Genomic DNA, 576716 nt, shown 5'->3' with positions numbered 1-576716 from the left:
AACCTTACACAAGCTCAGCACTGAGGGGGATAGCACGTTATCCTGAGGCCAAACTAGGCTCTGTGAATGAACCCCTCCACCCCGACCTCCTGTCCTTGCTCTGGCCATTGGGAATAGGATCCCTAAGAATTTGCTGGTAGATAAGCTAAGCAAATAATGACTGTTGAAAACCTCTCCTGACTTCTGTAAGCTCCTCTCCTCCTCCTCCCCTCCTCTCCTCCTCCTTCTTCTTCTTCTTCTTCTTCTTCTTCTTCTTCTTCTTCTTCTTCTTCTTCCTCTTTATTAGAGAGAGAGTGTGTAAACAGGGGGCAGGACAGAGAGAGAAGAGAGAACCTCAAGCAGGCTCCATGTCTAGCACAGAGCCTGACTCAGGACTCGACCTTATGAACCCTGAGATCATGACCTGAGCCAACAAGAGTCAGACACTTAACTGTCTGAGCCACCCAGGCACCCTGGAATGAAGGTTCTTTTATTTAGCAAAGCACCTTCACGTGTTTTTACGAGACACCAGGGTCAGTTCAGGAATCTGACTTGAGTGGAGGTAGATAGCTGAATACCTCTGTGTTAGAAAGTAATAAGGAATTTCACAGTTCCTGCTGGGAGTTCCAAGAGAAAGGTCAAAGAGGAAGGGAAATCATGTGATTTCCTCATAGTAAGCACTAAGGATAGAAGGCACTGAGAATTGTTTCAATGTGTGGTGCATATGTTGGTCTTCTTCTGAGCTATGGAGTGTTTCCCATCTGTTACCCCCTAGGCCTTCAGTCAAACCTGCTGTACACAACAACCAGAGTTAGTGGTGACTTTGGGTCCTGCATCGGTTTGGTGGGACTACACATGAGGGTAACAAAGATAAGATGGGCAGAGAAGTCCCCGGAGCAGAGTGTGACCTTGAGTTGGGACTGAACCAGGCCATAGGGGCAAAGTTACCTCTCAGGAACAGAACTGAGACCATAAAAATAAGAAACCAGGAGTGTGGGAAGGGGGTGGAGGGGCACACACTTTGATGGGTCTCCCTCTGTGAGGGTGGTCTGGACCCTGGTACTGTCTGCCTTTCCTAACTACAAAGAACTCAGGAGCCTCCTTGTTAGTACTCTGATCCCATCCCTGGCCTTGGCTGCTTAGTCAGGCTGGGAACTTCTGATCCAGGCCAACAAGTGGCCTGGAGTTACAGTCTTATGGTCTTGAAATGGGAGAATGCTTGAGGTCAGGCTGTCTTCCATGACTGCGGCTGGAAAAAGTAAAGCTCACAGGATCTGTCAGCAGCCATGCTGCCTGTCTTGTGGGAAAAGCCACTGCAAAGAGAAGGAAGGAAGCTGGCTGCCAGAGAGAGGGAAAAGATGGTGATAGAGTCCTGATGACTTTGGGGCCTCAGACTCCCAGTTGCATCATTGCCTAAATAAAAATCCTTTTCCCTAAGTTTAGTCTCTGCCACTTGCATCCAGAAATGCCCCCTGGGCACCAAGCACCACTTCCTACCCCCTGCTTCCTCAGGTGTGCCCCTCCCTCTGGAAGTGAGAAGCTTAGATGAGGACAGAGGAAAATGTCCATCCCAGGATCAGAGCTCCTCAGCCCCTTTCTATTTTCACTACATTTCCCACTCCCCAAGTCATGTTTGTTTACCTGTTTACTTTTATCACCCCTTTCCTCTAGGAAGATGTGAAGTTCCATGCTGAGTTGTTTAACATGGTATCCCCAGTGCCTGGAACATAGTAGGTGCTCATGAGTCATTGAACAAAGAAATCTGGGCTTAAAATCAGGCCACCATAGACCTCCTACCAGGTCACAATTGCAGCAGAGCTTGGTGCTAGACACTGAGTCCCGGATGTTTGAAATTTGTGTGTCCAAGTTATCTGCCCATCAGGTGCACAAGTATGCTGGAGGCAAGGCTGGGCACACAATTGGTGCTTCATAAACCACAGATAAAGAGCCAGCAGCCGAGCATGACAAAGGGCTGCGGGGAGGAGAAGTTCAATGCAGATTACAAAGGTTTCATCAGGAGCAGGGAATTGAAAGGCAGCTGTAATTAGAAAGCGTAGGCATTCAAAACTGCCTGGAGGTCAGAAGGGCTGGACTGGCAGGCTGGGAGCCTGGGCAGGAAATGGACACGGAGGCACCGCAGTTCTGGACTGACATAATTGGACAGAGACCAGCAGCCAGTTGCCATGGTAGCAGCCAATCCACGGAGCGCTTCCGTGGCAAGGAGTCAAGGTTTCTAAAGAAGGGGCTGAAAAAGCTGCCTTTGTTCCCACTCTGAGCTACTTGCTGTCAGATCCCTGTGGGGGTGATGTGGCATGAGGCCAGAGCCAACAACTGCTGGCCATGGTGGCCGGGAGGGGGCCACGTGAGGACTAACGGGGCTGGCTGGAGTTGGGGACACAAAATGTGTCACTCCATGTTGCTGATTTTGCCTCCCGATGCAGAGCGGTGGCCAATGGCTTGGGTTTCAGAGTCTGAGAGTGCAGTGTGCAGATGGCGGCTTGGCCTCTCGGCCACTGTGTGACTCCAGGACAGATCAGGCCTCAGTTTCCTTGCATGTAAAGAGGGACTATAATGCCTTTCTTTCAGGGTGGATGTAAGGATTGAGAGGTGAGGCACGCCCCATACTCACTCAGAGAGTGGTAAATAATATTGTCATTATTTTGACGAATGTTACAAACTGCTTCACAGCAGCTTGCTCAAAGGGCTGTTAGCGTCTGGGGATTAAAAAGCCAGTTTGCCTTCTTCAGGGGGACCGAAAAGACAGCCAACAGAGACTCGAAAACTCCAGGAGATGACCGTTCAGACTAACAAAGTTGTATTTAAAAAGAAAACATACTTGAGACTGTTTTGAGGGTTATGTGCCATCAGAGAATCCTTCTCCTTTGTTCTTCTGGCCAATTTGTGGGCCTGGACAGGATACAGAGATGAGGCCTTCCTTCCACAGCGGGAGAGAGAAAACAGAGGAGAGGACTGTGAAGGGAGAGCTTCCTCTGATGTTCCCATGAGGTAGGGCTGGAGGGGCCAAGGAGAGTGCTTTGCTTAGACCAGGTCAGGACAGAGGCAGACAGAGCAAGGGCACAACTCTGGACTGAGCCCCCCTTTTCCTCGCCCTCACGGAAGTGCTGGGAGATGCACACATCCCTGTTGGACCTGGTGCAGTCCTCTGTTGCTATGGCAACTCAGTGGGCTCTCTGGTGGGTGGAAGAAGGGCCGCGCTGCATGGAAATCAGCAGTGGAGGCAGCAACCCTGCCCTTTGGCTGTGCCAATCAAGGCACTTGTGAGTGGTGGGGAGACATTCCCTCTCCCGTCTCAGGAGGCCATGGGAGGCCCTGGGACTTCGGGACCTCACTCCTGGCTCCAACCTACACCTGTCTCACTGTGAGGCTCCAGGCTCCAGTATGGAGAGATAGCTCCCACGGGACCCTCCTTTGGCGTGTGTCTTCCAATTACACATTCCTCTGGAGATTTCCTCTTCGTTTTCTTTGTAAATGTAGTCGTTTGTTCAACCATTAGATACCGTGTGGTTACTGTGCACCCCACGGGGTGCAGGGCAGTGAACAAGACAACGTGCCTGCCTCCGTGGAGCCCCCTGTTTTGTGGGGAGCAGACAGTAAACACATCCACAAGAAGAGACCTGGAAGGTGATACACAGGGTGGTTTGAGCCAGAGAAATTGGAGGGGTGGGCTGATTAGAGTGGGTGGTCAGGGGAGGCCTCTCTGCCCTGCAGTTGGCAAGCTGAGCGGGACCCACCGCGGCAGCTGTGGCCGTGAGGTGTGCTCCAGGAAGGAGATGGTGCAAAGGCCCAGAGCGGGTGGCATGGTGGTTAGAGGAGGAGAAGGGGGGTGAGTTGTAAGGGCCCCAGAAGACGGAGCTGGAGAAACAGTAGGAGGGGATTGGCCAGAGTCTTGGATTTCACTCTGAAGGCCACAGGAAGCACTGATGGGTTTTAATCAGGACAGGGAAATGGTCTGGTTTATGTTTTCGAATGCCTCTGCTAGCCTGGCGGACGATGGACTGCCGCAGCGGTGGGAGTGGGGGTGGGGGAGCCTATGGTGTCCTGGCTCAGAGTACTGGGGCTGTAGAATCTACATGTAACCCCAGCCGGGTTTGGTGGGAGCCTAAGGGTGGGGGTAAGGGAAGAGTGAACTCAAGGGTGACTCCCAGATGTCTGCCTTGAACCCCTGGGTGGAGGAGGGATGATGGCAGAGAGTGAAGGGGAGGGACTGCATTGAATCTCGGTTCTGTGGCCTGGATACAGCACACTTAAGTTGCCCAAGACCTCTTTTCATGCTGGCCATGAACCTCCAAGAACTCATGCATTGCATAAGCAACAGTTGTAAGGAGTAAAGCTGAAAGGGAGCTTTTCTACAACCCACTAATGGAGAAGAAAACACTTCTTTTCAAAACCTGCTGCTGGTAAAAATAAAATCTAAAAAAAAAAAAAAAAAAAAAAAAGCAGAGGGGGGTGGCTCCTGGCTGGCTCAGTGGGTAGAGTGTGCAACTTTTGATCTCAGGGTTATAAGTTTGAGCCCCACGTTGGCTGTAGAGATTACTTAAAAATAAAATATTAAAAAGAAAAAACAACCACACAACACCTGCTGGATGTCATAGTTTGGTGGTAGAACTCACTTAGGCCAGTAACTGCTCTTTCGAGAGGGAAACACCTTGATGGGTCATTTCCCAGTGTGAGAGGTGATAGCCTCAGGGATATGATATGAGCTAATGTACCAGATGCTGTGCTGAGGGCTTTAAATACATTCTAATATAGCTTCTGTTACATAATAAGCAACTGGAGCTGAGAGAGGCTATGTAACTTATCGAAGGTCACACAGGAAGCAAGTAGCAGAGTTACTGTTAACCATGCTGTAAAATTTCCATGCCAGGTAAGAATAAAGCACTAGGAATTGAGCAGCTATTCCTTGGCCAATGAAATTTAAAAGATGGCAGAGGGCCCTTGTGAGAGAGGAGATAACCTGGCAAGTTGTAGGGGCCCGAGAAGTTCAGCCAGTGGCTCCTCCCCAAGGTACAGTGGTCAAAGAGTTTTCCAGAAGAACGATGCCTGGTATTTGTTGTAATGTGTTTCCTGTTCAATATTGTGCTGTGACCCCTCTCCTTTACCAGCAAACCTTAGTGAAATTGTTGGTGTTGGGATGATAAAGAAGCAAGAGTTGCAATAATGAGCATGGGGGGAGAGGCAAGAATAGAGAAGCCCCTAGTGGATTCAAGAACAGGACAGGGACAGAAAGTGACCAGGACTTGGTCACAGAAAGTGGCTTGGAATCTTCAGAAATCCTGGAAAGGGAGCTGCCTTCCCATATGCTGTGAAAGAAGCCAGTTGATGTGGATATTGAAAAATTAGTAACAACCTAAATGCTCATCAGAGGGAAGATCCTTACATCAACTATGATACATTCATACAATAGAATCGTAATGTGGTGGTTACAAAGGACAAAGTACCCACTCCATACTCTGAAGTGGAAATAGGGCCAAGACAAAATGTTAAATGAGAAAAGCAACTTGTATGGTGTAAAGACTATGATTCCCACGTAGGAAAACACACCAAAACAATCTTCCCCACAGAGCAAAAGTCTTAAAACACCCAAGCTACGGTAGACCCTTCTGTGTAGACAGTGAACATGTGTTTGGGGAGTCAAAGGGGCTGGCTTTTTTACTTCAACTGAATTCTTCAAACGTTTTTTTCCACAGAAATATATTTGTGCATTTCCTATGTAATTAAAAATTATTTAAAAGCTCTAAAAAATAAGCCAGTGTCCCTGAGTGATGTGCAGAGGAGGGCTGGTTCTGATTGTCTGACCCCAAGTACTGCCCTGCTGGTCCTGCACAGCAACTGCCTTTCTCTAGATGATGAGCTCCAGGGTCAGTGAATATGAGTAAATATGGGCCCAAGTCCCCAGCCCCAAGTCAGACAGTTTTGTTTTAGTGGGAACAAAATCCCTCAGGCCCAAGAAGAATCCCAAGGACACAGCCCAGTCACTGTTCATGACAGTCACATGTAATGAAACTGGGTCTCAGGATAAATGGTTGAGTGAAAAAGCAAGGTAGGGGGAAAAAAGCAAGGCAAAGGACACTGGGAATATAATTCCACTATTTGAATGAAAATAAAAACTGTGAATATGCAGGCTAATGTATGCATGGACTATTATGCTTCTGAAGAGGGCTTCTGAAGAGGGCAACAGGGCAGCTGAAAGACAGGGATGAGAAGGAGGCTTTATTACAGGCATGTTTGTACCTTTGGAATTTTGAAATATTATGTATTGCCTAATTTATAGTAAGTGCTTTTTTTCTGAAAGTCTGTATCTTTTGACCCCCTTCACCCATTTTGCCCAGCTTCCCACCTCCCACCTCTAGCAACCATCATTCTGTTTTGTCTATGAACTTACTGTTTTGTTTTGTCTAGATTCCATACATAAGTAAGAGCATATGGTATTTGTCTTTCTTTGACTAGCTTATTTCCCTTAGCCTAATGCCCTCAAGCTCCATCCATGCTGTTGCAAATGGCAAGATCTCATTCTTTCTTATGGCTGAATACTATTCCATTGTGTGTACATATACAAACACATACGCACCCATTCTCTTTCTCTATCCATTCATCCATCCATAGATATAGGTTATTTCCATGTCTTGGCTATTGCAAATAATACTACAATGAAGAGGAGTCAGTGTTTTCATTTTCTTTTGATAAATACCCAGAACTGGAATCGCTGGATCATATAGTGGTTATTTTTCATTTTTTTTGAGGAACTCCCATACTGTTTTCTGTAGTGGCTGCACCAATTTTCATGTCTACCAACAGTGCCAAAGGTTCACTTTTTCTCACCTCCTTGCCAACACACTTTCTTTTTCTCATCTTTTTGATAGTAGCCATTCTGACAGGTGTGAGGTGATATCCCATTGTGGTTTTGATTTGTATTTCCCTGCTGATGAGTGATGTTGAGCACCTCTCTTCATGGACCTGTTGGCCATCTGCATGTATTGTTTGGAAAATGTCTCTTCAGATCCTATGCCCATGTCTTAATTCAACTGCTTTTTTGCAGCCCTCTTGACTTAGGACCTAGGGGCCAGCCAGTGCTAGGAAAATACTGACACACAGGCTACTGTGTTAGGTATTGACTCCGTTTCTCCTAATGCACCTCAGAATGCCCATTCAGTGATCCAGAAATCATCTTGATGCTGTGATAGAGCACCTCTGCAGATATATGCCCTTTCCTTTCCTTTCAGGGCTTTTAAGAGAATAAGACGCTAATTTGTTTTTATTTTACACTGTAGTTGGTTCATACCACAGAATTGACGTTTCCAAAACATAGCTGAGAAAGCATCCTGTTTTTGCTTGCCCAGGAGACATATTATATACCCAGCTGCTCCAGTTCCTTTGTGGAATGAGTCAGGACCTAAATAAATATACTTTGCTGTGTATCCTAGGGAGCCTATAGTACTTTTTTTTTTTTTTTTGCCTATAGTACTTTCGTGTCCCAGTTTAAATATCGTAAACCACCCTCCTTTTTGAGAGTGCATGCACACACTGCAACACATGCACACACATGCTTTGTCCTAATTAAATGGTCTTTCCATGAGGAACTAAGGACAGCGGGAAGCTGCTGGAGGGTTTTAGACAGAGGCATGACCGGATCTGCATTATTCAAAGATGGCTTCCTGCAGTGTGGGAAGTTGAAGGGAACATGATGAGGCCAGAGCCCAAGAGGGGAGAAGAGGTGGGGAGGGAGGCTGCCACAGTAGTCCAGGCTACAAGTGATGAGGTGGTGGGGTGGGCTTGGGGAGACGAGAAAAGCACTGTATAATTTGTAAAGTGGCTTACGTGGGGGACCCACTGTGACCACCCTACGTCAGCCCTTTGGGGCCTGAGGAGAGGGGTGCCGGGGTGGCTAAGTCAGTGAAGCGTCTGACTTTGGCTCAAGTCATGATCTCAAGGTCCATGAGTTTGAGCCCCTCCTGGGGCTTCTGTGCTGACAGTACTGAGCCTGCTTGGCATTCTCTCTATGCCTCGCTCTCTGCCCCTCCCCTACTCGTGCATGCACGCATGCGCACTCTCTCTCTCAAAATAAATAAGTAAACTTAAAAAAAAGAAAAGAAATAGCTGAGGAGAGAGGAGGAGGGGTCATGCTCAGGTTGTTACCTCTCCTGTAAGTCTCAGGAAGTGAGAAGGAAACTTGAGCCCCCGGGGGCCCTGAGCTGCTCAGGGATACAGACCTCTAAAGTGTCACTGACAACAGGGCTGGTGGAAAAGATATGTAGGGGAGGGCAGAGCGAGGCAGAATTTCAGACAGAGAGGCAGGACCATCTTCTTTTTCTCATGTTTATTTCAACTCAACCCAGCTCTTTTCCTCAGAGGTCTCTGGTATTCAGCCCATGGCAAGCTCTGGTAGAGCTGCCGAGTCACAGACGGTGACACCACGGTCCTGTAAGAGGGAGGAGGCCTGGCTTCTGGTTCTTGCCTTCATTAGTAACCTTCTGTTGTCAGCCTCGGGTTTATCAGTTAACTTCGTTGGACCTCAGTTTTTGCATCTGTAAAATAGGATTATCTTCCTTCTGGTGGAATTGAATATGAGCCAAACAAATTAAATGCTGTTCGTCTTGTAACCCAGAAAGCAACAGTCTCATAAAGTGGTGGTTTTTCAGGCTGTGCTCCTGGTGCCACTGTGAATGAGGAGGGGGAGGTTGGGACTCTAGACATCCAACTTTCCTGTTCAATGAGGACTGCTCTCCTCTTCAAACTATTGGAATTTGAGTAAGATTTCATTTGAACAAAGGGTTCTGCTGCTAAAACAGTTTAAAAACCACTATGACACAGCATTCCTCCCTAAGCAAATCAGATGTCTGACCTTAACCCAGGGATGGCAAATAAATCACCCACCACATCTGAAGCCTGTGCCTGCAGCAGACATCAGTAATCAATCACAGGTCCTTTCCTGCTGCCCCTTAATGAAGCCTCAGAATTACTTGCCACACAGTACTTCTAGCTGCCAGTTCCATAGTGAACATGTGAGATGAAACTCATTTTCAGGGCGCCTGGGTGGCTCAGTCAGTTTCACGTCTGACTCTTGGTTTCCGCTCAGGTCACGATCTCAACAGTTATTCGAGCCCAGCATCGGACTCTGTGCTAGCATTGTGGAGCCTGCTTGGGCTTTTCTGTCTCCTTCTCTCTCTACCCCTCCCCTGCTTGCTCTCTATCTCTCTCTCAAAATAAATAAATAAACTGAAGAGAAAAAAAGAAAGAAAGAAACCCATTTTCCACCCTTAACTTTTCATTGTAGGTTGACCCTGAGCATTCAGTTGAGTTGAAGACAACAACTGCTCTAAACTTGATTTGGATAAAAAAGTTTGAAAGCAAGGTTGAAGTGTTTGCTTTTGTGTCAGTCCCTTTGGGCTGCTGTAGCAAGCTATACTAGGTGGCTTAAGTAACAGATATTTATTCCTCAGGGTTCTGGAAGTTGCAAGTCCAAGATCAAGGTGCAGGCATGGTAGGGTTCCGGTGAGAGCCCTCTTCCTGGTTTATAGATGACACCTTCTTGCTGTATCCTCACCAGGAAGAGAGAGAGAGAGATCGTCTCTCTCTTGTGACTCTTTTTGTAAGGGCACTAACCCTATCAGGAGGGCTCCACTTTCATGACCTGATTTCTTCTCAAAGACCCCACTTCCAGGACCACTGGGGAGTAGAGCTTCGACATATGAATTCTGGGGAGACCCAACCATTCAATCCATAGCAGCTTTCAGAGATTTGTTTCACCATCACATATTTAAGAAAATGTTACTTTTAAAATGTTATTTATTTTTGAGAGACAGAACAGGAGTGGGGGAGGGGCAGAGAGAGAGGGAGACACCGAATCTGAAACAGGCTCCAGGCTCTGAGCTGTCAGCACAGAGCCCCACGCGGGGCTCGAACCCACGAACTGTGGGATCATGACCTGAGCTGAAGTTGGACGTTTAACCAACTGAGCTCCCCCCTCCCCAGCCCCACAGATGTTATTTTAAAAAGAAAAATTGTTTATTTATTTATTTTGGAAGAGAGAGAGAGAGGGAATGCACACATGAACACGTGCCTGCAAGCAGGGGAGGGGCAGAGAGAGAGAGGGAGAGAGAGAATCCCAACGTGAAGAGCCCTACTCTGGACTAGGTCCCATGAACCATGAAATCATGACAGGAGGTGAAATCAAGAGTCAGACACAACCGACTGAGCCACCCAGGCGCCTCAAGAAAATAAGATGTTACTTTTGATCATTTACAGACAATCCTTTATCCTAGTGTGTCCCACCCTCCTCTCGTTTTCCTGTGCTTATCATACTCATCCTTTAAATCCTAATTCAGATGCCTCCTAGTTACCTTCTCCATGAAGACGAATTTTCTTCTCTGAAATTTCCCAGTGTTCTACTCGCTTTGCTCATGGCATTTAATGCCCTGTAGTGTTGGGTTGTGTTTTCTTTGTTTTTGTTGTTGTTGTTGTCGTTGTTGTAAATGTCTTGTGTTTCCATTTAGACAGTGAGCTCCCTTGAAATCATGATTGCCATCTCAATAGATATTTGTATTGTTTCGGGATAGCCCAGTAGTTAGTATTTGCCAAGAGAGTGAATCAACATAAGGAAATCTGAGTACTAGCCCAAAAGGCTATTTCATTTTGTTAAAACTACCAGTTGAAGCACACTTTAGGTTCTATTAGGTTCTATTAGGAATTGAAAGCATTTGCTAAAATGTACGTTCTAGGAAGACAGGTGACCTTTGGTTTGTTCATGTTTCATTCATGTCTAGAACAACGTCTGGCATACAGTAGGCCCTCAATTTATTTTCGTTGAATGAATAAAAGCATGAACAAATTAGGGTTTGAGAAAATACAGTAGCCTGACAGTGACTTCTCATGTGTTTATCTCACAGGAGGTAAGGCATTAACTGATTGACAAGGTCTAGCCAGTTTGGAAACCAGCTGGACAAATGCCTGGTTATTTCTACGGAAACTTGCACATTTCACATACTTTTCCAAACAGGTAAGTATTGACAAGAGAGTGTTACGTAATTGAGATGTGACCTTCACCTCCAACTGGGAACTTATTTATTCTTGCCTTGTGGAAATCTGGGTAGATATAGTCCTTTAAAGGATGAAAATACTCTGCATATTTTAAATTTTATAGTTGTTATCAAAATAGCTCCTGAAAATTCTGTGATTTTTCCTGTGTTTGGCAAATGTAGATTTCTGTCTTCCAGGGCCATTCTGCCAAGAGAACTGCTATCAAATTTTCAATTTCTCTTTGCTTTGAGAAATTTTTTGATAATTTTCTTTACTTTGATAGTTTGCTTTATACTGCTGATTGTGCAAGAACTTGTTGATGGAGAAATCCACATTTGGAGTGATATGGTGTCACTCCCAATCTCCAGGCAAAATATTGACATCAGAAAGGTGGCTTTTTATTTATTATTATTTTTTTAATGTTTATTTTATTTTTGAGGGAGGGAATGTGCACACATGGGGAAGGGAGGGGGGCGGACAGAGGATCCAAAGCAGGCTCCTTGCTGATAGCAGACAGGCTGATGAGGGCCTCAAATTCATAAACCATGAGATCTTGACCTGGGCCGAAGTTACATGCCTAACTGACTGAGCCATGCAGGTGCCCCAGAAAGGTAGCTTTTTAAATCCTGATCTTTGTAATCCACTGTTTGGCACGGAGTAGGTGCTTGGCTAAACATTGAATCTGTGCATTTAGTCCTTCAAAAAATATTTATCCAATGCCTGCCCTCCACTTGAGGTTACCAAAATTAATTCAGGTTTTAAGAACATTACTAGTGTTGTCTTTCAGAGTCAATTTGTCTAATTAACATGGGCATGCTATTATTTTCTTGACTGGCCTAGGACTGCCAAAGGGTTCAATTAAAGCAGTAAAACTGAAAGAACTTGATCTTCCTTTAACATTTTTTATCATCTACAGGGGCTCAGTTCTATATTAAAAAGGCTTGGGTAGAGATTTTATTGGGCCCTTTGCCTACTCTAACTAGTATATAACCATTAACTGGTTAATCCAAATAGGCCCTCAGGGAGGCCTGGCAGAGCCATTATCTTTATATTACTGAAAGCCAGGTGGCTTGTTCAAGGCTGCTGCGCAAGGTCAGAGCTTGTGGCAGAGTAGAGTCCAACCCTTCTTTGTCAGGATTGGTCACTTGCTTCCTCCTCAGGCATTTGCACGTCTGTCTTTATTTTTCCCATGAAAGAGGAGCTCCATTGTGCCACCTTTTAGCCTTGCCCACTGGTGACCTCATTCCACTATCCTCTCTTTTGGTGAAAAGTCTGGCCCCTGGAAGTGAGACTTGGATGGCCTTCTATTTCAGAAATCACCCTTAATTGCTCTGCAGGCCTTAGTAACTAAAGCTTTGGCGTCAAGCAACTTGAGTTCAAATCTTGGTTTCATTGCTTAGTAACCCTGTGACTTCAGGCAAGTCACTTAATATTTCTGAAACCTCAGTTTCCTCCTCTAGAAGTTGGGGCCGTTGATGATAGTACTAACCCATGGCATTGTTGCAAAATTAAATGGCATGGCATAATGTCTGTAAGGGCTTAGCACCCCTGCCTGGCACGTAAGAAATGCTTCATGTATAACAGCTATCAATTTACGAGGCAGCCATCACAAACTGCCTCTGGGCAGAAAAGTTAGAGACTTCTAAACTCATCACATCTTGTCTTTTCATCTAAACCCTTCTGAAAAATCAATAGCCAGAATAGAAACTAGCCTCTCCAAGTGAGATGGAGCAGATCTAACCTGTATATACATCTGTGTTGGCTAGAACTTGGGGGAATAATACATGTAATGAAAAAGAAATATGTCCTTGCACTGCTTACTTACCTGGATGCAGCGAACTGAAAACAGATACACTTTGGAGAGGTGCATTTATTACCTTTGGGAGGCTGAGCTGAAGTGCAACCAAGCAACCAGGATTTTGACATTTATCTGTTTTCCCGATGCTTTATGGACTCTGTATAAAACCAGTCTAATGACCTTCCTACCAAGGCTGAACAATTTGCTGATGGAGCTGTAGGTTTCTGTGGGCCTTTTGTGTGTGTGTGGCTTTAATTTCATTTCTGGAATAAAGGAAGTGCAAAGACATTAACTCTGGATCCATCAAAGAAAGAACTCTGTAATTGCATTTTGGCAGCAAATGTGCTTGAGCTATGTGCACTTTGAAAGCCAGCGATGATTAATCCTGCATATTTAGCTGAGTCCAAGAGCAGACACACTGTAATGATAACTGCATCAACCAAGAGAATGTTGTTCGATCATTACAGACTTGGGTCTGCCGTGATGTACGTGAGTAGCTGCATCAACCTGATCTCAGCCAAGAAATCTAGATCTGCGTGTCCACCCTGATAGCCTCTAGCCACATGTGGCTATTGAGCGCTTGAAATATGGCTGGCCCGAGTTGAGATGTGCTGTAAATGTAAAACACACGCTGGAGTTCAAAGATTGAGTATGTGAAAGAGAATGTAAAATATTTATATATTGCATATGTTAAAGTAATCATATTTTGGATATGTTGCGTTAAATAAAATACATTAAAATCAATCTCATCTGTTTCTTTGTATTTGTGTAATGCATCTGCTAGAAAATGTCAAATGATGTATGCGGCTCACATTTGTGTGTGGTGTTATATTTCTGTTGGACAGTCCTGCTCTGTAGTCAGAGACTAACAGGTGAGGCAGACACCTCTTGGGTTTGCTCCCAGGCTCCCAGTGATTCCTCTTTTTCAGGCAGCTGCCTTCGTCTGCATCTCAGGGTTGAGTGGTCTCTTTGTTGCCGTCATGCTGGTTTTTTTGACCTGAGGATGTACACCTGACCCAAGTCTGTCACTCAGACTGCTTCCCTGGGAAGCTGGACTGGGAACTGGTGGTTGGAGGCGTGGCAGGTAACGTGGGTGGCCATGGTTTTCTGCTCCATGGGTCAGAAAAGTACATGGAGTTGATCTGCAAAGAGAAAAACAAGAATAAAGCACCTGTGTAGGTTTACAAAGCGATAAAATAGGGGGAGTCCTGCTTGTGTCTGAGACTTTGGTTGCAACATATATATTTGACCCAGCTGGGTTCTCATCCTTGGGTCCAGTGAGCTATCCTGGATCCTTATCATAAAGGCCAACTTTTTCACTCCATCTGCTTCAAATCGGTCTCTGAGTACCAAAAGAGACTGAATAATTTGTATGTTAAGTCTACTTTTCTCTATCACCTCAGGTCCAGCCTGAAATAGATTTTCTCTGAAGTTCATGTAGCTTAAGCTCCAGAGCCACTCACTTTGCTTGCAAAGTTCCCTTCCAAAGCCCCATTTCATATTTGTACTTTAATGTTCTTTTCCTTAAAGAGGGTCTCCCAAGCTGTGTAAGTTTCAGGCAGTGCAAAATGTGGATTTACTCTCTGTATGGAATACCCTATGTATTCCTCTCTCTGCTTGCAAATGCAAACCTTTGGTGATTTCAGGAAGACTATTCCCTCATCATAACAAACTCACCTATCTTAGAGCCTTGGACAGGCCTCCCTTTGGCTGCAGTGTCCTTCTCCAGACCTTTGCATAGTTGCATAGTTGGCCCCTTCTTATGGATCAGGTCCTACCTTCATTATCACCTCCTCCAAGAGCCTTTCCCTGTGTACCCCCCAGAAGGGGCTCTGTGTCTCTATCACTGCAACATCTTTTATTTTCATGACAATTCCTTATGTATTCATGTATTTGCTTATTGTTCATTTCATTATTTATCAAATACTTATAAAGCGCTTCTTGTCTGCTGAGCATGATTCTAAGAACTTTCCAAATGACCGAATAAATAAAGTTCCCAACTCTCTATTACAGTCTGTGACGTATTTTTCAATTCCTAATTCCCTCTTACGAGGAAGGAAGACTGGAACTCATCAACAAATATGTATTTAACTTATGCCTTTGCTCCAGGCACTAGGCTAAGTGCTCAACAAACATCTTATTTGAATCCTCACAGTAAGCATATAATTAGTATATTCACTTGGGATTGCATTTGGCTGCATGTAACAGAATCCTGACAACAGTGGGTTAACACAGTAAAGGTTTATTTTTCTCATGAAACAGGGGGATGGGGGATGTGGTCTAGGAGTTGTATAGCCTCTCCCTGAAGTCATCAAAGACCTGACTTCTTTTGCTCTCTTGTTCTGTCATTCTTAGTGGGTGGCTTTTACAGTTGCAAAAATGGCTACTGACCCTTTAAGTGTCATGGTCTTGCTTTAGGCGGGAACAGGGGGAAGAGTTAAGGGCAAAGAATATATGAAAGTTGAACACATCCTTTCTGATCAGGAATACCATGGACATTGCTGCCTTGCATAAAATTAAAGACCTATTGGTAAAGAGAGAGGGAAGAATAGATATTGTGTAAGGAGTTAGCTCTGTTGGCTATGACCACGTTCCATTGTTATATCCAGGGCCCTCAAGAATGACAAAGTCTGCAAGTACTTCAGGAATTCCTTGTTTTCAGGGCAGCTGGAAACACTGAAAGCTCTGAAGGTTGTGTAGGATTTGGGTGATTGGATGAGAGAAAAGGATTTTATTTCACAGATGGAGGAATCACAACTATAAGTGGTGAAGGGTTTTGACAAGGGGAAAAAAAGATACAAAACTGGAATTTAAACCAGAACTGTCTGATTCCAAAGACCATGTTCTTAAAGATTGAGCTTTGTGGGTCTTAAAGATAGTTAAATGATGATTTTCTGGGATTGAAGGACCCATATTTTCATGATAAATTTTCGCAGTAATAACATCTACCGTTGATTGAGCACTTACTGTGTGATTTTCTTTATTTGCATTATCTCATTTTGAAAATGGCTTTATGTGTTTTGTAAAATTATTTCCTGATCATTGTAAAAAAATTTTTTAAATCCCCCAAACAAGCAAACCAAGCAGTATGGAAAAAAAAAAAAAAAAACAAAAAAAAACCCAAAAAACTAAGAAAAAAACCCTCCAGAAATCCCACCCCAAGAGAAAAACAGGGTTAACATTTTGGTGAACATCTTTTCAGACATCCCTCTTTGCAGATTAACGTATTAGATGTGTGTTTAAATATACAAGTGGGGGCATGCCATATGTTTCCTGTGGATGTATATTGTCCAGTTAATCATTCCAATAACCCCATGGGGTAGGCATCATTAACTCCATTTTATAGGCTTAGAATGGTTAGGTGACATGCCTAGGACACCAAGTTGGCCAGTGGTCAAAAGAGGCTAGTTTCGATTTTACCCGAAATGATCACCCCAATTCCCTGGTAGAATTAAAGTTGGACAATGCGAAGGTCTCTTTCTCTGGAGAATTAAAAAAAAAAAAATACACACCCACACACACACATATAAATAAAAGATGGTTCTACTATCAAGGCAGCTTGGTTATAGGAAAACAGGGCTAGCTCTGTGGACTCAGCAGCTCTAGAGAATACACCCGTTCTGAATAAAATAAGGCATTTCAGTGTGGCAAGGCTTCTGAGACATTGTTAATCTGAACTCTGTGTAAAGCATTGCTGCATCGATGTCACCCAGGGCAATACCACCTGGCCTGGTCACATGACTGAGTCTTCCAGAACTGACAGTGTTTACATCATTACAAGTGATCTTCATTCTGATGCATTGCAAATGACTTTTTATACCACACTTCCACCCCCAGCTTTGCTGATGCTTTGCTCTGTGGTTGTATTTGCCAGATGTTGTGGACCAAGCTGAATCATCTTTGGAGCTGTAGGATTTTGAGTAAACGAATGAAATAGGGGTCTCTACTCTCTTACTGGTGAATAGCGTGTTAACTGCCCAGGGGCCCAATGAAGTCTTTAAAAAGTGCTTTGCCATTGATAGGGCACCGATTAAGTAAATTATGGGACATCCCTATGTTGAAAAACCGTGTGCTGATAAAATGAGGTGGATCAGGAAAGAATGCCAAGGCGTATTATTTGGTAAGAAAGAAAAAAAGCAAGGTACAGAACATAATGTAGAGCATTTTTTAGTAAATTTAGAAGAATGTATATACACATAGATAGAGGGTCCTTCTGGAAGGACCCATAAAAAACTCTTAATAAATAATAGCTGTTACCATTCGAAAGGGTGGGAACAGATGTTCTCACTTGTAACTTTATAGTTTTTAATCATTAAAGTCTCAAATTTTATGTATGACTACTAGTCCAGTGTTACAATTATTACCAGCAGAAGTGATCTAGGCAGTAAAAACATGGGTCACTAAATGTTTTCTTCTCTGTACTTCCCATGCCTGAACAACGTTAAAACTTATTTTTAAAAAGATGCCTTTGGAGAGATGTCCTTCCTCCTTAAAAGAACGAGGGGTCCTCTCAGACTTTTGGTGGTGGGAAAATTCATGAAATAGCCCTATGTGTATGGGGAACATGATCTGAACAAGAGTGTAAGTGAATCTGGAGGCTTCCAGAGGACAGATTTATTTTTGCTTTTTCCATTATTGTAATAAATCAAGCAGGACTGCCAAACAGTGCCAATTAAGTTCAATTGGTGGTGGCCACCTGGTGTGGGGTTGAGAGGGGCCTCGGAGGCCATTTCCGGGCTTAGCTCAGAGGCCGTTTCCGAGCCATGGCTGCCCCGGTGTGAGGGTGGGGAGTCTGGAGAACAAGCTTCCCGTGGGTGGGTATCACCAAGGGACAGGTGCTCCCCAAGTTAGTTCCAGCCTCCCTGCAACCCCCAGCATGCCAGCACAAGACAACGTGCTACCCACAGTGTTCCAGCATCCCAGAGGGGGAAACAGGTTTAATGGAGACATGAAACACGAAACCTGATGGTGCATGAAATTAGCAACGAACAGTGGGAAACATAAGCCGCAGCTCTATTTGTTCTGGAACAGAGGGACAATCACCGTCATTTCATCAGAATAGAAGATAAAACCGGAGGAAAGACGGAGTACCAACTCATCAGAAGCACCACCACCACCTCCTTTCAGATGGTGGCTCTGCCCCGCTTCATCCTCAGTGAGCTTCTGCGGCTAAGGAGCGAGAGAGAACTAGAGCGCTGTGTGGGCTGAGACCGACGGCAGTTTCAGCTGTAGGGTCTTGAGGTCTTTGCGAAGCACCAGGGTAGCCCCCTCTGAAGAGGTAGGTGACGTCTGAACTGATTACCAAGTAATACAGAGGCGCCAGTCATAGGCACATCCACAAGCAGCTGCTTCTAGTCGGGCCTGAGTGTCTGGGAGCCCCGTGGCAAGTTTCAGGCACTTACAGGTCAAACCTATCACCTCAGGTGTGGCCTGTCTGCCAAGGTTTTTTTTTGTTTTTTTTTTTTTTTATGTTTTATTTATTTTTGAGAGAGACAGAGTACGAGCAGGGGAGGGGCAGAGGGAGAGGGAGACACAGAATCCGAGGCAGGCTCCAGGCTCTGAGCTGTCAGCATAGAGCCCGACGCGGGGCTCAAACCTACAGACCATGAGATCATGACCTGAGCCGAAGTCGGAGGCTCCACCCACTCAGCCACCCAGGCTCCCCCTGTATGCCAAGGTTTAAGCAACGAGGAGCAAAGAGGCCTTTTCCTGAAAGGGGCTTTTTGGACATCCCTGCAGTTTGCTTTCCATGTGTCTGTGGAGTATCTGGCTGTCAGGTCCACGAAGGTGCTTCCCGGGCCGAGTGGGTGTGGGCCACCAGAATTGACCAACTGGACTTGGTGCTTAAAATTCCAGCTTTGAAAGGTCTGCTCATTCTGTTTCTCCCCGAGCTGCAATTGAACGGAGCGTTAGAGACTTTCTCCAAGGCAAGGTCTGTTCACTTCCACAGCCACCTTTGGGATTTGGCCAAGTCAGTGTGATTTAGTATTTAAACTCTTTACAGTTTGTTTTTGTTGTTCAGTAAGGCTCCAAGGTATGGAGAAATTTCTCTTCTTTCAAAACTAGCAGATAAAGGACTGACCAAACAGGATCCGTTTGGTTTTCTAGTTGATGCCAACCCCTCCCTTCCTCAAAATGCTAAAAACAGTCTTCCAACTACGTCTGCTTTAGATAAATCCTGATCTGTCCCTTGTCCCTTAGAATTGGGTGAGGCTGGGATCTCCAGGGAGAGCAAAACAACAGAGTGGGAGCAGGTGGGCGGGGCAAAGGCTAGAAATCTGCTTCAGGACACAACTTCCCTCATTCTTGTAATTAACAAATACAGTATATTTACGTTGGGACTACCACAAACAAAGATGCGGTCCTTGGGGCACCTGGGTAACTCAGTCGGTTAAGCGTCCGACTTCGGCTCAGGTCATGATCTCGTGGTTCCTGAGTTCGAGCCTCGAGTTGGGCTCTGTGCTGACAGCTCAGAGCCTGGAGCCTGCTTCAGATTCTGTGTCTCCCTCTCTCTCTGCCCCTCCCCCACTCATTCTCATTTTCTCTCTCTCTCAAAAATAAATAAGCATTAAAAAAAAAAAGAAAAGGAATTTAAAAGTGATATTAGTGATCCATACATTCCACCTTTATCACTGGATTCTTTGCAGCACCCACCAGTCATGTTCTTTACCAGATTGCAGTTTTCTTAATTTCTTTCTTTATTTTATTTTATTTTATTTTTTTTTAATTTTTTTTTCAACATTTTTTATTTATTTTTGGGACAGAGAGAGACAGAGCATGAACAGGGGAGGGGCAGAGAGAGAGGGAGACACAGAATCGGAAACAGGCTCCAGGCTCCGAGCCATCAGCCCAGAGCCTGACGCGGGGCTCGAACTCACGGACCGCGAGATCGTGACCTGGCTGAAGTCGGACGCTTAACCGACTGCGCCACCCAGGCGCCCCTATTTCTTTATTTTATTTAATGGTGGTTCAAACAGCATAGACTGACAGGATTAAGGCCTCCACAAATCAAGTTATATTTGGCTTTAAAGAAACAAGAGTATAAGGAAATAAACATTTTAATCATCCTGAAAAGATAGCTCACAGGACTAGTCTTGCAAAGAAGTATATGATTTTATGCAAAAGACAATGCTCTTTTTTAAAAAAAGTGAGTAATTTGAGGCACGTGGGCAGTTCACTCGATTGAGCATCTGACTTCGGCTCAGGTGGCTGAGCCTCCGACTTGGGTTCACGTCATGATCTCATGGTTCATGGGTTCGAGTCCCACATCACGCTCTGTGCTGACAGCTCAGAGCCTGGAGCCTGCTTTGGATTCTGTGTCTCCCTCTCTCTTTGCCCCCTTCCCTGCTCACACTCTGTCTCTGTCTCTCTCTCTCAAAAATAATAAGCATCAAAAAAAAAAGTATGTAATTCACACAAGAACTTGTGCACAAATGTTCACAGTGACATTATCCGTAAAAGCCAAAATGTGGAAATGACCAACATGTCCATCAACTGGTGAACGGATAAACAAAGTGTGGTATATCCATACCATGGATTATTAAAAAATACAAAGAATGAAGTCTGGATACACGTGCAGTAATACAGATGAACTTTGAAAACATTCGGCTAAGGGAAAGAAGCCAACACAAAAGGTCATACATTGTATGATTCTATTTCTATGAAATGACTGAATGAGGCAAATACATAGAGGCAGAAAGTTGATTAGTGGTTGCCAGGGGCTGGCAGGAGGAGCAGTTGGGAGGAAATGGGGAATGAGTGCTAATGGATGCAGGGTATCTTTTTGTTCTAAGATTGATTGTGGCACAGTGCAAATATACAGAAAACCACTGAATTGTACATTTTATTTTATTTTTTTTTTTAAATTTAAAAGCCCAACGTGGGGCTTGAACTCGCGACCTTGAGATTAAAAGTCCTGTGTTCAACCAACTGAGCCAGTCAGCCACCCCTGAATTGTACGTTTTATTTTATTTTATTTTTAATATTTATTTTGGGGGGAGGAGAGCACAAGTGGGGGAGGGGCAGAGAGAGATGGGGAGAGAGGATCCCAAGCAGGCCCTTCACTGACAAGCTGACAACAGTGAGCCCAATGTGGGGCTCGAACTCACAAACTGGGAGATCATGACCTGAGCTGAAGTTGGACACTCAACCAACTGAGCCACCCAGGTGCCCCTGAATTGTACATTTTAAATGGATGAATTGTATGTTAGTAAAGCTGAAATTATATGTTAGTAAAGCTGCTATATTTTTTAAAAAGGAGTATATATTTAAGATTTTGAAAAATTAAGCCATTTCAGGACAGTTAGGTCAGCTTGCTGGCTGCAGTTTGAAGAATTCTGTTTGCTTAGATACCTAATTTGTATGTAAGCATTTTCTGAATTGAGTTTTCTAAAAAGCAGGACTCACAATATACATATGAACAGATGAATGAAAAAGGAATCAGGGTTCCAGAAATAAGCACATGTATGTAAGGAGATTCTGTATATGATGGACACTTTTTAAATGCTTATTCAACAAATGGTATGAGATCTAGCTAACCTTAAAAAAAAATGGATTCCTACTGTATTCCTTACCCCAAAATAAACTGAACTTGATCAAATATGTCTATGTAAGAAAGAAAAGTACTAGGAGAAAATACAGGTGAGTGTTTTCATGATTTTGGGGGTGAAGGAGGAGTTTCCTAAATTAAAGCCAGAAGTCATTAAAAAAAAAAAAAAAAGGAGACACAGATTTGATTACATTTTTTGAAAGTACAAAAAACTTCAGCACAGCAAAAATTCTTCCTCTCCCCTCTTCCCTATTTACCCACTCTACCCAAATTTGATGAATTCTTCAGAATGAAGCTAAAATTGCCTTCCCGTGTGGCATGTTTCCCGACCACTCCTGCACCTATGACTGCGCCTTCCTTTCCTGAAGTTCTCTTGAATTTGGTCAAAAACACACGGATGGAAAGAGGAGGTGGGTGGATTTGCATCCTACCTACAACTCCAGACAAACCGCAATGACCCCTCAGAGCCCTGTGTTAAGAATTCTTACCTGCACTTGACCTCAGTGGGAGCATTGTGGGCAATTGTGGCTCTCTGTCGTGCACACAGGAAAGGTGACATGAGTCACATGCATCTCCCCTGCCTTTGGGGATCCCAGTATAAGCACCCAAAGCCTGGGCACCACTTCTTACACTTCTTGTTCTTCTTACTGATATGTGTTTGTGTTGTTACTACTGTTACTGATTTTCTGTCCCCTCAGAGTCTTCCATGGAGTTATGCACAAGGGTACCCAATAAGTGATATAATAATAATGCAAAAAACCCTATTCAAAGGATATGATAACATTCTGAAACTCATGCTTTCCAGGAGCATAATGGTTCCCAGGAACAGAAAGTATCCCAGGGCGCCTGTGTGGCTCAGTCGTTAAGCATCTGACTTTAGCTCAGGTCATGATCTCACAGTTTGTGAGTCCAAGTCCCACATTGGGTGAGCTCCAGGCCCGCTTTGGGTGAGCCCTGCTTCTCTCTCTCTCTCTCTCTCTCTCTCTCTCTCTCTGCCCCTCCTGGGGATTCTCTCTCTGCCCCTCACTCACTCATGCCCTCTCTCTGAAAGAAAGAAAGAAAGAAAGAAAGAAAGAAAGAAAGAAAGAAACAAAGAAAAAAAGAATCCCAAACCTGACCTCTCGTTTCTGGTGTGGGGCAAGGAGGGTGGCAGGGAGTGGATGCAATAGAAATAAGCCCCTCTTTACTTTTCTTATTTAAACAAAACCTATTTACCTCCAAGCTATGCTCACTGTACGTGGGCTTTATATGTGGGCAGAAAATGGAGGAATTTTTTTAAGCAGAGAAAGCTGCCCATGGAGTAAGAATTAAATATGTGCTCACTGAATGAGTGATTGCATGAATAAAATAAGAGAACTGGAAACACCTCTACTGTGACAAGATGCTTCATGGAGCTCAAGCATCACAGGAGCCTGGCGAGAAGCTAGTAAACATGTCTTTGTATTAAGACAAGCTCCGGGTCAATGCAGGGGCAGAGACTCAACTGGGCAATCCTCCCACAGCCAGACGACGCTGTCTCCCTGCCCCCTCAATTCTGCTGGCTGATGGAAACTCTTTCTGACTCTTTCATGCACCCTGTGCCCCATTGCAGCCGTCATGAGCCCAGGCTTGCCACTGTTTTCGTAGCCATCCTGATCTCATCTCGGCACACAAGGAGTTATCCACAGAAAGCTGAGGCCAGGAAAACTCCCTGGGTCTCTGTGGCTGGAAAATCTGTGTCACCAGAGGTATCACTAGAGAATTCATCCCTTCCGCTCCCTGGATTTTGAAGATTCAGGGAACACATGCAAAGCCTCGTGATAGTTCCTGGTATTTGCAATTTACAAAGTACTTTTACGTACATTGTCCCATTTAGTTGGTCTTCAGAAGGTAAAAGACTAGACCACACCTGTTTGCTTGAAATCAGGCTGCCTCAGATCAATTGTTGCCAAAGATTGCATGAAAGGTCTTTTTTTTTTTTTTTTTTCCCTGCTGGCAACAGGCATTTCTCTCCCCTCCCCAAGAAGGAAGTCTAATATCCAGATGGGAGGAAAGCTCATCTTTAGGCCACCAGGTTGGGCAGGAAGGGCTACGCCCCAGGCAGTGATGTCTGTTTTGGAAGGGAGATGGAGTGACATTTTTAGGCTGCAAGTCTCTTCTCGGGTAGCTGGGGACAGATCTATTTTTGGATACGTTCTGTGCCACCCACGAAACACTCGAAAGGTAACCAAGAACCTGGTGGGTTTCTTGTGGGGAAAGGCGTGAAGGGCGGGGAGCTTCAGCGTGTTGTGAGTCATGAAGTTTGACTTCGTCATCAATCAGATGCAGCAAGAGCACGATGCCCCCCTCCCCCTTCTCCTGAGTCACAGTTTGGTTGCATGACGACAGCACATTGGGGATGGCACAAATCCTCAAATCACAAAAGATTGGGCCACAAGCTCTCAGAGTACAGGAGGCGAGGGTGATGTGTGTTAACCCAAGGTGGTAGATTGTATGGTTCGAGGATGGAAGGAAGCTTATGTTAAGGATCAGCTCTGCCACTTCCTGGCTGTGTGATCACAGGCATGTGACTTAACCTCTCTGAGCTCAGCTTCCACATCTGTAAAATGAAGGATCAAATCAAATGATTTCAAAAGCCCTTTCCCCTCTCATCTTCTATGGTACATACATAGGCAAGATAACTACCTCCAGCAACTTGTTCCCTCCTCAAGAGAATAGAGATAAAATAGGCTCCAACTCATGTTTGTTTGTTTTTTTTTAATGAAACACAGAAAATGTAAATTGTTTGGCACAGTCTCCAGCATAAAGTACGTGTTCAGTGTGTATGAGTTATTAAAGTAGTGTTCTTGGGGGCAGTGACATTAGAGGTAACCTTTTTAGGGCAGTGAACAATAAAAAAGTGTGTCTTTAAATTTTTATGGTAAGAAACATCAATGGCAATTTAGGCCGATATTCTGGATGACCTGTAGACTAGTATATTGGCCATGTTTGCTTAGAGTGACGCTGGCTCAACCGGTAAAGGAACGACAAGGCAAGAGGATGTTTGGTGTTTCAAGAACGAAAAACACAACTTCCATTCAGACGCCAAGTTGGTGGACAATTGTACTATTTGAAATTGAAATTGGTGGTTTTGTGACCTGTCTGGTCACAATCAGCTCTGGAAAGTCTGAGTTCCAGGGGGCCGTCCCACCTTGCACTATTACTCTCCCATGGTACAGCTGACTCTAGGGGAGGAATCTGGCATAGAGCAAAGGCTCTATCTCCGGGCTTTGTTACTGAAGATGTCGTGAATGAAGGAGAGCCCCACACAGGCATAATGTTAGAGGAGTTCCTGAATCATTTGGCCAGGATTTCAACACTGCTTTAAAACTAAGGTATGATTTCCTGGTCCTCATGCAATCTTATTTAGAACAAGAGAGTCTCCCTTGTTCTTTGCCCGAGGCCTGCTCTAAGTCACCCAGACAGAGTTCCCTGAAGACCCGTGGCAACCAGTATGCATGCCCACAAGCTGTGGCTGAGCTTAAGCCAACATCGGCTTCTTGCAGTGGGGGTCCCTGTGGGTAGCTTGTCTTTGGTGTCATAATTAGCACAAGCTGTTTCTCCCTTGACATACCACGGGCAGTGCAGATCTCCTAGCTTCAGTATTTCCCTTGTGTAATTCTGTTTCTTATGATACTCCCTAAACACAGTGAGAAAACTACCCACTTGGGAAATGTGAGAAACCCTTTTCTTACCTTAGGAATCAGCCTGAGGGTTGGAGAATTAAGGGGTTTCCCTAGTCACCTTGTTCTTGTGTTCAAGGCACTTAGTTCAAGCATTTGGTTGGTACATTGTGTCCAAAAATGAGAATCACACACTTGGTTTCCCTGTGGACACTTCACTGTTCTTCATTCCTCATTTCTTGGCCACCCACAACACCCCTAAATGTATGGTGAGCCACTTGTCAGGGGTGGGATCACTTAAAGATTTTATGGGAATGCATAAAATGTATATTGCCCAAATGCAGGGTGGGGGGTGTTGTTTGCATAGACTATAGTGGCCTGGCTACATCTGGAGTGGGTCAGTGCACAATTTACACAATCAGATGTGGCAGTCAATACATTCCCCAAAACTTAAAGCATGTGCGTATTCTGTTTAGGACAGAGGGGTCAGCTCAGCATCTTTATAACTAAATGTTAGTGAGGGCTCTTGGAACGAATTTCTTTCTTGGTCTTGGTATCTCGTTTTATTTTGCTCAGGTTCCTTCTCTATCAGATGTATAACCAATCAGGTCTCCGCTTATTGGGTGCCAAATTTATGGTGAGCTTGTAACATGTATAACTTCATTTTTGTGTTAAACTCATTCCTGATGTTATTTCAATCCTACAAGGGCCTATTATATGTCAGGCTCTGTTCCTATGGAGATAACAGTGAACAAGAAGGCAAGGTCTATTTCATGTTGCTATTCTTGTTTTGCTTTTTCTTTCTTATCTACTTCTAATATACGATTTTTTTTACTTGTATTGCAATCACTTAAATCTTTTTTGGATCAAGACAGTGTATAAAATAAGTAAACACTATAAACATATGTGTACCTAACACTAAAGCACTAAACTATATGAAGCAAAACTGACATCAGTGAAAGGAGAAATAGACAATTCTACAATAGTTGGGAGACTTCAACAATCCACTTTCAATAATGGCTAGAACAACTAGGCAGAAGATCAACAAGGAAACAGAAGACTTGAACTTCACCATAAGCCAACTAGGCCTAATAGACACACCTATAGACACATCTACCCAACAATAGCAGAGTAGATATTCTTTTCACATGAACATGGACCATTCTCCAGGACAGACCAAGGGCTAGGGCATACCACAAACCTCAATGAACTGAAAAGGATTGAAATAATACAAAGTATGTTCTCCAATCACAATGGAATGAAGTTAGCAATCAATGACAAAAACAAATGCGGGGAATGCACAGATAAGTCAAAATTAGACCACATACTAAGTAACCAGTGGGTCTAAGAAATCACAAGTGAAATTAGAAAATACTTGGAAATGAGGGGCACCTGGGGGGCTCAGTCAGTTAAGTGTCCAACTCTTGGTTTTGGCTCAGGTCATGATCTCATGGTTTGTGAGTTCGAGCCCCGCATCAGGCTCTGTACTGACAGTGCAGAGCCTGCTTGAGATTCTCTCTCTCCTTTTTTCTCTGCCTCTTCCATGCTCTCTTTCTCTCTCTCTCTCAAAATAAATAAATAAACTTTAAAAAATTTAGAAAATACATGGAAATGAATAAAAGTAAAGACATAACATGCCAAATCTTATGATATGTTAAATAACCACCCTTAGCATTTCTTAATTTCATTTTGGAGAATAAATGAGAAACCACAGTATTCTTTTTATAGTTTCAGGTCTTAGGCAGAAAGCCACAACAATTGCCCATATTGGTGCTCAATTAATATTTGTTGAATGAATAAATAAATCAATTGCATTCCAGGGGCAAGAAGATAAGCTAAGGAATCAGAAATCTCATGGTGGATCCCTAACTGACCTACATTTTTCCTCTGGCTTATTTTTTTGCAGAAGCCATTTATATTTTAAGAGCTTTTATAAATTCCCATCCTCTTCTCTCTCCTTTGCCTCTCCATTAGGCCTTCTGCCTTACTCTGTGGTTTAAATTTCCCACTCCAGCTCTTAGTGGATAAACTTTTTTTGTCCTGCTAGGAAGCTAGGGTTTGGCAGACTACTGCCTGGGGGCCAAATCCAGCCTACTACCTGTTTTTGTATGATCTGAGAGTTAAAAATAATTTTTTACATTTTTTACATAGTTGAAAAAAATCAAAAGAAGCATAATATTTCATGACACGTGAAAATAAGAAATTCAAATTTCAGTGTCCATAAATAAAATGTTATTAGAACACAGCCATGCCAGTTTGCTTGGTGTTGTCTAGGGCTGTGTTCACAACACAGTGGCAAAGTAGAATAGTTATGACAGGAAGCTTGTGGCTCACAAAGCCCCAAATATTTACAGTACTCTGTATCTCTTTACATAAAAGTTTGCTGACCCCTCTTCTAAGTTTTTGTACAAGCATACTCATGACCTGGTGTGCCTTTCCCCCCATCATGGGAAAGCCTTTTCCTCATTCAAAACCCTCTCTCTTCCATCCTTACCGGATTATCACAACTGATCCCATAATTCTTTTTACCATCTTTAGTTAATATAGCCCAAGACAGCTGTAATTAACTTGCAAATGTTAGATTTTAAAAACAGGTCTTGAATATGTGTTTACCGTCTTCTCTATTTCATTGTGAAGACTCCAAGGATGAGGCTGGTCCCTCTATGTCTTATATTCTCCTCTACATATGGAGAAGTGTTCAAGTTTTGTTATCGGACAGATCTAAGTTTGCATTGTGGTTCCACCATTGCTAGCTGAGCAAGTGATGTACGTCTCCTGAATCTCTCTACCTGCATTGGGCTGTTATGAGGATTAAGGAGATGATGTAGGGAAGGGCCCAAGACCCAGGAGGTGCTCCACAAACAATGGTAATTATCAGTAGATAATGTCTTTATTTATAATATGAAGGTACTACCTTTGTCTTTAATGAAACTCAGTAATGTAATGAGAATTGAAAGAAGTAGTAAGTAAGTGGAAATGGAAATGCATGGTTCGGTTGGAGCCCTGTAAAGATTAGCTGGAGACATTCAAGGCCTGAAATGAGATATTAGACCAAGGAGGCTTTGTTTAAAATTTAACAAACCCTTCTTGGTTACTTACTGAGCTCAGTACTGCCTAGGACAGGCCTCAGGTGGATGTGAGAGACAGAAGACCACATCTATTCTGGAAGAGATTCTTATCTCAATTGGGGAGCGGGAGGGAAACAGACGCTTTTACTCGTCCATAATATTTCTCTTCTCTCAGGATGGATGACTCAGAGTCAGCAATTCACATAAAAAGTATTGCACATGGAAAGTATTACTGCTCTTCTGTGGGGAAATAAGTCTCTAAGTGCAGCAATCTGAAATTAATAACTTTCTCTGTGGAAACTCTCTTTGACAACATCTCGAGATGAAGCCAAAGAGTGCAATTTTTATAGCCTTGGATTATCTTCTCTGTCTGCTTGGCTTGCAGCACGCATGGATCTGTGAGTCAGAAACTCAGAGTTTTCCCCTTCACTGTACAGTTTGCTTGCCAACTGGAGACCTTATACGGTGGTGACTCAGTTTCTCAATTTCCCAATTTACCCCTCCATTGAATCAACACAAATCATCTCCGTTTACTTCTCAAAAGCTCTTGGGGGAACTCGGAGGCAAAAAAAAAGACCAAGTCTTTACTGTTAACACAAAACACTTCGGTTCAGGATATCAGAAAAGGAGTCGGAAAGGGAGATTGGAGGCTGCAGATGAACTTTTTTTTCTTTCAAAAGAAAATATTCCAGTGAGAAAGCCCAGTATTTATATTATGTTCATATGCAGGGAGTGTACAGCTATTGAGGGAGAAAGTAATTTAGGAAAGAGGTAGACTGGAAGGGTAGCAACATCTTTTTCCACAAACGTCACAGCGCTGTACACCTGCGTAAAGATGGCAGCTGTTGCTCCAAACGCCATATGCGGCAGCACAGACATCTTTTTTATTCCCTCTTACACGTACATTGAGATAATCTGGGCAAAGAAATCTGGATTTCTACTTTCTCTTGGTGAGATTTCAATTCATTTGAAATTAGACATTTTTTTCCTTATATAAGACCACAAGATAGGGCATTATGTGTGGAATGATTGATGGTACCTTATTACATTTAAAGGTTGTTTTTCTGGATTAAAAACAAGGGACAGAATAAGAAGCGTGCCACTTTGAGACTCTCAGATTGGCAGGTTGCTGGATTTGTTTGCTCCCCCCAGGGTGTAAATATGTGAGCCTAACACTTGGGTATTGGGACAGATGTGTAGGAGTTTGGAAACTGGTAGAGAACTCAAAGTGAGGAAGATAAAAATCTAGAATTTTTATTGATTACAATCGGCTTGTATATGCAGAACCCTCAGGGTACGTTCAAATGCAGCTCTGGTTAAAAATATGTAGTTAATGGGGCGCCTGGGTGGCTCAGTCGGTTAAGCGTCTGACTTCGGCTCAGGTCACGATCTCGCGGTCAGTGAGTTCGAGCCCCGCGTCGGGCTCTGGGCTGATGGCTCAGAGCCTGGAGCCTGCTTCCGATTCTGTGTCTCCCTCTCTCTCTGCCCCTCCCCCGTTCATGCTCTGTCTCTCTCTGTCTCAAAAATAAATAAACGTTAAAAAAAATTAAAAAAAATATGTAGTTAACTAAACTTGAAAATCAGAAGCTAAAACAATGATCATCTTAATGCCAACCCTAGACTACTGACTTGGGAAGGCAATCAAGAAGAAATGGGAATTGCAACAAGCTTCAAAGATGCGGTTTTTTCTGTGTTGGACTCATGGGTAGAAGCAATTCCAGATGGCTGGGTGTGACAGAAACAGCAGACCTCAAATGCCTGGTATATAGCTATACTGTGGTAGGTGCTATAGGAGATAGAAAAATATTTAAAAGATACATACTTTCATCTTCACAGAGTTTATAATTTAGTTGCATGATAATGGTTAAGAACGCTGGTTTTACATTCCGGCTTTACCTCTCACTGGCTCTGTGTTCTTGGTTAAGATTTTTAAGCTCTTCAAGCATAATTTCCTCACCTGGAAAACACTGATAATTGTATCTCCTATATGGCAGTTCTGCCTGCTTCCTTTCAGTTCTTCCACTAGGCAAGCTCTCGTTCCCCTCACTGCCTTTGCAAATATACCTGTTACCTGGAAAGCTCTCTGCATGGCTGAATCTTTAGAGTTTGGCCATTCGTGTCACCTCCTCAGAGCGCTCTGGTTCAGAAAAATAGCAGGTCTATGTCCACAGATGAGGCTGTCAAAATACTAAAGGACTGAATAAAAATGAGTATGCTATTATTATCATCTACCCTAACTAGGCTTTGTTTGAAATCTAAAGCGTTCTGGAGGATGTTGGGTCAGAAAACTTTTCTGTAACGGGCTAGATGGCACGTAATTTAGGGTTTGGAAGGCACTCAACAAATGGGAGTGGCTGTGTTCCAATAAAACTTAACTGATGGACAATGAAATTTGAATTTCTTATACTTTCTACCGACACTGGACCGGATTTGGCCTCTGCCCCGCGGTTGACAGACCCCTGATCTACGAAAATGGCAGACAAGAAGGGAGTTGGAAAAGAACGGAGATTGCACAGCAGGCATCAGGGATCAGACCGCTGCTGTGCCAGACTCTCAACCTCCTTGAGCGCCAATGACTTCTTAAACGGGGCTGTGGCCCCCATGTCGGGGTGTGAGATGAGGGTTAGATGAGAACACACAGGCGAATCTCAAAGCTCACACGAGGTGCTCCTCGGTGAATAATTCCTTTTCAGCGGCTACGCCTCGGACGCTTCAGCCCCCCGGGCGCGGGAGGAGGGGCGGCCCCCACCCCGAGCGGCTGCTCGGCGGGACCAAGGCGGCGGCGCGGGGCGAGGCCGGGCCGGGCAGAGCGGCGCGGCGCGAGTCGGGGGCGGGGCGGCGGCGCCGCCGCGTCGTCGTCGTCCCCGCCTCCTCCCCAGGGGCCGCGTCGGAGCCTCCGCGACGGCGCTCACAACCCGAGGAGAGCGGCTTGCCTGGAAGCGGCGGCGGCCATCGAGACCCACCCGAGGCGCGACCCTCTCGGCCTCCACGCTCCCAGGCCGCTGTGCCCGCGTCCCTTGAGCTCGCTTGCTCACCTTTCTTCTCTGCGGCCAGCTGCGCCATGGCGTTGGCGTTGGCGGCGCTGGCGGCGGTGGAGCCGGCCTGCGGCAGCCGGTACCAGCAGGTGAGCGGCGCCGAATCCCTCCCCGGACCCCGGACCCAGGGCCCTGCCCGCCGGCCGCTTCAGGCCTCTCCGGCCCAGCCTGTGGCCGACGCGACGCCGCGGCTTGACAGGCCGCGCCGGGCCTGGGCGGGCCGGGCGCGCCCTGGGCTCGGATTCGAGGCTCTGGCCCATCCCTGGGCGACCTGGGGCGGCACTCGGGCTGTGGAAAACCTCTGCCCCGCAGCGTTTTCCGCAGTTCCCGCAGCGGGCGGGTCCCCGAGGACCCCGAGGGTCGGAGCCCGAGACCCTCGGGAGGCATCGGCCCGGGGGCAGTCAGTGTTCCTTTTTCCACCTTTGGTTTGATGTCATTGGAAAGAAAAGAAAAGGAAAAAAAAAAAAAAAAAAAACACGCCTGAGATGGAAAAGGAAACTAGGTGGAGAGAAAAGATTAAAATCGCTGCTACTGCGGCCGATAGCTCCCCGCAGCGAGATGCGATTGCTCAGGGTTTCAGAGCCTAGTCTGTTTGTGGAAACCCATCCTCCTCGTCTCTGTTTTCAGACAAAAGTCAAAAATGAGACGAGAGGCAAGTCCACAGTTTGCAGTAGATTTGGAAAAAGGCGATGTTTTTTTTAGCTGGGGCCAGCCCCAAAATGTCGAGCTTCGTTGAATGCTGCAGGGCGTGTGCCTGGGTGTGTGTTTTAAAAGCTTGGAAATGACGTTTAAAGAGATTTAATAGCATGGCTGGGGAGGAAATGTATAGGGGATGATTGGAGTATTATCTGGGTCATAATTTATAAATTGAGGCCCTGGGGAAAAGAGCTGCTTGTTTTACTCGCCTGTGTATGTAGCTGGGTTCCCCTCGGAAATTCACAGTCTGCAGGGTTTTTAGTGGTATTTAACCTAATACTTCGTATTTGTGGAAATTAAGCCGGGTAGTAACTGGTGTTGATTGGAACCTCAGATAACTGCTTGCATCTTGTCCTTTCAGATGTTTTTGGTATAATTTGCATACAGATGTCAGTCGTGCTTTTATGAAATTAAATGTCCTATCATTGATGATCTACAGTTTTGTATTTTAGAAATAAGGAGAACCGGTATGATTAAAACATCTAGATTAACCCAATGCGGCCAGTTACCAGTTTGTTTTGCTGTCATCAGCCCTGTGTTGTAATTTCCTCCCTCCTCCAGCCGGACTCCTGAAATGACTGGTTAAGAATTTAGCTTCTTGGTTTCATAAACACGCCCAAACTGGCAGTGCAGTCTAGTCCTTCCATCTCTCACTGTCTGGGGTCTGGTACATGCTTTTTTGTATGACCTTGGGCATGGCTCTGGGTTCCTCCCTGTTTAATCAAATACAAGTGACAGTTGTCACTTAACTGTCACCACAGTGTTCAAAAAGCTCATGTACCCCACAGTGTGTTCTAATTCTTTTCATCCTGCCTTGGGTAAGGCAAACAAGCAAAAAGCTGTGGCTTTTCTTTGTACTGCCATCTTCTTGAGCCATTAGGTAATGCTGACATATTGCTGGAATACAAAAATTTTGCTGCTGGAGTATTAAAACTATGTATATATTTCTTGGTGTAGTACTTAATAGCTTTAAATAGGCAGAATTGAAGTATGCCAGGGACAGGCTGTCCTTATTTTATTTTTTAAAAATCATTATTTTGGAGAAATAACTTCCAAAAACAGCATGGACAAAGAAATAATCTTCTTAGAAAAATTGCAAAATACGAAAGTCAACCTCGTCTAAAAAACCCCACAATGAAACCTATACCCCATGGGTAACCAGAGTTAGTATTTTGATGTGTATCTTTGTGGACTTATAGGTATGTAAATATACACAAATATAAATCAGTATACATTTGTACAGATATGGAAAGCTAATATTGATTGAGCATTTACTTTGTGGCAATCACAGGACTAAGTGCTTTACATCCATTATTTCACTAATCCTCATAAAACCCCCATGAGGCAGTGTTTGGTATGATTGTATAGATGACAAAGTCAAGACTCCAAGAGGCTACTTAACTTGCTCAAGGTCACGGCTTCTAAGTAGTGATTACAAGGATAAATACACACTCACCTGCTTAAAACACAGGCTCACGTTCCAAATATAGGCATGTGCATTAGCAGATATATATGTGCCTATGTATTTTCTCATGTACCCATATGTGTATATATAGAGGTACATCTTTGCACACATGTACTGTTCTATGGGCCCCTGATTATACTTACACACATTTTGTGCATAGGTGCACATGTGTATGTTTACATACCGACTGTGCCCCTGTGTATCTTGTTCTGAGACACAAGTGCATTCACAGAGTTGCATATATGTGTCTATGTTCGAATTTATGTACAGAGGCACACAATACAGGTAATATAAGGTGGGTTAGTATTTTAATGCCTGCAAAGCATGTAATTATGGCTGTGCTATAGTTCAAGTCAGTTGCCTGTTGGTCACTAAGTATGTTCATAATTTTTTTCATTCACTGAAGTTTCTTTTATATACATCATCTGTTTTCCTTAGTATAAATTTTATTTGTGTTTTAATTTTTTCCTTAGTATAAGTTTTTAGAGGTGGAAATACTTCGTCAGAGAATACACATATTTAAAAGGCTTTTGCATTATAGAATGTTGGTGAATTGTCCAGGCAACTTGATAGGAGCATGATACTCTGGTTGTCACAAAAGGCCATTCTGACTTCTGCTTGATCTGGTTAATCAAATTGAGCTGGTCCTCTAGTAAAGTAAATGCAGTGGAAGACTGTAAAATTCATTACTAAATACAAACACAGTTTTGCCTTTATGGTCTTTTTATCAGTAGGACACCATGTGCATAACTTGAACTTAGCATCATGATGCACAGAAAGTCTGAGCTCATAGTTTCCCTGTGACTTTTTTTTTTTTTTTTTCCCTTTTTGCATTTTGGAACAGATTGTATATCCAAACATTCAGAAGCACTGTTTCAGAGGGTCTAGGTAAGCCTGAGAAACTTGTTATGTATTGCTCTCTGCAGACTTTTATTCCTGTTCATCCATTCTAAGACCTCTTGGCCTCACTAGAATGGATCTTTGCCTGTATCATGAATTTTGCCAGATACTTTCCTAAATGTTTTGAGATCTTTGAATTTGAATCTAATCTCAGGGTGCAACAATGACACTGCCATATAGGCCTAAAAATAGACTGTGGAATGTTTAGCTTTCGACTTCACTCGTTGCCTGCTGCAGAAGTTGACCGCTTATAAGCATCACTAATAAGTTTGTATCGTCTGATGACACTGTAGAGCAGCTTTGGGAATGATACCTTTTTGGATAAATTCTTTCAGGATTGCGGAGGAAGGTTTTGAAAGATCACGGAAAGAATTTCATCTCTTCCAAGCCAAACCATATTTATGCTAACGTGTTAGATGAAGTCACGATCCTGGAGGAAGGGTGAAAAGTGCCCCTGTGGTTTTATTTTTTTATTTTCAGAAGTCACAATTATATCTTGGAATGCCTCTTAGGATGTTATGTCCAGATTTTAAGGTTATTTTGCTGTCTTGGTGGCCTATATGGCCAATGATCAAAGAAAACTTTTCCAAAACTTTTGAGAAGATGGGTAGAGTTGTTTCCATAGTACCTACACCATTTTACATTCCCACCAGCAGTGTGTGAGAGTTCCAATTATTTTTTGGGGCGGTGTGGCAGTGTTCCAATTTTTAACATCTTCCCCAATACTTGTTATTTTATTTTTTTGATAAAGCTATCTTAATGGGCATGAAGTTTTATTTTTTGATTTACATTTCCCTAATGATTAGTGATATTGAGGATTTTGTGCTTATTGGCCATTTGTATGCCTTTGGAGAAATGTATATTCCATTTTTGAATTGGGTTGTTTGCTTTTTGTTGAGTTGTAGTAGAGTCATTTCTTAATAATATTTACATTTTCAACTTTTTACCATGAAAATTCCAAACATACTAAAATATGGTGTAATAAATCTGTTGTACTCATCACTCAGCTTCAGCATTGATCAGCAAATGGGTAATATTGTTTCATTTATACTCCCCACCATTATTTTGAAGCAAATCCTAGAATGGATGTCATTACATCCATAAATTTTTTTTTGTAACTCTAAAAGATGTAAGCAGATAGTATCCCATGAGAAATATATCATGAGGGCACTTTTGCAATTTATTATGAATATGGAAACAGGATTTGTGAGTGTCAGGAGCTGTAGATTACAACTATGATTGGTATTTGACTCCCTCTTGGTAAGCAGTGAGTGTTTTTTGTGTAGCAGCGATGATTCTTGCTGATCCCTTGTTATTTTCTTGTCTGGTCCTACTGGTGACCACTTCTTAGGGGAGATTTAACCAAGGCAGGTTTAACCAGATTTAACCAGATTTAAACAAGGCAGAACTCCCTGGTTTGGGTAGGGACTAAGGCCCAATTGAGGAAATCCTGGCATCATCTCAACTGATGCCACCGGCTGGTTTGCCTGAACATAACTTCACATTACTTTATGCTAGACACCCATGTATCATGTTACCTGACATAACATTGTATTATGAAATAAATCCTATGAGAGTGACTTTGTATTCTTACTAATTAAAAAAAAAAAAAAAGAAAAGAAGGCCTGAAGAGGTTCAGGTGCCATCTTCTGATTTATTTGTTCTTAGGGCTTTAAAATAATTGCTTTGGTTTCTTAATAATTTATTCTTACATTGTCTTTGAACAAGTACAACTGTTTAGTGGAATCATATACTTGTAGTAGTCGATGGTGCCTGTTTAGATAAAGCAGCTTCTAACACTTTAATTAGAGATTGATGTTGATAACCAGCCTGATGATCTTATCTTTATTCTCAGATCATTTTTGCCACTATAGGCAATTGCTAAATATCACGTATTAAATTTGTTGAGCTTTACATACTCCAGTTGCTACTGTTTCTAGTAGCTATCTAGATAGAAATGCAGTTATGGGTTGTTGCCTTCACCAAGTATAGTAATAAAGTGAGTGTTATTAGACATCATGTAGCACATCCTGCTGTAAAAATTAGGATGACTCATTTTTTTCTTTTGAATAACACAATTTATATTAAAAGTTATAAGTACTGGGTCTAAATACTGATCAATTTCAGAATGTTTCAGGTGAAATATTTTCTTACTGATTAAAGCAATTTCTTTCACGTGTGTGAATATATATATACATATATATACATATACATATATATATGTATGTATTGTGTGTGTGTGGATGTATTTTTTTATCCCCCTTAGCAATGTTGACAGTTTTTCTTTTAAATTCATATATTATAGTAATATCAGTTACTAGTTAATGAGCTGCTTGAATAGGATTTGGAGGTTTTTCTGGAAATTGGATGGTTTATGAACAGAAATATAAGAGCTTAGGGAATGGCTTCTGTTTAATAACACTTTGATTTTATTTATTATTCCGTGCTTAAGTGTGTCATTTAAAATTAAACATTTGTTAGGGTGTCTGGGTGGCTCAGTCAGTTAAGTGTCTGACTTCAGCTCAGGTCATGATCTCATGGCTGATGATCTCAAGCCCCGCATCGGATTCTGTGCTAACAGGTCAGAGCCTGGAGCCTGCTTCAGATTCTGTGTCTCCCTGTCTCTCTGCCCCTCCCCTGCTCATGCTGTCTCTTTCTCTCAAAAATAAGCATTAAAGAAGAAAAAAAATTAAACATTTGTTGTTATACAATGGTACACAGATACTCTTCGTATACTAGAGCCAGACAGAACACTTGTAAAGGAAAGCTTGATTTCCCGGTGTAACTGCCCCTCAAGTTTGTGTGCATTCTTCAGGCTTTACAAATTTTTTCCCCAGGCCTGGGTGGCTCGGTTGGTTAAGCGTCCAACTTTAGCTTAGGTCGAGATCTTACAGTTTGTGGGTTTGAGCCCTGCATTGGGCTCTGCACAAACAGCTCAGAGCCTGGAGCCTGCTTGGGATTGTGTCTCCCTCTCTCTCCCTGTCCCTCTCGTGCTTGTGTGTGCTCTCTCTCTCAAAAGTAAATAAATATTAAAAAAAATGTCCCTTTTCCTTTTTTTTTTTTTTAAAGTAGGCTCCATGCCCAACGTGGGGCTTGAACTCACGACGCTGAGATGAAGACCTGAGCTGAGATCAAGAGTCAGACACTTAACTGACTGAACCACCCAGATGCCCCTTCCCTTTACTTTTTAAAATAAGTCTTTAAAACATTTTTTTAAAATAAACTTTAATTTTTGAAACATTTTTAGATTTTTCAAAAACATTGAGAAGATAACAGTTTTCATGTACCCCAGAACCAGTTTTCCCTATTAACATCATTTATTAGCATAGTATGTTTATGACATTAACGAGCCAATACGGAAACATTATTATTAATTAAAATCCATTCTTTATTCAGATTTTCATTTTTTAATCTTTTTATGTTCCACAGTACCATACAGGTTACCACTTTACATTTGGTTGTCATGTTACCTAAGGATCCTCTTGGTTGTGATGGTTTCTCAAATTTGCCTTGTTTTTGATGACCTTGACAGTTTTGAGGAGTTTGAATCAGGTGTTTGTAGACTGTCCCTCAAATTATTTTTTTTTTTTTCAGTTTTATTGATAAATAATTGACATACATCACTGTATAAGATTAAGGTGTACAGGGGCGCCTGGGTGGCGCAGTCGGTTAAGCGTCCGACTTCAGCCAGGTCACGATCTCGCGGTCCGTGAGTTCGAGCCCCGCGTCAGGCTCTGGGCTGATGGCTCGGAGCCTGGAGCCTGTTTCCGATTCTGTGTCTCCCTCTCTCTCTGCCCCTCCCCCGTTCATGCTCTGTCTCTCTCTGTCCCAAAAATAAATAAAAAATGTTGAAAAAAAAAAAAAAGATTAAGGTGTACAGCACGGTGGTTTTATTTACATATATTTTGAAGCAGTTACAATAGGTTTACCTAACGTCCATCTGCTTATGTAGTCAATTGCATTTGTCTAAATCTTTTTTCATGATTAAATTGGGGTTGTGGGTTTTGGTGAGGAAGACCACAGATGTAAAGTGCCATTTCCATCATATCATATCAAGAATGCATACAACCAACATAACATTGTTGACGTTGACCTTGATCACCTGGCTCACGTGGTGTTTGTGAGATTTCTCTACTGTAAAATTACTCCCCCACTCCCTGCCTTTCATGCTGTGCTCTTTGTAAGGAAGTCGCAGTCTATGGACCATATGCACTTAAGGATTGAAGAGTTATGCTCCACCTTGTGGAGGGCAGAGTATTTGCATAAATTATTCAGAATTTTTCTGCGTGCAACATTTATCTCTTTGTATTTATTTATTCATTGATATCAGTGTGGACTCGGTTATTTTATTCTTTGAGTTATAATCCAGTACTATTTTATGCCTCAGATTGTTGCACTTTTGGCCATTGGAACTCTTTCAGTTGGCACTTGTGTCCCTCTGACCTGGCTCCATCTTTTGGTTTTTTTAAGCACTTCCTTGCATTTGGCACCAGGATCATCATGTGTATTTCCTGTGCCACCCTAGAATCAGCCATTTCTCCAGGGAGCCCTGGCTCCTTTAATTGGAGAATGGTGTTAGAAACCAAGATCTGTGCTCATTGCTACTGGGCCCTTTCGGTTGACAGAGGAGAGAAATATATGTGTGTATACCTATCTGTATGCATTTCTATATGTAATCACCTGTATCTATGTTAAGCTAACCAAGTCTAACCCATTACTATGTGGATCACTCTAGCCTCCTGCCCTGGCCCCTCTGTAAATTCCCATTCAGTAGTGAGAAGCCTTGCTCCCACTACCCGCCATCCATTTACTTAATTCTTTAATTCTAACATACGTGTGGAGTGGTGTCACAAATGTTAACCTATTCCTCTGTGGGAAAGTTTTCTCAACTAGAGGACAGGGCATATGTACAGTTTCTTTGCTTTTAGGTTTGCAGACTACTCATTTCCAAAGTTGCTTAGGTCATACCTTTCCCCTCATCTTTAGTGGGGTTGTTTCATACATTTATAATAGATTGTTAAGAAAAATGATAAGTGATTTCTTTTTTCCCCAAATTTTTGTTAATAATCATGTGCTTTTTATATTAAATTTTTTATACGTTTTGTTTTTGTTTTTTATTTTTTGTAATGTTTACCCATTTTTTTTTGAGAGAGAGAGAGACAGAGCACAGGCAGGGGAGGGGCAGAGAAAGAGGGAGACACAGAATCCAAAGCAGGCTCCAGGCTCTGAGCTGTCAGCACAGAGCACAACACGGGGCTTGAACTCATGAAGCATGAGATCGTGACCTAGGCCAGAGTTGGCCACTTAACAGACTGAGCCACCCAGGCACCCCAGTTTTATTTGTTTTTTTAAAGGTTTTATTTTTAAGGACTCTCTCCACCAGTGTGGAGCTCGAACTCATAAGCCCGAGATCAAGAGTCACATGCTCCACCGATTGAGCCAGGTGGTGCCCCAGTCATGTTTTGCTTGTAAAAAAATTGCTTTACAAACTAATTTGGAAATAGTTTCAACTTACAAGTTGCAAAAATAGTATAAAATAAAGACGTATATTTATTACTCACATTCATCTTAAGCATTAAGGTCTGATTAACAATGCATACAGTGCTGTAAAAACTGAAAGCACTGTAGGTAAAACCCAAGTCCCTTTAACCTCTACGGTCTTTTTTCTATAGAATTCTCTGCTTATTTTGCTTTTTTCTTTGTTACTAAATTGTTCTTAATTTATTTTGTCCTTGTTAAATTTAGATGAAATTTTGTGAACTAGGGAATCGGGAATACAGTGTTAGTATTTTGAAGCTTTCATTTTAGGAGCTTTATGTTGTAGCATCCAAACTCTTCACATACCTCTGCGTTAATAAGCAGGTTTGTTGTTGTTGTTTTTCAGTAATCTTTATATCCAACATGGGGCTTGAACTCATGATCCCGAAGTCAAGAGCTCTACCAACTCAGCCAGCCAGGCACTCCAATAAGCAGTTTTTGAAGCTGGTCATGTAGACTTTATATCTGGAGGGTTCACTTTGGGCACTAAGTAGAGACTGGGTTAGGAGAACATAAAAGAACTTTATTAAAACATCTAATCAGTAATACTCCAGCTTCTATCATGAAGTAAGAGGTTGTGTGACTGTGGGTGAGGATTTTAACCTCTTATTCTAGCCTTATTTTGTGTTGTGTAAATTGAAGTAGTTGGACTATTATTATCACTTTGATTCCTTCCAGCTTTATAATTGATTGCTTTTGCATGTAGGAGCTGGTGGCTTTGATCCAAAGAGACAGCATTCTATTGATGATTTAGCAAACGTCTTTTGTAATAATTATTAAAATTTTTTTAATGTTTATTTATTTATTTTTGAGAGAGAGAGGGGGATGGAGGATCTGAAGCAGGCTCTGCACTGAGAGCAGAGAGCCCAATGTGGGGTTCGAACCCACGAAACGTGAGATCACGAACTGAGCCAAAGTTGGACGCATAACCGACCACGCCACCCAGGCGCCTCATGAATAATTATTTTTAAAAGTGATGTCAATAAATATAGATGGTGAGTTTATGCTAAAAGATAAAAGAAATTATACATTGTTTAAAAATATAGAAAATGTTATCTTAATAGTATATTTTAAAAACAGATGGGTCATTGAGTATAGAATACCATTTTGTAATTTTACAGTACTAGTCAAAGCATTCTGTTTGTAAATCTTTCCCTTCTGGTCAGCTTCAAATATTGTATGTCCCAGAAAATAATTAATAATGCTTTTAGAAATCATAACTAAAATTTTTTCAAATAAACTTTGGTTTTTAGAGCAATTTTAAGTTCACAGTAAAATCATCACTTGCTGTCACACAATTTTACTTCTTTGTGATAGAAGCTGGACTATTACTGATTAGATGGTTTTATTTTAAAGCTTTTATTTTATTTATTAAAACAATTTTTTAATGTTTATTTTTGAGAGAGAGAGAGAGAGAGAGGGAGGGAGAGAGAGAGAGAGAGAAGCGCAGAGAGAGAGGGAGACACAGAACCTGAAGCATACTCCAGGCTCTGGATTGTCAGCACAGAGCCCGCCATGGTGCCTGAACCCATCAATGGCAAGATCATGACCTGAGCCAAAGTCGGATGCTTAACTGACTGAGCCCCTCAGGGGCCCCTAAAGATTTTATTTTTAAGTAATCTCTGTACCTGATGTGGGACATGACCTCATAACCCTGAGATCACAGGTCATGTGCTCCACCAACTAAGCCAGCCAGGCACCCCTGATGAGATGTTTTAATAAAGTCTTTGTAAAAGTGAGAAGCTACTAATTTTAAAAGTTCTAGAGCTTTTTTTTTTTTTAAAGAAGTTGGCTCTTTGAGTTATAGTATTCTTTTTTTTTTTAACTTATTTTAATATTTATTTATTTTTGAGAAAGATAGAGTGCACAAGGAGGGGAGGGCAAGAGAGAGGGAGACACGGAATCTGAAACAGGCTCCAGCTCTGAGCTGTCAGCCAAGAGTCCAACGCAGAGCTCGAACTCACAAACTGTGAGATCATGACCTGAGCTGAAGTCAGACACTTAACCGTCTGAGCCACCCAGGTGCCCCGAGTTATAGTACTCTTATTCACTGCTTTTAGTAGTAGCATTTTCAGAAATTTTGAAATTGTCATGTTACTCTTGAAATAGGATAAGAAGAATGATTTGAGGGTAATCTGTAGCCTTGAGGATCTTACACGTGATTGATGGTTGATACTAGGTTGTTTTCAGCAGTTTTGTCCTTCTGTGACTGAATTGTCACAGATGGAGTATTTTAAGGTGTGGTTAAAATCAGTTCTACTCAGTCATGTATGTAGCAGCATTAATTGTCTTAAGCGTGTTGGCCGAGTTTTATTTCAGGTGGCTGAGTTAAGTGAGGTGATCACAGTTACTTGATATTGTGAGTTTCACAGCCATCTTGCCACCTTTCAGCTGTGACCAAAATGATCAGCTGAGTAGAAGGGGAGAAAGTTATGGGAGGTGTGAAAGGTAATCATTGGCTTATTATGTTAGCATCTACTATTATTTGGAAGGTTAAAATATCTTCATGTGTCAGGTTTAATGTAATCCAAATGCCATTTTAAGTTTGACTTCACATTTCAGTGAAAATATTTAAAGTAAGAATCTGTAATTGTGTTGAAAAGGATCTCAACAATTACCAGGCCATACCTTCTAATCCTGATTTTGTATTTCTCTTACCAGATTACTTTAATTATTATTTAATTGTCCCTGGTTAATGCTGTAGTTACTTTGAGAAATGAACTTTTTTTCCCTTTAAAAAAATGTACACTGGGTTTCAGATACTATAGTGATATTAGAAAAGGTTATTTAATGATGAAGAAAAATTCCACCATGCAGTGAATGAAAAGCTTATTCGATTATTTATATTCACCCAATGGCTAGAAGGATATTTGAAAGATGGGATTATTGTGGTTTTTATTTTCAGTTTCTATATTTTTGCCTATTGAGTGACTAAAGAGAACGTATTATGGTATTGGTGTAATACTAATTACTTTAATTCAGAGAATGAGATAGCAGATGAAAGACATCATTTTAAGGTGGAAGAGTAGTACCTAGTACCTGGTTCTAGGTAGGAAGTTTCTGAGAAGGTGAAACTTGAGCCTGGCCTTGAAGGATGAGTAAGATGTAGATGGGGGAGACAAGTATTTGGGGGAAGGATGGAGTCTCATGACTTGTTTCCCATGGGGAACATGTTTCAGGTCTAGAGTGCATCACCCTCTGGTCTGGAGGCCTCCTCTTACCTAGCCCCCAGCTTAGTTTAGGTAGTCTGTCCAAAAGGGGGTTTGAGTACTCCCCCCAATAGGTTAGTTTCTCCTGAGCACAGTGAGAATCCCCTTTTGTGACACATTTTGTAATCATGTTTTATGTTTTAAACTTTTTTTTTTGTTTGTTTTCATATCAAAGTTATATATAGGTGTATAGGTTAGAGTAAAATAGATCTCATGTGCTTATTACTAAAAACAGTAGTCTCCTGTTTAGTTGCCTATGTCTTAACTCTTCTAACTGTTTCTTTTGCTGTTTTGCTATTATCCTTGTAGCTACATAACATTTTATAGTGTGCTACTTCTTGATTTTTCAGTTTTCAGTGTTTAAAAAAAATTTGACTTAACTGCTATGGGAGGTAAGGATTTATCTCTATTTTACCACCCTCCCACAGCTGCATGTACTCCTGCTTCCTTTCTTCTCACTTTTCTGATATAGTTGTGTCCATTATGTGGTTAGATCAATATTCAGCATTTACAGTAATTGAAAAAAATAAACACTGTTCAGGGCTGAAATATGTACTGTACTGTGGTTACTTGTCCTTGCCTGAATAGTACTTTATTTTCCCTGAAGTTAGTAATTATTTTGGGAGTGGGGGGATGGGTGAAATTGGTGATGGGGATTAAGGAGCATACTTGCTGGGATGAACACCCCAGGTCATGCATGGAAGTGCCGAATCACTACATTGTACCCCTGAAACTAATATAACACTGTATGTTAACTATACTAGAATTGAAATAAATTTTATAAAGTAATTACTTTTTTGTTTGCTCAATTTCTATGTACATATCAGAAATTGCTAATAGCACTAATTAATCCTCAGACTTTGACCTAATATTCTCCATAGGTTTTTTGTTTGTTTGTTTTTCTTTTTCTTTTTTGATATGTTCAAACATATCAGATATTTTATTGCTGTTGTTGAGGGTGGGGAGGTATCTTTTCTGGCCATTTGACCCATTCTGGAAGGTTGCTCCCAAGGTCCGCCGTTTCCTTGTTATCCTGGGGGTTTCCTTTCCCAGACTTTTTGATTGAAGCCCCTTTCCTTGATTCACTTCTTTCTTTCTCTCCATTTATTGCCTTATTTTCCTAGAACACAGCCTACAGTGTCTTTCTGAGGAAGAATGCATGGGAAGTTAACACCCCCTTCCTTTTTTTTTTTTTTTTTTTTTTTTTTTTTTTTTTTGACACTTTGCACATCCAAGGCTGTTTTATGTTGTTGTCACACTTAGACTTCTGGTCCAGAAACGTTTTCCTTTAGAATTTTGAAGGCATTTACTCTAGTGCCTTGTAAGTTCTGTTGCTGTTAGGAAGCCTGAAGCCACTTTTGATGTCTGATTCTTCAGATGTTGCCTACTTTCTCCAGCTCTCTGTCTCTTTCACCCTGGAAGCTTTTAAGAGCTTCTTTTTGTCCCCACTGCTCTTAAATTTCACTGTGTTGTACCTTGAGATCTACTTTTGTCCACTGTACCAGGCATTCAGAAGGCCCTTTTGGTCTGGAAGCTCATGTTTATCAGTTCTGGTAAATTTAAACAAGTTTTTTAGATTCTAACTCATTGCAGTATTTTTAATATCTGTTTTTTAAAATGATGTTTATTTATTTTGAGGGAGAAAGAGAGTCCCAAGTAGGCTCTGCACTGTCGGTGCAGAGCCTAATGCAAGGCCCAAACTTAGAAAGAACCGTGAGATCGTGACCTGAGCCGAGATCAAGAGTCAGACGCTCAACTGACTGAGCCACCCAGACACCTCAAAAAGCTCAGGATGTTTGATGGAGCTTCTTGTTGAATCTGACTAGACTGTTTCTTTGAGTGGACGTCTTTAGGTCTCTTCTTCTGGGCTGCTTAGTTTCCCCCAGAGAATAGGCCTGACTGCTAGTAAAAAGGGAACTGAGGGGCACCTGGGTGGCTCAGTTGGTTAAGCTTCAGTCTTCAGCTCAGGTCATGATCACACGGTTCGCGTTGGGCTCTGTGCTGACAGCTCAGAGCCTGGAGCCTGCTTTGGATTCTGTGTCTCCCTCTCTCTCTGCCCCTCCCCTGCTCATCTCTCTCTCTCTCTCTCTCTCTCTCTCTCTCTCTCAAAAATAAATAAACATTAAAAAAAAAAAAAAGAAGGGAGCTAAGTGGGGAGAAAGCTCGGAGATCTCAACACTTGGTACATAAATCTCTCAATCACTCTTTTCTGATATGCTACCCTTTCTCCCAAACTGTGTGTCTCCAGCCCAAAACTCTGTGCTTTTACACTGGTCAGAAAAAAAAAAATCTCTAGTCTTCTAGTGGGGATCCTGGAACTGGATTCTGGGCTGAGTCTGTCACCTTTCTTTCTGCTTTTAAATCTCATTTTCATTCCTACTTCTACCAGTAACTGCTGCCACCAGTTCTTGAGCCTTTTGAGGATATAGTGCAAGACATGTCGCTCTTCTGCTTTCTGGTTTAGGATTCACTCCTCTTGGGTCCTCTGTGGTAGTTGTCACCTTTCCTCTTGCTTCTGGCTTTTGGGATTTTATTGCTGCTTCCTCTCCTGGTACTTGTCTCTATATATTTTTTTGACTTAAAATTAACAAAACTTTACTGACATTACATTAACATTTACATTTACTAAAGGATTATTTATGGAGTAAATGTGTGTGTTTAATCATTAAGTAGAATATTAAAATTGCAGTTACTTCTTTTGATGGTCTTTTCTTTGATGAACTGCATACTTAGGTTAAAAACAGCAGTCACATTCGCTGTTGTGTCCTTTACCCCACACCAATCATGGCCAGACTTGTTAACACATTGAGTGGTGTTACATTATTCTAGTAGTTAAAACACTTGCATGATGGAACTTTCTGGGATTATGAGGTGGAGGGAAAGATAGGAGATGCTTAATGCATCTATCTTGGCTCTCATTGTTCTTGGAGGAAAAGGGGACCTCATGACCAAGCCTAAGTTTAGGCAGACTCTGTTGAACACCTTTTGCCATCCCTAACCTGTGCCCTAGCATGCTCTAGTCTAGGCATAATAATAATAATAATAATAATAATATAGTAAAAAGCAAGCATAACTTTGGAACTCAGCCTGAGAGAGCTCTCGTTGCTCCTGGGGCCAGCAGGGCCAAGCAGGCTGTAGTCAGAGCTAGTGCCTGAGTTCTAGGCATGTCTGTCACTTTTAGTGTGTGGACATTTGACTTTACTGTCTTCTTAATGTAGAATATTCCATTTCTTGCTATGCCAGTTGTTTTCAGAAGAAAAAAACAGTCTAGGAATTAGTGTGATTAAAACACTAATTTTCTTTCACTTGTACCACAAACATTTATTGAATACCTGTTTGTACCTAGTACAGTATGCTAAGTGTTATAGGTGGAATACTAAATGTTACACATTTCTTATTTCTCAGGAGTTGAAGGTCGAAGATGCCAGTTTCTCCTTTGTGTTTCTTGCACTTTTGTTCCTATTTCTTTTTAAAATTGGTAATTATAGAATCACAATTTTCTTTTAATTTTTATTATGAAACACGGTACATACAAAAGGAATACATGTAACGCATAAGGTTATAAAGCCTGCAAATAAATCAAATACCTGTGAGTTGGCAGTCCTTTTTGGAAGTTTTTTTTGTGTGTGTGTCATACCTCCTTGCTTTTAGACTAGCCAGTAAGAGAGAATAACTTTTGTCTTTGTTGCTTTAGAAAGCCTGGTTTCTCATCAGTTTTCTCCGTGTTTTATGTGCTCCTGGTGCTAAGTAGTGATAGGGATGCTATCTGCTGCTGGTTACTCACGGACCTGTCATCACTGTCCCTTCCACAGTTCAGCACTCATCTGCATGTGGCTCCATGCCTCATCTGTACATTTATTTGGTGATTGTAAAGTAATGTGAATATTTTAGGTACATGTGAACTGGTCGGTTAAGAGGGCATTAAGATAAGCTGCCATTTCTTTAGGTAGATTTATGTTAAAACTACACCTCCATCCTGCTTTAGGTAACATGTGCTGATAAGGTACTTGTGATGTGCCACTCAGTGTTAAATGCTATGGTGAATATAGAGATAGACCATGCAGAGGTCCCCGTCTGTGTCATGGATACTTTGCTAGTCTCCTTTTCTCCCCTTCCTGAATTGTTACTGAAATATAATTTACATGCAGAAAAATGCACAGATCATAAATGCACAGCTTAGTGAATTTTCAGAAGTTGAACGTGCACTTTTAACTAGTACCCAGATCAAGAAATGACATTATCAGCACTCGAAAAGCCCCCTTCACGTACCTTTCCAGTTACCTTCTCTGCATTGACTGGCGTGTTAGATTTGCTTGGTTTTGATCTTTATTTAATATAATCATACAGTTAATGCTATTGTTTCTGGCTTCCTTTGCTCAACATTATTTTTGGGAGATTCACCCATGCATTGTATGTTGTCATAGTTTATTCACATGGCTGTGTAGTATTCCACTGTATGGAGATCCCACAATTTAGTTATCTATTCTGCTATTGATGGACATTTAATTTAGATAGTTAAATTAAAACAACAATAATGTTGTTTTAAACGTCCTGGTATGTCTTTTGGTGAACATATGTGTTTCTGTTAGATATATAACTAGAGTGGAATTGCTGGGTTGTAGAGTATATACAGATTCATCTTTATTTTAAAAAAAAAAATTTTTTTTTTTAACGTTTATTTATTTTTGAGACAGAGAGAGACAGAGCATGAACGGGGGAGGGGCAGAGAGAGAGGGAGACACAGAATCGGAAGCAGGCTCCAGGCTCTGAGCCATCAGCCCAGAGCCCGACGCGGGGCTCCAACTCACGGACCGTGAGATCGTGACCCGAGCCGAAGTCGGACACTTAACCGACTGAGCCACCCAGGCGCCCCAATATACAGATTCATCTTTAATAGGTAATTGCCTTGGTCATGGGTGACTTCAGCTCACGTCATGATCTCACGGTTTATGGGTTCTAGCCCCGCGTCGGGCTGTGTGCTGACAGCTCAGAGCCTGGAGCCTCCTTTGGATTCTGTGTCTCCCTCTCTCTCTGCCCCTCCCCCACTCGCACGCGCTCTTTCTCTCTCTCAAAAAATGAATAAACATTAAAAAAAAAATAAGATAATTGCTGAACAGTTTCCTAAAGTGGTTGTACAGATTTACAGTCCCAATTTGAGAGTTTGGTTGTCATATGTCCTCATCAGCATTTGGTGTTTTCTGCTTTTGTATTTTAACTATCATCTATGGTTTTAATTTGCATTTCTGTATGACTAATACAGTGGAGCACTTCTTAATAAGTTTAGTGGCCATTTGGATAACTTCTTTTGGAACTGTCTCTTCAAGTTTTTAAACCATGTTTCAGTTGGGTGATTTCCTTTTTGTTTGTTTTTCCTTTTTCTTGTTTTTTAGAAACTCTGTATGTATGCTGGTTGAGTCTTTTGTCTGAAAAATACATCTTCTGCCACTCTGGGTTGTCTTCATTTTCTTAATCGGGTCTTTTGAATGAATAAAAGTTAATATGAGAAGCAAATGTGGGTGAACTTCTTTATGTCTTTGGACACAAAAAAGCTAACGGTAAAGGAAGAAATTGGTAGTCTGCTTTTGAAGAATAGCAGTAGGATCGATGTGTACCACTTCTATAGGAAATTGCTGATAAAAATATGCCATCCCCTGTGATGCCCCAAACACTAAGGTAACCATCGGTTAGAGAATATTGACATACACACAAAAAGGTAGAGCCCAGAAGAAACCAGTTGCTAGACCTAAAAAACTACTTCCTTTGGTATTTTATTTTAATATAATGGTATATAGGAATAGTGCTTCTGTCGGTAGATTTAATGAAAAAGTTTTTTCATCCTTGCTGACAGATCTTGGTCTTCATAGTTATACATAAAGCATCCTTAAACACATCTCATCAAATTAACTTTTTAACCTCCAAAGTTATTATTACAACTTAAACTAATAGTCTTCCTAGTAAATGGAAAAAATGGAAATGTTCTTTCAGGAACATTAAGGGGATAATAATCAAAAATTGATGTGATCTTGGCATGTATTAGTGCTTGATAAAATTTTATTGAGTGAGATATTTAAATTTATGATTCTCCATGAGGAGAAGGTTGTTGTGGGCTATGGCAGAAGAAAAGGTAATAGAACAGAAAGCTTGAATCACAATATATTTACATTTGATTATACTCTAGGTTTTATGTCTACATTAATAGTGTTTGCATTTTATTTTTTATTTTTTTTAAATTTATTTATTTAAGTAATGTCTACACCCAAAATGGGGCTTGAACTCACGGTCCTGAGCCCAGGAGCCTCATGCTCTTGCTGACCGAGATGGTCAGGTGCCGTAATAGTGTTTACAGTTTAAGTACTCCTGTGTGGTTGAGCTGTTTTACAGAAAGTTATACAAATCAAACTAATTAAATATATTGTTAGATTTCGTGAGTTTGAGCCCCCTCTTGGGCTCTGCACTGACAACACGGAGCCTGCTTGGGAGTCTCTGTCTCTCTCTGCCCCTCCTGTGCTCGTGATCCATCTCTCTCTCTGAAAAATAAGTAAACATTTTTTTAAAAAAAGCATACTTGAATAGATGTCAGTTGTATTCCATGTTCTGTTGGGACAACTTTTTTTTTTAAGGCATTGCTTAATGTACAATTTTAAGTGGTGAATAATTAGGAGTTCATTTTTGCTTCCATGTTGGTATTTTAGAGCTGTAACATATCTTAAATACAACATACGGGTTTAAAAATAAAAGCATGAGCAGTATTCACCACTTTTGCATTGAAATTATGGACTAGATTTGATATAAATTATTTAAAAGTGAGTCTGGTCTAGCTACTATTTTTACGTTGATTATTCTGTAAACAAAAGATGAATGGTTTCTATCATCCTGTCAAAAGCAAGGGGACTAAGCCAAGTGCTTACTGTCCATTTCAACTTATCTTTGCCAGGAATTTTAATTACTTTTCCAAGTAGGCCCTAGAGCTCTGAAACCTGAGTTTTCTAAGGAAGTAAGAAATGGAGAAGAGGTAGGACTCAGGATGTTATGGAGGACACATTGTTAGTAAATAGTTTCGTTGCTACTTCTTAAAAGAGGCACAGAGACCTATTTGAAAATGTTGCATGGTTGTCCCTCCTTGTTTCCCCAGTCTTTATAAAATCATGAAGCATGGGGAGGGTGGGGCGTATCATTAACTTGGAAGGCTCTTGGCTACAGATTTTGTTGAAGTTAAGTGCTAGAAAACACCAGGCACCATTTACTTGATGCTGTCTTGGTGTTGCTATCAGTGGTGGAAATACTTGAGCATAAGACATTGGATCCCAGAGGTTGGCAGGTTGATCATAATTTTCTTGTCCCACCCAAAAATCTCACAGTGCTACTATCATAGCCATAGTTGGCTAATTTAGTATCTCTGTGGATGAGGAGTGATTTCTTTTTTTTAAGTTTATTATTATTATAATTATTATTATTATTATTATTTTTTTTTTTTAAGAAAGAGAGAGGGAGGGAGGGAGAGAGCTTGAGCAGGGGAGGGGCAGAGGGAGAGGGAGAGAGAGAATCCTAAGCAGGCTCTGTGCTGTCAGCATAGAGCCGAAAGTGGGGCAGAACTCAGTTCAAGAACCATGAGTCAGACACTTAACCAGCTGAGCCCCCCAGATGTCCTGAAGAGTGATTTCTCCTAGCACCTTGGCTTCTTAGGAAGGTTGAAGTTGGAGGTGAGTGGCTACTATCTTGCCTTCCTCTTATCTCTCTGGATGGTATTCCTTGTTACTTGCATATCAGGTGAAGAAAGAAGAAAGCACAAGTTGTTATATTATAGTTCATAATATTTGCTCTCATTTCTAAGGACTAGCATAAATACAGAAAGTATTTTCTCTCCTTCCAATCCAAATTTTATTCATCAGTTGTATTTATATATGTAATAGTGATCATCACAGAAATCTTTACTTTTTTAATGTTTATTTATTTTTAAATTTTCTAAATGTTTTTATTATTTTTGAGAGAGAGAGAGAGAGAGAGAGACAGAATCTGAAGCAGGCTCCAGGCTCTGAGCTATCAGCACAGAGCCCAATGTGAGACTCGAATTCATGAACCATGAGATCTGGACTTGAGCTGAAGCCAGATGCTTAATGACTGAGCCACCCATGCGCCCTATTTATTTATTTTTGAGAGACAGAGAGAGAGAGAGAGAGAGAGAGAGAGAGAGAGAGAGATCATGAACGGGGAAGGAGTAAAGAGAGAGGGGAGAAAGAATCTCAGCAGTCTCCACACTGTCAGCACAGAGCCTGATGTGGGGCTTGAACTCATGAACCGTGAGATTGTGACCTGAGCTGAAACCAAAATTTGTATGCTTAAATGACTGAGCCACCCAGGCATCTCCATCACAAAAATCTTTAAGTGAAAAGCTTTATGAACTGATGGCCTTTCTAAGGGGATTTACTGTGGTATTAGTTTTCTTTTCCTCTGTTATTGCATTGACTTTTTAAGGCATTATTCTGATTACTCTTCTTTTGCTTTGCTGAATTTTGACTTTTAATTATGTTTTTATTATGGTATTAAGAGGATTTGCATTTATTTTTTCCTTCTGACATGAGACATACTATTGGGGATAATCTAATTCTGGTGGTTTATTTTTAAAATTATCTTTGGGGAAACTTTTGAAGTAGAAAAAAATAAATTAATGCTATCCGTTCTCAGCTCTTAAAATAGGTTGTTAGCCAAACTGTTTTGGTTTTTTTTTTTTTTTTTAAATCTACACAATTTTATTTATTTATTTTTCAATATATGAAATTTATTGTCAAATTGGTTTCCATACAACACCCAGTGCTTTGGGTTTTTTTAAAGATTTTATTTTTAAGTGATCTCTACACGCAATGTAGGGCTTGAACTCATGACCCCGAGGTCAAGAATTGCGTCCTCTACTGACTGAGCCAGCCAGGCGCCCCAAACCTATGTGATTTCTTGATCCTAATATTTTTCTTATCAGGAGGGGAGAACATTAAGATTTTTTTTTTTTTTTTACTGCAATTAGCTTGTAATTTACTGTGTTACTTTTCTTTATTTTTGTCTGTTCGCAAGTACATGTTCCATGTTAAGATCTGAGGATACTGATGGGATCAGGACCATTCTCTCCCATTTATGAGCATAGACATTGATTTAGTAAGAGAATGATGATTTGGAGCAGTTAATTTTCAGCCCCCCCCCCCCATGAAAATGCTTTAATTGTGGTGTCTGTACAGCATATGAGATCACAGCAGGAAAAAGAGCAAGAGACATGGCTACACACAGAGACGTAGCTATCAGAGAACTGGTTATGAGTGAATACAGAGTTCACACAGCGTCCATGTTTTATTGGGTATCAGCTCTAGGCCACCTCTTCCTCTGCCTCCTCTTCAAACTCACCTTCCTCCTTGACTGTGGTGTCCTGGTACTCAGACACCAGGTCACTCATGGTGCTCTCTGCTTGGTAAAGTCCATCTCATCCAAACCTTTACCTGTTTACCAGTGCGGGAAGGGCTTATGCCAGAACAAGGCTGTGAACTGCTCTGAGGTACATGTGAACAGCTCCTCAATGGACGTGCTATTGCTGATGAAGGTGGCAGACATTTTTAGCCCCCCCCCCAGGGTGGGGTGGCACAGCTGATTTTATATTATTGGAGATCCCACTCCACAAAGTAGTTGTTGTTCTTGTTTTGGGCGTTAAGTGTATGTTCGTCCACCTTCCTTTATGGACATGTGGCCCTTCAACACTAGGGTTACAGTCAGGTAGTGGCTGTGGAGGAGGTCCCAGGTGGTCATCATGTTCTTGGCATTGAACGGCTGCCGAGTGAGGTCTGGCACCATCAGGGCCCAGTACCGTGGCTGCCTTGGCTGGTCAGTGAGGCAAAGTCCCACTGCACTGAAGAAGTACAGGTGGGGGAGGGGCACCATGTTGACAGCCAGTGTGTGGAGTCAGCACTGAGTTGGCCAGGAAAGTGCAGGCAGGTGGTGACCCCCCCCACCCATGGTGGTTGACACCAGGTGGTTGAGGTCCCTGTAGGTGGGTGTGGTCAGTTTTAGGGTTCTGAAGCAGATGTCACAGAAGCAGAAGCAAGGCCTTGTTATCGGTGCGGTAAGTTTCATCTGTGTTTTCTACCAGCCGGGTGGACCCAGAGGGTGGCATTGTAGGGTTCTGCCATCTGTCCAACACCTTGACTGAGGGCACCACGCTGAATGTGTTCGTGATCCTTTCGGGACACTCCTCCCGTATCTTGCTGATGAGGAGGGTACCCATCCCAGACCCGGTTCCCCCCTCCCCCACCCAGGGAGTGGGTCAGCTGGAAGCACTGCAGGCAATCACAGCTCTCAGCTCCTTCCTCACAACATCCAGCACCCAGTCAGCCAGCTCTGCACAGTGCATGTAGGGCCCTGGACCCAGTTGTTCCCAGCACCACTCTGACCTAAGATGGAGTTATCTGGCCTGAAGATTTGCCGGGAGGGCCTGGAGCACACGCAGTCCGTGGTACCGGGCTCCCAGGTCAGTGAGCATGGTGCGGGGCACGTACTTGCCACCTGTGGCCTCTTTGTAATACATGTAAATTTGCTCCAGCTGCAGGTCGAGGTGGCTGTGGTAAGTGCCGGTAAGGTCCGTGCCAGGCTCGTTGCTGATCACCTTACAGAACTTGGTGCAGATGTGGTTGCTGCCCTGGCCTGTCTGCAAAGTGCAAGATCTCCCTCTTGGCGGGAGTGTTGGTGGCAGTGTGGGCAGAAGGACCGGCGCAAGAGCAGACCAGTGGGTGTGCAGAGTGCTCTTCAGTTTTGTTTCATTTTTTTAAAGAGTTTTTTTTTTTTTTAATGTTTATTTATTTTTGAGAGAGCACAAGCAGATGAGGTGCAGAGAGAGAGAGGAGGACATAGAATCCAAAGCCGGCTCTGTGCTGACAACAGAGAACCCCATGTGGGGATCCAACTCACAAACTGTGAGATCACAACTGAAGCCAAAGTCGTATGCCCAACCGACTGAGCCACCCAGGTGCCCCTTCAGTTTTGTTTTAAACAAAATTTACATTACATTAAGTTTGCCTTTTCAAAATTAGAGAATACTTTATTTTGAGATGTAATTCACATACCACAAAATTCACCTTTTTAAAGTATACAGTTCATGGATGTTGACTATATTCACAAGGTTTGAAACCATTATCACTATCTAACTGCAGAACATTTTTATCACCCAAAAAGAAACCTGGCAGTTTCCGTTAGCAGTCAGTTACTCCCCCTTCTTCCCTTCCCTAGCCCCTGGCAACTACTAATCTTTGTCTCTCTTGGATTTGCTGTTTCTGGACACTTTATATAAAGGGAATCATAAAATATGTGGTCTTTTGTGAGTGGTTTCTTTCACTTAGCATACTGTTTTCAAGATTCCTCAGCATTCTGGCGTGTATCAATGATGAAATTATGAAGTGGGATTTGTGAGCAAACGGCTAAGAAAGAATTCTTGAGACCTTTCTCTTTTTTTGGTGCAAAAAGGTGATTTTATTATAGGGGGACAAGACCTGGGGGCAGAAAGAGCTGCCCTGGAATTGTGAGGAGTGAGTGATTATATATATTTTTAAGTTTGTGGAGGAAGATGGGTAGAGATAAAGTAGGTTTCTAAGGAATTTTGGAAGCAGGACTTTTAAGAACTTGAGGGGCTAGCTGCTGTTAAGATAAAATTACTTTTAGGGGCGTCTGGGTGGCTCAGTCGGTAAGCGTCTGACTTCAGCTCAGGTCACGATCTCGCGGTCCGTGAGTTCGAGTCCCGCATCGGGCTCTGGGCTGATGGCTCAGAGCCTGGAGCCTGCTTCCGATTCTATTCTGTGTCTCCCTCTCTCTCTGCCCCTCCCCCGTTCATGCTCTGTCTCTCTCTGTCTCAAAAATAAAAATAAACATTAAAAAAAAATAAAAAAGATAAAATTACTTTTAGTTTTTAATAAAAAACATTAAGGCACTAAGGGAGCCATGAGTTCCTTGAGGAAGGTCACGCTCTGCATGTTTTAGGTGTCTGTCACTGGGCTGCAGGCTGTAAGGAGATTTAATTTAAGCTACATCCCTCTTGCTTTTGTTTTCCTCATCATCAGTACTTTTTTGGAAGGGGGATATACCCTATTTTGTTTATCCGTTCATCAGTTGATGAGCATTTTGGCTATTGTAAGTAATCCTGCCATGAATATTCATGTACAAGTTTTTCTGTGAAACTGTGCTCTTGGTTCTCTTGGGCATATACTTAGGAGTGGAATTGCTGGATCTTTTTATAACTCTGTTTAACTTTTTTTGGAGGAACTGCCAAACTTTTCCACAGTTGCACCGTTTTACAGTCCTATTGGCAGTGTATGAGGGTTCCAATTTCTCTACGTACTCAACAACACTTGTTACCTTCCTTTTTTATTTTTTTATGGCCATACTAGTGGGTTAGAAGTAGTATCTCTTGGTATGATTTTGCATTTCTGTGATGACTAATGATGTTCAGCATCTTGTGTACACTGCTCATTTGTGTATCTTATTTGGAGAAATGTGTATTACAAGTCTTTGCCTGGGGCGCCTGGGTGGCTCAGTTCGTTAAGTGTCCTATTCATCTCAGGTCATGATCTCATGGTTCAGGAGTTCAAGTCCTGCGTTGGCCTTTGCACTAGTGGTACAGAGCCTGCTTGGGATTCCCTCTGTCTCTGTCTCTGTCTCTCTCTGTCTCTCTCCTCTCCCCCCCCCCCGCCCCTCCCTCACTCGCATGCACTTTCTCTCTCTCTCAAAATCAATAAATAAACTTAAAAATAAATTTTAAAGTCTTTGCCTATTTGTTTATTATTTTAAAGTAATCTCTACACCCAACATGAGACTCAAATTCATGACCCCAAGATCAAGAGTTGCATGTTCTACCAAGTGAGCCACCCAGGTGCCTCTGTGCTAGTTTTTAAATTGGATTTTTTTATTGGCAGGTTTCTCCTTATCAGAAGTATTTACCTTATTTTAAATATCATCCCCTAATTACTAGCAATATAATAGAGAATTGTTCTTGAATATAAAGAGTTTGTTGATGTTAGAACAATAAAGTTTATAGTCAGTATACAATTAAAAATCTAAGACTGTGTACAATAGAAAATTCCTAGTCCTCACAAACTTTGGCTATTTATTTTTTTTTAAGTTTATTTATTTTTGAGACAGAGAAAGAGAGAAAGAATGAGAGAAAGAACCAATAGGGGAGGGGCAGAAAGAGTGGGGGACAGAGCCTCTGAAGCTGGCTCTGTGCTGACAGCAGACAGCCCAACACAGGGCCTGAACCCACGGACCTCGAGATCATGACCTGAGCTGAAGTTGGGCACTCAACCGACTGAGGAACCCAGGCACCCCACAAACTTTGGCTATTTCTGAATAACAGAGTAAAATGCATACTCAGTTGTTTACCTAAAGAAATGTGCTTATTTATTTTCTGTTAATTATACTGTCTCATCTGGTAGGATTTAGAGTATGCAGAAGTAGTGGGCTGGTAATGAGAGGTTTAAAAATTGCATTATAAGGTAAAAAGATTTAGGATTTAACTCTAAAATTAGAAATAGTAAGTAACATTTAAAGCTAGAGTTTAGGCATTGATCCAGGGTTTTCTGAGACTTACTGTTAATAACTAAAAAAGGATTTAAAACATAAAGGAATTTTCTTGCTGTTTAAATAGGACCCAACCAAGAAAAAAAAAATGAGTGGTGCGAATACTTGTAACATTATGGGTTTCTTGGCTAGTTCAGCATTATTTTCCACATGCTTGTTGTATTTGTGTGAATTATGAGGTATATTTTGGTACATTCTGTCATGTATAAGGCTTTTTGGGTCTTTTGTAGGGTTTTTTGTTCTTCCATCCATAGTAAATAGAAACCAAGAATGACTTTTTAAAAAAGTTTTTTTTTTTAATGTTTATTTTTGAGAGAGAGAGAGACAGAGCATGAATGGGAAATGGGCAGAGAGAGAGGGAGATACAGAATTCAAAGCAGGCACCAGGCTCTGAGCTGTCAGCACAAAGCCCGATGTGGGTCCTGAACTCACAAGCGTGAGATCATGACTTGATCTGAAGTTGGATACTTAACCAACTGACCCACCAAGGCACCCCCCCGAAGAATGATGTTTAAGTGCCTTTAGGTACTGCCATCCAGTGCATTTGTGAATGTTGCCCCTTACTTAGGCCTAATCATAGCTCTGACTCTGCTGTTGCTTAAAAACAGCTCATTTCAGGTTGCTTGGGTGGCTCAGTCAGTTAAGCATCAGACTCTTGATTTCAGCTCAGGTCATGATCTCACTGTTCGTGAGATCAAGCCCCGTCTTGGGCTCCACTGCTTTGGATTCTCTCTCGCTCTCTCTCTCTCTCTCTCTCTCTCTCTGTCTCTCCCCGCCCCCCCCCCCCCCCACAATAAATAAATAACCCCAGCTCATTTTTCAGTGGAAGACCATCTTTAGAACGACTCAGGGGAGAGGAGTGATGAGGCCTTTTTGCTGGGGTGTGAACTCATAAGAATTTAAACCTGCAGGGTGTAAGTGTCTTTAAACTATCTTCTTTTCCCTACTCACTAGGAATATAAATTCCACTTCCAGGAAGTCTACCTGTCTTTTAGGCCCCATAGGTCCCTATTATCTAACTCCCATGATACCCTGGACTTCACTGCAACACTCACTTCACTGGAGTCCCTTTTATGCTGGGTTTCCTCACTAGAATGTGAGCTCGAGGAGGTCCTCATTGCATCTGCCTTGTTTCCCACTATATTCCTCATGTCTGGCACACAGTGGAACTCATCAAGTGAATAAATGAGTGCCTCGATCTGTGAACTGTTGGAACAACTTTACCCATTAAAATAAGAGAGGGGCACCTTAGTGGCTCAGTTGGTTAAGCGTCCGACTTCAACTCAGGTCATGATCTCACAGCTCATGAGTTCCAGCTGCGTGTCCAGCTGTGCTAACAGCTTGGCGCCTGGAGCCTCTTTTCAGATTCTGTGTCTCCTCCTCTGTCTGTCCCTTCCCTGCTTGCACTCTGTCTCTCTCTCTCTCAAAAATAAATAAACATTGGAACGCCTGGGTGGCTCAGTTGGTTGAGCATCCGAGTTTGGCTCAGGTCATGATCTCACAGTTTGTGGGTTTGAGCCCCACATAGGGCTCTGTGCTGACAGCTCGGAGCGTGGAGCCTGCTTCAGATTCTGTGTCTGCCTGTCTCTCTGCCCCTTCCCCACTCGTGTGTGCTCTCTGTCTCTCTCTCTCAAAAGTAAAAATAAACATTAAAAAAAAATTTTTTTTAAACATTAATAAAAAAACTTGTTAAATTCAAGTTTGCTTCTCTTAGAACTACAGCTGTGTATGATTTCTGTATGGGAGAGTCCTTAAACTGTTGTTTAGGTAAAATACCATGTATTTCTTTCTCATAGCAACAGTATAGATAGGACACAGTGGAATGTAGTAAGGAGTCATCACAGCCTTTATGTTAGATGTGCTGTATTTCACTGGCTGAATCTGGAGGACAGAACATTATTAGCATCTATTTGTAGGTACATATTAAAAAAATAGAAAGTGATCAAGGCCAAGAGGTACCACAGCAAATTGTGATATGCAAAGTGGGAACGTAGAAGAGTTTTAGGGTTCTTTTAGGGACCCATGACAGAGTCTGCTTGGAGTATGCAGTGGAACATGGGTGATAAGGAAAGTGGGAGCCAGGGCACAGTGGAGGGGATGGGGGGCGGTGGAAAGAGAAAGGCCACCCGGATTTTCAGATGATTGGATTATTCCTCTCTCAGGGCTGGAGACCTGGGTGGTTTTAGGTAGTTTTGTACTAAACTCAGTACTTTATATGGCATGCATAGGTAATTGTATAATTCTATTTGGAAAAAAAAAATGCCATTTAAATCTTATTTAGAGATAAGTGAAATTGATCAGAATTGTCAAGAAAAGAATCAGTCCCAACAGGTATTTATTATCTGTCATAGACACACAATCAGAGGATCCCCCTACCCACCACACGGAATAGCATAGTAGGGAGAGAGCCAAAGGTGCCACTGCATCCCAGCCCCTCCGCCTTGTTAGCGAGTGCCCGATTTGTTTGCTGGCAGAGCCACATTAATGGCCATAGATATCCCCCAAAGTGTAAAAACATATATACTTAGGGATTCTGTTGTTTACCAAGTTATTCTTCACACAGATGGTGGTCACTAAATACTTCTTGCAGGTGGTTACCTCTCTTTTTTTCCACCCGGTATTATTTTATTTTAAACACATTTCTTGATGGAGCCTAAACTTAAGACCAGCACATAGAAAATAAGCCAGTGTTGGGAAGCCTAAACAGTGAGGTCCTGGGTTCATCCCAGAGTGTGGAGCCTCCATAGTCATAGTGGGTGTTTTTTGTCATTTTTGTTTTTGGTTGGAAATAGTATTAGTACATGATTCTAAAGTGATGAATTTTTTTAATTAAAAATATTTTCTAATGTTTGAGAGAGAGAGAGAGAGAGAGAGAGAGACAACCCTAATGGAGGAGGGGCAGAGAGAGACCGAAGAGACACAGAATCTGAGGCAGGTTCCAGGCTCTGAGCTGTCAGCACAGAGCCCATCGCGGGGCTCAAACTCATGGACCGTGAGATCATGACCTGAGTTGAAGTTGGATGCCCAACCAACTGAGCCACCCAGGAGCCCCTAAAGTGGTGAATTTTAATGGAGCAAAAAACTTTACTTGGAAATGTTTGTTTTTTTATCCTCACCAAAGAGAAAATGGGGGTTTCTGAGACCATTGGAATTTCTTTGCTCTGTTATCTCTTCCCCTGGTGTGGGATGATCAAATTCCACATTTCCAGGTTGCTAGGAGACAGGCAGCCTATCTTGCAGATATTGGCACATAAGATCTCTTTATTCTTTGGACTTCTGTATTTCTCAGAATTGTCATGCTTCTTTTCTAAACCCTAAATTATGCAGAGACAACATGATTATATGACCCAGCTCAGGAAATATAAAACGGGTCAAAAATACCAAGCTAAGTTTAAATAAAGAACATTACTGGCTGCAGTATATTAAGGCATCATTCTTGCAAAGTCCATATTTGCCTCTCTTTGCTGCTGACTCTTTTGTGGCATTTTCAGGGCACAAAAGTGGTTACGCAGGAGTAGGCTGAGAATACCCTATCTAGAGATTCATATAATGTTAAAAGTATTGCAGGTGGGGGCACCTGTGTGGCTTAGTGGGTTGAGCCTCTGACTTCGGCTCAGATCATGATCTTGCAGTTCATGAGTTTGAGCCCCGTGTCGGGCTCGCTGCTGTCAGCGTGGAGCCTGGTTTGGATCTTCTGTCCCCTCTCCCTCTGCCCTTTCCCCACTTGTGTGCATGATTTCTCTCTCTCTCTCTCTCAAAAACATAAATCATTAAAAAAAAAAGTATTGCAAGTGAACCATGGCCCCAGGAACTCAATTTATGTGTTCTTAAAAAATAGTGTCTCAGGAGGGTGGGTGATGGGTATTGAGGAGGGCACCTTTTGGGATGAGCACTGGGTGTTGTATGGAAACCAATTTGACAATAAATTTCATATATTGGAAAAAAAATAAAATAGATTGTGAAAGATAAAAAAAAATAGTGTCTCAGTGTCATTTTTTTTTCCTTTTCTTTTTTTTTTTTAAATTTGTTTGTGAGATAGAGAGCTTGAGCAGGGGAGGAGCAGAAGGAGAGGGAGAGAGAATTCCAGGGGTGCCTGGGTGGCTCAGACTGACTTTGGCTCAGGTCATGTTCTCAAGATCAATGGGTTCCAGTCCCACATCAGGCTCTGCACTGACATCATGGAGCCTGCTTCAGATTCTCTCTCTCTCTCTCTCTCTCTCTCTCTCTCTCTCCTCTCTCTCTCTGCTCCTTCCCTGGTCTCTCTCTCTCAAGTAAATAAATAAGCTTAACAAAAAAGTGAGAGAGAGAGGGAGAGAGAGAGAATCCCAAGCAGGCTCTGTGCTGTCACCAGGGAGCCTGATGCAGGACTGCATTCCACAAACCTTGAGATCATGATCTGAGCTGAAATTAAGAGTCAGACAGTTAACTGCCTGAGCCACCCAGGTGCTCCCAGGAACTCTATTTAAATAATTTACTGATGGGGGGTGGGGAGGTCCTAGGATCATGTGGCTTATAGCTATAGCTATTTATATTTATATTTATATATAATAAATATATAATAAATATATAGCTATATTTATATTTATATATAAATAGCTATAGCTATTTTGCCCTATATGCTTTCCTTAAAAGGAAAACTCATCTTACATTATCATACAGTTTTTTGGGGAGGGCCTTAAGTTTAACGTTAGAATACTAGGGTTCAAAAAAATGTGCCCAGATGGTAGATGTTGATAATTTGGCACGAGAATTCTTCTGAAATTGAATACATTGCAGTATGTTTAAAAAAGTTTTTATTTATTCATTTTGAGAGAGACAGAGCAAGTGGGGAGGGACAGAGAGAGAGAGAGAGCGAGAATCCCAAGCAGGCTCCTCACTGTCAGCTTGGAGCCTGATGTGGGGCTCGACCCCATGAAACTCAAGACTGTGACCTGAGTTGAAACAAACAGTTGGACGCTTAACCAGCTGAGCCACCCAGGCACTCCTGAATACATTGCAGTATTAATCAGAAGTTTTTTGTTGGCTTCTGATTTTGAACGGCATAGGGGTTGGAGACTGAGATGGTTAGTTAAAATTTAAGAAATTCGGGAGCTCTCCTTCATGTTACCACCAGTCAGGCTCTCTGTTTTCCTGTCTGAATTCAACGTAGAGTTTTTTGTAGCAGTTGGTTTAGAAGGGTGTGTGTTTTGCGAGTGGCTCAGTTGGTTCCCTGTATCATGATGGCCCACAGCAGGACCCAGACCCCTGAGTCAGTTACATCGATAAATATGGTTATTACTTTACAGATGGACTCCCATTCTCAGCCAGTTCATCTTTTTTAAATGAGCTGTATTTTATTGTCACACTATAAGAATTAAATCTAACGTCTTTGTTCTATGAAGATGAGTTTGAGTAGATTGTCCAGACTGGCAATGACAGGAAGACACCCTTTTCATTGTGAGTTATTTGGAGTAACTGGGGCTGTAGATTTGACCGAGAAAGTCTCTGAGATAGGGAAAAGGGAGATTTACTGACAGAGGTTATTTGTAGAATTATGTAGAATTTAATGTTTTCGTAAATGTCTTAATTATTTAAGATTTAATTTCTATGTGCAGACTGAATATAATGGTAAACCTTGGTTTGGTATGATTTAGCTTTGTTTCAACAGATGATTATTGGATTGTTTTTCTAACTTAAAAAATTACACGAGTGGTAAATGTTCATTACCAAAAATTCAGTATACATATAAACAAGAAAAAGGAAAAATTCCCTTATGATTGTATCAGCTAGAGATAAACATTGTAAACTGTAGATGTCTGTCATTCTAACTTTCTTGTCTTCACTTAACTGTCTTTCAAAAGCAAATTATGTTTTGCCTGCTATTTGGTAAATTTTGCTATTTTTCATGTACGGCATAAATACCCATTCAAGCCATCACATTTTATTTTTATGGGTGCTTAGTAATCCTTTGTGAGATGACCTATAATTTATTTAAAAGTCCCCCATGATTGGAATTTAGGTTGTTTCTATGTTTTGCCGCAGTAACATTAATATCTACCCTTTGCCCCTTTATTTCCTTAGGATAAATTCCTGAGAGTAGAGTACTTTGTTTCTTGCTTTAAAAAATATATATATATTTTTAATTTTTTTCAGTGAGAGAGCAAGAAAGAGCACGAGTGGGGAAGGGGCAGAGAGAGAGAGGGAGACAAAGAATCCAAAGCAGGCTCCAGGCTCTGAGCTGACAACACAGAGCTTGATGCGCGGCTCGAACTCACAAGCCGTGAGTGAGATCATGACCTGAACTGAAGTCGGAGGCTCAACTGACTGAGCCACCCAGGCTCCTGAGAGTAGAGTACTTTGTAAAGGATTTGTCCGTTTTAAGATTTTTGAAACACATTGCCAAATAGGTTTCCAGAAAGGCCATTCCAGTTTTCAGTTTCTTCTCTAATTGGCTTTATACTTGGATTAAAATGTGCAATTTTTATTTAGTTGCAGAATGAGGAAGAGCCTGGAGAGCCAGAACAGGCTGTAGGTGACGCTCCTCCACCTTACAGCAGCATCTCTGCAGAGAGTGCAGGTAGGTAACCCGCAAGGTGACTCTTGAACTCATGAAATGCACTTAGCCAGAGACTTGTCCAGTGTGTGTTTGTCTTTGCCTTTGCTTCAGCTTTCCTTAAGAAGTCTTTGACGTTGTTTGTAGTTTGTAGCCGGAAGTGGAAAAAACTCATGTTACTTTTCTGAAAAACACTTAAAACTCCATCTCAGTGTGTCTTTTTTATGGAACTCCATTTCATTCCAATAGGCCCTTCGTAAAAAGGAAGTAGAAATTCACGAACTAGGTGATCACCTGATTTTTTGTTCTTTTTGTAGTTTCCTCATTAATTGTTTTGCTCTTTGTGATTTTAGTGCCTGCGACCTGGAACATAGTACATTTGATTGATTTGTGCTAGTGAATTCTTAATTTAAAAAAAAAAACAAAACCAAAACTAAAAGTCTCTCAGTTCTTTCATAATATTCCTCATAGTTCAAGCCCTCCTTGAATAATCTTTTGTCTTCACATTTTACGCCGGATTATCTATTTAATTTTCACATATATACATAGAAGGGATGGGGAAAAAGAAAGAAAATCTCAACAGTTGAGGACTTTTGGTAGTTTAAAGCTTCCTGATAAGCAGTTCTGCTTTAATTGCTGAAAATGGACCAGTTTTGATGGAACCTCTTCATTTTCTCTAAAAGAGAAATGTGGCATGAAATCGTGCATGGTGCCACCATTGAACCCATCCTACTGCCAGGGTAGATAGGCAAATTGAAGACAGCATTTATCCCAAAGAGCCTCATAATCCTTTTCAATACAGTATTTGGGCAGCTATTGTCAGTTGATGAGGGCTTACTTTGGTTGGTAGTCTCTGGGGCCCTGAGGCTGCTGTTTAATTAAGAAGAACATGGGTCAGAAAGTTTTTTCCCTCTACTCTGGCTTCAAATTTTGAACTCTGTATCCTTGTATTAAAATTCTTTTATTTATAAGCATCTAAAACTAAGAATGCTAACTTCAGGTTTTTGAGGAATTGCAGGGTGTCTCCTTGAATCAAATTAAGATGAAAACACCAAGACTTGGGAAAGAATTGCAAAGCCATGCCGTATTTACTCATTTCTACCCAGACTATAAGTACTAGTTATCCTTTAAATACATCCACTGAAAATTTAACTCATTAATAAGAAATTTGGTTCCTGTTTTTTTAATGATAAAAGTCTTTTATATTTAGCTACCCAGAATTATTAAGAGGTAATTTTTTCCCTGAATATCTGAGTTTGTACTTTCCGTAATTGTAAAAAGTTAGAACCATTTTTGAGACAAATCTTTTTCAAACACTTCCCTCCCTTATTCACTTATATCTCATATTCTTTGTTTACATTTTTTCTTATGATTTAGGGATTGCAACCAGAAACATTATCTGGAAGATATTCTGTTCTATACTATAGTGATGCCTTTGTTCATTGACATTTGTAGAACTTTGATTCAAGAATCAGATTCTCCCTTAGCTGTCAGATGGTATTTCCCATAGCTGTCCTTACAGAAGTCCCTTTAATCTTTCTCTTTTGTTGTTGTTAATCTTGCTGTGGGCCTCAACGGCAAAAAACAAAGCTTCTTGAGATTGGGTATAAAGTAGAGGTAAACTACTTCTAGAATAGAGCCTGAAGAATACTCTTATGAATAAAGTCTTTGGATTTTATAGCATTTCGTCTAACTACACAGAAGCCTTTAAAACAAACAAACAAATAAAATACATAAATAATACATAAAAATAAAATAAAATAAACAACCAAACTTTTAACTTCCTGAGTCTCTACTGAGCTCTTTGAGTTTCAGATGAGTGAAGTTTCAGGGAAATCTTTTTTAGGGATCATAAGTTACTCAAGAACATTAATTTTTTGTGTATGAACTGGGGTTTTCCATTTTGACTTTTTTTTTAAAAAGGAAACCTCTAAAATGGTTTAAATGGCCTTTTCCCCCTTTGTTGTTAAATTAACATTGCTAATTTTTTTTTTAGATAAATGCTATGTGTACCTGTTACTCCATTTATGAGGAAAGTGATGAGAAACAAAATGACACATGCATGTTGGTAGGGAAAAAAAAGAGCACAAGTCATTATTTCGCACACTCTACCTATTTTAATTTGTGATATATAAATTGAACAGTCTAACAAATATTGGTTGTTGTTGTTCTGAATATATTAAATAAACTTGAAAGATTGTCACTAAACTTTTCTTGGTAACTTAAAATGATGTGAGTATGTATATTGATGGATCCCATTACAAAATATTTTGAAATAGGGAAATAAACATGTTGTTAATTTTCTTCAACTTAAGGTGGTAGGTATCAGTTTTATTCATGTATTCAGAATTACTATGGCAGTAGGCTAATTTAAATTGTACATTTCTGTTTGTAATAACTTAGTTTGACTTGATGAGAAATAAAAAGAAATTTAATAGAAGATTATGTAGTGTTTTATAATGTATGTATCACATTAATTATATATGTATATATTACATTAATGTATATATTATAATGTATGTGTGTGCATGTATCTTAAATAGCAATTTTGACATGGAAAAAAACAAGTTCTTTAAATTGGGTTAGGTGGCAGCTTTAGTTTCAATAACACATTTTCCTATATTTTCTTCTAAAAGCTTTAATATTTTATTTTCATATGTAGATTTATATTCCATCTGATATTGTTTTTTTCTGTATAGTGTAAGATAGTGGTCAAGATGAATTTGTTTTTCTGTATGGATCGGCAGTTGGTACAGCACCATTTATTAAAAAGACCATTCTTTCTTCCCTGCCCTACAGTGTCACCTTTGTTGTAAATCAGATGACCATATATGTGTGGATCTCTTTCTGGACTCAGTATTCTAATGTTTATTTATTTTTGAGAGAGAGCGACATAGAGTGAGCAGGGGAGGGGCAGAGAGAGGGAGATACAGAATCCGAAGTGGGCTCCAGGTTCCAAGCTGTCAGCATGGAGCCCGACACAGAGCTTGAACCCATGCATGAACCGTGAGATCGTGACCTGAACCAAAGTTGAATGCTTAACCAACTGAGCCACCCAGGCACCCCTGGACTCATTTTTTTGTTCTTTGGTCTGTTTACTTATCCTTATGCCCATCCCCTACTATTTTAATTGTAGAGCTTTATAATCTTGGTATCTGGTAATGTAGGTCCTTCACACTTAACTGCTCTTCAAGATTGCTTTGGTTTTTCTTGGCCTTTTGCATATATATACATTTTACAATTAAATAGGCTTGTCAGTTTCCATAAACTGTAACAAAAGAAAACAGTAATTCTGCTAGAATTCTAGTTAGAATTGCACTGAATCTGGGATCAGTTTGAAGAGCATTAACATCTTCATAATACTGCTTCCAGTCTGTAAACATGATATATCTCTCCATGTAATTAAGATCTTATTTAATTTCTCTCAGTAGTATTTTGTAGATTTCAACATTGAGTACTTATATGTTTATTACTAGATTTACTTCTCACGTTGTTGTAAAAAATGGTCCATATATAATTTTACTTTCTGTTTGTTGCTGGTATATGGAAATACAATTGATGATTTATATCCATCCAGAGACTTTGCTAAATTCATATATTAATTCTAATAGGCTGTCTGTAGATACTCTTGAATTTTCTGGGTCTATAATCATGTCATCCATGATTAGGGACAGTTATTTCTTCTCTTCTAATACTTCTGTCTTGTATTTCCTTTTCTTGCCATATTATATGAACTAGTAGGATCTTTAAGGTAATGTTTGATAGGAAGTAGTGACAGTAGGCATTTTTGTCTAATTCTAATCTTAGGGGAGAAAGCTTTTAAAAATTTGCAATTAATTATGATATTGACTCTAGGTATTTTGTAGAGACTTATGATCAAATTAAGGAAGTTTTATTCCTAATTTGGTAAGTGTTTTTATTATCAGTAGGTGTTGAATTGTGTAAAACGCTTTTTGTGTCCATGTGAATACAATAGAATTTTTCTTTTTTCTGTTAACGAGGTGAATTGTATTGATTGATGATTTCAGTAATATATTACAGTAAAATTGGAAGTTAATTACAATTAACCAGAAGAAATAGAAGAGAGAAAAATGTTAATCTTGATGAACTATAGGACTTTTTTCAAAATGTTTGTTTTTTTAAAAAAAATGGTGTAGAAATTTAATAGATTTTTAAATACATCTTTTCTAATAAATATTGAGTTCCTTATCATAGAAGTTAATGAGAATGAAGATACATTAAAAAGAGGAAATGAAAGATTTAATTCAGATAAATGATGGCTCTGTAACTGAATTAGTTACCTCAGTTCAGTTACCTGTAACTGAATTAGTTACCTGAACTGATTAGGCACATCATAGAAAACAGTACCTGGTAAAACTAATGGGTAAGAATCAAAGTGCCAGAATAAACTCGTGAGAAATGAATTTTAACTTTTTTATTAAGTTGGTTTTCCTCTTTATAATTGGGAGGAAACTATGGTATAGCTTACAGACACACAGGTGATGTATTTTTGGCTTAAATGTTGTCTTTATGCTACTGTTAGTAATACTGAGTGCCTTTGGTGAACATATCAAGTGACAGTTGAAAAAAGTGTTCCAAGGCATTTGGGAGGGAAGGCAAAGTGATTTCAATGAATCTGCTTAAATAATTAAAAGGTAGATGAATTTAAAAATCATTCTCAATCTCTTATATTCTTATATGAACAGTTTGGTTCAATTATTCTGTATGTACCCTTAGAAGTATGGCTGGTTTTTGTTTTCCAGAGTTAGTAGAAATCATCTTTTTCCTGCGTTTAGCTAATGGTCAGTTAATTATGACTTCCTTTTTATTCTGCAGCATATTTTGACTACAAAGATGAGTCTGGATTTCCAAAGCCTCCGTCTTACAATGTGGCAACAACACTGCCCAGTTATGATGAAGCTGAGAGAACAAAGGCTGAGGCTACTATCCCCTTGGTTCCTGGAAGAGTAAGTCCAAATTACCATGTTACTTGCTGGCTGCTTTATGGGAATTAGGTTCTCTTCATTACCCACTTTTGATTTATTGCTTATGATTGTACTAATTCATAAACGTACAGTTAATTTTTTATTGTTTAAATTTTAGTTAACATACAGTGCAGTGTTGGTTTCACGAGTACAAGTCATTGATTCATCACTAACATACAACACCCTGTGCTCATCGCAGCAAGTGCCGTCCTTAGTACCCATCACCTGTCTAGCCCATCTCCCACCCACCTCCCTCCGTCAACCCATAGTTTGGTCTCTATCATTAAGAGTCTCTTGTAGTTTGTTTCCCTCTTTTTTCCCCCTTCCATGTGTTCATCTCTTTCGTTTCTTAGCTTCCACATATGAGTGAAATCATAAGGTATTTGTCTTTCTCTCATTGACTTATTTTGCTTAGCATAATGCATTCTAGCTCCATCTGTGTCACTGCAAATGGCAAGGTTTCATTCTTTTTGATGGCTGAGTAATATTCCATTGTGTGTATATGTGTGTATACACACACATGCACACATACCACATCTTTAGCCATTCATCAGTCAGTGGACATTTGGGGTCTGTCCATAGGTTGGCTATTGTTGATAATGCTGCTATAAACATTGGGGTGCATGTGCTCCTTTGAATTTGTATTTTTGTATCCTTTGGGTAAATACGTAGGAGTGCAGTTGCTGGATCATAGGGTAGTTCTATTTTTAGTTTCTTGAGAAAGTACAGCTATTTTTTTAAAAAACAAGTACATTTTCTTTTGGGATAACAAACTCTTACCTCTTCCTGAAAATGATGTGGTAAAAGTTACAAATCAGCAAAAAAAAAATCACTAGTCAGGCCAGTTTAAATTTTCCCTGTATCTCTCCTTCCACCACCATTTTCTCAACTTTCCTGCCCTAACTGAAACGTCTTAGAGCAGGGGCTGATTTAGGAAATATACTGACTTTGCCTTGATCTGCACATTTCATATTTTGGCGTTAGGTAGATAGGGAGATTTATGGAGAGAGTAAGTTCATCCTTATAGAATTAAACTTATGAAACTTATAACAGGGCCCCAGCAATTGTCTAGATGAACCTCATGTCACCAGCAGTCCAGACCACTCCTGTGTCTGTGAGGACATAGTGAATTCGGATCCTGTAGGTTGGGTGTGATGAAAGCCAGTGGGAGATTTTAAGGCACTCTTTGTTCTTGATGTCAGATCTGCAAGTGACTAGATGTGATTTCATAAATACTCATCCAGGTTAAAGCTGATGCAGGTAGGGCCTTGGGCCAGTATTGGGAAAATGTAGAGTAGGGGCAGTCAGGGTTCCAGACTCATCCCGAGAGGAAACTAGGTGAACAATAAGAACAAAAACAGAGGTTTAGCCGGGACAGTGCAATGGCATAGGCCCCAGAAGTTCAGGCCTTAGGGTAGAGGACTGTTGACAGACCATACCTACTATGAGGAGTCCGGCTTCTAAAACCACTACTTGATAGAAATAATAGTTCATAAGCCTAGACTAGGCTGATGCCATATGGTAGTGTGTGCTCAGTTCTTGTAGTTTCCAGGGAGAAACTACCAACCTTCAAGGAGTTTATCTAAGGACAAAACAGTCTTCATGTAATACTGGAAGCCAACGACATGCTTGGTATGTACTCAGTTTCTAGTATATTGTTTCCAGTTCTCACAACAACCTTGCAAGATAGAGATTATATTATCCCCATTTTACAGAATTGAGCCCAGAGAAATTAAGTAATTTGCGCAGTCATAATAGCTAATAAGTAGCACAGGTGAGAGTCACACCCAGGTATTCTAGACTCTAAAGTCTTATGTGTATTCTGTAGTTCCCTTAGATTATATGGTAACTGTCCCATGGAAATAGACCAGGAGATTAGTTCTGATTAATAACAGAACTCCTTAGAATACTTTTATTTGACAAGGATACATATTTAGGAACCTGTTAAACGTTATTTAGCAAACATGCATAGACCACTTTTTTTTCTTTTTTTTTTTTTTTTTTTTTTACAATGTGCTATGTATTTTGTAATGGATAGGTAGAAAGTTTTGAATAAGGCAGTACTCCTGCTATACAAGAACTTAAAGACAGCTGGGGAAAAGGCCCCCAAATACCAATATCTAAGCAGCACAGGTGCCGTGAGCATTAAGAACTGTGACTTTTTACTATGTGATTGTGGGGGAAATGGGATTTGAAGTGGATCCTGAGTTTTGATGGATAAGAACATTCCAAAAGGAAAAGTCCAGAAAGCAGACATGAATTTAGCCGGTGTGGGAAAGGGTCTATGAATGTAGTAATTGATTTTGCTTGAGCAAAGAGTTTGTGACCAGACTATAGGCTGTAGAATGTTTTGAATGCTAGGGTGAGGCATGTAGGCTTATGTGTGGGTCACACAGAATCTTTGTGAAAGTTTTTGAGCAGGGATATGATAAGACAAGTATGTGTTTTAGAAACATTAACCCAGCAGCAATTTGTAGGAGGAATGATAGTATAGATACCAAGGACAGGAAGAACAGTTAGAAGGCACCTACAAGGAGCACCTGGGGTGGCTCAATTGGCTAAGCATCAAACTCTTGATTTAGGCTCAGGTCATGTTCTCACAACGAGTTCGAGCCCTGAGTCAGGCTCTGCGCGTACAGTGCAGATTCTCTTTCCCTCTCCATCTGCCCCTCTGCGGCTTGTGCATGTGCTCTGTCTCAAAAGTAAATAAATAAATTTTTTTTTTTTTTAAAAGAAGGCACCTGCAGTATTACTAGAAATTACTTCCCTGTCTTTCTGTAGTATATCTTTGAGTATTTATGCAAAAACAAAACAAAACAAAACAACCCAATTAGTTTCTAATTAGGCAAGGCCTTATTTTTCCTAATATGAAGTCAGAAACTGGGTACTTAGTATTAAAAAAAAAACAAAACAAACACATTCTTGTAAAAATTTCTTCCTTCCTTCCTTCCTTCCTCTTTTGAGAGAGAGAGAGGGTGCAAGTGAGCGAGAGGCAGAGAGAGAGAAGCAGGGTTTACTTGAAGCAAGGCTTGAGCTCACCTAAAGCAGGGCTCACGCTCACCTGATGCAGAACTCGAACTCACAAACCGCAAGATCATGACCTGAGCCAAAGTCAGATGCTTAATCGGCTGAGCCACGCAGGTGCCCCTCCTTTTTTTTTTTTTTTTAACAGTTCATTTATTTTGAGAGAGAAAGCACTAGTGGGAGAGGGGCAGAGAGAGAGGGAGAGGGAGAATTCCAAGCATGTTCCAGTGCTGTCAGCACAGAGCCTGATTCAGGGCTCAAACCCATGAACTGTGAGATCATGACCTGAGCCAAAGTTAGACACTTAACCAACTGAGCATCCAGGTGCCCCTCTTGTAAAAATTTCTAACAGGAGACGAAGTGTGTTAAGTTTGAAATGGAAGCTGCCCCTTACATTTCCGTTTCTCCAGTACACCCTCCCCAGGTGAACCCTAGCTTGTTATGGATTTCCCAGCCTCCTTTCTGTCTGTGTAGGGTGAGTTTGGATTGTCCCTAAGGGTTTTTTTTTCCCTTTTTTTCCTTTTGTGCATTTGAGGAACCTTCATTGGACTGTGTACAAATCTGGCTTTTACTTTTAAGTGTATATTCATATGTGTTTCAGTATTTCAACACATAACATACATCAGTTAAAAAGGTGGGCCACATGGTTAATGGTGGTCAGGGTCCTGTTCCTCCTAGACTTGGAGTAATATGTTTTCAAGTTAGGATGGAAAGGATCCTCTCCGCCAATAAGCTTGGAAGTAAGGTTGTTTCAGACCTTTATGCTAAAGTGAACAAAATGGTTGTAAAGTTGAGCATTGGGCAGCCCCACAGCCTCTTCATGTGTGATCTTGCTATTCTTTTTCTCCCATGTCTTATAAAAATTTGAACTTCTTAATAAGGTCCTGGATTACTAATATCTGGGCCCTCAGCAGGCCCTGGGTTACTGATTCTAGAATGTAAGGCAAATTTAAGCCAAATATGTATTTTTCCTTTAGATATATTTGAGTGAATACTTCTCTTTGAACTTTATAATTTTTGAAGTGTATTCTTAAAGAACTTGGGTTATAAAATGAACAGTTCATTTAGAAAACTATAGAGATAGAAGAAAGATTTGCCTGTTCTCTAATTGTATCTTTTATTAAAAGACAAAATGAAATTTTTAACACATACTGAACCTTAATGCTCATTATTTTGAATTGAGCCAAAGCGGTAAATTTTCTCCTTGGTACTCACTTTTATTCCTTTCCTTATTTTTCTTGATGCCTTTCATTTGCCTACAAATAATTCATCTTGATTTTACCTTTCTCTTTTCATTTAGGATGAAGACTTTGTGGGTCGGGATGACTTTGATGATGCTGACCAGCTGAGGATAGGAAATGATGGGATTTTCATGTTAACTTTTTTCAGTAAGTAAATACACATAGTAGGACCACCTCTCACCAACCAGAGTGCTTTGAAGTATGGCCGTATCTGACTGAATTAAAGTGACTAGTTGAACTAATATTTTAATACATTGTATGCATTTGATGCCTCTTATTGAGATGTTCAGGAACTTAGTATACATTTTTCTTAATATTCCTTCTGTTTGTCTTCTCTTATATCTATAGAAAATATAACTGAAGTAGTTATGGGGATGCTGTATTTTTACATGAGCTAATAAGTAAGCCTCATATTTTAGGTCTGCAAGGATCCTTGGCATTGCTCCTACTCAGACCTGACCTGTAGAGTAGGAATTGAAGACCTTAGTCTGATTGATTTTGCCTTTTTTTTTTTTTTTTTTTTTGCAAGCTTCTATTTTCTGACAGATCAAAGTCAGCCGAATTTTTTTTCCCCTCCTTGATGTTATTTTGCATTTATCTGTTCCTGAGTGTCACTTAGAAGTGAGCAACCATTTTTTTAATTTGCGGTATTAAAAAGATTAGATATAAAGGAAAGGCAGTGCTTTTAGAGGCGATGCTATGTAGCTGTCAAGATTCATAGAAGTAGGACGATGAATAACTTGAATCAGATTATTTTATTTACTGAAGTGTAACACATAAAAGGGCACAAGTCATAAGTATACAGTTTGGTGAATGTTAAGGCATTTTTGAAAGTGAATAGCAATAGATATGTTTTCTTGTTTGCTTTTGGGAGGAAGACAGAATGGATGTAGGAGGTAAGGGAAGTGTTATGGTGGATGGGCTGGGCTTTTATCCTTGGAAAAACCATTTAAGCAAAAGCAAGTGTAGAAGGCACTCTTACCATAATAACAGGACATGTTTGACATGTTTTGTTTTTTTTCTTCTCTGCCTTTACAGTGGCATTCCTCTTTAACTGGATTGGATTTTTCCTGTCTTTTTGTCTGACCACCTCAGCTGCAGGAAGGTATGGGGCCATTTCAGGATTTGGTCTCTCTCTAATTAAGTGGATCCTGATTGTCAGGGTAAGTTGTATACCAGAAAAGATAGACCTTTTGAGAAACAAGAAGTGGAATAAGTTTGAATATTTGACTTTTTTTTTTCATGTGTTGTTGCTTAGCATTATCTCTACATTTAAAACGATTTTAGGTTTGTCTTTATTCTGGCTTCATGAAGTTGAACCTAAATCATTTGCAGTTGGTTCATGCATGCAAGTCTTATACTTAAATCTAGTGAATATTGGTGGCCCCAAGGTATCTATCTTACAGGTTGTTCACAAGTTGCTTTCTCTGCTTTTAATGTTTATAATAGGATAATATGTGTGTTTGTTCTGAAATTAGTTGTTTTTATGACAAAAAGAAAGATAACACTTCTTTGGTGTCTCATTAAAAATAGGCATTCCTCTCACCCTCTCACTAATTCTGCTAAAGTTTTAGTTTATCTTTCTTCTTCCCTCTTTCTTTCACTTTGTTTCTCCCCCCTTCTTCCCTCTCTTCAGAGCTCTCTTCCTCCCCTCCAGGGTTGTTTATCAGTAGCATCAGTGGTTATACCAAAATGTCTGGGAGCTGAAACTGTTTAACAAGTGCTACTCCATTAGGGGACTTTATCTCTACAGTATATTAGAGAGAAATCATCAGTGATCTGGGAGTTATCAGGTAGTCACAATTGTTGAAGTAATTTATACTTAAAAAAAAATCTAGTCTCTTAAAGTATACTGCGATTTCATATAAGTTTATTGCTTTTATAGATAAAATCAATGTATCCATCATAAATTGGCATTATAAACTAATTAATGGGTGTTGACTGACAGCTGGAGTTTTTCAAATTTATTTATTTTAACCAGTTAACATTTTTAGGATTGCAAGTTCCTTTGAGAGTCTGGTAAAAGTTAAGGACTTTTCCCCCAGATGGCTAATATATATTCATCTGAGACAAGCCTTCAGGTTAAGAGCCTGAGTCCTAAAGGGGTTTCTCGTTCCTTCTGTCTTAAATTGTTATTCTATTAGGAAATAAAATGCTATATTTTAACACTGAGACTGTGTTAAATTCTTGGACACTGAAGCCCCCAGTAGAAAACAGAGATAAAATTAGTTACCAATCTTTTTTTTAACTAAAATTTTCAGAGCTGACTAAATTTTAAAACTGAATTGAGTGAATCAACTTGTATCAGGATGGCCTGGTCTGTAACAGAAAACGGGTTCAACATGGCTTAGAAAACCGTGGAGCACATTTATTTCCCATGAAAACAAGCCCTGACGTGGAGGATAGTTAAATCAGGGTGTCATTGACATCATTAGGGACAGTTGCCACTTCTGCTCAGCATGTTAGTACAGCTGCTCCTCCCTCAGGGTGAAAACGGCCATAGCAGTTTCAAGGCATCACAGCAGAAGCACAGCAGTGCTCAGCAGAAGAAAGACAACTGTTTCTTCTCTTGCTTTTCTCTCCACATGCAAGAAGACCTTAGCAGCCCTCAATTCCCTTTGGCCAGAATGTGCCATTATTTGGCAAAGGAGTCGAATTATTGTGTTGTACATGATAAAGCTTGCAAAGTGAAGGCATACCTGGAAGAATAGGAACAAAATAATTGGTTCTGTCACTGGGTAAGCAAAGTCAAAGGGTCATCAAAACGTATTTCTAGAAGGATGAATATTACATGGGCAAAAAAAAAAAAAAAAAAAACCTTTTAAAAAATAAACAGACTTGAGCACTGCAAAACAAGGAGTCTATAAGACAAAATCGTATCTCAAGATTGCCTTTCCATGAAAGGAAACGTGTCTGCATATGTCATAACCATTTCAGGTCAGTAATACATAAAATATTTTCATTTAAAAATTTGCAGGAGCTAAATGATAGCATTAGTATGCAAAAGTCTTGTGTTTTGTGTGCCCTTAAGTTGAAACGTGAAATTGTATTTGCTAAGCTGCTATAAAATTGTTTGCTTTATTTTTCAGTTTTCCACCTATTTCCCTGGATATTTTGATGGTCAGTACTGGCTCTGGTGGGTGTTCCTGGTTTTAGGTAAGTGCTTTTAACGTAGACAAAGGAGAGAAAAGATATTTTTAATTTTAGAAGTAAAATTGCTTTTAGTAAACCCTTATCTTGCTTATGATACAGTAATATATTACCAATAGTAAGTATAATTTGTAAAACATTTCTTAAAGGCTAGGTTGTTGTCACCATTAGAGTAACAAGCAGGTTAATAAAAGGTCTCTCAGTGGTAGGTTTTTCCTAACCCATTCGTATATACTTCTCAGGTTTCCCATGTGACCAGTGGGGCATGCTAATAGGACTTACTTTATAGTTTGCGAGTATTTTTCCCCTTGAGAGTATACATGACAAAAGGGTTCACAAACTTAACCCCAAATTATTTATAGGTATATTTTAACAAATTGAACTAACTACTCAGGCATGTATGTGGCCAATCTTCAGTCAGATCTGTCAGCAAGAAACAAAATGTATAGTCTTACTAGACATAACTTCTGGAAGAATCATTATTGGGTTTCTAGAACTCTTTAGTTCAGTACTGGTGAGAATAAGAATGATTTTGCAATTAAAAGAATATAATATGCTAGGCATTTCAGGTTGTTCATCTTAAGATTATCTTTTTTTACTCTGTATTTAAAAATTTTTTCTTCTAAGACATTTTAAAGCAAAGAAATGAACAGTGGGGTGAATAGTTTTGGCTGCTTCTTTCTTCGTGAAGAAAATATTTATGATACAATAACTGACCACCATCACTGTTGTCATTTCTCTAGAACCATAGCAGGATCATCCCGTTCAAGATAGTATAATTGCCTCGCCCACTTCTATGATACCGCTTTCTCCTGTCTCCTGTTTTGGGCCGCCTTGTTACCTTCTTAATCAAGATCCTTGGTGGCAACGCTACTAATGGGTCTAGTTAGCACAGTGTAGCACCCATGCCCAACAGGTGCTTAATATATTCAGGACCTACCTGCTTTGCCCAAGGTGATAGACCATGCATTGGTGAACCTAAATTTTACTTAGAAAATACAAATCTTATATCACACCATCCCCCACTTCCCCAGTAGCATCATCTATTCTACTAATAGTCTTTGGAATTCTAAGGAAAGATAAATCATAACCCCCCCCCCCCCTTAATCTTAAGGCACTTAATAATAAAAATGACCCATAGAAGAGTTACTTTGGAGGAATAGTTTCTTGGCTTGCTTATTCTTGAAAATGTATCTTTACGAAAAAGGGTGACTTTCCTTTATCCCCCAAGCCTAAATTCAGACAAGTCCTGAATGGACCAAAGGAGAGGCATTAAATATGTATTTTTAGGTTGATTGTTGATAACATAGATAATTTATAGAAACTTAATGAACTGATTTCCTTCCTTTATTAAAGTTTCTTGGGAGAAGAATTTACCATACTTGTAATTAGTCATTCTGTTTATCTTACTGCTTACTAGTAAGCGAAAAAACAGTGACACTTAGGATATAACTTGTGCATTTGGATCCAATGTTTAGATCATTTTGGGAATTTCTCTTGCAGAGAGAACCAATTCTTGGGTGTTTTGTTATTTTGTTTGTTGTTTTGCTAGGAACAAGTCTACACAGAGCTCTCAAGCTGGCACTCAATGAGCTACATCTAGCCTGTAGTTATAATTTGTTCTACAGTTATTTTCAGAGGTTTTTTTTAAAAATTAGTTGCCGTCACTTACAAATCAGGAGTTTCCATATAAAGCGTCTCAATTTTTTTACTTTTCTTAAAAATTGGAATATCTAGCAAAACAGGCCTATATTTCCACCTGGCCCCCACCCTTTGACTGGAGCTGAGTTGTAGGCATCCACTCCATATTAACCACTCATTTCACCAGGATTCCACAACCCAGCACGTGATGGGGTAACCCCTGCTCTCTAGTCACTTACTACTTTTGCTGCCAAACAGAATGGGAATGAGGAGTGCTTGCTGAATGGGTACAGATTTTTTAGGGGTCATAAAAATGTTCTCAAGTTAAGATAATAGTTTTGGTTGTACAGCTTTATATTTCTACTAAAATTAAATAAAGCCAGTGAATGGTATACATTAAATGAGTGAAGCTTATGGTATGTGAATTATATCACCATAAAGGTGTTTTTAAAATGTCTCTTGGGGCGCCTGGGTGGCGCAGTCGGTTAAGCGTCCGACTTCAGCCAGGTCACGATCTCGCGGTCTGTGAGTTCGAGCCCCGCGTCAGGCTCTGGGCTGATGGCTCGGAGCCTGGAGCCTGTTTCTGATTCTGTGTCTCCCTCTCTCTCTGCCCCTCCCCCGTTCATGCTCTGTCTCTCTCTGTCCCAAAAATAAAAAAATAAAAAACGTTGAAAAAAAAAAAAAATTTAAAAAAATAAAATGTCTCTTAAGACTCAGGGAAGAGCTCTGAAGGAGGAAGGTCAGAAGAGAGTGAGCTGTCATTAGAGGGGGCATACCCCCTTCCCGGGGGGAGGAGGGGGTTGGTTGTTACAAGAGGTGAAAACTGAATGTAAATAGCTTTCGGTGTAGACTTAGAAAATCAGCCTCACTCCTTCAGTGCCTGGGAAATAAAGGGCAGAGTGAACCCTACTTGTATATATATTTTTAAGAATAGAGAAATTAAATTTAGAGTTGAGAATGTAAGAATTGCTGTAAAAACAAAAACAAAACGAAACAAAATATAAAAAGAATTGCTGTAATAGGTTAAGGGGATCCTGACACCTAGTGGACAGCATATGTACAGTTGACAGAAAAAAAAAAAAAACCTTGACAAGAGGGATGGGGTTTTTTTTGTTTTTTTTTTGTTTTTTTTTTTTGAGAAAAATATTTTATAACCTGTCTTTTTTGGGGGGCTTAATTATTGAAATACTGTTTTGGAACCCAGAAGGTAAGTTTTCATAATGCCTTTCAGTGAGGTTATCAAATAATAGAGGTTTAGCTCTATCTTATTTTTTATTTCCCTTTTAGACCAATTAGATTCTGAATGTGCAAAAAGACTTTCATTTGGGCTCTCAAGATTATGTCTTCTCAATGAGAAATGGAAAATTTTGTATGGAAATCCTTTGGAAATTGCTCATGTTTTGATAACTTATAGCAGAAAAATGATGAAATAGTGCTATCAATAGGGATATTTCTGTGGGGAGGGTGTACTTAATACAGAAATTATAAATTCATTCTTGATTTTTCTTTTTTAAATCAGGTTTTCTCCTGTTTCTCAGAGGATTTATCAATTATGCAAAAGTTCGGAAGATGCCAGAAACGTTCTCAAATCTCCCTAGGACCAGAGTTCTCTTTATTTATTAAAGGTATTACACAAAACGTTATTCTAGTCCCGGTATAATCATGTGATACATTGCCAGTTTTTCTCCACGATCAGAGTAGAGTATGCCCCCTGTAGTTGGAAATATAGAGAAGGTAAGGAAGCCATAGTCCTTGCCTTTTTGGCAGTTTTTAGTTTAGTTAAGGCGTGTTTTCATTAAAAGCTATTGAAATGGGCAAGTTGGAAAAACTACCATAGGAGAAAACATTATCTCATGTTCTGACAGTATAGAAGAGGCAGGGGTCTTCATAGTCTTTGGGAAGCTAGGATATTTGGCTGTAACTATGGGGTCCAGGATCTTTGAATCCTGAATCCTGAAGCCACTGCTTATTGTACCAGCTCCAGAGGATAGCATTGAAAAGGAGCCTTTTAGGCCTAATCACTTGGCTGTAATTACATAGGTCCCCCAATCCCCAGAGCTCCTATGGGAAGAAACCATTGTCTGCATGAGGAACTCCTTTTGCCTAGGCTACTTACAAGCCCACTAAGGCTTCCATCTCTTAAAATTAGTCAGGAGACTTTCCTGGTGCCCTTCTTCACGTTCACACCCTGACATTACCACTCTGGTGGTAAGGAGGGTCAAACCCAAGGAAAGGAAGGGGAACGGACCTTTACCTCTGCCTAGAAGAGGAGGACTAAGCCCTGCTAAGGCTCCTCTTTGATTCCTATGTGGTTTTCTCCAGAGCTTAGCTCCATCTTCCATCTTTAGCTGCAAAAAGGAAGAGCTTTGGAATCTTGGGAAAGAGTATACCAGAGAGAGTCCTCTCTGGTAACAAGATCTGATAGGACTTCTTGGACTTCACTTTGTTCCTTTAAGTTTGGGATGGGTGGGTTGTGGAGAGGAATCTCAAACCACCCTAGGGGCTAGGTTAGTTGAAGATCAGACAAGGCTTTGGGGCTTTTTTTGTGTGTTTTTTGTTTTTAAAGATTTTATTTTAAAGTAATCTCTACACCCAACATGGGGCTTGAACTCACAACCCTGAAATCAAGAGTCACATGCTCTTCCGACGGGGCTAGCCAGGCACCCCCTGAAGATCAGACAAGGCTTTGTTTTAAAGGGTGTACCAGTTGACATCCATCTTAAGTGATACGCAGAAATTGGATAGGGTGGGGTAGATTTCAGAATCACCTAAAGCAGAGTGAAGAGTGTAACAGAGGCAAGGAAGTATGAAGCTTGCTCAAGGGACAGCAGTTTGATTATAGCATAAAGGAGTGTTGAAGGTCAAGGCTGGCAAAGCCAGCTTGAGACAATGGTTTCAAATATCTTGAGCACTAAGCCCATTTGCAGTGGAACAGTAGAATGCATAGAGCAGCCCTTAAAGTCCAGGGACATGTTGGTTCAATGCAAGCTAACCCTTTGTGAACATTAATTTGTTCTCTATTTGCTGTGGGTAGTCATAGTTAACAAAAGTAATCAGATGCTAAGAGTGGAGTTCTCTGTGTTGAAGATTCATGATAGTATCAGGATGTGTGCGTCTAGAAAAGAAACTACCCACCATAATTAATTTGCCAGGTGATGTGAGACAGCGTTAAAACTTTTTTTTTTTTTTTAATGGTTATTTATTTTTGACAGAGACAGAATGCGAGTGGGTTAGGGGCAGAGAGAGAGGGAGACACAGAAGCAGAAGCAGGCTCCAGGCTCTGAGCTGTCAGCACAGAGCCTGACGTGGGGCTCGAACTCACGAGCTGTGAGATCATGACCTGAGCCGAAGTCAGACGCTCAACTGACTGAGCCACCCAGGCGCCCCAGCATTAAAACTTTTTAAGCAACAGGGATGCCTGGCTGACTCAGTCAGGAGAGCATGCCCCTCCTGATCTTGGGGTCGTGATTTTGAGCCCTGTGTTGGGTGTAGAGATTACTTCAAAACAAAATCTTCTAAAAAATAGGTAAAAGTTTTTAAGAAACAGAATAATATGAGAATTTCTTGAATATGACAAATTGCATTAAGCATTTCATATGTATAATTAAATGTATTTATGTAAATAACAGAAAGTTACAGTGATAGATGAGGTCAGATACCTGCATGGTAGAGTATATTCCTAAGGCATTTCTTACAAAAGTTAAAGCATGCAAAGAACTTAGGCTTGTATTGGTTAAAGTAAATTTCTTCAAGGCAGTTTGTACTTTGATTTGAAAGAAAACTTTGTTCCTTAAGAGTGCCACATGTGCTGGATTTTTTTTCTTTTTTTTTTTTTAAAGAAATAAAACATTTGAAGTAGGTTTTATTGCGTGTTTAAATTTTTTTTTTTTAACGTTTATTTATTTTTGAGACAGAGAGAGACAGAGCATGAATGGGGGAGGGGCAGAGAGAGAGGGAGACACAGAATCGGAAACAGGCTCCAGGCTCTGAGCCATCAGCCCAGAGCCTGACGCGGGGCTTGAACTTCACGGACTGCGAGATCGTGACCTGAGCCGAAGTTGGACGCTTAACCAACTGAGCCACCCAGGCGCCCCATTTATTGCGTGTTTAAAAGTATGTGGCATATCCTGAATTTGAATTAGGTTACAAAGTCTGGACTCAGATGGACGTTGACACTGCTGGCCTAATGCCCTAATGTGTTTTTGTGTCTAGGACATCCTAACTTTAAGAGACTTATCAGATGTTCTGTGTAGTTTTATGAAGTTACTATTGTCCTCTTTTTTCTTTCCTATCCATATCCATATCCATATCCATATCCATATCCATATCCATATCCATATCCATATCCATATAATTGGTAACTATTTCTAAGCCTCACATTTAATTCTTACCTGCCAAAGATTCAAAAGTTAATTCTTTTGGGTTGCCATGGTTCTCCTTACAAAGGGTGCCCAAATCACCCATAGATTTCCCCTAATCCATTGATGCCCATATATCCTGAGGGGACAGACTTCTTTCTCTCTCTCTGTCTCTCTCTGTCTCTCTGTCTCTCTCTTCCCCTTTTAATTCTTTTAAAGTGATCTCTGTTTCCAGTGTGGGGTTCAGATTTACAACCCTGAAGTCAAGAGTTGCATGTTCTACTGACTGAGCCAGACAGGTGCCCCCTTATTTCTCTTTTTTAAGAAATAATAGATTCTATAGGTCTAGGCAAATGGTAGCTTTGAATTTCTGAATGGACCAAGATCACACTTCTATTCTCTTCATTCTTCAGTTAGAAGGAAATTTCAATGTTTATTAGGGGATTGCACACCTTCCTCATCTTGCTTCTAACACATAACCAGTAACAGCCAGGTTCGGAAGAAAGCCTGAACTTCTCAGTTTTCCTGTATTGTTAGAGACTGTATTGAGTGGCTTTTGTTCATAGAAATTGGTATTGTTTTGTTTGGATTTTTAAAACTGTCTGAAATGTTTTATAGGAGTATTCTAAATGTAAAGCAAAGTATGGGATTATGATTTGCAGTAGGCAGTCCTTAGTACTAATGCTGATGGAATTGTGAAGGGACATTCTAGGCCCCTGCGATTCTCTGTATTTTGGGGTCAGAAGCCTTATTGTGCTTTAGGAGTTGTCAGAAACTTAGAGCATCTCCTGGTGAAGGGCATCTTAAGTTTCTTTTCTTTTCTATCTGACTTTGCTAGTCTAGTTGATTTGAAATCATTTCTGACATGCCCAGAGGATTCAGAGCTCTAAATTAGGGGTTTGGAGGCTTAGAGCCGCATTTAGAATTCTAATGACTTCCTTACTAATTGTCAGTATCCCCAGAGTGAATCTGAAAAGCCATAATATCCCATGGGACTGAATTTCCTTTGTCCATTGACAGGGATAAGAACTGTTCATCTAGATCCAAATGTAGAATGTTTCTCTAGTTGAGAGGAAATTTAATTTAGTTTGAAATTGTGCTAGCAAACTATCATGGAAGATGTGAAGATTTTATTTTCTTTCACTGAGACTTCTTAACTTTCTTTGATATATATGTCACTAGTTAAAAGCTAGCTGTAGGCTTACTTTTTGCCAGAAAGACACAGGTAGGTACTTTTTAAAATAGCTTTGCCGTAACAGAAAAATAACTTAATTCCCATGCTGTACTAAGGTATGCCATTTTCTGGAAAAGGGTACAAGAATAGTGACTTTTCTGTTCAGGTGACCCAAAATACAGGACACACAAACAAACAAACCTTGAAATGACCCCAGAAGGCCTCTTTCTAATCAGCCAAAGTAGATGTTACAAAAGCCGAACAGTGAGGCTCATGTACTGCTATCATAGGGGCAGCTCTCAGGTTCCCTTTTGGAGCTCATTTAAGCTTAAAAAGGAAATCTGGTCTCCTGCCCCACAGCAAGAAAAGCCAGAAGGAACTGCTAAATGTAGGCCCGGTGGCCTCAAGAAGTGAGTGACTGTGAGGAAGCAGAAAAACAGAACGTTCCTTCTGTATTGTTTCCAAAGAAACAGATACCTTTCAGAAACCTCTTTATCTGAAATGGTCAAAAATGTTGTGTTCATACTTTTTCTTATTTACCATTTTACTGGAAAATAAATTTTTATGGAGTACCACTTCCTCTGATGCTGCCAAGGAACTGAGGGTTTAGCTGCAGTAGTTGGAATGTGGTAGCACAGTGAACTGGTATCAGACGCTGCTCCAGAAGCACTTGTGCCTGTGAAGCCCAAAAGATTTTAAGTTGTTATTTTAACCACATATAAAATAGGAGGGAGGGGCACCTGGGTGGCTCCGTCGGTGAAACATCCGACTTCGGCTCAGGTCATGATCTCACGGTCTGTGAGTTCGAGCCCAGCGTCGGGCTCTGTGCTGTCAGTTCAGAGCCTGGAGCCTGTTTCGGATTCTGTGTCTCCGTCTCTCTCTGAGCCTCCTCCCGTTCATACTCTGTCTCTCTCTGTCAAAAAATGAATAAACGTTAAAAAAAAATTAAAATAGGAGGGAAAAGTTTGTAAGCCCTGGCATTAATGAGATAGGACGCTTTACAATTAGATGATTCCTGTGACCTGTACCTATTAGTTACCAGATATGTAAAATCGTTAAAAAAAAATTAAAATAGGAGGGAAAAGTTTGTAAGCCCTGGCATTAATGAGATAGGACGCTTTACAATTAGATGATTCCTGTGACCTGTACCTATTAGTTACCAGATATGTAAAATTTCCCCCCATATGATGCTATTTTTCCTTTTCTATGATGTTTCCCTTTCTATAAACTTCCCCCTCCTCCTTAATACTTCTCTTAATTTATTAAAGGAAGTTCACCCCAAGTTAAAGTTAAATTTGTTGGACTATGTTGTCAAGTAGCAAGACAGAGAGAGAGACAGTGTGTAAGCAGGGGAGGGCCAGAGAGACAGGGACACACAGAATCCGAAGCAGGCTCCCGGCTCTGAGCTGTCGGCACAGAGCCCAATGCGGGGCCTGAATCCATGAACCGTGAGATCATGACCTGAGCCGAAGTTACACACTTAACCGACTGAGCCACCCAGGCACCCCAGTGGTATTTTTGCTAAAAAAAGTTCATATAACATTCAAGAAGAAATGGTGGTTTTCCTCTTGAGATTAAATGATCTGTAGGCTGATGGTTCCTTTTGTTTCTGAAGTGATCCGATCTACAGTTTAGTAATGATGTCCAGAGTCCCTAACAGCCTTCTTTCCTCCAGTTGTGTTCCACCATTGTTTTTGTGACATCTTGTGAGTCAAGTCTGTCTGGACAGGCCTCCAGGTTTAAGAGAGCAGTAATAATTTTCATTTGGAGCCTGTATAGTAATTGAGATCACCCACTGTTAACCTATCTAGACTCCTTTAGTGGAATTTTATTGTTTGTTGGGTGGTTCTGACTTTGAGGGATCTAATCAACCTCTGTGGAAGCAGCATGATCTAAGGCAAGTGGTCAGATCGTTACCTGGACTATATCATATGTTCTTGCAAATTCTAGTGTTTTAATGAATAAGAACTCTTACATCATTTTTCATCTGTTAATGGAAAGTAATAAAGCTGAAGTTACTTAAAATTGTAGTAAGTCTAGCCTCATTGCAAAAACCTCCACTTGACATAGGCCTGCTGATACACTTTTTGCTTCTGCTTGGTTTTTAGAGTTCCTTATGTTCTCATGTCTTTGTCACTGTACATTCTGAGGTCTCTCAATCTAAAGAAAAGTTGTTCTTGTGTCACTATTACTGGTTTACTTGAATACCAACTGAATTTGGAATTTGGAAAAATATGAACAGTTTAAAAAACCATATATTGATTTCCTCTGTTGTAGCTTCTCTGCATTTTGTCAGCCTTTTAAAGATTTATGCAGTAGTCTAATCAGAAAAGATAGAAAAGAAAGGGCTAGTTCTAGCTTTTACAGTAACCTGGACAGGTAGAAAAGTAAGCTAAGGGTCTCCATATGAGCCCATCCAACTCTCCCTTGGTGCATGATACCACACAGTTGTTTCTCAAATATTTATGAAGTAGTGTGTGTGTCTTCAGTGTTGTTGTGTGGTTTTTTTTGCATTAACGTAGGGAGTCACTTGTACGTTTTCCTGTTAATTCCATGAAAACCAAAAACAAAAATTATTAAAACTGCATTTAAAATACAGAATATATGGGGCACGTGGGTGGCTCAGTCAGTTAAACACCTGACTCTTGATTTCGGCTCAGGTCAAGAGCCCTGAGTCAGGCTCTGTGTTAACAGCCCAGAGCCTACTTGGGATTCTCTCTCTCCCTCCCTCTCTGTCCTTCCCCTCATGCTCTCCCTCTTGTTCTCTCTCTCAAAATAAATAAATAAACTTAAAAATAATATGCAGTATATGGGCATTGTTTTGAGAGTGTTTATTTCAGTCATGTATACTCCTTTTTAAAAATCAGTTTTTTGGGGTCCCTGGGTGGTTCTGTCCATTAAGTGCCTGACTTCATTCAGCTCAGGTCATGATCTTGTGTTCATGAGTTCGAGCCCGTGTCGGGCTCTGTGCTGACAGCTCAGAGCCTGGAGCCTGCTTCAGATTCTGTGTCTCCCTCTCTCTTTGCCCCTCCCCGGCTCACGCTATGTCTCTCTCTCTCTCTCTCTCTCTCAAAAATAAATAAACATTTAAAAAAAATTAGTTTCTTTATCAAATTTTTTCAGAAATATATGCCCCACAATACATTGACTTTTTTGTCTGATTGATTGAAAGAAGTATCTGTGATACCTGTGAGTTTACAGTTATTCTTTAACTTTGCAGTGCTCTAAGTACAGCATGACATCATTGGCGTCCTTTGTGGAAATCTTCCTTGTGTGAGATCTGGCAGAATTGGCAGGGTAAACAGGAGCTTCAGGTGTATTAGGAAAATTACCTGTGCACTTGGATTCTACCGTCTCTTAGTCCCCAAGTTTCAGTCATTGCTGTGGAGGTTAAGTGCAGGATGAAGGAAGTGTTACTTGCGTTTTGTTATGTTGTTAGGACGTTTGGAGAGACAGATCGATCCCTGGCTTCGTGGGCTTTAGAGAAAGCATTCAAGTTCTTCCTAGTTCTAGAGTCCTTGGTAACTTTAAGAACTGAAATGTTAATGTTTATTGAATAGTATGATGTCAGTGTAGAGTAATCTTAAAGCTATGTTAAAATCTACTTGTGTCTGCAAACATCCTGCCTTCTTTTGTGACTACATCCTTCTCTTGGCCAAAATAACAAGCTAACTAGAGTTTCAATATTCAATATCCTTCTCTGGCAGATGTTTTCTGGCAAAGGCCTTCCTGCGTTTATGAATTCTCTCTCAAGAAGCAAGAGAACACCTGCAGGAAGTGAATCAAGATGCAGAACACAGAGGAATAATCACCTGCTTTAAAAAAATAAAGTACTGTTGAAAAAGATCATTTCTCTTTATTTGTTCCTAGGTGTAAAATTTTAATAGTTAATGCAAAATTCCATAAACTTTGAATCATTAGTGGTTAATGTTTGAAAAAGCTCTCGCAATCAAGTATGTGATGTATTAATAATGCCTTATCTATTGTTTGTAGTTATTTTAAATAGCATGAGCCTTGTCCCTGTAGTCAGTAGGGGGCAATCTTGCTTTATTCATCCTCCATCTCAAAATGAACTTGGAATTAAGTATTTTAGTGTAAGATATGTATAATGCTGGCCATTTTAAAAGGGATTTTCTCAAAAGTTCAGATTTTTGTTATGACTGCATTTCTACGCATAATCCATACTTGCTGTTAAAATTAATCTAGAAATTTATTCAGTTGTACTGTGAACACCTGGAAGCAAAATCATAGTGCAAAATGCATTTAAGGTGTCGTCAGGATTAAGTTAAGTTCTTAATTGATGAATAATAAGCATTAATTTTTTATAGTCTGTATTCTAAATTTTGCAGTACCTTATTGTTCTGTGTTATGTACCTAAGAAATTGTAAAGGTGTTGTCACTATAAAATAAAAAGGACAAGGACAATTGCAGCTTAATTACTAAAATACAGTTGATACTTTATTATTAAGAGTCCTACTCACTCTTTCTTTCTTTCTTTCTTTCTTTCTTTCTTTCTTTCTTTCTTTCTTTCTTTCTTTCTTTCTTTCTTTCTTTCTTTCTTTCTTTCTTTCCTTGTCTCCTGATGATTAGGCCAAGGGCTGGAGTAGGGAGGGTATTAGATACTAAGGAGCAAAGAAAGAATTAGTTTGGAACTTTTGAGATGATCCCTAACATACTGTAGTACTACTTGCTTTTATAATGTGTTAGCAGAAACCGATGAGTTATAAATGTAGAATGATGTGCTTTCTGCCAAGTGGTAATTCACCTTGGTTTGCTATGTTAAAACTGTAAATACAACAGAACATTAATAAACGTCTCTTGTGTAGCAACTTCTGCTGTAGATTAGTGTTTAATTTCTTGGTTTGCATTTGTTCATTGCCAAGGCAATTTTTTTCTAATCTTTATTCATACAGAGTCATGCAGAATCATTCATTAAATTAAAAAAAAAATTGGTTTGGAGCCAATTTTTTTCTTTTTCTTTTTTTTTCAGCACAAAAAGTTCCCTTCTGTTATTCTCAGTACATTCCTAAAGATGTATGTGAAAATTGGTTCTGCAAAAGATAATGGACTAAATACAGAGGAGTTGTAGAGATCTTAAATCACTCCAGAACTCCCAATTATGCTTCATTTTTTAGACCTAATCCTAGATAGTTTATTTCCAATATTTTCTGCATGTTTCTTGCCTTTGCTCTTTTTCTCATTTGAGCACTATCCACTAGTTTAAGCCCTATGAGAACCCGGCTGAGGCGAAAGACTCCTCATTCCTCCGTTTCTATTCTTGTCCCAGTTGTGTTAAATTTAAAGTCCCGTGGTTCTTACAATGTCAGCCATTTGATGTGTCCCCCCCCTTCTTCCACTTACTAAATAAAATATAAAGAACAAATGCAGCATGCAGCAAGATGGTCATGTAACTCACAGATCACCAGCGTGTATGGCAGCTGCAAATGTTCTTTTATCTCCTGCATGCAAATATCTGGGATCAGCCTCAGAAGTCTGTTTAGGGGTGTCAATATGTAATGCATAGAAGTGTAGGTTGTTTGAGAGCTAAATAGGAGAATTGAGGGCCTCCTGGATGGACATTTCAATGATCATTCCATCTTGTTTGTTATTTATAATAGTTATATATTCTTGTTCAAAAGTTATATTTTGCAGTAGATAAGCAGGGGGTTTTAATGAAAGTCTCTTTGAACCTCTTTGAAGATTTTTACATTTTGAATTAGATTATGCCAACAGTATAATTTGGAAAATTTTATAGCCTATATCGTGTTCTAAGTTTAAGAATGAATATATCTCCAACAATCATAATAAATCGGGATGCATGCAAGAGAGAACTATTGAAATTATCTTACAGGACAAAATAGAAGGTCTCTAAACCACATAAACTGGAACATTATAAACTCGCTTTGTGTTTAATCTTTAGGTCCTTGTGCCTTATTTGGTTTTGTATATTCAAAGGACTAAAACATTTGGAATTTCTATTTCTACATATTTGGTGGTCTTTAAGACTTTGTCACATGTAAATCTATAGTTTGACATGCTTTCAAAGTACTTAGAAGGATGATTTCTCCTTTTTCTTTTAAATGTTCTAAATATTAAGGTCTTTTCAGACGTGTCAAGTTGGTACCATTTGATACCTAGAGTCCTTAACTATTAGGATGGAAATATTTATACTGTCCTATTTTCGTTTTTCTCTCTCATTCTTTTCTGTCTCCCTTCGGTAGTTTCATTATTAAGAATAACCCTTTCATATGAACTATTTGAAAGGGGATACTGAGGAACCATTTATTTGGCTAAGGTGATGGAATAAACTGCCCTTGATCCTGAACTAAGGGACAACTAGGGCTTACCTATGACCACAGAGGTCCCTCATGCCTCTTACTTCTGTTCATTTGGAATTATACAAACTATGTTTAAAGGATTCTGTGTAGCAGTTTCTTTTTTTCAGAAAATTAGATTGCTTTGTGTGGGAATAAAAAGTTATTAAAATCTTGTTAAAAAATTATGAGTGAATATCTTTACTATCGGGGTCAATTTTGTTTACAGTTTTAAAGAAAACAAGATTTTTAAGGAAGTAAATGATAATACTTAAAATTTTTTGTTTGTTCATTTTCTTGTTAAGTATGACTTGGGCTCTGGCCCACCACGAGTCATTCGTGGTACATAGGAAACTTCTTTTGACCTTCACTATATTCTCCTACTAGAATATACTTTACTTAGCCATAAATTGTTTATATTTAAAGGAAGAAATAACTACTGAAAGGGAATTTCAGGGCCAGGAGAAGTGAAAATTCAGTTTAAGTGGTTGCTGAGGTGGCAAGATTCTGAGGTCAGAATCAACAGAAATGTACCCCACAAATGGAGTGTTCTTTAGTTTTGAATCCAACCCTACCACCTCTTCTCTGTGTCCGACCTTGAAGGTTAATGTGGTAGATACTGGAAAAGCACTTGGCCCTGATTCCATTATATCCCAATAATCAAATTTTAACTTCCGACATGCCAAGGCTGGACGTAGAGATGTACGTTCTTGTAAAATGTGCGGGAATATCTTATGAACAGGAAGCTGTGGCCCCTGTGCCCTACCTGAATCTGGTTCTTGGTGAAATCTCAGTGATGGATACAGGTAAGTTGTAAGATGCAGTTTAATAATTTTCAGAATCTGCTATTGTTTTCAGCTATTTAGATTTTCACATTTTTAGGCTTTGATTTAAGAAATGATGAGAGGTGTAACAAAATGCAGATAAGCTCCTATGGATGGTTGGTGCATTCTTAAAATTGTGTTTTGCATATTTTTAATGCCTAAATACTACTTGTAGTCTATAAGGTACATGAGGCGAATTGAGCGAGAGTGTTTGTTAAACCAATATTGAAGTACTCTTGCTTTTGCGTATAGCTGTATACCTTTGTATATGTGTATGGTTGTAGTCATTTAGAGTGCCCACAAAGAGAGAAGAAGTGTTCTTTGAGAGATAGCCTCTTAGTAATCATGGTTTTCTGTAGGCTTTGCTACTAAAGTGGAGAATATCTCAAAGAAATACACCAGGAATTCCTGGAGGGCAAAACAGGTTTAGGTTGAGAGTAAAAGGTTTTCAGGAAGAAAAGAGTTAGAGAAACTGATTTTGTATCATCTCTAATCTAAAAAGAGGCTATTTTATAACTCAGTTCATTGTATCACCTACAGCTTGATGGCCTTATAGAAAGACCTGTTCTTATGGGAAATCTGTGAATGGAGATTTGATCTCCTGAGGACAGTGTCCCTGTCTCTAAATTCAAAGTAATCCAACTAATGCATGGCATTTTGATCCTTCCAGTCCTCCTGTTATTTTTAGAATTTGAAACTTGTAGGATATGTCACTCAAGTTTTGGTTTAAACCCTGTTTTTACTTAAAAGTCTTTCGTCACCAAAAAGCATTGTTTTCTGATGGTGAGAGTTTTAACTCTTAAGTTCAATTGGTGAATTACTAAGATGTAAACTGAAAGGCAAATCTCTTAAACCTGAATATAGAATATATGAAATGTATGAAATATATGCCAGTTTCATCCAAGTCAGAAACTGAGATGCATTTGTGTGAAACAGACCTCTCCCAATCCTGCTTTGTATGTTGTTCTTCCTGTTCTAAAAGTGATTAGTTTTTACCATTTATATGGGAAATGAAATGTTTTACAAACTTCCCCATCCATGTGTGATTGCAGGTTTATAGACACCAAAGTGGTGTCCTTTAAGTCTTACAAAGATAAATGCTGAGGCTCTGAGGAGACAGTAGTCCTTGTTCATTAGTTGTCTGGGAGTTTCAAGAGTGGTAGAGAAAGCCTGGGAAACAAGAAAATGGGTCAGAAACCTAAGACAAATCTCAAATAGAAAAGGTGATTTCTTGACACAAAGCATTATCAGCTAAACTACAACTAAGCACGGGCTGCCCTCTGACTATGAAACAGCCTGATTCTTCTCTGAAATTCATCCAGAGCTGCAGTGATTTTCCACCTTGCAGAGTTAGGGTTTGCATTCATGTCCCCTACTGAGAGCTGCTTCCCCCATTTAAGCCACTTACTTCCTGAGCCAAGTAGAGGATTGAAGCAACCTATTATCATAACTTGGCTAGAGTTACACTTGATGAAACCTCCTTCTTTTCTTTTGCACAACAGTTAGAAATGCCTTAAATGTCCCCTTATGTGAGGTTTTAGAAAGAATTTTGCCATCTGCTTACTGATTTCACATCTTTATTTTGATGGGACATTTCACAGGCTGTATTTGGCAGTCACTGAGTTCAGATGTCATTCTGGTTATTTGGGCATGTTCGTTTCTTCTCTGATGATCAACTTGAGCGATTTTTACATTGATGATTTCTTTCCAGTTGATATTTTAATTGGAATTTCAGATTATTAGTAAGTGAGCCACTTGATTTCTTGGATCAGTATTTTTACCAACCCTTTTATTACGAGCATCATTTGGTAGCATGTAGTTTTTAAAAAAGTGGATATTGGTGGCCGAAAGAAGCAAAATTAGCAGTCCATGTTTTTCTAGGTTTGACTCAGTGACTCTCAAACCCTGGATCTGTGTACATATCATGTATATGAGAAAAACCTTTTTTGGGGTTGTTCTGTATGTTTTCCCTGAGGCTGTATGTGTGAAATGGGGTTTAATCTGTAGGTAGGTCTCCCACCCATTTTTGGCACAAGCCCATCTGTGATTTGGCAGTTTCCTAGATTTGGTATTGAAACAAAACTTTGTTTCTCTAACATCGATCTTGTAGAATTGTAAATAGTCAGACTTGGTTCCTGCAGCAAGCAGTACCATAGAGCTTCCAAATAAGGATCATGGTGGGTAAGTACTCATCTTGAGCCTTCACTTTCCATAGAAGGTTGAATAGAAGAAATTTGTAGAGCTGTGTACCTACCTACACTTAAAAGTAAGAGTTAATTTTTCATTAGAATATTTTCAGGGCATTGTTTGCTGGGTAAGATCAGAATTAGTTTGTCTTCAAAATAGGTCTGTAGGTCTTCTCAAAGCTCATGGCTACAGTACTTTCCTCTGTTTTATGGCAGGACTGTGGGAAGGAGTATGTTTGCAGAACAACTGGGAAAGCCATAGAGAAATTAATTGCTAGAATTAATTTGGCTAAGAATGATTGTGGACTCTTCCTCGGATGTCCTTAAAATAAAGTAGATTGTTGTCTGTTTGAAATGGTTTAAGGGTAAAGGAAAAGGAATGGATTAGCGGGCCCCTTAAAATCCCCAAGAGCTCTAGAGGTTTGTATGTGGCCTATGTCAGTGACAGATGGAGTAGTAAGTTGGACAGATGTCACATCTGCTGTTCTCAAGGCCATGCTTATTTTTAATGTGGTGACCTTATGGGAGCATTGTCCTAGATAGTCTGCAAGAGGGAGAAGAGTGTGTCTAAACTTCTGGTAAACCTAACTTGGGAGGCATATTACCTGCTACTACATAGGTTTTAGGATCAAATAAGTTACACTTTGCTCAGAATTCCAAAATGAGAAAACAAAAAGCAACCTCAAGTTTCTGAAGCCATTTTTCAAACCTCTGTATATTCTGAGGGAATTTTGTTTAGGTGGTATTAGTAAATGTTACCTTTACGAATCCTTCCCCTAAGGGACTATGGCAAGAAGAAAGAAAGCAGATTAGGTGGGTAAGGAGGGCCCTAGAGGAAATGAAGTCTGACTTGTTAAGAAAGGACTGATAGAAGAGGGTAGCAAATCGGTTCCTTTTGTTCTTTGCTCCTGCTTTAATCCTTTAGACTCACAGGATAAAATTGCCAGCTAATTGCTAGGAGCCTCCTATAAAAGAGGATTGGCCTAAATTGAAGAATAAACTTAGAGAGTGACTAAGGATTTTTTTTTTAATTCCTCCTTTATTCGGGTCACTTTTCTTTACATATGATTATGTCTCCAAGAAGTGGTTGGATACCCTCTTGAGAGGTTTTCTTTTCAAAAAAGAAAGAAAAAAGTCCCTGAAATTCCATAGACTCTCTTCCCCCTCACTGTAGCCTTTTTGTAAGAGTATGATGAACTGAATTCACTAGACAATAGTTTAAATTAAAAAAAAAAAAAAAAAGACAACTGTGTTGCATAGCGGCATTTTTATACAAGTAACTGATTGGTAGAAGTATATTGACCATTTTTAAGTGCAATCTGATCTTTCAGCAGGAGATATAATTGAAGTGTCAGAGAATTTAATCTGCGTACAGACACTGAGGACAAATGATTGTGTTTTTATCTTGGTGCCAGTCTCCAATCATTTCCTCATTGGGTACTTATTTTCAAATAATACCTGATCCATCCAAAAACAGTATGCTAAAAATTGTCATTAAAACATATCAAGTTTTAATAGCAAGCCATGGATACTTTTACTGCCCTTGATTTATTGCCAGGTGTATTTTCTTAGAAGGAAAGGTAAATAAATGTGTTCTGCAGAAAATACGTAGTGTAAGTCAGTCCCAGTAGCGGTTAGGCTATTATTTTTTAACTAGATGGTGAAGCATTTACACACTTAGTTTATTAGTGACCTTCCCATAAAATTTTTAGGAACACAGGGCCAAGCAGAGGTCATAAGTTTATCCAAGCTGGCCTTGTGGAGCACTGCTTTGGGTGACATCACACAGCTGAAGAGAAGCCAAGACACCTGCCCCACATCTTCACATTCCAAATGGCCTTGGCTGTACCTCCATCTACAGGGCTTTATTCCCTTCAGAAAGACTTATGGGTGAAGTTTAGATGATCACCTGTGTCCAAACTGATAAAACTACTTTGGAAAACAAAGTTCTACTTTTATGTATTATAAATCCTTGTGCCTTGGCTTTTTAGTTTTAAATCACTTAACTGAGATATGACTGACATACAAAAAGCTATATATATTTTTTTTTTTAAATTTTTTTTAACGTTTATTTATTTTTGAGACAGAGAGAGACAGAGCATGAACGGGGGAGGGTCACAGAGAGAGGGAGACACAGAATCTGAAACAGGCTCCAGGCTCTGAGCTGTCAGCACAGAGCCCGACGCGGGGCTTGAACTCACTGACCGCGAGATCATGACCTGAGCCGAAGTCGGACGCTTAACCGACCGAGCCACCCAGGCACCCCAAAAAGCTATATATATTTATTTAATGTAGACAACGTGAGTTTGGAGATAAGTCAATCTATGCCATAAACATCCAACACCTTCAAAAGTTTCTTTTTGCTTTCTTTATCACCATCTATGTTCTTTCTTTTTTTATTTTTTGGTGATTACAAAAAAGATCTCCCTTTTAAAAAAAATTTTTTTTTAAGTTTACTTATTTATTTTGAGAGAGAGCACGAGTTGGGGAGGAAGAGAGAATCCCAAGCAGGCTCCGCACTGCCAGCACAGAGCCTGATGTGGGGCTCAAACCCACGAAGCCACAAGATCATGACGTGGGCCAAACCCAAGCATCAGACTCAACTGACTGAGTTACCCAGGCACCTCAAGATCTGCCTTCTTAGCAAAATTTTAAATGCACAATACAGGGCTGTTAACTCTGGGCACTACGCTATATAGTAGATGGCTAGGACTTAGTCATCTTGCATAGCTGAAGTGCTCTGACTTCTTGGATACAGATGTTTTAGGCCTTTATTTGATAAATATTTACGAGCTGATTATGATGTGTATGACCTTGCACTGGCTATAGCACATGCAAGCTTTGTAGAAGAGAGCCCCTGGTTGCAAGGAGGTTCTGGCCAACGGTGAGGGCTGGGCAGGACACAAGACAGTGGCTCCTGTCCAGGAATCTTAATAACACCATAATTTTCTCTGCCTTACTTGCATAGCAGTGGGAGAATCTGTTTATACATTACCTGCCTCAAATTTCGTTTTCACCAGAAGGGCACTAAAGATCTTCATAAAACCAAATACCCTTCAAGGAAAGAGAGATTATTGCCACCTGGGGAAGCCACAGCTGCCCAAAGAGCCAACAAGGTTGGAGGAGGGTGCATCTCAGGGTGCTGTGAGTCTGGGACCTGGAAAACCAGCTGCAAAGGGAGGTGCAGGCCTGAGTGCACTGAGCTGGGACTTAAGCCCTCACTCCCCATTTCCTAGCTGTGCAACCTAGGTCATTCGCTTGCCTTAGCCAAGCTTTGTTTTCCTAACCTGTGTTCTGGAATATTTTCTCACAGGCCTGTTTTTAGTTCTAAATAGGATAATGTAGGTAAAGTGCCCAGCACATAGAAGATAGCTCTTTGCAGCTCTTCAGCCAGCTACAGCACTGGGTCCAAGGACGGAACGTTAAAAACCCAAACCTATAATTCAAACCAAGGGCATTCATTTCCTTCTCAGGACCACGTGGCTTCCATAAGTTCTGCCTTTCCTCATTCTTTCTTTCCTAAAGGCTGTCATTAGCCCATCCCTGATAAATCAGACCACTCTTTTCCTCCTAAATTCCTGCTGCCCAAATGAGACTATGACTTACCCTTGCTTTTCTGGTAATACCATCTTGTGTTTATGGAGGACCTTATATTTGTGTACATGTTCATTTGATCCTCACAGATTACCATAAAAGGGATTATTGAGCGTTCTTTACCACCAAGCAACAAAAACCTCCCTCCTCCTGGCAAATAATCTTTCAACACTCAGTCACATCAAAACACTCTATAAATCCAATAAACTCTGATTCTCATTTCCTTTCCTGAGTTCTACAGGCTGAGATTCTGGCCTCCTTTTTTCTTTGGCCATTTGTAGTTCAAGATTTCCCATACACTATCTTTGTGTAGATTTCGGTCTTCAAAGCGTCCTTTGAACCTCTTATCCTCCTTGTTTCTTTCTGCACTTGCCTTAAATTCTTTGCTACTTTCCCCACTCTTCACATATCTTCTTTGCCTGCTTCCCTGCACCTCCCCCAACAAGCTTTCCAGTACTTCTTAGATGACTACTTCTCTTGGCCTTTTCCGGTTCTAAATTCCTACACATCTCTTTTGTATGACCATAGATAGGGCCATTTTCTCCATAGCCACCTTTCCCCTCCTTTTCTCTGCATCTTGCCTCGGCCACGTCAGCCTTGTTACTCCCTGCCTTCCTGACCATCGCACTGCTCCACCCAACAAGAAAGTCATATGCTTTGTTTTCCTTCCTGAGCCCCCCTCCCAGGGTGGTTGCTTCTGGCCTGTGTGTGTGTGTGCCTCCCTCACTCCGCCCTGTAAACCCAGGCCTGCCCACGTACAACCTGTCTGTCTTCTCCTTTTATTTGGGATCTGGGGAGCTTCTCACAGATATGGCCCTGGTCACAGGATCCATGTGCTCACCTCTCCATGTCCCTTCTGTGTGAGTTTGGTTTGTCTTTAGGTAGAAGACATCGAGGTGTCCTCTGCACCATGTTCTTCCTTGCTTTACAGGAACAGAAGTGACTTCCACGGGAATGTGTGGTGAGCTCGAGGTCCCTATGGAAAGCACCTGACAGTTGGCTAGCCCCAATCTGCAGAATCCTGTTGATGTTTCTGAACTACCTTCCAGGAAACGCTGGGATCCTGCAAGCTTCTAATTGGGATTTTATCTTCTAAAAATATCTTTAATCCTTAAGAAATAGAATAAAATGCCTTTATTCAAATGTGTATTCAACCGGTGTAGATACCTGTGCTCTTATTTACAGTCTTAAGTGGAGGGAGAATTAAAATTGAACATATAAATGAGTTGAATAAAAGCACTATTTTATCTGCTTCATAGTTGGGGTATCAATAAGATTTTGTTTATGAAAGATTCTCCAGCTGAAAGAAAAGGCTGGAAAACCACTGTCCTACATGAACACCCCAACTCCTCTCTCACTTGGCCTGAAACTGTTGGGCCATCATACAGTTGTTGTTTTTTTTTTTTTTTTCTCTCTTGATCTTACAGGGGTCTCCAAAAATACCCTGATTTGGGGGCACCTGGGCCGCTCAGTCAGTTAAGTGTTCGACTCTTGATCTTGGCTCAGGTCATGATCTCACGGTTCATGAGATTGAGCCCTTCTTCAGGCTCTGCGCTGACGGTGTGAGCTTGGTTGAAATTCTGTCTCTGCCCCTGCCCTGTTCGCGTATACTTGCGCTCTTTCTCTCTCTCAAAATAGACTTTAAAAAAAAAGTTTTGCAAAAATTAGCCAACAAGTCTAAAATTCACCTCTACTCCTCTACCCCCCCCCCCCCGCCAAATTAACTGTTTGTTCTTTTTCAGCCTGGTTTTTGTAAGTTTATCACTTTAACATAGTGTAGTCCTAGCCTAGTACAGTCTACTGAGATGAGGTCGCTTATTATGCCATTCTGTGTATGTCAAGCATTAAAATTTTTTAGTCTTTTTGCTGTCCTGGAGATTCTCTTGCCTTTTCCTACTTTTCAGCAAGTTCTAATGAATCCTAAATGATAGTGTTTTATCGTGTGTGTGTTTTTTAAGTCTATTTATTTTGAGAGAGAGAGCTCACATGTGTATATGAGCAGGGGAGGGGCAGAAAGAGAGGGAGAGAGAGAATCCCAAGCAGGCTCCACTCTGTTAGTGCAGAGACTGACCTGGGGCTTGATCCCATGAACCATGAGATCATAACCTGAGATAAAATCAAGAGTCGATGTTCAACTGACTGAGCCAGCCAGGTGCCCCAATGATAGTGGTTTTTAAGCCAACCTCTAATTCTTTCTACTATTTCATTGATAAGGACAATAACTAGGCTTTTGCAGCAACTATAGTAAAGGCTTCCTATATGCTTTTTGTCTTTCATTGACAGGGTGTCTAAAAGAGATCAAGTTCTCCATACATCTGAAATTCACTTCCAATTCTTTGTCTCTAGGGATTAAACTTACAGTAAATATGTACATTATTGTGCTGCAGATGCCTATCACAGACAGTAACGGGTACCATGTATTGACCATTTACCATGTGTCAAATATGCTGCTTCATTCTTTATGCATATTACCTCATTTAATTGCCTTTGAGGTAGATAGTACTATTATCCTTATTTTATACTTTATTTATTTTTTAGTGTTTATTTATTTTTGAGAGGAAGAGAGCATGAGAGGGAGGGTCACAGAGAGAGGGAGACACAGAATTCGAAGCAGGCTCCAGGCTGCTGTCAGCACAGAGCCCGACACAGGGCTCGAACCCATGTACTGTGAGATCATGACCTGAGCCGAAGTTGGACAGTTAACCGACTAAGCCACCCAGGTGTCCCCTTATTTTATACTTTAAAAAAGGGAGGCTCAGAGAGGTTAGCTGACTTGCACCTTAGGGCTCTTAAGTGGGAAGCCCAAGACTAATTTGGTTTATGCTGTCGGAGCACAGCTGTCATGCTGTCGGAGCATGAACTCCATATGGTGATATGATACCTGCCCCTCCTATGAGTGCATCTGCTTCTATCCCCTCTTTTTATCCTCCTTCTTGATCCACTCTTTAACACTATTCCTTTCTCTTCCCCCAGAGCTCCTAGCCTGCCAACTTGGCTTCATTGGAGGTGGCAGTGGGGGGCTTCTGGCCTGGAGACATGGAACATCTACTCTTCCACACCTGCCTGAGATGTCCTCTGGTCTTTGAATGTTGACCTCAGACTCCCCAGCTTGGACCGGAGAGTTATTTATTCTCCTTCTAAGCCAATGAGGCAGGCCTGGATGATGATATGAATCTTTCTAGCCATGGCTCAAATGAAATGATTTTTCAGGCTCTTAGAGCTAGAGAGATAGGACAAGATCCAGGGGTCTTCATTCTCTCCAACTAAGCAAATTACCTCTTGAGACAATATTTTGATACTAATTTCCTATTAACAGTTTACTTTTATTCAGCACTTTAGTGCCCAAATGCTGTTATAGTGCTTTTCATGCATTATATCTCTTTTTTCATGTTTATTTATTTTTGAGGGGGGTGGTGGGCAGAGAGAGAGGGAGACACAGAATCTAAGCAGGCTCCAGTCTTTGAGTTGTCATCACGGAGCCCGACGCAAGACTTGAACTCACAGACCGGGGAATTATGACCTGAGCTGAAGTTGGATGCTCAACCGACTGAGCCACCCAGGCACCCCTATATCTTTTTTTTTTTTTAATGTTTATTTATTTGGAGAGAGAGTGAGTGTGCAAGCAGGAGAGGGAGGGAGGGGCAGAGAGAAAGAGGGGGACAGAGGATCCGAAGCAGGCTCTGCACTGTCAGTGTAGAGCCTGATGCAAGGCTCCAACCTATGAACCATAAGATCATGATCTGAGCTGAAGTCGGACCCTTAACTGACTGAGCCACCCAGGCACCCTGCATTATATCTTTTTAATACTATAAAAATTCAACAAAAATATCCCCATTTTATTATCCTCATTTTGCACTGAGGGAGCTGGCTCAGGGAGCCAGTAACTTGCGTAATATCACACAGCAGATAGAACAAGACACTCTTGACCACTAACTGATACTTCTTCCCCCTTCTCCCTTTTTTCTCACCAAAGGTAATCCATGTTCATTATGGAACTATGTCAATGCTGATTTTTAAAAATCTTCCTTCTGTCAATAAGGCTAAATCTGGAGTACTTTAACCTCTTAAAATGGCACTGATTCTCATGTGTACATCTGTGAACCTTCATGGGAAGAGTATTTTTCCCATGAATTTTTTAAATGAAGTTAAAAAAATTGAACTTTATTCTTTTTTAGACTCGATATTTAGGTTAAGATCCACTGCAAATGTGAAGGGAAACAACCTTGATCGTTGGCTATCCTCTAATAGAGCTTTATGGTAAATACTTTGTCCAGTGCCTCTCAAAATTATAACATGCATGTGAATTCCTAGGAATCTTGTTAAAATGTAGATTCTGTTTTCAGAAGTCTAGTCTGGGGCTCAAGATTCTGCATTTGTAACCAGCTTCCAGGTGATGCTCAAACTGCTGGGCCAGGAGAACCAAACTTTGAGAAGCAGGAGCAGTGTTCTAATCTTACTTAATTTTCAAGAAAGAAATTCAAATTCAACTATTACTTTCCAAACTGTTTGCTAAATAACCCAAGCCTCAAATGATTGTTAGAAACAACCCCTGTCCTCAGGGTCCATAGCATTCTGATTTTCATGGAATTTTTTGGGCTTGACCTTGACTCCCTTTTTGGTTTATATTAGTGCATGCAGGTAAACTCTCCAGTTTCCACATCATTGCTTTGTAAGCTGAGTCATTCCTCTCTCACGAGTAGGATGTTATTTGGGTCATGGCTTGAACCAGCCCATGTGTCCTGCTTGAAGGTTCTGCAGTAAATTTTCTAAGAAAAAATGTTGTCAATATCACTTTTTTGAGACGTCTCTGTGAGTTGGGGCAGGGGGCAGGGAGAAAGATTTGGAAGCTCAGGATTGAAGATCAATGTGGTCTTGCCTGTGTGCCATTATTTGATAAAGTGTAGCAAAAGTCTGCCTCTTTCCTACCCCCCATTCTGCCTGCTCTGAGCCTTGGCCATGTGCAGAATGGACTCTGGATGGCAGTTGTGGATGCTCAGCACAAAAGGTTTCTTGTTTGCTAAAGGGTCTATCAGTGTTTAAATAGAACAGGCGGAAGCACAGGCACACCGTATCAGCAGCTTATCGGGGCCCATGGCTTTCCATGTACATTTGCTAGTCACTTGAGTTTACCCAGCTCCATCAGCACTGAGTTAAAAATTGCAAGGCCAGGCTGTACAACAAGGGGAACAAGAATAGGTCAGTGACTGAATACAGGGGTTTGTATGGGTCCTTGGACCTTACCTGCATTCTGCCCATGGAGAGAATGAAGCGTGGTGGTCTGTGTATTAAGAGGCATCAGAGGGTCACCTGGGTGGGTCAGTCGGTTAAGCATCCAACTCTTGATCTCGACTCAGGTCATGATCTCATGGTTCGTGGATTCAAACCCTGCATTGGGTTCTGCACTGCCAGTGTGGAGCCTGCTTGGGATTCTCTCTTCCCACCCCACTGTCGAAAAAAAAAAAAAAAAAAAGTGGCACCACAGGGAACCGAAGTTCGCTTTAGAGAACTGGGAGGACTCCAGAAGCTAGGATGACTCCAGTCCTCCCTGGGGCAGAAGTAGTGGAGATACATCTTGTGACCCTGGCTCTCCATTTTAGCTTCCCAGGTTTGTAGTCAGCCGAGGGAGTGGTTATAGAAGGTGTCCACTATGAATACCTACAATTGTATGTACTTTTGGCATTTGCAAGCGTGCATGCACATTTATCCGGGAGTGGATCCATGACCCAAAGGGCCAAATGTTCCTGTACTAGTTGGGCTGCTTTTTCTTGGAAGGCAATCTTCAGGAGAGAGATATGGGCAGCCTGCTTTACAAACGAGTCCTTTCCATTTATAATCATTCCTCCCAGGAACTTGTTCCATGCCAAGTGCTTTGCAAGCTGCTTTATAAGTATTACCTCATTTAATTCTCAGAACAATCTCCTGAAATAAGAATTGTTATTTTTATTTTACAGATGAAGAAACTGAGGCTTAAAGGGTTGTGATGTGTCCAAGGTCACAGAGCTAACTTAAAGATATAGCTACCATCTGAACCTGGGCTTCCCAGTTCCAGAGCTCTTAGCACTGTGGACAGCTATCTCTAGTGTTTTAATACACATGTCTGAGCTTCACACATTCATTGGTTAACTCTAACTGGCAAGAATCATCCCAAACTTCAGCCATCTTCACGCTGTTTGCATGCTTCATGTATTTTGTCCTATTTATATATCATCTATATTGTTAAATTACTATTTAATTAAACATTAAATGTTATTAAATTTATCATCACTTAGCCTCATCCTGAACAATATCCACAAAACAACCATCCATTGTGCCAACCTCATTTTTCTTTGAGTTCACACTAAAATAAGTACATAACCATTACAATGAAAGATTTTATGTCCCACCTTGCATTATCTACGGCACCGTGAGTGTTTTGGTACTGTATGTTGAACAACCCCTTTAAGATGTAAAGGTGCATGTCTCTATGCCATAGAATTGTGGGCAAACTAAAATCACTCCTACAACCCCACCCCAGGCAGCCTTCCCATCCAGGCCCCGGCCCCCCTCATGGGGAGTGGTGCAGGGAACCTCAGGAGGGGGCTGGGCAACCCCAGGGAAGGCACTCTTCTGGTGGAGACCACACTCTGTCTTTCAGGGCTCTAATGAGACAGCAACAGGGCCAAGAAAAAGACTACTACTTAGCTAGCCTTGAGGGGGCTGAAGGATTCCAGGGACTGGGGCAAGAATCTGGACCCCATCACTGTGTGCTCCTGCTGAAGGGATGTGCAGGGATACTGGGGGTTATGGAAGACACGGCCTTGCCATGAGCAGAGTTTGGGTGGTAAAGGGTTCCAGTCGAGGATGAAAGAGGCCTCTAACTAAACTCCAGTTGTTCCTATTTCCAGCCTAACCCAATGTTCCTTCCTAAATTCTACTGCCTCTGGGGCATAAATTAAAGAGAGATTTGGAGTCTTATTGTCTGAAATTGTATGCATTTGACCTACATTGCTGTGTCTTTAATACAAGCAGCTAAAGAATAATTCCTAACTTCCTGACTTCACTGTTTATACTCAAAATGGGCTAAGATCCTAAGTAACCTAGCACCCACACTTTTTTTGCCCCAATAAAGTTGCACTTTATGTGCTAAACTTCCCAGTCTTGGACTTTTAGCAATTTTGTAATTTGGCAATCTCTCTAACCATCAAGCAAGACAAAGGATGGCAGCCTACTCATGCTTTGAGGGGGAAGGATTCCGGGAGTCTGCTCTCTTTCACTGGCCTGGAGACATCAGTGGGAAAGGACCAGCTGGTCCACAGATCTCTGTGACTAGACCCACCTGTAGCAGTAAAGTGACACTGGTCTACCCCACAGCTGATCTGCTATCTTGATCATTCCAGACACAGTGATTGCCTGCCTGGGCTGATTCCAGCTGTTAATATTTCAGTACCAATATGTGGGGAAAAGACATCTGCAAGCAAGAAAGAAAAGTCTGCTCTTGGATTGGGCTGGGCATTTAGCACTGTGACTGTCCTCATCCTTGTGGTTCAGCAGTAGCTGACCCTGGACACTTCTGTGCGAGCTGCAGTAATTCTGGTCCCCCAAACAAAATTCCAGCTCCCTGGGGGTGCAATAGTCATCCTTTACTGTCTGCCCCCCAAAATGGCAGGGCCTGACCAAGAACTCCCAGGTAGAGTACTTTTAAAAATGTCCCTCGCCAGCTTTCAACTTCATATTCCATTTTCCACCCCCACCCCTCTTCCCACCAGGAGCTTGTGGCTTGAGTTTACAGCAACACCAGGCACAAATGGAATGCTGCCAGTCGCAGGAGATTCCAAGGGAGATAAAAAGCACATCTTTGACCACTTCTTTACCAAACAGACCCGAGATGTGTAATTAAAGGCCCCGGGACTCTGCTGGAAATAGGTTTAAACTTGAGGTAATCCCTTCTGGCACTTCCTCTTCCTAATAACCATCAACAAAAATCAAACAAATCCACCTGGCTCCAGCCAGTAAGCCTGTAAACCAGCAAAGGTCACTGGAGGAGCGATAAGAGAAAAAAGCGTCCACAAACAGCGTTACTGGAAACACATGTCGGGACGTGTTAGAAAGTGACTCCTGCCAGGACCATCCTGGCCCCGAGACGAGCCTGCTCTGCTGTCGAGAAACACATTCCGCCCCCGAAAAGGAGAGCTGGTGGCACGCACACGCGCACGTCCACCCTCGTGCACGCCCACCCCCACGCGCGCACGCACGCACGCCCACCCCACGTGCACGCCCGCCCACACGCGCGCACGCACGCACACACCCCCCGCGCACACACCCACACATCCCCCATGCACGCATGCACGCACGCAAGCGTGGGGAAAGACAGCGGGGGAAGCCTAGTAGTGCCGCCTGCCTTCATTTCTACTAAGATGTGTGACTCAGCCAGAGAGAGACGAGAGAGGAGGCCGTTCTTAACGTTTACTTTCCTCCTCTTTCCAAATGTAATGCATGGCCGTTATTGAGGATACTGTTGATAAGAAAAACCGAGAACAAGGTACTGTATTTCCCCCCTAATTCCACCACACAGGGATTGCCCCTGCGAACATCTTGGTGCATCTTCTCCCAGTCTGTTTTTGGTGCATGCATGTGTATGTGGGTGTCAGATATAGAAACACATATGCATGGGAAAGGATTTTTTTTAAACTTTCAAACCGCATTCCACGGTGCAAACTATTTTTAGCCTGGTTTTTGTTTCAGTCTATCTTGAGCATCTTTTTCATCGTCTCGTGTTACATCATTTTAAGTGGCTGAATCGTATTCCATCACCTGACAGCACCACACGTTAATCATCTCCTATTATTCGATGTTTGGGCTGTGTCCCAGTTCCTGTAGCTCCCCTCCCCTCATAAAGCTGTGTTGTGGAAGCATCCTGACTGTTGGTTCTGGGGTTGAAAGGGCGGGTGTGTCCGCTAGCTTGAGCGTAACTAGGTGAGCTCAGCAGCACCTACCTCCGCTTTGGGGTAGGGGGTTTGGGGGGAGGTGGAGAGGGCAAGGCCTGGTAGCATCCTTGTCAGCATGATTTTATATGAATTTGTCACAACAGGAAGTAGGACGAAGGGGCTTGCCTTGAGTATCTTGGGGTAGTGTGCAGTTTCAGATTGTGCTATTTTGAATATCTTGAGTGAGTGTAAATACGGAACCTTCAATCAAAAACTTGAGTACGCGTTCTAAGAAGTTGGAGTACAGCTTGAAAAACACCCCAGGATGGGATTCCAGTTTTGTGCTTTTCAAAAAATTTTCAGCCTTCGAATTCTGCCTGTGATGCTAGTCATTTTGTTCCGACTGACCAACATGAAAAAAAGGCTTTGGAAGGCATAATGTACTTGGCAGTATGTGCATGTTGTAGGATCTAAAAACTGTGTCAATGAATAGCACACAGTGAAGAAAACTGTGGAGTCATTACAGTCACGTTGAAGCCTGGAAATCATGCATTTTCAGTGCCATCTTTGGGAAAGAGGGAGGAAAACGTGGCACTGAGCAGCCTGCCCATATTGAAAAAAAATTCCAGCCCACGGAGACACAGCCATTGGGGTGGATATTTCCTTGGGAGCAGCTGCTTTTGCTATGGCTCCATTTGGCCCACCCACCTACCAGGGACACTTAGGGAAACCCATGTCCTTGGGACCTGAATACCAAGAAAGTGACCCAACTTTGTGTCACACTCTTGTCTTTCCAGAGCCCAGAGGACTCGCTGAGGGAGCAGGCTTGACCCAGGAGGTAGTCTTAGAAGCACTGTTATGCGCACAAAGCTTTATCCTGATTTGGGGAGCCGCCTAGTGCTATCGTCCCCTTGCTCAGGTCTAAGGGCTGGACTGTAAGTAGTGGATCCCTTCTGCCTGGTGAGTCCCCATCACCTGAGAGGAAAATTGGTTGGCTAGAAGCCAGGGGCTGGGGTAAATAGCGACTGGCCTTGATAAGGTACCCACCTGCCTAAGGATAGAGCAGCTAGGCAGGCCACGAGCTGGAGGTGGCCTTCGGTTAGAGCAGGTTCCAGCGAGCCCTAGCGTCTGTGTGCATGGCTCTGTCAGGGGTAATAGTACCCCCTCCCACAGCTGGGCAGAATTTGGAGGGAACCCAGTCCACCGGGAGGGATTCCACAATGATTGGGGTACAGGGAGGAAAGGGTAGGTCTGTGCAGGTAAGGTGGCGATTGGGGTGATTCCCTCTGCATACCTAGTCACTCTCTTTCCCGTCTGCTTTTGGTATCGCCCACACCCTCTGTGTGCTGGGCAGCACGATAGGTGTTTAGTGTATAAAAACAAGATGTTGAGCTTCAGGAGCCTGTAGTCACTAAACTGCAGAGGTAGAGAACCGTCTTTAAATTTTTTTTTTAAATGTTTGTTTATTTTTGAGAGAGAGAGCACAAGCGGGGGAGGGACAGAGAGAGAGGGAGACAGAGGATCTGGAGAGGGCTTTTTGCTGACAGCAGAGAGCCCATTGTGGGGCTTGAAGTCACAAACCGTGAGTTCATGACCCGAGCTGGTCGGACGCTTAACTGACTGAGTGACCCAGGTACCCCTATAGAGAACCCTCTTAAAATATGTTATCACAGTGCAGTGTGAATACAGTAGCAGGAGGAACCTCATGCAAAACATAGTGTTGGTGCAGGTGCCATACTGTGTAATATGTTATTTCTTCTACTTATGATTCTTAGTGTTGCCTTCACAAATGGATTGTAAGTGCTTTTAGGCTAGAGACCAGGTTTCTTCCTGTGACCCTTGCGTGAGCCTCACTCAGTTCAGAGTTCATGGTTAAGTAGTGGTCAGTGCCTTTAAATTGATCAACCAGCCTTGAACCCTGTGACAAGAATGGGGGTGGGGCTGAGAGGTTTGGATATTATAGCCCCACCCTCTTTTGGGGGGAGGAGGCAGAAAAGCTTGGGGCTGGGGGAGAGAGTTGTTAACTCAGGCTCTGATTTCTGAAATGCCTGTTAAGGGGCGCTTGGGTGGCTCAGTCAGTTAAATGTCTGATTTTGGCTCAAGTCATGATCTCACGGTCTGTGGGTTCGAGCCCCGTATTGGGCTCTGTGCTGACAGCTCAGAGCCTGGAGCCTGCTTTGGATTCTGTGTCTCCCTCTCTCTATGCCCTCCCTGCTCATGCTCTGTCTGTTTCTCTCTCTCTGAAAAATAAATAAACATTAAAAAAAAAATAAAAAAATAAAATGCCGGTTTAAAATGAATTGCACATCAGCTGAGTGGCTTTGAGCAAGTTACTTAATCTCTGTGAGGTTGTTTCCCCTCCCTGTAAGAGTTGATGATGATGCTGACCTCGCAGTATCTGGGGAGCTGCTTTAGAATCCTGCCTGCCCTTCTCAGGACTCCAGCTTTTCTGATTCCCTTTGTCTTCTTTCATCAGGCACAGCTCTTTCTAGAACCAGTCTTCTCCATCTGTTCTGAACTGGACTCTGTGGAGGTCCAGAAAGGCATTAGTCTTTCAGGTTCACTTTTTTTTTTTATTTTTTTTTATTTTTTTAACGTTTATTCATTTTTGAGAGACAGAGACAGCGTGTGAGTGGGTGAGGGGCAGAGAGAGAGGGAGACACAGGCTCTGAACTGTCAGCACAGACAGAACCTGATGCGGGGCTCGAACTCACAAATTGTGAGATCATAACCTGAGCCGAAGTTGGATGCTTAACCGACTGAGCCACCCAGGTGCCCCCTTCAGGTTCACTTTTAAGGAAAAAAGGAGGAGTTTTTAAAAAGTGCTTTGGTCTCCTACAGGCTTTTTGAAAGACTTAGTGTATAACTAAGAATAAAGGAAAGACCAAGTGACTTTGTGCCACAGAGGGCTATGTAGTCTTTTTAAAAAAGTATTTATTATGAAAAGTTTGTTATGAAAAGGTGGAAAGAAGTAGTAGAATGAACACCCAACATTAAAACTTTTTGATTATGATAGAGTACATAGGACATAAAATTGGTAAAATTTGACCATTTCTTTTAATGTTTGTTTATTTTTGTGAGAGAGAGCACGAGCGGGAGAGGGGCAGAGAGAGAGGGAGACACAGAATCCGAAGCAGGCTCCAGGCTCTGAGCTGTCGGCACAGAGCCTGACGTGGGGCTCATACCCACGAATGGTGAGATCATGACCTGAGCCCAAGTCAGATGCTTAACCGACTGAGCCACCCAGGCGCCCCTTATCCATTTTAAGTATACAGTTCAGTGGCATCAGGTACATTCCCAGTGTTGTGTAACCATCAGCACCCTCCACCCCCAGAGCATATTCTTCATCCCATACCGTAACCCAGTGTTCATTATACACTAACTCCCCATTTTCCCCTCCCCCCAGCCCTGGTAACCACCCTTCTAGGTTCTGTCATTATGAACTCAGATGTTCTATGTACCTTACATAAGTTTACCACCTAAATTTAACAGTCATTAATACTTGGTTATATTTGCCAGGTTTGTTTTTTTTTAACTGGTACATCTTAAAGTATATTAAGGGGTGCCTGGGTGGCTCAGTCGGTTAAGCGTCCAACTTCGGCTCAGGTCACGATCTTGCAGTTTGTGAGTTCGAGCCCTGCATCGGGCTCTGTGCTGACAGCTCAGAGCCTGGAGCTTGCTTCGGATTCTGTGTCTCCTATCTCTGCCCCTCCCCTACTTGTGCTCTCTGTCAAAAATAAATAAACATAAAATAAAAAAAAAATTAAAGTATATTAAAAACATCATGACATTTCCCTAAATGTTTCCATATACATCTCTAAGAATTCAGAATATATTCCTAAATAACCTCAACACTGTATATCACAGCTATAAAATTTGCATTAATTCCTTAATATCATCTAATACCAATCCATGTTCAAATGTCCCTAGTTGTCCTAACAATATCTCTCACAGCTGGCTTATACACAGCAGCACCACATACTGTATCTGTTTGTTAAGGCTTTTAAGACATTTTTATTCTAGAACTTTCCTTCTCACTTCTTCTCACCCTTATAACATGGGCTTGTTGAAGAAACCAGGCAGCTTATCTGTAAACCCACCTTCTGGGTTGGTCTGATTGTTGACTTGTGTTGTTTCAAGTGGCTTCCCATCAGCTACATTTCCCATCAGTGGAGGTTAAACCTAGGAATTGATTAGATTCTCCTGTGGCCACACTGCACCCCTTTTATTGCCCCAAACCAGGGGGTTCATCTTGTCTGGTAGTCCCACTTTGGGTCCCTCTAATGCTTGGGGCAGAGCTTGATCTGGGGGTAACAGGCTCCTACCTGATCCTGCCAGTGTCAAGTAACACTTTGCTTTTCTTTTTTTTTTTTTTTTTCAACGTTTTTTATTTATTTTTGGGACAGAGAGAGACAGAGCATGAACGGGGGAGGGGCACAGAGAGAGGGAGACACAGAATCGGAAACAGGCTCCAGGCTCTGAGCCATCAGCCCGGAGCCTGACGCGGGGCTCGAACTCACGGACCGCGAGATCGTGACCTGGCTGAAGTCGGACGCTTAACCGACTGCGCCACCCAGGCGCCCCTGCTTTTCTATGCTCTTGCAAGCGAACAATTCATGGGGTAGTATTTTGGTGCCATGTTGAATATCCAGTTCCCCTCAAACCAGTGCATCCACTGATGTTCCCTGCAAAGAGATGATTTTCTAATTTTTGTTCATTTGTAAAGAGTTCTCCCTCCTTGCCTGGGACTGATTCCCTGAAACTCAGTTCCTCCTGGAAAGGTGGGATAATGCAAAATTCTGTGCTTTTCTTTACTCATTTCAGAGTGAGGAATTGAAATTGTTTCATCTTCAGGAGGCTGAAGCATGAATGTGACTGATGGTTGGGGGTTTCTTTTCCTTTGTTTCCTGTGCTTTTTCTTGTGATCCCTCAAGATCACAAGATTTTCTTATTTCCTATTTTCTTCAGAAATAGGCCGGAAGCACCATGTGTGAGGCCGTGAGGTCTTCCTCAGCAGTGGAGCCCTCTACTTGGAATTTTTCTCATTCCAGGAGAGTTCCCTGGGTGAGGTGGAGGGAGGGGGAGCTGTGGAGAGAGCAGTAAGCCTCATTTCCAGATCCTGTGTTTGTTCCATTTTTGGAATGTGCTGGGAGGGCCTTTGGAGGGAAGAGTGTCATTATTTCTCAAGAGTTCTTCCTCCTGGCTCTGTGCTTGTGGGAGATCATAGATTTCACCAGCCTCTTCCTGAATGTTTGAGTATTTCTACTACTTATTTTTGCCCTGCTCCATATGGTTAACAATGGGCTAAATGGTAAATGTCATTTACCTAATATTTATGGAGCATCGTCCGTGGGTTTCATCCTTGGACTAACTCCAGAAGAGATGCCCCTTAAGAAACTCGCTGTTTAGTTTGGGAGGGGGAGAAGCGTTCACACATAGGAAGTGGAGTAGAGAACAGTGATAGCCCAAATAGACTTATAAACTCTAGTAGATTGTCTGGCCTGGTAGGAATCATTTACTGAACACTTATTCTGTATTAGGTACTTGGCTTTAAAATCTCTGGAAAATAGATATTATCATTCTGTATTTCAGACAAGGAAATTAGAGCTCAGAGAGTTCACATAACTTAGCCAGGACTACACAGCTCTTCAATCCAGGGTCTCAGCTCCGTGTGTCTCAAAGCTTGTACTCCATTCACCACACCGTGGTGTTCTGTTACCAGTTATTAAGAGACACAGGAATTTAGAGAAGATAGGAAACTGACTATAGTCATTATTCACAAGGTATTTGTTACTTTGGAATTTTTAATTCTTCCCCTTTACATGTAATTGTTAATAATGTACTAGCAATGTATTAAATATATTATGGTGGCAACAAAAGTCTTCATAGGAAAAAATATGCCCATAATCTCTTTAACCACTTTAAAGTATTTTCAGTTTCAAAAATGTCTTCCTATCTAGTCTTTGCTTATGGCTGTTGGTAGTCCTACATACTGTTAATCACAAAGCACATTTTTCATGTTTTCTTGCTTGGCTTTATGCATGTTATAAACACCTTCATGAAGTCTTTACACTTACAATTTTAAAGACTAGATAATATTCCATTGCAGAAATAAGAAGAAAGCATAATTTATTTAACTAATATCTTTGGGTTTCATCCGGGCAGTTTCTAATTTTTGTTATCTAAAAAAGCTTAAGTGAGATTTTCAGTGCCATTTTCTTTGTATCCTCTTGTGACTTCCTTCTTAGGAAAATTCCCAGCAGTTGCTTACCTCGTTCAAAGATTTGAACTTTTTTTTTTTTTTTTTTTGTGCATTTGACACAGTTTACTTAACAGCTGTCCAGAAGGACCATATGCCATTCATTGCTACCAATGGTGGATGAGGTGGCAATTTTTCCAAACCTTGCCAGCATTGGGTGGTCTCTCGGCTTGTGTTTTACTCTCTGCTGACCTACAAGGCATAACATGGTTCTGTAGAGTTGTTAATGTCTATACCTTAGATTGCTAGGTAGCTTGAATATTTCTCCACCCTTTGTCTACTTTTTGTGCTTATTCTATATGAATTGTCTATTCTTAAGCTTTGCCTGTGACTTCTTGGAGTCTTTGTAATAGTTTTATGTTTTATAGGAGATATTTTATATATATGAGTCAGGACTTGACAGAAAATAGATGGCACACTCGGCTGGATAGTTCGCAGAGAGTTTAATACAAGGAATTTCTTAACGGTGCGGGCAGGGTTGGGGAGCTCACAAGGATAGAGCAGCCTTCTGGCTGAGCATCAGCCTGCCCTGACCACTCTCATGACTCAAGAAGCAAAGAGGGAGGGGCGCCTGGGCGGCTCAGTCAGTTGAGCATCCAACTTTGACTCAGTCCATGATCTCAGTTTGTGAGTTCAAGCCCCGCCTCAGATTTGCTGCTGTCAGCACAGAGCCTGCTTTGGATCCTTTGACCCCCTTCTCTCTGTCCCTCCCCCACTCATGTTCTCTCTCTCTCTCTCTCTCTCAAAAGTAAATAAACATTAAAAAAAAAAAAAAGGGCAAAGAAGGAGCAGGTACCAAGATCTGATAAGGGATGGTATATGGGGGAGCTCCCTGACAGGAGCAGTGGCTTTGAGGGAAGGGCCTGGCCAGCCCAAGATGACTCTTCAGGGAGGGGGTCAGGAGAAAAAATACTTCCCACCCACCACTCTCTCCCTCCTCTCACTTGCTGGGGCCCTGGGGTCAGATCACTGGCTCCCTTACAACTGTGTTTTCCCAAATGGTGAAGTGATTTTAGGAGATAGAGTAAAACCTTGGCGAGTAACTTGTTCTGCGAGTGTTCTGCAAGATGAGCAAAGATTTCTAATAAATTTTAACTTGATAAATGAGCGACATCTTGCAATATGAGTAGTATGTGATGCTTAACATCACATGATCACAACTGAGCCAATGGTTCTGTCTCTCTCTCTCTCTCTCTCTCTCTGCAGGATTGTGGGTGATTGTCTCCTATGCTCAGATGTTCGGTCTCAGGCCGTGGTGTTTGGCAGAAATCAGTGATTTTTCAGAACGTTGGAAGGTGCCCACAATTGGCACCAGTGTATCCTTTCTTACTTCAAAGCACCTATGGACAGTCCTTTGCTTTTCCATACAAGAGGAAGCTTAGGAATGCTTCGCTTCATTCCAGGTCAGGCTGCCTGCAGGTATAGACCCTTTCTTCTGCCTTATTGCCAGTTACATTACATACAGCATATGACAAGAGTTTATCGATACCGGACAGTGGTCAACATCCGTGAGAGCGAATACAATGGTCCCCATGCAGAAAAAGTCTCTACTGAGTCAGTAGACAGCAGTGATTCCGTTAGTGATAGTGAAAGTTGTCCTACACAATAACCCTCCTCTTTCGTCTCCATCACACCAGCCACGAAAGTTTTCAAAGGTAAATGCAGTTTGATTTATTTTTCTTTATATTTTGTATTTTCTTTATTATTTTGTATTATACTACAGTATTGTTATCATTTTTATATGAATATTTTGGGGTTGTGGAATGAATCATCTGAGTTTCCGTTAGTTCTTATGGGGAAATTCGCTTTGATACACAAGTGCTTTGGATTACAAGCATGTTTCCAGAACGAATTATGCTTGCAAACCAAGGTTTTACTGTATGTGGATAAAGGTTTTTTAAAGTTTAAAAGTCATGTATTAAAATACACACGCATTAAATGTTTTTATCTTATTTATGTAATAATATATTGATAAAATCCATTATTTTACAGTGTTTATTTTTAGTAAAGGCTAAACTATATATTTAAGTTTAAAAATGGACTTGATTTGGTGGAGTATGTGGGATAAAGGAGTACAGGTGGTGTGTGTGCAAGGCAAAGCTGACTGAAGTTTGGAGAAACCTGCTTGCCTCCAGGGACTCCCCACAGCATCTGATCCTTTGATCTCTGATCTCTCCCTCTGTCTGTCACACACACACACACACACACACACACTCATCTGAAATAATTATCCTGGGAGATCAAGGGTTCTTGATCACCAAGAGTCTCTTGTCCCTGATGTCCCACGGTTACAGAGGGGTTGCAGAAATACGACAGAAGTTTGTTGTGAGGCCCCATCCCAGATTCCCCCTCACCTAACAGAAGGGGAGCCTTGCATCTGCTTAGGCTCATCAAGTAATGGAGCAAGTGCTGGTGGGCAGCCCCTGTGTCCCCATGGCTGGAAGCCGAACCCTGGGCTGAAGTGTGCTCCCACAGCAGGACCAGTGCGAAGGAAGAAGGGGGATCCCAGAGCCTGGGCTCACATTCTGGGCTGGGGAAGGACATTAAGCACCACCTCCTTACTACAGCGGCTCCACCTTCCTGGGGCGTGGAGGGGCACCCTAATGGGGCTCTAGCTGGTGTTCATTAGCTAGACTCCTTCCCCTTCCCACCTGGCAAAGTTCATTAAAAGCCCTGCCTGCCCCCAGCCCTTCCCCTTCCCCTCAGAAGGGGTGTACTTCTGGCAGCCATTCAGTAGAACAGTCCATTTGGTGTTATCTCATCCTGTCCTCTGGGAGCGTCTGCTGTACGCCGAGGAGGCCCCAGGCATGTCCCTCTGTGCCTAGCATCTACAGGAGAAACCAGAAGACATTAGGCAAAAGATAGATTACATTATGATTTATTATGTATCTTACTATGTACTCAGAGAAGTGGTTTGCTAAAATCTCTTTGAGAAGTGACCGTTGCTTTTGGAAAAGTTTGAACAGTGATTTCAGGTTTGAAGTTTTGCAAACTTGAACTCTGGAAAGTGTTCCCTGTCCTCAGCCCTGTAGGTTGAAAGATGAGGCACCCCTGCTTGCCTGGGGTGGACCCAGTTTATGTCTGTTTGACCCTTTTTCATTTTAAAAAGCATCCAGTTGGTTTGGACAATAAATTTAGGGCCCCCTGAACCACAGGTATATATAACAGTCTCTAGAAAGAGCATATAATTAGGGGTCTGAAAGAGCTTTCAGAAGTCTCTTAATTCATTCTCCTGCTGGAAAGCAATAAGCAGAGCTCCCCACCTTTCCCCCTGCCCCTCCAGGAAGATCCCCTTGCCTCCCTCACAGGTCCTGTGTCCAGCTATTTACAGGTGTTTCAATGGGAAGATGTTCTTCACCTTCCTCCCCTTCTCTCTGCTCAGAATTACCTGATAAGAGATCAGAAAATCCAGGATTCTTAAGGGAATGGCCTTTTGTTCAGACTGGGAGAAAGTCCTTGGGCTTGAAGACAAGCCCAGTAGGTAACTTGTTCCCTTCGTTTCCTTGTGAAAAAAGGAATGGGATCTGGAGAACCTACAGAGAGAAGGAAACCCACAGAAGTGGCAGAGCTGGGTGGTGACTACCCAGGGTCCAGATGACGTTTAACCATCTGAGCTTGACCGGCACCTTACACACCACAAGGCCCGCTGGCTCATGCTGTGCCTGGACCCTGCCCGGGCTGTTTGGGGAGTCTCAGTCTAACTCTTGTCTTCTTTCTGCCTCATCCCCACCCTGTTGGTCAGCTGCTTCCTACTGAACAGACAGGGGACCAGAATGGACATGTCCCTGGGTTGAGGGTTTACTTCTCTGTTTTGTTATTTGGGGAACGATGGGCTTAATTTTACCTAATTATGGGACATTTGTTGTGTTCTTGCTATGTGGCAGGCAGGTGTCCATGCTAGGTGCTGGAGGTACCGTGGCCCTGCATCCTGACCTGCCCCAAAAGTGCAGTGGGTTTGTAGCATGGTGTTCTGTCTGATCTGAGGGCACAGAGAAAGGAGCCATTGTTCTGCCTTGGCTGTGGGATCTGGTGGGGGAGGCTTCAGAAAGGAAGAGCATTTGAGCATAGTCTTAGAGGATGAGAAGGGCCTCTACATGGTGGGTGAAACAGGAAGGGCTTTCCAGGCCAAGGAAAATGCTTGAACAGATGTCAGAGTGTTTGAGGAATGGGCAGAATTGGGTGGGATAGAGAGCTGGTGGACTTTGTAGAGATCAGTGCAGAGAGGTGGGCAAAGAAAGCCTTCTAGCGTCTCATAGACTGGCTATGTGGCTGTGGGCAAGTGAGTTCACTTCCCTCGGCCGTAGTTTCTTTATCTGGAGAGTGGGAATAATATAACCTACTTCATAGGCTTGTTGTGAGAATTGAAGGGTATATTGAATATAAACCATTCACCACGGAGTCTGGCACATAAATGCTCACATAATGTAAAGTATTGGCACTGCTCTACTACTAATAAAAGTGGATTGTTCTTTTCTAAAACATATGGCACGAATCGCTGGAGTGAGTCAGCAATGCTGCAATCCCAAAGCAGGTCTGAACCTGTGATCTCATTTAGGAGGAAACTGTCTGGAACAGGATGCTAAGAGAAGAAAATTCACGTGGCTGCCTTGCTCAAGACTCTGCTGCCATCTTTCTCTGACAGTTGCATTGGGCCAGCAGTGTGGCTCTTGACATCGGCTAATGCATTGAATTACTTTTTATTTCGCAAATGTGTATTGTGAACCTGCCATGTATCAGGTCTTGGATCCAAAGTCTTAGTAAGAATAGTGGCTAATGGTGATGGGGAGGTAGAGAGTGGGGAGAAAACAAGTCAGTTCTTTCCAAAACTAACTTTATAAATTCACAAAAGTATTTGGAGGCCATAATTTAACTGCTTGTTGTTACCCTCTATTTGGAAACTTGGTAAGCTATGGGGGACGATTTCTTTCTTTTTATCTCTTTCATTAGAGTGTGAGCGACTCAAGAGTAGCCACTGTAGGGACCAGGTCACATTTATCCATTTGGCCACTCAACAGATGGTTATTGAGCACCTAGCACTGTTCTCCGAGCTAGCATTAGCTGTTTAAGTGGTCTTGGAGATCTGAAGAGCTCTTTCCTGATTATGATTACCTTCAAGTGATATTTTTTGCATTAGAAAGAACCAGGCTCGTATTTTCCTGCTCACAAAGACTTGGAAAGAGAAAGTAGAAAACCGTGGACCTGTATTGTCCTTGCTGAAATCAAATGCTCCTTAGGGCAGTGATGGAAAGGGATATCCCCTCACTACCCCATGCTGTTCCCTTAAGGACAGCCTCCTGGACTCTCCCATTCAGTGCGTCAGTGCAGGTGATGGGGTGGGGGTGGGGGGTTTCAAACTGTTTATGAAATGAGTAACTGCTTACTCCCTGCTGCTGCCACCTCCACACTTTAAAGTTAGTCTCTGCAGAATGAAGCTCATCCCCTTGTATGTTATTGGAGGAAATGGCTGCCTCAGACAGGTTACGGAGACTAAAGAATAATAAAACTAATTGAACAGTAGCAGTCACCATCATTTTTGAGTACTTATAATGTTCCAGGCAAAGTAGTGCTTTTCATACATTATCTCATTTAATCCTTGCTACCACTCTGTCAAGTTCATACTATCTTCTGCATTTCTCAGACAAGGAAAATTAAAACCAAGGGAACCGGTGAGACCAGTCCATGGTCACACAGCTGATAAATAGAAGAGCTAGGAGTTGACTCCTTTCTCTCAGGCTTCAAGTGCCTTCGCCCATACACTGGTGGAGGGGTCAACTGGCTTTTCCCCTTGACCTCCATCTGCCTCTTCCTTTTCCTGCCCCTCTTCTCTCCTTCCTTCCCTCTCCCCTCCCCTTCCTCCCTGTCTTTCTTAAAGATTCTTCACTTAACCAAGCCAGGCTTAGAAAACCCTGATGAGCTATCATTGGGGCCATTTCTAGCAAGGGACTCCACCTTGGAGCTGCAATGGTTAACTCTGGCCTGGTCCTTCAGAGATGAATGACTTGGCCTTGGGAGGCGGCTATTAGTCCTCCTTTCTAATTAACAATCACCACCACTGGCTTTCATCCGCGTGCTAACTAGAAGAGTGTGTGTATGTGTGTTTGTGTGCATAGCTCTTTATCTCCATTTCCTGTTTCATATTTAATTCGACATTTTTTCCAGTTTGTGGATGTGGAACATGTGTAAGGTTGGGACATGGTCTGTTAGTAATCATTCCTGCATTTTGGGGTTGGCTTGCTCCCATTGAGCCCAACCAAAGGCTCTTGGATCCTAATCTTCTTGCCTCACATAAGTTACTTTGTCCTGATCACCTTGGTTTCTGAAGGAGCTGCCTTTGGGGCAGTGGTTTTGCCTTGTGTGCTGCTTTCTAGCAGGTCTGGGATGGGTTTTGTGGAGCAGGGAGAGAGAGCAGGTAGCATGGACTGCTGATTTGATAAAGACTGAAGGCTCTGGGAAAGACCACCTCTCCATCATGGTTGTGATTGGTTTGGGCTGAAATGCAGCTCCAGACCTTTGGTCTTTGTCAAGACTGGATGGGAGTCATGGTGGATGTTATATGTTCACTTTCTGCCATTTCTCTGAGTCCTCGGGGACCAAACCACATTGGACCAAACCAGCCCTCTGAGGCGGGGCTGCCTCTGTTTAGCAGCACAAGTTTGTAGACCTGTATCGTGGAGTGTGGGAGTCCAAGCCACTGGAGAGGATGGGGGCAGTGGGGACTGGGGAAGCTCTGCCTCTTCATTGGTTCCTCCTGAGCCTAGCAGTGGGTCTCTGAGACACATGGAAATCCTTTTGGGCCCCCAGGAAATCCCAGGGACCCTTCCCCATCTCGTAGCTGGGAGTTGGGGTTCAGAGCTGCTGTCTAGGGGCCTGCTGAATGCCCTGATCTTCCTAATGGTAACATCTCTTATCCTGCTAACCTGAGCTTTGGCACTCTCCTGTTCGTCTCTGAGACACTGGGGGTGTTTTGTTGTTGTTAGTAGCCTCTGATTGCTAAGGATTATCTCAGGTATAGAATGGAATCAAAGCACTTGTAGAAAGGGAGCTAATAAGATGCTTACCAGTCTGCCTGATCTGGGAAGGACAGAACCTGATCCTAACCTGATCCTTGGAGCCTTAGAATATGCTTGTGGTAGGGGGGTTGGGGAGTCTTGGGACCTCTGAAGCTGCACAATTCTCCGTGGTTTGGGCACATGCATTTTTCTAGGGCAAGGGTCCGAGGCCTTCTTGAGCTTCCCAAGGTATCAGGATTTTTCAAAAAAGTTAATCACTGATCTAATCCCTTCCTCATTTCACTGAAGAGTGCTTAGAAAAAGTTCCAGTAGAATATGGGGGGGGAGTAAGGTTCAGAGGGTGCAGAGGGGCTTTGCTAAAAACACTTCTAGATCTCATACTTGAGTGTAAATTTTGATGATAGGTGGGGAGACACTCTTAGAAGAGTAGATGTGGTAGAAATAAAATAGGTTGGGGTGCCAGGATGGCTCAGTCGGTTGAGTGTCCATTTCTTGATTATGGCTCAGGTCATGATCTCATGGTTCGTGGGTTCGAGCCCCATGTCGGGCTCTATGGAGCCTGCTTGGAATTTTCTCTCTTCTCTCTCTGCACCTCCCCACCACCCCACCCCCCCAAATAAATAACCTTAAAAAAATAGTTTGTATTTCTTTGCAGACAGAAGTAATCCATTTTTATTATTCACTCTTTGCTTTGAGGATGTGCAGGGAGTAGTCTTAAGTATAAAGAATTATAACCAGCCCAGACTCCCTGACTTTGAATAATCCATTATAAAAGTACAGTTCCTTTTATCATAATGGTCTTATCTTCTGTTTGTTTCTGAGCTGAACAGAAATGCCCTAAGCTACACCCCAGCTGTAGAGTTTCTAGACCAAAGGCTACTGTTTTCTTCCTGCAGGAACCCTGGGGTGTTTGGGGGTTAAAAGGCCTGGCCCAGCCATGTGTGTTTAAAAAACAAGGCTGATTCCGCAGCCGGCGGCTCCAGCCTGACTCCATCCTGCTGTTAATGGAGGACAGAGGACCACTTATAGCTTCCTCTTCACCCCATAACAAATAATACGGTGCTCCCCCAGGCCTTCCTGCGCCCCCACCCCCCACTGCCCTCACAGTGGCAGCAGCAGCAGGCTTAGTCCCAGCCTTGTTTCTCTGCAGGTCCTGTGGTCAGCCCCCACCAAGTGTCTGAGGCCCAGCTCCTCTCCGTGAGAAGGCTCTAACTAGCCACATTAATAGAGTGGCAGGCATATCACCTTGCCTCTCTGTCTTCTTGGCTACTCCAGAGCCTCCAGGGCAGGGTGGAGGCATTTGTTCTGCAAACAAAGCTTGGTCCACTTTTGAGCACAATCTTCTGAGATGCCTCCTCTGGGAAGGCCTCCCTGACTGCTCTAGCCCAGTTGGTTGCATCTTTGTTACATTCGTTTAACACATATTTGTCATGTGGCCTTTATCACAACCTGTGCATACATGATTAAACATATAATATTAAATAATAATAAGTAATTCCCATTTACTGCAAATCACTATGCATTCAGCTTGGCAATAAGCATCTTAAATGAAATGTTTTATTGATTGAGCACAAGAGTTCTGTGAAGTTGGTACCTTTGGTATCCCATTTTATAGACCTGGATATTGAGGCGTTTCTTGATTTCCTTTTCTTAGCTTTTATCACTCTCTGTGGTCACATTATGTATTTATTAGTAACTCGTTTTGTATCTGGCTCCCTTATTATACCGCAAGCTCCATGAGGGCAGGGGTTTCCCTTCTGAAGTGCTGGAGGCCTGGACTGAGCAGTACCTCGTACCCAGGAGGTACTCAATAGATGCTTGTTTGAAGGTTGAATGAGACACAGGAGGCTGTCACTTGTCCATGGCCTCACAGCTGGTCAGCAGTGAAGCTGGAATTTGAACTTGGGTCCATGAGTGCTCTTAAATGTGTGAGTTCTTTTCCTCAGTGAGACCTTCAACTCCTTGGAGTAGAACCCAGTCTTCCCTGAAAAGGTACACAGGCTTTAGAGTGGGATCCACCTAGGTCCAAACACCGGTTCTGCCATTCACTTGAGTGACACTTGGAAAGCTGCCTGTTGTTTCTGAACCTGTGTGTCCACATTTCTGAAATAAGAAAAATAATGCCCACCTGCCTGGGTTGTTTGGAAATTTAGAGATAATATAATACATGGGTTGCCTGGTTTATCATAGGTACCCAGTGAAATGACAGCTAGCATGAACCTGGGCTCCTCCTAAATTCTCAGGACGTCAATGGACTGGGTTGAAAAAGCTTAAAAGTACGTTTTTCATCTTTTATTAGGTTATGAAATGAATACATGAATACATGCTCATTCCAAAAAAAGAAATTAATGCAGAAATCAAAAAGTGGAAGTTTTACATCCTCCTTTGCCGTCAAACCCGTGGTTCTCCCCAGAAGTAACTACTATTGATATTTTGGTGTATATGCATTTACCTAAATAATACATGTTTTATATAAAATTATACAAGGCATATTATTGTGAAATTTGCTTTTTTTTTCCATTAAGCTTTTCCCCCCCTGCCCCCCCATTTGGGGGCTTTTTTCTGTGTTACATTCAGAATTGTCTCAGTTTTCTTCTTGATGGCTGCACAGCATTCCTGGAGTGGCTGGACTATAACTTTTGTGACCATTCGCCTATTGATAGCCTTTGAAGTTATTTCCACTTGGTCTCTATTTCATACAAGGTGGCAGTGAATATTATTTCTCTTATTGCTGAGGAACAAAGCCCTTAAAACTTAGTGGCTTAAAACAACAATTTATTATTTCTCATTTTTCCCTGGATCGAGTGGTTCTTCTGCCTTGTGTAGCATTGACAAAGCTAGAGGGTCTGGCAGTTGAGTGGCTGGCCTTTGGTGCTGGCTGGCTGTCACCAGGAACACGTTGGCTCTCCTCTGACTCGTCTTTCCACCCGGCTTGGGTTTCTCACAGCATGGGGCTAGGTTCCAGAATGTCACTTCTGCCATATTCTATTGATCAAATCCAGTCACAGGGCAAGTGCAGATTCAAGGCGGTAGGAGACCAGCTCTACCTTTTGAAGTGGGAGCAGCCTGTGTGCCTCTCCAGGGAGGGTAGGAATTGCTGGAGGCCATTTTTGGAGACTGGCTACCACACGTGTGTACATGTGTGTGTGTCCTTGTTCTTCATACAGCTTTTTAAACAGGTGGAAGTGTTTTTGTAGGTTAATTCCTAGAAGGACCGTGCACACTTATGATCTGGGTGGCTACTGCAAAATTGCCTTCATTTTTCAAAGTTCCCCTCCTCAGTGCGGAACAAGAGTGATCATTTCTCCATATACTCACTGGTGTTGGATTATCATCAGCTATTTTCATCTTTGTTAATCTGATGAGTGAAAAATCATACCTTGTTTTTTCTGTGAGTGGTGCTGAGCATCTTTTTATTTTTTGTTCTCCTTTATACTTGACAGTTCAGTTTGGGACTGCGCTTACAGCACCATCAAAGAAACAGGGTGATGGTTGGGAGATCAGGAGGGGGCCAATACCATACTCGAGGACTCTGATTCAGGGCCTCATTCAGCAGCTCTACTGCTTGCCACCTCCCTGTGAAAGGCTTTCGCAGCACTGGTGAGCAAATTATTAACCCTGTATGATCTTCAGGCTCATTACTTACTTAGATAGGTTTTCAGAGGGCTCTGTAATTCCCAGTGAGAGGATGTTCTGCACTTTACTGGAATTAGAAGGCCAGCTCTGAACTCTGAGCCCATTTGCTGGGCTGGAAAAGCCCATGTAGGAATGAGGAGGGCGTGGACTGTGGGTAGTGAGGTCAGGGAATAAAATCTCTGTTTAATGTCCACCTGTTAACATACTTTTCAGGCTTTTCCCTCTTGTATTCCCACTTTCCCACAAAAGGAAGATAGGAGGATATAGGAAATGATGGCTTTGATGGAACAGTCCAGGGTTTAATTCAAAGACACTCACTGGTCAAGGTTGGTCCCATTGTTTTTCCAGCTTTGGATCCAAGCTTCGGTCTCCTAGACTTCTCACACGAGTGTGGCACACAGAACTGTTTTGGTTATAAGAGACAGAAAAGCCAAACCACACTTTGGCTTCAGCAGGAAAATAACAGGTATTTACTGGATCACATACTAAGATACCTAGGAGTGAAGATAGGAATTGGTTGGGTTCAGGCTCAAAGGTGACACTCTTCAACCCTAGACCTGTCTCTCAGATATCCTTCCATACCTTATGCTCCTTGTGAGGCAAGACAGTGGTGGCCTGTGGTCCCTTATCCTTTCAGGTCTAAGTCCAGCTAGACAGAATGCCTGCCTCTGGCTCTGTATTCACAGCAAAACCTCTGTGGCCCATTGGCACTGGCTCCCTCATGGCCATTTTCCCGCCTCTGATGTAAGCCCCACGGCCCAGGGAATCTGGCACAGTGACTGGCTCAAGCTGTGACATGGGTTCCACCTGGAGGTCAATGTTTTGGAACCTCATCTTCACCTTGGGGGAGGGGAGGACCCCAAACAAGCCCTGGGAGCTGTTTCCTGAAGGCAGAGGAAAGAACATTGGGGATGTCAAGGACAGAAGTCATTGTCCCTGGCTTCTCCATGGTGCACGTATATAACACGGTCATTCACTTAGGATATAAAATCTACAGTGTGTATGGGGGGATTTGGGAATTCCACCTATCCTCAGGTAAAGCTAATTCACCTCTTCCCAGGACCAGTGGTAGCAGACAAAAAACTTGAGAAAGTCCAAGAACAATTACAAATGATTCCAAAGCCTGGCTTTAGTCACGATTCCAAAGCCTGGCTTTAGTCACGGGTTATATGGTCCGCTTATCTCCCTTCACGGAGTAGAGAGGAAGAAGCCAGATGTGACCCCATCTCCGGCCTTCTTGCCCTAAGGGAAGATGTCTGAGTGGTGAAAAGGCCAAGAAGGGAGGGAGAGCCGGAGCTAGTGGGGAGTGAGTGCTTCCTTGCTTCCTTTCACAATCCAGTTACAGAATTGGTCTTTGTAAAGTTGATTATCTTTATTGCAAGTTTTATCTGTGTGGGTTTCCGTGAAGGGTGCATATTTTCTTCAACCACAAACCTAGACTTTGGAGAAGTAAAACGTCCTTCTTTGCCCAGCTTGGCGAACAACCCTGGGATGTGCTAACAGGCCCAATGAGATCATTAGCCTCCTATTAATCCTTTCATGGTTTACTGTTTTGTTTTTGTTTTTTAGAGAACACTCAGGCAAACTATTTATTGTAGAGAAGAGGGATGCTGCTCCCTCCCCCTGCTTCTCCTGCTTCATTGCTGTTGCTTATTTAATGGGCAATAGGTGCAAATAGTGTAAAACCTGAAAGTTGCAAGATGCTGTGTGGGAAAGTCTGTCGTCTCTGGAACCTCTGCCCTGGCCTCACTCAACACCCCAGAGGCAGTCCCTGTTACCAGTTGCCACTGCATCCTTCCTGAGAGAGCCCACACACCATCTCTCTCTCTCTCTCTCTCTCTCTCTCTGTCTGACTCTCTTTCTCTTTCTCTCTCTCTCTGTCTCTCTGTCTCTCTGTCTCTCTTTCTCTCTGTCTCTCTTTCTCTCTCTCTGTCTCTCTCTCTCTCTTTCTCTCTCTCCCTCTTTCTTAAATAGGCTCCATGTCCAATATGGGGCTTGAACTCATGATCCTGAGATCAAGAGTCACACACTCTACCAGCTGAGCCAGCCAGGTGCCCCTGCCATCTCTCTTTTTTTTTTTTTTAATGGAAAAATGTATCACATGCATATTACTGAATGACAACTTATTCATTGGTTTTTAAAAATAAAGGAATTAGAATGTTCCACTACAGTAACCTTAAAACCCCCAAGTGCAGGCCACACAGTTAAACAATTCTGGCCTCACCTCCTGTCAGTGAACCTGTTGACTGCTCATGAATGCTCACTGGGTTCTGGTGGTTTACACACATCTACGTGTCCTCCTCCCTTGGGGCTCCCTCATTCACAGGCCTGCGCGTTGAATTGCTTCCTAGCTCGTTTGACCAAAAACGGCTTCAAAGCATTATTTGACCATCTTCCCTTTACCTTACTGGCCATCCAGGCTGCAAATGCCCCACAGTTTCTAAAGATAGAGCCCCTCCTCAGTGTTGAAGACTTGTCATCACTAACGCTTATACCAAAGCTGAAGACATTTCTGAAGAAGTGGCCCAAAACATCACAAACAAGGGCAAGTCTCTGCTGGGGGTGCTTTAATGTAACCCCTACTGTATTCCAGGCCTTGTGTTGGGCCCTGAGGATAAAGATGAATAATGCACAGTTCCCTTCCTGGCATAGCTTAGTGCAGTCCCCAGGGAATGGGTGAGGGTGCTGTTGGAACATAATTATTTAATGTGCCTTAAGTGGGTTTGAGTCCCATGGAGATGACTATCAATGGCATTCATTTTAGACATACAAGTTCTGTTGTACTTGTTTTAAAAAAGAAAAAGCAATCACTCTGTAGTATCTTGCCTTAAAATGCCAGGGAGAGATGTGGAAATAATAATAGTATAATCCTTACAGTTAATGATAACTGTGGTGCAAAGGGGTCAGGCCCTGTCCCAAGTACTTCTAAACTTTACCTCACCGATGGCTCGAAAGGGCCCTGTGAGGTAGAGCTGTCATGCTCATTTTACAGGTGAGCGTTTGGCCCCAGACAGAGGAACTTAGCAGCTTGAGGTTGCAGAGTTGGGGCTCAGCATTCATACCTGGGTCCTCTGCCAAACCACTGCCCACCTGGCACCGTGAAGTCACTCACCCATCCTGTGGCGATTTGTTACAAAATAAAAGTATTTTTAAAAGTGAGCAGTTGACTATTTCCAGAGAAAATCTTGGTTCTTAGTAGGCAGATTCCTGCTACTGACCTGATCTGGGTTAGCTTGTTGTGTTCCATCAAGAGGTAGCATCATTAATAATACTAATACTAATACTAATACTACTAATAAAGCACCTCCATTAGTTGGTAGCGGGACCATAATTTGTGTTCCCACTGCTCTCAGATGTGTGGAGAAAGCATAGCACCTTCAATGGAGGGTAGAACTGGTAGAAGCCCCACTCCACCCCTATGGACTGAGTGGCAGGAAAAAAGTCACTGCAGTCCAGCGCAGCTTATGACAGACTCTGATCTTTTCAGCATCTCTTGAGGTTTCATTTGGTCTCTTTTCTCTGGTTTGAGAGGGTGTTGGGGGAGGAGCGTGGGAGAATTCACGGTCTAGAAGAAGGGTCCTTCCGTCCTTGCGCTGGCCGTTGGTGTGTGAGCTGGCTGGTATCTCAGAGGAATGTTGGCCCAGCCATATCTCCAGGCCATCCTAGTGACTGCTGTGCATCTGAGTCCATTTTTACTTCAGCTCGGGTGGCGTCTGGCAGGACATCCCTACTGACTTGTTTCCCCTCCGTGGATCCCCTTGTGTCTCTGCCTGGTCTTCCCTCTGGTCCCTGGGCAGCAGTTGCACCCACAGTCTGTAGCTGTTGCTGGCATCACAGATCCTTTCCTCCCGGCCATACCGCTCGGCCTGTTGTCCTCCTCAGCTCTGTGCTGTGTTGGGACCCTTCTAGAGGCCACATCAGCAGTGCGGCAAGAATCTCCTCTGCTCTTGCTCTCCTCCTCCTCTGGCTTGGCCCCTGCCACCTTTCTGAGGGAAAACTGGGACTTACATGCCTATATGTGTACCTCTCAGTTCTGCTCGCTGTCCTTTCCCCATACTCCTTTGGCTAAGAAGTAGTAGGCCTCTCTTCTCCACATTCCATTTGTTTTCTCAACTCCAACCTCATAGCTACATCTTAATGGTCAGCAGCAGTCAGAGATGCCTCAGGACACCAATAATTCTCTCCAGAAAAATGGTCCTTTCTAACTTCTTCAGTCTTTCCCTTTTATGCCCTTAAAGCGGATGTTTGCCAAGGGTTGTGAAATCATTTTTGGCAACTTTTCTTCTCAAATCTCACATTGGTGGGTCAGTGCCCTACTTTGGCATTTAGGAATACTTGGCATCAGTGGCTGTGTTCTCAGCCACTGGACCTGTAGAGAAAACCAAGACGGAATAGTCGTCTTTAACCTCTGGTGTCTCGAACATTCAGTATACTATAAGTTTACATATATGTACTCGATTCTGAGCATCTCAACAACCCTGTAGGTGAACAGGTAAACTGGAGCTTTGAGACCTTAAGTTACTGAGTATGTCAAAGTGAGCTGGGCTAATAAAAGAAGGTCATGGTCAATATTACTGACTTTGAGATAATTTTTCCCATTTTAGATTTCTTTTCTTCTACAGATTTACCACATGTTTCTTTGATGCTGTCTGGCCTGTCATGTTCAATTTTCAATTTAGACAGGTTGGCCTATGCTGATTTAAAAAAATGTTTTTTACAGGTTTTCAAGTATTTATGTCTTCATCTTTTTTTGAGATTCAGAGGCCACGTTCATTAAGAGAGCCATGTTTTTCAGGACCACAATGTTCCTGGTTCATGGATAGAAGTAAATAGGTCAGTATTTTATGGTGACCCAAATTCCATCCTATCTGGACAGGTCTGTCAGAAGTGCCATTTCCTGAAATGTGTCCTTAGAGCAGATGTTACTAAAGAAAGAACAGTGGCAGGAGGTATGTGTTCCATGGTCAAGTAGGTTTGGGAAACAGTTTAAACAGAACTCACTAGACTTCTTAACTACTGGACTTTTCACACCTTCCACAGTGCACACCATTGTATTAATCCCAGGATGGGACTTTTATAGACAGTATTGTCCAAACTTATGTGTCAGTGAGCATTTCATGGAACTGATGTTGCATGGAACCCTCTCTGCAAGGTGCTGATCTAGACTGAACCATGTAGAGGGAAACAACGAACTCCTATTATCTTAGTGTTTCCTTGTGAGTGAAATCTGTGGTCTCTGAGTCAAAAAGGGAGCCTGCAGGACAGACCAAGTTCTATGGTGCGCAGAGAGCCTGCCTAGCAGTGTTTTATTTTTCTGCTGCAACAAGTCCTCTCTCACAAATGCACCAGTGCAAACTTCCTTCTGCCTGTGATGGAAGTAAGTCGCTCCCGGGGAAGGTAGTTGGGTTGTGCTTGTTGGCTCAGATGTGAGAGAGGGTCTGTTCAGCCACAAGAAGTAAATATCCTTCAACACTGCCCCACCCACCCATCCCTACATCGAATATTTTCACTCTCCTCCAACCAAAGCAGTGGTCCAAAAAGAAAGGGTAGGGGAAAATGAACAGCATGATCAAGAATTTGCATGACATTTCCTTTTTTTGCCCTAGCACTATGTTGCCTTAGACTGCAAATATGATTCTAGCCTTGTAAGATTTGAACAACAACTGGAATTAGTTGTAACAGGATTTCAGCTCTGTTTTGTTGTCAGGTAGCCCCTTTAGCCAGGGTCCTGGAGATGATAGAACTAACTAGAGCAGGTGGATATTAGCAAAATTAGCAAATTGGATTGACTCTCCAAGTCTGTGGGCTAACAACAATTGGGTGGCTCTGTGAACATTTAGGGGCTTCAGGAGGGAACTAGGCCTCATCTCCCAGTGACCCTGGAGGTGTAGATTGGGTTGGCTTTTTCAGAGAATAAAGACAGGCTGCATGGGGGTGAGGGTGTCAGATTGAGAGGGCTCTGAAAGAATCTATAGATGAGAACAAAATTTCACCCACCTGGGAAAGACCTCTTGGGCTATATACCACCCTCTAACAGATTTATATGTCTGAGGTATGAAGGTAGCTCTTCGAGAAGCCATGCTATAAAAACAAAGCCACAGAGGGTATAAATTTGCTGACTGCACAAGCTATAAATCAGTGGTGAGGGGATCCAAGGTCTTTTAAAGGCCCACTCCCTACAGAATCTGAGGACAGCCTGGCTCACAGGGCCTCTGTCAGGCTTGTCACATCCAGTGCAAAATAACCAAAGATTTTCCTCTTCACTCTCTTCCCCCACCAGCCTCTGTTCCAGTAACTAAGATACTGCTGAATGGAGCCTGTGATGGGTGGGGGTTTTTCCATTTCTGAAGGCCATCAGCACTTCTCAGAGCTCCTGCCACATGACCTGGCTGTCTTGAATCATTTTCTTATGGTTTCATATCTTAGTTCTTTTTGGAGATTGTTGGCTTGAAGACAGGGGTTGTGTCTTACCTGTTTTTGTGTATTTCAAAGCAGCTACTCCGTCTTTCCCATTGGATAGATTAATAGGTGATACTTTTGGGGTGTGTCGGACCTACCCATTGACCCCTAGTCCCTAAGAAGTTACCCCTTCCCCATCGAGAATGGGCCCAGGAGTCATATTTGTACTCTGGAACACTGCTCCCCTGGCCATAAGAGGTAGATTGCTGACCCACAGTGAACCACTCAGATTCTCTCCCTAAAAATTTGGGACTGGGAACCGGACACAAGGTGGTTTCCACTAGTCTTTTGAATGGGACGTGTGAAAACGGGAGCTCCGGGTCATCATCAGTGTCCTCTGCTGCATGCATGGAGAACAGAGGAAGGAGGTTTGCCAAGAGAGGAGAATGGAATGGATGTGCACAGAACAGCCTGGACAGTTGACCATGTGGCTAAAGAGAGAGGAAGGGTGCCTGGCCTGCTTCTGAGTGGCTCTCCAGGTCATGGTTCCTGCCACTCCTCCTGCCTTTGGGTTCTGAAAGATATAGCTGAATCCTCATCAGTTCATCCTCTTTGCGTAAGTTAGTTTGAGTGAGTTTCGACTTCTTGCAACTAGGGAACCTTGATTAAGCAGTATGAAAAATAAATGATACTCGTTTCAATTCCCAAGTATTTCATCAGCATATCTTACTGCATTTGCCTTTAAATCTATCTAGAATATAATCATTTCTGACCATCCCTATTGCTATAGAATCTCCATTATCTCACTTGGATTGTCGTAACAGCCTCCTAGCTGGTGTCCCTCCTTCTACTCATGCATCCCTACAGTCTGTTCCTCACCCAGCAGCCAGATGGGCAGAGTCCCTTCTCCTTGCCTCCCCTCCCCTCCCCTCCCCTCCCCTCGCCTCCCCTCCCCTCCCCTCCCCTCCCCTCCCCTCCCCTGTCTCCCCTCCCTCCTTTTGTTTTCCCATCCCTTCCTGAACAGATTGGTCCTAAAGCCATTAGGTGGGACAAAGAAAAGTAGACATTTGGGAGAGATCTGCTGTGGTATACAGCAAAGTTGGAGCTTGAACGGGGTAAGGAGTGTGTCTATGTAGAAAGACTGGCGTGGGGGAGTCGAAACCCAAAGGGATGAGACGTCATCTAAGGAGGAGGATGTCAGAGCCTTGGAGGGCTAAAGAAGTTTTCCAAATGGTACAGGAATCACCTAGATGTGAGAAGATGGGAAGACAGAACTTGGGGGAGAGGGAAGGATGCCATGGGGCAGAGAGGCCTATAGGGGATATTAGAGTCCAAATATAGGCACACCTCATTTTATTGTGCTTCACTATATTGTGCTTCATGGCCACTGCATTTTTTTACAAATTGAGGGTTTGTGGCAATCCCGTGTTGAACAAATCTATTGGTACCATTTTTCTAATAGCATTTGCTCACTTTGTGTCTCTGTGTCATATTTTGGTAATTCTCTCAATATTTCAAACGTTTTTGTTATCATTATATTTGTTATGGTGACCCATGGTCATTGGTGTATTACTACTACTAATATAATTGTTTTGGGGTACCAGGAGCCACTCTCATATAAAATGGCAAACATAATCAATCAGTGTGGTTTTAACTGCTGCACCAGCCAGCCATTTACCCATGTGTTGCCCTGTCCTCAGTCTTCCCTATTCCCTGAGACATAACAATACTGAAATTAGGCTAGTTAATAATCCTACAGTGACCTCTAAATATTCTAATTATGAAAAGAATAGTAGCACGTCTCTCCCTTAAAAGTTCAAAGTGAGCAAGCTTCATGTGGAAGGCATGACGAAAGCCAAGATAGGTCAAAAGCTAGGTGTCTTGAACCGCATGGTTAGTCACGTTGTGAATGCAAAGAAGAGTTCTTAAAGGAAGTTGAAAGTGCTACTCCAGTGAACATATATATTATAAGAAAACGAAACAGTCTTACTGCTAGTACAGAGTAAGTTTTAGTGGTCCGGAGAGAAAATTAAACCATTCACAACATGCCATTACCAGTGCCTAACTTTGGTCAAAGCCCTAACTCTTTTCAATTCTGTGGAGGCTGAGAGAGCTGAGGAAGGTGCAGAGGAAAAGTTTGATGTTGGTCCGTGAAGTTTAAGGAAGTTAAGGAAGGAAGCCATCTCCATAACATAAAAAGTCCAAGTGAGGCAGCAAGTCCTGATGGAGAAGCTGTAGAAGATCTAACTAAGTCATGAAGGTGGTTATACCAAACAACAGGTTTTACTCTAGACCAAACAGCCCTCTATTGGAAGAAGATGCCGTCTAGGACTTTCACAGCTAGAGAGAAGTCCATGCCTGGCTTCAAAGCTCCAAAGCACAGGCTGACTCCCTTGATAGGGGCTAATGAAGTTGGTGACTTTAAGGTGAAATTAGTGCTCATTGGCCATTCTAAAATTCCCAAGGCCCTTAAGAATGATGCTAAATATACTCTACCTGTGCTGTATAAATGGAAGAACAAAGCCTGGACGACAGCACATCTGTTTACAACATGGTTTAGTGAATATTTTAAGCTTACTGTTGAGACCTACTGCTCAGAAAAAAAGATTCCTTTCAAAGTATTATTGCTCATTGACAATGCATCTGGTCACCCAAGAGCTCTGATGGGAATGTACAGTGAGATTAATGTTGTTTTCATGCCTGCTAACATAACATCCACCCTGCAGCCCATGGATCAAGGAGTCATTTTGACTTTCGGGTCTTATTGTTGAAGAAATACATTTCGTAAGGCTATAGATGCCGTAGATAGTGATTCCTCTGATGGGTCTGGGCAAAGCAAATGGAAAACCTTCTGGAAAGGATTCACCATTCTGGATTGCCATTTAGGACATTTGTGATTCATGGGAACAGGTCACCCTCATGGATGACTTTGAGAGATTCCTGCCCTCAATGGAGGAAATAACTGCAGATGTGATGTAAATAGCAAGAGAATTAGAAGTGGAGCCTGAAGATGTGACTGCATTGCATGTGTGATCTCCTAATAAAACTTTAACAGTGAGGAGCTGCTTTTTATGGATGAGCAGAGAAAGTGGTTTCTTGAGATGGAATCTCCTGATGAAGACACTTTGGAGATTGTTGAGTTAACAACAAAAGATTTAGAATATTGCACAAAGTTACTTGATAAAGCGGCAGCAAGGTTTGAGAGGATTGACTTCAATTTTGAAAGAAGTTCTGTGGGTAAAATGCTGTCAAACAGCATCACGTGCTACAGAGGAATCCTTTGTGAAAAAGAGTCCAGTGATGCAGCAGACTTCATTATTGTCTTATTTTAAGAAATTTCCATGGCCACCCCTAGCCTTTGGCAAACATTACCCTGATCAGTCAACACACACCAACATGGCAAGACCCTCCACTAGCAAAAAGATTATAAGTTGCTGATAGCTCAGATGATGGTTAATATTTTTTAGCAATAAGTTTTTTCAATTAAGGTATATTCATTGCTCTTTTAGACATAATACTTTTGCATACTTAACAGACTACAGTAGAGTATAAACATAACCTCTGTCTATTAGGAAACCAAAAACTTCATTTGACTTACTTTAGTGTAATACTTTATTGAAGTGGTCTGCATCCACACCCTCAGTATCTCCAAGCTATGCTTATAGAGTGGGGAAGGTATCAATGCAGGGCCTGGTATGAGGGGTTAGGGTCCAAGCAGAGTGAGGAACATGCTCATGTGGGTGGGAGTTGTCTAGCACGGGATTCAGAGGGTGAGAAAGGTATCCAGGAGAAAGGATGGTGATGACAGATTGGTGATATCAGGGAGAGTGATCAAATAAGTAAATATGTTAGGACTAATGAGAGCCAGGTTTCTTACTGTGAGAGAAGAGAGAATTATGGAGAGGGAGGAAACTTAAAAGAACCCCATCGTGTTGGATTGGAATTGGAGATATCTATCAGAACTCATGGCTTTCAATACATAGGTAGATTATAGATACAACTGTCCACGACGACTCACTAGCAATGAACACAACTAGCACGCACATCTTGGCTTCTAAATATCATTTTCCACCAGCAGGAACTACACATCCTTAGAGAAATGGTAATTCCTGGATTAGGGTATGGAAAGTACGAGAAGACCCTGGAACATCTTGTGACAGAAAGCTAGGATGTGTTCAAAAAACAATTGGGAAATGTCAAGTGGACACAGAAACCAGCTTGAAAGAGCTCCTGCTGGCCAAGTCTGGGACAATGTGAACATTGGAATAAATAACGATAGTGAGAGATTATAAGCTGCTGACTGAATTAGGAAACTGTGACTCCATACTAATATAACTTAATAAGTGCATGTTTACATAGTTTTAAATGTTCTCTCCACAAGATATTTTTAAGTATAAAGGAGGAAAAGAGTAACTTTATAGTGATGTCAGGTAGACATCACATCAGTCAAATGATCAAAGTGAGTATCATCAGCAATGGGACAAAATGAAATGCTCTGTTGATAGAATGCAGTAAGAACACAGCCTCACTTCTCTGATACTCTCTTTAAATATATTTTTAATGTTTATTTATTTTTGACAGAAAGAGAGAGAGAGTGAACAGGGTAGGGGCAGAGAGGGGGGGTGGACAGAGGATCTAAAGCAGAGCCCAATGTGGGGCTCGAACTCAGGACCTGGAGATCATGACCTGAGCCAAAGTCAGATGCTCAACCAAGCACCCTTACTTCTCTGATATTCTTTACAAAGATGCATAAGAAGACCTTTATCATAAGGACCAAATTATCATTCTGCAAAGTAATGGACCTGTAATCTTCAAAAGTGTTGAGGTTGTGAAGGCTGAAGACTTGTTCTAAATTGAGGAGACTAAAAAGACGTGACACTGTGCGTGATTCTGAATGGTCTCTGAGCCACCAGGTTTTGGCTGATCTGTTGGTCTTGGCTCCAGGCTGTGCGTTGAGTCCAGGTCTGCACCATGTGTCTCTCTTCCTCCTCAAATCGGGAGATACTGCATGCCCATTCTTTTCATGATGAAAAAGCAAGTCACGCCCAACTGTACAATCGTATTTCGAGTTTTGCTCACTTCACGTATGAAAACTAATTCAAGTCACAGGGCTGAGCCCAGGGTCAAGGGTGGAAAGGCACATTCTGCTCTCCATGAAAGCATAACAAAGATACGGATGTATGCTACTGCTACTATAGGCAGATTAAGAACTGAGACTAGTAATCGAACTTGCTACACTTACTGTGTGCCTGAACCATTTCTAGGGACACTCTATGACCTGGGAATTCCCATGTCGAGTATATGTTAGTGCCAGTCACACTGCTGAACTCCAGGAAGATGTTTATCTTGATAGATTAATTGCTGCCAAGGGTGTTTCTATCCACGTTGGGGAGGAGACCAAAATTACCATGTCATTGTTCCCTACCTGTGTTGGTTCCAGGCACAGATAGGCTCCCTGTTAAAATGTAAAATGTGTCAACTTTTGGAGTCATTAGTTTATTTTTCTGTCCTGGAGAATAATTGCAGATGTAGTTAAAAAAAAAAAAAAAGGCTGTGAATGAGGTAGCTTATAGCATATAGTTTATAAGAGTGACAAAGTATAACTTGCCAAAGGTCTTTCAATAGAAGAGTTAAGTAAACTGGTATTTCCATGGTAGTTAAAAAGAATGAAGAATGAAGTATAGTTATGTGTTCTTATCGGTAGAAGACAGACCACTAGGAGGTACAACGTACACGTACGTGTGTGTGTGTGATGGGTATTTGACTTTACACATTTGGCAGAGCTGGTTGAACAGCCTTTGTAAGGCTGTTTTTTCTCATCTGATGCTGGAATATCCACAGGGCAAGCAGGCAGAGAAGAGCAATGTAAGTAAATTGGGAGCAGCAAGGACCAGCTGGAGCCCACTAAAATCCATGTCAGCCTCACTGCCTCCAACTGCGGACCTTCAGGAGAAGCTGGCCAGGTCCCGGAGGTGGAGGGGCTGGTAGAGGATGTGGGGAAGAGGTGGAGCAGCTCCAGGCAGCGTGCACGCCTTGCAAAAGCACCCCGTGACCCTGCTCTCACCTTCCAAGAGTTAGAAGGAACATGGTTGCTGCATCACATCGGCCCTTCACATCACAGCAAAGAAATGTCTCCTAGCCCTTTCTAAGTGGAAACATACAGGGAAGGGAAATCCGGAGACTACTTCAGCCTTGCCAAATTGCTGCATCACAAAGCTACCACGTTGCTGTTAGGGGAAGATTTCCAAAACCTATTGATGTGTGAAAAATGCAAGTTTTGGGTATTGTAGACATATGTTTTAAAAAATACTTCCACAAAAATTATTTCCATCTGTACACATCTAGGTGTGTGCATGCCTAGAGACAGATTTGGAAAGAACACTGACCATGGTCACCTCTGAAAGGAGATTGTAACTGGGGAAGGGGGTGTCAAGGGGACTGAGTTTATCCAGCTTCAACTGTAATTGTAAGTAAGCAAAAAGAAAAAGAAAATCCCCTTCTGTATAAATCATTTCTTAAATTAAGGGTGGGAGGGCTTTACTTCTTTATAAGGGCCCTAGTTTTTAGTACTTTAAAACTAGGCCATAAAGTAGATCTTGCAGGACACCCCAAGGGATATATAGATGGTCAAACACTTATTCTGGTATCCCTCTATTCCCTATGTCCTAATCAGCACGGTGAGGCTTTACCACCCCACTTAGCTTCCGAGAGGTGGGGAGACCCCCAGGGCTTCAGCTTGTAGCCAGTCGGCAGTGGTGAAGTGCAGCGATAGTGCCAGGACTTTCTGTAGGGAGTTGAGGCACAGCTCCCTCTCTTTTTTCAGTAGTGATGTTAAATAGCAAGCCAGCACAATTTTCGAATAGATGTTTCTCCCCAGAACTTTGCTCGTGTAATGGATTCCCCTGGAGAACTACTGGGAGTCCTCTTTCCATGGACTCTGCCTGCAGAGCTCTGTAGGGTTTACTCAAGAACAGTAGTCTCAACTACTTTTCAAGAGAGGGAAACAAGTAGATGGTGAGTGTCAAGAATGTGCAGTCCCCTGGAACAGGGGACCTCCAGACCATGTCCCAGGCCCAGAGGACAGCTTCTCTTGTGGAGCTACCCCCATCTCCTGTCTTCTGGGAAGCCTTCAGGTGCTTTCTCCCAGATAAAGCATCTGCCTTCTTTTTTTTTTTTTTCTGTTGAATTCTCAACCATGCTTCAGTTCTTAGGGGAGAAGTTTCTCATTAGCCAAAATGGGTTTGATTTCTCCTTCATCACCCTCATCTCCCTTCAGGGCAACACTCACTGCCCAGCTGTGGGGCCATCAGCAGGCAGTGTCTAGCTATCGACTCCCTCCGAGTCTGCCTCAGCTGTCAGGACTTGTCTCACCCAAGGTCGTGCCCTTTTCAGGGCTACCACATCTGGTGGCCCGGTGAGGCGAGGGTGTGAAGGCCCTGTCATTTCCACGTGACAAGGACAGCTCGGGTACAGCATTTGCCCCAGAGCTCCCTGTTGGCTTGGCCAGCCATTTGACGGGCCTGCACTACAGCTTGACTTTTCCCTCTGGCCGTTTCTGCTTCTGCCTTCTTCCTTTCACAGACATTGATCTGCAGTAAACACCTTACATCCCAAACTCCTTATCAGCATGTACTTCTGGACAACCCAACCTGTAGTATTTGGGACAGGGGATGATCCAAGAGAGCAGCCGATAAGGTGGGGTTTGGAGCTGGATCCCTTATGCCGAGGCTGAGCATGGGTGGGGGTGGAGCACAGGCATCCCCTGGGATGAAGTGGCCTGTTAGTTCACCTGGTGGTGAAGTGAGCGGATGCGCTGGTACACGGGGGAGATGTTTGGAGAGGAATGGAGTTCATACAACTGTGTGGATAGAGGTGTGGGATGGCTCTACGGAGCCCCACTGATGGTCTACAGGAAGGTAATGGACAGCTACAAGTCAGTAACAGGCAACGGAAAGGCCGGTGTGAGAGCCAGTAGGCTTCTTGGTTACATACAAAGCAGTACTAATCTCTTAGCAGAGGACAGACACCAACCGAAGCAGTTCTGTTGTGCCAAGGTCGAGACCCGAATGGGGAAAAACCTAGGACCCTGACATGTGGGATGCAGACACCTATGTGGCCACCCCAGCAGACTGTGTTCACAGAGTCCGCTGAACTGTCAGAGCCCATAGAAGTGGCCCAGCCCTGCCTAGTAAGAGTTAGCACTCTCCCTGTGTTGGATAACAATGCAAGGGCCTCTCTCCCAAAGGCAATACGTACCTCTAGGTTCAGCCCTTACCTTCCCTCCTGGCCACTTGGTTTGAAATTAAGGTTAAGTCACAGCATAACCCAGCTGAAGATGTGATAGGCCTGACAGGGGAGGAAAGGGACCATCCCACGAAGGGTGCAGGACAGAGCCAGGCAGTGCCCTTGGGGGCCAAAGGGTGCACAGAGGCCTGGATATGAGGGTGTCAGGTATCAGACACCAGAGCATAGTGTTGGGTGGGAAAGAGTTTGACATTGGTGTGCTCTCTGGAGGTGCAGGACCCTGGGAGGTGGTGCTGTCTCACTATTAGGATGCTTCTGGAGGCATGGAGAAAGCAACAACCCCATGCCGATCAAATTTGAAATGCTAGAATTGCCATGGCAGATGGTGGAAGAAGGAATGAAAGGCACTGGGAGGTAGGTGTGCTGAAATGGATGGAGTCAATAGCCAGGATGCCTGCCTAAACATGTGGTCCCCAGGAGGGTTCAGAGGACATATCATTCACCAATGGTGTAAAGGCATTTCAGTGGTGGCTCTCCTTTGTAGGTCAGGGCTGAGGGTGGAGTGATTGTTACAGAATTAGTCTCCCTGTTAGCAGTGTTGATGATAGGATCTGAAATAATAGAGGTTGGGACTGTGCTTTAACCTCCAGAAGCCAGGGACCACAAAGATCGTGATGGTTGGCAAAACTAAAGTGGTAGACAAGGAGGCCTGACAGAAAGTTACAGAGATGGTTATTACAGTGTCTCTAGGGGCAGGTAGCTGGATAGTTGATAAGAGTGCTGTTCAGCTTGTACTAGCAGAAGAAATCAAGGAAAGGTGAATAGAAGATTGAGGTCCAATGAGAAGGTAAGATTCCTTGCCTGGTTTCCAGACCTAAGCAAGTTTTTTGACCTGCAAGCCACTGACTGAAGAGGAAAGAAAAACCCTGTCCTTCTCTCAAAGGACCTATGGCCATGTCTTTAGGTCACTGTGCACTAGGGAACTGGGATTACCTAGATATTTGAAGAATTTTGGATACAAGGTCTGAGTTGGAGATCTGCTGATACCCAGAGACTTGAAGTGTTGTCATGGTTCCCCTGTTTTGTGGGGGCAGAGGGGTCCATGTAATAAATGGAGTCCTGACCAAGATCCAGCTTATGGTAGGTCTACCTGGGTGCCACCACTACCAGTGGGCATTTCTCCCCATCCCCACCCTGCCTTCCTACCCTCTTGATTTACAGTTGCTTGAGAATAGGACCAGTGTCTTTGAATTCCCCATTACTGCCTGGCATGATGCCTGGCATGCATCATGGGGTAGGTACTTAATAACTACCAATTAAATTGAAGCTTTTCTTGACCACTGAAGAAAACTGGATGGTAGCCATACCTCACCTTGATGCTTAGAGCTTCTAATATATATTCTGCACATCTGTAGTTATTATTTTTTTAAAAACTTTTAATTTTGGAATTCTAGACTTACCAGAAGTTGCAAAAATAGTACAGAGCGGTCCTGCCCATTCCTTTTACCTTTCATCCAACTTCCCCAGTGGTAGCATCTTACATAACTAAAGTACATTAACAGGAGCACCCAGGTGGCTCAGTTGGTTAAGCATCCAACTCTTGGTTTCTGCTCAGGTCATGATCTCACAGTTGGTGAGTTCCAGCCCTGCATTGGGCTCTGCACTGACAGCTCGGATGCTGCTTGGGATTCTCTCTTTGTCTCTCTCTGCCCCTCCTCTGCTTGCTCTCTAACTCCCTCAAAAATAAATAAATAAACATTTTTAAAAAGTATATTAAACCAGGAAATAGATACAGCTATAATACTTTTTATTAGACTCCAGAGCTTGTTTGGATTTCACCAGTTTTTATGTGCACTTTTGTATGTATCCGTAGTTGTATTAAATTTTTATCACCTGTAGAGATATGTGTAACCACCACTGCAGTGAGGATACACCCTCCCATCACCCCAAAGGAACTCCCTCAGCTACTCCTTTATGGTCATGTCTTATGGATGTCCTCATCCCTAATCCCTGGCGACCATTGATCTGTTCTCCATCTTTATAATCTTGTCATGTGAACATAAGTTTTCGTTTATTTGGGATAAATAAATGCCTAAGAGTTTGATTGCTGGGTCATGTGGTAAGTGTGTTTAAATTTTATTTGAAACTGCTAGCCTATTTTCCTGACTGGCTGGACCATTTCCATTTCTACTACGAGTGTCTGAGAGCTACACATCCTCCCCAGCACTTGGTAGTCTGTGTTTAGCTGTTCTTATAGGTGTATAGAGGAATGTCACTGTGGATTTAATGTGCATTTCACAATTTGTGAATGACATTGAACACCTTTTCATGTGCTCGTTTTCCACCTGCATGTTCTCTTTGGTGAAGTGTCTTTTGAAGTCTTTTGTCCATTTTCTAGTTGGACCCTTCATCTTCTTACAGCTGAATTTAAAGAGGTTTTTTTTAAAGTTATTTTTATATTCTGTATACAAGTCTTTTGTCAGAAATGTGATTTGTAAACATTTTCTCCCATTCTGTGGTTTGTCTTTTCATCCTCTTAACAGTCTTTTGCAGAGAAAAATTTTAAGTTTTGATGAAGTCTACTTTATTAGTTTTCTTTTATGGATTGTGATTTTGGTGTCAGATCTAAGAACTCTTCACCTAACTCTAGTTGATTAATATTTTCTCCCATGTTTCCTTCTAAAAGTTTTATATTTTATATTTAGAGCTCCGATCCATTTTGAATTAATTTTTATATAAGGTACGAGATTTAGCTTGAGGTTTTTTCTTTTTTTTTGTTTATTTTTCAGGTAGAGTGAGCAAGCACAATTGGGGATGGGCAGAGAGAGAGGGTGACAGAAGATATGAGGCGGGGTCTGCTTCACAGGGCTTCGCAGGGCTCAGAGTCACGAACCCTGAGATCACGACCTGAGCCAAAGTTGGATACTTACCTGACTGAGCCATGCAGCCACCCCTTGTGTTTTTTTCTTTTTGCTCATGAATGCCTGAAGCGATGATTCTAAGACCACATGTTGAATACTCTCATTTATTGATTACTTTTTTCCAAATAACTACCTTTTTCACTACCTAAATAGAGCAAGAATAGGTACGCCATCTATGCCTCTTGGCATCTTTCTCTGAACTTAGTATTTCATCCAATCAAAAAGTATTGATTGAATACACATTGTGTGCTGGAAATTAGACTAGGTGCTTAGGATACGTATGTTGTCACGGAGCTCATCGCCTAGTGGAGGAGACAGACCATAGACAATCAAAAAATACATAGTTAACATCGTGATGAAGTTCTCTGAAGGAAAAGAAAACCTTACGGTTACAAAGAACAGTGAGGAAAGAAGGTCTGCCAACATGGTGAGGGAGATGCACTCAGAAGAAGTTACATGTAAGCTGAGACTTTAAGATCTGTGATATCATTGTGAACATGATGAAGCAAGAGAGGTGGGGAGAAGCCCTAACTTTTCATTGTTCCAGCCCGTTGTCCATCTCAACACCATCCAAATCCCACAGCTAAAAAAGGAACCTGAAGGTATTTATCATTTTATATTCTAAAATTCAAAGTGAGCCCAGCCTGGGAGGAGAATGCAAGGGCATCCCCAGCGTCAGCTTCCTTCATGATTGATTGTCTGTAGCCCAGCATGGTTTTGTGGTTCTTCTTGGATTTTGGATGTTCATAAAACCAGCTGCCAGCTGCCTGCCTGCCATGTGGGCCAGGCTCTGCGGGACAGGTGCCTTGCTGGGAACTGCGTAGACTGACAGGGTCCAACACAGCCAGTCCGAAAGCCTCCTGATTGGCTACGTAGAGCATTTCCCCAGGCCAAGGAGGGAAACCCAAACCACCAAGCTACCAACGATGCCTGCTAGAGAATGAGGAGGAGACAGGCAGGATTTCACACCACCATCCATTTGGGGTTCTCAGTGGGCTTCCAAGGCCTCCCCCCTCTCTAGGCTTTGCCCTTCAGCACCCAGATATCCAGAAGCCTGGTGGCACTTAGCACATGCCTGGCACAGAGGAGTCACCCTCCATTATTCCAGGGCATTCTCAGCCTATGTGTATTTTGGAAGGTGCAGTAGTCTGGGGAATACGGGTCGAGCAGTTTCTTTTTCTCCCTGGGTGCTGTCAGCCAGTAAGAACTTTTAAGCAGAGACAAAAATTGTTGCTTTTAATATTCAGGGACAATCAGATCTTTGCTGAAGGACCTAGCAGGGCCTCACGTTGCTGGTTGGGGGAGAACAGTGGAGTCCAAGTGCCTTGGTCCGGGCCCTCTGGGAATGTGGCCTGCCAGCTCTGGGACTGGGGGGTCCTGTTCCAGCTCTGTCGTCTCTGGATAATTTAACCCCACAGTTGCCTTGGTTACACAGGCTGAATCTCAGTGAGCCCCGTTACTCATTACCTCTCCCTGGACTTGGTCTGACAGGCAGCCATGGCTCCTGGCTGTTTGTCTGCTACCCAGACTCACCTCTCTGGGGATGTGTCTCCCAGCTTCTGAGCACAGCCTGCGGTGGGGGTCAGTCTCTTCTTGTACTTGACACTTCCCTCAGACTTGACATTTGTTTCCTAACACCTCCCTATCTTGCTGGCCCTGAAGGCAGGCCCTTCTCTTACTCCCCTCCTTGGAAACCAGAGACACTAGGATCCTGAGAATGGCCAGGGACTGGGGTGTGGCCTACAGATTACCCATTGTGTTTATGACACATTATCTGCCCATTTCCTTATAGCCCCTCACTGCCGGGTCCCTGGGTCATCAGGGTCCTGCACTGGTGCACCTCCTAGAGGCCTAGGCAATATGCCAAGCCTCACATAAGCTCCAGAGAACTGGCCTAAGCACCAGACTGCCTAGGTTCTAACCCTGAAGCCACCCAATTTGTGATCTTGTACAAGTCCCGTGACCTTGCTGAGGGTTAGTCTCCTTTATGTAAGAGGAACAATAACACCAGTCCTCAAAGGATTATTTTAGAGATTAGATAGGATAATGTATGTAACATGCTTGGCACAGTGCTTGGTACATAGTAAATGCTCAGTAAATAGTAGTCATCATCTTTGTCATTCCTTTCAGAATGTGCTCATCTTATGTTCTCTTCCTGAGGATTGGTCTTCCTACTCAATGACTACTAGTGAATTAGCGAGTTAAGATATTAACACTAACCACAGAAAATCCCTATCCAGCACTTTCTTTTGGCCAGATACTGTCTAAACTTTTGACATTTCACTGAATTCTCCTAGCACCTCTCCAAGATAGGTACTATTATTATGCCCAAATAAGGTAAGGCAAATGAGACACAGAGAGATCAAATGAGCTGCCTGAGGATACATTGCTAGTGAATGGCAGATCAGGATTCAAACCCAGGGAATCTGGCTCCAAATTACAGTCTTACTAACTTGACACACTTGAGGTGCTTCCCCCAGAAAACGCAGGACACTGGAAGGACCTGTCTCAGACATGCAAGGAATGATGGGCAGTCTGGGTCGTTAGTGCTTTTCCTACACTGGTGTGTCTGCAGCAGCTCACTCCTTGCAAAGCATTTTGGGACATGTGAGGCATTTTCATACACCTGCACATTATCTGCCTCTTCTAGCAATCAGGTGGGGCGGGCAGGAGAGAGTAATTGTTATTTCTATTTTACAAGAAAAGGTGAAGCAACTTGCCCAAGGTCACCCAGCTAACACCAGATTACAGGTCTTCAGTCTCTGGATATAAATTTTTGCTCCCATACTATCCTGCCTTTTGTTGATGCCACTAGTACGTTCCTACAGCCAAAAACCATGATATAACAATAAAATTCTGGGACTAGAAGGTCACTTAGAGCCATGCAGTTTATGTTTGAATATGTTGGAAGACCCCCCAGTGATGGGGAACTCACCACCTATAAGAGTTAACTGGATAGTAGATTCTGAATGGTGTACAGGGTGGGGGTGGCCAAGGGCATGACTGGCCCTGGAGATGTCTGTCCTGTAAGTGAAGCCATGGGATTGAGCCTCTCTGAGGAATGTCCCTGCAGCCAGGCCCATGAGGCCTCCCTCTCAGTCCTTCCTCTCTAAAACCTCATTCTTCTCCTTCGGAAGGGAGCCCTTTCTGCAAGGACTGGTTAAGGTTTATTAGCCCTTAAAATTCCTTCGAGATGAGTTGGTATTTATTTCTCTGCAAAGCTTATGTAACTGTAAGAGGATACTGGGGCTGCCAAAGCTGTCTGTGGTTTGGATGGGGCTTGCAGCGGTTTTTTTCTGGGAGCTAAATATTAGAATGAATGATCTCATACTATCATTTTCTTTGGGAGCCAGTGGTGCTTGTTCCAGTGATACCTGGAGCTCCTCCGAGGCCCCTGAAGTTTTGCTTTAGGCTCATATCTGCTGGCAGGGCAGAGGGGACAGCGAGAGCACAGATTAGTTTCTGGAGGCAACTCGGCCACTTAGCTGCTTCAAGGAGGCTCAGATCTGGGTGGCCCACAGCGATTGGGCTGCCGGGGAGATGACGGGGAAGGCCAGTCTTCCCGCCATGATTGTTCCAATCTGAGATTTTATAAGGAGCCAGACCGGGAACTTGGAACAGGAGCAGGATTGGGAGGCTCTGACTGCTGGGAAATCACGGGCGAGTCCTGAAGAACTGTCAGAGCTGGGGCAGCCTTGTATTGGGAGCCTCTGGCTACTGGATAAAAGGTGTCAGTTTTGGAGCACTTACTGCATACCGGACAGAAGTTAAGACAGCAAGTCACACGGGGGCATGGAAGGCGGTGGGTTGGAGGGTAGTGAGAATGTCTGGGTCTTATCCCAGCTTCCTCAATTACTGGCTAGGTGACATTGGGCCCTGGTGTAACCTATCTGCCTTCATCTCTAAAAATGGTGGTATAATAGCCCTTCTTTTGAGGTTCTTGGGAAGATTAAATGTGATAATTTGGACAAGTTCTTAGCACAATGTTTGGCACTAGTGAAGAGCTCAGAAAAGTTTAGCAATTATCATCATCATCATCATCTAATATAATCCTCATAACAGTCCTGTGGTGTAGGACACTTGATCTCATTTTGTGGGGGAAGAAATGAGGCTCAGAGAGGTCATGTGTTCCAAGTCATATAGTTAATGAGCCACTAGGATAGGATATGAACCTTTCATTCCTGGTGTTTCTGGGCCTGGAGTTGGGGGAGGTGGGATTTACTGCATTGATTCCTTCCTTGGGAAACTTGAAAGCTGCCACATGCAGGGCTAGAGAAGGGGAATAGCCAGATTCCTTGGCCTTGGAGCCCTGACCTCAAAAGGCAAATGGTTCTTGGCAAAGACTTTGAGGAGGCTGCTAGCTTGTGAGCTTCAAGAAGGCTCAAGGACCATGTTGGTTTTGTCCACTGTGTTCCAGCTCTGAGCACTGTACCTGGCATATGACAGAACCCTAGACTGAACAACTTACAGCTGCAGTGATGCTTTGGGTGCCATCATTTTGTCAAGTGAAGCCTCGCTTCTTTCTGTTATCAGTAACTTCTTTGACCTTAGGGACATGATACACATGGCAGCCACTGGGCTGAGTCCCCTTGGGAACAAAACACTGGGGCAGGTGAAGAGAAAGGAGGAATCTCTGTGCTGGAGACAGATGTTGTCAGTGGCAGTCAAAGGGCTGGGGTTTGAGAGAGACCACAGAGAGGAAGGAGTCTTACTGGGAGCGTTCAAAGCCCTAGTCACAGTGTCTTGAATTTAGTGGGCAAATACTTATAAAAACACCTACTGGGTGACTACAGTGTGCTTGGGGGCAACGCACACAGCCTGAATAGATAGATGTGTTTTCTGCCCTCGGGAAAACCCAGTCTGGTGGGCTAAGGATGGCAGAGTAAATCAAATGAGTCATTGTTAATTATAAATTAGGACAATTGCTATGAATGCTCTGGGTAAAGAGATGAATAATAACAGAGGTGGAATTCTATTTTAGAATAGTCAGGGCGGGCCTCCTGGAGGAGGTAGCATTTGAGCTCCTTCGGAAACATTGTATGACCTCAAACTGGACTCGGTTACCCTTTCTGATGGTCAGTGGGGAATTTGAGGCTCTGAGGCCCACAGCTGGTGCCAGAGCCTAAGGAAAACCATTCAAAGACATTTCTGAAGACAGTGGCTGGCAGGAATCTCAAGAGTAAAGGTTCTGTTCCTTCCTTCCCAGGAGGCTGGAAATAATTAACAGTGAAGGGGCAAAGAGAGGAGCTTAATTAAAGAAAGAAGCAGATGGTTCTAGCCAGTCAGGTCTGGGGCACCATACATTCCCGTCCCTGAGGGCATGCATGAAACTTGTTTGCAAGAGTTTTCCCTTGTTTATCCACTAGGTTTGGGATCTCCTTAAATGTTGAGTGTCTGCAGCAAGGCAGGAGTCTGTGAATTTTTGTTGTCCTTTTTTGCAAAGCCTTTTCAACCTGTAGTGCTCTCTCTCGGTCATTGTGGCCCACACCCCACAGGCCCTGTGGGTTCTACCTTTAAGTAGGTTTTGCATTCAAATCCATCATCTTCCCTCTAGCCCCCTGCTCTTCCCAGCCCATCTCAGCCCCTACTACCCACTGGGCCACATCCTCTCTCTGCCAGGGGTGCTTTGAAAGACATTGACTTTTCAATATTTTCGTACTGTAATTTGGAACCAAATAGTCAAAGCCCTTCTCCTGGGCCTGGGAGGCCCTGTGACCCTGCCTCCTCTGCCTCCTCATCTTCATCTTGTACCCTGTGCCTCATGCCCGCTCCGGCCCCGCATCCAGCCGGGGTCTGCACCTAGGCATCTCCCCTGTCCCAGGATTCTGTCTGATTGCATCAGGTCTGAGCTACAGTGTCACATCCCAGCTGCCTAAATGCAGCAGCGACAATGATTGACATCTAGCCGTTAGTACTTAGTAGTGGGAGGCAAGGGGCTCAGTGAGCCTCACTTTCCTCTAAATATGGGGCATAGGGAACCACAACTTTGGCAGGAGATGTTTAGTAAGTGTTCAAGTCCCTTTCCTACTTAGACTGCAACGAGAGTATATCCCCTTAGTGTACTTTACATTTTACATTTTCCAGGGCATTTTCCTATTCATGACCTTACTTAAGGCTCTTGAAACCCTGCCAGTAGGCAGGGTGAATATTGTGATCTCCTTATCAAGCAGGAAGTGGCTTCAGAGGGGCTAAAGCCCTGCTCAGGGTCACACAGGGAGAATGGGACTGTGATGACAGCTGTACTTGACCTTCTCCGGAGGGTGACAGTGCAGAGGGACCAGATGGAGACCCTGAGAGCCAAAGTCAGCCAGTGTCTAGGGGTGGTGGTAGGGGAAAGATCTCTGCTTTGCAGGCATCCCCCACCCCAGCTGCCTGGCCACATGCTCGGACTCTCACTACCCCCAGCCTGAAGCTGGGGCTCTCGTGCCCATTTTTTCCCACAGCCTTCGCCCTGTCTCAGGTCTCCTCCTGACCACTTCTCTGCTTCCACAGCCTTCCCTTTCCAGGTTACAGCCCGCTGAGGATGAGGCCCAGGTGGCCTCCACCCACCGGTGGTGTGGGGAGCTTGGGCCAAGCGTGGGATTTGACTGTGGGAGGGAGTCACTGGGAAGCTTAAGATCCTCCAAATAGCTTTTCTGTGGTCTCCCCATTCTCTGGGCTGGGGTGCATTTCCTAAATGTACCCAGTTCATTACCTCAGTTCTTCCAGGTTGGGGAGGGGGGGCAGGGAGCAGGCAAAGGAAGAAGGTCTTGAGGTCTTTAACCTTGAGAGTTGGCATTCCTGGAACAAAGACACTGCCCACCTGAGGGGCAACAGCACTGACATACCAGTGATGGAGGGAGTTTCAGGGGTAGAGGAGGTTCTACTCTGGGGCTGTGGTTTTTACTGCTCTCCCAGCTGGTTGCATGGGCACCTGCTCCTTGGGGTTGGAGTAGGTATGGGGGGAGGGGGATAATATAGATGAGGGGAAGGGAGGCTTCTCAAAAAGTCAAAAGAGCTGCCTAGTATAACTATGTGGGAAGAAGCTGTCTGAACCCCACCTCTGCAATTTACCACCTGTTTGACCTTATGAAGTGGCTTAACTTTTCTGAACCTCACTTTCCTCATCTATATAAAAGCAGGGATAATTCTTCTTTTATTAAACAAATATTTTCTGTCTACCTACTGTGTAGTGAACAAGTCAGGAGACAAGATCTCTGCTGTCATGGAGCTTGGGGATAGTGGTGGATGAACAGAGATACAGCAATAGTTGACAAACAAAATAATTCTGGGTGTCAGGTCAAAAGCCAAAGGGAGCGGGAAAGATGGGCAGACAGAGCAGGACTCTCTGAGGAAGTGATGTTCGACCTGAGACCTGGAGGTGAGAAGTCAGTTCTGCACAGAAATGGAGGAAGAACGTTCTGGGCAGAGAGAACAGCAAGTGCAAAGGCCCTGAGGTGGAAACAGTCTTGAGGAACAGGCAGTGGCCACAGAATTGTAAGATGTGGTGAGCAAGTGGAAGAGTGGTTTGAGTGGAGATGGGGGAAGCAGTTAGCAGACAGATTTCTAAGGGCTCTTGAGGCCATGATAGAGTTTGAAAGCTTTTGGAGGGTTTAACTTAAGCAGGGGAATGACATGATTGGATTTGTGTTTGAAAAAATCACCCCCTTGAAATTTCTGAGCTTCATTTTCCCCACCTTTTAAAATGGACATAATAAAGCCTATCTCCCAGAGCTAGAGCTACTGGAGGGGTTAAAAGACATGAAAGCAACAAGCAAATTCATCAATATGAATCAATGTGCCACAAATGTTAGGGCCACCGTGTAAAGACCTTAGAAGAGATATGAAGTTCTGTGCTTGGGAGCGGGTAGCTCCGAAAGGGTTAATCAAACCTGTCTTGGGAAAAGCAATCCCATTCTGCTAATATAATGGTAAGGGATGCAATTCAGGCTGTTTATATTTTAGAGATTCGGTACTCCTATTAAGCAATCACCCTGTTTATGTCACTGCTAATTGAAGTAAATTGCTTTCTGCAATCAAATCGGGAACTTCCCCTTTCCGATCATGAAGGGACTTGGACTCCGGTTCCTGACTTCCAGTATTTAGTCTGCCTTAAGACTTGCCCTTTAATTAATTGCATACATTCCACTGATTTCCTTAAACATGCCTTTGGCTTGCTGTTGGGTTGGCCATGCGTTGATTTTGAAATTGCCCTCCGGGATGGGAAGTGTGTCTCCCCAGCCAGCGCAGGTTTCCGGCCGGCTGGGCTGAGGGGGGGCAGGCTTTGAGCAGATGTGAAAGGTAGAGGTGAGCCGCAGGTATGACTGCTGGTAGTCGGAATGCTCTGGGTGCCGCTGCCTGGTGGAGAGCTGCTCCACTGCACTGGGACCACCGCCCCCTGTAAATCAGGCTGGAGGCTCAGGCATCTCCTCTGTCTCCTGCCCTACCTCTGCTCTTGTGAGTGGAACAGGAAGAAAGCAAGGGCAAGGCCAGCAGAGAGCACGTACCTCAGTGAACTCTGATTCTCCTGGTTGCCCTGCCAGTGCCACCATCACCACCACACCCCCCCCCCCCCCCCGCCCCAAGCTTTCTGTCATGTGCACAGGCTTGCATAGAATGGGAATCCTGGGGACTGAGGGGCTGAGGGAGAGTTTACCAGAAGACAGAGGCTAGGACCTGGAGCATGGAGGTTGGATGGGAAGGAGCTGAAGCGTTATTCTGGGAGGAGGGGGCGCAGGCATTAAGTTCTAAGGCCTGTTGCCCAGCCCCACGGAGGGGTATCCCAGCACTTGCTCCTCATGTTGGTAGTCCGGGGCTAAGGGTAGGGGGGGAGTTATTTGATGCTGGACAGAACTGTCATTTCGGATGCCCTTGGAATTCATTGTCCTAGCTTTTGTAGGGAGCAGAGAAAATAGGCAGAAAGTGTTCCTGATCATTGTTCCTCTGTGCCAAAAGAAAATTAAGGGCCCTAGGATTCAGTCCAAGGTGAGGTATTTTGGATACTTTACTTTGAGGTGTGAAGAGTATCCTGCCCAATACACTCAACTAAAATCCCTCTCTCTATCCCTCTCTCTCTCCCTCACTCTCTCTTGATCCAAATGGCATTGCCTGCCTCTGGAATAGTGCTGCACCTGGCCCTGTATTTGAGTTTCTGAGACTCTGCTGGGTCTGGGGATAAAGACTCAGATCAGACATACTCCTTGCCTGCAAGGAGGGTTTAGTCAGGCAATCAGGAGCTAACTATACTAGCTGTAATAAGTAGCATTTCTTGAGCACTTACCCTGAGCCAGGCACTGTGCTAAGTGCTTTACATGCATTGACTCATTCAGACTTCACTATACCCAGATGCAGTGGGACTCAGTGTATTGACTTTGCAGATGGTAAAGTTGAGGCAGAGTCCATTTTGGGAAACGATGCAGTAGTTTCTTAGAGTTAGACAACAATTTAGTATAAACCCATGGTATGAGGTACATACCTAGGAGAATTGAAAACGTGTCCACACAGAAACTTAGAGACACATGTTTATAGCAGCACTATGGGTAGTAGCCCCAAACTAGAAATAGTTCAAATGTCTCTCAGATGATGAATGGATGAGAATATACATATTGCATACAGTGGAGTATTATTTGGCAAATAAAAAGGAATGAAATGCTGATATATATGCTGAGTGAAAGAAGCCAGACACAAAAGGCCGTGTATTGCATGATTCCATTTGTATGAAATATCCAGAAAAGGTGGATCTGTGAAGACAAAAAGTAGATTAGTGGTTGCCTGAGGCTAAGGGCAGGAATAAGGATTAACTGTAAATGGGCACAAGAGATATAATGAAGTCGTAGAAATGTCCTAAAATTAGATTATGGTGATGGTTGCACAATTTGGTAAATTTACTAAAGATTATTAAATTGTACACTTAAAGTGGGCAAATATTATGATATGTAAATTATACTTTAATAAAGTTATTTTAAAAAATTGAGGCTATGGGGTACCTGGGTGGTATAGTCGGTTAAGCATCTGACTTCAGCTCAGGTCATGATCTCACGGTTTGTGAGTTTGAGCCCTGATTCAGGCTCCACACTCCCTTTCCCTCTCTTTCTCCCTCTCTGTCCCTCGCTCACTTGGATGTGTGCTCTCTCTGTCTCAAAATATAAGTAAGTAAATAAGTAAATAAATAAATAAATAAATAAATAAAGGCTGAGATCTCATAACCTGCCTGAAGTGATTGACGGTTAAAAGATGAAGCAGATATTCATACCCAAGCAGCCAGACCAGAACAGACCAGAGACTCATTCCTTTTTTTTTTCTTCCCCAGAGACGCATTATTAACCATTAGGCAACATTGCTACCAGTAAATAGTGCTTTTTTTTTTCCCACTGTTTATTTGCTTTTGAGAGAGAGAGCACATGGGGGGATACGTGGGGGTGGGGGGTGGGGGTTGGAGAGAGAAAATTCCAGGCAGGCTCCACACTGTCAGCACAGAGCCTGACACAGGGGCTCGAACTACAAACTGTGAGATCATGACCTGAACCCAAATCAAGAGTTAGATGCTCATCCAGCTGCGCCACCCAGGCACCCCTCCCGGAAATAGCTTTTATCTCGGCCTAGCAGCAGGCCTGGGAGTAGGCCGGCATTCTTGAAATGTTTCTGGAAAGGGTGGCGACGCTTGGTTTGTGTCTTAAGGTCTTGTGTATAAGTTCTTCACCAGGAAGCTCTCTGGGCTGCCATCTTTGACCCTCACTTCCTTCGAAGAGCTGAATCTTGTTGACTAAACAGAAGAGTGAATGCCTGAAGAAGGAGGAGGAGGACACCAGCCATCTTCCTTGCATGAGGAAAATCCATGATCAGGTGTTTAATGTGGCCTGGAGAGGTGCTTAGCTGGAGCTGTGGACAGGTAGAAGACTTGCACTGTGGCCCCGCTGATGTCCAAGGCTGAGCTTCCCATGGCAGAGGCTGTCCCCTGACCCTCTTCGGGGTGGCAAGAGGGAAAACTTCAAGCCTCTTGGGAATTCTTTTTGGAGGTTCCCTCCAGATGCACATTTGAATTAAAGCCTAGAAGTCGGAGAGAAACAAAAGCTTTAACAGTATTTCCAAAACCCTTCTGTTTTTGTCTTCTCTGACTTTGTCACAGTGGTGTCTTAAGAGCAGGGTGGTTAAGAGCCCTCTCCCTGCAGGCAATAAGGGGGGGGGGTGCATTGTCTGCAGAGAATGAAAAGTCAAGAACGAAACTGAGTCAAAGGACTGCTTGCCATACACCAGCAGTTCTAAACAATGTCGGTGACAAAATAGTCCTCCCCACAGGGCAGGCTGCTCCTCTGCCCTGCCCTGGTATGCTACTGTTTGGTCAAGTCAATTTAGTGGCACATCACACAGACTGATTACAAGTTGGCTTAAGCCAAAAAGGTGATGTAGTGCAAGGAAGTGGGGTCCCTCATGGAGAAGCCTGTGTGCAGTGCCTGCTTTCTCCAGGACCCCGTGACACACCTCTGGCTTTTCTGTGTGTCGACTTCACTGTTTGCTGTCTGGCTTTCTCACCTTTACTGAAGGGATGCGACCTCAATTCGAGGAACTAGAAGAGACTGACCCACATCTCTTAGTTCCAGTTTCAAATTCGTGGGAGGCAGAATTGGACCGAAGTGGATCAGGTCATCAATCCTAATCCATTGGCCAAAGGAGGGTATACTGAAAACCAGGCTTTTAGAACCCAGGGGGGTAGGGGGTGTGCCAGTCACCCCAAAACATCTACTGTGTTCACTCGGTATAGTTTGAGAGGAGCTGGACAGTTCTTAACTTGGGACTCCCATGAATCTCTCTGTTTCTTTATGATACCTTTTTGTTAAGATACCGAGTTCCTTCTGACATATTCTTTTTTACTTAAGTTACTTAGAGTGGATTTTTATTTCTTCGAACAGGACAGTCCTTGACAAAAAAAAAAAAAAAAAAAAAAAAAAATCACTGGATGGGCAAAGGTAGCCACATAAACAAGGCAGACATCCTTGATTGTAAATGAGGGCTTGCTGGGCAGGGGACAGTTCCCTCGGAATGAGGCACAATGTTACATGTTCTTGGTTCACACTGGGGTATTGTCCTTTTCCTTGGAGTAGTTGGAAAATGACATATGTTACCACTGTGTGGAGATCAAAAGCAGGGCCATCTGTCCTTCTCCCTTCTTGTCCTCTTTCTTTTCCACAGATTTCCATTCTCCCATCCAGACACCTGTCAGTAAGGAATTCCCCAGTCTGAACTTTTCTGTCTGTCTCTCTCTCTTAATGTTTATTTTATTTTTGAGAGAGAGACAGAGAGAGACAGAGCATGAGCGGGGGAGCGGCAGAGAGAGAGGGAGACACATAATCCCAAGTAGGTTCCAGGCTCTGAGCTGTCAGCACAGAGCCCAGTGCAGGGCTCGAACTCAAGAACCGTGAGTTCATGAGCTGAGCCGAAGTTGGACACTTAACCAACTGAGCCACCCATGTGTAGTCTGGATTTTTCTAAGGGCAGGCAAGCTTGTCTCTCCCCTGGCTGGGGAACAAGCTCCTCGTTGCCAGGCACTGAGGGTCTCTTGTCATCAGGGGCAGCCTGAGGAGATGCGGTAGGAAGGACCAGCGTCACTCATAAAGATTCTTACTAGATGTGTTCAACCTGAATAGAATGAAGCCTTTACTTCCAATTTACAGAAATAAGAGGAAAACAGGAACAATTTAAATGACACCATGAAGAAACAGACAAATCCAGAATATGGAGTGTTCAGTAAGATAGCAGGCCTGGACTTTTCAAAAAACCACTGTCCTCACAGCGCCTGGGTGACTCAGTCAGTTAAGTCGCCCACTCTGGGTTTCGGCTTAGATCATGATCTCACATTTGCTGAGTTCGAGTCTCACATCGGGCTCTGTGGAGCCTGCTTGGGATTCTCTCTTTCCCTCTCTCTTTGCCCCTCCCCCACTCTTGCTCTCTCTGTCTCTCTCAAAATAAATAAACTTAAAAAAAAAGCCACTGTCCTTTAACTAAAAGAAGTTTGCTGGGGAGTGGGGTGGGGACAGTTCTAGATTAAGAGAGAGTAAAAATACGTCATAACCACATGCAGTGTACACACTTTGTCTCCTGGTACAAATAAAGAACAAAGTAAAAAGACATTTTAGGGAGTACTAGAGAAGTTTGACCCTAAACTATTTTGCTTGATATTAGGAAATTGGTGTTCATGTTCTTAGGTGTGATAGACTGATTATGAGGAGAATGCCATTATTTTGGAAGGTGCGTGAGGGAATATTTTCTCATTTTATTTTTTTCTAAATAAAAATCTTACATTTATATATACATATTAAGTAAATATGACAAAATACTTACAGCTGTCGAATCCAGGTGGTTGATATAAGGATGCTCATTTTATTCTTTGAATGTTTCTTACACTTAAAATTTTCATAGTGAAAAGTTGGGAAATAAAAATAAAGGAGTAGGATTAGACTTGAAGCCCTGTTCCTTCATTTTTAAGTATGGGCCTTGAGACAATTACAAAAACCTTTCAAGACTCAGTTTTCTTCTCTGTAAAATGGGGATAACAATAGTGCTTGCCTCATAGGGGTTTTGTGAAGGTTAAGTAGGATCATTTATGTCATGCCCTTGATACGGTGCTTAGTACATAAGGGCTCAGTGAGTTAACTTTGCCCACAAAGAGCAATAACATTATTAGCTGCCCTGTTAGCTTCATCCTTGGTCAGAGTCTGGCTTCTCAGTCAACCAGAGAATTGTTATGAGGGCTGGATGTCTTCCGTTTGCCCCTCCAGATCCAACGTCTCCCTTCTTTGCGCTTCTCTGTGACTTTAAGGGCTGACCAGGGTGGACCACTGCACCTCAGGGTTACTTCCTCTGGCTTTTGCTTTGGTTCGGCCAGTGGGGAGCACCAGCAGGGGACTGGAAAGAGGTGAGAGAGTGAGCTGGGTTGCTTTGGGTGGGCACCATTCCCTCCTCTGGCCCCTTCAGGCCTAGGGATGGGAAGGCTCCCCCACTATGGCTCGCCCTGGGACACTGCACTATCTCTGTTGCTTTCTTTCACATTTGTAAATAGGGCCTTTATTAAACTGTTCATTGATCCAATTTGAGTATATTACCTGTTTCCTCCCAGAATTCTGACTGACGCAGCTGATGCAGGGGCTACTATGTGCCAACTATTTTGCCAGACTCTGACGGGTATCAGAATCAGTAAAACAGACGTAGTCCTATCCCTTCTGGAGTGCGTCGTGTGTTCACCTCGGACCAGTCCCCTTAGGGATTTCCAAGGTGATACTGGGTCCCCCGTTCCAGTGGACTAGTGGACACAGAAGGACAGGCAAGCACCGCTGCCCCACCTCCACCCCACCGCACACACGCGTGGAGAAATCTGACTTGTACCCAGGGATATCTTGGCCTGCCTCAGATCCTCAGACCAGCAAACCAAGACAAATGTTGGCTGTGCCCCCTTTTCTCTACTCTGTGTGTCTAGGAGTAAGATCGACACAGCCTCCTTAAATGTCGGAGGTACACTGACAACAGGCAGACAAATGTGGTAACACTTAGCAGGAAGCTGTGTGCAGCACTAGGCTTCATTAAATCAAGTTTGTGGTGAGAAGAACTCAGAAAGCACATTTGTGTGAGACAATAGGATTAGATCATGTTCTCATCAAGTGTTTCCTTGAGTCTTCTAATATCTGTATAAATGACCCCCAAATGAGATGAGGATTTAACACCTTTGGGGAAGCTGGGTGTATAAACTCAGGGCCTCGTTCTGTATCTGCTCTGAGAATGGTTTTCGCACTCTCACTGCAAACGTGCCGAGGTGGACATCATTTGCGGGCAAGATTTATTTGCAGCGGTATGGTAAACAGTCCCCACCCTGGTCCTCGCGTACTGTATTCAGTGAATGATTTCAAACATCCTTGTGTTCTCCCTGTTGGGAAGCTCCTCAGGGTGGGATCTGTATTTTTGTCCTAACACCAAGGAGATAGCTGATGAGCCCTGTGGGTTTGGTAGCTCGGAAAGGGTCCTCTCAGATAGTGCAGTGACTTAATGAAAAACCTTCCTGGGTTGGGCTTCTCAAGGACCTCAGAAATCTGAACCATATGGAGAATGTGTCTGCACTTGGGTCCCATCCCCTGGCTCCATGTGTTGGCTGCAAAGTTGTGATTATAACTCCTAAGTACAAGCCTCACCCAGAGGTTCCTCTGCATTTGTGATGAGCATATGGACACATGGAAAATAAACAGCTCAAGGAATTTCTGGCTTGGAGGCTGGCTCACAATCAGATGTTGCAGAAAAGGGAGCAGTCAGGGCAAGTGGAACTTTTGTAAGTACGTTGTAAACCAGGACAGAGATTCCCTCCTACAGACAGCTTCCCCTAGAAGAAACGGCCCCATGATGGCACCTGATATTTACGGAGCATTTCTTTATTACATGCCTGGCCCTGGGCCAAGCCCTTGACCTGCATCTTTTTAGCGGATCCTCATAACAACCCCCGTGGTAATTAACTGTTGCAGTATTGGCTATCTCAGTAATAAAACCCCATTTTACAGATGAGGAAACTCAGAAGGCTAAGAAAAATTCTCCTAAGGTTATACAATTTGCAAATAGGTAGAAACAGGCCTTGAACCCGGGTCTAGTTAGTGGCAAAAACCCTCTTCCTAACTATTGTCCCATACTGCCACGCTCCTGTCTACCTTGCTGAGAGGGACATTTTCTTGCTACACAGATTTGGCACACTGGTGAGAGCAGAAAGAAAGGAAACAGGAATCTCTGTTCATTGGTGCATCCCCAGTACCTGGCACACATTAGTATTGGTCATTGTCACCTAACTGTAGCTATCGCCCTCCTGGCCTGTGTGTGGGGGTGAGGACTATAATGGGAGAAACTGATTTTGATGAGCAGTGTACCCTGTGTGGCTGAGGCCCTGGGAATTATGGTGCGGGGTCTCATGACGGGGGATAAGTTCAGATTTTGACTCTTGGTTGTGGCTGTGGGTTTGGGAGAAGAAATGCCGTGGAGACCCCACGAGGCAATCAGGGTCACAGGTGGCGGGCTTGGGGCTGGGCCCTGGCCCCTCTGCCCCCAGCCTGCAGACTGAAAGCACTTGGGAGGGAGGGATGGGAAGGAGAGGGGTGTGGGAAATCTAGGGAAGGGAGAGAGAGAGAGAAAACAGGAGAATTACCGGTTGGGCGGTTGCAAGGCCCCAGTTAGTGCTGCTCCAGCAGGTCAGACAGACTCTCAAGGCGCCTCCTTCCTCCTGCTCCTTCTTCCATTGTTGGGCAGTCTGGGTGAGAACAATGGGAATGGAATCCTTTTCCCCTCCCGCCTGGCAGGGCTGGGCCCACTTCCTCCTGGCCCACCGAAAGGAATGCTTTCTTGTCCTGGCTGTGTGGGACCCTCAGGGAAGAATGGCACTGGGGGCTCCCCAGGGATGAAGGCTTTGTGGCTTGAGCTGATGACAGTTGGGGTTGGAGCAGGGAGGGGGTGGGTGTGGAGGATCTTTTCATTCCTCTTGGCTTTCTAACGAGTGTTTCTGCTCTTTTTCCTCACTCATTATGGGGTCTCTGTTGTGAGGCATTAAGTCAGGGCCCTTGCTGACTTCTGGAGCAGACCACTCAGGCAGATCTGTGAATCACAGGGAAGGGGCCAACAGTCCCAGGGAAGCCCTTTGAGACAGGTTAACTGGGCCTGGGTGCCCCCCATCCTGGGCGGGCTTGAGAACTATCCAAACCCTTTATTCCTTTCCTCCCAGTAGTCTGGAAGCTACCGTGTTTTGTGTGAACCGGCTTCATTGCCACACCTCTCAAAAGGCTCTTAGACACTTGAGCCCTGATCTCTGCAATCAATGGGGTGGCATGAGCAGCCAAGGCTGGGGTTTTCATTTCAAGTTTAGAAGACACAGAAGCTGCTGCCTTTTCTCTTCTCCTTTGATGATTTTGAAGCTTTTGTCTGATCTCACCTTTGTTTGGGGGAGTGGATATGTATTCACCTACACCCTAAGTATTAGCAGCAAGCTTTCAGGAGTGGCTGCTGAAGATCAGACTGTGCTCTCTGGTGCCATCTCTCACTCCAGGGTTCAGGACCCCTGGAGATTCTTCATATCTCCCCCAAATTTCCCCCAAACGTTCCCTTCTAAGTGACTTCTAAGGCTGGAAGAAGGTGAGGGAGGAATCCCCTGTGGCCCCAAATAGCATGGGCTTAGGAGTCTGAAGGAGTTTGAGTTGAGCTTACCAAGGACAGGGCGGGGTAGCCAGGCCCATGACCTGTCTAAGGGGATGCCAGCTAATTAAACCAGTGTGTTTTATTGTTGGAATTGAGAAAGGGGGGTGGGGGAGGGTGGAGGGGTGAGGTCGAGGGAAGTGTCTGCGTGAGTTGGGGGAACCGATGGGAAAATGTGGAAGAACATGGGCTTGAAAGGTCTGGTGGCTCTCTGGATTCCAGTCCTGGCCTTCAGCTATGGAACCCAGGGAAGGAGACATAGTAATGACACAGTAATGAGAGCTGACAAGTATTGAGCTCTTCAGGGAACTAATTATTACACTTAGTTTGCCTGGCTTCCAGCCTTATGGGGAACCGATGGGGGGCATAGAGGGGGGGGGTGTCTCTGCACACAGTATGCAAACATTCATTTAATCCCTCTGTTGTCAGCTGAACTGCTGTCTCTGTGCTCCCCTCTTCAGAGAATAAACCTCAAATGTCCTTTGAGCAGGAGGAGCCTCAGGGAGGAGCAGACCCTGGACTACAAGGAGAAAGGGGGAAATGGAGTCTGGTTGCACTGTCAACAGCCTTTCAACCCACTCTCCAGTTCTTAGACTCCCCCCTATCTGCAGAGATACTTGGTGCTGTTACCTCTGAGCCCTTTGCCCAGCTGCCTGCTTAGGAGTCAGCTTTCTGGGTCCTGCTGAATTGGTGACCATTCATCCATCTGCTTTCCATCTTTCTTTTTCTTTGTTTTTTTTTTTTTTTTTTTTTTTTTTTTCCCAATGTAGTTAACATGCAGTGTTATATTAGCTTCAGGTGTAAAATATAGTGATTCAGCACTTCTATACATTACTCAGCGCTCATCAAGATGCATGTACTCCAGCTTTCTTTTTCTTGTTGATACTGGGATGTTGTTTTGTGTTGTTTTGCAGTTGTCCCTCAGCTTTATGTATTTCCAAAAAAAAATCCCATCTTATTTGAGTGGGCTTTGGAATGTTAAATACATGTGTTCAGTCCTCCATCTTTTACTGGGTGGGATTTATCCAGTTGGTAGATTTATCCCTTTATCAATCATCCAAAGCTTTTTGGCTTTGGGTAGCAAAAATGTTGTAAGTCCTGGCCCTTAAACACATTTCAGTTTGCAAATTAATTTTGCAAACAAGTCAGTGCACGTTCTTTCTCTTCTCTCAGCTCTCAACATCTTTCCCTACAAAAACATTGGAGCCCAAAGCCCAGCACAGTGGTAGCCCTCCTCAGAGCATGGAGCATGTGTCTGTGACTGATTGAATGGCTTTGACCTAGCCAGCCCATATCATATGAAATCTTTCATCTGAGGAGAAACACTCAGCACACTGGCGCAGTTAATTTCCATAAGCCTAAACTTCGTTAATTAGTTTTTATTATAAATGATATCGAAGATATCATAAAATCTATACAAGGTACATATAGAGTGGAAAGAAGAATAGTAGAAATACCACTGTTGCCAGCACCCAGCTTAAACCCCACAATGTTAGACACCCTGAGTGCCTCTTTCCAATCACCTGTCCCCCCGAAATAATCACTGTTTTTGTTAATCACTTGCTTTCTTTATAGCTTTACTATTGGTGCATGAAAACCTACATAATCCACTGTTTCCTTTTGAAATTTTTGTAAATGGAATCATATGTACAGTTTTCGTTGATTTGCTTCTTCACTCAGCATTTGTGATTCACTCAAATTGACCCATGTGGTTACAGTTCATTCGGCTATAATGTTCCATTGTGAGGTAACACCACATGTTCTACTGTTAATGGAAATTAGGATTATTGCCTCTTTTTACTCTTTCAAACAACAGAGCTTGGACTACAGTCAGGCAGGAGAGACACTATTATTTTCCTGTAGCTGTCTTAGTAAATGACCACAAATGGGATGGTTTCAAACAATAGAAATTTATTCTCTCCCAGTTCTGGAGACCAGAAGCCTGTAATCAGGAAGTCATCAGGGCCACGCTCCATTCACAGGGTCAGGAGAGGATCCTTTCCTGCCTCTTCTAGCTTCTGGTGGCTCCAGGTGTTGCTTTGGCTTATGGCTTATGGCTCCCTTGTTCCAGTCCCTGCCTCTGTCTTCACGTGACCCTCCCCTTCTTTCCCTGTGTCTCTCTTCTCTGTGTCTCTTGCAGGGTTGCTTACCACTGAATTTAGGGCCCACCCAGATGATCCTGAATGATCTCATTTCCAGATCTTTAACTAAATTACATCTTCAAAGACCCTTTTTCCAAATAAGCTCGCATTCACAGGTTTCAAGACAAGTGCATGTCTTTTGGGGAGCCACCATAGGTACAGGTGTGATATTAGAGGCACCAGCCTACAGCCGCAACCCTTGGGGTGATTGCAGCAGCCTGAGCTTTTGTGGCCCCATAGCCTCTCTTCCTCCTTCAGGCCCTGGATCTGCCTCACAGCCCTGTTATGAATATCTGTGCACATCACCTGGAACCTTCAGGCAGGAGTTTGTCTGGGATACATAACACAAGTGGAATTGCTGGGTGGTAGAAAATGTGCGTATTAATTTTTGTCAGGTATGGCCACACTTTTTTTCAAAGCGGTTGTACGAATTTATGTTACCATCAGCAGTGGATGGCAATTCCTCATGCTCCACATTTTCTCCAGGACCTGGACTGAGCACCTTCCTGATTGTAGGCAGTCTGGTAGATGTGAAGGATTTGGAGTGATAAGATGTGGTGTGAGAGAATATCTCATCCAGGTTTTAATGTAAATTTCTCTGATGACTAACAAGGTTCAGCATATTCTCACGTGTTGATCGGCCATTGGTGTTTCGTCTTCTGTGAAATACCTCCTTAAGGCCTTTGCTTATGTTTATAATTGATTTATAGGACTACTTTATGTATTCTCTATATTAATCCTTTGTTAAATTGTTCCAAATATCTTTCCTCCTTTTAAAACAGTTGAATTTATCAGTTTCCTTTATGGTTTGGGGTTTTTGTTCTTGATTAGGAAATCCTCTCATTCCTTGAGCATATAAAAATATATCTCTATGTTGCCTTTGTTTTTATATTTATTTATTTTTCCTGAAAGAAAGAGAGAGCACGAGTGCGGGAGGGGCATAGAGCTAGGAGAGAGAGAATCCCAAGTAGGCTCCTCGCTCTCAGCACAAAGCCCAGTGTGGGTCTTGATCCCACGTGAGATCATGACCTAAGCTGAAATCAAGAGTCAGACACTTAACCGTCAGTCACCCAGGCGCCCCTCTCTCTATGTTGCCTTTTAAAGATTTTATGGTTTTGGGGTTCTCACTATGGAACCTTCTTAGCATTCTCTCTCTCCTGCCTCCTCCCCTTCTCATGCATGCTTTCTCTCTCCCAAAATAAATATGTTTTAAAAATTTTTTAAAAATACAGATTTTATGTTTTTTTCTTTCATATTGAAGTCCCAGGATGGATTTTTTTGGTGTATGGTGTGAGGCAGGGATGCAATTTCACTTACTTCTATGTAATTAACTAATTCTCTCAGCACCATTTATTAGTCCAGGCTTTATCCACTATCTAATGCAACTTCTTGGTCATAAATCAAGCTTCCATATACACGTGGACATTGTTCTAGGTTCTCTGTTCTATGCAGTTGGTTCATTGGTCGGTCCTTGTTCCAGTGAATACTATCTTTATTATCCCAGTTTTAACAGTAAATCATGGTATCTGGTTGGGTAGGTCCCCACCAACCTACTCCTTTTCGAAAGTGTCTTGGCTTTCTTGGACAGTTGTTCTACTATATACATTTTTGAAACAACTTTTCAAGTCCTTAAAAATACTTGTTGGGTTTTTTATAGGCTTTGCATTAAAAGTATAAATGAGTTTGGCAAGAATTGATGTAATTATGATTTTGAATTTTCTTACCTGAGAACATTGTATTTGTCTCCATTTATTTAGACCTTTTAAAATGTCATTTGAGGGGTGCCTGGGTGGCTTAGTCAGTTAAGTGTCCGACTTCAGCTCATGTCATGATGTCATGGTTTGTGAGTTCAAGCCCCGCGTCAGGCTCTGTGCTGACGGCTAAGAGCCTGGAGCCTGCTTGGGATTCTGTGTCTCCCTCTCTCTCTGTCCCTCCCCTGCTTGCACTCTGTCTCTATCTCTCTCTCAAAAATAAATAAATATTAAAAAAGTAAATGTCATTTGGAATTTGATCGTTTTCCACAGAAGGTTTACATATCTTGATTTATTCCTACATACTTAAAATTTTTTTTGGTGACGTTTAGAAATGAGTATCTTTTAAGACAATTACATTTCTAACTGATTATTGCTGATGTATAGAAATGTGTGATTTTTTTGTGTGTGATTTTTATAGTCAGCAATACTACAGACCTCTCTTATTAGTTCAAATATTATATCTGCATATTATTTTGGGATTGTAATGTAGCCAATCATTTATTCTTTCGTCTACAAATAATGACATTGTTACTCCATTCACCCTTTCTTCAGTATCTGGAATGTGTAATGAGACACTGTTAGTCCTGCAGGTCTAGTAAGAAAATACTAAGTAACGCTGAATTCAAAATGATCATTTTCCCGTTTTATATAAAGTCACCTTAGTATTTTAGAGGACCTAATCCAGATTTATAGCATCCAATGCCAAAATCATTTGGAGCGACAGATCTGAATGCCCGTTTATGAAACACATAGAATTCTGGGCAGAATTAGCAAACAGCCCATTGACTTAGGTCCTGAGGTTGTAGCGGCAGATCCTTCACTATATAGAGCAGGTCTGTGCTGCAGTGAAGTTGGCGGTGATACTTGCTGACAGAATGACTGCCTTGCAAGTTCCTCTCCTTTCTTCTAGCATGGTGGAGGATGGTCACGGGGTTTGGAATCAAGCAGATCACTCTATGTGGCCCTCAGTAAGTGGCTTAATTTGTCTGAGCTATAATGACGGCTCATTTGTAAAATTGATGTAAAATGATGATGTAAAGCGTCATCTCATGTGTAAAATGATGATGATAAACATTCCTCATAGGGTTTGGGGGAGGATTGAATGGGTCAATAGATATAAAGCCTGGAAGACAGCCTGGTTCCTGGGAAATGCACCATTAATGTTGGCAACCAGAACTGCTCCCAAGCCTTGGACCCTTCAAACTAGGCAGGTCCTTGAGTCCTGTCAGTTGATAAGCCTTCAGCACAGGTGATAGAATACTATCAGGATGGCAAGCCTGAGCTTAGAAATCCTTCAGTCCTGGGGTTTCAAAAAAACTATTCAACAAGGAAACTTCTTTGAGACAAAACAAAAACAAAACCACAACAAAAAAACAAAAAACTTGAACAGCAATGGAAAAAAACAGCTAAAGTTCATGCTGGTTCCAACAAAGTGAGGAATGCATGATCAGGAGTCCCATCTCCCCAGTCTCTGCACAGCGTGTGAGGCATCTCTGATGTACCCCTGCCTCCACAGCATTGATTCTGTCTGCCTCCTCCATACTCGTCTGCTTATATTGCCTTAACAGAATGCCACAGAATGGGTGTCTTAAACAACAGAAATGTATTTTCTCACAGTTCTGGAGGCTGAGATCCTAGATCTCAGACCAAGGTGCCATCAGGGTTGGCTTCTGGTGAGACCTCTCTTCCTGAGCCTTTTTGCTGTGTCCTCATATGGTCCCTTCTCTGTGTGCACACAGGAAGAGAATGAGCTTGGTGTCTCTTCCTCTTCTTACAAGGATGCTAATTCTGTTGGAGTAAGACACCACCCTTATGGCCTCATTTAACCTTTATTACCTCCTTATAGGCCCTGTGACCGAGTACAGTCACACCGGAGGTTAAGGATTTAACAGGAATTTGTGGGGAACACAGTTCAGTTCATAACACTTGCCAGTTTTCCAAATGGAGTAATGGAAGCTCCTCAAAAGTAGATGGTTCCTTCAGGCACATGTTGGAAATCAGGAGCTAAGGTTAGACCAGAGGCTGTAGCACTGGGCACAAGCACAGATACTCTGGTGACCTGGTGGCTAAGTGAAGTCCAGAGCTTAGCAGGGACCTCCTGGCCTCTGCTCAGAACCCAGGACTCCACCTGTGTCCTAAGATGGGTGGGAAGCTCCAGGAGCACCTGTTTGAAGCACTGTTGGCATGGACGTTGGCATGGATGTTGGGCATTTTTTACAAGGGGCTTTGTGAGCTGAAGCAGAAGAGCTGAGGGGATCCCACGTGGTGACTGAGGTCCATGCACTTGGGATTGGGAGACATTCACAGGGACCAGGGAGCATTGCGACTCTGCTGTTGCAGAACAGGGGAGTCTCAAGGTAGCAGACCTTTTGGGTTGGCTGCAGCCACTCACATTTATCATGTTCTGGCCATGTGCTGCCTGTGCCAGCTGCTTTATAAACTTAACTTGTGGGACCTTGTGCCCACCCTGTTAGATAGGAGCTCAAGTCAGCTCTAGTAGTGACATAGCTAGTAGTGGCGGGGGGCGGGGGGGGGTGGGCAGGGAGGCTGCCAGGGCTGTTTGCGTTTGGCTCCAAAGTTTATGCCCTAATGCTGTGCTCCACTGCCTGGCCCCTCCCCATCCCTCCCTTCTTCTCTGAAAAGAGAGAACAGCCTCTGGATGATGCTCCTGGGTTGGTCGGGCCTCTTTCCACAGTCTGGTCAGGCTTGGATGTTTCTCATCTCCAGGAGGAAGAATAGGGAAAGTAAATGTATGTTGTAGTTCTGCAGGCCCATCCAGGAACCAAGCAGATTGAACAGGGTGGGGGTGGGGCCTGGAATGTCCCAGGCTGCCTTTTCCCAAGTTGAGGAGCGGAAGCCATGACAGCTAAGGGGATTTGTGGAAATTCTTCAGCACATTGTTACCAGGCAGAGGAAGTGTTTTAGAGTGGAGCTCTCAATTTCTGCCCTGGGGAGCCAGGGCTCGTTTCCGCTTCTGAAACTTGATTGTGGGAAACTGAAGGGGCTGTTTCAGGTCCTCAGTGTGGGGGGCTCCAGGAACTCCCCATCTCTCTCTTCCAGAGGTGAAGGGGGCAAGAGAGTCCAGTGAGCCAGACAAAACAGCTCCGGAGTCTATTGCTCTTCTCTTTCCTTCCAGTTTGGGGTGGATGGCTCAGAGCCGAGGCAAACGAAAGAAACATTTTTTCCAGGCCTGCTGGTATTTGTTTCTGGCACAATCAGCACAAGCAGATTAGAGGAATAAATTGCATTTTTTAGTCTGTGTTCCCCCTCTGGACTGGACCTCCTCATGCTCCATCTGTGTGGCCCTCCACGGCTCACCAGTCAGTCCGTCCTGGAGAGATGGTCAGGCCTGACATCCCTGGCATGGCTGTCCAAACTCTGCCAGCTGGTGGGTCAACTCCCAGTGTCTTGGGAAGGTCGTAATTAACTCACCAGGAAAGATATACATGCCTCTATACATGTGTCTACATATGGAGGGTCCCAGTTACAGATGTACACGTGCGTATACTTAAGTGTGTCAGATGGCTGTTTCCTTTCCGTTGCCGTCCCGGCTTCCTCTGGCTCCGCTCTCTGATGGAGGAGCCCTCTGTGAGAGTTTTCGTCAGGACCCTGGAGGAAGGGGAGGCTAGCATAGGTCCCCCCTGCCCCCCCCCGCACCCCCCCACCGGAAAGTCTTGCTGGGAGCCAGATACTGAGGACTGGACCAGGCTGCTCCACAGGCCCTGCCAGGAAAACGCTTTCCCAGAAAACCACCTTTGAGGTGTGACAGAAACCTGGAGGGGAACGAAGGGCATGTAGGCCCACAAGGTCTTTCTTAGCCCCCACACCGTCTCCGGTTGGAAAGTGAGGGTATGTCAGCTTGGCTGAACAAACCAAGTGGGAGTAACCAGCCTGAGAAAGAACTTCTACAGGATCACCTAACTGAGCAAGAGGTGCTCCAATGCCTGCCTTTCTTTTCTCCTCCCCTCCTCCCTCTCTCCCACCCTCCCATCTTCCTTTCTTCCTCCCTCCCTCCCTCCCTTCTTTTCTCTCTCTTTTCTTTTCCTGCCTTCTTTCTTTTTCTTTATTCTCTTTTGGAAAGAGAGGGCCAAGCACTCATCCCTTTTATTTATTGTTTTTAAAAAAAATTTTTTTAATGTTTGTTTAAACATTAAAGGACAAAGAGACAGAGTGCCAGTGGGGGAGGGCATAGAGAGGAAAGGGAGATACAGAATCTGAAGCAGGCTCCAGACTCTGAGCTGTCAGCACAGAGCCCGATGCGGGGCTCGAATCCATAAGCTGTGAAATCATGACCTGAGCCTCAATCAGATGCTTAACCGACTGAGCCACCCAGGCGACCCTGTTTTGTTTTGTTTTGTTTTTATATAAATGTTTTTATTTGTTTTTGAGAGAGAGAGGGAGGGAGAACGAGTGGGGGAGGGGCAGAGAGAGAAGGGGACAGAGGATCCAAAGCAGGCTCTGCACTGACAGCAGAGAGCCGAATGCGGGGCTCGAACTCATGAACCATGAGATCATGACCTGAGCCGAAGTAGGATTCTTAACCCCCTGTGCCACCCGGGTGCCCCCCTCCTCCCTTTTAATCTCTCATTATGTCTGGCTCAGTGTGAGCACCATGGTTGGAGGATGTGACAGGCCACAGCCCATGAACCCAAGGACTACAAAGTGTCTCTTCCCTTCAGAAAGTCCACCTCTGGGTGAGACTTCAGGATGGCTGGAGATGAACCTGTCACATGGTCAGCCTCCAGCTTTGTCCTTCTGCAGCGAGGAAAAGGGCACTGTGGAGCCCAAGCAGCAGGCTAAGGATGAGGATACCTAAGAGAAATGGAATTTGGGGTCATATGTCAAACAGCATATTCCACTTGGACAAATTATTATTTCAGAGTTAACAGAGTTTGTGTGTGTGTGTGTGTGTGTGTGTGTGTGTGTGTGTGTGTGTGTGTGTGTAATGGTTTACATCCATAAGGCTTCTGGGAAAGGGACAGTTTCCCAGCGTGTAAAATAGGAATCTTTCAGAGTCAACATTCCTAATGCCCAAATACACTTTAGGACTATGAAAACTTCATGTACAATGATATGTTGTTATGAACTAAATCATACTGAGCAGTTAGTTGTAAGAGGGCATTTTATGTTTTATTTTTATTTCCATGCGCGGTTTATTTTTGCACTGACATTTTATTATAATTTCTTCCTACAGTAGGTGAAGTGCTTGGGAAGTTAATTTAAACCAGCCTGACTCTCTGTGTGTTTTTTAATATTTGTTTAAGCTTTTATTGAGCTTGTCAGGCCAGTCAGTGTGCAAAAATGCAGCCGAAACCCCTTTTTCCTTCTGCGGTGCCTGCCCATTAATACTAGGTGGTGACAAGATTCGCGCACACTTCAAATGGGGGATTATTCTGGGTTTTCAAGGAAATTTGAGCCACCTGTTTCAGAAACCTCTTAGTGACTTAGCAGGATGCTGAAGAGTGTCTCCCTGCTCAGCTGTCACTCAGAGTTCCAGCTCCCCGGCCCCCTCTGACCTGGCCAGGCCCTGCAGGGGCAATTTGCATCACTGGTTGGCAGCCTGTGCTTGAGATGTCCTCCCAGCTTGTGGCTTGGCCTCAGCCTGGGCAAAAGAAGCAGCTGCCATCTCTGCCTCTGGGGAACTTTCCAGATCCACGGCAGGCTGGCTTCCCCCGCGTTTGGGCTGCCCAGTCTGGAGCTGTTTATCATGGACAGCAGAACGACATGGGATCACCTTGAGGAAGTGGGTTGTGAGAGCCGATTGTGTGGCCTACGTGTCGAGGAGCCACGCTACCCACAGAATTTGGCCAAGAGAGAAATTAGAAAGTCAACATTTTCCAGCAGGCTGGGAAGCAGCTGGGCATCTCTGGAGCCCAGGACTGGCTGGTAAAAGGGTCTTTGTGGTGGCAAAAGCAGCAAGGTGGTTGAGGGGGCACAGTCTGGTCTCGGCTAGGCTCGGGAAAGACCTCCTCCCCAAACAAGAGGTTTCCTGGCCCACAGTCCAAACTCTCCGTCCAATGTAAGCCAAGGAGTAGGCTAGACTCGTAGCCTGTTACAGCTGGAAGGAATTTTAGTGAAGAGCAGGCCAATGGCTCTCAAAGTGTGGTGCCAGGTCAGCAGTGCAGCATCATCTGGGAACTTGCTGGAAATATCAGTTGTCAGACCCCTTCTCAGTCATTGCCGACTCAGAAACTCTGGGGGTGGGTCCTAGTCATCTGTGTTGTAATAAGTCCTCTAGGTGATTTGGATGTAGGGGGTAGTTTGAGAACCAGTGGCCTAATTCAGCCCAGTCATTTGATCAGTGGGAGAGCTGAGGCCCAGGCGTGATTGGGAGGACAGACAGTAACATGTATACTGTCACCTAGTCTGTTTGTGGCAGAATCGGGACAAGTTCTGTCAGGCTGGATTTCTTTCTGTCCCTTCTCCTGCTGGTCCAGGTAGGAGAGGCTGAAATTTCTCAAATCTCATCATTTCCCATAGTTGGTCTGCTTATCTCTCCTTGGGATGGGCTTGGTCCTCTGCTGACCTTATCCCCATCAGCAAACTCCAGGTGGATTCTCTTCCTCTTCTTTCAGGCATGTCAGTCATTCAGATTGCAGGTTTTGGCTTTTTGGTCAGTGTTGTGAATAAGAGAGCTAGAAGAATGCTCTCTGACTTTAATAAAATACCAGGTCCCAGGGAGCATGGATGGCTCAGTTGGTTGAGTGTCTGACTTCAGCTCAGGTCTTGATCTCATGGTTCATAAGTTCAAGCCCTGTATCTGGCTCACTGTTGTCAACTCAGAGCCTGCTTCAGATTTTTGGTCCCCCTCTGTCAGTCCCTACCCCCGTCACACACTCTCTCTCAAAAATAAACAAACATTTATTAAAAAAAAAAAAAAAGAAAAGACCAGGTTCTTCACAAGTTAAGTTAGCTAAGTTCTGGCTCCTGCCCCACTGCATTTTCTTCTAAAGGAGGGCTCTGTGCGTGTCCCTTCTGTTGAGCGGACGACACATTCTGCTCCATATAACAGCATCCCATGGTCGTGAAAAGGATCCAGGAGTGAGCTTCTGGCTGAAGGGAAGGGGGCAACTACAGGCTGGCCAAGAATCTCCAAGAGTCATAGACTTGAAAAGATGGTCTGAACCAGTCAGATTGATTCCGTGGGAGTTCAGAATTGGAAAACTTAGAAGCCAAAGCCATTAGCAGTGGGGACCGAAGCTGAAAGGCTGTTTGGGATTGCATGATGTAGAAGTCTAGGGAGCCCTGAGGAACCATGTGCAAGCTGAGGGAAGGCAAAGTAAGTTGAGGACAGCAGGCAGTGGAGAGAACAGAGAAGAGACAAGGAGAAACAGAGACCCCTAAGAAAGATCTGCAGTTGTAATTTTAGTTCTACCAAGGCCTGATTTCTCTGTGACTTCTATCCCTGGCATCCAGCACATTCCCTCTTATGTCCTGACCACAGACATCCTTTGCTTGAGCTAACCTGGGTGGGCCTCTTTTCTTTGCAACTCAAGGTGCTAGATCAGGGATTGGCAGCTTTTTCTGTAAAGGGCAGATAGTAAATATTTTCAGTTTGCCATCCTAATTTTAGTCTTGCAACACAGTATCTGTTGAAACTCCTCACTGCTGCCTTCCTAGAGCAAAAGCAGTCATAGACAATATATAAATAAATGGGGATAGCTGTGTTGCAATAAAACTTTTTTTCAAAAACTGGTGACCAGCTCACAAGACGAAGTTGCCAAATTCCTGTGCTAGATTAAAAATTTAGCGTCACATATGGGGCACCTGGGTGGCTCAGTTGGTTAAGCGGCCGACTTCAGCTCAGGTCACGATCTCGCGGTCCGTGAGTTCGAGCCCCGCGTCGGGCTCTGTGCTGACAGCTCAGAGCCTGGAGCCTGTTTCCGATTCTGTGTCTCCCTCTCTCTCTGCCCCTCCCCTGTTCATGCTCTGTCTCTCTCTGTCTCAAAAATAAATAAACGTTAAAAAAAAAAAAAAAAAAAAAAGAAGAAAAAAAAATTTAGCGTCACATAGACCTGGGGTGGATGAATCTAATTCTTTATAAAGACTGAAAATGTCCCCTTGTCCCTTTGAGTTCAACCCAGGTCTCCTTTGACTGTGGATTTAGAGTAAGTACAGAGGTGCCTGGGTAGCTCAGTTGGTTAAGCGTCTGACTTCAGCTCAGGTCATGGTCTTGGGGTTTGTGGGTTCCAGCTCTGCATCGGGCTCTGTGCTATCAGCGCAGAGCCCGCTTTGGATCCTCTGTACCCTCTCTCTGCTTGTGTGCACACTCTCTCTCCCTTGCTCTCCCTCTCTCTCTCAAAAAGAAGTAAACATTAAAAAAAAAATTCTTTAAAGAGTGAATGCAATATGGGCTTCATATTCCCTGTGTACCCTCTTTACTCATAGTGCTCTGTCACTTCTCCTGGCTGGCCAGTTACCCCAGACCCCAAAAGTTTGTAGGAGTCAGGATTACCCAACTGGCAGACCAAGCATATGCTCAAGGGACCTGCAAAGCAATTGCTCCCTAGACTCAGCTTCAGCGAACTATGCAAATTTTTACAAAATGAAAATCTAGGGGGAAACCTCGTCATTTCAACATACTTATGAGTGTTGTAATATTCTGAAAAATCAAATAAAATATTTAAATTACATTTCCATAATTACTAACATGAAGTAGAGTTTAAAAAATAAGGGAATAAGGGGCTCCTGGGTGGTTCAGTTGGTTAAGCATCCAATTTTGGCTCACGTCATGATCTCGTGGTTCGTGGGTTCAAGCTCCACATTGGGCTCTGTGCTGCCAGCTGGGAGCCTGGAGCTTGCTTCAGATTCTGTGTCTTCCTCTCTCTCTGTCCCTCCCCTTCTCTCTCTCTCTCTCTCTCTCTCTCAAAAATAAATAAACATTAACAAAAATTTTTTTTAAAAAGAAAGGAATGGTTGGGATACCCGGCTGGCTCAGTCAGTAGAGCCTGTGACTCTTGATCTTAGGGTTGGGAGTTCAAGCCCCACGTTGGGCATAGTGCTTAAAACATTTTTATTCTAGGGGGCCTGGGTGGCTCAGTGGGTTGAGCATCCAACTTCAGGTCAAGTCACTATCTCACAGTTGGTGAGATGGAGCCATGCATGGAGCTTGCTGCTGTCAGCACAGAGCCTGCTTTGGATCCTCTGTCCCCGTCACTTTCTGCCCCTTCCCCGCTCATGCACATGTTCTTTCTTTCTCTCTCATAAATAAACATTTTTAAAAAATTAAAAAAGGGAACGATAGACTGGCAAACTGGTCTGAAGAGACACTGCCCATTCTAAAGTCAGTGACAGCCAGTACTCAGCTCTAGTTCACTGTTCCCTTGAGAAATGCAAGCCATCTGACATTGCCTGAGTTGTCAGTTCTTGGTATCAGAATTTTTTTTTAATGTAAAAACATGTAGATTTTTACAATTAGCAGCTAATTTAAGTTGGGAAGAAAAATTGTTGTTATTGAATAATGTCTACAAGTCAGTTTGAGCCCCTGGAGTCCTCAGAGCCAGGTTGTGCCTGTCCCTGTGCCCACGCTGGACTGCACTCCCTTGGGCACGTTCGCCTCTCCCCTTGGAGAAGGAAGGCCCGGCATGTGTGTTTGAGCTCTTGGGAAGGAAACGGAGTCCAGAAAGAATAGGTGCCTTGCTTTTTACTCCCTGATTCAGAACCAGAGTTGAGCTGCAACCATTCAGGCTCCTGGTTTCTACTTGAAAACTGACGCGTCCCAAACTGAAGCCGGCCTTTCATACATTTCTCTGCTCATTCACTCTTCCACATCTGGGCTGTGTTCGCAGTGGTATCCGCCTGTGGTTGCTACAGTTGGCAGGAGGGGCTCTGACAAACCAAAAGAGTTGGATACGTTTAATAAGTCAGAACACCGAGCTGGGATCTTGTCCTGAGACGTGAGCAGCTCTCCGCTTGCCCTTCAAGCACGTGTTGGGGAACAGACCTTTCTCTGGTCCTCACGTGGAGTAGCTCCAGGGTGAATCATAGGTTGTTTTTTCAAATTCAAGAATATGTTTCCTCCATAAGGCCACAACAGGAAGAAATACTCTGTTTGCCAAACACATGTCATGAGAGTTCAGTAAGATAAGTGACTTAAAAACAGGGACACGGCTTCCAGAGGTGTGTGTGGACATTCTTTTTCTAGAGAATCTTAAAGATGCACTTTAAGATGGTTATCAGGGCAGCTTGGAGGACAGGGGCTAGATCCTCTGAGGACCTCTTCCAGAGAATGTCAAGCTTGGTTACAGATTGGGGCCAAGTCCAGATGGATTGAATGTAGCTGCTTCTCCAAGAGTATGTCTCTGGCTATATGCCTGAGCCAAATGAAGGTTTTGGGATTATGCAGGGGTTTTTTTCCCTTTATTTAAAAGTTTTTTCCTAAGTGAGCTCCATGCCCAGCATGGGGCTTAAACTCACAATCCTAAGTTCAAGAGACGCATTCTATACTGACCGAGCCAGCCAGGTGCTCCTCCAGTGTTTTTGTTTTTGTTTTGTTTTGTTTTAATTTTTTAATGTTTATTTTCGAGAGAGAGCGAGACACACACAGTGCAAGTGGAGGAGGGGCAGAGAGAGAGGGAGACACAGAATCCAAAGCAGGCTCCAGGCTCTAAGCTGCCAGCATAGAGCCCAGTGCGGGGCTCAAACCCACGAACTGTGAGATCAGACCCTTAACTGACTGATCCACCCAGGTGCCCTCAGTGTTTTTGTTTTAATACAGGCCTCCTCTTCCTTCCATGAGGCCAGGTCAACCTGTTGTTATCGGTATTGGTTCGGTAACTGCAAGTTGTCAGTCTATTTCTCTCTGGCCATTGGCGGTGGTGTTTGGAGTCAGACAGTCTGGGTTCTAATTTTAATTCTACTACTGTTAGCCATGTCGCTTTGGCATATTATTTAATCTCCCTGTATCTCAGCTTTCCCATCTGTAGCATGGGAACAATAACAGTGTCTACCTCTTAAGGTTCTTGTAACATTCAAATAAAAAATGCCTTCTTTCAATCCTAAATATTTATTGAGCACCTGCTTCTTAGGTGCTGGAAATAAAATAGAGAATTAGGCAGTGCTTCTGCTCTCAAGATGTTAATATTCTCAGGTGTGCTCAGCAAATGTTAGGTGATATTCTTATTGTTGATGTTTTGTTGATGCTGTTGCTATCGATGTTCTCACTACCTAACTCACAGGGAGACGGAGAGAGAATCCCCATCTGTGGCTGTTAGTTTTCCTAAATAAGCATGATGTGTAAGATCCATCCTTCACTGATACCCATTTCTTAGAGCCTGCTCCGTGTCAGACACCAGCTCCCAGAGTACCTGGACATTTAAAACGTGCCCACAAGTTATTTGATGCTTCTTCCTTCAAGAAGTAGAGTTGAACTCCTCTCCCTATGAATGTAGATTGTGCTTAGTAATTTCTAACAAATGAAATGTAGCCTAAAGGATGGGGTGTGTGACCTCTAAGAGCAAGTCACAAAAGGCATTGTGGCTTCCCCCTTCCTCTGGCTGGGATCACATGCTCTAGGGGGAAACCAGCTGCCATATTGTGAGGAGGACCCTCCGACAGCCCTAGGGAAGGGCTCATGCGGTAAGGAACTCAAGCCTCCTTCCAACAGCCAGCAGGGAACTGAGGTCTCCTGATAACAGCTGTGTCAGTGAGCCGTCTTGGAAGAGCACCCTCCTTCCCCAGTCAAGCTGCTGCCTGCATCTTAACCACAACCTAATGAGAAAGCCTCAGTCAGAACCATGCAGTTTAGCTGCTTCTGGATTCCTGACCCACAGAAATTGCAACAGAATACATGTTTGTTGTTTAAGCCACTAAGTTGTGGGGTCATTTGTTACACAGGGATAGATAATGAAACATTGCCTTTACCTTGAACAGACTTTGGAGGAAGATTCTTTCTAAATACTGGGGTGGAAGTCTATAGAGTTATTTATATACCAAAATCTCAGTGGATTTCTGTGTTAGTACAAGGAGAAAATAAGGTAGGGGAAGCTGGAAGATCTTGAGTGTGGCTACAGACATCATAATTTCACTGGTGTGGAAGTCACCACTCAGATTGAAATCAGAATGCTACAGAGTTTGTGCATCAGGACAGATTGATATTAATTACATATTCCTGAGCACTCCTGCGTGAGCTGGAGATATAGAGGAAAAGATTTCAAAGGTTCCATTCCTGTGTGGGAAGATGGTACCCAGTGAAATCCAGCTTTGCAGTGTTCCAGTTGCTTGGTGATAATGTTATCATAGCCAAAGGACTCCATCATCAAGAGAGGAAATTGCCTCAGTAGTTGGCAGAGAGATACTTTTCTAGGGATTAAGGAAGATAGAAGCTGCAAGAAAGTGATAGGTCCGTGCTAAGGCAGTGATTCTGCTTTTTTCTGCAACATCGTGGCATCCGCCAGCCTCTGGCTTCTCGGAGGTCTCCCGTCTCCACCCCTGTCATTTGGTCCTGATGAGACCCCTCATCATGAGCATGAGACCCCTCATTCCCTTCCTCTGTCCCTTACTCGCCACCTGCAACGGTGAATTTTGTGTCACCTTGCCTGGGCCACAGAGTAACCAGACATTGGCCAAACATCCTTCAGGATGTGTCCATGAGGGAGTTTTTGGATAGGATTAACATTGAAATTCATAGACAGCAGATTGCCTTCCTGAATGTGAAGGAGTCTCATCCAGTCAACTGAAGACCTGAGTAGAACCAAAAAAGCCAGGTAAAAATGACCTCCTCTTGCCTCACTGAATGAGCTAGGACATTGCTCCTTTTCTGAGCCTTTTGACTCAGACTAAGCATCAGGCCTTCTTGGGTCATGAGCCTATCAGCTTTAGGACTGGAATTTGCATCAGCAGTTCTCCTGGCCCTCAAGCCTTCGGACTCAGACTAGAACTACACATCGATTCTCCACTTGGCAACAGAAGATCATGGGACTTTTCTGTCTCTGTAATCATTTGAACCAATTCTATATAATTAATCCTATATATATATATATATATATATATATATATATATATATATATATATACATACACACACAGACACATATATCTATATATACATATATATGGGATTAATTATAAATACATATATATATACATATATATAATTATATATATGTATATATATACATATATATAAAATTAATCCCTGTCTATTTCAGTATACACATCCTACTGGTTCTTTCTCTCTGGAGAAGCCTAATATGCCACCTACCCAGGCCTTCTACTTTTCTCTGTTTCTACAGTCACTTCCTGCTCTAATCCACCATTGTCCCTCACCTAACCACATGAGTCTCCTCGTTGGTCTTGTGGTGGGTGGAATTGTGCCCCCCCCCCCAGAAAAAAAGATATCAACAGTCCCTGACCCTTGATACCTTGTGAATGTTGCCTATTTGAAAAACAGGTCTTTACAAATACAATTAGGTTAAGGATCCCAAGATGCGATCACCCTGGAATAACTGGATAGGCCCTAAACCCAACAAAAAGTGTCCTTATAAGAAAAGGAGAGGTGCAGGCGCACTGGGGAGAAGACACAGAGAGAAGAGGTGTGAAGACAGAAGCAGAGAAGGCCATTATGCTACCACAAGCCCCGGAAGACTTGGGGCCTCCAGGTGCTGAGAGACGAGATTCTTCACCTGGAGCCTCCAGAGGGAGCACAGCCCCCCCGCCCCCGACACCTTGATGGTGGACTTCTGCCCTCTAGAACTGTGAGAGGATAAGTTTCTGTTGTTTTAAGTCACCCAGTTTGTGGTCCTGTGTTACAGCAGCCCCAGGAAACAGATCCAGTCCCCTCCTTCTGCTCTTGACCCACTATGATCCATTCTCCACCCCACAGCCTGAGCCATCTTTGAGAAATACAGATCCCAGAACTTCTAAAAATATTGCTGTGTGTGTGTGTAACCACATTTAGAATAAAATACAAACCCATACCCATAGCCTACACCAAAGCCCAGCCAGGCCCAGCCCTTGCTGTCTCTGGGCTCAGACAGCTCTCACACAGCCAACCCCGTCCCTCAGCACGCTCCCGTTACAGTCACTGTCTGAAGTACACCGAGCCCTCTCCTCTCCCATGTCTTTACAGTGGCCCTTCCATTTTGGCCCTTTGTCATCCTTCAGGTCTCCGTTTAAATGTTCCCATCCCAGAGAGAACCTCCCTACCACATCTGAAATGCTCTCCACCAGCCCCCTGTACGAACCACACCGTCACCATGTTTGTTCCCTTCATGCCTCCTGGCACTGTTTGAAATGAACTCGTTTGTTTACGTGTTAAATCTGTTCCCTGCCCTCACCATGGCAGTGAGGACTGTGTGTGTTCTGTTTGCCGGTGCATCTTCCACATCCACAAGAGTGCAGAGTGGCTTTTGACAGATGCTTGTAAATGCACTCTTGCGTGACTTTCTTGTTTCTTTTCAGTCAACAGATGTATATTGAGCACTCAGTTTGTGCCAGGAGTATACCACAGCCAGTCTCAGTGACAATTGTCATGTATTTTTCCTTTTAAATTTAAATTGTATGTATTTCTTAAATTAGGTAATGCTGTGAATGGAATAAAATTCCAGAAGTAACCCAGCTATTCAGCTAACGCCTCTTTGCCAGGTATTCAGCTATTGTCTCTCAGGTCTAAACTTTCCTGCTCAGTTTTTGGATGCTGCAGCTGGGGCCTCTGCATGAGGCATTTCTGCTTTGGCGGCTGCCCCAGGTGAGACTCTCCCCACAGCAGGGACAGGGCCAGAAGGGGGCTAAGAAGAAACTTGCTCCTTCCCTGGGCTTCCTGTCTACATCCTACACTGGGAACATCATGCAGCCTCACTTCTTCATCTTGGTATCCTGAAGCAGCAGCTGAATCCAATTTGTGGTTTCTCTACCACCAGCTTCATTGTATCCCTCCCCCTGCCCCCAGAGACACCAGACATCGGTGCCCCTCCTCAGATAGCACATGATAGGAGGTCCCCTGCCCCCCACGCCCCTGCAACTGTCATCTCAGCGCATGATAGGAGGTCCCTTCCTCACCTGGGCCAACAAACCAGTTTCTTGTGTATCCTTCAGAGATCCATGTGTTTTTGAATCAGTGTGATTAAATATGAAATGAAATAAAATAGAAATCACCAAACTTTGCCAGTAATTAAGATAATAGCTACTAACTTTGTTGTTAATACCAGACTGTATTAAGAACTCGGGGTTCATCAGATGGGGAAACTCGGGCAAAGAGAGAGTAGGCATCCCATCCAGGTCACATGGGTAGTAAATGTCAGAGCTGGTGGTTGAATCCAGGCTCACTGGCTCCAGCATCCTGACATTGAACCACTCTGCAGCATTGCCTCCCCTGTGGTGGTGGTGTCCAGAGCTTGGACTTTAAATCTAAGACAGGAGCCTTGATTACTATATGCTGGCTTGTATCCTTGAGCAAATTATCTAATGTCTTTGGCCCTTACCCAACATGTATGAAATGGGTAAAAATAAATACCTCATAGGACTTTTCTAAGATTAAGCAAGACAATGTATGGAAGCGTCTAATATAGCTTGTGACATATACCCCATAGAAGCTCTTATAATTAACATTATCACTATACTTTCCTTATTTACTGTTTATATCTATCGTCTTCTCTTTTAACACCTGTAGGCCGTTGTGTGCTGTTAAATGTTGAACAGTGAGCTTTCTGAAAGTAAAACAGAGCCCTAATTTGTGATTTTTACTTACTGCTATAGCGTTAATACTCCCAGCATGGCCAGTTTCAAGCTATCAGTATGATGACAACTGGCTTAGAAATTTCCTGAGAATTTTAAGATTCTGCTCTTGAGAGCTGGTACAAAAGGGTCTCACACAGCACGCTATATAGGGTTCTTGGTGAGAAACCTAGGATTGGAACATTCTTTATTTAATGAGAGCCTCAAAAACATCCATATTACAAAAAACAAAACAAAACAAAACACATTACCACTGCTTAGGGGTCAGGTAGGTGAATCTGAACTGCTGAAGAGCGCCTGTCTTTTGTTCATGTGTTCAGCATGTACTGCTGAGCTCCTGCTGTTTGCTCTCTCTGGAAGCACTTACTCAAGAATAAAAACCTGCAGCTGCCCTGTTGAATGGGTTTTGTCCTGGGCTGTGTTCAGATTCCTGTCCAGAGGGTGTTCTTTCCCTCCTCAGCCCACCCTACCCCCTTCTTGTCCACACCCTAGCATCTGTACAGAGAGCCTCAACTGTCCCCCGTGGGCTCCTCTTTCCCTGCACATGAGAGCTGTCCCTCTCAACTCCTCTGGTGCCCAGGTTGTCCAGGTGGCTCTCCTGTTTGTCTGATGACCTGTTTGTTTACCCGGCCACCTCTTTCCGTTTGTCTCTACAACCTTTCCCTAACTGTGCTGTTGACTTCTCTGCCCCAAGTACAACATCCCCCACCAGACGCTGGGTCTGCTACAGATGAGATGAAGATCTGAGAGGCTATTGTGGTGGTGCGTGGTGAGTTGTAACCAGTGTTGTGGAGTCAGATGAACCTGGGCTCAGAACTCAGCTCTGTCATTTGCCAGAGTTGTGCACTTGGGGCTGGCAAGTTCGCTATTTTAATTTTTTTTAAGTTTTTATTTTTAAGTAATCTCTCCATCCATTGTGGGGGTTGAACCCACAACCCCAAGATCAAGAGTTGCGTGCTCCACCGACTGAGCCCTCCAGGTGTCTCACAAGTTAACTATTTTATTTTATTTTTTTTAATTTTTTTTAACGTTTATTTATTTTTGAGACAGAGAGAGACACAGCATGAATGGGGGAGGGGCAGAGAGAGAGGGTCACACAGAATCGGAAGCAAGCTCCAGGCTCCGAGCCATCAGCCCAGAGCCCGACGCGGGGCTCGAACTCGCGGACCGCGAGATCGTGACCTGAGCTGAAGTCGGACGCTTAACCGACTGAGCCACCCAGGCGCCCCACAAGATAACTATTTTAAAACTTGATTTTCTTTCTCTCTTCCTTCACTTTTTCTTGCCTCCTCCCCTCTTCCCCGCCACCCTTTCTACCCCCTCTCTCTTCCCCTGAGTTGCTGGCTGTCTTAGTCGGTTCAGGGTGCTGTAACAGAATGTCACAGATGGGGTGGCTTATAAACAGCAGGTATTTATTTCTCACAGTTCTAGAGGCTGGAAGTCTGAGATCAAGGTGCCAGCATGGTGAGGGTCTGGTGCGGGCCCTCTTTGGGACTACAGACTGATACCTTCTTGAGTGTCCTCACATGACAAAAGGGACTAGGAAGCTGTCTCTGGGCCCCCTTTTTTAAGGGCACTATTCATTCCCATTCATGAGGGCTCTACCCTCATGACCTCATCACCTCCAAAGGCCCCATCTCCTAATACCACCACCTTGGGCATTAGGATTTCAGCATATGAATTTGGGGGGGGGGGGGCAGAAGTTACAACTGTTGAGACCACAGCTGTGGCTTTACCTTTATGTTTTGGTTAGTTTTTTGAATTAGTTTTTTAGCCAAACATGGTTTAGAGTCAAGTACTTCTACAAAAGTTATTTAAAAATGCCAGCTCTCCCCTCACCCCATTTTCTCCTCCCCAGAGGCAACTACTTTGAAGTTTGTTAAGTTATTTCTTCCGGTAATTACCTCTGCCTATCTAAATAACATAATTAGCTTGCTACTTTTGTGATTTCTGTGTTTCAGGCATTATCTTTGGCTTCTACCATGAAACAGGACCATATATATAGTAATATACACTGTGTGTGTCTTTCCATTAGGCAGTATTTCACATGGACTAAAATGAGAAGCTCAAAGGGTTAGCTTAGGTTTCTAGATTAGAACATGAGGATTGCTCCTTTGGCACCTTCATCCCTTCCTCTTGAGTCCACACCCCCTGACCCTTCCTCTCTCCCAGGATAGTTCTATCTAATGTTTATTAGATCAGTGTTTAGCATGTGCTCTAATACTATAAGTGCTCTGGAATGCTGTTCACAGCTGAGCCATGTAGTATCTGCATATATTTTTCCTTTCCCCTGTAGTTGCTGTTGTTTTCCCTGGTGTTAACACTTGTCCAGATTTCTTTGCTCAGTATTTAATATGAGTATCATAAATTCAACTCAGAGAATCCCTAATGTGAATTTCCTCCTCTCAATGCATTAAAATACACAAGACATTTTGTCAGCTCAGAGAAATGCCTGACCGTTGGGCCTGCCTGGCTTTGTTTTTTTCTGGGCCTCAAGCACAGTTATTGTCTCGGGTCTTCTGTATTGTCATCCAGGGTTCCTGTCACCTCCCTCTGCTGTCAGACCCACCTTTACCAGAATCTCACACCTACTGGTAGATCACATCATTCGGCAGCTTCCTCAGACCTTCTGTGTCTGAAGATGCCTTATTCTACCCTTACCTTTAAGTGACACTTTGGGTGAGGAATTCTAGGTTGGAAATCATTTGTTATCAGAATTTTGAAGACATGGCTTTGTTTTTTTCTAACTTTGCAAATTGCGGTTGAATGACATCATGTCATAATGATTCTTTGCTGAAATATTTTTGGTCTCTGGAAACTTATTTTTTCTTTGTCTGCAGTTTTCTGAAATTTCACAGCAGTGTGCCTTGATGTGAGACTATTTTCATCCATTATTCAGGGCACTCTGCAAACTCTTTTAATAAAACAATCTTATGGGGCACCTGAGAAGTTCAGTCCATTAGATGATCTACTATTGATTTCAGCTCAAGTCATAATCTCATGGTCATGAGATCAAGTGAGCCCTGCGTTGGGCTCCGCGTTTGGCGAGGAGACTGCGTAATAGTCTCTCTCCTGGGGCACCTGGGGCTCAGTTAAATGTCCTTCTTTGGCTCATGTCATGATCTTGGGGTTCGTGAGTTCAAGCCCCACGTTGGGCTCTGTGCTGACAGCTCAGAGCCTGGAGCCTGCTTCGGATTCTGTGTCTCCCTCCCTCTTTGCCCCTCCCCTGCTCGTGCTCTCTCTCTCTCTCTCTCAAAAATAAATAAACTTAAAAATATATATATTCTCTCTCTCCCTTTCCCTCTGCCGCTCCCCTGCTCATACTTTTGCTTTGTACTATGTCATCTTAGCTAAGCTAGAGCTATGTCTCCGAGAATTCCCTTCTTTTATGGTGTCAGTCTAGTGTTTGGCCACAAAGGACGTTTTGTTCCGCTGGAAGGTGGAAATGAAGCAGCAGCCGTATCTATATGCTCTCGAGGTTGGTGTCCATTGCCAGGCACTGAGAATGTTCTGGCTTACCTGGTTGTTTTGGGGCAGCATCTGGACTCTCAGCTCCATTAGCTCCCACCGTATCTGCTCCTTCAGCTTCTCCAGCTTCTTTGGCCACGTGTGTGTAGCTCTCTGGTGGTGAAAAGGTGCCAGATTCTGCTGGAGGTCACACATGGCATTCAGGTGGGAAGTAAGAGAAAGACATGGGTACCAATTTGCTTTCTTGTGTTCCACATTGTCTTTGATCTTCTCCACATCCAGCTTTCCTTCCCAACTGCCAGTCTTTAGAAACTTTAGGCTCAATAGAGTTGCAAAGACAACAGTCTGCATAGACAATTCTGCCAGCTCCACAACTGTGTAAGCTCTCAGCCCTGTAACAAATCCCTTATCCTGTATCACTTGTAGTTGTTTTACATCTCTGTGTGAACCCTGATTAATTTCTTTCATGATTTGTTCTCCTTCATTTCCTCTTTTCTTTCTTTCTGGAACCCCTGTTAACTGAAGATTGCCTTCCTGGATAAGCCCTCCACTTTTCTTGTTTGTCTCTTATTCTTCACCTTTGTCATTTTACTCTACTTCGTAGGGGTGTTCTTCAGTTTTACCTTCCAATATTTCTGTTGAATTTTAAATTTATGCTGTGTATGTGTAATTTCCAGGAGTGTTTGTTTGTTTGTTTGTTTTTTAGTGTTAGGATCTTCCTTTTTTGTAGCATACTGTTCTTTTTCCGTTGGTGTAAGAATATCCTAACACACAGAAAATAGTAATGATAGTTTGTAAAAGAGATTTCTTCTTCATGCACTCTAATTCCTCCAGAAAACTTTTTTTGAACATTTGTGTTGCTCTCTACCTTTCATTTGCCTTTCCTCAAATGTCTAGTGACCCTTGTCTATTCATATTAAAGAATGAGGTCCCTGTTGCAAACTCTGCGTTTGTGGTACTTCCTGGCTGTGATCTTTACTATAAACTAATCTGGCTGGCTCCTTCATTGGGAAACTCTTGATTTTAGTATTTTGTATCATTTTTCTTGGGCTAGTCAAATTCTCCAGAGAAGGGGTTTCCATCTCTTGCCTGGAGAGCGCAGGACTGGCTGCTACCTCTTTGGAAACCAAAGTAGGAAGGAGGACGGGGTGGGGGGGGGTGGGGAACCTGAGCATTCAATATGTCAGTGTCGCTTCATCCCTCTGTTTTTCCATGGTATCCTCACTCTCAGCTGTAGGGTTTTCTCTAATCCAGACTCCTCCTGTTCTCTCTCCTGAGAAGAAAGCTCAGTCTTCTGCTCTGCTCCCAGTTGGGGAAGTAGGAGTCACAAGGCGGACTGGAGTGGAGTAGGGGATCTGGGATCCCCTCCCTAAAACCAACACCACCCCTGTTTTTCTCTCCACCCCACTCCCACTTTAGGAGATGGATAGTGTTCCCTATCCCAGGCCCTTGTGGGGGAAGTCTGAGCTATAATCTGGCATCTGCTTGGCTTTCTCCACAGCTGATTTAGCATTCAGCTTTCTTGGGTCTGCAAAGTCCATTAACATTCATTCCATCTTCTAAAGTTTTGTTGGTGTGAGCTCAATGTCTATGTTATTTACCTTGTAGGTTTTAAAACTTTTTTCATTCATCACTTAATTCATTTATTCCACCAATATTTATGAGTCCATGCTATGTGCCAGACATTGGTTTGGCTTTTAAAAAAATCAATTTACTCTTTTAATGGAGTTTTGGATGGGAGCAAGCACATTTATGTGTATTCAATCCCTCATCTTTCCTTGGAAGTCAAAAATTTTTTTCTTTAATTAGTTAAAAAGGAGTAATAATATTTACCCATGGGGTTGGTAAAGGATTGAAATAATGCATATGAAGTATCTAGCACCATGCCCAGCACATAGTAAGGACCCAGTAAAATGTAGTCAGTATGGTTATTTTAGTTTTTACTGGCCTCAAATAGACCCATTGTGGATGTTTAAGAATTATATAGACATTCTGTTTTGTTGAGGGCATTTATGGTCAGGTAGATTATGCACATTATGGATTGCATTGCAAATTTTCAATTTTTGGCTGACCTCTCATTAAGCCATTACAGGTGTGCTGAGAGGACACAGTCTCAGCTTAAGGCGAGCCCCCAAGCAGTCTCGATGGTGACTGTGCTATTTGGATGGAGAACAGATCCTACATGATGGTCCAGAGTCAGGTAGACATCATTTTGAAATTTTCACTACTGGTCTTCTCCATTAACATGACACTGGATATTTCCTCAATAAGTGATGCTCTACAAAGCACTACCACAATTATTCTCATTTTAGCCCTGACAGGTGGGGCTATTCCATTTTATAACTTGAGAATCTGTGTCTCTAAAAAGTGATAGACCTTGTCTGTTGACACATAGCCAACAAGCAACTAATTAAGCCAAGATTAGCGTACAGTTTTGTTCCTTTTTTTTTTTCTCTCTCCAATTCTACTAACTGAGAAGAACCCAAGAATCCTGAATTTCCATTGTGTATTCATGATGAGGTCTGGGAAATAAATGGTTTCTGTAAGTCAGGAATTTAGGAAGGTCTTGGCTGGGCAGTACACACTTCTTGGGATCTCTTGTGCAATTGCAGTCACATGTCAGCCAGATTTGCAGCCGTCTGAAAGCTTGATTGAGGCTGGAGGATCCAACATGGCTAATTCACATGCCTGGCACTTGGGTGCTGGCCGATAGCTTAGTGTCTATATTTGGCTCTTGTTTCAGCTATCTAATGCTGCATGACGAATGACCCCTAAATTTAGAGACTTAAAACCAATCATCTTTTTTTTTTTTTAATAGGGTGGGGGAATAGGGTGGTTTGGTTGCAAGATAAAATCTTTCTTGGAGGGGCACCTGGGTGGCTCAGTCAATTAAGCATCTGACTCTTGATTTCAGCTAAGGTCATGATCTCAAAGTTTGTAAGTTTGTGCCCTGCCTCAGAGTCTGCACTGACAGTGTGGAGTCTGCTTTGGATTCTCTCCCTCTCTACCCCTCCCCTGCTCTCTCTCTCTCTCTGTATCTCTCTCTCTTTCAAAAATACATAAAGTTACTGGGAGTGCAAACTGGTGCAGGCACTCTGGAAAACAGTATGGAGGTTCCTCAAAAAATTAAAAATAGAACCACCCTACTACCCAGCATTTGCACGACTAGGTATTTATCCAAGGGATACAGGTGTGATGTTTTGAAGAGGCACATGTACCCCAACGTTTATAGCAGCATTATCAACAATAGCCAAGGTAGGGAAAGAGCCCAAATGTCCATTGATGGATGAATGGATAAAGAAGATGTGGTGTATACACACACACACACACACACACACACACACACACACACAATGGAATATTACTTGGCAATCAAAAAGAATGAAATCTTGCCATTTGCAACTACGTGGATGGAACTAGAGGGTATTATGCTAAATGAAATTAGTCAGAGAAAGATAAATACCATATGACTTCACTCACACAAGGACTTTAAGATACAAAACAGATGAACATAAGGGAAGGGAAGCAAAAATAATATAAAAACAGGGAGGAGGACGAAACAGACTCTTTTCTTTTTTAATTTTTTTTTAAGTTTATTTATTTTTGACACAGAGAGTGAGCGTGAGCTAGGGAGGGGCAGAGAGAGAGGGAGACACAGAATCCGAAGCAGGCTCCAGGCTCCGAGCTCTCAGCACAGAGCCTGACATGGGGTTCGAACTCACGGACCGCGAGATCATGACCTGAGCCAAAGTCGGACGCTCAACCGACTGAGCCACCCAGGTACCCCAAGAGACTCTTAAATGTGGAGAACAAACAGAGGGTTACCGGAGGGGTTGTGGGAGGGGGGATGGGCTAAATGTGTGAGGGGCACTAAGGAATCTACTCCTGAAATCATTGTTGCACTATATGCTCACTAACTTGGATTAAAATTTTTAAAAATAAATTAAAAAAAAAGAACTTAAAAAAATCTTTCTTGGAAACAGCCTGGATGTCCCTGAGGGCGCTGACGGCATCAAATCCTGACAAAGATGCAGAGCAACACATACTCCCATTCACTGCTGGTGGGAGGGCCAAAGGGTAAAACCACTTTGGAACAGAGGTAGTTTCTAACAAAGCTAAATACACTCTCACCACATGATCCAGCATTTATACCCTTGGTGTTAATCCAAGTGAATTGAAAACCTATATCCACACAAAAACCTGCACATAAATGTTTATGGCAGCTTTATCCGTAATTGCCAGAACTTGGAAGCAACCAAGATGTCCTTCAGTAGGTGAGTGGGTAAACCAACTATGGTATGTCCAGGCAATGGAATACTATTCACTGATAAAAGGAAATGAGCTATCAAGAAAAAAATAAAAATAAATTTTAAAGAAGAAATGAGCCACCAAACCATGAAGAGACATGGAAGAAACTTAAATGCATACTGCTTAGTGAAAGAAGCCAATCTAAAAGGCTACAGTATGATTCCAACCATAGGACATTCTAGAAAAGGCAAAACTACAGAGACAGTACAAAATCAGCCGGTGGTTGCCAGGGTTTTAAGTAGAGAGAGACAGGGATAAATGGGTGGAACACAGGGGACTTTTAGGGCAACGAAATTCTTCTCTAAGGTACTGTAGTGGTGGATACATGATATTACACATTTGTTAAACCCCATGGCATATACAACATTCTCTGTGTGACAAAGACTGAACCTTGATATAAGCCACGGATTTTAATTAGTAATAACGTACTAACTATTGGTGCACCAGTTTCAGCAAATGTACCTCACTAATGCAAGATGTTACTTATTGGGACATGAGGAAATAAAGCATATGGAAATTTTCGGTACTTTCTGCTCAGTTTTTCTGTAAACCTAAAATTGCTCTAAAAAATAGTATCTATTAAAAAAATTATGGGAACACGGAGTGGGTTGGTTACAAGATAAAACCCTTTCTAGGAAACGTAGCCCAGATGTCCCTGCAGGCTTTGTGCTGCATGTTCTCTGCCATTCATCAGTCCTGAGGTAAAGATGCTTAAAGGATAATTATGTATTTAGGGTAATATGTGCACCGTTCTGAGGTGCAAATGAGGGTCTGATTTGGATGACTTTGAGACTCTTTGGAGATCTATATTTTTAATACATTTGAGCCAGAGCAAAGAAGAGAAGCTGTTCATGTCCCTAAGTTTTTCTCCCGTTCTTGTGTGTGTCTCTCTCTCTCTCTCTCTTTTTAAATTAGCATTACAATATTTTGTTTGGGAGCCTGTGATGTGAAGACCCAGAGACCCAAAGGAGACTGGAAGCCTGTTCTAAAAAGGCAGAGTGAGTCATGCTCAATGAATAGCGATTGTCACAAAAGGGCATTATTCTGCAAAGCCGGTGTTGATACCTCCAGCCCCCGCTCCCACCTTGATGACTGGTGCCATCACCTTTAGATTGGAAGTGCCACTGAGGGCACCATGCACACAGAGACTCTTGGGAAGCAGACTCCTCATAGAATCCAACTGGCCATTGACATTTGTCACTGTCCCATGTAAACCTCGGAGGAACTGTGCCTGGCAGTGGCAACAGGACCAGTCCTCGGCTGGGGCAAATCTAAAGCCCCCTCCCTAGACATAGTGCTCAGTGGTTTATAGAATACTTCCATTTAAAAATCTTCTCACTTGTTGAAAACTTCCTTGTTCACTAGAGAGATACATAATGTGCTTCTATATCAGAAGTTGTGCTAGACAGTGGGACGCAAAGATTAATAAGGAATGTCATTGTCACCAAGGGTTTACTCCTTTCTGATGTGCTTGCAAAGTTAAATGGGGTCCCACAGCTGTCACGGGAACAGTGTAGAATTCAGTGCCAGTATGGTGGACATTTTATGCTTGTGTCTGTAGCATCTCTTCCACTATCAGTCCCCTTAGTCCTTTGGTCCAGTCATGCCTGCCCATGCTCAGCTTTGGGTGGAACTGACCTCCAAACCTAGCTCAAAGGGTGTGTCCTGACTGGTCCACATCCATTAGTATATCCCATCCCATGACCATGGTTATTGTTTGGAAAAGGGCATGTGTCGAGAAGCAAAAGTTCAAGCCAAAAGCAGAGAAGTAATCTCAACCTGTGTATAAGTCACTAGAAATACCCTCTTCCTTCTCCTAGAATCGGAGGTATAATGGCATATAATTTGAAACTGTAGTGACCAAGTGGTTACCATAAGAGGATAAAGATGACACTGTGAAAGACAGAACATAGAGACAGAAAGAAATGAAGTTTTTCATGGTAATCCTGGAAATGCTGGATCAAACCTCACCTGAAGGCAAATTCTTCATGACTTTTTAGCTTCCTCATTCCGTAAATTCTCTTCTTTGTTTGAGCTGGATTTTCCTAGCATTTGTAATGAATATGTCCTAACTTATGGTGAAGAAAGAAATATAGGGAACAGGATAGGAAAATTGGTGGACGATATTCCGTATGTCCAAGCACAAAGAAATTACTGTGCATAGGTAACCAAGGAGTTGGGGAAAACCAGCGTGTGATTGTGATAGAGTTCCCTGGGCTACCCATTACATGAACTGTCTCCCATTCTTGGAAATCTCTCACTATAAGAATCCTGGTGGAAGGATCTACCTCCCACTCCAGAAGTCCACCTCACCGAGCTTAGGGTGGGGCCGAGTGTTTGATGCTCAGCCAATCATATGCTCCCACTGGGACCCGGGATCCAGGACAGGCAATGTAGACCAGCGGGAAAAGTTGCAGTGGCAACTAGGTGCACTTCCAACAGCAGCAAGACTGGTGCCATTGTTCAGTGATGTAATGACGGCATTGATGTCCTCACCTAGTGGGTGCCTGGTTTCCCTTGATCCCAGCTTGTTTTCCAAGCTTGATTCTTTGCCTTCTTGGCAATTTTGTGAGCTGCCTACTAACTGCTAAGTAGACCTCTTTTCTGCCAGAACAATCAGAATTGGTTTCTGGTGTTTACAGGTGAGGACCCTCCCCCGCCACCAAGTGACTAGCCAAGGTGGAGGTCAGTACTGCTAGACAAAGAAGAACTGGTCAGGGGAGAAGTTCGTGAAGGTCTCCCAGAGAGAAGTAGCCTTCATGTCAAGTACAGGGGATGTGGGAACAGATATACCGGCATTGAATCCCGGCTCTGTCATTTATTCATGTGACCATGGCAGGTAATCTGACCTCTCTGAGCCTCCATGTCTCACGTGCAAGAGCACTGTGATGGTAGGACCTGATGGACGGCACCTTTGGGGTGGCATTCCTTAGTCCAGACTGTGGCACAGACCTGGTCTTCAGAGTAATAGCTGTTCATGAGGTGACCTTGCTCACAAAGAGCCCCATTGCACCCTTTTTTGAGTATACTTGTCCTTACTCTTTACTCTTCATTCCCAGCAGAAAGGAAGAAGATATTCCCAATGTGTAGGGAAGAAATTTAAGTTGGATCGAGACGCATGTGTGCTGGTCAGTGTTGAACAACCAGCTCTCCAGGGAAATAAAAGCACTGATTTGTAGCATTTGCTGATTTCCACGGTGTAAAAACTCTCACCGTGGCTCATTTCAGGCAGCCAACATGCTGTCGCTAACCATGGAGGCGGGAAGAGATGTTCTCAGTCAGCTCTCGTGATCCAGCACTAGCACACCACTGGACCCAGGGAAATACCTTGAAATGTTGGAGAGTTGAGGGAAATAGGTGGTTCCTGAGCCCTGGGGCAGAATGTCAAGTGAAACTCCTTAAGAACTGTTGACAGGACGAGGGTGGCCACATTGTGTGCTTGGCTTAAAACTTGAGAGTTGTCTTTAAATGGTGCCCTTTGACACCCCCCACACTTCAGCTAGTCAGCTTATAGGGCCTGACTGTTCCTTCCTTTTTTTTTTTTTTTTTTTTTAACGTTTATTTATTTTTGAAGCAGAGAGAGACAGAGCATGAACCGGGGAGGGTCAGAGAGAGGGAGACACAGAATCTGAAACAGGCTTCAGGCTCTGAGCTGTCAGCACAGAGCCCAACGCGGGGCTCGAACTCACGGACTGCGAGATCATGACCTGAGCCGAAGTCGGCTGCTTAACCGACTGAGCCACCCAGGCGCCCCGACTGTTCCTTCTTTAAAATCTCTCCTGCAGAGGGGTCTGGGTGGCTTAGGCAGTTAAGCTTCCGACTTCAGCTCAGGTCACAAACTCGTGGTTTGTGAGTTCGAACCCCATGTCAGGCTCTGTGCTGACAGCTCGGAGCCTGGAGTCTGCTTCAGATTCTGTGTCTCCCTCTCTCTCTGCCCTTCCCCTGCTCCCACTCTGTCTCTGTCTCTCTCAAAAATAAATAAACATTAAAAAAAATTTTTTTTTAAACCTCTTCTGCATTTGGGCACCTACATGAGTCAGTCAGTTAAACATCCGACTCTTGGTTTGGGCTCAGTTCATGGTCTCACGGTTTGTGAGTTCAAGCCCCGCATCAGGCTCTATGCTACTAGCGTGAGACTGCTTGGGATTCTCTCTCTTCCTCTCTCTCTGCTCCTTTCCCGCTCATGCTTGCTCACTCGCTCTCTCTCAAAGTAAATAAATTTTTAAAAATCTGCCCTGCATCTGTCAATCCCTTCTTTCTCATGCCCACTGTGGCCCTGCCGCCCATGGGCTCAAGTTTTCAACTCTGAAACATGACTCCCTTTGTTGTACTGGAGTGGACCTGTGTGCCATCCCTCAGCTGACTCTCAGTGTGCCCTCCCCACTCAGGGTTTATTGTCATATGGCTCTACGTTAGCTGTCCCATCCACTGTAAATGCTGCTGCATGGCTGGCCCCACTCAGTCTGGAAGTGATGTGAGTGTGGGTCTCATATCTACTTACTAGCTATGAGTTCTGGGGCAAATTACACGACATTCCCTGAGCTTTAACTTCCTTACGTCTAAGATGGAGATAATAGAAGAACTTGCTTAGGGTTGTTCTGAAGACTAAATTCTACAAAAGGCTTGGGATGGCCCTTGGGCGCTGTGCATGTTGAAGTGAATGCTGGCTCCGTGACGATGACGATGATGGTAACTGCTCCTCTGATGGTAAACAGTGGCTGGTGGAAGGCTGATCTTGCTCCCGCTGGGACTTCTACCCTACTTGCCTTTGCTGTTTCAGTGCCACTTTTCCTTCAGCTCTGGTTCTTTTTTGGTCCGATAGGGTTTTTTTTGTGCACTCATTAGCTGCTTTTCCTCTGAGTTTTTGAGGCAATTACACCCATCATGAAACATTAAATTCAGTACTGTCCCTTACTGTTCTCTCTTGATGTGAATCCTATTTTCCTGCCTCTTCTGTAATGGGTTTGTGGGGTGTGGCCTGTCTCCCTCTCTTTCTCTTGTGAAGGGTCTTGGATCAGCAACCACAGAGCAGCAGCCAAAGTGATAAATGTCGTGAACGACCTGGGACTGTGCCTGCTATTGTATCTGCATCCTCCCATTTTATTGTTTCCATTCACCCAGGGTTGGTCTGGGCACCAGCTATTTGCTAGGCGCTGGGGTTACACACTGAGTGGGACAAGAGCCTCTGTCTTTCACGAGCTTACGGTGTCCTGAGGGGAGCTGTGCTGAAACATGTGATCACCCAAACCGGGGTACCGTGACGGATGGCACCGGGTGCTGGGGAGGGAAAGAAGAGAGTGTGACAGGAGAGTAAAACAGGAGCCTGATGTGGGTAGGGGCAGAGGTCAGGGCAGGGGCACTTAAGCCAGCACCGGAAGGAGTCGCTCAAGGAAAGAGACTTTCTAGGAAGCTGGCTCGCTAGGAGCTGAGTGCAGTGGCTCAGAGTGCTGAGGACCCGAGATAAGATGGAACAGCAGCAGGTCCCAGCAGGAGGGACAGAACAGCCCGGAGCAATGGGCAGGCAGGTAGCCCCGGGCCTGCTGGGCTTCCTAGGCCGGGTTGGGTATTTCCGTCTATATCCTAAAAGTGGAAAGCACTTCATCCTCTCAGAAATCTTATGAGATAGTTGCTATTATCAGTCCCATTTTACAACAGAGGAAACAGGGGCCCAGAGTGATTAAGTAACTTGCCCAGGGTCACACAGCTAGTTGGCAGCTCAGTCAGAGTGCCAGTATGGCCCAACATGGCCAGGACCCCTCCAGCGTTCAGTAGCCACTCCCTGAGTGACTGAGAGCAGCACTGACCACTGCAGTACCCACCAGCCTTGTCCTTCCCACATGCTGTTTGGAAACGGCCCTGCAATTGAGAATTTTCTCAGGGGGTGGCGGGGGACAGTCTGGGGCCTCCTGGGAAACACAAAACTAGTTTGGTGGGGATGAAGATGTCAGCAATTCTGCAGTCATAGCTGAGGGGTTTACAGCTGCCTTGCCTTCTAAGCACTAGGTCCCACGGTCACATCCCGGCTCATGCTCTGCAGAGCTATAAAGAAACTCCCCATTCTGTTAGTCAGAAGTCTGAGGCTGTGGTGCCAAGAAAAGGAGGTGGTGCTTTATGGGGAGCAGTACCGTCTTGAGGAGTTGAGCCTGGATGGTGTGGGCGAAGAAGCCCAGGCACAAAGGGGCCTGAGGAAGTCTGGTGGAGACAGGATGTGCCCAGGAATCTGAAATAGGCAGCATTTGTCTTCCCAACTCCTCTAAGCCCCCTCTAGTCTAAGACCTTCTTCCTTTCTCAGCGCCGCCCCCCCCCCCCACGCCCACCCAGGGAGAGGTGGTCTGGAGTCCCTTCCCTGGGCCCCATCAAGGTTCCCAGCCTGCCTCCAGGACCCCTCCCAGAACATTAAAACTTACTTAAGATGCTAATAGGTGATAACAACACCTCCCAGGACCTGGGACCCAGGAGGTAGTTAAGAGTGGGAATTTCAGGCACCAAATGGAGGTGGCCTTTTGGCCCCCCTCAAGTCACCCTGTCACCCCAGGGAGATAACTCCTTTTATTTCCAGTCTTCTATAGTATGGTGATTTCTTTTCATCTGTCATTCCCCCCCTCCCCCTCCCGTGTTCTGTGGAGAGCAAAGAGCTCACAGCTCAGTGAGGCAGAAGAGCCATTGGACCAATGAGAGGTGGGAAGAAAATGAGGGAATGAAGCCTCTGTCTGCTTCCTGCCAAGGAAGGTCCCTTTGTTTGCCCAGAGCCTGGCCCTTCGGCCACAACATGACCAGAGGCCCTTGGGTCAGGAGGCTTGCCCCCTTTATGGCCTTCTAATGGACCTTCCTTCCGGGACGCTTGAGCAAATGCCCCTGCCTGCGGGGGAGGGGCAGCCCGTAGCTGTCCTGTTGGTTTGCCCAAGGAACCCTGCCCCCAGCCTCACTCGTGGAGAAACTAGCACCTCCAGGGCTGGAAGCGGAGGATGTGCCCAAGTTCCCACCGGCTCTTTTGTCCGAAGGGACAGGAGGATTATCTGACTCCCCAACCCTAAGGAGATGCCCTCAGTGCCTTTGTCTTTGTTGTTTGGTTATCTATGGGGTTATGGTATCCCCATGTCATGTGTTTTAAGCTCCACCATCATTTTGTGAGGGAAGCTGGCCTGAGGTTTCCATAATGCAGAGTGGTATCCACAGGTGCCAGGACCAGTGGACCCTACACACACACACATACACACACACACACACACACACACACACACACACCCCTACCTCATACAGTACCTTTAGCTCACCCTGACTTCTTGCCCCCTTTGCATCCATTTACTCCCTACCATGCACCTTGTATCCTTCCCTCTTTTTTTGTGTCCTCTTTGCCACACTCTAGCTCACTGCCCTACTTGGCTAATCTCGGACCTGTCTCCTGCCTCTCCATTTCATCCCATCAATGGCTAGCACATTCATTGACATAATAACAATTGCTACCTACAGTGAGTACCTAATAATTCTAGCTCACATTTAGTGACAGCGTCCTGTTAAGAAGTGTCCTAGAGGCTTACATTAAAGTCCAGTATCGAGGCCAGGGCACAGAGGTGCCAGAGCATGTGGCTCCGGGGCATCGGGGACAGACCAGGTTCAGTCGCTTGCCACTGAAAGAATCCAAAGGCAGGGAGAGGAGTGGTGGTGAAACAAGACAGGAATTTAGTTCAGTGAGGCTGACACCAGGAAGACAGCGGTCCAGTGTCTCAAAGACTGTCTCCAGAGTGCTGACAAGACTTCCAGGTTTATGTAGGGAAAATGTGGGGCAAAGGTCGGTGGGTGCGTGCAGGTGGGCAGTGAAGGTTGAATGATCGCTGTCTTGGGGTCAGTCACTGGGCTGGGTCTTGCTAGCTACCCCAGGATAGTCCGTGCTGGAGATGGTTAGGGTTTCCATCAGGGGATGCTTTGCCCTCGGGGTCTCCTGTCTGAGCCAAGAGACAAGCTGGAAAGAACCCAACTGGAAAGTTTTGAGGTGAAAATGGAGGCAGCCAAAGTCCTCTTTCAGTATTGCTGCCGCTTTGCAGCAGAAGAAACAGACAAGGAGAGTAATTTGCCCAAAGTCACACAGGTAATAAGTGGCAGAGCCAGGATTTGAACACAGTCAGCTAGACACGAGCCTGAACTCCTAACTGTCATTAACATAGAATTTAAAAATATTTTTCCTAAAAATCTATTATGAAGAAAGCCATCCTTTAGGCGCTAAGAGCATTTAAACAGGAGTAGATGAAACTTGTTTCCTCCTCATGTCCTAGCTCAGGGAGTTAAATGATAGTAAAGGCCACCTAGGGAGATGAGTAAGACAAGTCCAGACATGACCTCCTGCCGGAGAGGGCAGAGTACGTGCCACGAAGAAGATACACAGAGGGCCTTTGGTACAGAGGACAGAGAAGTCACATCCGTTCAGGAGACTCAGGAAGTCAGGAAGAGTTCCAGGGAGGCCGTTGGGTGGGGGATGGTTTGGAAGGACAGATGGGTTTGTGGCAGGGTCCTAGGAGGTGAGGAAGGACTAGATTGGAGCAAAGAGGGTAAATACTCTGAATACTGCAGAACAAAGATCAAGAGACGCAGAGCCAAGGTAAAAGCACCCTGACCACAAGACACAAACCCCTGAGAACTGAACCCAGTAGTTGAAGACTATATGAGTTCTAATTTCTTTTCTAGCACTTAACCAGCTCTGTAATCATAGCCTCCCCCATGTTTCGGTCACCTCATCTGAAAAGTGGGTGTAATTCAGGGCAAGGACCAAGGTAAGGTAGCTGAGGCATTTGCCTTGAGTATGATGCAGGCAGGCCGAGTCAAGAGGTGCCCCCCAAAAAGCTCTGTGATACGAAACCATATTGGAGCCTAAAGCAAAAGGAAAAATCAGTAAAATTGATCCTGTTTTTAGTTAAGATAAAGCCTCCCCCCTGGTCTTGGCCCTGATAGTAACACTAGGCATTTCTTGATTGAATCAAAAAAGAATATCAGGCAGGCGTTAACATTTAGGAGATATTTCCATGGGACAGTAAGGCAAGTCTTCATGGAAAAGGTTGAAGTTAAGCTATTAGTTTATCAACATAGTTTTTAAAACATCTTTTTAGCTGGCACCAGAGAAATAGCGTTACATATGACATACACTACCCTTACTTTCAAGGTGTTTATACTTTAGCTGAGAAGAAAAATAATAACAAATACTTAAGAATAATTGATCAGCACAAGCATAGTAAGCATTAGATAGAGGTGCCACGGGACCATCAACTCCTGGAAGACAGGGAATGTGCACTGGATTTTTCTTTCTTTTCTGCTGTACTTACATAATTAAGACCTAAAGGATGGAAGTTTTTAATTTATAGATAAACTTTAAGCTTTATGTCTCTCTCTTTTTTTAAGTCCTTGACTTTTTTTTAAGTTTATCCATTTTGAGAGACCCAGAGAGAGCACGAGCAGGGGAGGGGTAGAGAGAGAGAGAGGGAGAGAAAGAATCCCAAGCAGGCTCCACGCTGCCATCGCGGAGCCCGATGTGGGGCTTGAACTCACAAACCATGAGGTCATGACCCGAGCCCGAAATCCAGAGTCACACACTTAACCGACTGAGCCATCCAGGCCCCTCTGTGCCTCCTTTGAATAAGTGTTACTCACGTGTGGTGTATAGTCTAAAAAACACAAAAGGGTATATAGTGAAAAGTCTCCATGCATCCCTTCCCAGAGGTGAGTGATGCCACTGTCTCAGGTATCATCCCAGAGATGGTCTAGCTATACATAGTCAGGTAAACTCCTGAGTAAGTACATAAGTGGGGTCATGCCATCGTCACTGACTAGCACTTACTTTTGTCTTGATGATTATTCCGTATTAGTATGTGATTTTTATGACTGCATAGTACTGTGGTGGGTGATTCTGTCAAAGTTTCTTTAACCAAAATCCTATTGGTGAACACATTGTTGGTATTTTTTTTTCAATTAACATACTTTATTTTTTGAAGCAGTTTTAGGTTGGGGCGCCTGGGTGGCTCAGTCGGTTACGCATCCAACTCCTGATTTCGGCTCAAATCGTGGTCTCATGGTTTATGAATTCGAGCCCAGTGTCAGCCTCTGCGCTGACAGTGTGGAGCCTGCTTGGGATTTTTCTCTCTCCTTCTGTCTCTCTCTCTCTTTCTTTTCCTCCCCCACTTGTGCTCCCTCTCCCTCTCTCTCTCAAAATAAAGATAGATAGATAGATAAATAAGCAAGCAAGCTGTTTTAGGTTTATAGAAAAATGAACAGAAAGTACAGCGTTCCCACATTATCTCTCTTCCAGCCCATGCCCCCTGTTAACATTTAGCATTAATGTGGTACGTTTGTTACGATTGATGAGCCAATATTCATACATTATCGTCAGCTAAAGTCTGTAGTTTACATTAGGGTTCTCTCCGTGTTGTATATTTTGTGGGTTTTGACAAATGTCTAATGACCTATATCCATCCGCTGTTACAGAATGGTCTCCCTGCCCTCAAAGTCTCCCTGCCCTACCTCTTCATCCCTTCCTCCCTCCCTGGTGAAATGTCATTTGTAACATTCACAGTTATTTGTAGTTCAGCTTTCAGAGATGTGGGGGAGGAAAAATAATTTTCCCTCTACTCTTCGAGGTTTTTGGCAGAGATACTCCTCCAATAATAATTTTTAAAAGAGGATTAACAAGAGAAAAACAAAAGTTTAATAACATATAGCCCTTTTATCTGCATGAGAGACACCCAGGAAAGTCTAGTAACTCTCCAAAATGGCCCAGGCCATCACCTTAAATGCCATCTTTGGCTAAAGACAAAAGAAAGGTGTTAGGGGTGGTGGGGGAAGGCCACTTATGGAAGGTCACCAGGAAAGCACAGTAAATAAGCATATGGTTGTTATGAAGATTTAAATCATTGCCTTCGCCACCATTAAGAATTTCTAGAGATTTATGGGTGCCTGGGTGGCTCAGTCGGTTGAGCGGCCAACTTCGGCTCAGGTCACCATCTCGCAGTCCGTGAGTTCGAGCCCTGCATTGGGCTCTGTGCTGACAGCTCGGAGCCTGGAGCCTGTTTCGGATTCTGTGTCTCCCTCTCTCTGACCCTCCCCCGTTCATGCTCTGTCTCTCTCTGTCTCAAAAATAAATAAACATTAAAAAATTTTTTTTAAAAGAATTTCTAGAGATTTGGACATCACCCTCTTCCTGGTACAGCAAGGGAGACAGCCTTACAAATGGGGATTTCCCTTATCCATGTAAATGTTTGTTACAAAAGTAGAACCTTCTACCAGGTTTTCAGAGCATCTCCTGTGTTTGTGGTCTCTTAAAAAGAAGCAGCTTAGATTAATCCTTATGCCAAAGGGCATATTTTGGGGTGACAAATTCTCCCCCTCACTCCTTTCTTTTAAACTTTAAACTAGAAGTTTCACCGTCCAGAAGCTAAATTGATAGACTGCTCCCTATCTCACTGCACCAGTCACTCCGTCCTGAGATTAGGTCAGTTGAGTCAAACAGTTGCGTCACATTTCAGGAAGTGATGATGCAACTAGACTGCCAAAGTTAGGCCTAAATTGTGTGAGAAATCAGGAGTTTAATAATACATTTCTGTGCATACAAAAGAAAAACAAGTGTTAATGATTGGAGTAAATTGGACCAGTCTGAGTCCTAAGGGCAGTCAGTCAAGATTTCTAGATGTCAGGCTCAAAACATCTTTGGCAGTTTGACCATTTGCGATGGTCCCTGGGCGTTCAGATAAACTTTCTGAGTGGCCCATGCAGCAGCAGACCTGAAAATTGTCTAAAAGTGTGCTGGTGTGGCATTTGCTCTGAGGTTTATGTCAAGTCATTTTACCTCCGGGTTGCAGGGCTTTGGGGAAAATGGCGGTTTTTGGACTTAGTGATTCCAGTCAAAGAGGTGAGAGAAAGTTCAAAATGTTAGTTTGGAGACTTGTAGTCAGATATTTGAGGAAACTCCAGTTCAGGATCTGGTCCATTTTACAGGTAGAAAATGGAAACTTCAAAGACAATTGACTGGAGTATGTAACCCCAAGTGTGTATTATGATTTCTAGTGCAACATAACTTCGCTTTCTAAAATGAACATCACTTCTACCAAAGATGGCCAAATTGAGACTGATTTCTTTGCAGAATAAGTCTAGTCTCAATAAACTTGGCCTGATTATTTACATAAATGCAGCAAGCATAGTGCTGGACCATATAGGCTTCTTTAAATCTGCTTTGCTGGAACTTTTCATAAGGACTCTCAGATCGAGCTTTTAAAAGCCTCTCCATGCTGGGGTGCCTGGGTGGCTCAGTTGGTTTGCATCCAACTCTTGGTTTTGGCTCGGGTCATGATCTCAAAACTCGTGAGTTCAAGTCCTGCGTTGGGCTCTGTGCTGACAGGGTGGAGCCTGCTTGGGATTCTCTATCTCCCTCTCTCTCTGCCCCTCCCCCTCTCTCTATCTCTTACTCTCAAAAATAAATAAATAACTTAAAATAAAACTAAAAGCCTCTTCATGCTAAGAAACCAAGTCAAGGACTCACTATCGGATTTTGCCTGTAGTACGTATAGATTTGGGTGAATTTTTCCCTTCTCAAGGTCCCCAAAATATCCTGAGTTTCTTGCATCTGCCCAGAAGTGACCTTCCTTACTCACCTACTTAGGGTCCTTTTTTTTTTTTTTTTAATATGAAATTTGTTGTCAAACTGGTTTCCATACCACACCCAGTGCTCATCCCAACAGGTGCCCTCCTCAATGCCCATTACCCACTTTCTCCTCCCTCTCACCCCCCATCAACCCTCAGTTTATTCTCGGTTTTTAAGAGTCTCTTACGGTTTGCCTTCTTCCCTCTCTGTAACTTTTTTTCCCCTTCCCCTCCCCCCATGGTCTTCTGTTAAGTTTCTCAGGATCCACATAAGAGTGAAAACATATGATATCTGTCTTTCTCTGTATGACTTATTTCACTTAGCATCACACTCTCCAGTTCCATCCATGTTGCTACAAAAGGCCATATTTCATTCTTTCTCATTGCCATGTAGTATGCCATTGTGTATATAGACCACAAGTTTCTTTATCCATTCATCAGTTGATGGACATTTAGGCTCTTTCCATGATTTGGCTATTGTTGAGAGTGCTGCTATAAACATTGGGGTACAAGTGCCCCTCTGCATCAGCACTTCTGTATCCCTTGGGTAAATTCCTAGCAGTGCTATTGCTGGGTCATAGGGTAGAGCTATTTTGAATTTTTTGAGGAACCTCCATGCTATTTTCTGGAGCAGCTGCACCAGTTTGCATTCCCACCAACAGTGCAAGAGGGTTCCCGTTTCTCCACATCCTCGCCAGAATCTATAGTCTCCTGATTTGTTCATTTTGGTCACTCTGACTGGCGTGAGGTGATATCTGAGTGTGGTTTTGATTTGTATCCCCCTGATGAGGAGCGACATTGAGCATCTTTTCATGTGTCTGTTGGCCATCTGGATGTCTTCTTTAGAGAAGTGTCTATTCATGTTTTCTGCCCATTTCTCCACTGGACTATTTGTTTTTTGGGTGTGGAGTTTGGTGAGTTCTTTATATATTTTGGACACTAGCCCTTTGTCCAATATGTCATTTGCAAATATCTTTTCCCATTTACTTAGGATCCTTATAAGCAAGATTCCAGGCTCTTTTTCTTTATTGGCTCTTATCAAGTCAACCTTCGTTTCTTAAAGCTGTCTGGCATATCTGATTCTATGCACATTCTCAAATCTCACTTTGCAGTCAAAGCCTTAATAATATAACCAGTGTTTCCAGTTGTGTCCTGTTATAAGGAGAACTGATCATTACTGAACTTATGCAAATAAATATATTGCCATGAAAATAGGAATGCTAAGAGTCTCCAAATTCTGGAGGGATCAGGTAGGGAGGAAAAGAAATTGTTTCATTCTTGTTTACTTTACTAAATTGCTGTAAGTCATAATTAGCTTAAGAGAAGATAATGTCCTAGGGCATCTAGGTGGCTCAGTTGGCTGAGTATCCAACTTGATCTCAGCTCAGGTCTTGATCTCAGGGTCATGAGTTCAAGCACTGCTTTGGGCTCCGCATTGGGTATGAAGCCTACTTTAAAAAAAGAGAGAGAGAGAGAAAATAATTCCCTTAAATCTGGAAAAATAAAACGTTAAAGAACCAGCAGTATTTCCTACAAAAAAGTTATAAAAGTTATCATCCTCATCAGTTCTTTCAGTTATTAATGTTATTAATTATTGTTCTGTTTGGATGTAGTTTTTCCATGAGTTCTGGAAATTCTTACCCAGTTTACTTTTATGATCTTAAAAGTTATCTAAAGCCTGTGCTTGCCACATCCCTTTCCATGAATCTCCTTGAAGATGAAGCACTTCTACAGGAACACTTTTGCAAAAGCATCACAGTAAAACAATCATTGTAAATGACAAGACTTAAAAACGTCCATGCCTAAGGGCAGCTGGGTGGCTCAGTCAGTTGAGCGTCTGACTTCGGCTCAGGTTATGATCTCATGGTCTCTGAGTTCGAGCCCCGCGTCAGGCTCTGTGCTGACAGCTCAGAGCCTGGAGCCTGCTTCAGATTCTGTGTTTCCCTCTCTCTCTGCCCCTCACCTGCTCATGCTCTGTCTCTCTCTCTCTCTCTCTGTCAAAAATAAATAAAAACATTAAAAAAAATGTCCATACATAAAGATCTGAAGAGTTCATCATAATGCATGGGACAATGAAATGTGCTGATTAATTCAAAATAATAACTAGAATTATGGCTGATAGAATTATACCAGGACCTACAGGAATTTCAGAAATGTCATACAATTTCTGGAATGCTTATATACATATGCAGATGTGACATAAAGAAGCCTTATTATTACTTTCTTATTTGACAATGCTTCTTCTGCAGTTTAACATATTAAATAAGCATAATTAGTTTGACATCTCCCCCTTTTTAACAAAGAGAACAAATCTTTAGAGATGATCCAAGGACCTTCTGAAAAATCCCAAAGTTAGTCAGAGGTCAAGAAGACTTCATTTAGAATTTGATTTGGGGAAGTTTATCAAAAATATCAAAAGGTTTGGACACCTGACTAAACAGAATTACAGATCATTATGAAACAGTAATTATCCATTTAACCAAAGTGACAGAAGATTTTAAGGGAAAATACAGAAGGTTATATAGTTGTAAGCAAAAGTTAGCTTTTTTAATATTGAGAAGACCCAGTTTTCTTAATTAAAGACCTGATTAAGATAACATTGAAGCACAGGAAATCATTTTGGCAAGACACAAAATCTTTGATTTTTAGGCAGATTACTTAAAAGGTAAAGAAAAACCTTTTATAATCTCTTATCAGGAGCAGACCTATAGTCCAAGAAAACTTTATCCTTTTAGCAAATGAAAGTGAAATTCCAGTTTTACATAACTACACTATTGATATTAAATCTTATTTAAGGGGTGCCTGGGTGCCTCAGTCAGTTAAGCATCCAACTCTTGATTTTGGCTCAGGTCATGATCTTGTGGTTCCTGAGATCAAGCCCTGATTTGGGTTCTGCACTGACAGAGTGGAGCCTGCTTGGGATTCTCTCTCTCCCTTTCTCTCTGCCCCTCCCCCATGCATGCATGCATGTGCACGTGTGCGCACACAGTCTCTCTTTCTGTCTCTCTTTCTCAAGATAAATAAACATTTTTTAAAAAGAAAAAATCTACATCACAAAGGCATAGAGAAAGTATCCAAATGTTTTCCAAGGAGTTTGGGAGTATTTTCTTTATCAGAGGTGTGAAGTAATTACTACTTAAATTTTTCCTTTTTTTTAAAGCATAGGGCAATTCTGTTTTGTAGTATCTCAATATCAATAGCATTTTAGGATGAATAAGGGAGCTTTGGGGATTGATAAGGATAGGTGGACTTCGAATTGTGTCTAGAACCACAGTTCCAGTTTTGTAGACCTGCAAGTCAAAGACAGTTGTTTCTAATTCCTCAGAGAATCAGGTTTTTAGCCCAAACATCAAGTGGAGGATGCACCCATCCAACTAAACTTTGCTTCTTTTACCAGGGAGATTTCCACATTCTAGAAATTTAGGGTTTAATGCAGTGCACCTTTAAAAAGTCTAAAGCATTTAACAGAGGCCTTGTTTCTGCACAGTTCAATCTTGGACCAATTTACCTATCAGGGAAAACCTGTATTGCTTCTATCAGTCCCTGAATATCCACTTCTAGGTGACCGATTTCCTGATAATTTACAGTAAGTCCTGGGAAGAATTCTGGTCATCTGTTTCTTTGTGAGGGGGTAGTTTCCCCAAGGAGCTGTCTGGCTTGTCTAATAACCACAGTATAAATCATGTGTGGCAAGAATACTCTTTTACAGCCAATCGAGGTTCCTCTGAGTGGGATTGTGAATGTTTACTGCTCTAAATGTTCTGTTAATTTGGTAGGATCATCTCAAAGTGAAGGCAAAAAGGACTTTCTAATTTCATCTGGTTAAATAATTCCTTATGGCTAGCCACCTTTGTGTTCTTGTGTGTGTGTGTGTGTGTGTGTGTGTGTGTGTGTGTGTATCCTCTTTTCAATTGGATTTTTCCATAGGCACCATTAAGATAATTGTTTAGAATGAGAGAGCTCTCTAGGGGCACCTGGGTGGCTCAGTCGGTTAAGCAGCTGACTTCGGCTCAGGTCATGATCTCGCGGTCCGTGAGCTCGAGCCCTGCGTCGGGCTCTGTGCTGACAGCTCAGAGCCTGGAGCCTGTTTCAGATTCTGTGTCTCCCTCTCTCTGACCCTCCCCTGTTCATGCTCTGTCTCTCCCTGTCTCAAAAATAAATAAAACGTTAAAAAAAAGTTTAGGATGAGAGAGCTCTCTAGGTTTTTTCAAGTATAGACGTTTGTTTAATAGAAAGGATCCATCATCTGGTCACTGATGAGTAGGATCTTCTATGAATCTCAATAGCAGTTCAAACTAAATGCCTTCTTATGGTTTACCCATGGATGCAAGAGGGAATGTAAAAGATGCAACCCCCACAAGATCCAGAAAGTGTACTCCCAGAGTTAGCCTAAGAAGGCACAGATCTTTGTTGTCACAGGCAATAAGGATGGTGTAGTTGAAACAGTGTCTCTGGTTTCCCATGCGAATGTGAGATGCCTTCAGTCCCAGACCCACTGATCTGTGATGCTGGATGGGCACTACTGGAATGGGACTTTTCCAGCAATAACAAGACAAGGAAGGTTGAGATGATAAGGACCCCTTATGACAGACTCCCCTGAGAACTGTCACAGTTGGACAAAGAGAATTCTGCTTCTCAGATCCACAGGCTGTTCGGCTGCCCGCCAGATACGTGCTGGTACATGTATCCTCTGGCTGGTAGAGACTGGGGAGGATATTCTTACTGGCTGCAAAGCAAAGACCTGAAGACATAGAACAAGACGAAAGGAAAAACCTCATCAGACCTATGGTGCTGCTCTTTATCTAAACAACACAGAAGACAGAGGCAAAAGAAAACAATGACCATCTCTGGGAGGAAGAGGATCAGTAGCAAACAGGAGTACTTGTAACAGATTTTTAGGAGATTAGCTATCCCCAAGGAACTAGTTCATACAAATATTTTCTCTCGGTGATGTCAATGTAGAAAGGAAGAGGCAAAACGTTGTTACCTTTCTCTTGACCAGGTACTGCAGAGTGAGCTCCAGGGGAGCTGGCTTTGTTAAGAATTCTTACCCTTCATGACTTCTGCCAGTTTTCTAGGATTCCTTCTGGAGGCCGCAAAACAAGTGCGGTGTATCAGAAAGTCCCATAGGGGACACTAAAACTATGGGGGAGGAAAAATAATTTTCATTCTACCCTTCTAGTTTTTTGGCTGAGACACCTTTGTAATAAAAAGACAGATTAGCAGGAGAAAAACAAAGTTTAATAACATGTCACCGTCCTGTGTACATGAGAGAGACCCAGGAAAATCAAGTAACTCTTCTTAAAAGAGGCCATCACCTTAAATAGTTTCTCCAGCTAAAGACAAATATATATATATATGTTGGTGGAGGCCACCAGGAAAGCACAGTGAACAAGCATATTGTTGTTAATGAAGATTTAATTCTTTGCCCTCTCCGTTGATAAGAATTTCTAGGGATTTGGTCATCCCCTTTTCTTTGTACAGTGAAGGAGACAGCTTTACAAATGGAAGTTTCTCTTTTCCTTGTAAATGTGTCTTACAAAAGGGTAACTTCTGCCCGTTGTTTTTTTCTTTGTAATATAATTTATTGTCGAGTTAGCTAACATACATCGTATACAGTGTGCTCTTGGTTTTGGGGGTATCTGCTCGGTTTTTAGAGCTTCTCTATCTGCAGTGTCTGAAATACAACTAATGCTTATGCCAAAGGATCGGGCAACAGATTCTGTGCCCCTCCAGAGCCTTTATCCTTCGTCGCCTTGTCTCCTGCCCCCTGTCCTCTGGCCACACTGTATTTCTCCTACCCTCTGAAACTGTGTGCGGCCCCTACCTGACTGCTCCTCCTACAGGCACACTCAGCTGTCACCTTCTCTCTGAAGCCTTTTCCTGGTCTAATCTACACTCCCCAACAGATTCATGGTCCCTTCCTCTATGTGGTTCTTTTTTTATTAAATATTTTTTATGTTTATTTTTTACACGAGAGAGAGAGAGAGAGAGAGAGACTGAGCGTGAGCAGGGGAGGGACAGAGAGACAGATAGTGGTTCTTTTTTTTTTAAAGATAACTTTTTCACTTTTTATTTATTTATTTTTAAATGTTTATTTATTTTTGAGAGAGAGTGAGAAAGAGAGAGAGAGAGAGAGAGAGAGAGAGGAAGGTAATGAGTGGGGGAGAGCCAGAGACAGAGAGGGGACAGAGGATCTGAGGCAGGCTCTGTGCTGACAGCAGCAAGCCTGATGCAGGGCTTGAACTCACAAAGGCTTAACTGACTGAGCCGCCCGGGTGCCCCCCTCTATGTGGTTCTTATGTTAATTTATTCACTCGTGCAACAGATATTTAGGGAGCATCTTTTGCATGCCAGTCAGGGTGCTGGTGCTAAGGATCTGGTGGGGACACATGACGACGAAGCCCAGCTCTCAGATGATTGAAAGTTCTTTGAAGAAACTAAAACCAACTAAGGTGCTGAAAGAAGCCAGTGTAGTCAGGGAAGGGCTCTTGGAGGAAGAGACATTTATGAAGGGGCTAGAGTAGAGGTGCCTGGGTGGCTCAGTCAGTTAAGCATCTGACTCTTGATAACGGCTCAGGTCTTGATCTCACGGTTCATCCAGTCAAGCCCTGCGTCAGGCTCTGTGCTAAGCTTGGAGCCTGCTTGGGATTTTCTCTTTCCCGCTCTGTCTGCCCTTCCCACACTCACCTTCATGTTCTCTCTCTGTCTCTGTCTCTCTCTCTTTCAAAATAAATCAATAAACTTAAAAAAACAAAGGGACTAGGGGGGAGGTATTAAAGGTGGGAAAAGCAGCAAGTACAAGGTCACAGAGCACTGCATGCAAACCTGAGGAAACACGCAGCTACCTCATACTCTTGGAAGAAAGCAGGCAGCCCTCCAGCCTGCGTTCATCTGTGCATGCCTGGTGACCAGCCCAGGTCAGGAATAGGAGAGAGAATAGTGAGACTGGGCAGGCCTGTCCCTGGTGGGGCAGAGTTGGTGGGGGGGCTCCTGCGCTTCCCGGCAAACACACTCTCCCCTCATTCTCCCAGCTGGGCGCTGACGGCTTTGTTTGCTAAAGCGTTTGAGCCCTTGATACCAAACCCCAATTACCTGAGAGAAGGCTATTGCCTCTTTAAAGAGTTCAAAAGCCCAGACTTTTTATAAATAGCTCTGGCCTTTCACCAGCTCCTAAGACTGCGATTTATGGCCCGCTTCCCCAGAGGCAGACGGACCAACAGACAGGTTACTTCCCTTGGAGCCAGGTTCCTACAATTGTGGGATGCTCCCGCTTCCTCTTTGCATTTTATGACCTCCTGGCAGCTAATCCTGAAATGGGTTCCACGGGAAGGAGGTGGATCGTTCAGGGCTGCAGCTGCCTCGGAAGCCAGAGGCCCACCAGACTCAGGAAAGAACTGGCAGGCAGCAGGGAGGCCCAGGCAGCCTGGCCTCTTGGCCGTGGCTGGCTCCTCTGGTTCCTGGCCTTTCCCCCAACAAGGTACCCAGAGTAAAGTCCTTAGCGTGACTGGTCAGCCGGGGGTATCTGCAGCAGAGGGACAAACCGAAAAAACCTCAGTTCCTAATCTCTTAATGTAGTGGGGCAATGTGGCAAGAATGAGAAATTTTGCTCGTCACGTAAACACATCACTCTTTCGGGGCATGTGCATATTCCTTATTGCCTTTAATTACACAGCTCCAGTTGGTCTAATGACACCTGTATGACAGACGAAGAAACTGAGGCAGAGACAAGCCTGGGTTACACAGCTAAGGAGTGCCAGGTATGGATCCTGATCTTGGCTTTAAATTCTGGGTTGGGGTCAGAGGCACCAAGAGCAGTGGGAGGTCAAGAAAGAGAGTGGCTTTTAGGAGAAGGTGGTCAGCTTTGAAGGAGGGGAGGGGGTTGTAAGAGAGGATGCGGTAGAAAAGGCAAAGTCTGTCATGGGACAGCGACATTGGACTGGACCAGAGCATGGGGAGGCACAAGCACCCCGATATCTCTCTGTAGGTCTTTTCCGTAGACCCCCAGCCTCACCTTTTCCGCAACCTTTTCTGTGGTTGCTCACCTCTCACCCTGATGGGCGCGGCAGTGATCGGGAGCAGGGGCTGAGAGTTCAAACCCCTCCTACCAGCCATGGGACTTTGAGCGGATGGCTTAACCTTTCTTACCTCCTTTTCCTCACCTCTAACATGAGCTTGATAATGACGGACTGGGGTGAACACAATGATAGCTTGACGATTGTTGCCCCAGTCCGTGTTTCTCGTTCTGAAGTACAGCTCCTAACTCGTCATTTGCTCTGCTCAAAAAATCAAGACTGAGCATGTTATTTTGGTTATGAAGGCCCTGTGAGGTCTGATCCTAAAATCCCCCACGGCCAGAGCATCTTTAGACGGTTTGAAATCCTCAGAGGATGGGGATCTACTGCATTCATGGCCCGTGACACAGTGGAAAGAACATCAGGTTGGGAGTCAAGACAGGCCAGTGTTCAAATTCCAGCTCTTGCAGTGGTCCCGCTTGCAGGGGAAACTAACGTCCCAGAGTCTCCGCAGCTTTGCCTGTAAGGAGTGGGGTCTTTCTCCACTGGCTGCTCTGAGAGTGTGGCACCACGTGCTTTGCCTTCTGGACCACTGTGGGTGCTCCTTCAACGTGCCCCCTTGTCTTCCTTTCAGTGATGTATTCGTTTCATGCCATCTATATGAAAGTGGCTCTGCTACAAAGTCATCAGGAAGGAGCTCACCAGCAGGACACACACAGGGCCTTGCATTCAGCTTTCCCACCATGGCCATGTCTTGTTCCCCCACCCAGATGGCCAGGCTTTCCCAGGGTAGGCTCCATGTCTATCTTGTCCATCCCAGATCCTGGCCTGATGAGTAGTCAGCGCTCAATAAATATTTATTGGACAAATTAAGTATTGAAGAGAGGCCTCGAGCACTGTGTTCAGTGTCCAGGAGGTATGTTTGAAACATGCGCTTTGAATCTCAAGGGCCTCAGAAAGTAAATTCATGCTCCTAAGAATATGATGATGAATTAGAATCAGCAGGTAAGTCACAGCCATGGGATAGCAATGAATAATGAGCATGTCTACAGTAAAAAAAGGGGATTCCTTGTGTGAGCAGCTCTCCTTAGCTCTGTTCTGGACGTCCTGGCTCAGGGGTCCCTCTCCCTCTGGGGAGAGGCACTAATGTGTTACAGTGTGCCTACTATGTCCTCTATCCTTGGCATTTTATAGCCACTATCCCTGTTAATCCCAACACCAACCCGGTAGGTTAGAATTCGGATCTCCATTTTATAGAGGAGGAAATTAAGGCAAAGAAAGGACAAGCAACCCACCCATCTAGGTTACTCAGTCAGCGGGTAGTGGAGCTATGATCTGAACCTAAGCAAGACCCAGCCCCCAAACCCATGGTCTTCGGACTAGCCCACACTTTCTACCTTGGCCAGGTTAGCCCACTGTGCCTTTCAAACTGCACATCTGTCATTCTTTTCTTGGCACCCATTTCCCAGACTAGCAGGACCACTTTTGAAAGACTAGACCAACTCACCAGAGTGTGTTTCCAGCCTTGGACAAGCCCAAACTGCTCTGTGTGCTGGCAGCACTGGTCTGCGTGCTTCCGATAGTCCCCGAAGGGGGTTGAAACTCAGGGCAAGTGGAAACTTCCCCCAACGTGGTGTTCAGAGATGGAATTTTTTTCTCTCTCAATTTTGAAACGGGAGGATTGGGGCCTCCGTCTGGGCTGGGCTCCTCTGGGGTTGGTGATTTATTCATCAGGTGGCTTTGGTACTTAAATTTCTCTGTAGGAATTTGTTGTAGACGAAAGTGGAGATACATGGGGACCCGTGGAGCTTGAGTCCCCCTTTGCCCCTCAACCCTTACCCAGAGGTGAACAGTGACAGTTCTCCAGCTCTGCACCCCCACCCCAAGCCGGGTGCCTGATTGCCAAACAGATAGCATCTGGGCAACAGGAAACAATTAGCTGCCATTGTGTTATTTAGACTGGAGACAGAGTGAGGTTAGGGACTTGGGGGGAAGATTTGCACATTTATTAGCTTTCTCCTTCCCTTTTTCACACAAATGTACACTAATCCCCTTGAGCCCTGGGTTGGCTGAGCCAATAGAAAGGTCAAGTTGACTTCCTCCCTCCCTCCCTTCTAGCTTGAATGCTGCTTCACCATTTACTGTTTGGGTGGCACTTTGCTTACGTTTTGAAAGCCTCAGTTTCCGTCTCTGTAAAATGGCATAAAATATAGCACCTCATAGTTTATTGTGACACCTGGATGAGTGAATGCATTTTTAAGTGTTTGGCACCTGACCTCGCACCTTTATTAAAAGGCCATGCAAATGTAAGCTTTCACTGTTGCTATTGGTGACCTGGCAAACAGCGACTGGTAACGTACCGTGTGCCCTGAGTTGTGCTGGGTGTTGGATATAGTCCGTGCTTTCCAATGATACGCAGCTAGTGGGAAGAGAGAGCTCGTGAAACAGCCAGCCGGAACACAGCGTGGTAGTAAGTGAAGTGACAAAGGAACCATAATATTAGGACTTAGTATATGCCAGACACTCTTTGCAGGTCAATCACTCATCTTATTTAATCTTCAAAGCAGTCTCATGAGGCAGGTACTATTGTTTTCTCCACTTTTTAGATGTGGGAACTAAAGTACAGAGGAATGACGCAACCTGCCCCAGTCCACCTATCTGTTGGAGGTGGGATGGGAATCCAGGCAGACTTTACAGGATGCCAGAGGGCTGCCTTGCCAGCCAAGGGCAGGAGAAGCTGCATGGAAGAAAAGATGTCCGAGTTGACCTTGAAGGTCCAGTAGGCCAAGCAGGAATGAGCAGGGGTACAGGGAACGGCATGTGGGGTCCTCTCTACCTGGGGCTGTCCCTTGCCCAGCTGTGGAAGATTCAGCTTTCCTTTGTCTTTCTCCCTTCCTTCCCTCTTTCCTTTCCTTTCCTTTCCTTTTTCTTTCTTTCTTTCTTTCTTTCTTTCTTTCTTTCTTTCTTTCTTTCTTTTGTGTTTTTTTTTTTTTTTTTTTATTTTGAGAGAGAGAGAGCAAACAGGGGAAGGGCAGAGAGAGAGAGAGGGAGAGAGAGAATCCCAAGCAGACTCCCACTGTCAACACAGAACCCAATGTGGGCTCGAATTCACAAATTGTGAGATCATGACCTGAGCCGAAACCAAGAGTTGGAAGCTTAACCACTTAAGCCGCCCAGGTGCCCCATGTCTTTATTTTTTTAATGTTTATTTATTTTTGAGAGAGAGAGGGAGAGCAAGCAGGGAGGGGCAGAGAAAGGAAGAGAGGGGATACCAAGCCGACTCTGTGCTGGGAGCAGAGAGCCTGATGTGGGACTTGAAGTCATGAACCATGAGCTCATGACCTGAGCCAAAGTCCAACACTTAACCAACTGAGCCACCCAGGCACCCCAACTTCCTTTGTCTTTAAAATATGAGTCCAGTTAGTATGATATTTGTGAGGACTGAACAAGAGGGTGTGTAGTATGTAAAGTGCCTTCCACAGTGCCAGGGTGCATTAAGTGTTCAGTAGATTTATTCATTCATTCATTTGTTCATCCAACACATTTTTATTAAGCACCTACCATGAGCCAGGCACTGTCCTGGATATTAGGAATGTAGTGGTTAAACAGGCAACCTCTTGCCTTCTCATAGAGTTTATATTCTAGTCGGCAATACAGACAATAAACAAGTAGACAAAAAAATGTATATGTGATATAAAAGCAGGTAGTGGTGAAATAGAAAAATAGGATGAGAGGAGGTGAGAGGTTGAAGGGGGGACTATTCTAGACAGGGAGGTAAGATAAAGCCTTTCTAAGGAGGTGATAATTAAGCAAAATCCTGAATGAAGTAAGGGACTGAGCCATGCAAATATCTGGACAAAGAGCTTTCTCCACCAGGGAACCAACAAATGCAAAGGCCCTGAGGCATAACATCCTTGGGCAGATGGAGGAACTTCAAGGAAGACCACACGGGCAGGAAGGAAGTAAGTAAAAGGAAGGGGCATCAGAAGAGATGCAGGGACAGATCACAGGGAGCCTTCTGGGCCTTAGATACTGTTTGGAATGAAATGAGAAGCCAGTAAGGAGGGCTTGAGCAGAGGTATGGCTTGTGGTTTTGTGCTAGAAGTTAGGTACGGCCTACGCCTTCCAGTGACACCCAATCTAGTGGGAAGAAATGACTCTTGAAAAACTTGTCAGTGCACAGCATGCTAAGTGAAATGACAAACTGTCATAATGAGACTCACTATGGGCCAGGCACCCATATCTTACTTATCTTCACATTAGTCTCAAGAGGCAAGTATTATTACTTTTGCTGTTGATTAGAGGCAGCACAAAGGAGTGAAACAACCTGCCCAAGACCATCACCCCCCTCCCCCCAGGGGCTCCGTGCTCTCAGTAAGCTAACCACAGGGGCCATAAGAGACAGCAGAGAGCAGGTGCGGTCATCCAGAGGAGACAGAAAGGATGGCGGGTGGCTTGGATGGAGGTGGTAGTGGTGGCAGTAGATCAGATCCCCCATGTATTTGACTGTAAACCAATAATGATTTGCTGCTGTATCAGGTGTGGGGTGGGAAATAAAGAGAGAAGCCAACAATGAGCCCAAGATTTGGGGCCTGAGCTGCTGGGTAAATTCTGTGTTTACTGAGATAGGAGAAAGTTGTAAGAAGAGCAGTTTAGGAGAGAAAGTCACGACGTGGGCTTGTTTAAAACATGGAAAAACCCGTGTTTACTGAACGGATGAAATGGCCACCCCGTCCCATGCTCTTATTGTAGTTGAGGGGCATCTCTAGTTAAAATGGTTAAAAAATGCTTCTCGGTCAAGTACTTCCTGTCCTCCCACCCAGCTCCACCCCAGGGTTCCAGAGAGAGGCCATCCCTGTGTGACCTTCTCACATTGTTTTTTACACCTTTAACTTTGTTTTGGCAGCTTTGACCTGAAGAGAGCTGTTTCACCTCAACTTGTACTGGGGTCAAGGGGAGGCATCCTGCCTTGAACTCTCTCCCTGGCTTCCCCCAACCTCCCATCCCCCCACCTCCGGCCCCTAACCCAGAAGCGTTGTTTTGAATGTAGCTTCTAGTCCCCCTGGCCCAGGAAAGGTGGAGGTGGGTTGGGGGCCTGCGCTGGGAAGTGTGAAGTCTCTCCCCAGCCAGAGGAAACCCTGGTGATTCATTGAACTGAGGTACTCTCAAGGAAGGAAAATAGCACACAGCGGGGAGATCTTTATCTGAACCATTTGTCTGCCGCCCCCTGCCCCCCATAGAGGGCTTCCCTGGGGGCTCACAGCCACTTCCTGCTCTTGCGCAAGGGGAGGGGGCGACTGAATTCTGAAAAACTGCCAACAGAATTCATCTCAGCCATGTTTTATCTGGGCAGTTCTTGCAGATTTTTCTTTGACTTTGTTTTATGGGGTGTGTGTTTGTGTGTGTGTTGTAAGGACCAGGTTCTGGGAGGGCCTGTTAGGGAAGACCCTTCCTTTATCCCATGGCTCACACCTCCCATTTCTCGCTGGGGTTTCAGCTCAAACATCACGCATCCTCAGAGAGGCCTTCCCTGACCACTATGTGGGTCATTCTCCACCAGGTCACCTTATTTCTTTTCCCTGTAGCCCTGGTAACTCACTAAAATAATGGAGAGTCAGTGACCTTCCACCAGGAGAGAAAGCTGCTTTGTCCCTCCTTTGCCCTCAGGACTTCCCAGTCACCCCAGACCTCACCTCCTCATGTCTGTCTCAGGATCTGGGCTCCATTTGTCTCTCCCCTTGTCCAGATCTCAGTGATTCTCTCTCTTTCTAACTGTCCTTTGTTTCTCTATTTCTGTCTTCCTCTCTCTTTCTTCTTCCTTGTCTCCCTGTCATCCTCTCTTTGCTTGTTCAGACTTTTCACATTTACTGAGTTCTTTTTTCATGGTAACTGCTGTATGTACACACTCTCACTGACCCCTGACAGGAGTCTGTGTTAGATAGGTCATTATGGTCCCGTTTTTCAAATGGGGAAATGGAGGCTCAGGAAGACCTTGGACTGGTCTGTTCACACAACCAGTGTATGGTCCAGCTGGGATTTGAACCCACGTCTTCTGATGATCATGTTCTCTGTAAGGCCATGGTCCTAACAGAAAACAAATGCTGCCTGTCTTCTGAGGACGTGGTGATCTCTGGTCCACCGTTCGAACAGGTGGAGATGAGGCTGGGAAAGCCAAGAAGGTGTGTGGATGGGTGGGCTTGTGAGGTCACACTTTACAGTCACCCCTCATGCAACTCTGCCTCTCAGAGAAATGGGGAGCCCCTTTGGTCTCCATCCAGGTCCTGCCTGCAGGCTTGTTTCATTTAGTTGTAATCCCGAGGCCAGAAAAACTTGGGAAAATTAGAGCTGGAAGGAGAGAAACAGCTACAAACTTGTGTCTACCAGTTCATCTGTGACAGTTACATGTGGAAGTCTGACTCCAGCAGATCCTTTTATGGAAAGAACTGGCAAGAAGGACAGGAATACAACCCTCTTTTTACCCTACCAGAAGCACGAGCTCTCCACACTTCAACACGGGGTTAAAAGGTGACGCTGCGTCAGCCTAAACCACCATCTCTCCCAAGGCAGCGTTTTCAAGACAAGTTTGGGGCAGCTTTGGAAGTCGCTTCTCCCCGGCTTGCCTGACCTGGCAGGGAGAAGTTATTGTTGGAGAGCAGGTGGGAAGCATTCACCTGCTGCTCTGCCCGCCTCGTCCCGAGTGGGCTGGTGAGCTTTCTTGACAAGGCTGGCTTATTCACACCACTGAAGCCAGGAGAGGCAGGATGGAGACAGATTCTAACAAACGAGTTATTTATATCTACATCCCAGACCTCACAAGGAAAATTCCCATACTTAGACATTCCTAGATGGCCTGCGACACAGGATATTTAAAGTAACAATGGGCCAAATTCTTGCTCACATTTTTGGCAGTGATCCAGTCTGAAAGTCCACAAGAGAAAGACTTGTCGGGCCGTGTAGCTTCAGCAGAGGGGGGGTGGGAAGACTGTTTCTAATTCGGGATTTATTTAAGATCTGACTTCCCCCTTCCTTCCTGGAATTACAAGGAAAACATGATTTTGATTTTAGAGACAACATTCTATGTAATCTCCTTTGGAAGATTTTAGGAGTTGTGGCTCTCCCCACCTTGAAAACGCGGGATGTTAAATCAACTAATAGGGTACACTATGAAAAACTATAGCACTCCTCCTACGTTTATTATTTTTCACCTGAGGGTGGATTTAGCTACTACCCATGGGCAGTCTAGTAGCCAAACTCTCTGCATGCTGCAGGTGACTGTATAGAGCTGGACACAGGCCTCTACTAAAGTCACTGGCTCATTTAAGACATGACGTGATAGGGGCACCTGGGTGGCTTAGTCGGTTGAGCGTCCGACTTCGGCTCAGGTCACGATCTCGCGGTCCATGAGTTCGAGCCCCGCGTCGGGCTCTGGGCTGATGGCCCAGAGCCTGGAGCCTGCTTCCGATTCTGTCTCCCTCTCTCTCTGCCCCTCCCCCGTTCATGCTTTGTCTCTCTCTGTCTCAAAAATAAATAAACGTTAAAAAAAAAAATTTTTTTTTAAAAGACATGACGTGATAGGGGCGCCTGGCTGGCTCAGATGGTAGAGCATGTGACTCTTGATCTCAGGGTTGGTGGGTTCGAGCCCCACACTGGGAGTAGAGATTATGTAAGAAAAAAACACCTTAAAAAAAAAAAAAAAAAGACATGGTAGCATTAGTTCCAAGGAAAATCTCAGAAAGGGTTGAAAATGGTGACTTTCTTGTACTTACCCAGTTGTTAAAAGGATTTATGGTGAGGATGACTTAAGGCCCCTCCCAAACCCAGGATATTTCTAAATACCAGTCTTCTAAAGAAGTAGGGAATATTGAATCTCTGTTGGCTAGGATGCCTTTGACTACAAGTCATGAAAATTACCCAGCTCACACTGGCTTGAATTGTAAGAAAGGTGTGTTCATTCATATGCACCTAGTCTGCAGGTATAATGACTGCAGGATCAGCTAATTAGGCAGCCCAGCAATGTCACAAGGGTTATAGGTTCCTTCCATTTTCTCTCTCCCATCCAGCCTCTGGCCCTTAACCTCAGACCAGCTCCCTTCATGGCACTAAGATTGCAGTTCTAGTGTCACAAAGACACTACGGTGTGTTCCTTTCTTCCTTGTGTCTCCTTTTATGAATGAAGAAACTTCCCAGATACCCCCAGATTTCCCCTTGAATCCCATTGGTTGTCTCAGTACCACATGTCCTTGTGGATGCGGTCACTGGCAAGGGAACTGGGGCCAACATGATTTGATTACACTCCTCAGGGGTTATCTATGAATAAAATTACTTTTCCCTTAATTACATAGCAAGAGGATTACATCTGAAAGAAACTTGGGGCAGGTTAGGCAGGGTCTTGTAGACTTTGGTAAGGAGCTGGGACTTTTGTTCTAAGTTCAATGGGAAGAAACTGAAGATTTTTAAGAATTATTTATTTAAAAAAACCTTTTTATTTTTTTTAATGTTTATTGTTGGGGGGCAGGGAGGGGCAGAGAGAGACACACAGAATCTGAAGCAGGCTCCAGGCTCTGAGCTGTCAGCAGAGTCTGACATGGGGCTAGAACTCACAAACTGCAAGCTCATGATGTGAGCCGAAGTCGGACATTTAACCGAGTCACCCATGCACCCCCAAAACATTTTTATTTTGAAATAATTTTATTTCAAATACAGTTAATTCCCTATGCTGTTCACCTAGCTTCCCCTAATGTTAACATCTTTGATAACCATAGTATATTGATCAGAACTGGGAAATTAACACTGGGAGATTACACCACTATACAGATTTTATTCCGATTTTGTCATTTTCCACCAAGTTGTATTTAGTTGTCATGTGTCTTCAGTCTTCCCTAGTATGTGACAATTTCTCCGTGTTGATGGTTCATTGCCTTGACACTTTGGGAGAGTTCTAGTCAGGTATTTTAAAGAGTGTCTCTCAATTTGGGTTTGTCTGCTGTTTTCTCATGATTCCACTAAGGCTGTGAATTTGGGGGAAGCATACGAGAGGTGATGTGCCCTTCTTGTCATATTATTTCAGGGAGTATATGACATCAGTGTGACTTATTACTTGTGATGTTTAATGATCACTTGGTCAGGGTAGCATCTGCCAGATTTCTCCACTGTGAAGTTACCGTTGTTACTTTTCTATGCTCTGTTCTTTGGAAGCAAGTCACTAAATCCAGTCCACACTCGAGGGGATGGAGAAACTGGAGGCTTTTAAGAAGGGCAGTGACAAGAAGGGATTGGGTAAATAAATGATGGTCGCTGTGGAATACACTGCTCTAAGCAGTACAGACCTGGAGCTGATGGTCCAGTGAAAACCGTGCATCTTAAAGACAGTAAGTAGCCTTTCTTGTGCCCTCCTGTTTATTGTTGTGGTCACCTTTTTAAAAAAAATTTTTTTAATGTTTATTTCTGAGACAGAGACAGAGCATGAGTGGGGGAGGGGCAGAGAGAGAGGGAGACACAGAATCAGAAGCAGGCTCCAGGCTGTCAGCACAGAGCCCAACACGGGGCTCGAACTCACAGACCACGAGATCATGACCTGAGCCGAAGCCGGACGCTCAACTGACTGAGCCACCCGGGCGCCCTGAGTCGTGGGTATCCTTAAGGAGAATGTCATACGATCTAGGAGCTTGTCCCAACACAGCAGTGTACCACCTGGCAAATCTTCTGGGGAGGGCAGAATTTCCTTTCCCACACATTACCAGCTCCAACAGGCTGCCCTGTGTGCGGCCCCACCCCTTGCAACCTCCCCCTCCATACACGCACACACACACACACACACACACACACACACACACACACACACACATTCTCAACAGGCTGACAGGGCTCCTGTTTTTGACCCCTAGCTTTCTTGGGAGGGCAAGCAGAGGGTGTGTCTCTTGTGGTCCAGGTGAGGTTTGTGGCTGGGTGTGTAGAGCAGAGCTCTCGCAAGAAGAGGTGGAAACAAGAGTGGTAAGGCTATAAAATGAAATGCCATGCAACACCACCTGTTAAAAAGGAGAAGGTGGAACTGTAGAGATAGGGAAGGAAGTCCATGTGTGTGGTGTGGAATGGTGTTCTGAGAGTGATCCCGTATACGGTTTGAAGATGGAAGTACAGTGTCTGCACATTATTTGTTGAATAAATGAATGGTCTACTCCAGAATGTCAAACTGAAACTGGGAATATGATGGGGAGTTTTATTTTTTTCTGTTGCTTTCCATTTTGCAAGTCATGTTATTTTTAAAAAAAACCTATTTGACTCTTTAAAATATTTTTCAAAAATTAGGTACCACCTTGATTCTTTTTCCCGAAGCTGATCAGTAATAATTGTTCTTATAATTGCCTGGTCTAAGCAGTGAATGTTCAGTCTAAGAACTGACCATTAACAAACACTTCTGGTAACTATATTTGTTCTAGAAGGGCCAGAAGAACCAAATGGCATTAGTTCCTAACCTGGCTTCCTCTTTTTCTCTTTGGGGATATTCTGTCACAGGCAAGTGGTGAAGGGAGCTCGGAGCTGGGAGTTTGCCAGATTCACTTTTGCAAACTGCTGGCCCCAGGTGCCTTCACAGTCCATGAGTGATTCTACAGCCTGCAGGCAGGGCTTCCTCCTATGCAGCTAGGGCTCAGGCCTCCTCCGTCACGTCAACCGTCCCCAGTTGGTGGCCCAGACACCCTGCTGATGCCTCTTCCCAGTGTCCCCTGGGTGGGCACGTGAGTAGGAAAGCTGGGGCTCAGGAGTCAGGCCTGTGTGACCTTGGGCACATGACATCATGGCACATGACATCTAGAGCCTCAGTGTGTTCATCTGTAAAATGGGGGGAGATACAAGTACTAATACAGAATGAGGATTAAAGTAAAAAATGGATAAAAAGCAGTTGATTGGCATGGTGCTAGGCATGTGATAAACACTCAAGTGTCAGCTGTATAAGATGGAGGCTGGTCTTATTATTTGTATCATTACGATTATATAGTGGAAATGCTGTGTCCTCTCATGTGGCTAGCTTTAGGACAGAAATAAAGTCTGAGGCCACGTGTTCACTTGTTTTTTACTCTCCTTTCAGTATATCATTATTTGATTACTACATTTGACAAATATTTATTGACTGCCCCTCATATGCCAGTTGCTTTGCTGGAAGCTTTCCAGTGGATGTGGGGTATATTGAATACTGATCCCCTAGAGGTTTGGGGCAGTGGGTGTACCTTGGGGAGGACAGAGAGAACCTGTGGACTCTAGTGCTGCTGCCCATCACTGACAAGAGACCTTGTTGGTTTACCTGAGTGGCCAGTTTCTCTGGGTGCTGTGACAAAGGCCAGGCGGCACTGATATCACGAACCAGAGAGGCCAAGTTTCACACTGTCACAAAACCCATCCACTAGTGGGGACAAGACATGCTGTGAGCAAGTAAACAGGTCATCAAATCACTGTGTATCGCAGAAGTGGCAGGAAGAACCAAGTAAAGATTGGAGAAAGAGAGTTGGGGTGAGGTTGCAGGGGGTGATTACTGACAATATCATTACAGTTCAGGTCACTTTTGGGGGAATTTTTGAAGGAGACACTATAGATGGGCTGATAAATGCTTAAAAATCACAACCTGTTTTCCTAGAAAGAAAACCTGGCTCCTGTTCTTCACAGCTAACCCGTTGTGTGACCTAGGACAAGTCACTCTCAGGATCTTCCATCCCCATCCATAAAACGGAGGTGGGTGGATTGGACTAAGGATTCCTAACATTTTGGACTAGTCACATGCCCCTCTGAGACTGGAAAGCACAAACATACAGAAATTTATCTAACAATGTCAAAGGGCTCCCTTAACCACCCCCTCTCAAATTCTGGGCTACAGACCTCCATGACCTTGGATGTCTTTTCTGGGATTAGGACTCTGGTACCTGTAACTGAGTGATATGCCTGCAGGGTGGGCAGCCTTAGGAAGCCTCTAGATGGGATTTGGGATGCCGAACATGGTTCGAGTTAGAGTGCCCAAGAGCGCCAGCCAGACTTAATAGCAGCCAGCATCGGGGGTGGAGAGCTGGGCAGGTAATCTAAAAAGAGAAGCACGCTGGACTAAGAGACATCATGGGACAAACATGACCCATGCCGGCGGGGACCCTGCCCAGTTTGCAAAGGGCACTTGCCTTTCGGCTCCGGCCAGTTGTCACCATGGGGAATGAGGGCTCAGAGGCGCCAGCTATTTTTATTTTTTCAAGAGAAGCTTTATATCTGGGTTTGGGAACATCTTATTTTTCAAATGACGATAACCAACAGTTTTCAGAAACACTGTGGACCAGCAGTTAGTGACTTCCTGCCTCTACAGTCCAGGCTGCCGGCTTAACATGGAGAAACTGAGGCTCAGGAGAAGAGAGCCAAATTCCTCTTTTCCCTGCTGTCCCACGTGAGCCCCATTTTGATCTCTGATAGTAGGAACAGCATTTATCAGTGTTGTGCACAGCCACTATCTCATCCTTCAGCTGTTACTACAAGGGCAAGGATTCTCCCGGGGTTACACTAGTGAAGATGACAGGGCAGGGACCTGAGCAGTAGGGACCATAAGGCTCAGTGCTGTTTTTACCACATTGCCCTGAGAGGAGTGGCCTGTGGGGGTGGCCCCAAGGCTTGTGCCCACTCTGGGAACTAGCTCTGCCTGGATGGACACTAGTTGTCTAACTGGATTAGATCTAGCACCTCCAAGAGCCTTAGTCCAGGGCTGGCTGGAGCATTGCCTGGAAACCAGTCCAACAGTAGCCTGAGGGATTGGGAGGTGCACTGCTTCTAACACGGGCCATCCCCTACCTTTGTCACTCTCACCTCCACCCTGACCACTTTGGCTCTCTGGTCTGTGCCCTATCCATCTACTCCAGCATTGGCACAAAGAGGAACGTGCCTTGGCCCCTGGACATGCAGAGGAGCGGTCTCTGCCCTTCACCCTGTGTGCTTATCCCTCCCCATGCAGGTGCGCCGCCCCATCCACCCAGGCCACACTTGTGAATTATATGTGGCAGCTTACAGCCTCCTCTCTCCCCTGTTGGGTTCTCGTCCCTGGCTACCACAGCCCAAATAATTCCATAGTCTGAGGATGCACCTCCTCTCTTGATGGCAGAGGAAATCGGGCAGGCTGGCCAGGAGAAGTGTCAGGAGGGTTCTTGTAACGTCATGTGGTAAGATCAGTTTGAAGATGTGGCCTCAATATTTTATATGGGGTGTTGTGATGCGGTGATTAGACCTGGACTCAAATCTCTTCTCAATTAGTCTGTGTAACCTTGGTTAAAGATCACTTACTCTGCCAACGGGTACAGAAGCACAAGTGGAAGGAGACCTTTCTGGGAACATAGGAAAGTGTCTCAGGGGAGGTAGTATTGGGGTTGGATTTGGAAGTTTGAATAAGACCTCAGCCTGCAGTGCACAGGCTCTGGAGGCAGGCCCACCACTTACCAGCTGTGTAGCCTTGGGCAAATGACTTAACCTCTCTGAACCTCAGTTTTCTCAACTATAAAATGAGACCGATTATATCATACTAACTTGATTATTTTCAAGATTGCAGAGGATAATGCAGCATCTTTGCTTAGAAGCAGTAGCTTTTGTAAAGATGTCATAAGGCCACTTGACTTATCACCCTGTGCAGGCTTACCAGAAGACTGTAGGTGTTCCAAGTACTGATCTCATTTAGAGTTATCTTGCTTTGTAGACGCTGAATGTTTTTTGTGCAGACTGACACCACTCCCCTCACCAAGCCAAAGGAGAGGAGTCAGTCAGTTTACCTGAGTCCCTTCAGGTACAGGAAAGAAAGGAGCCAGACCCAAGGGAGAAGGTGGAGAGGAAGAGAACAGGGAGGGTTCCAAATCTTGCAACAGTTAAATGTTAATGTAGGTGTCGGCATAGGAAGTGTCTTCTAATGGCAGAAGGAAACGAGGGAGTTTGTCAATCATCTCCTGCTTAACAGATACAGATGTATTCATAATTATCCCTTGCCTCAGGCCTCGAGGCCCAGGTGGGCTCCAGAAGGGCCTGTGTTCCTGCCAGACAAGAGTCCTTAAGGAATATCATGTAGACAATTGGAATGCCATTTATCGCACAAAACACAATAAAACCCTGAGCTCTCTTCCTGTCTCAGAGACCCATAAATTATGAAAATTATACCTGCCCCAGGCCATGGACATATTGTTTTATTAAAGTTCCGATGAATAAACTTCAGGCTCTTAAAAATGTCCTCTTGGCTTTCATCTGGCACACACCTCCAGCGTGGAGCTGTCTGCCGGGGTGCATTTGATTACCTCACAAATGTACTTTGGAAAGTGGAACTCATTTCAAGGTGCAGGTTCAGCAGGCTGGAAGGGCCAGCTGGGGAGCGGCGGGTGCAGCTTGGGGCTGCCTGGCCAGACTACAGAGTTGCCCGAGGTGGGGGTGGGGGTGTTTGGGTTTTTTTGCCCCTAGAGCAGGGATACCCACCCTCCCCCTCTCTTGGTGGAATGGGCACCAGGCTTGTGGTGCCCTCTTAGGAGTATGTGGTTATCGGCGTGGAGGGTAGAAATTCTGCTTCTTCCCCCTTATTTTAAAATTCAGTCACCAGGGTCTATCTAGTCTATTGTCTGCTTCTGACCCAAATTGTGCTGCTAAACCCTCAACTCCCCGTTTTCCTCATCCACCCCCAAACAGGTGTCGGGCATGTGACCACATGTCGAACCTCAGTTTCTGCACCTCTAAGAGGGAACTAACAATGGTGTCTGCCATGTATTGTTCAATTCCTGGCAAAAAGAAACCATTCAGCAAATGCTAACCATTATTACCCAAAGCCATTTCATAAGCAGTCAGGAAGGGAAAGACAAGGGAGGCAAATGTGGAATTTTTTCTCTGGACAGGAGTTTTTAAAATACAAGTGCTTGTTCATTCAAACAATATTTGGATTGGGGAGATGCTAAGCACCCAACACCCTGTGTAGATTTTTATTTTTAATCCCCAAACATTAGAAAACAACATAAAACCAGGGGCAGGCCAAGCGTCAGGAAATCCAAGACTGAACCAAAGCCTGGTATACAGCATTCGGGATTGAGGTGATTAAAGAGAAAAGCATCTGCAGGAGGACACTTATCTGGCCAGCACAGGAAGATTTTGGAGCACAAATTATTCTTCGTCCATCATCTGGGAACGGGGAGGCTACATGGTCTCATCAGGGAGACTGGTGCCTACCTTTTATTAAAGTTCTAGAGCAGACAGGACCGCAGTGACTACAAACATCCTTTGTGCTCTTAGGCACTAACCAGGGGGTCCTTGGAATGGGTTTGGATATCTCATAGAGGAACCTGAGGCTTGAACAAAGAATTGGAAGATGCCTTAACTGATGACCTCAGAGAAAACAAGATCTGGACCCAGGGCTTCTCATCCTCTCTGTCCATCCCTCTTGTCTTTGTGTGCTTCGTGGCAACAGGAAAAAAACCAATAATCATTCAGTTTCTTGTCTTTCATTAAATAGGCATGTATTCACATGTTCACAATAAAAAAGTTCCCCCAGGTCCATAAACTGAGAAGTGACCTGGTCTCTACCACGTTTTGAGGGGGTGGGGCAGAGGAAACAGGTGGCAGGTACATCAGAAGGGCAAAGCCAAAGCATTCAATGGATGGAAGCCTTCAGAAGCCAAAGGAACTGCTTTTATATAATATCCAACACTCTGGTGGTAATAAGAAAACCACCAAGCGCTTTCCAAAAGGAAAGTTACAGAATTTTTGTGAACTGGGCAGGTCAGAGGACCCTTTCCCACTTCCACTGCCTCTCTTGAGTTTTGTCATCCATGGGTTACAAATACACGCCTGCATAGGGGAGGATTTAGCAGCACCTGGCAGAAGTCAGCTTCACAAGGAAGTGAACAAGGGACATTCTGGCACAAGGAGCCCCCTCCCTCTAACCCTTCGTCTTGCCAGAGCTGGGGTACGCACTTCCACTTGTTTTTGACAAGCTCGGGGTCTTGCTGGGTGAGGAGGTCGGGGGTATGAACACACAAACACATGAGAAACGGCAGTCCTGTGTATATTTAACAATATATATTTATATATATTTTCTAGATCAGTACATTCAGTTTTTAACTTGTTTTTCTTCACAAACAGAAGAACTCTTACAATAGTAGACTTTCTAAAATAAATACTATTAAAATAGAGCTTCAAAATAAATATTCTATACAAAGGAAACCTTCTGTGGTAACTTTTGTTGTGGGGTGAGAAGGGGCTACAGTGAAGAGGGAAAATGAAGTAAGAATGTGGTGGGGTGGGAACCTCGAACAGCTTTTGTTTGTAACACGAAACCAAACTGTGGGGTAGAGAAGAGAAAGCAAGGTAGACACCACACGGGAGTTACCCACAGCGAAAAATGGCAGCGCAAGATTTGTCATCAACTGTCACAGTAAGCGGAGGGCAGGAGAATGCTCACCAAAGGTATGAGCCAAAAGGCCGGTCAAGCTTGTGAGATGCCCTAGTGAATTGTACAGTGCAAAGTTGTGCGGCCCACACTCTATCAGACATCTCCTGGGGCAACGGGTGGAGAATATGGAGCTTTGAGGCGATGGGATCTGGGTGTTCAGTTCCAACCAATACTTTCCATGTCGTGCAACCTTGGGCAAGTCATTATCTAACTGGGCCACACTCAATGTACGTTGGGGACCCACACAGACTCCACAACACTGAAAGGACTAGTTGACATGTCACATGAAGGTCTTCCGTTTCTGTTGTTGAAGGGGCCCGTGCCAACAGCAGGGATTGGTCTTTACCTCCTTCCAACCAAGAACTGTGAGAAGCCTTGGATGCACCCCGCCATCCATCTGGAAGGGTTTTGCTATTGCAGAGCCAGTTCCCCAGGGTTTCTTGGAGTGTTGGACCTTCACAAACCCACCCTCAGGGCAGGAGCAGCCAAGGTCCACTAGGACACGTCTTAGACCCATGCTTGTGGACCCTACCCCCAGTTGGAGGCAGAACCACCACCCACCCAGGCTGAACAGAAGCAGGAACCAACTGGCTCTTTTCCAAAAACGTCAAGACAAGGCACAATCCAGCCAAGCCAGCCGTTGGTGACAGAAACAATCAGCCAGAAGCAGCACCCACCAAAACGTGTTCCTCAGTGGACCTTGACTGGCCCCCAGGAAAGCCAGTTTCATTTTCTTATGCCAAGAAGCTGAGAAAAACATGCCAAAGACTTGCCCTGCAACAGAGCTGGGAGAACCAAAGTTGCTACATGGCTTCCCTTTACCATGGAGCACAGGGGACCCCGGGAGCTTGGCACACATCCATCTAGCAGGTGAAATGCAAACCAAAAGAACAAGCCAAAATGGGGAAGCAAAAAAGTAAAAAGAAACCCAAAACCAGAAAAATCCGTGTTTATAACTATGTACACAAAAAGTCAGGATTCGTCAGGGGTCAGGAGGCTGTTTGCCAGGAAACAGGGTCTGTGTAGATAGAGGGTCGTGGGGTAGGTGTGTAGTTTGTGTGTGTGTGTATACACAGCTTATGTAAATTAATTCTCCACAGAATGGGTGTGTAGAACACCAAGATCACCAAAGTGCAACTTGCCATTGGGTCAAGTTCCCCATGGAGACATTTTGAGAGAGGGACCCTGGGAAAAGTTCTGAGGCCTCGCCAACAAGAGTGGACGCGTGCCCTTCCATTGTGGGGGTAACCTCTGCACACCTATTCTGAGGAAAACATCTCCAGTCCCTTCGGTACACATCTGATACATTCAGTTAGTAGAAGTGGTTGGTTGAATGTGTTTTTCCTACCATTCCCTCCTATTTGTGCAAGAACATCCATACATCCATCACGACTGTGGCAAGGGTAGCTACACGAATCAGCCTTAGAAAACGCAGATGCGATATTTCCTATTTTACAAGCTAGCAAACGTTATATAAATAAAGCCTAAAATGATAAGACCCTCCCCTCCTTTCCTCCAATCAATAAATACCTACAGTTACGAGGAACTTATTCTAAATCATAAGATGTTACTACTAGTCTTCAAGAAGGAAAAAAAAAAAAAGTCCTAGAGAAGCAGTGGGTGCATGCCAATCACAGCTACCTGCCTCCTTGCCTCCATCCTGGAGGTGGTTCTGTTCCTACAGAACAAACTGGAAACGCTGTGCACGCTCTGCCTAACATGCTTCCAGTTTCACCTGGGGTAGCTTTTCCCACCCAGGCCACTTCCTCTCATGGGGGTGGGAGGACACACAAAATACCACACGAAGCAAAGACCCCCCACACAACAACTGGGGAGGAAGGACCAGACACAATATAGCTTTTGCATGCAACAAGTACCTACCCGCTGGACGTGCTGCGCTGAGTCCTTTAGCACCTTGAGAGAGAGAGAGTTGCTACGTCTTTGGGGGCTGTTGGGAGGGGGTGTTGTGGCCATGCACAGAAGCAGGGCTCAATCCCCCAAGAAGCCCCTGGAGAATCCCCACCCCCCCTTGCTTTCTTATTCCCCCGCCAGGGCTTCCTAGCACTAAAATAGACTCTTTTTTTGTCATCTGTCTATTTACATTAAAGATACAGACACATCACTGTACACAAAAGGCTATGACAGCAAGCAGCAGAATCAGAAGAGAAGGAACCCACACCCAGCTCGGCCCTACTGTTGCTCTGCCAATGGGAGGTGCTGTCTCTCTTCTTTGCTGTGAAAATCCTCTTCTTGGTGGGAAGGGGGATTGTGTTCCTTGAGGTTGCTCGCCCCCCAGATTTTGAAATCAGCCCTTCCTGGGGGTGGCCCAAAAGGAAGCCAAGTGTTTTATTATTATTTCTCTTTAAAACACCGTTATAGCATCTGGTTTAATTGTTCTATAAAAACATAACGACTGGATCCAGAGACCACAGTCTCAGACTCATTGGCAAAATGATATTTGGTCTCGCATGTGCCGCCCCGGCCTTCTCTACCCGTGAAATTTCTGGAAAGGATCTAGGTAGAGAGAACACGGGACGCATAGTGGCAGGTGAGTCTGTGACTCGGTAAGAACCGAAGGACGGTGTTACGAGCTGAACACCCCCAAGAGTTAGTGATGAAGCTGGAGGGGAGGAATGCACTGTGCAGTGGCTCCTAAGTCCATCTGTGGCTCCAGGGAGGCAGAGCGAGGAATGAGGCCTGGACTCCCTGGCTCTCAGGGGCTCCCAAGTATATACAACAGGGATCACCAGGGTCTTCTCCGCCTTCCCCAAGGCGTTGGGACAAACTGGGGTGGAGGGTGGGGGAGGAGAAGTATGAAAGTCAGGGCTCCAGGGGTCTTCTTCAAAGGTCCCCTGGTCACTCAGTAAATGATTCCTCCCAGGCAGCCAAAGAGAATGGAAGAGTAGGGGGAGAGGGGGAAGGAGGAGGAACTGGGAAGGCATTCAAGCAGCCGCAACTTCCGGATATGTGTCCACATCTGTGTTCCGTCTTCTGAAAAAGAACACCCCCCCTCCCCCCTGCCCCGCAGCCACACCACGCCCCTGCCACTGTCTGCCACAAAGTTCCGGGACCCTGAAAAACACCCAAAGTGCTTCTTCATCCTTTTGGGGAAGAGAGGGGGGGTGGTGGTGGTCTTCATTTCTTCAGAAGCTGAGGATGGGGAGTGGGGCAGACCAGCAAGGTCAGCCTCAGGACACTAAAACCTCTGGCCTCGCTGTGGTCTTCTCAGGTGTCAGAAGGAAACCGAGTTCCAGGGGTAGCAGCACGGGGGCTTCGACCCAAAGTGTCAGAAAGACTTGTCCGGTCTGCTGGCCTTGGCGTCGCCGGCGGCTGCCTTGCAGATGACGCTGTTCGTGTGCTTGCAGCGACAACCAGGGCGGCGCAGGCGGTCGTAGCCGCGCTGGGCCAGCTTCACGCAGCCGGTGGCGGGCAGGTAGCAGAGTAGGCACGGCAGCACCAGGGAGAGGGCGCCCATGAAGGACCAGCGGGCGCAGCAGTTTGAGCGGGAGCAGGAGCAGGGGTGGTCAGCGCAGGAGCCCTCGTCGTCCTCGTTGGTACAGTGGTAGAAGATGCCTTGCACCAGGCACATGCAGGTGCCGTAGTTGACCAGGGTCTGGGCTGAGCACAGGCACTCCTGGTTGCAGACCCAGCAGGAGGGCAGTGTCCGGGGTGATGCACACTCCTTGCACTTACACTTCCCACAGGCCTCGCACAGCAAGAAGTGCTTGTCCAGCTCCGGTGGGACTGCTGGGCCCTTGAGGTCCAGTGGCTTGCAGTGGATGGCCTTGGGCTGGATGCGCACAGCCCTGGGGGAGGCCTGGTCGGCCACGGGCGGTGGTGCCATGTGGTCTAAGAGACGCTGGTCAGAGGACGTGCTGCTGCTGCTGCTCACAGAGCTGGGGCGCCCGCTGAAGGAGATCCAGTGGTGGGTGACGTCCTGGTCACAGCGGGCCGGCGTCGGGGCCAGCTCTGGGGCCCCGCCCCGGGTCCGCTTCGGGCCAATGGGGGGCACCAGGCCGGGGTTGTCTATGTAGTCATTCTCCACATGGCTGGTCTTCATCTGGTCGATGGGGAGGATGGTGAGTGGGTGTTGGAGGCGGCCGTGGGGCATGCGGTTGTCAAGTAGGGGCTGGACCATGACTGAGCTGGGAGTCAAGGGGACGCTCTGTGGGATCGGGGGCTCCATGGGGCTGGAGAGGTCCTGGACTGTGCTGAGGAACAGGCTTCTAGGGGCCCTAGGTGGGAGGTGGGGAAAAGGAAGAGAGAGCGGATTCCAGGCATCAGTACTTGGCCTGTTAACACCCACACCCCCCATCAGGTCCTTGGGAGTCCAAATGAAATGGGAACCCGATTCCCTCAGGACTCTCCAGCATCCAGGCTTAGATGATTAATAATAACAATTAATAGTAAGTGGTAAAAATAACACTTATTCAGCACTTAATGTGAGCCAGGCAGTCTCCTAAGCACCATATATATTATGTCATTGACTCTTCACAGTCCTGGACTCTTCACCCTAAAATGTGACTACTATTATTATGCCTTTTCTAGTTACAGAAAACTAATGTTCAAAGTAACTTGTCCAAAGGCACGCAAAACTATGAACAGAACTCGGCAGGAGTTCAAACCTAGCCCATCCGATCTCATTCCTGGAACTGTGAAATACGCTCCATTTTTTAGCGAGTCCAGTGGTTATACACACAGGCTCTGGAATCAGATTCAAGTTTGAATTCTCACCCCTGCCTAGCAGCGATGCTAGAAGTAAGGTTCTGTAACCTCTGTATCCTTACTTTTGTCATCTGTGAAATGGGTTCTTGTGAGAAGTAAATGAGAAAATGCATATCCAGTGCCTAGCATCTTGCCTGGCAGTAATCTGTCACTACCCCAGAGAGCAACAGTGTAGATTTCCTGAACACCAAAAGGACTTTGTGCCAAGCATCGTGCTGAGGATGTAATGACCAAGACAGATAGCCCCTGTGTGCTCCCATCGTGTATCAGCTGGGTAAACAAAACCCTTTATTCCAGATAGTCACAGAAGGAAAGGCTGCATATGATGCCTACACATCCAAGATATTAACTTATTACCAGCACTTCGAAGAGCAGCAACCTCCAGTGGCTAATAACCCCCGGCTAGGTGCACTTCTGACAACTTGGATGGGAAATCCTCTCGAGGGGCACTCACATCACCCATTTCCAAGTGCTGAGCCGAACATTCAGCCTAAATGCTATTTACTAGAATAGCTAAGCCAACTCTGGATCAGTTTCTAATTTCACCGAGAGAGTGCAATTTTAAGTTGGAATCTGGCCAGAGATTCAACTGCAGTGCCTGACACGGAACCCCAGGAAGTCACTTAAATCAAAGAGCGGAAACGGCTTGGTTCAAATTTAGAAAGTGCACATTGTTTTCTATTAGAAGTGCCATTTCCTCGCCTGCTGACCTTTACATTCGGAATTCGGCTGGAGATCAATTTAAAGAAATAGCAGCAGAAGGCCAAGACCTCTGCCCAAGGGGACCTGGTTTGGAATCCAAGAGAATTAGACTCTGGGAAGAGTCCACCAGGGGGTGGGGGTGTGAGACAGGACACGGTGTTGGGTAGAAGGGAAAGATAATGGTCTTTAAAAAAGGAACAGACCTTTGGATTAACGTGTTACAGGGTATGGTTTAGTAAATGCTTGTTCGCGATGCTAATAATGTTGTTTAGGAGAGCCGACCCTGCACTTCTGCTGTTAAGTTCATCTGGCCTCAAAGGGGATGCCTGAGAAGGCAGGTGGTGGATAGGTTTCCACTGCCACTTACCCCCCACCCCCACCCCCCCTTCCAAACTGGGTACACGGTGGGCCCATCCCAATAGTCCAGTCACACCTTGCCTCAGGTGACTCATCCACATTTACCCATGTCTACAGTGAAGGGGAAAAGGCATTCAGGGCAACTCAATATTATGGTTCCCTACTTGGAAACAGTTCAAACAGTATCAGAAATGGTTAAATTGTTGGCAGAGGGCTTTCATAGATGCTTTCTAACCTGTCTAAAAGAAAGAGCTAGCTCTAGATGCAAAGTTCACGAAGTAGATAAAAGGGAACTTATCCACAGGGTTCTCATCTGTATGTCCTCTACACTGTAAATGCAGAAAAGCATGAAGTCTTTTCTATAAGGTTCAGTGTTCAGTCAACGGATATTTCCCATTTGCACAGGGCCATGTACTATTGGCTTTGCTCCCGTGGCCCTACCTACTTAAAAGATGCTGGGATTTCTGTGTTTTTCTCATGTTGGAGAAAGTCTGCCTAATGGCAACACCTGCCTCCTATCTCCACATTCCCTTCAGATGTAGGGGGAGTGAGCATCTTCTTCAAATGGGAGACTTTCCTGTGGCAGAATTAGCCTTAAGTGTCTGGCGGGTCTGCCACCAAGAATGGTCATTTCCCAAGGCAGCCTCCTGTGGGGAGCCCTGTGGTCAAGGCTGGATCGGGGGTGGGGATGTCAAATAAGCATCTCTGGCACAGTTTTTCCAAGGATCAGGCCAACCACCCAGCAGAGTCCACTTATTCTTTGCAGGGGTTCCATAGCCTTGCTTCTAGAAATGGGTTTGGGGTTGACAGAAGAGGGTTAGGAGACCCTGGGTCCACACCATAGGGACTTTGCCTGGAGGAAAAGGTGTGACTGAGCATAAGAATGGAAAATGTTGATGGAGGCACAGGAGAAGGATCTCTGGTGCCAGCCAAGAGGTGCTGCAGCCAGAACCCCTTATGACAAAGCACAATTTCCCTTGTTCCAGAAGCTCAGATCATGAATACCCAGGGTCCTGCCAACAAAACTGTCAGTGGCAGTTTGAAGGCTGTGTTGTCCCATGTAGTTGGGCTTTTTGTCTCTTAGGTCTGGGGGCTGGGACTTGCCATGCTGTTGGAAAAAGTAAGGGAAAAGAAGATTATCCACTCCTCTTTCTCCAGTTCTATTCCTGGGGCTCTTAAAAACAGCCACATTTTTCTGTGGATAAAGCAAAAGGCATGGGCAATGCTCAGGGATTTTGATAGGCCCTGGAATCAGAAGGCAGATTAATGGAAAAGTCCCACCAGGATGCCAGGGTGGGCGCAACACCTGCAGGCAATGGGGATATTGGCATTCGCGGGCTCCCATCACCCTCCAGAGGTAGCTGTCAACATCTGGGCCTGTAGTTGGGGCCAGACATGGGGTTGGGAGCTCAGTCCACGATGACTCAGCTCTCTTGGGACATGCTGCATCCAAGATGGCTCCAGCAGGCATACTCCAAAATGCATCTTCCCTATCACAACTCTGATGTCCGATTCCTTCCGGACACCAGCTCAGCAAAAAAACAGTGGCTGGCTCAGAGTTGTACTGCTCAAAAACCTCCTCAGGCCTCACTGCCTCCTCACCTCCCCATTAGCAGGGACTTCCACAGGAGGGTTGAATTCATTTGGCTGACAAAGAAAAACTACTTCCCGGGCAGCCTGTTTGATAACCCCTCAGCATAGCTAAATGAAGTCTCAAAAAAAAAAAAAACCAACCAAAAAACCCAACCCTCAGTTGGTTTAGAAGATCAAGCTCTACTCACTGGGACACACCCATCCTCCAGTCTAAGCAATGCTGACGGAACTTAAGTGCAGTTTAATATGTACTCTCTGCTTCCCCTGCAAGGAAGGAAGAGATTTATAATATAAATAGGAGAGAGGAGGCTTTGCCTCATTTAGGCTCTTTGGAAGACTGATGGCCAATTTGGAAGACTGTGGACAGAGAAACAAAGCCAGCACTCCACTTAGGCAGAGAAGCACCTCTATCAAGTTTTAGGTGGCATTATTATGGATTAGCATGAGGAAACTTTTACCTCCACTCACAACTTCTCATAATAAATAATAATAATTGTGGAAAGAGCAGATATTTATGAACATACCTTCATGTCAGGCTCTCTGCGCTAAGCCCTCAGTGATTTTCTCATTTAATCCTCACACCATCACCTTGGAGGATAACACCCATTTCGCAAGGAAGAAATGAAGAATAACGCTGGTAGGTGATGAGGGCAAGATTCGAACCCACACAGGGAGAGGCTCCAGAGCCTGCAATGTCAGCCCCACAGCCCTGACCAACAGTCAGGGCTAGGTATTCATGTGAAGACAGGAAAGCACCAGTCACTTTCACAGCTGTGAATTCTACTAGTCCGTCTCCCCCTTCCCCCTGCCCAGTCTGGCCACTAGCCCTTCGGGAGCCTCATCAGGCCATCCGCGGGCTCTTAACCAAGCCAGCAGGGAAATGAAGCCAGACAGGGGTTACATCAGATGAGCCCCTAGTTCAGGGAATTGTCACTGTTCAGAGTGGAGGCTGGGGGTTTGAAATCTGTCATTACAGGAAGGCTCAGGGCTCAAGTTACCTTCGTTTCCACTTCAGTTTTCTTTGCCGTCTCATACACCGCTACTTTACTAAGTGTGTTCATTTTTATTTTTCGTAGAGTCAGATGGGTCTCACCACAAAGTCCCTAAAAGGAAGCCCTGGAATGGGAGGGAATCCCCTCTCCTTCCTCGTACACAGTTGAACTTAAATTAAGGGTCTCTAGGGCACTTTCTCGGATGGGGCTTATTGGTCCAGGTCTGTGCGGAAGGGAAGAAATAAGAGGAAGCCAGAAGAGAGTCCTAGAATACTGAATCAGCAGGATATGGAAAAGCCCAGAGCACAAGGTCCTGTCTTTGCCACTTGGTGGTCTGTGGCGTTTGTACCTGTGGGAGGGGCTGAGCGTCAGGATGCAGACCTTGCAAAGCAGGCTGGCTGAAAAGAATTAAGTGGCGTTTTAAATGCCCACGCCACCCATCCACCCTTCCCCTTGACTTACCCTGGGAAGAGGAGTTGGGAAATACTTGGAAAACCTGACAGTTGTGCTTTGAAAACTATAGGTCAGCAAATGACAGACTGGCAAGAGGCTCTGAATGAATGGGCAATTTCTGCACCATTCAGTCTCGGTAGGTTCTCCCAGCGAAGGCTATTTAACCCTTTATCAGTTCAGAAGAAAAGGTCTCTAGGCTGCAGGGAGCCCGCCCACCACTACCACTTAGTTCTTTGTGACAACATCCCAGTTTAGTTAATTAAACTCCAATCAAATAATGACTTACTGCTTCAAAAAGACTTTAAAAGGTGTTTTTGGGGGGGGGGGGGGTGGTGGTGTGTGTGGTATAAGGAAAGCCAGGGACCTGCCTTCCCTGTACCCCACTGAGGAAGACAGTCTCTGCATCTCTGAGAACTGCCCCTGTGGGAAAACAAAGCACTTCCGCAGTTGGATTTGTCCGAGAACCTTGCTGCTCTCCCATCCGTCTCGGGCACCGGGCACCAGCACTAAGGAGCTCACCTCTAGCCATAAACCGTTAGAGATCACAAGAGAAAACAGCTGCTTTTCATCCCTTTGTCTCAGCACCAGCTAGCAGTTCCCAACCCTCTTCTCTTTCTTGTCCACAACGAGTCAGCTAGCACCAAAGGCCAGCACAGGGATGAGCTGGAAAGTGTCCTGCTATACTAGGCTCTGGGCTGTCCTAGGTGGCTTCAAATGTTGGTTTCACTGTATATTAATATTAACCCCATAATCCTTGTCTGCTCATATTTCTTTAAAGAGGTAATAGAAGGCAAGAGTGAGGAAAGAATGGGGCTAGAAGCAGCTTGTTAGCCATCGGCACAGTTTGGGAACTCCTGGCCCACGTCGAAGTTTGGAGGGGACCAGAAACCTAGACCCCAAGGGAAGGCCCCCTTCTCACGGGCACCAAGATCATTTGTCTTGCCATCCTCCACCATCGATTTCTAATAATAGACTCTAAAACTAGGCTTTAGCTTACTCCTGGGATGGGGCAGGAGATGACTATCCCCTTCTCCCATCCAGAAAAAGAAAGACTACCGGACAAGGGAAACCACTCTTCTGCAAATGGCCACCTGCCCCAGAAGGGCCCCTTCCCTCCTCCACTAGATCCAGCACATCTGTGCTCCTCCCCCAGTGCCCTTGCTTCCTCCACGGACTGTCCTTGGAAAGAACAATCATGATCACAGCTGAATGGTGGAGCCTCTTAAACACAGCCACATGTCCCGGATACATCCCCAGCCTTGTCAGCTGTCCGGATCTACAGGGTGGCCCCAGACCCTTGAGAGCCAAGAATACCCCACCTCTTACATCATGCAACACCCCACACCTCCTGTGTAGGATGTGGCTCCCTTACAACCAGCTCCTCATCCTAGGTGCCCAGTAGTGATAAGCAGCGCAGCCCAGCCCCCTGGGGAAGTTTCTTCTCCCCCCACTCTGCAGATGGAGAGACCAAGGCCCAAGGTAGCAGGTTTTCTAGCCAGTCATCTGCTCCCACCTGGCTGCTAGCTTAGTCTGGAAGGACTAATACACTTCTGTATGTTGCTTTTCATCACCTCTTCCTCTGGCTCTTTTGAAAGAGCAAAATTGCCCAGTAGGGCACTGCTTTCCCTTCTATCAGGGAGATCCAGGTTGGCCAGGAGATGGAAGCTTTTCACTCTTGCCCTCCCTCCACCCCCCACCCCCCCACTTAAGAACACTTTGTCTATATCCCATCTCCAACATTTTCAACTATATCCCTAAATTCAGAGGTTTGTGCAAGAATCCTCTCAGTGTTCCTCACAAAGGAACTTCCAAATCGTTAGCGGTGAGATGACAGGCACCCTGGATTCAGAACCACATTAAATGCCTTAACTCTCTAAGAGCACAACTTCTCTAATAAAAGAAAGGGGGCTCCTTCTCAAGTTTCCTTGTTCCAAATAAGGAGTCCTACCCAAAAGGATGTCCTGAGGAAAGAAAAATGCCTCAGGGGGCCCTACACTGGGGAGTAGAGGTCGCACCAAGGGACTTAGCATCAGAATTGGAAGAAAGTCCCTACGTGTTCTCCCAAAGTATTAAGCAGAGTAAAACACCTCAGGGGCCACTTCTTGAGGCGTTAATGGATGTCTTTTCCTCCCTTTATTTTTAAATCACTCACTTTTAAATTTTGCTTTGAATGCCTGCCTTCATTTGTTATTCAAGTCAGCCAAACCTCTGGGCAGAGGCTACCCGAGTGGGGGATGGGGATGGGTAGGTAAAGAATATGAACTGGACAGAGGGTGAAATTCCAAAGAGCCCCATCTCGCCATCTATTCTGGAAGCATTAAAACAAAAAGGACATCTGTGAGCTCCAAATGATCCCCGTCCCCCAGTTTCTGTCCTGCTTTAGCTAGGAATCGTTCTTGTCTATGTTCTGTCTCCTCCCACCAAGCCCAACCAAAACTTTAGGAAGTGTTGCCATTTCAAAATGATGGCAATCTGGAAAAGGTCAGGGGAACCAGAAGATTTCCACTTTACAAAAAGGGGAAGGACTCCTGGGTTCAGAATCTAAAAAAGAATAACTAAGAGATGTCTATGAAAAGTCTTCCTCACTTTAACTGACAAACATTTGTCCATCAAGGAGATTTCAGAAATCTGCCATCAAAATGCCCCCTCCCTACCAGGTACTGGGCAAATGCATCTCAGTTGGTCAGTGTGTGCACTGCTCACATTAATGGATTTGCCTGAAGCCTGCTGGCAAGGGAGGTTGCTCCCAAGGGCTGGCAAAGGGAGGAAACTCCATTTCACACTGGACAGGTCTACATCTTTCCCACCCTTCTGCTGAGACTGAGAGCTAAAGGGGTCAACTGCAGCCCTCCCTTTCCTAGTCCACCCCACACCCACAAACTAAAGTAAAAACTGAAAATTCCAGATGTTTATGCTCCATTCGTGTGAAGATCCAGAGAACTCTAAACATTGTGAAATCACCAGTGCAGTATTGGGTAGGGCGTCAGGCCAGACTGAGCTTTATTAAGAGATTGATAACGCCATATTTCCTCAATACTCTAGGCCTTCATCTTCCAGCTTTGTATCCCCCAGAGGCTCGTCAGAAAGACTGGAGAGCCTTGGTCAGCTCCCACCCCTCTCCAACTGGAGACAATCACACCACTGATTTGGAGGCATTCGGAAGGTGGGGGTTCCCACTGGATCTGGGTACCCCACTGAACCCACACTTTTCCTTTCAGCACTAACCATGTTTGGAGGGATCCTCGGAACCTCAGTGTGCCAGAGCACAGCCTCCTGCCCTCACCCAGACTTGGCAATATGGATGCCCATCCATAGCTGCTAAATGAGGCAGCCAGCAGCTCTCCCCTCTCCTCACCATCCAGCCCCTCCAGCCCAGTTTCCTTCAACGCCCAAGGCTCAGCCTTCAAGCTGTGCAACCATTTTCGCTTCTCTTGCCTTCTCTGCCCACAACCCCCAGCCCCAATCAAAGAGAATTGGGAAATCGCCTTCTTGCACAAGAGTAGCTACTGTCTAAATGCCTTTTGATCGTCTGCATGGAGGGGGAACTGGGCACAGCTCTGGCCCCAGTGATGAAGCCAAGCTTCAGCAACCCTACTGCCCAAACCCGCCTTTGCCCCCCCCCCCCGCCCCCTTCTGTGCCCCTGTGGCCTTGGAGATTCGGAATTTTCAGAACGTACCGTCTGTATCTTCCTCTCTTCTCGGTGATGTCAAGCCTGGTACCACCAAGAAGGAAGGAGGGAAAGCGGGAGCCTTATCTCTCCTACGCACGCAACCTCTTCCTCCAGCTCCCACACGCCCGGCGTTATGTAAACGCACCTTCAGCCCCCACCACAGCCCCAGCGCGGCCCGGCCCCAGGGCCTGGCACAGCTCGGTGCCCCGAGAAGGGAGGCACGAGGAGGCCGAGGTGCCTCTGGCCCTGCAGAGGCCGGGAAACGGAAAGGCAACTGCAAGGCAGTTGCACAGCATAAAATACAGCAGCAGAGCAAAGGTCAGACGGCGAGGAACCGCCTCGCCAAAGAGAGGGAGCAGAAATGCCCAGTCCCGGGCCAACCCCGTGCTGACCATCGGAGGGGGAGGCAGAAGGGTAGAAAACCCAGTCCGTCACGGCTCCGACGGGAGAAGAAAAACCTACGTCGAGCACAGGCCGCTGCAGTGGGCTGGGAAGATCTGGGCAGAGCTGGCACCGTGGGCACGGAGCCCGGGGTGGGCAAGCCGCCCAGGGCAAGAGCGCCCGCCGGACCCAAGAGGTGGCTCCTGACCGAGCCCAGAGCCTCCTGTTCCAGCGCTCGAGGCGGGTGGTGGCAGGAGGAGGGAAGAAACCAGGCCAGAGGCAAACTCCCGGGACACGCACGGGGCTTCCTGAATCGCAGAGTGGAGAAGCCGGGCTTGGCAATGCCCCGGGGTCGGAAACTCCGGTGCCAGGCTGTGAACACCCCCGGCGCCGTGCCGGCCCAGCCGAGGGCGTCAGGGAGCTGCGGCACACCGCAGTGGCTCAAGGAGGCGCAGGGAGAGGAAAGGAACACTGAGGCGCGCCTAGAAATAGCGCACCATTTGCCCCAGCCGAAGGGGAGGTCGCGTCGCGGCTCAGAGGGGGGCAGTTTCGGATCCCGAAACTGGCCAGGGACTTACTTTGAGGAGCCGCAGAGCCATAAGCATTGCTCCACGCCTGTATAAATCTCCGAACCCGGGCGGGTCAGACGCTGCTGTCCTCGCAGACGTCGGCGGGAGAAACCGATAGGGCTCCTTGCGCTCCGCAGCGCCAGCTCCGCGCTGTCAGCTCCTCTCGCTGCCTCCGCGGCGGTGTTGCAACCACTGCCTGGGAAAATGGCTTTTTTATGAATGGGAGGGAAGGGAGCTCCAGTGCGCACGCGCCCCGTTCGCGATTCTATGAATGGGTGGGCACAAGAGACCCCGCGCGCGCATGCGCCGCGCTCCTTTTTTTATGAATGGGGGGCCGGAAAAGGACTTAACCCCTGATTGCTGGGGCTGACTCTAGCTCCTCTGAGGCCGTCGTTCTTTTACAAAAAGGGGTGGAGGTTGTTGTTGCCTTTTTTTTTTTTTTTTTTTTTTTTTTTTTTTTAATGAATGGAGGGCGGCGGCGACTGCTGCAGCTGGCTCAGCTGCGCGGGCTGTACCCCCTCCCAGCCTGCGAGAGGAGGTAAAGGCCACCTTCACGCCACTGCGGGCCTGGGCAGGAACCGTCAGTGTCGTTGGGGGGCGGGGGGCACTGAGGCCTCTGAATCCTGGGCGGAGAGCCGGGTGGGGAGGACACACCTAGATCTTGGGATCTCGAACTGCCGCAGGCTGTCGCGGGGCGTGGTGGGGGGGGGGTGTTGGCGGGAGACGGGAAGACCCCTGCTGTGGCCCTTTCTCTAACCTAGGGGCGTCGGGTGGGGGGAGGGGTCTTGAAACTACGCTTACCAAAAATTAAAATGTCAAATGTCCGTAGCACTGAAGGGCATAGTGGGGGTTGCTTGAGTGCATCTGGTTCCATTACTAAGTCTGAGTCTCCCTTGAGTGAGTGCAGACCATCCCACCCCCCACCCCACCATTTCTTGGGCGTGGACAGCGACAAGACAGAGACCTCTTCCTTTTCCAGTACCCTCCCCCGACCGACGCTGGCTACTCAACTAGAGGAGACCAGGCTCTCGCCTTGCAGTGCACGCCCTCCATGCCCCAGTGTATTGTCCGCAGTGCCCTGGCGCCTGCCCGCCCTTGGCTGCCCTCACTAGCTGCTTCACTCTCCACCCCCGTGCCTTTTCCAACCCTGAGGAGCCTATGTCCACCGAAGGCTATGGCCCCTTCCTCCAGTAGGAGCCTTTTCTCCATCATCCCCATCAGCGCCCTTCCGGGGAAACGGGAACAGCCGAGAATTGGCCAGGTGGATGGGTGGAGTCGGCAGAGCCGAGGATGCTGCCGGAGTAGCCATGGGATTAAATAACAACAGGGTTCTTGAGCCGCAGAGGAAATGGAAATGGCCGGGGGTCCTTTCTTTGCAGTTAACGATGCTGATGGGGTTATCCCATCAGTCTAGGCCGTTGAAAAGAAAAGCCCCAGCCTTTAGGCCTGACTCTGTGAAGGCGAGGAGCCCTCACAACAGCCTCAGGCCCAGCTCCACCCAGGAAAGGAGGATGCTGTAGCCTGGGGGGCACGGAGGGGGAAGTCCAGCGTTGGGGGTGGCTTTGATACAGGGATGTGAGCTGGGCCAGGGCCTGAATCCCCCTGTTTCTCTTGCTGGTGTTCTGGCTTCACTGCCAGAGGTTGTGAGCTGTCCTTTTTCTTTCTACGCCACCAAAGGACTGTGCTTGGCTGTTGTCAAAAGAGCCAATGAAAGGCTCCCAGTCCAGGCCAGAAATCTGGCCTGGGGCTGGGGCTGGGACTGGGGCTGGGGCTCAGGAGACTGGCTGCAGAGGGACATTTTGCAAACCCAGAGTAGAACTCAAGGTTACAGAGTCTCAGTCTAAAATGCCTTCTCACTACTCAGATGTAGCTTTTCAGTGTGATTTACTTAACTCAGCTCCTGGGAGCAGAGCTCCCCCTCGCCTAGGGGACCTCAGTCTTTGAGGGCCAAGACCTTACTTAAAGTCAAAAGAAAAACTCTACTACGGCAGTAGAGACTATTACAGTTGTTGAGGATTTCTCTTTGCAGGTACTGAAGTTCAGTGTCATTATTACCATTTGTCAGATGTAGGAATTGAGGCCAAGCGTCCTTTACCTGCTCAGTGGAAGATCTAGTGAATATAGTGCTGATTTTCCAGATCTTTGCAACCTAGCTCTCCCTACTTTGCTACCACCCCTTCTCAGCATCACAAACATAAAAACCTGGTGTTTTGTTAAGTCATTTAAGCACACTAAACAAGGAAAGTTGGAGCAGTAATTTTGCAGCCAGTGATCTCTCTGGGATTTGCTTGAACAATTAAAAGGATGGCAGTAAATAACATCCTTTCTAAACCATCAAAGGAAAGCAAGATGGTGGTAGTAGTTTGGGTTTGCTGTCCTCTTTCCTTTCTTTAGGGGATTTAGCCAAGAGACAGACGGGGTTCCATTCCTGATCTTTTCCCAGCTTTCCTGAAGCATGAGGTGAAGAAAGCACAGCTTTGGTGGGATGGTGAGAAGGAGGAGCCCCCAGCCCTGGCCTGGGAGGAGCCTCTGATGTGTAAGTAGAGTGTGATCCCAGAGTGTCTGGGAGGTAAGTGATGGTTATATTCTGCTCCTATTTGGAACCTAAAGAGAAGTTTGGGGCATGTTCTGAGAAATGCATGTATGTATGTATGTATGTATGTATGTATGTATTCATTCATTCATTCATTCATTCACATTTCATTCTGTGTAAGAGTCCATCCTGACTCTGAGGACTCAGTGGTGAGAAACAGTGTTCCCTGCCCTTGTGAAGCTCACAACCTTTGGATGAGACAGACAGACCATGCAATTTGAGGCTGTGATAAGTGCCAGGAGGGGGTCTGACTTGAGACCTGAAATCTGAGAATGGGTGAGCCTGAGGGAGGTTGAGGGAGCCTGGTTGGAAGCCCTGTGGGGGGAAAGGGCCTGACGTGGAAGTGCTGATGGTAGGGCTCTGTGGCCACAGCTTGGCAAGTAAGGTGGAAGTTGGCCTGGTGAGGAGTTCAGATATTATCCTCTTAAGGGTTTTAAGCAGGGTCGTGACACATTCTAGCTTGTGTTCTAAACCTCTGTAGCAGCCCAGAGGCCCGTGGCCTGGGGGTGAGGGGACAGAGTGAATGATGACAGGGAGATGCAAAATGTTTGCTCCCCTGATGGGCTGAAGGTGCCATATTTGTTCTTTTGGGTTAGGTGGACAGTAGGCCTGTGCTTTTTTTTTCTCTTCTGCTTCATCTGACTTTGTTTATTCCAAAGCTGCTGTCTCCTGCCCAGGTATAACTTTTCTGCTAGAGGCAAATCCTAACGGCCCTGCATTCCTGCCTGTGCTAATTATAGTTCTATCACCCCAACCTCAACGTAAACATCTTTACCCCTACCAGATCATGGCCAGGGAGTGGGTTCACTTCTGGGCTTGGCTGTCTTGTTAAGCCCCTAGCCTTGCCAGGACCTGGAGCAGTTAGTGGGAGTTAGGAGAGGCAGGAATTCCAATTCACTGACAGACATTCATGGAGCACTTACTGTGTGCCATGCGGGTGCACGGTGTGTTTTCCTATGTACTGCTCCTTTAAAAAGCTGTATGCTGAGTCGTAGCCTTTCTCTTTGTCAGATAAGAAGTCAGAGGCTATGTCTTAATTATTTATTAATTCCACCAAAAATTTTTATGCACTCCCTGTGTGTCAGGCACAGTGCCAGGTGTGGGGTTATCCTGAGGAAAAAAGATAGATACAATTTTTGCCTTTATAGAACTTTCAGTCAGGGGTGAGGTGGGTGGGGGGTAGGATGTGCTTTCCCCCTGTTACCTTCATCAGCGCCCTCATTCATTTCTGTATTCACTTCACAGTTTTCAACCTTACATAAAGTACTAAGCAGTGGAAGCCAAGCCCCCCAGCCTAAACAGATTAACTGCCCCCCACTTGTAATCAAGTAGGGGAGATGAGGCATTAAACAGATAATTGATCAAAGACTGATTTAATTACAGTGATGTGACAGAGAGTGCAGAGAGCAAAGTAGGGGGACACAGCCTGGGGACCCTGGGGAAAGCTTCCCTGCGGTTCTGATCTGCAGAATGCAACCTCAGCCAAGCTGGTCTCAGTGGCAGAAAGCTCAGAAGTAGAAAGGGGTCTTGAGGAGTGCTCGAGGATGTGTCAGACCTGAGTTAGAGCTCTCTTCTGGCCTAGCTCCTAGGCTTTCTGGCTCCGTGTGTTCATTGGTTTCAGCTTTGAAGGCCGGAGACCTTGAAAGATACATGTGCAGACATGGAGCACGGATTGCTGAAGTCCTCTCCTACCCTTATAAGCTCCATAGCCTTGGACCGGTTCCCCAAACTTTGGATACCTCAGTGTCCTCCTCTGTAATATGAAAACTACTAGGTGCACTCACCACAAAGGGTTCACTGGAACCTGAATGGAAAAATGTACACAAATAACTTAGAACAGCATCTGGCGAATTCTAAGTGCAAAGCATACATTTAGATGATTCTTCAACACACCCGGCCGTGTTCATGCAAGGAATGAGTTAGAATTTTAAGAGGAGTCCGTTTATGTGGGCTATTCCAAACTTTGGAAAGAGAAGGCTAACCTAAACTGTAAACAAAGTTTTCATTGCTGATAAATAGTTAAAACAGTAATACTGTGGCCGTCATTGTTACTTTAACTAGTACAATTTTTTTTTTTTAATTTTTTAAACGTTTATTTATTTTCGAGACAGAGAGAGACAGAGCATGAACGGGGGAGGGTCAGAGAGAGAGGGAGACACAGACTCCGAAACAGGCCCCAGGCTCCGAGCTGTCAGCACAGAGCCCGACGCGGGGCTCGACCCACGGACCGTGAGATCATGACCTGAGCTGAAGTCGGCAGCTCAAGTGACTGAGCCACCCAGGCGCCCCTAACTAGTACAATTTTTGCAGGACAAACGTTAAGCTAGATTCAGCTGTGTGGCTGGGTATTTTAAATAGTTCATCAGAGAGTTGATTTGAACCCTGGCCAATATAGATTCTTGAATTTTGGCGATAGAACACGTGTCACCAGTATAATGCTGAAAGTATGCTGAGTAATGATTCTGTTGTATCAGTAGGGGGAAGGGGTACTAAGCACTTGGTGACTTTGCATTATTCACAGTCTCTTCAAGACTCTATTGTAAAGAGGGCATAGCCCTAGCATCTGCTTCAGAGGGTTGTTATGAGCAGTAAGGGAGGGAAGTATGTTTTTCAAGTAACTTAGCTCAGAACCAAGTGCACAGCTATTTTTGTGGTCCTCTACTTGATCTGTGTAACAGGATATTTTAAAGGTTTTAACTTGGTTATGGTAACACAGGTCACTGGCTTCCTTTGCCCCAGTTTTCCTCAAAGATCCTTGGTTTTCACTCTTTGCCGAACAGGGCTATAGAATGGTATGCAAAAGAAGGATTCCACAAGACCTCACATAATTCAAGAATAATTTCCTCATAGGTGTGACGGTGAAGTCAGATTTGCACGGTATCAGTTTGGACTTCTGAGTCAAGATTTTTGTGAATATATTTATACGGCACGGTTCAGATTTGCCTTAGTTCAAGTTCACATAAAATGCAAGTGCCCTGTTTATTTCAGGTGTGGGAGCTACCTCCAGAGCAACCACTGAAAGAAGGAAAAAATGCCAGAAATAGCCCCCTTGGTCCTTTTTTGCAAATCACAGAAATCCCCTAGTAACTTGAAAAATCAGGTGGTAGAGTAGTTGGCAAATTCTGGCTTTAGGGACAGACAGACTTAGACTATGCCCAAAGTAATGCCACTTAATTGTTGATGGATCTCAGGTGAGTTACTGGTCCTTTTTAAAAAAAATTTTAATGTTTACTTATTTTGAGAGAGAAAGAGAGAGAATAGAGTGGGGGAGGGGCAGAGAGAGAGGGAGACAGAGAATCTCAAGCGTGCTCTCACTGTCAGTGTGAAACCCCATGTGGGGCACGAACGCAAAAACTGTGAGATCATAACCCAAGCCAAAATTAAAAGTCAGACACTTAACTGACTGAGCCACCCAGGTGCCCTGAGTTACTGATTCTTTAGATCCTCAACCTTATCTATATAATGGGCATGATGATTTATTCCTACTCCATAGGATGGTTCAGTAAATACCTCATAAATGTCTGTATCCTTCACACAACAGAATGGGGACCCTGGGAGAAACACAGGGATGAGGAATGGATGTCTACACCCCGGGGATCAGCAACTTTCCAGAGGCCTGATCTTGCTTCATGAGGGAGATGGGGGCGTTGCCCTTCTTCCTGACTTGACAGTTGTACTTTGGGCCACTTTTTTCTCCCCTGACCTCCATTTATGCCACTTCATTTGCTCATTTATTCACTTGCACATTCATTCATTCAACCAATATTTAAGCACCTTCTAGGTACCAGGTGCCATGCCAGCCCCCAAGGATACAACAGTAAATACATTCTAGGAATCCCCTGTTCTCCTAGGGCTTAGTGTAATGATGGGAACAGATAATAAAAAGTAAACACCCAAAAAATAACAATTTCAGATGTTGGTGAAATCTACAAAGGGAATAATAGGGGGAGGTGACAGCGAATGGGGGACTGAGCTGGTCCCTTTAGGGAGGTTGGGGAAAGCCTCTCTAGGCAATCTGAAGGCTGAAGAGCAGGAGCCATGGAAAGGCCCAGGAAGGAGGGCACAGTGAGCACACAGGCTAGGGCCAGCAAGGGCTGGCATGTTCCAGGAATACTGACATCTTGGGTCTGAGGCTGGAGTTGCTCATCTCTGCTTGAGGACATTCTGGCCTCCTGCAGCTGACTTGCATCACACTGGGGCTGGCCCAGGCTCTGGACTCTGGAGTACACAGCCAAGTGCACCAGCCTCAGGCCCTGGGGAAGAATTTACAACCATCCTGAGCCTGTTTACCACCTGCCAAGGAGCCCTTGGAAGGCACAGGCTCTTTCTCAAAACCACTTTTTACAGAGCCGTGTACAAAGCAGTTCAACTGGATAGGATTTTTTCACCCTTTTCTTTAGTGATCTTTTTTTTTTTTTTTTTTTTTTATGTATAACATATTAGTTGAACCACACGAAATTGCCGATATTCAACCACTTCTCATGTACAAAGATGGCAATTTCATGCAATTCAACGTAAATTTCATGTAATTCATTCAGAAAACTGCACAAATCAAGTATACAACTCAGTGAATTTTCACTAAATGAGCACAACTGTGGAATTAGTGGACAGGTCAAAAAACAAAACACTACCAGCATTCCAGAAGCCACATTCATGCTCCTCGCGTTGCTCACCATCACCATTCCCCACCTCCACCCGCAAGAGTAATCACCGTCGTGACTTTTAGCACCATAGATTAATGTAGTCTATTTTTTTTATCTTTCTATAAATGGAATTCTATAGTAGATTCTTTTTTGTGTGAGATTCATCCATGTGGTTGCATATAGTTGTAGTTTCTTTTTTGTTGCTATATACAATTCCAAAATAGAGTTGTACTGCAGTATATTTATTCCTTCTATTATTGGTGGGTATTTATATTGTTTCCAATGTTTACTTTTTTTTTTTTTTAAGATTTTTTATTTATTTTGAGAGAGAGCTAGAGAGAAAGAGGGAGCAAGAGCAGGGGAGGGGCAGAGAGAGAGGGAGAGAGAGAGAATCCCAAGCAGGGCCCGACAGAAGGCTCAATCCCTTGAACCTCGAGATTAGGACCTGAGCCAAAATCAAGAGTTGGAAACCTAACCAACTAAGCCACCCAGGTGCCCCTCCAGTGTTTAGTTTTAAAAATACTGCTGAGGCACATGGGTGGCTTAGTCGATTAAGCCTGTGACTTGATTTCGGCTCAGGTCATGATCTCATGGTTTGTGGATTTGAACCCAACGTGGGGCTCTACACTGACAGTGCGGAGTCTGCTTAGTGTTCTCTCTCTCTGTCCCTCCCCCACTCGTGCTCACTCTTTCTCACAAAATAAATACATAAAATTAAAAAAAAGAAAGAATACTGCTTCTAGGGGGCACCTGCCTGGCTCAGTCTGTAGAGCTTGTGACTCTTGACCTTGGGGTCGTGAGTTTGAACCCCATGTTGGGCATGGAACCTACTTAAAAAGAATAAATAAAGGGGAAAAAAAAGAATGCTGCTTCTAGGGGAACTTGGCTGGCTCATTTGGTCAAGCACGCAACTCATGATCTTGGAGATATGAGTTTGAGCCCCGTGTTGTGTATAGAGATTACTTAAAAATAAAGTATTAAAAATCAAAAAGAATATGGCTTCTGTTAATAGTCCTGTATATGATTTTTAATAGATTTTTAAAAAATTTAAATTTACTTTTGAGAGAGAGAGTGTGTGCATTTGTGCGTAACCTGGGGAGGAGCAGGAGGGCAGGGGGACAGAGGATCTGAAGCAGGCTCTGTGAGAACAGCAGACAGCCCAATGCAAGGCTCGAACTCATTCATGAACTGCGAGACCATGACTTGAGCTGAAGTCTGTCGCTTAACTGACTGAGCCGCCCAGCAGCCCCATCCTGTAGCTGGCTTTTGTTGAAGACCTGTTTATCTGTTGGTGGATATACACTGAGAACTGGTTTGGCTTTAGTGAGTACTTCCAGTTTTCCCAAGCGGTTGTACTAATTCACATTCTCTGCACTGCTTTCTTCGCTGTTCCCTTGCTGTCTAGCTCTTGGGCCAGGTTCTGTGCAAAGAATGAATAGAAGGGAGATGATCGTGACATGCGTCATGGGATGAGTCTCAGTTTGTGCAGTGATTAAGAGCACAAGTGGGTTCAATTGTTACTCAGCACCTCTGTTTACCTACTACCTCTGAGGGCAAGTCAGCCAACATCAGTAGGCCTTAAGTTCTTCATCTATAAAGTCAGATAAACATAGTAGTTCTTATCTCTCACAGGGTTTTTTTTACCCACTCCTTTAAACGTTTGTGGACTGCCTCCTGTGTGCTGGGCTCTGTTCTTGGACACTGAATTCAAGGGGTGAACAGAACAGAGGAGGCTTTGCTCTCATGGAATTTATACTCTAGTTAGAGGAGGCAGATAATAATGGAGCAAACAAAGAATTAAGATAATTTTAGATAGCAATAGATATTATGGAGGCAATAAAACAGGGTGCCATGATCGAGCATGGAGGGGAGGGTAGTAGGGAAGTCAGGGTGGTAGTAACTGAGCTGAGACCCAAATGACCAGAAGGAGGCACCTGTAGGTGGATCTGAGGGAAGAGCACTCTATGCAGCAGGGCTAGCTGGTGCAAAGGCCATGAGGTAGGAACAGGTTTCGTGTATGTGAGTTGCAGAAGGAAGGTTTATGCTGCTGGAGTGAAAGGACTAGTGGGTGGGCTGTTTGAGATACAGCAGCAGAAATAGGCAGCGGTCAGGTCCTGCAGGGCTTCGAAGGCCATAGTAAGGAGTTGGCATTTTATCTATTTATTTTTTTTTAAGTTTTTGTTAAAAGTGTTTTTTAATGTATATTTATATTTGAGAGACAGAGTCCAAGTGCAAGCTGGAGAGGGGCAGAAAGAGAGGGAGACAGAAAATCCAAAGCAGTCTCCAGGCTCTGAGCTGTCAGCATAGAGCCTGTCATGGGGCTTGAACTCACAAGCCATGAGATCATGACCTGAGATGAAGTTGGATGCTCAACCAACTGAGCCACCCAGGCGCCCCTAAGTGTTTATTTTTAAGTAATGTCTGCATCCGTTGTGGGGTTAAGACTCACAACCCCAAGATCAAGAGTATTCATGTTCTTAAAGAATCTAAAAATTTTCATCCTCATTGAGGATAAGGAAGCCAAGGCATAGAGCCATTACCATCCATGTATAAAGTCAATCAAATCAGACAACAAGGTGTAGATTTTATTAATCAAAGGAACTGCTTTTGGTCTCTTTCCCAAATGGGAATTTTAAGGCAGAGGAGTTTCTCTGTGGTTAGCAATTGTCTGAAGCCAACCAAACTCAACTCCTTCAGCCCACCGCGCCAAAATGCCCAGAGTTCAGTCACTTGGGTCCCATTGGCTGTGGCCCCATCCATCATTTAGGGCCCTTGGAAAGGCTCGTGGTTGATTGTTAATCCATCTACCTTTGCTCTGGGTCTGATGGGTCAACAATGGGGAGCCATTCCCCGTCCTCCACCTTCAGTGTCCTCCAGGTTTACTGAAACACTATCCACTGCTGTGGTTTGGAGGCTTTCCTACCGTGTTCTTGCCATATACACAGCCCAGAGAGTGTTTTTATGTTTAGGAAAGGCCTTTGAAGGCAGCTGCATTTAATTTTCTCTGACATAGAGAAATGACAAGTAAATAATCTTTGAATGAATGAATGCAGATTGGGTGGTGAAACTGGGGAAAGCTTCTTGGGGTATGGAACACTTGTTTCTGGGCAAAGCACCCTTCTCTAAGTGAGGATGTTGTCATTCCTTTACTCATCAGTATTTATTGAGCTTCTGTGAGGCTCCAGGTGCCAAGCACTGTGCAGATCTGTGAGTATAAAGGATGCCATTCTTCCCCTTATGGAGCTTACAGTCTAGTGAGACATACATTCATCAAACAATTGCACAAATGTAAATGTTAAATGACAACAGGGGCACCTGGGTGGCTCAGTTGGTTAAGCGTCCGACTTCAGCTCAGGTCACGATCTCATGGCTTGTGAGTTCAAGCCCCGTGACAGGCTCTAGTGGTTTGTGGGTTCGAGCCCCATGTCAGGCTCTGTGCCGGCAGCTGGGAACCTGGAGCCTGCTTTGGATTCTGTGTCTCCCTCTCTCTCTGCCCCACGCTCTGTGTCTCTGTCTCTCAAAAATGAATAAACTTTGAAAAAATTTTTTAAAACATAAAATGACAGCAGTGATAAGTGCTCTGCAGGAGAGGTATTAATACCCTGAAGGTATATAATGAAGCTGAGGCTTTGGGAAGGACGTTCCTCTCCATATCTAGTGATACCTGAGTTTAGCCCAAAAGGATGAGTGGTGATAAGTGGGTTTGGAGGGTGGAGGGAGAAGTATTCCAGGCAAGGACAGCATATACAAAGGTCCTGAGGTAGGAGGGAACATGCATGATGAACCCAAGGACATAAGATAAAGCCCACTGTGACTAAAGAATTGAAAATGAAATGGACTCTGGTCCCAGAAAAAGCTAGAGATAGGGAAGAGGGAACAGATCATTGAAGGTTTCGGAGGCTGTGCAAAGATTAGTAGTTTTATCCTGCTCAAGGATCATGGGATACTACTAAAAGTATTAAAGCTGTGTATGTTTGTGTGTGAGTATGCACATTGGAGAATATGTCATTTTGGCTACAGTGTGGAAAATGGATTAGAAGGAGCCAGAATATATTCTGGTGATTTGCCCAGTGTTCCCTGGCCCTTCAGTCCTAGAGGTGATAACAAAGCCCATTTTTTCACAGTTCCACAGTGTTGCACTATCCTGAGTTTCCTTACACTCTGGCCACATGTCTGCAAATAGTTCCTTTATCAAACTGTCCTCAGATGACCGAATTTGTTCTGTTTGACTTTGTGGAGAAATCACACTGACAGGATAAAGCAGGAGGAAACTTTGGCAGTTACTTAGGCTCACTCCTTTATTTTTTTTTGTAACAAGCACTATTACATTTTTTTTTTTTTAAGTGTACTTATTTTGAGAGAGAGCGAGCAAGTGCATGTGAGAGGGGCAGAGAGAGGGAGAGAGAGAATCCCAAGCAGGCTCAGCACTAAATGTGGAAAAGGACAATTTTAAAAAATGTGTATTTATTTTGAGAGAGAGAGAGAGAGAGAGAGAGAGGCAGAAGAGAGGGAGAGAGACTTTCAAGCAGGCTCCACTCTGTCAGTGTAGAACCTGATGTGGGGCTCGAACTCACTAACCTCGAGATCATGACCTGAGCTGAAACCAAGAGTTGGGTGCTGAACTGACTGAGCCACTCAGGTGCCCTGGATTTTAATTTCTAGCCAGTCTGACAAGCTTTGTGTTTTCACTGCAGAGTGGTACATTTCAGTTTGCATGTTTTTATATAAGAACTGAAAATGACTGAATTAGATTTCTTTCTGTCTTATCCTGTGCTATTTATCATATGTGTGTGTTATGACTATGTTTTAGAGCAATTTTAGCTTTATAACAAAACTGAGAGGAAAGGACGGAGATTTCCCATATACCCCCTACCTTCCACATGCATGGCCTTCCCTGTGTGCTGGTTTTTATTTTTGCTTTTCCTTCTACTTTCTTGTGTGGATTGAGTTTTTTTATTTTTTAAAAAATGTTTTATGTTTATTTATTTTTGAGAGAGAGAGAAAGACAGACAGAGGGCAAGTGGGGGAGGGGCAGAGAGAGAGGGAGACACAGAATCCGAAGCAGACTCCAGGCTCTGAGCTGTCAGCACAGAGCCTGATGCAGGGCTTGGACCTAGAACCCTGAGATCATGACCTGAGCAGAAGTCGGATGCTTAACTGACTGAGCCACCCAGGTGCCCCGGATTGAGTTGTTTAAAAAATCATCCGATTCTTTCCTACGGATTGCTTTGGAAGTTACAGTCTCTCTGTTTTTTTACTGGATCCCCTAGATGTTTAAAACTTAATCACAATTTCTGCCCTCTTAAACAATATAATACAGGGACCTTAGATTAACTTAAATCCTTAAGTCTCTACCTTCCCCCTCTCACCCCTTTATATTCTTTTGTAGTTCAGAGTTTTCGTTCTATCCTTTTTTTTTCTTTTTTAGTAGAGACTTACTATTGTTTCTTTATATGGACAGGTATTGTCCATTGGTGGATTACAGACCCACCAATCTCTTTGTTCACTGTTTCTTTTTATAAGAGCATCTGTCTGAGATTGCTTTTCTTCTGCCTGAAATTCAGCCTTTAGAATTTCCTTCAGTGTCTGTTGGTAGTAAATTCTCTCAGTTTTTCCTGGGTTGAAAATTCCTTTCTTTCACCCTCATATTTAAATTTTTGAATAAAATCCTTGAACAACATTTTGTTCTCAGCACATTGAAGATACCGTTCTGGTTTCCATTGTGACTGCTGAGAAGTCTTGCGTCAGTCTAACTGCAATTACTTTGTTGTTGATCTATATTTGTTCCAGGCCCTCTGCAGTTTCAATCTGATGTAAGTACTTGTGAATATATTTTTCTTCATCCTTCATGGGATTTCTGGATGCAGAGTTTTCTGTCTTAGAACAATTTGGAAAAACTCTCGGCATGGGCAGCACTAGTGTGAAGTCAGGGAGGCGTCTAGGGCACCAAATTTAAGGAGGTACTCATTCTTGAGTTTGTCTAAATGCAGAATTGGTCGTGAGAGTGAGTGTCTAAAATAAATTTTATGCCCTAGGTACCTCACCCACTTCACTCCTATCCTGGTCCTGCTTCTACAAACACTCCTCTTTCTTATTCTTTCCTTTATTTTCTTCTGTAAATACAATTAAATATATATTAGACAATCTTATTCTATCCTCCAATGTCACATATGTAGTTCTTTGTATTCTTCATCTCTCTGTATCTTTGGGTCACTCATTAGATTTCTTTAGATCCATTTTCTAGTAAATGAATTCTGCCTTTAATAGTATCTAATCGGGGTGCCTGGGTGGCTCAGTCAGTTAAGTGTTTGACTCTGAATTTTGGCTCAGGTAATGATCTCATGGTTGGTGAGTTCGAGCCTGGCATTGGGCTCTGCGTTGAGAGTGTGGAGCCTGCTTGGGATTCTCTCTCTCCCTGTCTTTCTGCCTCTTCCCCGCTCACACTCTTCCTCTCTCTCTCAAAAATAAATAAACACAATTTAAAAATTAATTAAAAAAAACCCCTAGTATCGAATCTGCTATTTAATCCATCTTCATTTTAATTAAAAACATTTAGGGGCGCCTGGGTGGCTCAGTCAGTTAAGCGTCTGACTTCAGCTCAGGTCACGATCTCGCGGTCAGTGAGTTCGAGCCCCGCGTCGGGCTCTGGGCTGATGGCTCAGAGCCTGGAGCCTGCTTCTGATTCTGTGTCTCCCTCTCTCTCTGCCCCTCCCCCGTTCATGCTCTGTCTCTCTCTGTCTCAAAAATAAATAAACGTTAAAAAAAAAAAAAATTAAAAAAAAAAAACATTTAAAAAACTTTTTTTTTTTTTTTTGAGAGAGAGAGAGAGAGAGAGAGAGAGCAAGCACTGGCGTGAGCAGGGGGAAGGGCAGAAAGGAGACACAGATTTCAAAGCAGGTTCCAGGTTTTGAGCACAGCCTGATGCAGGGCTCGAACCCACCAACTGTGAGAACATGACCTGAGCCAAAGTCAGATGCTGAACCAATTTAGCCACCCAGGCAACCCTTACTTTTTTTTTTTTTTTTTTTTTTTCAAAATTGGCTTGGTTACTTTTTATAGTCTTCTACCCCTGGCTCATATGTTTAAGGCTTATGTTTATTTCTTGAAATATATTACATACACTTACCCATTTTCTGTACTTGATAATTTTTATGTCATATTTTTGTGGATCTGATTAGACTGTCTGTTGTTTCTGCTGGTTCTCACTTATGGTGCCTTGTTTCCTTGTGTGTTTTGTGATTTTCAGCTTTAGGCCCAATTTCTTGGAATTTTATGGGCATTCCTTAATGCATCAGTTGAAATTATAGTCCTTTAGAGAGAATTTGTATTTGCTTTTACCATTACTGGGCTTTATTCCTACCTGGAGCTACTTAAATTTTCTGCTTGAAGTTTTCAAGTACACAAGGTATAGGTTGTATGAATTCAGTCTATAAACTCGTGAAAGTTGGTTTGTAGTTATGAATTTTCAGGGGAGATTTGTTTTTCTTTGCTCATGCAATGTCAGTGTTTGCCAAACAAATTTCCTTGCTGCCTCTTCTGTGCCTTGGATATATTTCTCACTCATACCTTACACTGAGGCTGTAACTTTTTGTGGATCCTTTTGAGGGGCTTCTATTAGGCTTATTACCTTGTGTGATATTACCTTCTGCCTGCCTCTATTACCTTCTTATCTTGTATCTTCTGTTTTCCTCATCCTTTGTATTTATCAGAACGAAAGCTTTATGTCACCAGGTTACTGTAGATACCCTAAGGGGAAAGCTGTCTCGTGCACTCACTTATGTTCCAGAGTTGCCATTTTCTTTTCTGTTTTTCTTTTCCTTTTTTATTTTGGCCTCTGAATATTTCTTTCTTCTTTTAATTTCTTTTAAGGTTTATTCATTTTTCAGAGACAGAAACAGAGCATGAGGGGGGAGGGGCAGAGAGAGAGAGGGAGACACAGAATCTGAAGCAGGCTCTAGGCTCTGAGCTGTCAGCACAGATCCTGAGGCAGGACTCGAACCCACGAACCTCAAGATCATGACCTGAGCCAAAGTCTTCCAATTCAGTGATGTCTTTTTGAAAAAATTCTATATTTTATTCAATACTTGGAATTATTTTCATTGAGAAAGCCATCCAGGGTATTTTGGTGACCATACCATCAGAAACTGAACCAATTCTTTTACATTCCCAGAGAAAGAGGTAGCATGGTGTAGTATGAAGAGTTGGAGGCTAGACCATACTGGGTTCACATCCACATTTTATTCTTTCAAGACTAGGGTGCCTGGTTGGCTTAGTCGCTAGAGCAAGCAACTCTTGATCTCGGGGTTATGAGTTTGAGCCCCAGTGTGTGATGTAGAGTTTCCTTAAAAACAATTCTTGGGGTGTCTAGGTGGCTCAGTCAGTTAAGTGTCCAACTCTTGATTTCAGCTCAGGTCATGATCTCGGAGTTTGTGGTACTGAACCTTGCATTGGGCTCTGTGCTGACAGTGCAAAGCCTGCTTGGGAGTCTCTTTCTCTCCGTCTCTCTGCCCCTCCCCTGCTCGTGGTCTCTCTCTCAAAATACATAAATAAACTTCAAAAAAAATTCTTACAAGAATCCTATGATGTAGGTACCATTATTATCTTCATTTTATAGATCAAAAAAACCTGCCTAAGGCCACAGGATGGAATAAGGAACCAAACCCATGTAAGACACTGGAGCTTATGTTTTTATCTTCACTGCTATTCTATCTTTCTAACAGAACAGTCCACTGAATCCTAAAAACTCAATACTTATCTAAATATAAATGCACTGAAATATTTAATCTGTGGGGTGGGGTTGGGGGGACAGAATAGAACTAGGGTTGTAGAGCATGTGGCTCTTGATCTCAGGATTGTAAGATCAAGACCCACATTGAGCATAAAGCTTACTTTAAAAAAAAAAAAAGATGGGCGTCTGGGTGACTCAGTCAGTTAAGCGTCTGACTTTGGCTCAGGTCATGATCTCATGGTTCGTGGGTTCAAGCCCCGCGTCAAACTCTGTGCTGACAGCTGGGAGCCTGGAGCCTGCTTTGGATCCTATGTCTCTGTCTATCTCTGCCCCTCCCTTGCTTGTGCTCTTTCTCTCTCTCTCTTAAAAATAAATAAACATTAAAAAAAAAAGTTAGAGCTAAAACACTGGACAACAGACAATAATTTTGAGATCCACTGAAAGTTTCTTTATTGGCTATGAGGGAGGAAAAAGGACAGAGTAAAAGATGATTCCATATTTTTGAGTGACCAGATGGAAGGTGCTTTTAGGGACGAGAGCCGAGTTTGCTTTTGTTTCGTGCCTCAGTTTCCTCATCTGTGAAGCAAGGTGGTTGGGTTGACCTACAAGGATTTTGTGGTTCTAGACCTCTTGAAGTTTCAAGATTGGCAAAATGACTCAGGAATAATTGTCTCGTAGGCAGCTGGAATTTAGAACTGGGATCTGGATGAGCATCTAGGTCTCTGTGTATAGACATGTTGACCTGCATGGGAAATTGGGAAGGGGAGGGATGATAGTTTAGACCATGGAGATGAATTGATAGAGGAGGATGAGATCTTTGGGGATGATGACTGTGACATAGAATACAGGGGGTGTATTAGTCTACTAGAGCCACTATAACCAAGTACCACAGACCCCGTGGCTTAAACAACAGAAACTTATTTTCTCACAATTCTGGAGGCTGCAAGTATGAGGTCACAATGCCAACCGAATTGGTTTCTTCTTAGGGCCCTCTGCCTGTGTCCTGATAAATCAACCAGTCATATTAGATTAGGGCGTACCCTAATGGACCTCATTAATTACTTTTTAAAGACCCTATCTCCAATACAGTCACATTCTGGGGTGCAGGGGGTTAGCATTTTAACATATGGATTTTGGAGGGATGCTGTGAGGCAAGAAGCAATACAAGGCAAGAATCAGGGGCGGGAAAGGGAGAAGAGAAGGGAGGACAATGGAGTATAGTCACCCAGAGAAACCAAAGGAGGAGAAAGGTGTGGAAATTAGGAACAAGCAGTGGGGAGGGGCGCCTGGATTAACAGCTGGTGAGCTGGTGCGCCTGAGGACTCCCTACAAGGAAGCCTTTTCAGTAGAGAGGTGGAGACCAGGCTTTGAGGGTTTGAGGCAGATGCCAGCATGGTAAGGGAGTAGAGGAGCAAGGCCAAGCAGCAAGTTTTTGGTTTCACTTCTAGACACAATAGATATTCCACATAGATATTTGTTGAATGAATATATTAATTTTCTTTCCTCCCTCCTCTGATCCTCTATGGTCCTAGGACTTGGTTTCTCCTTAGAAACTGTGAGGTGAGGCCGCATTCCAGGACCTTGGGCCTGAGTTTATTCTTTGATGTGGCTGGATCTTGAGGACAAGCCACGGGGAAGAGAACATCTTTTCTGTGAGGAAGAGAATGAATTGCACGAACCGAACCAAATTGCATTATCAGTAAGCTGCCACATCGTAAAGAAGGGAATAGGGTAACAAGAGGTTGGAGAGGCCTTGGGGGTTATTTTGTAATTTTCCTGTCCGCCCTTCGGAAATGAAGAGGTTGTTCATTCATTCCCTGAAAGAAATTTTAATGAAGCATCTACTCTGAATTGGGCACTGTGCTAGGCAAGAGGGAGATATCAGTGGTGCAAGTATGAAAGATTTATTCGCTGCTTATGTAATGTCGTGTCCTGTGTTAAGTACTTGGTATACCTCCTGCCTTCAAGGACAGTGTAAAGCAGGGACTGTACATGTTGCTTTTGCTTTTTTTCACAGATAGGGGCATGGACTAACTGAAGCCTAAGATGGTGGCTCACTGTGGGTCACAGTTGTATGTAAGCAACTTGGATACATCTTTTCTTCCCCGCCCTAGTTTCACCCAGGCTCCTGGGCTTCCCCCAGGGCGCAGTAAGGGGCTTGGCTTGGGGTCCTGCGTGAGTCAGGCTGAGCTGGGGATAAGCACTCACAGTTCCTGCTGTTCCATCCTGTCCTTGGCCTGAGCAAGGACATAGTTGCAAAGGGACGGATGTGGGCTAGGATAATAATGCCCAGTCACTGCTGATGAAAGCCCTATGTGTTCACCTCCCCCCAGCCACCACCTGAAGGCTGTCTCCTCTGCTGTCCTTATTGTCATACTCACATCCCTCTCAGTCCCACTGAAAACAGCTGGGATTGTGTCTCATGAACCAAAAACGTGTTTCCTTCCTTCTCTGGGGCTACCTCAGGGCTACCTGAGAACACAGCCAGACTCTGAAATCTTATCCCCCGATGCCTGGGATTTCCCCTCTGGTTCCAGATAAAGGGACATACGTGGGTTCTGTGAGCTTCTTTTGAGCGGGATCGTGAGGAAACAGTCCAGTGACCTCTTTCTTCTATTTTGAAATGAGGAGGAACGTGGTCACACCGGTGACCAGTGAGTCAGTGAGTATAGGGACTGAATGCTATATTTGGGTAGAGACACGGGAGGTAGAACCAAATTTGATGACTCACTCCCAGTCTAGTCTAATCTGGCAATCAGAAGCCCTAAGACTTAAGGCGTCCATAGAGATATGTATACAAAGATGTTCATCACATTGTTTTAGTAGTAGCAACCTACATGCCCATCTGTAGGAGGTTGATTAAATCAATGATGGTTGCTCTTTTACAAAAGAAATCAAAGTTGCCTTTGAACAATGTGTGGTGAACCTATCAGGTATAGGTATAGAAAGGTGTTCAAGACCGATTGTTAGGGGTGTCTGCATGGCTCAGTCAGTTAAATATCCGACTCTTGATCTCAGCTCAGGTCTTGATCTCAGGGTCATGAGTTCAAGCCCTGTGCTCGGCTCTGCACTGTACATGAAGCCTACTTAGAGCGAGAGAGGCCGATTGTTAAGTGATTAAGCAGGCCACAGAAAAATGTATGTGTGTATATGTTTCTATAGCCGTGGATGTTTTCTGGAAATACACATGAGAAGCTAACTGGTTATTTCTGAAGATCAGGAATGGAGGTTTGGGTGAGGCGTGAGACATTTGCTCTTCACTTTTAATATTTTAATGAACATGTATTGTTTTTATAATACAATGATAGTGATAAAAAAAAAAAAAAGTGGAAAAAAGAAAGGCTTAAGCTTCCAAACCAAAGGTACTAAAACAATTCAGCACCGAATCCAGGAGTGCTGAGGGCAGGAGGAAACACAAAGTGGGGCCCGAGATGACTTTGTATGATGGAACTTTCTCTTAACCACTGCTTACAGAGAATGCTTTGACCAGCCAAGGGTGGACACAGAGGTGGGGACTGGCAGGAAATCACTATTTGCAAGGCTGGCTCGGTGACAGAAAGTGTAAAGCAAAATCAAGGCCAAAGTTCAAATCCAAGAATAGGAATTGGAGTCTCTTATAACAATAGCTAACACGTACTGAGTACTACTGAGTACGTGTATCATATATGTGTCACACTGTCATGTATCACAACACTGTCCTAATTGTTTTACTTAGCATTATTTCATTTAAATTTTCACATCAAACCCATGAGGTAGCACTGTTATTATCCCAGTTTTACAGGTAAGGATACTGAAGCTCAGAGGGTCCAAATACACACAATTAGAATTGGTAGGGCTGAGATTAGTCCAGGTCTGTCTGTTTCTAGAGGCAGTTCTCTTACCACCTCCTGAATACTACTCCATGTCGAACTCTAAGGCCCTCGGGTCCAAGAACAGGACATCCTTACCATCAAGGCGCAGTCTGGATAGCTGGGGAATATTGCACTAATGTGTGTGGAATATATAGTGTCTTACATTAAGGCACACATTTGGATTTAGCTGGGCTGCAAAGATGATAAGCATTTTTGGATTTTAAATTTGGGGAGATCTGCAAGTTCTGAAGTTGTAAATAAAGGCATCTTGGAGGAGGAAGGATTTAAACCATAGGTCTGGAAGGATGGATTGAATTAAGAGAGGAGTACGGAGAACATTCCAGAGAAGAGAATGTGCAAGTTGTGCAGAAGTCTGCTCTGTTGTTTCAGAGACAGTGACACATCTTGCCTAATCAGAGTGAGAGTTGTGTACATGTGATAAGCGAGCTGCTGTGTGTGGGGAGGGAAAACAGAGCATCAGAAGTCATCCTGAAGGGTGAAAACTGGCAGAAGAGTTGTAACTTAACATGGGAGGAAATCAAGAGAGTCTGAAGGTATTTTGGGGCAGTGAGGAGACACTGCAAAGTGATGCTTCAGAGAGATTAATGTGACAGAGGTGTCCAAACGCCTTGGAGTGAAGGAGGGAGCCAGGGGAAAATATCAGTGTGGGGTGACAGAGGCCTCAGCGAAGGTACTAGAGGGACGAAGCAGAAGGGTCGGGAGAAAGCTGCTGTAAAGGGAGAGAGGGAGGAGACAATAGGACTTGCTGATTGAAAAGAAACAGACTATGAAAGCAAGGGTCCAAACCAAATAGTTCTGGGCTTCAAATCCGTGTGTCCAAAGAAGGGAATGCCTATATCTGGAACAGGGAATTGGGAGAGGGTTTGCTATTGGAGGTGGGGTGGGAACAGATGATGAATTGTGTTTTCATTCCAAACCTTGCTTTTTCCTGTGACTGTAAGTCAGTATAGGGACTTTTTCTCTCTGTTTTCTTGGCTGTGTAATGCATAGGACTCCCTTTGTCTGGACCAGTTCATTCATTCAACAGTTCTTTATTAAGTTGTCATTATGGTCTGATTTTTGGGAACACAGCATTGAGAGCCAGAGCTGGTCCCTGTCTTCATGAAAGGCAGATATTGAGCAAGAAATTATAATGGTCCTAGTATCAGGGTGACATTTCTTCCCCAGACCAATCCTGCTCTCTACTCCCCAAGTCCGTAGCAGGCACCAACTGGTAAGGGCATTTGTCAAACATTTTACTATACATTGTATCTTGAAAAAAAAAATCATCACAACCATTTATGTATTTCTTTGTTCTATAAATATTTATTGCATGGCACTGTGGCTATGTATTTTTAGCCCTCATGCTCACTCACTAGTGGAGGATACTGACAAGTAAACAGATAATGATAACATGGTGTAAGAAGTATCGTGAGGGATAAGCACCAGGTTGTGGGAGCAACTGGGAGGGATATGTGGCTGGCCAGGTAAGTTTCTCTGACAAGAATAATGAGGTATGGGGCACCTGCCTGGCTCAGTTGGTGGAGCATGTAACTCATGATCTCAGGATTATTGGTTCGAGCCCCACTTTGGGTGTAGAGATTACTTAAAAAAAAATAATAAATCTTAAAAAAAAAAAGGACACCTGGGTGTCTCAGTTGGTTGAGTGTCCGACTTTGGCTCAGGTCACGATCTCATGGTTTGTGGGTTGGAGCCCTGCGTCAGGCTGTGTGCTGACAGCTTGCTCAGAGCCTGGAGCCTGCTTCAGATTCTGTGTCTCCTCTGTCTGCCCCTCCCCCGCTCACACTCTGTCTCTATCTCTCAAAAATAAATAAATGTTGGGGCGCCTGGGTGGCTCAGTCGGTTGAGCGTCCGACTTTGGCTTAGGTCATGATCTCACGGTCTGTGAGTTCAAGCCCTGCGTCGGGCTCTGTGCTGACCGCTCAGAGCCTGGAGCCTGTTTCAGATTCTGTGTCTCCCTCTCTCTCTGCCCCTCCCCCATTCATGCTCTGTCTCTCTCTGTCTCAAAAATAAATAAACGTTAAAAAAAAAATTAAAAAAAAAATAAATGTTAAAAAAAATTTTTTTAATAAACCTTAAAAAAAAACACAAAAAACATTGAGGCGTTAGCTACACAAGGGTGGGAGTGGGCATGGGATATGTGTTCTATGCAAAAAGAACTTACAGTTCAAACACCTGGGTGCTGGAGAGGCCTAGGGTTGTTGGGGGAATGATTTACAACCTAGAATTTTATACCTAGCAAAACTACCAGTCAAAATGTGAAGAGAGAACAGAAGGCAAGATATATGCTGATATGCAAGGTCTCAAAAAATTGACCTCTCCTGTATCTCTTATCAGGAAGCTACTGGAGGACCCACTGCCAAAATCAAGATGTAAATCAAGAAAGCAGATACATGGGAATGACTACTTGGAGCTCAGGTAGGTGGGAGCTGGATCAAAAAGGGTTCTAACGGCATAGGGAGGAGTTTGGACTTGCTTGTAATGACAAAATTACCTAAAGTAATAATAGAAAGATATTCTAAAATAGTGATTTTTTTTCCCCAAACTTTGAATTCTAGGGACGCGTTTGAGCAACGTTGTGATTGGTTCCTACCAGAAACAATAGTTTTAAATCTATTTTTCCTTTGTGTTCCTTTGCAAAGAATTCTGCTGAATTTTAGAGTTTGGAAACAATTGTAGAAAAAAACCTAAAACTGTGTATAAGTACTTCTTAAACAGTCTTGTGCAATTTGGCGGGGCCTCCAGAAGCCAGGGCTATGAAAATTCCTGGAGCAGTGCACTGTGGGATAGGGAGAGTGATATTGGGAGATGATAAAACGTTGTCACCAAATTTCAGCAGGACTCTTGGCTGGTCATTCTTCTATCCGCAGCAAAGGTGATCACTAGAAGAATATTTCTACTAGAACAGATCTGTTTACCAATTAAGTGTTGAAGCAGCCTTCCCCAGTGACTTCCAGACTGCCAGCAAATAAATTTTAAAAATGCAAACTTGGGGTGGGGGAAACACAGTGAGACCATAGCTCCTCTCCTACTGAGCTTTGTCACAGTTGGAATAAGGCAGAGTGTAGATGAGCGTGTGTGTGTATGTGTGTGTGTGCGTGCGTGCGTGCATGTGTGTGTGTGTGTATTCAGTGAGCTTAAAAGAAATTCATGGGTATGTTGTATGTTATATTGTAGCAGGGATCCAGTTGTTCCCTAAATCCGGAGCCAGGAGCCAAGGAGAACGTTTTCTTTATGGATTCAGCAGAAGGCTGTTTGTTTTCTTTTTGATATCTGTATTTCAAGCACTATGATAAAAGATCAGCCCAGAAACCAAGCAGCTTGTTAAGGTGTTTGCTGGTTTTGCTAACCATAAAAAAGGGCGTTCCCCAGTTCCCCATCAGCTGGGAGAAATCCTTCCCCACCCTCTCCTGACCAATGTCTTTCCCTCCCCCTAAGCAAGTGAATTTTAAATACCGCTCTAAAGTTGTTGGCTGGTGACCTGGAAAATTCCTTTTGCTTTGTTATCGTGCTAATGGCCCATCAGTTTAAACCTCCTATCCCCAGAAACAGTTCTTTCTCCTAACTAGACTAGACTGAGGAGGTAACGGAAGTTAAAAGAAAAAATGAAAGAAAGGATTCCTATTTCTAAGGGCTTTGGGAAGATTCAAAAATGGCCAGGCCTGAATGAATGGAAGGAAGGAATTTCATTTGTCTTGATTTGTCTGCACAGCACCTAGCAAATGTAAAGGCAAGTGTAAATTAAATTAGGGTCTCTACTGGATGACTTTAGAGGAAGGTGATAACTGTTGAATGTAATATTAGCTCTACTGTGTAGGATTTTGGTGGGCACAGGTCTTCTGGAAGACCACTAATTCAGACTTATGTTAGAGATGTGTAAGCTAGTAAGTATGTAAATGTCAATCACCTTCCTTATTTTCATCTGAAAGGTACATTTAAGGGGCACCCAGGTGGCTTAGTCAGTTAAGTTCCTCTTGACTTTGGCTCAGGTCATGATCCCACGGTTAATGAGTTTGAGCCCCACATCGGACTCTGCACTGACAGTGCGGAGCCTACTTGGGATTCTCTTTTGCGTCTCCCCTACTCATGCTCACACGCATGCTCAAAATAAATAAATAAACTAAAAAAAAAAGGTACAGTTAATAATTGTTGGGGAATCTTGTAATTGTTAGTTATAATTGTTAGTTACTATTTATTATTATTTTTTTAATGTTTATTTTTGAGAGAGAGAGACACACACACAGAGTGCAAGCAGGGGAGGGGCAGAGAGAGGAAAAAAGGAGACACAGAATCCAAAGCAGGCTCCAGGCTCTGAGTTGTTAGTGTAGAGCCGAACACAGGGCTCAAAGTCATGGACCACGAGATCATGACCTGAGAAATTGGATGCTTAACCGACTGAGCCACTCAGGCACCCCAAACCATTGGTTACTATTAACTGCATGTACCCAGTACAGGGCTCAGGACTTTTCCTGCATTGTCTCATTTAATTCTCACTGGACAGTTCCATGAGGTAAGTACTATTATCATCCCCATTTTAGAAGAGAGGAAATGGAAGCTTAGGGAAGTGGTACAGAATCCCACTTGGGTTCTCTGTCTTCTTAGCTCATGCTCTTAACCACAACATTATGCTGTTTATAAACTACGAAGATCTAAGAAATCATAAAAAGGAAGCAGAGTGTGGCTAAATTATTCTTCCCTAGAGCATGACAGTTCACCTCGTGCTGTTCCTGCAGACCGCTCATTGGAGGGGACAGTCCTGCATATAATGTTCTAAGCAGACCCTTGCTCCTAGACTTTTGGATTTCTGGGTTGAGGTTTGGACCACAAAGAACTATGGTCTGTCTTCAGGTCTTGGTCTGTCAAGTTCCATTTCTCACCTTCCAAAACAACACATAGATGCATAAGGAAGTCAGAGCCTTTGAACTTCAGTGCCACTCCCTTCACCTACCTCTATGGGATAGGTAGCACCTTTGGCAGTTTTCCCCTCCGAAGTGAGCTTTGTCACCTCTTCTATCAGCCGGGGCTTCTAGCTCTCAAATCCATCTTCTATCACCCAAAACTTCCACGGGGCATTCCCTGACTGAAGAGGAAGCAGCTGACCAGGTAAGAGATTGCCACTGTAATGGCATGCTGAGGACAAAGCGGCTGTGGGCAGCAGTGGCACTGTTAACACCAGCTGCAAAACCTGGCAGAGATGACATTGGCTGGGGACCTATCTTGGATAGAATTCCCAGAGCCCAAAGTAGGCTTTTATGCTCCCCTTTTTAATATTTATTTTTATTTTTTATGAATAGAAGTCCCTTTATCTAAAAAAATTAATACACATTTGCTGTCAACAACTTAAATAATATGGTGATTAATAGAGAAAGTAAAAGTATGCCATTAATGCAACACACTGCCGCACTGTTACCTCCACCCATATGCATCTGCCCAGTCATCACTAGAACAGTTGGGAATCTGTCCTTCCAGATGGTTCTGCTAGTTTCCGGTGTGTGTGTGTGTGTGTGTGTGTGTGTGTGTGTGTGTGTGTGTGTGGTGTTTACAGAAATATCAATGAGAAGATCTTGTTCTGTACCTTGTGTATCACAAGCATCTTTGGAATCTATCTGTACAGCTCTCCCCTTTTTAATAGCAGCACACTATTTCACTGTAAGATGGACCAGCAGCTTCCCTTTTTTCTCATCTCTGCTTTAACAGATCTTTCACTTCCTTGGGAACCTGTCTCAGTGCCCTTCTCTGGGTCCTGCCTCAGGGAACTGCACAAATGGGAAGGCAATCAAAAGGTGGGAAGGGCACTGGTGGGCCCCATATGGGAGGGGGTGGGGGCGGGTGAGTATATTCTGTCCTGGCCATACTGGGGTGCACAGAAAGTTTTCTCCTCATCCTGCCAAATGGTTCCTCCGTCTGCCTGAGGCAAAACCGCACATTTTATGGGAATCATCTTTGAAAATGACCAAGAAGATCAATGCAGAGAAACATAAAAGGCTGTTTTTCTTAGAGTTACACTCCATTTTGGGACCTGCACTCTGGGCATGCACATCATTGTGCTATCAGAATGACCAAAGGCCCTTCAGGCCAGTCCCTTGCCTCCATTCAAGGCAGGTTTGCAGCCCCAGCTCAGAGTACCCCAGGCTTTTTTTCTCTGTAGCTACTCTGTGTGATTAACAGCTCCGTGAGGTAGAAATTTGCTTCTTGTCACTGGAAAGACACTCCAGCTTAGAGGACTCAGGCTCTTGGCCAGATTTCCTCTCTGTACCTCCAATTCCTCATGTGTAAAATGGAGGTAATAACAGTACCCATCTAATTTGGTAGGGTTTTTCTCTGTAACTTAAATATGTGCATGGCATATTTGGTGTATTATATGAGAGATGGCAAACACTCAGTGTTGTGAATGATTATACCCTAAATCCAAGTAGCTCTTGCTGCACTTTAAACCTAGGCTTTAGAGATCATCTAGGTCACTGGCTCTTCACCCTGGCTGCACACTGAACTCAGCCAGGGAACCCTCAAAAAAAATGCCAGTGCACAGGCTTCATTATCAGAGATTCTGATTCCCTGGGACCGAGGTGGGATCAGGGGGATCATTGTTTTTGAAAACCACCCTGGAGAATTCTAATTTGCACTTAGGGTTGAGAGCTACTGAATTTAGTTCAGTGTTCTGTTTCTAGGCGAAGAAACTGTGAGGCCTGGAGCAGGGAAGGGACTTGCTGGGGTTATACAGCCAGACCGGAAGGACCCAGGTCGCTCACATCCTGGATGCCAATTCTCAGGGCTTGTCTTGGGGGCGGGGGGAGGGAAATCCTCCCTGGGATGCCCTTCAGGTGGTCTTGGCGATGAGCAGGGATGCTGTCCCTGCTTCTAGTCTCTCTCTGCATAATGTTGCTGGACGTTTCAATTCATTCTTTGGTCACCAACTCAAGGAGTTTTCCTTTAGGAAGCCGTGGTTCTAGAATCTAGAATATGACCCTCTTTGATTACAGCACATACAGCATGTGAAATAATCCCATCCATCCATCCACTCATTCATTTTGAGAATCTAAGCCCCCTGGGGGCAGGGATGTTGTCTGTCTTGTTCCTGTTGTACCGGGCCTAGAATGGTGACCAGCGCTTAATTAAAAACAACAACAACAACAAACATTAAATGACTGAATGAAGGAAATCCCAGGAGGGTAGTTAAGTATTTTATTATTTTTCTGGCCCTAGCCATCTGATTCTCATTACTCCTACAGCCAGGGAAGCCTCTCTCCGCCTTGGCATTTTATAAACCTCGTGTGCGTACGTCGACATTTTAACCATAAATCCAGAGTTTGGGGGCTGGAAAATTCGAGGCGAGGGGATCGGGGGAGGGGGTAAAAACCACCCGGAGGTCCGAAGCCCGGTCCTGGAATTGGCGCGGGAGGGCGGGAGGGAAACCGTCGGGCGGGAGCGCCTCCGCCCCCCGCCTGCCCCCTCCGCGGGAGATGGCCCCGGGCCGCTGCATCCATCAGAGGGGTGCGCCGCCGCCGTCTCCTCCCGTCCGCGGGAATGGAAGGCCGCGGGGGAGGGGACGCGATCCGGGTCGCGGCCCGGGGGCGGCTCCGGCAGCAGCCCCTTCATTCCGGCCGCGCGCACCCCCGGAGGTGGCGCCTTGGGGAGGCTGTATTTTTTTTTTTTTTCTCGGAGCCGCAGGGGAGTAGAGGGGGGGGGGGGTGGGGGGGAGGGAACCCTGTGTGTGTGTGTGTCCCTTTAAGAGCCGGAGCGCTGCCCCCGCCTTGCAGGCGCCCGGAGCCTCACAAAAGAACAGGATGTTGTTGATTTGTCACCAAACCACAGAGAGGAAATGATTGTAAATTTCCTTTAAACATCCCCACCGCGCTCCGGCCGCCCCCGCTTCCTCCTCCGCCGCCCCCGCCCGGCCGGGCGCAGCGGGGCCTCGGCGCTCCCGCGGGGCGCCCCCTCCCTGGCCTTCCCTGTCAGGCCACAGGCCCCGGGCCGGCTCCGGGGCGCCTGCTGGAGCGGCCCCACGCCCCCGCCGCGCCCCCACTCGCGTTCCAGCTGATTTATTCTGATTTTTTTTTTTTTTTTTTTTTTTAACACAACAGCTCTTGGAAGCGCCTTAGGGGACGCCCACCGTGTTTAGCCTTACTACTGACCTGCTGAGGCAGGAATCATTAGCTCCGGTGCTTGGGTGGAAACTGAGGCCCAGGGAAGTTCCCTGAGTAGCAGAAAGTCACCAGCTCCTGAAACCTCTTCAGGCCTCTTGGAACACCAAACATAGATTTGTTTCACCCCAGAGCTTATGTTTGTAAGCGATGCGCCATACAGCCGTGGGAACATTCTAGAAATTCCCACTTATCAAAAGTGGCAGTGTCTCAAAGCAACAGTGACCTCAAACGAGGTTTTTTATGAGGAGCATCCCCCACCATGTTCAACTGGGCACCCTTCTTCAAGGAGCTGTTTGGGTCTCCGTTCCATCTGTGCCTTTGTGCATCCTTATGTCTCCTCACACCCTTTCCCATTGTTTGCAATGATTTTTTGAAACCCTCTGGTGGAGTTCATGTTTGCTCTCAACCTGCAGTCCGTGGTCGAGTGGTCAAGTCTGTCTGTGGTGCAGAGAAAGGCTCCGTTTGCTGTACAGAGTGTTCTTTTGGAGCAATTAATGCTTATGATTCCAGCATTGGCTGCAGTGGAGTTCTTGGCTTGAATATTCAAAGCAGCAGATAATGCCCCAGGCGCTGTGCATTCTCTCGTTTCTTCGTCACATAGCCCCCTTAGACATTGCTGGGGGCTTTCATACATGTGAGGAAACAGGTTCAGAGAGGTTGAGGAGTTGGACCAGCTCACACAATGTTTCCTTATTCTAATTACTGGTGGTGTCCTTCTTTGGCCCTTTAAAATTGATTATTTGGTTAAGAGAACAGATAGTGAAGGAAGCACAGGGTATTTTTGTTGGGTCCTTTCTCACCTTAACCCTTGGGGAACTCTAGGCCATATCTCACTTTCTGCAAAAAAGCATTTGAGTGATTCATACTGTCAGGCTGCAGTCTTCCCTTTGGGGCCTGATGAGGTCCTGAGTGGCTTGGAGGAAGAGGGGGACTGGTGTAGGGTCTGAATTCTTTCCATTCTACTTGAATGGAAAGCAAAAAACATTATCTGGTACTGGATTCCTAAGGCTGAATAGTCCCTCATTTCCAAGACCCCCAATTCTAAACTCTAAGGGGTGGTGAGGCGGACAGGGGTTGGGGGAATGGAGGGTTGTGTTTGACTGCAGATATCATCGTGTCCTATGAGAACACTTAATGTTTTATCATGTCCCTGCCATGGACCATGCCCCGGGGCCGTGTGCTTTCTCATTTGATGCTAAGAAGGTCCTAACGGATGAAAAGTAGATACCCAGAGAGGTTGTACATCTAGGAATGGTATAGCTGGGGTTTGCAGCCGTCTGCACAGGGTCCCTTGTGTCTGTGCAAGAGGAAGTTACCCAGGCGCGCCAGAAATGGGACTGCAGTGCTTGTCTTCAGTCAGTGCAGAAAGCCACGAGGGTCCTGGATGCTGGTGGATTTTGGAGAGAGAAATGCAGTGGCCTTTGGCTCCTTTGTGCTGCAGCTGTCTGCACTTCTTCAACTCTGAGCACATTTGTCGATGGATTTCCAGAGCCACTGCAGTATCTCCACCTGTTCTTTTTGCTTTTATAGATTGCCAGTCACTGGGGCATCCGGGTCCTGAGCATTTGGGGGGGGAGAGCCATCTGCTTAATTATTTCCATTCCCCAGACAAGGAACGCAGGACACCAACATGCTGAGCTGTTGGTCTGGGCAGGCTGGCTTGAAGCAGAACGAGACAGCAGGAGTTAGGGCCCTCAGCCGCTACCACTGCTCAATTCTAGGGAAGCAGGAATCAGAGGGTAGGTCATCTGATGTCTCTTGGCCTCGGTTTCCTAGCCTGTGTAGAACTTTGGCCAGCGTGGTCTCTGATGGCTCTTTCAGGCCTCATCATCCAAAGAATAGCTTCTATTTACTCATTCAGTTAATATTTATTAAACATCTACTGTATGCCAGGCATCCCTGCTGAAGGTGCTGGAGATACAGCAGACTACAAAACAAAAGCTCTGCCTTCTTGGGGTTTACCTTTTAGGTGGAGACAAAAAAAAAAATTAAACACACAGATATATAAAATATCAGATAGTTCTTAGTGCTATGGAAGATAAAGAACATAAGAGGGGGATGTAGTGTGTGTGTATGGAAGGAGGAGCTAGTGTTTTATTTAGGGTCCTAAGGGAAGGCTCACTGATAAGGTGGCACTTGAGAAGGAAGAAAAAAGTGAGCCATACTGCCTTCTGAAGTTTGCTTTAGGTAGTTGGGATGGCAAAGATAAGAACCAGGAGATGGGAGTATGCTGCATAGCACTTACAGTGTGTCAGACGCTGTGCTAAATGCATTATGTTATTTAATCCTGTTATCACTGTATTTTATTTGAAGAAGCTGAGACTCAGAGAGGTTCAGCGATTTGCCCAAGGCCACACAGCTAGTGGGTAGTGGAGCTCAAATTCAACTGCTCGTCTTAACCATCATGCTGCTTCCCACTCAGGGACTCTTTTGGAACTAGTGTTTAATTCATGACCTAGTTCTTTTGATTTCTTGGGGATTAAGTGACAACTGTGGCAGTGACTCCTGGTCCCTGAGTTGCCTGTGTTGGGGAAAGAGCTCAGGGCTTGAAGTTCCTTTTTGTGAGTGGAAAAAGGTAATATGTTTGATGTTGGAAAACCTCATGTTGTGTTTATGGCAAAAGGGTGAAAAAACACCTTCAGATTAGTGTAAACAAGAGAAATGGGAGAATGGGGTAGCCTGAATCCCTCCACCCCCCTCCTTCGCTTTAATTTCCCCATGTTGGGCTCAACACAGCATGTTGTATTATACAGCGATAATTAAAACACTTGGATTAGTGAGCTGAGATTTATAGGGCAAACAGGAGCCAGAGGAGAAACGACAGTCATGTCTTTTATTTGCAGGCAGATATCCAAATTGCCACTTGCTTCCTTTTTCTTCCTGACACTATCACCTACTCTGCTTAATTAGATTCTTTTTTTTCTGTATCATTTCCAACACCCGCTCAGCCTGCTGTTCAGCAGCGAGTTTAGGGAGCTGCATACTGAATCCTTTCCCACAGCCCAGGGAAGATGAGTCAGGAGCAAGGCAAATAAAAGCCAAGGAGGGTGCCTTGGCATCAGGCTTTGGAGCCCACCTGTCTGTCAGCATCGTAGAGCAGCCCGGGAGGGCGGAACCCAGGGCTGCAGAGAGGAAGCATCGCATATGAAACACCCTCTATCTTGTGGGGAGCAGAGAGTGAATTCCCCAAACAGCAGACCACCCCCAAGACAAAAAAATACCGTTTCAAAAACAAATAGTTAAATCATGTTCCCAAATTTTTATTGAATATTTTACTATATTCAAAGTATCATCATAGACTCTGTGGGGGGTGAGGGGTAGAGGGTACTGAGATGAAAAAACTGCTGTCCAAATTTCTCATCTAGCAGAAAGAAGAGTTGAAAATAACTGATGAGAATTTTGGTCAAATTCATATGTTTGATAAGTACTTCTTGAATATCTAGTACATGTCAGGCATTGTTCTAGGCACTTAGGGGATACAGTAGTGGCTAAACACTGGAAAATCCCTGTCCACGTGAATTTACCAGCTCTTGGGCTGGGGATGGGGCAACAGTGAATTCATCACTAAAGAGCCTAAGAACTATGGAGAGGGATGCCTGGGTGGTTCAGGTGGGTGCACGTCCGATTTCGGCTTAGGTCATGATCTTGAGTTTGTGGGTTCTGGCCCCATGTCAGGCTCTCTGCTGTCAGCACAGAGCCGGCTTTGGATCCTCTGACTCCCCCTCTTTTTGCCGCCTGCTTGTGCGCTCTCTCTCAAAAAGAAATAAACATTAAAAAAAAAAACTATGGAGAAAAATTAAGTGGAAAAGGTGGCTAGGAGAGTCCTGGGGCTGGTCATTTTATTTTATTTTTTTTAATTTTTTTTTTTTAACGTTTATTTATTTTTGAGACAGAGAGAGACAGAGCATGAACGGGGGAGGGTCAGAGAGAGGGAGACACAGAATCTGAAACAGGCTCCAGGCTCTGAGCTGTCAGCACAGAGCCCGATGCGGGGCTCGAACTCACGGACCGTGAGATCATGACCTGAGCCGATCATGACCTGAGCCGAAGTCGGCCGCTTAACCGACTGAGCCACCCAGGCGCCCCAAGGGCTGGTCATTTTATTTATTTATTTTTTTATTTTATTTTTTTTTTTTAATTTTTATTTTTTTTATTTTTTAATATATGAAATTTACTGTCAAATTGGTTTCCATACAACACCCAGTGCTCATCCCAAAAGGTGCCCTCCTCAATACCCATCACCCACCCTGCCCTCCCTCCCACCCCCCATCAACCCTCAGTTTGTTCTCAGTTTTTAACAGTCTCTTATGCTTTGACTCTCTCCCACTCTAACCTCTTTTTTTTTTTTTTTTTTTCCTTCCCCTCCCCCATGGGTTTCTGTTATGTTTCTCAGGATCCACATAAGAGTGAAACCATATGGTATCTGTCTTTCTCTGTATGGCTTATTTCACTTAGCATCACACTCTCCAGTTCCATCCACGTTGCTACAAAAGGCCATATTTCGTTCTTTCTCATTGCCACGTAGTATTCCATTGTGTATATAAACCACAATTTCTTTATCCATTCATCAGTTGATGGACATTTAGGCTCTTTCCATAATTTGGCTATTGTTGAGAGTGCTGCTATAAACATTGGGGTACAGGTGCCCCTATGCATCAGTACTCCTGTATCCCTTGGATAAATTCCTAGCAGTGCTATTGCTGGGTCATAGGGTAGGTCTATTTTTAATTTTCTGAGGAACCTCCACACTGCTTTCCAGAGCGGCTGCACCAATTTGCATTCCCACCAACAGTGCAAGAGGGTTCCTGTTTCTCCACATCCTCTCCAGCATCTATAGTCTCCTGATTTCTTCATTTTGGCCACTCTGACTGGCGTGAGGTGGTATCTGAGTGTGGTTTTGATTTGTATTTCCCTGATAAGGAGCGACATTGAACATCTTTTCATGTGCCTGTTGGCCATCCGGATGTCTTCTTTAGAGAAGTGTCTATTCATGTTTTCTGCCCATTTCTTCACTGGGTTATTTGTTTTTCGGGTGTGGAGTTGGATGAGCTCTTTATAGATTTTGGATACTAGGGGCTGGTCATTTTAAAAACAAAAAGGGTGAAGGCAGCACGCCCTGGTGCAGACTGACAGATCTGATAGGGGATCTGGGCTTCCGCACCTGCTAGCTGTGTGACCTTCACGTTTCTGTAATCAATTGGTCTGAACTTTATTTTTCTCACCTGTACAATAGTAGGACTGGTCATAGACACTCCTAAAAGGATTAAATGAGGCAATATATATATAAATATATATATATATATATATATTTATATTGGCATATATATTTATATTGGCATATATATATATTGGCATATATGTATATTGCCATATATATATATATATTGGCATATATGTATATTGCCATATATATATATTGCCTATATATATATATATATATATATATATATGAAATTAGGAGCACCTGGGTGGCTCAGTCAGTTGAGCGTCTGGTTTTGGCTTAGGTCATGATATTGCAGTTCGTGAGTTTGAGCCCTGAGTTTGGCTCTGTGCTGACAGCTCAGAGCCTGGAGCCTGGAACCTGGAACCTGCGTTGGATTCTATGTCTCCTTCTCTCTCTTCCCCTCCTCCGCTCATGCTCTATCTGTCTGTCTCTGTCTCTCAAAGATAATAAATAAATATTAAAAAAAGAAATATATAACAAATATAAAAATATATTAAATACATGTATATAATCCATACCTAATTAGGGCTCGGTGAATGCTTGCCGTTTTCAGCATTATATGCTTATAAGAAGGTCATGCAGAGCTGAAGGCACAGTGAGTAGTTACAGTTGGAAAGAAAAGGGTCGTTAACCACGTCCCCCTTCCCTCACGGTTTGCACATCCACCCAGAAGGCAGGAGTGTGGGTGCGCTCCTGTGGCAGGCAGCATCAGGACTGCAGAGGGTTTAGGTCCGGGTTTGGTACGCAGGCTGTATAGGCGGGAGCTGGAGGATTGTCGAGTTCTGCATTCACTCTTAAAAATTATTTTCCACATGCTTGGTGTTCACCCTGATACTCCACAACCAGCGTGGCAGGGGGGTTGGGGCTGCCCACTTGACAAACGGGAAAACAGGCACAGGATGTGAGTGCCTGGCCAAGGTCACCTCCAGTCTCCAGAGGAGATCTCCTGCCGGCCTCAAGATGAGTCATCCTGGAGTGTTGTTCCCGGGGTGAAATCACAAAGGAAGGAAGGCTTGGATTTATTGCAGGCAGCCCGGGAAGTTTCCTGTTCTCGAGAAATCTCAGAAACAGTAACTCCTCCACCTGCAGGGCTTTGTTCTTCCTAGATCAACCTACTCCGGAGCCCCCCGAACCTCCAGAAGATACAGGGTCTGATATGGGGCTAGGGCGAGGGCAAGGGTAGAAAGCCTTTGACATAAACAGAGGAGGAAGAAAGAAGAAGCCGTGTAGGGGTGGAGAGCTTGGGCCCTGGGGTCAGACACATCTGGGTTTGGTGGTTCTGCCACTTACCAGCTTGGGCAAATCACCTAGCCCTCTTCGAGCCTTAGTTTCCTCATTTGTAAAGCGGAATAGTAATGGCCTATAACTTGCAGGTTATTGGGAAAGTGAAATAAGGTCATGTGTGCCAAGAGTTTAGCCCAGTGCCTGGCAGTAGGAGGAAAAAGGGGGCAGCTGGGTAAGGGAGAAGGGGTGAGAGGGCCCTCGGTTGTGCATCCCTCCAACGCCAGAGCAGTTAGATGAGGTCTTGGTGAAGTTCTTTCCACCCACGGCTTCTGGAGTCAGTCCCACGGGAGGTGCGTCTTGACCCCCTAGGAGTTTATGCTGGGCCCAGCAGAGCAGGACCAGTCAAGTCTCCAATGTCTTCCTGCTGTTGCTCACCGCATCGTGGTTCACTGGGCACGGCGGGCCTGGGGGGCGGAGGGCCCCCTCGGTTCGCTTGCTCCCCCTCCCTTTAACCTTTGCTTCTCTGGCTCAGACCCATTATTCGTCCTGTTGCTGTTGACTCTATATAATGAAAATAATTGAGCCTGTCTCCACCGATGACTGTCTAGGAACAAAGCAAGCCTGGCCCAGTCATCTGCCTCTGATTGAACACACCCCACCTGCTGCAAACGGTGCTGCTGGAGCCTGGGTTTAACCCGGGCTGCACTGCTAGGTGCACTTTGCAGCGTGGCTGATGCCCTACTGGACAGCCTCATGCTTTGCTGAAGGGTGTCTAAAGGTTCTGGGACCAAGGCGCAGAAGCTCTGAGGACACCTCTAAGCGTTATCCAAAGCCCTAATTGTGTTCTCCAGTTAAGCATCTGCTTTTCATCCACCAGCCCAACTTCCTTGCCGCGCCCTGTCCCATTGGATGTAGATTTCTCGAAAAGAGATAACTGAGGGAGCTAAAGAGTTACCTGGGCTTGGGGTGGGGAAGCTACTGACACTTCTCAGATTTTTCTGATTTTTATGTAAATGTTCCAAGAGCAGATCTCAGAGGAACAGCACTGCCCAGCAAGAGTGGGCAGGGTTGTTGATTAGAGGGATCTTATTTAATTGTATTAGTCTAGTCCAAAGTCGCATTTGTATCTGTATATTTTGCTAAGATAATATCACAATCTTATGTGAAAACAACCCCACCACCCTGTCTTCTTATCTCTGAAAGGACCCTGCCCTTTTGCCTGGGATCCACTCTCCTCTTTACCCTTGCACATAATGTGAACTGGCTCTCCCGGGGCCAGGACTGTGCTAAATGTTTACATATTTTCCACTTCCACCAAATGCTTGCAATAATTCAAGAAGGAAGGAATTATTATCCCCATTACTTTAACGAAGAAAGTGAGGCTCTGAGGTCTGGTCATCATAGTTAGCAGAACAAGGATTCAAACCCAGGTTTGATTCTATCCCAAGTCTGCAAATTTAGTGATAGATATGAGTGTTTTCCATTCACCATGATACTATAAACATTTCCCCATGTTCCTTTATAGTCTTCCTAATTCTTGTTTAAAATAGGAACCTCAGGTATTGGGCTACGTGGCATAAGCCAGTCAGAAAAAGGCAGATGTCATATGTTTTCACTCGTATGTGGAATTTGAGAAACTTAGAAGACTATAGTGGAAGGGAAGGAAAAATAAGTTACAGAGAGGGAGGCAAACCATAAGAGACTTTTAAATCCAGAGAACAAATAGAAGGTTGATGAGGGTGGAGGGACTGGAGAAAATGGGTGATGGGCATTGAGGAGGGCACTTGTTGGGATGGGCACTGGGTGTTGTATGTAAGCGATGAATCACGGGAATCTACTCCTGAAGCCAAGACTACACTGTATGTTACCTTAAGTGACAATAAATTATTTTTAAAAATAAAATAAAATAAATAAGATAAGAACTTCAGATTCCCCGAACCATCACTGTGTGACCATCTTCTCCTTTTGGGTGTTTGTGGACAAGGGCACTGGCTAAGGGCTGCTGAGCAGTGGTAGTAGCAAAGGGCACCGTGTGGAGGGTGGAGGGCTGGGCTCTTGGAACCTGGCACACATTGCCGCTGAGAGGAGCACACGGACCTGCTACCACGTCCGCTCGCTTTGACCCCGGCCACTGGGGCAGGCAGCCCCTGCATGCTCGCTCTCTATTTCACCTGTGTGATTGGGGTGGGGATGGGTCAGGGCGGCAGCCGGTCTCTGTCCGGGTGGGGGTGGTAGGGAAGGTGCAGTCCCCTTGAGGTAGACGGAAGTAGAGTTTCTATCCCCATCTTACAGAAAAGAAACTTGCGTCTCATGGATGTCAAGAGACTTGCCAAAGCACAGCTCTGACATGGCAAGGTGAAGAGCAAGGTGTTGGCATCCTGACTCCTGTGCCATTCTCCTCCGTCATCCTGACGTTTATCTCTGCTCTTCTGGGTGTCTCCTCCAGACCACTTCTCTTCCTGGTACATGGGGATGCTCCTCAAGTAAAAAACCGCGTCTGTAAATCCACACCAGATACTGGTGGTACAGCAAGGCTAGCCCCGTGGAGAAAACAATTTCTTTTTCTTTTTCTTTTTTAAGTTTATTTATTTATTTTGAGAGAGAGAGAGGGAGAGTGTGTGTGTGTGTGTGTGTGTGTGTGTGTGTGTGAGCAGGGAAGGGGCAGAGAGAGAGGAAGAGAGAATCCCAAGCAGGCTCTGCACTGTAAGCACAGAGCCCAATGCGGGGCTTGAACCCACAAACCATGAGATCATGAGCCAAAACCAAGAGTCGGATACTTAACTGGCTGAGCCACCTAGAAAGCCCGAGAAAACGATTTCTAAAGAAGGGCAGAGTAGCTGGCAGGGAAAACCAGGAACCTGTTTCTGAAAAGCTTCCCAGAAACAAGGTGGAGTTTTTCATCTTGTTGGCCCAGGATCATGGCTCAGATTCCTCCTGTAAATCTTTAGGATTTAATGTGGCCACTCAGCCTCTGTCCCAAGAAATGCAGTGCTGCTAGAAACACCTTTTTCAAGTCTAAGCAATGATCCTGCACAGTTTTCTTTCATAAGAGAAAAACCTGAGACCCTTAAAAGAGTGTTTGCAAACAGCATTGAGTTCTTAGAATGACAAGACAGTTTTAAGACAACAACAACAACAACAACAACAACACATTGTCTATGTCAACTCTTCAGCTCATCAATATGAAATGAAGATGAAGATTCATTTATGTGAATAGACCATTTTTTGGTGGGGGGGGGTTGTTAAAAATTCATATGTATTTGTTAATGGAATCATTTTCACATGTACAATGGGGGAAAAACACCAAACAAAAAAACAAGGCTCATAAAACCTTTCCTGGAACAATCAGCAAAGGAGTGAGTCCCTGAAAATGCAGATTTGTGGTATTATCTTTGCATATTGGCAAAATTCTCCTAGCCCTCCAATAGTGTGTTATGGACCTAATCTGCTGTTATATTGGTTTAGCATCCTCTTTTAAATTATGCTTTTCCTAGACCATGTTTATCTGCCCTCACTCTGAGCCACCTGTGTTGGCCCACTTTGCACTCACCATGGCCTTGAATCCTTACAACCCTTACCACTTTGAAATAGCCAGGGTTCCTCACTCTATGAAAACACAATGAGAAACTAGAGTTCTGCAACATAAGGGCCCCAAAGCTGTAGTTAAGAGTGATGACCAAACTCTGAAAGGCTCCTAATGGGAAGTTAGTGGGAAAAGCAGGACCTGAATCCAGCTCTGGATGACCCCTAACACATACTGTTTTGCACTGCTCAGTTCTGCCTTAAATTAGCAAACCTGTGCTGAGCCCCTTCTGTGGAGTAAGGTGCCCTGTTAGGCACCTTGAAGGATATGCTAAGGTGAGTCAGAATGTTTATCCTCTTCAAGGCACCTGCAATCTAGCCTGGGTTGGAGGGTTATCCTTTCTTGTATAGAAACATTCATTAATTTGTGTTTTTTTAATGTTTATTTATTTGAGAGAGAGAGCGAGTGGGAGAGGGGCAGAGAGAGAGAGAGAGAGAGAGAGAGAGAGAGAGACAAAGAATTTCAAGCAGGTTGTGCACAGTCAGGCTGAGCCCGATGTGAGGTCCCGAACTCATGAACTGTGAGATTCTGACCTGAACTCAAACTGAGAGTGGGATGCTCAACCGACTGAGCCCCCTAGGCGCCCGAAACACATACCAACTTGTAATCCTCATTTTACAGTAAGAAACTCAATCAAAGAGGTCAGGTGACTTTCTGAAGGTCACATAGCTATGATGTGACAAGACTTATTAAATGGGTGTTGGCCAGAGGCCCACAGTAGTCCAAGCCTCTTATGTGGGCCATCACATTCCTACCTGCTAGGCAGGTGGTAGGTCAGAGCTGCACTTAAAGGGCAGACAGAGGCCAAAGTGGCAAGTACTTAGAGGGTATGGTGCTCAGTGCTCCTGAACTGGCAAGAATTTCCAAAAGAGCCCTATCCCTTCAAGATGGCTGTAGACTCCTGGGTCCGTTGTCTTACGTGCAACAGAACTCATGGGCTCACCTGCCTGGCTCCCTGTGATGAAGAGTCCCTGCTTTGGCAAGCAGACGCAGGAGACTTCTGTCCCGAAAGATTTTCCTGTAGGACAGAAGCCACCAAGGCCTGCTGAGTTGGGCTAGGCTCTACTTGCTTTAGGCTGTGTAAGCCAAGGAAAGCTTGGAGGAGCAGAGGAAGGAGGGCAGGCTTGGTAGATGCCCTTTGCTGTCAGAGAGCAGTTAGCTCCACCCTCCCCAGGCCTGGGTTTTCCAGGCCCCACCCCCCGCGGGGGTTACTTGAACTCTCAGCTTGTCTGCTCAGCTCTGCGTGGGCATGAGGATGACTTCGACTCCCTTTGCAGTGTTGGGAGGGGAGATGAGAAACGATCGAGTCCATTGGTGGACTCAGGGTTGATGCTTCTCATGTTTCCTTCCTTTGAATTTCTAGCTGGTCAATAAGCCCTATAGGACTTTTCTGCCATCTTCACATCTGCAGTGACAGCATTTTCCTGTCCCACACTCTAGGCTCCTTGATGACTGCCCCGCTATACATGGATTTCATTGGAGATGTGCACATTCAGAGTTAAAAGATGCTGGGGTGCCCATGTATCATACCAGGCATGGAGGCAGTGAGGCCATTCTTTTATTTGGCCTTTACAGTCACCTAGTTTGGGTGTTCCTCCTATCTTCTGCCTCATTGGCTGTGTGACCTAGGTTATGTTATTTAACCCTCCTGTGCCTCTGTTTCCATATTTGCAAAATGGAATGAGAATAGTACTTTTTCCCAGAGATGCAGGAAGTATTCAACACAATAGTGCCTCAGAGCCCCGTGGCACTGGTACGTGCTAGGAAATGTTATCTAAAACACCAAATCCAGCTAGAAGGGACTGTAGACATCAGGGCCCACCTTTTAATTTGTTTAAATTAATTTATTAAGTAATTGACAATACTGATAAGTAATAGCAATCGCTGATTGGGGCTCTTGCCACGTGCCAGGCACTGGGCTGCGTACTTTCATATGTTAAGTTACTGATAAATGTGAAGGTGCACCAAGTTCTTTTCCAAAGAGGCAGCCACCATCACCAATACTCTGTGCAGTATCCTTTACCTTTACCTTTGTCCTCTGTGAGCATCCAGATATTTAAATCTTTTTTTACCCCTTCAGCTTCAAATTTGAGAAAACTCGACAAATTGTCATAAAAGTGCTTATACTGTGGAGCTCCTGGGTGGTTCACTTGGTTAAGCGTCCAACTTCAGCTCAGGTCATGATCTCATGGTTCCTGGGTTCGAGCCCCATGTCAGGCTCTGTGCTGACAGCTCAGAGCCTGGAGCCTGCTTTGCATTCTGTGTCTCCCTCTCTCTCTGCCTCTCTCCTGCTCACACTCTGTCTCTCTCTTTCTCTCAAGAATAAATAAACATTAAAAAATGTTTCAAAGAATGTAAGTGACTGTAGGGGTGCCTGGGTGGTTGAGTCAGTTACGTGTCTGACTCTTGGTTTCAACTCAGGTCGTGATCTGAAGGTTCGTGAGTTCGAGTCCCACATCTGGCTCCGTGTTGATAGTGTGGAGCCTGCTGGGATTCACTCCTTCCCTCTCTGTCTGCCTCTCTCTCTCTCTCTGAAAATAAAAAGTAAACTTAAAAAAAAAATAAAAGAATGCAAGGGACTATTTAGAGTGGTCAAAGAAATACAGTATTGTATGTCAGCTGTGCTTGAAATTAAAAAAAGGAAAGAAAAAAAAATAAAGAGTTCCAACAATTTACATATTTTAAAAACCAACAAATACCTCAAACATTAGCAAATCTAAAAGAATCACATTTTTATTAATTAACAGCCTGACACACCTCTATCACACTTTATTATTTTTTTTAATGTTTATTTTTGAGACAGAGAGAGACAGAGAGACAGAGCATGAGCGGGAGATGGGTCAGAGAAAAAGAGGGAGACACAGAATCCGAAGCAGGCTCCAGGCTCTGAGCTGTCTGCACAGAGCCCGACACAGGGCTCGAACTCACAAACCGCGAAATCATGAACTGAGCTGAAGTCGGATGCTTAACTGACTGAGCCATGCAGGTGCCCCACCTCTATCATACTTTTTATTCCTACTTTTTCTAGCTTCATATTCTTTGCTCCCTTTTCATATAATTTTCTAAAATAATCTGTGGAGAGACTAAATGATAATTCAGCCTTTTTTCTAGCATGGTTGATCAAAATTTGTCTTTTTCTTGTAGTTTTATAGTTTTATTAACACAAACACGATGTGCACATAAGCCGTCTGTTCATTTTCTTTGCTGTGCAGACTGGCATTGGGATTGGTCACTGTGATGGCCAGCGGGGCTGCTCTCTCCACAATGGTTGTGCGGTTCCTGGAGGAGATGCTGTGAAGCAATGTCTGTACAGTAAGATCTGTTGCACATCAGCAGCACTTCAAGCTCTTGTCAGTGCCTCTGGGTTTCCACCAGTTGTGCTTGATTTCAACGTGTCAGTCTGACTGGTGTTGGATGAATTTCTTGGTCCTCTTTTTTTTTTAATGTTTATTTATTTGTGCGTGTGTGTGTGTGTGAAAGAGAGAGAGAGAGAGGGAGAGAGAGAAAGCTCGAGTCGGGGAGGGGCAGAGAAAGAAGGAGAGAGAATCACAAGCAGGCTCTGCACTGTCAGCACAGAGCTCGACTCGGGGCTCCATCTCATGAACCGTGAGATCATGACCTGAGCCAAAATCCAGAATCAGATGCTTAACTGACTGAGCCACCCAGGCGCCCCTTCTTAGTCCTCTTTTTAACAATCTTGGGCTTCACCAGCGGTTTGAGGGCAGCCATGGTGCCAAGTAAGAGGTGGCTGGTGAGATTTGTGTTTTGTTATTAACAGTTGAGATGCAGGAAATGAGCGAATTCACATAGCTACATGCACCGTTTGTAGTATTAACACATGTTCGTGTCCCATAAACAGGAATTTTGGTCAATTCTGTTTTGTGTGATGGTCATCAAAAATGAAACAGGAGACTACGGTGCACTATTACTGTGTGCATCAAGTGCATTTGTGAGAGAAGAGAACTTCCCCTTTGACCACGGGAACGGAATCCTCCCCTCACAGTTTTATAGGTCTCACGGTGAAAAGCCTTTCTCACAGGCTGGCATCTGGCTCTGTACGTTTCAAACCTCTATCTCTCTTCCCTACCACATGTAGTAGTCTCTTCAGTGTTGGGCCCCGGAGCACGTGTTCATGTGGTGTTTCCCCCGCTGATGTGGCCGGTGTCGGGAGCTGGGTGGTGGGCACTTGGGTGCAGGAGTACTCGGGAGCTGTGTCTGCCCGGGAAGGTTTGCGGTAACTCGTCATACGTGGGGGTGACTGCGAACCACATCGATCTCTCCTGCCAGAAGCTCAGTATCTCACCTGTCTGACTCTTGCTTGGGCATTCCCTGAATGCCAAGGCCACTGTAACACCACACAACAGGAGGGCGGGCATAACAGAAGGGAAACTGGGGTGGGGAGAAACAGGACTGTTTCTACTTGTGGTTGAGACTTGACTTTGGCAGAACTTAGAGAAACCCAAGACCATGTGCACATGTCTCTTTCCAGGGCCCTGGAAGGGGCTACTGAGAGCCAGGGCTCTGAAGCTTTAGCTCCGTGAGCTTCACAGTGACCTGGGTAGCCCTTGCTTGTATTTGTGGTTAGAGAGAGCCATGCAGCCCATTTAGAAGCTGTGTGACCTTGTCTCTTATAAACATGGGTCCCGCAGTAGTAAGCATGATACTGTTACTAATATTTACTTCACTGGGAATGTAAACACGAGGGCGGGCGCCAGTCTGATTGTTTATTGCTGTGTTCACGGTGTCTAGAACACACAACCCACACTCAACAAATACCTATTTTGTGAATTTCTTGAAATGCGGGGTGTTGGGTGTTTAGCCCCAGGCTCTCAGAGAAAAGGAAACTGAGGCGCAGTGCGCTTTCCTGTGCTATACACTGCCCCTGATTACACCCAAGGGAAACCCTGGGTGTGTGGACCTCCGTTCCCTCCCGCTGACCCTCTCACATGTGCTGCATAGGAAGGGGAAGCTTAACTCACTTCCAAGTGCCTGAGATAATCATCGGAGTTATTCCCTCTGTTATGGACATGAGCCAGGGTCCCTGGGTCTCATCCCTGGAATTTGCTCTGATCCACAGAATCCACTGTTCCAGAGATTCTCCTGTCTTCTCCCCCTCCACTCCTGGCCCTAGATCCCTGGGAATGGTGGGAAGCAAGGAGACAGTTGAAAGAACAAAGGTGAATGGTTTTGAGCCATAAAAAAGTGAGCCTGAAAAACAAGTTTGGAAGATGAATGGCTTTGGGCTTGCAGAGCTTAGCAGGGGCAACCCTGAGAATTGCTGACATTCCCGCCCCAGAACTCCCGGAGGCCCTGCATGAGCCACAGCCCATGTCTGTGCAGCTCCCCCTCTATTTGGGGAGGTCCTCAAGCAAAGCTAGAAGTCACCCTGTGCTGTGGAACGTTGGAGATGAGGCCACAGGGGCCTCCTCAGTCAGTGGTCATCTTGTCATCACGTGATGGGAGCCGTGGTCTAAAGCGCCAGCTGGTTGCAGGTGGTCACTCTGCTAGAGACGCAGAGCCCGTGCCAGAAGTGCAGTCTGGGTCCTGTAGATGGAGCATGCCTCTTTGCCATCCTCTGTCTGATGTGGATTTCCAGCCAAGCTCTGCACCGGCTCCCACCTCTGCTTTATGCTAAGCTGCCCCGATGGATGGTGTGGGCCTGTCCTGGGATGCTTCCCCTTTCTAGGGGGAGCTCAGGAAAACATGAGGACGCTTACTGCTCTTGCACCCCCCCTCCCCCCATTAACAAGACAACCGGTATGCTGCAGGCTCTCCTTCCAGCCTGATTCCTTCCCCCTGCCCCCTCCCCCCCCCCTCCAAGCCCTGGGATAATATTTATATACAAATGCTGGCTCCGGTCTCCACCCAGGAAAACACCAGCTGCTATTGAAAATCTTTTTTGCATGTGATAGAGAGCAGAGCACTGGGCCTCACGTGGGCCCCCTTGAGCTTCTCTGGAGGGTGGTAGGGAACAGCAAGTGGGTTTTATTTGTGTTTTTCAAAGTCGTCCCAGGGCTGTGTCCAGGCAACTGAAGGCCTGTCAGAGCCAAAAACGCCCCATTCCTTTTTAGAATAGACAAAGGGATTAGGTGTCCCGGGGACTTTAACAAATGCATTGTTGGTGGTTTTGATTGAGGTTTCATTGAGGGAAGGCGAGTGCAGAGAAGAGGATGCCAGAGTTCCCGGCTGCCAGTGTTGTGAAGATGCCTGGAGACAGGCATGCATAAACTCTTGGCCGTGATGTAAATTAGTGCAGCCTCTTGGAGAGAAATTTGGCAGCATCTTTCATAAAAAATGAGTGTGACCTTTGAGGCAGCAATTCCACTCCTTGGAAACTATCCTAGAGTGATGTTTGCCCCTGTATACAAAGATCTCTGTGCAGAAATGCAAAAAAGTAGGAAATCACCAATGTGTCTCTCAGCAGGGGATGGGCTTAGTAAATGACAGTTCATCCAAATGATGGAACACTATATGACCATTAAGGAAGACAACAAAGTAAATACAGTAGCTCTCCCCCTCCCCCTCCCCCACCATTGAAAGGTTTGCTTTTTAGAGTTCCAGTTACCTGTGGTCAACTGAAGTTCAGAAGCAGCTGACCTTCCTGAAGAATCTGCAGAAGTAGCCTGATGCTATGTCCCAATGCCTGCGCCATTCACCTCACTTCATCTCATCACGTGGGCATTTTATCGTCCCACATCATCACAAGAAGAAGGGAGAGTACAGTACAATAAGGTATTTTGACAGAGAGGGAGACCACACTCACCTAACTCTTATTACAGTATATTGTTATAATTGCTCTATTTTATTATTGGTTGCTGTTGTTAATCTGTTACTGTGCGAGTTCTTTTTTTGTTTGTTTGTTTATTTTTGAGAGAGAGAGAGAGAGAGGGGGCATGAGTTGGGGAGAGGCAGAGAGAGAGAGGAAGAGAGAGAGAATCCCAAGCAGACTCCATGCTCTGCACTGAGCCTGACCCAGGGTTCGATCTCACAACCGTGAGATCATGACCTGAGCTGAAATCAAGAGTTGGACACTTGACTGTCTGAGCCACTCAGGCACCCCTGTGCCAAATTCTTAAATAAAATTCCTCACAGATATGAATGTGTAGGAAAAAACAGTATATATAATGGTTTCTAACCATCTATGGGGGTCTTGGGATGTATTATTGACTGTGAATAAGAGGGGTTTGGTGCAGTGGGAATGGCCGACACACAGACAGTTCTTACTCCACACAGTATTCTAAGTTCTGTACTTATTTTATAATATTTATGTATTTATAATATTAACTCGTTCAATCTTCACAACAATCCTTTGGTTGCTATTAGAATAATAGACGGGGAAAGAGATGTAAAGTTATTTGCCTAAGATCCCATACCTAATGAGCTGGGCTTCAAGCTGGCTGGCCTCAAGTTCTAGAACCACCACACAAATGCCTGTAACTCCAGATAAAGAAGGAAAGATGCCCTTGAGTTATTCTTTTTTTTTTTTTTTTAATTTTTCTTAGTGTTTATTTATTTTTGAGAGACAGAGAGAGACAGCATGAGTGGGAGAGGGCAGAGAGAGAGAGAGAGGGAGACCCAGAATATGAACCAGGCTCCAGGCTCTGAGCTGTCAGCCCAGAGCCCGACGCGGGGCTTGATCTCACAGACCGCGAGATCATGACCTGAGCCGAAGTCGGACATTCAACCGACTGAGCCACCCAGGCGCCCAGGCTTTGAGTTATTCTTAAGTGAAAAATTTAAGTAGCAAAGAGTGTGATTTTATTTATGTAAAGATAATTGTTTGTGTATGTGTATGTGCACACACATGCATGCACATGTGAATGTATCACATGTATATGTAAAATTCAAGATCTGGAAGAATACATATATCCAGGCAGTAGTTCCCTTTAGGGAGGCATAGGAGATGGGGTATATAAAGAGTACTCTTTTTTTTTTTTTTTGTACTATTAACTAGATATAGCTTTATATTTTCTTGAACGAGTGCTTTTGGAATTTTAGGAACAATAAGCTTGACCACACTATCAAGGTAATGATAATAAAATAATCATTTTTTAGTTTCTTTTCTTTTTTTGTTAAAAAAATTTTTTTTTAATGTTTATTCATTTTTGAGAGACAGAGAGAGACAGAGTGTGAGTGGGGAAGGTGCAGACAGAGAGGGAGACACAGAATGCGAAACAGGCTCCAGGCTCTGAGCTGTCAGCACAGAGCCCGATGCAGGGCTCAAACTCATGAACCACGAGATCATGATCTGAGCCAAAGTCGGACGCTCAGCTGACTGAGCCATCCAGGCGCCCTCGTACTTTAGTTTCTATTTCTAAATGGTCCTTAGAAAGGAGAGACTTCCTATAATCATGGGCTCAGAATAACCCTTGTGATTAACTCCAAAGTAAAAGATGCAGAGGCAGCCTAATAGACAGGGCTTGTGATAAATTAGAGGAAGGTAGTCCAAGTTCTTCGGATTGGCTGAAAGGCATCCTGAGATAATTATTCTTACTCTCATTACCGTTGAAAGTCTTGCCTTCTCCTCGAAGCCTTTGCCCAGACATTAGAAAAGTCTGGTGATTTTTTTCACACACAACCCTTCCACATGCCCTCCTCACTCCCCTGCCTCTTGCATTTACTGTGTTTGTGTAATGCATTATTGTACCTCACATAAATACTCTAGGCATTTGAGCCTTTGTGTCATCACTTTCCCTTCAGGGTCATCCTGTCCCAATGCACTCATGATGTATTACATTTTTAGGTACTTTGCAACTTGCAAATCTTATTCCCATTTCATTATTTCAATTAACTGAGCATGGTGCCTTGTCACTGTAATGCACTTCACCCAACATCTTTTTTTAGAGGTAAAGCAGGGGCTTAAGAGAGGATCTGATGAGGAAAATGAAGGCTATCAAAATTTTGACACCTATTATTATTAAAAAAAAATTTTTTTTATGTTTATTTATTGGAGGGGAGGGGAGGTACAGAGAGAGAGAGGGAGAGACAGAGAATCCCAAGCAGGCCTTGCACTGTCAGCACAGAGCCCGACACAGGGCTCAGTCTCATGAACCATGAGATCATGACCTGAGTCAAAATCAAGAGTCGGACGCTTAACCTACTGAGCCAGCCAGGCGCCCAGACCCCCCATTTTTAAATCCCAGTGTTTAAGTATTGATTTGTGAAATGTGACCTATCACAGACAATACAGAAAAATAACCAGAACGGTTCTACTTGTTATGTCTGGTTGCAATGTACCCAGTGTTCCCACATGTTTTATTTTAATTCTCGAATTAAGATTAGGGGATAATTTTTATCTCCTGTTATCTCCATAAGGAACTGAGGCTCAGGGAGGTTGCATGAGGTCCTCAAAGTCGTACGTGTGGAAAGTGGGAGATGGATTTCTCACCCAGGTCTGTCTGTCTGTCTGTCTGCAAAATCTGAGTGCTGAGCACCCAACAGAGGAAAAATAGAACAGTTTCACTCAAATAACACCTCCCTAACATACTGTTAGCAATTTAGTTTTATTTCCATAGTTTTATCTATTTAAACAAAATTAAATTAACAAAAATAAAAACTTGGTAATGGAGGATATATAAAATGTTTATACTGTTTTTCTTTTTCACTAACATCACAAAAACTGTCATCTTTGTTGCTTTGTGATGTCATTTTATTTTTTAATTTTATTTGTTTAATTTATATCCAAATTAGTTAGCATATAGTGCAACAGTGATTTCAGGAGTAGATTCCTTAATGCCCCTTACCCATTTAGACCATCCCCCCTCCCAAAACCCCTCCAGGAACCCTCTGTTTGTTCTCCATATGTATGAATCTCTTATGCTTTGTCCCTCTCCCTGTTTTTATATTATTTTTGTTTCCCTTCCCTTGTGTTCATCTGTTTTGTCTCTTAAAGCCCTCATATGAGTGAAGTCATATGATATTTGTCTTTCTCTGACTGACTAGTTTCACTTAGCATAATACCCTCCAATTCCATCCACGTAGTTGCAAATGGCAAGATTTCATTCTTTCGGATTGCCGACTAATACTCCATTGTATAGATATACCACATCTTCTTTATCAATTCATCCATCGATGGACATTTGGGCTCTTTCCATACTTTGGCTATTGTCGATAGTGCTGCTATGAACATGGGGGTGCATGTGTCCCTTCGAAACAGCACACCTATATCCCTTGGATAAATACCTAGTAGTGCAATTGCTGGGTCTTAGGATAGTTCTATTTTTAGTTTTTTGAGGAACCTCCATACTGTTTTCCAGAGTGGCTGCACCAGCTTGCATTCCCATGTGATGTCATTTTAAATAATTGCATACTTTTTAAAACTCAATACCAAAAACCCATAATTACCTGATTAAACTGGGCTGGGACATGAGAGGGCATTTCTCTAAAGAGGACAAAGAGGCTGACAGGTATTTGGTAAAATGATCAATGTCACTACTTATCAGGGAAATGCAAATCAGGCCACAATGAGATACCACCTTACACCAGTCAAGATGGCTACCCTGAAAGAAAAAAAAAAAACCAGTGTTGGCAAGGATGTGGAGAAATTGGAACCCTCGCAACTGTTGGTAGGAATGTGAAATGGTGCAGTTGCTATGGAAAACAGTATGGAGGTTTCTCAAAAAAATTGAAAATAGAAATACCATATGATCCAGTAATCGTGCTACTGAGTATTTACTGAAAACTATTGAAATCAGGATCTCAAAGAGATATTAGCACTGGTATGTTCACTGCAGCACTATTCACAACAAAGTGTTCCATCAACAGACGAATGGATAAAGAGACTGGTATATTCATATAATGGAATACTGTCTAGCCTTAAAAATGAAGGAAGTTCTGCAATATGTGACAACATGAATGAACCTTGAGGTCATCATGCTAAGTGAAATAAGCTGATGACAGAAAGACAAATACTGCATATTCCACTTACGAGGTATGTGGAATAGCCTTCATAGAATCAGAGTGGAACAGTGGTGTTAGGAGCTGGGGGTGGGTGGGAGGGGGGAATGGTAATTACTAATCAATGGGCATAAAGTTTTAGTTATGATGAGTCAGTTCTGGAGACCCGCTGTACAACATTGTATCTATAGTCAACGGTAATGTATACAACATTGTATCTATAGTCAACGGTAATGTATTATACACTTAAGAATTTGTTAAGAGGGTAGATCTGATCTTAAGTGTTCTTACCACAGTTAAATAATAATAATAAAAAAGATGTGTATTGTTCCAGGAGAGAGCTATTCTTGGGAGGGATTCCCACACATGGAATTGGTAGGTCATAGAATATAAATGTTTTTATGATTTTTGCTATACATTGCTAAATTGGTTTTCAGAAGGGCTGTATTAATTTGCATTTCGGCCAGTAATTTTGAGTGTCATTTTCATCACATTGTAGGCCTAAGTTATTAAAAATGAAAACACACAACGAATCTGACTTGCTTGCTAATATATACCAAACTATTTCCTGCTGGTTAGTCTGGAGAGTCGGATGAGGCTGGTGGTGGAGGGGAAGGGACAGTGAAGGGGATGTCTGTTTTCTACTTTCCCTAATGTGGTTCTATTAAAAATATCTTATTATGGGCACTTGTTATTTTTGTCATATGTATATTTTAAAGTTTTTAGAAATAATTTGTCTTACAGAAGAGTTGCAAAAGTAATACAAAAAATTCCCTCTATGCCTGTCGCAATTTTTTTTTTTAAAGGTCAAATAATTAGAAATGTTCCCCAAATGTCAATCCTTACATCCACAAGGCAGACTCCTGGGCCTGAGAAGAATCTATGAAATCAGAATGTTTGTCGGTGAGGCTGAAATGCATTTAAACAGCCTCTCCCGGGAGCACCTGGGTGGCTCCGTTAGTTAAGCATCCGACTCTTGGTTTTGGCTCAGGTCATGATCTCCTGGTTCGTGGGTTTGACCCCATGTGCGGCTTCATGCTGAAAATGAGGAGCTTGGTTGGGATTCTCTATCTCTCCCTCTCTCTCTCTGCCCCTCCCCCGCTGGTGCACGCATGCTCTCTCTCTCTCTCTCTCAAAATAAATAAACTTAAAAAAGCAAAACAGAAAAAAACCAACCTGCCTCTCCCTCAGGTAAACTTCCCAGAGCCCTCAAGGGCTGAGAGCCACTGTTGAAAGCTTCTTCCTTTTCATTTTATTTTCTCCAGCAATATTGTGGCTTCCTTCCTTGGAAAGCCCTCCAGTGTGCAAAGATTGGGAAGAGTGAGTGAAATCTGAGCATCTTTGTTGCAACTTTTCACACTTTGTGTTGCTGCTGCTCTGCTGCTGCCAAGCTGTCTTGTAATTCGTTTTCTCAAAAGCCTCCTTTCTCTCTCAAGCTAGAAAGAAGTACCCCGAGGGAAGCCAGGTCCAGAGTGGCAGTGTGGAGGGTGGTGGTCCTAGTCACCCTTGCCACTTCTTTGCTGGGTGTCCCAGGGAGTGGTGGCTGGAGCTTTTCCCGTTACCTGGCTCCCCTGCAGGAGCAACCCGGGGGGGGGGGCCTGATGGGGAGGCATCCCTCCGGAATCTGGCGCCAGATCCTCCTGCCGTTTCTTTTGCTTAGTGCTGATGCTTTTCCACAGTCTTTGTCTCTTGGACACCGTGGGCATGTCCTTTCCACACGTGTGTTACGTACTGGCCATTTGCCGGGCATCTCCATAGGGGCTACTTCACCTGCCCCCATGACCTCCACTGTCCTCTCCACCTTCTTCTCTGCCCCAGAGATGTTCTTTCCAAACCATAGATCTGACCGTGTGAGCTAACAGCTTAGTGACTTAACGACTGTGAGAAAGAAGTGTGGGAAATGTGGCCAGCAGGGAGCCAAACTGGGGTGGGTGGAGGGAGCTTTAAGATGAAGGAAGGTTTATTGTTGTTAAATGTCTTTTAGTCCTAAGTTTATTGTTTCCCACATTAAAAAAAAATATACAACGTACCAAGTGTTATAAGCCTATATTACCTTAGAAATGGGAAAACAGTTTTTTTTTAAGTATTTATCTATTTTTGAGAAAGAGAGAGAGAGAGAGAAGACTGTGTGCACAAGCGGGGTTAGGGACAGAGAGAGAGGGAGACAGAGGTTCCATAGGGGCTCCACGCTGACAGCACAGAGCCCAGTGTGGGGCTTCAACTCACGAACCACGGGATCATGATCTGAGCCAAAGTCGGACGCTTAACTGACTGAGCCGCCCAGGCGCCCCTGGGGAATTTTTTTTTTTTTTTTAAACAGTGTCCTAATGGCTAATATAGACAATTTGGAAAATAAAAAAAGTGGAAAGTGGAGGGGGGAAAGTTGCCAGCAGTCCCACCAGCCAAATCAAGCTATTGTCTGAACCCAGGTGTGGAATAGCCTGGAGGATGAGGGCACAGGCCCTGAATTGGGCAAATCTGAGTTCAGATCCCTTTTCTCCCCCTTATTAGCTGTGGGCAACCACTGTGCAGCTTCATTATCTTCTCGGAGCTTGAATTTTCTTCTTGATAAAGGGAGGCCCTCCTCACTGCCATGAAGGTTAGGTGAGATAAGAGCAAAACAGTTGGCAGGACGCTCACAGAGTAAGTGCAGGTTGTTTACCAATACGGCATAGTTTTGTTAACCATTTCTTTATTGTTTTGTAGCAATTACTTCACGTTCCTTGTTCCCATAACCCTATGTATGAACACTTTAAAAATTTGTTTTCTTTATGTTTATTTATTTTTGAGAGAGAGAGAGAGAGTGTGTGTGTGTGAGCAGAGAGAGGGAGACACAGAATCCAAAGCAGGCTCCAGGCTCTGAGCTGTCAGCACAGAGCCCAATGCAGGGGCTCGAACCCACGAACTGTGAGATCATGACCTGAGCCGAAGTCAGACGGTTAAATGACTGAGCCACCCAAGCGCCCCTATGTATGAACACTTTTATGTGTATGATGTCTCCCTCCTCCCAGTCACAACCATTTCCTTGGGGAAGAGTCTTACAAGCAGGGAGATTATAAGGTCAAAGGGCATGAACTTGTATCAAGGTTTGTGACCTATACTGCCAAATTGGTTCTTGTAGAGTCCACTTCTGTTTTCAGGGCAACTGATGAGACTGGGCTGAGGGACCTGCATTTTACTACTATGCATTGTAGCTGCTGATGTGCCTGACAGAGTTGGAGGAACACAATCAGATCTGGAGTTTGAGTGGATTCATCTGGCTGCCATTGGGAGGGTGGATGGGGGCAGCGTCAATGTTACAGAGTTCTGTGGTAAGGCTCTGGCACAGGGCATTGGTGCCATAACCATCCATGAACCTGGTCAACGCCCCCATCTTTGGGAGTACCTGTGGTCACAGTCTCACAATCCCGTTTTCTTGATAAGTTACTCTACTTACGTATCCTTTGTCGGTCTAGCATAAGTAACTTCAGGTTGTTTCTGTCCTTTGTGATCAAAACGAGAAGGATTTTTCATCTTCAGGGATCACAATATAAGACAGTAAGTTTGGGAGCTCCGGGATCACTGCTTGGATTGGGATCCCAAGCTTACCACTTATTAACTGTGATTTTGGGCTTCAGTTTCCCAGTCTGGGAAATGCTCCCTACCTCACAGGATTAAACAAGGCGTTGTATATTCAGCAGAGAAAGTGCTGAGTGGTATTATTCTTTTCTGTCTCCTTTTTATTTATGTTTTTAAATTTTATTTTATTATTAATATTATCATTATTTTACTGTAGGAAAGGCCTTTATTGTTTGCAACGGGAAATTAAAAGAGGAGGGGGACACGACAGCTCTGGCTCCAGGGGCGGCTCCCCGGACCTACTCTTTCGCTATCCCAGGATCTATCTCCTTTTTAAATTAAGGTTTTTGGTTGAAAGAAACTAATTCAACGTCTAGATTCACCACTTTCCTTCCTTCTAAAACCTAGCAAGTGCATGAGGATTAGGGAACAATACCAGGAAGCCCACTTTCCCCAAATATGTGCCCGTCGGAAATCGTGGGGAGGGAGGGAGGGAAGGAGCTTGGGGAAGCCACAATGATGGACCAACCATCCTGGGATGTGATACTTCAAGGGCTAAAACCAGAACAGTCGCTGACAACCGAGGATGCTTGGTCATCCTAGCGTGATGGTATTGGGTGACAGGATCCGGTGAAGTTCTCTCCAATGGAGAGAGAACCAAAATCTGGAGTATTTGAGAAGTATGGTCTTTTCCTTTGGTTGTTGTTTGGCAAACCCACTTGAGCCCTCATTTCACCTGGAACTTCTGGGGATGAATTAGCTGCCAGAAAGGAGACCCACCCACCTGGGGTGGGAGTTGGGTGGGAGATAATTAAGTGCCTTCCAGGAAACAGGGCTGGGCCCTTTAGTAGCTCCCAGACTCCTGGGTGTGAGTGAAGGCTGGGGGTTAGTGCACAACGTTTCCCCAGTCCCGGCTGGTTGTTCTGCTCTCCAGAAGCTCTCTTTCTTGGCCCGAAGAGGAGTCAGTAGCCCTGAGTGGACAAGGGTTTGTTCTCGCTTCTGCTCCAGGTCCCTTCCTAGCCCTGGGTCTCTATGTGCAGCACCCCCGAGACAGAGGCTGCAGGAAGCGAAAGTGACCGTGTTTAGGCTGCAGGCGAGTGGAGGGGGTCAGAGTCTGTACTTCCTCTTCCAGCCCTTTGAAAGCATTTTTAATCCGATTAGGTTTTCAGCAAACACTTGAAGGTTTGCCCTCCTCTGAGAGGCTCACAGAGCTGAGGAAGAGCCTTCCTCTGTTTGCTTTTCCTTTATGTGGAAACCTACTTGGGAGGTTTCTACAATCAGCTCCCCCCTCGCAGACTACCCCTGCCCTGAGATTCCAAGCAGGCCGGAATTCACCAACCACCAGGGCCCTGGCCTCCCGTTGCTTTCCGGGCCTAATGAACCCTCATGCCCTCCAGGAGCCCACTTTGAACAGTGGGCCCAGGCCACTGCTCTGACCCATACTGGCCTCGTAAGTGTGCGGGGACTGGAGAAGTGAGCTGACGGCCACTGACACTGTAGACTCACCTGTCTCTTTCCTCCTGTGTGTGGAGAAAGCCAGGAAGATGGGGGCCAAGATGGGCTTGGTTTTGGAAGGCAGAGAACTGACTTTCAGCCTCACACTGCTCCTCTTCCTCCCCCTTTTAATTAATTCAATTTTTAACATAAGCTCTGTGCCCACTGTGGGACTTGAACTCACCACCCTGAGATCAAACACACACACACACACACACACACACACACACACACACACCCTTTTTAATTAAGCCCCTGCTAGGGGTAAGGCTGGGTGGTGTGGAAGGGAAGGAGGGCAGATGGTCAAGATAGACTTCTATGCTTTATTCTGTATATCAGTGTATTATATAAGTAATGCATTAAATATACATATTAATGTATATATTAACATACATATTAAACCAGGAAGTTATCCCTTGTGATCAGGAGGCTCACTGCTAGGTAGAGTACAGGGTCAAGCCTTGGAAGATTCAGGAATGACTTCCCAGAGGAGGTGGCAGGTAAATGGTAAGTAGTTAGATTTGTTGATTCAACAAATATTTGAATGTCTGCTGGATGTCAGATACTGTTCTAGAAGCTAGGAGGCTAGTGGAGAGCAAAATGCGTATGGACCCTGCCAGTCCAGTGGAGAGAGACAGCTGAAGGAAAAGATCACGTTAGGTGGTGTTGAAGAGAAATTACTGACACGGGTTAAAATGGTAAGGAAAGGGGCGCCTGGGTGGCTCAGTCGGTTAAGCAGCCGACTTCGGCTCAGGTCACCATCTCACAGTCTGTGAGTTCGAGCCCCGCGTCGGGCTCTGTGCTGATGGCTCAGAGCCTGGAGCCTGCTTCCGATTCTGTGTCTCCCTCTCTCTCTGACCTTCCCCTGTTCATGCTCTGCCTCTCTCTGTCTCAAAAATAAATAAACGTTAAAAAAAATTAAAAAAAAAAATAAATAAAAATAAAATAAAATGGTAAGGAAGACTTGATTCAGGACTGTTTTAGTAGGAAAGAGAGTGAGTTCAACTCTGAATATAGCAAAGACAGCTGGACATCCATAACCCACAGAGTTGAGGGGGCTTGTGTATGGAGGAGACATTGAGGGTGCGGGAATTTTTGTCAAATCATCTGGATTCTTACAGAAGGCTGGCCAAGCAGTTATACATCACAAGTGGGGGTGGAGGAACTCGGTCAGGTATCAATGGTAGGGGCTGATTTAGCAGGACTCTTTGCTGAGAGCAGACCAAGGTGCAGGCTGGGTTCAGAAGAGGGCTAGTAGGAGCCTGACTAAAGTGTACTTGGGAGTGCTTGGTGACAGAAGGTGCCGTGAATGAAAATAAAGCAGGTGTGGCCTAGAGCAGCTAGACAGAGACCAGGGTTGCTTTTTATTAGACATGGTTAGCAAGGTCTCTTGAGGGAAGTAATTACCCAACAGAAATGTAGATGGTGTGAGGGAGCCAGACCTTCCAGCACCCCAGGTGCCCCAGGTAGAGGAGACAGCAAGCGGGAAGCCCGGGAGGGTGTTTGGGGGTGTTAGAGCAACTATGTGGAGAAGGTGGTCTGTAGGGAAAGAGTGGTAGGAAGTAAGGTCAGGGAAGGGGTGTGAGGCTGGGGGTATAGATCCTGCAGGGTCTTTCTTGTAGGATGTGATTAGAGGGGGTGAGTGGGTGGCTGGAATGATAATCTGGGCCCAGGGTAATGAGAGGGAGTTTTGCTCAGGGGTTCTCTGTTGCCCGGGCATAAAGAAGGAGCATGTGCCAAGGTGAGTGTCTGCCAGGGGCCAAGAAGGTGGAGATAGAGGTGGCTGGAGGACTTGGGGCGGGGGAGATTGAGAGCTGAAGGGAAGGAGTGGACCATGTAGGACTTTTTCCTTCTCTTCAAGTCAGGGTTTCTCAATCATTTTAATGAGAGCCTCCTTCCCAGCGGAGAAAAATCAAGCAATAAAGGGAGGAATGCCTCTCCATTTAACGTAGGAGAACTACAGGAGACAAAGGAGGTTTGGTTGGAATAAAGTTGGAGCGGGCCTAGTTTGGCCGGCTGCCGGTCCTATAAATATCGCCCTCCTGGTCCTGGAAAGGCATCAGCGATGGCTGTTGCGAGCTACTGGGGAACATCCTTCCTGTTCAGATGGCCAGGAGTTGGCTGCCTGTGCACATCCGCGCGCAAAGTGCCTGGAAGCAGGGGGTGAGCGCGCAGAACAAGAAGTTCGGGAGTTTGAGCCCACTCCTTTTACCCTCGGGGCCGGCCCCACTTCCTCTGGGGGCCCAGGCATCCCTCTGGCAAGTCTTCAGCTAAGCAATCTGCAGAAGTCGTTGGCCAGACTTAGAACTAATCCTTTGTGCCAAAGGGGTTGGTGGAGGGGAGGGAGCTCTTTGCCAGAACCAGGATGTTCCTTGCTAGTGGTGAACTCGCCTGCTGCCTCCCAGCCATCCCGTTGCTTTTCTTTTGGAAGTGGGGGAAATAGGAACGAGGGGCCAGTGTAATTCGGCAACATGGGAGTTAAAAAGCAGATGAAAACCCACAGAGTAACCAGACATTCTTCTCTTTGCATGCAAGATCCTGCTGAATGTTGGAAGAGGAAGGAATATTTTTCTTGCTTTTCAGACATTACATCCTGTGAGGAGAAGATTTGGAACAGATGGGGGCCAGGGGGACCTCACTGCATTTGCTTGTTTCCCCCTACCCCCTCCCACAACCAGAAATGGTTCATTTATTTTTTCCCTAGTGAAGTTAATTTTTTTTTTTTTTTTTTTTTTTTTTTAAGAGAGTGTAGGAAAGTAAGATAGCAGGGGTCAGGGAGAAAAATCCACACTGTTCCAGAAAAAAATCTACTTTTCATCACAGAGGCTTCTTCTAAGGCTAAAGATAGATAATTAACTAAAAATGAAATTTTTTAGTTCATGGGGGTGGGACAGGGGATAAAGGATCCCTTACCAGATGGAGAAAGAGGCTTTCTGAGTAGTGAAAGGTAAGGAGTGCTTCTGAAATCCTGGGTACACAATGTGGGAAAAACAAAGTTGATGGTGTTTTGTGGGAGCAGCTCAGGTGTTGGAATGGTTTATCCCCCCACTTTTGTTGGAGTGATTGCCTTGGGGAAGACCAGGAGATTGGGGATGTTAAGTGGGCTCTGGTGTATTTGATTGGCTGCCACGGGGTTCCTGGTAGAGTGGGGTCCCTGACCTGGTTGTAGGCAGCGAGGCGTCTGGTGTGATGTTAGCCCCCAACCACAGCCGGTCCTTTTTGCTGAAGACAATTCAGACCACAGTTCTCCTTCCCCTGAACCCTGAAGGGGGCTCTGCCAGCGGAGTCTGATGGCAATAATTAGCCAGGGTGGGCCTGCTGAACTACCTCTGCTGTTGTATCTCTTCCCCAAAGGGAGTGTGGGGTGATGGCATGTGAAAACGGAAGGGCCGAAAGAAGAGCATGGGGCCTCTGCGTTTTCCTTTATCGTCCTTCCTTTCTGGCTCGTTGAAGCCTGTGACAGGGCTGTCTCTTTCTTGGGAGGGGATTGTGAGGTCCAGGTGTGGTCCACTACCTGCCTCTGGCGTGCTGTTGCTGAAGAATGTTCTCCAGAGTCGGTTCATTGAGGCAACAGCAATAGCAAGCTGATTCGGGAAGGGAAGAAGGTTCCCAGTGGATAGGAAGAGCTCTCCTCCCCACCTAAAAGACCTAATTTAAAAATCAGTTGACAGGAGAGAAATAGGGCCCACGTGCCTCCAGTGGGATCTCCCATCTTGAGTCTTTGTTTTTTGTTTTTTGTTTTTAAGTTTATTTATTTTGATGCATATATATGCATAAGCGAGGGGTGGGAGTGGAGAGAGGGAACCCCAAGCAGGTTCTGCATTGACAAGGGGCTCAATCTCACAAACCATGAGATCATGACCTGAGCTGAAATCAAGAGCCACTCAACCAAACGAGCCACCCAGGTGCCCCTTGAATCTTCTTTCTTAACTTTTAGAACTAGATAATGCGGTAGATGATATGTGATGGAAGCAGTAGGTTCTGCCTTTCTCTGTAGGGTTCAAATCCCCACAGACATAATGTGGCCGTTGGAGAGGATGCTGGAAGAGCAGCCCATATTGCTTGAGTACCATTACCTACTGGGCACTGCAGTTAGGACTTCAGGGGACACATCAGTGATTAAAATACACGTCCTGCTTCCCCAGAACCCAAATGCAAATATAAGAGCAATAAATTCACAGTTGAATCGCCAAGGTTAGGCAAGCATATACACGAGACTGAAGAACCTCAGTCCGCAAGAATTAACTGAGCATCTGCTTATTGGTGAGACCCTGTGGATCCACCAGAGGATGGGATGGACAGAGTCCCCACCTTGTTGGATCTACAGCCTGGTGTGGTAGATGGCCTAGTCAAAGGCTCTGGGGATGTCTTCCTGGAGAAGTGATGTTTAAGTTAATCCATTAGTAAGAAGAGCTGACATTTGTTGAGTGTTTACTCTTAGTTGGCCTGGCCAGTCCTTTGGCCCTGCCATTTTTATTCCCTCTTTCACTTGGAAAAGTGCTATGTTGGTATCGGGAATCATATGGCACTCTGCTGTGTGCCAAGCAAGAGCTCCACCATTAGAGTAGTTCTGGCTCATTCCACGTGCTCGAAGGTGACCTATTTGCTGGTCATTTGATTTATCTCATTTAGTCCTCATAACAACCCTGGGAGTGGTAGTTTATTGGTTAGGAATGCTTTTGGTTGCAAGTAAGAGAAATCCCATGTAACAGTGGTTTTAGGAAGAATGGCATTTATTATTAACAAAACAAGAATGCTGGGGTTGGTAGTCCCTCAGGTTGGCAGTGGCTCACCCCCCTGACATCGAGGACTCAGATTCTTGTTCTCTTTCTACTCCACTATCAAGGTTGGCCACGTAATTTGTGGGTCCCAGTGCAAATGAAAATGTGGGATTCCTTGTTTAAAAGGCAGGAAAAAAGTGCCATTTTAGGTACTAAAATGTAAAGTTTTTTCCTGTCTTTGTAATATTTGAGTGTGGTAATTTTTTATCTGCTACTTAATGTTCTAAAAAAAGAAATTTAAATACTGATAGATTAGCATGAGTTTTACCACTTATATTGTGCAGTGCTGGTTTTAAATGCAAACATGAGAGCATTTAACTTCTGTGCAAAATTATACACTTACATTCAAAGGTAAGAAAATATTCAAGATACCTTTTTTAACGAGATGTTTTTCTAAAATGCTCACATTTATCGATGAGATGGAAAAAGCAAAACAGACTTTGTAATTAGTGTTAAAATTGTAATCAAGATTATTTTAAAGCTGAAAAAGTCCTTTCAAATTTGGACTTCGTTGTTTTTTTTTTTTTTTTTTTTTTTTAATTTAATATCTGGGGCATATGGGTGGCTCTGTCGGTTGAGCATCTGACTTCAGTTCACGTCAATAGCTTGAGTTTGTGAGTTCGAGCCCTGCGTCGGGTTCTGTGCTGACAGCTCAGAGCCTGGAGGCTGCTTTGGATTCTGTGTCTCTCTCCTTCTCCCCATGCCCCTCCCATGCATGCAGTCTGTGTGTCTCTCTCTCTCAAACATAAATAAACATTAAAAAAATTGTTTTTTTAGTTTAACATATGCAGTTACAATGCTCAATGTCCATTTCATTTCCAAAGAATTAGTATTGGGGTGCCTGGGTGGCTCAGTCAGTTAAACGTCTGACTGTTGATTTTGGCTCAGGTCATGATCTCAGTTTGTGACTGGGAGCCCCACATGGAGCCCCACTGTGAGTGCAGAACCTGCTTGGGATTTTCTCTCTCCCTCTCTCTGCCCCTCCCCTGCTTATGTGGGCATGCGCACGCACATACGCTCTCACTGTCTCAAAGTAAATAAATTTTTAAAAATAAAATAAAAATATGAAAATAAAAATTAATATTATGCCTCATGCATGTCCTCTTTCATATGTATGTGAGACACACATACATGCAGTATGATGTTCTTTCGCAAAATGTTCCTTAACCACCATGTGCAACTGGGGTTAATGTAGCTCTGATTTGTGATTACCTGTGGAACCATGAATAGGAACAGAAGCAAGGAAATGGGTATTCAGGACTCTTGAGTTTCTATACTTCCTATACAAGAATGTGCTGCCTTTGTGCCGAGAGGAAGGACCCAAGGAGATCATTTGTCTTTTGTCTTCCCGAAGCGCTCCTGGCACTCAGATCCTCCCCACATTCATAGCAGTGTTGGTTTCGCATGGTGGCCAAAGCACAATCCACAACTTTCTCATTTGGGATGCATCCACCTTTTTTTTTTTTTTTTTTTTTTTTTTTTTTTGCGGATCTAGGCAAGAGATATGACGTGTTGCTCTGGCATCTGGATGGTGTTAGCCCTCACAGCAGATGTTGAGGGTTATAAGTCATGCTGTGTGACCCTCAGGGACAGAGGCACCCATATATTCTTTAATTTGATATGTGTGTTGGTGATGAGATCCTCTAAAGCATGGGGTTTAGTGCAGGGGCCTCTCTTGCCTGGTTCTAAGGGTAGTACTGTGTTCCCAGAAGTCCTCAACTGACTTTCTCTTAAAATTAAAAAACAATTTTTTTTTTATATAAGTAAGCTCTACCCCCAACATGGGGCTCGAGCTCATGACCTTGATATCCAGAGTCGCACGTTCTTCTGAGTGAGCCACCCAGGTGCCCCTTCTCCTTCTCTTAAATTCGACTGGCCAGGATTAATCACTGGCAAAAGGAAGGTGGGTTTCTATAGCTTACTGATACCGGTCAGGATGCACTCCCTGGAATGAGCACGTGGCCTCTGAACAGAACTTGCTTTCTGTTAGTGAGGAAGAAGGGAGATAGCTGGGTATTCAACCAATATGTCCTCAATTATTATTCCCATTTTTTTCTGAAAGGGAAAGTGAAGTTTAGAAAGGTTAAAGTCACACACCTGGAAAAGGATGGAACTGTGGTTGGAACTCAGGAAGCCTGACTTGGGATGTGTTTTGAACCATTCTCCCTACTGCTTCCCATGGCTGATGAGCCTTGTTGGAGAGTGAGGAAGTAAAGAGGTCTGGAAGAAACATTCCACACAGAGGTGCAAGACCAGAGGGAGGCAAGAGAAGACATGATATAGCTGAGGATTGAAAGGTATTACGAGAACTGTGAGCATGTTGTATGAAGGGGGGCTTTGGGGGATAAGGCTGGAGAACAGATGCAGCCAGGACTGTTGGGTGGAGATAGGAGGTGGCAAGATGAGAAGCAGGCATGGGTCAGGAGGTTGTTGAAAGATTACAGTAGGGCAGACACAGTGATAACTGAAATAGCGGAGGGAGAAGGGAATGTATGCAATCAAAAGATATTTAGAAAGCAGAATTGATAAGATTGGAGGATGTACAGGTGCAGGAGAAGGGAAAATCAAGAATGACACCTGAGTTTTTGTCTTGGAACTGGGTTGGTGGAGTGCCATTCAGATACAGAAAATAGGAGGTGGTGCCAGGCAAGGTGGTGAAGGAGAATGAGTCCACCTTTTTTTTTTTTTTTTTAAGTGTGATATTGAACATGTTGAGTTCAAGGATATATAGTGGAGCTGTCCTATGGACTTTAGAATCTGAAACTCAGGATAGAAGTCTATGCTAGAGAGATGTGGGCTTCTTCGTGTACAACCTGTGGATTCCACTGTAGGTGAATGTGTAACACGTGAAAAGCAAGTCTAGAACAAGCCTCAGAATCCCAGTATGTAAAGAAAGGGGGCCCACAGAAGCAAGTGGGAAGTTGCTGCCTCCATTAGAAGCCAGGAGAATTTGGTGTTACTAAAGCCAAGGAAAGATGGCTTGAAGGAGGGAAAGGTAAGGCCTGGGAAATGAGTGCCAAGGTAATGAAGGATTGTAGTGAGGGTTGAGTCCTAGAGTGGTCACAGCCTGAGAGCAGCCAGGTGGCAGGACTCTGGGATGTGGGAAGGTAGAGGGGATGTGGATGGAAGGTAGTGGTAGGTATAGAGCTATGGGAGGATCCAAGGAGGTTTAAAAAGAAAAGAACAGGAAAGCCTTGAGCGTGTTGAATTCCTGGTGAGAAATAGACTTCTGGTAGACCACAGTTACAGATACAGAGAAGAGGTGGATAATGAATAGCACAAAGTCCTGCAGGGGGGTTAGGAGGGGGTGGGATCCAGGGCTCAGATGGGGAGGGTACTCTGTCCCAGGGAAGGATGTGGCTCCCTTTGGAACAGGTGGGGAGGAGGCAAAGGAGGATGTACACGTGGGAAAGTGTGTGGCACCAAGAATTTGAGTTTCCTTTTGGATGGTTCCTTTGCTTTGTAAGGCAGCAGAAAGAAAAGAGGAGGCGGTGGGTCAGATGGTTAGGAAAGCTGAGCTCTGAATCGTGGCCTGTAAAGAGAACTGACTGGGGAGCAGGAGCAGCTCTACCGTGGGCTGCTTGCATAGCCACACATGTCTCCGGTTTAGAGGGGTTTTGTGTTTTGTTTAACGCTCTGCTGCCACAGTCTTGAAATTATTATTTTCTAAAGTTTATTTATTTTCAGAGTTGAAGAGAGAGAGAATTTGACTAGTTTAGGAGCAGAGAGAGAATCCCAAGCAGGCTCCACACGGTCATTACAAGAGCCTGAAGCAGGGCTCGAACCCACCAACTGTGAGATCATGACCTGAGCCGAAATCAAGAGTCAGGTGCTTAACTGAGCCACTCAGACGCCCCCTTGAAATTCTTAATTTATCTAATGAAGAGCCCCTCATTTTCATTTTCTTTTTTTTTTTTTTTGTGTAAATATATCCCATGTAATACTTGGGACACACATGGAAAATGACTCATTGTGCATGTGAAATTCAGATTCCATTATATTTTGTCTGGTGACCTTAACTGCAACGGGGACATTATGTGGCTGGTCCTGCTGGAAGGCCTAGGACAGTGAGGTGGTGTCATAGGCTCCCAGAGGTTTCCTCTGTGAAGCACCCAGTGGTGGTGGGTGTGGAGACCTGTTTGGTCTGGAGACCTGGTGGGTTTGTGGTGGCTGTTACTTATGAGGCTGTGCAGCAGTCTTCCCAGGTCCCTGCCACCTGCATGTCCGTGTGGAGAAGGCAGACAGTGCGGGACGCCTAGATTCGATAATTTACCGTGTCCCTTGGGTGAAACCCAAAGGCTTTACCTTGGTTTGTGAGGTTCTGTCTTCCCTCCCCTTTGAACTCCCACCAGGCTGTTCTTACTGCAGCGTCTGGTCAGCTTGCTGCTCCTCAAACACTCCAAGCAGGTTTAGCCCCTGGCTGCTGCTGTGGCATTCCTTCTGCCTGGAATGTTCTTCCTGCAGGTAACCTCAAGGCTCATGGTCCTTATTCCCTCAGGGTCTCCCAGAGACTTTCCCTGACCGCTTTTTTACAAAGCATCACCACCTCCACCTTTTGTACTGTTCCCTTTTGACTTCTGTCATTTCTCACTGCCTGATATACATTTATTTTGTCTCTGCATTAAAATAAAAGCACCATGAGAATAAAGACTTTATCTTGCTTACTACCCCTGTTCCTAGGCCTAAAAATTTGTTGAACTAATACATAAAATAATGTTATATCTGACCAGCATTTTAGGTCAAGCTTTTATAGGTGAATTTTTAAAAATCTTTGTGTAGGGGCACCTGGGTGGCTCAGTCAGTTAAGCCTCCGACTTGGGTTCAGGTCATGATCTCGCAGTTTGTGAGTTCGAGCCCTGCATCGGGCTCTGTGCTGACAGCTCAGAGCCTGGAGACTGTTTCAGATTCTGTGTCTCCCTCTCTCTGACCCTCCCCCGTTCATGCTCTGTCTCTCTCTGTCTCTCAAAAATAAATGTTTAAGAAAAAGTAAAATCTTGGTGTATATTTATCAGTGATGCTCAACAATCAAAGGAATGAACTGATAGGTACACCAACATACATGAATCTCAGGTACATTATGGTAAGTGGAAGACTCAAAAGGCTGCACACTGGATAACTTCATGATATTCTGGAAAAGGCATACTAAGAAGGTCATAAAACAAATCAGAAGTTGCCAGTGGCTGGGAATGGGGGGAGGGATTGGCACAAAGCACTTGTTTGGGGTGATGGAAATATTCTATATTTTGACTGTGGTGATGGGTACACAGCTCTGTGCATTTACTAAAATTCATGGAACTCTTTACGGGTGACTCCTGTATGTAAGTCAAACCTCAGTAAACTTAACATTGTTCTCAACATGGATTTTTGTTACAGTATTCGGGCATTTCTTGTGTGAGTTAGCTAGAAATTCATTTTGCCTGGTGGCAAAGTGACCCCAGCCCTCTGGTGTCACTCATGTATACTGCTGCCATTGAATGCCTGTGCCAAGGAACTGGTTTGTTCTTCAAGACAGAGAGAGATTTGTTTGGGTGGAAATGTGTTGTTGATTTCATTCCCAGGATCTCCCACTCCCTTCTAGGAAGAGAACACCTTTTCCTGTGTAGTTGGGTGGGGCTGACCTTTGCCCTGTGTCCCTAGGAGTGGTTATGTGATCTGAGCAATTTGAGTCCTATCTGGCACGGTGCTGCCAGAACTCTGGAGGAAGATGGTCTATTTTTGTGGGGATTGGTAGGATGTGAGTGTGAGGCTTTTAGTGGGTATCTTGTTCACCAAATGGAGAAAATAGAACAGATCGGGCGCTGGCATTTGAGCCCCTGAATCTAGCCATGCCTGAAGCTAAATATCTACCTGGGACTCCCCAGTGACATAAGCTAATGAATTCCATTTTCCCCCACTTAAGTCAGGCCAACTTTGGTGGCTTCTATCAATCACAGCCGAGCAAGTTGTGACTCACAGTATTGTGGTTGAAAATGAGAAGTTCTTGACCTATGCAGTGATAGGAGATTAGACCACTTTAACTGAATTAATGAGTTGTGAGAGGAAGTTCTGTTTTCTCCGAACCTTTTTATTATGGAAGCACAAGTACAGAGGGCTGAGATGGGGATGAACGGGGGAGATTGAAGGGTGAGTGGCAGGCATCCCCCTGGATAAATGGGGCTGGGGACGCTAGGATGTCATTCCCTCCCAGTTGGGGGTTCCCTGGCTGGCTGAGGAGGGCCTGGAGTCAGCAGGCAGAGGGATTAGGGGAGCCCAGGACTATAAGCCAGCTCCAAGCTCTTGACTTCAACTTTGTACACCTCATTACTGATGGCTTGCTCACCCCAGGGCTTGTGAGACCCTCATCAGAGGGGACAGCCTCCTTTGGCGACACTTTCATGAAAACGATCAAGCATCTATAGCTTCATTTGCTCAAAGGTAAAAGGCTGGGCTAGACAGGGGCTTGAGAATCACTCAGTGTCTCTTGTAGACTTGGGCTTTGATCTGACCTTTGCGTGAATGGCAGATGACAGATCATTTTGGGTAAAAGGACGAGAGGAAGCATAAAAGTAGGGCCTAGGGACTGAAACTTGGTTAGGGGTCAAAGATGGCAGTGTGGAAGGAAATTTCTGAATGCTAGCCTGGGCTCAGGGCCTGGGGCAGGCTTCTGGCTAGAGTTGTTAAGTGCCTTTCACAAACTGGAAAGAAGGAAAGACCCCCCTTTTCAAAAATGTCTTTCTTTTTAGAAATAATGTAGAGTTTTTCTGAATACAAAGTAATCATCTGTTTAAGAATTTTGAAATACAGAAAAGTACACATAAGGAAACAAAACCACCTGTGATCATGATACTTCCAGAGATAACACTGGTAGGATTTTTGTCTCTTTCCAGTATTGATGTCAGTACCCTTGTGTGTATTTTAAATATATGAGAGATGGCCTATAAATAAAATTTGACTTTACTCTGTATATAGGTTTAGAATCTGTGTTTTTTCACTTAATGTATGATAGAAGCATTTTCCTATATATTTTTACATCTCTTTTTACAGCCTGATTTTTAATTGTTATATTCCACATTTAGATGTATTCCTTTTATTGGATAGAAGACTGTTTCTAATTTTTTAGGATTATAAAGCAATATTGTGGTTAAATCCTTACAGATATCTTTGTGCACATCCTTAAATAATTTTGTAGGACAGAGCTTTAGAAATGGAATGGGCTTAGAAGTCAAATGGGATGTCCACATAAGAATTTTTGTTTTTATCTGGCCAGGTTACCCCTGTTAAGTTAGGTGGTGCATGGAGATTCAGAATTCTCAATATCTGGCCCTTGCTGGATATTGCTGAATTTTCAGGAACTTGCCAGTTGATATGTGGGAAAATCTTTTTCTGTTTTATTTTATTTTTTTCAAATGTTTATTTATTTTTGTGTGAGAGAGAGAGTGCATGCACGCACACGCAGGGCACAGGCAGGGGAGCGGCAGAGAGAGACAGGGACAGAGGATCTGAAGCAGGCTCTGCCCTAACGGCACAGAGGCCAAGGCGGACTTGAAGTCACAAACCGTGAAATCATGACCTGAGCTGAAGTTGGATGCTCAACCGACTGAGCTACCCAGGCGGACCCCTCAATTTTATTTTAATATGTCTTTTTTCTGGTTACAATAAGGCTGAACTTTTTTTTTTTCCATAGAAATAATAGCTGTATGTGTGTGTGTTTACTGATTTATAGGGATTCTGTTTATAGTGAAAATATTAGCCCTTTGTGGGTACTGATATATTTTTAAGACTGTGGGGAAATGTTTTAATAATAGATCTTTTATTGAGGTCAAGGTAGAATGCTTGATTGGCTGGAGTGGGGGTGGTTGGAAATCTGATGCTGCCTACCCCCTTTTGTATACAGTATAAATCTAGAAGTATAATGTATCTCAGGATGTTAAGACATCCTAGAGCACAGCCTGGCCATTACCTTTGTTTCACAGACAGTTCTGTTTTCAGCCAGAGAGGGGGAACTGGCTCAACCCCCCAAAGCTGGCTATGTGCCGCAGCTCCAGTTTGCATGCCCTGGGCTTTCTGTGTCTTCTCTCCCAGGCTTCTAAATCCTCCTTGTAGGCATCTGGTGCCTGCAAGCTGGTTTTATACAAGCCACTCTACTAGAAAGCAAAATCTATTTGAAAGCTGTTTCAGGTTTTTCCAGAACTTCCAGTTTTTTAGAATCCACCTGTTCCCTTTGCCCCCAGCAATTAACATTTGAATTTCTCAATCTGCAGCTTCCTTTGTACAGTGCAGTGACTGAGTCCAAAGGGACCTTCCGCCAGGGGATTTTAGTTCCCTGGGAGAGGGCTGTGGAGCCCTTCCTCTGACCTGGGGCCAGCCTCCCCAGGAGAGCTCCTTCTGCACACTCCTCCTGCGAAGCAGCAGCAGGTCGCTGAGGATGTGGATTCTCTCCACCTCTCAGAGGTTCTTTCATATAAATATGTTCATACAATTTTCTCCTGCTGCTCTTTTTCCTGCAAGAGTGAAGTTAGAGGCTTCGGTTGCTAAATTTAGCTCTTGCTGACGCACTGGCTCTCTCCTAGCAGTCTCCTCGGGTCTCAGTGTTGCTCTTACCCTCCCTCTTTTGCTGGTAGACGAACACCATCACATCCTACATAATACTTAGCTCTGAGGCATTTCCAGATGGGAAATGCATTTCTTTATTTTCATAGCTGTGTTCTCTGTGTGAATGGACTGTCGTGAAGGTGGGAGCTGGCAGCCCGGGGGGGGGGGGGGGGGTGCTGGAACCCGGTAGGGGGCTGGCAGCCAGCCTATGAGAAGCAGAGATCCCTAGGGTGGTGACAGGGAAACCAGTGCAGTCCTTGCCATAGGTTTTCTTGCTGTCGGGAAGAGAGCGTGGTGGCTCTTTGGGGAGATCTGGGGTGGTATTTGACTGGGATGTGAATGGAGAGTTTTCACAAAGGGGAAACCCTCCTTGAAGCAAGCCTTAGTATATTGTTAAAGAAAATTATTCTGACACTTGTTAAAATGAGGCAGATTTTATTCAGGGTATTGCAGTAGGAGAGAAATGGGGCTCAGCTTGGAATACAGCAAGGACAAGTGCGGATTTATCACCAAAGAGCAGAATGAGAGGCTCACGGAATGGAGAATGGATAAAAGGAGAGATCCAGGGGAGGGGGACTTACACATCAAAGTTAGGGGAGTCTCTCTAAACTGATGTAGCAGATTCTGGCCAAGACTGGGCTGTGCAGGCCCAGAAGGATGGAGGCCAAGTCAAGGCCTGGTGGAGAAGAGGGCTCAGAGAAGCCTGACTCAAGTTCGATCAAGGAGAGCATCTTTGTCAGTCTCTCCTGTGTTCAAGGACAGAAGAGACCCTTTTCTTTCTTCAGAACGATCTATGTGCATTTCTTGTTTGGTTGCCTTTTGTTCATTGAGTACCAGCAGAACCATCTGTTGGACTTGGTAGCAGAGGACATTTGCTGGATGGTGCAAACTGTCAGATGTTTAAATGACGGGGACTCATGCTCTGCAATGGTGAGGGGTCCTTTGATGTTTTTATACAGCCTTCCAGCTTCAGCCTGCAGAGTTTCTTTAGATCTTGGTGGGGGAATTGATAATAAGGAACTGATCAGTCAGGTTGTAGTTCTCAGTGAAGCCAGGTCAGGAGAGCGGGAGAAAAATTGGAAACAATAAGAATTGAGAGCTGGATAAGGAGTGAGAAAATGTGCAACATGGTAGGCTGAAGTCCAGTTGGACAGGTAGGTAACACAGTAAAAACTAATTTATGAAGAGGTGAAAAATAGCTCAAGGACCATGAACCGGACCAGCATTTGATACCCACAAGGCTGTGCTATAGTTTCCTATTGAAACGTACAATTTCTACAGCACCTAGCCCTGGTCACTGGGTGGGTTTGTTGGAATGTCAACATGGAAGGTAGCCTGGCTTCAAATCCCTGCACCAGCTGTGAGATGGTGAGCAAATTGGTTTAAGAAATCATGTAATTTGTGCACAGGTGATACTGATGGGCAAGTAGAGACCAGAGTTCATGTACTTAAATGGGTTTGGCACTTATTGGTGCTGGTAGGAGTGGTGCGTTGTGCCCTCTCGGCAGGGGAGGGCTCTTCTATGAGGCAGAGAGGGAGCCTCTGACGTAGACTTCAGTGCCCACGAGGCAGACCCAGCTGGGAGAAGAGCAAGGCTGGCTGTGGCCAATGGAGGCTTCTCCAGAGACACCTCTCACCGGCTGTGCAGGTTTCATTGTGCACCAGACGGGTGTGTATTTTGGCACTCCTCTCATCTCAGGTAGGTATCCTTCATCCTACTGTGCAGATGAGATGGAAGCTTAGAGAAGGTAACCACCTGCTCAAACACACAGGAAGTGGCAAGGCAAGGATTTGAGCCCAGGTCTGACTGGCCCAGAGCCCATGCTCTCTGCCCTGTTGGGCACCCTTGGGGACCAAGGAGGCAGACCCACACTAGGGGGGAATGCTCGTGGGCAGTGCTGAGGCACAAGGATACAGTGGGTAATGGCATGGGCTTTGAAGTCAGACAGACTGGGGTTCAAATCCTGGCAATGCTACTACTTAGCTGTGTGAGCATGGGAATTCATTTAACCTCTGTGATCTTTGTTTCCTCCTCTGTAAAATGAAGGTGCTGTTAACTATGCCAAGAGAGAGTATGAGGATATCATGAGAGAAGGTCTGCAAAAGCTTGGCATAGACCCTGGGGTGTGATGAGCATTCAATCAATTGTGGCTGCTGTGGTGTCTATGGGGGTTGCTGGCCTCTTTCTCATTCAGTTGATCTCCTTGTTGGTTTTTGGGAAGGGCAGACTCTGGAGGGCAAGTCTCAGACATAGGAGTACACTTGGGCAGAATTGTCAGTCCCGGGGTGTGTCATTGGGAGCTGTTTATCAGAAAGATAACCATTGAGAGGCACCTGGGTGGCGCATTCAGTTAAGTGTCTGTTGATTTCAGCTCAGGTCATGATCTTGAGATTTGTGAGTTTGAGCCCTGTGTCGGGCTCTGTACTAACAACGTGGAGACTGTTTGGGACCTCTCTCTTTCTCTCCCCCTCTCTCTGCCCTTCCCCCACTCATATTCTCTCTCTCTCTCTCTTTCTCCCTCTCTCTCAAAATAAACAAACATTAAAAAGAAAGAAATATAACCATTGAATATTGGCAGGACAAGGAGAAGACAGGCTGGATACGATATTCCAGAGTGGTCCAATTCTGGTCTTCCTAGTGACGGTCCAAAAGAAGAGACTAGAATAGGGGTTCATTTGAGCCTAATGGGACCTCCTGTAGGAACCTAGCCTGGCAGACATGGGCAGGGTCCAGAGTTCTCCTGGGGAAGGAGGGATTGCCTGTGTCCCTGGCAGTCTCCACTTGAACCTTTCATATCAGCTTGCCCTACAGTGGTCCTGTTTTTTTAGACCCTTCCCTCTAGAGAAGTGTGCTTGCCACCTCCATAAACCATTGGCTGACACAATCTCAGCACCTGCCTCATAAGGATGTGGTAAGGATTCAATGCTAATGGATGTAATGCTCTTAGACTCAAGCTTTACATGTGAGGAATGCCAACCTTTTCTCTGTGTGTGGCTCATTAATAATTTGTTGACTCTGGCACCATTTTAGGTTCAGAGGTCAAGTGATAAGCCAACAAACAAAAAGTCCACACACTCACAGGGGTCATATTCTGATGGGGGAGGACAGACAAGAAACATGTAATCACAGAGATTTGAATGCAATATTGGGGAACAGTACAGCAGTGGAATGGGACAGAGGGGTCCTTTGGGGGTGAGCAGGAAGGTGACCTGTAAGCCCAAACCGTAGTGAAGCAAGGGCTCCAATCATGAGAATGTTGGGGGGTGCATTCCCGGGAAAGGCCCGGGGTGGAGCTGACCTGGCTACAGCAGGAAGGCCCATGGGAGTGGGGGAAGGGCTGGGAAATGAGGTCAGGGTGGAAGCTACCAGATGACATTGGCCTTCTCACCATTTGAACCAGTCATTATTTCCAGATCTCAGGGAGGATTTAGCTCCTCCCTTCCTTGTGTGCATCTTGTGCGCACACAGCCACTTTGGCAGTAGTCACCTGGGGTAGGAATGGTTGTTTTTTCCCCACACCCTGAGCTCATTAGGCCAGGAACCGCGTCTGTCTTGTTTACACCTAGCCCCTAGCATGGAATATGTGCCTCACACATTTAAAAATGAATTTGAGGGGTGCCTGGGTGGCTGAGTCAGTTGAGTGTAGTGACTTCGGCTCAGGTCATGATCTCGCGGTTTGTGGGTTCGAGCTCCACGTTGGGCTCTGTGCTGACAGCTCAGAGCCTGGAACCTGTTTCAGATTCTCTGTCTCCTCCTCTCTCTGCCCCTCCCATGCTCATGCTCATGCTCATGCTCATGCTCTGTCTCTCTCTCAATAATAAATAAACATTTAAAAATTAAAAAAAATTAAAAAAATGAATTTGAGGGGTGCCTGGGTGGCTCAGTCAGTTGAGCATCTATCTGACTTTTGATTTTGGCTCAGGTCATGATCCCAGCGGCATGGGATCGAGTGCCATACTGGGCTCTGTGCTGGGCACTGAGCCTGCTTAAGATTCTCTCCCTCTGACCCTCTGCCCCTCTCCCCTGCTTGCTCTCTCTCTCTGTCTAAAATAAAATAAAACAAATAAAAATTTTAAAGTGAATTTTAGTGATGCTGCTGCTATCTACCCGGGTTTCTGTGCACCAGTTACCATGGTAAGCGCCTTATATTTCATCATCCTGTTCCATCAGCCCCTCCTGAGGTGTTGTTGCAATTTTACCCCCAGAAGGTACGCACTTAGGGTCTACTGAGCTGGGATTGGAAGCCAGGACCGGAAGGGCCATGCTTTCTGCTCTGATAAAGCCTGGGGGTTGCTTGCATTCCGTGGCTTCGTGAGGGGTGGCCGCTGTGACCACTCTTCCCCGGGATGTGGTGTGCACTCCTGAGGGTCCTGGCATCACTTTGGCTTCGTGGTCCCACAGGAGTCACCTTGAGCCCTGCCTGCCTGTAGCATCGCATAGGGCCTGTGGGGTACCCTCAGACCTCCTCTCAGCTTCATAATCCACAAATGGAAAAGTGGCACTTAGAACGAATTTATTCAGGTGGGAACTGTGTAAGACATGGAAATAAGGCTTTTGAGCTGCTGCACATAAACTGGAGTGTAAATGAAAAGCTTTTTATTTGGTTTCTGAGCCAGACTTTGAGAAGCCAGTGGGCCGTGTGGTCTGGAAGCGCACGTTATGGGCAGTGGGTCGGAACAGGGGCCACTTTGACCGGCGAGGAGGGAGAATCGCTGTTGCACAGCTGGAACGGCCAAGAGGCCAGGACGTCAATAAACACAGTCGGGACACAGAAAGTCTTTTCCGAAAAGATGGGAGGCGGGGGAGAAGAGGAAAGGCCGTGCCTCACTCCCGGCGTATTTGAGAAGGAAAATGCTTGAGGTAACCCATGTTGGCAGCTTTTATAGCTTCCTCCCGGTAATGTGCCGGGCAGACCCTGAACAGGCTGGTGTTTTATTTTCATGTAACGAAGCCGAGTGGACCAGGGGCAGCTCTCCAGCAGTGGCTCGCCTGGGGCTTTGCCGGTGGAGCGAGGCGGGAGTGCTGGGTCCGGCTCCCCGACACCGCCCTCCTGCCTGCTGGGTGAGCCCCAGGGAGGGTGGGGGGCTGGATTCCCAGCTTCCCCTTCACGCTCACTCCTTTGGCTTGTCATGGTCCTTCAATGGGAGGTCCTCTAGGGTCAGTGCCAAAGAGGGAGGCAGCGGGTGGGGTGGGAAGGCAGCCATTCTGGGAAGAGAGGCACGGGTCTACACTGTCAAAGTGTTGCTGCTTGGGAACTGCATAGGAACCATAGCACAGGGAACCCACAGAACAGTCTTTGTGCCTTTGGTTGCCACTTGCCAAGGCACTTTCCATGACTAGATTTAACCTGCATTTATAATCTCTTCTCTTTGGTAGTAAGTACATACGTGTGTGAGGTATATTTGGACATTGGATTACGTGTGTGGTTAAAAATATGTATCTTTCACATTGGTGACCCGCATGGGCGTGTTTTTTGAGAGCCAGGGGCTAGGGGAAACGCCCAATTAGCTGCTCTGAGATCCTCAGAACTCAGAAAACTCTGAGGTGCGGGTACGATCTGCTGTTTTATGTTCTTGTTATAGACTCCTTCCTGTTTTCTTCCACTTGATTATATGGAAACCAGATATGTATCTTAAAATTTTTAGGAAGATCTTTTATCCTAAGAACTTCAGGTTTGTTTTTTAACTGATATTAATTGTGGAAAAATTAGAAAATAGCAAAAGTAAGTAGATAAAAGTCCTGTGCATTACCGTCATTCAGGGTGATTGCTGTTGCTGTTTGCGTGTTAATGTTCTTCTAGACTCTGTCCTGGGATTAATGTAAAATAAAATCTAATAAGTGATGATGGCTTAACATTTGAATGTTACTATTTGCCAGCACTTTACATGTGTAGACTAATTTAATCCTCAATAATCCAGTTGGTTTTTATTATTAAACCCATTGTATAGATGAGAAAGTTGAGGCCCACAATGATTAGGTACCTTAAGATCACTTAGGTAAGTAGCCATGCTGGGACCTGAACCCCGGCAACCTGGTTCCATAGCCTATGCTCTTAGGTACACATTACACTAACTTGCAAAAGAAAAGGATATGGGTGCCTGGCAGACTCATCACTTGAGCACGTGAGTCTTGATCTTGGGTTGTAAGTTCCAGCCCCATGTTGGGTACAGACGTTACTTAAAAATAAATTCTTAAAAAAAAAAAAAAAAGAAAAAACTATTCATATCAATTTATAACTTGTTTTTTTTCACTTAATATATTATGAACCCCTTTGGATGCCAGTAACTTCACATTCAGAGCATCGTTCCAAATGGGTAAACTGTGATGGATACATCGCAAAACTGGAATGCTATTTTCTTGTGTGGCCATTTTGAGTAATAGTAATTATTATTGTATTTAAAAATAGCAGACATCAGGCTGCCTGGGTGGTTCAGTCAGTTGAGCATCTGACTCTTTATTTTGGCTCAGATCATGATCTCACCATTTGTGAGTTTGAGCCCCGTGTTAGGCTCTATGCTGACTCTGTGGAGCCTGCTTAGGATTCTCTCTCTTTCTCTCTGCCCCTCCCCACCGCATGCATGCCCTCTCTCTCACCCTCTCTCAAGATAAATAAATAAACATAAAAAAATAGCTAACTTCAAGGCTCTGCCTCATGCTGTGCTAAGAGCCTTGTGCGTATTCTCTAATTTAATCCTCATAGTAACTAGGGTTTCTTACAGGGAACAAGTTTTGAAGGATCAGGTGTAGATTTTCCATGGTGTATCTCATTTCCATTAGGCCTCAAATTTAGATTTTTTTTTTAAAGTAGGCTCCATGCCCAACCTGGGGCTCGAACTTAAAACCATGAGATCAAGAGTTGCACACTCCAGTGAGTGAGCCAGTCAGGCACCCCTGAAACTTAGATTTTTGACTTTATCTTCAAATAAAGTTAAATATACAGTAATAATATTTTTGTGTGTTAATTTTAAAAACAACTCGTTATTTTGAAATAGTTTGACTCAGAGGGAGTTGCAAAAATAGTACAGAGAATTTCTGTGTCTCCTTCACCCTGCTTCCCCCAATGATAATATCTTCCATAACTGTAGTACACTGTCAAAACCAGGAAAGTTTTTGTTCTCTGTTATTCAGGTTCTCTGTTATTAAAGTTAAATTGTTTATTTTTTTTATTTTTATTTTTTTTTATAATTTTTTTTTAATGTTTATTTATCCCTGAGACAGAGAGAGACAGAGCATGAATGGGGGAGGGTCAGAGAGAGAGGGAGACACAGAATCAGAAGCAGGCTCCAGGCTCTGAGCTGCCAGCACAGAGCCCGACGCGGGGCTCGAACTCGGGGACAGCGAGACCATGACCTGAGCCGAAGTTGGACACCCAACTGACTGAGCCACCCAGGCGCCCCAAAGTTAAATTGTTTAAAAAAAAGTAAACACAAAATACGTCACACTTGATAATCTAGTTTGGTAGTTCTTTGTTGTTAAATATATAGGAGTCTCTAAGGGGAGAAGGCTGGGGCCTCTCTCCTGCCTCAGAGACATGAACAGTGTTATTAGCTTCATTCAACAGGTAAGGGATAGGGGTTAGAGAGGGTAAGTCCCTTGCACAAAGTCACACAGCTTTAGTGCGCTTCAGAGCTGGGACTTAACCTTTCTGACCCTAAGATCCACTCTTGAGCCCCCAGTCTCCCCAGCATCTTTTCTGGTTTGCTGCTGTTCAGGACAAGGCTCTGAACATAAGTAGGTGTGTTTACAGCATCCATGCATGTGTATGCACACATACAGGTATTTCCCCGCTCTCCAGAGTTCCTTCTCTGAGACTAGAGAATGCCAGAGCTACAGAGGACCTTGAGTTGGGCATTTAGCCCAACGCCTCATTTAGTAGAGAGCAGTCACACCAGCTCAGGGGACCGCGTGCTACAGGCCACCTTCTCCCATAAACATGGTCATTTTTTCCGTTACCTTTGCGGCTCTCCTCCAGTTGCTCGTTTCCACATTTGCTGACTTCCAGCTGCCTGGCTGTTGGGTTTGCTCAGTTCCCTCCTGGAGGTGCTGGGGAAGCCCAAGCAGTGATGGGCTGAGCTGAGCCTCCTGAACTTCTCCACTCTCCTTCTCTTCTCCCATCTGCACACCCAGGGCCTCTCAGCCAGTGCCTAGGACTGTAGCGAAGAGCAAAGGCCATGTGCATAGGGAAGATGCAGGAAATAAGATTTCTATAAAGTCCTGTCCATAGGAAAAGATATTTTTACCCCCATCTGAGTCCGTCCTCCTCTTTTACTGCCTTCTTTTCCAACCTTTATTTATTTATTTATAAATGTTTATTCATTTTTGAGAGCGTGAGCAGGGAAGGAGCAGAGGGGCAGAGAGAGATGGGGACAGAGGATCCGAAACAGGCTCTGTGCTGACAGCAGAGAGCCTGATGTGGGACTCAAACTCACGAACCGCGAGATCGTGACCTGAGCCAGAGTCGGATGCTTAACTGAGCCACCCTGGAGCCCCCGTGCAACCTTCATTTAGAACTTGAGCTGTCAGCCCAGTCCACTTTGGCAACCCAGGAAGCAGACAAAGCCTATCCCCTTGCCTATCCCAACCACAGCCATGGCCTGGCACTTCAGCAAAGGTGATGTGTGGAACTTATCATTCCTGTTTAAGAAATCAGGGACCTGTCTAGTTGATCCCTGAAGTAACTCTGGTCAAATTTTTGTTGGATTTTATGCATAGAGCCATGGGAGTGCAGAACAGGATTGTTCCAGACACCACTTCAGAAATCCCAGGTGTGTGCCTTCCATAATGTTGCATGGATCTCCTGAGCAGTTGGGACCAAGCCCTTATTTGCTGAAGCTTCTGGCAATGGTGGAGAGGTGATCCCGGGCCCAGGGCTGCCCCTGGTGGGGGCCAGGATGGGATGGGAGGTGATGAATTCAGTGGAGCACTGTCTGAAACTGTTATGAGAGATGGTCTTCAAGTTAAGCATGGCTTGCTGAGTGGCGTCACCACCCTAATCTCATTACCTGCTAGGTCCTGTCCCCTGCCGTCCTCACAGGCAAGCAGAGAGAGACTGTATTTTCTCACCGGAAGCCCCTCAGCCTGAGAGGAGGAAACTAAGAGGGGATTAACTTGCCTCACTCTTGGACCTTCCCAAAGCTCAGTCTGCAGTTGAGACCTCTGGTATGCAGGAATGAATAGCTTCCTTCCCTAAACATGGGGAGGGGGAGCTACCGAGAGAACATTCCAGGCCAACAGGTGCCTGCCAGTGGAGGTCTTTCTGAAGGGTTGCTAAAAGATAGAAATATCTGTACTTCAGTTGCCCTAGTTTTTAAAGTAGATTCTACTATTGTAATATTCATTCATTCTTCCAAATTTGTACCATGCAAAGTACAGTACAAATGCAAATAAGACGGTCTCTGTCTTAAGGGATGAGCCAGCAGCAGCAGCCCCTGGGAACCTGTTAGAAATGCAGAATCTGGGCCGCCTGGGTCGCTCAGTGAGTTAAGCCCCGGACTCTTGATTTCTGTTCAGGTCATGATCTCCTTGTTTAGGAGTTCAAGCCCCGCGTCCAGCTGCAAACTGACAGTGCAGAGCCTGCTTGGGATTCTCTTTCTCCCTTTCTCTCTGTCCATCCCCTGCTATCTCTTTCTCTCTCTCTCTCTCAAAACTAAATAAATTAATTAAAAAAAAAAAAAGAAAAGAAATGCAGAATCCCAGGGCCCTTCCCAATTATTGAATTAGAGCTTGCATTGTCTCCAGGTCCCCTGGCGTCTCACATGCCTCTTAGAATTCACATGTTCGGCACCTCCTTCATTCCTCCACCTGTGACATAAATCACTTGATCAAATGAGTTTTCCAATGACTGTATATTTCAGTTGGCTCATGTGATGAAATCTCCTTGTCATCCCTGTTGGAGTAGGAGAGAACTCACTAAGAAATAATTTCAGTGCAGTGTGATAAGTCTGCTAGGTGAGGTATAGGCTATGGGTTACGAAACTTTTTCTTCCTTTTGATAAAATTTTTGTTGCATGCTGTGTGCGTGGGGCTCTGCTAGCAGAGGGTGTAATATAAGGTCAGTAAACAGACCCCATGGGTTGGGGGAGGGGTGGATGATAAGCAGGATAGAAACATGGAAACAGGATAACTGCCCATGGTGATAAAATGCTTTGCAGGGAAGAAACCGGGTGATAGGAGAGAGTGATGGTACATAGGGCATTCAGGGAGTTGAGGAACACATGAATACTCCCAGACAGCACATGAAAGGCACTTGATAAGGTTATTATTCTTCATACTGGGGTGTACATTTTATCTGCTAATGCAGATAGGTATTTAAAATTTTTTTTAACGTTTTATTTATTTTTGAGACAGAGAGAGACAGAGCATGAACGGGGGAGGGGCAGAGAGAGAGGGAGACACAGAATTGGAAGCAGGCTCCAGGCTCCGAGCCATCAGCCCAGAGCCCGACGTGGGGCTCAAACTCAAGGACTGCGAGATCGTGACCTGAGCCGAAGTCGGACGCTCAACCGACTGAGCCACCCAGGTGCCCCGATAGGTTTTTAATTTGCAGCAGCGCATACTAAATTTCTGCCCCTAAACACAACTTCTCTTTTCTTGGCATGTGTGGGTGCAGCCTAACACTTGTCCGGGCTTTCCATTCTCTCATCGCAAAGTCCACTTCTGCTGTCTTCTCTGCCTAAAACAAGATTCTAAACTGAGCACACAGGACTTCGGAGCCCTCCCGTGCTTGTCCAGTCCCTGTAGTCAGCTCTGATGCCTGCGTCAGCCCAGCTCTATGGTTTGGAGGAAGAACTTCTTTTCCTTTGCTTATATCCCCTTTCTGTCTTCCCTTGGAATCCAAATCCCATGCTCCCTTTTGAGTTGGAAACACATCTGACTGGACATCTTTATAGCTACACCTAATCACACCAGTGCCTGTGAGTCTCTCTCTTCCCTGATCTCCTACTTACCTGATGAGTGCTTGATCTGTGCCAGACCTTGCACTCAGTGCGTGGCAGAAGTCCATGGGGGAATGGATGTGCTCCCCGCCCCTGAAGTGTGGGCACGTCGACTAAGCCTCTGTTTACTGCATCAAATACAACACAGGAAAATTCCCTGGGAACCTATGCTGGGAAAGGGCCAGGTGCCTGGTACCTTGAGAGTCTCCAGTGAGGGGATCTGGCCTCAATGGGAAGGTGTTCCTGGGGGGATCGAGGTCAAGATGCTGAACAGACCTGAACTCAGCACAAAAGGGCAGACGAACAGCATATGCAAAGGCAAGGTGTTGAGACAACCTGGGAAGGAGAGAGGTGAAAGTCTCCTGGGAACACGGGGGATCCCTGCACCCCCTCTCCATGACTTAAGGCTTCCCATGTAACCCTGACTGCTTCCCCCCCGCTCTAGCCTCTGTGGTCAAATTCAACGGTCATTCTCAAACCTCGTCTTACTTGACCCACCACCAGCAGCATTTGGCACAATCAGTCATTCCTTTCTCCTTGAAACGTTTTTTTTTGCTTGGCTCCCTGGGCACTATGCTTTCCCGGTGGTCTTCCTGCCTACCTAGCAACTCCTTCTCAGACTCCCTTCTTGTTCTTGTTCTTGTTCTTGTTCTTGTTCTTGTTCTTGTTCTTGTTCTTGTTCTTGTTCTTGTTCTTGTTCTTGTTCTTGTTCTTCCTTCTGGCCTTCCCTGCTGAGGTATTCCAAACTTTTGTTTTCGGATCTCTTCTCTGTTCCTCACACTAGCTGGAATACCAGCTAGATTCTAGTTTAGATACCATCTCCGAGTTTATCCTTTCCAGCTCTGACCTGTCTCCTGTCAGGCTCACATATCCATCTACCTGCTCAACATTCCTACTCAAATATCAATATCAAAAATCAAGGCCCAAGTCAAATTTGCCTGCTTCTCCCCCAGCCACATTTGTTCTTCTCATTCTTCCCCCACCCCAGTAAATAGTTATTCAAGCCACAGTGTATTCAAGCCACAAACCTTGGAACCATCCTTGACCCCTCTCCTCCAATTCACTTCCATTCAGTGCTTCAGCAAATCCTGTCTACTGGGCCTTCAGTGTGTATCTGTCATCTTTGAACTTCTCACCACCTCCATTGCTACCCTTGGTCTAAACCACCTCTGTTTCTTGGCTAGACCATTGGGATCAACTCCTTCTAATTGTGCTTCTACTATGACCCTGCCATTCTCAGCATGGCAGCCAGAATGGTCCTTGTAAAATATAATCGGGTCATGCCTTGCTCTGCTCAAAATCCTTCAAAAGCTGTACCATGTCACTAGAATAAAAGCCAAAGCCTTCACAGCGACCCATTTCCTCCTTCCCTTACGCACTGTTCCAATGTGTATAAGGTGTATTCTCTCCCATGCATTCTTAGAAAATGTACATAGTTAACTTATGTGCAAGTTTCTGAAACTTTTAAGTATATAATTATATTTTAATATGTAAGTGGTATTGTTATAGATGTCATTCAGATTCTTTTTTCACCCAGCTCGGTATTTTTAATTTCATCTTGTTGCTAATGTATGATAATGTAACCAGCTACACACACAAGATAAAAAATTAATTTGATGCCATAATTGAATTAAAAAGGAGAAATGAAAGGAAATTAGTGTAGAATAAAAGATGTAATTTGATATGTAAATGCACAGGCACAGATATACTAGAAGACATAATGAAATACATGCTTTTAAGGAAAAACTCTGGCTTTCAGAGAAGGAAAGATTTAACTACTGTTGTTGGAAGTTTCTATAAAGCTTTTGGTATTTTGAAGTAAGAGCTAAATAGATACTATGTGATAAACAGTTTCCGCAGGTGAATGTTTGGCAAGACATTTATAGGTCCTTCAGGGCATGGTGTATGTGTGTATTTCATGCACCTTGTGGGATCTCTAGTGTTCCCACCCTCTTCTCAGTCACTGCGACACACAGAAGTGCCCCCACAGATGTCTAACATGCCTCCTGGAGATGGATCACAGACCGTAACATTTCTAGAAGAAAGCATAGGGGAAGATTCTTTGTGACCTTTGCTTCAGCAAAAAATTCTTAGATGCAACACCTAAAGATGAGCTCTAAAAATCAGAAATGGATAAATTGGGCTTCACCAAAACTAAAAACTTTTGCTCTTCAAAAGTCACTGTTAAGAGAATGAGAAGATAACCCACAGAGTAGGAGAAAATATTTGCAAAGCACATTTGTTTTTTTTAAGTTTATTTATTTATTTGGAGAGAGACAGAGACTGCACAAATGGGGGAGGGGCAGAGAGAGAGTAGACAGAGAATTCCAAGCAGGCTCCATGCTGCCAGCACAGAGCCCGACGCAGGGCTTGAACCCATGAAACCGCAAGATCGTGACCTGAGTGAAACCAAGAGTCGGATGCTTAACTAACTGAGCCACCCAGGCGCCCTACCTTATAGTCTTCTTAAGCTTTTTTTTCTATAGCTTCTTAAGCTTTTTGGGTTTTTTCTCTAGCTTATCTTACTGTAAGAGTTATAGTATATAATGCATATAGCATACAAAATATTTATTTGACTGTTTCGGTTATCAGTAAGGCTTCTGGTCAACCGTAGGCTATTTGTAATTAAGCTTTTGGGGAGTCAAATGTTACATACAGACTTTTGACTGTGAGAGGGTAGGCACCCCAACCCCTGCATTGCTCAAGGGTCAACTGTAGTCAAAACTAGTAAAACCCAGAAGCAACACAAATGTCTATTTACAGGGATAAACAAATTGTAATATATCCAAAATTCCCTTCGAGAGAGGGAATCTAAAGTCTAAATTTCTGCACTTTGTGTTTAAGCCCTTCAATATCAATTTTCTTTCCACGTTCTCTCCTGACAGGTCCCTCCTAGATGCCCTCTATGTCAAGTCTTCTAAGTTTTCTGAATACTCTAGCTGATTTTATAAGTGAAGCTTTGCAACTACAGTTGTTACGTCTTGGCTGGCCTATCCTTTATTTGGGTAGTTTTTCTTTTACATTTCTTTTTTAGATGATTTATATATGTGTGTGTGTAATCTCTCTGCCCAACACGGGACTTGAACTCATGACCCCAAGATCAAGAGTCACATACTCTACTGACTGAGCCAGCTAGGTGCCCCTATTTTGGCTTTCTTATCCTGTCACACCCCTTCTGAAGGCACCCCCATATCCTCCAGAGTTAGATCCTCCTTTACTTAAACCTAGCAGAGCTCCTAAATATGATACAGAATTCATTTATGAGTATGTGTGCCCGCTGAATGGTCAGTTCCTCAAGGGCAGGAACTAAGACTTGGCCTTTTGTTTTTTTCATCCTTTGCACTTCATATAGAGCTTGGTAGACCACAAGTATTTGAAGGAATAAATGAATGAATGAGTGAAAGAGTGAATTGGTATTCAGTTACATGTTTTATTATTGACAATGATAATCTCCGCAGCTGGGATGGTTGTATATGTGAGTTGGATCTTCTTTTTAACTGAAGATAAACTCCGTATCAGCAACAAAACCCAAAGTTGTCACCCTAATCATCTCATAGGTCACCGGGACACATACTGTCAACTAAAGATTCTTATAATATACATAACTATTGCAACACTAAAAATAACAATAACCCAAATGTTCTTGAACAAGGAACTGATTAAATAAATCTCAGTTCATATAATGCAGTTCTTTGTGTTGGGTAAAAAGACTCCTCTAGTTCTGTACAAAGTAATGTGGAGATACGTACATAAATATAATTTTGAATAAAAAGTTTCCAAACGATAGAATAGGATCCTGATTTTGAGAAAGAAAACTGTATATGTATATAGATCTGTGTATATACTATGTTAGTTTGTTCTTAGGAAAATCTGGAAAAGTATTCACTCAGGGAATTGGGACATGATGGGAAAATTTCTTTTTTTAACTTTATATGCTTCAGTAGTATTTGAATTTGTTATGAGCACATTTTCTTTTAATAATGAAAAAACTCACACAGATTAAAAATATATCCCTGACCAGTAAGACTTACTGTTATTTATTTCACATACCTCCAAACATTAATTCTTAGATTTTTAACATTGTAGATTTATATAGCATCTTCCTAAATTACAAGCTGTTTAAACTTATAATCTTTTTTTTTTTTTTTTAAGTTTATTTATTTATTTTGAGAGAGAGAGAGAGAGAGAGAGAGAGAATCCCAATCAGGCCGCGGGCTGTCAGCACAGACCCTGACATAGGGCTGGAACTCACAAACCATGGGATCATGACCTGAGCTGAAATCAAGAGTTGGACCCTTGGGGCGCCTGGGTGGCGCAGTCGGTTAAGCGTCCGACTTCAGCCAGGTCACGATCTCGCGGTCCGTGAGTTTGAGCCCCGCGTCAGGCTCTGGGCTGATGGCTCGGAGCCTGGAGCCTGTTTCCGATTCTGTGTCTCCCTCTCTCTCTGCCCCTCCCCCGTTCATGCTCTGTCTCTCTCTGTCCCAAAAATAAAAAAAAAAAAATAAAAAAAAAAGAGTTGGACCCTTAACCGAGTAAGCCACCCAGGTGCTTCTTATGATCTTATTTTCACCTTCAGATATGTTTTCGGGGAGCTGGCGTGAGGAGGGAACCCCAGTGCAAGAAGGGTGGATGCTGTGTCCGGTCGGAGTGTGGATTGCAGTTTCATTCTCCTACTCTTAGCCTGCTGTGCTCTTCAGTGAAGTTCAGCTGCTACCTGACCAAACTAGAATGCTCGAATTCCTTTGGTTGGATAAGCGCGTGGGCTTTGCAGTCACAGACCTGTTTTTGACCTCTGGTTTGCTACCTGTTAGCCGTGTGACCTTGGTCAGGAGTCTTAAGAGCCTCGACGTAGCTTTCCTCATCTGCGGCATCAGGATGCCGGTGGCGTGTGTGTCCTAGTGTGGTGGTGAGGCTTGGGTGTGAAGTGTCGGAAATGAACGTGGAACTTGATGGTTTGTGTTAGTTACTCCAGTAAATGTGGTGAAGGAATACCCAGCGCCTGAGAGACAGGAGGCCACATAAAAGGAAATCAAATGAGGGAAAGGGCAACAATGTTTAGTGTGGGTTGAAGATACAACTCAATTTCCCAGTTCCTCTTCCCTGCTCCCTTTAAAAAAGTTAAGCCTTCTTTGCTGAGTGCTGGCAGGTGCATCACTGCTAGCTCAGTAGGAGCTGTAGGAAGGCCCAGAGCAAATGCTCTGCAGTGTGAGCAGGGAAGAGAGACTTGCATGGACTGGTGAAGAGCATTTACAGGCCAAGACGCTTGGAAGCCCTGTCTGCAGTGCTGCAGCAACCCGGGAAGCCAGGCCCTCTCCTCTGTACTCAGAGGACATTGGTGGTGTGACCAGTACGCTAGCCCTGGGGCTGAGAGCTCCCCGAGTTCCCAGGCAGAGTCAAGCTTTCCAGTGGGCTTCTTGTGCCCAGAACATCTCTGTGACTGAACATACTTCTGAGAAACGGTCCCGACCTGCTCTGTCGGCCTGGCAGAGCCATCCTGACCCGCATCTTACCATGGGGAGAGAGGAGATAAGTAAGGAGAGGCAGCTGATGTGCCATTAATGTGGCAATGCCCGGAGTACTTCTTAGCTGTGGCGGCGTGGTGTCCTTGGTTCTCTGGGGACAGCTGGCAGGTGGAAGTAGAGGGCACTTCTCACACGACCTTCACAACTGTGTGAGGCGGGGGTGTGTGGCCCCGTGAATGCAGTCGGGTCCGCTAAAGTGTTGGCTTACGTAGGACCCTCTTAAGAGCAGTGTTTCGTTTGTTCTACGTCGTGTTTGCAAAAGCGATCGTAGTAACAGCTAATATTTATGTGATGCTCCCCACGTGCCAGGAACTATGCTAACCGCATGTGTATTTTATGCATGTAATTGATACACAAATACCTAGAAAGTTACATAACAAATTACATATGAAAATGTGTATATATCTTTCATTCCTCACACTTTGCTCTATGAAATAGGCACTAATATTACTTCTTGGGTTAGCGGTTTTTCAGATGGGGAACATGAGGCATGAAGAGGTTTAGTAAGTTGTTGAAGGTCACGTGCAGGTAAATGGCAGAACTGGGACTTAAAACACAGCTGCTCTGGTTCCAGACCCCAAGCTCCCATTAATACTACATTGCATCTCAATTTGTTTGAGCCAATATTTCGAAACTGGAATGTTTTATGTCAAAATCTGGAGAGCTGACTTTTTTAAAAAAATTATTTTTAATGTTTATTTATCTAGAGAGCACGCACATGCACACGCGCGCGTGTGAGAGAGAGTGGGGGAGGGGCAGAGAGAGGGAGGACAATCTGAAGCAGGCCCCAGGGTCTGAGTTGTCAGCACAGAGCCCAACACGGGGCTCAAACTCACTAGCCATGAGATCATGACCTGAGCCAGACTTGGACATTCAACCGACTGAGCCACTAAGGTGCCCCTGGAGAACTGACTTCTGTTGACATATCAGAAGAACTGGGGACACGGGTCTGTGTCCCCTTGTAGTAACAATTGGCTGGTACCCAGTCAAGCCTGCCCCTTAAGTGGTCTCTGCGTTACCCCTGTCCCCACCTGCCTGTCTCACATCCAACTCTGAGTCCTACTCTCTCCACCCAGCTCCCATACTTATTTATATCTGCAGACGTTTCCATTTTCAACCCCTGGGTTAAGGTTGTATAGTATTCACAGATAGTGGTATTGATAAACATGTCAGGCACTTTTCCTCTGAAATAGGGACTCTTTTCATCTCCATTTTCTGTGTAAGGTCCTTACAGCAACGGAGAGGGCAAATACTCACATGAAGTAATGCAGACAGGGTTTGAGCTTTGCCTTGACCCAGAGTCTGTGCTTTGGTGACTGTATTACACCTCCTCCCCTTAGGGTCTGGGGGTTTCCTCCCACCCAGTTAGAGATTCTGTGGGAAAGCTGATAATTAGAGCAGAAGAAATTACGGTACTATGAGAACCAAGGGTGAAAAAGTCAACCTAATAGCCCATGTCTGTTTTTGCCTGTACACAGAGTGGACAGTTCTTGAGCATAATCATTTTTCTACAACTATTTGTTGACTGGAAAATAGACCAGCAAGAGTTTTTGTTTGTTTGTTTTGTTAGTTTTTTTTTAAGTTTATTTATTTATTTTGAGAGAGAGAGAGAGAGGCAGAGAGAGGAGAGAGAGGCAGAGAGAGGAGAGAGAATCCTAAGCAGGCTCCACAGTGTCTGCATAGAGCCTGATGTGGGGCTCAAACTCATGAACCATGAGATCATGACTTGAGCAGAAGTCGAGTCAGACACTTAACCAACGGAGCCACCCAGGCATCCCTTGTTGTTGTTGTTGTTGTTGTTGTTGTTGTTGTTTAAATAAGCTGCACATCTAATGTGTGGTTGAATTCATAACCCCAAGATCAACATCAAGAGTCCCATGTTACTGTGCCAGCCAGGTGCCCCAGAAGGAGTTATCCTTGAAGAGAGAAGAGAAATCTGAGAATATTTCAAAAAATGAATTGGTACCTAGTATATGTTTAAAAAATTTTTAATTTACTGAATTTGCCTCTTTCCCCTGATTATTGGACGAAAGGGCCTTTTTCTAGCCAGTATCTCCAAGGAATTTTTTTTTTTTTTTTTTAAATGATACAATCCTGGCTCATTTCTCAGGCAAGTTTATTTTAAAGTTCCCAGGATTCTCTTTAAGTGGTTTGAGATTTGGAGCTAGTGATAGCAAGCACAGCTGAGAAATGAGGTTTTGGCCTGGTGATTGTCTAACCAGGTGGGTTGGGGTCCTTGAACTTTAAGAAGCTTTTGTATTTCCAGCTGTACCAGGGGGATTAGTGGCTTAGTCCCACCTCATGGGAGCAAGTTTTATTGTTACCTCTTATAAGGCTGAAACCGTAATGCCATGGTTTTTTACACAGCGCCATCTGCCACAGGATCTCACTGTGCTTACTTAGAGGTCCCCCCACCCCCCGGCCCCCGCCCAGTCCCTCCCTCCAAATAAGTTCAGATCTGGAAAAGCGAATGCACTTTGGATGTAGCAACAGATGTGCGTGGTAATACGTTAAAATGGAATTGGTTGGTTGTCCATCAGTTGTGTGGTCATTGAACATCTGATACAGGCCAGGCAGTGTGCTAGAATGTGTGCAGTGTCAAGGAAGAGAATCGAAATGTGGTTCCTGTCCTAAGGGACCTGGCTGGTCAAAGTAGACAGAAAGCACACAAAAAGTACAACAGCCACAGGAAGTAAAAGAAGTTAGTAAGAATAAGTAGAAGAGAGAACGTGCAGGCGTGAGTCATTTCCAAAGGCAGGCTGCAGATGTGGAGTAGCAGGGTGTGAGTTCTCTTTGGTAAGGTCCCTCTTTGAGCAGCAGCAGAGCCCAGAAGGAATGTGCCTGCAGCCGCACAGTGAGAGGGGCGCTTCGAGGGGGAACAAAGCTGCTTGTGTAAGCGCCAGGGGGAGTGCTGTCTCTTCAGCGGGGTCCGGAAATTCATTCTGTAACAAAGAACTGTAATTCCGAGTCAATGACACCTTCTCAGTCCTCACAGACTATGCCCAAAATTATAGAGGAGGCATGGCGAGCTAGTTCCGTTCAGCCCGAACTGGATAGCCGTGTACTTTGCTCAAATGCCTGGGATCTGGTGGAGATGGGCTGGCAGCCAGGAGATACAGCAAGTCGATACAGGACTGGGAGAGCTCTGATGCTGGAGCAGATAATGAGGAAGGGCCAGGGTTTGAAAGCATGACCTCTTAGTCTTCCTGTGTAATGAACGGAACATAATGGAGGGCTGAGATCTGAGACCTTAGCGCACCTGTGTCTGTGCCCAGCCGGCCTGCATCTTTGCATACCTTGGGTATGCTCTGTGGGAACTTCACAGCCTTCAGGCCACCCTTACGGCTTCGTGAAAAGAGTAGACGGCAAGAGATCCTCTCTAAAGTAGAGAGGCGTGTGGCTTAATGGGTAAGGACTTGAACTTCAGTGTTAAGACCTTGCTACCCCATTTACTAGGTGTGTGGCCTTGAGCAAGTTGCCGACCCTTTCTGAGGCTCAGAAACAGGAAAAAAAGGGCACCTGGGTTGCTCAGTCTGTTGCGTGTCTGACTCTTGGTTTCCGCTCAGGTCATGATCCCAGGGTCGTGAGACTGAGTCCCCTGTAGGGTTCTGTGCTGAGCGTGGAGCCTGCTTAAGATTCTGTCTTCCTCTGCCCCTCTCCCAGGCTCATGTGCATGCGCTCTCTCTCTCAAAAAAAAAAAAAAAAAAATGGGAAGAAAAAAGATGATAGTACCTATAGGGTTATCGTGGAGACTAAAATATAGAGGATAGGAAAGCACTTAATGTGTATGGCACATGTGAGTGCACAGTAAGTCAAGTCTTTTATTATTAAAGGAGATGATCGTGAAGAGAAATGTTTTAAATTGCTTTTTCCTTCTGTAAGTTCTGGACCTGGATGAGACAGAGTGGGGATTCTTCTATTCTTCTCCCTTAGTTCTCCACCTCAGTCTTTGAGAAGATAGGTAACTCATGCAATGGATAGGAGGTGGGATGAGGATTTAGAGAAAGGCCCTTGTCTCCATGCCCTCATAACCCAAACTTACTTAAAACTATGAAAGGTCGGCTCTCTGAAGGCGTGGGTGGGACACTGCTGCCCAGGGACCAGAATATGTTATTTCTCACCCCTTAGAACACCTTAGAAATTGTAGAACAATGCTTCTTAAGCACTAGCATACATATGAGTCACCTGTGATTCTGCATTTCTTTTTTTTTCTCTTCTTAAATGTTTGTTTATTATTAAGAGAGAAAGAGAGCGTGAGAGAGAGCTTGCACATGTGCATGCGCACATGTACAAGAGAGCACGGGAGGGGCAGAGACAGGGGAACGGAGGATCTGAAGCAGGTTCTGTGCTGACATTACAGAGCCCGATGTGGGGCTCAAACTCATGAACTGTGAGATCATGAGTGAGCCACCCACTTGCTCCGAGATTCTGCATTTCTGACCAGTTTCCAAATGATGCTACTGGTTCTCAGACCACATTTTAAGTAGCAAAGTCCTGAAAGGCCTTGGGTCCTTGAGTCCTGTGGCATGGTTGAAACCTCTCTAGAATAATTTAGTGAAAATGCTCATCCATTTCTGCCTGAACACTTCTAAGGATGACAAGCTCTTTCTGTATCCAGATGGCAGATGTGATGAGAATGTGTATCTTTTACTGACCCGATAGAGCCATGCGTTGATCCTAGTTCATTACTTTGACAGCAGTGGGGGTGGGGATATGACACAGATAATCCTGAGGAGGCTTTTAACCTGGTTTTGGTCTTAGGGAAGAAGTCCATGAATGGGCCTCCACAATACTGATGCGGTCGGGGTGGGGGGTGCCAACCCCCTGAAAATGTCTATAGAATTTTGTTTGCATGTACATTTTCCTGGGAAGAGTTTCCATAGCTTTAAATAATTTTTCAAGGGTATCTGTCTATTCTCCCTAGACCATTAAGGATCACTGAATTCTTTTTCATAGAATGTTGTATCCCACACAAATCTATTTGGAAGGCTAGACCCTCCTTAGTCTCTGTATTTCTTGTCTCTTTTTAAATTTGTTTTATAGAATTCTTTGTGTAGCATGGTTTCAGATACGCTGTTAGTCTTGCCAGTTTTTCCTAGTTTATCTGGTCCCTCTAAGATTGTGTCCCCCCTGCCCCCAAACCATGTACAAGTTAAACTCCAGGAATCATCTAACCAAGAGTGTGTGACATCTCTCTTTAATTTGACTTGAGACTTCTCATAGTTCTTCCTAAAAGTGCACTTCTTTGGAAACCATAGTGTGCTGGACAGTACTATCAATTTGGAATGCCATGTTGCATACTAAAAAAAAAGAAGAAAAATTAACATTTAAAGGGAATTGTTGGTATATGTAACAAGGCACAGGCCTAGGGGTGGTACTGCCTTCAGGTGAGGCTTGATCCAGAGGCTCAGACCACTTTGACCAAGCACCCAGTTTCTTGTTCTGTCTTCTCATAGTCAGGGGTCTCAAGTCTTTTTCACATGTACCATGCTGAGCCCCATCTTCCACCATCCTGAATTCTTTGTATTGGTTTTTGGATCATGTATGCAGGACCTGATATTTATTACTATGAAGTACCTTGTCAGACCATAGTCCTGATTGTACCATCTCCCACTTTGTCTCCGCGTCCAGCTTAGGGTCATCTTCAAATCTGATCAGTGTGCCAGCAAAGTAATGATATTGAATTAGACAGGGTCAAGGCCAGAGCCACAGCATCCCCCCTGCCCCCCGATACTTCTGCCCGGATTGGTGTTACATACCTTTGAACGTGGATGAACATATCTCAAAGTGCATTCTGAAGGACCCCAGTCTGTAGGATGGTCCTCAAAAATGGACCCATATTATAATCAAATGTAGTTGGATATGCTACATATCTGCAATGCTTATATTAGAAATTCTGATGAAAGAAATTGTTAGAACTAGTTTTCCAACAGTATTTGACCATTAAATTCTCCTCCCCTGCCCTGCTATGTGACTCCTAATAGTAATAATCTGTAAACAAATATGCTAGAGAGCACAGTCTGACAAATGCTCATATGGATATTCCAGTTATCAGTTACTTGTTTTATCATCTGGCCTGGATTCTTCCATTGTTGACCACAAGGGTAAAATAGATGTTGTAAATGCCTTGCTGAAAACCAGTTGACCTTGCCCATCTATCACCCCTTCAGAAGAGAGACTATTTTCAACTGAACACTGTTTGTCTGGGACGGCTTTCAACCTAAATCTGCCAGGTGAAGCCTGAGTGCCTTGGATGGATGTTTTTTGGGTGTTTTGGTAAAAGCAGAATCCACAGGTACTTGAAGGTGCTCAGGGAAACCCAAAGCTGGGGTGGGCAGGGTGGAGGGGGAATCGTTCACAATAATAAGGGTGATTGGAAACAACAATAACAACAACTCGAAGCTACTGAACCTTTACTTTGTGCCAGGGATACCACTCAGTGCTTCTTATATAATACTTCGCTCTTTGCTCACAGGAACCGTACATATGAGTTGGGCGATACTGTTGTCCTCATTTTATGAATGAGGGACCTAAAGCGTCAGGAGCTTGAAGAGTTACTCAAGTGGACACAGCAAAGGAGACATGGAGCTGGGCGTCAGACCCATGTCGGTTTTTTTTTTTTCCACAATCATGTAGTTCATTAAATGCTGACTTTGATTATGGCACGGTATTTCGTGAAGCTGAAGACACAGTCCTTCCCCTTAAGGGACTGGGACTTTACTTGGGGGGGAGGTTTTTGGAGTTTAAGGCATAGAATACTTACTAGGCAAATAGAAGGAAATGCATGAAAATAGAACGCCAGATGCCGCATCGGTGGCCTGCTCAGACCTCCACAGCCGAATCTCTATGGCTTGCTTTTGGAAACCCACTTGCCCATGAATGTCTCCCTCCCATTCTTCCACATTATCTGTTGTCACAAATTCCCTTCTTAGTCTTCATCTTCCCCCTTGTCTCCTTGACCTCCACTTGTCCCCAGGGGAAACCACTAACCTCTTGGCCTCTTTAGTTTTCGGTCTGTGCGAATCCCCAGCTGACATTCACAGCACTTGGAGGTGACCTAGTTTGAATGAAATGCTGGCTTTTCAGTTATATCTTCAATAGGCTGAGTTGGCAGCTTGTCAGCAGGCTTATGTCACCTAATGACTGTGTCAATTCCCTTCTTGTCTGGCTTCCTGTTAGTAAATATCCTCAGGATGCTCTTGGAACCCAGAAGGTGTAGGAGGCCTGGTAAGAGAGCCAAAAAGAAAAGAGGAAAAAGAAAGGGGGAGAAAAGGAGAAAAGACTTGCCCTTCCTTGCAAAAAAAAAAAAAAAAAAAAAAAAAAAAAAATTACAAATACAAACGAAGTATACCAGAAAAAATAATTCCCTAAAACAGAGGGAGACTGAGGGGTGTCTCCCTATGGAACAATTTTTGCTCCAAGGAAGAACTTGTTTCTTTAATTTTTTTTTTCCGACCTGTTCTGATCTCATTTATCTCCACCTCCTGCCCACCCCGCCCCCCTCCACCCCCCCCCCCCCCCCAGGCTCTTCCTTCCTGTTTGGCACTTTTAAAATGGTATTACTTCTCTTCCACAATAGTGACCTGCTGGGAGTAATAGCAGAGACATTTCCTCTCCTGTGGCTCTAGTTGTCTTTTTAATAACAATCCCCACCCCACCCCCTTTCCCTCTGCTGCTCTTCATAAACATTTTCCTAAGGCTTGGTGGAAAAGCTTCAGGTGTGCCCGTTAGGTCTTGCAAAGGTTAGCCATATTGGCGTCTTGAGCCACCCCCCCCCCCCCTTCCACCACCCCCTGCCCGCTCTTTCCTGAGGACAGCAGCATCCAGATTTCTGCCCACTGCCCTCCTTTTGAACTGTAGCCTCAGGTTTGGATGGTGCACTCTCAGAGGTTTGGCTCTTATATTTGAGGTTAACAGTGATTCTGTGAGCTCATTCTCTTGGGAGTTGCTTTAGGGATTCTAGGCCTTTCCGGCCCTGCGAAGGTGGGTCAAGTATCTCAAGCAACATTGGAGGTGCTTGCCTGTCCAGCCTTGCCTGAGGCCAGACAAGGTCATCTTTGGAGGCCCGGGCAGCCCCATGGTTCTCTCCAAGGACTGCCTCTGCAGAAGGCAAAGTTCATGTTTGCACAAACCACCAGAACAGATGAATTGGATAGAGTTCTCAGTATGTCCCTTCTTCTCAAAACAGGGATTCATAATCCTGAAGTTTAGTTTCAAATGTTCTACCAAAACACCACTATTTTAGTGAATGTATCTCTCCCAGAGTTGAAAAGCCTAAGGTCACAATCCTTCAGCCCTTCCTTCCTTTGGCTAATTAGTTTATTCCTTAATTCATCCATTTGTTTCTTTATTTAATAAAGCATTTGTTGAACACTTCATTGCCAAGTGCTGGGTGAACAAAACAGAAAAGTTCCTGCCTTCGTGATGTTTATGGTGCCGTTGGAGAGACAGACAGTCATGTGTCTGAGCACTGAGAATCCTGCCATGCAGTGAATGGTGGGGTTGCCTGTACGGAGAAGCGATGGGAGACCTGGAGAGGGTTGCCAAGCCTGGCCCACCAGAGGCAGTGACCTGTGAGCCCAGATGGGAAGGATAAGGAGCAGCCGAGTAGAGGGTCCTTGGCAGAAATGAGTTTGCCACTTTCTAGAAACTGAGAGGAAGCCAGGGTGGCTGGAATGAAGAGGGAGGTAGAAAAATGAACTTAGAAGGGTAAGCAAGGCTCGGGTGTTGAAGTCTTAACGTTTTCAAAAAAGCATACAAAATGTGCACCTAACTCCATAGTCTTTAAAACACATACATAGAAACCTGGGATACAGTAAAACTCAGTAAACGTTAGCTATTTCAAAGACGTTTTAGGGGTGCCTGGCTGACTCATTCAGTTGAGCCTCCAACTTCAGCTCAGGTCATGACTTTGCGGTTCGTGGGTTTGAGCCCTGCGTCTGGCTTTGTGCTGACAGCTCAGAGCCTGGAGCCTGCTTTGGGTTCTGTGTATCTCTCTCTCTCTCTCTGTGCCCCTCCCCCACTCACCCCCTCTCTGTCTCTCAAAAATGAATAAACATTAAAAAAATGTTTTTTAATTACTATTCCAGGGGTCAGCTGGGTGGCTCAGTCGGTTAAGTGTCCGACTTCGGCTCAGGTCACGATCTCAAGGTTTATGGGTTCAACCCCCACCTCGGGCTCTGTGCTGACAGCTCAGAGCCTGGAACCTGCTTTGGATTCTGTGTCTCCCTCTCTCTCTCTGCCCCTCCCCTGCTCGCACTCTGTCATCTCCAGTGTGCAGGCACTATGCTAGGTGTGGGGGAGCTATGCAGGATCAGCCCACTCATTCCCCTGGGGAAGGAACCATCTAGCTGCAGAGTAGGGCTTCGGTAGACACAACTCCACTTTAAAATAGTTCAACCCGGGGCGCCTGGGTGGCTCAGTCGGTTAAGCGTCCGACTTCGGCTCAGGTCACGATCTCGCAGTATGTGAGTTCGAGCCCCGCGTCGGGCTCTGTGCTGACTGCTCAGAGCCTGGAGCCTGTTTCAGATTCTGTGTCTCCCTCTCTCTCTGACCCTCCCCCGTTCATGCTCTGTCTCTCTCTGTCTCAAAAATAAATAAACGTTAAAAAAAAATAATAATAAAATAGTTCAACCAGAGGAAGGGTCCTTGCCCCAAAGTGGGGCTTCAGAGAGAACATCCTAGAGGAAGTGATGGATCCTCTTCCTCTAGGATGGAAGGATCCTAGTCATACAGGATCTCAAGATGATAGTAAGAATTAGCCAAGGATATTGTATGACTCAAGAAGATAGTAGGACTCAAGAAGATAGTATGACTCAAGAAGATAGTATGACTCAAGAAGATAGTAAGAATTAGCCAAGGATAGGCAGGACTTTCCAGGAGGTAGGAAGAGTTAGCAAAGGCCTGGAGGGGGAAACAGTGTGGAAAGTGAGTGGGAACCACAAGCAGTTTGACCAGACAAGGGTGGAATGTACCACGGGGTGGGGGGGGCTGACGCTGCAGAATGAGACAGGGCTGGTGTGCCTTCCTGGGGAGTGTGGCGTGGAGTCCATGGGCCATCAGGCCACTGAACGACCTCTGGAAGGGCGTTCTGTGGTTGATTTGGGTTGGGTGGGGTAGTGACGTGCCATAGGAAGGTAGACTCAGGCGGCTGTTGCTCTTGTGTGGGTGAGAGGTATTGAGAGCAAAAGTAGGGCTGTGTAGTGGTTGGTCTAGAGAGGAGGGGGTGGGCGAGAGAGAAATTAGAAGGTGGTATGCAAAGGCTTTGGTGGAAAAGGCTCCATGGGGGACACATCCCAGGAGAGGCGGGCTTTCAGGGATGGTGGGACGCTGAGGACAAAGGTATTATTCAGTGATCTTGGCATTGCCTCTGCCTGCCCCCACACCCGATGTGTCCTGAGTGCTGAGTTTTGTTCAGGGACCAGGACATCCCCATGTGGATAAACATTTCCTTAAATAGAAACCATGTGGATTTGGGGGCTAACTTCTGGGTTGCTGATGTGTGCTTATGTGTGTGTTTATAAAAAGACAGTGATGTACAAAACTTGAGTCTTTTCAACCCTGGCAGGACCTTCGGGGGGAAGAGTGTCACCATGTCAACTGCTGGGCTTGTGAGAACCTGGGTCCCAGGAGGGAGGAGGGGGGATGAGAAAAAGGTATGTGGGCATCTGCCCGTACTCTGTGTATGACCAGTAGGGGACGGTTTCTGTTTGGAGTCTTTTTTGGGAAGGAATAGAAGGAGCAAAAAACCACTGCTCAGTCAGATCCATGAAATTGAAATAATTTTCATCCTGCAAATCTTCTGCCTGTGAGGCCTGCTCTGTGTGTCCCACCCTGGTGAGACTCTAAAGCTGATCCTGGAGCTGAAATGACCGGACAGAGTGAGCAGTGTGTATTGTGTGGTTATGATTTAATAAAGCATGTGTTGTTCCCCACTTGGCAACGCGGCCAAGTCGCTCTTCTAGCAGGTGGTGGGTAACTGGACCCAAGCCCCCTGATTGTCGCTCAGGAACTCCCTGGTCCAGCCTTTGATATCAGAACAAGAGGAGAAAACAGTGACATAGGACACTTCCTGTCCCAAAGGGGATGTGATACAGGACACCTGAAACAACAGGCAGAAGGAAAGCTTCACCAGAGCTGTTTTGGGGGAGCCCGCCACAGCCTGCCCTCCCCAAGTCCTCTAAGACCTGGTCAGCAGCGGGATTGGGCAACAGCTGTTGGCCCAGGGTTCAGCTCGATGGGTTATCGTGTGTTCCCGTGTGGGCAGGGCACACACTCGACACTGACCTCCCACCCCCTGCCCTTATGAAGGATATGATCCAGTGATGAAGTTGAATAAGCAGGCAGGCACTAAAAATTATCGTGATGAGGTTTAACATTTTTTTCTAGAGCACAGAGAAGTGTTGTGGGAGCCCAGATGATATGCTCCTGAACTGTCCTGGAAAAGTCAGGGAAGGCTTCCTGGAGGAAGAGGAATCTAGGCTGGGACTTGAAGGATGAATAGGAGTTGGACTACACACAGTTGCACAGGCTCCAAAGGTCTAGGTTGAAAAGAAAGTGGAAATTTAAGCTTAAGAATTTTATTTTATTTTATTTTATTTTATTTTATTTTATTTTATTTTGCTTTGTTTTATTTTATTTTATTTTATTTTATTTTATTTTATTTTATTTTATTTTATTTTATTTTATTTTATGTTTATGTTTATGTTTATTTATTTATTTATATTGAGAGAGAAAGAGTGTATGAGTCAGGGAGGGGCAGAGAGAGAGGGAGAGAAAGAGGATCCCAAGCAGTCCTCACACTGTCAGCACGGAGCCTGATGTGTGGGCCTCCATCCAACGAACCGAGAGATCATGACCTGAGCTGAAGTCAGACGCTTAACCGACCGAGCCACCCAGGCGCCGCAGATACCGTGACGTGTCTGTTCTCAAGTTCTCCTCCCCTAACAGTGGTGGATTTCTCAAATTCAGGAAATGTAACATTGGTACAATACTCTTTTCTCACAGTCCAGATTAAAATGGTTCTAACAGTTTTTAATTCGGATCAAGTCCAATCAAGGGCACATTTTGCATTAAGCTGTCATGGGTCTTTGGTGTCCTTTGATCAAGAATGGTTTTCCGGCCTTTCTCCTTCGGCATGAGCTGACATGTTTGAGGAGTCCAGGCCAGTCGCTTTACGGATGAGACAGCTTATTCACTGAAGCGTTACCAGTGATTGCACACCTCCCGTGTGCCAGGCACCGTGCTGGTGATAGGAAGATACCTTGAGCAAGGTGGGTGTGGCCATCTTCCTTCTGGAGCCCGTAGTCTAGTGAGAGAGCCTGACGATAAATAAGCAGGCTACACAAAAGTGACACATGCTGTGGGGCACTAAGAAGAGTTCCTGGTTGGACAGAGTCTGCTCTAACAAAACGGAGAAATAAAATAGGCCTGAGATAACAGAGGGGAGAGTGTTCCTTTTGATGGGTGACTGAAGAGGGCCTCTCTTTGAGGTGGTGATGTTTAAGATGAGAGCTGAAGGATGAGGAAGTGCCCATGAGGAGGCCTGTGTGGAGTGTTGGTGACAGCCTGACTGGCAGAGGGAACAGCATGTGCAAAGGCCTGGAAGTTGGGAAGTGTTGGGCTTGGCCGAGGAACTGGGAGAAGGGCATTTTGCCTGGGGGAAGCGGGGAAGGAGGCATGAGGTGAGTTGCTGCTGTGGGCAGGGGCTGGTGGGGCTTATTTTAGATGCGATGGGAAGTCCCTGGAAAGTTGATAGCGGGAGAGTCCTGAAATGAGATGTTCTTTATTTTATTAAGTTTATTTATTTATTTTTGAGAGAGAGGGAGTGCAAGTTGGGGAGGAGCAGAGAGAGAGGGAGGGAGAGAGGATCCCAAGCAGGCTCCACACTGTCAGTGCAGAGCCTGATGTGGGGCTCCAACCCACCAGCCTCCAAGATCATGACCTAAGCTGAAGTCGGACTCTTAACTGACTGAGCCACCCAGGCGTCTCGAGGTGTTCTTTAAAAAGTCCACCAGGGGCGCCTGGGTGGCTCAGTCGGTTGAGCGGCCGACTTCGGCTCAGGTCATGATCTCGCGGTCCGTGAGTTCGAGCCCCGCGTCGGGCTCTGTGCTGACAGCTCAGAGCCTGGAGCCTGTTTCGGATTCTGTGTCTCCCTCTCTCTGACCCTCCCCCATTCGTGCTCTGTCTCTCTCTGTCTCAAAAGTAAATAAACGTTAAAAAAAAAAAATAATAATAAAAAGTCCACCAGCTTCTGTCTGAACCACCGCCGAGGGTGGTGCCAGGCTGGAAGGAAATCACTTCCACGAGTTAATGAGGGTATTATACACACAGAGTATTGTTTGTAAGAACTTAGAGGTATCACAAGGGATGACTGAAATGTTTTATTTTTGTAATTGAAATTATACCCGAGTGATTTCTGAGGCATGGACTTGGCCTTTTGGAGAGATTGGTGGGGCCATGTCTTGTTTCCTTATTTGTTGTTGGTTTGTCAGTGATGAGAGCCAATGCTCTTAGGCTGTAGAAACAACGTAGTGGTCCCCTTGCCTCCCAGGCATCTTGTAATTTGGTCGTGGGCTGGCGTCTCTGGGGAAACCTGCCACCCTTGTCTATGGAGCTCCTGCCTCCCACCTGCTCCCCCCCATGCCCCTTCCCAGAGCCCACCCACGTTTGCTCAGTTGACCACCCTGGAACCAAAGCAAACCTTCAGAAGAAGCCCAACGTCAGGCCCAGCAAAGGCACCCACCTGTTCTTGGGCAGGCCCAGTGCAGCCAGGGGCCCTCTGTCAGTGTGCCACATGCCAGGGAGCCACAGGACCCGGCCACCAGCCCAAAGCTTCAGAACCAGACATGGAGAGAGAAGGATCCCCATTTGCGGATTATCATCTCAGGGTTTAACAGCACTGAAGTTAAAGTTACCTTTACCGTCAGCTCCAGCTTTATGCTGGTTGCCGTGTATTAATTCACAGACACGCGTCAATTTCTCTTCTGCCTGTCTTTTCTCTGGGCTGAGAACGGTGCTGGGAGCTGGGGGGAGGTCACTGAAGAACGAGCATGACTGGAATCTGGGGCTGGCTAGAACAGCTGTGAGGCAGCTCGCTGCAGGCAGGGCAGGGAGGGATCTATCAGCTGCAGAGCCTGCCCCCTGGCCTATCAGAGGCAGACCCCCCACCCCACCCCACCCCGCCCCCTGCAGCCACACTTAACTGTAGGAGTCCCGTCTCCAGTCTTGGGTCTTGGAACATTCCATGCTCCCCACCTCGTTAGAGTCTTGGCACCTGCTGTTCCCACTGCTAGAATACGTTTCCTGCCCCCACCCCCTCAACAGCCAACTACTACCCTAAGAAGCCTTCCTTTTCCAGCCACCCTGACTCTATCTGATAAATTTATTACATGCATGCACGGAACTGTTTCCTTCAGAGTACATAGTTCTGTTTTATTTATTTAGTTTTATTTTCAAAGTACTCCCTGCACCCATTGTGGGGCTCGAGCTCATGACCCCGAGAACAAGAGTTTTATGTGCTACCAACTGAGCCAGCCCGGCGCCCCCACAGTTCTGTTTTGAATAACGCATGCATATATGTATGTGATTATTTCATTAGAATTTATCTTCCCTACTTGCCTGTAAACTCTTGACAGTGGCAGGAACATGTCTTTGGTTGCTCATCACCTAACCCCACGGTAACCTGTGTTTAAGCGTTTAGTGGTTGGGTTCCCAGAGAACTGCTAGTTCCTGGTACTAGATGGAGGCTTGGGAAGTGTGTGCACGGTGGGTGTGTACATGGTGGGCAGCTCCTGAAGGCTACAGGATAGGGCTCTTCTCCTGCAGGCACAAGCTGAGCCGGTCTGTCGACACATCCTTTGCAGATGTGAAAGGATCCAGTAAGATGGAAATGAGAGAGGGCTGGGCAGGAGAGGATGTTTGCAGATACTAGGCATTTCCTGACCTTCTAAACAGCAAGAACCCAGGACACCTGAACCGGTGGCTCCCCATTTACCTTCAGAGTGGGCCACAAGGCACTTCGTTTCACTGATGTCTCTATTCCATCACCTTTTTACCTCTTGGCTACCAGTCTCTATAGTAGGATTTGCTAGAGAGGAGCAAGGGGCGTGCTTCATTTTTCTGCTCTATGCCAAGTCTCAGCCAGGGAGAGGAAGCTCTGTAATCAGATGTTTTCTCTCCTCTGCTCCTTTGTTAGGATACTGCTCTGAAAGAATGTCCCATTTCATTGAAGAGCTGAGCCAGCCTCAGCACGAGCCCTTATTTCAGTTGGATTGTATTTATTCCCAAATGGTGCTGGGCAAATACACTTCTGTGTCCCCACTTCCCTGGGATGTCCTGCCGAACAATATTTTGAATTAATACTTAGAATCTGTGTGGCAGCAGGTGAATAACCCAGGAATTGGGTAGAGATGTGGTCTTTATAATCTGGAAAAAGAGATCATTCTTGAGTACTCCCAAACTGGGCTTCAAGCATGAGTGCCCAACTAGCCCTTCTCCTTGACCATCTAATGAAAATAAAATACAACAGTGCCCAGTCTAGGTCAGACTGAACTGCCTACAAGGACTAGGGAGGTGGAGCTCTCCTGTAGTTGTAGAGTGTACTTCCTTGTTAGCTCTCTAGTCCTCACCACTACCTTTTGTCCTAAGATTACAATTGACTGCCAGTTTTGAAGGAACAGACTCCTTAGGTGGTCACACATCTTAGTTTCTATTTTGGTTGTTAGATGTTTGGGATGGGGACTATGGCGAACTAGCAAGATTGTGGCTGCTCTTGTGGTTATTCAAGAGGACGACTGCTTTTCAGTGGAGATTAGGGACCCTGTGTCACCAAGATAATTTGGGTTTTCAAGAGCAACTCGATATCTGGATTAATGTAAGATTTTCTAATTTTTTAAATATATTTTTTGAATGTTTACTTATTTTTGAAAGAGAGACAGAGCATGAGCAGGGGAGGGGCAAAGAGAGAGGGAGACACAGAATCCAAAGCAGACTCCAGGCTCTGAGCTGAGTCTGACACAGGGCTCAAATCCACGAACTGTGAGATCATGACCTGAGCTGAAGTCAGATGCTTAACCACCTGAGCCACCGAGGTGCCCTGTGGATTTTCTAATTTTTAAATGTTGACCGCAAACCCATGATGTGAAATATTCTTTGTGGGTCTCACAAAACTTATCTGGGAGTGACATTTTGCCCAAGAGTTAGCAGTCCCTGGGCCAGTGCAGGGTGAGTCATCAGAAAGGCGCCATTTCTTCAGATGGCAGAACACCAGCAAATGGTGTAGATGAGAGAAGGATTTAACCCCAAAAAGAGCTTCCAGGAAGCTGCATGGGGTGTTGGAGGGAGATGGGCTTTGGCCCATGGGGTCCCATGCGAGAGAGTGTGAATGGCCCAGTCAGCCCACCTCACGGAGTCTCACCTTTCCAAAGCATGAAATAGGAAGATGGCATTTGTTTCTTAGAGCCCATCAAGGTGGCCTTTGTAGTGCTCATTTGCTGTCACTCCATCAGGCCTCACCGTCAACATGATCAAACAGAACTGGTCATGGCGCTCAGGTCTTCTGATGGTTGTTCAACAGCCCCATGTTCCATCTCACCAGTTTGGGCTCAGCTTTCTTCCTTGACCTGTAGCCATTGTCTGGGTCCTACCCCACATCTGTCTCCTGTCTCTCTTGTATTCCTTCCCTCCTCTTTACCTCTCTTGCCATCATTGCCTTGAGGTACTTATTACCTTTAGCGGGATGATGGTAACTGTTACTATACCACTAGTCCTCCTTCCTCCCGAATCACTGGACACATGTCTCCAGCCCACCTTCCTGTGGTGTATCTCTGCTGGGGGCAGTGTTTAGCCCCCCGACCAGTTGATAGAGGTTCCCAAGCCTGGCCCATCACTTTCTTCATCTTCTCTCTTGCCAGCCTGTCCAGGCTCTTCTGCTGATACCCCTGCTTCCCTCCTCTCACCCACTGGCCCCTTTGCTCTCTTCCAGTTGCTCACGTCTGCCATGTTCTTTCCAGGATCCTGATACTTGGCATGTTGGTCTCCCTTCTCTTCACTCAGCCAACCCTTAAATGTTTGTGCCTCACATGACATTTCTCTAGTCTCCCCCCTTATTTGCCCATTGCACCCTAGACTTCTTGGCTTTTGCCCCAGTGGTAATGAATTATTTGTGTATAAATGTGTCCATCTCTAGCTTGCTTATTGGACTGAAGGGCTGGGAAGGCGGCACCACACCTGGCTCTTCTGTGTCTCCTGTTCACTGAATGACTGTAGACTCTTCCTACTTGAACTTCTGCAGAGAAATGGAATGACACAGTCCTCAGCTTGGATTGGCATCCTAACAATGTTTTGCTGGCAGCAGGATCGTGTGATTTCAAATGCAGAGTGTTTTCTGCCTACATTAAAGAAGTGGATGAAAAGCCGGCCAGTACGCCATGGGGCAGCAAGATGCCTTTTGGTCAGCTGATGTCAGAGTTTGGTGGCAGTGGCACTGGTGGCTGGGTGCATGGGGTCGCTGTTTCATGCACTCACTTTAGAGTCTTTAATTGCATGGGGTCTGGCATGGTCTGCCTTGTGTCACTTCTGTCTCTACCTCTATGGGCTGTGCCATGTTGTCATTTTATCTCTTTGTGTCTTAATCTCTTCAACTGTAAAGTGGGGCAGATAATAGTACCTATCTGGCAGCATCCCCGTCCTACCTTGTGTTAGCTGTGTTCCCCTTGGCCATGTAACCTCCCTGAGCTTGGGTTTCCCCTTTAGTAAAATGTGGGTGGTGATAGTAATACCCTCATCCCCGTTCATCCCCATTGTCGGGAGGATGAAATGAGGGAACGTGCAGGAAGTGCACTGCCCCACGCCTTGCATAGAGCACTGCTCAGTAAATGATTACTCCTTTTATGATTGTTATTAGTCTAGTGGTTGTTCTGGCACAAATTAGAGAGACCTGTTTCTGGTAATGCTTTTAGGGCCATGTGTGGGGAGAATTAGATGCTCCTGCATTGTTACTTGGGTTGCTGGTGGCAAGGGAGCGTTACATGGAAAGACCCATGGTCCACTACTTCTCTCTCCTGGCTCTAGCTCTTATTCTTAGGGCCCGTTTTTGACCTTGAACTAAGGTATTAGCAAGATAGCCTGTTTGTTGTGACTGGTGCAGCCTTGGACCATCTTTCACTTCCTGGGGGCAGCTTCCTCGACCATGCCATCAGAGATGCTTCTCCGTCCTCATTCCTTCTCCATCCCCCCCCCCCCCCCCCCCCCCAGTTTATTTCCATCATAGGATTTTCCCTGACTCATGACGTTATGTGTGGTTTGTTTTCTTCCTTCCTAGACTGGAAGTTCCACGAGGTCAGAGACTTTGTATGGTCCTCTTTGGGGAGAGCGGAAAAGAAAACCCTGCAGAGGACCTTGGATATACTTTAAAAGTTGAGGATTTTAATCTGGTGACAAGTCTGATTTGGAGGTTGGAAACGATCAGACACAGGAGGGCAGCTCTCTCTGTAACAGTGGAGTTTGACTCTGTCATGAATGGATTCTCTTAATTTCACACGGAACTTTCCATGTGTGTGGCCTGTCCATCTCCAAGGAGAACACAAAGCCTTCTCACCCCACTCTAAGCCGAGGATGTGTTTCTCCTTGGTCAGCTGGTGGCCTCCCAGAGCCCACTGGCCCAGCTGTACCCGGCTTGTCTCCGGATGACCTCGATCACGGTGGGTTCAGAACAGTAGTAGAAATAATAGCAACCGACATTCATCTGTGGAGCTTTTCCTGTGTGCCGGTAGCTCACTAAGTGCTCTTAGTGCCCCCGTTTTATGGAGGAAGAAACAAACTGAGGTTTGCAGAACACAAGTTATTAGTCTAAAATCATACAAGTAGCAGGGCCAATGTGCAAACCATGCCATCTGTTTTGAAAAGCATCGGCTTCGCTGTTGTGGTGCTGAACCGTGGAAGACTTTACATCACTCAGGTTTGGTTTGAGATCTGTTGTGGGCAGGTAGAGAGAGGGAGAAGGGCAAGGAAATGCTGTAGATTTATCTTGCTAATTTTACCAGGGCTTGAGCTAATATTAAAGTCATTTTGAGCCCTCCACTGACAAAGGCGGAAGAGAGATCCCAGTTCGATATTAAATATTTGCAATGGAAAATTCACAAAGCCTTTCTGAATGGAAGATATTTCCGAGTCATTCCCCTGGGACTAATTCAGCCAGTTGTTCCTTATGCGGCATGCTTCCTGTGGTTGCTTCACTCTTCTCAGAAATGAACATTCCTGACTTTGAAGTCCTGGGGTTATGCTGGGCTAGCGGCTGAACTCTGCCTCGGTTTCCCTGGCAATGAGTGAATAGAGGGGACAGGGCTGTGTATTGCATTTAATTGCCCGAGTTAAAATTCTCTGATATGTGAAAATTACATTAAGGCCGGCGCCTTGGGTCACGGAGGTAGGATAATATCACAATCATAATAACCGTAGTAGCAGATGCTGCGTGAGGATTGCCGTGTGCCGTACTGAGTGCTCAGCACTTCACATGTCCTCGCTCTTTGAGTCCTAACAAATGCCCCGTAGTCAAGGTCCTATTAACCCTCTTTTATAGACTAAGGATCAGCATCACAGAGGTTAAGTTCTGGGCCCCGCTGGCACGAGGCAGAGTCGAGACAAGAAGCCAGGACGGCTTGACTCAGAGCTTCCATGCTGTCACTCATGATGCTGTGTGCCACAGAACTTCGAAGTGGTCGATGGAGGAGCTAGAGATCATTCCAGACACCTGGCTATGGTGGGCCGGAATTGCCAGCACTGAGGGTGGAGGATGTCCATGTCTGCTTTGGCTGCCCTGTCACCTGCTGCATTCCTGGTGATCTCGGTCTGCTATACATCCAAGCAGGCGAGGAACCAGAGTGGCTGCTCATTTTCAGTTTGGAGACACGCACCGTGAGCCCTTCAGGGGAGAAAGCCCTGGAGTGTGGGAAGTAGCAGTGTCCTTTCCTTCCTCACGGCCATGTCGCCTGAATTAGCGGGAGCTCCGGTTTCCGAAGAGGTAACCTCCGGGAGGGAAACTCAAGGAGGACAGGGACTTTGTGAATGTTGTTCGGTGCTGTGTTCCCAGGACTCAGAATAGCACCTGGCACGCTGTGAGGTGTGTTACACATTTGCTGAATCTTCACTCCTACCTGGCCCCCTGCTTCTGCTGTCGACCTCTGCTGTATGTCTCCCCTTCAGCTAGAGCTTCTCATATGCTTTTGCACAAAATGCCGTTCCGTCTGCATAACGTGGTGTTCCCTACTCTTTGCCTGCTGAATTCCTTCTCCTACTCGGGTCTCAGCTTCAATGTCACCCCTTTTGATGGGCTTTCCCAGATCTCCATGTAGCCCTGCCCCCACGGCCACATGGTGTCCCTTTGCTCAACGCTCTCTAACACCCTGTACTCTTTCTTTAAGGTATGTGTCCCAGTCTATACTTATACATAAATGAGTGGAACCGTTCAGTGTCTGACCTCTTAGTAAACTCTTAGCTCCACAAGGGCAGAGAACCTGTCTGTTTTGTTCATTCTTGTAACTCCCTGGGTTTAGCGGGTGGTCGCTAACATTTGTGAATGAATGAGTGTGTTCTTTGCTCTCCCCGCTGGTAGCAGATTCCTCCAGAGTGATAGGTTCCAGTGTAGTTAATATTTATAACTGGATGAAGAGTTTTCTCCCCACCCTGACCTTCACAACCACAGCATTAGCATAACTCAGACTCACTGCATCACTGAAGGGAGTGGTTTATTTTCCCTTTGGATTTGAGGACACTTGGCTCACGGAAAGCTCTTGTCTGCCTTCACCATAGTTACCTGTCCCCATGCCAGAGGGTCATGGCTATTTCCTGAATATCTTAGGGTTCTTGAGAGTCATACAGAAAGAGTCTTAGTTCTCAACCATCTATTTTATGGGCAAGGGGAAGAAAGGCACGTCTGTGGACCCACCTGTCTGTCTATCTGTCTCTCTCTCTCCCATTCCTTTCCCTGCCTCATGGTATCATGTTGGCATTGAAATGAATGAATCATTCACTAGGGAAAATAGGAAAAGTTGGGAAAAATCAAAACCAATGATACTTTCCATCAAGGAAAAGCTGGGTTACTGCAGTCTGGGGGTGAGCAGAGAGCTCTTGTGTCTGAGGCCAGAGCTGGAGGGAAGCCTCCGGATAAAACATTTTGCAGGCTGTGAACTGTCGCTGGGCTCCAGTACCCTTGACCTCTCTCACAGGTGGCCACTTTGAAGGGTAAGGCATACAGGAGAGACAAGAAATTCTGCTTGGGCCCTTCTGGTCTTTCTCTTTCCTTCATTCCCCTTTCTCGTTATTGACGAATGCAGCTTGGGCTTGTCCTCACTCAGCCCCTTCCTCATCACTGTTGGCTTTCGGCTCGCCCGCCTGACATCCTGTGGACGCTGCAGTTCAGACAAACAGCAAGATCATCAAAGAGAAGAGCATGAATGAAAAACTGCTTTATGACATGCCTTCAAAGTGTCTTTTTAGAAGTTCAAAGGATGTGGAGAGGAGGCAGGGGAATCAAAGACGATGGGGGAGAGCAATGAACTCTCCAAGGGATCGTTGGGTTTTTCATTGTATATTTTCTGTGACGCTTGTGATGTAAAAATCAAAAGTAATCTCAGCCCTCAAGGGCTCTGTGTGTGTGTGTGTGTGTGTGTGTGTGTGTACATCTGATGCAAAGAAGGAGAAAACTCACCTTGCTGGTGGACGGTTTTACCCTGGCCTTCTAAGTCCTATGTTAGCATCTGCATTTCCTGTTGGGATCTCGATTGAATATTTTGACCTGGGAAGGCTGTGTCCAGAGATGGAGCTTGAATGCTGCTTATGTGGTTCGATGGAGATGAATAATTTAGTCTCTGCAGAAATCCCCCGTTACCTTTTCCATTTAAAGACGAGCTAGAGTCTGGTTGTAGCAGTGGATGTGCAGAGCTCAGAAAAGATCTGGCGTAGATCATAAGATCCCAGAGCTTCCCTTCTGACAGATAGAACCAAGATTCCACTTGAGGCTGGAGCCGGACCTAATGGATACACTTGTAGGAGCACCACTGATGCTTTGATACTTTCAAATGCCTTGTGCCCAATAGACCCAGAATGTTTTGGCAACTAACATAGTACCTGGCCCATGGAGGATGCTTGAATGAAATGCATGAATGACGGAAAAAATGAACAGCTTTGTTTTGTAAGCCTAGAGAAGATTCTTTCACGGGAATGTTTCCTATTGTCCTTGGGCCGTTCAGGCCCAGTATACAAGGATAGTCCTGAGCATGAACTTTGAATTGCCGTTGGTCAAGTCTGCAAGGGATTTCAGCTGGAAGGGACAGATAGCCCAACTCAAACTGGATTGCGATAGAAGGAATTTTGTTGAATACAATTATTGAAAACTACAAAGGTAGATTTGACCCTGGCTTGATTGATAAAATGAAATGAATGTGTCCCTGTATAGTTCACACAGTACAACAACCCTAACACTTAATGTGATGGTGTTTGGAGGTGGGGCCTTTGGGACATGATTACATCATGAGGGTGAAGCCCTCCTGAGTGGGATTAGTACTGTTACCAAGGAGGCCCCAGGGGACTCCCTGGTCCCTTCTGCCCTGGGAGGACACAGCGAGAAGATAGCCGGCAGACCAGGAAGTGCTTACCAGACACAGAATTTACCAGCACCTTGCTCTTGGACTCTCCAGCCTTCAGAGCTGTGAGAAGTAAATGTCTGTTAGTTACATGCTACTAAGTCTGTGGTATTTTTGTTACAGCAGCCCAAATGGACTAAGGCAGCTGATTGAAGGGCTCTGACAACGTCCTTAGGACTCTGTTTTACCCTCTTCATCTCTTACCTCTGCTTTGTGTGTGTTAGCTCTCTGCTTTCCCCCAGCCTCTCCCCGAGGGTGCCAGGCCCCAGGAAGTATTGTTTCACAGCTAAAAATATAGTCTCTGGAGCCAGAAGCACGCTTAATTTGAATCCCCAATCTGTAGCTTAATAGTTTGTTCAACCTTAGACTTGTTTCTTTTTTTTTTTTTTTTTTTAATGTTTATTTACTTTTGAGACAGAGAGAGACAGAGCAGATGCTTAACTGACTGAGCCACGCAGGCGCCCCAAGACTTGTTTCTTAACATCTCTGTGCCTCGTTGTCTATGTCTTTACATTGGCTATGATGATGGTGATGGTGATAGTCATAGCTAAAATATACTGAGCACTTGCATGTGCCTGGTGTTCTAAAGACTGCACATAGATAAATTGACTAGTCTTTGCAACAACCTATGAGGTAGGTACTATTTTGGTCCCATGATACAGATGAGGAAACTGAGGTATAAGAAGTTTAAATAACTTGCCAGAATTCAAATGCCATCTCATATAATAAATAGAACTGGCAACTCCTGGGACTCATGTGGGAATTAAATGAGATAATAATTGTGTGTGTGTGTACACACACTCACACACACACATATACACACGTGCTTAGTAAGTCCTTGGCACATAGGATTTAAAAACTTAAAAAAGAAAAACAGCTGCCAGCAACTTTTGGTCTCTATGCTATGCTCTTAGTAACCTCAGCAGAGAATGATTGTCTCTTCTAAGAGTGCCACAAAACTCTCAGAACTGGGTCTTGTTGACTCTTTTGGGGTCACATATCCACTGTTGAACCAGCTGTTATGGCCAAGAGATTGCGATGTTCTGACAAGCGAAGCTGGTTCATATATGCCTCCCCTCGGACTGAGGGTGGAGTCAGGACTACCTGGATCACATCATCTGAAAAGTGAAGGAGAGTTGTTTCTTCAGATCAGAATAGTAGGGTTACTCGCAGCGGATAGAGAAACTACACACAGTGTCCACACTGGCAATAGAGGCTGGATTTCTTTGGGAGAAGAGTGTTGTGGCTGATAAACGAAATGAGAAGGTGGTCTGAGACTCCCTCCCCCCCAAGTCCTGTTGAATCCTTTAGCATGGAGTAGTAAGGGAAGAGGGATGAATAGGCTTGGAAAGAATCACCATTTTATTTACTTATTTATTTATTTAGAGAGTTCGAGTCGGGGAGGGGCAGAAAGAGGGAGAGAGAGAATCCCAAGCAGGCTCCACACTGTCAGCATAGAGCCCAACGTGGGACTCGATTTCACAAATTGTGAGATCATGACCTGGGCTGAAATCGAGAGTCAGATGCTTAACTGGCTGAGTTACCCAAGCACTCCAAGAGTCACCATTTTTAAGGCTCAACTCACTGTATTGTTTAGGGCAGCACTCAGAGAGGTTAAGTCAGGAAGTCAAGTGCTAGTTCATCTGGATCTACAGGAAGGTAAATAGGACATAATTACCCAGATGGCATGTGGGCAGGCCTTGAGGCCACCTTGTGAGAAGTGCTGGGCAAGCATTCGCAACCACTAATGATGCCCCTTAAGGCCCTGGTGCTGCTTAGAGATGGCGCCACCAGCCATTCCCAAGGTCCCATTCCCATGGTCCTGGGTGAGTCAGGCCATGCTGTTGCAGCAGGGCCCCTGCCTGATTCACCCAGTCCCACTTCCTCTACTTCCTGGTGGTCCCCACCCACACAACCACCACACCCAGGTTAGCCCTGACCAGTGGGACCAAAATTAGCATCTGAGGCAAAAATGGGAATCTTGGGCCAAGGTCTTGTGGGTGGTAGATGAATTACAAAGGGGCCCAGAGGCACAGATACCAGTTTACCAGTTTATGTTTAGGTCTCGACCATGTTCCACTTACTGGGCCATCTCTTGTTGGAGGAGACCTAAAAACATTTCCTTGAGTGGCCAAGTCTGAGGAGCTAACTTCAGTCAACCATCTCAGGGTTAGCCTGGCAATGTGAGTATGTAGTGGGGACCATCGCCATAAAAATAACTTGATGATAGAAACTCAGCTCTTTGTCACAACTGTTTATCATATGTGTATATGGGTCTAGACAATTTTGTATATTATTGGCCATGCTGGTTCTTCCAAAGACTCCTACCCTGCATTCTTCTGTGCATTGATGGCCTTGCTTAAGACTTCATTGAAGAATGAGACCGTCAACTTGACAACCCTCCTTCTCCCTCTGTTCTTTGCTGAGGCTCCAGAACCGCCTCCTTCTGCAAACTGTGGGTATCTTATCCACAATTTTTTCCTTCTATCTCTCCCTGCTATATTATTGATTTATCTTTTCTGATTCCTTTCTTTAAACCTATGTTGAAATGACTCATTCTGCAAATAAGCACCTTCCCTCACTCTCCACAATGCCTGTAGCTATACCCTTTCTACCAAATGTCTTGAAAGAGAAGTTTGTTTATTATCCCCACTTCTCAACAGCTGTTACAATCTGTTTCCATTTCTTTCTTTTTTTTTTTTTTAATTTTTTTAAACGTTTATTTATTTTTGAGACAGAGAGAGACAGAGCATGAACGGGGGAGGGGCAGAGAGAGAGGGAGACACAGAATTGGAAGCAGGCTCCAGGCTCTGAGCCATCAGCCCAGAGCCCGACACGGGGCTCGAACTCACGGACTGTGAGATCGTGACCTGAGCTGAAGTCTGACGCTTAACCGACTGAGCCTCCCAGGCGCCCCAATCTGTTTCCATTTCTACCACATCACTGAAATTGCCCTTCTAGGCTTACAACAACTTGAAGCCCTCCAAATGTTTTAAATAGTTCATCCCTATCAGTAAAAAAAGAAATTGAATATGTGTCTCAAGGTATGAATATTCATTTGTAAATTACAGACATATGTTAGTATGTAAATATATACACTTACATAAAACATAAATCAATACAAATGATGATTTAAATGAAGAAGGTCAAATATTTTCCCTAAGACGACAGTCTCCTGCATGTTTGGGTCTCATTATGGATCCAATATATTTCATTTCATTTTGTTGACAATTTTATTGAGATATAATACAATGAAATCAGTTTTAAATGTACACATCACAAAAATTCAATGAGTTTAGACAGTTGTATAAAGTCTTACAACCACTACCCCAGTCATAATATAAAACATTTATATCATCTCAGAAAGATTACCCATTCCTCTTTGTTAATCCTTTACCCCTGGCAACCAGTAGCCTGCTTTTTTTTTTTTTTTTAATTTTGTATGTTTATTTATTTTTGAGGGAGAGAGAGAGAGAGAGAGAGAGAACGAGCGAGGGAAGGGCAGAGAGAGAGGGAGACACGGGATCTAAAGTAGGCTCCAGGCTCCAAGCGGTCAGCACAGAGCCCAACGTGCAGCTCGAACCCATGAACTGTGAGATCATGACCTGAGCCAAAGTTGGATGCTTAACCAACTGATCCACCCAGGCACCCCAAGATTTTATTTTTTATTTTTATTTATTTAAAAAAAAATTTTTTTTTAACGTTTATTTATTTTTGAGACAGAGAGAGACAGAGCATGAACGGGGGAGGGTCAGAGAGAGAGGGAGACACAGAATCTGAAACAGGCTCCAGGCTCTGAGCTATCAGCACAGAGCCCGACGCGGGGCTCGAACTCACGGAGTGCAAGATCATGACCTGAGCCGAAGTCGGCTGCTCAACCGACTGAGCCACCCAGGCGCCCCCAAGATTTTATTTTTTAAAGTAATCTCTGTGTTCAATGTTGGGCTTGAACCCAGAACCCCAAATTCAAGAGTTGTATGCTCTACTAACCGAGCCAGCTAGGCACCCGTAAATATATGTTTAATCTGCCATCTTGCTATTTGTTTTTATTTGTTCCATTTTTTTGTTGTTGTGTTTTTGGTCTTTCTGCATTTTTTTGGATTAAGTGTATATTTTATGATTTTTCATCAACCTTATGGAGGTGTAATTTACATACCATAAAATTAACCATTTCAGGTATACAGTTGAGTGATTTTTAGTAAATTTAGAGTTGTGCATCCCTCACCACAATCTAGTTTTAGAATATTTGACACCGCAGAGGGATCCTTTGTGCCCGTTTGCAGTAAATATAATTCCTTTTTTAAAAAAAAAATTTTAATGTTTATTTACTTTTGACAGAGACAGAGCATGAGCCGGGGAGGGGCAGAGAGAGAGGGAGACACAGAATCTGAAGCAGGCTCCAGGCCTTGAGCTGTCAGCACAGAGCCCGACGCGGGGCTCGAACTCACGGACCATGAGATCATGACCTGAGCCGAAGTCGGATGCTCAACCGACTGAGCCACCCAGGCACCCCCCCCCCCTTTTTTTTTTAAATCTCCTTTAGTGGTTTAATCAGCTGTATCTCTTTTAATTTTCTGAGAAGTACCTGTAGGGTTTACTGTATACACCTTTAACTACATCTTTTCCCTCCTTTTGTTACTGTTAGTCATTTGTTTCTCTCTGTGACATGAACCCCTCAAAGCATTCTTGCTATTTGTCTTTTGAAAAGTCACTTCTCTTTTAAGGAGATTTTTTTAAAGTTTTAATTTAAATTCCAACCAGTTAACATACAGTGTGACATTAGTTTCAGGTGTACGATATAGTGATTCAACAATTCCATACATCGGGATGCCTGACTGGCTCAGTCACTTAAGTGTCCGACTCTTGGTTTCGGCTCAGGTTTGATCTCACTGTTTTGTGAGTTTGAGCCCCTCTTCAGGCTCTGCTGGCAGTGTGGGGCCCCCTTGGGATTCTCTCTCTCTCTCTCTCTCTCTCTCTCTCTCTCTCTGCCCCTCCCCTACTTGCACTCTCTCTCAAAGTATGTAAATAAACTTTAAAAAAAGTTCCATACCTCACCTCGCGCTCATCACAAGTGCAGTCCTTAATCCTATCACCTATTTCAGCCATGCCCCACCCACCTCCCCTATGGGAGAACCAACAGTTTGTTCTCTGTAGTTAAGAATCTATCTTTTGGTTTGTCTCTCTCTCTCTCTCTCTTTTTTTCCCTTTGCTCATTTGATTTGTTTTCAAAATTCTGCCTATTGGAGATTTTTAAAGTAAGAAAAAAGTGTATTTACCCACATTCTTTTTATGCCTGGTGTCCTCCATTCCTTTGTGTAGACCTCACATTACCCTTTCCTATCATCAGCCTTCAGTCTGAAAGACTTCCTTTAACATTTCTCATGGTGGTGGTCTGTTTATGATGATTCTTTTCAATTCTGTGTTCAAAAATGCCTTTACTTCACCTTTGCTTTTGCGAAAATACTTTTGCTGGGTATACAGTTCTGGGTTTAGAGTTTTGTTTTCTTTTAGCACTTTAGAGGCTGGGTTGCATTGGTTTTGACACAAAGTCCTCTATCAGTCTTTATTCCTCTTTGTCTTTTTCCCCTGACTATTAAATGTTTTTTCTTTTTGTCACTAGCTACAAACACTGTGGTTATGCTATGCCTTGGTATAATCTCTGTGTTTCTTCTGTTTGAGATTTGCTGCGTTTATTGCATCTGTAGGTTTATAGATTTCATCCAATTTGGAAATCTTTCAGCTTTTATTTCTTCAAATATATATATATATATATATATATTTTATTATTATTTTATATTACTGCTAGGCTCCGTTCCTAACATGGGGCTTGAACTCATGACCCTGAGATCAAGAGTTGCATGTTCCACTGACTGAGCCAGCCAGGAACCCCTCTGCAAATACATTTTTATGCCCCTACTCCTGACTTATTTTTTCTTGGACTCCAATGACAAATGTATTTGCCTGCTTTATGTTATTTGACAGCTCACTGATGCTCTGTTCATTTTTTTCCAGTGGTTTTTTTTTTTTTTTTTCCCCCTGTCCGTGTTTCACTTTGGCTGGTTTCTATTGCTATGTCTTTAAATTCATGATTTTATTCCCTGCAATGTCTAATGTATTCCTTAATTCCATCCAGTTTATTTTACATCTCAGACATTGTATTTTTAGTCTCTAGAAATCAGACTTACAACTTTTCCTGTCTTTCATGTTTCTCCTTAACATGTTCATGCTTTCCTTTAACTTTCTGGAACTTACATAGTTAGAGTACTGTTTTAATATTTTTGTATGCTCTTTCTTTCTTTCTTTCTTTCCTTCTTTCCTTCTTTCTTTCTTTTTTTAATGTTTACTTGTTTATTTTGAGAGCAAAAGAGAGACAGTGTGAGAGAGAGAGAATCCCAAGTAGGCTCCGTGCTGTCAGCACAGAGGCCAACGCAGGGCTCCATCCCACAACCCATGAGATCATGACCTGAGCTGAAATCGAAAACTGGGCGCTCAACCGACTGAGCCCCCCAGGTGCTCCTATATGCTTTTACTCTATCATCTGTGACTTTTCTGGGTCTACTCCTCATGATTAATTTTTTTTCCCTTTGTCATTATGAGGTATATTTTCACTTCTTTGCATGACTAGTCATTTTTTATTTGATTCCAGATATTGTGCATGTAACAGTGTTGAGTGTTGGAGTTCTTTGTGTTCCTGTAAATATTGTTGGGCTTTGTTGCTCTGGAATGCAGTTCAGGTCCTTGGAATTAGTTTGATTCTTTTGAGGCTTGTTTATCAGCTTTGTTCAGGTGAGTCCAGGAGACTTGCTTTAGTGTAAGCCAGGGGCTGGCAAACTGTGGCCCACAGGCCAGCTGCCTGTTTGGGGAAATAAAATTTTATTGGAACACAGCCACACACGTTTGTTTACGTATTGTCGGTGGCTGCTTTTGTGTTCTAGCTGCAGCACTGAGTAGTTGTGGCAGAGGCTGTAAGCCCTGCTTACAAACCCAAACTATTCAGTGTCGGATCCTTTGAGAAAGAGTTGGCTAATATCTATTTTTAGCTAATTTGGGCTCATTATTGAAGCAGTAACCATGCTCCTGAGGACCTTCCTGATGTTCCATGTATTAGGATGTCTTTCCAGTTTCCCTGGTTGGATGATCGGCTACTCTTGGCCCTGTATGAGCTCCTGGGGTTATTCCACCTCCCTCGTTGTCCCTCCCTGCGTCGTGGTCTGGAAACTCTGAGCAGTAACCTGTGGCACTCTTAGGGTTTACCTCGCTTGCTTACCTTCCTTTAAAGGATCATCATCTTGTGCTGTCTGTTGTCCAATGTCTTCCAATGTCTTTTTTTTTTTTTTTTTAATGTTTATTTTTGAGAGAAAGAGAGAGCATGAGCAGGGGAGGAACAGAGAGAGAGGGAGACACAGAATCCAAAGCAGGCTCCAGGCTCTCAGCTGTCAGCACAGAGTCCGACATGGGGCTCGAACTCATGAACCGTGAGATCATGACCTGAGCCAAAGTCGGACACTTAACCGACTAAGCCACCCAGGTGCCCCTGTTGTCCAGTGTCTTAAATGTCTCATAAATTTTGTGTGTTTTTCTGGTTGCCTAAGGTAGGATATTAAGTTTGTCTCTCTTGGTCCATCATGGCCAGAAGCTGTCATCCATTAACTTTTTCAACTTTTCTCCCCCGATTACATAAGTAATGTGTTTCTAGCCTGCTAGTTTCCCTGAAGTACTGCCTCTGACTTGCCCATCCTGACTTTTTATAATTATTATACTTTTTCCACAATAATTTCTCCTCCTCCTCCTCTTCCTCCCCCTGCAACTCCTTCTTTTCTTCCTCTTCCTCCCCCTCCCCCTCCTCCCCCTCCCCTTTGTCCCCCTCCTCCTTCATCTTTTTTTGGTATTTTCTTTTTAAATTAATTTTGAGACAGAGAGAGAAAGCATGCATGCATGATCAGGGGAGGGGCAGGAGGGGGGAGGGGCAGAGAGAGAGGGAGAGAGAGAATCCTAAGCAGGCCCCTCATTGTCAGCTCAGAGCGCCACACAGGGCTTGAAACCCACAGACTGTGAGATCATGACCTGAGTCGAAATCAAGAGCCAAACACTCAACCAACTGAGCCACCCAAGTGCCCCCACAATAATATCTTCTTCATCTGTGGTCTGTTTCTTCTGCTTTTCTTTGCTGGCTCTCCCTCTTTCTCCTGCCTTAAAGATTAGGGTAGCTGGTAGTGCTCATTTTCTCCATCTTCCCGCAACTTTAGCCACTATCTGGATGGGGAGGCAATAAATACTTAGGGATCCAAAGTACAGCTTGGAGTTGTTCAGGCCTGGGTAGAAAACTCAGTTTGACCATTTATTTGAATGTGTGGAAACTCAAGAATTATAAGAATAATTTCTTTTTTTTTTTTTAATGTTTATTTATTTAAATTTTATTTCTTTTAATGTTTATTTATTTTTGACAGAGAGAGAGACAGAGCATGAGCAGGCAAGGGGCAGAGAGAGAGGGAGCCACAGAATCCGAAGCAGGCTCCAGGCTCCGAGCTGTCAGCACAGAGCCCGACACGAGGCTCGAACTCACAGACCGCGAGATCATGACCTGAGCCAAAGTCAGACGCTCAACCGACTGAGCTACCCAGGCGCCCCATGTTTTTTTTTTATTTTTGAGAGAGAGAGAGCGTGAGTGGTGAAAGGGGAGAGAAAGAGGGACAGAGGATCTGATGTGGGCTCTGTGCTGACAGCAGCGAGCTCGATGTGGGGCTTCAACTAATGAACCCAACTGTGAGATCATGACCTGAGCCAAAGTCAGATGCTCAACCAACTGAGCTACCCAGGCACCCCAATAAGAAAAATTTCCAAAATTTTTGGGGGGTCTTCTTAATATTTATCTGGTGATGTGCTAAGTACTTGATACATATCGTCTTTAGTCCTCCACAACAGTACTATGAGGCAGATATTTTTGTTACACCCATTTTATAAAGGTGGAAACTGAGGTTACAAGAACGTAAGCCACTTTTCCCTATTAGACAAGTCAGATTTAGGGCCCAGGTCAGGCTGACCAGACTAGACTGACCAGCTGCCCTGTTTTCCCTGAGATTTTTCTTGTGTTAGCACTGAAAGTCCTGCTTACTAGGAAACCCCTCAGTCCTGGGCAAACCAGCCCTGTTGGCCTCTTCTCTCTACTCGCTTAGTACTTTATGCATAGTTTATTTATTTATTTATTTATTTATTATTTTTTTTTAACGTTTATTTATTTTTGAGACAGAGAGAGACAAAACATGAACGGGGGAGGGGCAGAGAGAGAGGGAGACACAGAATCGGAAGCAGGCTCCAGGCTCTGAGTCATCAGCCCAGAGCCCGATGCGGGGCTCGAACTCCGGACCGCGAGATCATGACCTGAGCCAAAGTCGGACGCTCAACCGACTGAGCCACCCAGGCGCCCCACTTTATGCATAGTTTAAACTCTCAATGCAGGTTAACCATTTTATATGGTGCCTGACACACGGTAAGTGCTGAAAAGTAGGACCTGTCAGTACTGGTCCTATTTCTAACCCTTCTGAATGTGTCATAGCTGACGTTTGTTATTCTGTTGTCTTCCTAACATCTGAGCAACAATGTTGTGTATAGGACATCTCCTGCCGTGGGAGGGAGGACCCATTTCATACTCCAGAGGAGGCCCGTGGCAGAGGCTTACCTCCAATCCCATCCCCATCCTGGCAGCTAGAGCACAGGCCTGTGGCCCAAGCCGGACCAGAAGCAGGGCCTGTGCAGAATCCCTCCTTGTGCAGGTGGTCGTGGTGGACATATCCAGGCTTCTTGGGGGCGGCAGCCGTGTTCTAGAAGCAGAAGGCTGGGGCAGAGAGTGAATTTGGTACTGCTCCTGGCTGCACAGGTGTTGACCATGGTTCTCTGGCTGGTAGAGAAAATCTGTGAATTGTCAGATTCCCTTTAGTGAGTTCCTTATCTGCTTGAGTTTGCCAGACTTGCTTTCTTCTCTCTGCAACTGAGAATGCGGATTGATATATATACCATCTGGATGTTGTGGGCACTTCAGACTTAATGGGTCCCAAAGAGGACTCATTACCTTCCTTCAGATACCTATATCATCTTACTCTGAATCTCAAACACTGTTCCTCACTATTTACTAGAGTTGTGTAATTTCAAGTCAGAGAGTCCTTTTTAATTTCCTTTTCCTGTACCCCCAGCCCTGTGGCGTTTACCAAACAAGGGTCTGCCTCCTCTGGTGTTGCTCACAGGCTTCTCTGCCACTCCCTTCCCCAGGTTCTGTTGTGTTTTGCCTTGATCACAGACAGCCTCAGATCCCATCTTTTTTCCTGCTGTTCTCCGGGCAGAAAGCAGAGGACGGCCAACGTACTTTCTAAGGCCTCAAATGAGGGCAAAGCAGAAGAGAAATGGAGGTAGATGAAGGCAGATCCAAACCCATGAAATTCATGCCTTGGTTGGGAGAGAAAAGAAACTTGTTTTAAAGGTTTGAAGGGAGAAAGATTACAAAATGCCATTGATCCTCATTATTCATAGATTCTATAGTTATAATTTTGCCTACTTGCTAAAATTTATTTATAACCTGAAAATCGGTACCGGTGATGCTTTTGTGGTCCTTTGTGGACGTGCTCAGAGTGGCACAAGTTTGAGTCCCACGACGTGTACTTTCCTAGCTGAAGTGGATGAAAGTGACACTCTGCCTTGTAGTTTGAGCCCTTATACTGTAAGCAAGCATCTTTTTCACTGTCTGTTTTGTGCCACATTTTTTTGTGCTCTTTGTTGGTGATTTTCCTATTTGAAATAGCCCCCAGGCAGAGTGCTGTAGTGCTGTCTAGCGTTCTGAAGTGCAAGAAGGCTATGATGTGCCTTATGGAGAAAATACATATATCAGATAAGCTTCCTTCTGCCATCAGTTACAGTGCCCCTAACCATGGGTTCAGTGTTCACGGATCAACAATACATATAAAATAGGATCTTTGAACAGAAATACACATAAAACAAGGTTAGTTAGGCATCGCTCAATTGATGAAAATGGTGCGACCAGAGGCTCACAGGAAGTTAACCCTGTATTTCCCCCTAGGAGCTGTGATTCAGTGTTTGCAAATTCAATGTTTGTGGTGACTTTATAGAACAAAAGTCTGATGAGTAGTGACTCCCATTCAGCCTCTTGATCCTTAACAGTGCTTGATATGGCAAAGGGAAAGTGGCTTCACGGTACCCCGAAGTTAGCCCTCCTGGGAAATGATTGTATCAGTAAAGATTCAACCAGAGAAGCAAAACCAGCAGGAGGTATCTAGTCTAAAAGATGTATTACAAGGAATTGACTTACATAATTTTGGAGGTTGGCTGAGTGAACCCAAAATCTATAGAGCAACCTATCAGGAAGAGAAGATCACAAGGCAGCTGGAACCCATGCACATGGCAGGAGCTGTCATCCACAGACAGTCAGGAAGAGAAATCCAGTGAAGGGAAAGCATTTGTATATCCAGAAGCTGTTGGGATCTCTTTTGTCAGGAAACGCTCAGTGTCTTTTAAGGGCTCACCTGGTTAGGTTAGACCCACTGAAGATAATTTTCCTGGTTTCATGTCAACTGATGAGAGCCTTTATGGTCACATCTGTAAAATCCTTTCAGAGAAGCACCTATGTTAGTGTTTGATTTACTAACTGGTGGAAGGAGTCTGTATGCTATAAAATAGCTCTGCCCTCTTCTTTCCTTGTCATTTAGTCTAGCTAGGTTGACCCATATGAAGACCATCACAATGAGGCATCAAATGTAGGGTTTCTTTCTTTCTTTAAAAAAATTTTTTTAATGTTTAGTTTTGAGAGAGAGAGAGAGAAAATGAATGAGCAAGCGGGGGAGGGGCAGAGAGAGAGGGAGACACAGAATGTGAAACAGGCTCCAGGCTCTGAGCTGTCAGCACAGAGCCCAATGTGGGCCTTGAACCTACCAGCTACAAGATCATGACCTGAGCTGAAGTCAGACGCTTAACTGACTGAGCTATCCAGGTGCCCCTCATAGGTAGGGTTTTGTTTTGTTTTTTTTTAAGTTTGTTTATTTTGAAAGAAAGAGACAGAGAGCAAGTGAGCGGGGGAGGGGCAGAGAGAGAAGGAGAAAGAAAATCCTAAGCAGGCTCTGCTCTGTGAGTGCAGAGCCCAATGTGGAGCTTGATCTCATGACCTGTGAGATCATGACCTGAGCTGAGATCAAGAGTTGGACATTCAACCAAATGAGCCACTCAGGCGCCCCTCAAATGTAGTTTTTACTGCAACTTACTTCTAGGAGTTAGATGGTTTTATTGGGCTATCTTCCAACCAATCCACATTTCATTTAACTCCTCCCTCTTTTCTAGGTGTAAGTGTACATAGAGTCAGTACTTTGACCATCCTTATTTCACAAGTGGAGACGCTGAAGCACAGAGAAGTTAACTCACTCATTTAAATGATGGGGCCGGACGCTGTGCTCTTTTTTTTTTTTTTTTTTTAAGTTTATTTATTTTGGGAGAGAGAGACACACACAGATAGAGCCTGAGTGGGAGAGGTGCAGAGAGAGAGAATCCCAAGCAGGTTCCATGCTTTTAGTGCTGAGCTGAACATGGGGCTCAACGTCACGAACCTTGAGATCATGACCTGAGCTGAAATCAAGAGTCAGCTGCTCAACCGACTGAGCCCCCACAGCACCCTTAGAGTCTGTGCTCTTAATCTTCCTCTTGTGCTAAGTCTCACTATGGCATTGCATGGAGTCATTTCTACTCTAGACTCCTGCGTGTTTAGGGAAGGCAGGGTCTCTACAAGGACCACATGGATCTGGTGGGCATTGGTTGTCTGGTAGCAGAGGGGGCATACTCTCTTGTTGGGGACATTAGTGTCCCTTGCAAGTGCTGGAACCTTAGACCTTAGTTCCAGAGTTCTGGTCCTTCTGGCCCTTCTCCTGGGGCATGTGTCATCCAGAGTCCTTTGAACCATCTTAACTCTCTGAGTCATACAGATTTCTCATTTGCCCCACACTTAGGCCTTATTATGCAGAAACTCTCTCAGATTTGTTTCCTGTGGCTTCAACTGAATCTCCTGGCCTGGGTTAGACCTTCCCACAGAAGGTTCCCACAGAACTTTTCTGTTAGACTCTGGGCCCCCTTCCCCCATTTATTCACTCATGCATCCAAGCCACCAACGAGTAAATGAGAATTTACTTCGTGCCAGGCACCTTGCAAGGTACTGGGGATACAGCTTTTAATAGGACAGACAAGCCCTCGGTGACTTCAAAATGATTACATTCCCAGGTCCCAGAAATAAAGGCCTGGGACTAGGATTGCCTGCTGAACAGGAAAGCTGGATCCAGTGGGCCTTGTGTACTGCCTTTCTTCCTTTTTTAGCAGATATTTATAAGTATGTGTGTTTTTCTTATATAGGTGAACACATTAAAACAGTTTTACATCATTAAAAGCCCCTCTTCATCATCCTCATCCCTTTTCTCCCTTCCCTACTCCTATTCTCTACCCCACAGGTGACCCTTATGCATTTATTGCATATCTTTCCAGATATTTCTTCCATGCATTTATAAACAAATGTGAATATATTATGTTTGAAAGTACTTATAATTGTATACAATAGTTATTCCAGAAGTGCTTATTGGTGCATAGATGGATGAATGAATCCATTTTCACATGTGTTTCACCCTGGTTTCCTTGCTCCCCTCTTGATTTCTGAACCCTTCCTGGTCAGAGGGGCTAGGCAGGTGAGGGGAGCAAAGGCTCTGGATTCTTGGTTTCCCCTTGAACTACATTAACTGGGTGTGGACATTAAAGCTGGCTATCTGTGTTAACCAGTTCAACCTGCCACAACACAACACAACACCGCAGGGTGGGTGGCTTAAACAACAGCAATTTGTTTTTTTATGGTTCTGAAGGCTGGGCATTTTAAACCAAGGTGCTAGCATGATGGGTTTCTGGGGGGAGCTCTCCTCCTGGCTTACAGATACCACCTTCTGGTTGTGTCCTCACATGGTGGGGAGAGAAGAGATTGGGAGTTCGCTTTCTCTTCTCACAAGGCCATAGTCCTGTTGGATTAGGACCCCACTCTTAGGGTCTCACCTCACCTTTCTTACCTCCTAAAGACCCTGTCTCCAGGTAAAGTCACACTGGGATAGAGCTTCAACGTATGGATGTTGGGGGACCAATATTCGGTCCCTAGCACTGTCCATGATGTCTTTACGTGCCTCAGGGCCACCACGTACAGAGCTGGGCTGGTCTAGTGCTCCTGGTTCAGGGTTCTGCCCCCAGTGGGCATGCTGTAAGATGTTTATTGACTCATGCATTTCTTAGAGTAGAACTACTTGCCCTGGGAACTGGGGGAAGCTGAGGGCCTCCCAATGGCTTCCATCCCTAGCATTCCATTTGAATGAGTGGAAATTTCAACCACCACTTTGTGAATGGTTCCAGATGTGCCTGCTGGGGGAGAGCAAGATGGCTTGGGGAGAGCGAGGTAGCTGGAAAGACAAGCTTAAAATTAAAGAGTTAAATTAAGTTCGGGGTGAGTGACAGCTGCCATCACCTAAGTGTTCAAGAAGGGGAACAGTACCATTGGGAGATGCCTCGGCCTGTTAAAAATGTGGGGCTAGCCCTGTGCCATGATGAAACATTGGCATGCTAAAGCCAACTAATTAACCTCATCCCTCAGCTCAGATCTTGGTCAGTTTTAAAGGCCCAGAGGACAGAGACAGATGCAAGAGAAGAAAATAGAGAGTCCACACAGGGTGACAGAGAAGAGAGAACAGTTCCCTGGGAGATTGAGGGCTAATTAGACTTTGGAAAGCGATTTCAAAGGAGAAACTGTCAAGTGCCCACAGAGAATCTGTCGTGGGGATTGTGAGTCACTGAGGATGGCTCTGAGACACATTTCTGTAGTGGTTCAGATGCTGGGATAAAAGACTAGGATGCAGGGTTTTAGGGGGATGGAGTGGATGACGTTTGTGGAAGAAATATTGGGGGGGGAAATGAACTTCTGGCTTGATGTGGCAAGAATGCTTATAAGGCAAGCCAAATGAAGAGTGTGTTATTCAGAAACGAAACGTCTGCTTGATGTAGGAGAACCATGTGGCAAATGAAACTGCAAAGTAAGAGTGGCAGAAATAGAAGGGTTGCTCAAGGACCAGGACTGTGAAGCTGGTGACCTGCTGTCAGGGTGGGTTGACATGCATCAGCCCTGAATGTGGACTTGGGGACAGTTGTTCAGCCTGAGGTGGTCATACCTGGTAGCTGCACTGGGGAAGATCACCATGTATCATCTGGCGGTACAAGGAGAAGCTACCAGAAGGGTTAAGAGCCTAGATCTTGTGATCGGGCGAGCTCTAGCACTTCCTCTAGGCAAGTTACAATCTCTCTAAGCCTCAGTTTCCTCACCCGGAAAGGTGGGTAAAATAATAGTACCTACATAATAGGGCTGTTGAAAGGACTAAATGAGGAAATGCCTGGAAGAGGCTTTAGTTCGTGGTAAATGCTTAACAAGTATTAGGTGTAATTGTACCAGTTAGGCAATACGGTTTGTGTCCTTACGATAAGGACGTTTTTGCTTCCCTTTGTCAAGTCAGAAAGAATAGACACGTGAAGAAGGAAATAAATAGAACACAGGTGCAGTCAGATGGATTTTGGCCCAAGTCATGTCAGATGGAGCAGAAGAGAGTGCTTCAGCTATGGTCGAAGTGTTTATCAAGTTAGGAGTGGGAATTGAGTAACATGAGTATGAGTGGATTGAAAGGGAGGAAAAGAAAGTGGATTTTACATTCTTGTTACCCCAACTATCACTAGCCTGGGTAAAGCACCCACTATGAACGTTGTGCCCCATTAGATGGGGGATTACGTGGAAATAGATGGACTGGCCCTTGCTCATGTGGTCTTCACAGGGCAAGTTGCCATCAGCAAGTGAGTGTAGCAGTGATGGAAGGATTAAACACCACACGCAGGCAGGAGCGCTGCCCCAGCAGGGGCCTGATTCTGTCTCGGTGAAGACCCACCACGTGGGGGACTCTAAATATGTCTGACAGAATTTGAGTGTCCACTTCCTGTATTGCACTGTTCTACGTGCTCTGTGAAATATGCAGCCTGATCTCCCATTTTAGCCCCGCATTTGGGAGAAGATGAGTGGAGAGAACATAGAGGAGGCTTTAATGAACATTCCAGGCAAGAAGGGATGAGCCCAAATTGGGGGGAGGAGAGTGGGATAGAACAAGAGAAGAGTTCCAGTCCAAGATGGCAAGATAGGAAGACCCTGTGTGTCCAGGGACACACCAAATCTACACCTGTCTGTAGAACAATTCCTCCCGAAGGAGAAGTGGTAGCTTACTGAATCGCTTCTGCAGAACAAAAGATAGGCCACACAGAGGAGAACAGCAAGAGAGGCAGAGACTTGGTAATAAAGGGAACCCTACACCCCAGGCTATGAAGGATAGTACTGAGGGACCAGAGCGGTTTGTGGGCCCTGGGGCACAGAGAAAAAGCCTAGGTTTAAAAGGGCAACTAGAATATAAAGGAACCAACTCTAGAATTCTGCCAAATGGAACTCTGTCCCGGACAGAGGGCAAGTGCAACAGTTCGTGTTCCCCGTACACCTTGACAAGATGGACAGGAGCAGAGGACAAATTGGTAATTGCCGAAGGGGAGAGGGGAGGGGGATGGAGGATGGGCAAAATGGGTGATGGGGAGTGGAAGGAGGTACATGCTTCCAGTTAGGGAATGAATAAGTCACGGGGATGAAAGGTACAGCGTAGGGAATAAGCTATGAGTGCTGTAATGGTGTTGTGGGGTGACAGATAGTAGCTACACTTGTAGCGAGCCTAGAATAACATGTAGAGGTCTCAGATCACTATATTGTATACCTAAAACTAACATAACACTGAGTGTCAACTGTACTTCAACCAGAAAAAAGAAAAAAAAGATCCAGATACAAGGGATATTATACTGATAGATAACATACGACTCAGTGAGTACGTGGAAGAAAGGGAAAGAACGCAAGGGCTTTGAACTTTAGTGACCATAAAGTCCTATGAGCAGCAATGGGGGGCACTGGAGGAACTTGGACCAGTGGCCATCATATTTTAGTGTTTGAGACCCACTAGAGAGCTTAATACTGCAGATTCCTAGGGTATACCCACACCTACTGAATGTGAATTTCTGGGGTGGGCCAGAAATCTGCCTTTAGAGCAGATACCCCTTGGGAAATGCTGGATTAGAGAAAACAAACATCTCAGCCCGGCCCTCCAGAAAGCTGGGGCTGAGGCAAGGGCTGTGGTACTAATACTTTATCGGGGAGGTGAAATCCCGAGATGGTGACAGTGATGTAGGAAAGCTGTAATAGGGTACGTTGATGTTTTTGTGTTGGCTACCGTTTCAGAATAAGCCATGAAGAATCAAGCAGATCCCTCCACGTGTGGGTTTGCATGGAGGGATAACACCTCAGCATAGTTGGAGGGTGAAGGAAATGGGGGAATCTGGCTTTCTCCCCACGCTGCCCTGACACCTGTTTTCCACTGGGAAAATTTACTCCAGCGGGAGCTCAGTTCCCTGCCTTTCAGGATTGTGTCTGTTGGCCCTTTGGTGACTTCTCTGGAAGCCAGTCCCCGTACTTCTGGTACACGAGTGGCAACCGGGGTGGGTGGGATGCTGACTTGGAAAGAAAGCAAGAAGGAAGCAGTTGAGGACATGTGAGAAGGCATGCAGATTTGTCCCTCAGTGGACGCAAGAAGTCAGGCTGGCAAAGGTTTCTAGTCCCCCACAGTGGGGGGACACAGTTCAGAAACTGGATATTAAAAGAAAGATTTGTAAGGAAATTATCTAAATAGAGTTATGTTCACACTGGTAATAAGAGCAAAAGCCTAGACTTTGTATCCATAAAGTAAATGTCTTTAAGTCCTTTTTTTATTTGCATTTCTTGTCCCAGGAAAACTTCCGGTAGAAGACACTGATGATGAAATGACACGTGTGAGCAGTTGCAGGGTGTTGCAAACAGGAGGCTGCATAAATTCGAGGTATCACCTGTTTAGTTTATACTCCTGAATTAACTTTCTGCCTTCCCAGTCCAGAGGTCTAATAAAAGGTTTCACTCGGGCTAGAGAGCAAATGTGTTTGTGAATCTCATCCAGAATCCCACAGCTTTTCCTCTAAAGACCTGTAAGTTCCTGAGACACTCTAAAAGGAGTATAAAAATAATAATTGTAATTCTTGAGTGCTGCCAGTGGTATACTGGGTTCCAGAGAGTAATAACCTTGTGTAACGCTTACGTGAAGCTTTCCATCTGTGTGTTGCCAGAACTTGGCTACCATTACAACACTGGCAAATGGCATTAATCTGTCATAGAAACAGGAGAATTTAGTTGCAGGAGTTTAAATCACTGACCATGTCCTATAAGGAGCTGACAGCAAATAGACAATCAGACTTATTTAACACTATCATCCTGAACCATTTAAAAATATTTCAGGGGGCTGTTGAGATATGATTCTGGGAAGAAACATCTCTTGATAGTGGTAAAGATGTTGATAACTCATTTGTGGAGAGTCAATATTAGTTGGTGTGTGTGCGTGTGTTCTGGGGGCAGGGTGTAAAAATTGGTAGCTGTTTTTAAACGCGGCTGATGGACTTGTGAGGGAAGGTGGTGGATGGGTGAGGGTTGGTCGATAACTCATGGTTTGAGGTAGAAGTTCAAGGATGGAGAAGCCAATGATCTGTGGGTAATTAAGTGCCTGTAGACAATGTAGGTTTGAAGTGACAAGTAAGAAAAAGGTGTTGAGCAACTAAAAGGGCAGAACAGGGAACAGGGAAGAAGAAGAAGTAAAAGGCAAAAAAGGAGAGAAGAAGGGAGGGAAAAATGGAGAGAGATTGAGACTGTGATTATTGTAGGAAGTGAACATAATCCATCAGCTAATTTAACGCAAGAGATATTTGCCACACAAAAGGAATCGTTATTGGTGACTGGATACGTAATATTCATTCAGAAGGGTTTTATCGAATGGTTACATACATGACATTGAGACACCAATGGGAAGAAGAGTTTGTCTCTTGTTTACTGTGTGACGTCTTTCTTCCCTAAGTCTTCAGACACATACCTGTTTAGAAAAAGAAAGTCAGCGGGGCACCTGGGTGGCTCAGTCGGTTGGGCATCCGACTTCGGCTCAGGTCATGATCTCACCGTCTGTGGGTTCGAGCCCCGCATTGGGCTCTGTGCTGACGGCTTGGAGCCCGGAGCCTGCTTCGGATTCTGTGTCTCCCTCTTGCTCTGCCCCTCCCCCACTCAAACTCTGTCTCTGTCTCTCTCAAAAATAAATAAATATTAAAAGAAAAGAAAAAGTCGGCAAAGATGGTTGAACAGAATGCTTTGTCCACAAGGTCTCTTCTAGCTCTAGAATTCTTTGATTCTGGGCCACGATCCCTGGGGCTCTATGGTGTCTGTAGCAAGTGTGTGCTTTGCAGGCTGGATCCCTATAGAGTTGGACAGTTGTTGTTTTTACTTCCTGCCCCTCCATCTTATTTCTATTAGATAGGATTATTTCAGTTACAGATTGATAGAAAGTGTAACCAAAGGCAACTTAAACATAAAAGTAATTTATTGGCTCACAATACTGAGAAATCATGAGTGGATGCATTCAGGAGTGGCTTCATTCAGGACCTCAAATGCCATCACAGTGTTCCGATTTCCCTCTTTTTATCGGTTCTGCTTTCCCTGGATTGACTCCACTTTCACATCTATTTTTCCCTGTGGGATCACGATGACTGCCACAACTTCAGACTCATCACCTTTCAGTCCCAAACCTGGGTAGGGAACATGTCTACCCAACTGAGTTCCCATACACATCCTGGAAATCATGCTGATTGCACTGGTTTAGGTCTAATGCCCATCCTTGAACCAAACATTGTGGCCAAAGGGATTAAATTGTGCTGATTGGTTAGGAATGGGCCACATGCTCCTCCCTGCCAGAGCCTTGTGGTCTGGGGAGCTGGGGACAGTGTAACCGGGAGATGGGGGAATGCATTCTGGGTAGCCAAAAATTAATACTGGGCTACCCCAGGCTCAGTGAAACCTAGGAAGAGACCTGAGGTTCTGATCCAAAAAATCCAACAAGAAACGGCCATGGGGGTGGGGGTTGGGGGCAAGAAAGAATTCCAATCCACAGATGGCCCTGGGATTGAATGTGACATGTCCAGGGTGGCAGCTCACTGCCCCCTCAGATTGCCCTTTGTTCCTTGGGCTGACCAAGGATTTTGTATAACCCTGGTACATAGTTACTTTCAGGAGATTACAGGGGGAAAATACTCCACTTCCTGTTTAGGATTACACTCTTAACCCTCCCCTCCCACGCAGGCCATATGTTCATTCTAAGCCTCAGCATCCAGCCAGAAAAGCCCTTTGTGTTTTCTTGGCAAAACTAGAGCCCAGTAATTAAAGTCCATATGCAAAGCTGCTACCTCCAGCCCACACCGAGGTCTTTTAATTAGTATGTAATTGGTCAGAGAGGTAGTATCAAATAGCTCCCAGTCTGGCTGGCTGCAAATGCCGTGTTTGAAAAGTCCCAGACCAGAGAGGGATAATAATAAATACTTTAAGTCCCATCTGTTGGAATGATTTGTTTAAGGTATAAATTTCTGTTCTGTTACTATTTTTAACAATTCTGCTTATAGCGTTTCTTAAACTCTATAACAACTAGCAGCATACTCACTGGAGGTAGGAGTGTGAGTAAGTGAACCAGAAGAAGGCTTAGCAAATCTGTGTGTTGTTGTTGTTGTTGTTTTTTTTTTCCCTCCTTTAAGGAAATTCATAACACGCAGTCGGGATAGGGAGGGAAAGAAGTGAGCTGGGCATTTGGTTTGAGTGGCTGGTCAGGAACTCTGGGGTTATGTCCTTTCACGAGAACAACTGTCAGGGAAGTCAGCCCATTAACAATCTGTGGTCTTTGAAGTGAGTAGTGCCCGGGTCTTTTAGCGTTGCCCCCAAAGCACCGTGTGAGTTTTTCTAAATACAGGTAGACAAGGGTCATCAACTGTGAAGAAGCAAAGAGAGCAAGAGGCAGGGAGGCTGACCTTTCATTGCCTTCTGGAAGCCATGTAGACTAGACTAGAGTAAAGCTGGAGTAATAATGATAATGGTGAATATTATTATTACTGGTAGTAATAATGATATCATATCATCATCATCATCATCATGGCAGCCAGCATTTTACTCTGTGCTCACTATGCACCCAGAACTGTGCTCAATATTTTACATGATTGGTCTCATCTGATCTTCACCCTGATCTGAGGTTGCTACTATTGTTCCCTCTGTTTTGTAGATGAGGAATCCAAGACTCTGATGGCTTGACTGACTTGCTGAAGGTCACCAGCTAGTAAGTGGCAGAGTCAGGGTTTGAACCCAAGTGGTCTGAGTCTAGAGCCTGGGCTTAGCATCACACTTGCTGTCTCCTCCCAAGCATCACTCACTGCCTTGGTTTTGCTTGAAGAGTATGTCAGGGAAGAAGGAAGACAGAAGGCAGATGGCTGAGCTTCTTCCTGGTTCTTTGTGTTCATTTAGCCTTTGGGGCAAATGTATAGTCGAAACTTGAGGTTTAGAAATGTAGGCGGCTGGGGTGCCTGGGTGGCTCAGTCCATTAAGCGCCCAGCTGCAGCACAGGTCATGATCTCACAGTTCATGGATTTGAGCCCTGCGTCGGGCTCTGTGCTGACACCACCGCCCCCCCCCCCCCCCCCCCCCCCCGCCCAAGCCTGGAGCCTGCTTTGGATTCTGTGTCTCTCTCTCTCTCTTCCCCTCCCCCACTCACGCTCTGTCTCTTTCTCTCTCAAAATTAGACATTAAAAAGAAAAGAAAGAAAGAAAGAAATACAGGCAGCTAAGCAACATGGCCCTCTAGGAGAATGAGTCTGAGGTCCCTCTCAGCTCTTGTGCCTCTACAGTTGACTCCCAAATGTGGGCATAAGAAGTGTGGACACTTCACCAGCACCGCACCCAGAGCAGGGTGTGAGAGTGTGTGTGGAAGGTTGAGGGGAGGTGTATGGAGCTTTTAGGCCACTAGAAGGCCCATACAACCTTGAATGGGCCTTTCTTTGTCCCCTTCATATGGCAAGAACTCTAAGGGTCTGCACACTGTTCCCTCCAAGGAACCTTCTTTCTCTCCTGTCTCCTCACTCTGCTACTTGAGGAGTAAAAGATGGACCTACCCGTGTCCCGTTTGTCCTTGTAGATGAAAGTTCTCCTAGAAGAGATGATTGTGTTGAGAGATGATTTGAACTGAGGCCTGCACCCCTGAGAGACAAAGGCCTCATTGACTGGCCTTTTTCCGTTGTGGCCTTATTCTGTTGTCTGTCTGTCCATCCATTCATTTGTTCTTGTTCTTTCCCTTGAGCACAGTTTCCTTCCCTTGGTTGGAGAGGGTCTGAGGAGGTAAGGAGGCCTACACTTACTCCTTTCTGGGCATTGGGTCCACCACCCCCATTTTTGCTTGCTCTCTCATCTTGTGTGTTATGGTGGGAGGCTCAGATTTGGGCCCAGAAGTGAACATTCAAGGCCCTCATGCTTAGCTAGCTCTACTAGGGAGCTCACAGCCCAGCCAGTCTTGCTGGAGTTCTGCTCAGAGCCTGAGGGCAATCCCAGCCAACAATGAAGTGTTGCTCTGCCTTGCTTTGTTCTCTGTGCACCCCTTTTCCCCATAGGCCTCTTGGGGACAGTGGCTGGTTTGTGGCAGGACTTGGGTTTGTGCCTTGGCCAATCCCATCGTATGCCACATTACTCTTGTGCCTTCACATCCCTATGCATGTACCCAAGTACTTGACCTTGGACATTGGGCAGGCTCCTGAGATGGGTCAGTCTGGGTGAGTGGAGTCCAGATTGAAGGAGATGGGGGGGATTTGTGCTAGTGTCATTCTGAACAGAATGCCAGAAATGAAAGCATTTGTGTAAAGTAGCATATGGAACCGGGAGTGAGGGAAAGAAAGGGGACAGCTGTAGGAACTGACAAGAAAGGAAAGTCACAAAATCCCACTTCTAAATGGAAGTCCTCTTTGTAGAAAAATGTAGTGATCTTTTAAAATTCCATATTTAACAGATTAAAACTGATTAAATTAGAATTTGGAGTAAATGTTATTGTCTGACACTTAAATCCTTGCTTCCGGAATGTTTTCTCCTTACAAAATAACAGTATTTCAGGTTCTGGTTGTACTGCTGTATTAATAGATCTTGGTTTAGAAGAATAATGGATTAGTCCAGTAGGAGAACTATTGATAGTAACTCTCATTTTTGCAACGTTTAAAACAACAGTTGGTTAAAAAAAATATATTTGTAACACTCCTGATAAAAGGGCCTGGCCTGACACTACATGTAGTCAGGTTTATACCTAGGGATGGTTCCAGCATGCAGGCACAAAGTGGGCTTCTTGGTGACTTGTCTGCACCTGCTGGAGATCTGGTGCACCTGTTACAGTTACAAGGCAGCTATTAGCCATGAACTGACACCAAGATGACAGGTTAAACTCCAAATTAAACAGTGTCATGTGTCCACCAGGGCAGAGAGTGAGGGGGGTGGGGCATGTGTTCGGCAAATGGTAGGAAGTCACTGCAGCCTGGGGAAGATAGTGTTCTGATTAACAACAGTCAGACACCAAGACAAGTGCCGTTAGGGTGGGCTTGTTGAAAAAGGGAGACCTAACTTTTGAGTCCTGATCGTATGACCCTGGTAAGTCTCAGGTTACCAACTTTTTTTTTTTTTTTTTTTAAGTTTATTTATTTATTTATTTTGAGAGAGAAAGAGAACAGGGAAGAGTCAGAGAGAAAATCCCAAGCAGGTTCTATGCTGTCAGCACAGAGCCCATGTGGGGCTTGAACTCATGAACCCTGAGATCATGACCCGAGCAGAGATCAAGAGTGGGCCAGACTGAGCCCCTCAGTTTGCCCCTCAGTTTGCAGTCTTAAAATGGGAATGAGAACGCCTGACTTATGAAAAGAAAGAATTCCTTGAAAGTGAACTCATGCAATTCTTGCTGACGTAAATGCAACAAAGTTGCACCAAACTGCATTAGTAGGAAAATAGAGGCAGCAGCAGTGGAAGATGAAGAATTTTGTAGAAGCATTCAGCCTGCTGAATTGCGGCATGGCGTGAGAGAAAGGTTAAGTCCCCCAGCCCTGGATTAAGTTTTTCTCCCTACTTTCTCATTCCTTCTATGAGACAAGGAACACAGATTAGCCCAGCAGACCGGTAAGGGCAAGGGACATGGGTACAAGGAAGCCTGGAGAAAAATTCACCATTAATATTATAATGATTTGTAAACCGAGGACAGGGAACTCTAAATAATACCTTGCACAGAGAAAGCACTAAATATGCATTTATTAGGCAAGGGAATAAAGGTAGATTACTTTTTTTGATTCTGCATTTATTATTAGTGTCTTATTCATGTTTTTTTTTTTTTGTTTTTTTTTTTTTTTTTTTTTTTTACCTCACTGATTTTAACGTATGTATCTTTTATACATGATGTTAAAATAGAAAGAGAAAAAAAATCAACCTAGTGATTGGGCCGACTGGATAAAATCAACTAAATAAATGAGAATAATGATATCTGATAAGTCATTCATTCATTCATTCATTCTAATGATTGAGGACATTCTGTGAGCTGTATGCTCCCTTTGGGGGTGTGGGGAGATGCCTGTAGATGAGACATTTAAGTCCCCTGTGGGCCTGTGAGGACAGATGCACTAACACATGCTCACATAGGGAGGTAGCTTCAGATATAGACTAGTGCTATGGAAATGATCATGCACGTAAATGTACAATCACAGAGAAGTCCATCCTTTTGTCTTCCCGTCCTCTATTTGTTGAACACCCCTTGTGTGCCAGGCACAACTGAGACGCATTGATGAGCAAGAAGGACTTGGTCCCAACCTTCGAGGAGCTCACAGCCAATTGGCAGAGAGGATGCTCTCTCCATTATTATGGCCCCTAATGGATTATGTAACTTCTAACTGTTATTTATTTGGGATCTCTTATCTTGCTAAATGTAATTTCTTCCTTTAAAAATACCGACAGCATGTTTGTGGTGCATGCTGTTGTACGGAATAATACATTCCTGATGAAAACATCACTTTTCAGCTAAAGAAGTCTTGAGGTTGAGACCAAAGGGGCTGACACAGGTATTCTGTGTTGATTGTGGTTCGTCTGTGGATTGACTTTATTTAAAACCTTTTTGACATGGTCTTAGGAGATCTCAGCATTTGCCAATGGCGAAGTGAGGCTGTCTGGGAGGGGATGGGTGAGATTAGAGCTGTGTATGAGTTAGTGGAACACTATTTGCTGATAACAGATAAACGTCAACATTTCAGCAGCTTACTATCCAATCCACTTCTCACCTGCTGTTCCTGGTCAGTGGGTGGTTCTCCTTTAAGCAGTGCTTCGAGCTTCCAGGTTTCTTCCATGTTGTGGCTCCCCCGTCCCCATCACGTAGCAACCAAGATCACACAGAAAGGAAAAGAACATGGCATATTACACATGGGAGGTTGTAATGGACCAGGCCTGAAGTGGCACCCTTCGCTTCTCCCCATATCCCGCTGGCCAGAACGCAGTCTCTTGGTCCCATCTGGGAGGTTGAGAAATGTAGTCTAGCTATGGGCCCAGGAAGAAATGGGAGCTGTTTTAAGTACGGAACAATGAACTTTCTCTGTGACCGTCTACAATTTAATTTTCCTGGCACTTGAGAAGAAAAAAAAATGCTGAGGGGCCCCTGGGTGGGTGGCTCAGTCCATTTAAGCATCTGACTTTTGATTTCGGTTCAGGTTGTGACATTGAACCCCACATCGGGCTGTGCGTTGATGGTGTGGAGCCTGCTTGGGATTCCCTTCCGTTCCCTCTCTCTCTGCCCCTTCCCCACTCATGCTGTGTCTCTTTCTTTCTCTCTCTCAAAATAAGTAAATAAATTTAAAAAAATAAAAGCGGAAGATGGAAAATATTTGAATGTCTGTGTATTCATATGTGGTTTAAATAATGACACCCCAAAAATGATTTGTGACTTTTACTGTCTTTTCTCTTTTTATTTTATTCTTTTCTCTTTCTTCTCTTCTCTTTCTTTCTTTCTTTTTTATGTTGAGAGTTAGGAATTTCCATTAATTTTTCTTTTTCTTTTATACACTTGAATATAGCCAGCTCACCTTTCATATATATGTCAGTGTAAAAATGTCAATGGACAATTAATAATTTAGAAAACCACTTATCTCCATTTGGGGAGGGGGGAATTAGAGGGGTGCAGTTTGCTTTGGAGAGCGCAAGATAATTTGGTTTAAAGCCACCTTACGCTCAACACATGAAAGGAAAGGATGAAACTGGTTTCTCTCAAACCCTCAAGCTCTCTCTGCATCCGTAATAACAAATGGGGGAGGGAGGCAATAATGGGGCCTGTTTTTGAGATCTGTTCATTTTCTCCATGATTATACTGCACTATGAAATGTGAAAGACATTAGGGACTCTGAGCACAGTCCCCCTAAATGCCCCATTGCCCACAGGGAACCAGCCAGAGGCTGGGGTTGGCTTCAGATGGCTGGACAGGTGGCCTTGTAATTAAAACCTTTCCCTTCTAATGGCAAGCCTTGTTTTGCCAGGAAACTGAGGTGAAGAAAATGTTCTAGTTGTATGCCTATACCAGCTGCTTTGAAAGTTTCCTTACAGCTGTCCCCAAACCATAGCAGACAGCCACATCTCTGCTTTCAAAATCTAGGGGGCTTAGTGTTATTTGAGATGGGATAAGCAGGCCTAGAGATGAGGGAAGATTTCTTCCTGATCTCAAAAGTTCTGAGCCTTTTTGAAGAATTAGATGGCACACAGACAGAAGTCTGGGCGGCAAGCAATTCCTCCTGACATCCACTCTTTGAGATAGAGGCCATTATTCGTCCTCATTTTATACATGAGAACTTTGAAGCACAGAGGACTCAAGTGACTCGAACAAGGTCACATGGTTAAGTGTCAGAGTCAGGACCCAAATCCAGGTGGTCTTGACTCTATATTTGGGCTCTGATAACTTTTACTCTTAGGAATGTCCAAAAGTTAATTCCTGATCATTCCCCACATGTAGTCTCCACCCTCAGTTTTTCTCCACATCCGTTCACAGCCACATCATCTTCTGGGTCAGGCCAGAAACATGGGTTTCATCTTTGACTTCTCCCTTTCTCTAAAACCCCAATTAGCAGGCAATTTCACTAATCGTGCCTTCACAATACACCCAGCATCTGACCATGTCTCCTCACTTCCAATGCTATGTACCACCTTTATCAAGGCTGTTGGTGTTCCATTCTCTGTTCTACAGTAGCCTTGACACTGATGTGTCTTCACTTGTAGTCTTGCTGTCACCCCAGTCCCTTCTCATCACGCCAGTCACAGTGATGCAGCACTGGGAGGCAGCTCTACTCCACAAGATCATTCTGGGACTGAGGGGTCTTCTCTCTTATTCGCCTTTCCTTGGGGTGCTGCGTTCGTCTGTGCAGTCAGAGCTGGCTCAGTTCCCTGCCTTCTAGCCCACAGAAAGGGGAGTAAGACAGGAAATCCTGAGACAAATCCCGAGACACAATTTACTTTGAAACAAATGATATAAAATATCTATGTATCATTTCCATTCACGTTTCGCTGGTAAATAAATGGTCATATGGTCAACCTAGCTGCAGGGGGATCTGGGAAATTTAGTCTCTGAACAGATTGCCATATTCCAGCTCCCCAAGGAGAGGAGCATGAATCTGGAGGGTAACTAGCATTGTTCTAGAGTTCAAGGGAGAAGTGGGTAGACCAATTAGGAGGCTTCTCAGGAGCCTAGGGGAATATTGACAATAGCTCCACCTGGCGAAGGGGCATTGGAGATGGAAAGAGGTAGACAGATTTGAGATGTCCTTGAGAGGTAGAATTGGACTGGGTATAGGGGCTGAGGAAAAACAAGATTCAGGGAGTGATTCCCAGATATTCCTATCTTGCGAGATAGAATGATGCCATTTTCTTTTTTTTTTTTTTTTTTTAATTTTTTTTTTTTAAACGTTTATTTATTTTTGAGACAGAGAGAGACACAGCATGAATGGGGGAGGGGCAGAGAGAGAGGGAGACACAGAATTGGAAGCAAGCTCCAGGCTCTGAGCCATCAGCCCAGAGCCTGACGCGGGGCTCGAACTCGCGGACCGCGAGATCGTGACCTGAGCTGAAGTCGGATGCTCAACCGACTGAGCCACCCAGGCGCCCCTGATGCCATTTTCTTGAGTCTAGGAAGCAGTCCTTGGAAATAACCTGTTTCTGGAGCAGCCACCTATAGACCAATGTGTGAGGCTATCTTAGGGGGCCCTTTTTGCATCACAGTGGAAGCAACCATGGCAGGTTGAAATGGCTCAGAGGAAGAGTCTGAGGGTCAATGTGCTAGGTTGATTAAATGCATTATATCTTAAAATGCTTCCAAGGAAGGAAGAGAACAGCCTATGCTTAGTGCACTTGTAGGCCAAAGTGACGGGCAAGGTGGAGGTTGGTTGAAAGAAGCTAGGAGCTTCAGAGCCCAGGTTGCATGTGGTCTCAGGTCCAGTTAGGTCTAGGTTGCTGCTGTCGGTTTGGGGGAGGGAGGCCCTAGGCAGTAGCATTTACCTTTCAGCACCTGAGCCGGAAGGGGTACTACTCCCAGCACCTTGACGCCCCTTGATGTTGAGGGCTCTTAAGTGTTTTCTCTGTCTTCTTTTGCCTGATTTGATGAGCAGTGTGAGGAAATGTGTTTGCGATTAGAGTAGTCAAAAGGCTGAGGGTGTGGAAGGATGAATAACTCATCCAGCTGGGCAGATAGAAGGCCTACTATGGCCATTTTGAGAAGCAGTGTGGATGGTGGGTGTTGGTGGGAGGCTCAGAGGTCAGACCCGCCTTGAGCCTGATCACTTGAGCCTGAAAGCACCATCAAGGCCACGTTCCCCACCCTGAGTCTGGGGGCAAGATGCTCAGCCTACGATGAACCCAGCTCGTGCTGCCACCTGTCAGAATGTGCCTAGAGCATTACCACTTTCTATAAATGTTAACTATCTTAAAACACTGTTCATTATTAACATTGCACAATCATTATTGCGCCATGTACATTTTTTTCAACCTTTCTATTTTACGACTGAGAAAGTTGAAGTTAAGTAACCTGTACAAGTAAGGAGAGCCAGAGTTTAAACCCTTGCTCATGAATACTCTGGTGTTGACTTCACTTACTGGCTCTTTTAGTGTCTAGAGGGTTAAGTGTCATCAGGGCCAGAGAAACTCCTGGTGCCTGTGGTAGCACAGTTTAGGGAAAGGTCTCCAGGAATAAGTCACCAGGCCTGGGTTTGAGTCTAGCTCCCCTTTCACCAGTCCTGGGACCCTGGGACTCAAGTCACTTGTATAGCCTCCTGGAGTCTGTGGCCTCTTCTTTTTTTTAAGTTTATTTATTATGAGACAGGGAGAGAGACAGAGAGAGAGAGAGCGAGTGAGTGCACATGCACGTGGGGGGAATGGCAGAGAGAGAGGGAGAGAGAGAAACCCAAGCAGGCTCCACCCTGTCAGCACAGCCCCACATGGAGCTCGATCTCACAAACTGTGAGATCACGACCTGAGCCAAAACCAAGAGTCAGAAGCTTAACCAATTGAGCCAACCAGTGCCCCCTGTGGCCTCTTCTTTCAAGTTAGGAGTAACCTCTTTCCAGCCTACCTTTAGGCATTGTTGGGAGAGTTCCAGGAGATGGCTCCTACAAAGGTACTTGGAGATCAGTCAACCACAGGACAGCCCAAGGTCTCCCTGTGATCTCAGAGAAGGGACCAGAATACGGACATGAGGGCTCAAATGCTTTTATTTCAGCCTGTACTTCCTATTTGTGAGTAGGGAAAAGTGGTTTGATGTTGGAAAACCTAAGCTGTGCTTATGGGGGAAGAAAAGGAAAAAAAAAAGTTTAAGGTAAGTGAAAGAGAAGTGGGGAAAAGCATTCATTTCCCGGTGTTGATTGATGTGTTACTTAGTGATAACAAAAATACTTTTTTTTTTTAATGTTTATTTATTTTTGAGAGAGACAGAGACAGAGCATGAACAGGGGAGGGGCAGAAACAGAGGGAGACACAGAATCTGAAGCAGGCTCCAGGCTCTGAGCTATCAGCACAGAGTCCTACACGGGGCTCAAACTCATCAACTGATGAGATCATGAACTGAGCCAAAGTTGGATGCTCATCCGACTGAGCCACCCAGGCGTCCCACAGAAACTCTTGAATTAATGAATTTGTTCATACAGCCACTCTCTCACCTAAGTGTCAAAACACCCTGTGAGACAGAGGCGTGGTTGTGATCCCTTTGGCTTAGAGGCAGAGAAGGCAGGGCTTCGCGCACCCGCGCTGCTGGGCCACGTGTGAACCTGGAGGCTCCCTCCCACACTTCCTGCCCAAGGGACCATCTTACCAGTTCATGTGGGACTGAGCAGGCTCCCAGCTCATCTCCCAGCGGCAGAGCCGACTCGTCACCTGAGTGCTAACTTAGCCATGCAGCCAGGAGGATGGAGAGTCTCATGAAAACCCCTATAGTGATTACTCAGGGAGTCACATATGGATTTGTCCTAGAAAGCGTGAAATCAAAGCAAAGTGGTTAATGAGTCTTTGTGGGATGTTTTTCCTAAGCACTTCCGGATGAAGACCTTTTGAGTTTTGTCTTTGTCATTTACCTTTCAACAGAGCAGAATTCTCCAGCCCCACCATGTGCAGGGCTTTTGGGAAACTCTGGCAGGATCTTCTTATTCACTTCCCCCTCTTGAGCATCCCCTCTGAATTGCCAAAAACTTGTCGTCACAGCCTTTCTTTCTTACAGTCCTGACATTATCTTGAGGTTAGAACTTGTCTGCCATTAGCTGAATTGAAATCAATGTCTTCCTTCCTTCCTTTACTTATTTATTTAAATTTATTATTTTTTAATGTTTTTTTTTTTTTTTTTTTTATTTGAGAGAAAGAGAGGGAGCGTGTATGTGCTAGTGAGCGGGGGAGGGACAGAGAGAGGGGGAGACACAGAATCTGAAGCAGTCTCTAGGCTCTGAGCTGTCAGCATAGAGCCCGACACAGGGCTCAAACCCCCAAACTGCAAGACCATGACCTGAGTTGAAGTCAGATGCTCAACTGATTGAGCCACCCAGGCCTTTTTTGTTATTATTATTATTATTATTATTTTTTTTAATTTTAGAGAGATTGCGAACAGGGAAAAGGGGCAGAGGAAGAGGAAGAGAGAATCTTAAGCAGGCTATGTGCTCAGCTTAAAGCCTGATGCAGGGCTCGATCCCATGACCCTGGGATCATGACCTGAGCTGAAATCAAGAATGGGACTAGACACTCAACCAGCTGAGCCACCCAGGCACCCCTAGTGTCTTCCTTTTGAATCAGGCAGCCTAGGTGGCCTTAGGAAGTACCCTTGTCACGTGACCCAAACCTGCAGACATCCTGTCTCATCTGGGTAAATTTCTGGGAGATAATGTGTGCATTCAACTAACCTCATACCTTTTATGTTGGTTCTTTTTAGCTTCCATACCAGGATGAGCATCTTCTAATCTGCTCTCCAAATTCCACATTATCTTGTCTTTGAGCTTGCTCCCTCCTCTGTGCTGAATATATTTAATACAATACAGCGGATATTTGTTGAAGGCCTCCCATGGCCACTGCTTAGCAAGATTAGAATAATGGTTGTTTGTTTGTTTTAAAGACTTTATTTTTAAGTAATCTCTACACCCATCATGGAGCTTAAACGCTCAACTCCCAGATCAGGAGTCACATGCTCCCCTGCCTGAGCCAGCCAGGTACCCCTAGATTAGAATGTTTTGGTTAAAAAAGCATGGACTTTTTTTTTTTAATGGTATAAGAGAATATTTAATCTTACATTAATATGCTGATGATATATTGTTAAGGAAAAAGAGAAAGATGCAATAAAGAATATATAGCATGATAGCATTCTTTTTTAAAAAAACCTTTATTAAAAAAACTTTCATTATTTAAGTTAGTTGACATAAAATGTTATATTAGTTTCAGGTACACAATATAGTTATTCAACAGTTCTATTCATTACATAGTGCTTACTATATAAGTATAGTTACCATTTCTCACCATACATTGCTTTTACAATGTTATTGGCTATTCCCTATGCTGTATTTTTAATCTCTGTGACTTATTTATTTTATAACTGGAAGTTTGTACCTCCTAATCTCCTTCACCTGTTTCACCCATCTCTCTCACCCCTCCTTTCTGGCAACCACAAATTTGTTCTCTGTATTTATACGTCTGTTTCTGTTTTTTGTTTGTGTGTTCATTTGTTGTGTTTTTAGTTGCCACATATAAGTGAAATCATATTTGTTGTTCTCTTTGTGACTTATTTCACTTGGCATAATACCTGTAGGTCTATCCATGTTGTCACAATGGCAAGATCTCATTCTTTTCTTTTATGGCTGAATGGTATTCCATTGTGCACGTATATGTGTGTGTGTATATATGTACACAGTGTGTGTGTATATATGTACACACACACACACACACACGCCACAACTTTTTTTATCCATTCATCTCTTAATGGACTCTTAGGTTGTCTCCATATCTTAGTTATTGTAAATACTAAAATAAGCATAGAGGTACATATATCTTTTTGAATTAATATTTTTGTTTTCTTTGGGTAGAGACCCAGTAGTAGATTTACTGAATCATATGGTATTTTTATTTCTAGTTTGGGGGGAACCTCCATACTGTTTATTTCATGGTGGTTGCTTCAGTTTACATTCCCACCAACAGCGCACAATGGTTTTCTTTTCTCCACATCCTTCCTAACACTTGTTTTTTTGTGTGTTTTTGATACTAGCCATTCTGACAGGTATGAGGTGATATTTCATCGTAGTTTTGATTTGCATTTATTTCCCTGATGATGAGTGATGGTAAGCATGTTTTCATTTATCTGGTGGCCATTTGTATGTCTTCTTTGGAAAAATGTCTATTCAGGTCCCCTATTTTTTAATCAGATTTTTTTTTCCCAGGGCTGTTTGTTCAGGCTCTTTGTGTATTTTGAATACTAACCCTTTATCAGGTATGTCATTTGCAAATATCTTCTCCCATTCATTAGGTTGTCTTTTCTTTTTGTTGATTGTTCCCTTCACTGTCCGAACCCTTTCTTATTTTGCTGTAGTCCCAATAGTTTATTTTTGTTTTTGTTTCCCTTCCCTGAGGAGACACATCCATAAATATGTTGCCAAGGCTGATGCTGAAGAGATTAGAGCCTATGTTTTCTTTGAGGAGTTTTATGGTTTCAGGTCTTACGTATAGGTCTCTAATCTATTTTCAGTTTATTTTTGTGCATGATGGAAGAAGTTGGTTCAGTTTCATTCGTTTACATGTAACTATCCGTTTTTTTTCCAACACCATTTGTTGAAGAGATTGCCTTTCCCTCATTGTATATTCTTGGAAAGGCATGGGCTTTTGGTTCAGTCCTGGGCTCATATCCCAGCTTCACCACTTACCGGTAGAGTCATCTGATGCAAGTTACCTTACCTCAGTTGTACTACCTGTAAAATGCAGGTGGGAGTACCCACTGTAATGGGGTTGGGGTGAGAATTAAAAGAAGAGGGGCGCCTGGCTGGCTCAGTCGGTGGAACGTGCGACTCTTGATTTCACAGTTATGAGTTAAGCCCCACATTGGGTGAAGAGATTACTTAAAAATAAGACTTTTTTTTTTTTTTTTTTAAAGAAGAAATAAATGAAGTATATAAAGTGCTTAGTTCAGTGGGTGTGCATGATACATACTTAATAAAAGTAAAACTTGAAAATACACATAATGCTCAGGACACCTGGATGGCTCAGTCGGTTAAGCATTTGACTTCAGCTCAGGTCATGATCTCGCAGTTTGTGAGTTCAAGCCCCACATCGGGCTCTGTGCTGACGGCTCAGAGCCTGGAGCCTGGAGCCTGGTTTGGATTCTGTGTCTCCCCCTCTCTCTGCCCCTCCTAAGCTCATGCTCAGTCTCTCTCTGTCTCTCAATAATAAGTAAACGTTAAAAAATTTGAAAAAATACACATAATGCTCTATACATTTATTCATGTGTTTCTAAACAAATATGTATGGAGTTTCCTCTGTATGCAGATCTCCCCTGAGGATCCACAAAAATAAAGTCCATATCCTCATAAAGCTCACAGTGTAGTGGAGATGTATATAGTAAGCAAATAAACCCATAAATTTAGTGTCAAATGGTGAAGAGTGCCTTGAAGAAAAATAAAGCAGGGACAGGGGAAAGAGTGACAGGGGAGGTTTTATTCCTCAAACGTGCCCCTTACTGGAGAGCCTTTGCATTCGCCATGCCCTCCGCCTGGAATGTCCCCTCTCCCAGTCTCCCACCTCCCAATATCTTCAAGGATTATTCTCATTTTGTTTGTGTGTCTGCCTAAACCTCACCTCATCAGAGAGGCACACGTTATCTTAAAAATTACACACACACAGGGCGCCTGGGTGGCTCAGTCAGTTAAACGTCCGACTTCGGCTCAGGTCATGAGCTTACGGTCCATAAGTTCCAGGCCCGTGTCGGGCTCTGTGCTGACAGCTAAGAGCCTGGAGGTTGCTTCAGATTCTGTGTCTCCCTCTCTCTCTCTGCGTCTCCCCCACTCATCTCTGTCTCTGTCGTCTCCAGAATAAATAAACTTTAAAAAACTAATTTTAACCTAAAAAAATCACGCATACACAAAGCATGTAAAGAGATGCCGTTCGTGCCTTTGACGTTTGCGGTCCTGTAAAATTGACAAGTATACAGATGACAGTCCTTCCAGTCCAAGGCTGTTACCTTCAGAGAGTTACAAATAAGTAACATTCAGTTAAGGGAGTCAGGAAAGGCTACAATTAAAAAATGGTCCTTGAGTGTGACTTGATATGAAAGGAGCAGGAAGTTGGAGCAACCTGGGTTCAAATCCCATCTCTGCTCCTCACTACCCTGATGACTTTGATCACTCAGAATATAGAGAAAAGGTCACCTACCCCAGAGGGCTGTTGTGTTCCATGGGAAACAAGCCCCCAGTGTGCTGGTAGTACAGGAGGCCGGTTCTTAATGGTGCCCTCTTCCCACTGATATATAATTAATAGGAGTGTTTGGTTTGGGTTGCCATCAATATTGTTCTCACTGTGTGCTGTGGTTGCGTAATTGTCTGGGCATCCGGCTCTGCCAGGACAAGGGGAGCTTCTTGAGGACCTGGCCTCTTATGTCCTTGGCATAGCAGGTGGGTCACCCCAGGCCTGTTGAGCAGGGGCCGATGATCAAAGATAATGAGTACATGCATCTAACAGAGGCAGAACTGTTCTGCACCGGCAGGAACCCCAAGGGATGGTATGTTCTGTTCTCCATCTCTGCACCTCAGAACCCACAAATTGTTTCTGACAGATGGGTGTTTAGCATGTTCTTGAAAGATATTCTCTGTTCCCTCTGGGGACATGCATGGTGGGTTTAACCACATCATTCCAAACTGGCGAAATGACGTCGGCATGCTTACCTCTCCTGACCCTGATTCTACTTTAATGCCCCCAGTTTTGAGAAGGAATTAAAGAATATTTATTTTTTCCAGTGGAGGGGCTATAACCAGAATATTATTTTTAAGATCAGAGACAGTTTTTAAGACGTGGAAATTTTTATGTCAGCTAAATGTTAATTGTTCTAGGGATACCTAATGTCAAGTTAGTGACTTTCCCAGGCATATTTCTTTTTTGTTTTTAAGTTTATTTATTTATTTTGAGAGAGAGAGAGAGAGAGAGAGAGAAAGAGAGAGAGCGCACACACAGGCAGGGGAAGGGCAGAAAGAGAGGGAGAAAGAGGATCTCAAGCAGGCTCCAGGCTGTCAGTACAGAGCCTGACGCCGGGCTCGATCTCACGAACCGCAAGATCATGACCCGAGCTGAGATCAAGAGTCAGACACTTAAACAACTGAGCCACCCAGGCACTCCTCTAGGCATATTCCTACTGCATTGTTTAAAAAAGTGCTTTCCGTTTGTTTCTTTTTGCCTCATAGCAACTCCACCGTAAAACAAATAAGACACAGAAGAGAGACAATCCAAATAATTATGCTTAGGAAATTTTATTAAAATGTGGTAGCGAAAGGAACAGGGGAGGCCATTGCCTGCTGAAGTTCTGGGGAGGGCTCATTAATGGTACTTGGTGTCACCCCTCACCTCTGTCCCTGTTAACCTATAATTTTGGGTAAAAGTCACTGCATTTGGAGACCATATCTGGAATTGGAAGTCAAGGGTGAGTTGCTGTAGAAAACTCTCCCTGTTCCTCAGAGCTTCCACTGTGGATCAGAATGTGGGCCACCAAGTCCCAGCCCCAGTCTGCAGCCTCAGGCAGCCATGTAGACACTGCAGCCCCAAAGCAGGAAGGGTATTATTTGTCATAGTGACGGCCTTGATCTCAACACGGGCCGCCATGGAGATCCATTGCCTTGGAATCTATCTGACTTTCCAGGACAGAATGCTTCCTCAGAAAAATTCCACAAAATGCTTTCTAATTACCAGGACTGTTTTGGCAGTCATTTCCTTGGAGGAAGCCTGAAGGCCTTGGGTAAAGGTGGCACCAAAGCCTACTTGGCTTCAGAGTTAACTGTAACATCAGGCAAACAGAAACTTGAGCTTTCCTTTCCTTTCCTTTCCTTTCCTTTCCTTTCCTTTCCTCCTTTTCTCCTTTTCATAAATTTTATTCTTTTTAAAATTATTATTATTATTATTATTATTATTATTATTATTATTATTTATTTTAGAGAGAGAGATTTCAGGACAGAGGGACAAAGGGAGAGAGAGACAGAGAATCCCAAGCAGGTTCTGTGCTCCGTACGGAGCCTGACAATGGGCTTGAAGCCTCAGTCCTGGGATCATGACCTAAGCTGAAATCAAAAGTCAGATGCTAAGCTGACTGAGCCACCCAGGCACTCCCAACTCATTTTCCTTAGATGGATTGGGGTTACAGTCACTGGTGAACCTACCTGCATGAGTAGAGTTACATTTACTGCCCTCTGGGTTATCCCAGGCACTTCTGTGGTGAGTCAAGCATAGGGGAGGGGGCAAACGTGCATCCGAACCTGGAACACGAGAGATGACCCAGACAGAGGCTGTGGATGTCGCAAGCCCCCAGGGCATGGGTGCCGCTGTGACCCTTCCCCTCCATCCTTTGACCTGGTGCCTCTGCCCTCTCCTAGGAGAATTATTATCCAGTGTGTGCCTCTTTCTGTCTGCTGGTAGGAACTCAGCTTCCTAGAGCTTGAAAACTAGCTTAGTCTTCCACCATTGCTGCTTGGGAAATAGGCCTCTCCACTCTTCCCACCCTACCCCATCCTTCATACCAAATGGAAAAGGACTGGCATCTTGGAGCAGCTCTTTGAAGGATTACTAAGGCCTTCCCTGTGAAAGGTCAATTACTAGTTTCCAAATTCAAATAACTTTATGTACCACACAATAACAGGGGTCCTTGAGCATCTCTAAACGTTTTTCGTGCTGGTTGACTTCCAGCTGCAAGGCCTGGTCCTTGAGGCTTCAGGAGGTTAAGTTTACCACCCAAGGTGGCTGGAATTTTCCCTGCCATAGATGAGACTCTACTTCAGAGATGAGAGGCCTTCCCTAAAGGGACCAGTAAAGCCCCTGAAGCAGAAACAGGAGGAGACAAGGGAAGAGGGGGCTGGGGCTGGATCAGAGTGCTTCTGTGGGGACGGTGAAGAGCCCTCTCCAGGACCAGCATCCCTCCGTGCTCACCTGCTGCCTCCCCCAACCCCCATGGGAGAAGGACTGCCCTAAAACAGCAGTAGGTAGATCTGATGGAAGAGCTTTCTTCTAGTAGTTTCCAGAACCTAAAGAAGAGACCCAGCAAGACCCTCGAATGAACCTTGGAGTACACAGGATGTCAGGGAGGTATAAGCCCTTGGTTAATGAGAAGTCCTGGCCAGTGATCCCAGGTCCTGGAAGGCACCAGTCAGGTTGTTTTGTGACAGATAGGCCCACACCATCACACTGGAGTTGGTCCCACCAGGTCTGTAGTGACCAGCCCAGATCTGCATGTTCTGGCCTCAGCGTTGGAAAGACACAAAGCCCCTGGCCCATCTTGATGTTGGAGAACACTTGGGTGACCTGAAAGCAACCACTGTTGTACCACTGCTGAATGGGATCAGCCATAGCAGAGAATTTACCCACAGCAATCTGGTTGACGTCAGTCAGAGACACAAATCTCCATCTTGCCACTATCGAGCAGTTCCAGCCATTAACCTTCCTCCTCTGGGCCCAAGACCTGCTTCTTGAGACATGAGCTGAAGGAAGACACGAAGCAGGTCTGCGAGGGGGCTCCGGGGCACCGTTGACCTGTTCATCTCCACCACGCAGCCACCCCACCATGCTGCACCATTGTTTCCGGAGGCCTCTTGGCCACAGGGATTGCCTGTAAGGTTGCATTCGATGTCTCTGCTCTTGATTGCAGAAGCGGCCCAGGAGGCAGGGGCTGGCCTGATGGACGCAGGGCAGGCCGCTGAAGGTGAGGGGCAGCAGAGCGCTGTGGTCCCGGGAAGGTCATTCATCAGGACGTGCCAGCCCCTGTGTACCTGGCAGCTGCACCCCAGCAGTGTGCATGGAGACACATGGCTCAGCACCACCAGGAGCAGCTTGGGTGGCAGTTGACTCAGGTCCAGCACCTCCTCAGGTTCAGGCTCCAGTGCAGTGACCCGGAGACGGTGGCTGGAGGGGGGCAGGAGAGGCACCAGTCCCTGGAGGCCAAGGCGCCCACGGCCTTACACCACGTGCTCCCCCTCACCGGGCTCAGCAGCGACTTAACTCTGAAATTTCTGAACACACTCATCTGCCTATAGGTGTATCATCACTTCCAATCCACCAGCCTCGGAGGCCTCTCTTTTATGCAGTGAATCCAGCCACCTATGCCTGACTCTTTTGTCCCCCTGACCCTCCCGCCTCCCTTTGGACTTGGTTCATCCCTCTGTTACATGTCTACAGCCTGCATCTCACCACTGGCTGCTTCTTCCCTTTGCAATGTCTGAGTGTCTCTGATCCTGCCAAGGGACCATGCCTTGCCCCACAGCCTCGCTAGTTTCCATCCAGCCTTTCTTCTTCTTTGTTACCAGAGCAGTCCATGCGCACCATGTACACTTACTTTTATCCTCTACCCACCCTGGTTGCTGTCTGCCCCTTCCCCCACCGTGTCACACAGGTAAATTCCTGGCCACCCACGACTTACTTCCCCAATGCTGAGTCTCCTTTGGATCCTTCCCTCCCTGGACCTCCTGTTGCATATAGGGCAGGAGAGCCCTCCCTCCAACTTCAGCTCTCCTCTCTTAGCTCCTGAGACTTCATGCTCACTTGCGCCATTTGTTTTTCTCTCCAGCATGAATTTCTCTCCCTCCATTTCTAAATTCATGGCTGGGGCGCCTGGGTGGCTTAGTCGAGTGAGTGTCCGACTTTGGCTCAGACAGCTCGGGTCTTGATCTCACGGTTCGTGGGTTCAAACCCCCGTGTCAGGCTCGGTGCTGACAGGTCAGAACCTGGAGCCTGCCTTAGATTCTGCATTTCCCTCTCTCCCTGCCCTTCCCCCACTTGCACTCTCTCTCTCAGGAATAAATAAACATTAAAAAAAAGCCCAAAACTAAAGAATTCATGGCTCCAGGGTTACCTCCTTGACGTACTTTCATTCTGTTTTCTCTTTGGGTGAGGTATTTGACCACCATCTAAATACCAGGCAGCTCAGACCTCTGTCTCCAAGGTTGTGAGCAGGGTGTTGGTTGGAAATGCCTTCAGGGCCAAGCAGGTAAAGGCAGTGATGGAGGCAGAGTGTGACAGGCCAGAGAAGCCCTTATTCTAGCTAAAGAGAAGGGCTGCTTCCGGGCTCCACCGATGGTTGACAAGCAACAGTTCAGGACCAGTGTTGCCAGATTTCCCAATTTTCCCTAAAGAAACCGGAAATATATAATCCTATTTGGAATCTCTCAGTGATTAAATATTGGTTCGAAAATGTCCGTAGGGACCAAAGCCCATTTGAGAACCATGTCTGGTGTAAAGGGCTACCTGTTTGGGATAACAGTTTGACTCATATTCCACTGATTGGCTAATAGTTTTATTCCGAAGCCTACGGGTACTTCACATTGAATGTGCGCCACACCGTCTTTTCTCCACACCCTCCTCCCTCTTCATGGGCACCTCATCTCAGTTAATGACACTTCCTTCTATCCATTCACCCAAGCTGGAATTATGGAAGAGGGTGTCCTTTTCTTCTGTAACTCCTCCTCCATTTTCAATCAACCACCAGATTCTACCAACATAACTTCCTAAATAAACCATGAATCTGTTCTCACGTCTGCAGTCCTCGCCACCATTATCATAGTTTAGGCTTCTAGCATCTTCTGCCTGGACCAGTAGGCTCCCGAGTGTTTCGAGTGATGATTCATCATAGTTAATTCCCTCTGTGTATAAATTATTATTCTGAGCCAAACGTGTAATCGCGGTCCCTTGACAGTGATTGGTTTTGAAGTGGGCTTGTGATCCAATCTGGGCCAGTGGGATGTGAGGCAAAATTTGCTGGGAAGCTTCTGGAAGTTTTCCTTGTTAAGAAAGAGACCGAAGAAGAAACTGCTCCCTTCTGTCTGTGGGCTTCTCTGTATCCGTACATCACTCTAGGAACTGCTACAGCCGTCTGGCATAGATGAGGAAAGGCAGCCTGCAGGCAGACCCCACCACAGAGCATGGTGCCCTGGAGAGAGGATGGAACCTGGGTCCGTGGTTGCGTTTTTGAGCCACCGAATCAACCACGTCTGTGGCCTGTCATCTCAGAGTTTGCAGCTATGTTGGATAATAAGTCTCTTGATAAATTCCGGCAGTTAGACTCAGAGCTTTGTGTTTAAGGGAGCCAAAGGCATCCTGACTGGTACCCTCGTCTCCTGCCTTGAGGTCTGTGCTCCGTCACCCCACATGACACCTGACTTTCAGGGTGGTCCCTCTAGATGCTAATCTGACCACATTGCCTCCCGCTCATAGCTCCCATCGCCCACAGGATAAAGTCCCAGGACCTTGGCAGAATATACAAAGGCTTCCATGACAGACCTCCTGCCTCTATAGCCGAATCGGCTCTGGCTCCTTAACGTAAACCTTATGCTCACTTTGGTGTGATCTGCTTGCAGTTCCCTGCCTAGGCGATACTGTTTAACTCTTTCATTCATTGGGCAGATTTACACAAGTGTCACCTCTGGGCCAGGAGTAGTTCTAGGCATCCCAGCTACCGCTCCCAAGTCCCGTGCTCTAGCCATCTCCTCTCCCTGGGGTACCTCCCCCCCTATCTTTATCTGACTAATGCTCTCTTTTCATTTCCTGTTCCAGTCCAGTGTTAGCACTTGTGATAGCTTTATATACATAGTTGGCTCTTGAATAACACAAGTTTGAGCATCGGAGGTCCATGTATAAATGTGGATTTTTTTCTTGTAGATACAGAACAGTACTGTAAATGTATTTTCTCTTCCTTGTGATTTTCGTAATAACATTTTGTTTTCTTAATAACATTTCCAGCAAAATTTGTTGTAACAATACAATATATATTACATGTTAATAGGCAAAATATGTGTAAATTGACTGTTGATGTTATTGGTAAGGCTCTGGTCAACAACAGGCCATTAGTAGTTAAGTTTGAGGGGAGTCAAAAGTTATACATGGATTTTCGAATGCACGGGGTCTGTGGCCCTAACCCTTGCATTGTTCAAGGGTCAACTCTGTGTGCTTTTAACAATTGTTTATCTAATATTCTATTTTGGAAATTAAAAAGATAGAGTAAATTAAAAGAATAGTATAAGAAATGTGTATATATATATACCCAGATTGACCAAATAACATTTTGCAGATATGTTCTTTTCCCCCCATCCCCCTTAGTACATATATACACACACATACACAGATAGGCCTGTCTTTTTCTGAGCCATTTGGAAGTAACTTTTAGATATCATGACTCCTCTTCACAAATAGTTCAGCATGTATCTCCTAAGTACGAGGACCCCTTAAAATTTTTTTTTTTAATGTTTATTTATTTTTTAAGAGACGAAGAGACAGAGTGTGAGTGGGAAAAGGACAGAGAGAGAGAGAGGGAGATACAGAATCCGAAGCAGGTTCCAGGCTCTGAGCTGTCAGCACAGAGCCTGATGTGGGGCTCTAACCCACCAGCCGTGAGATCATGACCTCAGCTGAAGTCGTACGCTTAACCGACTGAGCCACCCACGTGTCCCAAGGACCCTTAAAAAAAATTTTTTTATGTTTATTTATTCTTGAGAGAAAGAAAGACAGAGTGCGAGCAGGATAGGGGTAGAGAGAGAGGGAGACACAGAATCCGAAGCAAGCTCCAGGCTCTGACCTGTCAGCACAGAGACCAACGTGGGGCTTGAACCCACGACCACGAGATCATGATCTGAGCAGAAGTTGGAGGCTTAGCCGACTGAGCCACCCAGGTGCTCCAGGACATTTTCTTACATAACCACATTATTACACCCAAGAATTTAATAATAACACAGTAAACTTTTTTGATATTTGGTTCGTAGTCATATATCTGCAGTTTTCCCAAATGTTTGTGGCTTTTTTATCCATCCAGGATCTTCTAGGCTAAGCACTTATCTCTTTCAGGAGGGCTTCCTTGAATGCCTTCAGCCTCCCAATGCTCTGGGAATGTTTTGTGCAGATTGCCATCATGGTATTCACCACTCTTTATGTGTGCCTCCCCATATTCAGAGTGAGTCCTGTGTCATGCTTATCTTCTCAGTGCCCAGCCCAGTGTGTGGCACATAGCAGATGTTCAGCGTTTGTTGGCTGAATGGGTGATTGAGTAAGTGGCAGAATTGGAGACAAAGCCCATGGCATCATTGCTGGTTTCTTCCTTCCATATGTAACTGCTTTGTGCAGACAGTGATGTTAATAATGTAAGAACAGAGTCCCATCTGCCAAATGGCGAGAAGAGAGGTAATCCAGATAGAAAATGGTGAACAATGGAAAGAGCCAACAATTAATAACATCTAAGGCTGTGCTGATAGAGAAGCATGTCCCTGATTACTGAGAACAGCAGTGGAGAAAGACATCAGCCTTCTATCACTTGTTGCAAAGGCCACATCACATTTGCAGGTTTATCTTCTACAGAAATCAGGCCCCCCCCCCCTTTTTTAATGTTTATTTATTTATTTTTGAGAGAGAGAAGGAGAGAGACAGAGCACAGGTGGGGGAGGGGCAGAGAGAGAGGGAGACACAGAATCTGAAGCAGACTCCAGGCTCTGAGCTGTCAGCACAGAGCCTGATGCGGGGGTCGAACTCACGGGCTGTGAGATCATGACCTGAGCCCAAGTTGTATGCTTAGCCGACTAAGTCACCCAGGCACCCCAACCAGGACCCCTTCTAAGTGAAGTTTCCGCAACACCCATGTATACCTGGAGCCATAGTCTCTCCCGGGATGAGTTTGTCAGCCAGCTAGGATGGGTCTGATCTTACCGGGGTAAAGTGTCCCTTAGCTCCGATGCAGCATCTCTTCCCACTGTTTGAACTTTATTTCTGGAATTATCTCAGAAGTTTTCTGAGTGTACAACATCTGATACCATAATTAATATTTATTTCCAGAGACACTAAATATGAACCCAAAGAACATTTCCATTCTGCTGATGACACTCCCTTAATCGAGAATGTGGAAGCAGGGTCAGGATGAGCCAGGTCACTCAGAAGGCTGCTGGCTGTTTGTGGGGAAGTGACCTCTTGCCATCTTCCTTGGAGGATTCCTTTTCTTTCCTAACTGACCACAGTGTTTTTTGCTTGCTTTCTGAAGACTGTTGGGTTCTCTACAAGAGGTCATGAGGAATTTTTAAAAATTCCTCAAAGCCATTAAAACAGGCAGATATAATCTTCCCAGCTATGATAGGGACCGATCTAAAGGCAGTGCAGCCCAACTCCATCCTTCTCCTGCTGGCCACAACTCTAGGCACCTACGAAGGACGAGGCATTGCAGATACAAAGATAAATAAGCCCCTGCTCTCCAGGAACTCATCATCTGTTGGGGTAGCAGCCATACAAAGAGTCTCCAAGTTTATGGGGAAGGCAACGAGAGAGATATGCACAGGACACTACAGACCTCAGAGAAAGGGGCACTCATCCAACCCAGGAAGGGTGAGGCAAGGAAGAGCTGAGTGGTGAAAGTGGGCATAGGATAGAGAGGAAATGGTTAGGTCGTTTGGGGGATTCTAGGCTAAAGGGCATGGAATGAGGCACCTATGGAGATATCCATCGTCATGATGAATGTGAGGACAAAGCAATCAAGGTCTCCATGTGCAGAGGATGCGGAGAGAGGGCCATTTTTGATAATGTAAGATGCTAGCACCAGAAGTTCAGTGGCCGTCTCTTAGCTGACTTGGGAAGACTTTGCCTGTCTGGTTCTGGGTGATCCTTTAATGTCACTCCCACTAAGGGTTAACGGTAGAAGACATCCTCCCCCCTCTCCCACCACCTCAAAAAAACCAAAAAAACAAAAAAACCAACACCAAAGTCAGTGAAGGTAATATACCACCATCTATTTAGCTGCTGAAGAATTTACCATTCAAGGAGATAGGACCCTGCCTCACCAGAGGCGTTTAACAGTCCAACACTATCACATTACCCAGATTGTATAAAGAGTATGAATGATTTCCGCTCACAGACCTCTAATGGAGGTATCTCTTTACAAAGCCCCTACTTCAGGCCAGCTGAATGCCTCAGCAGCGCCTCCGAAACCCCGCAGCCCTAATCCCTTTAGCAACAAAGGTCTGTTTCTTTGCTTAGCATGAAGTAGGCCTCAGAGGCCTGTGTGTGTCTTCGCCTGTAGACCAGAAGCCTCCTGTTTACAATTTCCCTATTCCTGTTTTTAATGTTGTTCTGAGAGCAGCCACAAAGGGCTAGTTTTGTCCAGCAGGAACAAGGGAGCTATTAGAGAGAGACAGAGGAAGGAAGGAAGGGCGATCGCAGGGAGGACTCCTCAAGGGATTAGCAGACACAGCTGTTCCCGAAGGGAGAGGAGCTCCAGGCTGTTTATAATTTCCGTCACATTTACATTTTTTAATATTTTATTTCCTCAAAAACTTTTTTTTCTGATCAGTTTCCTATCCACCATCTAAGGGGAGCATCTTGTTGCCATATTGATAGACTTAGGGACATGTTTTGCTATATGTACTGAGGATTTAGCTTTTTACTTCACTGCTCTGCAAATCTGGTGTGGTGATCTCCAGCGCTCTGTGAGGTCACAGACCTCCAGACCACCAGGTGCCTGAGGAAATTGACTGAAGGGACTGGTGTCATTTCTTGTCCCATTTGTGCAAACCTTTGGAGTTTTTTTTAGGCTGTATCTGATTCATTTAGATCCCATAGAACACTGACTGTCTGCACAGTGTCCCAGACCTACTTATATATATATTTTTAAGTTTATTTATTTATTTTGAAAGAGAGAGAGAGAGAAAGAGAGAGAGATTGAGAATCCCAAGCAGGGTCCACGCTGTCAGTGCAGAGCCAGAAGTGGGGCTCAAACTCACAAATTATGAGATCATGACTTGAGTCAAAATCAGGAGTTGGGCACTTAACCAACTGAGCCACCCAAGTGCCCCAAAAGACCCTTTTCAAATGCACCTGATGTTTATCTTTATATCTAACCATTGTATTATAAAGTGTACTACCTACAGGTGGAGAATCTGTCATACTCCATATTGCTAAAATGTCTTATTCCACTGGCTTTAAGAAGATTGTCTATGTTTTCATCCTGGAAACAAATGTTTGTGTCACCTTCTAGTTCTTGCCATGAATATTTTTCTATCCCAACAATAGTGTGTCCCTCTTTTATTTAAAAAACATAGAATTATGTTTCTCTTCTATTTAAAAATGTACACATATCCAGTGTTAGGTCATGCATATTTTTCTATCCAATGTCTGTCTGTCTGTCTCTTTTTTTAACTCCTTTTCCCTCCCTTCTCTTATCCTCCTCCCTGTTAAAATATTAGCAGTTTGGGGACGCTTGGGTGGCTCAGTTGGTTAAGTGTCCGACTTCGGCTCAGGTCATGATCTCACGGTTCGTGAGTTCGAGTCCCGTGTCTGGATCTGTGCTGACAGCTCAGAGCCTGGAGCCTGTTTCAGATTCTGTGTCTCCCTCTCTCTCTCCCCCTCCCCTGCTCATGCTCTGTCTCTCTCTCTTTCTCTATCTCTCAAAAATAAATAAATATTAAAAAAAAAATTAGCAGCTTGTATATCCTTCTACACCTAGCTCTATGCTCAAATAAGGATATGGAAAAAAATTTTTTTGTTCGGGATTGGGAGAATTACTGTTTGTTATTACAGTGGGACTATATATTAGCTACTTCCCTACATCTTGCTTTCCTCACTTAACAATGTACAGAGGAAATTGCATTTAATATATTTTTAACCTAACATGGTCTGTGCAAGTACACTTTGCCTAAGGAGGCTTTGGCTAAAGTTGCAGATGCCCGCGTATGTGTCAATTCCATTTTTTTTGAAACCATTTTTGTTAAGTTTGACTTTTTCCTGGGGAGCGTAAGTCAAGATACAAATGACTTTCTCAAATGTCCAGTCAGCCCGCTGCTGACCCTTTGGGCTTTTGTTGCCTTTGGGGTACATTTCCGGACTTGACCGTCTTTTAGATCCGGCTGACGTCCTACTACTGTTACAGAAATATTCCTCATGGTAGGTCTCAAAAGTTAAGTGTATGCGATTTCCTTTAGCAGGGGTCTGGGATATGAGCTAATCTTTAAGTAAAGGAGAGAAGGGACAGTGATTAACATTCTCCCAACTCACTCAGGGACAGCTGTTCCGAACCTTTCCTTCCTGCTCGAAGCAGTAACTAGTTTTCAAGAGGAATTAAAAAAAAAATTTTTTTTTAAAGAAGAATATGGAGTTCTTCCAGGATTGCTCAACTTTTCTTTCTCTAAAGTAAAATACTTCAAACCATGTGCCAATCCAAATGTACTTTCTGTATTCGTCTTCACTGGAAATGTGGACCATAAGATAAGATGCATAGCCCTTGGTATATTGTTTTATAGAACTGGCCAGGAAAAAAGCCACAATTTCAGCTGCTTTGATTTCCCCTATGCTTTTTCGAGAGGAATGCTAAGGATATTTTAGGGAACGTGAGCTTCCGCAAACCCCTGTCATCTGACTACTCCTGTTGTGCAGGCTTCTTTGGCAGGATTACAGATTTGAGGTGGTGATTACTGTTTTGGTGATTACATGCCTTTTGGGGGATCATTTTCTGATGAAAAAAATTTTTTAAAGATGTCTTCCCATTCCAAGTATAAATTTAAGGTCCCGTGAATTTTAATAAATGTTTTATTTGAAAACATAAATTACCCAATATACACATATCCTTCGGGTTAGGAGTGTTAAGATTTCATGATCCCGTGCCAAGGACATTCCCTTGTAGGAAGGACATACCTTAGGTGGAGGAAGAGCTGTCTGTAGAGTCATGATGGCAGGCGGCGATCTCTGTCTAGCCATCCAAGAAACAGAATCAACTCCGACACGGTGGTTGCAGACATCACCGCGCAAGCATCTTACATTCACAGAGATTACGTATTTAAAATTTATTGAAGATAATGCAGAGGTCCCCTTTAAAAAATATAGGGTGTATCGGTTTGACTAACCCCATAGTTAAATTGTGTATTATAGGTGGATCACGTTGTAGGTGAAGAAACAGGAAAGATGCGCTCGTCCCTTGTAGCCTTTTCATTTGTCAGCATACAATCTAGAAGAAGTAGTCACCAAAAAGATAAAAAGGAAACTTAGTAAAATGTTAAATTTTTTCAAGATACCTTTTTTTTTAAAAGTAAAAACTGCTTTTAGGGAGCAAATCATAAAAATGCAAGTTAACACAGAATCACGGAAAGTGAAAACAGAAGTCACCTTGCCCAAATTACACTCCCCAGTAACTACTATTTCTCCTAGCTGGTAGAATTAAGAGAACGTGATTTGGTGCTCCTGTGGTCTAAATAAGGGCTAGCTATAAATGATGTCAACTCAATCCTTAGGAAAAGGAAAACATTAATTTTGAAACCATTTTTTTTCCATGTATTTATCTGGATAGTCATTTGGAACAAAGAAGAGTATTGGGGTGGGGAGATAGGGCTGGGGTTCTGGGACCCCTGCTTTATGAAAGCGATTCCTTTTTGTCCATTTTATGTATTCCTGTTTTGCCCAAGACAGTATGTTTGTTTGCGGGGCAGGAAGGTGGAAGCATTCTGTTGCTGCTAAAAATTGTTTGAAAAAGAATAGTTTTCTCTAGAGGATAGCTCGTTTTTCTACAGTTTTTAACATGCACTAGTTTTTTTTTTTTTTTTTTTTTTAACGTTTATTTATTTTTGAGACAGAGAGAGACAGAGCATGAACGGGGGAAGATCAGAGAGAGGGAGACACAGAATCTGAAACAGGCTCCAGGCTCTGAGCCGTCAGCACAGAGCCTGATGCGGGGCTCGAACTCACAGACGGTGAGATCGTGACCTGAGCCGAAGTCAGCCGCTTAACTGACTGAGCCACCCAGGCGCTCCAAACATGCACTAGTTTTAATGTTGCCTTGTCTAGTAGTATTTTGTTTCATTTTGAATATGTATTTTAGAAAGAGAGTGCACAAGTGGGTGAAAGGGGCAGAGGGAGAGAGAGACAGTCTTAAGCAGCACGGAGCGTGATGCAAGGCTGGATACCATGGCCCTGGGATCATGACCTGAGCCAAAATCAAGAGTCAGACACTCAACTGACTGAGCCACCCAGGAGCCCTGCCTAGTAGTATTTTATCTGAGCCTTATGGGAGCCAAGTTGCACTTATCCTCTGAATACATTATTGCAAAGGTACCTACCTTCGAATTATACAGATTTTGAATCTTCTAAGTGTTGCCCATCATTGGGAAATAGTTTCTCATGTTGAGAATCAAGAGAAAAAACAAGCACTGAATGCCCTAACGTCTATCTCTATTACAAATCACCTAGAGCTCTGAGAACAGTTTTCTGTAGGAAAAACCACAGTGGCCATTCACATAAAATGTTAACTTGGAGTGGTTGACAAATGCTACTAGACCGTAGGTGTGATCCAACATATTATGTTTGTGGAGTGAGGGAATCGGAGATCTTCCTTCCTATTATCGATCATTTCCCTTTTCTCATTCTGATAAAGTGTTCTTTCCTTGGGTTTTAACCAGTGACATGGTGCAGAATTAGATCCACATGTGCTGCTTTTTCCATTCTGTTTATTTCCAGTTGCTTTTTCTTTCAGTCTGAAGGAAAGGGAATTGAATGTCAATCTTGGATTGTGTACATCAAATCTGTTGGAGAATCTTTTATATAACCAATACTCTATCCTCAGTAACTTCGAGTGCTGAAGTTACACTAAAATATTTGTTATAATCCTCATTTTCCTTTGCCTCTAATTTTCCAATAAGGTATCCTTTTGGACTGAAACTTTCCATGCTTGGTTTCAACTCAAAGGTGAGTTTATTTTGGAAAGTTCATACTAATTTAATTCAGGGACTTGGAAGGGATGTGAGAGTAAAAATATACCTTCTACTCTACAAATAAATGTAAGACTTCGGTCATAGATAACTCCGGAGAGGCCAAGCAGCGGAACAATAAACAGGTCTCAGAAAAATCCCTGTTAAACTGATGCAGGTTGAAGTGATTAACCCACATTTCCTGAAGGCACTGAACAGATTGGAGCTCCTTGAGGCTCTGTGGTCTCTTCCGAAGGACAGTGGCCACAACAGGGCATTTCAGGACCTGGGTGGATGAAAGAGGTGAGATATTTAGTTTGGATCCAGGCAGACTACTTAGTGGTCTACAAAGTCCTAAAACATACTGATTATTGTTGAAGGCTCTTCTTCGGCAACAGGGGCTAGCTGATACATCACAAACACAAAATTACCCAAGCCCGTAACGTGATGTTTGTGGCTAGCACTCTGCGATATTGAAATGTCATTATCTAGAGCTAGGTTTCTCCACCTCAGCACATTTTGGGTAGATAAATTCTTTGTTGGCGCTGTAAGTTCTGACGAGTGCATTGTAGGATATGTCCAGAGTCCTGGGCTGTACCCTCCAGGTGGCAGAAGCAAGCTGCTCTCTGCCCACCCTCCCCTTTTCCTGCTCCACCCCTCTCCGCCCCAGTCATAACAGTTAAAAATTTCTCCAGACATTGTCAAATGTCCTTAGTGTAGGGAAGAGCCCCCAGCTGAGAACAACTGGTTCAACTTTGAGTGTAGACCCATCTGAGCAAGGTACTTGCACCAGACTGGAATCCATGCAGTGGGATATCTGGCATTTCAAATGAGGTCTTCCTAAAAAGTAGAGTTGGCATCACAAAGAAGTAGCCTTCCTGTTCAAAGCTGCCCTCCCTGACTTGTGCCTTTTGCCCCCTCTCCATTCTGTTGCTTTTGGGGACTAGGTCACTACCTTTAAATTTTTTTTCCTCTTGAATTGTTGCTTTTCCACTGAAGCCTTTCCGTGAACTTTCAAGTATTTCCATCTTAGATGGCATTAGCTGCTCTAATTATTATACTTTCTAAAGAAGTAATCTCTCTGCCCAACATGGGGCTCAAACTCATGACCCCGAGATCAAGAATCACACGCTCTACTGACTGAGCCAGCCAGGTGCCCCCTCGGTATTATATTTTTTAATGTAAAGAAGAGCATTCACTCACTCTGTCAACAAAAGCTAGTACTAACCACGGCTGATGTACTGAGTATGCCCGTTCCCACTCTGCTCTAAGACGTTGTGCGCCTTTTCTGTCTTTATGGATGTCACTCTCTTGCGGGTACTGTTCTTATCCTCATTTTCCAGGTAAAGAACTAAGACACAGTGAGGTGAACTGACTGGTCCCAAATCTCATAGAAGCAGCACAAAGCGGGTTCGAACCTGGGGTCCTGAGCACCTCCCTGTCCGAACAGCTCTGCCATCCTGTCTGTCCATCCCACACATCTCCGTAAGGCCTCCTCACAATTATTATACCGTAAAGTTTTAAAATCTGCCTTTAAGAATCCAACGAATACTTGTAAGTATGACAAGGGATCTATCCCGTACACTGGGTGATGCAATGACGAACATGGTGTGATCCCTGCTCACAGTGTGGTCAGCGGTCAGAAGATATAAACAGATGTGAACATCGTAGAACAGTGCAAAGTGTGAAATGGTTACTCTCGTGAAAGTACGAGCCAAGGACTAGTGGTGTAAAGAGCCTCTAGAGATTGTTTAACCTGGAGGAGGAGGAGGGAAGTGTGCAAACTCCCTGGAGGGATAATACTGTATGCCTCCTATGAGACCGTATTGTATGGGAGGTACCACGTTAGGTGGGGGGTAACACGCTTACAGTCCAGTGCAGGGGCCAGAATGAATCAGATGATCACACACATTTAGGTGGGAGTTGCTAAATTTCAAAGGGATATGGTACCATGGGAGTATGTGAATGAGATGGGACTGATTTTTTTGAAGAGAAGGAGGTCTGGGAAAGTTTTCCTGAGGCAACGATGCCTGACCTGAAAGCTGAAGAATAAGTGAGCATCCTTGCATTAGCCAGGTGCAAGGGGCATATGGATGTGTGAGCATGTGTGTGAACGTGTGTACGTGCACACTGTGGAGGTGGGGGAGATAAGGATACTTGAGGTGGAGGGACCAGCAGGTGCAAAGGTCCTGAGGTTAAAGAGAACACAAGGAGCATGAGCCACTAGAAGCCTGTGAGACTTTAAGACAGAGAGTGAGACAGGGCAGGGGCCAGAGCGTGCAGGGCCTTGTGGGCCATGGTAAAGATTTTAGTCTTTATTGGAAGAGCAAGGGATTGGAGGGAGATGGTTGACATCATCTGATTTGAGTTTTCAGAAAATCCCTCTGGCTACAGTATAGAGAGTGGATTGAAAGGAGCCTGAATAGATTTGGGGTCATCGTGATAGTTCAGACGATGGAGCACAGAGGCCCACAAGCACGTTTGTTCTTGTTCTTTTTTGCTGAAATGTTTTGCTCTTTTGTAAGTCAAAAAAAAAATTGTTAAAAGTAAATGCAAATCTGATGGAGTCCCCCGCTTCAGCCTGGTGATTCTATGCCTGCTAGCTTTTGGTAGTTGCTGACAGTCCCTGGCATGACTTGGCATTCCTTGACCTGTAGATGTATCGCTCGAATCTCTGACTCTGTCTTCACATAGCGTCTTCCTCCCTGTGTGTCTTTGTGTCTTTCCTCTTATAAGGACACTAGTCATTGGATATAGGGCCCACCCTCAGCCAGTACGATCTCATCTTTATTTAAGGAATTGCATCTGCCAGGATCCTATTTCCTAATAAAGTCACATTCTGAGGTTCCAGGTAGACATGAATTTGGGGTGGGACACTGTTCAGCCCAGGATACAGATCAGGTTGACACTGTGTCAGGAGGTTGTTTCGGAGCTTAATTTTAAACAGAAGAGATGTGCAAAGAGTTCTTCCAGAAGAGCATCCTGGAGGGAAAAGCACTGAGTGGAAGCGAGTGGCCTCTCCCTTTAGACAGGCAGAGACTCTCTCTGCTTGTCACTTGCCTGCCTCGGTCATTTATGTATCTGGCTTGCTCCCATAGATGTTTGAATTTGTGGCCTCAGAGTTAGATTCAAAAGTGAACATTATGATGTGGAAAGAACTGGAGGCTGCTGGGGAGTGTGTAACAAGGGACACAATTTAGTAAACATTGCTGGATGGGTGAACGCCTCTCTCAGAAGAATGCGGCAGGGTATTTCTGGCAGCTTCGTCTCTGGAAGACCACAGATGATGTCTATTATATCCTCATGCATCAGCCATTACCTTGGAAATAGGCCATCCTAACAGCGTGTCAAGGAAGTTATTATAGGGAATTATTTCAGCCAGAAGAGATCTCTGCAAAGCAATCTGTTCCAGCCTACTGTGTCATGGAGTGGTCCCCATGTCCCTGATTTTTTGCTAGAAATGCAGCAGCAAACAGCATGAAGCCTACACCTGTCATGAGCTAATGTGCAATTCCTGCCAAGGTTTGCACTTGGGTTCCATTAACAGGATAGAAGAGACCTTCCAGGGAAGCATGTTAATGTTTAACCCTTTACCCACAAATTCTCTCTCTCTCCCAGAGAAATCTGCCACTTGCCAAACCACCACCAGGCCACTTGGGATTTTGCTTTTGCAAAATGGCTTGGTTTTGGAGGCAGACTAGAGAAAGGAAAGTTAATGGGAACTGAGCTTCAAGTGCAAGGTCCACAGGCCTTTTTTTAAAAAAAATCAAGGAAGAATGAGCTGAGCTTTGGCCTGGAAAGTGTTCATTGGCAGAAATGATAAAGCTGAGATGAGAACTAAATCTCATTAGTGTCAGATGTCTCCTTTCTCTCCAGCTGCAGGCAGAGCAGAACCTAGAGATGTCTGGGTGGGAGGTTAGCAGATCTGAAGCTTCAAAATAACCATCCACTGTCTCTGTGTATAGCAAGGAGTAGGGGCAGTATTCAGATGGGGATCTGTGTCTCACTGTGAATTTTTCTACCATGAGATGCGGCAGGGGCAACTGGTGGCGAATACCCCTCCCCATGCCTAACCTTTGTAGACAGGGGAATGCTCCCTGTGTAGTCGCAGTTGGAATAAGTATAGTTAAGGGGTACAGAGGCTAATGGTTGTGTTATCATTTGTTGAGGAGGAGCTGAGTGCCTAGAAGAACAACTCCTGGCAAGGGCTGAGACTTGGGGTACGAGTTCAGAAACCAGAGCTCATGGACCTGGGAGACCCGGGTGGAAGAAAGTTCGGGGTTAGGAGATGAATTCTGGAGAGTATCAGGAAATAAAGAAACTCTGAAGTAGAGGGTCTATTCCAAGAGGAGACTAGTTCATAGAACACAGCTATGCATGCAGTAGGCTCCCAGGAAATGATTGTGGAAAGAGTGAATGAATGGAGAAATTATGCTGGCAGTCTCCTGTGGCGGAGGAGAGTTACTTTATTTTGTTTCTTGTGTGTGAAGGGGAGGGAGTCCCATTGCTAAAAAGGATGTACCTGATATATTTAAAGATCTTAAAATTATTTCTCATTATGTAAGTGATACAGAAATACATTATTCTTATAAGCAGAGCCAGAGAATTTCATTTAAGAAGGTCTTCTTTATCCATTACCCCAAAATTTTGGGGTGTATGTGTGTATAGAGTGTTTGTGTATGAAGGTTCTAGGGAATTTCCAGGCAGCATCTTGGCCACAAGATTTTTTTTATCTCATAACCAATTGGCTGTAAGGCAGTTTTGCCTTAAAGGATAAAAAATAACCTGGTTGACAGTTTGGTTTGACAGTTGGTTGGGTTAATCAACTGGTTGACAGGTTGGTTTCATTTTTCTCCTTGACATGGTACTCCTATTTTTATATTATATAAATCTTAGCCATCATAATGGTCTATACACTGTTGCAGAGTTTTGAACCCACGTTTCCTCAACTGTAGAATGTCTATCAACATTCCAATTTGATAGTCCACCGAGAGCAAGCACCAGTGTAGAAGGCTTTCACAATATAATACAAAGCTCAGGTACGAATAAGCATTCGAGTATCTGAAAAGTGATACTTCTCTCTCTTTTTTTTTAAAAAAATGTGTTTATTTATTTTTGAGAGAAAGAGAGAGAGACAGAGAGACAGAGCGAGTGGCGGGGGGGGTGCGGCTGCAGAGAGAGAGAGACACACACACACAGAATCCGAAGCAGGCTCCAGGCTCTGACCTGTCAGCACAGGGCCAGATGCGGGGCTCCAACTCATGAGCTCTGAGATCATGATCTGAGCCGAAGTCAGATGCTTAACTGACTGAGCCACCCAGGTGCCCCAAGAAAGTAATACCTCTCTTAATGAAGAAAGAAATGTTAGAGGAAAAAGTGTGATGCAGAGTGAGGAGATGAGTCAACAAGCAGAAAAATAACGTATAATACTATGGACAAAACCCTTTGAAGACACGTGCTTACGGGCAGTCGACAAAATAAAATCGGTTGTTTGTACTCTGCTACCATGAATCTACACTATACCTTGTGAATGTATTCGAATATTTTGTGTTTTGTGATAAAGTCTTAAGTTTTGTTATTTATTTTTCATGTTTCATTATGTAGTTAAAAAAAATTTTTTTAGGGGCGCCTGGGTGGCTTGGTTGGTTAATTGTCCGACTTCAGCTCAGGTCATGATCTCACAGTCCGTGAGTTCGAGCCCCGTGTCGGGCTCTGTGCTGACAGCTCAGAGCCTGGAGCCTGTTTCAGATTCTGTGTCTCCCTCTCTCTCTGCTCCTCCCCTCTTCATGCTCTGTCTCTCTCTGTCTCAAAAATAAATAAACGTTAAAAAAAATTTTTTTTTTTTTAAATTAAAAAAAATTTTTTTTAAATTTATTTTGAGAGAAAGAGAGTGAGAGAGAGAGAGGGCAAGTGAGCACGAACAGGGGAGGGGCAGAGAGAGAGAAAGAATTCCAAGCAGGCCCTGCACCGCCAGCCAGGTGCGGGGCTCGAAACCACGAACTGGGAGATCATGACCTGAGCTGAAACTAAGAGTCGCTGATTAACCGACTGAGCCACCCAGTCGCCCCTCATTGTGTCGTTTGTGATACATGTCACTCTATTATTTTTCCTGATTTTATCTTTTGTGGCAAAATTGCCTTACAGCTAATCAGTTATGTGGTGGAAATGTTTGCAGTAAAAATGCTTATAGTTAAAACGCTTGCAGCAGGGGTGCCTGGGTGGCTTAGTTAAGTGTCTGACTTCAGCTCAGGGCATGATCTTATGGTTCGTGAGTTAGAACGCTGCATGAGGCTGTCTGCTGTCAGCCCAGAGCCCACTTTGGATCCTCTGTCCTCCTCTCTCTCTGCCCCTCCCCTGCTCGTGCATGTGCTCTCTCAAAAATAAACAAAAAACATTTTAAAAATGCTTGCAGCAAAGATGCTTATGGGGGAGAATTCTGGACGTGATGTGTGAGTATGCCCACATCACCATGAATACCCAAATCTGCTCATTTGTGATCACTTCATATGTTGTGGAAGGTGTCCTGACTGTATGCAGGGAGTGTTCCTAATGGACTTTGTCTCTGTCATGTGATGAGGGATTGTTTTTCCCTTCTATCTGAGCTGAGGTTGGAGCCTCCATCTGTGGAATCTAACCCACCCACTCTATTAAGTGACAAAGACTGTGGTTCTATTTCAGAGACAGAAGGAGTCTGGTCACTTTGGTGATACCTGTCAAACCTAAGGCATTTTGCTTTTCTGCCCTGTCCACCAAATTGCTATATAACCTCTTTGGTGCCCTGTACTGCCCAGCATAAGGTCTGCGCATCATTTGTGGTCCACCTTAATATCTCACCAGTAACATCCTAATAATCTTGAAAGCATTCTCTAACACGAATGATCTCTGCAGGTAACAAATGCGTGCACTGCCATTTCTTACTGTTTCTGTGTATGCCCGACTGCATACTCCTGAACCAGTGATCTTGGTGCTGAAGAGACAGGGAAAAGAGGTTATAAGCAATGGGAATATTTTCCTTTCACTGGATCTTTGAAATACTGGAATCAATGCAGGTTTGATTTTTTTTTAATACCCTTAATGAAAACTCCTCAGTGATTGCTTCTAAATGGACAATTTACCACTTCTTAAAAGTCTTCAAAGATGACACCAGGGGACATGTTATTATCCGTTTTCCCTTCTTCTCTTGTCATCTTTGACAGATGTCTCTCAGGCAACTTAGTTTACTGAAACAATTTGAGTTTCAGGGAAACTCTTTAATATGCCTCTCATATTTTTATGTGCCTTGCATATTGCTGTCCGGGGCCAGGAATCTTCAAAGACAAGGCTTGCCAGCATTATGTCACTAAAGAAATCAAAGGCTTCTTTCTTTTTTAATTTACTGAATCTCAATACTCGTAAATTTCTTGCTTTGTATACTGAAATCCCCTCAAATCATAGTATTTCTATACCACTGAATCTGCTTTGGCTTAACTTTATATGAATGTCAAGGTGGTTTTTTTTTTTTAATGTTTATTTATTTTGAGGTGGGGGATGGGCAAAGAGAGAGAGGCAGAGAGAGAATTCCAAGCAGGCTCCGTGCCATCAGCACAGAGCCCGATGCAAGGTAGATCTCATGAACCATGAGATCATGACCTGAGCCGAAATCAAGAGTCAAACGCTTAATGGACTCAGCCACCCAGGTGCCCACGAATGTCAAGTTTTTAAACCTTGTTATGTATTTTTCCTTGTCATACCTCAGGGTCACCTTCATTTGTCAAATGGAACGAACACCCCTTTCGTCTTTATGCTGGCTGTGTATACAGGCTCTGGAGCAAAAGAAGTGACTTTGAGTCTTGCTCCATTGCTTACCAGCTGTCTCCTGGGTTGTCGTCCAAAATTTTGGGGCACTAGGTTTATCACTTGCAAATGCTGATAGTGATAGTATCCACATTGTAAGTATATTGTAAGAATTAATGAGGTAGTGTCTGTAAAATATAATGCCAGCCACATAATAAGAGCTCAAACATGAGGGTGAGGATGGTGGGGGTGACGGTGTTGAGTATGTGAGAAATCACCAGGCAGGAAGCTGAAAGAGGAAGGTGGGAGCTGGAGGCAGATGGGCAGCAGATAATTGCTACTTTTCCTCTTCCTCAGTTTTGTATGGCTGTGCTCTTCTTGCTGGTCCACAAGTGATGAGTCCAGAACTTGTCCTTTTTCTGATGTTTTTAGGTTGCTTCCTAGAAAGCTTTGAAGCCAAGACCTACACTAGATAAGATTTTCCAAAAACTGACAATTCTTTTTATAAATTGGGTACAATACATATCACACCCTTTCCCCCGCCCCTGGTTCTCGTTGAAAAACTGCACACCTGGGTTTTAAGGGAGCTTCTTGGGTCTGCTTCAATAGCACAGATTTAAGAGCCCATGTATTGGCTATTCACTGAACGTTGAGAGTGACAGTAGGTCACAGAGACGATTAGCTAAGGCAATTAAAAATGATTGTGGAACTCAAGACCTGTGAAGTCTTTCATATGGCCTGAGTTGCTAAAACCACCGAGTCTGTCTTTGGAGGGTTTCCTTATTATTTGTATCAGCTGCTGATAATTTTCTGAGAAATCACTTTATATAAATCAAGAGAATAGAAAGAGGGTGGAAATGTCTCCCTGAAAAAGGTGTTCCTCTAGCCCTCCCTACCCTGGCCCAAATACTTGACAACTGCCAGAGTGACATAATCTTTTGCAAGATTTCAGACCAAGCTGATGTGGTCTTGAGGTTGAGTGATTTCCTCTCTTTGTTCCTTCTATTTTCATCTTCTGCCTTGGCCCAAGCACCTGAAAACCCATGTAATCTATTTTGCTATGCTAGTGGTTTTCAAGCTTTTTGAGTTGTTTGTTATTATTATTATTATTTTTTGATCTGACACCCCAATCTACAGGCAGGACCTGGAGGTAGGAACAAACACACACTGGGCATAGCTATAGATAGAACACAGTTTGAAAACCAGGGTAATAGGTAGCTTTACGCAAAATCCAAACGGGTAGAAATACTATCATTTGACTGTAAGACCGGTGGATTCTTTCCCAAGGTGGGTTTGCTATGCATCTTGACTGATGGCATGTTCAGCTTCCCACCTCGCAGGAAATAGGTTGTTTCTTACCAGGCAGTGGAATTTTTTAATGGCTATCAGACAGGGTTTCCTTCTGGTCCATTGCTCTCTTGTTTAAGTTGGACCTGCAGAGCTGAAACCACATTGCTGCCATCTCCTGAACCTTCTATGGTGTGCACTTTGCACTTGCTTTTTCTTTTCTTTGTCTCCGAGGAAACCAGTATTCCTCACAAGCATATTTTATGGTTGACATGAGATTCTTGGAGATCTTTCCCCCTATTTATTTGCAGAACTAAAGTACATGCCAAACCAGGGAGCTGGTTTCATTTTCATTCTCATTCATTCTGGAAGTTGAAAAGATGGAAGGAAGGAGGGTGGAGAAGGCTCAAGGGTGCTGTTGTAGAAGAGACTGTGAACCCGGAAAGGACAGCAGTGGGGTCTGGGATTCACATAAGATTAGGGCAGAACAGAGGGAAGAGCCCCCGGGGTCTGACTGAGATGGTGCACAAAGATGATCAACTGGGAAATCCCAAGAATGAATTCCTCTTCACAGAAGGGAATTGCTTCTCAGCTTACTGGGGCACTGATAGAGGGTGTCATCGTCTGGACCAAACACAGCAGAATATCTAGTCTGCATTGCCTGAGGCAAGGTATTGGGATGAGTGTTTGGGCCAGAGTGTAATTCAGAGCCGCTTATTTCCTTTCCCATGGAGCGTGTTGGTGTAATGAGAAGAGAAGATGAACCAAACTGTCCCATGACCATCTCCAGAATCACTTTCCAGCAGCTTTTCGTGCCACTCTCTTTTTCTCATGGCCTTGGAAGGAATAATTGCAGGCTTGGTAGAAATTTCTTTCTGCTCGTGGGTGAGAATTTCCTGGACTCTATGGTGGGTCTCTCCTGCCAACCTTAACTTACTTGTTCAGGTGGTTATGCCCTTGGCACAGATTTCAGTGACTTTATTTCTTATCCATACTAAGTGAAGATGACTGTGCTCTGTTTGTTGTAATCAAATAACTAGATGAGGATAATGCATGGAGCAAAGGCTTTTGGCAAGTCTGGTAAATGTGTTGATGTTTACACACTTGTTCTCGATGGAAATTGTCTATGCAAGTGACTGTGTCTTGCTTGTGATCGTTAGTGTGTGTGTTAATTTCCGCAACTATATTTTATAAATCCTGCATTTCACAGAAGGGAGCCAAACTCGTCTTCTCATGGTTTGTTAGCTTTTAGACTAGAGCTACAGATGCATGTTTATGTGTTTTCTTGCTGCGGCCATTTTCAGTGTGAGCTCTGTGTTTGATACACCCTTAGCGCTCAACACGGTGCCTCAAATGAAGGTTGTAATAGGTGGATGGAGGGAGGCAAGGAAGGAAGGAAGAAAAAAGAAGAAAAGCTGGATGAAGAGAAAGAAGGAAGGGTTCCATGGATAGCTGTGATAGAAGAGTGCTTTTTAAACTTGAGAGTGCCGACGAGTCCTCAGCAGAGCTACTCTAAGAAAATGTAGATTCCTGAGCCCCATTCCCAAGAAACTTCAGTTCAGCACTCAGCACTCTTGACAAGGGCCCCTGGTGGTTTTGACGCAAGTAGTCCATGGGCCTCACACTGAGAATCGTTGTTATAGAAACTGTGAATGTGACGAATCCGTTTTCCCTCCAGAGCATGAAAGTGGGTGTTTCAGTCACTATAAATGTTTTCGAGAGTTACAGTCATCACTCTTCGTAGAGAAGGAGAGGGTCGTTAATGGAATCACGCAGCACGCTGGTGAGGGGAGAGGCTGATTTACCATTTCTGCCCTCTGAGGGACTTGAGGGTATAGTCATCACTGAAAGGTCAGCGTCTTTTATCCCCCAGGTAACCTTATCAATTGTGCACCTGACATTTTCCCTTTCTTGGGCTCCTTTGCCTCCCTTCACATCCAAGCCAACCACATCCCATGACTGTATTCAGGAAACAAGAAAATAGAGTGTATCATAAATTTAAACTTTGCACACGTGTCCGCTGCTGGAGGTGGCTTGGCTGCTTACTCAGGATGGAGATGTTATATAACCGTGCTGCTGCTGGCTGCCCCGTGCCCCAGCTTTTCTCTAGGATTCGTATTTCTTCCAAAGTAGAACCTGCCACCGGCTAACAGGATCCTTTTCCAGACATTTTGATCCCCTGTCTGACCTCCTCTGCCCTCTCCTCCCCACATCAGATCATGTGGGGGCCACTCTTGCGCTGGCCATGCCCTGGTCAGCCCATGTGGCTGGATGAGGTGGTGTTTCCTTTGTTCTGTGTCAACATTTGTGAGGGGCTTATGTGGAAATAAAGACTTCCCTGTCCGTTAAGGTGCTTGTGTGCTGAACTGCTTTCCGTGTGCTAGCCTTTGGCACTCACAACAGATCTTTCACCCTGTACCATGTCTAACTTCTTGACTATAGCCAGTGTCTATTGCTTTTGGCTTTTTATGTTTGTTGCTGTTAGAGAAGTCAGCAGAGGGCTCCAAATAAGCCCCGTGGTTCGTACAAATAGGAAACCAAAATGGCTCCTGGGCAGTTTTATTTGGAAGGCTCTCCTGCTTTTGTGACCCTGTGATCCATTGGTACCATAATAGTGGTCTCTGATTTGGAGACATCTCACTCAGCATGCTGGCAATCGGCTGTGGCCAGGGGAAGCCTGTAGAGATGATCGTACTGGAAAGGCCAGATGGCAGCAAACTCTGGAGTTCTAAGTCCCCACTCTGCTCAAAGGTGCCTGAGGAATAGCAGCCTACTGACAGCTTGAAGTATGGTGCACTGGATAATTGGCTTCCTCATTTAGTAATTTGTCTGCTTTCTTTCCTCTTCCCCTGCTTCCTCTCTTCTTGTAAACTGATAGCCTCCTGCCTCTTCAGTAGACTGATAGAGAGTCCCCTGAGCAATGGCTAAGGGGAGGGGGTGGCTGGAGCCCCAGGTGGAGGGTCATTTGCAAAACTGACACAGAAAATAACCATCTTTCTTCCCCGTTTTTCCTCTGATTACCCATCTTGATTTTAGTCTCTCTCTTTCATTATCTCCTTATTCTCTGTCAATGTCCCCTTGCCACTTGATACTCGTATTTTTCTTTATTTCTTCTGGTAGACTTCCCTATTCTGTCTCCTTTTCCCCAGTCCTTTCTGCTTTTCCTACCCTTCCCTTTTTCTTTTTTTCATTCTTTCTTTTATCCTCCCCCACCCCCTGCCATTTCTGTTCCCTTTGCCTCCACAATTGTTCTAGTTAAAGTCAATTCAAAAAAGGAAATTACACCACATTTATTCAGGGTAACCTACCTTTTTCTTCTTGTCATTTTTTTTTTTAAATCTAAGGAAGGAAGAAAGAAATTTAAAAACCCATATCCGGCCCCTTCTGGCACCCTCATCCTCTCAAATGTGTTTGTCTTTAGGTGTCGGAAGTCCCAGGACACAACATCTCTGCCTCGTTGAAAGTGCAGATGCGCCACTCAGAGATTTTACACTTGGACCTGGGGGGTGCCATCTGGTTTCACTTAATAAGTCATTTTGGTCTCCAGGTGGAATTCAAATTATTCCATTGCAAACAGGAGCAGACCTGCCCCTGGTGCTGGAAGAGTTAAGTCAGATGTCTCAGGCCGCCCACACCCTGCAAGGGCAATGTCAACCTGAACCGTCTCCTCAAGGTGTTTTCCCCAGAGTCTGGGTCATCCTGATGGCACAGGTAGAGAGGGTCTCTGCTTCTGCCTCATGGTAGACCAGTTGGGTCCACGGTCACAAGGCTGTCTGAGCAGTCTGAGTGAACCCTACTGACAAGGGACTTTGCTTAGAGGTCAAGGGGACAGCTGCTGCCATTCCCCACTCTTCCCCAGTTTTCATCTTGTAGTTAGAGGTTACAGAGTGCAACTAAGCCAGTGACTCCCGTTCTTTTTTAGAGAGAAGAACTGGGTCCCAGCTCCCCCAGTTGTGTGACCTTAGACAAATTAGTCATCCTCTCTGAATGCACATAATCTTCCCGAGGACCTTGGTCTGTTGTGTTTACAGCTACATCGCATCTAATACACATGATGCAACTCCTAGATGTTCAACAGATGCATTTCAGGGGTGAATGTAACATGAAGAGCAAGGACCCCATTCCAGACTGCCTGGGTTCAGATTCCAGTTCGGCCACTTACCATGGAAACCTGGGCCAATCATGTCATCTTCCTTGCTCAGTTTCTTTCTCTGGGAAAACAGACAGGATTTATGCTAGTGTCCTAGGGCTACCATAACAAATTACCACAAACTTGGTGGCTTAAAACAACAGAAACTTATTGTTTCAGAGTTCGGGAGGCCAGAAGGCCAAAATCAAAGTGTCTGAGGGCCCTGCTCCCTGCCAGGTCTCTATGGGAGAATCCTTCCTTGACTCTTCCAGCTTCTGGAAGGTCCAGGTCTTCCTTGGCTTGTGGCTGCATCTCTTTACTCCATTGTCACATGGCTCTTCCCCTCTTCTCTGTGTCATCTCCTCTTTTGTTTTTTCTTTTTTTAAATTTTTTTTTTAACGTTTATTTATTTTTGAGACAGAGAGAGACAGAGCATGAACAGGGGAGGGGCAGAGAGAGAGACACACACAGAATCTGGAACAGGCTCCAGGCTCTGAGCTATCAGCACAGAGCCCGACGCGGGGCTCGAACTCACGGACTGCGAGATCATGACCTGAGCTGAAGTCGGATGCTTAACCGACTGAGCCACCCAGGTGCCCCTCTTTTGTTTTTTCTAAGGATACTTGACATTAGCTTTATGACCTGCCTGGATAATCCAAGATGGTTTCATCTAGAGACGCTTAAGTAAATCTGCAAAGACCCTTTTTCCAAATAAGGTCATATTCCTAGTTTCTGGGGAGTAGGCTGTGGGCATATCTTTTTAGGGGCCAACATTCAAGCCACTGCACTATTGTTTTGAAGATCAATTAAAAAAACAATTAAAAAAATTTTTTTAATGTTTATTTTTGAGACAGAGAGAGGCAGAGCACAAGCGAGGGAGGGGAAGAGAGAGAAGGAGAAACAGAATCTGAAACAGGCTCCAGGCTCTGAGCTGTCAGCACAGATTCCCATGTGGGGCTCAAACCCATGAACCACAAGATCGTGACCTGAGCTGAAGTCAGACACTCAACTGACCTAGCCACCCAGGCACCCCTAAAAATTTTTTTTAATGTTTAGTTATATTTGAGACAGAGAAACAGAGCTTGAGCGGGGGAGGGGCAGAGAGAGAGAGAGAGAGACAGAGACATAGAATCTGAAGCAAGCTCCAGGCTCTGAACTGTCAGCACAGAGCCTGATGCGGGGCTTGAACTCACGAACCATGAGATTATGACCTGAGCTGAAGTCGGACGCTTAACCGACCGAGCCATCCAGATGCCCCATGAAGATCAATTTAATTAACATACATCAAGCGCTTAGGGCAATGCCTCGCATGTGTAACAGTGAAATAAGTGCTTTCTTTAGATCTCACAATAATCCTATAATAAAAACTGAGACACATATGTGTGACGTGCTATGGTGTCTGGCACACAGTAAGAGCTCAGTGGATGTTAGTTAGTTATTAACTTAGTGTATTTGTATCGAAGGCGAACTGTGAACCAGGTGCCCTGTTCTAGATACTGGCAATACCATAAAAATAAATAACATATTATAAATAATAATAAAGGATAAAGAACCCAGGAAAGCCTTCTTCCTCGGTTGTGCTTACGTTCCAGTACTTTCCATGAATACCGTGTTCATCGCCACCACTCGTCATGCCGAGCCACCCTCACAAGATGCCGAAGAATGGGTTTCCTAGGCAGAAGAGGTCAAAGAAAACAGCCCACAGCCAAAAGCAAACTTCTTCTTCTTCCTTTTTTTTTTTTTTTTTTTTTTTTTTTTAATTATTATTTGTAGGGATCTGGTGGAGGAGCAAGGGACATCAATCTTGTCTGAAAGTCCTGTCAGCTCCTGGTTTTACAGTGGTGCCAGGATGCTGTGGGGGGCAGGGTCAGGCAAGGCTGTTGGAGATGAGCTGAGACCGGTGGGCAGTGGGCCACAGGGTGCATTAACCTCAGAAAGCAGCATTGCTGGTCCCCGTTGCCATGACAACAGTGGACCGTGCCAGGAGACCCAAAGAACGAATTAAATGGAAGGAAATTGCTGCTGCCCTCAGAAGAAAAAAGAAATTAAAGCAGGCTTCTCAGGAATCTGTGGATGTCTCTTTGACCTCCACACTCATGTTGAATATGTCAGCAAGGAACACTCTTGGGGTGTGGGGGTTGGGGGGACCCGCCCTGCCCACCACAGGATGTCCTTCTGAGAAGGAGACTGATTGCATGGATTGCACATGGTGACTTTCCCCCGCCAGCCCCAGAACAAGAACCCGGCTCAGCAGTGGCAGCCTGTGCTTAGCCTCGCCAGCGATGGCCTGTTTTACCTTCCAGCTCATCCCACATCTGTTGAGTTTGCCCTGATGGGACGCGGTGACCTGGAAACTCACACAGAGCTCTGTTTTGGAATAGACTGTATAGAAAATAAACATGTGGGATAAATAAAGCACAGGGCAGGAAGTAATGGTTTTAAAAAGTTACCAGGAAAACCACGGGTGAGGTCAGGTTCAGAGAGCGTATGGTGTTCGGAGGCCCTTAGTACTGACATCACTCAAATTGCTCAGTAGGGACCTCCAAGGGGAGTGGTTGCTATTGGAGTTTGCCCAGCGCTCAACACGCTACCAAGCAGGGGAGCCCTGACCCACTTTCCCCACCCCCACCCCTTTTTTAAAAGCAGGTTTTGCTGCTTGTTGTGAGGCCTCCAACAGGACAGTGAAGTCAATGAAGTGGATTTGGTGTTTTGTTGACTAGTTCATACGTCAGAGTCCATGTCTCCCTTATGGAGACCAGCCAGCGTTGTAAACGGACTGTGTAGGATAGGACCAAAGCGAGAGCCTCTGCATAGCCCCTTCCTTTGGCTTCCTGGGCTCAGGCGGCATCCCAGGGCGCTGTGATTCGTTCAGCGCTCTGCCCTGCTGAGAAAGAGAGAAAATGGCCTTTTAAAGTAATCAAACCAGAGGGCAGACTGCAGTGAAACCTCCTGATAATTGGATCATGGGTTGTCATGCCCTCCCTACAAATGCACCAATGGCTTTCCTTAGCACTTAGAATAGCATCCAGACCTCCTGCCGTAATCTTCAAGGCCCTCCCTGACGCAGTCACTGCAGACTTATCTGACCCTGTCTTCCAGTGCTCTGCTTCCCTAATGCTTTTCCAGCCACTTGCTCGCTCTTTCTGTTCCTAAACCACCCCCAGCTCATTCCTTCCCCAGGATCTTTGCACAGGGTCTTTACTTCTGCCTGGGAATCTGTCCCCAGATCCCCATGTGCTGGCTCTTTCGTTGATTGCGCTCAGATGTCATTTTCTCAGAGAGACCTGTGCTCCTGCCTGGTCTAAAATGGCCGTGTGCCTCACCAGTCACATGATGACTGCACTTCAGCTTCCTATCCTGCATGACACTGACCACTATCCGAAGTCATCTTATTTGTTTACTCGTTTATTATTGTTGCCCCTCACCCTCAAATATAAGCTCCATGGGAATAGCAAGCGTGACATTCTTGCTTGCTGCTGTAATTTCCAACTTCTAAAATCGTGCCTGGCTTATAGTAGGTTCCTGAATATTTGTCGACTGAATGCATGCTTGCCAGAATTGTGGGCCTTCTAAAACACTGCCCAGGAGAAGAGAGATCATAAATCCTCAAGTAATGAGTTTGTCTTGGGACCCAGTGACCCTAATCAAAAAAACCTTTTTTTAGTGTCTATTTTTATTTTGTGAGAGAGATAGAGAGAGACAGACAGACAGAGAGAGAGAGAGAGGCAGCAGGGGAGGGGCAGAGAGAGAGGGAGAGAAAGAATCCCAAGCAGGCTCCATACTGCCAGTGCAGAGCCTGATGCAGGGCTTGATCTCATGAACTGTGAGATCTTGAACTGAGCTGAAATCAAGAGTCAGGTACTTACCTGACTGAGCCACCCAGCACCCCTCCCAGTGACTCCAATTTTAAAAGATATGGACTGTCTTCACAGAGCTACTTTGGATGGAGATCTTGCCTAATGGAATGTGATAAACACAGTTTGGGGGAGGAGGTTACCATTAGGATAGTTTCTGCTACAAGAAACAGAAAACTCAATTAAAATTAGCATAAATATTTACAACAGTTACCAGCTCACTTAACAAGAAATCCTAGGGTAGAGCTGTTCTGAGGTTGCTTAACAAGAGTATCAAGGACTCAGGTTCCTTCTGTCTTTCCATTCTGCTCTTCTCCACGTATGGCTTTTCCTCTTAGGTTTGTCCTCATGTTGCAGGATGGCTAAGGATATCATCTCACACGATCGATTTGAAAACCAGGGGAAGGGAACAGCCATGTCTGTTTTCCTTTTTAGGGGCAAAATGAATTTCTCAGCAGGTTTTCCTCTGGTCTCATTGGCCAGAATTACAACAATTCTCATTCCTATAACAGTCACGGGCAAGAGGAATCCTATTCTATTTAGTTTGATTAATAAAAATTCATACCCTGGGATAGGGGAGGGGCCCAGCTTCCCCTGATACACTTGGCTTCTAGATACCTGCATTAAATAGTGGCTTTGGGGTTGACAGGATGAGTTCTTTTGCAAAATGAAAGGCCTTTCTTACTACAGTGCTTTTCAAAGCACAAATCACTCTATCAGCCACTGACAGACACTTGACTGACTAAACCTGGGGCCAAGTTAACAAAGGGGATAAAAATCGAAGTTAAAAAGGAAAGATAATGTGGAAAGTATATTATGGGTCACCATGCTAGAATTTCACTGAAAGAATTAGGGTGTCACGTTGTTTCTTTGCCTGGTTGCCTCAATTGTCCTCTGGTTATAGAGACAGTTCTGTGAGTTCAACGAATGCACACTGAGCACCTACTTTGTACTAAATTCTGATCCATAATTCCTTTTTCCCAGGCTGCATTTCACTCCATCGTGCTCGTGTTCATTCTCAGATACCCAAGGAAGGATACACTCTCATTAACCTACTAGCCCTGTGGCTTTGAATTCAAGGGAAAATTTTGCCTCTGATTGAATCCTCTGAGTCTCAGAATATGATTTGTTTGGAGACCAACCTTTGACCGTCTATGGCCTGACCAAGTGTATTATTTTTAGGATATCACAAACACAGATGGTTTTCTGGGTTTCACACTAACTCATCTCTTTGGTTTCTTTGGGTGCTATTTTCATAACGAATTTAAAAATAACATAACCACATTATCTCCTATGTGTGCTCGATACGCTCTTACATGTGTGGTTATCAGCATTTCCTTTCTTCGGTCCATGAATAAATACTACTTCTTTAGTTTTCCTTTAATCAAATCCCATAGGAGTTAGCCCTTGGAAAAAAATCTTTTTATTTCGTCATTCCCACCATGTTTCTTTGAAAAGACCGGGGCCCTACACTTCCTTTTCTCGAGCTTTCTACGTATCATAGGACTATAATGGAGTGTGCCCGTCTTACCTAACCTAGTAACCTCTTTGTGGTTGATTTTGGTTTTGTTGTTTTTTCTCGTAATCGTGAAAAACTTAACACCCACACAAATAATATAACGGACATCTGTTTACGCGTCACTCAAATTAACGCACGTTTACATTTTGTCATATTCCTTTCAGATCATTATTTTTTTAAGATGTGAAACATTATAGCTAAAGTCCTTCCCCTACTTCCCCAGAAGAAACCATTAACGGAAAGTGGAAGTGCCTCTTTCGCATGCATGTTTTATACCTTCCGTTGTAGCTAATCGTTCACGTAACAATATATATTAGCATTTCCACTTTAATAATTTACTAAAATGGTATTATTTTCTACATAGTCTTTGATATATGCTTTTATTTTGACCTTATGTTGCAGAGTTATCCCTGTTAATTCAGTAGACCTATCTCATTTTAACTCCTGCTGGTAATTCACTACATGAATATAGCAGTGCTGGTTTATTCACACGACCCTATTGATGGATCTTTTGGCCTTTAAAGAAAATATTCTCCTTTTCCAATTTGTTGTATATAATTTTAAATAGTGCTTAAATGAACATTCTCATACACATTTTCTTGGGCACATATATGAGATGTTCTTTGTTATGTGTTTAGAAGTAGAATTGATAGGTCACAGGGTAATGTACCTTTAGAAATTAACTAGAGACTAAGAAATTGCTTTTGAAAGCAATGAAAGGAACTCATAGAACCATTAGCAATGTACGAGAGCTGTCATTTCTTTTTAAAAAAATTTTTTTAATGTTTTTATTCATTTTTGAGAGACAGAGAGATACAGAGTGCTGATGGGGGAGGGCAGATAGAGACAGGGAGACAACAGAATCCGAAGCAGGCTCCAGTCTCTGAGCTGTCAGCATAGAGCCCAACGCAGGGCTTGAACCCAGGAACCGTGAGATCATGACCAGAGCCGAAGTTGGACGCTTAACTGACTGAGCTACCCAGGTGCCCCAAGAGTTGTCTTTTCTTAGCATTCTCACAAACACTTAATTTCATCAGATTTAAAATAGTTTTTTGCCCAGTCCGATGGGTATGAAAATAATATCTAATTTTTTTTAATGTTTGCATTTGCTGGATTGTTAGTGACATTGAGCATCTTTTCATTTGTTTATTGAGCATTTTGGCCTTCTTTTCAGTTGAATTGCCTGTTTATATCCTTTGTCCATTTCTATACTGGGTTATTTATTTCCTACTGATTTGTATGAGTTCTTTATGAAGTATGGATAGTAATCTTCTATCAGATCTGAGTGTTCCAAGTATCTTCTCCAGTTCATTTCTCATCTTTTATATTTTGAGTCTTTTATACATAAAGAATTTTAACAATTTCATGTAGCCAAATTGGTAAACCATTCCCTTATACTTTGTGCTTTTTATAGGTTAGTCAAAAACTCTTTTCATATTACTCAATTAGAAAAAATCTCCCTTGGGACACCTGAGTGGCTCAGTTGGTTAAGCATTTGACTTCAGCTCAGGTCATGATCTCATAGTTTGTGAGTTCAAGCCCTACCTTGGGCTCTACACTGACTCTGTGGAACCTGCTTGGGATTCTCTCACTCTGCCCCTCCCCCATTCTCTCTTTTTACCTCTCAAAATAAATAAACTTAAAAAAAAAAATCTCCTTTTTCCCTTCTAAAGCTAAAGGATTACTGATATTAAAAAAAAATTTTTTTTTAATGTTTTATTTATTTCTGAGAGAGAGAGGGAGACAGAATGTGAGCTGGGAAGGGCCAGAGAGAGAGGGAGGCACAGAATCTGAAGGAGGCTCCAGGCTCCGAGCTGTCAGCACAGAGCACGACGCGGGGCTCGAACTCACAAACCATGAGATCGTGACCTGAGCTGAAGTCAGACGCTTAACTGACTGAGCCACTCAGGCGCCCCTACTGATATTTTTCATTTTACCTAGAATGAATTTTCTTTTACCTAGAATTAATTTTGTGTGTGCTGTGAGTTAGGAGTCGAGTTTGTATTTTTTCACGTGGTTAACCAGTTGTCCTACCCCTGTTTTGAACAATCTCACCTTTGTTATGTATCCTTAATAGGCGCGATGCAGTATCTCTGGCCTATCTGAAAACATGGTAATGTAATGAAGGTAATCTGTTTTATTCCATGAGGCTCAACCCTGTCATTGTTCTTTTCATACCCTGTGCTAGTGATTCTTAAACTCTAGGGTGACCTAGAATCAATCACTTGGGTAGTGTACAGAAAATGTGAATTCTTAGGGCCCGCCTCAGATCTCTAAGTCAGAATCTTTGAGGGCATGTACCCAGGAATCTGCATTTTACACAAATGGACTGGCTGAGTTTGTTGCAGGTGCCCTACAGCGTACCCTGAGAAATGCTGCCCTTACCACTGGGAAGTATAGTTTTCCCTTTTCCATACTTCACATCTTCCAAGGGGGCACAATTTAAATATTGTACTTTCTCAGGGGCGCCTGGGTGGCTCAGTCGGTTAAGCGTCCGACTTCGGCTCAGGTCACGATCTCGCGGTCCACGGGTTCGAGCCCTGTGTCAGGCTCTGGGCTGATGGCTCAGAGCCTGGAGCCTGCTTCCGATTCCGTGTTTCCCTCTCTCTCTGCCCCTCCCCCGTTCATGCTGTGTCTCTCTCTGTCTGAAAAATAAATAAACGTTAAAAAAAATAAAATAAAAAAAAATAAAAAAAATAAATATTGTACTTTCTCTCTTACACACACACACACACACACACACACACACACACACACACAAACTTACCCGTTAAAGGGTCCCAACCCAACCCTTTGATGAAAATGGAAAGAGTCTCAATCTTCAGTCTTCTGTGATTGTTGTGGGCACTTTAATTTTCCCAAGGGAGCCAGGTAATATTTGTTAGGCTGGTAAAAATGAACTACTAGGAGTTCAGAGAGCCTAGAGATCCATAGCACATGCCAGTTTTCTGCTCAATTTGGCCATCATGCATATTTTATGCTGTTAGCTCCTTTCTTTGCAGTTTTGCTCTTTCCTGCCGAATCTGTGCTGTTCACTCTGGTTAGAGGCATGGTAGGAGTTTTACGAGATCGGGAAGACAATTTAAAATAATAATAACTCACCCGCAAGCCTACATCCTTGGTGGTGGTTTCCATTGCTGCTGTCAGCAGACCCTTCCCCGGGGAGGGGCTGGGTGGCCCTATGATCTAAGCCCTTTCTTGGGATACCTAGACTCCTCGGCACCATGGGGCCGAGGCAGCCTTTTATGTTTTAGAAGCAGGAAGATTGAGTTTCTCAAACTGGCATGTATGTGTGTGGAGGGCAATGTGGATGAGTTGCTGGTGGTAACAAAGACTTGTCTGCTAATTTCAAATGTTAAAGAGCCCAGAGAAGGAATGTTTTTTAACACAAGGGCACAGGAGCTCCATTTCCTGGGACAGGATGTAAAACTAGATGAAAACTCAAAAGACTTACCTGGAATATTTATTTATTTTTTTACTTGTAAGAGAGGCACTATTTTCTCTTTTTCATTTTGAAGTGTACTAGTAGGTTTGATGCTCTGATGGTTTTGATGTCAGGATAGCATGCCAAATATTATGCAAATCATCAGGAAACATCTATTCTCCCTGCTGCTTCATTTTCAGGCAAATTCCAGACCCCAAAATGAGAACGATGGGAAATCTAATCTTTGAATAAATGACTCTCGATATCATTTCCAGGCACCAAATGTTATCACTCTCAGAGCTTTTCCTTTGATTTTTGATGGGGAATCTGATCCTTTCCATTGATGGGGAGGGTGCCCTATCCTTTAATAGGTTCCATGGAGAAATAGAATTTTTATCTTTTTTCTGAGTATTGTTAGCTCAAATAAGTAAGCAGAGGGAAATAGTGACTGATGTGGACAAATATGACCAATTGTTGGAAAACCAGTAGGGAATCCCAGGAAAAGGGTAATCTTTCTAACAGGTGCATTTCTCTCTGACTTATCTCTCTGGATCTCTCTTGGGAAATGCTTTGGTCTGTGTTCACTTGGTGTTGACAACACTGAATGCACCTCCCTAGCCACAGATAAAATAGAGTTGTTCATTATTAACCTCTTGGACTTTGCACAGACACCTGCTTATGCAATTTAGCGATCCCTGGTGGCCGGAAACCCTTGGAGGTGTGGACTATCTTCACATCCACAATGCAAATATGAAGTGCAGGGCTCAGGTTCCTGGCACTCAGAGTTTTCCAATGCTGAGGTCTATTTTAAAGTGGTCACGGTATATATTACCAGAGCACAAGAATGGAAAGCCAGATGTACTAATGGTATTAATGAAGTCTACAGAACACACAAATATTTGGCTAGTAATCTGCATTTATTATTTTAAAAATAGATACAGCATTAGGAAGAGGTAAAACCAGAACTTGAACTTAGGTCTGAGTGATACCAAAGTCTGTATTCTTATCATAAGACTATATTGCTCCTCTTGGGATTATAGGAAAGACCCATATAATTGATCATTGAAAGGATTGATTGACCATATCACCCAGAAAAAAATACCCTTAATATATGGAGGCTTTTCTGCATTTATGAAGGTTAAAGTTTTACACAGGATATTAAATGTAGAGCTGTTGATATCAATGACCATAAGGTACCTATTGATCACATAACAGTGGGATTTTGTTCTCATTGATAACTATGTAATTACCATAGTTTCCTACCCTCCATCCCCAAAGAGAGGGAGAGAATACATTTCATTGTATTGAATACAGATAAGTTCACTCCCCCTCCTTGTGGATGTGGAGTAGGAAAAGGGAAGCCAATAACAGGCAGGCTACATTAGAATCCAGCTATGCTCAGACAGAAAAGACAACTGGATTTTCCCTATCAGTATACAAACATGTTCTTGTAACTCCAATATTAAACAAAATAAGCTTTCCCTGACCCACATCGCCCTTCAGCCAGTGCCCTATTTGTTCCCATTCACAATGTAGAATCTTGACAAACATTCCCCGTAATCATCATTTTGCCTCCTCCTCTGCTTCAGTTTTCTTCTCATTTCCCTCTACACACTCTTCAGGCCTTGATTCATTGATGCCTCTCCACACTGCTAACTCTAAAAGATGTTCTCTGCCTTTAGTTTGTCAGATTCACAGCAGCATTCAACTCTTTATTCCTTCTTAAAGCACTTTTTTTTTTCCCCACTAGGATTTTTCTCCTAGCTTACTGGGTATCTTTTGGCTTTCTCTTTTACTGATCTCTTCTCTGCTCAACGTCTAAGCTTTGGACAGTCCATGGGAGTTTTCCTGCAACCACATCTCTTTATCTTTACTTCCCTCAAGTAAACTTTTAAAATCTCCTTGTGTTACACATCCTATATAAACTGAAGACTACCTATCTACACTGTTAACTCTAACCTCTGTTTTGAACTTCAGTCATCTATCTGGCCACCTCCTTGACATTTTTCCTTAGGTAACTAACAGACACCTCATACCTGATATGTCTTCATATGCCCCACCCCTGACCTCCTTCTTTCTGAATCTCATTCATTTCATTAAGAGACAACATTATTTATTCAACTCTCAGGCTACAAACCTAGGAGTCCTCCTCGCATTTTTTTCTTTATTTTACTCACCATATCTAATCCTTCACAAGTCCTGTTCTGTCCATTTCTTATGCTCCCACTCTAGTACAAGCCACCCCAATTCTTTCATGGGCCATGAAAGAGCTCTCATACCTGGTTTCCTTGGTTCCACTATTGATTCCTGCTACAAATCATTCTGCTACATAGCAGCCAAAATTATCTCTTTAAAAAGTGAATAAGTTCTTGTTACACCTCCATTAAAAAATTTCCACTGGACGACTTCTAGTAATATCTAACTCCTATCAGAATAAACCTCATGTATTTAACAACCCTGAACTCTGGAAAAAGTGGACAGCTACCTGGAGGGACTGGCAAATAATCAAAAGCAGACACAATTGGGAAGGAGTCTATACTTGAAAAGTGGGGTAAAGCAAAGGGGGTTACCAGAGTTCTGGCTGATATCTAAATTGTGCGTGCATGGAGTAGACTCCATGCAACCAGAATAAGGTTAACAGAACTCACCAGAGCCATCAGCTGCCATGCACTGCAGGGGAAACAGAACTTGGGGTTTCAGGTCATTCACGTCAATTGGCCTGCCACAACTACATTAAGATAATAATAATAAACACTACTTAGAGAAGTATTATAGAGTCCAGAGAGAGGCTCTACAACATTTCATTCTCACTGTCTAGGACACAGTGCAAAATTAATTGACATATGAAGAGACTGAGTAGTGTTACTCATACCCAAGTAAAGGCAATCTTTGGATACCCATTACTAGATTATCATACATTGAATTTAGGAGACAAGGATTTTAAAGCAAGTATTATAACTGTGTTCAAGTACATAAAGGAAAATATTCTTACAATCAGTGAACAAGTATAAATCTCAGCAGACGAAGAGAAACTATAAAAAGAACCAAATGGACGTTTGTGAGCTGAAAAATGCAGTATCTGGGGGAAAAAATCACTGGATAAGCTTAACAGAAGATAGGATATAACAAATTAGAGAGTTTATATACTTGAAAATAGATCAGTAGATATCATCCAAGCTGAAGAGTAGAGAGGGAAAATGTTTTTATAAATGAACAGTGCCTTATGTTACTGTTAACCTAATATAACCTAATACATGGTTAGCTGGAGTCCCCGAAATAGAAAAGAGCATGAACAGCAAAATATTTAAGGAAATAATGGCTGAAAATGTCCCATATTTAGTTAAAGCCATGCATCTAATAATAATTTATGAAACCCCATGAACTCCAAGTGTAAAAAATACAAAGACAGCTATACCTAGGCAAAGTATAATAAGCCTGCAGAAAACTAAAGATGAAGAGTAAATCTTGAAAGCAACTGGAGAGAGGTACGATATGAATGACTGTGGACTTTGTTATCTCTAGAAGCTTGAAAACAGTGTAACAATACCTTTAAGTTCTAAAAGAAAACAAAATCAACCCATAATCCTACAAATATAAAAAATACCCTTTAGGATTGAAGAAGTTAGGGAGGGGACATTTTCAGATAAGCAAAAGCTACGAGGACTCATTGCCAGCTTTTTGCGCCACAAGAAATACTAGAGGAAGTTTTTCAGGCTGAAAGGAAATGATACCAGGGGGAAATCTAGATATTCAGGAAGGAATGAAGAGCACTGGATATAGTAAATGTATATTTATATAGGAAAGAGTTTTTTCTTGTAACTCTTTTAAACCATATATGACAGTTTAAAGGAAAAATTGTAACATTGTGTTCCAGAGTCTATTAATATCTAACATGTATAAAAACTTTAGTGCAAAAAATGGGAGTGGAGAAAATAGACTTGTTCTGTTGCAGTGTTGTGACATTTATGTGAAATAGTGTAATATTAACTTTAAGCAGACTGTGGAATGTTACCGGTGTATATTATAATCTCCAGAGCAACTAATGAAACTAAACAAAACGAAAATGTGGAGGTCTACCTAAAAGCCTAATAGATAAGTTAAAATGGAGTTTAGGTTTGATTAAAACCTAAAAGAAGGCAGACAAAGAAGAACCAAAACAGAGAGAGCAGGCAGAAGACAACATGATAAAATGGTAGACCTAGATCCAATATCATGAAAAATCATAATAAATGCAAATAGAGAAAATAAGCTGATTAGAAGTAGAGATTGACAAGCTGGGTAAATGACAAAATCCAACTCTTTGCTGTCTGTAAGCAACCCATTTTAAATGTAAAGACACATAGATTCAAAGTGAATGCATAAATTCCCATATAACATGCAAATAGTGAACATAAAATGGCTGGATTGGCTATATTGATAGTAGATAAAATAGACTTTAAGATAAAGAGGTCAAGAGAAACATTATAGTGCTAAAATGGTTCATAACTGAGCAGTCGTGAGGATGCACGCTTGTAATAATGGAACTTCAAAATACACGAAGCAAAAATTGACAGATTTAAAGGGAGAGATAGACATATCTGTAACCATTAGAAAAGTAACACTGTCAGCAGTGAATAGAACACCTAGACAAAAATACAGGTAAAATGAGCAGCCGTGAATAACACTATCAACCGTTTTGATCCAATATTTTTACGACAGTGTGCAACATCTACAGAATATACACTCTTTCGAAGTACATATAATACATTCATCCAGACAAGTCAAACACAAGTCTCAGTAACATTATAAGGAATGAAATTATATGGAGTATGTTTTTTGCCTTATCATCGAATTGAATTTTAAAAACAGTAAGCCAAATTATGGAAACAGTCCAAGTGTCTATCGACTGGTGAATGGATAAAGAAATGTAGTGCATGCAAACAAATGCACACGCGCTCACACACAATGAAATATTGCTCAGCCATAAAAAAGAATGAAATCTTGCCATTTACCACAACATGGATGGAGCTAGAGAGTATTATGCTAACTGAAATAAGTCAGAAAAAGACAAACAGCATATGATTTCATTCATGTGAAATTTGAAAAACAAAACAAATGAGCAAAGAGAAAAGAAAAAGAGAGAGAGAGGCAAACCAAGAAATAGACTCTTCATGATAGAGAACCAACTGTTGGTTGCCACAGGAGATGGGTGGGGGATGGGTTGAAATAGGTGATGAGGGATTAAGGAGGCCATTTGTCATGATGAGCACTGGGTGACGTATGGACGTGTTGAATCACTATATTGTACATCTAAAACTAATATAACAATGTATGTTAACTAGAATTTAAATAAAAACTTGAAAAAAAAGAAGCTAAAAACATAAGATATCTAGGGGCACCTGTGCGACTCAGTTGGTTGAGCATCTGACTCTTGATTTCTTTCACAGATACACTTCTGCAAATGTCTTACATACTCTTTCAAGCCTTTGTGCATATCTGTTCACCTGCTTCCGTCCCTAATTGGTTTGTAAAGCGTCCCCCCAAAAGACTATTACCATGCAAAATCACTCTAAACAGCCCATAGTGTTTGTCTCTCTAGCCAAGTCCAGCTTAACATTTCATCCTCTCCAAACATAAAAGGTGGGAAAAAGAAGTCTTCTGTGGCTGTTACTCTTGTTTTATTCCCTCATCCCCAGCTTTTCTGAATGATTTCTTTTATTGTATATTTTTACTCTAAACAGTGAACCAGAAACAGAAGATCTCACAAAACCACTGTATAGTTTGATGAACTTATTCTAAGACAAATACCACCCAGGTCAACAAATATAACTGCTCCTCAGTCCAGAATCTCCCCTGCTTCTCCATCCTGATCATATATCCTCTGTCCCCTCAATAGTGCCGGTTATCCTGACTTTATAGTATTCACTTTTATTTTTTATAGTTTTATCACCCTAATGTGTGTACTTAGACACTACAGCTTAGTACTTCCAACTTTTATTATATATCTGTATATAATATATATTATATATATAAGTGTATGTATAACATAAATAAACATACACAATTTAAAAATAGGTATATAAATAGATATAATATGTATATACATATATATTTCTTCTAAGACTTAAGTATATATATGTATATATGTATGTATTTCTTTTAAGTCTCTTTAATCTACACATTTCCTGCCATTCAAGGTACTTGACCTGTAGAATTTCCTACAGTCTGTCTGGATTTGGTTGATTGCAATTCCACGATCTGTTTCTTCAGCATGTTCCTTTGTCCTCTGTGATTCTTGCAAATTGCCAGCTGCTTCAGAGGCTCGGTGAAACTAATGTTCAATCATTTTGGCAAGACTATAACTACTATTGTTCTTTCATCAGGAGACACATAATGCCTGTTCTCTCTCTCTCTCTCTGTATTGTTAGCAGCCATTGATGATCATTGCCTAGATCTTAATTCATTGGGGTTATAGATTGGTGATATATTCTATTTTTAAAATTTATTTGTTAAAATACATTTTATTTTTAAACATTTTTCTTTTTTTTTTAGTTTATTTATTTTGAGAGAGAGAGAGAGAGTGAGTGTGAGGAGGGGAGGGGCAGAGAGAGAGAGGATCCCAAGCAGGCTCCACGCTGTCAGTGCAGAGCCCGACATGGGGCTTGATCTTGCAAACCTTGAGATCACAACCTGAGCCAAAATCACTGGCTGGCCGCTTAACCAACTGAGCCACCCAGGCGCCCCCACATTTGATTGTTGAAAGCAAGTTACAAGGCCTGCCCAGATCCACAAGGTGGAAGGAAAAATTCCAGCTCTCCATGGGAAGACCTGGGAAGGGTTGGTCACCATATTTAATCTGTCCCACTTATTTTGTAAATATCTTCCATGCTTTTTTGGTTTTGCTGGTCTAGTGCCTCTGTTTTTACGTGGTAATTCAGAGAGATTCAAAGATGATGTCACCACCCCTATCTTGTTGGAATCCTCCCTCTGAATCATTTCTTAATCAACTTACTCTGTGTAACAAGCCTCATGCAAACAAGGAAGTGTCTAGCAGGGGGGTGGCCAGGAGTTTTACTGCTGCATGTTCTGTACTTGACTTGTTAAGAGTTGCAGGCTTTGACACCTCATTACTGCCCTTTCCTTCAAGGTTTCCACAGAAGCATGACTCCTTGCGCTCTCAGATCCAGAAGGCCTTCTGGGTGCCCAGATGGTTCCTCCAGGGCTCATGGTGCTGGGGCCATCCTGTGTTCCTGACAGAACTGTCCCTCCTTTCATGGGGCCTCAGATCTGGTCCGTGAAACCAGGCCAGGAATCTCTTGCCATAGCGCCCTGTCCATTTCAGTCAATATATGTCTACCGACTCCTTCCTGCTGCCTCACCACCGCCCCTCCCCCCCACGTGATAGGTATGCAGCTCCTCCCTGAAGGCCCTTTGACCTCCAAGTGAATCAAGTCACCGAAGACACACTTGCTTCCCAACACATGCAGCTGCACTAGCCCACCCATTTACTAAATAGAGCCAAACTGAATCTCACTTGAGGCTCCACAGGGGCATACTCATTCATATATTTAGAAAGACTACCCCCATCCAAGATTATATTACTATTTATCTATATATTTTTCAGATGACTTCAAATATGGCTTTATGTCATAGATTTAAACATTTAATTCAGCTGGAATATGTTTTGGTATATTAGAAGTCAGACTCTAACTTTCCTACCAAATACTTAAGCACATGTAGTTAAACTATCTTGAGTAAACTCTTTCCCCCACTCATTTGAAATAGCATCACTTTTTCCTTTACCAAATTCTCAGATACACACACCCCATCCTCGGATCTCTCCCTGGGCTCTCATCTCTCTTTTCTTACTCTGACTCCTGACAGTTCCTGTATGGCACTTCATTAGAACATCCTAGTGCCTTGATTAATTATACTTTTACAATACATTTTCATGTCGTATTTTAGTGCTCTCTATTCTTTTCCTCCCACCCCTCTCCAGGTAACTCTGTCTCTTGTATTGGTTTGGGTCATCCCTCTCTCTGGGCTTCTTACCTGCCCACCTATAAACATGTTCTTGTCTCACATGTTAAAACAAGGCAGCAGCATACCCTTGAATCCTTGTGTTTCCTTGCTACCTCCGTGCTTTCCATAGGCGGGTTCTGCTGAGGAGTTGTGTTCCCTCTGTCTCCACCACCTCCACTGTGCTGACTTCAACAAGACTGAGTTCTCCCTGTGTTCACTAGTGATATTTTAATTGCTGACTTCAGGAAATACTTTATTCCTTTTCTTACTTGGTTTTTGGCTTTTTGGTTTTTGTTTTGCTGGAGAAGGAAGACTGTGTTGACCACTTTTGTCTTCTCAAAACTCTTTCCTCTCCATTCTCCTGCCTCAGCCTGCTTAGAGTCTCCTCTGTCTTAGAGACAGTTCCTTCTCAGGCTCCTTATCTGTCTTCTATTCCGTTGTTAGCCCGGTCAAAGTTCGTGTTCCATGGAGTTCCATGCTTGACTCTCTTTATGCTCATTCTCTCTGATTTCATCTCTCTATGGCTTCAATCTGAAGGTTGATTCTAGATTCCCAATCCAGTGCCTTTCATATTTCTGATTATCTACTGAATGGCACCAGCAGGCTATCCCATCAAGTGCATCAAGGGAAGAGTCTCTTATCCTTCCATCCTTCCCGACACATCTGCTCAGGTTTATCTCAGATGATGGCCTTACTATTCATCTGATCTCCGGAACAGGAAATCTGAGCCTCCTGTGCAGCTCCTTCCCTCTTCAGTTCCTCCCACATCTGGAAGAGAAGGAAACCTGCTTTGCCTTGAAACAAGCTTAGATTCCAATCTTGACTCTGCTTCCCTGTCATCACATGCCTTGAGTGAGCTCCTTAGCCTTTCAGAGCCTCTGTCTCCATTCCATGAAAGTGGAATGATGATGGTACCTACCTTGAAGGGCTGTTCAGAGGGTTAAATGAGATGGTGTGTGTGTAACTCAGCCCTGACTCAGCACCCAGGCTCTACAAAGGCTGGTTTCCTTCCTAATCATTGCTGCTTAAATGTTGTCCAGATCAGTTTCTTTCTCTCTGTTTTTGTTTTTTGTTTGTTTGTTTTTTCCTGCTGATCTTTCCATTCTGGCCACCTCCTCTCTTGTCTGGACTTTTCCAGCAGCCACCCCATTGTCCCCCTTCCTTAAGTCTTATCCCCTCTCCCATCTGTACACCACACATGGGTTAGTTCTTTCTGTCTCTTCACTCTCTCTTCCCCACATCTGGGCCTGCTTCGGAACCTTACTGGATAAAATGCATCTCCCTCAGCACGGCTTTCAGTCCTCTTGAACAGCCAGCCCTGGCCAACTTTCCCATCTTCCCCTTTGCCTGTGTCCATGCTCCATGCTACACTCTGCCTGTAGAGCTTGCTGCACCTCTAACGTGCCATGATATTTCTCTTGCATGCTTTTTCGTGCTCTGGACTTTTTGTCTACCTTGGAATTCTCCTCCCTTTCCCGTTGCCCCATCCCAGCCCCTGATTCTGAATGGCTGGCAACCTCCTTCTTATTATTCAAAGCCTAGCTCAGTCCCACCTCCTGAAACTCCGAACCAACTTAAGTGATGGTTGGTCCTTCCAAGTCCCTTTGCATTGTCCTCCTTTGTATATTCTTGTAGGGAACTCTGTAGTCACAGTGTGTTCAACTATTTGTTGTATGCCATTCCCTACCCTCACTCTCAAATGACTGGCAGCCTCCTTAGAGAACCTGAAGAGCTTAGGCTGTGGAGGCAGACTGGATAGATTCAAAATCTTGGTCTTACTACTTGCTTATTTGGTGACATTGGACAAGTTACTTAATCTATTTGAGCCTCAGTTTTTTCTTTTCTTTTCTTTTTTAATGTTCATATATTTAATTTGACAGAGAGAGAACTCAAAGAGTAGGGAAGTGTCAGAGAGAGAGAGGGAGAGAGAGAGAGAGAGAGAGATACCTAAGCAGGCTCTGCACTGTCAGCACAGAGCCCCATGCTGGGCTCGGATTCCACAGTGAGACCATGACCTGAGAAATCAAGAGTCAGACCCTTAACCGACTAAGCCATCTAGGGGCCCCTCAGTTTTGTCACTTATGAAACAGTAATAGTACCCCAATGCTTGCCTCACATTAAATGCTCAATAAATAGGAACGCCTGAGTGGCTTAGGCAGTTATGCGACAGACTCTTGATTTCAGTTCAGGTCACGATCTCATGGTTCATGAGATGGGAGCCCCGTTTCGAGCTCTGTACTGAGAGTGGAGCCTGCTTGGGATTCTCTCTCTCCCTCTCTCTCTGCCCCTTCCCTACTCTCTCTCTTTCAAAATAAATAAATAAACTTTAAAAAATGCTCAATAAATATTGCTTGTTGCTACCACCATTGTTATTTTTTTGTTACTATCATTTGTTATTATATTATTTTTATTGCTAACATTATTATTAGAAATGAGAATGTCTTTTTTTATGCATGACTTTTACTTAAAAATCTTTTAATTAAAAAATTGAGGTATAATTGACTCATTATATTAGTTTTAGGTGTATAGTGTAATTTGGTAGTTGTATATATTGCAAATATGTGTATATATATATATATATATATATATATATATATATAATGTATAACAGCATAAGAAGTCTAATTAACCTCCGTGACCATATGTAGTTACAAATTTGTGTGTGTGATAAGAACTTTTAAGATCCATTCTCTAAGCAACTTTCAAGTATGTATTATTAACTATAGGCATCATGCTGTATATTTTATCCCCATGACTTACATATTTTATAACTGGAAGTTTATACATTTTGACCGCCCTCACCCATCACCCATACTCTACCTCCTGCCTTTGGCAACTACTAATCTATTCTCTGTATCTATGAGCTTGGTTTGTTTTCTTTTTTTCTGGTTCTACACATAAGTGAGATCATATGATATTTATTTGTCTTTGTCTGACTTACTTCAATTATTTTAATGCCCTGAAGTTTCACTGATGTTGTTGCAAGTGGCAATATTTCCTTTTTTTTTTTTTACAAATGAATAATATTCTATTGTGTGTATGTGTAACACATTTTTTAATGCATTTATCTATTGGTGGATACTTATGTTGTTTGCATGTCTTGGCTATTGTAAGTAATACTACAAAGAACATGGGGGTGCATATATATTTTTGAGTTAATGTTTGCATTTTCTTCAGATAAGTACCCAGAAGTCAAATTGCTGGATCATATGGCAGTTCTGTTTTTAATGTTTTGAGGAACCTCCATAGTGTTTTCCACAGTGGCTATACCAATTTGCATTTCCACCAACAGTGCAGAAGGGTTCCTCCCTTTTCTCTACATCCTCACCAACAGTTTTTTGGTGGAGACTTTAAAGTTTTCTGTATATAGTATCATGTCATCTGCAAATAGTGACAGTTATGCTTCCTATTTTCTAATTTGAATACCTTTTATTTCTTTTTCTTGCCTAATTGCTCTTGCTAGGACTTCTGAGACTGTTGAATGAAGTGATGAGTGTGACCATCCTTCTCCACTTCCTGATCTTAGAGGGAACACTTTCAGCTTCTCACCACTGAGTATGATGTTAGTTTTTATCTATATATAATCTTTGATTTGCCATATATAATTTTTATTATGTTAAGGTGTGTTCCTTCTATAATCATTTTGCTGAGAGGTGTTCTTTAATCATAAATATATGCTGATGTTTGTCAGATGGTTTTTTTTTGCATCTTTTGAGTTTATGTTTTTTTTTGAGATGATCATATTTTTATCCTTCATTTTGTTAATGTAGTGTAGCACATTGGTTTGCAAATGTTGAACTGTCCTTGCATCCCACTTGATCATGGTGTATGATCCTTTTAATGCATGAATTAATAAATTTGGTTTGCTAATATTTTGTTGAGGATTTTTGCATCTGTATTCATTAGTTATTGGCCTATGGTTTTGCATTCTCGTGAATTTTCTTTTCTTTGTTATCTGGTTTTGCTTTTAGGGTAATGTTAGCATTGTAAGAAAAGTTTGGAAGTGATCCCTACGCTTCCGTTTTTTAGAAGAGTTTGAGAAGGATTAGTATTAATTCTTCTTTAAGTGTTTGGTAGAATTCACCAGCAAAGCCATCTGGTCCTGGACTTTTATTTGCTGGGAGGTGAGAATATCTTACTCATCTTTATATTGCCAACCTCTGGGACAATGCCTGGCTCATAGTGGATCATGGTAAATATTTGTTTAAGGGTGAGTTAATAATATTAGCTAATGTTTATTGAGTATTTACTCTTTTCTGAGTACATGCAGAACACTTTGGTTGCATTATCTCATTAGTTTTCATAATTCTGTAAGCTATCAACTGTTACTTTGTTCATTTAGCAAACAAGGAGACCAAGAAAACTGGCTCAGAGACTACATGACTAGATTAAAATCGCACAATAAATAAGTAGCAGAGCCAATATCTGACATCTGAGCTAGGCTGTGGTCGCTGTGTAATCATGGACAAGTCACTTTTCCTCTCTGGTACTTCTCTTCCTCATCTGAGACTGATGGGGCAAACTGGACCATCTCTAAAGACCCTTCCACTTCTCCTACTTTTTTATTCCATGAAAAGTAGAAGACAGGGGTGCCTGGCTGGCTCAGTTGGTAGAGCATGTGACTGACTCCTGACATCAAGGGTTTGAGTTCAAGCCCCACATTGGGAATAGAGCTTACTTTAAAAAAAGAACATAAAAAAGGTATGTGTGTTGGGGGGTGGTGCCTGGGTGGCCCAGTCACTTAAGTGTCTGACTTGGAATCAGGTCATGATCTTACCATTCACGAGTTTGAGTCCCACGTTGGGCTGTGTGCTGACATCTCAGAGCCTGGAGCCTGCTTCAGATTCTGTGTCTCCTCTCTCTGCTCCTTCCCTGCTTGTGTTCTCTCTCTCTCTCTCTCTCTCTCTCTCTCAAAAATAAATTAAGACATTAAAAAATAAAATGAAATAAAATAAAGAAGAAGTAGAAGACAAAGTTGTAGCAAATGCCATGTAATGAAAATCTCCTTAATAAAAAGACTTTCTACTTCCAGTTAGTGTACCATTTCTCTCCAAATACGAATTATTACATTGAATTTTTTGTTGAATCAAAGAGCTTTGATGGTTTCTTGGAGTTCATTGTCTTGGGGTTCGGCTAACCCAGTAGACAGGGACCTTGAGCACATTTTTAATTGCCAGCCTTACTTGGAACCCACTCTGGCCAGCTGAGGCAGAAATGGAAATTTATTAAAGAATATTAGGTGGTTCACAGTTTCTCTAGAGGCTGAGGAGTATCAGACTGAGACTAGGGACAAGGCCTAAGCCATGCTGATGAACTACAGGAGCTTCTGGGTTGCCATGGCCAGACAGGCTGCAACCCACACCATGGTACTGACTCCTGGAGGCCCGAGCCTCCCCTGTGGCTGCCCCCGTGAACCACACGGTCAGGCCGCTGTCTTCATGTCACAATGGATTCTGTGTGTTTCTCTTGTGAATAGAAGGCTCTCTGGCTCCTGTCTGATTAGGGGAGACTGGTCACACATCTGCACTCTATCTTCAAGTGAAGGCAGGATATGGGCATTTTCTTCTACCTCTGCGAAGCAGGACTTATGTGGACAACTTCCTAAACTGGAAAGCATCCAGAAGGTACAGGATGAACACACCCCCTGGGATAATTGGCCGCTACATAGGTTTATTATACTGGCTTGAGGAAATCAGCTGGACCTTATCATGTAGGTGTGTGTCTTAAAGCTCAGAATCTCTTTGAATCCAGACATTGAAATACTAGCTGCTAACATTCACTTTCTGCCAGGCCTTATGCTAAGCTATGTACACACGTTTTCCATTTAGGCCTCACAACAATCTTGAGAAGTTTCTGTTATTATCCCCGGTGTGTATCATTACTGTCATCTCACAGTTGGGGATACTGAGGCACACAGAGGACGTACTGTGTCTTATACCACTCAGCTAATAGGTTTTAGAACATGGAATTGAGTCCGGTGAGCCCCTGCACCATTCTGCCTCCAGGAAAGAGGTTTATGGGGTTGAAGATCAAACCCTGGTACCGGGTCACCACTGGCAGTGGCCATCCTGAGGTCTAAATTTAGAATGTGCCACAACCAAACAGAATTTCCCAGGGAAATAACAATGACCAGATTTGTAAGAATAATTATGCATATTTCTCTTAATATTTTTGATGTCAGTAGGTTTCAGAAACTGGGATGCCCTTTCATCTAGTTAAAACTGAAGGCTTGCGGGGTGCCTGAATGGCTCAGTTGGTTAAGCCACCAACTCCATCTCAGCTCAGGTCTTGATTTCAGGGTTGTGAGCTCAAGTCCCGCACTGGGCTCTGTGCTGGGCATGAAGCCTACTTAAAAAAAAAAAAAAAACTCAAGGCTTGAAAATGCTCGGTGTCTTTGTCCTTCTTCACCACAGTGTGCTGGGAAATGGTCTCAATGGAAAAATATCGCATAAACTCAGCTCCCAGGGTCCTCACTTAGTGCCATACTGGTGCCTCAACTGGAGACTTGCTGTAAAATTCTGGAAACCTTATGCAGGGGAAGAAAAGAGGTTTTCTTCACTCACTTAGGATCCCTGGCGGATGTGAAAATTAAACTCACAAGACAGATTAGGAGAAAAGCATACAGATTTATTTAATATAAGTTTTACATGACACAGGAGCCTTCAGAAGGAAATGAAGCCCTGAAGAAACCAGTTAAACCTGCATGTTTTTATGCTGGGCTTGATGAAGTGTGGGCAGTTGTTTAGAGATGTGATAGAACAGAGAATATGAGGTAAGCGTAGCAAACTGGGGGACACTTAGCAAGGCCTGTTTGTTTGGATTCTCCCCATGACCCTTCATCCTGGAAATAAGGATGCTCCTTTCTTCTGGGTATAGACAGGGCACCTCTCACATCAGGGTCTTAAGACTTGCTTCAGGGAGAAGGGTGAAGGGCAGGTCAGAGAGAACTTTATGCTTCTGCTATTTTTTAGCATTCCTTCAGCTTAAAATTGTGAATATGTGTGGTGCCATACTGTGGAGTAGGAAGTCCCAATCCCAGTCGCTTGATAGAAACAGTTCCTGTTCCTACCCCTTCACATGTATCCTTACATCTTTTTCAGACAGAATCAGCAGCCACTTTGGAGAAACAAACATTTGAAACGAAACAACCCCACCTACCACCTTGCCATAAATACACGAGCGTAAACTCTGGTTGTGAAATTCAATGCTTATTTGGCCTGAGGCTAAATCATAAAGGAGTTTTACGGCCCCATTCAGGATGGAGATGAATGCACAAATGAAAATACACATACTTGCGGAACACACACAATTAATGATGGCCCGAGGGGAACATCCTCCCTCCCCAGGCCGACAGCTCTCTCACTTGATACTAGTTAGAGAGAACTGGCAGGAGGCAGGAGGGAGGGGATGCCGCTGCTTCAGTGTGAGATGACAACTAAAGCCAGGAGGGGAAGGAAGTGAGAGGAGAGGCCAGAGCAGAGGGCCATAATTGCATTATGAATTCCTGCCTATTCTGAGCAGATTGTCCCCAAATTTGTCATTAAAAGTGCAATTTCCTCTCTGAGAAGTGTCTTTCCAAGAATCCCAGGAAAGATGATGAGAACAGGAAGTAGGGTATCCAATTATTCATGTTGGTAATGAACTTTATTCTGTATTCATTATTTATGAATGCTGTATTCTGCCGAAACTTTGTTTAGTAATAAAGTTCATATTGCTTCCCCCCCACTTTGTTTGTGGGTTTGTCCAACAGACGCTTATCGATCGTCCACTAAGTGGGGACACTGGGTGTACCAAAGAGGTCCTGGCTCTGCCCTCAGATGCTTACATTCTGTGAAGAGGGTCAGACATTAAGCATCTAGTTGCAGCTATGTCGTCCCCAGGTTGGTGCATGCTGTACAAATCAAAGGATGTGAGGAGAGCAGGTAACAGGTGCAGCCGACCAGGGAGACTAAGCTGGGAAGTGACATTTGAGTTGAAACTAAGGGAGAAGAGGACGAAAACTAGGGACAAGAGGGAAAGCAGACAAGGCAATCTGATGCAAGGAATGTGTGAAAGGTATAGAAGTGGCTTCCAAGCATGGGTTTATCAGGTCTCTTCTCATCTTCCTTGTGTTAACTACATGAGAGTTTAAGCATTATTTACGGGTTACATGTATGAGACTCACTGGGATGCATGTTAAGAATTCACGTTCCTGGGCTCCACATCAGGCCACTAAGTCAGAATCTATAGGAGCAGGGCCCAGCCATCTGCAATTTAAATTCAGAACACACTTCTTCCACCGGGTGATTCTTAGATATATTCACTTTGATTTGAGTCACTTCCTAGTAGTACATGGAGCTTAAAACTCTTTCAAAAGGGCTTCTGCTTATGATCCCTTTGATCCCACTGCAACCTTGTATAGTACACAAGCTAAGTATCATTATTCCACTATTACAGGTGAGAAAATAGAGAAAGGTGCGGGGGTGCCTGGGTGGCTCAGTCAGTTGAGCATTTGACTTCTGTCCACATACTATCTGAAGGTTCGAGGGTTCAAGTCCTGCTTCAGGCTTGGTGCTGTCAATGTTGGGCCTGCTTTGGGTCCTCTGCCCCTCCCCCCACTCCAAAATAGATAAACATTAAAAAAAAAAAAAAACAGAGAAAGGTGTAGAGGTTGACCCACTCAACACTGTGCCTTGTACCCTTCTCCTTATACCATACTGTGTCCCAGAGGTGGATTGCAATTACATCCGCTTTGCAAATGTGATATATCCAGGAGTGGATTGTAAGCTTGAGGGCATACTTATTTTTCCCTCACGTTGAGGGAATACTGTTTTTGACATATCACCTTGTAGTTCGGCAGATCTGAAGTCAGAGAGATGTGGGGTCTCGTCCCAGCTCAGCTGCTCACTAGCCATGTGACCTTGAACATGTTACCTAACCATTTGGTACCTCAATTACCTTGTTTGTTAAGTAAGGATAAATAATTATGGCTACGTCATTGAGCTATTATCAAGATTAAAACACTGTGTGTAAAACACTAAGTGCAGAGATTTTGTATACTTAGTTCTTTAAAAAAAAAAAAGGAAACTGTTCTATCTATGACATTTAGGACACACTTATATTTAGTAGTGTTACCAACTAACTGAAACCCAGATAAAAATCGTAAGAGAAGTCACACGTGGAAGGTTTAAATAATGCTATAAGTCATCTAGGCAAAAACATTTGAGACAACCCAGTATCAGTGAGCACATCTAGCAGCCAAATCTTGGTTTCTAAATACCATTTCTCACTAAAAGAAACCAGCTCTTCTTGGAGAAATGCTGATTTAAGGTCTGGAGAAGAGAGACTACAAGGCAAATTGGCAACATTTTATTGTGTCACAAAGTAATGAAGTGCTCAAAGACTGATAAGGATGTGTCAAAAAGATAGATGAGCTGAACCAAACTGGCTTACACTTAACAAATTTGGGACAGTTTAAGCATCAGAAAAATAGTGATAGTGATGTTGACTATAACATGTTGAGTAAAAACAACAACAAGAAATCCATGAGTTCATAGTGGTTATTAAGAAGATGGGATAGAACAAGGAAAGCTTTTTTTTTTCTTTCTTTCTTTTTAAAAATTTTTTACTTTATTTTAGTGAGTGAGAAAGCATGTAACTGGAGGAGAAGGACAGGGGAGAGAGAGAGAGAGAGAGAGAGAGAGAGAGAGAGAGAGAGAGAGAGAGAGAATCCCAAGCAGGTACCACACTTAGCACAGAGCCTGATGCGGGGTTTGATGTCACAAGCCTGGACTCATGACCTGAGCTGAAATCAAGACTTGGACGCTCAACTGACTGAGCCACCCAGGTGCCCCTTCTCCTCCTCCTCCTCTTCTTCCTCCTCCTCCTCCTTCTTCTTTTTTTAAACAAAACAACCACAATTTTATGTGGAAGGAATTATAGAGTTAGTAAAGTCAGAAAACTACTCTTTTAACATCAGTGCAATAATGGATTCAGGCAACGATCATCATTGGAGGTTGAAACCTTTTGTTAAATGTTATTGGGAAACAAAATATTCACCTAGTCTAAAAGATCACTTGTATTAATATTATTTACTTTAATATTATATGAAGAGAAAAAGGTATCTTTCCTATGGTGAGATCTGGTAAATACCATCTATTCAAGTGACCAAATTTAGCATCACTGGTTATGAGACCAATTGACATTATACAACTTCTGATGTAATGCAACAGGAAGTATACAACCTCACCCATGTGGTATTATTGCCCAAATTGTCTAACCTGAATGAAATTATAGGAAACAATCAGACAGACCTACAAGGACATTTTCTAAGACAATCAACCTGTGCTTTTCAAAAATTTTACTGTTGTAAGGGATAAAAAGGGAAAAAAAAGATTTCCTTGAATCTAGATTAATGTTCTAGAATTAATGTTGTACAATATAGATTAAATGATGGTAATACATTATAATGTATATTCTTTGATTGGATCTTGGCTTTAAAAAGAGTCATACAACAACACAAATATTCAGCAATGGATGAATGGATAAACAAAATGTGATACTTCTATGCAATGTGATGTAATTCAGCTTGAAAAAGGAAAGAACTACCAATATGTGCTAGAACATAAATGAACTTTTAAAACATTATGCTAAGAGAAAGAAGCTAGACACAAAAAACCCCACATATTTTATGTTTCCTGTTCCATAAAATTTCCAGAATAGGCAAGTTGATAGTGACAGAAAGTAGACTAGTGGTTGCCAATGGCCAAGGGCGGGGAGAATGGGGAGTGACTGTTAATAAGTTAATGGGTTTCTTGGATGATGAAAATGTTCTGGGATTAGATGGTGGGAATAGGTGGACAAACTTGTGAATATATTAAAAATCTAAATTGTACACTTTAAAAGAAGGGATTTTATGATGTGGAGATTATATGTCAATTAAAAAAGCTATTAAGACATTGGGACAATTGGGAAAATTTTAATATGAGCTATTAGATATTTTTCTAATGTTAGGTTTCTTGAATGTGATAATGGTATTATGGCTATATGGGATTATATTTTACCTTATAGGAAATATTTAGGGACATATTTAAGCATGAATTATTTAGGCCTAAAATGTCATGCTATTTGCACTTTCAAATGAATCAGAAAAAATAATGTAAATTTTTTAAAAAGTAATGTATTGCAGATATAGTAATGTTTTAACAGTTGGTGATCTAGGTAAAGGATATACATGGGTTTATTGTATTTTTCTTTTTTTATTTTAATTTTTTAATTTTTTAATGTTTATTTTTGAGAGAGACAGAGACAGAATGCGAGTGGGTTGGGGCAGAGAGAGGGAAACACAGAATCTGAAGCAGGCTCCAGGCTCTGAGCTGTCAGCACAGAGTCTGACAAGGGGCTCGAACTCACAGAGCTGTGAGATCATGACCTGAGCCAAAGTCAGATGCTCAACCAACTGAGCCACCCAAGCACCTCAATTGTATTATCCTTATATCTTTTTTGTAGCTTGAGTTTTTCAAAATAAAAAGATGGTGAGGGGACCACTTATTGAGTGTCTGTTACACGTCAGATAGGGAATGACAGATTCCTGTGGGATTGTGACGAAGAAATTAAGAATATTGAGCACAGCCTTTGCTCGTTTCTGAGTGAATCCTTAATGGAGAGTGAATTGTATGCTTCCCTTCAAAACATCTCTTGGTCCCACCATCCTCAGAGACAGATAGTCAGGCTGTCTGTTTTCCAGGAAAGTAATTCTGTGCTTGGGCTTCATAGGTAAAGGGGGTCCTCTGTCAGGTCTGACTTGATAGGATTAGCCGGGGGATCTTAAAATCTCCCAGGGAGCTAGTGTTAACTAGCTAGTGTTAACTGGTAGTGTTAGCTAGTGAAATCAAAAGGGTGAGGAGATGCAAGTCAGTTAGGCATGAAAGCCTAGGAACTAGAAGGAAGAAGGAGGTGGGCATGGGCACATGTATTGGGGTAGGCAAATGGTCAAGGCCAGCAACTGAAGTGGCTTTTGAGTTTGAGTAACAAGCAGGAAACAACGGGGAGCCAATGCCCTGGCCCCATTTACAGACTCTGAATAGTAAAAGTGATTCTTGGGAGCCTCCTTGTTCTGGCCTTGCTCTTGGCTGGTGGTTAGAAAAGGGGCTATGTGATGTCCCATATTGTCCTACCTACCCTTCTTACCCAAGGAATCATTGTCATCTGCTCGGCCAGTTTTTTTTTTTTTTTTTTTTTTTTGCGTCTGTTCCATTATTTTCCTGTCAAGGATGTTAAGAGAGAGTCTGGTAGAGCTGAGCTAGTATTTACTCTTAGATCGAGATGGGGGATCTCTGTCAGTTTGAAGCAGGGTTTGGGGATGTAGAAATGGTGCTGTCGCAGCAACAACAGAAGCAAGTTTTTGTGAGGCTAACTGGGGAGAGTGGGGAAAGGCTGCGTTTCTGCTTCACCCCTGACCACTAGTGCCTTCTGTTTTTAAAACAGACGTGCTTCATCCTTCCCAGAGCGTGGGCCAACCATGGGAACTCAAAATGCAAAGTCCCAGCCCGGGAAATTAAGCTGCAAGAGCTCAATGCCTAAAAAATATTGACTGTTTCTTTTTTTAAGCTAATATTCCAAATTTCTTATGAAAGTCAACTTAGACATCCAGGACACAGGAAACAAGGCAAGAGGCCACAGCCAGCTGCCTCAGAGGACCCAGGACACTTTCTTAATAACATCCAGATGGTTCCAGAGAAATTGTTAACATCTTGAAAGAAAAAAATCAGCTGCAGGAGAAATGAGATTCAAGTGGTTTAGGAAGGACAGCCTGGAGGAGAGTCCCAAGGGACTGAGAGAGCGTCTGAAATAGAAGCCTCTGTCGTGGGTTACTGCTTCCTGTGGCAAGGCTGGAGGGGAGTGGGTGTAAAAATCTAGAGCTTCTAGTGGAGCTTTGGGGTTGGCAAGAGAGCCTCAACGGAACTGCCCTTCTGGTCATGTTAATCCATTCACTAACCTGGGTTTGCAATAACTTTTACATTAATAATTTTTCTTCTGTTTTAGAGAGGACTATTTGCTTCTCAGTCTGCTGTATCTATTAGGCTCTACAGGGCTGGTGCTCAGAGCTCACAGGCCTATGGCGATATTTAACACTGAAAAAAAAACTTACATACGTGGTATATTTATGCTCATGTATATGGTGTATAGATACATAGCAAAATATAAATGTATTTTCCAGCATATGAAAAGCCCACAAAATTTAAATTAGTATTGTCTGATTAAACGCCCATAATAGATAATATCAGGTCCTCTTAGTTCCTAAGTTTAGAGTCCATTAAAACTGTATTTCATTTGAAAATAATTTGTACATTAGATTTACTCTAATTTGTATGTTAGATTTACTCATTTCCCCAGCATTGTTTAGACATTGGTTCTTTAGAGCCAAATAATTTTAGAAGTGAAATTTAAAAATGTTTTCATTATTTTACCAGGGAAAGAAACCTACATCTTTAACATGAGATGTGATTATCTTGTAATATGTTTACATCAAGGAGGGAAGGGCATGGGGTCCTCAAATGAAAAATCAAGAGCCCAGGGGCCTCTGAAGGCCTTAACCCAGTCCTAGTTCTCTGAAGAGGTGTGTGTTTCTTCCTCTCCTCTCAGTCGCCTTCCCCCAAGGAAGAGGAAATGGCTTGTTTGTGGAATGTAACTGTTTGCACGCAAATCTCTTATTTGGAACCAAAAGTGGGGGTAGAGGGACGCAGGAGCCACAGGCTCAGGGCTTGATCAGCATTCAGCAAGCCTGTGCATTTTCCACTCCCCACAACAAGTATCTCTTACCTGGGCCACTTCAAAGCCCATTAGAAGAGTCTCCTGCCCCCCACCCTGTCTGAGGGTTTCCCCGACTTTAACAGGATTCCGCTCCTTTGTCTGACGGTGACAATAGGAGATGAGAGCTGGAAGGGGGGGAGGGGGGGTGGGTGTCGAGGGCCAGTTGCCTGGCTTTCCTTGCATTTTCCACATCCTAAATCAGGAAGTATGGAGGAGTGGGGAGTGAACAGTCAGAATGTACACATCCTGGAACTTTGGTCTGAAATGCCTATGTATTTAGTATTAAAAAAAAAAAAAAAAGGATGTATAATTGACAAAACAAAAACACCTAAAACACCTAATAACAGGCGCTAGAATTTTCTGCAACAAGCAACATTACCAAAGAAAGACCAGCCAAGGTAGCCCAGAGCTGGTTATGGAGCATTAACCAGGTAAACTCATTAGATGGAGCCATCTCTTTCCTTTGGGAGAACATTGACATTTAAGTTTTGGCTTCTTGGGATTCAGCTGGAGGACTCTTCGGTGGAATGCAATGACTCCTTCCTTCCTCCCCAAACTGAAATCCGGGCTATTACAATTCCAAATGCACACATAATGCTGCCAAGTTTATAGGAAATTGGAATGACAGTGTAGGTTCCCACCACTAGGGATAGCAGAAGCTGAACGCTCAGAGAATAAGTAACATTTCCCTTGTGATTCCCAAATGCTCTATTTTTATTTTAAGAGGTTCTGTGTTTTCATTTAGTTTCGTGAACGGAGGAATCCATATGGAATTTTTACCAACTCCACTAAAATAAAAGCATGCAGCTTCTCAGCAGTGCCCTGAAATGTGCATAAAGATTCCCTGATAGGTTGGTAAGAATTGCAGACGTTCACTTTTGAAAATCTTTGAGAAATCATCAACTCATTTTCAATGGGTACCTTCCAGGCACATGGCAGAATACAGTATCAATTGGAAAATGCACGTATGAGAGACCTTGACTTTGACTTGGTATAGTTCATCATTCAAAAGGAGTTATAAGTAGCTGCTCTGAAATGAGCAGTGTGTGTGAATTTAATATAAATGAAATATAAACATATGTATTGTATTTAAAGTGCTGAATTTGGGGGAGGAGGGGTCCGAAATAATACAGGTATGTTTTTGTTGGTAATTTTCAGTCAGATTTCTGTTACTCCTTTATTCCCCTGATAGTCATAGGTTAATAACCATTTGAAACTATTATATTCATTTGTTTGCTTATTTATGGTATTCCTCACAGCTTCTTTAACTTCTGACTCAGTCACCATGTTCCCTGTGTAACACAAGCTCCACAAAACAGGGAGCTTACTTATCATAATTCTGTACCTCCAAAACTAGAGTAGAGCCAGATTCATAATAGATGCTTAGTAAAAGGTTTTTCCTCTTCAGTCATTCAATAAATCAAAACTTTCCCTCTCTTTTGCTTTTGATAGATTACTTTTCAAAAAACCAAAGTGGGCTAATAGTGTTTATTTACTTGTGTGTGTGTGTGAGAGAGAGAGAGAGACAGACAGACAGACAGATGGAGTGTGAGAGGGGGAGGGGCAGAGAGAGAGGATGACACAGAATCTGAAGCAGGGTCCAGGCTCTGAGCTGTCAGCACAGAGCCCGACGTGGGCTCGAACTCACGAGTGATGAGATCGTGACCTGAGCCGAAGTCAGACGCTTAACCGACTGAGGCACCCAGGCGCCCCTGAAGTGGGCTAATAATGAAAAACGACATTATGTATCTTTGTTTAGATGACTGGGTTTTCTCTTGTACCTATGGCTTCTTGTTTCGCTTTATGCTGCACACTCACTGGGCTGTGTGCAGCATCATTTGTTTTTCAGATATTTTGCTCTGTACCAGGTACCATTCTAGGGAGAAAATATCCTGTATCCGTGGGACTTACATTCCAAGGGGGAGAGGTGGACAGCAAAAACTTAATATATGTTTTGTCAAGTGGAGAAAAACATTGTGATGCAAAGTAAAGTAGGATAGGGAAGGTTTCTGATCCTGGGTCATTGGAGAGCTATGTGGATAGGAAGGAACAAACATTGTAGACAGCTGGAGGAGGAGCAGTGTTCCGTGCTTGTGGAGGGGCCTGGAGGCTGGAGCTGAGCAAGGGGAGGAGGGTGCAGGGGCAGGAGTGGGTCACAGAGAGCTTGGAGGCCTAGTATGGACGTGAAGTTGTATTCCACATAAAAGACAGAGGTTTTCAGTGGAAGTGATGAGAAATGGTTGGATTCTGGTTGTGCTTTCAAGGTAGGGCCAAAGGATTTGCTCATGGTTTGGAGATGGGGTGTGAAGGGAGGAGCCAGGGAAGGCCCCAAAACCTTCAGACTGAGTCCTTGGCAGAGTACCCTGTGGCCATCAGTGAGATAGAGGAGCCTGAGAGACGCACATTTGGGAAGAACCCAACATTTGATTTCGGGTCGTGTCATAAGTTTGAGCACCTGGTAGAACCTGTGCGGCAGAGATCCAGGACAGGCACGATGACCCCTGAGTCCTAAATTGTCAAAGGGTCAACAGGATGTGGCCAAATGTGGGGTCAGCATCAGGCTGCACAGACGCTCAAACGAAGTCGTCACAAATCTTCAAGTCTGGAGTAGAGCTCTTCCAGGGTGACCCGGGAAATCTATCAAGGAGCCTCCGAGTCCCCACCTGGGTTTGGCTTTTGCCTTCGTGCTAATGTTCTGTTCCTGTATCTCTACACTCTTCTGCTATTTATTGATCAAAGGACCATAAGTGACTTGTTTTAAACACAACACAGAGGTTAACTAAAGCGTTTAAGCATTTGACTTTTTACCACTTACTGGTGGCCACAGGATAAAACACACGAAAAAGCACCGTCATTCGAGTTCCTAGTGAAGAGCTGTCCTGTGTCTGAGAACCTGCAGTAAATGATAGGTACTGAGAGGCAGGGAGGCCTCAGGTCCCCTCTTTGCAGAGACTCACTGCACCATCGGTCTCTGGTAGTTCCAAGGATGGGTGGCCAGTAGGAATGTGCAGAGAGCCAGCCACTGTCTACTCTGAAAATATTTAGTTGTTCTTAACCTTGGGAGTCTCTCAAGTCCCGACTCATTTATGACTGTTGACACTACTATCCTTAGTCCCCAAGGATCCGGTGTAATCAGCTCTTGAATTCTTTTTTCCCTTGAACCTAAATTTGAAGCCCCACGGGCCTTTCCCATAGCATAAATAACATTCTATTCCAGGGCATATTGTCTCAGTCACAGGAAATAGTCTCTGAATTACATCACAGACCAGTTCTACCGCATTCTGTTGACGTTTATTGTACAACTATTGTGGGAATGACATGGTTCCTGTCCCCAGGAGCTGGTCTATCCCATCCATTTATAGAGATGGGGGGCACAAAGGTGAGTGAAATTCCAGGACATATTGCCATCCTTTTAATGTTGAAATACTAGCCAACCTCTTCTTTAAATGTTTTCCTAAGCGTATAAAGGTGGGTATATGGCAAAGCACAGTACTTGTCCTTACCTGTGCCATTTGTGAGGTGATAAATAAAATTAATCCCCGGGGGGGGGCGGGGGGTTGCCTGGGTGGCTCATTTAGTTAAGCATCCCACTTTGGCTTAGGTCATGATCTCACAGTTCATGAGTTCAAGCCCTGCATCCGGCAGTCTGCTGTCACCATGGAGCCCACTTCGGATCCTCTGTCCCCCTCTCTCTCCGCCCCTCCACTGCTCACATTCTTTGTTTCTCTCTGTCTCTCAAAAATAAATACATGAATAAATGAATGAATGAGTGAATGAATGAATAAATAAGTCTTTGGAAAGATTTGGGGGTCATGGGAAGTAGTTTAGATCAATGTTGCAGGAAATGGTAGCCATCTCCACTGTCTACCCTTCCCTTGTTCCATGGTAATAACATAGAACCCCCCAATTTTAAGTGGTGCATGTATCCACATGGCCTTAAGACTGCATTTCTCAACCTCCCTTGCAGGTGGGCCATCAGAAAGAGTTCTGGCCCAAGTGATTAGGTTACAGTGTTTAGTGGCAGCTCCTAGAAACTCCTCTTAAGAGGCGTTATAATGTGTATATTCTGCCCCTTCTTCCTCATGGGTTCTTCCATCCCGGTCCCTGAAACGTGGAAGCTGCCATCTTTGACCTCGAGGTTGAAGCTGTGCATGACGGAGCAACAGGAGCGAAGGCGCAGCACAGCATGCCCTGACTGTCTTTGACATCTTGTGTATGAGAGGAAAAAGAAACGGTATTTGAGGCACTGTTATTTGAGATTTGCCAGTCACCACACAGCTGAACCGAATCCCAACTAAGATGCCCAGCTAAATTTTGCTCTATTCGGGCTGCTCAGGGATGTGCCCCACAGCATCATTGTCAGTTGATGAGAACAAACCCATTCTGAGTCAGCAAATGAATCCCCAGGTGCTACCGGATACTGCACTATATCATCAAGATCATTCTCCACAAATTCCTAATGTAGTGAGCATCACTTATCCCCATGTATCAGAAAGTGAAAAGAATGGATTCATATCTAATGTGATTTGAGCTCCCATGTTCCCCCATCTGCAAGGACTTGTCCCAGTGTATATACAATGTTGTCCTATACTTTTGTGTGTCTATCACTTGGATTCTAGGTGTAGATGAAGAGAGCCCGCAAAGGTTCTAAAGGCAGGGCCGCCTGGGTGGCTCAGTCAGTTAAGCATCTGAATCTTGATTTCAGCTCAGGTCATGGTCTCATGGTTCCTGGGTTCGATCCCCGTGTCAGACTCAGCTCTGAGAGTGTGGAGCCTGCTTGGGATTGTCTCTCTCCCTCTCTCTCTGCCCCTACCCTGCTTGCATTCTTTCTCTCTCTAAAAATAAATGGGTAAACATTTTCAAAAAAAGTTTCTAAAGGCAGATGAGAAGAACACCCTCTCACTACTTGAGGCTGATTTTATTATAGAAGTTAACACATGTAAAACATTCAGATGGTACAAAGCTGTATACAGTAAAATTTGCCCCTGTGCCCAGTCCTGCTACCTAAAAGTCACTATGTCAGAAGCTTTGGGGATAACCTAGAACTTTTCCATATATGGAGAGCCCTTCTTTTTAAAAAAATATGTAAATATATAAGTGTGTGTGTGTGTGTGTAGGGAACATATCACACACACACTCTAATATACTTTGTTTTTTTTAATTTAATAATAATTCTAAACATCTTTCCAAAACCGCATATGCACATGACTTCTGTCTGATATATAGTGTCCCGCTGTGCAATATATGTACCATAATTAATTTCATGGACATCGGTTTCCAGAGTTTTGCTGTTACAAACATTGCTACAACAAATTCACTGTATGTATCTTTGTGCATATGTACCAGTGCATCTGTAATGGTAATTTGTAGAATTGGAGTTGCTAGGGGAAGGGGGATGATATACATGTAACTTGCACCCTGTGCATTTACACTCCCATCGACAGTATAAAGGCTGCTTTTTAAACTCAGGTTCCAATCAGGAACCACAGTTTGACATTCACCTTATTTCCTGTTCACTTACTACTTTTGTTATTTGGGCTTGTGTTTAGAGAAAGCAAGACGTCTGACTTGTCAAGAGACAAATGAGAAGCAGGTGAGCAATCTGCTTCAGTACAATACGGTGTCTTGTTTAACGCACGGTGTGAGCAACGGTTCCACTTCACTGCTGAAGGGATGCAAATGATTTTTTTCTGTTTTAAGGTATGAGCATATTGCACTCCGAAGAAATAAAATAGCTAGCTCAAGAGCTTTGGGGAGAAAGGATCTAGGATGCAACTAAAAATATAAAGGCCATGCTTCTAGGTCCCAGGCTCCAGAGAAGCTATTGGGCCGCAAAGACAAAAGGGACTTTGAATATCACTGGAAATGGAAAGATACCTTATGTAAGGGCTGGGAGAAAGTCCAAATTTAGGGCTTATTCAATATCCTGTGATCTCTAACCACCTATCCCTATGTTTAACACTTCCCCTCTTTTCTCAGAATCTGTTAAAAACAACCTTAGAATATGCATCAGTGGTAGGGTGGTGATGTAGGTTTCTTTCTTTTCTTTCTTTTCTTTTCTTTCTTTCTTTCTTTCTTTCTTTCTTTCTTTCTTTCTTTCTTTCTTTCTTTCTTTCTTTCTTTCTTTCTTTCTTTCTTTCTTTCTTTCTTTCTTTCTTTCTTTCTCTTCTTTCTTTCTTTCTTTCTTTCTTTCTTCATCATCTCCAAGTAAGCTGCTTGGATTAATGCTGAGAATAAAAGGAGAAGCTTTGCTCTGTTCTGCTGATGCATTCATGCTCCCGGAACTCCTACCTGTTGTCTATCTAATTTAGAAGAGTGCCTTTTATCAAAGGAGGATGTGGTGAGTTGGAGCATTTTCCCTGAGCTGGTGAAAGGGCCACTCAGAAACCCAAACCCCAGCCTCACGTCAGGGGACAGGCCCTGCCTGGCGGTCTGGCGAAGCTGTCTTGGAAGTAGGTAGCACCCTCTCCTGGGCTAAATCCAAATGTTTTCTGTTTGTCCTGAAGTCATCTAGGATAATAACCGACATTTACCTTTCTCTGGCCAGCTCTGCCCCATCACTGCCCCCTCCTGGCTCCTTCTATTTTTTAAAATTTATTTATTTAAATGCTATACTGAACTCTTTGTTCTTCCACAGAAACAACGTTGGAGATTCCAAGTAAGATTTGTTAGGGAACGAGAACTTACTCGAGTACTTACCGTGTGCGGGATACCAGGGCAGGGGGTGATGAAAGGAAAGAAAAGCTTGTAGTCAGTGTAGATAAGAATGAATACTGAAACACACACACACACACACACACACACACACACACACACAACTATTTCTTTCTTTATTTAAAATGTTTATTTTTGAGAGAGTGCAAGTGGGAGAGGGGCAGAGAGAGGGGGACAGAGAATCTGAAGCAGACTCTGTGCTGACAGCAGAGAGCCCGATGTGGGGCTTGAACTCACAAACCCATGAGATCATGACCTGAGCTGAAGTAGGACGCTCAACTGACTGAGCCACCCAGGTGCCCCAAGACTATTTTAAACAATTACAAGGCACCGAGTGTGTTGAAGATATTCTGCAAATGGCAGAAATCCTAGAACAGTGAGCTGTGGTCCGTTGCCTGGCAGTCCCTTTGTGAAATGCCAGACGCCAGGGAAGGAGTTGTTGGTAGGATGGTCAGTCCTCACCCCCAAGAAGTAGTGTGGACATAGATGTACTGGAAGGTTCTTTTATTCAACAAGTTAATATAAAACTGTACATCTACCACCTACCACCTATCACCACCTTCTACGTTCCTCTTTTTTCTTCACCATTCATTAGATTTCTCAATGACATTTGTGGAAAAATAAGAGATTTTAATGGTACCTTCTCAATCCCATTCAACATTCTAGTTTCTGTTTCATCCAGACATTTATTCTAATTGGCATGTAAGTTCTGCTTTATTTAACTGTGTCTACATGCTGAAGACCATGGGCATTGTGCATTTGATCTCATAAATCAAGGATTATGTCTGTTTTGCTGGTTCAGTTTTCAATGCAATCGTGATAAAAAATAATAATGATAATCACTGTCACTTAGTGAGTCCTTGCATGAAGCCAGGCACAGAATAATTTTATATTCTTTCCTATGATGCTCACAATTACCTGATGGGCTTTATTATCTTTGTTTTTACAGATACGGAAATTAAGGTTCAGAGGCGTTCAGTAACTTGCCTCAGTGTTAGGGATGGGATGTGTACTGGGGAGTCTAGCTCTAGAGACTTAGTTTTTATCCACTGTGCACATTATCTGCCTTAGCATTTGCAAGTAATTAATAAATGTGCTGCTAAGGGACTAAAGAAATAATCATGTTCCCAGGTATAGTTCATTTCCTAAAGATTAATGTGATTTGGCATCGTGGGATTGAGCTAGGGAGGAAGTAGAGTGTTTCTGAGGTCTTGGGAGCTTCTGTCAGTAGAAGAGGCTATGAGGACAGGATTGGCTCCCTCTAACAAAGAACACAGCACAGACCTTCAGGTCCTAGCCAAGACTTAATGAATGCTTACTATGTTCCAGGAAGCACACTCCCTCAAAACCCAGCATGCTGTTTCATTTAATCACAGAAGAGGCTCTGAAAGGTGAAGCACCTTGCCCAGGGTCATGTGGCTAATGGACTGATGGACTGAGGACAGTGGACTCCTGTCAGGTGCCACCTGGGAGCTTCGAAGAGCCTCACTCTCTCAGCCCATGCAGGAAGGTCAGATTGTTCTAGGGGCCCCTGCACAAATGTCCTAGTACCTCTCAGGAGATCCTCGTTGCATTGATGGGTCAGGTGGGCAAGATGAGGGCTGGAGTCTGCCAGGACTCTAGCTTGTGGGTGCCCAGGGAAAGGCTTCTGGTTCTGAGGGTTCAAAGGAGTGGGTGTGCTCCAGGCACACCCAGAATGGGCCTGGAAGATTCGTGCCAAGGCTCAGGAAGACTGCCAATATATTTGGCCTCCAACTGTATAAAATGTGCCTTCTCATTGTCTTCAGGAGCACGAGTGGGTCTTGTGGTTTCACACTACCTAACTGTGCTGGTCACGCCACTGGTACTTAATAGATACAGAGGAACAAATGAATGAATGAATGAATGAAAGAACAAAGAGAAGGCAGATACTGTGTTTATGTAGGAGTCTGCTTAGGAACCCCTTTCCTCCAGAAACATGTATAAAATAATGGTCCTGGTTGCTCTTATGAAAAATCTCCGTAAGATATGTTTTCAACTGGGGGCGCCTGGGTGGCTCAGTCAGTTGAGTGAGCCTCAGACTCTTGATTTCACCTCAGGTCATGATCTCAGTGTCACGGGACTGATCCCAGCATTGAGTTCTGTGCTGATGGTGTGGAGCCTGCCTGGGATTCTCTTTGTTTCCCTCCCTCTGCCCTTACCCCTCCCTGCCCCCTGCTGCCCCTCACATATGCGCTCTCACTCTCAAAATAGAAATTAAAAAATAAAAATTAAAAAAATGCGTTTTGAACTGGATTTTGAGTGTGGGGCGCTGGAGACTGAATGCCTGTGTTCTAACACTCTTAGTTACCTGTGGCAAGTCACTAGCCCTCCTGGGGTCTCAGTATCCACTGTAGGGTTGCTGTGAGTTCATGCAGGTGATGCGCCTGGCTGGAGTAAACATTTGGTAAGTGCCAGGTATGGGAATACTGACCCCAGTGTGACAGGCGTGCTGGAATCAGTGTGGCCACCGTGCATTACACCCGCAGCAGGAAACTTTTCCCCTAGGCATGTGAGTGTAAAATTGTCAGTCCCAAGTTGAACCCAAACGTAGGGCAGCAAACGCTTGGCCCCAAATATAATTTCCTCCTGCAGCTCATTGAGACCGTGAGGAAGTCGCCAGGGGAGGGCCCAGGAGTGTGGTGCAGCAGCCCCATAATTTCCAGAGCCCTTCTCCTAGACTGACACATAATTGTCAGATTGTTTTACGAGAGTAGCTTCCTGCCCCCTTCCTGCCTCGCTTCCAAATGTGCTCATTCCCAAGGAAGCATCACCTCTCCCTCTCGCCCTTAATCGCTCCTTTCCTGCCCGCCCAGGCCCTGGGGCTGGGGCGATTTCCTAAATCACTCAGATCAGCTTCTAGTGCTGGCTCCATCGCCCAGGGTGGGCTGGAGGAGAGGCAGCATTTGTTTCTAAGTGGCTTGTGACCCGGAGGTCAGAGATGCTTCCATTCTATTTGATGTCTTTCCCAGGACTCCTTCCCTCACCCACCTCTTCTCTCCTGAGCAGACTTTAATTCTGAGGTCAGGAAGAGATTAAGGAACTGAGTCCTACTGCTTTTTCTATCCAGAATGGTGGTAAAGCAAGTGAGCAGGGGGCGGGCAGGTTAGAGGGGAGAGAGTCCTTTAGCGGCGTCCACATCCAAACTTGGGGAGTTTCAGAAAATTCCGCTGAGAGCTGTGTTCTGAAAGATTCATCCAAGAGATTCCTCTCCTTATGGGCATTTCCCTCTGCCTCCAAACGCTCATTCTTAGGAAGAAATGAGAAGTCCTAACATTTTCCCCATTTGAGAAATTTCAGAGGAAGCAACATGGTTCTTTTTGTGTTTTAACTACATTTTTTTTTATTACTAAAGCAATACACAGTCCTGGTAAAAATTTCAAGCAGAATCGCTTCCAGACCTAACCACAGTTTAACAGCGTTTTGTATATCCTTCCAGAAATGTTCAAGGAACCTACAAGCGTACAAATGTATATATATATTTTTAACACAAATGGGAGCATATTGGACATCTTGTTCTACAACTTGTTATTTTCACTTAGCACATTTTGGATGTTTCCTATCTCAGTAAATCTAGAATTACTAAAAAAAAAATTGCTACGTAGTGTTCTCTTGTGTGAATGTACTAATGTATTTACCCAGTTCCCTGTTAATGAGTATTTAGGTTTGCTTTATTACAAACAATACTATAATAAGTATCAAAATCTATCTCCATACACTATATTTTTAGAACAACTTCCACTTAGAGGTGCTTTTTTTGTTTGTTTGTTTGTTTGTTTGTTTAGATTAAAAGAGCTGGGAAAATAAAATCATAAGAAATGTTATTGAATTGTCTTTCAAAGAAGGTGATGTCAGTTTAAACTCCAGAATGAATACATAGGAATGCCTGACTGTGTGCACTATCACCCATACGTGTATAAGCAAACTTGTTAACTTTGCCAACCTTAAAATACATATATTTTATGATTTTTTTAAGTTAATATTTCATTAGGAATGGGCTTCCAATCTTATTCCCAAATAATGATCAACCTTTTCTATAAGCTTCCTGCTAGGGTAAAGTTGACTTTTTTCCTATTATTTATCTGCCTCTTATTGCCTTGAAGATTTCTTTACATCTGAAGGAAAAACACCCTTTTTTGTCATAGGGACCATCAGTAAGTCCTCATTGTATCAACTGTCATTTGGTTTTGTGTATGGTATTTTTTCTGTCTAACACCTGAAAAATGATTTAAATGACAAATGTATCAAATTTATCAATTCTTTATTTTTATTATTGTTTTTTTTTGCTTCTGGACATGCTTAGAAACTCTTCCAGAAACTAAGGTTGTTGTTTTTTTTTTTTTTCTTTTTAATCACACATGTTTCTGTTTTTTACATTTAAATCTTTAATCCAACTAAAATTAGAGAAGAACAAATTATCCAACAGAGGTCAACTTTGTGTCTCACTCACCTGAATGGTTGTTTCATACTGTCCATTAACTAATACATCTTTTTTGGGGGCATTTTAAAAAAATAAAACTTCTTTATATTTTTTAAAGTTTATTGATTTATAATCTCTACACCCAACGTGGGGCTCGAACTCATGACCCTGAGATCAAGAGTCACATGATCTTCCACCTGAGCCAGCCAGGTGCCCCAAAAATAAAACTTCTTAATATCAGGAGAACACTGGGGTGCCTGGGTGGCTGAGTCAGTTAAGTGGTCGACTTCAGCTCAGGTCATGATCTCACAGCCCGTGAGTTTGAGCCCCGCGTTGGGCTCTGTGCTGGCCGCTTAGAGCCTGGAGCCTGCTTCAGATTCTGTGTCTCCCTCTCTCCCTCCTCCTCCCCTGCTCATACTCTGTCTCTCTCCGTCTCAAAAATAAATAAAAACATTTAAAAAAATTAAAAAAAATATCAGGAGAACACTTACCACTTTACAATGATGGCTTTCCCAATATGTCAGGCTCTTTAGAGATGAAAATAATTTGATCTCTGACTCATTTTAAGATGCCAATACCCAGGTCACCTGGTTGGTTCAGTCAGTTAAGTGTCCCTCTCTTGATTTCGGCTCAGGTCCTGATCTCATGGTTCGTGGGTTTGAGCCTTGTGTTGGGCTCTTTGCCGGCAGTGTGGAACCTTCTTGGGATTCTCTCTCCCCGCCCTCCCCCCGCCCATCTCTCAAAATAAATAAACATTAAAAAATAAAAATAAAGATGCCAAGACCCATCTTCACACACAGTGTTAGTACTTGAAAATCTTTGTGAAACGAGTAGATCCTAGATGGATTTCCAGAGTTGATTGTTTCCCATTCGTTCAGTCAAGCAGCCCTTGTTGCCACTACCTGTGTAGCCTGTGGATCACAGAAATGATTGTAAACAAAATTTGCCCTCAGCGTGTTTGTAATCTGACAGGAAGCGTCAGATCTTTCATTTTGTGGAGGTATGTGTACGCATATGCTACATTTATGACTTGCTGATGTGCTGTGGGTTCCTGGGGCCTTGAAAATGTAAGAAAAATTTAAGTTTGTTCCCTTGATTTTTTCAGGAAATAAGCTATTGAATAAGTGAAAGTTATAACGTCACTGAATACTGTAAGATACCTCTGTTTTAGGAATGTATACCGTATGTGTGTTCCTGTGCGTTTTGATTTGTCTTAGAAACAAAGTCCTTTCTGAGGAGAGCCCCCTCAGATTTAGAATTTCAGAGTTCAGGGGTAGGAAGGAAAATAATTTTTAATTATTTTCTCCATTTTACTGAACTAAAGCTCTATGTCTTACCTTTGGTCACGACTAAGTAGCAGAGATAGAATTGTAAACTAGCTCTTTCCACTCAAGGGTTGTGGTAAATATTTTAGGTGCACACCTACCAGTTTCTCCCCCACCCCTCTAGGTGCTGTGAATACCGGTTTTGTATGGGGTAAGAGCACCCACCCTGAGACAATCATGCCATCCCATTTCCTTCCCTAAGTCTTCTTTGTATAGAGTGCTTTGTAGCTAGGGCACTGAAGTAATTTGGTAGGGCTGCCATTTTTAAAAAAACACTACAGGGGTGCCTGGGGGGCTCAGTCGGTTGAGCGTCCGACTTCAGGTCAGGTCATGATCTCACAGTTCGTGAGTTCGAGCCCCACGTCGGGCTCTGTGCTGACAGCTCGGAGCCTGGAGCCTGCTTCTGCTTCTGTGTCTTCCTCTTTCTCTGCTCCTCCCCTGCTTGCACTCTGTCTCTCTCTCTCTCTCAAAAGTAAATAAACGTTTTTAAAAAATTAAAAAACAAAAAACAAAAACCACCACAGATCGGGTGCCTTAAACAATGGAAATTTATTTCTCACAGTTCTGGAAGGTGTTGGCAGGATCTGTTTCTCCTGAGATCTCTACCTTGGCTTGCAGGTGGCTGCCTTCCTGCTGTGTCTTCACATGTTCTTTCCTCAGTGGGTACACACCCCTGGTGTCTCACTGTGCGTCCCAATTTGAGGAAATTTGGAAATTTTGTATAAGGACAGCACTCATAGTGGATCAGGGCCCACCCTAATGGCTTTGTTTGTTTCTTTTTAAATTTTTTTAATGTTTTATTTATTTTTGAGACAGAGAGAGACTGAGCATGAGCGGGGCAGGGGCAGAGAGAGAGGGAGACACAGAATCTGAAACAGGCTCCAGGTTCTGAGCTGTCAGCACAGAGCCTGACACGGGGCTTGAACTCACGAACCGCGAGATCATGACCTGAGCCGAAGTCGGACACTCGACTGACTGAGCCACCCAGGCACCCCATAATGGTTTTTTTTTTTTTTACTTAATCACATCTTTAAAGGCCAGGTTTCTAAGTACAATCACATTCTGAGATGCTAGAGTGTAGGGCTTCAACATAATGGATTAGAGGGGCTGGGGATACCATTTAGCCCATAAAAGGGAGCAAACTTCTTTTGGCCTTTGAGACCTAACGAGAAATTTACTGGATGCTGCTAGGATGGGTTCTCTTCCCAGATCAATAGACTCTTGTGAAAAGAAAGTTTTTATTCCCCTGCCTGCCTGCCTGCCTGTCTGCCTGTCTGCCTGCCTGCTGCCTTTCCAGCTTGGGATCCTGATGCCTGGAGCTATGGCAGCTATCTTGAAATCATGAACTGAAAAATATAAGCACAGGGGCACCTGGGTGGCCCAGTTAGTTAAGTGACCAACTCTTGATCTTGGCTCAGGTCATGATCTCATGGTTTGTGGGACTGAGACCCATACTGGGCTATGCCCTGGCAGCAAGGAGCCTGCTTGGGAGTCTCTCTCTTCTCTCTCTGCCTCTCTCCCCTACTCTCTCTCTCAAAAGTAAATAAACATTTTTTAAAAAGAATTTTAAAAAGGAAAAATATAAACACATAAAATCTCTGCGCTAGGTATAATTAAGCAGAAGGATGGAATGACTGGCAACCTTCACAAAATGGTTGAGTTGGTGAATGAATCCTGAGATCATCCATTTCCAGATTTCTTGTTAAGCAAAGAATAAATGTCCTTATAGTGAGTCTGCCATTGTTTATTAGGGTTTCCATTATTTGCAGCTGAAAATATTCCTAACTAATATGGAGCTTTATTATCTCCTCACTGAACTATACTGACTCCCAGGGAAAGCATGGCTGACCTGTTTCATGTTATTATTTTTTTAGTTTTATTTATTTATTTTGAGAGTGAGAGAGAGCATGGAGGCATACGTGGCGGGGAGGAGCAGAGGGAAAGCGAGAATATCCCAGGCAGGCTCCACACTGTCAGCACAGCGCCCGATGCAGCGTTCGAACTCACAAACCATGAGGTCATGAGCCAAGCTGAAATCAAGAGTCAGATGTTTAACCAACTGAGCCACCCAGACACCCCTCATGTTAATTTTTAAACTCTGGGATGCTGCTTAAACCTCTCTAGCTTCCCTCAACAGCCTGCTAGAGCTCATCAGCCAAGAATTCATCTTAAATTTTTCAGAGGGCTTTTACCTTTTCTGTTCATGCCAACTCCCCAGAGACAGAGTTTTAGGAGTTCACACTGTGATAAACAGAGTATGGCTTTTTTTTTTTTTTTTTTTTTTTTTTTTTTTTTGTAAAATTACCCCTTCAAAATTCCAAGGGCTTTCAGGGTCTCATGTTCAAGGATTTGATGAACAATTCTCTATTCTCTTTGTTGGTGAACTCTGCCTTTTGTGGACCTTAAACATAGCCCTTCTTATTCTAATCTTTAGTGCCGGAGGTTGGGTGTTGTGGGAAGGTTTCAGTATTCATTTTAGATTCTTCTTTATAGTTTTATAATGTTTAATTATAGTTTACAACATGAATACAAATCGTGGTAACTTGTAAGGGGATAGGGAAACAGACTGTCTCTTAATTTTTGTGTTTCTAAATGAGAGCCCTTTATTATTTTTACTCCTTTCTTAGATGCTGTTTTATCTCTTTGAGTTATGATTCAAGGAAATGTTTCCCACCTTGTGAAGGGAAGAAATGATGGAATGACAGGTGCTGTGTCTGGCATGGCGAGTAAGAAATGGTCTTTTTTTGGAGGTAGGATCAACTTGATCTGATCCATCTTTTTTTTTTTTTTTTCAAGAGAGAGAGCATGAGCAGAGAGAGAGGGGGACAGAAATGGGGGTGAAATTAGGATTGATGTCAGGGGTTGTTGAGAGGGCTCAGTATGTGTTGATATCGGCCTGGCTCGGTGCCTGACGCATCCTAAACTCGTGCTAAGTTTCTGCTGGTATCATTGTTCTTAAGTTTTCATGCTGTGCCACTGTGGCGGATTTTAGTTTTTTCAGATTCGCATTTTTCTTACTTTTTATTTTGGTGTGATTTTAGGTTTAAAGAAAAGTTGTGAAGAGGTACAGAGAGTTTTCATACACCCCTCACCCAGTTTCCCCCCATTGTTAACATCTCACATTACCATGGTGTATTACTGTTAACTAAACTCCAGACTTCAGTCCGCATTGCGATCAGTTGCCCTGTCTCCCCAGGCTCCTCTGGTTTTAGAGTTGCTCAGTCTTGCCTTGTTTTTCATGACCTTTACAGTCATAAGGAGAGAGTCCTGGGCTTTTGAGTCTTCTGAGCCCACAGACAAAGAGTAGAGGGTGTTGACCAAAGATCAGTGGAGAACTGCATCCCTCCACTGGGAGAGTGTAGATCTGGCTTGGGGGGGAGGTATTTTGAGAAGACTCCACCTGCACTAGGTTCTGTATACCACGGAGGGATGAATGGAGGTATGTGGGCAGAGTGGAGCGTCGCAGGGTAAACTGTAATGTATTTGTGGTAAGGTTGGTAACTGGTAACCCTTGCTCCTCACTTCTGTTGAGTATTAGGCTACATCAGAAGCTCTCTCTGATCAGCCCTCATCCTGAACCCTTTCCCTCGACTTCTCTTGGATAGCTCTACAGCTCCCCCTTCTAGGTGTCCAGGAGACAGAATTCATCTCCGAAGGAGGGAGAAACTCTCTAGTTGAACAGATCCACAGCTGCGCACGCTATTACCTTCTGGGGCTTAGTACGTTTCCATTCATGGTCATGTTCACACAGCCCCGAAGGACATCTGAGCCCCATTAAGTCCAGATTTACATTCTTCTCCAACAAATGGCAGTGCTTCAGAAAGTTTGTTTATTTAACATAAAGTGCAATTTTAAAAAGTTTTAGCCCCTAGAGTATGGGAGTTTATGTGACTTCATGCCCCTCTTTCTGGGGTAGAATAAACAAAACAGGGAAATGGCAAAATCTATAGGGCTTTTCCTCCCTCCTCGTGGATGGCTGGTTTTTTCTGTTTATAATACTGTGGGGCAAAACTTCTATGTAGGAAGAAAAAAGAAAGATTGTCTTCTCTTGAGCAGAGTTGTTTGTGTCCATGTGTATGGCAGCTTTGGAAAACCTAGCTCCTTCCTTATCACTTTTCAGTTAACTTTATCCTTTTTACTTCAAGTTGGGAAATGAATTACGTTGTCCCGTGTGTGTCTGCACACAAAGTCTCAGGAAGGATCTTGGACTTGATGTAACCAAATTATTTAAAACTATTTCTTGTGTATGTGCTCACATGCCTGAATTGTCCTTGTTTTTAGGGCTCTGTCATAGCCTGCAGAGTCGATTAGTCCCAGCAGAGCTTTTAAGCTAACCAAACTCAAAACCCAGAGTAAGGATATATCCCTGCAGTCAGGCAATCCTTCCCAAAGTGAACTTCAGAGATTCTTTTTTAAACAACTTCCTTGAGGTATAATTTACATACCATAAATTTGCCTTTTTTTTTATTGAGGTGTAATTGACATACAACAGTATATTAGTTTCAGGTGTACAGCGTAATGATTCAATATTTGTATATACGTCACAATAGCCACCACAATAAATCTAGTGAATGTTTGTCACCTAGAGGTCTTTTCAATAGTCTTTGAGCCATGAGATGTCACTTTGGGGTAGAGCAGGTATCAAGTTAGAAGGCTGGAGGAGTAGGGAGATCAGTCAGAGGAGCAGAGATGACAAGTAGATAACAAATGGTCATAATGGTATTTAAAAGAGAAGCAGGTCATGATATTAAACATCTCAAAGTGTTCAGCAATCGTCAGTCACTGATGGGAATCATCTGTCAAAAAAGTGAGTCAATATTTGACCGAAGAGATTTTGCCCTCAGTATATTAGTAACAGGTCAGATTTAACATGAAAAACTACAAGGGATTAGCAGAGTCGGGTGGTACTGGAGTTACATGGTATTAAATATTGCTGGAAACAAGTGGGTTCCAGGAAGAGTTAAGATTATCTTCTCTTGCAGTCTCATTCGCTATAATGGGACTTAGTCTTCCCGGAACCGAAAGTTCCCGCCAACACTGTCTCCTTTTGTGACAATGCAAACGTCAATCACAGGTTTTAGCTGCCACTTTGAGTTAGATTTTGGAAACCATAAAAAATTGTCTTCTTCCAGCTTCAGAGGTGAGGGACACAGATTGAGAGATGTGACATTAATTTTTTTTTTTTTTTCTTTTTTTTTTTTTTTTATTTTTGGGACAGAGAGAGACAGAGCATGAACGGGGGAGGGGCAGAGAGAGAGGGAGACACAGAATCGGAAACAGGCTCCAGGCTCCGAGCCATCAGCCCAGAGCCCGACGCGGGGCTCGAACTCACGGACCGCGAGATCGTGACCTGGCTGAAGTCGGACGCTTAACCGACTGCGCCACCCAGGCGCCCCAAGAGATGTGACATTAAATCAGGTTGCAAATGGTTGACAGGCACGACTCCTGGCCACCAGACTTTTAATGGGCTCTGGCCATCAGTGTTCAGAGCTTATTTCCTACTCTGGAGCCTGCTGCACTTCATAAATAGCACCAGGAGGAGGACTGAGGGCCCAAAGGTCCTGGTGGATGAACCGTGATTGCTCTTGGAATACAGTCTCCGGGCAGGTTAGCTATGCAGAGGTAAGACCAGTCCTCGTGTAAGAGCTGTCAGCCTGGAGGTGGGGTCTTACACTGACCATTATTCTCATGGCCCACATCCCTCCCCCAGTGGTGTCCCGGGAGCCCGCCAAACAGGCTCCACCCTGTAACTTCCTTCCCTTTGAGACTCACAGTCTTGTCTTCGTGCTGCTTTCCTTAATGTCTTTCACCATGGTTCTAACGCCCATCCTGTCCACATACTATCTTTGGGAGTCATTGAAAAGGCACCGCTCTTGGAGAACGTGCCAGGGAGAGCAAGGGCGGCTCCCCATCCCACCCCAGTCCTGGAGGCTCCTTTTCCTTAATGAGCATGTTTAGTGAATCAAGAATATTCCATTAACCAAATAAGTAGAGCTGCCAACAGGCATGCTCCAAGGAAAATAAATGAAAACTTGTCTACTTTGCGCTGTTTTGGTGGCCAGTCTCTTTTTTTAATCATGGTGCCTGTGCTGTTTCTTCTCAGGCTGTAGCATATTAGAACAAACGCACCCTGAGGGTGCCTGGGTGGCTCAGTCGGTTAAGCCTCTGACTTTGGCTCAGGTCCTGATCTCGTGGTTCATGAGTTTGAGCCCCGTGTCGGGCTCTGTGCTGACAGCTCAGAGCCTGGAGCCTGCTTCGGATTCTGTGTCTCCCTCTCTCTCTCTACCCCTCCCCCACTCATGCTCTCTCTCTCTCTCTCTCTCTCTCTCTCTCTCTCTCTCTCAAAAATAAATAAATGTTAAAAAAAATTTTTTTCAACTATTAAAAAAAAAAAAAAAAAGAACAAACACACCCTGAAAGTCCTGGGAGTGTTTTCATGTGGTGATAATTCCCAACTCAATATTTATAGTACTTGATACTTGCCTCTCCTCACTGCCTAAGGCACTGCATCGTAAGACACTAAATGTTCAAGGAGGCACATTAACTCTTTCAAGCCATTGGCTGGCAAATCTAAATGTTGGATGTAATTACAACAACACAACAGTAAAAAATTACTATTTTAAAATGTAATCTATTGAGCAGACCTCATATAAATAATCTTATATCTCTTTAAATGGCAAGTCCTTGTCAAATGAGTTTGAAGGAGTGAAGAGAACTCCCTTCAAAGGACACATGTCATCATTTTCTCCATTTTAGAAAAAATAAGGAGCTCTCTTGGTAGAAACTGATGACTCCAAAGCTGTAATTTTGAAAGGGCTAACGTACATCCTCAAGCTCCAAATTTGGTTGCTTCTTACTGTCTCCACTTATCAGAGGAGGAACCTGCTTATCCTTGGCTAAGCAGTCAAGAGAGACTACATAGTAAGGTGGATAAGACTCTAGGCTTTGCCTCGGACAAGCCTGAGTTCAAGGCACAGCTCTGCTGCTCATAGCCTTTGTGACCCTGAATAAGTTGTCTAACCTCTCTGAGCCTTAACTTCACCAAGTATAAAATGCACAGCTTTGGAAATTAAACAAGGGTACTCCTATGGAACCCCTGAACCCTTTCAAGGAGACAGAGTGGCAGGGTGATTAAGAGCAGGGCCATTAGAATAAGCTAGGCCTGAGTCTACACCCACCTGTTGGACCATGGACAAGTCACTTTACCTCGCTAATAGCCTTCGTCCTTCCATTTAAAAATTGGTGACGACAACAATAGCATCTGCATCATGAGAACCAAATGGTACGTACTAGAGGAGTATATCAGAAAGATAAGGAATAGCTCAAAGGAAAAGCTAGAGGGCCATCCTTGGAGGATATGAACCAAGGTAGACATGGAGACCCAGTGAACATGTTTTCAAATCATCCCACCTACACGGTGGAGTTAAACAGAGCATAATGTGTTGATATGGTTTACATACTTAAGTCTCTTAGGGATTTGATTGGCTCACGTTGGCTTCTCCAGGTCTGATCTACTCTAAGGCACTGGTGAGACAGAACACCTAACCTGTACCATCGTAACTTTATTGGTACACCACCAACCTATGCCATTGTGGTGGACACAACTGTCCTAGAGATAACTCAACATCCTCACTGTCTCCTTTTTAGCTTGCAGCATCTGAGTTTTAGTTATGTTTACTATATCATAACTAAGTCCATAATAAGTGAGGAATGCCCTGTTTGTCTCTCTCATGTTTCGTGTTCCCAGGACCTTGATCTTGTTGTTGTTAAAATGAGAGTTTATTTTTCTCCCATCTAAAAGTATTATGGTATGTAGTCCAGGAGTGGGTATAGTAGCTCTGCTTTGCAGAATATTCAGCTTCCGTCCCTGCTTCACCGCATGACTTCTCTGAGTTCACCTTGTGGTCTAAGATGGCTGCTCCAGCTCCTGCCATTATAACCACATTCTAACCCAATAAAAGAGGCAAAAAGGAAAGGGTAAAGGGCCTCCTATATCAGCTTTATTTTCAGAAAGGCTTTTATAGGCTGCCACATGACACATGAACTCAGTCACATGGACACACTGAGCTAAAAGTGTATCTGGGAAATGTCCTTACTCTAAATAGTCAAGAATGTAGTTGAAAAATTAGAAGGAGAACTTGTTGGCAGAGAGTTAGAAGGGCCTTAAGCACATAATCACTTTTCCTCTTCAGGTAATTTGTTGCTTTGTGGGGCTGTGCAGGACTAAAAACCTAAATGGAAGGCCTATGAAAAGCAAAACTGAAGCCTTTGCAATATCTTGAGATAAAGATTGGAGTTACAGACCCTCCAGGGAAACGAAATCTGTACAATCAAATCATTACAGTGTGCATGTTAACTGTATTACAATTTTATTTGTCACTGATACCTCAATAAAACTGAAAAATAAAAATAAGTATAGATTTCAATTCTGTAAATGTTTCCATCTTTTTAACCTATTTGCTCCATATACTTCCCCATTTTCTTCAGTATTTTAAGCATAGTTACTTTTTTTAAGTTTATTTATTTATTTTGAGAAAGAGCATAGGGGAGAGGCAGAGAGAGAGAGAGAGAATCCCAAACATGTTCTGCACTGTCAGCATGGAGCCGGATGTGGGGCTCAAACTCACGAACCTTGAGATCATGAATTGAGCTAAATACTCAAGAGTCGGACGCTTAAACCGACTGAGCCAGCCAGGTGCCCCAAGCATAGTTATTTTAAAGTCCTTACCAGCTACCTTTAATGTGTTTCTCTTGTCTGCCTATGATTTTTATCGTTCATTTTGTTAATGTGTTTATCGCGCTTATTGATTTGCATATATTGAACAATCCTTGCATCCCAGGAATAACCCCACTCGATCATGGTGTATGATCCTTTTAATGCACTGTTGAGTTAAGTGTGCTAATATTTTCATCAGGAGTTTTGCATCTGTGCTCATTAGGGATACAGACCTATACTGTTCTTTTTTAAAAAAAAATTTTTTTTTCATGTTTATTTATTTTTGAGACAGAGAGAGACAGAGCATGAACGGGGGAGGGTCAAAGAGAGGGAGACACAGAATCTGAAACAGGCTCCAGGCTCTGAGTGGTCAGCACAGAGCCCGACACGGGGCTCGAACTCACGGACCGCGAGATCATGACCTGAGCCGAAGTCGGACACTTAACCTACTGAGCCACCCAGGCGCCCCAGACCTATAGTGTTCTTGCCTGGCTTTGGTATCAGGGTAAGGCTGACTTTGATATTTGGCACTTTCAGTCCTTCAGTTTTGTTCTTAATTCAAGATTATCTGTTTTATTAGCTCTTTGTATTTCCATATGACTTCAGAATCAACTGGTCAATTTCCAGGAAAAAGAGGAAACAACCATGCCAAGATTTTGTTTGTACTTGCTTTGTGTTTGTACATTAGCATGGGGAGGACATTTGTGAATACTGAACTTTCTGTCTATATTATAGCTCTTCCTTTATTTATGAATGTTTTTGTATTTTATAGTTTTCTGTATAGAAGTATTACATGCCATTCATTTAATTTATTGCCAGGTATTTCATACCTTTTGATCCTATTGTAAATGGCATCATTTTAATTTTCGGCGTGTTTGTGGCTTGTATGTGAAAGAAAAATCTCGGTCTCATTTTTAAACCAGTGACCTTGCTTAATTTGTTTATTAAACCTAATAGGTATTTTTATATTCTGTGTGTATTCACGTCATGTGTATTCATGTCATCTCCAAATACTGACCATCTTATTTTTACTTTCCACCCCTTAGCCCTTTTGTGTATATTTCCTACCTCCTTGTTCTGAGTAAGACCTCTAGTACAATAGCATAAGTATACGATATTACTCCATATCCTAGGCAGACATTTTTCAGTATTTTGCTAACAATGCAGTGAGCCTTGCTAGGACAAGCCACCCCAAAAAAACAATGGTTTAAAATAATAACGATTTATTATCTCTTACCAGTTTGTGGACTGGTTGAGTGTTTCTTCTGTTTTCATGTAGGTTGACTCATGTGGCTGCTTGGCTGCTTCCTTCTTGGTTGGGAGATCCCAGGTGGCCTCATCTTGCACTTGGTGAGGGCTGTGGGCTTGGACATCACCCTTGTCCTCCAGGAGGCACCTCCTATGCCAGTACCTGTGACTGGCTTCTTTACCCGTGGCCTAAGGGCAGCTTTTCAAGAGGCAGCTTGTCTTTTTAATAAACTGTGGTTGAGAATTGCAACTAGACACGACAACTGAAAAGTGGGAGAAATCGGAAGTTCTGTAGATAAATTAATTAGCTTTTGAGTAATCTAGTGCACAAATCCTTAAAAATAAAAACTTTAAATATCTGGGAGCTTTGGAAATAAATCCTGGCTGCAGACGAGTGTGTGAAGATCTAAGAAGGATGGAAAGGTACTCTATTTGCATATTGTAGAATTAGCATATGAAATTAGGGAAGAATAGGACCTTTTCAGCCATGCACCGTTTGAAAATATTTCTCCTAGTGATGACTAAAAATACAACCCAGGCCCAGGCAATTCCCTGACACAGTGGTCATTGGGACATCCTGGCACCCCATCGATTATTTCTCAAAATTGGATGTAAAAAAAAAAACAAAACAAACCAACAAAACCCTTTTGGATTAATGTAGTATAAAATCTGTATAACTCAGATTTGGGATTATTACTCAAATCATCCTAAGGGTAGCTTTTGGATTGGTATGAACTCCATTGATTTCCATGGAACTAGTGGTGAATCAGTCTCACTACTGCCCAGATGTTAATGCTACCTGAACATTAGCTGTCTGAGCAAAAAATTTTATTCAAAACTTTTTAAGGGAAGAAAAAGGTATTTAAAATAAGTTGCTGTCACCTAGTGAAGAACCATGGAAGAATATTTTACAGATTGCTAAGGAACCACTTTGATTATACCTGGAATTTCCCGTCTTTAAAAATGAAAACTTGGCTTAACAGAGCTTTGTCACATATTAATAAGGCTGATATACTGAACATCCCTGTGTCTGGGTTTTAAGTGAAGAGTAGGTTTGAAATCAAAGTTAATTCTGTATATAAAGTAAATTTTTAATTTACTTTTCTTCAGAAATTAAAGAAAGTCTCTTATCAAAATTCAGTTCCATACTATAATCAAGAAAATCTCAAATCTTTTGACTCAAACAGAAGGTCCACTGTAAAGATATTGTCACTTCCATACAAAATGTCAGCTTGTGGAATTATTCAGGTCAAACCAAAGGGGGAATTAACAGTTTAGTTTTGGGAGTATGGACCACTAGATACACATATGTTGATTTTCCTCATGAAATGTGAAGGAAAAGGAAGAGGTGTTAGAACAGTGGGATGGATGGATTCTCTCTTCTCTTTGAATTTTTAGTCCAGTAAAGCCTATAGAGTTCTTGTATGTGGCTATCATTGTTATAACCTGCATCAACTTTTCTATTGGAGCTAGATCACAAATTACCACAAATTTAGAGGCTTAGTGTCTTACAGTTTTGTGGGTCGGAAATTGGGGGAGCATAGTTTCTGTTCTTGTCTCACAGATTGAAATCGAGGTGTGGGTGCCGTGGAGTTCGGTTCTGGAGCCTGGGGGAAGAATCCGCTTCCAGGCTTGTTCAGGTTATGGGCAGAATCCTGTTGCTCATGGTTACACGACTGAGGTCCCTGTGCCCTCCCTGGCTGTCCTCTGGGTGATGCTCTGAGTTCCCAGAGACCTCCCCTGAGAAAAACAAAAAGCTTGTAAGACTTGAAGGAGGGGCCTAAACCCTTGTAAACCTTGAAGGCTGAGCTCTCAGGGACTGTTGAGGGACATCACGCCCAGGGCTTTTAGACATAATGTCTCTTATGATGAGGTCTCAGGGTTCGGGTTGATTATTTTATGCTGTTCCCACTGCCACTGCCTTTCCCAAGACTGCCCTGCCTCTACTTCTGGGGAATCCTTGGTGCTGTGAGATTTCACCCCGATAATTACAGTGTTTTTGGCCAACCTCACCAAATGTTGGGGCTTTTTAAATATTAGGACCTCAAAAAAAAAAAGTGAATAAATATTAGGACCTCGTTAGACAAGCTTGCTTTGTTAGATTTTTATTTTTAGATTTTTAAAAAATCAAATGTCTTGAGTTATAGTTTACATGTAATAATAAGCATCTCTGTTAAGTATATGTGTTGATAAGGTTGGGGAGAGTTATTCATCCATGTGATAACCTCTACAGTCAAGATCTACAACACTTCCATCACCCCAAAAAATTTCCTCGCGTCCCATCCCAGTCAGACCTCACCTCTCATCTTCCTCACTCCTCCCCGCCAGGCAGCCACTGATCTGCCTTCTGTCGCAATGCCATAATTTGTCTTTTTTAGAGTTTTCATAAATAGAGAATCATCTGTAGCTATATCTCTATTCACACACATACACGCTTTTATCTGGCTTCTTTGACTTAGAGTGATGCTTTTATTTTTTTTAATAAGCCCTTTTTAAAAAAAGTTTATTTTTTCTTGAGAGAGAAAAAGAGAGAATGAGCAAGGGAGGGGCACAGAGAGAAGGACTCTGAAACAGGCTCCTCGCCATTAGCGTGGAGCCCGACTCGGGCTCCAACTCAGGAACCCTGAGAACATGACCTGAGCCAAAATCAAGAGTCAGAGGCTTAAAGACTGAGCCACCCAGGTGCCCCTGGTGTGATGTTTTTGACATTCATCCCTGTTGTCATGTGTATCAGTAGTTTGGTCCTCTTTACTTTGAGTCATTTTCTGTTGTATGGACATAGCACCATTATCCCTTTTCTGTATCCCTCGGTTAAATTTGCTAATATTTTGTTCAGTGTTTTCAAATTTTTGTTATGAGGGATATTGGCCTGTACGTTTCTTATAATGTCTTTGGTTTTAATATCAGAGTAACCCTGGTCTCATAAATTGAATTAGGAGGAATTTGGGACATGTATTGCTGTTTTCAGGTGGCTTTTCTTGTCCCTCTCTTGGGTACTGTTTACCCCAAGGAACCCAGAGATGGCCTTCAAAGGGCTTTCTTTCTAGGATGAGGGAGAGCACAGAAGCCCCTGGCACTGCAGTCAAGACTTTGTGGCTTAGCAGCAACCCCCCATTCCTGTTCAGGTTACCCCACATCAGGAACGCCCAGATGCTTAAGCAGTATACACAGAAACACCACAACCCTGACCTTCCAAACAATTTTAGCCACCCTGCTGAGTCTGGCTGCTTTTGCTTTTTTGGCGTGAAGCAGAGGCCCACATCCTTCCCTCTGGATGATCTAGTACAATCCCCCTAAACCAGAAATGCTTACTCTTATTCCCTTAGGGATAAAGGAGAGGGAAGGGGCAAGCAGTGCCAGTAAAGGGGATAGGATGCTCAGACCTTTAAAACAACAATTCCAGGGGTGCCTGGGTGGCTCAGTTGGTTAAGCGGCTGATTTCAGCTCAGGTCGTGATCTTGCAATCCATTTGTGAGTTTGAGCCCCATGTTGGTCTCCGTGCTGACAGCTCAGAGCTCAGAGCCTGCTTCAGATTCTGTGTCTCCCTCTCTCTCTCTACCCCTCCCCTGCTGGTGCTTTGTCTCTCTCTCTTTCAAAAATATTTTTTAAAAAAACTAAAAACCAACCGACAAACAAACCCAACAACAACAACAACAGCAACAACAACAAAACAATTTCAGGCTTTGCCTGAGGGTGGAACAGGGAAGGGAGGCACATTAAATCCCTTCTAAGTACCAGAAGCAAAAATTCCAGAAAAATAGTTAGTGTTCCGCTTAACCACTCCCTATGAACGCAGCCAAGGCAAATTTAAATCCATACATAAACTTTTAGAGAAGGAATATCACCCATCACATAATGTCCCTTCTCAACCATTTATCTTTTACAAATCTGGAGACCGTCTCTCGTCTCCATACTTCAGAGAGAGCCAAAGATATTTGAAAACTACCATTTTATGAGGTTTTGGGGGGCCCCGGACAAATGAAATTCCTGCCGATTCCACACATATCCTGAGTTGGCATGCAGATCAGGCTCTCTTACGGTTCTGGCCAGCAGAATCAGGAGAAGGAACATATAATGATGACTTCCAGCCGAGGACTGAGTTTACTGCATCATGCTATATAAAATCCCATGATCTCCAAGTGCCTTTTTGTTGATATTCCAGCAAGAATAATCACCCTCAATAAATACGTTCTAGCTCTCGTTGTGTGAGTTTGTGTGTGTAAACGCACACACGTGCAGTTATAATAGTTATATGATTAAGGCATTAGTATACTGGGAGAGTAATGTTCAAAATTTAGGGTCTGTTTTCCTGTGTTGTTTGGTAGACTCACCGTAGACTCCTAAAAGGGCTGGAACAAGTTACCTGAACCCTGGCCACTCATGGAGATTCCTCAGGGATTTCAGTCCCCATTGCCAGGTAACTCCATTGTAAATCAGGCACGTTGCTGAGATGGAAGCCAGAACTGAGTGGAATGTTTATGAGAAAAAAAAAGAACTGGTTTGTTAGAGCATTTGGAATTTGACCTTGAGTATAGCAAGATATTTGGATCAACCAATTTTCAGGGGCCAAGGAACCAAAATGGTACAGGGAGGATGGCAGAAAGCCAAGGAGTCGTCAACCTTGGGATGGAGGGAAGAAATCAAGACTGATTTTGAAATCAAGATTTTGATTTAAGATAGACAGTTTGAGAGAATGAAAAGAATATAAGATGAGGAGATAAGTTACCAAGTTTGGGTCCTGTCTCTGCTCCACTATAGTTTTGTGGCTTCCAGACCCTTCACTTACTCTCTCTGGGACTTAGTGTCTTCATTTCTAAAAATAAAGTTAACGAGTTTGGTTATTAGATTATGTCTAGCTTTCAAGTTTTAACACTGTGAGGACATAAGTATTCTGTCTTTGCTTATTTGTTTTATAACGTTCCTTATAAAGTTGTTAGTCGGTCTGAGACCTAAGTAGAAACAAAGAAAGGGAATACTTCAGCCAGAGGCAGCAACAATTCAGGGGAGAAGAATCAGAGACTGCTCAACATTCCTTACTTCTAGAAGATTTTTTTCCGTTCTTGAGAAGATTTTGTATTTTTATTTAAGCACATGGTGACTTGGCTAAAGAAAGCTATAAAAATCCTGGTATCCCAAGACATAAGCAAACTCTACATAAATCTTGTAATTTTCTTTATCCTATAAGCAGTAAGGAAGGTCCTATAAACAATCATACCGAGTATAAATATTGAAAGCTCTTGGGGTTTGCAGTGGATTGTTTGACCAACCTCCCTAACTTTCCCTCTCCTGGGAACAGCTCCCTATGCCCCCGTCCTACACACACCTCCTCACACCCACCCACCTGGTCTCAGGGTAAGCAGACATCTCCCTGCTACGTGGTCAACCTCTGGCCGCCTTCTTCTTGCTGGAAATCTGTTCATTTTGAGACGGAGAAAGAAAGCATCATGGGAGTCATTTGGGAATAATTTTTGCTTCCGAGCTCAGGATTTTCATGAGTGAATTAGGAGGAGGAATAGATTTGGGACTGAGAAAGGGAGAGTTAATTACTTTCAAGGCGTTCGCTGATCATGCACTTGGCAGTGTCCTGCAGGCAGTTGAACATACTGACCTGCAGCTCCCAAAAGAAGTGCAGATATGAGTTGGAAATCATCAGGGAACAGGCTGTCCACGAAGGTGTGGGAGCAGCTGTATTCTCCCAAGGAGAATGAGAAAGGCCAGGAATAGGCCCTTATGCAAAAGAAGAGGAGAAAAAGTCAATCAAAAGAGATTGCAAAAGATGGTCAGGACTGCGGGCCAGGCCTGTATCACTGTCCTTTGCTCTCTGAGGAGACAGCCTCTGGCTCACACACGTGCCCTCTGTCTGTTTTACCTATAAGTCACCAGTTTTTAATATTTTGTGCCTAAGATGTCAACATTTCCAGAATACAACAGTGTTCCAGCTTGCCCAGCAATCTGTCCGCATGTATCATAACTACATAAAGATAGTTTATGAGATAAAATATCTGCCCTTGCTTTGTCTGCCATATTTCACATCCCTTACATCCATTGAGATTGCAGAAGTACCTGTTAGACCTTTCGGAAGAGACCTTAGGGGCTGGATAGCAAGGCCATAATAAGTAAGCGCTAGAATCCAGGTTTTGGGGGCACCTGGCTGGCACAGTTAAGCGTCCAACTCTTGATCTTGGCTCAGGTCACAACCTCAGAGTTTGTGAGTTCAAGCCCCACGCTGGGTTCTGCACTGATGGTGTGGAGCCTGCTTGGGATTCTGTCTGTCCTCTCTCTGCCCCTCCCCTGCTTGTGCTCTCTCACTCTCTCAAAATAAAGAAACTAAAAAAAAATTTTTTTTTAAATGAATCCATGTTTTGACCTCTTGAGTTTTCATTTCAACTGAAAAAGAAAATGGGATCTGTGACTTTCCTCTTGTAGGGAACCAACAAAGGAGGGGATTCTGGTTCTGGTGGGTAAGTGAGAATGTCTGAGTCATTTAAAACCTAGAGTTTTGAGTCTTGCCCTTGGGTTTCATGCGACTGACTACTCAAGATCTTTCCCTCTTTAAGTCTTACCAAATTCTCACCTGGAGTGAGATAAAGTTGAATGCCTTACTCCAGCAGAGTCCGGCATTTTCCTCCCACTTTCATACCAGAGACAGACTCAAACAGAAACACTGTTTTGGTTGGGTGAATATTTTTATGTTTCAGCTCACCAGTTGCAGAAAATAAATGGATATGGTTTCAGTTTGAACTACATCCTCAGGGTTTATTTATGTATTTAAAACATAAGTTTAGTTTTGCCACTGAGCTAAAAAAAAACAAAAGCAAAAGAGGGGGAAATAAGTGAACTCAATTCAAAATTCACAAAATGGAGGCGCCTGGATGGCTCAGTCAGGTAAGCCTCCCATTCTTGATTTCTCCTTGGGTCGTGATCTCATGGTTTGTGAGATGGGGCCCTGCATCAGGCTCTGTGCTGATAGCAAGGAGCCTGCTTGGGATTCACTTTCTCCCTCTCTCTCTGCCCCTGCTCATGCTTGCTCACTGTCTCTCTCTCTCTCTCAATCTCAAAATAAATAAACTTTAAAAAAATAAAATAAAATTCACAAAATGTGCAGCCATTGGTATACAATATGGGTCAAATTCCTAGCTATTTATTCTTAGCTGTCTCCTTCAGAGAGAAGTGGATAACATTTTAGCCTTTATTAGAAAGGTCTATGAAAAATAGATTACTTATTATTCCTACTCCATTTTCCTCTGAGTAAAGGTGAATTTTCCTAAATATAGTAAAGTCTAAGTAGATGTTCTTTTCCTTGTCATGTTGTTCCTGTTTTGTTCATGATCTGGCATAACTCTTGTGGTCATATGCGGGAGTTAGTTTTCAGGCAAAGTGTTACTGTTTCTTTTTCTGCCTGACTGTGAAGGACAGAACCTATGTGGTCATTCCCGAGACTGCTGCTCTAGGTAGAAGAACAATGATGAGGTTAATGAAGTGTCAGAAGACGGCAAAATCCGCTCCAGTGTTATGCTCTCCAACTTTTTAATTAGGAGTCCTGATGAATGGCTTGCTTGTAAAATATTCTTTCACTGAGAGACACCCCCGTCCAGCGAGGAAAGGTGAGGAAGTACATGATGAGATAAAGCAGGGCTGTCTGTCTCTGTCTGCTTTATCCCGAGTTTGTCCAGCTCACATCCAGGGCCTGTAGCTGCCTGTAACTGCCATAAATAATGTCCCAGGGGTTTCCAGAGGCTTCCACAGGCCAGAGCTGCCACTGTAACATGTATTACCATGGAAACATGCAAGGGTTGGGAGTTGTCTGTTACCGTTTTCTTCTTGTAGAACTTTGGTTTAGATCCAGGGTTTCCCACAGGTTTTTTGTGTGTTTTCTAGATGGAGCCTTAAGATTTTGGCTCTTGTGGGATGAGCTACTTCCAGGTACTCGTGGTCATGAAGCCAGAAGGTTTTCTGGAGCTGTCATTATTGAACAGCCTAGGAGACTTATGAGCGAGAACCAAAATTTTGCCAAGTTTGTATCTCAGAGGAAGTACTCTGAATGTTTCTCTTGCTGTGTCGTGATAGATGTGTATTTTAATAATGTCTAGGACCCTGTGGATATTATCACTGGGACGTAGCCACATTTCTTTCCCCCAAGTGAATAGAGATGTCCAATAAAGGCATCAAAGCTAGAAAGTGTGATTTAAAATTTGTTTTATGTTTATTTATTTATTTTGAGAGAGAGGCAGAGAGAGCATGAGCAGAGGAGGAAGAGAGAGAAAGACACAGAATCCGAAGCAGGCTCTAGGCTCTGAGCTGTTAGCACAGAGCCCGACTTGGGGCTCAAACCCATGAATCGTGAGATCATGACCTGAGCTGAAGTCAGGTGCTCAACTGATTGAGCCACCCAGGTGCCCCTAGTCACTTACATTCTTAATATTGGATTCATAATTTTTATTTCTTTTTAAAAAATATTTATTTTGAGAGAGAGTGTGTGTGCACAGGTGTGTGGGGACGCACGAGTCGGGGAGGGCAGAGCGAGAGGAAGAGAGAGAGAATCCCAAGCAGGCTCTGCACTGTCAGCACATAGCCCAATGCAGGGCTCGAACCCACAAATCTCAAGATCATGACCTGAGCTGAAGACAGTTGCTCAACCGACTGAGCCACCCAGACACCCCAGACAGTGTGCTTTTATATGGATGAATGAGGTGCAGGGAAAAGAGTTTCTAGGAATAGAAATACGGACCCTTCATTATAATTTTGCAAAACATGATTTCTAGACTGTGATCTTTGGACATTTGTAGAGAGCTGGCAATACAGGGGGTTCAAAAGAAAATATAACTCTCCGTTCCCTCTAGCCCCTGCTGACCTCTAATCTATTGTAGGTATTTCTTGTCGATAGAGTCATACAACATTTGTCCTTGTGTTTGGCTTCTTTTACTTAGCATAATGTTTTCAAGGTTCATCTATGTTGTAGCGTGTATTAGTACTTTGTTCCTTTTCGTGGCCGAATAGTATTTCCCTGTATTTATATACCACATTTTGTGTATGCATTCATCTGTTGATGGACGCTTGGTGGCTTCCACGTTTTGGCTATTGTGAATAATACTGTTGTGAACGCGGTTGTGTATGGATCCTTGCTTTCTCTTCTTTTCCACCCCCAGTTTTTAATTTAAATTGGGTGTGTATGTGGGAAGTCTAGTTTCTAAGAACCTGGTGTTTTGTCTGAATGCAGTCCTGTTCCTGGTACTTGGCATTCTGAAAGTATTTGAGCAATTCCACCAATTTCTTTGTTCATTAGTCTCCTCAGTATCCTGGGAGAAGGAGGAAGGAGGTCACAATTTGGGTATTCGGAAAGGGGACTCCAGGTCATGGGCCAGAGTCCGTCAGTGGAGCAAGCCTCTGTGCCCAACTTTCTCAGGTTGTGGTGTAATGGCTTACTTGGGTTGAAGTAGTCTTTGATAAATATTTCACCTGATGTCCTTTATCTGGCCTTTTGCTACATTTCACTATAGTTTGCCACCTCATCAGGAGAGGACTTAAGGTTAGGGACAAAAGTATCAAGTGAGAAGTAACTTTCCCACTCTGAAGGATCTGCTTTTATTTGCAAGATATGTCTGAATATACCCAGACTCAGATAACTCAGCTAATTCCTTACTCATTTAGAAAATTGGCATTAGAGGGGTGCCTGGGTGGCTCAGTTGGTTAAGCATCTGACTTCTGCTCAGGTCATGATCTTTCGGTTCAAGGGTTTGAGCCCTGCGTTGGGCTCTGTGCTGACAGCTCAGAGCCTGGAGCCTGCTTCAGATTGTCTCCTTCAGATTGTCTCCTTCTCTCTCTGCCCCTCCCCTGCTCATGCTCTGTTTCTCTCTCTCAAAAATAAATAAACATTAAAAATTAAAAAAAAAAAAGAATAATTGGCAATAGGGTCAGTCTGAACTACAAGAAATAGGGGGAATAGATTATGATTACCTTCAAGCATGTACCTTTGGGACCAAGAGCTTAATAGACTTTTCTTAATTAAAAGATAGCTATAATTTATTTTTAAGTAGCTTCATTTGTATACAGTAGAGGCTACAGTCATTTAAAAAATGGTTGCATTTTTTTAAGCAGCAAAATTTATCCTCCCGTGTTGCTAGTTTGCTTATTACACTTCTCTTGATAAACATTGTAAAGAGTTCAGTTTCATCCATACCTTTCTTACCATAAATTACTATCCCAGAAAGACTAAAACTGTAAGATTTTGTTTTATATAACTGGGCTTGCCCTCTTGGAAGACTGAATATATAGTGGTTTTTGTTTGTTTTTTATCTTATAAGCTTTCTTTTGCCCCTAAAGCATGACAGACCCTCCCCTTTACCACTCTTCTGCCACTGCCTGCCACCAAGGCTAAGGTTCTCACCCTGGAGCAGCTCCTTTGGCTTAAAACCCTTCATTCCAGGAAGCTGTTCAATCTAAGGTTGGTGTTGGTGTTGGTAGTCGTGGTGTGTGTGTGTTTCTATTTCAGAGATGCTCTTTAAATGGCTTCTTAATGTTTTTATTTTTGAGAGAGTGAGAGAGGGACAGAGACAGAGCATGAGTGGGGGAGGGGCAGAGAGAAAGGGAGAGAGGGTCCAAAGCAGGCTTCAGACTCAGCCATCAGCACAGAGCCCGACACGGGGCTCAAACCCATGAACTGTGAGATGGTGACCTGAGCTGAAGTCGGACACTTAACCAGTTGAGCCACCCTGTCACTCGGTCTGGCCACATTGTTACGGTCCCAGGTTTGCATGGGAATTTATGCTCATCCCAGGAGCAAGGGGCGGCTGTTGACCTCCCATCTCAGGGTAGACTTAAGAGAAAACATGGTGTGGAATTGGAGTCTTCAGAAGGCTCACACCAACAGAGGCGTGTCAAATTCAAAAGCCTCGTACGATTGTTACCTTTTTCATTAGAGGCAGAGCTTGTAGGTTCCAAATTCATTAGGATTTTTAGTGAATAGGATGTTTTTGGTCTTGTACTTTAGGAACACTCATTAAATTGATTAGCCTTTCAAAATAATGCAACAGAAGTTAAAATGGGTTTATCAAAAGGGCCAAATTACAACAATGGTAATAATAATTTATGAAGTTCATTTTATGTGCTGGGTACTGGGCTAAGTACTTCCCTCATAGTTGCATGTGATCCTCACAACAGCCCTGATTTGGGATTCATTGTCTTCATTTTATTATTATTACTTTTAAATGTTTATTTATTTATTTTGAGAGACAGAGAGAGAGAGAGAGAGAGAGAGAGAGAAAACATGCATGGGGGAGCCCTGATGCAGGGCTCGATCCCAGGAACTGTGAGATCATGACCTGAGCTGAAACCAAGAGTTGGACACTTAACCACCTGAGCCACCCAGGCACCCTACTCTCTTCATTTTAGAGGAGATAGGGTGGAGATTTTAAGAGGTTAAGCAGTTGCCCAAATCACACAGTGGGATTTCAACCCCGGCTCCCTGCCCTCTCACCTCCCTGCTCTGAGCCTCCTGCAGTGAAAGAAAAGATACACAACGACATCTTTCTGACATCTTTCTGCTCTGAAGCACAATTTTAACCAATTTATCTCAGCAAAATAGCATCATCTGTTACATTTTTGTCTACATGTTAGATTTTATTGGTATCATTATTTTGCTCATAACTTCTTTATAAGTAAATCATATATATTTATTTGTAGATGGTTTGGTTTATGTAGATGGTCTCAGGCTTATAAGCCTGAGAGTTTATACCTAGTTTTATGTATTTTTGTGTATTTAAGTAATATTATAATAAAAATGGCTTAGGTCAACATGGGCAGCCCACAGTATTAAGTCATTAACACCCTCAGCACATTAACACTGTTTACTTTAAATAAAATCCCTTAATAGCCCAAGAGACTGGACATATTTGATGGACCAGGAGTGAAGAGGTAAGAAGGAGGCTCAAAACGGAGGGTATGTTCAGAAATAGCCCCGCGGCTGGTTGCAGGGTACCAAGGAGGGAGGAGGGGTCGAGATCTATTTTCTCTCAGCGCGTTGAAGACCAGATTCTCCTCTCTCTTGGCCACTGCCCTTGTGCTGGAAAGTCTGCTGCCAGTGTAAATGCCACTTTGTAGGCAGTCATTCTTTCCTCCAGCTGTTTTTAAGATACTCTCCGTGGTTTTCTCAGTCCTTACAACTGTTCGCCCAGATGTGGCTGTAGTTCTGTTTCCACCGCACAGGAATCCACGTGCTTCCTGAAACTTAGGATTCATGTCTTTCATCAACATTGGGAAATTCTTGGTAAAAATCTCATCAAATACGGTCTGTCCCTATTTCTACTTGTCTCTCGTATTGCAGTTCCTTTTCGTTCTCTTCTCCCTGGCTCTTGACCTCTTGTTGATCTCACCGTGTTACATTTTTGTTAATTTCTTCAGATGTATTTTTCTCTTTACCCATACTCCTTGGATACAAGGATCCAGTATAATATTTAGTGCATTTGTTAGGATTTTTTTTAAAAATGTTTGTTTATTTATTTATTTTGAGAGAGAGAGAGAGAGAGAGAGAGAGAGAGAGTGTGTGTGTGTGTGTGTGTGTGTGTGTGAGCATGAGCAGGGGAGGGGCAGAGAGAGAGGAGAAAGAGAATCCCAAGCAGCCTCTGTGCTGTCAGTGCAGAGCCCAACAAGGGGCTCAAACTCACCGACTGTGAGATCATGACCTGAGCCAGAATCAAGAGTCAGACGCTTAACCAACTGAGCCACACAGGCACCCTAGGATTTTTTTTTTTTTTTTTTTTTTTTTTTTTTTTTTTTTTTAGTGGAAGAGAGAGGAATAGTTCATCGTTTACATTTTTAAACAACTTTATTGAGATAACATTTATGTACAATAAAGCACACCCACCTAAACTGCATAATTAGATGAGTTCTGATTAATGTGTATGCCTGTGAAACCCCCACTATAGTCAAAACATAGACCATTTCCATCACTCCTGAGAGTTTCCTTGTGCCCCTTTGGGAAGTCTTCAGCAATTACTTCTTCACATATTTTTTCTGGCCTTTTTTCTTTCTCCTCTTCATTTGGAATCCCAGTTGTATGCATATTGAACATTTGAATATCGTTCCCTCAGGTCTCCGAGGTTCTTCTCAATCTTTATTCTTTCTGTGACTCTGTCTTCAAGTTCACTGAATGTTTCTTCTGCCATCCTCCATAGATAATTGAGCCTATTTAATAAAATTTTTATATCTCAGTTTTTGTGCTTTTCAGATCTAGAATTTCTCTTTTTTTTTTTAGTTTCCATTTTTCTATTGAGAATTCCTAGCTGTCCGTTCAATACAATACCATATTTTCCTTTACTTCTTTCAACATTTTTATAATAACTGCTTTCAAGTCTGCTAAATTCCACATCTGGAGGCATTCACAGTCAGTGTCTATTGGCTGCCTTTTACCCTGAATACAGAATGCACTTTAACAATTCTTTGCATGTCTAGTAATTTCTGGTTGAAAATTGAGCCCTATAGATGATACGTTATGGCAACTCTGGATTCTCTAGTAATCTTCAGAGGTGTATTTTTTTTTTTTCTAGTAGGCAGTTAACTTGTCTGGACTCCAGTGTCGCTTTTGCCACCGTTGGTATATGCAGCATTGAATATCTCTGTTTTTGTGATGTCTCATTGCTATTTGTTTCACCTGGCCCTTTCGGAGTTTTCTGCTTCTTGTAGTTTAGTGGTTAGTCAAGGATTTCAGCAGAGATGGAGGTCACTGTCTTTGGATTTTCTTGCTTCTTCTAGAGGTTCTCCTCTCCCTAATTTCTAGCTCTTTGGCTGGTTTGGGGCTCTGTCTCTGACCTTTCAAGCCTATAGGATTCAACTTTCTGGCACCTGACTTGTGCATGTTTGGGAAGTTAGCTCCGTTTAAAAAAAAAAAAAAAGGCAGCAAACTCACAGATAGAGCCACATACAGCTTTCCTATCCATGAGCTGATTGCTTTCTGGTTTCTGCCCACTTTTTCCCTAGTCCCCTTAGTGCCTCTTCCCACACATGCGTAGTTTAGCTCTTGGCCAGGGATTTGGGCAGAGTTTATATTCAGAGTTTTATACTCCTTCTGTGGTTTTTCTGCTGCCAGTACTTTTCCTGTAGATTTCTACCTACGTTTTCAGCCTTGAACTCTGATCTCTGGCACCTTAGCTGGTAAGGCTGTGGTTTTCCACTGCTATTTTTTTTGTTTTGTTTTGTTTTTGTTTTACAGCCAGAGCTGTAAGGGTTGGGCATCACCCTTAGTCCAGGAAGACATAAACTCTCAATTCTGACCCCTTCCTGTGGCAGTTTTTTGAGATTAAACTTTCTTGCTTCTGTCAGCTTTTGGACTCTCTCCAGGGTCCCAAGTATCTTTAAATAGTTGCCCTTTAAGAAATATTTCCTTAATCTTATTTTATTATTGTTATCTATGGGAGGGCTTTATGTCCACTTCACTCCTCTGACATTTCTGGAAGCAGTCCACCTATTAGGTTTTTAATTTCAGTATCTCTATTGTTAATTTGAAGTTTTATTTCATTCCTATCTGAGTTAAATCTTCCTGGTGTTCATGATAGTCTTATTTGTCACACTGCAAGTTCCTTTTGAAAAATGTATTTGACCACTTTAAATGTACCTATTTCTGGTCTGTATCCAGTTAATATCCAATAATTACAGCATCTTAAATTCTTGTTTACTGACTTCCTCTTGTTCAACTTTTTATAAACAAGTTTTGGATTGTTTGCTTGTACTTGGTGTCTAAAGACTATCATGTTCCATTGTCTTACATGAATTTCTAAGGCTAAGGGTTCCTAGGTGAGGCAGGTAGTGTAAATTTGTAGCCCAATTCTGCTTGAGGCTAGGCTCATGATTATAGATTCCGAGAGGGACACCTTCCTTTCTCATGTTACAGAGCTGAGAACAGCCATATCCCCAGGCCAATAGGTAGACTTTTTCCCCCCTGATCCATCCTTTTGCTGACAGTACACCTCTTTGAAACTCCTGGTTAGCAGTAGGTTCAGTTATAGTTTCTGTTTACCTCTAGCTCAGGACCTCTCTTGCACCACCACACTCCCCATGAACTTTTGAAACTTAATCTATCTGTTTACCATGAGAAATGAGATGAATTCCCAATACTGTCAGTTCCCACTTACCACTCTGGTTTTTTATTTTCTAATTGATATGACTTTCTACTCTGGAAGGTTTTGAACAGAAAAAAATTAAAAATTGTACAATAAACTCCCATACACTTATATTTATTTGTTGTTAACATTTTGCCTACTTGCTTGCTTGTGTGTGTGTGTGTGTGTGTGTGTGTGTGTGTATGTGTTTCCTGAACCATTGTAAATTATATACATCATGATATTTTACCCCTAAATATGTTATCATGCATCTCTAAAAATGAGGTTTTTCTTTAAAAAAATTGTAGTACTATTTTAATACTTAACAAATTGCATTAGTCAGGATTCTCCAGAGAAATAGGACCAAGAGAGAGGGAAAGAACATATATGTATATAAGGGGTAGGAGAGAAAAATAATTATCTAAGAAATTTTCTCAGAAAATTCTCTAGAACCAAAAGTCATGTGTTTCTAGTCTGAAAGGGTCCACCACTAATCTACCACGATGTATAACAAGAGCCACACCAAGGCACATTATTATAATGTTTCAAATACTGGAGCCAGAGATGATGATGAAAACTTCCAGAGAAAAAAAGAGGTAACATTCAATTGATCAGGAATCAAAATGACATTATACTTCCTTACAGCAGCACTGTAGCTTAGGGGACAACAGAGTAATGCCTTCATGTTTGTGAGGGAGAATAATTTACAACTGAGACTTCCATACCCAGCTAGACTGTCAAATGAAGACAGAAGACAGAAACACCTTCTAAAAAGAAACTTTCTATTTACCATTTGTGAAAAAAGCTACTAGAGGAAATATTAAACAGAAAGGGGCTAAGTCAAGAAAGAAGGTTGCATGGGATCCTGAAATAGTAAATCTCAAGCAGAGAGAGGCACAAGGAATCCCGGGAAAATAATGGTAGGAAGCCATAAGATGATAACACTGCCAAATGCTGTGGGGCACAGATCTGGGGGCTCCAGAAGGGACATCTCAATGAAAATTGACCTGATAAAAACATGTAGTTGATTGTATTTAGAGTCTTTTTAGAGTTTGTCGGAAAGTTTGGGGTTAAATTAGTGATGAATAAGATGAAAATGAAAGAAATGAAAGATACTTGTATGAAAAATGACAAAATCATCCACTGGCTTATATGTAACTAATAGTTTCAATGCGTTAGTAATGTAAACATTGAATCTTGAACTAACCAGTGGTATGACTCTATAGGCAGGATGGGAAGGGCCTCGGGATGGGTGGAAGTTATGTCTGTGGCTGGTGGTGTATAGTGTAAAAAGCTAAATCTGTATCTTCCAGAGAATGAAACTAATAGATACTGTTTAATAGATACTGTTTAGAAATACAAAGTTAAGTATCAGGAGAAATATCTAGAAGAAATAAAATTGGTTGTGTCTAGAGAGCAGGAACCAGAAATGCAATGGGAAAGGCTACTACTGTTACAAACTTTCTAATACTGTATTTTTTAAACTATGTACCTGCATTAGTTTGATTTTAAAACTGTTACTTAGATATAAAAAACTCATTAATTTCAGCATTTCAAGTACTCTTTGTAATTAATTAACTGTGACACGTGGCAAGATGCATCGTGACATCACCATATTGGTAAAGGTGTAAGTATTCCTCACCTTCTTCAGGGACAGGGTATTCCACCTCCTAAATTTGCACTGTCCAATGCACTAGTCTCTAGGCATGCAAAACTATGTTAATTAAAATGAAATAAAATTCAAACTTCAATGTTTTAGTTCTAGTAATCATATTGCCTCGCGTTCAATAGCCACATGTGGCTAGTGGCTATCGTATTGGGCAACACTGTCCCAAATCATTCTCAGATTCATCTCTTCTAACCAGCTCATTGCCAGTCTTTTTGAGGCAGTATGCAGTAGTGATGGAAGGTACGGGTGCTGGAGTCAGACTACATGAGCTCGCGTGGGCTTCAGCACCTCCTAGCTATGTGACTTTGGGCACATCATATACCTCTCAGTGCTCCAGCTTCCCCGTCTGTAAAATGAGCTCAGTAATAGCACCAGCACCTCCTAAGGGTGGTAAGGATAGCCTGTGATAATGCATTTAAATGAAATGCTTAGCATCGTGCCTGGCCCATGGTAAGCACTCAGAGAAGGTTACTTACTGCAGCTAGTATCATCATCATCATCATCATCATCAACATCAACATCAACATCAACATCAACATCATCATCATCATCCCCTGCTACATATCTCTTCAGCTATTTCTGAGGTTACATATAGCACCTATGGATTGTCTCCATACAAACCAACACATTCCCCTCGAGAGCCTGCCTCTCTCTCTCTCTCTCTTTTTTTTTTCCCTGCCCAAGGACTTCCTTGGGTATTATACGAGTTTGCTCAGTCTGGAGGCACAGCAGCCCAAAAGTGCTGGGATTTACACCTCCAGGCAGGGGAAGCCGTTGACTGGAGAAGGATCCTACTTCCATCACTGGGGCAATTCTGAGGTGTCTTCTCCACAGTTCCTCAGAGGCTGCCAGGGGAACTGAGCCTCATTTGTCCACAGCAGTGACCTGTTCACTGAGGCATTGTTGGCCCTTCTCCCATCCCTGTCTCACCTGTGCTTCTTGGGATCTCCTCCCAGCCTGCACCCAAGTCGTGGTCTCAGGGTCTGTCTGGGAGAACCAACACTAAGAAAATCATTACCGTCACCACTGTCATCAATTCAGGATCTCCTCAGCCCAAGACCACACCTTTACAGTACCTTTCTGACTGGTTTTCCCACCTTTTCCACATGATAGCCAGAGCTATCCCAGTTTAATGGAAATGTGGAGTGATGACCTACCTGCAGAATGTCTCCGCTGGTTCCTTCTCGCCCAAACGTAGAGTTTAAGCTTCATCCTGCCTTAAAGCACCTTCCCAAATTCCCCAGAGTCTGCCTTACCAGCTTCACCTCTGGCTAGCTATGCCACTCACCATCCTTTAAACATGCCATTCTCCTTTGCATTTCTCTGTCCTAACGTGTGCTGTCTCCTCTCCTCTGATTGGAGTGATTGTAACAGCAGTCATCGTTAACACTTACCTTGCATTCTGTGCAGTCCGCATCGACTGGTTCATTTAAGGCTCACAGTAACCTGATGAGGGAGGTTTTCATATTCTCCCCATATTAGAGATATGGAAACCACCTCCTGAAGAGTGGAGTTGGGTCACTCCAAGCTTGTGCCCTATACCTGGAAGGAAAGTGACATCACATACACACAGTTAACTGAAAAGAAATCACCTTTACCAACTCAGGAGAGAGAGGTAGTGGTGAGGGAGGGAGGAAGGAGAAAGATTACAGTAAATAGTGTGGGTGAGCTGCTGACATTCTACTCCATGCATATGTGCTCCCTGGGGAGTGAGAGGAGGCAGGCGTCTGCTGTATTCCCTGTTTTCCAAGCCTCTTGTACCGGAAGCACTTGGCTGGCTGAGTGTGATCACAGGGCTTCATTATTCACAGTGTTCATATGACACAGGTGCCCCCCAAATGCATGCCAGTTACTCACTGAGAGATGGTACTTCTATCTCTGGGAGCTTTTCAGGGCTGACTTTGACTCTCCTTTATGAGCACTCTCCAGTTCCTATCAATGAGTGAGGTGACAGTCCATCATCCTGCTTCCCTCCCCTCATCTCCCCATGGTCCTGCTTCCTTTTCTCACTTCCCCACCTGGTACACACCTGCTCAGCTCTTCTGACACAAGTTGAACATCACTTCCTTTGGAAAGCTTTCCCTGACTGCCCCGGGAGAGAATTTTTCCTCCCACCTGTGCTCCAGTAGCATCCTGCATGGATTTCTTTCAATGCTCTCTTTTGTTGCATTCTGACGATTTGTTTATAAACCATGTTCCCCAGCTAAGTGGTGGAGTGCTCACCCCCATGTCTGTTTCAGTAACATCCTCCATAGCGGAGATTCAGGAACAGTCTTCTGTGTTTGCTTGTCAGGAAGTCAGGTCTCTGTGTCTTCCAGAAAAAGGGATGAGATTGATTCAGAATGGTTATTGTAAAGAATCACTCATATTTCTTACGGAATCTGGAGCCCCCCAAATAATCTATTCTGTCTCTATTCACTTTCTGTCTCTTTGCTTTCTTTGTCTTTCCCCCAAGGTCACTGTTTGACTGTAGGACTTTAAGAAACCACTCTCTACAGGGCAATGTGGTCTGTTGAGTTTTCCTCATGAGGTCTGTGTAAATATATTTACGTTCTTTATTTTCATCCCCAGATTAAGACCTCTCCACCAGCCAGCCAAACCCCCCCTCCAAACCCAGAAATTGGCACCATCTCTGAAAAGTTTCCAAGTTGCCTTTCTGGTTTTTGTTTTTGTTTTTTGTGGGTTTTTTTTTTTTTTTTATCTTATGAAGGATGTGGTTTTTGGTTATGTGATTCTTTTTAAGCCGCTTCATTTGTGTTTGGACTGATTAATAGCATAGCTCCCCAAACTTGGACAGAAACGTCAAATTCAGAATCTCTGGAAGCACAGCAGTAAGAAGCTAATTAGTTCATGTTTTCCATATGAATGAGACTCAAATACACAATCACTGCTTCCTTGTTCTATCTCTCACCCTTGACTGTGCTGGCAAACCTTGCTCTTCCTTTTTGATATCAGGGGATTTGTTGGGAACGAAAAACATTTTCCTGTACTCCACCTGCTGGATGGAATGAATAAAAGCCTGGGGGAAAGGTCGAAATACTTAGCAAATATAACCTCAGCCCCTCAAGTTTCAAGTCTGGAATACATTTAACAGTCCCAGACCAGAACCATGCCTGGAGATGCTGCTTATTTGTGTCCTTTGGCAGAGGGTCTGGGGAAGTTTTACCATTCAGTTGTGTAGGACAGAGAAAGAGGGGGGAGAATGATTATGTATACATAGCTTCAACTCGGTTCTCTACAGATGATGGAGAATGGAATCCACCTAACTGCCCTGTTCCATCACTGGCCTCTGCTTTGCCAACTAGCCTCAATTTACAACATGCTCCCTATCCCTTGGTCACCACACTTGAGTCTCATTGGCATTGTGTTCCCTCCTGCCACAGGACCTTAGCATATGCTGCTGCCTCTATCTGAAATGTTCTTTACAACACACACTGTATTTCTTTACCTACTCACCTCTTACTCTTCTTTTAAATATCAGCTCACTTCCTCTGGGAAGCCCTTAAGTAAGTTAAATCCCCTTGTTATATACTCTGAAGATACTGGATACTTCTCCTTTGTAAGCATCTGGCGCACTTACAATTTTACATTTCTCTCTGTGATCCTTTGTATAAACTCCTTCCTAATGTATGGTACATATATGGCACAAATGATATGCAGGTGTTCATTTTTTATTTTATTTTAAAGTTATGTGTTTATTTTAATGTGTATTTTTAAAAAATCTGTATACTAATGGCTTATCCTTCTGTGAACATTTGAGCTTACGTTGGGCCTACAGTAGATAAAACTGCAAATCCACCATCCATAAGCCAGAGGAAATAGAGGTATGGTGATTGGGCAATAGGCATATAGGCAACAGTTTTGGAAGCAGTATGCAAATGACTGAAATTTGGAAATATGTTGATATGCTTCTCCTCACTGGAATATAAGCTCCAGAAAAGAGATCTTTTGTGCACCATTGTCCCTACCAGGCTTGGTGCATATTTGGGCCTTGATAAGTATTTGTTGAAAGACTTGACAAGTGACTGAATGGACAATGTAGTAACTGAACACATGCCCCTCCTAAGTGACATCAGGCCGGCCATAGATCAAACAGTACGAAAGAAGGTTGAGACTTCTCTTGAGGATCAGCCATGTGGATTCACAGTGGAGACAGATTGGATCTTTGTAGACTTAAAACACTCAGCTTCAGATGCCCAAGGCTTCTGTCAAGTCACAGGGCTGTAGGCGACCTTTGCAGTTATCCTGCTCAGAGTAGTGCCTCTGGCATCCTGGGCAGGTAACTGTCCCAGGCTGGGCTCCCTGAGAAGCAGACTCTGAGGCGAAGATTAGCCCTGCCGGAAGTCATTAGGGTTTCACCTAATGCGGGAAGGGAAGGAAGCAGGATAGGGCAGAAGGAGAAGTAAGGCGGTCTCAGTAGGAGCCTTGGTGCACTTACTGAGAAGTTCTGAAGCCAGAATGATCCTTGAGCGCTGTCCAGAGCTGAAGCATAAGAGCCAGGCAATTATGCCCCTGCGCAGATCCCCTCTGAGGGGCGTGCCCTCGGGCAAGGCATCTCTCTTCACCTAGGCCATCCCTGAAGGGTGCTGATGGCTTCATCTCTGGAGGGAGACCTGGGCGATGTGTCTCAGAGCCTACCACCAGTGACTGTCCAGTCTCTGAATCCAGGAGTTGCAGAGATCAGCTGCTAATGTGGCTGTGCTTCACCCATGGTTGGAATGGCTGTAGTTGTCAGAAGTTGATGGGGTTTTTTCTTTATACTGAACCCAAACCCCTTCCCTGCCAAGTTCTAAATACCTGCATTCATTTTGACTACGGGAGCGAGAAACCCAAAATAACCCTTGAGCTATCTGAAGCGATCTAGAGCATCTCATTTTAAATCTCTTAACCAATCACACATAGTTTCCTCAGCTCTGTTCTTGTACGTGGTTTTCTGGCCCCTCACTATTCATTTGCGATCTTCTATATAACTTTTTTTTTTAATTTGTAAAGCTTCATTGTTTTAATGTTTATTTATTTTTGAGAGACAGAGACAGTGTACGAGTAGGGGAGGGGAGGAGAGAGGGAGATACAGAATCCGAAGTAGGTTCCAGGCTCGGAGCTGTCAGCACAGAGCCCCATGCGGGGCTCAAACCCACAGACTGCGAGATCATGACCTGAGCCGAAGTCAGACGCTTAAACAACTGGGCCAACCAGGTGCCCATGTAAAACTTCATTTAAGATGTGCCATGTACAAGTTAAACTTGGGGTCAGTCAAGACTTTTATATCTTCTTCCAATGAATTGCTATAAGGCGAGATCTCTCTAAATGTAAGTTCCTGGAAACAATCACTGGGAACCTAAGTGGAGACTCTAAGATCATTGTTAGCCCTATCTTATTATAATATGTAGAATTGTATTTATTCTAAAATAATTGCAAACTTTTATTTAATCCTTTTTGTATGCCAGATACTGCATTAACGATACTTGCATGCCTCCATTTCATTTGACCCTCTCAACAAGCTTGTGAGAGCTGATACTCTTTGGGTCCTCATTTTATGCAGAAGGTCATGGAGGGCAGCTAGATCAAGTCACTTGCCCAAAGTTACCAAGTCAATACACAGAGGAGCCAGGATTGCAACTGTTGCTCTGACTCCCAAGCTCCCGTCTTCTGTATATGTATATGTATCTGTGTCTGTATATGTATATTACACTGATTTGGGTTGATTTAAAATCACAAATTACCTTACTATCTCACTGAAAAAGATAGAATAAAATACCAAATGTAGGAAAATATAGCAAATATGTAAAGAAAGTACCTTGAAAGTACGTGGTGGTCTTTGGAGAGGCTGAGAGGGCTTAGAAAATAGTGATTTTTTTTTTTTTAAAGGGAAGAAAGCCAAAACCACGGATGCCTTCCTTTAGGGTCTGTCTCCATCCACTGCTACGATAAGCTTGTTAAGGGCAAGGACCACATGTATTCATCTATGTCTAGTGGAGTAGCTACATCATGGTTATGCCAGTTGTCAGTCTGTTGTCTCTCTGCTCTGAATCCATTCTTTGCCTTGTTTTTGTGACACTGCAGCTGGGCCCTAGAACCCCTTCTCCTTTACCAGCTGATGTAACTTAAGGTTTGTCAGCAGAGGGCACTGGAGGGACACCTCAAGGGGAAGGGGCTTGTCTCTGGGGTTCTTGTGCTTTTCTTCTTGCTCCCATGGCACTGGGGCCACTGGGCAGCCTCCTGCACAACACTGGCTCGGCAAACTGCTTCCAGAGGGTTCCACTAGCGCCCCAATGGGAAGCTCCCTGAACCGCCACAGTGAGATCCCCCACCATCCTTGGGCCACAGCCACCCCCTTTGCCAGTGAAGTCTGAATCTCATCCCTGAGAGAAGGCCCCCTCTTAAGTTTCTTCCTTCTGTGATTAATTTCCTTAGCCTTGGGATAGAAGCCACTCCCTACATCTGCTATTCCAGTATTGCATAGAGATCCCTTAATGACTTAGTAGTTAATCTCTTTTTATTAGTTAATAATTCTTGCCATTAGAATTTCCCTGTTCACGGGGTGCCTGGGTGGCTCAGTCGGTTACGTGCCCCACTTTGGCTCAGGTCATGATCTCACGGTCCGTGGGTTCGAACCCCGCATTGGTCTCTGTGCTGACAGCTCAGAGCCTGGAACCTGCTTCGGATTCTGTGTCTCCCTCTCTCTCTGACCCTCCCCCGTTCCTGCTCTGTCTCTCTCTGTCTCAAAAATAAATAAACATTAAAAAAAAAAGAATTTCCCTGTTCACATTGTTGGTGGGTTTCAGTTTCCTGATTGGACCCTCGCTATCTCAGTGCCAGGTACTCAGTAAATGACCAATGAATGAATGCGTTAGTGAAGGGATTGAGGAAAAATGCTTCACTTTCACCTTATTGCTCCTGTTTACTCTTGAGAACTCAACTGTATGGAGTAGCCCTCTGCCCTATCAAACTCTTTCCAAATGTGCAGGTTGCTTGAGAGTTACACATTTTCAAGAAATCTATAAAACCCATATCTCTTCTTCACTTGGGTTAAATATTCTAGGACAGGTTCCATAGGGAGCAAGGATAAGGAAACAAGTTTCTTTCTCATCTGTCCCCTGTGCACAACTGCTCTGCATTTACGATTTTATCCTGTATTATCAGAAGTAATCTGGCTAGTCCTAAAACCTGCACCATTTCCCAGGTCAGACTCTCGGCTCCTAATGCAAGTGTTTTGTTTTGAGAAACCCATAGGTCATACTGTTCGTTTCTACAGGACACTACTGAACTCTCAGCATAGTTGACATCTCAAACTATGAACAGTCTTGTCTTTACAGTCTGGACAAGGCAAGTTAGTATACAATGACATTCCTAAAACTTATTTTGGAGAAAAAAAGTTTTGGTTCAAGGCCTATCAGTAAAATAATCTAACATCTTGCCCTTCTGTATCCCTGGGTGAGACTAAAATAAATTTCTCTTCAGGCAGGAAAATAAGGATGAAAACCCCAATGATACACGTCTCTGTGACAACTTGCACAAACTGCCTGTCTATACCTACATCCCCAAACACTGCAACTAAGCGAACCAAGTCCTGAAATTGAACACACTTCCAAACAAGGAATGCCCAAGCCTTCATTAAGGCTGATAGAAAAGCCCATGAAGGACATGGTGAGGTTTTGCTTAGTTATATAATAAAATAGACACTAATGTTTAGCTGCTAAATGTGTAAATTTAGCCTGTGTGACAGTGGGTAGCTAAGAGGGAAGGAAGCAATTTAGGAAATACCTCCTTCCCACATCACAGACATTCTCAGCCCTGTCAGAAGACCCCCAAACTAGGTCCTAAAATACTTGCTTTTATAAAGCAAACCCACCCTCCAGCTTCAGGCTGTGAGTGACCTGGTTTCTTTTTTAATTTTATAACTAGGGTGGAAAGCTAACAGTGCAGTATGTCATGGTCAATATATCAACTGCAAAGTAGGTACAATGATACAGAAAGATCCCAGTAATGCTTTAGTACATTTCCCTTGTAACTTCAGAGACTGTTAGATGAATCACTGGGGTCCAGAGTATCCTATGTCAGATCCCGAGATCTCAAGCTCTTACGTTCTCTAACTGGGCTTTAGAATAAATTTTATGTACAATAACAAGGGAGTTTCTTTCTGGGCATAGAGGACAGGTTTAAGGAGTGGAGGAGGAAGGAGGGGGTGTGCCACTTTTCACAAGTCATTATTTCAGTTTTAACGGTTGTCAAACAAATGCCTAGCGATTTTGAAATGGAGAAGACACAAGTCCCACCTGCTAGGTTGGGCTTAAGTATTCTTATACTGGACTACTGCTCCTACAAATAATTTTTTTTTTTAATTTGTGAAAGTGCAGTGGTTTGATGTGTCACTATTACCATACTCCTCAATGTGACAGTGACACAAGAGCACTTAGGGTTAGGGTTCCCCTCCCCTCCCCTTCCCACCCTGTGGCAGATAGGCTGTCTGTCAGTCAGATAAATATGGAAGGCAACGACTTTATTATATGTTTGTCTTTTGTTGTCAAGTTCACCCATAAGAGGCCAATGCTCGGCCAGCCTAACCCTCTCAAACATTTGGGGCACAGAGTTATGTTTTCAGTTGGTTCAGCAAAGATGAAAAATTTTGAATCCCTGTAGAAGATGCATTCCAGTAGCAATGGTGTTTATCTTATCACTGAGTTATGGGTGGCAAACTCTTCTGGTAGGTCAGAGAGCAGTTGCCAGAAAGTGATGGAGGCTGGCGGGGATGCTCAGAGATCCTGGGCACCTAGCCTTCTCCTGGCTCAGTCTACTTTTCATGTCTTGTTTGGAAATGGTTATAGAGGTGCCTGGGCGGCTCAGTCAGTTAAGCGCCTGACTTCAGCTCAGATCATGATCTCACTGTCCGTGAGTTTGAGCCCCGCATCGGGCTCGGTGCTGACAGCTCGGAGCCTGGAGCTTGCTTTGGATTCTGGGTCTCTTCCCTCCCCAGATTGTGCTCTGTCTCTCAAAAATGAGTAAATGTTAAAACAAATTTAAGAAATGGTTATAAGATAGGAATTTGGAGGTAGGGGAGCAAGAGGGAGTAATGAAGTGAAGACTGCAGAAGTTGGGGAGGGGATGACCTCCAGCCCCACAATGATGAGAATTCCAAAGGAGGGGAGGGGTCCAAAGTCCTCAGGGCTGTGCAAGCAGAAACCCGATGACAGCACTGGGGACAATAGAGGCAGCAGTGTGTGCCTGTGAGACCTGCATCCTTACACTCATTCTGCAAGATTAGTGGCAAACCAACTAAGAGAATTCACCAGGCCCTCAGAACAGATGGTTCCTGGGTAACAGGATGTCCCCCTTGTCTTTGAACAAACCGCATCTTTGAAAACACTGAAGTCATAATGCAGGATCCTAATTGGGTCTTGTCATCTTAAGGAAGACCAGTTGCTTTAAGCCAGTTTTTTCAGAAAACTGTGGTTGTGACCTATTGAGTTGTGACCCAATTTAATGGATCTTTGACCAGCATGTTTTAGTGGAATGTAAGAGAAAAAAATGCATCATATATATATATATATATATATATATATATATATATATATATGGCTTCCTGACCTTCTTTGTTTCAGTTGTGTGTATGTGTGAGGGTAGGCATGTGGTGGGTTGTGATGGAAAATGTAGTTCTTACAGTGGATCAAACTCCAAAAAGCAGGAAAATAAGAGGTTTAGGTGACTTTGAAAGGAAAAGGAGGGATTGATTTTGGCATGTAATTCGTAGAAGGGACAAACACTGCACAATGCTTTTTAATTCGTGCACGTGCTTGTGTGCGTGTACGTGTGTGAGAGCCGGTGTAAATGTGTGTGTATATGTGTCAGTGTTTGTGTGCATGATCTGATTCTGCCACAAGGTCTAGGCAACAGTATACTTTCTCCTAAGAATAAGAAGTCAGAAGGTTGACAAGTTTACTTAAGGAGATGTTGTGTAGTATGATAACAGTTTCAGAAGATCTGATGGGCAAACCCATCACCCTTCATCAAGACGCTTGAGATGCAAGAGATAACCCGTTTGTCCTTGACTTAAAGTTGTAAAGTCCTTCATTTTTCCCCCAGGTCACAGTATCTTTGCTTTAGCACAAGCTGGTCAGCTGTACAATAGTAGCATATTTTCATATTTTCTCATAATTTATACTGTGAAGGAGAAGTGTCAGTTAATTATGGTGCTTGGTTCTTCAATTCCCTGAATATACCTCCCTGATGTATCCCTAGAAAAACACTAATATTGCCTTAGGTTTCCAAACAAAATCAAAAATGTTTCTACCTTAGCTTTTCCTGTCAGCCTGTAAGGTCTCCCTTCCAGTGACAAGCTATGCATCGAACACAAAGCAGCCACACCTGATGGATGCCTGGGACAGACCTTCCACGGGAAGATGAGACATCCTGATGTTCCCAAACTCAGAGAGACATTATCGCCTTTTAGTGGAACGTTTATTAATACTTGTAAGGTGCCAAAATTAAAGAGACAGTGATGTAAAATGACAGGTGTCTTCTTCATCAGAGATCTGCTTCGCAGCCCATGGGCTCAGTTTGTTTAGGCAGTATATTTTAACAAGGCTGGGGAGCTGGGCTCCATTGCCTCTGACACAAAGCGAGGACCTCCATCTTTAGTAACGTATGATGCTGTAGGCAGTTTTTGGTAAGCACACACTGTTGGCCGGGGGAGGCTCTAACTATCCCTTCCAAGGAAACAGATCACTGCCACCTCCACCGCCATCTTGCAAACAATCAAAAGCGTAAATGCTCCTGATGCTTTGTAGAGAATATCAGCCAGTTCTTAACAGTTGGCCTGAAAATGAATCCACATGAGAGACGTGTGACAAGCAGATGGCTACCTCACTTACTCAAGGAAAAGAGAGAGAGGGCAACAGGAGCACTCCGTGTGTAAGGAACTAGAATGGAGCAGGGAACTGCCACCTATTTCCTTCTTACAAGATCTGACAGGCTCTTTTCCCAACTTGAAACCGGTCCTCCTAAAGCTGTCATGGTTCTACAGTTGGAAATATTAGGTTTACCTGGCCAGGTCCTCGGATACTTTGATGAGGGTTATCTTATACTGGGTATTGCGAATTCTTCCAGAACCTGGGTTTCTGGGACTTGCTGTTTATTCACCAGCAACCTACAAAGTCTCTGTTTTTAACTTGACTGAAATAAATGAATCCACAGCATCTTTCATCATAAATATAATGCCCTGGGAGAGAATACAGCAGAAAACCAGACAGACATTGTTTCCAGGTGCCCTGGTACCCAGTACAGTGCCTGACACACAGTAGGCACTGAAAAAAATATTCAGTGAATGAATATATGAATGATGACCGGGCGGAGGCTGGCAAGGCCATGATAGTGTTTCTTCTAACTGCTTTGGGTCTTTGAAACCATAAGCTTCCGTCTCATCTGTTAGCAACATTTAATTTTTCTTGGCCAGTGTTATATTTGAATTTGATTCATACCCTAAAAATTATGGACCATTATATATCTTAGATTTCGTCTCTACATACCCTTTTCTGGCCAAATCTTCATAGTAAAGAAATGTTAAACCACACTGCACTATCTCCAGCTTGCCTGGAAGGATTTACTAAAATAAAATAGAATGGTCTTATCCAAGTTACAAAAACAAAGTTCTGAAGTCGTTTTTCTGTACAAATGCAGAATGATATTATTAATCGCAGAATTAACTTAGTTTGGTTCCTCAATTGCACTATATTGCTTTGAACCTTCACAAACCATCTTTTGTTTTTCATCATAAATATGACAATGCAATTATAAGGAGTTATTTTTTCCGTTAATAATGTCAATTCCTTAGAACATGAGCTAATATTCTCATCAGTTTGTATCCACAGTTACCCTCTTGTTGCTTAAGCGTCCCTGTTTTCAAAGGAAAACTTGTAATACCACAATTGAAAACAAAGTACAATCTCTTTTTATAGGTAAATGTAGTACAAGTAGTAGATAATTGAGGAGCTTATACATCATGTCCTATGATTATCATTCTCAGTGGCTGAATGCTAATCAGTTAACTGACTTTGAGCTATATATTTATAAATGTGATTAAAACATACAGTCTCACAGTAAATTTAAATGGCCTATTAAAGACCTTTACATGGCAACAGTATCATATGTCAGAGATGAATGTTGTTTCTAATTTGCTAGCCACTTGGGTCAAGTTTACTTTAAGCAGGAAGCATATTTATACAAGTAATCGTAACACAAATGGTCTCTTGAGAAAAGCTGTTTGTGAGGGTTTAACATTTTTGAAGTATGCTTTTGTATATATTCTAAATGGGTATTTTATAGGCACTGGGCCAAAGCGCCTTAAATCCATGTTCCTTAGCACGGGGCTAACTGCTCCTGATGCTGCCTGAGTGTTCAGGAAGACTCGCGGGGTATGAGTTTTTTATGGGCAAGGCAAGAGAGGCTCGGGGGCCTTGGGCCCCCTTCCTTTGGACAGCACGCTTCAGGACTCTGCTACTTTAAGTATGGTGGGGGGGGGGGTGGTGCAAGAGGAAGCAGCAGCATCTGCAGCACCTGGGGGCTTGTTAGAAATGCACAGACTGCACCCCAGAACCACTGAATCAGAACCTACACTCAAACACGATCTGCATGTGATTTGTAAGCATTGCCTGGGACCCCAAAGCCTCTGCTTTCTGGGGACCAGGCACAGTCATGGTGTCCCTCCATCTTTCCTTCTCACCTCTGGAATCAACCTCTTGAGAGGAAATCATCCTCTCAGCCCACGTTGCCTTTCTTTCTCAGCACTCCCACACCCCAGACCCAAATGAATTTACCAATGTCTGATGTTTTTGCTTTGATCAAGAACCCACTTCTCATGCTGTCCATCTGACATCATCCAGAGGCTTCCTGCTGCCGAATTATCTTGGGAAAGTCACGGCATTGTAATGACTGCCAATGCTATGCATTTATTCTGCTTTCCTGTGGGCTGAAGCTCCCATCCTTCATTTATTCTACACTGAGAGCCCACCAGAACCCAGTCTCCCCTTGCCATTTTAATCCCTTCTGTTCTCGAGGGGAGATTTTCTTCATCCTAGTTTCTACTCATGGAACACTGCCTTCCCCTAACCTAGCCATAAGCTTCCCTGCTAATATTTGTGGGGTGTTGAAAGGACGAAAGGGCATCATGCCAAGTGTTTCGGGGAATCACAGACAGGATTTTCTCAGTAGAGGGAATCGTATGCGGTTACTAATGACCCTGGCAGCTCCCTGAACACACTTCATTTGGCCCCGCCTTTGCATTGAGAGGCTCAGCCTGCAGCAGGTGCCCAGAGGCAACTGGGCATCCACACACCCAGACTGGCCAGCCAGTTGGCCCCTAGGAGCTATTTGATCCCTCTGTTCAAACTGTGCTGGGGTAAAAGGCTCTGCAAAAAAGTGAACTGGGCATTTGGAAGCGCACTGCTTACAATTTCAGGCTCTGTGGGCCAGGGGTTAGTGCAGCCAATAGTCAAGGGAACAACCTGGGTCAGCTGGGTGAGGACCTCCTCTGGAGTGGTCGGCACCCAGTAGAGATTTCTTTAATCAGAGGAGACTGGCAGGGGGAGAAACAAAATTGCCTTCTGGCCATAGTGAGTCCGGGGACCGCGTTTGCAGCTTCCATTCTTCTTGAGACCCACAAACCAATTCTTTTCTGCGTGCTTCTTGGATGTGTAGGTGTTGTAATGGTTTTCTTCCAGCCTTTCCAGGAACAAGCATTCCTCATTTGGTGTCTGCTAAAAAGATACAACGGCAAGAGAGTAGAATTACTAGTGATTAGTTTTCAGTGAAGTTTCTCTGTTTACTAGCCGTGTGGCCTTGGGTGAATTCACTGAGGCTCTTTATGCTTCGGTTTCTTCTTCAGGAAAATTGAGATAATAGTGGAACCTATATCTGAGGGTGGTAATGAGGACATAGAGTAGGACCCAGCACATAATGAGCCCTGGGTCCTGCTTCGGATTCTATATCTCCTTCCCTCTCTCTGCCCCTCTCCAACTTGTGCTCTGTCTCTCTCTCTCTCCAAGATAAATAAACATTAAAAAAAATTTTTTAATAAAATAAAATAAAATACATTTACTATCGGGGCGCCTGGGTGGCTCAGTCAGTTAAGCGTCTGACTTTGGCTCAGATCATGATCTCACAGTTCCTGGGTTCAAACCCCACATCGGACTCTGCACCAACTGTGTGGAGTCTGCTTGGGATTCTCCCTCTCTCTCTCTCTCTCTCTCTCTGCCCCTCCTTGACTTGTGCTTTTTCTCTCTGTCAAAATAAATGAACTTAAAAAAAAAATACAAAGAGCTTAGTGTTAAAAAAAATACATTTGCTGTTTTTGTAAGATCCCCTTCCATTTGCTGTCCTCAGGACCCTAAAGTTTCCCCCTGGGGAGATCCTGAATGACCATGAGCACGTTAAGGGCAGGGCTGGGCCTTTTGTCTCTGTAAAGTCCTGGCACATGGACATGACCATGAAAATCAGCCCAAATAGGTAAAATCAGACTGTGATATGGTGGGGAGTTTTAAGTTTAGACTTGAAGGATAAATGAAAACCTGCTAATATTATTTTATATCCTGGTGATTTTCACTAACAGTATCAGGATTTTTACCTTAGTGCTGTCATGAATATAAATCCTTGCACAAAATGTGTCTTAAGCATAAAACATATCCTGGAAGTTAAAGTTTTTTTAAAAATGAAAATACCTTTATTTTCTCCTATGTATAAACAGATCTACTTATACGAAGAATTGTGCTTTTTAAAAATCACAACTTTACTTTAAAAAAAAGAAAGAAAAAATTTAAAAACTGCCCAAAGCCACCCACCCAGATATAAGGAACTGGTAACAGTCGATTAACATACTTCCTCATGTCTTTATGTACATATACACAAACAGACATGGATAAGGACATATGGGTATAGACTGATGATGTTACCAAAATGGCGGTATAGCTGCTTTTTTTTAATGTTTATTTATTTTGAGAGAGAGAGAGAGACAGGGAGAGAGAGAGCACAAGCAGAGGAGGGGCAGAGAGGGATGGAGACACAGAATCTGAAGTAGGCTCCAGGCTCTGAGCTGTCAGCACAGAGCCTGACGTGGGACTTGAACTCATGAACCGTGAGATCATGACCTGAGCCCAAGTCAGACACTCAACAAACTGAGCCACCCAGGCACCCCATATCTGCTTTTTTTTAAAGTTTATTTATTTATTTTGAGAGAGAGAGAGAACACAAGCAGGGGAGGGGCAGAGAGAGAGAGAGGGAGAGAGAGAGAATCCCCAGCAGACTCTGCACCATCAGTGTGGAGACCAATGCAGGTCTCCATCTCACAAACGGTGAGATCCTGACCTGAGCTGAAACCAAGAGTCAGACACTTAACCAACTGAGCCACCCAGACACCCCTGCTCTAATTTCTTTTTTAAAAAATGGAAAATAAAGCTATGAAAACATTTAATCTCACAAGAAAATACAAGTTAAAAATGATTTAACATGTTGGCTATAATAACTGCAAAGAACAAAAAGATTTACAATGCTTAATATTGCTGAGAGCATAGGAAATAGGCACTTTCATGCACTGTTGTGAGATAAATTGGTGGAAATTTTCTGAAGGTAGTTAGGCAATATGTATTACCTTTGACCCAGAAATTTCATTGGTAGGAATTGACCCTTAGGAGATACCTGGGCAAGGGTAAAACAGTATTTTCAACGATGGTCTTTGCAGGATTGCACGTAATGGTAACATTCGAAGCAACCTAAATCTTCATGGAAAGGTGATTGGTTCAAGTAGATAGCGGTACATCCCTACAGTGGAATTGAGGGCAGCTTCCAATTTATCAAGCTGGAAAGAATGCTATAACATATTAAATAGTACAGTTGCTTTAAAAATATCTACCAATGATTACTGTTTCACTGGGAGTTCATTGGTTGGAGAGTGGGAAGAGCCCCAGGAATTTGAACTTCCTATTTGTCAAGATTTTAGAATACATTTATTATATTTGGGTGTAAAATACTTACGCTGTATACTGACTTTGCTCCCGTTCTAAGGCATGTGATCCCTGTATTATCTCTTCCCCCACAGTGGTTGTTGATTCCCTTTCGGGTGGTGTCCAGGCTTCTTCTTCATTATTCTTAATTTGTGGGCATGTTTGTGTACTTGACTGTGAGCCCTACTTAGGGAAGAGGTGGAGTCTTGTCAGGCTTGTGTCTCCCCACCCCCAGACACAGAGCCTTGCAAATTACGGGGGCTCGCCAGCTAGGTGGTGAGCTTAACTTGATTCTTGAGATCGTAGAAAGCAGTCTGTAAAGTTCCCTTTGATTAGTAAGGAATACGTAACAGGAAGCTTCCTGCTTCTTATTCATTTGCAGTCTAGGGCATTGACAACTGGGTGAGACACTTTGGGTCATTTTAGAATAAGACGGGACATAGTTGTAATATTTAACTGGGTGACTCTGCTGCCTCTAGAGGAATATATCCAGACGTTAGTGTTTGCTGCACAGTGTCAGGTGTGGGAGGAGGTAGGAAGTTTTGGACCTGTGTGGGTTGCCTGCTCCCCTGTAGGGAGGGTACCCCATGACACCCCTCAGTGGGCATCAGGCCTGTGTTCTGTGACGAAGCTGAGGGTGGCCACGTCCCTCACCTGATGTCTCCATTGAACTAGAGCGGTCGACACACTCAGAATGGCTGAGTCACAGGCTGAGTCAGCAGGCCAGCTCGGAGATGCTCCAGCCCAACCCCACCAGGATTTGTCAGGGGTTGTTAAGCACTTGGTGCATTGCCAGCAGCCTGGAGATGCACAGTTGATTCATGACTATTTTAAAAATTATTTTCTTTTTTTATATTTTAGCATGCTGTTTTCCCCTCAACTATTTGGGTGACATATATCCACTGTAGGAAATTTGGGAAATACAGGAAGGCATTCACATATTATAAAATTGGCTACTTATTACCCTTAGAGATAAATGCATTAATGTTTTGATATATATGTATCCTTTCATTGTGAAATCTAAAATATGTCATTATTTTATATAACCTTTCATGATTAATAGAAAATATTTCATTAGTTTTAAAAATAATATGTCCTTTCCACAGACATAAACATTTGTATCAAGATGGATTAATACCTAAAACTGCCTGAGAGCATGAGGTAGAGCTCTGAGATATTTTAGAAATTGTAATTTATTAATGGAGAAGTATATCAATTATTAGGCATAATATATTAAGATTACCCTCAATATTTCAGGTGAAGCACAGTGATGGCCAGGACTATGATGGGAGCCTAGAGGAAATTGGGTTTGGGTGTTCTTCCTCAATATTTTTATACAAATAAAAGAAGGTTATAATAAGCATCAAAATGTATTTAAAAGAGGAAAAGCCATAAACTGTAAATATAACCTAGGAAATAATGAGGATAAGGGATTTATAAACTTATTATTTGTCTTCTAGCTCTCACTGATGAAGCACCTCCCCCATTTGCCAGCAACATTGGTGGGTGGGTTCTGTGCATTGTCTCTCTGACCCCTCTTAACCCCTGTGTGTGGTAGTGACCATCCATTACTATCCTTATTTTAGACAAGTCTCAGAGTGGGTAAGTAACTTGCTGAAGTTGCAGAGAATTGAGATTCAGTTGTGAGTCCAAGATTCAGTGATTGGTTGGTTGGTTGACTGATTTTATTACCAACTGGAAGAACCACCTTTAAGAAAAATCTACTTCAAGGGCCACCTGGGTGGCTCAGTCTGTTGAGCATCTGACTCTTGATTTTGGCTTGGGTCATGATCCCACAGTCCTGGGATTGAGTCCTACATTGGGCTCTGCACTGAGTATGGAGCCTGCTTGAGAGATTCTCTCTCTCTCTCTCTCTCTCTCTCTCTCTCTTTCTTTCTCCCCTCCCCCCATCTGCCCCTCTCCCCCACTTGTGCTCTCTCTCTTTCTCAAATGAATGAATGAATAAAAAGAAAAATGTGCTTCCATGTAGCAGTCAAAGTCTAGCTCCAAACTCTTTAAAGTTGTCCCATTTGATACAGATTTCAGCAAACAGGCTACAGGAGGTGGCCCACTGCTCCTGACTTGTAGCAGGCAGCGTGAAATACCACACTATATTTGCATCCCAAACCCTGGCTGAAGTTACAGCTTTGGGAGACAGTTTTCTGTGCCTGCTGCCAGTTGGCAATTTGATTTAAGTTAAAGGGAGCCTCAGACCAACCCCCTCCTACTACTGCCTTTTTGTAGACATCTACAAAAGGGAAAAAAAGGAGTCTGGCCAAGTCTCAATGATCAGTTGTTAGGATAAAGAGAGAGGATCATTGAAATTGAGAAATAATTTCAAAACTTAGGTCCATTGGCTTTAGTTCTCTTTCCATTGAGATATTTTACCAAAGGCACCACGAGGGGCAAAATCAGATTGTCTGTTTCTATTCTTTTCTCACAAAGATCAGTATGTACTGAGTCAAACCTGTATAAAACATCAACCAGGAGAGAGAGGGAGCAGAAGATGTTGAGGATTTTTAGCTACTGAATAAACTCTCAGACCGTGCTTCTCAAGAACAGGGACGTGGCTCATTTGTCTTCACAGCCCTTCATACTTAGACACAGGAGGCACTCAATACGTGTTTGTTGGATGACGTATCCCATGCTAGAGTCCGGGCTTGATAATTTTTGTGAAAAGCATAGAGAGTGTGGTGGTGCTCCAGAAACATGTTTGGAGTGAATGAATGAAATGGGAATAGGTATTCTGAAATGACTGACTGGTGCGTTACTAAAATTTCAGTCAATGTCTCCTCTGTGTCTCCGTGATAATTCATTCGAGTATTTTGAGAGAATATCACAAGAAGCTCTTTCATGTCTGAGCCTAAAATAAAGCAGGGTAGAGGGTGGGAATCTTGCTGGAAAAAATAACAAACAGAGACTAATTGCTGCTTTACACTTTGCATCACTCAACGTAACAAGATTTCTGGAAACCTCCAACCCTGGCCGTGTCTGGAAGCATGTCAGCCTCATACTTACTGAGCCGTACAAAAGCCCGTCGGTGTCCATGGCCAAGTACTGGCCAGTCTCGGTACTCTTTATATACACCTCCCCCACGCTTTCCGCACTGAGCTGCAGCTGAACTGAAATAAAAATAACACGAGCAAAAGTAAATAAACACTAAAGCTTTGGCGATAGGACCTGGCGGCCAGGACAGTTAGCCATGGAAAATTCTGCTCATTCATTTTGCAGTGCCCTCAAGGATGAGCCTCAAATTAATCAAAACATTGAAATACAGTTCCTTTTTCTTTGCCCTCCAAAGAAAGCTGTCCTTTGGGAATTATGTTCTTGAGAGAAGGAGAGATGACGGCAGGCGTGCCCACCATCCCCCTGTTTGTTACACAATGACCCCTCATGCACTTCCTCTGTCTCTGTCCCCTGGCAGGAAATAACCATAGGAGGAACGACATTCGCTTTCCTAGGTGCTGTAGAGTGGGCAGTTGGCCAGCCTGAGTATGTACTCCTTCAATTATCAGCCTGCTTTGGGGGTGCCTTTTTATAGCCCCAGCCTGTTAGGCATGGGAGCTTCTCGTGGACAGATTGTTATGAAAAAAATCTGATCCCGCTAGCTTGCCATACAGAGGGTTTTCCCAGGAAGTTGGATTGGTTGGTGCATCTGAAACTCAGGGAACTCTCCCACAGTGAAGTTCAGTCAACTCCCAGCCTCTGTGGCGGCCCAGCTGGGATAGAGGCAGAGGGGAACGCCAGCTTCTCATTGGGAAGACAAAGCAGTTGCCTGGGAATGCAGGGATGGGAACAGTGGTTCTCACCCTGGGGTGATTTCGTTCGTCAAGCGACAGTTGACCATGTCCAGAGACATTTTTGGTTGTGCTGGCTGCAGTGAGGGTGATGGTACTGGCGTCTGGTTGTAGAGGCCAAGGATGTTATGACACATTTTGCGATGCACAGGGCAGCCCCCACAACAAGAAATTATTCATCTCAGAAGGTCAGTAGTGCTGAGGTTGAGAAACTGTGAGGTTGAAGGCAAGGACATGAGTTCCTCTGAGTTAGTCTCCCCATTTACACCGATTGATACCCCAGAGGAGATTTGCCCACTGCTGGACAACTAACTAGAGTGTGATACCCATTCAATAATTATTCATTTGGTCATTCTTCCCATGGTAGTTCTGGAGGGAGAGATCCTTTGATGGCTAGCATTTGAGAATCAGAATTAATTCTGAACTCCCTGGACAATTTCTTTGGCCACTAGACTGTCAACAACCATCGTTAGGAGTGAAACCTGCCTAAGGACCAGTGAGCACCCAGTTCTCCAGGAGGACTGACCTCCCTAAAGGTCAGCTTACTCAGGGGCTGAGAGGCAGGGTGGGCTGGAAGGAACACTGGGGTTTGGTCAGCAGATGGGGACTCCTCATTGCCTTTTCTTTGTTTTCATGTTTTATTTAATTTCTTTGAATAAGAAATACATTCCCATGCGTCAAACCTGGAAACCGTGTAAGAGGAGACTTTGAGGACTCTCCCTTCCGTTGCCTCTACCCCCCAGCCTTCACTTGCAACTGACGGGGATACAGTGGTAAACAGGATGGATGAGACCCTTCTCCTTCCAAGGATACGTTCATTCTCAGGGGGTGGGGGAAGACAGAGACAAACAAGTAAACCTTCCTAGATATATTTTATGTGTATCCTTCTAGAGAGATCTTAGGTATATATGAGCAACTCCGTGTTATCTTTCCTGCCTTTCTTGTTTGTTTTGTTTTGTTTTTTTTTTTTACATAAATGGTATGATATACATACAACTATATACCTTGTTTTGTTTTGCTTGTCTGTTTGCTTAGAAATTAACTGGAGAGCTTTCCAGTTCAGTACTGAAAGAGTTAACCATGTTCTTTTTGCCACTTGAATTGTGTTCTACCATGTGGCTATACCATAACCATTTAACCACTTCCTTATTAATATGTCTGTATTTTCTCATTTCCCTCTGTTTTCTCTATCTTATGATTCATCCCAAGAGTGATACATAGTTCCATCACCCTTACCCAAGATGCAGTTCTCTTGTCTTTGGAGGTGTTTGCTACAGAGACTCGGTCTCCTGTAGCTTCCTGTGGTCAGTGGAGTTTATCTAATCCACTGGAAGGAAACTGGAAGCTACTGATCTCCTTTCCCACGGGTCCTTCTGACATGGGTTACTCAGAGAGGGTAGTCATGATAGAACGGGCCAAAAGGCCTCCATCCTGACTGGGGCCTCCCCTCTAGCCTCATACCACACCACACACTCACTCACTCACTCACCTTGCCCCACTCACTTAGCTCTCCCAACACATCAAGCTGTTTCCTGCCTCAGGATTCTTGCGTGTATTCTACCCTTTGTCTGGCACCTTCTTCCTCCCAATATTGACGAAATTGGCCCTTCTCCTCCTCCAGGCCCCAGCCTAAATGCTCCCAACTTGGAGAGGCCTTTTCCGCCCAAATCCCCTATGACTGTCTGTACAGAGACCCTCCACCCACTGCCCCTGCCAATGCCACCTTATGATCTTCACATGATCATCTGGCTTAGTCCTTTGTTTGTTTCCTTCATGGCACTTTATACAGCGTACAGTTATTTTTGCCATTCAACAGTTTACTGGTTTATTTCTGCCTCCCCAGGAGAGTGTATACCTGGCGAAAAGGGCAGGGATCTTCTCTGGCCTGTTCCCCGTAGGTCTCCAGCGTGTCACACAGTGCCCTGCACAACGGTTCAGCCAACATGTGTGTGCCGAATGAATGATGTTAGGCTAATATCTGCAGAGATGATCCTACTGGTTCATCATCAATAAGCCGTGCACTTTGAATTATGTTTCCAGTCATGCTTTGTGGAGTGAAGTAAGAGGGACCAAGCAGAGAGCTTTACAGGCTCTTCTACCAGCCAGCTGGGTGACCTTGGTGAGGCTCCTTCATCTCAAGGCCACAGTCTCTTTATCAGTAACATGGGTAGGGTTTATATTCAGTCTCTAAAGTTTTTCCCCAGCTCTAACAGTCTATGAAGCAAGTAAATGCCTTTAATAGCAATGATGCACACAACAGAATAGTGTGTGGCTGTAAAAGGGAATCAAGTACTGATACGTGCTACAATGTGGATGAACCTTGACAACAGGCTCAGTGAGAGAAGCTGGTCACAAAGGACCACTTATTTTATGATTCTGTTTAAATGAAAGTTCCTGAATGGACAGACCCAGAGAGACAGGACATAGATTAGTGATAGGCAGGAGCTGAGGAGGAAGGTGGAGAGAGCAAAGGGGGCATTATGGTTGGGAGGTATAGGGTTTCATATTTCAATAAAACTGTTTTTTTTTTAGTACCCTGTATTTTCATTGGACTTGATGGCTTTCATAGAAGTTGTACATACATTTTTCTGTCAATTTATCAGCATAATCCTGTATGTTTAAGAGAGACAAAAGGAAGGAACTAACTGTGTATTGATCACCTATAATGTGCCAGGCATTGTGGTAGTTTCTATCCTGGTATAAATAGTATAAAATTGCAGCGCGGGTTCCAGAATCAAACTACATGAATTGCAATTCTGGCTTGGCTACGATATGTGATCATTGGTCAAATTATTCAGCTCTGTTACCTTATGCATAATGATAGTACCTGCTTCATGGAGTTGTTTTGAGGATTAAATGATCTAATATATGGAGAGTGCCGAGGACCATTACTGTCATTTCCACCGAGCTACGGTGACCTCATTGCTTCTTACAGCATTCCCTGTTGGAAGATGGCAGTGGCTTTGTCCTACAGGTGAGGAGACCGAAGCTTGCTGAAAGCATATTTTACTCAACATTATACTTATAATCAGGAAAAAAATCGTGACCAGAGCCCAGCTTTGAGTATTTCAAGTATCCTGCTTTTTCTTCTCTTTCATACAACACCTTGGGACCCAGTGATGGGGAAGATGGGTCCAAATCCAGCCAAATTCCCTTTCTTGCACCCACTTATGTTCAAACAAGACGTACAAGATGGCAGATGGTCATCCAGGATCCCATTTGTAGCTACGAAGGGAATGATGTTAGTTGCCTGGGGCTGTTTTCCACCTACCACCCATATGTGTAGGTATTGAGTCAAACACATTCTAGATGCTACAGGAATCCCATAGGGCAGGTCCTTTTGGGTAATCAAGGAAGTTTTTTTTTTTTAAGATAGACTTTATATTTTAAAGCAGTTTTCGGTTCACAGCAAAAATGAAGAGAAGGTACAGTGATTTCCCATGTACCCCCTGCCGTCACACACGTGTAGCGCCGGTTATCAACTCCCCCTCACAGTGGTACATGGGTTACACATGATGGACCTAAACACTGACACATCAGTATCATCAAGGAGGATTTTCAAAAAGCTTTTCACTTCCTAGTTCATTTGTGTTCTGCGGCTTACATAGCCTGCATTTGTCTTTCTGTGGGGGTAGGTAGAGTCGACTTTGGACTCCCATCTTGGCCGCGTGAGGGCCTCACGGAGGTAAACACGAGCCAGGGCTGCTTGGCACGGGGACGCAGTCCTCGGCCGTGAGCCCCCACACCAGGGTTGCTGCACTGGTGAGAGTTCGTCTCAAGAGTTTCCTCTGTAAATATTATTTCTCCAGGATGTCCAAGTTTCATAGCTCATTTTCACTGGATTTCTTTCTGGCGAAGTTTCCTAAACATATATCCTCTGCGAGCAGGCCTGGCAGGAAGGAGTAACACCCAGCCGGGGCCGCTCGTGTAACCGACGAGGCGTCCAGCTCCCCAGGGTGACTTCATTCCAGTTTTCTAAACTTACAGTCTCCCGCAGCTGCTGCTGAGGAGGGGAGCGGGAAGGGGGCGTATGAGAGAGGGGTACTCTCAAGGAGGGAGGGGCCAGCCCCACAGCCCGGCTGAAGCGGAGGCTCCTCCCCCTCGGAGCAGGGCCAGGGGCCTGGAAAGGCTCTCAGTCAACACGCGCGCACCAGCCTGTCCGTTGCGTGCTGGGGACCGTGCCCCGTGCCACACACCGACCCTACTGCAGGAGCCTCGGGGTTCAGACCCTGAAATGATAAAGCCACACCACAGAACCCCTCCCCCCACTCGCTTTTGAGCTCAAAACGAACACAAGTGCAACTACACAGAGTGCAACTACACAACTACAACAGAGACTCTGTCTCATGCATGGGTATTAGGTATTATCAGATAGAGCAGATATGCCTATGGATGGGGTAGATGCAAAAAGCTGAAAGTAATGTGTGCTGAAAACAGCACATTGCAAAAGCATATTTCTAGTAAATCCTTGAAGAAATTCTGTAAAAAACACAAAACAATGTGCATAGCTCATGAATATATAGGGAGTAAGATAGGAAAGTGTGCATTAGATTCAGACCAAATTCATACCAGTTGCTGCCATGAGGAGGATGAGAAGAAGGGCCAAGTCTGGGGACTGCTGGTGGGAGGAACTTCTCCTTTGTCCTAGCTCTTCATTTCTTTACAAACACAATTCTTTTTTTTTTTTTAATTTGAAAAAAATTGTTTAATGTTTATTCATTTTTGAGAGACAGAGCATGAGCAGGGGAGAGGCACAGAGAGAAAGGGAGACACAGAATCCGAAGCAGGTTCCGGGCTCTGAGCTGTCAGCCCAGAGCCTGATGTGGGGCTCAAACTCATGAACTGGGAGATCATGACCTGAGCCCATGTTGGATGTTTAACCAACTGAGTCACCCAGGTGCCCCAACAAACCTAATTCTGAGGCAAGAACAGCCAGTGGGTGACCCTGGCTCAGTTTGGTTGATGGGGCTGCTGCTGATCGTGGCTCACTCCTTTCTGGAGCAGTAGTTGATGGATGAGGCTCAGCACAATGGGTAAATACTCAGAGCTGGCCAAGATTCCATGCCCCTGATGAGCCCTGCTGTGCCTTACGACCCAGCTCAGGCTTGAGCCAAGCACCATGTAGACCTGAACGTAGGTATCCATGAAGGTGACTCCCTTGACGGTTGACAGGGAGCCAGAAAAGCTGATAAGGCAGGACAGGGCTGAGGGGCCTCTAGGGCCACACATTCTCTGCTCAGTTTCCTTTTCTGCCACATTGCACCAGGTTAACTAACACCTGAGCAAAAGGGAAGGAACACTTTTCTTTATCCCATGCGGGGAATTTAGGACTTGTAGTCTGTAACAGGAAGGTCCTTGGCTCTCACACATCCCAAGGATGAAGGGGCAAGGACTTTTCAAAAAATGGGACAAGTCATTTCATCCATAGAGTATGTATTATTCCATACTTCCAAAATGGGAATAGGAACTTCTGCACTAGCAGAAGAAATGGAAGCAGTTCTTAATTAAAAAAATTTTGGGGGGCGCCTGGGTGGCTCAGTCCGTTGAGCGTCCGACTTCGGCTCGGGTCGTGATCTCGCGGTTCGTGAGTTCGAGCCCCGCGTCGGCTCTGTGCTGACAGCTCAGAGCCTGAAGCCTCTTAAGATTCTGTGTCTTTCTCTCTCTCTCTGCCACTCCCCCACTCATGCTCTGTCTCTCAAAAATAAATAAACATTTAAAAAATATTTTTTTAATTTGTTATTTTATTTTATTTATTTATTTTTAAATTTCTTTGTTACGGCCACCAGTTCACACAGCCCCCAGGGCCCGCACAAGCACAGAGGCCCTACCCCTGCCTGGGGCTCTTGCCTTCTCTATCCCCAGCCAGCCTCTTCTCTGCCCCCGCTTGCCAGCAATTTTTTGAAACATACTCTAGAAATACGTTTCTTAGAGAAATTCACATTTATAAAGCATTGTAAAAAATGTCCTAAAAGAAGGTCGTAAATGTTAGCTTGGTGGATTTGTGACCATCATGTCTTCTTTACTAGGAATCCATTAGGGAGTGCTGGTTTGGGAATGGCCTGTTTATCAAAAATAGATGTCAGGGGAGCCTGGGTGGCTCAGTTGGTTAGGCATCTGACTTTGGCTCTGGTCATGAGCTCGTGGTTCATGAATTCGAGCCCCGTGTCCGAATCTGTGCTGACAGCTCAGAGCCTGGAGCCTGCTTCAGATTCTGTGTCTTCCTCTCTCTCTGCTCCTCCCCCACTCATGCTCTCTCCCTCTCTCTCTCTCTCAGGTAATGAATAAACAGAAAAAAAAATGTTTTTTAATACTTAAATGTCATTTCCATCTTCATGGATCATGCTCCTCCCTGCCCTGTGTTTATAGTTTGGACCCCTTCACGGATCTTTACTGGGAGCCTGTGTAAAGATGAACCCAGAGCTTTTGGGTGGATATGCTAGCCCCCAACTAGGCAGTCTACCTTTTTTTCTGCAGAGCTATATCTCTGGTTTTCTCTTCTCCCCAGTGCCTTCCATTAGCTCTTAGCAGTAGTTTATTTACGTTAGATCCACATGATTCTTACTTTCCAAGAAGAGAAAGACAGAAGAGGTATTAGGAGCCTGCCACTGCCAAGATCAGGGAGCTTTGGGGCACTGCACCATGGTTCCAAGCCCCAAGCCGTCCTGGCATCTTCCTGTCCTGCCCTAGGAAGTTTTATTTTTATTTTAGTTTTCAATTAATTAATTTTAAAATGACATCCAAGTTAGCGTATGGTGCAATAATGATTTTAGGAGTAGAATCCAGTGATTTATCCCCTCCGTATAACACCCAGTGCTAATCCCAGCAAATGTCTTCCTAGGAATTTTTCAAGATAAGATTACAGCTGGTGTGTATGGGAGACAAATGAGTGCAGAGGGAGGTCCTTTCTGCTTTGGTAGCATGTCTGTGGCCTTTAAGCCTGCTTTCCACCTCTGCTCTCCAAAGAGAGGCCAAAAGAGATTACGTGCCTGGTTTATTCTGGGTTGGAGACTTCCCGTCCTCTGCTGTGTTTACCCAAAGTGAGGTCAGCCTCATTCAGAACTCGGTGAGGTTGTTTTATGTCAATGGCATTTATAATTAAAATGTAGCCACAAGCTGGGCCCCCTAAAGCATTAGAGAGAGATGGAGAAGAAAAAGAAATTGAGCTTGTGGAAAAAAAAATTCCAGTGGTCTGGAATATATATATATATATATATATATATATATATATATATATGAAAAAGACTTTTCTTAGAATGTGTAAAGGTGTCTGCTTCTGCTTTGGGACTGAAAAAAAGGTGCCTGGAAAATTTTGATCTAGTCCATGGACTGTGTGATATTTAAAAAAAAAAAAAAAAAAAAAAAAGGTTATCTAGAAAAATCTCTTCTGTATAACCAGATAAGGAGTGAGTGGGAGGAGAGGGGCAGGGATCCCTCTGGCATCACATCCCACCAAGATGGGAATACCCCACAGAGGGGAGTTTTTCTGCCCGAAGACCTGCCCTGCTCTCTGGCTTTGGCACCAGGGCCCAGCTCTGCCCACCTTGGTGATTTGAAAGCCGTCTTGACTTTCAGCCCCAGCTGGTGGGGAACAAAGTGCCTTTACCATCAGGTGCCGAGTCATAGTAAACTAGAAACCGGAAGTCTGTACTGCCCCAGTACAAGGAGGCAGGAGGGATTGCACCCTAGAGGAGTCTGCCCTTTCTAAAGGGCTGCAAAGTAGGATTCCTTTGACCGGTGAACTCCCTTAGTGCCTTTAGGATGTGGTTTGATTTATAAATATTTGATTGGCACACACTTTGCTCAGGAACATTTCCATTTGTGTGGTGAGCACTGCCAGTAATCTTGCTCCTCACACAGCCCTCCTGTGTGCTTGGGGAGGCCAGGGGCCGTTGGCCACAGAAGGCAGCAGATTGGGGATGCTCGTGAGCTTATTGTTCTTCTCCAGTTACTGGTGTAGATATTCATCCCATCGGGGAACAAGTCATGTCCCCCTTCGCCTGAGAGGAGACTCCAGCAGAAAGAGCAGAATCAAACATGGAGCCCCTCCTTGCTTTGCCCAAGACAGCACACTCTGCCAGAGAAGTTAGACAGGGCAGGCCTTGCTGGGCCAGGCGCTGGGCACATTTTTCCTACATGCCAGCCCTTGATTGTTCCAAACCTAGGTAGTCCCAGTGACACAGAGATGAAGAAAGGTAAGGTCAAGTAAGGAGGAAGGTCAAGTAAGCCTAGGGGTCAAGTAAGCCAGGAGGAGGGTCAAATAAGCCTAGGGATGATGAGGGTGATAAATAACATTTTTTGAGCACCTACTGTGTGCCTGGCAGTGTGTATAACATTTTTGAGCTTCCTACTTTCCTGTGACATGGGAACTTCTGTCATCCTTGTTTTTAAAATGAAGAAATTGGGGCGCCTGGGTGGCTCAGTCAGTTAAGCGTCCAACTTGAGCTCAGGTCACGATCTCGCGGTCCGTGAGTTTGAGCCCCGCGTTGGGCTCTGGGCTGATGGCTCAGAGCCTGGAGCCTGCTTCCGATTCTGTGTCTCCCTCTCTCTCTGCCCCTCCCCTGTTCATGCTCTGTCTCTCTCTGTCTCAAAAATAAATAAACATTAAAAAAAAAATTAAAAAAAAATGAAACTGAGGCATGTGGGGAAGTAACTTCCCCACGGTGACAAGGAATTAGTAGACAGGGACCTACATCTACACCTATCTGACCCACACGGCAGGCTTTGCGAATCCAGTATGTTTATTTGATCAGTTTGTGGGGCAAAACCACCATCACGGTATTGATGTCAATGGTGGTAGTGGTATGTGGAAAGAGACTTAGTCTTGGAAGAAGAAGCTATGGATCTGTGACAACCCTTCCCAGTTACTAGCTGGTCACAGGTCCTGTTAACTCAGTGTTTGCAGAGTGATGACAATTCATAACCTGTGGGTTAAGTGGAAATGAACGAATCTAACATAATGCGGGGCCCTGGGTGGCTCAGTTGGTTAAGGGTCCAATTTGGCTCAGGTCATGATCTCACGGTCTGTGAGTCTGAGCCCCGTATCGGGTTCTGTGCTGACAGCTCAGAGCCTGAGGCCTGCTTGGGATTCTGTGTCTCCCTCTCTGCTCCTCCCCCATTCGTGCTCTGTCTCTCTCTGTCTGTCAAAAATAAATAAATGTAAAAAAAAAAAAATTAAAAAAAAGAATCTAACACAATGCCTGGCATATATCACGAGCTCAATAGGTATTTACTGAATATATTGTCGAATTTGAATTTATCTGCCACCAATACAATGCATTCACTCCTCAAATTAATATTTATTGGGCACTATACCAAATGCCATTCAACATACTGGATGCAAAATTGCAGTGTTGAGCTGTAGGAGACAAAGTCCCATCTTCAGGGAGCTCAGTTGGGGAGAAAACCATTCACTAATCACACAAACAAATACAAGGAGATACGCATGGTACAAGGCACTCCTCAAATGTCCTGTGTCTGAAATGGAACCGGTCATCCTTCTCTGTGCCTGTTCCCTCCAGGATCCTCCCTCTCCTGGTGACACCACTCTGCTCATCTTCCAAAGAAAATCGCAGGGAGTCCCCATGGATCTTCCTACAATTTAATGTCCCTTCCCTTGTCTCATGGTCTGCAGCTTTTATTCTGTGCCTGGCTTGCCTAGAATGGCAGTGTAACAGATGTTCACAGCCTATAGTGATGATTGCCTACGACCATGATTTGAGGAGTTGTAATGGGATAAACCAAAAGCATCTTCTCTATGGGCCAGAGATTCCCACCAGTGGGGACAGTTTACTCAGAGCTACATTACACTGGCCTGTGCACAAGCATCCTTTGTAGGTTTATGCCACTCCAAGAAAGGGTTTGTGTCAGGTACTTGGAAATTTACTCTCCTGGAGGTAGGAAGAAGATAAGTTTTGAAAATATCCCAATTTTTCCCAGGGCAGATCCGCTGAATGGGGACAAAGAGAAGCTATGAAAAGGGCTATTTTTTACCTTGTACAGCTGGAAGGCATATGGTTCTATTTTGTATGATTTATGTAGATTTGTTTCAATATTTGATTGGCTTTTAGAAATATTCTTTCCAATGGAAGTCTTAGAGTATAGCTCTATACCTGTGACCACAGTGTCTAGTCATGTTCAAACTAATGGGAGGGAGTATCTTTGCTAATTATTTAGCCAGGGTCATCCCACTCTGTCCAACCCTGCCTGTCCAGATTGATCAAATTGATTCAGAATAACCCTTGGCATGAAGATGGACTGTGTCAGTACCGCCACTGGGCAGTAGAGGGCGACAGAACCACACCCAGTGGGTATATCCACACCAGGGAGTCCTCTTGCCTGAAGGACTTTTCAGCCTTGTCAGGCACACAAGTGATTTTATTCCCATTCCATGGGTGAGGAAGCTGAGTCTCAATATTTTCCCCAAGATTACACAGTTGGGAACCCTGGAGACATCTAAATTTCTAGACAGGAGAGGATGGTTGGAAGGGTCCTTGGGTTGAGGGACTTGACATTTATTTTGCAGAGCATTTTATGCAAACTGCAGAGAATGGTCATTGTTTAGTACTGCTCCTGACAGCGTGGGAATATGAATCCACGCTTTCTGACTCTAAATCTAGGCCCCCCTAAGTCTCTTCAGAGAGTTATGTGGATTATCCCATTCTTCAGGCATTGACAGGTACAGGGATGGATTTCTGCTTACTCACCCCACGTACTCTGATTTCTGTCCTCCTTAGTCCTTGTTCTTAGTTCTAGAGTAAATAAATAGGCCAACACAACTCTGCATTTTGCCAGAGAGACCTTGAATCAAAACCGGAATCTAGACCATTGGCCTTCCTGGGAGACAATGTTATAGAAGTGATGAAAGGAAGGTCCTCAAATGTTATACTGTATTTCCACATGCTGTGGGTTGAGTATCTGGAAGTCCCAATGACGGTGATGAAAACAGCAGCAATAGTGACCGCCGTGTGCTGAGCTGTTACCCTGAGCCACGCACTGTGCCAGCCACTTTCCTTAGATTATCTCATTTTATCCTCCCAAGGAACCTGGGAGGCAAGTAATATTATTCTTATTTTACAAGTGAGAAAAGGGAGGCCAGAAAGCTTACGTAACTAGCCCAAGTTCACTTGGCAAAGAGTCGACCCAGCATTGCCTGGAAGTCGCCCTCCTCACACATGCCTCCCATTTTCTTGTGCTACATTCCAAGGGTTCCTGACATCGTAGGTCAGGCGGCTGAACTCAGAGCACATTCAGAAGTTGTCCCCATGTTACATGCCCAGAATGCAATCCATAATGCTAATGATGGATGACAACAGTGAAGTCGCATGCCATTTGTACTAAAATTCCAGTACTTGGAATAAGTCCTAATTGTTGCATCTTGTTTTCTGAGATTTCAAGATTTCCCAGAAAAGCCAGCCTAACCCTGAGGAATACATCATCATGGTTGTCTTTCCCTTGGGATTCTGAGCACCAGAGAGCATCCCCATTGGTTCAGAAAACGGGTAAGATTTATCAGAAACATTTAAAACCCCAGAGGAATTATGAGGCGCCTGGATGGCTCAGTAGGTTAAGTGTCCGACTCTTGATTTCTGCTCAGGTCATGATCTCATGGTGCGTGGGTTCGAGCCCCATGTTGGGCTCCACGCAGACGGTGCAGAGCCTGCTTGGGGTTCTCTCTCTCTGCCCCTCCCCAACTTGAGCGTGCTTTCTCTCCCTCTCTCTCAAAATAAATAAATAAACTTAAAAAAAAAAAAAAACCCAGAGGAATTAAAGCTTCTTTCCCTGTGCTGTGTGGGGCAGATCACGTGAATTCTATAGCTTGCCTCACACAGTGGACTACAGTCTAAGTCCATTTGTTTGCAGTAAATGTTACTTATACATACGTTTGACATACTAAGTAGAGTCTTTTTTGACTCACTCTGGTGCCTCGTTTTCATCAAATATAAGGCATTCGCTAGGCCTATTTGACGACAAACCACCAAAACAAAACCCCTCAAAAATCTAATCCTGCGGGTGCAGGCCTCAACATCAGTTTCCTTACTCTTTATCTCAAGGGTCTGCCTGGTGGTTGGGAAGGAAGAGACAATGCCTTCTGGTCCATAAGTGCTGGCTTCCAACCCCATGACCTTTGCATCTGAGAGTAGCATGAGCACCACTGAGGTGGTCATCTGTGCTTACGGCCTGCAGCCTTTGGCACATATTACATGAATCATGAAGACTCTCTGGTACATAAACCATCACATCAAAGCCAGTATTTTGCATTCTGTTTTAAAGCTAGTTCTGCAGAACCTTACTTTCTACCTGGGCTGTGATTATGCACCTCCTGGTTTCCTCTATGCCTTTCTTCCCTTGATTCACAGTGTGTTTTACCCGTTAGATCGCTGACCCTCTACGCAGGAACTAGATCTGGCTTTTGGCGTCTCTCCAACAGCTAATGCTTCAGGGATGCTCAGGGAATCCCTGCTAACATCACAGCAGGACGCAGGCACCTAATATCAAACATGCACACCACTCACCGCAAGAAGTACTAAAGCAGAAGGGAAAGATTTTTATCCTTAGATAGTCAGGAAGACTCATTTCTCTAAAGTCATACCTCCATTTATCAGCACCATCCGAGAGCTAAGCTGGCAGGAAAGCCCAGAAGAGATGCTCAGCATTTGGCTTTAGCTGTTCCCGCTCTCCAGTTTCTCTAAGGTCTGGAGAATGACTTTACCTCTCCCGGTTACCACAACCACATCTGCATGATCTGCAGAGCGAAAGCTGCATAATTTATGATGTGTAAGACTGTGATTATGAACTAGGATCTCACAAATCAAGCTCAGTGGAAACATAACCTGGAGAGTCCGTTCCCATGAAACTGAGCCCGCGTCTGTGTGTGGGGTTGACTGCCCCTGCCCCAGGTGGCCCTTCCTGTCGTAGAGCAGGCAGGGTCCTAACCGGCCTTGGGGGCCAGGCCTTTCTTCACTAAATTACAGAAACCCCGAAGAGCCGAACACTGGCAGCCACATCTGATCTCAAAGCAGTTGTATGAGGTCAACAGGCCATCCTTTTACGGTCTTGAAATAGGACCCCTTTAGGTAGGCTGTAGCTCTCACAGCTCCTTATTTTCCACACCTAGGCCCTGTGCACATTTATGTCACCCTGCCTGAACAGAACCTTGGAGAAAAGGGTACCCGTACCCAGATATCCTCCCTTCTCGCGTCCTTGACTAAGAAAGACACCAGGAAGGTCTGGGGCTACAAGAGAAATGGGTGCTTACTGTGCTGGTCGCTCCTGTCCCTCGTCCCATCCACTGTGCCATCTGGAAGGATCCTCAGGAAGTGGCCCCCGTTGCTACAGTAGAGGAGTTTGGGTTTCTTGTAATTCCCTGGAGGCAGATTGAACTTCTCCGTCAGGGCCGTGAAGGTTGTGATTTCCCCTTCAGCCATGGCTCAGCGGCTGCTGCTTAGGGTGTGCTTTCAAGGCTGTAAGAAATTAGACAACCCTATAGAGTGTCCCACCAGCCAAGGTGCTGCGTCCCCTTCCGAGACGGGAAGGAGAGCCTCGGGGCACGGGGCCCCTGCTCGGTTAGTAAACCACAAACTGCCCAGGCGATGCCCACAGCAAACGGGTCTGTGCGGTGGGCAGTGGTTAAGGAAGAAAGGTCTCTGGCATGGGAGGGATTTTCAGGACATTTCTTACTTCCCAATTGGCCACGGCTTTGGACAAAGCCATGCATTTTTTAGAACTTCAAATTTAATCATTTGGCCAAGGGGAAAAAAAAAAATAATGTTTTGGTCCCTCCTGATCCACACACATCCTCAAATTAAACACTGAAGTTGTACTAAAATAACACCTGGGTTCTGGCTGAAACCCACAAAAGCCGAGAGGCCGGCACTGAGGTTTTGCTCTCCTCCTCCCACTGTGTGGGCTGGGGACTGCCTGCCCCGTGTACGCAGATAGCTCAGATAGCCTGACTGTTCGGGACCTGTAGGAAAAGGTACGGAAGGGCCCTCAGACCGCCCGCAATAGAGACGGCCAAGGGTTCACCTGTAATGGCAAATTCTGGATTTGCTGGTGGGAACAGAACTAGAACCAGGGAACAAACACTTGGGGGTGTTATGCGGGATTTTGAAGGGCAGACACTGTCCCAAAGGAAACTTTATGAGACAGATCTTTTGGAGGTTCTGCCAGTGATTGCCTGCTTCCTCAGGTTTCCATACATTCTCATGTCACATAGAGAAGGTAGGTCTGGCTCTTGTACAAAAGCCAGCTTCATTTTAAGTATTTGCTAATGAGACATACTTAGTGTGACACAGAAACCATCATATTGCACATTATAATCCTCTAAGATTGTATACACCCACTATAGAGAGACTTATAGTATCAGTGTTAAAACACCCAGTGACATGAATCTAAGTTTTAAAAGGCCAAACTAATAGGGGCGTCTGGGTGGCTCAGTCAGTTAAGCCTCTGACTTCTGCTCAGGTCATGATCTCACGGTTCGTGGGTTCAAGCCCCACGTCAGGCTCTGTGCTGACAGTTCAGAGCCTGGAGCCTGGTCTGGATTCTGTGTCTCCCTCTCTCTCTCTCTGCCCCTTCCCTGTTCACGCTCTGTCTCTCCTGCTCTTAAAAATAAATTAAGAAGGGGCGCCTGGGTGGCTCAGTCGGTTGAGTGTCCAACTTCAGCTCAGGTCATGATCTCGCGGTCTGTGAGTTCGAGCCCCGCGTCAGGCTCTGGGCTGATGGCTCAGAGCCTGGAGCCTGCTTCCGATTCTGTGTCTCCCTCTCTCTCTGTCCCTCCCCCATTCATGCTCTGTCTCTCTCTGTCTCAAAAATAAATAAACGTTAAAAAAAATTTAAAAAAAATAAATAAATTAAGAAGATTTTTTTAAAGCCAAACTAATAAACAGAATTTTAAAACATCTACTTGTCCCACCATTTAGAAGAATAAAGCGCTGGTGATTCCAAGGACACACAAGGAAGAGGCGAAAAAGAGCCGGGGAACTAGTGCGGGAACTTCCTTACAAGTGTGAGTAGGTCCTGATTGCACACACTGATTATTGAGTGGCCTCATAATGGTAGTGATCATCACCATTAACATTAACTTGTAATCCGGGCTATAAGGTAACTCCTATAACCTTCATTATTACTCTTTGAGACAGACACTCATTATCCCCATTTTTTTGTAAAATGACACCAGAGCTTATAGACATTCGATGGCCCATCCAAGGTCAACGCCTACTGGGTGGTGGGAGCTGAGCCTCAAAAGGGGTGTGTTGAAACAAAGCCATCATTCGCCCCTAACACCAGGAAAAGGTGAAGTGACTTCACTGATATTGCAGTGTCATTGCCAGAAGTGGGATTTTTACCCACGGTCTGGCACATACATCTGCCCCCATGAGTTCATTATTCGTTACGTTATTCGTTTGTGATCCAGATATTGGCTATCACCACCAACACCCTCCACTTTTGTCCCTGTCAACCTTACAGTGGGACTCCAGGCATCTCCTCATTTCCCAGGAGACCCTACATCACCAGGGAACACCGTGAACTTCGCGGAAGGCCTGCCAGCCTCCCGCATCCCCTGAAGTAACCATCCATCCATCCATCCATCCATCCATCCATCCATCCCCAGAGCAACCTCATAGAGTTGCTCATGTGGAAGGCAATTCCATCATAAATTGAGACAACAATTTGAGTAATTGGTCCTGGTGACTTTGGAATTGGGGTTCATGCTGGAAGCATCTCATTGTTTCTTTTGCTCCAGGCATTTTAACATCTGTGGTACGTGTTTTCCAGTCTGTACTCACGTGAGCTCGTTACTGTCCCCACTTCCAGCCATGGTTTGCCGTCTCTCTGAGTACCCCCAAAGGGAATTTTGCATACACTATATAAACTATGTTTAAAGTCAGGCCATCTCAAATATCCTCTTCACCTGTGGCGAAACTCTGTCCAGCTCATTTCAGATAATACAGTAACAGATTGAAAATGTTACTTACATCCACACACTTTACCTCCCGTGGCACCTTGCTTTTGCTTTCCAAACCCACATTCTCTCTTCCAAACCCTTCTTATTCATCCACAAGCCTCTACATCTCTGGGCCTACCTCTCTCTCTCTCCCTCTCACGTCTCTCTGTCTTTTTCTGCTCAGCCCTTCTTCACCCAGCTTCTTAATCTCCCTCTCATTCCACTCGCTTCTGGATCCCCTTTTGATAGAAAGCTCTTTAGCTCTTTCCAGCTTTGACATCCTCACCCGTCACGTCTCCATTGACATGCGACGGTGATCAGTTCCCCGTTCCTTCAAGTACAGCCAAGAGATAAAAAAGATTTTTTTGTTCCTTTTCTCCCCGCAAGCACTTGCTAAGTTGTCTACTTAATTTGGTACAGGAGAAAATAATTATATACTGGTGGATATATATTTGCCATTTAACTGTACAAATAGCCATTCATGTTGTCAGTCTTCGGGGGATGGACTTTTGTTTCTTGTTGTCCCTGGGTTTCCTCAAGTGTAGGTCTCCATGGGCCCCTGACTGTGCATCAGGTGCAAGTGAAGGATGGCTTCCCTTCTAGATCCAGCACCGGCGGGGAGTCTCCGTTAAGTTGTTGTCTAAGTGTTGGGTATAGATTTGGCTGTATCCATTTGCATTCGTGCTTCCAGCCCTTTGGGATGAACGGGAACAGATACAGCAGAAGGCTCCTGTGGGTAGAGGCAGCAGCCGTGGCCAAGGATTGTCCCATGCTCATGTGCTCATGTGTGTATAAGCCACGCAGCGTAGACTTCACCACTGTGAAGCTCTCCCCAGATTAGCAACCTCGGCCAGAGACCAGCAGGCCCTCAGGTGTCCCTTCCTTTCCATCACAGTGCCATCTGCTGTTATAAAGCCACGATTCTGCTCTTTGCCTGCTCCCCCCCGACCCCCACCACCAGTAAGAGGGACAGTAGTGGGGGTGGCTGTACTAACTTCAGATTGCTCCCATGACCCTGCAGTTCACATCCATATCTGGAAACCTAAAGGGAGGACATGTTAACTCCTGAAAATAAGCTTTGAGTCAACCTGAGGCTGATAGTCTGTGGCAGTGGGATCTTTGAATGAGCTGAAACATACAAAAAGTAAAATCTCTTTTTGTTGCTGAAGGAAACCCCAGAGGCACAAAAAGGCCTTATTTATTTATTTATTTATGTATTTATTGGCTCTATTTACAATTTACCTACATTTGAGGCAGTCGTTAGTCCTAATTTCCTTGCCTCTTCAGGATTTGTTAGAAGATAGGGATAAAAGAAATTTATGACATGATAAAACCATTAAGCAACAGCCTTCGTGGGCCCTTGGGGGTTTTCACAAATTGCTCTAATAAATGAGTCCATTAACTACATGAAATCAGGCATTAAGCCTAATGGAAATTTATAAATTTTGCTTCTTGTTATTATTCTCTTTTTGTTGGCTGTCAGGGGTATATCTGTGTATATTTGTTGGGACATGGAAAAAATCAAGCCCAGTGGACTTCTTGTCATCGCTGTGTGCTAAGCCCAGCCCTTTGAGATTCGGGGCACTGGTGAGACTTAGGGGAAAAGCCGGAAGATTCTCTTGACTTATCAGTGACACCAAAGTAAGGGCAACACGAAGCGTATTAGAACATCCGTGGTAAGGCTGGCATATTTTGTCAGCTGTAACCACTCAAAGAGAACCTAAACTGACACATGTCTGAAAGGTTAATAATCTTTCACAGTATTCATAACAGCACTTAGAAAAATGTGATGTGACCTATAGGAGATGTGAGTCACTGGTTATGTTGAACTAGTTGAAGCCTGGTGTGGTCTAGGTCAGCTGCCACTGAATGCTGTGTTTAAAATAATTTTTCAATTGGAATGAAAATAGAAGTTTTCATTCTCTCTCATATTTGGGAGAAATTGGTTAAGCTCTTTCCTCCATCATTTAAGCCACAAACGTAGCAGAGGGGATGAAGGAAGTAAAGGTAAGCTATGGTTATGTAAGAGAGAATCCAGGCCATTTCAGACTCAGTTCTCAGCTCATCAAGAGTTGTTGAAGGGACACTTATCAAGTCCCCGATTTAGGAGACATGTGTGTTCAGTTCGGCCCTGGAAACTAAACTAACAGGAAAAATTTAGGGTTCTAAGGATCCAGGAAAGGCAGTTGTGGGGAAGAGCAGATAGAGAGGGAGACACAGAATCTGAAACAGGCTCCGGGCTCTGAGCTATCAGCACAGAGCGTGACGTGGGGCTTGAACCCACAGACGGTGAGATCATGACATGAAGTCGGCCACTTAACTGACTGAGCCACCCAGGCGCCCAGGGTTTTTTTAAATTTTTAACCCCTGTCACTGCTTAAGTAATGCAGAATACCCATGAAAGGGAATATTTTACAAATATTCTACCAAATGTGTAATGCTACCAAAGGTAGATGTATAGGCATCTGTCAAGATGATGATTGGATAAGTGTCCTCTGACCAAGCGTATGTAAAATAGGTCTCACCTTTGGTTCCAAATAGGCTCTAAGTTCTTGCTCCCTGTCTCCATCAGTGGCATCACCCAGAAGCATTAACTCTTAGAGATGTTAATTAATCTTACATTTTATTTTATTGAGTCACATATGCATGTTAAATGTTAAGAGTAACCACTAAAAAGGGGCACCTGGGTGGCTCTCTCAGTTTAGCATCTGACTCTTGATCTTAGCTTAGGTCATGATCTCACGGTTCATGAGTTGGAGCCCCACCCACGTTGGGCTCTGTGCTGACAGCATGGAGTCTGTTTGGTATTCTTTCTCTCTCCCTCTTTCTCCAGCCCTCCCCCACTCATGCTCTCTCCCTCTCTCTCTCTCACTCTCTTTCTCTCCCTATCAAAATAAATAAATAAACTTTTAAAAAATTACAGGCACCTGGGTAGCTCAGTTGGTTAGGCATCTGATTCCGGCTCAGGTCATGATCTCGTGGTCTGTGAGTTCAAACACTGTGTGGGGCTCTGTGCTGACAGCTCAGAGCCTGGAGACTGCTTTGGATTCTATGTTGCTCACTATCTCTCTGCCCCTCCCCTGTTTCTCTCTTTGTTCTCTCTCTCTCTCAAAAATAAATAATAGCCATTAAAATATTTTCAATAAAAAAAAAGATTGACCACTAAAAGAAAAGAAATAGAATGCAGTGATTCCAACCAGCAACTGGTAAGAATAGGGGAAATGAGGTGAAAAAAATCTGTACTTATCCAAAATAATCTAGAAAAAGAATAGAAAATCAAAAATAGTACTCAAAATTAGGTGGCAGAAATCAATCCAAATATATTTATATTCACAATAAATGTAAGTGGACTAAATTTACTAGCTACTGGATTTTTTTATGTTTATTTACTTATTTTGAGAAAGAGAGAGAGAGAGCAAGCACCAGCTGGGGAGGAGCGGAGAGAGAAAAGGAGAGAGAGAATCCTAAGCAGGCTCCATGCTGTCAGTGCAGAGCCTGATGTGGGGCTCGGTCTCACAAACCATGAGATCATGACCTGAGCCAAAATCAAGAGTCAGACGCTTTAACCAACTGAGCTACCCAGGCACCTTGCTACTGGATTTAAAAAAATTTCACCTATGCTCTGATTATAAAAGACATGTTTAAAATGTAAGGGCAGAAAGGTTAAAATCAAAAGGATGAAAAATAGATACCAGACCAATCTTAACAAAAATTAAAAGTTGGTATGGCTATATTAATATCATAGAAACTAGGTCTAAGGCAAAAAGAGTGATCAAGGATAAAAGGGATCACTGCATAATGATAAGTAGAATAATTAAACAGAAAGATATAAAAACTTTAAACTTGTGTATAGTTAATGACATAGCCTCATAGCCTCAAGCTATATGAAACAAAAATTCACAAAAATATAAAGAACTTGGCAAATCCACCACGATGGTGGGAGATTTTAATACCTTTCTGTCATAAATGATAAAGCAAACTGACAAAAAATATTAATAAAGTTGCAGATCAAAACGCACAATTAACAAGTTTAATTGAGTGAACATATCAGGGAACCCTGCATCCAACAGTTAGTGAACACTATTCTTCTCAAGGATGCATAGAACATTTTTGTAAACCGACGGTGTACCAGGTCATAAAGCAAGACTCAACACAAGTAGAAGAATCCATTTTGTTCAGACTATTCTGTGGGGAGAGTAGAAATCACTCCTATGCGTCCCATTAGTGACAAAACCCTTTCAACTGTACCTTTTTAATGTCTCTTAAAGTCATCCTCTATTCTCCATCCTCACTATGGCTGCTCACCACAGATGGAACACCTTGTCTCACCTGGGCTGCTAAGGCAGGCAAACGGCATCTGTCTTCTTCACCTCTGCAACCTTCCAACCCACTTTTGATTCCACTACTAATATCCTTTCGAAGGCATGAGTCTAATCATCATTCTCCTGCTGAAGATCTTTGCGTCACTGGGTTCTCTGCTGCCATCAGGATAAAACCCAGACTCTACCGTGACCTGTGAGGCATTCATCATCAGGTCCCTGCCTAACTCTGTTGCCTTATCTCTTATTGGCCTGTTCTTCTTGTAACTCCCCCGCCCCCCCCCCCCCCAACACACACACACTCTCACATTCACCGACCAGCGTTCTCTCTCCCTTACTCCCTCCACCTTCTACCATGGCCTGACTAGGTCATACTCACCCTTCAAAAATTCATCTCAGATATTTCTCTTTCAGAAAGTTGATTTGGATACATCCCCCAGCCCTAACCTCCCTTTTCTTCTGCCACACCACACACACCAGTTTATGTTTGAGTTGATTTCCTAATGCTCCCACAGCAGCATTTCTTTTACCCTATGGAAGCACTGGGTATAATTCCCGTGTATGTTTCCCACCTATATCATTCACTGGTTTCCCATTGCTCTCAGAATAAAGACTAAGGCCTTATCCGTATCTCTTTGTAATGTATATAATGTTGAGTCACTATGTTGTACACTTGAAACTAACATAATATTGTGTGTCAATTACATTTCAATTACAAACAAAATAAAATAAATAAAAGTTAACATTTACTTAAAAAAAAAATTCTACCTGCAGGGCTCTGAGGACTAGCCCTGGCTTCCTCCCCTGCCTCCTTTTCCACCATGTTCTCTACCCAAACTGGCCTTCCATTTGCTTGAAACCATTGTGTCCCTTTTCGCCCTATGATCTTTGCCTACACTGCTCCCTCTCTCTAGAGCGCTCTTTCTTTCTTTCCCTCTACCCTCCTTGCCTGGTTAACTCCTACGTTTTGTTCAAGCCTTAGTTCAGTTGCCAATTCCACAAGGAAGACTTTCCTGACTTTCCTTAACTGGGTCAGGTTCCTCCAGTTCTCAAAGGACCGTTTAACATTTCCTCAGAGCTCTTACTTCATTTTTTAATTACACATTCATTCTTGTGATTATTTAATTAATGTCTCCCTTTATGACTGGACTGTCAGCTCCACAATAGTACAAACCAATCTGTCTTGCTTACCATGGTCTCTCAGTGCCTGGCAGAATGCCTGGCATCTAATGGGCCCTTGATAAATATTTGTTGAATGAGTGAATGAATATAATGTAACTAAGGTTACCTGACTGTCTCCTTCATTAGTCTCTGCAGCTCTGGAACAAAAGCTGTGCCTGTTTTTTCTAGGCCTTGCACTTAGCAAATGCCTCCACATAATCATTGTTCTCTGCATGTTTGTTGATTGAATCCCAGGCCAGTTCCTTCTTGGGAACCTCTAGTGGAAACATGCTATCATGGGACCTAATTAGTAGGTGAGGTCTTTCAGGTATTAACAGAGAGGCTAAACCAAGAACCTAAATGGATTTTAAGTGGGTTCAAACTAGGCTGCTTGGTTAAAGCAGACCCAGGGGAGCCAGGGTGGGTCAGTCGGTTAAGCGTCCGAATCCTGACTTTGGCTCAGGTCATGATCTCACAGTTGTGAAATCTGTGCTCGCAGTGCCGCTGGGGCTGCTTTGGATTCCCCCTCTCCTCTCTGTCTGCCCCTCCCCCACGCCCTCTCTCTCTCAAAATAAATGAACTTTTTTTTTTTTTAATTAAAGGAAAAAAACCAGACCCAGCCTTTTTTCCATCTTGTAGAAAATACTTCCTTACTTCTTTGAAGGCAATATCATGGACTTGAAGGATCTCAAGAAAAGATCAGACCGTTTAGTCTCAAGTCTGAACTTTCTATCTAACCACAAAAAAACTTATAGGGCCTTAAAAGAATTCTAGGTTTTATTGTTTCTGCCTGGGAGTGCCAGGTTGGCAGGAACTCACTTCACACTCTCTGGTGAAGGAAAAATTGCCTGAAGAAAGAGACAGAGTGTTCTTCTGTCTTTCCCCGTCCTCCACCCGCAGTGATCTATACCAGGTCTGGGGAGGGAATCCAGCCATGGCTGACTGGCAGGACTAGCATCTCGGTGTGCTTCTCCCAGGCCAGTTCTGTTCCATGAGCTGAAATCTCATCTTCCAGAACTGGCAGCAAACTCTGGACATGGCCATGGGGTGGGCTTGATAGTGTCGTTCAGGAGATGGTTCCTACAGATTTGTGAAAGCCAATTTTTGAATATTCAAAATCTTCCTTCCTTCCTTCCTTCCTTCCTTCCTTCCTTCCTTCCTTCCTCATCTCTGATAGCGGGTTTACCAGCATGCTGCTAGACTCAGGTTTCAGTCCTGGGTGGACACTCACTAGCAAACTCATTCAGTTTCACAGGACCTCAGTTTTCTCATCTGCAGAATAGGACCCCATAACAATAGCTACCACACAGTTGCTGTAAGCGTTAAGTGATCAGGCACATAAAGCGCTAAGCCCAGCACTTGAAAACTTGTAAGCATTCATAGATGTTGCTTGATTATCATTCTCCATGTATCTTGTTGTCTTTTGCTAATCACCTGTGCTATTGATTGAGGATTGGACAAACTTGGTTCTTAACATTTAGTAATATTTTAGCAATATTTAAAACATATTATTTTCTAAGTACCATTACCCCTGATGTGCAAGTGATGCCCTCTTATTTACTCAGCAGCTGAATATGATGTGCTAGTGACCATCCTCAGTGTGTTTCACAGGTTTGTGTGTTACCGTCCAGGATGACAGAGAACCTGTGGATTCAGTAGTCTCTCTCTCCTCTTCTTTAATTTAGACTCTTTCTAATCCTAAAGAATCCCCAAGTTACTGAGAATAAACTGTCCCCTGGCTTCCAGAATCAAATATTCTTTGAGGGAGATCAAGATGTTATACTCTAGATGCCAACCACTTGTACTCAGCACCTGCCACGGGCAGACTGTTGGGGAAATTTAAGAAAGAAAATAAGGAGAAAGAAAAGGAAATGAAAAGAAGGACCTCAAATCCCTAATCTACATTCTGAAATGCAACATGCTCTGAAAACTAGACATTCTTTCATAACTCAGATTGTGGCAAAACCTGACCCAGACTGTCCTGAGACTGCTTAAAGTCTTTATTTATCACCTATGTGTTCATATGTGTGTGATCTGGTGCAGAATCGCCAATGTGTTTGATTATAGGGGACTGCTCCAGACCCCACAGAAGTTCTTCCTTAATATACAATAAATGCAACCAATTGTCTTTCTAAAATCCCCCAAATCCTGGGTTCAGAAATTTGTCTAGCTTTTCAGATAAGGGATTCCGGGCCTGCAGTAGAAATCACAGTGTCTGTCATATGGAGGTTAGAGTCTGCCCATACCAGATCAATCAAGCCGAGCTTCCAATAAGAGGGGCATAGATGCTTGGACCACGGATAGCTGGCCGGAAGTGCAGCCTGTAAAGCCAGTCCAGCTGTATCACCCAACAGCTCAATCCCAGTCTTAGCCCCCACACTCCTTTATGAGGAGCAAAAGATATAAGCAGATACACACACTTTCCCAATGATCTCCAATATCCATTATTTGTTCCCTGGGTTCTGGATCTTTAATTCTCTGCAGTGTGGCTTCTCTGCCCCTAAAACACTGACTCCCATAGAGCATCATTCCGTTGGAGGTCAGGAATTATTTTAATGCTTAGACAAAACACCCTGTAAGAGGAACCACAGAGCACTCCCTGGCATCGCGACATGCTCTGATGCCCCAGTTGTGCCCGAACTTTAATGGTACACCCTGGCCCAGAGCATCCTGCAGGCTCGCGGCCATCCTGAAGACCAGCACACGTCTTAAATGGAAGTATCCTTCCTACAGACTGATGCTTTAAAGGCCTGGGCTTCCAGCCAAATGCAGAGCAATTCTGCAGGGGCTCCGCCAGCCCTGGTCCCTTCCTCTAGCCTTCCCTTACTGATGTGCCTCCAAAAATCTTTTGAAAATGTTGTGCAAGTTACAATCTCCAGAACCAGCCCACGAGGACATTCCTTTCTCAAAGAAAGCAGACCTTCCAACTCACAGGACGATGGTTTGTTTGCTAGGTCTTTTTTCTTCCCTCCTGAGCTACAAAATTTGGCTTCTCCAAGCTTAGTCTTTTGAAGTAAGTGTTTGTTATCTCTTTGGAAATGCTGGGGGCTTTCCCTACCATATGTTTCCCAACAGTCTGTTCTGAACATACCCATAAATAATCAAATAAGCCCATAAATAATAAAATAGTGACTTTTTCTTGAACATTTACTATGTACCAGATCCTGTCCTAAGTGCTTTACAAACATTATTAAAAAAAATTTTTTTAATGTTTATTTATTTTTGAGAGAGAGAGAGAGAGAGACAGCATGAGTGGGAGAGGGGCAGGGAGAGGGAGACACAGAATCAGAAATAGGCTCCAGACTCTGAGCTGTCAGCACAGAGCCCAGTGCGGGGCTTGAACTCATGAACTGTGAGATCATGACCGGAGCCGAAGTCGGATGCTTAACCAGCTGAGCCACCCAGGTGCCCCACATACATTATTTTAATTAATCCTCAGAGTTCTGTGAGATAGGCATTTTCTTTCTTTCTTTCTTTCTTTCTTTCTTTCTCTCTCTCTCTCTCTCTCTTTCCCTCTCTCTTTCTTTCTTTCTTTCTTTCTTTCTTTCTTTCTTTCTTTCTTTCTTTCTTTCTTTCTTTTGTAGGCTGGGAGATCAATGAATAGAGTGATATCTTCCATGTAATCGTCTTCCGTAGCCTGATCATGTCCCAAGATTTAATTAAATGAACAGGGAGGCTTGCCCTGAACTGAACTCAAGGCATTGCTTTTTTTATCCCCAGTTTGCAACTAAGGACACCAAGGCTTGGAGAGTTTAAACAGTTCGTTTAAGGTCATACAGATAAATCAATGTTAGAGCTACAATCGGAAGGTAGGGTTTTCTGACTGCAGCGTCCGTGATTGTAACTGCCACAGAAATGTGGGAAACAGAAAAAATGCCTTTGGTTGAGTGATCCTTAGCTTCTCTATCCTGTTTATTCTCCAGTCCCCTAGCCCGCATAAGTCAGGTAGCCCCATCGACAGATACTTGTGTCTTGAGTGGAGTCTTTGCAAGTTCCTCCCTTGACACAGAACTGTCCCCTTTGAAAGCACTATAATGGCCTCACCAGCACTTTCTGATTGGCCCAGTGGCAGTCAAGTCACTCTTAGCTTTTATCACAGTAGAATCACTTGCCATTGCTTTTAAAGGACTGGGGTGAGCCCAGAGCCCACTCTGGGAACCCATTGGATAGTCCTACTTCAGACTGGGCTGGAAAGGCCATGGAAAAGGGAAGTTCTCATAGACCTGGGCTTTGGTTTCTGCTGTGTTATTAACTATTTGCATGACTGAGCAAGTCATTTAATCTTTCTGATCCTCAGCTGCCTCTTCTGTAAACTGAAGCTATTAAGAATACTGATCTCAGGGCGCCTGGGTGGCTCAGTCGGCGTCTGACTTCAGCTCAGGTCATGATCTCACAGTCCGTGAGTTCGAGCCCCACATTGGGCTCTGTGCTGACAGCTCAGAGCCTGGAGCCTGCTTCTGATTCTGTGTCCCCCTCTCTCTCTGCCCTCCCCCAGTCACACTCTGTCTCTCTCAAAAATGAATAAATGTTAAAAAAAATTAAAAAAAATACTGATCTCCTCATGGTGCCATGACAAAGGAATAGAGGAAGGCAGGCCTGGGAAGGGTCTCACATACAGTGAATGCCTAGGAAATAGAAGGTGTTGTTATGGTTGTTAATTAGAGCCTGTGTCAAAAAAATTTTTTTAATGTTTATTTATTTTTGAGAGAGAGAGAGAGGGGCGGGGGGGGGGGGGCGGGGAAGAGAATCCGAAGCAGGTTCCAGACTCTGAGCTGTCAGCACAGAGCCTGATGCAGGGCTTGAACTCACGAACTGTGAGATCATGACCTGAGCCGAAGTTGGACACTCAACCAACTGAGCCACCCAGGCACCCCAGTAGGAGCCTATGTTTTAATGCATGGATTATTTGCATTTTTATGGTACTTGGAGTTTCACAAAGCATTTTATGTGGGTAAGCAGGCATCTCTAGGTGCCTATGGTGTAGATAATATAAGAGGTATTTTATAATCATTTTGTATTTTTTATTCCTCCTGTTACATGAGATAGGTGAACACTTTGTCTTTTTCTCTAGCCAAGAGAAGTGTGACACAGAGAGGCTAAACAGCATATCAAAGCAAATCTGTGGCTTAGCCAAGAGCAAAACCCTGAGTCCCAAGACATCACTTTATTATGTCACGCCTCTGTTGGGCAGCCTCATTTCAAGGGCCCCATGTTCATTGAAAACACTGAAAAGTAAAAAAAGACAAAACTCACATTTCTGCCAGACAGATGATATCCAGGCGTTTCTGGAAGAATGATTAGCAATCCCGGCGTGAGGTTTTGTGTTGAAGGTGCTTGGATACGAAGGAGGAATGTAAAACCCCACGGAGCTCGTTTCACATGTCACAGTCTATTCTGGATCTTGAAAGTGGGCCTCGGAGGCCCCAGCTGTGCCCCAAGAGAGCTGCATTCCTGTGGAGCCTTCCAGCACCATGCAGGAGGCAGGGGGTGGGGAGCAGGGCCCAGGATTTGCAAAGGGACCCAGTGGGTGTCTCAGCCAAAGAGCAGGAAGCAAATAATAAGCTACCCCAGCGCCAGCCTTCCAGGGCTTAGTTTTTGCAGAGCCTACATTAGGACAGTATAAACCTTGTTTTCTTTTGCATTATTTCTTTTTAAGGACTTTGGCTATTTTTAGAGGTTCCTTCCACTTGCCAACTCTCTTTGAACCCACACAAAAAGTCCAAAAGGGACCATTCTCCCGTCTCCCCAGTTTGCCCTGTTTCAGCATGCCCAATGCTCTCATGGTCCTGTGACCGTGTCATTGGCATTCTCCACACAGACCTGCACACACCCCAGCTGTTGGCAGGAGCCAGGTGGGTTTTATGGGAAGGAGTTGGAGCAAGAGAATATGAGCAAAGGCTCTGGGCAAGGACTGGTGTCTGATAAGGGATGAAAGAGCTTGGAAGTGTGCTGGAATCTCGTATCCAAGAAGGTAAACTCAGAGATAAATCTGCGCCCGGTATCTAGCATCTCCAGGAAGGTGCACACTGTGCGTCCCACTCATAGGTAGGTACCGGGAAGCTCGACAGTGTGCTTGTCTGTCAAACATGGCCTCTCACGGGAGTCTGCTTTCATTCTGGCAGGTAGTTCAAAGCATGGTTTGCTTTCATCCCTGCAACTCCTCATGGCTTCTCTTCTTGTTTATTTCTTTTTTCTACGTAACCTTTCCAAGCCATTTATACCCCGCACTATCCACTGCTCCTCTCTCATGCTTTAGAGATCAAAGTGCTACTCTTTTGGGTGGGGTTGTTTGAAAAATGAAGAATTTCTACACTATTGGCCTTTGAGAGTAGATTAGGCAACAGGAGGTAAGAAGAAATGTCAGACGGACTTCTCCTTACTTCTCTAGGCTGCCATCTTTTTGTACGTAATTTCTGCTGGCTTTCAAAGGTCCTGCATTCCTTGGTTCCTCCTTGGTGTTGTCAGGTTCAAGGGGCTCCTCTGGAATTCCATAAATCTAGACATTTAGATGGGTGTGGGGCAGACAGGAGGCAGAACATTTTCCAACGTTCCCCAATATTGTGTTCTTTTTTTTTTTAATGTTTATTTTTGACAGGGGGGGCAGGGGCAGAAAGAGGGGGACAGAGGATCTGAAGCAGGTTCTGTGCTGACAGCAGCAAGCCCGATCATGGGTTTGAACTCACAAACCACAAGGTCATAACCTGAGCTGATGTCAGATGCTTAACCGACTAAGCCGCCCATGTGGCCCCCCAATATTGTATTCTTGACCCCTCAGTGGTGAGAGTACCTTTCTCAGCGATATGTTTGTATAGAAAATAAGTCAGTGGTATTGTTTTTCCAAAACTGTCCTCCGTAGGAGTAAGTCATTAGGTTGTAAAGTTTCACACTCTATAGTGGGAGTTTGGTTGATTTGATTTGCAAAACTTCTTAACACTGCATTTTCAGCAACATAAGTATTATGTGAAGCAGGGTTTCTGCCTCCGTGTGCCTAAATGTGTCTGGCCCACCCTGTGTAGGGTAGCTCCCTGCACTCCTCTGTGTATGAGTCCTGTATAACACTTATGATAATTTATGACTTTATGTATGTGTTTGTTTACTAGTTATTGACTGTCTCATGCCAACCCCCTTCCCAAACACACACACACACACACACACACACACACACACACACACACGGTGGACTATGAATCTAATGAGGACCCGTAATCAGGTTTGTTTTGCTCACATATGTTAGTTCCTAGATCTGTGCCTGGTATGTTATAATTTTGCTCAGTGAATATTTGGGAATGGATGAAGTCAAGAAATATTTTCTTAGTTGGGGCGCCTGGGTGGCTCAGTCGGTTGAGCTTCTGACTTCGGCTCAGGTCACGATCTCAGGGTCTGTGAGTTCGGGCTCTGCGTCAGGCTCTGTGCTGACAGCTCAGAGCCTGGAGCCTGCTTCAGATTCTGTGTGTGTCTCTCTCTCTGCCCCTCCCCTGCTCATGCTCTGTCTCTCTGTCAAAAATAAATAAACGTTAAAAAAAAAAAAAGAGGGGCGCCTGGGTGGCTTGGTCGGTTAAGCGTCCGACTTCCGCTCAGGTCATGATCTCACGGTCCGTGAGTTCAAGCCCCGCGTCGGGCTCTGCGCTGACAGCTCAGAGCCTGGAGCCTGTTTCAGATTCTGTGTCTCCCTCTCTCTCTGCTCCCCCTCTGTTCATGCTCTGTCTCTCTGTCTCAAAAATAAATAAACGTTAAAAAAATTTTTTTTTAAATAAAAAAAAAAAAGAAAGAAATATTTTCTTAGAAAAGCTGTTCGGTTTAAAAAACCTAACTTATCCAAAATAATCCCTATGGAGAAAGGTGATATTTAAGTGTAGTTCCCTTTTTGTGCAGGTCTGTTTAAGTGTGGTGTTTTGTGTTTGTCAGAAAATAGTGTTTGCCCAAGGAGCTGGGATCACTGTGATCCATATAGGACTCATAAGGAATAGAATAAGGCCTGTCCCTTCCTTTTCTCTCATTTTCCCTTCCATCTATACATCTTTGTTTCTTCCTGTATTTACTAAATGCTAATCAAATATATACCAGTCATGGTAGGGGAGGGATGATACTATACCTGCCTCACAGGATTGGTGTGAGTATAAAATGAGATCATTGTATTTCCCGGCTTCTGGCAAAGTACCTGACATATTAAGAGCCTGATAAATGTTAGCCATTAACAGTATCAGAAGTATTGATGGAGCAACTATTATGTACTTTCTGTCTCGGAGTCTCCAGAATCAGGACAAAGAATAGCATCTGTACCACCAGGGGGCTTGTGATGATCTATGTCCTCCATTTTCTTTGCATAGTATTTATTTTAAGAGCCGAGGATTACATGGTCGCCCCCTGGTTTACAGGTGGGGAAGGTCAGCTAGCCAGAATAACAGCGAGGATATGAACAAAATATCAAAATTTTAAATACCACCAGGATCAGTATTACAAGGTTTTTCCTTTTGCCCCAGGCTCCTTCTGTGGCTTGGCACAGCACCGTTGTGGATCCTGTCTTTTTAAAAGAAATTTGATTTCTTGTTCATCAAGGACTGTTTTGCCCTAAATTTGATTTTCTAAAAAAATGCTGCACTAAATGGGTGACTGGCTTAGAGGAGCATGCAACTCTTGATCTCGGGGTCATGAGTTTGAGACCTACATTGGATGTAGAGATGACTTAAACAAACAAACAAACTTAAAAAAAATATTGCACTAAAATATTATTTATCTTGGCTTCTGAGTAAACTTGCTTTGTGCCCAAAGCAAGTACCTCCCTTGCCTCGCCTTAGTCCCAGGCTTGTGTGTTGGTCAACTTTCTCAACTCTTATGTTGAAGTTAAAGGCTGTCAAATTTATGTACTTAGTACCTACTGTCAACGCCCAGTCCAGTCCACTGTCGCAACTTCTGAAATAGTCTCCTCTTTTGTTCTCAGCATGCCCCCCCCCCCCATCATCTTTATACATAGAGTCAGAAGGATCCTTGAAAACCTACCTCACCCCCTGCTTGCAACCTTCCATAGCTTTTCATTTCCAAGTAAAATCTGAATCCTTCCCGTGGCCTGCAAGACCCTGTATGGTCTGGCCTGACCTCCCACCACTCCTTCCCTTTGCCCACTATGCTCTAGCCAGTCCTCCAGTCCTGTCTGCCCTTGGATCCTTGAGTCCAGGGTGGTCTCTTCTACCTGCCCGCCTTCATGCAGATTGTTTGCTTTCTGGCCCTTTCTCCTGGCTGGCTCCTGCTAACTCTTCAGATGGCAGCCAAAGCCACCTCCTCAAGGGTCTTTCCTGACCTCCCCATCTAAGTTCTGTTCCCCCCAGCCTCCATTATTCTCTTTTGTATGTCCTCTTCTTTTCTTCCCAATGCTTCCCACCATTTGTAATTAAGTATATATCTACCCAGACATTGCTGGCCTGTCTGATGCCTTCTCCCACCGGTAGATGGAAAGCTCTTGGAAGGCAGAAGCCATGTTTATTCACCATCTTTCCCACAGCCCCTCAACAGTGCCTGGCACAGAACAGTTGCTCGATTATTTGTTGAATAAAAGGGAATGAGTGAATAAACCAATCTTCAGTTTCCAAAATCTTGACCTGAGGACTCTGCCGCACGCGAAGGGACTTTCATGTCCCATTCTGCTCTTTGTTGTCATGAACTTTGCTCTTCTAGAGCAAGTGTTTTTCCCCTAGATTATTTTTATTGGAAAAAGTGAAGCAAATATAGAGATAATTATTGATTGCCACTCATCAGGTCTCTGCTACCTATCACCAACATCCTCCTGGGAACCTGCTGCAGGATTCCTGGGAACCACAGGAAATAAGTCCGTTAACCACTTGAAATGCTTTTATAAAAATAGACCGGAATTGACCTTCTTCCTGTGGAAGGGCCTCTTTCCTCTGGGCAAACATTGCAAAGAAATGTTATCTGCTCTTAGAAACCTCCCACGTCAGTCATCCTCCCAACAGGATTTATCTGGACTTGGAATCCTGTTCTGAAATCGTCTCCCTACTGCCTGGGTCATTACCTGAGCAAATTGCTCATTTGTTATGTCCGTGCTGTTGTTTTTATATTAAAATGACAAGATTGAAGTCGAGGCCTGGGGGACCTATGGGGATATCCCAGTGCACACTGATATCCTGGAGGCCTTTCACCCTCACAGAGGTTAGCACCACTTTCCTTGGACTTCAGTACAGGTGTGCTAGCCTCAGCATTTTGATCGTTATCCCCTTACCACATCCCTTATTTTTGAATTTGATTTAAATTACTGACATGTGGTTTTCCTTAAATTTTAATTTCCTTATTTAAAGGAAGCTTTATCCCTCCAGTGTAACTGCAGAAGCATCCCATACACAGAAGGCAGTCCTCAAGATAAATACAGTGCAAGGGCGGCTGTGGTTGACTTCTGCTCAGATGCTGTCTCCTGCCCACCCACCTCTTTTGCTTACAAAGAGAGAAAAGCAATTGAAAACCTAATTGCAAGAAACCAAAGCTGTCTCCTTGACTACAATCAAAATGACTGAAGGAAACTTCAAAGAGGGCTCCCTTTCTCTCTGCAGTGTTATGGAAAGATATCTTCATATCACTCAGAACTTCTGTATCAACAGGGGCACATGCCCCTACTTTGGGAAACAAAGGGTTAATAGGGTGTGTTGCTTTACTGTTCTAGCAATTCAGCAAATAAGCAGAGGATGTCAGTCCCCTCAGAAGCTCTCAAATATAAAAGAGGGAGACAAAAAAAGGTATTACAGATAAACATCAATAAAAATTTTTTAAGATTGTTCCTGATCCTATCAGGTGAAGAGAACTTCTGTGAACATGTCAATTCATAGAGTTATAAACCTTTTACAAAGCAGCTTATACATAGGAATATTTGAGATTTTCTGAAACAAAAAGACAGCTTTCTGCTTTGTTAGGTTTCTACGTTGTTTGCCTGATTTGTATTTTGCTGCTAACTTTATTTCTTATTTCTTATTAACTATATTTCTTTCTTATTTCTGCTTACTTTGAGTTTACCTTGCCCTTTTATTTATTTATTTTCATGCAGAATCTTGGGTCATTAATATTACTTAGACCTTCAAAATTTTTTTTTAATATGAGCAGTTAAAGGTGAAAGTTTCCCTCTAATAATTGTTTTAGTTGCCTTCCCAAATTTCCATATACCAGTGCTCTATATATAGTTAAGTTTAAACTACTCTATAATTTCTCCTTTGATTTTTTTTTTTTTTTTTTTTGGGTGGATTAGTTCAAAGTGTGTTGTTTAATTGAAAATATTTGCAGGGGCGCCTGGGTGGCGCAGTCGGTTAAGCGTCCGACTTCAGCCAGGTCACGATCTCGCGGTCCGTGAGTTCGAGCCCCGCGTCAGGCTCTGGGCTGATGGCTCGGAGCCTGGAGCCTGTTTCCGATTCTGTGTCTCCCTCTCTCTCTGCCCCTCCCCCGTTCATGCTCTGTCTCCGTTCATGCTCTGTCTCTCTCTGTCCCAAAAATAAAAAAAAAAAAAGAAAGAAAATATTTGCAGTTTTCCAGGGCACCTGGGTGGCTCAGTGGGTTAAGCATCTCTTGATTTCAGCTCAGGGCATGATCTCACAGTTCGTGAGTTCGAGTCCTGTATCAGGCTCCGTGCACGGACACTGCAGAGCCTGCTTGGGATTCTCTCTCTCTCCTTCTGTCTGCCCCTGCCCCGCTTGTGCTCCTGCGCTCTCTCTCTCTCTCTCTCTCTCTCTCTCTCTCTCTCCAAATAAATAAATTAAAAAAAAATATTTGCAGTTTTCCTAGATATGTTATGGTTATTGATATCTAAGTGAATTACATTGTGATCAGATAACTTATTCCATATGATTTCAATTCTATTAAATTGATTCAGGAGTGGTTTGAAGAATCACATGATTCCTCTTTGTAAAATTTGTATACATAGATTGTTTTATAATCTGCTTATTTATAACCAGGCTGTACTAAATACATTAGGATTTTTTTCCTCATCAATAAACGTAAATCTACATCTCCATTTTTTTCTAAATTTTTAAATATTTATTTTTGAGACAGAGGCAGAGTGCAAGTGGGGGAGGGGCAGAGAGGGAGACACAGAATCTGAAACAGGCTCCGGGCTCTGAGCTGTCAGCACAGAGCCCGATGCGGGGCTCGAACCCACGAACTGTGAGATCGTGACCTGAGCCGAAGTCGGACGCTTAACTGAGCCACCCCAGCGCCCCTACATCTCCATTTGTAATGGCTACATAGGATTATAGGATTCCGTTATGTAGACATGAAAACTCTAATCCTCTCTCGTTTGTCACCATTATAAACAAAGTCGCTGTTACTTCCCTGGGGAGGATTTGTGGAAGTGGAATTACTGGGGAAAGCACATGCATTTTGATAAGGTTTTTACTCAAAATATTCAGAAAGTTTCTACCTGCTACAGGTTTAAGTTCCGTTTTCACCCCTTGACTTACATGTACATCCTTTCTGATTTAGATGTCTGATCTTTGAAGCAGAGGAGAAATTGATTTGAAAGTTTCAGACCTGCTGACTTTGGTTTCAAAGTCACCTCATAAAATGGGAGCCTTGCTGCCTTTGCCTAAAGTTGCTCTGAGGATGCACATTACCCTTCATAGGATTTCACTGCAGGCGTTTCTGGACACGTGACTCATCCCCAGGATTGCTTTTCCAGCGTGGGCTTGGGCACTTGCCAGAGTCCAGTGGGCCTAGACTAAGGGGTAACAGAATGCCCCGAGGCAGCACTGGAGCTGTCTTCTGACTGACACTTGGGCCACTTTACTCCCTTGCTGCACCACCCTTATTCTCAGCTCCAACAAACCAGTCCTGACCTCTGTCCCAAGCTCACCTCCTCTACAAATCCCCAGGCATCGATGACTCCATTCAATCCAGCAACTCCCAGACCTCTGGTAAAATCACCTGTACATGCTTTATGTCTGTCCCTTTAATCCACTGTAGATTTGTAAATTCACAGTAAGTTCTTGCAAGGGCGACCTCATCTCCCACTTATTAAATGTGGGGCCTGGCACGGAGCACAGTGTATTGAAGGCAGTCAGTAAACATTTACTGAAATAAGAACCTGGTTTGTTTCCCAGGCGGAGGTGAGGCTTGGCACAGCCAAATACAAATGGCAGACAACTGAGAACTCTTGCTCACGTAAGCACGCCAAATGGTGTCTGTCCTCGTGTTTAAAAGAAGAGACAGCCAAGATACTAGTTAAGAGCTCGCTGTGATTCAGACCAATGGATATGCTCTCTGACTCATCCCTGTATAGATGTGTGACTACAGGCGAGTTGCTAATGCTCTCTGAATCTGTTTCCTCGCGTGAACAGTACCTGCTCATAGTGTTGTAAAGATCAAATTCGATAGGAGCACGTGAAGTGAAATGTGCACAGTATCTAGCGTGTGACAAGCTCTCCATGAACGGTATTATTAATGTCTTTGATATTTTGGGTCTTCACAGAAGACCCAGCCTCCCTCCCGGGTTTGGGCTGTGGAGCTTCCTGCTTGCCTCTTCTTTTGTGAGCCGTGGGGGACGCACCATGAAGGCTGCTTGGCTTTCTCAAAAGCACGCTCACTCCACCCTTCCGCAGAGGGAGATGGTTGCCCTGGTAAGAGGACTTTGCTTTCCTTTCAGGACTCCTGAAATCCAGATAACAAAGCTTCTGACCAGTTAATAATCAAAACAGGAGAAGACTCACCAGGGGTCCACAGGTTGATTGCTCATTGTTTCTTAAGGCTGTATATTTTGCACTAACACTTCTGATTTTCTTAGGCCGGTTCCATTCATTGGAAGCATCGGGAAGACAAGGGCTGGGCATCTTAAAGGAAACTTACACTGTAACACTTAAGACCAGAGACTGCAGTCAGGGAGACCTGGGCCCTGATGTGGGTCTGCACTTATTTGCTGGGTGGCTTTAGGCAAGTAAGTCATCCACTCCCCTGGGCTTTGAGTTTTCTCATCCCTTGAATGGAGATAATAATAATACCTCATAGGGTGGTCTGGAGGATTAATGAGATAATGCGTGTAAAACACCTAGCAGGTACTAAGGTGTCCATGAATGTGAGTTACTGTCATCATCATGTTTGAACGCCGGCATCACCTTTCTGTTGGACCTAGTTCAAGTCCTTGCCTGTGGGGTCAGCTCAGCAGCTTAAATGAATACCATGAATAGAATATGTGCCCCACCCGCCTTCTGCCAGAAGGTGAAATCAGAAATCTTTGTCATTCTGCAGATCCTAACTATAGTTTGTGGTGTTTTACTTTGAACAAGCTTTTTAGTCCCTGACTCTGGGGACCTCAGGAGCACATGTGAGTTTTTTACTTAAGCTATACCTTATGTCACCAGGCATAGGGCATAACTCTGCCTTTGCCTCCTGAGCTTTGTTCCTGAGTGGGTCCCCCCTGCGTGGGGATCATGGGAGTACCCCTCCTCCAGGGGTCTGTACTCACTGGGCCTGAGTTGGGGCTGGCACCTGTAAGCTCAACACGTCTCCCCAGGAGAATCTGATGCAGACCAGAGTGAGAACCCCTGGTCTGGGAAATCCTTTCTTGCTACATCAAGAGAGACATAAGGGGGTGCCTGGGTGGCTCAGTTGGTTAAACGTCTGACTTCGACTCAGGTCATGATCTCACGGTTGATGGGTACGAGCCCCACATCGTGCTCTCTGCATTAGGAAGGAGCAAACTTCAGTTCCTGTGTCTTCCTCTCTCTCTGCCCCTCCCCCTCTCAGGCACATGTTTTCCCTCTCTCTCTCTCTCTCTCTCTCCCTCTCTCCCCCTCTCTCAAAAATAAATAAACATGAAAAAAGTTTTTTTCTAGGAGAGAGATAAGGAATTCAGCCTAGAAGGGAGAGGCCAGCTTGATTATTTTTCTCCTTTTTAGCAAAGTCACTGAAATATCTCCAAATCTACTCTCCTTGTTTTCTTTAAAAGCAGTGGCCTGAGGGACATTGCCCATTTTGATATGTTTATTTTTTCCTCTTTCTTTCCATTACTCATATTTCCTTTACTGAATTATTGTTTGTCCTTGCTGGGGGGGGGGGGGGGGTAGGGAGAAAATAAAACAGAGGGTAAGGCAAAATGAATGAAGGCTCCAGGTCCCTGTAGCCTTGTTCTGCTGTGTGACACTGGGGCAGGTGGGCTGCCTGTCTCTGCAGCAAGAGGCACAGGCCTCCGGCAGGCACACCAGCGCACCCCGACTTGACTCGGGTTGTCACAAAACCCTGGGTGTCTGATCACGGGCTGATCACGGGCACGTGGTGGCAAGGCCCTTAGTTCTCCAAACCAAACCAGAAAGCAGTTTTGAAGAATAAACTTGGGCTTAATCACAGTACACAAGCCCATAATAAGATGAAATCGGGCCTCCAGGGTGAGCAAGGTTATCTGGTTTAGGACTGTAATGAGGTTCTGTTATGTTTCCGTTTCTCTCTGCCTCTTATTTTAATGGGTAAAGTTGCTCCAACAGTTCACAGATCGGGGCACTCATTTATTCACTTGATGAGTTCCACTGTGTGCCAGACATGAGGAATATAGTGGGAAACAAGGCAGATGCAATGAGGACCTCCTCGAGCTCACATTCTAGCGAGGAAACCCACCATAAAAGGGACTCCCAGTGAAGTGAGTGTTGCAGTGAAGTCCAGGGTATCATGGGAGTTAGATAATAGGGACCTATGGGGCCTAAGAGACAGGTAGACTTCCTGGAAGTGGAATTTATATTCCTAGTGAGTAGGGAAAAGAAGGTAGCAGGAAGAGCATGTGCAAAGGTCCTGAGTACAGAAAGAGCATGTTTCACTTGGGGAGAAAAGAGTCGGTTGTGGATGAGGAGAGACGGCTGTGGCTGGAGCAGTTGGCAGGGTCAGCCCATGCGGAGCCCTAGAGATTTTTATCTCAAGGACTGTGGAAAACTGCACGATGCAGGCTGGGCTATGACATAATCAGATTAGCTTTTTTTTTTTTTTTTTTTTTTTTTTTAATGCCACTTGGCTACTTAGTGGAGAAGTATGGGAGTAGAGGCAGAAGCAGGGAATAGGTGAGGTAGCCCAAGTAAGAGGCAGCGGGACCTCAGATAGGGTGATAGACGTGGGCATAAGCCAACATGTGGTGTCCATTCTTCATGGCTTCCCAGCCAGGTTATCTTAGATCACAAGCACAGTAGCTTTCTCTGAGAGAGACAGCAGCATTCAGTCAGTGCATGGCACTGAGAGGTGAGATAAACTTGGATTTTAAATTCCTCACTGCCAGATATACCAGGAAATGTATCTCTCCCCATGAGATGGTGCTGCTTTGAGAATGTGGGGCTCATTGATCTTCAGTAGCCGATTTGGAAGTGAGGCACCATGGCATCTTAGCAAGATGACAAATAATTCGGGGGAGCCAGAGTGCCCTCGCTGCCTGACCTGCCGGTCTGGGCATTAAGGACTATTCTCCCTGCTCCTGTCCATCCTGCTGTGACTCACCAAATGACTGGACAGATCATCTGTCTCTCACTTGCCTGTGTATGACCTCAAGAACTGCATTTCCGAGTCATGCTACTATACTTTATGAAATATACAAGATCCTGTCATCTCTGAGAGTTTTAAGGGCAGATCAGACAGCCTGGAGGGGAGGGAGTGGACCAGCCAGCTCTCAAGATGCTTCCTGGTCTTATGACACCTTGGGGCTTGGTGACACCATAGAAGATGGCTGAGGTCATTCGAGGGCACTCATTCATTTACTCAGCAAATGGTTATTAAGAAACTGCTGTGTTCCTGGCCTCATTCTCAAGTGATGAACAAAGCTGGCAGTGTCTTTACCCCATAGAGCTTAAATTCCAGTAATTTCCTGAGGCACAATCAGTGACCCACACTACTTCCATGCTCTCTTGGTCTTGGTGTTGAATAAGAAGGCCCACATTCCCTGGCATCGGACCTTCCGGTGGCCTCAAACAAGAGTGAACTTCCATTTTGCATATGTGCCCAGCTCTCTCTCACCCTCGGGCCTTTCAACCACTTTTCCCTTGGCCTGGAGCTCTCTTTGCCAACATTGCCTACCACCCCCAATATGTTCCTACTTCTCCTTCAGCCTTCACTTTGAATATTACTCAGATAAGCCTCCCTTTACCACCAGCCCCAGGTCCAGACCCAGCCCTGTGGGGTGGGGGGTGTCCCTTATCCTCCTCTTGTTTTCCCCCCGTTGCTGTTTACCGAACTGTTTCTCCCTCTCGACTTTGCGCCCTTAGGGCAGAGCCCTTGTCTCTGGTGCTCAGCTCTTTATCTGTAGTGCCTTGCATAGTGCTGGTACATAATATGTGCTTAATAAATGCCGAAAAAAATGAGGAAGAGAGGGGAATGATGATCTGTGCTGTGCAGCGTATTGCTTTTGCTGAAAAGACATGCACTGTGCTTAGAAACCCCTCATGAACCAAAGCCTGAGAAACTATGCTAATTAGCCACTTGCCATACTGAACCCAAGTATGGGTATTTTTTTTTAAGATCTTATTTTTAAGTAATCTGAACACCCAATGTGAGGCTTGAACTCATAACCCTGAGATCAAAATTTGTACACTAGCGACCGAGCCAGCCAGGCACCCCCAAGTAAGAGTATTTTTGATAGGTTACATCCATACGACATTAATCCTACATATTTTCTAAAACCGCTGATCTCTCCCTACTCTAACTAACAGATCAAGAGAGATGAAAAAACCAGGGAAGAGAAGAGTTAAATTGATCTGTTATTATTCATTAATTCAATCAACAAATATTTATAAATCAGGCACTAAGGACAAGGAGGCAACAGAAAGTCCTCGCTTTCGTTGTCTTTTTTTATTCCTGTAGGGGGAGATGCTGCAGTTTTAAAAAGTGTCCAACTGACTAAGAAAATCTGAAGCAGTGCCAATTCCTGTTTTCCTCTGTTGAAATCAAATATCCACAGAAGGGGGAAGTGCACTGGTAGGGGGAGAGTGGTCCGGGTGTCTCTGAGGAGGTGACCTTGAGCTGTGACCTTTGAAGATGAGCAGGAGTTCAGCGGGTGGGGTCAGGGATGTGTGCAGGGCCACATGCATCCGCGTCCATTTGACCAGAGGGAGGAGACTGAGTGATCCCAGTGAGCAAGGAGCTGGCACATTTCAGGGAAGAAAAGTCAAGATGCTAAACTTTCTTCCAGGTGTTAGCCCAGAAGAGGCAAAGGACTCAAAAACAATTCACCGATGGGGGGAGAGGAGGGTGCACAGGACTTAATATAATCTTTTCAAAGGACAGATGCTTCTCTGAGGGCCAGTGCTGCCTCTATCCTGAACCTACCCTGATCATCCCAAGCTCAACTTCATCGTTTCCTCCTGCAGCCTGCTGGCTGGAGCTGTTTGTGGTGGTCGCTATGTTCTACCCAGCACTTACAGCTATTTGCATCTGTTGTTGGCCTCCCTAAGGCCTTTTCAGCTTCAGGAGGACAGGCATCAGATCTTATGCATTCCCTTCCCCCATGGATACATGCTTGCCTCGCACTTATGGATGCTCAGTGAATATCTGCTGACATTTATTAAATCAAATACCTAAGATTTCTGGCTAATACTTTGAAAACATACCTATTTTTAAAAAGTCTTGATTTGGGTCACAGGAATGGTAATTTGGAGCATGAAACTTTTTTCCCCCTAATGTTTATTTTTGAGATAGAGTGCGCGCAAGTGGGGCAGAGAGAGGGGGACAGAGGATCTGAAGCAAGCTCTGTGCTGACAGCAGAGAGCCTGACATGGGACTCGAACCCATGAACTGTGAGATTATGACCTGAGCCAAAATCGGACACTCAACCAAATGAGCCATCCAGGTGCCCCTGGAGTATAGAACTTTTGAGGGAGACCCCACTTGGATGGTTCTAGTGGAGAACATTGAATGCCTTGAGGCTTTCCAGTGGAGGGGGCAGGATAAGAAAAGAAAGTTGTGGGGGGCACAGAAAGAAGCAGGGCAGAGAGGACTCAATGGCTATTTTGGCTGTTTTGTTCTTGTTGGTGATTAAAAACCATTGAAAATCATTTTCTACGCTCCCTCCAGCCCTGTGCCACAGATGTCCGTGTGTGCCCGAAGATTGCCGCTGCCTGGGTTTGTTGGTTGATTTAAGTGTTGGTTGGGGTTTGTTGTTTCCTTGGTCATTTCTTCCTTTGAGTTTATTTTGCATATATACAGAATGTTTTGTCCTGATCAGAATGTTTTGTCCTAGATATATGCAGCTAGAATGTATCTTTAATTATCATTTAATTCGTATTTTTAAAGTTGAATTAGTGTTCAAACTGGAATTTATATCAAATGGAAGTTTGGTATTGGAAATATAAAATCAGTACCAAATGCCACAGAAGGGAATTGTAAAAGCAAGTATGATCAAAATATAGCATGTTAGGAAATTAAAAAAAATAGGAAATATATAACTATAAAGCCTAATTTGTATGTGCTGTCTATCAAGTGCTTCCTAGATTTTATCCATGATTTCATATAGCAGCACTTCGACACAAATACTGTAATTCTCATTTTAGTAGATGAAAGCACTGAGCTCTTGAGAAATTAAGAAATTAAGTAGCTCCCAGAGTTAGGAGGTCTTCCCATCTGAATTATTATTTTGGTTTTCGTTTTTGTTTGCAAATGGAATACGGAAAGAGGACTGCATGAATTTCATGGAGCTAAAACGTAGAATAGATGGTGGGGCCAGAGTTTATTAGCCTTTAAGACATAAATTTATGTGTTAACTGTTTGCTTTTGGAAGTAATCTAATGAAGCATGGAATCCCAAAGCAGACATGCGAGGATAGAAAGGAGCTGCATGCCGGGAGGAGTGAAGGAAAGCGCCCACTGTTAGCAGAGGAGTCGCTAACCCTTGGCTCCTTGGGTTGCTTGGCAATGATAGCGCCTGAGTTGAGGGTGAAGAATGGCCTAGAAAGGAAAGGGTTACATGGAGACAGGGAAGGAAACAGAGGACACGAGTGCTTTGCTTCTCGCTTGGCTGTAGCTTATTAACTAAACCCAAATTCATTTTCCTTGTCCCCTCGGACTAAGGTTAAAATCCTGATGGAGGCCGGAGGGGATGGTCCTATGGGACGTTTTCAGGGTCAGGAAACTCACATGCAAGCTACTTTGTTTACATCAGCAAATCCAGCTGCATCGTGCAAGCGCTTGACCGGCCACTGACTCTCAACTCAAAACAGATGTCTGGGCTGCATAGAGGAAACACACAGGGCTCCTGACCTGGTAGGACTTTGTCTTGATGAGTTGGGAAAAGGACAAGAGGTGGATGGCACCAGGTGCCAAGAGTTGACAAGAGCAGCGACCTGGTAGACCTGGCTGTGTGCTGGCTCGAGCGTATGGGCTCCCAGAGGAGATGCTCAGAGAGGACTGGAAAGGCCAAGCTGCTTTCCTGCCTGAGAAAGCAAACTTTCTGTGTATGTTGGACTGTGGGGTTCTGAACTGCCTTTGGCGGATGTGGAAGGAGTTGAGGCCCCCCAGGCTAGAGAAAGTGGAATCAGAACCAGGATTCTACTCGGAGCTCAGTCCTAGAAATGGACCTTCTAATTTCTAGCTACGTAACATTCATTTTTGAATGTTACCCATATGGTAGATGGTGAAATAAATCTCTGCTAATAAATTAAGTGGTTATATAATAAATGATCAGGTTAATCATTATGTTAGACTTCTTTCAGGTAATGTTTACCAGTTAGAAATATTAGTAAATGATAAAAAACCAAGTCGTCCTTAAAGAACCAGGCACTTTGGGGTACCTGGGTGGCCCAGTTGGTTAAGCGTCCAACTCTTGATTTCAGCTCAGGTCAAGCTCAAACGGGTCCGTGGGTTTGAGCCCTGCATCGGGCTCAAAGCTGACAGTGCAGAGCTTGCTTGGGATTCTCTCTCTCACCCTCTCTCTGTCCCTTCCCTGCTCATGTTCTCTCTCTCTCAAAATAAATAAACTTAAAAAAAAAAATAAACAGGCACTTTCACATACACTGTATCCAGTGCCTTCCAGCAAACCCCATGTTATCTTATTTGAACAAATTAGTTGCATTCCATACCATGCTCTACTCTGTGAACTGATTTTCACTTAGTAGATTTGCAAAATTGAATACGGTGATACAATTCTTCCTTGAGAAAAAGGATGAAATCAAGACAATAACAATTATTTCAGCGATGAAGAATGATTTTAAAAGACAGTACTACATATATATGCATTGGAAAGTGAGAGTACAAATTACACAAACACACACACACACACCACAACACAACACAACACAAATATGTGCACACACCCCCAAATGCGACAACAGCCATCATTGACTGGTAAGGTTACAGATGATTTTTTTTCTTCCTTATATTTTCCACATTTCCCTAACTTTTTATAAGTAGCATGTATTATTTGTATAATTGGAGAAATTTCTATTTTGGAAATCCACTAAAAATGCTACATATACCTCTTGCTGTAGTCTAGGGGTCCATACCTTGAGTTATTGCTGCAAGTTCCTCACTCGATGCACCTTCTAGGAAAATAGACCTTTTTCCCTTGAGATAAAATTTGAAAATTTCTCAGTAGGGAGCAATTGCTAAACCTAAGATTCAAAATGGCACCCAGGGGATAGGTGTAGCTAAGGGACTAGGCTTACAATACCTTATGACATATTGAGCATAGAAAAAAAAGAATTTCTCCTTCTAGAAACAGGACCATTTTTCTGCATCTGACCTTTCTGTCTTTGTGGCCCCTGTTAGGAGACTCTAGTTACGGGAAAGCAGATCTACATTTGCACCCCAGCTCCACAGTCTGCTAACCATGGGACCTTGGCCAAGTCACGTATCATCTTTGTGCCTCTGTCTGTCTGTAAACGAATAGGCTTATTTTGAGGATTAAATGAATTAATGCAAGTGAGCTCATGTTAGCACAAACAGTAAATGTTGGCTATTACCATTATCTCCTTGGCTTGTCTCAGGCATCTTGTCCAACTATTATATGGAGAACATTTTTCTGATTTAGCTGGTTTTTATAATTTCAAGGCATCCTTTGAGAACCAGGGCCTTCCAGAATGGCCCCAGGAACCCTCAGAAAAGGGGAAGGCTTAAAATGTAGTTCTTCCTTACCTGCTGGCACAGGGCTTGTTTCCCCACAGAAGCTTCACCGTCTGGTTGAGCAGCAAACTTCACTCACTAAGGAAGCCCCTGGGAGCCTGGCTGCCTGGCCCCATCGCCTGCTTCCCTCAATAAGCCAGCACGCTCTTTAAACTGTTCCTTTTGGTGTCTCTGACTCAGACTATCTTAGATCATTCTGAGACAGGCTTCTCCTCCTTCCCTGCTTCTACCTGCTGTCCTGGACATTTGTCATGCCTTTGACTGCCCAGTATCTACAGCCACATGCTCAATTTGAGGGATTACCACACACACACACACACACACACACACACACAGCGTCTTGGTCTGGCCTGTCCCTTCCTGTGATATTGGACCACCATGCCTTCCCAGTGATTCTTTGGGCAACTCCACGTTCTCTGAGTTCTCTTCCTGTTTATTTACAGTCAAAATCGATTTTGGTTGCTTACAATTAAGAAGCCTAGCCAGCTCCTACTTTGGCATAAATCCTTCAGCTGTTAGTGCCCCAAACTCTCTGAGCTTCTCATGCTATGGCATTTCTTACACCCTACTGGTTATGACATATTATTATAAGTGTCTGCCCATCTTCCCCAGATTGTTAGCTCCCTGAGGACGAGGACTAAAGCCATCTAGATCCCTGCAGTATCTCTATCATGGAACAGAGTACCTAGTCCGTAGTAGGACCTCAGCAAATGCCACATGAATGAGCAAGCACCAAAACCATACCACCTAGGTGGGGACCAGAATAACTACAGTAGTTCCACTTGAAGAATCAGTTAACTTGCCAGCTTTCTGATAACCTGGCACCATTCCCAGTCTTATTCTAGGGGAAGCCAGATTTCCTTTAGGCTTTGGCAAGGAAGAGCATATTCCAGCAGCATCTTGAGTGGGAGGGTGCGAAGTTGGCCGCGTCTTAAAGTGGGTGAGTAATCCCCCAGGCAGCGCTTAGCTTTAAACTCTGGCTTATAACGTGGTCATCTCCTGAAGCTCCCAGCTTAAAACGGAAAGTGGCATTACTCATGGTGAAGAGCAGACAATAAGAAAACATTTAGGTGGGGCCCGACACAATGGAGTGAGTATTCCCTGATGATGGATGAGAGCATCTCTGCCCTCAGCACCCTCAGCCCCGGCAGACCGCTCAGTCATAGCAGGGCTTTTGAACTACACCTCCAACTTAGCTCACCACTCAGTACTTTGCTCTTTGGGGTGTTGGGAGACACTGTGTTTCTCAGCCTACAGCAGGCTTGGTGGGAGGAAATGCCCCCGAATCCATATCAGCAGGTGATATAAAGCGGTGGTTACCAACATAGGCTTCAGCATTCACCAGACCTGGGTCCGAATCCCAGCTCATCTACTCTAGCTCCGTGACCCTGAGTAGGTTATTTAACCTCTCTGATCCTCAGGTTCCTCACCTGTAAAATGGGTTAGATCATAGTACCTACTATGGGTCATGGGAAAAGTAAATCAGACCATCTGTATAAAGTTTTTTATCACAATGCCTGGCATATAATCCGCACTCAGTAGATGATCACTGCCAGTACCAATAATGTTCTTTTACCCTTTCCCTCCACCAGCCTCCATTACTTCTCCATCCTTTCTGGTTTTTTCTCTGTTAATCTCACTCAGCCTCCATGCGCTTCTTCCAGGAGTGGTCCCTTACCTCGGGCACCCTCTGAGCTCAGGCCACACCGCAGCCTCCCTTTCATGGTCACTACACTCCATTACTGTCTTGTTTTTCCCTCACTTTCTTGGTGTCTGTCAGGTTGTATACTGAGAACCCACTACCCAATATCTGAGCCGTCATTGTCTCTTCCCCAGTTCAGAATCCATGACCTGGCATGCCGTGAGGCAGAATGCACTATAATAAATCAATCTGAATATAATGGAGCCTCATGGACAGATTGGGCAAGAGGTTATAAACTAATCCGGGCTCAACACCAGTTTCCAGTGCCCTAGCATAATAGACACGCACCCACGAAAAGCAAAGTGGACTACAGGCCGGTTTTACCAACTTAGGCTTTGGGCAGCATTGGTGATAATTATGAAGGTAGTTTTTTGTTTTTTTTTGTTTTTTTTTTTTTCTTGGAAAAGAACATACCACCAGCTTTTCCAATAATAGGCCTCTTCAGTGAGTTCATAAATTAGATTCAGATTTTTTTTTAAAGGATTTACTCTTGGCCTAAAGCATGCATTACTATTTAGAGATAAATGATGGCATAATGTGTCAAGACTTTTAACACTGAACTAGGTGGTTCTATAACCAATGATGCAGAGACTCCACAATCATCAGTTCCTCCAGGGTTAAGAAAACTGTCACCTTTGATCACTGATGACTAGATTAACCTCAGGTGATCCTCTCAGGACATGTCTTAATCATTCTTTTATTCGACACATTTAATGGGTAGCCTTCTGTGTGCTGAGCACATTTCTGGATAACATGGAGGATATGGTAAAGAATAGGAGGCAAGCCTTGCCTCCCAGGAATTTACCGCCCAGCTGGGGAGGTAAACACACACAAGTAACTCATGGGGGGAGAAATGTGACAGATGTCACAAATAAGGCATCAGGTTTTATGGGAGTTCCCAGGAGGCACAGATTACTGATGACAGCGATATCAGGGAGCAGTAGTTACTTGGGACAGTATGTATGTGGGACTAGGGTCTCAAAAGGCCAAGATTGAAGGCACACAGGACAGAGGATACAGCATACAGCATGGGCAAGGAACAGAGTTAGGAAAATGAGGTGAGAAGCGGAATGAGAACCCTTGGAGTTAGGGGTGGCTCATCTATAATGGGTTCTTGGAGGCAGGGAGTAAGGCAAGAAAGACAGTGTAGCCAGATCTTATATCTCACTTCCTGTGCAGTATCTCCACTCGCATGTCCAATAATTATCTTAAACTTAGGATGACCCAGAAAGAGCAGTTAATTTCCCCTACGTCGTCCCTCAGCCTTTCTTTTTCAAGGATTTCAGATCTAAGTAAACGTCCCCAGTGTCTCAGCCAAAAAGCAGAGAAGCCTTTTCTGTATCTCCTTCCCCAAGGTCTATGATTTCTCGCTCCAAGCTCTATCCTCCGTCTGACTTCTTCTATCTTCTCCGTTACTACCACTGTGTTCCAAGCCATCGTTTCTCACCTGCCTCCTGTTTTAACCCTTGGCTTCCTACAGCAGCTTGCTTACGTGAGATTTTACCACCTTGCTTGGGTAAAACCCTCCGGCGTCTTCCAAAACACGGTGCCCCACAGGCTCATGATCAGGACTTACCCCTTGTCACCGCTCCCTCCTTGTTCTTTGAGCCCCACCTACACCACCAGCTATCCTCTCTTCCTTGAGCTCACCAAGTGGATCTTCCACAGCAGATTTGCATTTTCTGTTTCCTCCCCCAGAACGCTGTTCCCTCAGCCTGAAATGCTTCTCTTTCCTTACGCCTTTACGCGTCAGCTTGCTCATGGTTCACAGCTCAGCTCAGATGTCACCTTGGCACAAGGGCCTCCTTTGCTGACCCTCCTAAAGCAAACAGCCCCTTCTCAGTTTTTCTCTACTCAGAACGCCAGCTTTTTCCTTTATAGCGCTTATGTGAAATGCTCTCTAATACCGATGTTTGTTTTTCCGTTTTATCACCACCACTCCTACGACCATGTAAGCTCCATGGGGGCTTTGTCTTAGCACTGTCCCTTCAGTCCTTAGCACAATCCTAGCCCGCAAAGCTACTTAATAGTTATTCATGGAATGCAGGGGGTCTGGGCCACACACCCAGAAATTCTGATTCATTTGTCTGGGCTGGGGCCAGGCAAAAGAAGAGTTAATTAATTTGAATCTTTTAACCGCAGGCATATTTTTTAACCACGTTATACCTACCATGATCCCCAGGTAGTTCTAAGTTTAAGACAGAGTTGAGACCCTGGTCTTGAGAATGGAAATCTCGCTAGCATCTTACTATTCATGGTGGGGTCCTTGGACCAGCAGCACAGGCTTCACACCGTTACTTGTTAAAGATGCAGCATCTCAGGCCCCACCCCAGACTTAGAGAACTAGAATCTGCAGTTTAATGAGATACCCCAGGTGACTTGTATGCATATTAAATATAAGAAGCACTGACCTAGCAGAAATACAGAATTCCCGAGGATTAAGTGCTTTGAATTTGGCAGGGTGAGGTTGTTATATCTGTAGGACATTGAGGTGGGCTTGTCGCTAAGACCATTGGGAAGGTGTTTCTGAAGCCCCAGAATGAGAATTTAAGAGGAAGTGGGTATCTTCACCAAAATGCTCTTTGAGGGTTGGCGTGTAGGGGCTTGGTGAGGTCATCCGGGGAGAGAAGAACAAGAGACAAGAGAAGACAGGGGTGATGGGCCACAGGAGAGCCCCAGGATGGCACGAGAGGAGGGGAGCTGAGGCGTGGAAGTGAGAAAAGAAAGAGACTGATGAGGAATGCTTCTAAATTAAGTCAGGACAAGGGACAAGGTCAACCAATGTATCAGCTGTGCAGAAACATCAGGGGACATAGTCCAAGAAATAACCATGAGTTCTGTCTGCAGAGATGGGTGGATGGGGGAGCCACGAGAGGGGAGGAGAGGCTTGCACCAGTGCGAGGAGCTGGAAGCAGTGAGCCCACACCACCCTCCCGGCAACAACCGTGGTCCCACCAAAAGAAAATTCACGTCTCGAGGGAGTAGGAAGGGAGAGAAGCTTTTCTTGAATGAGAATGAGAGACCTGAGAATGTTTGTCAAGAAGAAGAAACCTGCAGGCAAAGGGACCGAAACGACTGCAGATCCAAAGAGAATTTAATTGATAAGGCCAGGCGTGCAGCGCGTAGGAGACAATCAGATGAAGAAATGTAGACTACACTCCTGTGCGTGTTAACACGGAGACCGACCTAGGCGGGTGCCAGGGAAAATAATAGGCTGCCTTCGGTGAAAGAAGCTGGGTGAGCATGGAAAGGCAGGGGCAGCTTTCTTTTCAGTTTAAGAAATAAGAACTGAGAAGTAAAACTAGGGAGAAAACACCTGTGTGCACTCTAGCCAGACTTCACCAATGTTAACATTTTCTCAAATATGTCAGATCTTTTCTATGCATGAGATAAGACATTGGAGAGAAAGTTGAAGTTCCCTCTCTTTCCTTTTTGCATAATATTTGTCTCTTCCTGTGAGGCAGCTACTATTATGAGCTTAGGGTGTGTGTAATGCCCACAAACAGTGTGCTGCCTGGTTCTGCAGTTGGCTTTTCTCCACTCAACAGGATATCTGAGATCTATCCACTTGGACACACCCATGCAGATACATCAACAGATGTTATAGGAGTAAATTCTATAAGTAAGCTCTGATCTTACAAATGGCCGCCACTGTAAGTGCATATATTCTGTAGGGACAGACATTTATGCTAGTTTTTCACTGCTGCTGCGAACACCCTTGCATATGAAGAGGTGTATTTTTTACTGTCGTTTCTTTTGAACTTTCTGAAGTTTTTACCATGTGTATTTTGAACAGGTGTTTGAAATAAGAAAAATTCGTTTTCCTTAAAAACCTGCAGATTAGTGTTTCTCAAAGTATGATCCAGGGGATGCCAAAATTAGAATTACATGGGACATTTGTCATAAATGCGGATCCCTGGGCCCGGCCTCAGATCTACTGGTTCTACACTATAATAATTCTCCCTAGGAGATTCTCAGGCATTCTCCAGTTTGGGAAGTTTCAGAGAGACAGACGGTTCCTCTGAGAGGGGATGGGGGTGAAGAGAGGTATGCAAGGAAAAGAATGGAGAATAACACTGATTGACAGCTCCTTTGTGCCAGGCACTGTGCTAGGAAATGATATTTGGAGTGGCAGGGAAGGGGAAATCCATGGGGATTTATCAAGATAATACATGTAGGAAGTTCAGAAGTTCGGCAAAGGTGACCACGGCAGTTAAAAATAGGCTCTGGAGGGGTGTCTGGGGGGCTCAGTCGGTTAAGCATCTGACTTCAGCTCAGGTCATGATCTCACAGTTGTTGGGTTCGAGCCTCACGTTGAGCTCTGTGCTGACAGCTCAGAGCCTGGAGCCTGCTTCTGATTCTGTGTCTCCCTCTCTCTCTGCCCCTCCCCTGCTCATACTCTGTCTCTCTCTCTCTCTCTCTCTCAAAAATAAATAAACATTAGGGGCGCCTGGGTGGCTCAGTTGGTTAAGCATCCGACTTCGGCTCAGGTCATGATCTCATGGTTCGTGGGTTCAAGCCCCGCATTGGGCTCTGTGCTGACAGCTCGGAGCCTGGAGCCTGCTTCCGATTCTGTGTCTCCCTCTCTCTCTGCCCCTTCCCTGCTCACCCTCTGTCTCTCTCTGTCTCTCAAAAATAAATAAACATTAAAAATTTTTTTTTAAAAGGCTGTGGAGTCCACCACTTAGTGTCTGTGTGCCCTTGGGAAGTCACACAACCTCTCTGAGCTTTAGTTTCCTCATCTGCAATATATAATAGTACCTGACTGAAGAATTTTATGAAGATCAAATGATTTAAGGCACGTAACCTGCTTAACCTAGAATTTGAAACTTTTTAGGTGGCCACCGAATGAGGACAGTAGTGGTGAGTGCAGAAGTTTAATCCCCCTTCGTAATCCATACGTACACATCTCATAGTTTGGGTCATAGCCCATTTTTGAAACTACAGCTGAGGTTTATAGTATCCAGATGCTGCTTTCCTGTCACATGGATGGAGATCTTCAATATGTGGTCCTCAGCCACTCTCTTCTTCTCATGGGGAAATATGATTAACACGTACAATCAGCTGTAAGACGCCGGTTCTAGAAATGTATCAAAGTGGAAACTGGGGAGTCCCTGTGTTGTTTGAGGTGGGGGGCTGGGTCCGAAGGGTAAAGATTTTAAACTCTAAGTGTAAATATATACCTTAACATGCACATGCCCCCTCATAGCGTGCACATGGCCCAAAATGATCCCCGTGGAGGAGGAGAGTGTATGTCGACACAGGGGCAGTGGTAACACAGCAGTAGCTACCCCTCTGCTACCCCTCTTCCCAAGAAGCACCTTTCCAATAGGGCCAGTGGCTGGAGGGCGAAGGAACCAGAGCAGAGGAAAAGTCTGCAAGGGTTTGGTCGGAGGGGGTGGGAGGGAGGCTCTGGTCTGCAGACAAGGAACAGAGAACGATGACCCAGGGTGGCCACTACCTTTCCTTCCTGTGTCTCGGTTCACCTTTCTCCTGTGACGTGCCTCAGCCCCCGCAAGCCCAAATCTACCATCACAACAGCCAGGGGACAGTGCTCAGGATCCTTGGCTTAGAGTTCACATACAGAGGTCTGAGTCCCAGCTCTGCCTCTTAGGATCTGTGTCACTTAACTCTTTTTTTTTTTTTTTTAATAGGCTTTAGGTTTGTGGGGTTTTTTTTAATTTTTTTTTTTAACATTTATTTATTTTTGAGACAGAGAGAGACAGAACATGAGCAGGGGAGGGTCAGAGAAGGAGGGAGACACAGAATCAGAAACAGGCTCCAGGCTCTGAGCTGTCAGCACAGAGCCCGACGCGGGGCTCGAACTCACAGACCACGACATCATGACTTGAGCCGAAGTCAGCCGCTTAACCGACTGAGCCACCCAGGCGCCCCTAGGCTTTAGGTTTTAAAAGCAGTTGTTAGGTTCACAGCAAAATTAGGAGGAAAGTGCAGAGGGTTTCTACTTGCCCCTCCCCACACATGGCACAGTCTCCCTTGTTAGCAACATTCCCACCTGAGTGGTACATTTGTTACAGTGATAAATCTACCCTGACGCATCATAGTCTGCCGAAGTCCATAGTCTGTAACAGGCTCACTCTTGGTGCTGGGCATTCTGTGGGTTTGGGCAAATATATGATGACAGGTGGGTATCTGCCGCCACTGGAGTATCAGACGGAATCGTTTCACTCCCCTAAAAATCTTCTGTGCTCTGTCTATTCATTCCCTTCCCCCCAGCCTCCTGGAAACCACCGATCATTGTGCTGTGTCTTTACTTTTGCCTTTTCCAGAGTGTTGTAGAGTTGGAATCATATAATGTGTAGCCTTTATAGATTGGCTTCTTTCATTCCATAACATGCATGGAAGGCTTCTCCGCATCTTTTCCTGGCTTGATAGCTCATTTTTTTTAAATTTTAATGTATATTTTTGAAAGGGGGGAGGGGCAAAGAGAGAGGGGGACAGAGGATCCAAGCAGGCTCTGTGCTGACAGCAGCAAGCCCAATGTGGGGCTCAAACTCATGAACCAAGACATCATGACCTGAGCCAAAGTCGGATGCTCAACTGACTGAGCCATCCAGGTGCCCTGATGGCTCATTTCTCTTGAGTGCTGAATCATATTCTAAGATGTGGACATACTACCTTCTCTTAGCCTCAGTCTACAGGGCTCTGGGTAGCAGAGGCTGAGAGAATTCATAATAATGATAAGCATGAATGTTCTAAGTGCTCGATACCACCCACTCTGCTGAATGCCTCTTTCTGCCCTACCTTACCTCATCCTTCCTAAAACTTGTCACATAGGTCTTAGGAACAACCGCCCGCCCCTTCCCTTACAGATGAAGACAGTAAAGCTTAGGGGAAATAAATCATTGGTCAAGGCCACAGATCCAGGAAGGGAACCGTCTGGAATTCGAACCCAAATGTTCTGACTCCAGGTTTTAGTATTGAGGCTATAACCTTCCAGGAAGATTCTTGCCAGTGTTTGGCACATAGAGAAAAACGTGTCACCAAACTTATTATTGTTACAATTTTTGCAGCAGAGCCACTTAAATTGGAAGGTCACGGTTCTTTTCTAAAGAGAAATATGAGGCACTGGGTGGGGGTGGGGGGGCGGTCAGAAACTTCCTCATGCCTCACAAGCCTGGAACCAGAACTAAAAGCCATGGTTAATGGAGGCTCTGAGTTGCTCCGAAGAGAGTACTGGTGGGTTTTTTTTTAAGGTATCATCTCCTGAGCATTTACCAGATAGGTTATCCCATCCAATGCTACAACAACCCATTTTAGGAAACAGAAGAGCCCAGGAGACTCAGCTCTGCTCATCATCCACCCCTGAAGCTTCTCCCGTGTTTTCTGCCCCACCCCGCCCCCACCTCCCCGCTCCCCACCGCAGCCTGGCCAACATTTGCAGCTCCGGGCGTGCGTCACGGCACAGAGGCAGCCCGGGAACGTCTGGGTCTGACCGGTGTCTGGCCTGAGGTGTGGGTGCCTTGGCAGCCGGCTCCAGCTCTTCCTCATCTTCCTGGTCACAGTACCCACTGGCCCCCGGCACCCTCTGCCGGGGCACACCTGCTCACTCCCTGTCCCCTCCACTTCCTTCTGCCCTGGATTTCCAGACAGAGTCAAAAATGGGTCCACATCAAATAAGATTTGTTTGCTCTCAGTGTAATTTTCCATTTATAGACAGCTTTCTCTCAGGAGGCACTGTCCTCCTTCCTCTGTCTCGGTTTTTTCTGGGTATTTGAGGATAAACTGCGTTGTTTTTAAGCCCTGCGGTCAGCAGCCCAGCCGGTCGTTCATTCAGAATGTCTCCAGAGAGCCTGCAGTTGTTACCCTTATAGGATTTATGCTAATTTCTGTGGCCTCTGAGATCTCTGTGGAGCTGGGGCCACATAGCCGGTGTGTAGCGTTAAAAAGAAATACCCGGTTGGGGCCAGCAGGGTCCTCATCCACAGGCTCATCCTGGTGCGACGATGAGGATGAGAAGACAACAGAAAGAACAGCTGCTGCTTAGAGCATACTCCTCCAGGTGCTAAATGGGATTCGCTTCTTCCTCTGACGTATAAGTGCTGCTCTGACCCCACGATACAGATGAGGACGTGGGCAGATAGAAGCCAGGGCCGTGGCTGACCTCTCTGGCCCAGCCACCCCACACGCCCCTCCCAGCCCTGGTCTCTAGCCATACCAGCTTCGGTCTGGTCCCTTGGATCACCATGTTCTCCCACCACAGTTCCTTTGCACACGCTCTTCCCCTTGCCTGGGCCACTTTCTCCTCCACTGTGCGCCGAATCCTCCCTGACCCATCTTTCAGATCTCAACTGCAAATTCTTCAAGGATGCCCTACTGCCTCCCCCCGCCCCCCGCCAGCAAGATGCTCCATTAAAGTTCAGATAGCCCTGCCTGCCTCTGCTCAAGGGTACTGGTCTGGACTGAAATCCTACTTTTACTTGTGCAATTTTCTGGTTAACATCTGGCTCCCTCTCCGGACCCTTAGTCCACGAGAGCAGGGGCTTGAAAGTGCTACCTTGTACATAATTCCACCACTACGCTTCGCAGGCCGGACTGAAACAATTTATTGATTCATTTTTCTCATCCCTTGGTCTGTGAATTTCCTGAGGGCAGCGTCCAGGTCTTTTTCTAACACGGTGCTCAGCTCAGTAAATATTTGGTGAGTTGAATTGAATGGACGGGATTTAATGGAACAGTGTAAGTGGAGAAAGGGCGCCTGAAAACTCAGAACTCAGAGCCCACAAAATACCGTCATTCTGAATCCACCCCCCACTCTTGGAAATCTGGAGCGATGTTAGAGAGAAGGTTAGCTTTTTAAAAAAAAACCAAGTTGCCTTGTAATTTGGATTGTGGCATAGAGGGAGCCATGACTCTCCCAAAGAAGCATCGTATTACAGTCCTAAAGCCAAGAGAGGTGAGGAAGAAAGCACATCTGCCTCTCAGAGGTTCATCCGAAGTTTAGAAAAAGTCGGAGCGGAAATAACTAGTGGACTCTCACTGGAAGCTGTGCTGGGATTTGGCTCCTTACGGCCCTCGGCCTTGCGTCATTTCCTTATCTCTCTTGGGGGACCTCGCCTGGCTTCTTCCCCACTGACTGACTTTGACTCTGTAAATGTTGTGGTCTGGTTGCATTGGAAGCACCCCCATCTTTGGGGCTGGCCCTTACCAGGCGCTGATGTCCTTTGGTCTGGCAAATGGGTCCTAGGGTTTCCATACCTGAGAGACTGGGTTGGGGAGCGGGGGAAAGAGAACAAACAGGGCTTCTCTTCTGTCTGGGGGATGAGGAGGGCGAGGGGCGGTCTGTGGGTTACAGGCCTGGTGCTCACCCAGCAGAGTTTTATGAAGATAAGTGCCAGGTAACCGCAGGCTCCCACATCCAAGCGGGGCCCAGCCTCAGCCCTACCCACCCCAGCTCCAAGGAAAAGAGCAGCTATTTGGAAAAGCTGCTTTCATCCTGCCTCCTCCTTCCTATCGTAACAGATCATAAGCCTGTTCTTCCGAGGGCTGAATAGCCCCTTTTAAGATGTTAGAAACCTTTTCTGAGTAAGAGGATTAACTTAGTTGAATTTAATAGTAGTAGCACATGATAGATTAACAGTAACGTGAAAGAACAGTGAGGCTCCAGTGACCCATTATGACGTTGGCTCGTGGACTGCCAAGCATTTTGCAATAAAAACGCCGACTAGTTATCACAAAGGATGAATTAAAGGGACACTACCCTCCGTTGTCCCCCACTGTGAACGTGCTCCTAGCAGGCTCCCTGGCAGGTACGTAAACTTTGCTTTGCAAATATCTGTTAAACTAATTCCGGGATTTACTGAGTGAGGCTAACTTAAGGTTCTGACAGTTTTCCAGAGTGGGACAGAAAGCCTTCATTTTAAACATAGTTTGCTCCAACATTTTTGGTAATGGCACATAGAACTATTTGCCATTCTCCTTTAGCTTCTAGACTTAGTTCCCACTCATCCAAAATTTTGAATGTATTCCTGAGAGTTAACAAGTTAAGTGGATTCCCTCTGGCGCAAATCAGATCAAAGGAGGGTGTTTTTGTTTTTTTAAATAGCAATCAAAGAGTCATTTTTAAAGAGGAGACAGAATCCTATGTAACCTGAAAATATAGCACAAATATTGAAAGCGAACATCTTGGGGTTCCAGTGGCTGAGGTAGGAGAAAGATACGGTGAAGTTGGAAATGGAGATTAGAGCCAGGTTTCCAAACTGAAAATCAGATTGAAAATCTGACTGCCTTTGGTGGGCTGGGCCCCAGATGGTGCCATGGAACCCTAGGTCCAGAAGAGGGCGCTCTGAACTAAGTGTGCCAACGCCGTGGTAAAATCGCGAATCTCTAGAAGAGACTGGTTATACTTGTCTTTCCTTTTTTCTACGTTTTTGTGTTGTCTGTAGGCATAAGAGAGAGAGTTTTCATCCCCTGTGCCAACGAATCATCTCCTGAAAGTATTACTAAACTGAGGATTTCACAGATTGAATACCAAACCCCAAGAGGATCATCATGTTTAAAAAAATCTTTTTAATGGCCTTCAACCTTTGGTCTCCCGAAAATCTGTGAACAAATTTCCCACACCATGGACTCTTTCACTATGTCTAAATGGTCCCTCAGGAATTGGTGTATTCTTTGAATATCGACCCTACACGTAGAAAATGGATGGTCAAATCAAGCAGGGTGGACTTACTTGATGTTTCTGAGGGTTACGTGTCTGTGTTCCATATTTATCAAGTGAATGAATGAAAGGTACCGATCTGTGTGAGTGTGGTACTTACCCACAGCATCCTGATTACCAAGGAAGCTGTATCTTTGTCAGCTTTAAAGCCTAAAAGATACTTTAAAGCCTTGTTTCCATTTATCAACTCCTTTGGAAATAGTTTCTTCCCTACAGTTTTTATTCCCAGGCCCTGAGGGAAGAGCAGACAGTTTCAACAAGTACTTGGAGGAGACGGCATACCATGTGCAGGCTCTGTCGCTGGCAAATTCGATATTAAGAATTTGTCCTATGGCAGGACTCATACCAGTACCCAGAGGCCAATGCGTGAGGTTCACAGCAGCGTTGTTAATAATAGCAGGAATTTGGAAAGCATGTGCCCCAGTAATGGAATGATAAATTATACAGCCAAGCAAATACCAGGCGGCCATAAAAAAGAGAGCTAGACATAAATGTACATAGATGAGTGGGGGGAAAAGGAAGCCCTAGAACAATATATGTGGAATTATTCTATAACTGATTTTTAAATGTTTTTTTATTCTGAGAGAGAGAAAGAGGGACAGAGCGTGAGCAGAGAAGGGACAGAGAGAGGGGGAGAGAGAATCCCAAGCAGGCTTTGCACCGTCAGCACAGAGCTCGACTCAGGGCTCAATCTCACGAACCGTGAGATCATGACCTGAGCCAAAACCAAGAGTGGGACGCTTAACTGACCAAACCCCAAGGGCCACCCAGGTGCCCCTGAATTTTAAAATTATGTGTGTATCTGTAGATACAGGGCTAGAAACCTGAAAACCTGATGAGCTCTAGAAAATGGGGTGGGGTGGGTAAGGAGGAACTCACATTTTATTTTGCTTTTGCAGGTATTTTTCTAACTTAAAGGAAAAACCAATAACATCTTTAAAGCCCTCTGAAAAGAGGGCAAAAATGCTATCCACTCAGTCCTTTCCTACAGCTCCCAAACTCGCTAAATCCATCCTCCTGGAGAATGCTTCCCATGCCCCCCACCCCCCGCCCACTTCTGCCCTGAGTCCTGTTGCTTCCTGCAGGCCCAGGCATCCCAAAGGATGCCAGAGCCCCAACACCTCACAGTCCCCCCTGGGCCTCTGGAGTCCTCCTTCCACCTCACTCTTCTATCCAAAGTGCCTGTGATCTCCTCCAACACCAGGGTAGCACACTTGTGACCCATGAGCCAGATGTGGCCTAAGGCTATATAGTTTGCTAGAGCCGCATATTTGGTTGTGTTTATTCTTAATCGATTTGATGCTTACTACTTGGGAAGTTTCACTTAGAATTCCTGTTCTCTGTCTTCTCTTCAACCACCAGAAGATCTGGCCCACTACACCCACCTTCCCACGTGGCTAGAATTAAGTGTCAGCCTGACCCAGGGTCTCCACTGCTCTGTCTTGTGGAATCTCCTGGCCCTGCGGGCAGGAGAGCTTTTCATTCCATTTTAGACCCTTCTCCTCTATCTAGTTTCAACAACAGCACCAGCTTCTAGATCTTCTTCTTTCTCTTTAGCTGTCCTTGTTCAGCATCCTGTCCTGGCTTCCTCTCCGTTAGCCATCTTTTGAAGTCCAGCATTCCTCAGGGGTCCATCATTGGTATATATGCTCTCCTTGTCTCCCTGAGTATCCTGTCTTCCTCAGGTTCCACTCATGTCTCCAAAATCCCAAATTGCCTCTGCCTTAATTAATGACAGTATAGTGGTTATAAAGTAACCCAAACCACAGACCTTAGTCATACTCCCTTTCCCTCACTACCCACAGGCCTCTCCTAATGATTTGACCTAACTATTCCTTACGTTGTCCTTCCTTTCCTTCCCTGCCATCATTGTCTTGAGTCAGGCCAGCAAAATCTTGACCCCTTATCCAAGGCAATTGCTTCTAATTTTTCCCTCTGTAGCTTATTCCTCTTAACTCATGCACGACACCTCCAGCCTTGTCCTTTCAAACCACAAATCTGATTGGGCCTCACACTTCCTCAAATGTGCTTCATGATTCTTCACTGCCTACAGGCCAAAGTTCAAACTTCTTAGCTTGGCATTCAAGGCTCTTTATGATCTGGTTTCAGCCTTTATTCATTCAGGCAACAAACTGAGCACCCATGATTTGTCAGGCCTTGAAGATACTTTTGTGAAAATAAGTCGTGGTCCCTGCCCTTATGGGACCACATTGTAACTGAGTCCTTATAGACTCCCCACCCTCAACATGCACCACACACATTAAAGGACAAGGAAAAATTCAATACCAAGGAACTAAGAGAATAAAGAGTAAATCCAACTTTAGAATAAATGGTCAGGCAAGACTCCTTGAGGAGATGACATTTAACCTGAAGGGAGAAAAGATTCTAAACAAAATCCCTCCTTCTCATTCTGGCCTCTCTTCACTCCCTTTTCCTGTCTACTCTGCACTCCACGCAGGCTCAACCATCATCTAGTACTTGTATACATTGTCCTTGGGGGTGCTTCTGCCCTAACTGTGATCTTCTCAATGAGAACAGTTCAAACTGGGTCCCCAGTTGTTCATTTGGGTCCCCAGTGCCTGGCATGTAGTAGGCTCAATAACTGTGAGATGAAAAACTGGATGGATGGATGGATGGATGGATGGGTAACTGGAGGGATAGGTGAGTGGGTGGGTGAATGGATGGGTAAATGGATGGACAGATACATGGGTGGGGGGTGGGTGGATGGGTGGGTAGATGATGGATAGTTAGGTGGATGGATGGAAGGATAGATGGGTGAGTAAAAACACATGCTTTAAGCTGAACTGAGTCTATTGTCTTTGGGGGATAATTTTATAACCAACAAAGCTAAGGCTTTGACTTTGCAGGAGTTGGTTTGTGCTAGAGAAGAGTGACTAAAAAGAATTCTCACTCAGGTTCTCTACCACTTTAGTTACATGTCAGTTTTTCTATCTACTCATCCTTATTATTGTGAAATGGGCAAGTCTTTTTTGAATTGAAGTATAGTTGACATGCAATAATATATTAGTTTTAGGCATACAACGTAGTGATTCAACAATTACATGTGTTACAAAAGGCCCACCATAATAAGTGTAATTACCATCTGTCACCATATAAAGTTAATGTAATATTATTCACTATATTCTGGGAAAACATTTTTTCCTTAGAAATTAAGAAAACAATAACATTTTACATTTTTCCTTCAATAAACAGCTCTTAACCAGATCTTGTTTCAATTCTAAGGGAATTTTTTAAGGCAGGAAAATGAGAGGCAATATACACTGTGCTTAAACGTCCAGCCTATGCAGCTAGATCCCTGTGTTCAAATACTGGTCCAGCCACTCCCCACAGTAGATCCTGGGAAACCTCACCAAGCCCTCAATGTCTTTACCTGTAAAATATGACTAATAACAGTACCTATTCTCAGAGGGTGGCTGGGAGGATTCAATGACACGTATAAGAGCAGAGCACCTGAAACAAAGTTAGGACTCAAAACCTGGGAGGTGCCGCTGTCACAGGACTGATGTTTCTTTAGCTCAGCCCATCCAAATGCCTCCAAAAGCTTCTAAGAGAATCCTAGCCAAAGACGACAAAGGACATGCACTTCAAGCTATTTTTCTGGTTGAAGAAAAGAAATTCTCTTCCTCATACGCTCCCTGGCTCCATAGCAGGCCCACAGAAGTGGCCACAGACACAACGCACAACAGGCTTCATTCGTATTCTGAACATCTCCCTGCTCCCACTGCCCTACATTAGCCTGGTTCAAGGCTGTGCTAACTGGCCATAAACAGGTCCAGGTGGCAGGTCACACAGTATGGCTGTAGTTTCTCTCCATTTGCCTGTAATCTGGGCTTCCTCACAAGACCTTAGCTCTTAGGTGGCTGAAAAACAGTTCAGTCTTGTCCAGTATAAGAATTTAAACAGTCCTGGGGCACCTAGGTGGCTTGGTCAGTTGAGCATCCAATTGTTGATGCCAACTCAGGTCATGATGTCATGGTTCTTGGGGTCAAGCCCCACGTCAGACTCTGTTCTGACAGCCTGGAGACTGCTTGGGATTCTCTCTCTCCCTCTCTCTCTGCCCCTCCCCTGCTCATGCGCTCGCTCTCTCTCTCTCTCTCTCTCTCTCTCAAAATAAATAAATAATCTTAAAAAAAAAAAAAAGATTTTAAGCAGTCCTGTTAGGCACTACTCTGCCCCTGAGATTCCCTCCCCTTTGGCCGCCCTCCCACTGCTTTTGGAAGTATCATCTAGCAGTAAGAGGAGTGGAGGTCCCTGAGTCTCTCACTGGAAGAGCTGAGACACTCATTCATAGGCCTCTGGGACCCAAGGTCTCAGCGTGGAACCCTTTGCCTGCCCTATCACTGCCTACTCACCGCCTTTACGGCTCAAGTTGAGGTCCTGGTCTCTCTTGTTGCAGTCAGAACTCAGGGAGGCTCCTTGGCTGACCAGCTCCTGTTGGCCATGGGCTCCTTGTTTCCCTAGCCAGGAGGTCTCCCCCTGGCCCCACAGCCGGGTCACCCCACAGTGGCCTCTGGCTGTCATCTCAGCATCTGCATCATGCAGGAATCACAGGAGATACAGAGTATGAACTACGCCCACTTGCCCCTGGATCATACTCACCCATACTCTCAACCCTCCAGCCCTCCCCATGTTACAGGGCCAGCCATCCTACGCTCGGCTCATCAGGATGTTTCCACGGGCAAGCCACCTCCACCCCGCATTCCCCCACACGCACACACACACACCTTCTTTTCCACCTCCATCTTCGGATGCTCCCGTGGCAGATGGCATCCCCTACACAGTGGTAGAAACACCACGATCTGTCCACCAGACTGCTGTGTTAAATGGGAGCTCAAGCAATTTTGCAAGTCTTCTCTTCACAAATCTTGGCAGCTGAGCTGACTGTCCTCTTTATTCTCTGTTCCCTTTTCCTTCTCTGGCGCTGTGTGACAGGTCCCCTGACCCAGGCTCTGGGCAAGGAGACTCCAAGTGGAGCATGGTTTAAAGGCAGCAGGATGGGGTGGGAGGGATCAAGATACATAGCTTCATATTTGCCTTATTTTCTCCCTCAGGCAGCCATGCCTCTCCCAGGCCTACCATAGCTAAAGGAATCATTGTCCTTCAAGGCATTTTCCTTTGTTTCATTCATGCATGTGTTCATTCAACAACCGTGATTGAGCTCCTGACATGCAGGCACTGTGCCGAGAACCAGGTCAGTAGCTGCCTCACGGACGTAATGTAAATACACTTGAACTCTTTGAACGACATGGGGTTAAACTGTGCAGGTCCACTTATATGTGGATTTTTCCACATATGTTTTCTCTTCCTTATGATGTTCTTATTAGCATGTTCTTTTCTCTAGCTTAGTTAATTGTAAGAATACAGTAGATAACATACAAAATGTGCATTGACTCTTTACATTATCATTCAGGCTCCCAGTCTACAGTATGCTATTAGTAGTTAAGTTTTGGGGGAATCAAAAGTTATACATGGATTTTCAACTGCATGGGAGGTCAGCCCATGTTCAAGTGTCAACTGTATTCTCCTCATGTGAAAAGATGCTCAACATCATTAGCCATGAGGGAAATGTGGATTAAAACTACAATGTGATACTATTTCACATCTGCTAGAACGGCTGCAATCAAAAGATGGTTAATAACAAATGTTGGCAAAGATGTGGGGGAATCGGAGCCCTCTTCCATTGCTGATGGAAATGTAAAATTGGTATAGCCACTTTGGAAACCAGTTTGACAGTTCCTCGAGTGGTCACCCATAGGGTTACCATATGAAAGTACAATCCCACTCCTAGGGATATACCCAAGAGAAATGAAACATACGTTCATACAGAAACATGTACACTAATGTTCATAGCAGCATTATTCATAAAGCCAAAAGGTAGAAACAACACAAATGGCCTTCAAATGATGAATAGAGAAACAAAATGTGGTATGTCCATACGATGGAATATTACGGGGCTGTAAAAAGGAAGGAAGTACTGATAACATGCTATAACATGAGTGAACCTTGAAGACGTTATGCTGTGTGAAAGAAGCTGCCACGCAGTACTATATTTTGTGTGATTCATTTGTATGAAGTGTCCAGAGTAGGCAAATCCATACAGGCAGAAAGTAGATTGGTGGTTGCCAGGGGCTGGGAGGGGGTAGAATGGCGAGTGATTGCTTCATAGGGGTGGGTTATTTTTAGTGTGGTGAGTGTCCTGAAATTATTTAATGGCAATAGTTGCACAACTCTGTGAATATAGTGAAAGCCATTGCATCGAACACTTGAAGTGAGTAAATTGTGTGGTATGTAAATTGTATCTCAAGAAAGCTGTTAAAAGATGTTCTCATCTCTCTAACTGAATGTCTTTTCCAGTTCCTTAGCTCTCCTAGGACAAATATGAATTCAACTTCCAGTTATTTTAGGACTTTTTCCAACACACTTTTTAGATCCAGTGTTAGGTAGCTAGACATCTATTTAATGATTTTTATTTATTTTTTTAGGTTGATTTGTTTTTAGAGGGAAAGAGAGAGAGAGCACAAGCAGGAGAGAGGGGCAGAGGGACAGTAGAAGAGGGAGAGGAAGAGGCAAAGAGAGAGAGAGAGGGAGAGAGAGAAAGAATCTTAAGCAGGCTCCACGCTCAGCATGGAGCCCAACTCAGGGCTCAAGTCTACAACCATGAGATAATGACCTGAGCTATAGTCAAGGGTCAGACCCTCAAGTGACTGAGCCACCCAGGTGCCCCTATTTAATGATTTTTAAACTGTTATTTCCCATTAGAAAGTAAGTTCCAAGAGAGCAGGAACTTTTGTTTTGTTGGTTGTTACATCCACCATGTTTAACCTGTTCCATGTCATGGAACTCACATACCAAATGGACACAAAATCCCAGCTAGGCATGAGATGACTGCTATAGGCATCATTCACTCAGGACATGTCTACTGCAGCCTCATGGTGTATGGAGTGAATGAATGAAACACACATGTCTCTGCCCTGGGGGAGCTTGAAGCAAAGGAAACCTGTCCTCAGCAGGTCTAGCACTTTGATCAAATCTGAAAACAAGTAATATCTAATATTCACTGGAGGTTTACATACACAGAAAGTGGGGATTTTGTTAAAGTTGCCCTTACTGGGGCTTTGTGGGCATTTAGGCTGAGCTGAGACAGTCATGCAAAGAAAAAGAAGACAGATTCTAAAGGATTGGGGGTGAGTGAGAAGAAGGTCAGGCGAGACAAAAAGAAAACGGCATTTTCCAGTGCATTTGCTGGTTCCAAGGAGCAATTCCAAGCTGTGATTTTAAGTTCTTGTTGAGGTGGAGGGTAGTATTGAGAAAGGGGAAAGTGCCAAGTACCATCCTTCATGTCCAGTGTCGGGAAGTCTTCGAGAAGAGATATGAAGGGAAAGAGTGACTCAGTGGCTGGGAGGGGAGGGAACAAGGGTGTTTCAAAGGGATGGGGAAGATTTCATTACCGTACAACAGCCTTCTTCGCAATGGAAAATTATGGGAAGGATAACCAAGGGGTCAAGATACAGGGCGAGAAGATATACAATGATGACACAGTTTGGAACCCGAGAGGCGGGCTTGTAGATATGCAGCCCATGGTGGGTGATGGAGGTCTTGGGGTCAAAAATTAAAGCAAGAAAACTCATCCAGTTGACTTTTCCTACACATACGACCTCCTCATTCCACCTCTGTCTTGCCCCATGTTTTCTTTTTTAAATTTTTTTAATGTTCATTATTTTTGAGAGAGAAAGACAGAGAGCAAGCAGGGAAGGGGCAGAGAGAGAGGGAGACAGAATCGGAAGCAGGCTCCAGGCTCTGAGCGGTCAGCACGGGAAGGGGCAGAGAGAGAGGGAGACAGAATCGGAAGCAGGCTCCAGGCTCTGAGCGGTCAGCACAGAGCCAGATGCGGGGCTCGAGCTCACAGACCGTGATATCATGACCTGAGCTGTAGTCGGCCACCCAACCGACTGAGCCACCCAGGCGCTCCGACCCCCATGTTTTCATTTTAATACACAGGGTTTCTAGAAAACCTGTAATGAGAAGGAGATGTGAAACAGGGCTAGGAACTGACTGAGACATGAACATGGCTCTTGCACAAGGCAAGGCAGGGTCAGAGAGTTTAGACACTTCAAGAGATGGGAGGAGACAAGGAAGATGTGGGCAGAATAAAGTTCAGGGTCAAGGATGACGCCACAGAATCCAGAGCAAATTGCTAACTAGAGCTTGGGGAGAAGGAAAGATGGGTCAGAGATAGAACCAAGACCCAGGAGGCTTATGAGCTAGAAAATAAAGATCTTGGAGGATCTTCCTAAAGGGGTTGGCTTTACAACTAGAAGTTGTAAGTTTACAACTGACTTTACAACTAGAAGACACACTCCCGGAGTTCAGGGAAGCTTGAGAATTAGAGTGAACCCAGGCACAGATGAATGAGGTGAGGTTTTCTTTATTCTTGAGGTCAGTTGCCTCTATTGTGTTTTTGATTTGCCCAGCTGTCCACCCACCAGGAAGACCAGATGACAAAGATAACCCATCTCCTTCAGAGGCCATCTCGCCTGCTGATCAAGGGCAGGGACTTTGGCCCAGGATGCTGCCCAGGCTCTGTGGCTCCCTGGCTCTGTGTCACTGAACATGCACACTGGCTGCACCACACTGAACCCTGTGCCTCGTCTGTAAAAGCAGGGGTGAGAAGAAAGGACTGTTATTGAGATGAAACGAGATAGTAGAGGCAAAGCTCCTAGCAGTATGGCACCTAGAATGCTTCCCAAGCCTCAGAGGCACTTTTCTGTGGGTGTTTTACCACCTCTAAAATCAGGAAGTACAGCATTTTTTTTTCACAGTTGTATGTAAAATGATGGTGTATGATTCAGTTTACGGTGTCTTAAATTTGATGAAATAGGGAAGTAGACATCCAGTAAAAGGCAGTTGTGGTGTTTTATGGTTATTCTACCTGTGCTAGATTCATGGTTCCGTCAATGTCTAGAGGTTTCATTCTTGACTCTAGCTGGCTGAGCCTTTTCCCTGGGGGACAGGAGCCTGGGTCCTGGAGTCAGCCCCACTGAGGGTTAGTCTTGACTTGGCTACTAATCACAATGAGACCAGGGTCATGTGACATCACCTCTCTGAACCTTGGTGTCCTCTCCTCTATAAGGGGGATAACAGTATGACGCACCCTCCTAGATTTATGTGAGGATTCAATGGCACAGAGTTCTGTAAAGTGCTTAGCACAGTACTGCAGTTGTATATACATTGAATAATGATGGCGACAAGAGTAATAATTAAATGGAAGCATTGACTTAGATAACAAGATCACATTTTCTAAAAAGTGTTATTATTATTATTATTCCTGAGATACCTGGGGAGCCCCACCACAAAACAGCCAGCTCGGACTCTGGGTGGGCAGGGATCTCAGAACCCAAATCAGCCCTCCTGTTGTGCGATGGTGGGTATCTAGGACTGCAGCCTAAGGCCTTGAACCATCTCCCCCACTGCCATCCTTCTTCCTGAGCCAGCTTTCCGTCTCTCCAGCACTCCCCTCCTTAGGACTTTGGCATCTCTGGACACATTTGTTTAGGAACTGTTTCCCTTGGAAAAGAGGGCACCGTCATCTCCCTTGGAAAAGACCACCACAGATCCTGGCTGGGGTTTCTCAAGCAATTAATGACCCAAGAGCTCCCCAACGAGGCTCTTCTCTGTCCTGTCATCCTCCTGTCTTGTCTTGCACACTTGCCCACTTCGCCCAGCTATCTGCTTCTGTCCCTCAACCTGCAGTAGCCTACAAGTGCCTTTTACCTCTCCCTAATGAGACTGGCTTATCAAAATCAGTCAAGGTCTACATTTATCACATCAATAACTCACACACCAGAACCTCCCCATATCTCCAATCTCCCTGGTGTTGCCCATCCGAATTCTCTATTCCTATCCAATTCTCTATGGGCCTAGGCCTGGGTGGCCCAGTTGGTTAAGTATGTGACTTCAGCTCAGGTCATGCTCTTCTGGTTCGTGGGTTTGAGCCCTGCGTCAGGCTCTGCACTGGCAGCTCAGAGCCTGGAGCCTGCTTCGGATTCTGTGTCTCCCTCTCTCTCTCTGCCCCTCCCCAGTTTCTGCTCTCTCTCTCTCTCAAAAATAAATAAATAAACTTTACAAAATATAAAAGAAACAAACAAAGTTCTCCATGGTTCTGAAAACATTGCCCAGACTTCCTCTGCAAGCGCTATAAACAGGTTTTTCTCCGGGGAGGCTGCCCAGAGAGTCTCTGCCAGTTCCTTTCTTCACCCCTGATATTTCTCCTCCCATCATGAGGACAGAAGCCGGAACTAATGACTCTTCCCCAGATTGGCTCTGTGGCAAGCCTTTCTCTTCTGAGGGGAGACCCGCTCCTGCAGTCTGCCTTGCTGTACCTTTAATAACTGGCCTGCCTCATCGCATCCATCCCAGGGGCAGGAATACCCAGACTTCTATGTATGGCTCTGCCAGTGGAAATTCCAGTGTAACCTGAGTGATTCTAGGATGGGATTTGATGAAAGTTCTTTTTTTTTTTCTTCTTAATAATAGGGTTTTTTTTTTTTAATGTTTATTTTTGAGAGAGAGAAAGACAGTATGAGCAGGGGAGGTGTGGAGAGGGGGACAGAGGATCTGAAAAGCAGGCTCTGTGCATACAGACAGCAGCAAGCCTAATGTGGGGCTCGAACTCATGAACCATGAGATCATGACCTGAGCCATGATCAAGAGTTGGACGCTTAACCGACTGAGCCACCCAGGCGCCCCAGTGAAAGTTCTTTATCTCTAACAGCCACTGGTTTCCCCTCCAGGTCCAGTTATCATGGAATCAGACCTGGAACAGCAGCAGGGGCCCTGTGGATGCTCCTGGGGGAAGCTGTGGAATTAGGACTTTTTTGCTGGATTTGCAACACAACAGAATGGCTCTCATGGTCTTAGGAGCAGGTCAAAAAAGTCCCAGCCTCTCAAAACGTGTTTCTGCTCACTTAGAAATCTTAAGGGTGTAGTGCAGTGTGCTGGCTGCGTTGGGGTGTAAGGTTTCACACAAGCAGCCGTAGTGTGGCATCGCTGAATCTAGTCCCATCGAGACTAGAAAGCACGGCCTCCTGCACGAGGTTCCCCACAATGATTTATTTATCTGTCTATCTGCTCATCTGTATATTGTCAGACATATCCCCATCCCCAAAATGCGGCATTTAAGCCAGCATATGGAAGACAGTGTGGCATCAGAAAGATGTCCAGACTGTAACAAGATGAGCAAAACTCAAGCCAGGCGAAGGAAGAAAGCAAAGAAAGGCTGGGCACCTGGCAGTCCCTCCGAGCAGTAGATAGAAAGGAGTGGGCTTTCTCCTTTGCCACATGTCCACACTGCAGAGGTTTTCTTCCGGGGGGATATGAAAGATCAAAGTGCCTTGTACGGCCAGGCTTTGGAACCTGGGGCCACATTCCTCCCGGCCCTCCAGGGCTGGTTCTTGCCTGTTCATACACTCCCCTGTTTGTGCCCACAAAGGATGGAGGAGGCACCCTGGCTGGTCTCATGGTGGCTGCCTGTGCATAGCCCTCTGGGCAAGCAGCTCGTCCCCTTTCCCAACCTTCCCATCCTGGCTCTCCCCTCTGGCTCCGCTCCCATGCAGTAGGATGCCACAGAGGTCCTGCCCTTACTCACAAAGGCAGGTCTGTCTGGAGCTGAGCGGGGCAGGCCCTCAGGGGAGGGCCTGGGCTCCACTCTTCTCTCCTTAAGGAAACAGACAGGTCCAGTCCAGTGAGTCGGGGAGAGGGCGTTGCCCTTGTTAAGTATCTCCTCACAGGCTCAGGCAGAGAGGCGAGGTGACTGTGTGACAGGAGAGTGCTCTGCTCAGGGCACCTGTGTTACGGGGCTGCATAAGAGGGCCAAGTCACCTCCTGAATCAAATCAGATTAAACCAATCGGGATGCCACGAGCTGTCACCCAGTCCTTTGCCCCCGCATCAGTCAAAACGGCTTCTCTTTGAAACCCGCTTCTGTAACCTAGTTAATACATGTGAGGTGTGGTCACTCACTGCTCTGCCTTTGACATCTCTCAGACATTGTGATTTGTAGTGTGACCTTGAGGTTCACTGCCCTGGTTGTCACTGTCCCCGTTCACTTAATATGGAGTGACCTTCATTACCTATAAGGGACCTAACAAAACCCAGTGAGGGAATAAAGGTGGAGTCACGGTCAAAGGCATGGGCTCCCAGGTCAGGATTCCTGGATTTAAATCCAGAAAGTTAGCTTGTACAGTGAGACCAGGGATAGTGTCCACCCCCCACCCCCGTGCTTGTTATAAAGATGCAACAAGGTGGGGCACCTGGGTGGCTCAGCTGGTTAAGCGTCTGACTCTTGGTTTCGGCTCAGATCATGATCTCACAGTTCATTAGATCGAGCCCCGTATGGGGCTCTGCGCTGGCAGCACAAAGTCTGTTTGGGATTCTTTCTCTGCCTCTCTCTCTCTCTCTCTCAAAGTAAATTTAAAAAATAAATTAAAAAACTTTTTTTTAAAGGGTGAAGCACATGACTCCTGTTGCCTGTAAAGCATCTGGTAGGTTTAGCTATTATTTTTGTTATGATTTTTCAGACAAATAAGACCAACTCCCTGTCCTTGATGGAGGGTGGGAAGTGAAATTGTAAATGAGACCGATTGCGGTAAATGCCGTGGCGGGGGGTGAAAGCCTGAGGGAGAAGGGGCCGAGGAAGATTTGGTGGAAGCAGTGGGAGCTCAACCAGAAGAACACATAGGCTTCATGCATATGGACACGGGATCCCAGGATAGCTTGAACAGAGGCCCAGGCATGGGGAGTGGAGGTGGCCTTTTCCCCGCAGGAGGACAGGTTCTGCTGGGCAGGGGGATGTGTAGGACTCACAGGGTCCCCGCACACTCATGTGGAGTCAGATCACAGAGGACCTCCGTGCCGTTCTGAAGAGTTTGCACTCTTCTCTGCAAGCCCTGGGGAGCCAGTGGAGATTTCCAAGAAGGGAATTTGGAAGATGCTTTCGGTAACAGCTTATAGGAAAATGGCAGTGCTGGGAGAGGGCAGGGCAGAGGCAGAGCGGAGGCCAAGGGGCACAGTGCTCTGTGTTTCCCTCCCTGAAACGTTCATCAGTCTTCAAGTCGTTGCTTAATGCTCATCTTCTTTACTAAACTGTAAGCTAGTCAAGGGCAGGGGCCATGTGCTTCCTGTGCAGTGTCATATCCTCACCACAGTCCCTGGTGCTCTGTAAAGAGTTGCTGAATTGAAATAGAAGGTCCTAAACTAGAGCTGTGAGAGTAGAAGGCAGATGATGGGTCCAAAACCACTTGGGGAGGACAATGAGGAGGATTTGGCAGATGATGGGAACTTAGCAAAGGGATCATCAGATGATGACTCAGAGTGTGCAGGAAGGAGACAGGGATGGAGCACTGTTTACCGAAAGAGTGGATGTAACCAGGAGAATCCCATTGTGCAGAGCAGACATGAGCTAGCTACCTATGGTGTGTGCTACGTCTGAAATAAGAGTTGCCCATCGGTACGGAGCTAAGGGTGGGGCCCGCAGTGACAGTAGGGCTCTGCAGAGGGGCCAGAGTTGGGGGCAGATGCAGGAGAGGAGTGAGGTGGGATCTTCAAGGGAGAATAACCCGGAGCCTGAGGAGGGAAGTGAACAGAGGCAGGGGATGCCCCGCGGTCTCCAAGATCTGCAATGTAAGACCCTTCTCTCAGAGAAGCCACAGGAGGCAGGCCCAAAGGTACAGGATCACGGCATCCAAGGGGGAGGCTGGCACTGGTCCACACTGTGCACAACTACGGAGGTTAAGCAGATGGAAAATGGAAGACAGAGCTTCAGGATTGGTCTCCTGCCTCCAAGCTTTGTTGTTCCAATCTCTTTTTCTGCTGCCTCTGAAGCCTTTCTTCTAACAGAGGACCTGCGTGTGTCAGTGCTTCCGTTATCAGAAACCTTCCATTGCTTCCCATTGCCCAAAGTCCTTTGCAAAGCATTTCACTGACCCCAGATCTGGTCTGAAAAGCCCCACCTCCTACTTTATCCTTCCCCATCTCATCGGTTTGGGGCTCTCCCTCTCCTTGTTGCATACCAAGTATTCTCGGGCCTTCATGGTTAGTGTATGCTGTTCCCCAGCCTGGAATGCCCTTCCCTTCCAGTTGCTGCTAATTACAACTCTTCTTATCCTTCAATGCCTCTATCAAATGTTACCTCTCCATTGCAGAGCGTTCTGTGATACCTCCAGTGAATAAGGTCTTTCCTCCCTTCAAGGACCCATGCAGTGTTTTGCCTAGCAATCATTTCATTCTTTCTAAGTTTCCATGGAGTTGTTGGCTTGTCTCTCTCCTCCCCTAGCTTATGTATGAAAGCAAAGAACACATTGTATCTTTGAATCACCCACAGCATGAGCTCTTGTGTGCGAAGGCAGTCAACCAGTACCAGCCAAGCATCTGAAGAGAGAAATGCCTAAGAGCAGTAGATGCTGGCAGTTCCAGCCCTTCCAGTTATTTCTTTGGAAATTGTGGGGTGCCTCATAGTTATTTGTCTTTAGGGGTTTGCCCTGTAATTAATGCCTTGGCCCAGTGGTGGGTTGCCTTATAATCATACGTGTTCCCCATGATCTCTCGAGCCATTTTGATATTGAGGATACACTATTGCACATACACTAATATTTTCCAGAGCGTTTCCCATAGTTAGACAAAATGGAAAAACTTGGTCTGGCCATCAGAAATGCTTTATCATATGTGCTCTTCTTGACGGCAGGTTAGAGAAATCCCTACACAGTCCCGTCGGGATCATAAATGTATCTCACGAGCCTTGAATTAGGAGGGTAAAGTTTCCCAACACTCAATTTACAGACTCAAAAAGCATCTGTTCACTCAATCTTCTACCCTCTTCTTTTGCCCCTCCAAATAGGCACTGACAGTATTTAGATGAAGTGAATATACTGATTTATTTCTCACCCACTTGCTGTCTGCAAGGAAAACGTGTATTCAGGTTCAGTGAGCACCTACTATGTGCCAACAGTGTGTCTGTGTTAACAGTGTACAATATACAACTCAGGTCAGTTCTTTCTGTGGTCTGTGTTTTAGGAGTTAGATAATTTCTGTTTTGTTATAGAACACTGAGAGCAGTTTAAGGTCGATGTAGACAGTTCTGCTTTTTTTTTTTTTTTTTTGCCTGCTTTGTTTTTATTTTAGGATAGACATTTATAAAACACAGCTGGCTAAATGCTAAATGCAGCTGTGAACAACGTAATTTAAATATATCTCTAATCCAACAAACCTGGCTTTTGGCAAGGAAGGGGGGAAAAAAGTTAATTGCTTTTTAACACTTTAGTCTTACAAAGAGCCAGAGGGTATGTTCAGTGATTTTTTTTAAGTTAAGTTAAGTTCATGTTACTGGGATCCTGCAGTGTAGGTTGGGAGGGAGTCTTCCAAAGCACTGAACTTTGGAGAAAACTCTTCCTCTATCTGTATAATAATAGTAATCACCATTTTATGAGCATTCCTTCTAGGCTGGGCACATACTTAAGAGAGCTTTACCTGGTTTACTTCGTTGTATCCTCCAGGGGATATGCCATTTACACACCAAGTAACTAAGGCTCAGAAAAATGGACTTACCCGGAGTCACATATCTGGTTAGGCGTAGGATTGGAACTTATGCCTGGCTGCGTAACGTCAGGGCCCACACTGTAGCCACAACTGGGATTTTTCTAAATCTACCTGCATTGAGACACAACTGCACCGGAAGCATGCTTGAGAGGTGAGTAATGACAAGACTGGGAAAACGGAGGGTATGGTAACTGACATCGCCTTTGCTTGAATTCTGAAGGACAGATGCAAGAAATATGCTAGTTGGCCTACCCCAAAAAACCCCAAGATAGGTATCTTTCTCTGTTTGTATTTCAATATATAATGCTCTTCTTTCTTTGATAAGTAATATAGGTATGCGTAAAGGTTTTTTGGAAGGAAGTTTAAGACAGCATTATTAATATGGGTACCACAAACTGAATATGCAATAATGTAGGGCTCATTAAATAAATTATAGGGGAATGCACTGCCACTGTTAAGAATTCTATTTTAAAAGAATATAAAATGCAACGGAGAATGCCCATGATATATTGCCAAGTGAAAAAGTAAGTTAAAAGCCTATAAGTTCTGTATGATCCCATTTTTGTTTTACACATATACTATCTATATGCATAGATAGGGACAGACAGAAACAGACATACATAAATACAGGAAAAGGACTAGAAGGACATCCATATTACCAATATTTTAACAATGATTTTCTCTGGATAATGGGTAAATTTTTTTTTCCGGTATTTCTTACATTTCCTATAATGAAATATATTAATGATGTAAAAGTAATTTTTAAGTAACTTATTAACCCAATAATTTCAGTAAATAAATTATTTTTGAGTATTCACTGTGTACCAGGCACTATGTATTCCAAACATTAAAAAAGAATTATACGGATGTCTGGGTGGCTCAGTCAGTTAAGCGTTCCACTTCAGCTCAGGTCACGATCTCGCGATTTGTGGGTTTGAGCCCTGCCTTGGGCTCTGTGCTGACAGCTCAGAGCCTGGAGCCTGCTTCAGATTCTGTATCTCCCTCTCTCTCTGCCTCTCCCCTGCTCACGTTCTCTCTCTGTCTCCCTCTCTCTCAAAAATAAATAAACGTTAAAACAAATTTAAAAAGAAATAATAACAAAAAAGAAAATCTACTCATATCCCTGCTTCACTAACATTTTGGATGATCTCCTTCAGGTCTTTTTCAATGGAGTTTTTTATTGTGTTTTTTTTAAGTTTATTTATTTATTGACGGGGTGAGGTGGGGGGGGGGCGGGGAAGAGATAATCACAAGCAGGATTTGCACTGTCAGGGCAGAGCCCTCACTAGAGGGCTCAGACTCACAAACTGTGAGATCATGACCTGAGCCAAAATCAAGAGTCAGGTGCTTAACCCACTGAGCCACCCGGGCACCCCTCAATACAATTTAAAAAAAAATTTTTTTTAATATTTATTTATTATTAAGAGACAGAGGGATACAGAGCGTGAGCAGGGGAAGGGTAGAGAGAGTGGGAGACACAGAATCTGAAGCAGTCTCCAGGCTCTGAGCTGTCAGCACAGAGCCCAATGCAGGGTTTGAACTCACGAACTGCAAGATCATGACCTGAGCTGAAGTCGGTCGCTTAACCAACGGAGCCACCCAGGCGCCCCTCAATGCAATTTTTAAAACAGAGTAGTCACAAAGCAGACGGCTCCTGAACCCTGGTCATTAGGAGTTCATTCAGCCAATAGGAGTCAACCAGCCTGAGAGCCCTGACTTTGCCACTTGTACTCCGACATCACTTCCCCCTAAGCCTTATCTCCATTCTCAGCAAAAAGGATCAAGAGTGGTACCTACCTCATCAGTCTTTTGGAGGATTAAATGAGTTGCTACAAGTAAAGTGCCTTGAAGTACACACCAGATAATAACTACTGTTGTCACTCTCTGTTGAATGGCTCCATTGCCATTCTGTTTTGTTTCTCATCTACTTTCTTCCAAAGAGTAAAAATAGTTATGTTTTTCCTGGACAGAAGAGACCCCTATTGAAGTTATTCAGGCATATAAAGTCACCTTTGAATTTTGCATGTAGGTGAGATCACTCCGTCAAAGCCATTTGGCCTCCTATCCAAGGCAAAGCTGTAAAGGACAGAGAGAGCTGCCATGGTGTACAGGAGCATTTATACCTTTCAGAAAGTCGTGGGAGCCATGATTGAACAAAGATCTACTTAATTGGGTTTGGAAACCTAATACATATGGCTAGTGACAGACAATAGGATATTTAAACTCTACTGCTTATGTTGACTGCCTCTTGCCTTTGGGGCCTAGTGTTCTGTTGTGTCTTATGAGTGTGGGATACTGTCTTATGACTCTTCGTAAGGAAACTGTCCAGTGGCAGGCTCTTCCAAGAAGTTTCTAGCTGTGGTACTGCCTTGCTCCAGACTAGCCACCATCATCTGCTTCCTGCATGATTCTGAGGCCTCCTACCTCACGCCCTGCTGTTTATCCTGCCCCTCTTAAGATCTGCTCTCCACCCAGGACCCAATAAGAGTCTTAAAAGTCAATCATTGCATGTCACCCCCTAATTCTAATCCCCAGTGACTTTCCACTGCCCTCAGAAAAAAAGCCCCAACTTTCTGCATGATTCCACATGTCTGCATAATCTGTTCTTTGCGTACTTCTCCACTTTGACCATTTCCCCCTGTCCATGATGCTTGAAGTATCCTGGCCTTCTGCTGGATTCTAGAACACACCAAGCACTTGTTCACCTCAGGGCCTTAACCCATTGTCTTCCTTCCACAAAGAATATTCTTCACTTTACTCTTTGCACGCATGGCGCCCCTCATTCTTTTGGTCTTCTCTTCTGCATCACCACCTTAGAGAGGCTTTCCCTGTCTACCTAATTTGTAACAGCTTCTCTTGTTCCGGTGCCTTGTATGTCCCTTTTATAGAGTAGATCTTAACAAATTTCTACTTATTTCGTTTGTTTATTTGTTGGCTTATTTGGTGTGTGTTTACATAGTCCCATCTGTCTATCCCCGGTCTTCCCTACCCTGTTAGAATGTAAGCGCCCCAAGGGCAGAACCGGATCTTTCGCTTTGTTGTTGTGTTCTCTGGCAGAGCCCCTCATGGAGAAGGTGCCCGATGAAGATGAAAGGAACAGAGGGAGAGAGGGAGGAAGGAAGTCTCCGAAAAGGGGGCTGCTTTTCCAGGCAGCCCAGTTTCCCGTGAATGTGGGCAGTGTGTCCTGTTCAGCCCTAGCATTACTGTGCAAGTTTAAAAATAAAACCCCTGGGTGGAGTGAGAAGCCTTTAAAGAGGATGGGGGAGAGATAATGAGAAACATGAGTAGCCAACGCAGGCCCAGCAGGATGTGGGACTGGCCAGGAAGAGAAAGGGACCTTGACTCCGGGGAAACACTGACTTTGGGGCTGTAATAGTCTGGCGAATGTAGGACTCCTAATTAGTCACCAGAGGTCTTTCTCTTGATCTCCAGTATAAAAAAACTTTAAAGTGGCCAACTCAGGATATGCTTCCATCCTACAACAAGACATGTTGAGAGATTTTCGACAAGACGTTCTTTACAATTGCTAAAACGGGGGCCTCCACACCCCGCATCTGACTGCCTCTCCAGTAGAAGAAGGAAAGGCCAGGAGGTAACAGAGGCGATGAAGCCAGCTTTGGCTCACCCTCCCCCTGACCTTCCCCAGGGCCCATCCCAGCGTGGGATCTGAACCTCCCACCATAATAGGCTCCCGCCAGACATCCTAAGGTGTATCCGCCCTCCAAAGTCTTAGCTCAGTTTTGGGGCAGCGTAAGGCGGGGAGGGTCAGGTCAATGGGTCACTAGAGACAACTCGGACATCGCCTTGGAAACGCTCTCCCCCCACGTGCACTGCCTACAGTTGGATCCACCCTGAACCAGCTGTGTGTTAAATCCTCGGGCCTTAGTGGGAGGTGGGGAGGCATCTGGGGAAGGTCAGAGTGGGTCAGGAAGGGGTCCACCTCTTTTAAGGAAGACCATCAATCTTCATTCAGGCCTTCGTGAGAAGTCTGACGACCCAGGGGAACAGCAGGCTAAAAATCCATAATCTCGGCCTGGTCCCTGTGGTGCAAGGATGGGCCGAGCTGAGTGTGGGGGCTGCCAACATCCCCTCCTTCAGACTGTGGCCTGGACCCCTTCCCATAATCCATCTCTCTATGCTGCTCCAGCAGCCAAGTGATGCGCTCATGGTCACCTGGTGCAAGCAAATATTTGCAAGCCTTTACAACATTGATCACCACTGGGTTTTTTCCATATCCACAGCTATGTGATGGTCAAGAGGGCCACAGAGGAATGGGTATGGAGAGAGACAGTTGGAGCTTTGCACACCATGCATAACCTCCAAGCCACTCTCCAGAGGCAGCTCTTGTAGAGAAGGAACCCAAAGTCTAAAAAGGACCAGTTCTGTACCCAAGGTCACTCCGGAGGGAGGGGCGGAGTACTGGACAGCCCAAATGCAAGATCCAGTGCAGGCCACCCTCCTGCAGACTGTCCCTTTCATCCCTGTAGTTGATTTTCAAATGATTTAAGCTCAAAGCCCCAGGCCAGGACCCTTGAGCAGAATTTCTGAGTAGTCTGTGCCCTGAGAAACCCCGTGCCTGTCTGTGCGTGGGAATCCCAAAGCCCTTTTGTGGATTGAGCAGAAGGAGCCTGCTGGGGTTGACTCCTTCTTTAATTGTTTGTTGGAAACGCCCTCAGCCTAAAACTGCTGAACAAATGGCCTGTGTCTGTTCCATGCTTCAGCTCTGTAAGGGGTCTGTTGCTTTCTCGGCTAGTTCTAGTTTCCTGACCTGAGGCTTTTAAGTGCTGAGAAAGCACAGGGTGATAATTGCCCCTTGCAACAAAAAAAGCTGATGGAGGAACAGCAGGACAGCAGGTGACCACCTTCATGCCCCAGGACCATTTTTTAACATCAAATACATTCTTATGAAGGCTTCCAAAAAAGCATTAGCCAGACTGCAAACCTGTTGGTAGCAATAATTAATATTTTATTGGGCAAATACTGTGCTGTGTGTTGCATACTGAAACATTTTTGGGGCTTTACATGTACTGTCTCACTGAAGTCTTAGGGCAGCCCTATGAGAGAGCAGCCCCTAGTGCTGATAATGGAACCCAGTATGGACTTCTCCTGGCCACAACCTGAGGAAATAGGTGCCCCTATTCTCTCTATTTTACAGTAAACTGGCCAGGGCCACGTAGCTATTGAGGGTCAGAGCCAAAATTCATACCCGGTCTTGCGCCAGAGTCCATGCTGTTGGCCATTTTGCTACCCTACCAATATGCACCACAGACTGTCACCCTGAAATAATGAAATAATGAGAAGAGTCTTGGGCTTCCATGTTAGCTCTCTTTCCAAGGAGGTTAGGACTCTGCTTCCAGAGCCCTCAGCAAAGACATCCAGGACCAGCCAGGGAAAATGGCAGCAAGGTTTTTTGGCCAACTGAGTGGAGATTTTGCCTTTGCTCCTGCAACTTAAACACCTTATCACCAAAGGCCAAGAAGCCTGGGCCGACTCAGCCCATGACTCTGAACCAGGGGAATGTTCTCTGGGCTGCAGACTTGCTCTGTGTGGGCTCCAGGGAATGACTGGAGCCTTCATCTCCGCTCGCCCACAGTTGCCATTTCTAAACTCTGACAGAGATTCTGAGGAAGTAAAGAAGAGTCTTGTTTTCTAGAGGCTCTTTATGTCCCCAGAGGTATTGGTGCAGCACTTTGCACACATTGATTAATCAACGCAGGCTGCTTGTGTTCCCATCAGACCAATGGCAAAGGCAGAGATGCTCTGGTCCATCTGCCTCCATGGGTGCGAGGGCCGGAACACGCCAGATCGATGTCTCCCTTCTAGGTGCCTGACATCACTTGTTTCACTTTGATGCCCATCAGCCAAAAGAAGTTATTCATCTCTAAGCATGAATAATAACCACTAAACTGGATTTTTCCAGGCAACCAAAGTGAGTTCTCTGAAGAGCTGAGAGTAGGCTGGCTAAGCCAGAGTAGGTGGCATATGTCCTGGGGTCCATGAGGGGTGTGGTCCCCTAAGTCAGGGTCACAGGCCCTAGACACAAACTTGTCAGCTTTGCTTTCACATGTGGTGCACCCTTTTCTAGAACTGTGAGGAGCAGCAGAGAGCGGGAGATCCCACTTCTGTCCTGGGCCTTGGATTTCTCAATCCAAGATTCTGTGAGTCACTCATTCATTCATTGGGCCAATATTTACTGAGCACCTCTGTGGCTAGGCTCTGTCCCAGGGATACAGCACGAAACAAGATGGATGAGATCCTGCCCTTGTGAGGCTCACGTTCCAGACAATAGCAAGTGTTAAAAAAGTTGACAAGATAAATACAGACTGGGGCAAGTCCCATGATAGAGACGGGAAAGGAAGCCTCTTTGGGGGAGTTGCTGAGAGAGGTGAGGCCCAAGGATGAAAAGATCTGCTATGAGAAGAACAGGGTTGGGGCACCTGGTGGCTCAGTCGGGTAAGCATCCGACTTTGGCTCAAGTCATGATATTGAGGTTCACGGGTTTGAGCCCTGGGTTGGGCTCTGGGATGACAGTGCCGAGCCTGCTTGGGATTCTCTCCCTCCCTCTGTCTCTGCCTCTCCCCTGCTCATGCTCACTCACTCTCTCTCTCTCTCTCGATCTCTCTCTCTCAAAATAAATAAATAAGTAAACATTGAAAAAAAAAAAAAAAGAACAAGGTAGAGCATTCCAGGCGGATGGAACAGAAGTCACAATGTCCAAGAGGCTGGTAAGGACATGGAACCTCAGAGGAACAGAAAAGAGGCCAGTGGGGCTCGAGTGGGTGGGAGAGGTAAGAGGAGCAGAGTCAGGGGATCCTGCTCCCCAAGAGGCCTTGGGCTGCTTACTCACCTTCCTGAAAATCCCCTCTCTTTTCCAAAGTGTGCCCCGCTTGCCCCCACAACTCATCCTTGCTTAGCCAGATCCAGCCCCTCTCCAGGAAGAAAAAGGAAGAGAGTTCTTTTTGTGGCAGGCGGGGCTTCTGGCAAAGGCGTTGCGTTCACTTTTACATGGGGGCTCCTGAGTGCATTACGCCAACGATACCTGGCACTGACGAGAAGTTTCCCAGCGATGGAGATGGCGTGCGTGTGGTAGTGGGGCTCTCAGGCACCACCCAAGTGGGAACTTGCCGGCTGCGGGCCCATCTTGCCACTGCTCCCGTGAGCTCACCAGTGAGGCAGCGTTTGGCATCAGGTCCTTTGCACTGCTCCTTTCAGGTGCTTCTCTGCTCACTTTCACCCCTAGTGCCCTCAGCGGTCTCTCTGGGCTCCCTTCCCTTACCTCTTTCCCCTTCATAACCGGAATCTCTGCCATTCTCCAGAGCCCCCACTGAATAATTTGCCTCTGGAATGCATGCCTGCTCCTGCACCTTCAGACAAAGTACAGCAAGCAGATGGGTTATATTCTGAGGCCCCCCTGTGTCCTCCAAGTGTTGCCAAATGGGGGGCTGCCCGGCCAACCTGTCCGAGCTGCCAAGCTGGCTCATTAACCGTTGACAGGACAGAACTGTCCCCGTTTGACCCTTCCCAATGGAGCCTTGACAAACACCTAGAATGTGCTCTGTTGAGGGTCGACAATGGCTAGAACTTCATTCCCTAGAGGCGAAGCAGCCAACCCCAAGTTTGTGAACTCAAAAAGTCTGATGTCTTGCTTTTGGAAAGACCCACTGCTAAAGCATGCCTTTGACGTCTCTATCCCAGGATTCCCTTTGTTGAAAGGAGTTTGCCGTATCCAGGATTCCTTCCTTCTCTGGCCTTCTGTGGTTCTCACTTGAAGGACCCAAACTGTCAACCCAGCTGCCATGGTCTGGCCCCCTCCTGGGCCTTGCTCTCTGACCCGTCCCCCTTCTTCCCTACATTCATTCTTCCCTTCCTTCTTCCAGCCATACCGGCCTTTCCTCCACCCCTTGGCAATGCCGCACTTCCTCACACTGTGTGACCTTTGCAGTATTTTCCCTCCGTCTGAAACACTCATCCCTCACCCAGTGGACGCTTGCCCACCCCCTACATCTCAACCCAAGCGTCACGAACTCACCAAAACCTTTCCAGACCCCGTGACTGGGTCCGGTACTGCATATGCTTTCCTGAGACACGCAGGAGAATTACTGTGTGATTGAGTCCGTGTCCCTCTCTAGCCTCTAGCTTTCAGGAAGGCGGGAACCGTCCATTCCAGGCTGTATCACAGCCCCAGTGTCTAGCATGCTCCCTGGCACACTGGCAGTAGCTCACAAATGAGGTGAATGAACCTGAGGTGAAGGCACTAGTGACCCTCAAGTAACCCCCCTCCCAGTCCCCATTCTTTGTCCTCTTTATCTGGCTGCCTCTTTATTTCTTTACTTTCCCTTCCCTCCTCTCTCCTCCCCTCGTCATCCTTGCTGCTCATTCCTTCTTCCTTCCTGGGACTTAGACTATCTGTGAGTCCCATGAACACTGTTTAAAGTCAACAGAAGTTGACTCCTGAGTTAAAGAGACAAGAAAGTTGTCATAACTTGGTAGGATGTGTTGGCCTCAAACTAGATCACTCCAAACTCAGGACCTGGGGGTGAACCTAGGCTCCCACCATAGTAGTTTTCCAGGGCTCCCCCAACAGGTACCACAGACTGGCGGCTTAAACAACAGAAGTGTATTGGCTCACAGTTCTGGAGGCCAGAAGTCCAAGGTCAGGGTATCAGCAGGGCTGGTTCCTTCTGAGGGCTGGGAGGAGAAGCGTTGTTCCAGGCCTCTCTCCACGACTTGTGGATGGCCTTCTTTTCCCTGTGTCTTCATGCCATCTTCCCTCTAGGTATGTCTTTCTGTCCCAATTTCCCCATTTTATAAGGATGCCAGTCATGCTGGCATTAGGGCCCACCCTAATGACATCATTTAAACTTGATATCCTCTGTAAAGGCATCTCCAAATAAGGTCACATTCTGATACTCTGCAGGTTAGGACTTCAACATGTGAATTTAAGGAGAGGACGTAGTTCAGCTCCTAACACCTGCCTTCCACCTGCCCATTGCCTCAGCCCTTTCTGATTGATTGAATGAGAAAAAAGTAGGGGATCACAGGGCCACATCATCTTCTGAGAAAGTTAGGGCCTAGGAATGGAAGCGGACCAGAGAGGAACGTGAACCAGAGAAAGGCACCCAAGAGCGAGAAGGGAAGGCTGAAGTGACCAACAGGTAAAACTCCGCTGATAGGAGGTTCCATGATGGTGCTCTGGTAATCTGCTTGTCCAGAGTTCATACCCCAGATCGGCCACTTCCTAGCAGCGAGGGCTTTCCCCTCACTTGTAAAAGGTGGATAATAATTGCACCTAACTTATGGGGTGGTTGTGAGGGTTGAGTGAGGGAATAGCATGAAGGGGTTGGCCCTGTGCCTGGCACATAACAACTCGGCGTGCAGTGTGGACACTGTCGTGGATGTTGCAACACGTGGAGGGCTAGTCCGAGGAAGACGGTAATTCAGGAAGGAGGGGATGACAAGGAAGAGGCCAATTGTCCCTGACTCAGACCAAATGACTCTGTGTTCTCGTTCACAGCAATGAAGGGAAAAGAACCAGAGCAATGGTCAGACTTGGGTTTCCTCAACTGTCCCCTGTGGACCAAAGATGGAATCACCTGGGTCCTACCCAGGAAATGCAAAATCGTGGGTCCCTCCGGAACCTGGCTAAGTCGGGACTTCGATGGGCCGGACCTGGGTACCTGATTTTTTTAAACAAGCTCCCCTGTGATTATTATGCACATTTGTTTGCAAGCTACAGGTCCTGGAGAGACAGAGGGGAGTCTTGTCTGAGGTCCCCCCCCCCCACACCTGTACAGCTCTGGTGCAAGAGGGGCTTGCTCCTCACGCCTGTCCCCACCACTAGCATTCCTTGGACAAAGTCAGAGGTCATGAGCAGTTATGCAGAAAACAAATCTCTGTCGCATTTTAAACGTTCTCCTTAGAAGGGTTGCACCAGCAGATCGAGTCTTTTACAGACACCAAGTTCTGGATGGCCCATCCCTTCTCTCTCTACGACTGGAGTCACCCAGTCTTGATGTCGAGTTGAGCTCAAGCTGACCTCTGACCTCAGGCCTGCAGAGTTGAAGCGGGGTGCTGGCCCAGCAGGCTTGTGCCTCTGCCTCTGTGTCTGTTGTCAGGCACCATTTCCTCTCTTCTTGGGCATCATCCGCTGACTGGTTCAGGAAAACCTGAGGCCCCTCTTGTTCCCCCGTGACTGCATTCATGTCTTGTTCCTGAAGACCTGGTCTCAAAAGCCGTAGGTCCTCAAAGTGGAGAGTCTGACTGTGGGCCAAGCTGGGGTCTGCCTTTCTTTCTTTCTTTTTTTCAATTTTTTAAAAAACGTTTATTTATTTTTGAGAGAGAGAGATAGAGTGTGAATGGGGGCGGAGCAGACACACACACACACACACACACACAGAATCCGAAGCAGGCTCCAGGCTCTGAGCTGTTGGCACAGTCTGATGTGGGGCTCGAACCCACAAACCATGAGATCACGGATCATGGCATGAGCTGAAATCAGATGCTTAACCAAATGAGCCACCCAGGCACCCCCTGGGGTCTGCCTTTCTTAGGAGAGTTTCCAAATCCTGGCCTACTTTCCTAGGTCTTCAAATATCACCTGTCGTGAATTCCTGTCACCAAATTCCACGTCTCTTAGGACCCCTCCAGTGATCCGATAAAACATACATGGCAAATCAGGTGGGAGCACAGCCTGGGTATGACATGTGGCTCTGTCACTTGGTGACTGCGTGAACTTTGGCAAATGGCCCAGCCCAGCAAGCCTCAATTCCTACTTCCCAGGATTGTTATGAGAATTCAGCAAGATCAGATACATAAAGCCAAGTCGGGTACCCGGCACATAGTAAGGGCACAGGAAACATAAAGTGTCACTTTGGACTTTGGAACAAAAGGACTTGTGTACAGCATGTTCAGAACTCACCTTTCACTAATAGCAAATACATAGTAGTTACTATAAGTCAGGCACTAAGAGCATGACTCATTTGAGCCTTTCAGCAACAAGGTTGGTACTTTCTTACCCCATTTGACAGATGCGGAAACTGAGGCACAAAGCTACAGGATTAATAAATGGCACAGTCTGAATCTGAACCCCAGGGAGCCCCGCTGCAGAATCTATGCACTTGACCACTATATTAGGCTGCCTCTCTTAATTCGGAATATTTAGGAATCAAACACTTCATATTCCCTTCCTTCCTCTTCTCTCTCTGTAGACCACTGGCCTGGATGCTTGCCCTTGTTCCCATACCTTGGACCCTGCCTCCCAGCTGAGTTGGACATCCTGTCAGTCCACACTCACTGTTACCTGCCCCTGCCCCCCTAGGTAGGTGCCCTCCCTTTTCTGTGGCTGAGTGGGCTCAATCCAGTTGTACCTTGAGATGGGACCCCTTGTCAGTACTCCATGAGCATGTGTTGATTAGTGAAAAACAGGGGGGAAAAAATCTTCATTCACCTATAATTCTTTTCACGTGTAGGCATTAGATTCACCTAAAACCGGGTATGCCTGCGGCACCCGTGACAGATTGCTTTTCCAGCAGCTTAACTCAAGGAGCATTGCATTGGCCAAGCAACACCCTTTGATAAGGTGGATGGGGAATGCCTTACACTCTGTACCGTCCCTCACTCCTAGAGGGTGGCCCAGCAGGCCTGGCAGTTCTGTGATCCTCCACGGTTTACTAGCATCCACAGAACGCATGTGAGCCAGGCGAGCGAGCACACTCTCCATCCTGGGTCAGGCATCCCTTCACTTAGTGTAGGTGGAGCCTAAGATGCCGTCCACCCTCACCACTGAAAGCATCATCATCGTGGTTGATGCTACTGGCCTATGACGTCAAACCACTTAACCAACCCCATAGCGCTTCCTTAAATCCTTTTCGGAACCAGGCAAGCCGTATCTATATGTATGCACAGCAGATCTGGGAGAGAGTTTACAAGAAAGTCTGTTTTTCTCCCTTCATTATTTGTGTATCAGTTTGGCCTTTGTTTAAGTACTTCATCTGCAAAGCCATTTACTCATACTAGCAAAAGCAGGGTCAACAGAAGAAAGCCTCCAGTGCTCACCAGCTGCCCTCAGCAGCACCTTTGATGATCTTGCCTTCAGATATACAATCTGAAAAGGGGAATTTCCTCAGAAGCCCTCAATGACCAACACAAAGAAAACAAAGGAAAAGGGAATTTGTGACTGTGAATCACAGTCTCCACCAAAATCCACACTCATTCACCCAGACAGTCCCAGTAAACAGCTGGCCAGCCCTTCACTGGACACCACTTTGCAAAGCCGGGCTTATTTCTTTTCAACCCTTTGCCACCATCAGGGCTGGCTGAGCCTCACACAAAGCCCCGGTCGTCCTGTGGCGGATGCTCGCCTCTCCCACCGCTGTTTGCAGAACTACATCATAAACAATCACATCTCTGTAGGGAATGAAAGGGAAAGTGCCAAAGCAGAAAAAGAATGCAGAAGAGTGTGTGGGGAGGTTGGGGGGGGGGGGGGCGGCACAGTGGTTAAAGCAGCTAGAGAAAGCACTGAATGTTTACATTCTGCTGAGTCACGCAGGGAGCTCTTAGACCCCAGTGCCCAGATAAGGTGAGTTCCTCTTGGGTCTCTGAAAAATGGGCACTTGATGCCTAAATTCTCCCCCAGACCTGGAGGTCTGAATTTTTCAACTGTTCTTTAGAAGTCTTG

General features: G+C 44.3%; 3 protein-coding genes, 1 long non-coding RNA gene, 1 other non-coding gene and 1 pseudogene across 14 annotated transcripts; 2 read left to right on the top strand and 4 right to left on the bottom strand.

Annotated features, from left to right (window-relative positions):
* The first annotated feature begins 30910 nt into the window (after window positions 1-30910).
* Window positions 30911-87441, top strand: NDFIP1 (Nedd4 family interacting protein 1). Its single transcript, XM_019424549.2, has 8 exons — window positions 30911-31192; window positions 62976-63063; window positions 67876-68006; window positions 72349-72436; window positions 73328-73452; window positions 75379-75445; window positions 78600-78705; window positions 86320-87441. The coding sequence occupies exons 1-7, from the start codon at window positions 31130-31132 to the stop codon at window positions 78701-78703; spliced, it is 666 nt and encodes a 221-aa protein (XP_019280094.1). The 5' UTR covers window positions 30911-31129; the 3' UTR covers window positions 78704-78705; window positions 86320-87441.
* On the bottom strand, window positions 52261-57658 carry LOC109252225 (tubulin beta-4B chain-like; annotated as a pseudogene).
* A 132650-nt stretch (window positions 87442-220091) lies between the features above and the next one.
* Window positions 220092-234135, bottom strand: SPRY4 (sprouty RTK signaling antagonist 4). 2 transcript variants are annotated; one of them, XM_019424550.2, is made up of 2 exons: window positions 233932-234135; window positions 220092-224714 (listed from the first exon to the last, which is right to left on the bottom strand). In XM_019424550.2, exon 2 carries the CDS (start codon window positions 224663-224665, stop codon window positions 223766-223768), a length of 900 nt encoding a protein of 299 aa, XP_019280095.1. In that variant the 5' UTR covers window positions 224666-224714; window positions 233932-234135; the 3' UTR covers window positions 220092-223765. The 2 variants fall into 2 exon arrangements, with proteins under 2 accessions (XP_019280095.1, XP_019280096.1); XM_019424551.2 differs by lacking the exon at window positions 233932-234135 and adding an exon at window positions 232979-233861.
* A 2187-nt stretch (window positions 234136-236322) lies between these two features.
* Window positions 236323-576456, top strand: LOC109252230 (uncharacterized). Of its 3 annotated transcripts, none has more exons than XR_002073895.2 (6): window positions 236323-236458; window positions 256096-256176; window positions 358245-358332; window positions 503955-504066; window positions 507490-507575; window positions 575248-576456. It is a non-coding gene; the product is annotated as an uncharacterized LOC109252230 (long non-coding RNA). The 3 variants fall into 3 exon arrangements; XR_008423863.1 differs by lacking the exon at window positions 575248-576456 and adding an exon at window positions 548158-551071; XR_002073893.2 differs by lacking the exon at window positions 575248-576456 and adding an exon at window positions 548158-551071 and having other exon boundaries at window positions 236323-236491.
* FGF1 (fibroblast growth factor 1) lies at window positions 484362-553238 on the bottom strand. 7 transcript variants are annotated; one of them, XM_019424557.2, is made up of 4 exons: window positions 553178-553238; window positions 505824-506028; window positions 491790-491893; window positions 484362-486533 (listed from the first exon to the last, which is right to left on the bottom strand). In XM_019424557.2, exons 2-4 carry the CDS (start codon window positions 505990-505992, stop codon window positions 486339-486341), a joined length of 468 nt encoding a protein of 155 aa, XP_019280102.1. In that variant the 5' UTR covers window positions 505993-506028; window positions 553178-553238; the 3' UTR covers window positions 484362-486338. The 7 variants fall into 7 exon arrangements, with proteins under 7 accessions (XP_019280102.1, XP_053763364.1, XP_019280100.1 ...); XM_053907389.1 differs by lacking the exon at window positions 553178-553238 and adding an exon at window positions 527686-527808; XM_019424555.2 differs by lacking the exon at window positions 553178-553238 and adding an exon at window positions 519248-519434.
* On the bottom strand, window positions 517571-517695 carry LOC128778468 (small nucleolar RNA SNORA36 family). The gene has a single exon (XR_008424054.1). It is a non-coding gene; the product is annotated as a small nucleolar RNA SNORA36 family (small nucleolar RNA).
* Window positions 576457-576716: the final 260 nt, after the last annotated feature.

The sequence above is a fragment of the Panthera pardus genome, unplaced genomic scaffold (genome assembly GCF_024362965.1).
Source record: "Panthera pardus isolate Hobbes unplaced genomic scaffold, ASM2436296v1 HiC_scaffold_2, whole genome shotgun sequence".
NCBI classification, from domain to species: Eukaryota; Metazoa; Chordata; class Mammalia; order Carnivora; family Felidae; genus Panthera; species Panthera pardus.
This window is presented reverse-complemented; position numbering and strand designations above follow the sequence as displayed.

Coding starts and splice junctions, on each gene's coding strand:
- SPRY4 (XM_019424550.2), bottom strand. CDS start 224,665: ATGGAGCCCCCGATCCCACAGAGCGTCCCCTTGACTCCCAGCTCAGTC.
- NDFIP1 (XM_019424549.2), top strand. CDS start 31,130: ATGGCGTTGGCGTTGGCGGCGCTGGCGGCGGTGGAGCCGGCCTGCGGC. Junction 72,437..73,327: donor TTTCATGTTAACTTTTTTCA/GTAAGTAAATAC, acceptor CTGCCTTTACAG/TGGCATTCCTCTTTAACTGG. Junction 75,446..78,599: donor GTGGGTGTTCCTGGTTTTAG/GTAAGTGCTTTT, acceptor TTTTTAAATCAG/GTTTTCTCCTGTTTCTCAGA.
- FGF1 (XM_019424557.2), bottom strand. CDS start 505,992: ATGGCTGAAGGGGAAATCACAACCTTCACGGCCCTGACGGAGAAGTTC. Junction 491,894..505,823: donor GGACAGGAGCGACCAGCACA/GTAAGCACCCAT, acceptor TTTTTATTTCAG/TTCAGCTGCAGCTCAGTGCG. Junction 486,534..491,789: donor ACGGGCTTTTGTACGGCTCA/GTAAGTATGAGG, acceptor GTATCTTTTTAG/CAGACACCAAATGAGGAATG.